The sequence below is a fragment of the Mauremys reevesii genome, linkage group 6 (assembly GCF_016161935.1).
Source record: "Mauremys reevesii isolate NIE-2019 linkage group 6, ASM1616193v1, whole genome shotgun sequence".
In the NCBI taxonomy this organism is placed as follows: domain Eukaryota; kingdom Metazoa; phylum Chordata; order Testudines; family Geoemydidae; genus Mauremys; species Mauremys reevesii.
The window spans coordinates 107073382-107650097 of NC_052628.1; the positions used below are offsets into that span (position 1 = coordinate 107073382).

Here is a 576716-nt window from a genome sequence, read left to right on the forward strand (position 1 = left end):
TCGGAAGAACAAAACTGAAGAGTCCCTTTTTAAATATCAATAAAACCCTACATTTCTTTCCTTAGGTTCCCCCCTTCCCCATTAGATAAAGAAAATGTAAAGGGTAAGAAGGGTGATGATTAACAGTTGTCATACATACAGGTTAGAGTAGGGACCTGTCTGTCTACTCCCAAGTACCTGTAGCTAGCACTGTTAGGTATGAATGTCTGTTACCTTAGTGCATTGAAGTGATAACAATGAATTTGGGAAGATGCGGGGAGGGGGCGAGTAATGCAGAGCTTCTTTTTGCCAGACCCTGCAGGTAAGAGCAGTGCAGTGATGTGTAAAGCTGCTGTTCCTTCACTTTGCCAGCAGATGGAAAACTTTCCCTATCTACAAAAAGAACAGGAGTCCTTGTGGCACCTTAGAGACTAACAAATTTAACTGGCATAAGCTTTCGTGCCCAAATAAATTTGTTAGTCTCTAAGGTGCCACAAGGACTCCTCATTCTTTTTGCTGATACAGACTAACACGGCTACAACTCTGAAACCTTTCCCTATCTGGTGTGACACTGAAAATCATAAAATCCTGCTATGCTCTAGCTGTCTCCTTCCTTCCTTCCAAGCTTTCCAAGGGACCTCTGAAAATTTGATCAGGCGTGGAAAGAATTCCTGTGGGAGACTGGGGCCAGACAACTATTAATCTCACGCAATTTCCTGGCCATTTGAAAGATGAGGGAGGAAAAACCTTGTGTGTAAGGATTACCAGGGGATGGACAGAGGGCACCGAGAAACTGGGAGCTCTACTTAGGAACCTGACACCAGCTGTGATAAAGCAGAGGAACAGGTTTGGTTGAATTGTATGAACATGTTATCTTGTTGGGCACTTCTGAGTACTGTAGTTCCCAGGGATGTAGTGTAGTGACATAGACGGGAGTTGTCCAAAAAGATGATGTGGTAGGTAATAAATATGCTAGAGAGCCTGACATAAATGAATGAGGTTTATAGTTTCAAATGTGATTTGACTTTTCACCATTTGTGCTTTTTTTCTTATTTCAATGTGTTGTTTTTTTTTCTGGTCTTAAACACTGAAACTGAAGTGGTCTCTTGAATGAGCAACACATTCTGTAGCAAGTTTCCCTTTCTGGTTTTCATGTCATAGCACTAGGCTGCCATGTTGGAGTTTCCATCAGTAAAGGGGGAATGGTTTTCAATCCATTGATATTAATTTTTAAAAAGGAAAGGGAGAAAACGTAAGAATATTTTGGTTTATTAGTTCTGTCACATCTCACTCCCCCCATCTCCTCACATGCTTTCTTTTATCATCATACAGAGTTTGTGCCCAAACTACTTGGAAATGTTTCTTTAAAGAATGAAGTTTATTGTATATAAATATACTGTATACAGGACCCAACACTTGTACATCTTAGTCTCCCATGGGAGTTCTGGGTGCGCATTTTGTGGCAAATTGAAGCTTAGGAGGGAATATTTAAAAGAGAGAAATTTAAAAAGCTGAACCATAACAAGAAAAGCTAAAGTAAGAAAGCAATGGAAGTAAAGACACCGTCTTTCAGTATATTTGCATCAGCAATTAGCCTGTTTTCTGGGAAAGATTAGATGCAGACTCAGCTGGGTGAAATATTTGCTAGAATTTGATGAAATAGTGTATATTTAAATTTCAATTAAAAAGAGCAGAAAACTTTTCTGGGATTTTTTTTCCCTTTATATGTCAACCATCTTTATTTGTATGCATAATTAGATTAATTTGGCTCCCTTATCTGCAAATCTGCAAATAAATTCAGATTTTGTTAATGTGTTTATTTAATATTTAATTTGCTTTGACTATTCCCTATTCATAATTTACTGCTTGTTCTGTATGATGATTCACTTAAGTCAATGTAATTATGTCTCTTCTCTGATTGAATTTGAAGGCAACCAGAACTGCTTTCAAGATGGCTTTTCTGGAGAGAATCCTCTTTAAAATGCATATTTACAGAAGTACTTGTTAAAATTTGTCTTTACCCAAATGTTCTTTTCTAACAAACTCACATGTACAAATATTTCTGAAAATGTTTACAAAGGGCCAAACATTTTTCATAAATGTTTAATAAGTCAGATGTTTAGGCTATGGCTGAAATTTGTTGTGTAGTGCTGTTATTGACTGATAGTGTTCTGGAGAGCTATCTTCGTACTCAAAATGTGGTAGAGAAGTGGATCCTCACTAGATCTGATCCAACAGGCAGTTTTATTACCATATTTTTAAATGTTGGAGGTAGGGTAATTTTTAGTCAATACCTGTGTTTTGTCAATATAAATGATGAACTGCAACAGAAGGATGCAGGATGGCCCCAAGTGACTGTGATCCAGGCCCATAAAATGGCTTGAACTGTGGAGGAAACTGAGGCAGGGAGTTTCATGTCGGGTTTACTATTTTTGTGTCCTTCAGAAAAGAGCAATAGAGTGTTAGAATCCTGTGCAAAGTGCCTGGGTGTTCTAGGCTCACCTACCATATGGTCCTTTGAAGAGGTAAACAAGAAGGCTCACACCTATAGATGTACTTCTGGTAGAAGACATGTTAAGCTGTGAAAATATTTTGGGGGTCATGCTGGTCCTGAAGGCTGAAGGCTGATGAGCTGCAGGGCTCTATTTCCAGGAAGAGGTAATAGAGTGAGAGTCAAGGCCTAGGAAATGTGCCAGGGAGGCCAAGGGAAGAAACAGGGCTGCCAGGGAAGCTGAAAGTTCAAGCGGGGTTCAGTGTCTGGTGAGCTACCAAGAGGGGGGCCCAGGGAGATTTGTGATATGGGGATAAATGGGCTCATGCCTACAAGCCTGGGGGATGAAATTTGTGAGCTGAGTGACAGAGATAGGGATAGGTGCATGCAAGCCTGATTGATGGAGGGGGGTAAAGCAGGCTCTCACAAGCTTCATTAGTGGGGGAGAGAGAAGGGGCACCCTGAAACCTGCTTGATGGTGGGGATTTGAAGGGCTGATGGCTGCGGCAACCTGTATGGAACTGAGAGGGAGGAGCACCGGTTGCAGGAGGGATGTTTAGAGGTGGCACTGGGAAGCCAGTCTGTGTGCACATTGCTGTAACTGCAGATAGCATTCCAGCCATCAGGGAGTCCCCACAGGTTCATACCCTGTATGTGGTATATGAAAGGGTTGCATGCCAAACTGATTGATGGTGAGGGGAGATGGCTGTGCTTATGCAAATTTCATTTGTTTGAGAGGGGGAGGGGCAAGCAAGCCAGGTTGGTGCAGGGGAGTGAACGCAAATCTAATCTGGGAGATGTGTGTGTGTGTGGGGGGGGGGGGGTATGAAAATGTGAGTGGTGGTGGTGGTGGTTGGTGGTAAACACAAGCCTGATTACTGCATGGATGCATGCAGTTGGGGGGAGATGGGAGTAGCCAGGCAAATGCAAACCTGACTGAGGGAAGTGAGGGAGGGCAGGGCCGCGCCGCCCGGGGCGGGGGAGGGGGCAAGTGGGGCAATTTGCCCCGGGCCCCACAGGGGCCTCCACGAGAGGTTTTTTGAGGCCCCCGGAGCGGGATCCTTCACTCGCTCCGGGGGCCCCGGAAAACTCTCACGGGGCCCAGGGCCCCGGATCTTCTTCCACTCCAGGTCTTCGGCGGCGGGAGGTCCTTCCGCTCCGGGGCAGAAGGACCCCCCGCCGCCGAAATACCGCCGAAGCGGGGGCCCCCCGCCGCTGAAGACCCCAGGCCCCCTGTATCCTCTGGGCGCCCTGGGGGAGGGTGCACTTGACCCAGCTATCGGGAGCTATGCTGTCTGGCACACAAGGATGAATTTAGCCTAGTCTGGGCACATACAAAGGAGTCAGCTGCGGGGAAGGAGAAGACATGCAAATCTGCTGGGAATGCGTGTGGGCACACACTTAGAGGGGGTCGATTGCTTGTAAATATATCGTGGAGACGTGCTGGATACATGGAATCGTAATTGATTTTAGGTTGGGGGTGTGAATGCAGGCTAACCTGATTTTGCGGGGACATAGATAGGCTGGTTACAAATGAGTTTAATTGGTGTGTTTTTTGGCAGGGCATGCAAACTTGACTGGTGGGGAGAGAACACCAAACTAGCCGCTCCTTACATAACCATCTTCTACACCAACCATCCACAACTACCGGTGTTGGGAAAAAATAATCTAGTAAAGGGTAGAAGAGGAAAAAGGGGTAGAAATCCGTGTGGTCTGTTACAGTGGAAAGACTAATTATTACACAGTTCATATTTTTTTCATATGGAAGACCAGTGAACTTGAGATTCATCAGTGTATTTAAGTGTGTTCCCAGCTTGAAGCACGAACTTCAGTGGGATGGGTCTCATGTGCTTAAGTACTTTCTGGAATTGGAGTTTTAAGGATGAACAATTATAGAGTTGGAGTTGGTTTGGGGTTTGTTTTTGTTTATATAGGTGTTTAATACAAATCACTACTGTTGGAGGCTCCCATTTTGCATGATATAATATTTTATTTATAAGCAATAAATACCTATGATGTCATAAATAAGAAGAATAAATAAATAGTAGACTGACATAAATATAGTGTTACAAATACAGTAAAATGATCTGAATATATTTCCACAATGCACAAATAGAATAAATAGTAGCAACAGCTTTTAAAATTCCACTGCATCTCATTTTACATCATGTATAAAATATTAATTTATTTCAGTTAGTATTTTTTAAAAGGTTGGTATTTTAATATCTAAACTTCTTTTTGAGTTTGTCCTATAGTTGAAAACTTTCTAATTCCACTTGGATTCTCTTGCCAGCACTGAGGCTGAACTGCTTCTCTGCTAGGAAATAATTGATATCGCTTCACTTTCATCCTGGTGAGCTCAAAGTCCTTTCTTCCTTCCTGGTTAGAGAGTCCCATCTTCCATCACTGCAACCAAACATGTCTCCAGATGCCCAGCTGGCCGATGAGTCTATGTTGGACTCTCTGAATGGAACTCCTGTCTCAGGTAGCTTGGGAGAGATTTTTTGCAAAAGCAGCAGGAAATATATTGGAAGATTTCTTGGATTGTCAGGGACACTCAGAACTTGAGAACCTCTTGATGCCACCTGAAATCTCTCTTTGTTCTGACATTATAGGAAAATTATCCACACCTCTTTGCTTGGAAGCTGTTCCAGTTCACATGTGTTATGCTATTTCACTGTGGTTATATTGCATGTTACAGTTCAGAGGTGAGATTTGATCAGAGAAGAGTTGAATCATAGAAATATACAGCAAACACATGTCAACAATGTTTCAGGTCCAACCCTTTCTTTTAAAATTCTTAATTGTCTTGTAACTATTTTGCATCAATATGCTTCAGTTTGCATTTTAAAGAATGAGTAAATGAACAGAATATTATCACATAAAATGTGCTTTGTGCAGTTGGAATTCCATAATAGAGTGAATGTATTGCATAATACGTCAAGTGTTATGAAGTGTTAGAAATGACTGTGGGAAGAATCAGCAGAGAGGAGGGATTCCACTGCATTCTTCTGTTTTAACCTCAGTAGTTGCAGCATCCAAAGCTGAAATGAAATAGGAAATGGTTGTAGCACAGCTTTAAAACAGTAAGCTGAGATGAATGTCATGAGATTCCCCGCTGCACTATACAGGTAATGAAGTAGTTAGAGTTTGAAGAGTTTGTATGGCTCCCAGGTGCTATGACTGCCATGTTTCACCAGAGGGTGGGGGGTACATTTTGGAGGTGGTGATTTTGACATTTTCATACAGTCTATTTTTGCTCTCATTATTTTCATATAATTGTGTTTTGTCAATGTAACCTGTAGGCTCCAACTATGTGAAGGAATGAATGAACGGAGAGAGATTTGGGCAGGAAAAGAACTTCGACAGCTGATGGCTGCAGCTATTGGAAAAAACTGCACCATAAGAAAGGATAGGCATTTGTTTTAATAGTTAAATCCTTGTAAGTGCCTCTAAACCAGCAGGTCCCAAATCGAGGTTCATGAATGAGTGGTAGTACATGGAGTACTGGGTCATGGTCTAAAGAGAAGTAGCAGTTCTCACGTTCCTTTAAAGACAGCTAACATTATTTAATGCATTTCTAGTACTACCTTTCTCTGTAAGCATTTGGTGTACCTGCCGCAAAAATGTTACCTGATCTTGAATGGGAGGGGAAATAATCATTAGAACAATTTTTGTAAGATTAGGCCCACATCATGAAATGTTTGAGACCCCCTCAGATAAAGAGGACAGAGGGCAAAAGCTTCTGCAATGCTGCCATCTGTTGACAGTGAAGAATTTATAGTCTCCTATTTAGAGACTCCATAGTTTGGATTGTGTTACAAAAGGGATTTAAAATGGGACATATATTCCTGGTTTTTCCCAAAGGCAGGCTGCCAATCAGTGTAAAAATTCACACACACTTTTTTTTTTGCTATTTGAACATTTTAATGTTTTTTTGACTTCTTTTAAAAACCTTTAAATAAGAAATCTCCAGATTTAGGGTCTGGTTTAAATTAATCCTAGACAGTGCTATGACTGACTAATAGCTCTTCAAAAATACTATCTACATACCCAAACTTGGCAAAGAGAGAGATCCTTACAAGATTTGGTCCAATGGTCGGTTTTTGTTTTTGTTTTTGTTTTGCTTTCAGGTAATTGTTAACTATTGGATTGATGGTAATTTTTAGTCACTATTCACAGCACAAGTGAAATTTTGATGCACTATGCTCATACAGCGGGTGGTTGTTGGTGCAACATGCAGTCCATAGGCACTCACACTTGTTTTGGGAGAGCAAAGGGAAGCAGCACCAGTTTACAAGCCTGAGTGACAGGAGGGCTTGGGTATGTACAAGCCTGATGCTGTTTGTGAGCCAAGTGTACCCAAACCTGACTGGTGGAGGGGGAAAATTAGGGCTACACAAACCTCCTTGGTGGGGGGGATATGGAGTCTGCACACATGGAAACGTGACTGATGGGGAGCCAGTTCACACACATCTCATTAGGGGAAGGCGAGAACAAGCAACTTTGTACCACAACAGCCTGAAGTCTTCCCCTTGCAATGCTAGTCTCTCTGTCACCCCTTTAATTTCATCACAATGAGCTACTGCTCGAAACACCCACAACTACAAATGTCTGGTAACAGGCAGACACACACAAGCTGCAGAGTTGAGGTTGTGGAGTGTGGTCTGTTGGAGTGGTGAAACTAATTACCATAGCTATTTTTCTTATGGAGTCACTGCTGAATCAGGGTTTATGTTCACAACATACTTTAGCATGTTCCCAAGTTTCACCACTTCTGTCAAAGGGAAGCTCGTGTACTTAAAGTTAGGCAAATGTTTACAAGTCCTTTGCTGAACTAGAGTTTAAGGTAAAACAAGAGAAGATTTTTATTGGGTCTCTGTTTTTTTTTAAAAAAAATCTAATTAATACAAATCACTACTGCTGTAGGTTGCTATTTTGTATAAATAAATATTTATTTATAAATATTATAAAACCTCTGAAAAAATAATTAAAAGCAATACATTAATATTGTGAATAAATATAAATGGACCAATATAAAAACACTCTTACAAATCCAGTAAAATGATCTGAAAATATTTTCACAGTGGAGGAAAAGAATATATATTTGCACTACTTTAAAATTCAAAAGTGCCTAAATATAAATGATCTAGAAACTGGGATATTCTTGTTTCTTTGTTATCCTTGCAGTGAATACACCTCCAGAAGTTTCCCTTGCTTATGAGTCCATGTCAGGCTCTTCCCATGCGACTGTCGTTCCAGGCAGCAACGGGTATTTAGCATGAGATGTAGGAAAGCCAAGGAAAATTCAGAGCAAACACATAATATCAGTGATTAAGAAATAGTAATGTTTGTCTCCTTCAGTTCAAATACTACATTGTCTTCTGCAATATTTTCAGCAAAATCTTCTGTTTTACATTTTCTCATGTGAATAAATCAGTCCAGTAATGGCAAGTAGTATATAAATAGTGCACTTGAAGTTTAACAATTTGCTTAATTCAAGATGGACTGAAAAGAGTCTTGAAAGGTGCTTCTTGTAGAATCAACTTAGAGACGAAGGACTCCAGTGGAGATGCGGTGTCACTCAGCGGTTTTCAGAACATCATTACTTGAAGCATCATGTGCTGGAATGAAAAAGGGGAACGGGTCAAACATGCAGAGTTTCAAATGCCCAGTATGGGCAATCTTTTTCTAACCAGATGTTAAATTGTAAATTCTGAGCCTTAATATATTTATTGTCTTGTCACAATTTGTTACTAAGGCTGTCAAATTTAGGGGTAAACAAAACAAAGAAAAGCAGAATAAGAACCCTCTGCCATCCCCACGTGCAGAATTAGATGATGGGATAGAAATGTGTGAACACAGACCCTCCAGTTTCTGGTGTCCTAACTGGAAAGTTGTCTAACAAGGCAGTTGTTGAAAGGGGGCTTCTCACTGTTCTTTTCCCCAGCTTAGACACTTACTGGACAAAGTTATATTTGGTATGGTTAGTTATCACTTAATGATATTTTTGTCATTCGTTAGCAGTTATGATATATTTGTATATTTTTCATATAGAATATTGTGTGTGGTAGAGAACTTGAAGCACTAAGTTATATGCTACTCTAAAAAGATTTGAACGTGTATGAAATAACTGTATGCATAATATTACTATGGGAGAAAGATTGGGCCCTAAATATTAGGCATTATAAACCTATCAACCATCTCTCCTCAGCTGTTTTATTCAAATAATATTTGAGTTTTTCTAGGAAAAAAGAAAATATGGTACCTTCATTTTCAAGTCTCTTTGTGAGTATGTTGAGAATGAGAAAACATCTGGATATTTCCACACGGATGATCTCCCAGGCACACCGGCTATATTGCTTTTCTTTCAGGAAATCGTCTATTGTCTGGAAGTATCTCTTCAGTTTCAGGCTGCTGAGCAGGAGGGTCTCGTTTCCTGAGTGGGTTATTTCCTTTTCCATCTCAGCACTCAAACACGTCTCCAGCTTCTCAATCTGCTGGTGAAGTCCATTTTGGAATTCCTTTATGGAAGTCCCATCCCAGGCAGCTTGGGTGAGATTGTTGTTAAAGATATGGAAGAGCTCTTGGAGGATCTGCTGGATGGCTACCTTGGCATTCACTTGCTGGGACAATGGGATCTTGAGGATCTCTCTGGGCTTGAAAGCTGTCCTTTCATTTAAACACTGGAAGGGAAAGTTTCCACCCATTTTCTCCAGATGCTCTAAGCTCTCACTGTTCATTCTGGTTTGTAGAACATGAAGCCTGTTACAGTCCAGACATGAGATTTCACTGGAGAAGAGCAGCAGGAGGCAAAATTGCAGCAAACTCCTGCTGATCATGATGATGTCTTAGATTCCCTCTGTTTGTGCAGAACGTGAGCAACTGGTGCCTGTTCAAGGTCTTTCGTAGAATTCTGTGTTTTAGACCCATGTCTCTTGAATTTAAGTGTTATGTAGGAGAGTTGTTTTTCTTTCATCACTTTCTAGTTTTCAAGGTATTTGGTGCCTGAGGTTTTTACTTTCAGTTTCCTACTTTTTATTTAAGGAAGTGAACAAACAATCGGAAGAACAAAACTGAAGAGTCCCTTTTTAAATATCAATAAAACCCTACATTTCTTTCCTTAGGTTCCCCCCTTCCCCATTAGATAAAGAAAATGTAAAGGGTAGGAAGAGTGATGATTAACAGTTGTCATACAGTTACAGGTTAGAGTAGGGACCTGTCTGTCTACTCCCAAGTACCTGTAGCTAGCACTGTTAGGTATGAATGTCTGTTACCTTAGTGCATTGAAGTGATAACAATGAATTTGGGAAGATGCCATGCGGGGAGGGGGCGACTAATGCAGAGCTTCTTTTTGCCAGACCCTGCAGGTAAGAGCAGTGCAGTCAGGGGCGGCAGCTTACATGGGCTCGAGGTGCTTAAGCACCAGGAATATTCAAGGCTGAGGGCTCTGCTCCACCAATATTTGGAGCTGGGTTTCTCCCCTGCCCCCGCCTCGGAGCTTCCCTGCCTGAAAGAAAACAGCCAGTGCCTCTCTCCTTTGTTTGTGCTGCTTGTGCCTAAGGCTATAAAGATCAGCGGCCGACAGCCTTTTGGAGCACCGGGGGAGGTGAAGAGGGAGAGAGGAGGAGGAAGGAGGCACACAGGTGCTTGGGAGCTCTCTCTCCTGCCCCCCCCGCCCGCACCCAGGGGCAGCAGCAGGGGTGGGGAGGCCACACATGATGGCAACCCCCCGCCCCGGTGTGACAAACTGGGAATGTTCTTAATGTTTTCTCTGAATACTGTGTTGGTGCCTCGGTGTCCCCTATGCAGTTCTTAAGTATCTAGGTGGTGGATCGCTGTGGGAAGCACACGGAGGGGCAGAGGATGCTGAATGCTCCAAGGAGAGACCCAGGAGGTGAAGCCGTGTGAGCTTCTTGCCCTGGAGACAGTCTGCTCCAAGGGAGAGGAGGCTCCCCAAAGTCCTGACTGGCTTTGTGAGGAGCAGTTCCAGAGCATCGCCCGGGGACTCCGTGACACCCGGTACCCACCATAGGGGAGGCGAGTGGGCTTTCTGGACCTGAGAGAGTCCCTAGGAGCATGTGCAGTGACTGTGGTGCAGAGTGAGTGTGCTGTGGCGGGGGAAGGGGAGGGGAGAGGAGGGTCCCTCCCCTGGAGCTTGCTGTTGCCGGTAACGGGGTGGCGGGGGAGTCCTCTCTGGCCCTAGCCCTGGGGCAGCCTGTCTGCATCCCAAGTTCCTCATCCCCAGCACTGCCTCACCCCAGATCCTGCGCCCTCAGCATCCCAACCCTGAGCACCCTCCTGCACTGTGAATCCCTCATCCCCAGCCCCACCCCAGAGCCCTCACCTGAGGGGAAAAACGTGCAACTTAAATGTGGTGGTCAGTTTGGAGTATCGTGTTTAGCACAATACTTGATTATTTTACACCCCTTTAAAGTATATAACTAGTCTTATACAGGTGTTACAAAGTGGGAATGTTCTTAATGTTTTCTCTGAATACTGTGTGGGTGCCTCAGTTTCCCCTATGCATTTCTCAAGGATCTAGATGGTGGGATAAGGGGGTGTGATTGTTGTAGAGCCCTAGAGGGCCAGTGTGATGCCATCTGCACAGAGAATGGCCAAAACCCTGTCTCCTGGTAACTGATGGCCTAGGCCGCTCTCCTGCAAGCTGCCAACTGAAGGTGTTGGAGAACAAAGAAATCAGGTGGCCTCCTAATGCCTGAAAAAGAGACAAAGGCCAGAGGAGGGAGTGTCAGTGCCTGTGCAGGCTTCCAGGAAGCGCATGGTGTGGAAGGGGATGCTGGGATGCTTTGGAACTACTCCATACAAAGTCAGTCAGGACTCTGGGGGAGCCTCCTCTCTCTGAGCATACTGTCTCCAGGGCAAGAAGCTTACACCTTCCTGGGTCTGACCTCGGAGCATTCAGCATGCCCTTCCACACTGTGCGCTTTCCGCAGCGAGTGCGCCCAGGCAGGTCCTGGGGCAACCAGAGGTCCCTGCACCCCAACTTTGCAATCAGACATGACTCTCACCCAGCCGGTAAAAACAGAAGGTTTATTAGATGACAGGATCACCGTCTAAAACAGAGCTTGTAGGTACAGAAAAGGTCAGTCAGGTCCATCTTGGAGGGTGGGGAGCCTAGACCCAAGTTCTGGGCCTCTCCCCATTTCCCCAGCCAGCTCCAAACTGACACTCCCTCCTCTAGCCTTTGTGTCTCTTCCGGACAAGGAGGCCACCTGATCTCTTTGTCCCCAACACCTTCAGTTGGCATCTTGCAGGGGAAACTGAGGCACCCACACAGTATTCAGAGAAAACATTAAGAACATTCCTACCTTGTCACAACAGGTGCAACAAAATTTAATACCATATATTGAAGCAGGCAAGTGCTGCTTCTGACTTTCCACTTTTAATTGACCCTTGTAATCTTGTGGTGCTGATGCGTTGTAGCTTCATTTTATATCGGCTTACAGGGCGAGAGCACGGGGGGGGGGCACCATCATTTTGGGCACCACCAAAAATTATACAAACCTGCCGCCTATGAGTGCAGTGATGTGTAAAGCTGCAACAACCACCTGTGGATCAGGATGATGTCTTAAAGTCCCTGTCTGAGTGTAGAACTTGAGCAACTGGTGTTTGTTCAAGCCTTTTGCATGCTGCTGTGTTTCTGACCCATGTTTCTGAATTTAAGCATTTTGTAGGATAAGGTGTTTTTTTCTTTCATCACTTTCTGCTTCAGAAAGTTTTTCCTTTTCACATTCCTTCTTTTTATTTAATTGAACTAGCAAACCATCAGAAGAACAAAACCACAGTCATTACATTTTTCAGTATTAAAAATAACCCCTCAAGTACTTGTAGTTTCCCCCATCAGATAAAGAAGATGTAAAGGGTAAAGAAGAGTATGATGACTAACATTATGCTCCAGTTACAGTGTTAGAGTAGCCAGTCTGTCTACTCTCAAGTGTCTGAATTCATCACTTTTAGGCAGGTATGAATGTCTGTTACCAAAATAAGACCCTACATGCAGTTAAATGCTATCAATAAATTTTGAGAGATGGGGGGGGGGGGGAATTAGAGTACTGCAGAGCTTCTTTTTGCTAGACCCTGGTCATAAAATGCCCATCAGCTAACAGCTGTTCCTCCACTTCACCAGTAGAAGGAAACCTTTACTTTATCTGTCTGGTATGGCACTGAAAATCATAAAACTCTGCTATTCTCTCTCATTCCTTCTTTCCAACTGTACGTCTTAAAATTTGGTAATTCATGCAAAGAATTTCTATTGGAGATGGGGGCTAGAAAATTATCTATTAGTCTCATACAATTTTCTGCAAATGTGAAAAACGAGTGATGGAAAAGATACATTTGTAGGGAATACCAAGTGATGGACAGAAACTGAGAGTTTTACTTATGAACCTGATGCCAGCTGTGAAAAACATACGGTATCTCAGGAATAGGTACATGTGAAGGGTATGAACGTGTTATTGTCTCCATCACTTCTGAGTACACATGATGTAATGCAGTGATATGGAGGAGTGCTCTCAAAACCGATTGTGCAGCTGATAATAAATATGCTAGAAGGATCCACATAAATGAATTAAGTTTACAGTTAAAAGAATGTGGTAAGATAGAAATTAAATTTTGTCTTGTGCAGCTAGGTATCCCAAGGTGATTTACATTAAGACAGTTTTTCAAATCTGATTTACTTTTCGCCATTCAAGCTTTTTGCTTTTTTCAATATTTGTTTCACTGGGCTTGGAAACGGAACCTCAATGATCTCTGCTTCTTGCAGGCAGTTTCACTTTGTGTTTTTCATAATATAGCAATAGGCTGTCATGTTGGAGTTTCCTTCAGTGCAGGGGAATGATTTTTAACCTAAAAATAGAAAATTATTTTCATTTTCATTTTAAATATGACGAGGAACAAAACAGAAATTTTTTTATTTATATTAGTTCTGTTAAATCTCCCTCCCCCATCATCTCAAGTTCTTTATTTAATCATATTCTCGAGTTTGTACCTAAAGTGTGTTGAAGTGTCTGTTTAAACAAAAGCAGTTTATTGTATGTCTAATACTGTATACGGTATAGGGTACTTAATGTTACTATGGATTATGCACCCTGATCTCCTATTATCTTCAGCAGGTTTTTTTTGTTTGTTTGGGTTTTTTTTGAGGGGGGGGGATGTTTCTTGCAAGTGGAAAGTTCAAGAGAATATATTTGAGAAACAAATTAAAAATCTGAATCTTAACAGGAAAGGTTAAAATGCAAAGTAATGGAAGTAAGTCTTTCAGCAAATATGCATTAGCAATTTGCACAGCAATAGCCAGTTTACTGGGAACAGTTTGATCTGGACAGGCTGAAATATTTGCTTCAAATGGATGAAATATGTTTAAATTTCAATTAAAAAAGACAGAAAATCTACTTGTGATGTTTTCCCCTCTACATATCAACCAGCTTTATTTGAGTGCTCAATTAGAGTAACTTAGCTCCTTTTCCTATTTGCAAATGGTCCACAAACAAATTCAGATTTTGCTAATGTGTTTTTTCAAAATGACTTGACAAATGGTTATCATGGAAATGTGGGCCTGAAAAGGACTTTGATAGGTCATTGTAGTGGAGTGGCTTTCCCACTCCATGAGAAAAAGGGCTGGAACTGGCCAGAGAGGATGCGCAGACCAGCAGCCAATCAGCAAAGGCCTGTGGAGAGCCAATCAGGCCCAGCCTGGGCCCTATATAAAGGCTGCCTAGCAAAGGAGAAGGTAGTCTCTCCCTGACTAGCAAGGGAGGAGGACTGGCTCCTGAGGTAAGGAGGTAGCACCTTGGACAGAGCAGTGCTGTTCAGGCTTGGGGGAGCAGAGGAGAGCTCTGGCCCAGTTACCTGCCAGGCTGTGGCCCCTGCTAAAAAGTGTTGAGAAGGTGCATGGGGCCAAAGGGGAAGTGGCCCAGGGAAGATAGGCGGACAAGAGAGGAGAGGAGGGCAGCAAGAGGCTGCCACTAGTGGGCGCCTGGGTCAGGACCCAGAGTAGCGGGTGGGCCTGGGTCCCCCATTTTCCTCCCCTTGCACTGCACCTGGCCATGGAGGAGTGTGGCAGAGAGAGACTGAAACTTGCCCCTGAAGTGAGGGACTAGATTTTAGGATTGTGGTTGGCCACTGAGGCAGGTGCAAGCCGAAGGACTGCCATTAACCCAGAAGGGGGTGAGAATGGAGTAGTGGGCGCTGCCAGAGAGCAGTGTCCTGAAGTGGACACCGCCAAGCGGGGAGCAAGGCAGTTCCCAAAATCAGCAGAGCAGACAATGGGTGAGACACCATGTGCAGAGGGCACTCCATAGCTGACAAGAGCTAATTCCCGGAGCAACCAGCAGAAGGCGCCAGCAGTGGTGAGTCCTGACCCCGTTACAGTCATTTAGTGGTCCAGCCTTCTGCACTGAGGCAGGACTAAGTTTTATCTAGACCATCTCTGGTAGGTGTATGTCTAACTTGTTCTTAAAAACCTGCACTGACAGAGATTTCACTACCTCCCTCAGTAACTTGTTCTAGTGCTTACAGTTAGGAAGTTTTTCCTAATATCTAAACTAAAACTCCCTTGCTGCAATTTTAGCCTATTGCTTTTTTTCATGTCTTCAGTGGTTAAGGAGAATAATTTATTTCTCTTGTCTGGCAGGTTGACTTCAAATTTAAAAAGTACTTTCAAGATGGTGGCATGAAGTTTTCTGGAGAGAACTCTCTTTATAATATGTATTTTCAAATGTTTGTCTGGATACTTTATCTTTATGTCAATATTCTTTTCTAACAAACTCATGTGTACAAATATTTGTGGACATGTATATCGGGGGCATGAATATTTAACTGAAGGAATATTTGGACACTTATTTAGTGAATGTTCTTGTGACTTTAAAAACAAGCAGGTAGACAGACAATTAACAAAGGGGTGGTAAATACCATTGACGTGAGTCTCTAGCAGACTTTTAAATCCAAATGGAAGTTCAGAAATCCTGTTTACATTATTATGTGAGCCTTAGCTACTGATACGGTTGATATTGTCGGTGAACTAAATAAGCTGTACTGCTCTGTATCGTGTTTAGAGGGTGAGGCCTAGGTCTAAAATCAGGAATCCCAAATTCTAATCCTGGTTTTGCCTGAGCATGATGATAGGTAACTCACTCACTTCCTTCCACCTTTGTGTAAGACGAGGCTGATAATATTTACTTGTCCCACAGGAGTGTTAAGAAGCTATATAAATTTTTGTAAAGTGTTTTGACTTTCCAGAACAGTTGGTCTTGTTTTCAGTTTTGAAAATGTGCCCAGTAGGACACACTTGTGTGTTGCGATATGATAACTACTACTCATTGTTGGGTTTTTTGTTTTTTTATAGTACATGGCACTATAAAAGCTGCTTTAGTTCGGATGAATAGGACTTAATTCTAAATTATGGTTCACGTCTGAAAGCAAACTTTGTTGTTGACATGTAGTGGAGGGTTGGCATAGAATGAAAGTGTACAGGGAATCATCTTGGTGTTATGGGCTAGGCTGAAAAAATTAAGGTGTTTCTCAATGTTGAACCAGGGGCATTAAATAAAGCTGATCATGTTTTTTGTACTTGCATTTGTGGAGTATAAAAACATTTCAGTTATCCTTAAACTCAGAGGGAGAATGTTGTTGCGGAGGTGCAACATATCAGAATTTGGCCCCATGCGCAACAGTCATAGTTAGCAATGCCTGTGGAAAGAGCTCAGATATTATAAATATGTGAGACTGTCATGATGAAGCATTTACTTTGTGGCTAAAAAAAGATGTGATGTGTATTGGAGCTGGTTTAATGGCAGAAGTGGCATTTTAGCAGCTTCAGCAAATATTTTCCTTCAACTTTCATGGAACTTCTCAGTCTCACGAAGCCTTATTTTCCCAATGTAGACAGCTTGTTTTAAAACAGGGTTACTAACTTGATTTTAAACAGAACTTCTGACCAAGTGTAGATGGTTGTGGTCCTTTGGTTTGTAGAGCTGCCCTATAGTTGTATTGAATCCAGGACTCAGTCTTACTCCACCACTTGTACTAAAACATAAGTATATGTAGACAGACTTCTAGAAAGACTTTATTACCTGTGCCTTCATTTTATATATAAATAAGAGAGACGCTCCCCGAGTTACATAAACCCAATGTACACAAATCCAAGCTTACAGAAAAATAGTGTTTGGTGTGTGTTTTTTCTTTTGGGTTTTGTTTGCGTAATGGTCGGAGATACATTTCTGACTTATGCAAAATTCGAGTTATGCAAGGTGTTCCGGAATGGAACACTTGCAGAAATTGGGGAGCATCTACAGTGATATTAAGTGCTTTGTTAGTTTTGCAATTAATATTAACACTTTTGTTATCAATTCTTTTATAATATCTTGACAGAGTATATAAATATTAATCTTTGGATATGTAGGATATGATGCAATACATAACATACATAACATCACAGCTTGCCAAAAAGAATTGTATTTGACTTTGAAGAGGTCCTGCTAAGAATTTGAATAGTTGACTTCCCCCTACCTGCCCTGGAATTGGGTTCATACCATAACTTGATTTAACCTGACCTTTTTTTTTTTTCCCTTTTAGTAGAATCTTCAACATATTCAAAATATATAATGCTCCACAGTTTTGAAATACTCTACCTTTACACTATGACTTCAGCAGTTAAAATAATTTATCCAGAACTGCCACATCTTCCCCCAAAAATCACTAGAATAACTATCCATTCATTCATCTTTGTTCTTTTTTCATAACCTGAAGTACCAGTTTGCATGAATGTGCTTTCATATTTATTACACATAACATAATATTTGGACATATCATTAGTTCTTGAACACTTCTGCTTGGCTTTCTCTTTTTAATACTTTTTATTTCTAGTGGAAGATAATAGTTAATTAAGAAATACAATAAATAAGCATAAAAGGCCTGATTCTATATCTGTTAATGGGAATGTTCTATTGACTTCAACATACAGGTATGCAACCAGCATTATTTCCTTCTAGTTTACTTCTGTTATCTGCATCTTTTTTAGTATGCTAACAGTTGACTTAAGGATTCAATCCTCATGTGTCAGTGCAAGATGTATCAAGTAGCAGATTTACAAGAAGTCTGGTAATGGAGAGTTTACAAACCTGGGAGCAGAACAGAGGAATAACTTTTTCTCTAGATTAACCCTGTTTAAGCCTGGATACTTCAGTGGGGTTGCCTGTTTTAACCCAGAGCAGATTTTGACCCCGAGTCCTCAGATGTGGTTTTAACCATTGTAATTTCACAATTTAAAACCGCTAGCGGCAATCATTTGAGTAGCAGTTACCTTAAGAGTGACCAAGACAAAGAGGGGTGTGTGTGTGAGAGAGAGAGAGATTCCCTAGTGGGTTTTTTTCCTCATCTTAAAAATGTTTTTTCAAGGAAGGTTCAGATGCTTGCTGTAGGAAGCGTGGGGAAGAGGTATCTTCCTTCATATCTGGTGCTAACAGCCAATGGGGCTGAATTCTGGTTCTGGACCTTGGGCCAGACCCGCCACTGAAGTAAAATGACAAATTTCCACACAAGTTATGCCACTTTACTGAGGATCTGTTCCCATGGACTTAATCTATGAGATCACTGGGACCACATTATTCCTTGACTTTTCAGTGGTATTTTTAAACCTCCAGTTGGAGGTTATCTATTGTGGCAACCCTTAAATTTTGTCCATTTTTATCTAATATAAAATAAATCAGTATCTTAAATCAGTACTGAGGTAGTATAAAATTACCTCAGTATCTGCAGTATTCCTTTGCACTTATCTATGCATACAATAGGTAATGCTGGCAAATATTGTGGTTACCTAACTGCAAATACATATTCAGATATCTAAGTCAACTTTTAAATTTTAAAGATCAGTGTTGCACCTCCTGAAAAACACAACAGACTGATTTTTCCACCTTTAGTGTCAAGGCACACCCTTAGCCAAATACTGTGAAAATAAAAATCCAACAGATAGCATTGCTTGATTCAAAAGGGTGTGGGATGCTAACCATGGAAAGCTCACTGATAAGAGAAAGGGACCTAATAACTTTTGAGTTTAACTTCCATTTTTTAGAATCTGAACAAAATAACACTACAGAAATGTCCCAATGACTAGATAGATGTAGCAGTATTTTTTAATTATAATTTTACCACCTTATGTGAATGTTTTTCTATTAGCATGGAACCAGTATGTCTTCCATCCTCCTCCCTTAGGTTTTCCTTCTTCATTTGTTTTTTGTCTCATTACTTCATGGAATCTCTAGACTGAGGATTCTGACTTTTTTCCACCTTTTTTTTTTTCTGGTTTGTTTTTTTCTGACAATAATTAAGACACTTAAAAAAAATCATGACATTAAGGTCTTTTATCAAACCCATTCACCCTTATTGCTAATCTAGGGGAAATTCTCAGGTTTAAGATATGACCACTCTTTTCTACATACATGTTAAGATTCCCCAAATTACATCTTATTAGCATTTAATAACTCTAATCATACATGTCGTCTTGCATAAGACCAAATAACACTTCAGAAGGGTGTCTCTTACCAAAATCTGAAACCTTAGCAAATGGAGTTTGCTACAGTAGAGTTAATATGAGGCTCAGATACCTAAACCAAGCAGAATACTGTATGTTAGAAGTATAGTGGGAATGTTGTTTTTATACTGATCTAGATCAGTGGAAAAGAGGCCATACAAGCTTCAGTTTTGCTATTACAGCTGCATCGCCAGTTTGCTATCTTTATATTGGTTATACTAAACAATATTGTAGTCCTTGTAAATTCCAATTAGGAGGCGGGGTGGGGTATTTTATTTTTGGAAGTCAACATAGACAAAGTAGTAATAGCAAATACTCTGACTGTGCTGTAAATGTATTGGTCACAATCATTCAGGTGTATCTTTATCCAAACCATTTCTTCTAAACTAAAGCCAAGGCAATGCAGTCTAAACTTCCATAAAGTGATTGATTTTTTGCATGTGCAAAATCAAAGGTGTGATTAAGGCTCTGACTGAAAAATTGGCCCTATTACCTGTATCAGTAGATGGTAGCTTAATAGCATTCACATGCTGGAAAACGATAGTAGCAATTTCTCCCTACACTTGTCAATAGCTTGACCATATATTTTTAAACTTTTACTTAGATTGCAGTATTCATGTTACACTTTAAATGGTGGTAATTTGTGTTATACTGTATTTCTTGTGCCTAATTGAGTTAAATTTTAAGGTGCAATAACTCACTAAAAATATATATCAGAGGGGTAGCCGTGTTAGTCTGGATCTGTAAAAGCAACAAAGAATCCTGTAGAGATAACGAGGTTAGTTCAATCAGGAGGATGAGGCATTCACAGTCTTTGTTTTAATCCTGAGCTGATGGTGTCAAATTTGCAGATGAACTGGCTCAGCAGTTTCTCATTTGTGTCCATTTATCCTTTTGGCATTGCTGGCATATGATGGCATATATTACATTGGTGGACGTGCAGGTGCCAACCTGCCCACATATCTACACCAGTAACACCATCACAGGACCTAACCAGATCAGCCACACCATCACCGGTTCATTCACCTGCACGTCCACCAATGTAATATATGCCATCATATGCCAGCAATGCCCCTCTGCTATGTACATCAGCCAAACTGGACAGTCTCTAAGGAAAAGGATAAATGGACACAAATCAGATATTAGGAATGGCAATATACAAAAACCTGTAGGAGAACACTTCAACCTCCCTGGCCACACAATAGCAGATCTTAAGGTGGCCATCCTGCAGCAAAAAAACTTCAGGACCAGACTTCAAAGAGAAACTGCTGAGCTCCAGTTCATCTGCAAATTTGACACCATCAGCTCAGGATTAAACAAAGACTGTGAATGGCTTGCCAATTACAGAACCAGTTTCTCCTCCCTTGGCTTTCACACCTCAACTGCTAGAACAGGGCCTCATCCTCCCTGATTGAACGAACCTCGTTATCTCGAGCTTGAGCTCATGCTGCAGAACGTCTGTTAGTCTAAAAATATATAACATATTTTCTATAAGGTACAGGAGAAAAGCATTGTATTTAATAGATGCTTTTTTTCCTCCGGTGGTGATCATGGGAAAACGTAAGGCTCGGATGTTCCAGCACAGTCTATTCCTTGGTGCTGAATGAAAAATTGTTGGCTACAATTATTCTCTAAATATTTGATTTTTCACAGCTGTTTTCACTAATGGGTCTTATTGTTGCTTCTCTCATTCTTTTCCATATATTTACAGTTGTGTCAAATCAGATTCACCCATCATGTAGTTCTTTAAAATCGCTGGTACCTTCTGAATTTAACTCTCTCACCAACTCACATCATTCTATTCACTTTTTTGCTTCATAAAGAGGGAAGGGAAGATTAGAAGAGTTGTGTGTGTATATATGAAAACATTAATACAAACTTGATGATAAAAATGTTATTGATCTATGCCCCAGGTACTTGGGCCAACCACTTCTCCCTTTATAGGAAAGGCCTATAGAATTTAATAGAAAATGTTAACTTTATTATAGGGTTTAACAATTGTATATAATTTAAACTAAATATAGTGGAAAAGAGTAGTTTTGCCATAGAATTCTGTAAGTTTTTTCTTTTTGCTTTTTTAAACAGGAAAAGTATTTTATTAAATTATGTAGCTTTTCAGATACATTTATATGGAAAACCCTATAGATTTAATTCTACAGAAATTTCTCAGTGGACCCCAAAAGGTAGCTTTATTCATCTGTCTTGTCTTTATTTTTCATACCAAGACCACTTCACAATCTGGCTGGTGATGATTTCCTTGTGTTCAGGGACCATGTCTAGGGACCTACAGACTCCCTGATTTTGATTTTGTCCTAATTAGAGAAATGCCACTCACCTGCATCAGTGGGTGGGGGAATTTGATGGGGCCAGCAGTGAAAGGGGAACAGTTCCAGTAGCAAGGAAGGGAGACACCTGCCAAGGGACAATAGGTGGCACCTCCTTCTAGGAGTCTCTGATTGGCCAGCATGGGGAGAGGGGTGCTGATTGGCCAGCATGCCCCAGCTCCAAGGATTTAGCCCAGCACAGGGGCCATGTGGAGCATTCCAGAAGCCCACTGTACCCACCCGAACTAAGAATTGGAACCTAGCCTGACATATGCTGAGGTCTAGCTGATCACCTGTTTAGGGGATCAGGAAGGAATTTTTTCTCCCACGGGCCAATTGGCAGAGGACCAGGATGGCTTTTTCCTTCCTCACAGACCTTCCAGCCACAGTGTGTCAAGCAGGAATGCACTTAGTACCTAACTGAGGTACTGGGGTGGAGACAGTTGTTTATTTGTTGTGACTTGCGGCTGGTTTCCAGCACAGTTGAGAGAATAAAATGAACGGCTCTCAGAGGTGAAAGACCTGGGATCTTGGTGTTGGGCCTTGGACTCATGTGATAAGGTGAGAGCTTGTGGCCTTCACAGGCTGAGGTCATACATACTAGTCCTTGCAAGCCAAGATCCTCATCCTGATGCACCTGCTATCTCCCTTGCAGGAAGGACAGTGCTAGGCTCCAGAGAGCTGAGGCCTGGAGGGTAGGCTGGGCAGAGCCTACCCCACATTATGGATTATGATATGGAGCCTGCTAACCCTGGCAATATATATGGGTTATATGGTAAGGAACCCTGGAACCAATTAAACATCTGGTATAGGAGAGTATGGGTGATGGGCAGGTAGTGCCCTTCCCCTGTTAAAGTTTTTAATAAAAGTTGCAGCCTGCTGCTTAATTCTATGCAACTGTCTGTCCTTATTTTGCTGCTGTGTCCACAGCAATTGATCTATTGGTAATTGAACCATTAGTGTAAGTAGCAATGGTGCATATTTGCCTTACTGTACATTAGTTTTACCCTGAGTCCACATTTGTACTGTACAATACCACTGAAGTTAGGTAACCAGAGGGTAATAGATCTGACAACTCCTGGCATGGCTACTTGAAATGGGCTTGGAGGAGATTTCAAGAGGGCTCTCTCATGATGTAGTTGAAAACTGTAGGCCATCACTTTAATTTGTAATTTCTGGCAGGCTAGGGGACTCTGTAGGAAAGCATGCAAAGGGTGCAATCAGCGAGAGCCAGACAAGCGTTAGGTGGCTCTATTTCAGGTAGCAGCTTGCGTTGTCTCTCTATGGTTTAGGTTACTTGCATGTTCTGAATTCTAAGAAATAAAATAGCATTTCTTGTAACTTTTCAGCCAGAATGTTGATGGTTTTTGTCTAACTTGTGTGTGCATACTATAAACAGCTGGAAGTTCAAAGAGATTGGGAATTTAACACTCATGCATAGTTCTCTGGAAAACTTCCCTGAGTCCCCCTGAGCTGGTGCTATTTTGCCAATTCTTTCTCAAAATAGGACCAGAGTGAGAACTCATCTCCTGCTCCTTGGAGCTTTTTCAAGAGTGGAAGAGGGTCTCATTCTCTAGCTTTTCAAAGAGACCACCAAAAACAGCAGCAGTTCATGGATTTACTACTACATTTCTCCCATAGCTCCCAACTCTGGGTTAGCCAGTTCTGAGCAATCAGTCGGAACTTTTGGGCCCTACTGCCACCACAGATTGGGTCTGAATTCATCTCAAGATCTGGGATGAGAAGTAGTGGCTCCATAATTCTAGAAGGAAGAGCTTTTTCTTTACTTCTATGGACTAGCGCTGATGATCCAGCAGTAGCACTCAAGGAGGATACTCAACAGTGACCGCTCTTGTAGACCAGAAGCCCCCCCACCCCCTGCTTTAAAACCCCGTTAATTTTTAAAATGCCTTTTCCTGGTTGTCCAGCTTGGTGAGTTTACCTCTATCTGCTTTCTGTTGTTGTGCGCAACTGCCCAGCTGACCATGCTGGCTACAGACTCCAGACATGCTCCTGCCTGGAGCAGACAAGATATTGGATCTCCTGGGACTTTGTAGAGAAGAGGCACAGCTCTGAACCAGCCATAGAAACGTCAACCTCTATAAGCAGATTGCTCAGGGCTGGCAAATGTGGCAGGACTAAGTAAAGCCAAGGAGCTGTGGCAGGCAGACCAAAAGGCCAAAACTCGATCTAGTGCTGAGCCACAGACGTGGGCTGCTTTTACAAATAGCTGCATGCTGTACTTGGCGGAGACCCAGCACTACCGTGGATACCTCCTGAGGAGCTCAAGTCACAGGCCCCTGCTGTAAACAGCAAGGAGGAACTGTGGGATCCAGATGTGCAACGAGCTAGGAGATGTTTGAACTCTGTAGTCCAGCCTCATGTAGAGGAAGGAACCTCAGGTAAGCATGGAAATTTTCCATTACAGGGGTGGCCCCCCACAAATTAGCAGGACACGGCTTTTGAGTTTTTCCATTAACTTACTCTTACTAGAAGAGGTAGCAGTACAACAGAGGCAGACTTGCTATCTGCTTTTCATTCACCTCTAGAATTAGGGCAGGGATATGCAGAGCAATTTGTTTATATACACAGGGACGTCCATTGAATCCTCCTGAAAGATCCTGATGAAACTTGTGTAGGTGCACTGCAATCTTCTCCCAAAGGTTTCTAGGCATGGCAGCCTTATTTTGTCCTCTGTCGTAGGATGCTTTCCCACTCCAGGCACCGATAACTTCAGCAGGCACTATTGCAGTAAACAAGCTAGCAAAATGCAGGCCTGGGCCACTTTGGGATGCCAGCAGCAGCCATGCTCTCTGCCTTTATGCTCAGGAGTGAGATCAGCTACCACCACCTGTAGAAAATGGTGCCTGTATTCAGTACCATTGCCCTATATTCAGTTTATGTAACCAAGCTTGCAAAGCTCCTCAATGCAATGCAGAGCTCTGCAGGCTCCACAATTCCCTCAGAGGTGGTGGATAGCAACAAGGCCTGTGGAGGGTTTGTAGGAAATTGAAAATAGGCATGAAAACTATAGCTTGAGATGATATTGTGGATAGAGAACATTGCATTCCGGGAAGCTGACCTTGCTCCCAATCACCCCAGCATGAGTAGTTTCTGCCCCACCATGCGTTGACAAAACTACCCAAAACACAGTATGCTGAATGATGGCAGGTTGCATGCTGGGATACCTACCCATAATGCACTGCACAGTGCATTGAGATGAGCACTCCTGGTGAGTACACACTGTAGATGCAAGGAGCCAAATATGCATACGGACAAGCGATATACTAACTGCGATGGCTGTATGCTGATGTAATAAGCAATCCACTGATTTAAGTTTATAAATTTTAAAGTAATGATACAGAACATCCAGCTGACTGCTGTTTCACCAAATTTTGAAAGTCTTATTTTGAAGCTTTTGCCTCTGAAGGATTTTGCCTCTTACTGCTGATGTACAGTACAGAGACTGTTAAAGTGGTTTTCAATCACTGAGCATGAAATGATGATCTACATAAAAAACATCCACTGTTTTAACTTATACCAATATAAAAGTTTACCTACTGCTATCTTTTCACATTCCATACTCAAAGTAAGTGTGATAGATGTTAAATGGTTAGCACCCATTGAGGGCATATTGCTAGGGCTAGAAGCTACCTTGCCAGAACCCTGTGCACCCCCTCCCCACTTGCTCTTCAAGGATACTAGAGGCTTCTGAAGAGAGGTGTTCATATCTACATCTTGCTAGAACTAAACTCCATACAAATAAACAGGTCCATTTATATCCCAAACTAACTTCAGACAAAATGAGGGATGAAAAATTCTGCATGCCTGCTAGAACCACCAAATGTGACTCCCCACATTTGGTAGTCAGGGGGTGCATGTCTAACATGTTTATCATGAATGCTTCTGACTGTTAAAATGAAATGCAACTGGTGAATCTGCATGACCAAGGCCCAGCATTCTTGTATTCAGTGTCCTAGAGGCCACTCCTATGTCTGTTTTGTTTTTTAATAATATGCAATACAGTGCAATTGAGGTTGATGGGAGTGGGGGCCTGACTTGTAGTCTATTATACTGAATGCAATGTAATTCCCAGATTAAAAACCTGGAGGCTAATTTGACAGTTTTCTTCATATTAATGGATTAAATACAGGATCCTATTTAGCAGGCAAATGGCACTGGCAACAATACAAGCCAGTCATAACAGTAACTACGTTTGGAAATATGTCAAACAATCACTTAAAGTGGAAGGATTATTATGGATTGAAGATTCAAGGAGTTGTAGGTACAAGAGGACTTTCATAGTGCTATTTAATCCTTCTGGAGAAATACACACTTACATTTCTAGTATATTGTTGAAAGACTCATTCTCCAAATAACTATAATTGTGCATTAAGATGTTTATGTCATTATTATTTCATGTTCTGTTATGATTGGAAACAGATTTAACATTCAACTGCAGCGTTTCTTTAATGAGTGTACAGTTTAATATATTGAGTTAACAGTGACAAGACTTATGCTTTCTGCCAATACTTCACCAGATAAATATTCAACATTAAAAGTATATCTAAGTTTCACACAAAATTAAAGCAAGTCTATGTAAAAGGAGTAAGTGCTTATGAAGGCTGTCAGATTGACAATTTACAACACAAATTCTCTCCACCAACAGGCACATCTCAGGCAGTGCAAGATTTCCACCGCCTTCCACCCCCCCAAGTTCTACTACCCCACTACTTATCTCACAGACTTCTGTAGACCACATTAAACAGTTGCTGGGAAATTAAGTGCTTATATAGAGTGCTGTATATTATCAAAGAACCATAGTTAATAGTAGGGGGTAGGTAGTATTTCAGGAGAAAAGGCTAAAACTTCTTCTGAATGTCCACATCAACGGAGAAAGTTGGCTCTTGCTGCAAATAGACAAGAAAGATGACAATATGTTGGCATAGCAGGTTATTAGGTCAACAGCTATGCCAACATCTTGCCTCCCCTCAGGTCTGAGTAATAACTTCTTGCAAAGACTTCAGCAGTATTGGTATCCTCCTGTAATTTGTTTGATCTGAAAGAGAAAGAAAATACATAAATTGAACCTTTTTTTGGTAAACCCTTGTGACAAACCTATAGTACATGTATATGGCAGTTCTAATCTGGCTGTGAAATGTAAATAGGCCCTGACAGTGGGCCAAATTCTGACTTCAGTGGTAGTCCTGTGTATGGAGCAGATGCAGATTAGGCTCAGTACTGGTTCACCAATTTTTACAAAGTGAAATCATGTAAATACACTGACAATTTTGTAAAAAGTCCAACATAAGCTGATGGTAAAGGAGTCCTGAGCTATATCATGTTTATATTATCTGTAAACATGTTCGCCTGTACCTTTTAAGTACTCTGACTTTTGGATTTGGTCTGCCTCATTGTTTTAAATCTAATCCTATTTTAGCACTACTCTTTGTTTAGGTGAAACAAAACCACACACCACTATAAAGATACACCACAGCAGCAAACGTTATAGTTAGATGTTGCATTGCAACCTTCTCAATCCATTATAGTTGCTGTTTGGTTTGGGTTGGTTTTTTGATGGGGGGTGGTGGCAGGAAGGGTGGTGAGACTGTCTCTTTTGAACAAAAACTTTCTATTTATCTCAACCAAAAGGCAGAGTATTGGGGAAATTGAGGGTGGCTGTAAAAACTCGAGCAATTGAGAGAATGTTCCTTGAGTTACCTGAGCAGGAACTGGGGCAACACTTTTCCCTGCTTTAAAAAAAAATAGATTATAACATCTATCATTCAAGTATCTGGTTGCTGTACAGTAGATAAGACAGCAATAATTAAAACAAAACAGGTTATCACATTATGGAGGAGCAGCCACTCAAGCAAAAGAAATTTAACCAAATGTTAGGTTAAATTATACAGGGTACGTTGACTTTTAGCAATAATCCAAAGCACTACGTACCAGCAATATTGAATAGCTGATAAGAGAACCTTTAACTTCCAAACTTGTTTTCAAATTTACATCCTTAATGTTGTGTTCAGTTTTGTTATTTATACTAGTTGTATACACTTTAATCAAAGGCCACACACAAACTATGAATATGTATCCTGAGACATGCACTTATGATAGAAGCAAGCTTTTGGGGGCTTTTGTAAAGCTGTGTACCTAGTAAAATGTGGCTACAATCTTGTTTGGGGCCTCTAGGCACCACTAGTACAAATTATAGATTCATTTAAAATGTTATCAGATACAAGACAAATGTTGTACAGAAATTCTGAAAGAGAATCTTATCTTCATAATGTAATTCTAACACGTCATAATTCTATTTAAGTTATTAAACCTTATCACAGTGGCATTTGGGCATCTCCAGACAACAGCCCAGTTTGCTGGATTTTAACAAGAATCAGGAAGGGATTTTGTCATTTTCCTGTTCAGAATAGTTCAAAAATAAATGTTACTCACATGGATGATGGACCAACTTCATTTTTCTCTCATAACTCAGGTTTTTCCAACTAGTATTCCTGTGGAAGAATATAAATTAAGAGGTGAAAGTTAAAAAACACTCCAAAAACTTCTCAATCCTTCAAGTTTTAATACAGAGTCTCTTTTCAATGACATTTAAACCAGGGTGGATTTGATTTAAAATCAATTTGTTTTAAATCATGATTTAAATTGCTAGTCAAGAAGACTATTTAAAGATGGTTTTCTACATAAAAGTGCATTCTTGTTGGTTATAACCTTAATACATATTCTTCACAACTCCTATGTAGGTTTAGCTTTTAGAAGGTAGGTACTATACATTTTTCAATAGTGAAATATTTTGAAAATTTTTCAGATTAGTTTTACAGCTATATCAGAAAATGGATTGTTTGGCTATTTCAGTTACCAAAGGTAACTGAAGCAGATATTTATGAAGTCACCGGGAGGCAAACTAGCTCCAATTCAACAGGTTAATTATTAATATTTGGAGGATTTTCTTGCCATGCTGTATTAGGAGACCACCACCAGACAGACATTTAAATTTGTTTTTTTTTTAACTAAAACATTAAGTATTTTGGATTTTTTTATTCAACATCAAACATGTAATATTTTAACAAAACAAGCATAAATAATCTACACAGAAACCTGTGGAACTCCATAAGATTGGATCCCTAATCCTTGAACTACTGGAACTCATTTACAAAACTTTTCTTAAACATTACATGAATATATTGTCTCATACTATAGAATCAGAATTTATAATCTCTATCCCATGATGAGTTTTAATTTAAGATAGGCTTTTTCCTAAAAGCTAGGGTGACCAGGTGTCCCAATCTTAGGGTCTCCTATATAGGCTCCTATTTACCCCACCACCAGTCCTGATTTTTCACATTTGCTGTCTGGTCACCCTACTCAAAACATTATCAAAAAATCTGATTTAAATGATTTTTTTTAAATCAGACTTTTATCCACCCTGATTTAAACTACCTACTGTGGCAGAGCTCTGACCTTACTCCTGTGGGTCCTGCGCTTCTAGGCGGTTTATGCTGCCTCAGTGGCTCACTGTGACCCTCCACGTAGCCCTTCTCTCTCTAGGGCCAGGGTTACAGTCTACTGAGCCCTTTCATCATAGGCTGCAAGGAGGTTGGTGAGAGAACTTCCAGTCTCTGTTCAGCCTCCTGTCCTGACAGGGACCTGACTTCCCCTTCCAGGAGATGTTCCTGTAGTGGTGGGTTGGGGGGAACCTGGGCCCGCCCTCTACTCCGGGTTCCAGCCCAGGGACCCTAATGGTAGTAGTTGTTAGCAGCCAACCTTTCACTGCCAGAGTTACTACATTTCCCTGGGCCACTTCCCCACAGCTCTCCTGCTTCTCCCTTCTTCACCCTTACCTTAGGGCTCCTTTAACGATGGTTTGAGGGTGTCTTCAGTAACCAGGCTTTCAGCCGCACTTCCTCTCCTCTGGCTCCCTGGCTCTCCTCTCCCTGACTGGAGTGAGCCCTTTTTATAGTATCAGCAGGGCCTTAGTCAGGTGGTCACATTAACTGAATGGCCTCACCTGACTCTTTACAGCTTAATTAGAGTCAGGTGTTCTCATTAGCCTGGAGCAGCCCCTGCTCTGGTCAGTCAGGGAACAGAAAACTGTTAATCCAATGGCCAGTATATCTGCCTTCTGCTATTCTGCTGTACCCAGCTGGCCTGGGTCTATCACACTACATAATTTAGAGAATTATATTCTGTACATTCTATTGAAATACTAGATAGAAGGAATACAATTGAATTCTATAGGACCTAGCCATAAGGGTTAGTATATTGTATTTTCCCCTCCCACATTGTGAGACACTACTTATAAATATTAAACTCAAGGTGTCATGTCATTGCATAATATGAAAATTCCAGTACACAGAATAACTTCACTCTTTCCTGGGTGGCAAGCCTGCTTTTTCTTTGTACAGTATTTAAGTTTACTGATAGTGAAACTAATGATGACATGATCATTGTGTAAATTTAAGTGACTTTAGGGTTCCTTTTAAAATATTTTAATCTTAAAATAGTTATGGCTATGTCAAGGCTTTTGTAATATACTTCTTTTCACACTCTAATCGGTGAAGAGTTCTCCTTGAGACTGAAATTCCCCATGCTGGGGTCTGGGCCGCCAACACATGGCAGAGTGGACAAGATTTAAAACCCAAAAAAGGGTGAGTTTAAACCCATTTTGTTTAGTAAGTGGGGGAAAAAATGGCCAAGGTTTTTTTAGTTAGGTTGTTAAATATATACAGCATGTTCAATGTGGACAAGGAAATGTTACCAAGAGAATCTTAGTAGTCTTTGCTTTAAGGCAATGCACAATATTGTGTTTACATCAATGCTGAAGAGAACTTAAAAAGTATGCCTGCAAACAGGCACTTGCCCAAATTCAAGCCATTTAGTCTCTATTCATACATGGGAACAACAACAAAAAGTTTCTAAGCAGGGCACAATTGTTTGCATACGAGTTCTTCCAAATATCACATACCTCAACCTACATTTTTGGTTTTGTTTTGGGTGGCTGAATCTGTAGCCATAATCAGAGGGCACTGACACTGATGCTCCCAGACCTGACCATCTTAATATCTCATACAATTACTCTTTTCCTAGCAGAACATGACTGTGCTGAGGGTCAGTGCACAGAACTGCAGCTAGATCTTCATGACCACATAGGATTTTCAGCATTAATATAAACTTATCTGTGCCCCTACTTTGAAGGCTAGCAGCACAGCATTGATAATCAGTTCAAACTATTGGCAAGTACTTCTGAGCAGCAAAGACTGCCTCTTGAAGTTAACAAGCCATTTGAGTCCATCATATAACTGAAAGCAGAGCATTGGGATTTCAAGAACTACAAGTGATCTATCCTGCAGTCTGAGAACAGTACTGATTTTTCTATAAAGTACCACAGCTGCCATAGCTCATTCCAGACTGATAATGATCCCTGTGTGTGTGTGTAAAGCAAACTGCTAGAAATGTGACAGTCACATTTTTACACTTGATCTTAGCCAAAAGGCTGAGAAATGTCACATTCTTAGTGGTTTTCCCTCTCCTCTGTTACTCTGAGAATAAACCAAGAGTGGACTCTTCCAAAGTGTTGTCAAATACACAGACCAAGCAAAGTGAAAAGACAGAATGGATTTCCTACTATTTTAATAAAATAGGGGGAAACTGCAGGTTGTATGACTTACAATCGACTCTGTTAGCTATTTCCCTAACATGATTAACAGTAACATCCAGCTACTTTGTATTGTAGAGAAATCAAACATGAAAAGGCAATAAATAAATGAAACTACACAGCGCATAATCTAACTTGACGACTACATTTAAACTTGACTGTCCTGGGGACTGGTATGCTGCCCTTGACTTAAAAGATGCTTACTTCCATGTGGCACTCAATCAAGCTCACAGAAAATACCTCCTATTACTGGTAAATCAAAATCATTACCAGTTCACTGTACTACCCTGAGGCATGTCAGCAGTGGCCAGGATCTTTACTAAGGTCATGGCAATAGTAGCTTCACTCCTCTGAAGACTGGGAGTTCAGGCTTACCCCCTACCTACATGACTGGCTTGTCAAAGGCCTGTCCATGCTGCAAGTGCAGAACATTGTTTCTCTGCTCCTGTCAATGTTCAGTGCTCTGGGACTGTTAAATACAGAAGAAGGGGGCAGGAATCTCCCTAGTCCAGAGTATAGAGTTTATAGGGGATGTACTGGACTCATATGAAGCCAGGGCCTTTCTTCCACATTCTAGTTTTCAGACAATTGGATCAACTGTTATATATTTGAAGGTTCACCAGGTCACAACATAACAAAACCATCTAAGTCACATGGCCTCTTGCACCTACATGGTTCAATATGTCAGACTGCAACTCAGCACTCTGCAGGGCTGGCTGGCATCAGTCTACCAGCCAAGCCACCATTAGTTAGTCTTGGTGGTAAAAGTGCCCTCCCACATCATTACCTGCCTCGATTGGTGGCCATAGCCAGCCAATGTACATGCAAACATTCAGTCTGCCGGCCCACAGCTGATTCTCATTAATGAGAGATGCTTTGGCTCTGGGGTGGGGAGCCCACCTGGATTCTCTACAAACACACGATCTATGCTCCTCAGAGGACTTATCTTTACCCATCACATCAGAGAACAAAAGGTGTCAGGCTGACGTGCCAAGTATTTCCATTGCAGATCAGGGGAAGCAGCCTGTTAGTCCTCATGGACAACACAGCAACAATGTTACCCCAACAAGCAGTGGGGATCTCACTCTTCTCCACTCTGTCAAGAAGCAACTAATCTGGGAACTCTGTATTGCCAGCTCAATAGATATAGAAGCATCTTACCTATTGGGCATACAAGAACAACCTAGAAGACTAGCTGAGCAGAACATTTGCGTCATCATAAGGGGTCTCTGTGCCCAGATACATCTTCCAGCAGTTGAGGTTTCCACAATCAACCTATTTGTAACTAAATCCAACAAAACACATCAGCAGTTCTGCTCCCTACAAAGTCACAGCCCAGATTCCATCAGAAGCCTTTTTACTTGCATGGTCTGGCAGGCTCCTCTACGCTTTTCCATCAATCCCACTCATTCACAAGATATTGCTGCAGATAAGACAGGAACAAGCCAGAGCCATGTTGTAGGTCCAGCATGGGCCCCATCAATACTGATTCTTCACTCTCCTGGTGCTGTCTGACATTTCCAGTTTCACTTCCACTACACTCAGACCTAATCTCCCAAGATCATGGTTCCCTACTCCACCTGAACCTACAAGCCCTTCAGTTAACTGCATGGATGCTCCATGGCTCAACACACAAGAGCAGACTTGCTTGAAAGACATTCAAGAGGTCCTGCTAAATAGTAAAATGGCTTCTACAAGAGGTACTGTTCTTGCTAAATGGAGGCATTTCTCCATCTGGTCTTGCCAGCATGGGGTATCCCCAACCAGTTCTTCAGTTCATCATATTCCAGACTACTAATTATACCTGAAACACCAAGTTTAGGCAGTTAATGCCATCAAGTACATCTGGCTGCTATTTCAGTACTCCATCCTAAAGTGGACAATGGCTCTTTTCTCCAATGACATTTCCATAAGGTTTTTAAAAGGGCTTAGTGAAATTATACCCTCACGTGCAAGACCCTGTTCCACTGTGGGATCTAAACTTAGTGCAATATTGTCAAGACTTATGGGTCCTCATTTTGAGCCACTGTCTACCTGCTTGTTGCAGCATCCATCAAAGAAGGTGGCATTTTTTGGTACCCACTACCTCAGCGGCCTTGTTGGCACGAGTTCCAATTGCAGACACTTGTACAGCAGCAACCTGATTCTCAGTCCACACATTAGTCTCCTGCTATGCTGTGGCTCAAGACACCAGAGAGACTGTTGAAGTGGGACAAGTTCTCCAATCTTTATTGAAATAGACTCCAATCCTGCCTCCTGTCCTACAGATTGAGAGTCACCAAGGGTGGAATGCTCTCATACAATCACTCAAAGAATGGTTACTAACCTGTTCAGGCTGAGATGTGGTACACGTGTCCATTCCATGACCCACCCGCCTACCCTTCTTCAGAATTATGGCAAGTAGTAACTGAGGGTGGCTTGGGCTGGCTCTATCCTTCATATCTGCATACAGTGGCGTGTGGCAACAGGGGGGGCTCTAGCTGCCCCATGAGTACGCCTGAGGGGAAAACATTTCCAATGGCCATGTGCTGGGTGCGCCGACCCCCAAGAATGGAATGGACATGTTCAAACACACCTCAAACAATGTTACAGAACAGGTTAGCAACCATTTTCCCCTTAGACTTCTCAGGAAGTGAAACCTGAATACAGTTGAGTCCTGAACTGAAGGCAATTTCAGGAGCACAGCTTTAGGTGGATTACCTCTGCAAGTGTCTTATTCACAGAACAAATCACTTAAGCGTTGGCTTTTTTGGGAAAAAAATTCCCCCTAGTTAATACCAATTCAGCTCAACTGGGAACCCTACTGTAGAGAAGGTGAGGCTGTGACTTTTTTCCAATACATTGCATAGACCTGCTTAGATGGCCCAATGCTTTAAGTGCTGGTGGCTGCCTGGAGCCTCATTCGTGCTAGGCTCCCACCATCGGTACCAGTAGTGGAACTGAACTAACATTAGCAATGCGGGGGTAGGGGAGGGGAAATCAGAAAAAATGTATGATGCAGACACAGCCTTAGGAGATGGTTAAAAACCTGTAATTAATTTATACAGGCCCACTAACTTTTAGGTCTGACTGCAAATTTGGCACGCTGTACTAAGTTTGGGACACTGTCAGGAGGACTCAGATTTTAAACAACTATTCTGGCAGCTTGTGACAGGCATTATCCATTTCAATAGGTTTCCCTCTAATTATAGAAAAAACTGTGCCTAATTTTCTAGGACTAACTGCCTAAAGTTTCTAAAGACAAGACCTCTGTCACGAATTAACTTACTAATTGTATCAGTTCATTACTTTTAGGTTTAATTTACCGCATTTGGTATTTTACTAAATGCAGTACATTTAAAACAAATTCTCCTTCCTTCTTTTGAAAAAGTAATATTATACAGTATAGTATGTGCATATGCATGCTGAGCTTATTCCTAGAGGGTAGGGGCATTATTGGGAAGCAGTAAGCAGGTTTTACTGCCACCCTGTTATGGAATATGTGCAGTAGAACCATGTTTGTTGGAGATATGTGAAGCCTTTGAATAGAGGAGCCTTTCATCCAAAGGGGAAACCAAGACAGCTTTTTTTTTTAATAAAGGGGGGGGGGCGCGGAGCTGCTTTCTAGGAGATCCTAAATATAACCAGACTTCATGCAAGGTTATGTTTTCCCAAATAGTAACCCATAAAAATATTAAAGTCTTGAGGCTCGAAATAGAAAAGTCTAAAACTGGTTGAAATATTCATTGCTAAAATTCAGAAAAGTTTAATCTCAATTTCTTTTGATAAGTTATTCAGAAATTCTCCCCCCCCACACACACATTATTTGATCTACAGAGATGGGCAGAGTGTTCCAGGAGTAGTTTTTCCCTAATCAAGCATAAAAAAATTCCTTAGAAATAATTTGATATCAGCCCTCGGAGGCCCATTAGCTCATCCACCCCATCTTCTTGCCAGTACCCCTTTTAAAAAAAAAGTCTCCAGTCCACTTTTTTTTTAAAAAGGCTCAACAGATGGGGCTTCTACTTTCCCTCACAGAACATTCTAGAGTCCAGTATGTATCACAGTCAGTGTTTTTTCTGATGTTATGCCAGCTCCAAAGCCCACTGATGTCAATGAAGAGACTCCTTGATTTCAACAGGCTTTGGTGCAGACTCATTCAGTCTAAACATTCACTTCTTCGTTTCATCCTATCACTCCTAGTTACATCCTCACGGATTAACAAAATAAAATTTTCCTCACTCCTTGGCATTTACATCCTGCAAATATTTGTGGGCTAAGTCGTCCCCCACTTACTCATTCCTTAGCCAAAACAGTCTGTATGGAACCAGTGCATAACATGCACAAGAGAGGCTGTGGAGAGATGGGGGTGGGGAGGTTGAATTGTCAAGCAAAAGGAACCTGACACAGTATTGGGGTTTTTTTCTTCCCCCTTGAGGACTAGGTCAGTCAATTCAGTTATGCATACACAGATGCAAGAACAAGACCATTTTTAAGATAACTAGGAATGTGAAATTCTACAGTCCTGTTTTTTTGTTGCAGTAACATCTATTTGGACCTGAATTAATTTTAATCTTCTGTGAAATCCAACAGAAAATACAATGTAAATTGCATAGCTATTGTTTCTGGAGAGTTTTGCCAATGCAAGAGACCAGGTGAATGGATTGTCTGCCTATTCAACATCTTTATTACTTGCTTGCAAAGGCTGGGGGGTTGGGGCAGGGGGAGGGAAGGAGAAGAGTGTTGCTCAGTCATGAACTAGGATAGACATTTTAAAGTGAGGGATAAGGATGCATTCTATTATGCAGTATGTATACTGTCCCACAACCCTTACACATTATTAGCCTAGAAACAGCCTTTGCTAGTGGAGAAGGGCTCTCACTAAATTTTGCTTAAGTGAAGTAATTGCCCAGAGACAGTGGGAAAAATTCATCCCTGGTGTAGCAACATTGACTTTGATGGAGTTAAGAGAAACCTGGAGAAAATCTGAACTGCCATTTCTGTTGTTTACTCTATGCTTGCTGGTGTAGGGAAATGAGGGGTGCATGTTCCAAATTGTCACATGACATTTCTGGCAACAGTTTCAACAAAACAGACTGTTTCTGATCACAAGATTTTTTTTAAAAATCTCTTCCTGCATGATTACAGCCCCAAAACAGATCTAGGTGTAGAACCTGTATCCCAGCAAGAGACTTAAAATCAAAGCAATGGTGAGGGGATCTTCTCCTTCCTTTATTCACTATTGCTGGTTGGAGCTTTGCTTGCCCATAATTGCTGATCATTTGTAGAAGCACCATACAAAAGATTCATGCATGAACAGGAATATTGGCTAATAATCACGTTTAAAATTTCAGCCATCTGATCTGGAAGGAATAGCAACCAGTTCACAAACACACCATAGCTGATAATTGTTCATACAAACTATTCTGTGAACATTTGATTCTGCAAACATTTGCAGAAATGAGGACTGATTCAAACAAGAAAAAAAGCCCTGAAGTTGTCAGAAAACATCCACAGTGAATAATTTAGCCAGCTCTACTCCTCAATATGTATCAAGATTTACATTTGTAGTATGAACAATAGTTCATACTGTATTTCTGAAACTAGTAACTGTTCCACCCAGTTTTACAGTGTAACTTGAGTTATTTGCTACACAAATGGTAGCTATGTATGGTAAGCTACTTGGCAACATTTTTTTACTTCATAATTGGTCACCTCTGGGATTCATGCACCATTACCAGAAAATGTGCACGTAGAGCATTGGCTGCACAGTGTTGTGCATTATGTAAGGTGAGAGGTTTGTGATCTTGAGTTCTCATGGTCAGGTGTCAGTGATGTCTGATTACCTGGTCCTATTAATGTTTATATGAAGTTTTCGAATTCTTAAATCTATGTTCCCTGCTGTTTTTAGTGCACCTGACCCTCTCCCATATCTGAAGTTCTCTATTATATATAAAAGAAAGGTGTTGATAAATTAATTCTATATAGCTTTTCACAGGGCTGGTGCCTTACAAATGAGTTCCTGCACATTTAAACCTTTGTGGCATTAGTTTCTGTGTAGAAAGTATAAGTTAAAAAGAAATCAAGTATACCCTGTTAGCTGGTCTGTCAGGAACATTTGGTTTGAAGAAATTAACTTGGATTAAATCTGGATTTTCAACAAGGACATGTGGCTTGATCTTGCTCTAGTCAAGTCCATGGGAGTTTCCATTGCTTCAGTCCTTGGCTCAGGTCTATCCCTTACTGCACTGAAGAGGGCTCAATCACTACTACAGCACCACTGCTACCCACCCTCCTCCCACTTCTTTTTCTCTGCCTCCTCTCTGTAAGGGTCAGGGGTCCATACTGAAGGAGGGGGTGAAGGTAAGACAGGTCAATGACTATTCTGATTGTAAATCAGTAATGTACTAGGGACATACACAGGGTGACTGGCATAGAAGCTGTTCTTTTCCTTTACAGTTTCTTGAATCTGGAATTACAAAAGGAACCAGGATTGGTATAGTGACTTGGAAATACCCAAGTAGCATAGTGGGCCGGCCAGGACTGAGGTTGGGGAATATGTTGATAGTTCCCCTTCTCTGTTCCTGGAGAAGATAATAGATATGGCCCCAGGCAGCACTGTCTTTTCTGCTGCCTCTTCTTCAGAGCGTTCCATGGCAGCACCAATGGAGCTGTGCTTCCAGGCAGGCAGTGGGATGTCAAAGCCAATGCAGTGGCCTGAAGAGAGTTACAGAAGAAAAGTTCTGCCTCTCTTGTGTGTGAAGATGTACTTAACTATTTGCCTTAGTGACCCTTTTCCAGATATTTGAGTAGTGCTAATCATGCCAAGCTCACTTCTGAAAGTGTTTTAGTTTACAATGTGTGAAGTTAGTAAATGGTGATTTATTTAGATGCATTATATGATCAAACCATAAATGCAGTAGCTGAAGAATATTCACAACAAAAAAAATACCGTTCTGGAGAAGTCCTATAGCAGAGTTAGTAAAGAATAGCTTTTACATCAAATTTTAAGGCCCACCTATAGAATTCTGTAGTAGAGAATTCCATTCCAGCTGAAGAGATTTTTTTTTTTAAGAGTAACTGCTATAGAAATGGTTCCAAAGGCTTTTCTTTAAGATATTCCTTTTGGATTTTTAAAATATGCATTGAAATGTAGGGGGTGAAGCCTATGAAACAAGGTAATTTCAGGCAGCTATTTCATTTTTTAAGAGCAACTAGACTTGAGGGTTACAATGCAACGAGCTGGGCAATTTATACATACATAGTGAAACCACCTATTTTTTAAATTGGAGTAGCTAAAATTATGTAGTAGCCACATCTTCAAGTTACCTTTAGCCTTTCCATGTGTGTTGCAATCATGCATTTACATCTTTCAAAAACAAAAAGATGCAAGTTAGGGTATTAAAATGAAGTGTCTAATTCCTGCATCCTTTTGAAGTCAGTATGATGTGTTGGAATCAGGCCTTAAAAACATTAATTCATTAAAAGCAGTGGCGACAGTAGCTTGCTTTGAATGGATGGAGGGATAGGAGGGGAGTGCGTAGAGTGCTTTGCATGGGAAGTTGGTGGGGTGAGGGGAGAACTGAGACTCTGGGGAGGAGGGGAAGAGAAGAGCCAGCTCAAGGATGGGAAGAGGGGTCCCAGCAGTTTGTCTCACAGGCTGCCAGGCCATTGGGAATAGCAGCTCCTGACCACAACCCAATCTGCTCCCTGACTCAAATCTTGATGCCATGGCAGCCTCTCACTTCTGCCACCTCCACACCCGCATGCAGTTTACAGAGATCACTGGTTCCCAGAATAGTGGGACGATTCGCAGGGTGGAAACAGATCCGCCCTCAAAATATTTCCACAAGGCCCGCTGCAGTCCTTCCCCCAATTAAAAGATCAAATGAGGCTACAATTTAGTAAAGATATTTAAAATATCACTTTCTATAATGAAACTATGAAATGAATGTGTCTTTCTAAAAAAATGCATTGTTTGACTTATGCCATTTAAAATATAGTTCTGATATTTAAATATTTTCCCCTAAAGTGTAGTTGCCTTTTGAAATTTACACCTACTATATTTAAAAGAGGAACTGCTGCTTGTATTTTAATATTATGATTGGCTCAATTCCACAGGCTGAGCGCCTTCATTTTATATTAATATCAATGGGAGTCACTGGTGCTCAGGCTCTTGCTAGATCAGATCCCAGTAAATTATTTATTCTCTACAAAATGTTGACCCCTATTTAAGAAGAAAGTTGTCTCACTTTCATCAGAACTTTTGAGTTTGCAGCAACAAATTCAAGTGCCACCATCTTTAATTACATCACATACTATGTTTTCCATAGGACCTGTGCCTCGTTCAGTGCACTGAATACACAGATGGTCTTCTCAGAATAAATCAGGGTTGTGCAGTAAAGTAGACTTGTCTGGAGGACCCCTGCTGCATCTGTTGCAAACATTCGAAGGTGTGCATGAACAAGGCAGGAAACTGTACAAAGAGAAAGGAAGGTCTTATGTTTTAGGCATATGCAAATCCTAGCCTGGGGAACTGGACTCCTAATCCTGCCTCTGCCACAGCATCACTATCAGATGCTGGGCATGTCACTTAACCCAAAGTTTTCAGAGGTAGCAATGAATTGTGCATGCCTGGTTTCCCGGATGCCCAGTGAGACATCTGGAACCAGATTTGCAGAAGTACTTAACTTCAATTGGTGTCAGTGGGAGCTGTGCTTTGAACTTAAGTGCCATATTAATGCTAAGTAATCTGAAATAACCAGGCCCAAGGTGTCTCAATTTAGGTACCTAAAGGTAGTGGACACTTAGAACAAATTTTGGCCTCTGTCTGTGCCTCAGTTTTCAGTCTGAGAATGGGGATAATACTGCTTAATCTCACAGGAGTATTGTGAAAGACTCATCTGTGAAGCACTCATACTATGGTGAAAGCAGCATAGAAATGCACAGGAAGAAATTAGTAATGTTACATTCAATGCCAGGTTTGGATGGTGTGCATTAAATAAGGCCTGATACACACCGAATGAAGAGGCTGAATAGTAGTATTCGCTAGCTACCCATTCATTGAATGAGGAAGAACATAGTACAGTATGTGATCATGTAATCAGAATTAGATTGCATCAGACTGCGTATGCATAAGGGGCCCAAGTTAAGGTTGCCTGAGCAACTTTAGTTTTGGTGTTTCTTAATTGGAATGTTTGATTTTTGCAATCTTAATGTTCTTTGAATGTAGTGTAGTGGGGGCAGTCACCCCTCTCTGGTTAGAAAGGGGTTAAAAGCAGCCAAGGGAGGCTGCGTGGGTAGTCAGCCACAGGTGTGGTTGCACCCAATTAGGGCACAGCTGGCCATGATAAAAGGGCAGGCTGAGAGAGAGGCTTGCTCCAGCTAGGGAGCAGAGTAGACCAGGCTGCCTGGGAGAGCAAGCAGGGTACCAGAGACTGAACATGGCTAGGGAAGAGCTGAGGCGCTCTAGCCTGGTGAGTCCCCAGACTGAGGCCCTGCTTTCTAGCTGCGGCTAGAAAGGCAGCAGGTCCAACCCTTGCCAGTGATGAGTGGCCATTTCAGACTGCAGTTTACACCTGAGAGAAGGGGCTAGATGACTGGTAGTAGCCACTGAGGCAAGGTGGATATAGGGGGTTGGGGTTCCCCTGGGAGGGGAGACCCAGACTGTGGTGGCACAGCTGTGAGGCAGCACCCCAAGGTAAGGGGCACTGCGGTCTGAGAGGGATGTGAGGCCAGAGGTGGAGGAGACTACAGGGGGTGAGACACTGGCCCATAGAGGGTGATCTAGGGCTGAGAGAGCTGATTCCCTGAGGCAACCAGTGGGAGGCACTGCACCTGTGAGGCAGCGCTCTGCTACAGTAGTTTTCTGGGTTTAAGATATTTACAATGGAGAATAAAACATTGATTTTTTTTTTAATTGTTTCATCTGCTAATATGGGGAATGGACAGCAGAACACATTTAGGCTGAAGTCCACAGTACCAAGTGATGAAGATTTATTGATTGTGCTGTGGAGCAATCCATCTCCTCCCATTGTGAAGCTCTTGTGAGTTTTATAAATGAACAAAACCACCACAATTAATTCATATGTGCCACTGACAAAAGTCAACAGCTTTCACCTGCAAACATCCTTCTCACTATGCCCCTTCTTAAATGTAGAAGTCTCATTCATCTGCCTGGTATGCAATGTCAATTAGAAGTGAAAGTGGAGAGTGTCAGAGCTATTTCAGATTGTGACTCCAACATCAAAATTCACTGAAAATTTGTAGGCAGCTTTTTGAAGAAAAACTTACTTGTGAAAACTTCTATTTGTGGGGGTGTAAGTTGCCAAGAATCAAGTGTTTGATTCCTTTAGTACTACCCTCCAGATGTATTGTTCGCATCCCCAAAATTATGCATGTGAAGTGTGGGCACTAGCTTGACTAGTCTGTCTTTTTCCTACTGTTTAAAATAGCAGGTAGTACTATTTACATGAGAGATTGAGAGAGCCAAATGGATTTCTAAAGTAAGACAGTACAATATAATGCAATGAGAGGAAGAATATCCAACTCAGTGATTAATAGGAAGAGGCATTGTACCATGGTAATCTTTAACTTGGTGTACTACAAAAGAAAAAAGTTTTGTTCTTAAATGTAGTTCTGCTCTTCTCATCCTCCACCCTTAAACAACTTTCCTTGCTAGCTAGGTTCTGTGATATTGGTGAATAAGCTACCTATGGAACAGCTAACATGAGTGACAGCTGGGCTCCCCCCCAAAACCAAGAATGGTAGATCATTCTCCACAAATGATTTCTAAGTTCCAAAATAAATCTAAGAGAACTTAGTTTACTACTTGGAATTACTTTAGGCCAGTGGTTCTCAACCAAGGGTACATCAACTCATCTAGATATTTGCCTAGTTTTACAATAGGCTAGATAAAAAGTACTAGCAAAGTCAGTAAAAACTAAAATTTCATTCAGACAATGACTTGTTTATACTGTTCTGTATATTATACACTGAAATGCAAGTACAATATTCCAATTGATTTTATAATTGCATGGTAAAATGAGTAAATTTTTCATTGTGTGCTGTGATGCTTTTTTGTATTTGTCTGATTTTGTAAACAAATAGTTTAAGTGGGTGAAACATGGGTGTATGTAAGACCGATTATACTCCTGAAAGGGGTACAGTAGTCTGAAAAGGTTGAGAACCACTGATTCTGACTGTTAGAAATCAGAGAGGCTTTCAAAGAAGGGAGTGACTAGGGTTGAAAACTAAACAGTGATGGTACTGCTGGGTTTAATGCAAGAGTGGGGTGGCTTTCGTTGTCCCTGCCAGCCAATGTTTTACCACAATTCATACCACCAGAGAGAGAGAGAGAGAGAGAGTGAGAGAGATTCTGAATCTGTTCTCAAACCAGCATCTTCTGTATAAAAATTGCAGAGTGCTGAGAATAGGTAAGCAAACTGCATGTAATTTCTCAGTTAAAAATAGTTACTCTGTATAAGGGTCCCAAATCGATTAAGTCTAATCTTTCAATGTACTACCCTTTAATCATGAGTTATGTGCATACTGAATAGATGCCATAAAGTTTTGTGAATTCTCATAGAGTATTACGCTATGTTCTAGGCGGCCAAGGTAGTGTTGTTCCTAAAACAGTAATCCAGTATCTAATGGATCAACCAACTATACAGTTGCCAAATTCTGTTCAATTGCCTGGGTACAACTGCAGAGCATAATTCTGTTTAACAGATTTTAAATAAGTAGTTAGCATAGTTTAACATTTGTGACCCCAATTTTTAAAGTCCTCACTGAAGAAAATTCAAACTACTTACTCAAAATTGAGTGTCCATGTTATTCACGTGACCACTATTAGCTACAACAAGAATTAGTCCAGGCCTAATGCTTAGCCCTGCCTCAGTGTAGGGGATTGGACTAGATGCCCTATTAAGGGCCCTGCCAGTCCTACATTTCTATGGTTTGGTGTCAGATTACTGAAGAGTTAGGCCTTTTCCTCATTTAGTACATGCTGTGGGGCAGACCCCGATATTGAAGATGCTTAAGGAAATCCCCTTACTCTACAAGCAGTGACAATGAAAGTCCATGGGACTATTTTATGGAGTAAGGAGTTAGTCCGTATTATGGGTTTCAGAATTGGGCTCGCTCTCTTCAGAAAACACGGTCAAGCTATTTCATAACTTTAGCATGCTTATGGCCTTTTTGAAGTTAAATCCTCTTACAAGTATGTTTCCTTAGTGTACACGCACATTAGATACATATTTGAGGGTAGCGCATAAATAAATAGGGTTGCTATTGTTTAATTGTAAGAAGTGTTGGGGGGGGAGTCCAGAAAGTACAAGACAAGTAGCCTTAGCAAATGTAGGGAGACAAGGTGGGTGAGGTAATATTTTGTATTAGATCAACTTCTGCGGGTGAGAGACAAGCAGTTGAGTTTGTGACCTGAAGAAGAGTTCTGTGTAAGCTTGATAGCGGGTCTCTAGCCAAGAGAAGTGGATCCAATAAGAGATATTACCTCTCCCACCTTGTCCCCCTAATATCTCAGGACCAACAGGGCTACATCACCACTGCATATTAGCAAACACATGCAGCCAGAGAGAAAGTAGGTCAAGTTAGGTTGGTACCAAACAGCCTGACAGGCCTCTAATATAAACTGAAGACCTCCTAATACAATCCACTGCAGACACCTGCTAGTCTCCAGCATTTTTAGTGTGAATTAGAAAGAGTCTGATGGAAGATATAGTGAACAATCAGCATTCTGAAGCTAGCATCTCAAACTCAGATGTGTTTGTACAAAGGAATAATTTAATTTGCAAATACACACTTTTGAAAAAATTATTCCTAAATTAGAAAGTGTATTGCACTGAAGCCCAAGACCTTTGGAACATTAACAAGTTTCAGATTTGTGCTTTTTAAGCACATCTCAGCAATGCTTCTTAGACTGGTTATAAACATGAGCTATAAAATTGAATGTGAGGATCGCACTGAAGTCAGTTGAATGGCAGTAACGAGTACTATGTTCAGTAGCAAGAGTTTACAGAATCAGGTCCATAATTTGAGCTAGTTATTTCTCTGAAATGTTTTATATTAAACACTATAGCTAATTGGTAAACATCTGTGTAATCCTGATAATGCAGATTATTAATTACATGCAGATCCTTTTACAATTAAAGAGAAACTGCAGGATCAAGCTGGGTGTGTTAACATTCTTTTTTTATTGGATCAAAATAAATTAAACATTAAGGATCATTAAACCTGTGCATGTTTCAATCAGATACTTTCAGTTTAGAATATTACCTTTATTAAAAATTAAAAATTAAAATACAATTTATGATTTGACTGTGCCAGCAAGAGCTCCCAAGGCCCCCCATCTTTAACTTCATCAGAGTAGTTGCTATGGAGCCTTAACTTCTCTAATAAGTTTACTTCAAGTAGGTGTTTAATTCAATTTTATAAAGTAAGTTTTTTAAAAAGCCTTAACTTTGACTCAAGTTAAACAGTTTGACACTTGAAGCTACAATTTGAAATTTTTGGAACTAGTACATTTCTATTAAAAAAGGTAAACAGGAACATTCAGCACTTGAATATGCTCCCCTTGAAGTTTAACTGTTCTCTCGCCAACTTCAATGGGAGCAGAACTGGGCACAAACATGGCTCAGAGAACTTCAGAAAAAGAAGCAATTTGCCCTGTCACCTGCAATCCAATTAAATAAGGATTAAGCATATAGATATTAAAATAGCAATAAGGGTCTGATTTAAATTCACAAGAGCCAGGAGGCTTAAAAATAAGCCCCTTTCAGCATCTAAAATTCTTACTCAAGAATAAGCCCAATCTTCAACGATTAGTTAAAAATTTGCATAATGTCCCAATTTTCTAAAAAATAAATTGGTTTGCCTTTGAGATGCAATGCTCCTTCAGTGGAATCATTACCAGTCTTCCATTCACAAACTGCCTCAGGTGTTTCCAGGTATCTGCACTAAATCTTGGTATAACTCAATTCTTTAAGAAAGCACTAAAAAACAAATTTACTCTGTGTCATAATCTCCCAGTTTTCCCCTACCTGTATTCATGGGCCACTGACACATAATCAAGGGTTTTGTAGAGGGCCTCATACATAGACTCCCAAGATTTTACATTGATGAGAGGTGATAGCTCAGAGTATAACCTGAGCTCCTTTGAACAACAACAAAGAGCAGTGTGCAAAGCTGAGTTCTTTGAATCCAAAACTGATTTGGAATTACCAATCACAGAGAACGCATCTAAACTTTTGATGATACAACATTTTAAAGGCCCCTAGCTTAATGAATTTAGTCTATGTTTACTTTAAACACAAGTTCTTAGCGAAGGAACTTTTTATCACATCTGTGTGGGAAGATTTTTTTTTATTAATTTCTGAAAGTTACAAAACCATAGAAGAGTTTGTGGGGAACACCTGAAGCACACAAGCAGCACCAGCTGGTGCAATTATCATGCTCTTGTAGACACCAGGCACTTATGGTAAAAGTAATGTAATGACCACAGAGGAGTACTAGCTTTAAAGAGTTAGAGGTTGCGTGCAACTCCGTGAATGCGCTCCTCATACACCAATAGCCAAAAGCTCTGTTTCTTCTAGTAAATCGGTATTGCTTTTTATCCCGCCTGCGAGATTAGATTCCCTGCCTTTATCTCACTAAAGCTATTCATGAAATCCAAACCGGGGACAGAACAGAGACTATCCCTTTGGGAATAAAAATAAGCTAGCAAACAAATAGCCCTTTTCCTTGTCTGTATTTAGTGACAAAGTAACACACACACACACACACACACACCAGGGTCCTTCCCCCCACATCGATGGGAAACTAACCACGAGAGAGGACAGCTGCACAGCCAACTCCTACTCGCGCGCACTACGCCGATCTCCTTAACCTGAGGCGGGTTCTTTGGGGCCACGAACTGATTCCACTCGAGAGCGAAACTCCTGCCCGCGTCAGCAGGATCGCCGAGAACAAGCCGCAGTACGCGAAGCGCCGCGCTCGCCCTGAGAGGCTCCAACCCTCGGCAAAGTCCACACTGCCGAGACCACGGACGTGCCATCCAGCTGCAGACTTGTCTGCGCCCTGCGCGGGGCTCCCGGGCGGCTGTACAAGGGGGTGTGGGGCGCTGAGATTTGGAAGCTTTGGGGGGGCACCGGTCCCTGGGGGGGGTTACAGGCTCTGCGCCCTGCCCTTACCTGCGGGAGCAGCTGCATCTCCTCGGCTCCTGCAAGAGTCCAGTGGTGGAAGGGAAAGTAACACGAGCGCAGCTCAGCCCGCTCTGCAGCTGCGGCGGGAGGAAAGAGGCGCTGCTCCCCTGCCTCCCGCACCACCTCTCCCGGGCCGAGGGCTCTGCGGCGGGTCGGCCGGGTTCCTCCTTGCCCGGCTCCGCTCCGCACTGGGTAGGTGCCTGTCACGGGCAGCGGCGGGAGGGCGCGAGAGGCTGCTGCAGGCGCCGCCGGGCAGCGCAATCTGGTGTCGCTGGTGCAGCGCACAAGGGAAAAACCTGGCTCAGGTAAACCTGCCGGGGGACGCACCGCAGCCATTCAGCCGGGAGGGGAAGGCGGGCGGGCTCCAGCTGCTCCCTCTATCCTCCCCACCTGCTGCTGCAGCAGCTCTGCTGCGCGGGGAGGGGGGCACGGAGCGAGACAAAGCGCTTCGCACCGATCCGACCGCCCCCCGGCCCCGACACGCCTCAATGTACGCGGGCGGCAGCCACGCACCCAATAATAGCCAGGGAAGCCCCGGGGAGAGGGGCGGGAGCTCGCAGCGCCGCAAGTCAGGGGACTTTGCCCGGGGAAGGTTCTGTTGGCAGCGAGCGGGGCGAGGAGGGAGGGGAGTCTCCCTGTGCTGGCTGCTTGGAGGGGTCTGTGTCTCCGGAGTGTCCTGTCCTGTGGTTCCTTCCAAGCAGGGCCGGGCCGGGCCGGGCCGGTACTGCGGCCTGGGGGCCCGCCGAGGAAAGTCTGGGTGCTGCAGGCTTGGCGACGCTTTCCCCCCCCGAGTCAGCAAAAATACCCCGCTGCCCCATTGCGGGCAGGCGCCTTGGCGCTGAAGCGGGAAATAGTCCAGAGCCCTTTTCTGTTTTACACTAGCGACAGCGAGGGCAGTTTTCCCATCTGTTTGAAGCACAAGGCATCTTTCCTCTAAACCATCCCTGGTGTTTGTTCCAGAAACCTCACACGTCTGGAACAAAAGTTTGCCCCTACAAGGTGGTGGTGGGCGGTTGGGTGGGTCACCATGTGTTTCAGATCGTTTTGCGCTTGGTTACAAATATTTTGCACACAGTCAGCTTCGGTTGCTTGGGATTAGTAAAGATCCACTGAGTCTGGCTACATTATGACCATTTTCCTAATATTTCCCACTGGTGCTACTCTGGCATAGCAAGGATGGTAGCAGCTAGCCATAGGGTGACCAGATGTCCCGATTTTATAGGGACAGTCCTGATTTTTGAGCCTTTTCTTATATAGGCTCCTATTACCCCCGTCCCAATTTTTCACATTTGCTGTCCGGTCAACCTAGCCGTATCTAAGTTCTTGGACGTCAGCTAATTATCAAGATCTTACTCTGCGCTTGGGGTTGTATAAGAGGGTGTTTGAAACACCAGAAGTCCCTCGCTGTTAATGTTAGGACTTGTCTACACAGGAGTTATTCCTCATGAGCTCCAGCCCCAGGTGTGGACACTGGAATAAGGGTGTCAGTAGTTGGAGCTAATCAGGAATAACTTCATCTGTAGACAAGTAGGTGTTACCACCGCCACTGAAGCTGCAATAGTGGAAAAGTTTAAGGGGGAGGAAATTGGTATGGAGGCTGCTTTTGAAAGAATTAAGGTTTCTGCAATATGTTGGCTAATGCCAACTTAGGTACACACACCTTGTTCCCTCAATTTCAATCAGATCCAATATTCTTCCCTTCATAGACTAGTGTGATGTTTCTATGCTCTGTTCAATAGGTGCTGTGTATTCCACATTTGGGAGAAGTGGTCCATACCCCTGGTTTGTAAAGCACTTTGGGATGACAGTGCTATATAAATGTACATTTTATTTTAATTGGAATTATAAATGAGATGATGTAGTAACAGCAGTTGGCATTTGGGGGACAGGGAGAAACAAAAAAAATGTGCATGTATGTATATTGTCGCCTGTCATATGTAATGACTAGCATGCAATATGCTAGTTTTCAATAGCTTGTGTTTTGAGATAGGCTTGTGGAATACTATAGGACAAGTATCATATCTACATCTGCATTCCTTTCCAGTAGTTTTGTAATAGTAATGGCAAGCACATATATTTTTTTTCAACTATCTACCTAAGAAATTATTTTTTAATTCAAATGATGTTTCTTTTTGTTTTCTGGTAACTATAAACGTGAAGCCATTATGATTTATTTTCAGCTGGCATTTTAATCATAGGCTGATCTTTTTGGAGTTCGGGTTTGAAATTGTAAAGTGTTCAGAAGCTTATTTTAAAAGTAAAGTCTGATCTTTCAAGAGCGTAGTGCTTTCATTTGAGATGGTCAGATCTGTAAGCATTAGTCAAATCAAATGAAAGAACACTAATTTCTGAAGAAAACGTTTTACCTATTACTACAACATATACTATTATTAAATGAGAAACTAAGAAAAATAGAGAAATCAGTTTGTTTACACTGTGCAATTATTAGCACTTCATGTAGGCATTTTCACTGTTTCCTTCGCTTCTTCTATTGTTTGCCTGTGTCTTTTGCACAGCAACAATGGAGAAATCTTTTATAAATTAAGAAAATGTGACTAAACCCACAAAACCAGTATATATTGCACTAATACAACTTTTAGCTTAATTTTGTAAATTCACTAGACATAAATCTGACAATGCCCCTTTCAAAATACAACATTTAGATGTGGTTTTGGTAATTTACTTTTCAAAATATTTTCATTCTCTCTAACCCAATTATTATAATAAAAAAAGGGTACAGTGTCAGCTTGAGAAATCTCTTTAACCAGTAACTCTCCACATCTCTCCCTCTCTGTGTGTCCCATTCACTTGCTTGACCTTGCGTGTGGCTTGCATATTAATAGAAGACTTTTTAGTTTGAGTCCTACATAGTTTTGCCTTTCATAAAATTCTTTGGCATTCTAATTTAAAAGACTGGTAGCATAATACAGAGAATCTTGTCTGTTACTTCCCAGAAAGATGGCATGTATTAAATCTGCCCTTTCAGAGGAGCAGTCAATAGCCATGACATATAGACTAATCACCAATCTAGCTGCATTAAGGCCAGGCACGATCTGTCCCTAAAGCACTACTAACAACTTTCCATAAATCCAAGCTCCGTTGGTTGTAATACAGGGGTTCTCAAAATGTTTCCATAGTGTGGGCCGTTTCTTAATACGTGTTTTGTGGGCTTCCTCCCCTCCTTTTCATGATCGCATTACACATCCCTGTGGTAACCGCAACAATTGCTGACGTGGAAAAGTAATACTAGGGGAGTATGTATTTTAGCATCTTTCAGGCTATCAGTCTGTTGTCATTGTTGAAAAATAGTTAATCACACTCTGCTTTTTTCCAGCTTCTTTATAATTAGGATCCTGGACATCTGGAGAAACATCTGGAAGCAAGGAGAGCTGGTAACTGACCTATCAGCTTTCCAGGGACTACTAATGAGTGCTCTGGGCCCACTTGTTCCGTTGATCACAGGTACTGCAGTCTTAACACCTTAGAGAGGGTGTTGAGTCTGCTCAGCTAATTGCAGGATCAAGCTGCAAACCTACCTTTTAACTATCAATAGGATTATTTAGATGACAAACAGTGACCACGACATATGATCAGAAACTGGAGTACATCAAAGTGATTTCATCATCTATCGCGTTTTCATTTTTGGTCAGTGATATTAGGATTTATTAGTAATATAAGCCTATGATTGCAGATTCTTCAGCCCTTTCAACACACCAAAATATTATTTGCATGTCTCATAGTTTGTGTAAAATTTGGATAATATTTGCCTACTCCTGCACGTGGTACTGTGATGATTATAAAATGCTTTGAAGATAAATGCTAAATTTTTTTCAAAGTATTTTAAAAAAATAGGTATTTTTTCTATTGAACATTGGTGCTTCTAAATAGTTTTATATTTCTGCCTTTGAGTTTATTGCTAACTGTACTGAATATGAGTATTTTAAAAATGGTGTAACTGAAAGAAACATTTTAGATACGTGAAATTTGAAAATAAGATAAGGTTGCATTCAATTTTCTTCCTGATGTAGCAACCAATGCACATTTAAAGACTTCTCAAAATTGTATGAAAAATTCCCAAGGGGAACATGAATATGTTTAAAAGATACTTGAATTTTCTTGCCTAAACTCGGCATTTGATTCATGCGATTGCAACAATCATGCCATACCTGTTACGTGGCATTCATTTTAGTATCTCATGATTAACCAAGTAATGTTTGTTCAGCACTTTGGTCATCTATAGCATTATATTAGTAACAATATCTTAAAAAATCTTGTGACTGGAACTTTATTTTGATACATAAAAGATTGTTTAGATGAGACATTAAACTGATGTCTCCTCTGCCTATTTCTGCTGAAAGTTAAAAATGTAGGGAGACTTTTTTAAAAGATCTAGGGAATAGCCCTACTGTTGTGATCAATATTTCCCATATAAAGATAAAAAATTCTAATCTCCAACTATGAGTACATATTAATAGTACTGCTTTGCACTTTCTGTAGCATTCTGCATCCAAAGATTTCAAAGTACTTTAAAGACACAAATTAATTAAATCTCCCTGCTCTTCTGTGGTCTAGATAACTATGACCCCCATTTTACAGATAGGGGGACAATGGGAGAATGGTTAAGGCCTGGTCTATGCTAGAAAATTAAATCAGCTTAACTATGTCACTCAGGGTTGTGAAAAGTCTACACCTCTGAATGACATAGTTAAGCTCATCTGTCTCCCAGCGTATACAGCACTAGGTTAATGAAAGAATTCTTTTGTTGGTCAAGCCACTGCCTCTGGAGGGAGTGGGGGTGGGTTATCTACACCAACAGGAGACTCCTTCCCATCTGCATAGGTAGTGTCTACACTTACATTTTATAGAAAAATCACCCGCCCTGAGCACAGCAAGGTAGCTGTCTGTGTCAGTGGCTGTGTTGGGGGAATACTCCTTTAGCCAGAACTGGGGATTTTAGAGTCCCTTTACAGCACTCTGGCCCTTCTGCCCAGCATAAAGTTGCTGGATTGGAGGTGAGGATCTCGCTCAGAATTCCTGGTTCCCAGTTTCATGGTTGTATTATTTTAAAATATCTATTTAATAGCCAACCCCCAACAGTTTCATACCACATGCGTATAATGACGTGCATAATGTGCCAGATCCGGAGCTCCATGACTCTGCGCATCAAGCTGTTGGTGTGATTCCCAACTCCAGGAGACATACCAGTGCTAGCTCTGATTGCAGACTTGCTACAGGGATTGTCTGGAGCTGCTGCTTCTCGACCCAGAAACCCCAAGTTCTGTAGAAATAATACAGTCGGATACTGCATTATCATCTTCAGAGATTCTCCCAGAGGGGAGAGAGACCTGGTACATCCCCGCAGCCAACCACCCCTCCTGTTCCCCTTGCCCACCCAGTCTCCCCTGCCTGTATCCAGTGGACCACAGACTCTGCATAGATGTCCATGTGTTCAAAAAGGGAGAGGGATAAAAATAGAAATACAGTTCCCGAGAGGTAGCTAAGCTCCCCTTTCTTTATCGAAAGAATCCTTTCCATATAGAGATCTGTGGGGGGAGTTGTGGGAGTCTGTTTTATCTTTTTTTACATGCATTAATCTTATTACATTGTCCAGCACAATGGGTCATTCTGGCAATGGACAAATGGACAATTTTTTGGTGAAATGTAGTGTATGCAAGCTAATTTAATAAATTGTCCATAAAATAAGGATATAAAGACCACACACCAACCATGTCTGAATGGCTGATACTCCCATTTGTTAACTACTATTAAGAACAATTTTAAAACACAAACATTTTGGTTTGGAATTAATCTGCTGTCAAGGTGCAGAGTGGCAGGTGATTTTAAAAAACTAATAAACAATGAAACTGAAGCAGCTGTGTGTCCAGTAGGTGTTTGAGGAACAGATAACTGAACAATGGTCACATTTCTTAGAAAGCATGCCTTTAATATACAAGCAGTTCATTATGTTGTGCATATCATTTCAATAGGCTGATAGAATAGTACTTTTATTGTTTGCTGTGAAGTCAGAATAAATGCTGCTTTGATGCAAAACACGGCTAAAGTTGAGCCAATTTTATTTAAACTTACAGAAGATCACTTCGTTTTTCCTCCAATGATTTCCCACCCCCTTTCTAAATGTGATTAAAACAGTTCTCTGTCAAGAGATCTTTGCTCTGTCAAGAATCTATTTCTGACTGCTAAATTCTGTATGGCAAAGGAAACTTACAAAAATGCAGTGAAGCCTTTTTTAGATGAATAGCCCTAATGGAATAAATTTCAGGTGGGCCAAAAGGTCTCAAGAAATAGAAAACTGAATGGATAAAAGAGTAGAGCTGTTAAAATGAAAACAGTTCCTCTGTAATAAATCTCAATATGGGCCATATATTCTTCACTGAGGCAAAATCCCAGGGACTTCCAAAAATCACTATAAAATTTAATTAGCAACCTGTGGAGTTTAGAATTTAATGTCCTTTTCAGAAATGATGAGGGATGTTATTCTTGCACTGAACAAGCGGTCTCTTAAAATATTATAGGACAGATTCAGCTCACTTTATGGCCCCTTTGATCCTGCAGACCTTACTTAGGTATGCCCATTGATTTCATTGGGTGTTTGCCTGGGTAAGAGCTGCAGGATTTGACGTTCACTGATTCTTGCCATGTTATAAATTAAAAAGGTCTAGGAATATAGTAACATCAAACTAGTTCCACTATTACTTGTATCATCTTGTCTTAGTACTGCCGTATGTGTGCATCTCTGACAGAGCTATCAGTTCTTTGTCAATACTTTTTTAAAATTTAATCTCTTACGTTTGTTCTTTTATGGTACTATTTTTAAAAGCTCCAGAAGATACCTAACCTGTGTAAGATGTAATGTAAACAGAACATTGTGTGTAAATTTGACTGCTTTAAAAAAGGAAACAGTCCCACAACGCAGGAATGGGAAATCCATTAGTTTCCTAACTGACTTCAGTGAGGAACTTGTGGGTTACCCATTCCCACAAGTTAACGTAATCACAGGAACCTCAGGGCCCTGCTCAGTCGTTTCCCAGAGCACAATTTGACCAAAACATTTTTCTTGACGTACTGTATATAAAACAAACTCTAACTCACTGAAGAACATGTAGTGAAAGATTTTGTTTGTATGTACATTTATATACATATAGGGTCTGAACCAATACCCATTGAAATAAATGGAAGGACTTGAAATTTAGATAATGAAAAATAATTTGCACATCATTTTATATAGGAACTTACAAAAATATCAATTTCCCACAAAAATACAAAGTTGTGAATTTTTTTAAAAAGAATCTGCTGCATCGACTGTGCCTTGAAGATAGGATTAGGAGGCAGGGGTTCCTGAGTTCCATTCCCCCCTCTACCACTAATTGACCTTAATGCTTTGTACTTGGGTAGCATTTCACAAATGTTCTATAGAAGGTAAGTATTTTACAGAGGAGGAAACTGTGATTTTGAGGATGTAACTGATCTGCACAAATCACACAGCAAATCAGTTTTGGAAACAAGTTTAGATCCCAGGTCTTCTGACTCCCAGTCCTATGCCAAATTTACAGTGCTTCCCAAAGAATTCAGTTTAGGACAAAAGTTTCAAACTTGGATGTCTAAAGTTAGGTATCTGAATGAATGGCCTGATTTTTACAGTTGATGAGTATTCACAACTCTAGTTGAAGTCAATGAAAACTAAGTCAGTCAAGCAGGATTTGGCCTGTAGGTAATTGAGTGTTATTAGTACTATACTGTACAGATGGGAAACTGAGATTCAGAGAAGATGTGGATTGCCTGGAGGGCAGTATGGTCAGGTGAATTAGGCATAGAATTGAGAGAGTCCTGGTAGCATGGTTTTCTTATCCAGGTGGGTAAACTGGTTAATATGGAATATATTTTTGAAATTCCACCAAAGTGGGCAAAACTCAGTGCTGAATTTTGCTAAAGTGATAAGTTCAACTAAGTAGATTTAATCAAAGCCAAAATATATCTGAAGTTTTGTTCTGCTTTAATCAAAACTAATCACAAAAAAGCAGCCCGTACAACTGTAGAAATTACCATTTGATTTGTTGTTTTAGTAAACTTTAATCTATCCAGCCCACAGCCACTGGCAAATACCATGTGCAATATAGATTGGTCTCTAAAATGTCAAAACTAATGAAAACAGAACATACATCCAGAAGAGGTAAATTTGTCCATGACCACTCCTGTTTGGTTCCGCTGTCACAGGCTTAGCAAGTTCTCCTGGTTCATCAACCAAAACTGAATCACAGAGCAAAATTACCACCTTCACTTGTGTTAATCTTTGTCAAGTCCAAAATATCTGAGTGTAGTATCGGTGCTCTCTCTACTCTATCAGAATATTTTAGGATCTGCTGTCTTTTTCCCTCCTGGTCCATCAAATGGATACTTGATAGACCAAAACCTATCTTCCTTTCCTCACATTCTATGGATGGCGTTCTACAGGGGCTTTATGCAGAAGGCACTGCATGCGGTTTTGGGGTGAGGAGAGGAAGGGGACTTTGAGGAAATACAGAAGGGAATTAATACAGCTATGTCTTAGTTACCTCTGTGTTTCCTCCCCGATCACTACTGAGCAGCTACAGAGGGGCCCAGCCGATGGCAGTATGATTCATATTGAAGCAATGCTGGTGCAGGAAGGATGGGCCAGAATGGCAGCTCAGAGTCATAAACTGGAGTCATAAAATGTCCACGTGGATGGCTCCTTACTCCACAGGTCTGGGGGTGCCCTTCTCTGTGGATCCCCAGGATTTGTAGAGTTGGGAGGTCTCACCTCTCCAATCTGTGAAACCACTGACTATTCTCCCTGAGGGAACATTGGACAGGAAACTCCATGAGATGTATCTTTGAGAGTTTTCCTGCCTCTTTACTGCCCATTCTATGGGCTTCACTGATTCAAGGAGACATCTGCCCAGGATTGCTGGATAACCAGAGATAGAAAGGTATTTTTGCTTTACCTCCTCCCATGACTCTGAACAGCTGGGTGTTTTGACACTTCTCATTTTCTAGTCTGCTATCGGACATATGGCCAGCTTAAATGAAGGGTATAAAAGCTAATGAGGAGTAGGTGGATTTTCCCTTTTAGTTATTTCTGGTGATGCAGAGTGCTGAGTTTTGTACACCTGGGCCTTCACCTTGACTGTCTTGTACTTTGCTACCAAATTGATTTTCTGCTTAATCTATTTCCTGGGGATGATTTTCCGCACACGAGGCTTTGAGTTAACTTTCACCTTTTGATGAGAATTTTCTTGCTGTGATCAGAAACAAGCCATTACTGGAGTCAAATGGAGGTGTTTCACAGTGCCAAGGATAGCTATGAAAAGGAGCATCCATTCAATTAAAATGGATTTAGAAATGTATTTTCTATAAGAAACTGAACCTAATTTATGTATAGAGCAACATTTAAAAAAGCTGTCTACTGAAACTGCATAAACAAATTCCCTATTTGTATGCCCATGGGAACTAAGATAACTAGTCCCTCTTACAAGGCCCTATACTTGCTTGTATGTACATACATATGGGATATAGACATGCAATGTATGTAGCTGCTTCTGAAAATTCAGTATGCAGGGGTAACTTTGTTTGATGCTGTTCTCAAATCTTAGAGCGAACTAACGTATACATTTTCTACCCAAAACTAACTGGGAAGAAAATTGACGTGCTACTATTGACTATTAAAACATAATATCTGCAGGCAGGTGGGCAATGGAGAAGAAAGAGGGTCCTTCTGCTCGGCACTGCTTTTTTCAGCTTGATCCAGTGTCAAGCGAAGTCAGTGGAAACCCTACTATTGGCTTTAGTGGGGTTTGGGTCAGTCCCTTCAAACGCAATCCCCAGCTGCTCACAATCTCTGAGACAATCTCAGCATTTCAATGTTATCTCTTCCTGTGGATTTTTTCAAAAGAAAGGAATGATTCAGAACCAACTTTCTGAGTGTAGCTTCTTCTTTAGGTTCCAGCTGAAAAAAAACCAGCACCTAGGCGAGGTTCCAAGCATTTCATAAACAGTAATTTAATTATTCAATCCCCGGATGTAAATTTTCAAGCAGACATTTCTTGGAAGTATTGTTATTTATATGGGATTCCCCTGGACACTTCTTTTCGAAAACTAGAGTAATTTCTGTTTAAAAAGTAAGCTGCTTGTTTTAAGACTTTTTGACTGATGAATAAATACACAACGGATGAAAAGCTCGTTTGGTTAAGAGCATACCATTAATTTCAAGCTGATCAAACATCTTTGGTGTAAAATATAGATGAGAGAGCAAGACACATTCATTAACACTTAAAGCACATGCTTTTTGAGTCATTAAGCCCAAAGGTCTTACAGTTCCTGGAATGAACTTGATTATTTTCCATGATATTCATTTTAGAATGGACATGCTTTTAAACTTAGCTAAATTACAACGGATCATAAAAGCAAAACTTGAAAAACAATGCAGTAACGTTCTCTCTAGGCAGGTAATGTTGATTGAGAACTCAGACTCATCTAATTTGAAATGTCTTTGGCTTATTGTGTTTTTGTTTTAGTTGCTCTGGGAGGCCAGTCAACTGATACTAAAAGGAAAATATAACATCATTAAGATAGCATGTTTTAGCTCAGTGGTTCCCAAACTTTTGTACTGGCGACCCCTTTCACATTGCAAGCTTCTGAGTGTGCCCCCCCTTATAAATTAAAGCACTTTAAAATATATTTAACACCATTATAAATGCTGGAGGCAATGCAGGGTTTGGGGTGGAGGCTGACTGCTCACGACCCGCCATGTAATAACCTCGTGACCCCCGAGGGGTCCCGACCCCCAGTTTGAGAACCCCTGTTTTCTCCCCCACCCTTTTTGTATGTTTCTCTTTCCCTGATTTTCTGTCTTAACGTTCTCATTCATTGTTTTTATCATTTATTGACCATAGCAACATTGGGTTAAAGTCGGTCGTTGGGTGAGCAGGTTTGAACGCCATTGGCTTAAATGAGGCTTGCACCCTTTTATACTAGACTTGAATTATGACCATTGTCTTCTGAGTAGAATTAAAATGGTTTTCTCTTTGATATAAAAGGAGAAGTTCATAGGCTAGAGCCATCCCATGAACTAAACCTGAACCATTCACACAGCTCACTTATTCCCCCACTTGCTGCAATGCTTAAGTTCATTTCAGCTGTTGCTTCCTCTCGCCACCTTAGGATGGGAATTCAAAATGGGTGAGGGTCTTTTCTTATTTGGGCCTAGAGATTGTTCTTTACTACTTCTTGGCTGACTCGAGCCCTAGACTGGAAGCTAAACATCATGTTAGGTATCTAGCTCATAGGTCTTCTGGCCAAGACAGAGTGATCCAGTCTCTGGAGCACAACTAACTGGAAAACCCCACAGGGCAGAGATTGGTGCAGTGAGCCTCGCTTGCTAGCCACATTAGACTCTGTAATTGGTGGGTATTTTTGTCCAGGATGCACTAGGATTCTGATGCTGCAATGTGTTGTATGGGCGCAGCAGAGACGCAATGAATTGCAGGATTGGGCCGCCTTCATCCCAATATAACTCCAGTCTTCCGTGGAGATGAACTTGGCCCTAATTCATTAGCTGCTTATAGTTATTTGTAACTGATCCATAACGTATTGAAAACTTTTATAAGAGCTGCTGTTGCTAGACCTGGATGCTGAGAACTGGCCTCAAGACAAGTAAACTTTAAACTCTGAGGCTTCTATAGTAAAGCTGGGGGGCCTCCCTCTCTCTCATTTTTTCCTTTTATTTTTTAATTTGACATTTAATGGGCCACATCCTGAAATCTTTTCTCACTATGTGACCTAGCAGACCTTTACTCGTGCAAGTAAACCATACACAAGCAGAGAGGATCTCTTGCATACGTAAGGGTTGTCTTTACTATTAGGATCTTACTAAGACTACAGGATTTTGTCCTCTGTATTGTTTAAATTTGAAATGTAGCGTTTTATATGTGAGATTTGTAGTACACAAAAGTCAGGCTGTTCAGAGTTAAGCTTTTCTCAATAACCTCACCTCCATCTCCTTGTGTGTGTTATGATAAGATCCTTAAATTATATGATCACAGAACAGAAGGCAATGTGGTGTAATATACAGCAATTAATAGAATACAGTGGAAAGGAGCTACATATTTTATATATCTCTAGGGTTAATTTTTAAACATGGATTTTTAAATTTCCTCCAGCTAGATGGTCAAGACAAATAAAAGAAGCATTTATGTGTCAGCTCAGAGGATCCAAGAACATCCTGTTAAGTAGCTTGTATTTAAAAACTTGGTTCTCTGAATTCACATATTGAATTAAATTTGGCTACTTATGTTTGTGAAGTTACACATGTGCATAAGTATTTATGAAAGAATCTTTATGAAAATACTTTTGAAAGGCAAGTAAAAGATAAAATGTTTTTTTTCTTTTTCATAGTGGGAGATCTTTCACTGTTGTATACAAATGAGGATATTCTGATTTCCACAGAATTGTAACTTTTGGAGGGTTTTTTGGCAGTTTATAAAGCAATATGTGTCATCGTTGTGTCACGTTTAGAGTATTCTGTACCATGCTGAAGTAAGCAGATGTTTGCAGAATTGTTAATAGCATTTTCCAGAATTTTGCTTTAATAAACTGTGATATTGTTCCTCTTAGCTGCCAATTAGTTTAATAAGTTAGGGTGGGATTTTCAAAGATGGCTAAATGACTTAGGAGCACAAGTGCCCCTTGCTTTTGATGGGACTTGTTCTCTGAAGTCTCTTAGGCACTTTTGAGACTTTCCTTTAATAAATATTTGTACGTTACTGTCCTTGTGCCTTACCAATAATATCTGTTATTTAAGTACAATAGTACAAAAGAAAAAATTCAGAGAAATTTTGCACAGTTTAAAGCGAAATTTGCCAAAATTCGTACAAGTTCCTATTGTTTCTGGACATGTCTCTAAGCAAGCCAGGAGGGGGAGAGAGGAGAAGCCGACACTAGTATTTCCCAGCCTCTTACACCAGGCATCTACCGATCTCGTGATGTCCACACCCATCATATGAACACGTCATTTTGTTTTCACTGTTAATGCAGTTTCCACTGGTAAAAGCCAAAATACTTGGAGAACTTATATCACTGTATTAAGTGATCATACCTTTAGGACTGTAGTCACTTCCAAGACTGGAGTAAGAGGCAGTTGTTAACTTCCCCTATATGCAGGATTTTTAGGCAATGTACATGGATAAATACAACACAATTAGTTAATGTCGGAGTGCATCATTGCTGCATGACGTAAAATGTATCCAAACTCTGTAGAAAGCTTGAAGGAAAAAAAAGGCCCTATCTTACATCTTACATTATGGCTGTAATTTGATTCCCAAATACATTTCTAACTGTTTATTTATTTAGACTTTGTTCTATGCACCATGTGTAACTTAGGCCTGGTCTACACTACACAGTTAGGTCGACATAAGGCAGCTTAAATCAACCTCATTATGTCAGTGTACACACTACAGCCTTGTCCCACTGATGTAAGTGCCCTACTACCCTGACAATAACTCCATCTCCACAAGAGGCATAGGGCTTAGGTCGGTGTACTTAGGGCAACGCCGTGTCTGTGTAGACCCTGCCTTACTTACAGTGGCTGTTGGCTGTCTTGTCAATTTCTTTTGACAGGAAAGCCAGGTAGCTAAAGCCTGGCTGCCCTTGGCTCCCCACTCCCAGCTGGACTGGTGCCCGGAGGCTCCCCACTCAAGGAGCTGAGAAGTCTGGGCAGCTGCCCCATACCCCCACTCCTGGCTGGGAGCGGGGAGCCGATAGCTTGGGACGCAGCTGGGCTCCCAGCAGCGAGCTGTGCAGAGCTGAGAGCTCTGGCTCTCAGCCCCCCACACTTCCCTTGTTCAGTCAGTGGAAGAGCTCCTGGTGAGGACGCGCACCACCAACAGAAAGAGGGCAGTGTGGACCTCAGCCAGCGCAGTAATTACATAGGTTGACTTAGGACTATAGTGTAGACATGCCCTTAGGACATGCCCAACTGTAGCATGGAAATGAGAGGGAAAAAGTCTCCATTGTGGAGTCTTCTAGGTCACATTCTCCTTCATAGGAGGTTAGGCTCCAGAGGGGCCCCTGGTGTAAGTACTTGCTGAAGTGAGTCAAGGTTGCACAATCTAGCCCACTCACTGGGGCACACTTCAAGAAGTGGGGCAAAGCTTAGGGTGACCAGATGTCCCGATTTTTGGGTCTTGCTTCTATTACCCCCACCCCCATCCCGATTTTTTTCACACTTGCTATCTGGTCACCCTAGCAAAGCTCCCATCAACTTCAATGGGGGCCAGGATTTTACCCAGTATGTTTTGGTTGCTTCTCAGCAGTTTTAACTTGCAAGGGCTTTAGCCAATAGTACAGATAAATCAGCTGACCGTAGTTCTCTTCAGTCCTAACACCTGTCTCAGATGTCTCCTGGCTAACAGAAACCATCACTAACAAGGCTTTTCTTCAGAGATTATTGTAATAGTTTAGGCTGCCATTCTCCACTTTTGTAGCTAGTCAAGGCACATGCTGATCCTCCATATGCATTGTTTAATCATAGCATATTTTTGAAGACAGATCAAAGTTTTAAGGTCCCTTCTATATTTCCTAGTAAAGAAATATAACCAGTCACATAGATAGGGTAAAAGAACAGATACATTTTATTTTATAACAAAAGCTTAAAGAACCTGGGGAAAGATTTTGAAGAAAAGAAGCTCAGCGCACAACAGAACAGGCAGTAACATATACACAATATAACATGAAAGCTAGTATTAAATATAAAAGATTCAGTTAACATGGTCTCACAGACTTTAAACGGGGGAACCATCATGATCATCTAGTCTGAACTTCTCCATGTTGCAGGCCACAGAACCTCACCCACCCACTCCTGTAACCTCTGGCCCTCAAATCATGATTTAAAGAGTTCAAGTTACAGAGAATCCGCCATTTATGGGTTTAAATATGCAAGTGACCTGTGACCCATGCTGCAGAGGAAATGAAAAATCCTCAGGGTTTTTGCCAATCTTACCTGGGGGCAAGGCTGGCTTTAGGCTGATTTGTCCAATGCCCCGCGCTGACGCCTTTTTAATTTTTACTCACCCGGCGGTACTCCCGGTCTTCGGCGGCATTTTGGTGGCGGGCCCTTCACTCGCTCTGGGTCTTTGGTGGCGGGTCCTTGAGTGCCGCCGAAGACCCAGAGCAAGTGAAGAACCTGCTGCCGAAGTGCCGCTGAAGACCCGGAGCGCCGCTGGATGAATACGAATTGGTCCCCACACTTGCTAAAGCCAGCCCTGCCTTGGGAGGGGGGTTACTTCCCGACCCCCAAAATGGTCCTAGTAATTCATTCTTCACTTCAGCTATACATGAACTATGTTAAGAGTGTCCCCAGGTAATCTGATTAATCTATCTTTTGTCCTTACATATCAGGAGAACATCTTCTGATACTAGACCTTCTTTCCTCTCTCCAGGAATTCACTTTCAGAGGCCAGTCTCCAAATACTTTCATGACCTCACTTGAGTTGTGAGCAAATAACTATTTCTAGCTATGTCTTCCTCTAACTGACCTCTCCTTGTTAATTTGACACCTAGCTCTACTTCCAAAGTAAATGCTGCTAGGGTACATTGATGTCCACAATTTAATCTTTTCGTCTATCCCTGGGGTATAGATCTTCATTCCATCACACCGCCATTTTAAGGCTCATGTTTACTTTAAAGTATTCTAGAATACCATCTGGCTTTTGGACAATGGTGATTTTTTAAAATGTTTGTTTATTTATTTAATTATGTAGAGCAGGTAAATCTAATATTTTGTGATCTGCAGCACTGTCCATTGTAATAGCCTTTGGAGTAGATATTATCGTTCTGGGTGAAAGTGTCCATATTATTCAGTAAAACTCTGTGTCTGTTGTAAAATCAACATTAAAAGTGTGCTATTTGATTGTGGGCAAAGAGTCAGCAATAAAATTTGCAGTCTGTTTTCAAAGTTGCTCAAGCAGAATTTCTTCTTGTGCCTACTAGAAAAAGAAAAGGAACATCCCCTGAAACTTCTAGAGCAGCAATCAAGGGAAATTAGAGAGATTCATTTCTTCCTTGTTTTTTTTTCCAGTTTGAGTTATTACTTTCTATTCTAGTTCTTCAAACAAGTGTTACTCTTATTAATAGAGAAGCACCACTCTGCCTCACCATGTGACACCGTGTTTTGTTTGCGTATGTAGGGCTTGCTTGAGCTTCTGTTGAACTCAATGACAAAATTCCCACGGATTTCAGTAGGAACAAGATTGGACCCTAGAGATGTTGCAGTATATCAAGTAAAGAGGTGAATAATAGGCCCTTAGCCCCAATCCTGCTCCCACTGAAGTCAAGCTCCAATGAAATTACACGTGAGTATGTGGCTGCAAGATCAGGGCCTATGTGACACAGAAGCAAAAGGAAGGAGTGTAACATGGGTACAGTGGTCAAGGTGATAATTGTCCCTGAGAAAAAAAATTGCTTGAATAAGACAGTGAGAGTTTGTCAGGGTTGGTGGGCTATGTGTAAAATATATGGAATATATGACTGTTAAATATTATTAACCCATGAAACAAATATGGTTATAGTACCAATAGCATAGACTGAGAGAGTTGGGTAGGAAATTAAAACAATGCACCTGTAAATTCCAATAACTGTTTGTAGGATTGGGTCCAGTATTAGGAGTAGAAGAAGAAAAAAGTAGCAGTTGTCAACTGACCCTTGATAATGCAATCAGAGATTATTATAATTAATCAGATTGAATTTTGCTGATTTGAAAAAATTGTATGAATTTCCTCTCTTGAAATGTCTTATAGGCAACAAAGTATTACAAGTCAAATGAGGTTATCTAGGTTTTAAGCTCTTTGAGGCAGAAACAGTCTCTTTGTTCTGTGGTTGCACAGTGTGTAGCACTATGGCGTGCTGGTCCATGACTAAGGCCTGGTCTATACTAGGGGGCGAGATCAATCTAAGTTACGCAACTTCAGCTACGTGAATACAGTAGTTGAAGTCTATGTACTTAGATCTTCTTACAGTGTCTTCACTGCAGTAAGTCGACTGCTGATGCTCCCCTGTCGACTCCGCCTGCGCCTCTCGCTCCAGTGGAGTACTGGAGTTGACGGGAGAGCGCTTGGCAGTTGATTTATCGCGTCTTCACTAGACGTGATAAATTGACCCCTTCTGGATTGATTGCTCTGTAGGTAAGTGTAGACATGCCCTAATAATCCCTAGGTACTACCACAATACACTTTTCTGTGCTTATTATTTATTATTTGTAACTAATATTTACACACCAGCCGTGTTCAATAAGTATGATCCTCAATGTCCACAACTTAAATGTCTTATTTCTCTCAGCCTGTTTTCTGCACTACACCTTCCACCTGCCCCCACACCTCTCGAGCAGACTGATGTGAGAAGAAAAGCCAGCTTCTGCAAGACAAAAGGAATTTCCTGCTATCTGCATATTAACAAATATACAAACACAAGGTTTGAACAAGTTCTAAAAAACTGAGCCAAGAAAGGAAGTACTTGAATAGACTAAGGGCTTGGCTACACTGGAGAGTTGCAGCGCTGGTGGTGGGTTTACAGTGCTGCAACTTAGGCCTGGTCTACACTAAGGGGCGGGGGTCGAACTAAGATACGCGACTTCAGCTACGCTATCACGTAGCTGAAGTCGAAGTACCTTAGTTCGGGCTACTCACCCGTCCAGATGCCGCGGGAATGAAGTCCGCGGTTCCAAGGTCGACTCCGCCACTGCCATTCGCGGTCGTGGAGTTCCGGAGTCGACCGGAGTGCGTGGGGAGTTCGAACTATCGCATCTTGATTAGACGCGATAGTTCGAACTCCGAGAAGTCGAATTCTCCGCGTCGACCCGCGCGGTAAGTATAGACATACCCTTAGTCACCGTCCACACTTGCAAGGCACATACAGCGCTGCATCTCCCTGGCTGCAGCGCTGGCTGTACTCCTGCTCTGCTTGGGGTATAAGGATTGCCGCGCTGGTGATGCAGCGCTGCTCTGCAAGTGTGGCCACCAAAAGCACTGTAATTGGCCTCCGAGGTATTCGGAGGTATCCCAGAATGCCTGTTCAGCCACTCTGCTGTTTTGTTGTGAACTCCGGGCTCCTGGAGCTGCTTATCTAAAAAACAAACACAGCTCCTGTTTGCTCCAGCGGAGGCAGGCAGGGGGATTCTTTCGGAATGTTCACAGCTAGTGTTTGCTTGAGGAGAGAAGCAACATGGTGGAGGGGTGGGGGGGAGTCCGTTTTGGAGCAGCTGCTTATCTGGTCTGAAGGCTATTTGCATTTAGTGAATAAGAGAGGGGTGGGGGAAGGGGTCCAAACTTTTAAAATGATTGAAGGTTGGTGCTGTGTATCTTCCAGTCCTTAGAACTTGCAAGGCAGGGAGCTCACACAGTGTCAGCGCCAAAAATCCACTCTCTTTGTCTCCCCCATGCTCCCTGTCACACTCCACCCCACCCCCCTCTTTTGAAAAGCACATAGCAGCCACTTGAACACTGGGATAGCTGCCCATAATGCACCACTCACAACAGCGCTGCAAATGCTGCAAATGTGGCCACACTGCAGCGCTGGTAGCTGTCAGTGTGGCCACACTCCAGCGCTTTCTCTACACAGCTGTACGAAGACAGCTGTAACTCCCAGCGCTGCACATCTGCAAGTGTAGCCAAGCCCTAAGAGTGTAGGAGTTAGCTGTTGGCATATTTGCATATTAGAGGGTGATTACCTGGATATTCATCATTGTTGTTCTTCCCTAAAAAGTTGCAAGCATTAGCAGCATTTCAAAACAGCATGCCTGGCCATACCCTCTAGGGTGGTGATGTACGTAATTCATGCTCTTAAAGTGCGGTGGTTCTCTGACACATATAAAAACAGCAACTTTTACCTTCAGAACTGCTTTTCTGTGCATAGTTAGTCATGATGGGTGAGGTAATATCTTTTATTGGACCAACTTCTGTTGATGAGAGAAACAAGCTTCCGAGCTCACACTGAGCTGTTTTTCAGGTCTTCAGAGTGTTGCAGCTAAATCCAAGGTGGAACAGAGTGTTTAGCATAAATAGTTAACACATATTTCAAGGGACCATTCCAGGTGAAGTGGCTGGTTAACACTTCTCCAGTTCTGGGGCGGGGTGGGAAACTGGGAGAGGGTGGTTAAGTGGGTTCTAGATTCTTGTAATAAACCATAAATGTATAACTTTACTAGATCCTAAAAATCATGGACTGAATAGAGTTACTGATTTATATCTTATTACAACAATCTATAACCCACTAACCGTCATTCCCCAAGCTTTTCCTTCCTCCCCCCCGACCCCAATGTCTCTTTCACCGAAGTTGATCCAATAACAGATATTACCTCACCCACATTCTCTCTCTAATATCCTTGGACCAACACATCTACAACAACATTGCCTACAATGTAGCCATGTCTAATTACTAACAAAAATGTTTTAATAGTTTTTGCTTCTATTAATACAGATGTGCCAAACACAGCTAACCATGCTAACCGACATCTTCAAAGTTTCTATATATTTTCAGGTGTATTAATAAAAAATTCCTAAAAAAATCACTCATTCAAGATTTCTCTTTCTATATTTGATTTTCCCACTCCCATAAAATCTGGTGGCAATTTCTAGAAAAATCTCACCCTCCGTTAAAATTTGGGCTCTCCTGTTTCCCTCCTGTATTGTATTAAGGTTGCTGTGATGGAGTACAGGATATTTTTCAACACTCTCATTTTTAAAAATTCATAAAGCTTAGTGTATTTCGTGTTCTTTCCTAGCAGTAACTTTTTAACCTTAATGGTGGATTTGGATAACTTTCAGAGTAGTGAATAGTTATTTTAATTTTGGCATGGGAAGTGCTACAGTGGGAGTCCATTTGTTAGCTTCCAAGAGTCTTTCATTGGCAAAAAGTGACACTAGCTGTGGAGGGCAGATTTGGCAGTGATAGAGGTGGCATCTGTTGTAATATACCATATTGAAGGAATGTCCCCTGCACTGCAATATTTATTCTAGTCAGAACCTCTGTTCTGTCCTGCAGCCACTTAGTAACCAAGATTAAGTTCAGCACCGAAACTAAAGTAACTCTCCAGCACTGTTACAAGAGGGGTGTATTGAGACAAGAGTTATTCTTTGTAGTAGGGTATTTTCATTTTATGTTGTCTGGGTTTGGAGGTGTTGTGTTCTTTTGTTCTCTGTTCAATGTCATTAACCTTTGTGCATTGCATCAGTTGAGGCTTGACAAAGTTCTCAAAGCCCTGGTCTTTAGTTGGTCAATCATCACATCCTGTGCTAAAAAGAGGAATCTTTTACCTGTTGTAGAAAGTAAAAATGTGAGCATAGCCCTAAACCCCAGCAACACTTTTATTAAAAAATTATTAGAATTATATTTTTAAAAATTAATTGTCATACTGACAACCCTGGAATAGGACATTCTCTAACTATCCCCAGAACTATTACGGAATGGGCACTGTCAGCATGAGCCTCCCCATGCTGCCTTAGTAATTTGCCGCAACTCTAACCTGGAGTGACTCCTTCCAAGGATGAATGAGTGATTTTGGCTCCATGTTGCTTAGACAACCCTCTCGGGCCCAGATCCTCAAAGGTGCCTAACTCCCCCTGATTTCACGTTTCTGATTACATAGTTAAAAGAAAATCTAAGCTTTAAAAAACAAACCATCTATTAATGAGGTCTCTAGCAGATCCAGTTCAGTTCCTTTAGAGGCTGACAAAAAGTGGGGCTGGAGTTACAGTATCTAAAGATATTCTTGTACAAAATGCAGTGCTTAGTTTATGGGTCTTGGAAAGACAGAGATCTTGTTTTGAAATGTAAACACTCAATGCTGTATGAATGCCAGCGTCTCCTGGTGAGGTTTTTTTGTACATTACTGGAATCAAAGGCTTGCCACACAGAGGCCACAAACCAAAGTCTTCTGTCTAGAAGACTTTTCAAACATAGTTTCACTGTCTGCTTTAAAACAAAATAATTGATTACTTCTCTTTATTGTAAATATGTTTCGATTTACTAGTAACTGTGCTTACCCAACCAATGTTTCCACTGTGGAAGCCCCTCTCTTTCACCAACAAAAGTTAATCCAGTAAAAGATGATCTCTCCCACTTTCTCTATTTCCACTGGCAGCCAAGAGTCTCTGAATATACAGTATTGTAACTACCTCCTGTTTCCTTACGGGGCACTATGTTCACCCTCAAGTACAACATGCAGCCAGTAAAAGGCTCCATCATCCCTGCAGCACAGGGGAGGGGGCAAGTGCTGTCCCAGGTTAGAGGTAGAGCTAGGTGGGAATTTCTGACATTTTTTAAAAATTGAAAAATGCTGATTCATCAAAATGGAACATCGCTGCAAAAAATTATCAGTTTCAACAAAAATTTCATCTGGTGATTTCCCAGATCCGGGATGGAACTGCTAGTCAAAATGAGAGGGAACAAGTGCCCAGCATAACCAATAGCCCAGTGGGTAGGGCACTCACCTGGGATCGGAGAAACCTAGGGAGGTTGTGTAAGGTAGGTTCCCCATAGATTGTGGCATTGCTTTGTAAGGTAGCACAGTATTTGCTTACATGCTGACAGACATTTGGCAGGACTTTTTCCTTGGCTATTAATTATACACTGTCAATGCTGTGCCTTTTTATATGTTTTTACCTGCAGCATACTTGGAATCAGAGGTTAATGTATAGTTGTACTGCTTTTACTTTGAAGTTTTGAAATATTCTCTTCATTTCCATTAGCAACATCCTGTGATATATCTTGTACCAACTCATTTGGCAATACTGGCAATATACTGGGCTTTCAAGTCTATATTAATTTTTATGTTAATATCTAGACTGTTTATAAAATATTCAGTTGAGATTTTGAAAGCAATCTAGAGAGGTTAGATACATCTTTCATTAGAATTAATTACATGTATTAATTAGGTTGAGATTTTCAAAGCAGTCTGAGTCTAGAAAATAATAGAGACTGGAAAATCCACCACTTTCCCAGTATTCCCAAGTGAGATGGTATAATCTATATAACAGTAAATCAAAAAAATTCATTCTTAATGGAAGATATGTTCTAATCCTCTACACTGCTTTGAAAATCTCAACCTGATAGCTTATCTTTTCGACGTTTGATTAATTGCTTTGAATAGAGCTCTATTTATTTAATTCAACTAGGACTTGATTCTTATTTACACTAACGCTGGTTTGCACCACTCTGAAAGTGTAAAGGGGCCTTAAAGTGAGTGTAAATGTAATTTACAGTTGCTTTAAAGTACCTTTGCAATGCCAGAATGATGCATAGTAACCTTAGTAGAAATGCGAATAAGGCCCGTAAAGTTGTTGATGGTTATAATTGAGAGTTCCTGTGACTAAAGATATTATTGAGGGCAGATCATTGTATTTTAATATCTTAGATAACCTTTTCCAAATATTTTGAGGATGTTTTGTGAACTGGTTGCCTAGGAAATGGTTGGTTAGATCTGACTATTTAGAAAGGGTCTGTATTTTAGTTGAAGCTGAAATGCCTGGACTTGTTTAATTTCTATCTAATGTTGCTGGGGATTCAAGTGATACCAATCTAAAATTACTTTGCTCAGTAAGGCAAATTTTATTTATTTGTATGCCAACTTCAATCTCATAGCAAGGGCTTCCAGCTGCAGAGCAAAAATCATGGGGAATAATGGACAACCCTCCTTGAAATCCTGAAAGAAATTATTTTTGAGATATGTCACTTCACATTTACCCATATGCAAAATGTACGTTAGCCATTTCATCAATGGCTTTCTAATCAGCCAAGATTTTCCAAAGTCACTAGTAATTATGAGTGTCTCGAGTTGTGTGTGGGAGACCTTTAAAAGGGACTGATTTTTCAGAGGGTGGGTATTCAGCACTTCCTGAAAATCACTCCCCTTTAATGTATCTTGAATAGAGAACCCAAAAATAACTATAGTTTTTAAGCACCTCCTTTACGTAGGCCCTTTCCACATTATGAAAGGGATTTTGCAGGAAGAGTGTCCAAACATCCTGGTTTATTGGGCCTATGTCTGCAAGCCCATCTAGAAATTGTCCTATATTAACTAAAACATTAGTCCAATATAAAGCTTGTCAGGGCTTTGTGGTTCACATTTAGAATTTTTTTTTAATAGCTATTGGCCATAACTTGTTACTCTTTTGAGGTCTAAATTTAATCCTAGAGCTGAATGAATACTAGGCAAAATATTTATTGTGATTATGTCACAACAATTTAACAAATAGCATTTTAGCAGCTGGTAACCCTGGTCAATCTCTGCTAAAATTAATCACTGAAAAATTTGTTAAACTTGAGTAATTTCCTCTTCGGCAAAGCACATCGGTGCATTCTGAATGTTAAGTACACGCTTAACTGCTTTTCTGAATCCAGGCCTGATTCCTTCTAACAGTTCCACCCTGGTCATTGGTTGACCCAGAGCCTGTTCCTGATTTGGCTGAATAAGGGGGAGATTTAATTACCATAATCAAGAAACTCAAGCATTCTGCTGTCGGAGCCTGCTGCTTCTGATGGATACAGGTGCTAATAAAATGTATTTTATAAAACCTGCTAGCTAGATCGACTGTATTATTTGAAACATCCCCAGTTTCCACTTCTTTAATAGCTGAGATTGGATTAGGGTCTTTCTTGCCTACAAGTAATCTAGCCAACATTTCCCCGCTTTATAGCTGAGCAATAAAGTTTTGTTTTAAAGTAGTGTAGCACGCCCTCTTTGCTTGTTTACCAAAAGCTCCATCTCAACTCAGTACCTTTTGATAAAAGTCCCATCTGTTTTAGCCATATTACAACAAGCCAGATGTTGCTTCTTTTGCTTTATTTTATTTTCTAGTTTATGAATTTATCTTTGATGCATTTTTTAATGCTAGATAGGCAACAGTCTTTGCTGCATTGCTGCTTCTCCAGTGTCCCCATTGCCACAGTAGCAAAGTAGGGGAAACTGTCCTCAAGGTAAAGTTTTCTTGTAAATAATATTTTCAAAATTCTACCCCTGACAGAAGGAAGCTCGGAAAAGCACCATATTCTGTGTGGTATTGAAAGAAAGGAGGGTCTTTTACTCCCAATTCCAACTGCAAAGTGGTTGACACACATGGTGCTGATGGTGCAGCAGTTCTCATAGTAAATACCCATGAGGATGAGCCCTGGCATTGCTAGGAAATGATGCGTCCTAGAATAGTTTTTGCTGCTACAAGCAAACCATGTGATTTTAAATAATAATACATATCTCTATCCTAAAGCTGCTATGTACCACACAGTTCCCTTTTCCAGCTATATTTTAACTAGCTGCTTGTAGTAGCTTTCAAGTACAAATACTTGTAGCAGTTTCTCCACCCATTGTTGGATTAATCATTGCACCAAGATCTCGATCTCCTGCAAACCAAAATATTTGGGTGGCATTTTCAAAGACACAACTAAGCACCCAACTCCCATTGACTTTAAATGTATTACATTGACTTTCAATGGAAATGAGGCACCTACCTGCCATTTGTGCCTTTGAAAAAATCTTCCCTTTACATTTTAGGTGCAATTAGGACATATGGATTTAGCAAAACTGACACCTTCTTATATCTTTATGGGTTTTCTGACTCTCTATTTCTATCCAGAGCAGCATGATAGTGACTCTGTCAATCTACCATTTCACCAGTAAAAGCTAAAAGAAGAGATCAGGTTTCTATCTTTTATGGGTCCACCACAAAAACTAGAGACAAGCTTGTATTGTACTGCAAAGTCTTTTATGCAGACACTGTATGAGCAATTGTATGAGCTCAGGCTTAAGAGAGAAATGTGATAGTATCCTGAAATTCAAGGAAAACACAGATCTACTGTAGCTCAACACACTATAATTAGGTTACTTACAACTAAAATGGTGAATGAGACTGCTTTTCAGCAGTCACATATAATATTTGATGGATGAAGTTGTAACTTAGCTCAAGTGAAATGTTTGTCTAGAACTACAACTGCAGAGAAAGAAAAATAGCAGAGCACTAGAGTTTACATAGCAAACTTTACCCTTTTATAGTAAAGCAAACATTTCCTCCAGATATATTTATAAGTGCCCACTTTTCTAGGAGAGTTATTATTTTTGATTAATAACTAGGATGTAATTAATCTTCCTGGAGGATGGTACAGTTTGTTGTTTGCTGCTCTTTACTGCTGACAAAACAGCTTAATATGTAATGGAAACTAATGATTGTAAAACAGTGCTGCTAAGTTTAAATATAAAAGCCAACACAAAGGAGCATGAACAGAGTAGAATAACATTTGTATGCATTTTACCCCTTAGCATTTTTTCCAGAATGAACAGAATTACCTGCCAGATTAAACATCTCAAAGTCTAATACACTGCCAGAAGAAGTCAGATGAACAGATGCATAAAGAAACTAGGGATGAGAAAACCTGGTGAAGTTCTGGGTTCACAATTTTTTTTCAAGTTTTGTTAAAAAAAAAAAAAAGTAGTATTAACCCTGGTATTTTTCAGGGGAAATTTAATTTTAAAACTACACCATTTTTTTTGATTAAATGGAAGTTTGTGCTATGCAAATCAAGACCCTGACCATGCTAAGACTTAGAAAATGCTTAACTTTATGCACATGAATAGCTCTGCCACTGAAGTCAGTGGGACTACTCACATGCCACTTGTTGTGGCATTATTAACATTCCGTTGGGCCCCAAAAGACTAAAATATTTTCTGCTATGATTTGTCTAAAATTATAGATGGATTCATGAATAAGATTCCTTGGACTGTATCACCAAATGTAGTATGTTGTTGCTATTTGTCCTCCTCACAAGGTATTTTTCTAATGTAGATTTTATAGCACAATCAGTAGGCAAATAATTAAGTGATTCAGGGTACAGTAAACTCTATTAATTTTGAATGAGTTTATAACTCAGGAGATGGTTGGTCTGTGAGTATTGGCAAATCTGGTTTAAGAAATATAGGAGAGCTGATCTGATGGCAGGGATTATCCTACAGCAGAGGGGTTTTGTTGATGATTTTTTAAACTATGCAGGAACAAGAATATTTGTTAACTACTCAAGTGGTATCTTTAATCTGTTTTTAGGAATCCCTCCATTTCACTTGATCTGTTTGAAGTCTATAAGGGCTTAATAGCCCAATACATTCACACCAGTGGGAAATCAGAAAGTGCTTGGATTCTGTGGCGTGTGAACTTGATTGCGTGGGTGGACAGATGGCTAGCTAGATGAAAGTTTTATTACCTACCAAATAATCCTGCACTTTGTGTTGTCTTCCTGTATGATGTTCTAACTATAAGAAAGTCTCAAGGAAATATCAGTTTTTAAAGAACATTTATCTTTTACACTGATGCATGTTATAAATTTGACACCAGTAAAAAGTACTTTGCCCTAACCTTGGCACAGTCTCTGACTGAACAATGGTACCTCCAAGGACCTTTCCACTAGCTTAAACATGCACAAAAACCACCAACATTTCAAAAATACATATAAGCATATTGACAACTGGTAGTAAGATATCAAAAGTGCGCTTCAGAGTATGCTCCACACCAATCTGAACATTTCAAAAATTAATTTAAACTGCCCTTACCTTTTTAATTGTCTGGATTCTGAGTATCTTTCCAGGTGACTAGCTTTTGGATGATAGTAATTACACACACACACAAACACACATCTACATACACACGCACGTTGTGCTCCTCTCTCACCCCGTGCTCCTCTCTCACCCCATGCTCCAGATATCTAAACAAACCTCAGATAATTCCATTCAAATACTGTGTTCAAATAGGTTGAAATTTAACAAACTGAGTTCTCCCAACCTTAAAGGAAAACCTTTAAGGCAGGTCCCTTTGAGACACGCAGTTTTTATTCCTATGACATTGTCATCTCCCTCCTTCCTGGTGATTAATTTACTATTATCTTTCTTACTAATCCCTTTCATGATTCTTCTAAATTAAATGATGAGGAAAACATTGTTGTTATGGACAGGTGGGAAAGCCTAACCCTAAGGGAATCTGTTTCCTCCCTTTTCTGTTGCCCCTTCTCTTTTTTCCTTTCCTGTTTCATTTAATTACTACGTAGGAAGGATATCATGCAAAATGTCGGCTGAAGTGACTCATATCCTGGGTTCGCTGGGCACACCTCGTCTTTGTATTTTTTACACCCACAGTTAAATGTAGTCTCATTAAGAATGACAAATTATATGACAGGTTCCCAAATAGTAGATGTCTGAGAAAACGGAGATGTTTCATGTTAATGCGTAAATGGGTCAAGTTTAAAAAAAATAAAACTTGGAAATTCTTGCAAGCTCCACTCTCAATTCAAATGGCTTAAATAAAACCATTGCTTCTGCCTTTTTCAAAGAGAGAACATACAGTTTTCGAGATCCACAGACTACTCTTCAGTCTATCTAGGTTCTTTCACTAAGACCATGTCCATAGGATCTGAGCACTCTACAGATTTATTTCAGTAAATACAATACAATAAACTCTTTTCCATTCTGCAGAGTTTTATGTCATTTCATATTTTTATAACCTCTTAAGGTTCTCACTTTGCAAGCTATAAAAGAGATTTTTTAAAAGAAGGTAAATTAGTGAAGTGATTTTTGGTAATGTAATATACTAACTTAGGAGAAAATATTTAGTTCCGATTAAGAAATATCTTTTTTATCAATTACATATATTATAATTAATGACCATGATGAAGTGTATGTATCTCATAGTTTTCTTGCCATTTCCTATTGTAGGATTCTGTTTTAAGTTGATTATAACTTTGGCAAATTTTAACCATTTAGCTAAAATTTTCCATGCTGAATGCCTAACATTTGGGGACAAATTTCAGCTAAAATGGATTATTAATTTCTGAGAATAAGCCTAAGGAAAAATATATTATTTTGCCTGTGTTAAAAAAAATTCTGGTGACAATTATTTGAGAAGCTTTAGCACCCCCATGCTTTGGAGCAGAGGCTTAAATTTGGCAGAGGAGTGACCTTTGAATCAGCAATGTGCCTTTTGCTGTCCCTGTGACAATCTTCCCAAATTTGATCAATTATAATCCTTCTAGAAATCACAGTTCTCACAAGCTCAGTAGACACAGGCTAGAACTGCACACCTAATTTCCCTGAAGATTCTTTCCTCACTAGGCATGCTCCAGCCTGGGCTGAGCACGACCTTCCCTACAATTGCAGTTCTAGGCTGCTGTGGCCAAGGTACCAGAACTGTGATCAAGGAGCCTGTCTCTCGTGTGTTCTCAATGACCTTGCAGCACGACCCAGGCAGTGTGGAGGAGGAAACTGCTGATTCATACGCAGAAGACACAAGAATTGGATCTGGGAGGGGGTAGAGGAATTAGACTGGGACTGGTTAGGCAAGGAGATTATCTTAGGGAATTGAGGAGGGGCAAGTGGGAGGAGACTGAGATTGGATGAGGAGCCATTGTGGGAGACCGGGACCGGCTGGTCAAGGAGACCAGAACTGGGAACTGGTGGGTGGAGGAAAGAGATTAAGGGGAGGGGAGACATATCAGATGAAGAGCCAGGGGGGAGCGGAGCGAATGCGAACTGGCTGGGTAAAGATACTGGGAAGAGGGAAGTGAGTGGGGGATGGAAGGACACAGATTTGGATGAGGAGCTCACTGAGTGAGACTGGGACAGGAAGCCAGTGGAGTTGGGAAAGTGAATGTGAGGGCAAGTAGAGGCAGAATGGGGAGGCGAGAAGGGAAGAGACAGGTGATTGTTGTCAGTAGGACCCCTGCTCCATTGATTGCAGAAGTTGGAAGGGGAATAGTGAATGGGGTGGAGGGTTGCAAGAAGAGAAAGGATGGTCTCATGTGGTTAAGGTAGTTTAATTGTGCCCTGGAGAATTGGATTCCAGCCCAGTTTATGCCACAGAGTTCCTATCTCGTGGTAGACAAGTCACTTAAACCAAACTTTCCACAGGCCATCACTGTTGCACAGGCAACCTTAATTCTGGCATTTCCTAACAGTTGAGAGGTTATTTTGCAACATGGGCAGTGGGCGAACCACCATTTGGGGGCGGCTAGCCCCTGGCCAGCCCCACCCCCCCAGCCGAGGACCCGCCTCTCTTCCCCGCCTGACCCGCCCCCCCAATGCGGCTGCCAGCCCCCCAGATCCCTGGGCAGATGGGTGAGGTGCGGCCGGCCCCGGAGTGCCGGGTGGGCAGGCGGTCATGCCCCCCATCCAGTGCCCCAGCACCCCAAGCACAGGGCGAGCAACCTCAATATCTCCAGCCCCCCACCCATCCCCAGCGCCAGGCGGCACAGCCCTAACGCCTGGGGACCCCCCAGTGCTGGGTGGTCCCAGCCACCTCAAGTCCCCCCCGCCCTAGCCCAAGTCCCAACAGGCTTCCCTGAAGAGAAGCAGCCTGCCTGGGCTGGGGTTCAGGGGGAAGGGCAATCAGGAGGGGGCTTCAGGGGGGAGTATGGGCGGGGCCATGCTGGGCTGTTTGCGGAGGCATGGCCTTCCCCAGCCTATGCGACATACTGTCTATGCTTTGTAATCTTAATAGTATTCTTTTAACATAGTTTTTGCGTGTGTTTACACAGAGAGAGAGAGATGTCATACATGCTCACGGATTAAAATTCAAGGCCCAGCTCTGTATTCAACAAAAGTTTTTACCCTCCAACGTCTGTTCAGTGGCCTAGGTGACATGAGTTGATGGTCTCAGTCCAGTTTGCACTTGATAGTTATCACCACCATGAAAAGTACCACCATAATTACACCTATTTGGTCCCCTTTTTGACAGTTCCAGGAGAGAGACCAAGTTCTGTCCTCTCTAATCAGAGTTAAGGCATCTTGTTGGAAAAGTGTGGGCACAGCCACCCACTTGGTCGGTGCTCCAGGGCTGGAGCACCCATGGGGGAAAAAAGTGTGGGCATAGCCACTGACTCGATCGGTGCTCCAGGGCTGGAGCACCCACCGGCAATCCCCCATCAGCACCCACACACACACCCCCAGCGCCTCCCACCTGCTGGTGGGCCCTGCGGATCAGTGCTTCCCCCGCCCTCCTCGTGCCTCCTGCCCACCGCAACCAGCTGTTTCGCGGCGTGCAGGAGGCTCAGGGTGGGGGAGTGAAGACATGGCGTGCTCAGGGGAGGGGGCAGAACTGGGTGGGAGGAGGAGGGATGGGAAGAGGTGGGGTGGGGACTTGGGTGGTGTGGGGGCGAGGCCTCGCGCAGAACCGGAGGTCGAACACCCCCTGACACTTTGGAAAGTCGGAGCCTATGAGTGTGGGAAAGCTTGCACTGCCACTGGACATATTGTATCTGTTCCTTGGATGTACATAGGACTTCAGCTTCCAAGGCTAGCGATCTGCCACCTTTCATTAGCACTAAATTCACATGAAAAATTTAAACCAACATTTAGATAAATGCATTCCAGCTATATTTGATGTTGTGTCAAGGTAGAGCCATCATGTACATTAGCACCTATTTGAAAATAAAATGATTTCTAATGGTAATTACCATCACATTATTTATGAGTAAGCTTTCATTTAGGCTTTTACCCACCCACTGTGTGTGTGCACAGATACTTAGACACATACTTTGCAGGTCTGGACACTTGTGTGCTAAGAGAATTTCTACCTGCCCAAGCACTTAAAATTGTCTGACCCCGACAGGTATACAGATGTTAGAATTTGAAACCATAGACCCTCGACTTTGCATGTACAAATGTTACAGCTTGTGCACCTTCAGGTTTTAGACTATTTAAAGTGCTTGTGCAGGTGTTAGATATTTTTATATTGCATGTGCCAGTGTAAAAAAGGAGTCCAGCTCTTGAAAATGTAGGCATTAAGCTATGAAATAGTGCACACACACATGTCAAAATGCTGATGGTCATTGACTATAAGTACAAATCATGATACTTTGGAAATGACTAGACAATGTGAACCTCATAAGTTTTGGGATTTCAATTCAAATCTTACCTGATCCACTGGAACTCACATTGGAAACCACATACATTCGGGGTGATTTGTTTTTGTTTGTTTTTGCATCGTTTCCAATATTAGTTGAATTGGTTTAATTATTGTTTCAGTACATTATCCAGGGAATTTTGCTGTCTTTCAATTAAAAAAAAATCAAAAATTCTCTTTGGCTGTATTCAACCATCTCAACTAATTTTACACCTGCATCATCCCCTCTTCAATCCCATAGAAATTAGTTTAGAAAGATAATAGTTTGGGACTTCATTACCTTTTGTTCTGAGTCTGTCCCACTTCCTTCAGGCAGCCATAGCAAGATGGAAGCCCTGACAATATGACTGTAATTGGGCAGAGGCATGTTGAGATTCAGCACCACTCTGGAGGAACAAGGCCTTTGTAAGGTTTACCGTGGTGTCCCACACACCAAAGATTTGCTGGCTTTGAAGCCTCTTCCATGGAGGGGGGAACCCCACTTCCAACCCCCTCAGTGGAATGATGTGGGAAGATCTCTCACTCTGAAATCTGTCTCACGGGTTTTACCACAGGATTAGTGTTTTTAGAATATAAGAATCTTCTGTAATACTGAGATGGGAGTACACTGATTTAACAGAGAAAAATCTTTGTCAGCCTGGATATGTACTGACCATGCAAGAAAAAGAAATCACTTGTAATCAGCAAAGTGCTAATCAAGGAGCATGTAAGTAATTAAGGAAAAGACTTGGATGGTGAAAGAAGTGGGAGGCCCTGAGCAACAGAACTTCCAGGAAGCCTTGAATAAATGAAGTGTTTCTTGATCATTGTTGGACTTAGTTCTGCATTCCTTGCACACCCAAAACTTCTAGTGAACTCAGTGGGAGTTTTTGGTAGCAGCAGAATCAAGTCCCTTTTTTAAAAATGGAAGATGGATAATGACAAGCATTTTCCATTCTGTTTTATTGGTGCAGGTTTGGCAGTGTTGCTGATCAGTATCAAAGTGCCAAGTTTAGGATTGTATTTCCAGTGGTTGTACTTAAAACATTTCTCAGGTTCAATTATTTTGGTTCCAGCATAATTTTCCATTGTACATAGAGGGAACCTCTCTGGAACTGCAGGTAGAAATGTTCAGAGCTGTAGAAATACTTAATGTGGTCAATGTACTACTATTTATTTACTTTGTGTCAAATCCTTCGGTCCAGTCTTCAGTAGCCACTTGAAAGTGAATGCAGGCAAGCAGGATTCGGCCCTCAGTCCTATTCAGATATTTAATGTCTTTGAAGGGTTTTAAATAATGTGGTTACCAATGTGAGGTCCTGCTCAGACTCACTCTTTGACATTGGGCAAGTGACTTCACCTGTCTTTGACTCTGTTACTTCCTCTTTGTAAAAATGGCGATGATAATACTTGCCCATCGTGAAATGTTTTGAGATCAACAGGTGTATAAAAAAGCTTTGTAAGTGAAAAGTATTGTAAAGTATTATTGGTAAAACTCTAGCTACGGTACATACATGGCCTTCCTTGCTGGAGTTACTGAGTGCCTTTCCGTCTTCAATGCGTTCATCTTCACAAAACCCCTGTGAAGTATGGAAATGCCATTCTCCCATTTTTTACAACTGGGGAACTGAGACAGTGAAAATAAATGTTTTGCCCAACATCTCACAGGCAGTCTGTGGCAGAGCAGGGAACTGAATGCAGGTCTCCTGAGTCCCTGGCTAATGTCCTAACTACTGTACCATCCTTGCTCTTGTTTGGGTTCAAGTCTTGTTCTGCATTCGGATTTCAGATACCTCCTTATTTTGAGGAATTCAGATCATGAATATTTTTGTTCATGCCAATCTCTAGTGAAATATTAATTATTTGTGTGATATTATTTTGAATAATATTTCTTCTTGTTTTATACTAAATATATAATATAAGCATGTTGGTGACATCAAAGAAGGCTTTACAAGCTACTGTTTAGACTGCCAAAACTGCAGTGGTTGAAGAAAATTGCATAAATATGGGATCCCATGAAATAGTCATTGTCTTTGCTCCCTTCCCTGTGATCTTTCATCAGCAGGGGAAAAAATGCAGCCTCAAGATGACAATTGTGTAAATTATACTCTTTGAAATGTGTAGTAATAACGCAAGGACTGGAGCAATGTAATGTTGTGTGGTGAGTGTTCAGTATGTGGTGCTCATCTCAGACTGAATAAATAAGCATGAGAAGTAAGTGACTCTCAGCTACTTTTAAGATTCCTTCAAGTGTATATATATTTTTCTTCTGACTTTTTCCCCAAAATATTTTCAACACTAATAGGGTAAAAAGAAAGAAAACTCAGCTCCATTAAACAAACTCTAGTATAAACTAGAGAGAAAACAAGTTACATTGCAAAACTATAAAAGACAAAATGATTGCTAGGATGGTAGTGTTGATTATAAATAGGTGTTTGGAGTGACTCTCATATAGGCACAAGCTAGGCTCATGGTAGCACAAGATTTTTAAGTAGTACCATAGAAATTTAGCCATGGTCACTAGAGTGAACCCCTTCTCTTACAAAAAGTACCATGGAATCTTTAGCATCTATCCAGAGCAGAAAGGATCTTTTTGTTTTTGAGGTCTCCCCTCAAGGACCCACACACCACAAAATGGATAAAGTGAGACACACACACACAACATAGATTATGCATCTCAATAGGAAGAAATGATAAACTATATCTGCAGGGATTAGAAGTTGTGTTTCTAAATAGTCAAGGGAATTTATAGGGCACCAGAGTGGCTGATAGGAATTTTGTCACTGACTGCATAGTTAGTTCCTCTGTTTTACACATGAGGCCAGGGCATTGTCTCTAGCTTCACTGAGTGGGGTTTTTTTTGTAAGTTGTAAACTCGGTGTATAAAGTTTATGAAGTTAGAAATGTCCGCATATTAGAGAGAGTGTGTGTGAGTGTGTACACATATATCATAATGAAAAAAGAGATTACTTTGCAACAATTTTGATTCCAAAAGACCTAATTCAGACAAAAGATTCAATGGAGTCAAACAGAATTTCATCTGAGTAGAGAGTGCAAGATGAAGTCCCAAATCTAATGTCAACATATCTTTTGATAATTGGAAAAAATGCAAGTTTTAACACTGATGGGTGTTGTCATTTATGAAGACAGCAAAGCTGTAGAATTTGCATTAATTGTAAAAAAAATGGAATGACTGTACTGTTTAACATTTGGCATGCAGGAGACCTCATCGAGAACAAATGAGTCATAGAAAAAACTACGTTTACATACAGTAATTAACTTTTCTTTGTCCTGGTCTCTGATCTGTTAAGTGCTGGCACTGGGCCATAACAAGGAAGTAGAAGATGAAGAAGACAGCAGGTAAGAAAAACTGCCTCCTCCTTTTTTTTTTTTTTTTTTTTTAAATTTCTCTCCTAACTGAAATATTGTCTCTGTATAATCGCTAGAGGTTACAGGTTTGGTGACCGATTTTGATATCGGATATAAAAGCATAATGAAGCAAAATATAATATAATCAGGATGAAGTTTATACTTTTTTATCTTGCAGTCTGATCCTGTACATCCTTATGTATAGACTAGATCCTGTAATCCATACTCACAATGAGTAGCTCTGCTGTGAGTAGTCCCAGGGATTTAATGGAACTGCTTGTGTGAGTAAACAGCATGTATGTGAACAAGGGCTGCAGAATCACTCCCAAAAGAAAGGGTTTGCAGGATCAGGCCCTAAAATATAAAAACTCTGGAATTCGTTACGCTTACATTATGTTTTGCTTCATTGTGTTTTATTATAGTTTTATATATAATACAAAATCTGTCACTAAACCTCTAATCTTTAAAGTTTACAGAGATGCTGCATTTCAGATTTGTAGAGAGAGAAAAAAATGAGGTAGGAGATTTTTTCTTATCTTCTGTCTTCCATATCTGGGACTTGCAATCTCTACTGATGCATGCAGTTTCATTGACTGCATTGGAGCCATTTGTCTAATCAAGAATTATTCACATAGATGAGGTAAGCAAAATTAAGATCCTTTGTTTGGAGAAAAGGAGGTTTTACGAAACACCATATTCAGTTAGATGTTTTTGTTTTTTTTTCAGATGAAGTAAATGAAAATAGGTTTTGGTTTGGATTTAAAAATTCCTGTTCAGTATTTGAAAGCCAAGCACTGAGGCATTGGTATAATGCATGAGATCCAGAAAGTTAAACTCATCATGAACCAAATTGAAACTGACTAGTATGTTGTCATTGTGTAAGGCAAATGAAGTGCAAAAAATAAACAAACATACTAAGTGAATAAAAGGTCAATTAGATTTCTAACATTAATTAAATTTTTCATAACTAAGATATTAATATTGGTAACACAGCTGAAGAAATTTTTTTATTTGCATGATTTTTATCCTGACAAAGTTCCATTTAAAATTTTAGTTGCAGCTATTTGTTGACGGTGAGAGATGAAAAATACTCCATTACTTAATGACATTTTAAAAAAAATGTAATCCCACATTTTACTTTCATTTGTACTTGTGACCTATCTAAATATTTTGGGAAGGAGGCAGGATCATGATGGCTTGGGGACTCTTAATGGGACATAGAACCTGTCAGATATAGGTCATTGGTTTGAATTTTACCCAGGTTGATAGTGACTGAAAGTAGTTAACAGCTGAATCCTGTTCTTTATGAAAAAGCTGATGGACCCTCCTGAGCTCCTAGTGGACAAGAGCAACATCATAATTGGCACTAATTGGTATTTTTGTTGGCAGGACTGAATGAGCATAAAGACTTAATTACAATCTCTCTGGGAGGTAGTCCCGTCAGAGCAGAGTCTTGCTCCTGCCTCCACTGGCTACAGTAGTGCAGGATCAGGGCCTCGTTGAAGACGACTCACGTAATTAAGGATTTTCAGGGTCAGGCCTTAGCTAAACCTTTGTTTTGGAGAAAGGAAAAAGCTCTTGCCCTAACGCCCTGTGAGGCATGATGAATTAGCTTTTTAGAAGAAATCTTTGCAGTCTGCAGGTCCTCTTTAAATCATAGTTTTTGTTAAACCTGAATAATCAGTCTCTGGCTCATATTTTAAAAGTGCCTATGCATATTAAATCAATTAAAAACATATAGTACATGCTGCATCTGTTTAGATACCCATTTTACAGTAAATAACTAAAATGAGTCTCCAGACACCAAAACAAATTTTGAAAATCAAGATAAATTAATGAAGACCTGTTTACACTAAAGCTTTAAAAAAATTCTTTAAAAGATTAGGGCAGAACACTTGTCGCCTAGAGAGACCAGGGTGATATGCTCAGGGTCCAATCTTGTTCCCATTGATGCTGTGACAGTGTACCCCATAAGGCTTTGGAAGGCTCCAATCCACATAAGAAGTCTTCCTGGAGACATATAAGATAGCTTGTGGACAATGGCTTCTGCCTGTAAAGACTGAGTCATGCATGGACATGTGACTTGCCCAGGTGACTCCAGAACTCCATCTTGGAGCTGGACTTTGCATAGGAGTGAGGAAGGGGGTCTCCACCCACAAGAAAAAGTCTATTTAAACCCGTGGGAGACCCCTCCATTGGGTCTTCAGCTGGCTAAAGCAGGAGCCTCTCCAAGCTCTTTTGTCTGTTAAGTGCTTCCTGATTGAGCACCTAATTTGCACATTCCTTTCCCAATAAGAGACCTAATGTTCTAACTAAGGCTACTTAGAAATCAAGCAATTATACAGCCAATGTTCATAACTTTGAAAACACAAATGGTGCCTGCATACAACTAGGATGAACATAACCAGTAGATCATAACCTTTACATAGATGTGTTACATGGCATATGTAGCAAAACCCTATTCCAGTTATATCGGACATACATTTATGAGCACCCGCACCCCATCAAGCCTTATTGGGTACACTGTCACAGATGGTATTGACAAAACTCTCACTGATTTCAATGTTGCAGGCTCTGGACCCTCAGTACACGGCTATTGGAAAGTCCTTATGGATATATATGGCATACTTCCTAATGAAGGACTCAGGAAGATGGACATTTTTAGAACTCATGGTCCCTTCCCCTGGCATGACAAAGATAACAACTGAAGGATTAAGCTATATCCTCCATTCTCTCTCGTATATGCTGATTTGCTGCTTTCATTCCTAAGCTTTGGTTTCTTTCTTCAAGGATATTTGCATTCCTTGTTGAGGACCTGATCTTAAACATGGAACGTCAGTGAGAGTTCTGAGTGCATGAAAATTGCAGATCATTCCCCAATTCAGCAGTTATGCTGGCTCAGGTAAATCCTCCATACAACCCCAACCCAGCAAACCATTTAAGCACTCTTGTAACTTTAGGCATGTGAGTAATCCCACTGAAGTCAATCAGAATGCTCACAGCTAGAAAGTTATGCACGTGTTTAAGTGCTTTACTGGATCAGGGCCTACTTCTGAACTAATTTTCAGTTCTTTACTTACCAGTGCTGATTAGGCTGTGTACAACAAATGGCTGTGCTTTGATTAGATTAAATAAGACACACTGTAGGCATGAATTTTGTACCTTAGATATTAGTATATAAGTTACAGCTCTTTTCTAGACGTTAGTTTGTGTATTTCCCTATTTCTGATCAATATTGTTATTTCATATTGGGGAAACATTCCCATTCAAGTTATCCACTATATTTTAGAATTTAAAATTAATACAGAAATCTGTTCTTAATCCCTAAGTACATATATGTGTTGTAACAGTGGAAACGTTTTAAGAGTCATTGCCCTTTTTTATGATGTTCGGGCGTGCATAACTTCACTACATATTAAATGAACATCGTCACCTTAAAAATCATATAACTTCTATATCTGTGTTTTAAAAATACCCCTTTAGATTACTAAAACAGAAAGAGGTGGGTTTTTTTTAAATGAGGTACTTTTAATCATTTAGGCTGTTTCTTTGCTTTTTGTATATCTCAGCTTGATCAGTGAAACTGGTTAGTTTCACTTTTATATATAGCTTTTAGTTAGTTTGATATTTTTTGCTTTTATGTTTTCACACATTTGACGAGCACAAGGCTGCAATGTTTGGACTGTAAACTCTGCAAGAGAATCCTTGCTTTACCATCTCCACTGGAATTCAGTTTTAAAACAGTCCTGTGAAGATTTCTATTAATCCAAGATTTTTACAAATTGTCAGTTTGGGGCAAATTTCACTCAGCTGTGTCGTTTCAAAAGATTACAGAAAACAAGCACATTAAATTGCCTTTGCAGCCCTCAAAAACAAAACAAAACAAAACCACCCAACCCACAAAGCAGCTGAAAAAACAAGAATGTAAGCATAAAGTAATGAAATGGGGAATAGAAAGGGAAAATCCCAATCTCTAAAATTAATCAAATGTATGTATTAAAAGGGTGAGTCAGTTGAACTTCATAAAGTGGTTGATATAATTTACAGGTATTTTCAACGTAGAGGCTTGGAGAATTGTATCCTAGAATTGAAATTTGTAGGGTGAAGTTGATGGCAAAACTCCCAATGACTTCAGCTGGGCCAGGATTTTGCCTATCATAAATAGATCTCCAAGCATTTGCCTCTGCTTTAACTGAAGTTAGTATGGCTGCTTGCATGGATAAGAATCACTCACTAGAGCCAGGGGTTGCTGGATAGGGGAGTAAGGAGTAATGCAAGCCCTTAACTTCAAGCACCTAGTTCCATTGTGACTGATGTTGTAGAGTTAAACGAGTGGAACTACTCACATGCTTTAAACGTGGTTGTAATTCTTTGCAGGAGTGGAGCCTAAATCTATAACTAACAGGCAGCTTTCCAAGTTCCTTTAGCTTTTTAATATTACCCAACCCAGACTAATACTGAGAATAGTTGAATGACAATAAAGCCATCTTGTGGTCCACTCTGTCCCCATAAAAAGAGTCATTTGTCAAGACAGGAACATAAATCATGAAAGTCATTTACTTTCAGTTCTGTTATGTTGAAGATACTATAAGGCTTAAAAAAATAAAGACCAGTCAGCTCAGTTAGATCTGGGACTTTGAATAATGTATTAGTTGACTTTGGTATCATTCTATTGATAGACTGCTTCAGTTTATTAATATAATAAAATTAGTCACAAATTTCAGTGCAAACATCTGTTCTGCTGCATGAATAGCTTGCAAGCCAGTCATTGTGACTGTGGTATCTGAGCTTCAAAACTGGCACGCTTGGTCAGCAGCACAGATCTCATGAAATTAATTCTGCTTAATGACTTAAGTGACTAACCACTATGCACGAATTGCAAATTTTGAATATCAAAATAGAATATATAATTGAAATTTTTCTGTCAGGGTAAAATTCATCCCTGTGCAGCACAGGTCTGTGTATCACTTTAGCCCTATTTTGAGGGCTTATATGGGGCATAAGTAATAGATGAGCCTTTTGCTGGAGCTCTGCACAGGATTGAATTTTGCCCATGGTACATATTCAAACACTGGAGCTTAATATACATTTTTCTTGAGTATTCGTGCCAGTAAAACATGACTGCTCCAATGTTCATAGAACGCAAATATGAAAAGGGTAGTGAAAACAATCAGATAGAAATTAATTTTTTGAACTCAAATGAATACTCAATGAAAAATCTTCACTTTTCACTCGGCTTTAGTCTCAGTTCCTTCCTTTCTTTAGCATATTTTTTTCCTTTGTATAAAACTGATCTCTTGTGAACTGATAAAAGGTTCTTCAGAGCTGTTATGGCATGTTCTTCTGCTCTGTTAATGCATATCAATAATATGCATAATTGTGGTACAGATCCATGTTCTCAAATGCCTGCGAATCTGCTCAAGAAAAATGTGTGTGATTTCAGCTTCCTCAACTCTATCTGAGTTATTTTATTACACTTTAAAGGGTGTAGTCTATTTTAATTTCATAAACCTAAACCAATTTTAAATCAGAATGTGAAAAACACCCAGAGTTGTTAAACTACAATTTCTTTGTCAGGTGTCTATTACTCACGGAGTCAAATGGATTGTACTATGCTTATTTTTTACAGTAATTCATGAAACAGGTGATTATCTCCAAGTCCAAAGTATTCTTATGAGCCTCTGATCATCAGGACCATTCCTTAATTGGCGTGTTTCTGAGTCCACTGGGATGTGCCAGTTAAGGAGATTTTACTTTTCCGATTGTCCTCTCGATACCTCAGATTATCATAAATTAATTCTAACTGACTTAGTAAAAATTGGGGGGCCAGTTTTGCAGTCCTTTCTCAGACCAAAGCAGGGACAATAATTGTCCTGTATTCTGTTGTGGGGAAAAGGGATGACAACACTGCAGGAAAAGAGATGAGGACATGTATAGAGCTCCCATGGAAGTCAAGAAGAGTTTTGGTTTTGGAGAAATTGCAAGATCAGACCCTGAATTACCTGAAATAAAATGAGTCAGAACCACTAAAAGTATTCTCCATCTCCTACCTTTGAAGACCAAATCTGTAATTCCCTGAATGTACATTGGTGGGGCACCCCTGATCTAAACCAAGACCAGGGATGGTCCCATTAGATGCATGTCTCAAGTTGTGGGAAGGGATTGGAAAAATAGTTCAACACAACAGAAGACTTTCTGAGTAGAGAGGACAAAACAAGACCCTGAGTCCAAAGCAGAAGGGATCAACCCTGAATAATTATTTGATGAAGATTGTCGTTAATCACCACCATTTATTTATCATATAATATTTTAATAAATTAATTAATAACTGTTATATTCATCAATATAGTAGATGAATAATATTCAACCAGTGGAGTTCAACCACAAAAAGTCATTGCTCGGGTTTTTAATTTTTGATTTTGGGTCATCTAAATCAGTGGTGCCCATCCTTATTACACAGGACGGCCACACAACCTTGTGTGGGCCAACAGATTTTGCATATTTTAATAAGATTTAAAATCACCTGTGTTGATTTATATTTTAAGTTCAGCTTGTTTTGTATGTATTTAGACAGGTTGTTTCTATGTACACTATTCTCTGTTTACACACTTGTGTAAACTAAAATGATGTAAGCATGATGACAAAATGCTGATGAATCGGCTTTTAGTATATTGTGTTGAAGCAGGCAGCGTGCCTTATGAAATTCTCTGGTGGGCCATAGGTGGGGCACTCCTGATCTAAACCAAGACCAGGGATGGTCCCATTAGATGCATGTCTCAAGTTGTGGGAAGGGATTGGAAAAATAGTTCTGGTTTTGGTCCATCTTCCTTTCTCAGTATCCATATGTGTTTAGAGCTCAGTTGTGACTTTAAGAGAGGCAGGAGGCAGTGCAAAGTAGGAGCTCCCATAGGCATTGTGCCTCATCAGGTCACCAGGAGTGGAGGTAGGGAGCATGGCAAACATGCCTCCCTATCACAAGCCAACTTCATTGGCTGATGTACTGAAGGGTCAGGACTTTGGCCATACCCCTTTCTGGTGCCAGTATTGATATTGTCAGTTCTTGTGCACAGTGGCAATTGCAGATCATCAGTACACGTTGAAGAAGTTCCTAATCTTGTGCACCTGTGTGTAGAGCTGAGCACAATAAAGCCCAGTGTTACTGTGTTGTCTTTCCAAATAATGGATAGATGTACACAGCCTATCATTTATTAGTTCTTGTGTTTTTACATTGTTCTCCATTGATTTTGAATTAATAATCTCTAGAATTAATAATTCTTCACCTCTTCCTCATCTATTCATTGGAAGCTGGGACAGAATAAGCCAGTCACCACGGATGAACACTATGAGCCTGTAAAATAAAAGCCTTTTCTTTTCTAAAGGGAACAATGTTATCACATTTGCTTTTTTATGCAGAAGTGGGCAGGCTTAGGCTACCTTTTAATGATTGAGTTCAGGAGAATTTTTCCATTATTCCCACATATATTTTACATGTTGATCCACTGCAAACTATCTGGTTTTGCTAATGATGTAGGGCATGGGTGATTTTCACCCCTTTGCCTTATGTTGGCACAGGAGTGAATTTCACTATAGACTTGCAGCCAGCAAAAGCTCCTCAGTTCACTTGAGAGGCAAAAATTTATGTACACTTGTGTTTTCAGGAAGCAAGCAGACTATCTTTTAGCTCAGCTTTTTTTGCCTCCATCTCCTACCCTGTCACACATACACAAACAAATCTCTGCCATGCAAAGAGCCTCCAGCAATCTTTGATTAAAGGGCTATAGTTGGATCAATTTGGGGACCGAATATAGGTTTGGTAAAAGCAATATTTCCATTATTTAAAAAAAAAATCCACTGCAAATAGATTTTACTTGGGTGTAAACATTCCCCTGCATTGTACTGTGGAATGAGAGCTGCTGTTAATGTTTGTAATTTGCTCTGAGATACTCATGTGAAAGTCTTATAGAAGTGCAAAGTATTTCTATTTCTAGGATGTTCCTTTAGTGTCTTCTGTCAAAGTGATAGTCAATATGTTCACTGTTCAGGATCTTTTTTCCTTTTACTGTATTTTAGATGATTCTGTCTATCCGTTTAGAGAGTATTTACTCAATAGCGCTTGCATTTATCTTACACCTTTTAATATTTTAAATCTCACCCACTTCTTTTCAAATAAACTGTGTTCCATTGCTTAAAGATAAATAGGATCCAGATAATCAAAACTTCAGCCCTCAGACCAATAACATTGCACCCCCAGATTTCCTTAATCTTCCTCTCCTGGCCACTGAAATGAACTCTGCTTTCCAATCTGCCTCCCCACATTGGAGTCCTTGATCTTCCCCTCCCAGCCCCCCAGCATAAAATCTTTTTTGTTCCTCACTGACTCACTGCTGTGTTCAGCCTCCTCACATGGCCAGGCCCTGATCCCACAGATTCAATGATCCTGCCTTAATCCACCCCTGCATCCATGACTGTATGCAATCTATTCTTTGTACCCAATCTATTTCTCTTCTGTATCTCTTTGAAGATTGCCTGTCATTAGGTTGTTAAAAATTACAATTAACAGAAAACGATGAAATGTGCTGGAGGAGGAGGCAAAGCACCTAGACTGAGTGTTACTTCATACTGACTATGCATCCCAGTTTTCAAATTTCTCTTGCAAGTCCAAACAAGCAACTCAAAACATTTAAGACAGTATTCAGCATTCTTTGCCTTGGTTTGCATTATTTGACAACCAGCTTTCACCTGCTCTATATGAATCTATCATTTGTGCCAGCTTTTCAAATCTAGTTTGCCTTCAGCATCGTATTTCAAGAACATATTTTTTTTTCCTATTTCTCTGTTTAAACTGCATTGATGTTGATGCTCATCCAGGGGCAGCTCTAGGCATTTTGCCGCCCCAAGCACGGCAGGCAGGCTGCCTTCGGCGGCTTGCCTGTGGAGGGTCCGCCGAAGCCGCGGGACCAGTGGACCCTCTGCAGGCAAGCCGCCGAAGGCAGCCTTCCTGCCGCCCTCGTGGCGACCAACAGAGCACCCCCAGTGGCTTGCCGCCCAAGCACACGCTTGGTGTGCTGATGCCTGGAGCCGCCCGTGTGCTCATCTCATCGTCAGAGCTGGTCAAATACCACAAAAACAATGTTGCATAAATAGGTCGATGACCATTGCCAATATGTATGTTAAATAATGTATCAGATAAATAATACTGCAAAACTAAAATTATTCATTGACTTAATTATTAAATGAAAAAAGACAAAATTCACTAAATAATGTAATATTGAGTAGTATTTGGTGTACCAGTATATTAACAGCAAAAGTTAAGGGGGTTAAGATTGGAATGCAGCTTTCATTGGAGTCTTCCTCTTTTTCCGTTACTCATAACTTTCTCAAACAACATTTTTGGATGCAATTTTTCATATCTCAGATGAAATTCAGTGCTGCACCTTTTAAGAGGCACAGTACAGAACTCACAGCCCAGGGAGAATGAAGCCACGCTGGCTTTGAGACACCTTGTGCCCTCCTGATTCTGACCTGCTCAGGGGACCAGGACAGCCCGGGAATAATTTAGTCCTCGGGGCCTTGTCCAAGTTGTGGCATCCTATCTAGGCTGCCCTATGGGCTGCAGTGCTGTCTGGAATCTCTGTAGTGTTGCATGCTTTGGTCCTGCCACTCACATGCCTTCCAGCCCCAGTTCTGTCCTCAACATGCCCCCTTACTTCAGAGCTTGCAATGGAGTTCTCAGAGGACAGACAACAGCTGTCTTCCTCTGTTCCTGTGCCGGGGAATCCCCCATTCTTAGACCTTATTTAACGCTGCTCTAACCTTTTTACAGGCACCAGATTCTCACCCCTGCTCTTTTTTTTATTTTTTTTAAGGTAATTTTTTAAAGAAAAGTTCAGTAAAATTGGCTCAGTCATTTTTGTGTTCTGGGTGTGTTTGAAAATAATATACGGTTGGCTCATATCGTCCACTCAGAATTTGGTGCAGATGTAACTCAGCAACAATTAAATACATTTAGTTCAAACACAGTTTCTTTTGTATGTTTTCTTGCACTCTAAGGAATAAATTAGTCTGTGGGTTAAGAGCACTGAACTTGATTTACCTACATGAGTAGCACAGTTGTCTTTACTTTCTTTGATCAGTCTAGGGCTTGAAATATTGGAGGTGCAGATGGTTATTCCCCTGATTGTTGGTTTGTCTGATTTCCAGACCTGCCTCCCTCATAAATTAAAGTAGCCTCTGGGCAAATCCACTTACATCAGTTACCTCAAATGACTGTCATGGAAGCCAGGGATTCCTGGACAATATGGATGTCCCAACCACATCCCTTTTCTCTGGCCATTCCCTCACACCAGGGCCTGGGAAGGGGTGCTACTGCAGTGCTATGGCAACTGGGGATTTCCCTAAATAGAAGGAATCCTCAGATGGTCAGTTAAAATGATTTGGGACTGCCTAGTACCACCAGAACAGGTGCAAAGCAGACAAAACAGACCAGAGGATTTGCCCGCAATCTTTAACTACATGATCACGTACTGTCACTTAGGTAATGCAATATAGTATCATACCGTTTTTTCTCCATCCTCTGGGGAAAAAAATCATGCTTTTAAAAATAAATCAGTTCATAACTGCCCAGAACTGGGACCAGTTTTACCTCAGCTTAACCCCTTTCGTTATTTAGTTCTGCTGTTTCTGATTCAGAAACATAGTGTTTGAAGAAACTGAGTTAGCTCATTAAAATGAATTGGGCAGATCTCTTACCTTTTGACAGGTCTTGTACTTGATGGTGTTACTGGTGATGCTCCACTAATCATGCTGGTATCACTGTTTACTTCCTACCACTTATCACAACTGCCAGGCATTTTGTCTATGCAGACGACATCTGTCTGGCAATACAGGACCAGGATTTCAGCCACCTCCAAGGAATCCTCAGTGCTAACTAGTGACAGACAGTTTGCTGGTGAGTGCGTTATGATCTGTGAAAAACTTAATCAAACTAAAGCAGAAAAAAAAAAGTAAGACTCTGCTGAGTGTTTTGCAGTATAATCTCTGGATCGTGGTTAAGAAAAGACACCTCTTTGATTAAATACATCTCTTTTGAACTGCAGGAAAAAGTGAATGGAACGACTCGTTCAGGTGCAGAGAATCAACATAATTTTATGAGTCCCAGGGAATCGGTGCTGGTATTCTGGATTTTGAGAGGTTAAATATATTGATGGAATATTTCATAGTAGCCAAAGTTTTTGCCTTTGTGCATTTCAGTGGATGTGACAATCCCTTATTAGTGCCTGGAAACTCTCCAGCTGTCAAGTGACCAAATTAGTGCGGTTGCTAGACTTTGGACTATTCACGTTGCTGATGGCTGAGTTTTGGGGAGTGGACTGCTTTAATTCTTTACTTGGCAATGTGCTGTGGCTTTTTAAAAATGATAAATTTTTGGACTCTAGCCTGGGGAAGGGAGTGGAAATGACTCAGTGGAAAATAAATCTATATACTGGCTGGTAGATGTTTTGAGCCCTCACTTAACATCTGATAACTTCCCACCTGACTTTAGCCATTAGATGTGGGGAAACATATTTCTTTCTGACTACTCTCCCATCTCTTATGAATTAATTCTACTTGATGGAAGAGTCTCACTGGAGAACCTCAGTGTTAAAATTTATATTATGAGTAGTGTTCATTTGTTTCTTGGTGAATGTGGGTCTCTGTTTGTTCAGAGTGGTGGTCTGCAACTGGAGACCCTTGTTCAAAAAGGTTTTTTGTCCACAGCTTAACCTTCAACTGCCTTGGGCTAGATCTCACCAACAGATTAGTAATCATCTTGTCATAGTCATTAATAGATAACTGAGCCTAAGTGACAAACTGAAATGTCTGAATTAGAGGAGGAGAAAAGACAGACTGTCTCTAAAGTAAAGAAATTCCCTCTTTAATTTTGAAAAATGCACTTTTCAAGGGCTAGATTGTGCCTTGTGCAAGGAGTGGCACTGCAGCCCCAGGAGGCACCTAAGAAAGGAAATGTGACTTCTCTTTATTTCCCCCCAGGAGCAATCTGCAGAAGCAGCCTACTCCCTGCCATGGGCCAGCTCAGTATCACTGGCTGATGCTTATGTAAGGTGGAGTCAAACCCCACCCACTTGTGCAGGGGAGGAAGGAGCAGCCCCACAAGGACTGAAAACCATTTTTAAATTGGCTGGGAATGCAGACATTTTCTCTTTATAGTCACTTTCTTGGGTGGAACTTGTAACTTTGAGCTAGAAAGTTTATTTTTGATGCAGAATGCTTTTCAATTCCTGTTAAAATCTCTTCTCCTTTCTCATCATTCAGTACCATGCTGCCCTCTCCTATATGATGAAGAGGGTGGCAAAACTCAGCAAATTGGCAAAATCCAGCCCAGTGGGGGGAGAGAGGCAGAATAGCAGCTTCTGTTCAAGCTATCCCTGTACCCCAGACACAATGGCAGCCCCGTCTCCTCCTGACAGGGGCTGTGGAGTGCCAGGGTCTAACCTGGTGAGCGAGCAAAGCTGAGGAGCAACTGCTCTGTATGACATACTTTCCTGGGCTCCAGGAAGATTTCTGACCAGGGATTTCCCTTCACACTCCCCTCCCCACCGCGAACTTCCCAAACCCCCCCCCCAGTGCTCAACTAGTTACATGAGTGTTGCCAATTTAGTCATTGGTTGGAAATTTGAATTTAAATTGGAACATTAATACACACTTTAAAAGCATATACAGCATATGATAAAATACTTGTACCTGAAAAAGTATAATAGGTTTGAAAAGTATGAACAAAGACTAGCTTTTTCACACACCTGTTGTTTTTTCTGACAATGTTGGTACACTCGTTTTGGCAATGTTGGCCATCCTTATAATTTAAAATGATGATTTGTTAGCAAGATCTGAATAAGCTGTCTCCTGACAGCGAGTGGTGAGCCAGGGGTGGAGGGTAGGCTTCTGGACCAGACTGTATTTACATGAACTCACCTACTCTGCCTAGATATCCAGCAGACAGAGCTGTGTTGCCCAAGTGATCAATTTTGGCTGGTGTTGGGAGTTTCTGTACTAAATATTTTTATTACATTATAATTAATTTTTACATAAGAACATAAAAACAGCCATGTTGGGTCAGACCAATGGTCCATCTAGCCCAGTACCCTGTCTTCCAACAGTGGCCAATGCCAGGTTCTTCAAAGGGAATTAACAGAACAGGGCAATTATTGAGTGATCCATCCCGTCGTCCACTCCCAGTTTCTGGTAAACAGAGATTCTCACAGCATAGTGTTGCATCTCTGCCCATCCTGGCTAATAGCCATAAGAACATAAGAATGGCCATACTGGGTCAGACTAAAGGTCTATCAAGCCCAGTATCCTGTCCTCTGACAGTGGCCAATAGCAGGTGCCCCAAAGGGAATGAACAGACAGGTTATCATCAAGTGATCCATGCCCTGTCACCCAACCCCAGATTCTGGCAAACAGAGGCTAGGGACACCATTCCTGCCCATCCTGACTAATAGCCATTGATGGGCCCATCTTCCATGAATCTATCTAGCTCCCTTTTGAACCCCATTATCATATTGGCCTTCGAAACACCCTCTGTCAAGGAGTTCCAGAGGTTGACAGTGTGTTGCATTTCTTGTTTGTTTTAAACCTGCTACCTATTAATTTCATTTGGTGGCCCCTGGTTCTTGTATGAGAAGGAGTAAATAACACTTCCTTATTTATTTTCTCTATACCACACATGATTTTATAGACATCTATCATATCCCCCCTTAGTCAACTCTTTTCCAAGCTGAAAAGTCCCAGTCTTATTTATCTCTCCTTATACGGAAGTCGTTCTATACCCCTTATAATTTTTGTTGCCCTTTTCTGAACCTTTTCCAATTCCAATATATCTTTTTTGAGATGAGACAACCACATCTGCAAGCAGTATTCAAGGTGTGGGCGCACCATGGATTTAAATAGAGGCAATATGATATTTTCTGTCTTTTTTGACTGCCAGTGAACACTGAGTGGATGCTTTCAGAGAACTATCCACAATGATTCCAAGATCGCTTTCTTGAGTGGTAACAGCTAATTTAGATCCCATCATTGTATATGTACAGTTAGGATTATGTTTTCCAATGTGCATTACTTTGCATTTATCAACATTAAATTTCATCTGCCATTTTGTTGCCCAGTCACCGAGTTTTGTGAGATCCTTTTGTAGCTCTTCATAGTCTGCCTGGGACTTAATTATCTTGAGCAGTTTTGTATCATCTGCAGATTTTGCCACCTCACTGTTTACCCCTTTTTCCTGATCGTTTATGAATATGTTAAATAGGATTGGGCCCAGTACAGATCCCTGGGAGACACCACTGTTTACCTCTCTCCATTCCGAAAACTGACCATTTAATTTATTCCTACCCTTTGTTTCCTATCTTTTAACCAGTTACCAATCCATGAGAGAACCTTCCCTCTTATCCCATGACTGCTTATTTTGCTTAAGATCCTTTGGTGAGGGACCTTGTCAAAGGCTTTCTGAAAATCTAAATATACTATATCCATTGGATCTCCTTTGTCCACATGCTTGTTGACCCCCTCAAAGAATTCTAGTAGATTGGTAAGGCCTGATTTCCCTTTACAAAAAACACGTTGACTATTTCCCAACAAATTATGTTCACCTATGTGTCTGGCAATTTTGTTCTTTATGATAGTTTCAACCAATTTGCCTGGTACTGACGTGAGGCTTACTGGCCTGCAGTTGACAGGGTCACCTCTGGAGCCCTTTTTAAAAATTGGTGTTACATTAGCTATCCTCCAGTCATTCGGTACAGAAGCTGATTTAAATGATAGGTTACAGATGACAGTTAGTAGTCCTGCAATTTCACATTTGAGCCAGTGATGGATATATTCTCTATGAACTTTATCTAGTTCTTTTTTGAATCCTCTTTCTAGTTTTGGCCTTCACAACATCCCCTGTCAAAAAGTTCCACAGGTTGACTGTGCGCTGTGTGAAGAAGTACTTTCTTTTGTTCATTTTAAAGGGTCTGCCTATTAATGTCATTGGTTGCACCCTAGTTCTTGTGTTATGTGAAGGAGCTTATTCACTTTCTCCACACCAGTCAAGATTTTATAGACTTCTATCATATCCCCCCTTTGTAGTCTCTTTTCCACACCAGAGAGTCCCAGTCTTCTAAATCTCTCCTCATGTGGAAGCTGTTCCGTACCCCTAATCATTTTAGTTTCCCTTCTCTGTACCTTTTCCAACTCCAATATATCTTTTTTGAGATGGGGTGACCAGAACTGCACATGGTATTCAAGATGTGACCATACCATGGATTTATATAATAAAAGTGGAGGAGCTTGGTTTGCCAGACCGATCAGCAAAGCCAATGTTGACAAACTATGTGAAAAGGCTGCAAAACACCAGTCCTCTGGACTGCCTCAACATGCAGAAAGCCTTATAAGCCAGTCATTGTCAAAGCCAATTTTAGAAGAACTTAATGAGGCTGTTAAGAATGCTGGAGACACAACACAGTTTATGCAAACAAACATGGCTGTCACATCATACTTTCTCTTTAAGTAACAGATACCACACACTAACAGCTTTGGCCCTGAGGCCTAACAAACGTGACATGTAGGTAAAACCTCTGTAGGTGTGCCCCATCCTCAGGTGTGGGACTGGTGACTGATACACAAGGCACCAGACGCAGTAGGGACTATATATATCGCTTCTTCCCCCATGGCCAGATAGTGCATCATGTAGCTGTTTTCAGATACAGAGTAGAGAGTAGGATTAGGGTTAACAATTGCAATTTTCCCTCTGTGCTCTACAGTTAGTCAAAGAGCTAAGTTGTGCACTTATTCAGGCTAAACTCCCATTGATATTGATGGGGTTTTCCCAGAGTAAAGCAGGGTTGAGCCCAACATGTGAGACTGGGTGCGTAGTTTTATGTTTGCCAGGGCTTGTGCAGTGTTTGAAGTGAGGATGAAGAAGGTCAGACAGGTTGCTTCTGGCCTTTGATTCTAAACCCTATGAAGTGCCTAAAGAGAGAGAACCATAGACTTCTCATCATAATAGGCAACTGATCTGTGTGTTTCCTGCCTGAACTTGTTCAAATGTGTGATTAATTTGAAATGCTTCTTTGCTTCTAGTCAAATGCGTGACTTATAATGTTGGAATTTTTAGCCAATAAAGACATTTTGCTGATTTAAAATGGTATTTTAAATACCAGAATATAATGAACTAGACTGGTGGGTAGAGAGAATGGTGGTAGTGGTGGTGACAATGGGAAGGAAGAGGTGATTTCTCTCGGACCTCCGAATGGCAAAGCTGCCATTGACTTTAATGGAGCAGGATCAGGACCGTACAGAGGGGAGATGCTGCTGCTTTGGCTTCTGTGCCCTTCTGAAAATATTTTCATCTTCTCTCATATATGCCCATTAGATCCTGATCCAGCAAAACACCTAAGCACATGTGTAACTTTAAGCACTTGAATTGTTCCATTTATTTCAGTGGACTGTGCATGTGCTTAAGTGCTGGGATGCACCGGGGCCTGAATCGTAACTGAGAAAATAGCTAATAACATTGTCAGTCGGAACATTTTAAAACCCACCTGGTAACGTGGAGTATAGCTGTTTGACATTTTCAGAACACTCTCAGGGATTTAGACATACTTCTTCTATTAAAATTAATGGAAAAGTTTAAAAATTAATGGAGACACATGTCTAAGTTCCCTAGACTGCTTTGAAAATCTCAGTGGGTATCTTTTAACTGCTCATTCAAGTCACTTTAAATATCCATTATTAATTAAAATTTGTAATATGTATTAAATATTTACTGTGTGTACATATTTATAGCACAGATAGAAAGATATCACACAAATGTCTTCCCTTGCTATTTTATCAAGTGCATGTGTTCCCTTCTTCCCATACATATTATGAAAAATCAAGCAATTTCAGCTCATCTTGTATCATTGTTTTGAATGATTTTTTCATTGCTGATAATTGCCGATTCCAGCAGTAAACCAATTCCACCTAAAATATCTTGCCAGAATGGATATGGTGAGGGCAAGAAAAGAATGTTATTTAGGGATGAACCATTAGATGAAATGTGTAAATCATGTGGAACCTACCTTGGCATTTTCTTTTTACCAGATAACTTAAACCACTATATACACACACATAGTTTTATATATATACAAAATATGAAAAATATACATTATTAATGATTGTTACTGTTTAAATTGATTATTATGCATGTCAATATATTGATACAAATTTTGCCTTTACAAATTCTGAATAAGAACTCTCACTGCAGCAAAACTGTCTGAGGTGTAAACCAGGTTAGAATTCATCACTCTGCCTTTACATTCTATTCCACGGTGTGTTTATTATTGGTTGGGGACCTGATCCTGCAAATCTTTACTTGGGGGAATCCTTACTCACACCAAGTCCCACTGAAATCAGTGACTCCTGGGGTGACAAAGAACAACTCACCAGTATAAGGGGCTGTGGGACTGGGCCACTAATTGCTTACACCCGTTCCATTGTAGTTCATTGTACTATTTAATTGAAAGAGTTATGTGAATGATTCCCTGTTAACAAAATGAAGGGTCTGATCTTGCAGTCCTTAATTGGGTAAAATGCTCATTGCTTCATTCAGAGGGTTACCTAAGGACTGGAAGATCAGGTTTATATTTATTATTAAGTTCTTATGCGTCTTTATTAAGAAATGATCATATGGTTCTGTTTGGATTGGATCCAGAACAACATTTATTTTTAATTTCTGTAATCTAGAGTAAAAGAAGAATGTATTGTTTTTCATCTCTTTTCCTTGGACTGAATCATTTTTTTTAATACTCCTGAAACTGAGCTGGAGGATATGAAAACTTTCTCTGAGTAAGAGACGAGACTATTGTAAGCTAATACATAGACATGCCATTTCAATGAATTTAGAGTCCGATCCAAAACTCATTGATTCCCATTGACTTCAGTGGGCTTAGGATCAGGCCATTGAAGACGAGGATGGACTTGCATTTGATGAAGTATAGTAAATTATGCATAGGAAGCCAAATTTGTGCCTGCTGTAGCCGCACTGGCTCTCTGTGCATGTATGGGTAATAGCTCTCAGTTGATCATCGTGCAAAGTCCAAGCAAGAGCTCTTTACATAGCAAATTCTATGAGACTCAGGGGAATGGAATTCATCACCCCAAGATGAGTGGCACCAGTGTGGTCGAGGCTTAATTGCTACTCAGTGCATGGGCTTTGGTAGCGATTGCTGTCGCGATTGCTGTCGCTGCCACTGCCGCTTTTGGCAACCATGAAGTTTTTGAAACCATGAAGTTGTAGGTCTATTGCGTATGTCTTCCCGCAACCCCAACCTCCCCTTGGCGCTCTTGTGAAGAAAATCACCACAAAACACCAGAGGTGCTGGAACTAGGGGTGCTGGGGGTGTGGCAGCACCCCCTGGCTTGAAGTGGTTTCCATTATATACAAGATTTACAGTTTGGTCCAATGGCTCTCAGCATCACCACTACACAAATTGTTCCAGCACCCCAGCAAAACACTGCATAAGGCACATTGATGGGGATAAATGGTCTTTCTACCCTGCATTTTCTCTCTCAAGGCAAGTTCAGCAAAACTGTGTGCTAACTGTTGCTTTGCAGACTTTGGACATATAAATAGGAACACGATTTGCTTCTTTACACTTACAGCACATACAGGAATAACATTTCACAAATTGTCTGCCCAGAACCAAAATTCACAGCAATCAAAAGCTGTATACCACCCCCTCAGCAGCAAGTTTTTTTTTTTAAATCATTGGGATGCCACAGTAGTTAACATTAAAAATCGCTATTTACCCCTCCACCCCAAAAAAGTACTTATTTTATAAAAAAATACTAACCAAACACTCCAGAAATGTGTAAAATTAAAAAATATTGATACCCTTGTTGGCAGTCCCAGTGGAATGGTCAGGACTGAATAGACAAAGAGACTGAATACCTTGCCACTCCTATGCGCCCTGTGTCCACATCAAGGTTTAGCTACATTGGTAGGGTAATACAGTATGGGAAGGTTTATGCTGTTGCCTGTGATTGACATGTTCTGTGGCTAGAGGATTTCAGTCTCGAGGGTTATCAGTCTCTCACCTTTTGAAGGAATGAAGTCCACTCAAATATTAATAAGAGAGAAAATGGTCAGGGCAGAGGGGGAGAAATGATTTATTGCAATAAAATATTAGTTTGTTTTAATTCTTTAAAGATCATTGGATCCTATTGTCCCATGTCTCTCCTTTTCCTTTACCTCTTCTAAGCTATTTCTGTCTGCATAACTCATAGAAAATAAAATATGATAAATAAACAAGAGTTGCTGACCTCTGTCTATATATTCTGCAAATATTAACCTGTGCAGTTGCTGTATGTGATAGCACAGTAAATGTTAGCATTTATAATATTTATGAACTGTGCAAGAATTAATGCTATATATGCAGTCACTCTTGATTCCAGCACTTAAATCGTGGCAACAATTTGTTTTGGAAGGGGTTTAAACTTCTCCATAAACATTGGCATGCAAGAAATCAGCTGAGGAGCAATAGATGTTTGTAATATAATTTGAAACAGTCCATTAGAATGTGTTTAAGTGATCAGGGTGGAACAAAATAGAAGCTGGAGACTTCAGATGGTTTTTAATGTCAGGTTTTGATGTAAACCACATTATATTTTGTAATCTGTGTACTCCATTTTATTTACATTAAGGTTATTGGCAAAACTCCCATTGACCTCAATGAGAGGAAGAGTAGATCAAAATGTCCACATTGAACATTAGTATCACTGGATATTTTGTGTGCATGTTGGAAAGGAAACAGGGGCATGTGATCTGGCCAAGGTATTTAACTCTGAAAAGTGCCTGTTGCACATGTGCAATAACAAAAATAATTCATAGGGATTTTTACTAGAGATGGGAAATGCTGTTTTGCCAGATTCAGACCAAATCAAAAATTGCGGTTTCTAGATTTGAAAAAAAAAAATTGGTTCTGGCAAAATATGTATTCTAGGCTGCTATTTATTTTTGTTATTCTTTTTTAGTCTGAGAAGGAGGTCCAGAATTACTTACAAAGGCTATTTATTGTTTACATATTACATATTTTCAGGAGGTAGGATTGTCCTGTGTTTAAGACATCAGTATATGAATAGAGTTGTTATTTGACAGATAATTTAGACCCCCCAGTCCACCAAACCATTTAAACAAATGCTTAATCTTAAACATGTCAGGAGTCCTGTGGAAGTCAAGCAATTGCGTGTTTTTCTGAGTCAGCAATTTACGGCTGCTTTCTCATAATAATTTGCAGTGCAACCCTATATTGATGGGATACTTGTCCATGTTGATTCAAATCCCTGGTGTATTCAAATCTGCACAGCCCATTTCCTAAGTGTGAACTAGAAGTGTGAACTAGTTAATCTTTAACTAGAGGCCAGGCAAATTAGTGGACATCTTCAGGTTCCAGCCTGCTCCCCATCCCAGCCTTGTGATGCCTATTCACAGAGGCAGACAGCCTGCCAGATCCCACAAATCTGTATGTGCAGCAGGAGCACCAGACCCACAAGGCAGCATACTGCCAGCCAGCAAGGTGACTGCCACCAGTGGCAGGCAAATGTCAATTATTCATGAGTAAAGGAGGGTGAAAATTTTCACATGAGTTTTTTATTCACCCAAAAAACTGCAGTTTCAAGTGAACTGAAATTATTTGCAAATTTGGTGAATAGTTTCATATGGGGGAAAAAAACTTCAGAAAAAATTCAAATGTTTCATTAAATTTTGAAAATGAAATATTTCAATTTTTTGTTTCAAGATTATAATTTGTTTTGAAATTTGCCTGAATTTAATAAAAAGTTTTTAAAAACCTGAAAATGAAATTAAATGTTTTGTTTTAGGTCAAACTAATTGTTTCAGTCAATCCAAACCATTTTTTTGTTTGTTTTTTATTTCACCAAGAGAACTGAACAAGTCTCATTTTGGGTTGACCCCTCTAAAATAAAAAAAAAAAAAATGTAGATGCTGGTTTTTTTTCATTGGCCCAATCAACTAAAAAATCAATTATACTTAGAACTGTAATGCAGGATTCACCCTTTAAGGCCTGATTCTCCACAATTGCCTTTTGCTTTGTATAGTCACTGATACCTGTACAAAGTAGGGTTGAATGCTGGCATTGGTGTGAAAGAATGGAGAATTCAAGTTCTGGTAGCATTTTACACTCACTTTGTACTCCTTGGGCTCACTTAGGCCAGTTTTACGCCAGTTGACATTGGAGTCAATGGAGTTACTTCCAGTTTACACAAGCATGAGAGGAGAATCGGGCCCATTGCATACTGGTGTAAAGACTATACAAGACAGTAGAAAATCAGGACTCTAGTGCTCACAAAATATGTTGCTTTGACATCTCTGGAAGCTGAAGTTCTTTGTTTATCCACAGAAAGATACAGAATGACCTGTATGCCTCATTCATGGTCTAATCCAAAACCCACTGAAGTCAGTGGGAGTATTCTATTGATATCAATGGACTTTGAATCAAGACCACTCTTTTAAAGGTGAAAGGAAGGAAGTTCAGATTCCAAGATCACTCATTCTTAAGCCTCTGTGCCAAACACGTTTTAAATATATTCTTTATTCCATTGCCAATCCTCTGAGTCATCATGTCCTCTCCCCTCACCCCCAGCTTGCATGATTATTTTTATTAAGATGAAGAAATCAATGTTTATTGTGTACAGACCTCTCGGGCTATCATATTCAGATTTGCCATTACTTGGAGGACACAGAAAATAATATAGAAGAGACAAGTTTGTACTGCTTTCTTTCTCCCATGTGCTCTTAATTTACCTGGCATGGAAAATTTCAGAATAATATGCAAGCAAAAAGGGTGGGGTTTTTTTTAAAGTTGACATGTAATAAATTATTTAACACCTCGTCCTATTGCATCCCACAGCATCTATCAGTTTCATCAGTTTATGTGGTGTTTGCATAAATTTCATTAGTACAAGAAAAGGAAAGTTTAAAAAAACACAAACACAATTTTCAGGTTTTCAGTTCATTACGAAAGCTTTCTCTCTGGGCAAATGACTAATACGCTGTCAAACCTTTATATCCCTGACAGGCATGCTAGCCAAAAAGAGAGGTGCAATCAATCAAAGCCTTGATTAAATGAGCTAAATACACCTACTCAGGGAAAATGCCATTGTATGACTTAGACTTGTCCTAGGGCAGCACTAACATGCTTCTAGGTCACTTATGTATTATGGAGCCATACTAATGACTCTACAGTTAAGGGTGTAAGACAGTTTCCATTATAAGCCTGAGCTGAAAATTTTGGAGTAATTATCAGTAAGTTTGAAACCTCTGTTTAATAGAAAGAGTTTCAGACTGTATGTTTGTCACCGAGTCCCTGGGCGATGCTCTGGAACTGCTCCCCACAAAACCAGTCAGGACTTTGGGGAGCCTTCTCTCCCTTGGAGCAGACTGTTTCAGGGCAAGAAGCTCACATGGCCCACTTTGCAGTCAGACGTGACTCTCAGACAGCCAGTAAAACAGAGGTTTATTAAGATGACAGGAACACAGTCCAAAACAGGTCTTGCCGGTACAGATAACAGGACTCCTTTTAGTTAGGTCCCTCTGGGGCTCCCAGGGAGACCACAGCCCCATTGGGAGGCCTGAGTACTCCCCTCCATTTTCCAGCCAGCTTCCAAAAAACTGCCAAAAAAAACCCCTCCAGCCCCTGCTCTCTGGACTTTGTCTCTTTCCGGGGCCAGGAGGTCACCTGATCTCTTTGTTCTCCCACACCTTTAGCATCCCCCTGAAAGGGGGAGAAGGGCCTGGCCATTAGTTGCCATGGAGACTTCGTCACAACGTTTGAACTGTAATATTTCACATTTGAAGTTTGGACTGTGTTTGGGGTTCAATGCACCAAACAAGTACACACATGACAAAAGTTAGTTGCCATTGTTTAGTTGCACAAAGAAAGGAAGGGTGATCTTGTGGTTAAGACAGTGTATTAGCACCCATGAGATCTGGGTTCAGTTCCTTACTGTGCCACAGGCTCACTGTGTGACCTTGGACAATTCACCGAGTTTCTGTGTGCCTTAGTTTACCAGCCGTAAAATAGGAACCAGTTTTGTCTATTTAGATTGTCAAGGCAGGGACTTTCTCTTTTTCTGCTATGTATTCATACACCACCTAGAACAATGAGGGCCTGATCTCTGTTGGAGCCTCTAGATGCTACTGTAATACAAATCATAATTACTAAGTCATCTAGACAGGGCACAAAACAATGGCACTGGAGTTAGGTAACTAACTAACACTAAATTTCAAAGCTTACCTATCAGATACTCACAATGAACTGTGGCAAACTATTGGGGGGGGGAAGTATTGTGAAGAAATTTACACAATTTCAAATAACACGTAAGAATAACACAATTTCAAATAACACGTATATTACAACCTGTTCATGGACAAGTCACAAAACAGAAAAAGAGACCAAACTCAATGAATAAATTATTCATTATGAAATCTTCATTTAACTCTGTTAGAACTGAATATAAATTAAAACCAATCTTTTACCTGAAATGTTCAGATAGACTTCTTTTAATTAGAAATTTTTCATGGAAACTCTGTACTTTGGACCACAACAGATAATGCTGAATGCAGCAAAAAAGTACTGTTTTCAGCATATATTTGGCCATGATCAGAAACCCCAGAAACTTTATTAAAAATCCTGTTTTTGTCAGAGTTCTGCCCCAATTTCAAGACTCAAGAGCAGGGGCGGCTCCATGCATCGGGGTGGCAAGCTGTGTGGGGCGGTGTGCTGGTTGGTGTGAGGGTGGCCGTCGGGCTGCCTTCAACGGCGTGCCTACGGGAGGTCCACTGGTCCTGCGGTTTCAGCGGCGGGTACGCCGAAGGTGCAGGACCGGTGGACCTCCCGCAGGCATGCCGCCGAAAGCCGCCTGACTGCCATGCTTGGGGCGGCAAAATACATAGAGCCACCCCTGCTCAAGAGGTTCAGATAAGTATCCAAATTTTTGGATGCTTTTCTGAACCAATCCCCCAAACTCTGAAACTATACATAGCTGTCAAAATTCTGCCTCTAAGCCATTACATGCTAAGACCTTTGAAAGTTCTAAGAGCAGAAGATTTAGTAACTACATGTCCCTTAAAGCAAATTAAACTAAGTGTAATCAATGGACATGTTCACATGGACTTCACATAGAAAATACGTACTGTATGTTAATTATAATTATTTTGGTATGCTAAAAATATCTGGTGAGATGCTCCCATACACTGCATAGTGTGGAGGAGAGCAAAACCATTTCACTGGGAGCAGCATGTGAGCAGGGAGCATGGATGTTAATATACCTGTAGTTCATAACATATTAGAAATTCTATTGTGAATGTGCTTAGTTGTATGTGCCTTTAAATATGTTGCATGAGAGTCATGGCATAATGATTCAAAGCCAAGTTAGAAAAAGAGTACAACCCTAATTATCCTTACAGGACCAAACTTGATTGAGAATTTGGGGTATTGTTCTGGTAGAAACTGACACTGACCATTTTTTCTCCATTATGAACAAACCTATTCAATTTATAGTGTTATGTACCACAACCAATTTTCATTAAAAATTATTTTAATATGCCCTCTTTATAAAGAGATTTTTTTAAGTGCAGGCATATTTTTTTTAAATTAAAGAAACAACATTAAAGTAAATTCTAGTTTACATAACATATTGCTTGCATATCGATCTTGGTATGAACTAAGGATCCGGTTTTTTGCACTCTGTAGCCTTGTAATTCTCAATAGGACATATTCATGTCATTTACACTGATATAACTGACTTCAGAATCTAACTGGGGTTTCTGAATAAACGTCTGTTGCATTCAGGAATAATAAGGAAGGAGCCTGCGTGCAATTAGATTAACAATCGTCCCAAGAAAGGTAAGTAATAATTATATATATTTCCAATAACTGTCACTACGGCCTTCTTCTTTTACCGTGACTCATATTGAGTAGATACTTTACTACACAAGTAGTCCCAATCAGAGAGCAACATCTTAGAGTTCTCTACAATTCACACCCCCGTAGACTGCACTGTGGCGCCATCCACGTAGACAAGTCCATTGAAAGCAGTGTGACTGGTCATGAAGTAAGGTATTATTCAGCATGAGTAAGGTGGAAATCAGGACTACAGTGAATTGAGTGCCAGTTTTATATTGCAAAAGTAATCAGATCCTTTAGGTGGTTTATCTTTATTGTGAATATGTCAGATCTTTGATTCTCTCTGTGATCACTGTGTTTTCAATGCTCTGAAACTGATCCTGCATTTTCTGCAGTCAAAATTCTCATTGACGTCAGTGGGAGTTTTCCAACTAAGGCCTTGTCTACACACACACAATTTCTTCCACTTTAACTATACCAATGTTGTTAAAGTAATATAAATCTCCTAGTGTGGACCTGTTTATATCTGTGTAAAGGTGCCTTATATTGGTATAACTATTCTCATATGGGAAGGGGAATAATCTATGTTGCCATAGGGTACCTTTATACTGGTATAATTGTGTACACACTAAGGATTGTTCCACTATAACTATTTTGGTTTAAGAAAAAAAATCACATCCCTCACCAAAACAGTTATACCAGTACAAAAACTGTGTGTAGAAGCAAATCTTGCAAACCCTTACTCCTGAGACAAATCCTTATTCATGAGGGTAGCCAGTGTGACTACTTGTGTGATAAGGGTTTACAGATTTGTGCACTATTTCTGAGCTAAAAGCCAAGTTAGAAAAAGACAGCAGTCCCGCCACATAATGATTAAAAATAAAAAAAGGTTAGAAGAGATTAACAATTTTAAATGGTCAAGTTACATGACATAAATTGGGCTAATTTTGGTCTTCCTAGCGGCTTGTCTGCATGAACAATTCGTTTGTGGCAAGCAGGGGTATGAATCTACTGCACATTAGCCTGTCATGGCCTACCTGTCCGTGTGGATCCTGTTAACACAGATTAACAGTGTTTAATGGGCTTTGATCTAGTCCTGTTTCAAAGATTCATAAACCTATATGAGTCTGATAAAATGACTCAGATCTCATAATTAAACTAAATCAAAGGGCACATTGAAATACAGATCTGATACAGTGTGGGGAACTCAGAATAAATAAGTAAAGTCCTGATTATTTTTTAATGATTCTGTGGAAAGGTGTTGTTCATCTGTTAATTAAATCAGGAGATCTGAATCAACATCTCCCTACTTATCTATTGCTCGACCTCACTCTCTTTTCCAAGAAACCATAAATATTTCCAGGAGAACTGGAGGTGTTCTGACTACTTTTTTTTTTTTTTTAGTTAGTACAATTACAGAGAGCACTTCCAACTTTGTTTTTTAATTTTTTTGAGTCTTAACAAAGACTAGAATAAACCAGAAGACGATGCATCAAAACTAGGAATGGTCTGAAACTGTGCTCTGGGAAGCTGGCTGGTTGTTTGGGCTCCAATTCAGCAAAGCACTTAAGCACATGCTTAAAGGTAAGTACATGCTTCTACCCTTTGCTAAATTTGGATCCTTAGTTTTGGTTCTACTTATTTCCAGCTGTTAAATTTCATTAAAAGACAGATAAAGCATAGCCCATACTTTCTTAATTTTACTTTTCAGTGTAAACAATTTCTACCATTGCCACAGCAATGAGATGTGACTGCAACTGGGGAGAGGTGACCAACTGATGGTGAATGGAAGGGAGGCCACCAAAAGACAATTTAAATTAAGTCGTGACCCACACTATGAAAAGAATTTAAGAACCCTTGCTCTCACTTATTGGCTGTAATTCAGATAATTTAGCAGTTCTTTTAAAAAAAAATGAAAATATTAAATATACCTTTCTAGTTGCAAAATTAGGAGTAATTTATGGAGAAATGTTAAACTATGTCTATTGTGTAGTAACGTTATTAAAGCCATTTGAGATCCTCAGATGAAAAGCCCTACATGGGCACAATCCTGCATTTCCCGATAACATCTTGATTTTTCATGGGCTGTAACTCCATGCAGGCACAAGGATCTGCTCATGTACAGCAGCTGGTAGGATGGTGGTCTATATCAAAACTCCAGCTGAAGTCTGTGAGGACTACAGGATCAGGTCTTCTGAGTGCAATGTATAATTATGAATAATATGATAAATGAGAGAAATATTCATTCTCATAAAATCATCTTTTTACATTGTACACGATCCTATTTTTAGAATAGTCTTTATAGCATTTCCTCAAATTGCCCAAATTAGTTAAAACAGAACCACATTCCTTTCTTAAAAGAATATTAATGTCCAGTTTTTAATTCACCATGAGCCTGCATCACTGTGTACAATGTAGCACATTTTCCAATGTTTTTTGTATTAGTAGCATTATATAAAATAATTAATTCTGACAAATCCTATTTGACGTTTGTCACAGGACCAGGAGCTGAATGACAGGGAGAGAGAAGTTCATTGGCAGATCAGGTTTGAATATTATAGGGGGGGTTGGTTAATCCAAATAGACATCAGTTTGGTGCTTGTCTGTAGCTGCCTTCCTACCAAGCAGTTTTCCAAAAAATAAATGCAAAAAAATAAAAACAAAAAACACAAAGTATCCGGTACAGTTCCTGTGTTTCCCCAGGGCTCCTTGCCTTGTTGTCTCATCAACACAGCCCCCTTGTCTGTCTCCCTGTGGTAGGCTTGGTCACATTAAGATTTTTTTTTTTAATTCCTCACCCTTGCTAACAGCATTTTAGCTGAAGTGTTCTTAGAAACAGTATAAATATTTTTCAAAAAGTTCAAAAAGCCCCTACTGTAGGGAAGGATCCCTTTCCTACAAGGCTTGAGTGTGACACACCTGGAAACTGTGTTTCAGCAGAGTCTAGAGTGACCAGATGAAAGGGAGAAAATATCGGGACACATGGGAGGGGGAGGGTCTGCCGGCGGAGGAAAAAAAAAAATCAGAGTGCTGCCGGTGGAGTAAAAAATATCAGGACAAATTGCGTCCTAACCAAAGATCGGTCGGGACCCGGGACAAACACCTAAATATTGGGATGGTCCTGATTTTATTGGGATGTCTGGTCACCCTAGCAGAGTCTCTTCCTTGAGACTCCAGTGGACTGGGGCATGGCATAGTTTCAGAGAATGGCAAGAGAACTTTACATCCCAAGAAAGCCGTAGGCAGCTAGATAATCCCACTGATTTAGATGTGACTACCTTATGAGGAAGGTGAGGCATATTTGTTGGAACTAATGGAACATAATAATGATACCTAGCTCTTTTATTTAGTGCTTTTCATCAGTAAATGTCAAAGCACTTTGCAAAGGAAGTCAGTATTTTTATTCCCGCTTTACAGAACTGAAGGTCAAGTGACTTGCTGAAGGTCCCCCAGCAAGCCAGTGGTTGAGCCACAAATAGAGCCCAGGTCTCTTGAGTCCCAGCCCACTGTTCCAACAGAATATGTAGTGGAGCCTTCATAGAATGAAGCCATTTTTTCTCCAGAAAACTTAGCTCTCAGCAAAAATGTATTGTAACTGGGATTGCAATTTGCACTGCATTGAAACAATTTTGGCACTCTCATTCTGTTTAACTAGAATATCGTTAACTATGTCTGAGCTCATTATGGCTACGTCTAGACTCGGAGGTGGCGATGTGGTTCCCAGCTCTTGCAGACGTACTCATGCAGGTTCTCATCAAGCTAACGTGCTAGACATAGTAGTGTAGCCACGGTAGCACAGGAAGCGGTGAGCAGCAGCACAGGCTAGCTGCCCCGAATGGGTATGTGGTGGCTGAGCTTCTGGCTATACTACTATTTTGAACCTGCTAGCTTGACTGAGACCTAACATGGATATGTCTACGTGAGCTGGGAATCACGCCCCCAGCTCCAAGTGTTGAGGTTAGCCTATAAGTAAATTCCAGGGCTGGCCTTACACTTTTGCCATGCTTGCAAATTAATTTGCCACCCAACCCCCCTGCTTCTCCTTCTCAACTAACTATTACTAATTTCAGTCCTGCCCTAGCCTCCTACTTGGGTATGGGGCTCCGGCTCAACAACTTATGCTGAGGCTTGTGCATGTTTATTAACATTTTGAAAAGTTTTGCGGGAGATGATATTTGAATAAGGTGAAGGTCTGAGAGTTGCTAGGTCTCCATCCCTGGAGGATTCTGTGTGGTTCTGGTGAGCTTTAGGCCTTGTAGCAGTTTGCAGATATTAACTATTTACTTGTCACAGTCTCTCTGTGGGGTAGGTCAATATTATTCACCTCATTTCATTAAAGTGGACAGAGTTTAAGGTCAAAATTTTTAAACTTGGATGTATAGAACAGCGTTGGGACTGCTCTAACATATACTTGGCTGTCGAAAACCCCAAGGAGATGTTTTGGCAACTGAGAATAGGTGTACAGTTGCACCTCAGCCACATCCCCTACCAACAGTCACACCCCGGAGAGACCTCCTATGCTAAAGTTGTGAAGGGGTGTGTGTGATGCAAAGCCATTACGCTGATTATGTGATCCCCAGGGAAACCGATGACATTGGGGATAGTCCCTTGTGGCCAGATCTACCAGCTTTTCAGCCCCTTTATGCTTTTGAAGTCACACAAGGGGACATTAAGACCAATATTTGGGTCCATAATCTCTGTGTCTTAAGTCCCCTTATCTCAGGGGTGATGTGAATATAAATTAATTGACTGTTGTGAGGTCCTTAGATAGTATGGTGATGGGGAACGCATAATAGCATAAGTAGAGAAGAGCGAATGATGAGTGAAGGATTAAATACTATATAAAGCATTTTGATTAGTATCAGTTCACTGAGATTTTATCCCATAATGCTTAATCATAGTAGTCACTGAAAAGCCTCTCTCAGCGATTTTCTGATTGCTGTATGAAGAACTACGGCAAACCATTTCACCTTCTATATGAACAATGATACACTTTTAAGTAGTATTGGAGAACCAGAATTATTAGATGTGACCTGACTTAACTTGTTCTTCTATTGTAGTTCAAGATTAAAGCATTTTTTCACCACCACACTTTAAAAAAAACAAAAACTAATCCTCTATCCGGCTGACTCATAACAGCTGTTAAATAACTGGATATTTAGCTAAAGATGAACTGACCTATATGTCTAAACATGTGATATAATAACCAGCCCCTTTCTGCATATCATGCTGTTTCTGTCATCATTTGAATTTTTTGTGCTGACTTCAGCTTCTGCATCCACTTGAATGGATTTAATGTCATTGTTAGTGATGATGGGAGCCATTGCATTGGCATTATGGAGGTGGACACTTACTGTATAGGAGCATGTGGAGGAGTGGAAGGGGAAAGGCTGACACAATTATTCAGAAGACTGGTTGCTGTTTGCTATGGAGTACTTCAGTTCTGAAGGAGCAGTTCAGAAATAGCTTATATATAACACATGCACACATCTAGCTGTTCAGCTGCCATGATTTCACTTGGTTTCTGTATACCCCTGGCCAGTTATCAAAAATATTTGTTTTAATAAGGATTTGCTTCCCCATAGCCCTTCTTTTCTTCCTGCGTTATCCTGCAGTGAAGTCATAATCCTATTTATGACGTCACTGTCGTCTCCATTGCAACACACTGTGATATATTAAACACAGGACAATGGGCCCTGGTCCTATGACTCAATGGGAGATTCATAATAATAGTAATTATTAGTGCTTGTGTCACACTTTTCATCCCTATAGCTCAGTGTTTTGCAAAGGTTGGGTAAGCATTAATATTATCATCATTTTGCAGAAGGCACAGAAATGAAATGCCTTGCCTAAGGTCACACATGGTGGAAGATAGCCCTCACCTCCTGAGTCCCAAACCTCACTTCACAACTGGTCCTTGTATCTTTCTTCTGATCAAGGTGAAGACAGGCTGTGAGCATTTAAAGCCCTTATTCAAACAAAAGTCTCTAAAAGCTCAGCCAGGAGAATAAAACATTTTACTGGCAAAACTAACTTACTTGTGCTATAAATGTTCTCTTGGTTCAAGTTTGCACTGGTTTGGATGCCCTTGAAATAAAGCTTTTGTCGTGTTAAAAAAAAAATCCTCTCTCTCTCGTAGGAATTAATTCCAGGAAACCTGAAATAATTCAGGTGAACAAATTCCCAGGTAGGTTTAACGACTTTAAACATAATGGCATTTTTAAAGATTAGGGCCCCAATCATCTAAACATGTAGCTATGTGTGTAATTTTAAGCTTGTGAATAGTTCCATTGATATGGGGCTATTCACAAGTTTAAAGTTAACCACATGAGTGGGTTTGCAGGACTGGGGTCTAAATCTTAATCAAAAGTTTAAGGGCCCAGTCCTGCTCCCAGTGAAGTTGGTGGAAGTGGACCAATATTTTGCACAAAACCTGTTTGTTTGTTTTTTCCAAGTCACTGTATTTAATCTCAGGAACACTGTTTTCTGCAAACCCTAAAGGACTCACACAGCTACCTCATGGCAGGGGGTGTTAATTTGGGTCTTTGCTAGGAAAAGGGTTGCAGTTTACACCAAGGACAGGTCTACACTTAAAATGCCGCAGCGGTGCAGCTGTGCTGCTGTAGCGCTTCAATAAAGCTGTTACTAGATCAAAGGGGGAGCTAATCCACCTCTGCCAGAGGCAGCAGCTGTGTCAACAGGAGAGGCCCTCCCGTCAATGTAGCGCTGTCTACACCAGCAGTTAGGTCGGTATAACTGTGTTGCTCAGGGGTGTGGATTTTTCACACCCCTGAGCGACGTATCTATACCGATGTAAGTTTATATGTAGACCTGGCCCAAGTTAACCTTGATGTATTTTCTTAGTGTAGATGCACCCTAAGGTTGTCTGGTCAAATTTCACAACAGGGCTCAGATGCTCAGATGCAGTACTGATGCTGCAGTGCAGTACTAGCAGTACTTCAGATATACTTAGAAATGCAATATTTTATGCAATACTGTAGCGGGGTGGTTACCTGTTCCTGCCCTGAAGGGCTTAAAACAGCCCAGGAGAGGGCTGTGGCTGGGGCAAGAAGCCTGGGCTGATTGGAGAAAGTAGGCTCAGCTGTAGCCAAGCTCCAATCAGGCCTAGCTGACCCCTATAAGAGGCAGTGAGCCAGGAGCACAGCAGTCTCTCTCTGTTTACAGAGGGAGAAGGGACTGGCTGCAGGGGGCTAGAGACCGGGTACATGAGGGGAGCAGGGCTGTAGAAAGGCAGAGGAGCTGGGGAGCTCCAGCCTAGAAAGCCCCAGGCTGAGGCCTAGCATAAGGCCAACAGGTACTGGAGGTTGCACAGGGCAGCCCAGAGGTAGGCAAAGGCAGCAGGTCCAAACCCCTTTGCCTGTGGTGAGTGGCTTATACTGCAGTCTGCCCCAGTGAATTGGGGCTAGATGGAGACTGGGCAGTAGCCAAGACTGAGGCGAAGTGGGGATAGTGGGTGGGGGGTCCCTGGGGAGGGGAGATCCTAACACTGGGGGGGGGGGTTACTGCCAGGGGGCAGCACCTCAGACAACAGAGCACTGGGTCCGGGAGGGACATGGGGACCAGAGGACAGGCAGATCACCGGTCTGCAGAGGGCGCTCCGGAACTGGAACGAGCTAATTCCTGGAAGTCACCAGCAGGAGGCTCCGCAGGGGTGAGTCCGCTCCTCTAATGCCTAGTGGCTGTTCAAACTGAAATGATAGGGATAGCCCCCCATGCGCTACCAAGTATTTCCTCTCTGAACAGATCAGCATGCACAGCATCGGCTCAGCTCCATTTGTCTGCTCTCATTGCACTCCTGGTATCATTCCTTTGCAACACACTCTGAGATCCCTAGTAAAATGTATAAACAAAGTTCTGTTCAAAATATGTTTTACAACCAACTACGCCTCCAGATGGCTTATAAACACTGATCTGTAAAAAGGAATTTTGCAACCCATTAGTGCCTCACGTTGCTATCGTATATAATAGCTGCACCCACATCACAGATACTTACATTTCTAAAAAATCCATTATGGTCTCTGATGTCAGTAATCTGTGTCTAAAGATTAAGACTATGCACTCAGGGGGCAAAACAAAGTTTCTTCCCGCTCCCTACCCTCCACCCATTTGCTCTTGGTGTGGGTATCAGATTCCCAGCCCCTACACTCAGAGCCACGGAAGGTTCCTATGCAGCCACACATGGGCTTGCTCTCCCTTTCTCCCCTTATTTAAGACCAGGGAAAGATAAAGCCCAAAATTTAGACCAAGCATCCCCAAAGTCTGGGGAGGGAGGAGCTGGCTCTAGTCTTTCAGATCAAAGCCATCTCTAATTGTAATTACCGGTATTTGTTTTCCAATAAAGATTTGCAGCAGATGCATGTAACCTGTATGCTTCGTGATAAACCAAAACAAAACACAGTAACAACAGCAGCAGCTAGGAAACCGCTTACATGTCTGTTTACCTGTGTAATCTGATCATGCATATATACTAATTGTAATGAAGATGTAAAGCATATAATTTGCACATCAAAGCAGAGTTGGTGTTCTCTGCTAAAATAGTGGTTTCTTTAAAAGAAGCAGTAAATGTGAATGAGTGATGTAAAGGGGGGAGGCAGGAGCCTGAGAAGTGGAGCTTGCAATGGAAGGTGCATTGGATTTCCAAACTCCACTTACATTTTTAGTAGAATGTGTAATTTCTGATGCATGCTACAGCCCTCTTCTCCTAGTATGCTGGTGTAATACAGATCTCTGACACAGGAGGGGGGCTGGTAAGGAACTAGACTTTGTTTTATAGCTCAAGTCATATGGCTGTTGTTACAGTTGGAGAGATCATTAATAAAAGAAGGGTTATTATTATTTTAAAAAATTACCATCCATGTGCCATGTACAATCAAAACTGGATTTTCACAGGGTTACAGTGGGGAGCTTATCACTGCCAATTTTCATCTTTCTTTCCCAGACATGGAGGCCCAGGAGTTATCCAAAAAGATTTGCAAGATTTTTTTGTTGTTCTCAGTAATTGCTGAACTACTTTTGATCAAACTTTCCTAAAACCTTCATCCTTTGCCAAAGATCCCATCTGGAAAGGTAAAAGTTTGAGAAAGTCATAATCAACCCCCCATTGAAAAATGTGGGTTTTAGAATGGAAATGCTTAGGTACCTTTGCTATAATTGTTACTGTGTGTTCCAGCTGTTACATGTGCTGGACTTTGAGAGATATGTATATATCTATCTCTATAGCAATAGACATGTAAATCTACTATAAACGTGGAACAGGATTTAGTTAGTTCCAGGTTATTAAATTTAATTTGACTGATAAATGCAATTACTGATGCTTTTATATTATATATAAAACTGCAGCTTCAATAAGTAAGACGCTTGCAAATATTGGCAAAGAGGCAATACATATATTTGAATTTAACTAAGGCCCGGGGCATGCTGTGACAATTCTAGTAAGACATGCAACAACTCACTTGCATGCTTTAGGTCCAAAGTGACATCCTTCATGCCGTGTGACCACACATATACAGTACATGTGAGGTCATGCTATGCAGAAAATGGTGTCTCCCAAGGGGCCTGGACAGAATTGCCCCATGGTAGGCCAGTTGAATAACACACAGCTAGTCAGGCATGCAGGACATACAATGCATGCCTTGCATATACAGACAACATGCCACTGCTAAAATGAGAGATTATAGCATGAACTTTTAATAATACTGTTAGCATTTTGGAGAGACTTAATTATTTCAATTTTGGAAACTTAGTCACAACTTATTTGCAAGACATCAGTTGTTTTATGCTAAATGTGTCTTTTATGCAAATCAATAAAGTCTTTGTTGTTTTCAGTACCTTGGACCAGATGCTCAGATGGGGTACTCTTCAGCCATGTTGTGCTGCTCTGGCAGTGCTAAACGTTCAGAAACCTGGTGAATCTGGCAAATTAGGGATTCCTTGGAGGAAACGGAGTATGGCCATGGTAGCGCTATGTTCTGACAATGCCTGGCTATTGGAACAGCCCCTTGGGAACCCTGGGCAGCCACCATAAAGTAAAGCAGTCCTGAGATTGCTCAGCTTTCCATTTGGCACTGGCTCCATTTCTGGAGAGCCCTCAAACTGGGGGTGTAAAAATGGCTTAATACCAACCTTTTATTCTCCGTTCCTGAGCTGTATCACGCACAGCTTGGACACAGTTCAGGACGAGGACTTTTCTCAGCAGCTGAGGGGTCTTTATAAAGGATGTTAGACTAATGAAAGTGTGAGTAAGGAGTTGTCCCATATCTCCAAAATGAAACAGTAATTATAACCAAATTGTATATTAAAAAATCTATCCTGCAAGGATAGACATAATTGCCAGCTCCAGATGGCTTAGAACTTGATTTTTCGCAGTCAGTATGCTGCTTTGTTTTATACTTCCCAGATTTCTTTGTACTCATTTTAATCTGCCCTTAACTCTGGGTAAAAATTCTTCATGCGAGAATATCTACCACATGGCATCTGGCATATACAATAATTGAAAATGTAGAATGAAATTTTCATCCTAATTTCTCTATTGTTTACAAGGGCTGTAAAAGCCTTTAACATGCAGTGAATCCCAAATGAAAAAGTAGTCAAATATGTTTTTTTATCTACATTTGTCAGGAAATTGCATCTTTTCCTATCGGATGCGGCCATCACCACTGTTTGCCAGGTTTTGTCACCTCCATACTGAATTAACTACTGCAGTGCTCTTCCCAAGAGCTACAGCTGAAGTGTGCCTCCGCACTGAGTGGTCTTTCTTGTATGGAGCACATTATGCCTGTGCTTTCTAGAATGTACTGGTTCCCAGTATGTTTCTGGTGAAATTCAAACATTGTCTGATCAAGCCATCTATGGTTCTGGTCTTGGCTACTTTGGCTTAGCCCTCCACTCGTGTTCGGTCTCAACGGTTGGAATCTGGGGTTTTGAGGTAGAAGCCCTTAAATTCTAAATATCTTGGGACTGGTGGCAGAACCTTCTCACTGAGGGGCCCTTGACTCTGGAATATGCTGCCCACATTGGTGTGAGTCTACTGCCCTGCAGGATATGCTGCAGGGCCTGTATAACCACAAGGGCTTTGCCCTGAGGTGGTCGTTTGACCGAGTCTCACTCAACCCCCAATGTCAGCTAGAAGATTTAACAGTTTCCTGTGTTAGCGCATTCTTTTAATTGGGTACATCTACCTAAAGGCTGTGACGGGCTCGCTTCGTGAATCAAACCAGTACATAACGCATCACTCCATAGTATATTACCGCTAAGGGCATTTCAGCAGAGCACATATCCCAGTATTTCTGACCCCCATAGTGCTCCCATGCTTTGGAGCAGGGACTTTAAATTTGGCAGGTGGCAGGGAGATATCTGTCACCATCCCTGTGAAAATCCAATTAAATTTGACCAAATTATAAGCCTTTCAAAAAAAGCAGTTCGTACATGCTTTGTAGAGACTTGCTAGAGCTTAGCAGCTAAATTCCCCAAAGAGTCTGTGAGAACTGAGCATGGTCCAGGCCAGGGCTGCAGGGAGCTGACCAGGACTTTCCCTACAACTGCAGCTGCAGGCTGGCTGGTGACCAGGCAAAGGAACTGCAAAGAGGGAGACTGTCCTCAGCTCCTATTGCTTTCCCTGCTAACACTCAGGCAGCTTGGAGGAGGCAGCTGCCTGAATCAAATGCAGAGGGGACAATAGTTGGACTGGGGGAAAGGGGAGAAGGAAGTAGATTGGGACAAGGAACCTGGGAGGTAAGAGGGAGACTGGGACTGGAGGTTGGTGTGGGGGAGGGGAACTGGGACTGAGAGATATGCGGGAGTGGCAGAGAGGCCTGGGAGCAAGATAGGAAGAGGCTAAAACTGGAAATGAGCAAGAGAAATGGATGGGGGTGGAGAACGAGATGGGGGAACCAATGAAGTTGGGAGAGGGGAGACTGAGCTGATGAGCCAGGATATGTGGGGAGAACTGGCTGGGCAAGGAGACTGGGACTAAGATGAGGAGCCAGGAGATAGACAGAATTGGGCAGGGACAGGTTGAAGGGGATTGAGAAAAAGGTAAAGTCTTGGGGGAACTGACAGATGGGTCCATGACCGTTAGAGAACATTCCCCTCCAGACCCTGGAATGGAAGCCATGATTCCTGAGTCAAACCATCCCTCAGATGTCAGCAAATATCTGGGAAATCCACTGGCAAAATGTGTCTCGTCCGCTTCTTGTCCTGGACCACATAGAGGATGACAACCTACTACTGCTGTCAGTTACTTTGTTAGTTCAGGTGGCAGAGGTCTTTGCAATGGATCTAAAGATTTCATTGATGAACCATGTGGTTGTCAGTATGATCCCACCTGGTGGAATTTGGGTGTTTAGTTTGCTTTTTTTAAAACCTATGAAATTACAACAGAACAAAACTATATTAAAAAGAACATGGTTAAGGTTCTAAAATCAGGCACTCAGAAGTTAGGAAGTGCCAGAATTAAGGTTGCCTGTGCAAGCTTAATTCAGCCCCTTTGTGTGTGTCCATTGATAGTCTTAAATCACATGCCACGGGGTGGGTAGTGCTCATGTAATGAGCCGCTATTCAGTATTTTCTTTTCTCCTCATTAGTCTATGTATTCCCCTAGGCCTTATTTACTGCACACTATTCAACTCTACTCTGAAGACGAAATTATTAATTTACTCATGAGCTTTTCTACAACACTCATCACTATAGTATCTGAATGTTTCACAAACATTAATTCATTTTCACAATACCCCTGGGAAATGAGGGGGTATTATTACCCCCCATTTTATAGAGGGGGAGCTCCTGCATAGAGAGACTAAGGTCAAAAGTATCCACTAATTTTGAGTGCTCAAGTTTAGACACCAGAGGTCTTCAGTCAGGCACCCTGATTTTTTTAGAGTATTTAGCATTAGATAGCAGAGTTAGAGCAGAGTTTCCCCAGGCTTCAGTTGCAGTTGTGAGTGCTCAGCAAATCAGACCCCAGGGTCTCCAGTCAGGCACCCAGAAAATGAGGAAGTGAAGCCTAGATCCGCATAGGTACTTAGGTGCCTAAACCCCAGCCATAGGCACTTCTTCTTAGCGTATGTGTAATGTGCCTCAGGTGGCACATGACCAGGATTCATCACCAAATTTGGTCCGCTGTTGATCATTAGTTTCCCTGGCCCGGGCTGATGCAGAGCGTAACATGAACACTGATCCATGTCCCCCTCCTTAAGCACTTACATCTCACTTAGGTGCTTAAATCCCAGTTTTGGTTTCACTGGGATCTGCAAAACTCTCACCAAGCCCAGTGGGCACATACGCTCACTTGGCAGGATAAAAGTTCCCTTGGCACCTAACTTTCAACCTCTAAGCATGCGCACTGCCGCCTCCCTCTAGACAGCTGACCACCTATCTCCTACCTAAGTCCCGCAGCAATTTATGAACTGGGAAATATAGGTTTGCAGCTGCCTAAATTGCATGTGGGGGGCTGATCCAGTAGGCATGCTCAGAAAAAGAGATGCCTCCCTTATAGCTTTTAGTCCTGTGGTTACAGCACTTGCCTGAGATGTGGGAGACCTGGATACAATTCCCCTCTCTTTGCCAGATTTGAGCACAGGTCTCCCCCCTCTCAGAGTGCTTGAACCACTGAGTTATGAGACATTCTGTGGTGGGAGCTCTCTCCACTTCTCCTGTTTAAGCTGTTCCACTTTGGATAAAATAAAGAGTGTCTGGAGCAGGGGATCTGGACACAGAGTCTTCCCAGGAACAACACTGCAATCCACAAAGCTGAATTAGGTGCCTTTATGGCTCACAGAGTTGCTTCTGTGATTTTCTGGAAACCTAATGTTAGGTACCATGATGCTCAGTGTTGCAACATCTAAGTCCCTTAGTGGATCTCACCCTTAGTAACCATCTGTGAAAAGTTTTGGGTTTAAGTGACTCACCCCACATTGCATAGGAACTCTCTGGCATAGGCAGGATTAGAATGCAGTTCCTCAGGGCAGCATTCAGACCATGAAGACCATCCTCACTATACCCCTTCCAACAGATGAGGCTACAGACAGTCTCCTTCATTGCAGAAATCTGATTTGTCCTCAGAGCACATCCATCCTATGCACCGAATAAGGTCCTGTGGAAAAAATAGTCTGTTGTATAGACCAGGCCTTAGACATCTCAGAAAGGAAGTGTTTACACAAGTTCATAACTTCCAGTTAAGGAATATGTGTCCCATATCCCAGAATGCACATACAAAGCCTTTGAAAATCACAACTTAAACTTGTAGTAGGTCAGTGAGTTATCTACTGTAACACACATGTATACATGCACAGGTTTATAATCCAATGTGGAAAAAATCTATTGTGTGACTATCACTATCCCTAGAAAATAAAGTCATTTTTTCACATTCATAAAAAAAATACGCATGACATAGGATGTAGAAAATTTAATGCAAATTAATTTTTTCACTTCCTAAAACTGCAGCTGCCATTAAAAAGTTGTTAGGCTCTCAGATCCTGCATTATAAATAGATACCTAGAATGATTAGGTTCATGCTAGTCTACAACCAGCTGTTTTGCCCACGCAAGCATCTTAAAACTTGAGTGGCAAAAAAAGTTTCATGTCTAAGATGATCCTTTTCATTGAACAATTGGTCTAAAATAGCAATAATAACCTGTTTGTCTTTACTGATCGTGTAATAATCAGCTAGAGAGTTGAACACTTTTGGTGCTTTGCTATATCTTCACACTCCTTAGCGGATGTGAGTATCTGACTAGAGAGAGTCTCCAAACAGGTTGCTGTTTCTTAAATATTGAACAAGGATCTATTTCCATTGGAATTATTTTTAAAAATATCAGGGAAGCATTTCTGTTGGTCTTGGCTTAAATAAGAGTTTGTTAATACAAAAAGTAAATTATGAGCCAACTTGATCCAACTGTTCTTTTAAGGAAATACTGGCATTTTTCTTTCCCATGCTCTTGGCTATTAGAAACAAGCAAAAATTATAATTTTCTTGTACTTTTATTAATAGATTATTTTATGCTAAATTTCCCACATGGTTAATTGTACAAACTTTTATCAGTGGATATTGATCAGCCACCCAGCAATCTAAATAGAGCCACTTGTTCCATTTGGTATAATGTTGCTTTTAAGTGACTACCAGGGCAGTATTTTTAAATGGGGTATCAGACTGATTTCTTAAGCCCAGTCAGAGAAAAGACAGCTCAGTGTGTGTATAACAAAAAGCAGCTCCCCAGGTGCGGAGGGGCCGGTCAAATCTTGTTAGGTAAGCTCCTTTGCTGAAACACTGCCAGAGAGAGACCTGCTTTTGTAAAAGACAGAGTACACCTGGATCATTCATCACATTGGTCTGCACGGTTTTATAGAGAAAAGTAACTTGCCAAAACTCCCAATTAAATAATGTGAAGCTTGTGACACAATGTGACAAAAGACAGGAAATATATAGTTCAACTTAATGCTCCAAGCCCAACTGGTGTAGGTCCCTGATGTCTTGTATTAGGCCGTATGTCCATAACTCACCATGTTGTGAGCATGAAAAGGCACAGTGACATAAATTACATACAAGATGAAAGTCAGCTTTGAATCTGAATTTCCTGGCTTTTCTATGTTCATTTCAGAAACCCAAATAAAAGCCTTATGAAAGGTGAGTCTGGTGGGTTAGGAAAAGAAACTCAGGCAGGGATTGAGGGGAGGGGAAGACACTCACAAGCTAGGGAACAATACAGAAACAATAGAAGAGAGGGTGAGAAGAGGAACATAGGAGAAAAAAGAGCAAAGGAGTGAGGAAGAAAGGGCATAATGAGAGAAGCTGCTCTTCTGAAGCCCAGAGATACATGTGCTTTTTCAAGTCACTCATATTTTTTTTTCCTGTACAAAAGCTTAGAGATGCATCTTTGGACAGTGGTTTAAAACAGCTAAAAGTAAGAAATGAGAATTAAGGTTGAAACTCTAGCTGTGATTGGTGCCTTGAACCTTGTTTAGCCATTTGCACCTACGCAAAACAGATGTCAAATGCTTCCACTGGGGGGAAATGAGTGGAGAATTCTGATTGGGAGTGTTTTACATTGACTTGATGCAAGAGGATCTGATCCAGCAAAACACTTAAGCACAGGTTTAACTTCAAGCACATGAATAGTTGCTTTGACTGCTGGGGAACTACTCACATAGTTAAAGTTAAACACATCCTTAAAGTGCTTTGCTGATCAGAGCCTAAGTAATTAAAGTGCAAGGTAGTAGAAAATAAGCAAGTCCATCTTTACAATCCTCTAATTACAAGACCCTGTAGAAGTATTAAGTATAAATGATGTTATTTATACACACACACATCCCACTTCTTCTTAGGTACTTTCTAGGGAATTTTTTTAAGGATAATAAAATACTGAGTGATCATACATACATGACCATACAGGTCACAAGGCATCTCGATTTTTGTTTTATCTCCTAATTTTCTTATTTATCCCAGGGCAGGAGAGCAGATATGCTATGGATTATTGGAAATACTACAGCAGAAAAGTATTTTGTGGTGGTGTTTGCATTTTTATTTTCCTGTTATTGAATTTCAGCAAGGAAATACAATTTCTCCAATAGAAGACTAGCAACTAAAGACACACAATAGGCATAAATCTGTATGTGGTAGCTGGACATTCTAGTATTTTTTCAGTACTTATCATCTTGCTATGTTCCATAGATATGTATAAAAACATTAAAATAACATTAAAGTTGCAAACACTTAAAGTGAGGAAATGACAACATTAAATTGTGGTCAGATTTGCAGAAATGCTTCGGGCTGGCCTTGCTCTGCTCCCATTGAAGTCAATAGGTGTTTGCTGAGTGCTTTTGAAATTTCTCTCTAGAATTTTTTTAGAGAGATCTGTGTGTCATCATCCCATCCACCCATCCCCTTTTGCCACCCACTTTGTAACAAAAGTAGACAAAGAGCCAGGTCATTAGCTTGTGCACCACAGGGCAGGATTTTGCCCTACAGATCTGCCCACACATCAACTTTTAATTCTTATGTTAGTTGGCCACCTTTTTTTTTTTTTCACCCACTCAAATTTCCTTCCAAAAATCCCAATGAGTCATTGGGCATGCAGTCTATCCCAGTGTGAGCACCTCACCTATGTAGAAAACCCACGAAAGGGAAGATTTGTAAGTACTTTCTAAATGAGGTGGCGAGAGCTCATGAAAATAAAAACCTAGTTTTTTTTCCTTTCAGCAAATAATAGATTTTTTCCTCTTAAGAATGTCAATCTCTTCGCCTAGTGATTTTGCCTTTCAGTTCTTGGCTAAATCCATGAATTATGGTGTATCCTGTTCTAGCCATGCTAAAAAATGCCATAATCTCACAGACTGTACTTCTTTCTGTGCCACAAAATCAAACCACAGACCTGGCGCAGAGACCCCGAGTGTACTCAGAACGTGCATGCACAATACAGTGTTTCCTTTAGTTCTGTGGTTTTCTTTATGACAGGGACTACAAAATAGATAAAGCTCCTTTCTGGCTGCGGGCTTTTTACACATATAATAGCTTTTGACAGAAAGCTACAGCTTGTTAAACCCAAATGATTTTGATTATGCATGTTAGTAACAAGACAAACCAGTTGTACGGAATTCCCTGCCCTGCAAAGTAGTCTATAGAGAAAAAAATTAAACAGATCCTACTGCAATCAAGAATGTTCCTGAACAAATTTAGTCTCATTAAACTAGAGAACAGAAAGTGATAATTTTTAAGAGAAATGGCTGTTGCTCAGTGTTAACCTGTAGAACCTGCTAAAAGACCTGCTAAACACTTCACTTTAAATGTGTTTTTACACATTAGCCCCATTCCAGTCACAGAGCCACTGATTAAACCTGAAGAAGGTCAGGGGTATGTGTTACTTTCTCTCTAGTTCCAGCTATTGTCTGAAAATTCTCTTAAATCTATAAGACTTAAGCATATTGTGACAGTTTGTACTTGTATATTCACCCATTTTACAAGACTATAATAAATTTTGTACAAAGTATGCCTTATGAGGTACCATTTGAGAGATCACAAGCTGTTGAATATTTTTGTCCTGGTAAAATATGTGTGGCAACATGGTATGTAACATTATACAATTCTACTGTATCAGACTTGTTCCAAGTCTAGGGAAACAGCTTCAAACCAGTTCCCCAGAGACAAAAGATTAGCCAGCACCTCAGCCAGATGTCAGCATAATCAAAATGGACTGTCACCTGATTAAGTGGTCACTCTTTGGCAGTAAAAAGGGTCTGAGCGAGAAATGTACATGTTGGCAAAGAAATAGCTGGAAGTTCCCATCTCCCAGACCTGCTGTTTCCTGAAGCCCAACTGGAAATGATTCTTAAAGAGGAGGAAAAGGTATAAAGATGAAGAACAGAGAACACAAATCACCTTTCTCCCTGCATCTCTACTCACGGCATCAACACTTGAAAGACAAAGGAAGCATCATTGAGCTCGCAGAGGTGTCTGGCTCAGAGGAATCCAACCAGACTGCTGTAATCATGTGGTGAGAGAAACTTTTTTGCTTTAAATTCACTTAGCTTGTTAAGGTAGGTATACGTTTGTGTTTTACCTTTTATTCTTTGTAACCAATTCTGACTTTTATGCCTCATTATTTTTAATCTCTTAAAATCTATCTTTCTGTGGTTAATAAACTTGTTTTATTGTTTTATCTTAACAAGTGTGTGTTTGGATTGAAGTGTTTGGGAAACTTCATTTGAGATAACAGGTTTTGTGAATATCATATTCTATTAATGAAATGAGGGACTTTCTATGCTTGTATTGTCCAGGAGGGTAGTGGGCAGTACAAGGTGCACATTTCTGACACTGGGAATTTGCTGGTGTCACTCTGTACTATAATTCAGGAGTGGCTGGCTGAGAGTGCTTTTATAACTCAGCTGGGAATGATTTACATGCTAGCGGCAGCGTATGAGCAGACCAGGAGTGGTTACTCTCACAGTGAAGCCGTGTAAAAGGCACCCCATTTTGCAGAATTGAGGGGACACTGCTGTTCAACAGTCCAGATTGTGAACTGGATAATGTCATGCATGAACTTAGTGCTTTCCTGGGTCAAAGTTAACAAACTTTATAACAAAGGTAATTAACAGAGCTCTTCACCGGGGGTTTCAGCTGTTAGTTTAGTTGCATCAGGATAAGTCCATGTAAAAGCATTGTGAATTGTAATTTGCGCCTGTACAATTTGTCTCTGCTTGAAACCGGAGTAAACTACATAGGTATAAATTGCAGTGTGGTCCAGTAGATTGGGCATTGGACTGGAAGTCAGGAGATGTGTGTTCTATTCCCATATCTCTCACTAAGCTGCTGAGTGACTTTAGGCAAATTGCTTTGCTCTGTGCCTCAGTGTCCCCTCCCATGCTTTGTTTATTTAAATTATAAACTCTTTGGGGCCTTAATTGTGTATACAACACCTAGGGCAAGGGGGCCCTGATCTAGTTTTGAGCCTGTAGCCACTATCATAATATAAATAAAAATAGCAGCTTTGCCTGTCTACGCTAGGGGTTTGTAATAACAACAGATGAAGGGACAAACCATCATTCTTTGTATAAATTGACCTCAAATATTTTCAGAGAGAAGTTTGATTATTAAATTGAAAGTGTCTCTCTAATTATTGTGTTTCCTTCTCCAATAGAAGTGATTACATTCATCTCCAGACTGGGGATTACGGAGGAATTTCCCCCGGGAATAATAGCGCTAGTGACTTTCATGAGGTTGAAGGTTGGTCTTTTGCTTGAGCATTGAATAAGGATTGTTTTCTAGGATTTGGTGATCATGATCAGTTTCTGGTGCCTGCATGGCAGAGAGCATTGGGACCCACCTCTCTCTTTTCCATCGCTGGATACAGTAAAGACTATGCCCAAAGAAACTCCTGGGAAAGGATATGTAAACTTTCCTTCCTTGTCTTTGCAGACATGACAGAATCTTTGACCAACTGCTACCAAAATCCACTTGTTTCTTTTTGTGGAAGGAGGCAATCTGTACCAAAGACAATGCGCAAGGTATTTTAACAGTGCTCCTGATTGTGACTGTCATGATTCCTCTGTGTTATTTAGCACATTTCTAATTTTGGCCCTAGCAACACACTTCTCCGCATTATTTAGAACAAAAAGTATGAGTTGCTGCTATTTTTATCTAGTCTAAAAAAACCCGTTGAGGATCAGGAAAATATGCTCACCTGTGCAACCTGTCTTTGCAGAAAAGTCAGAGACTTGAGACTGCTTTTTTATTTTTTATTTAGATTTTATTACTTTCAATACATGCTAAATAATATGCAGAATTGCCTGTCATAGACTAAATACAGACTAGTCAATAAAGTGGAAATAGCCAATAGTCTGACAACAGGCACCAAAGGCAAAATGAGCAAGGTAGCAAAATAACAGGAATCTTCTCTCACAACTATTACAAAGAGTTACATAGTAAAATAAATTCGTCTGTACATCCCTATCTAACATTCCCTCAGAAGCCACCTTTAAATCCTCTACATACCACTGGAGTCAGGCCCTCCTTATTTTATAAGCCTTTTTAGCTTTGCAGATATATTTTTTTACTCGTTTTTTGTATAGAGGAAGAATAGTCCAGTAGTTAGGACTAACCTGGGATTTCAGAGACCTGAATTAAGTACCCTGTTCTGCCACAGACTGCTTATGTCACTTTTGGCAAATCACTCAGTCTTTCTGTGCCTCAGTTACTCGGTTATTAAATGAGGATATAGCACTTCCCGACAGCACAAGGATGTTTTGAGGAAAAATACATTAAAAATACTGTGTGGCTCTCAGATACTATGGTAAGTCTCTTGGGTAGATAGATTTGTTATACTAGCAAGAACTTAAGTTATTTGTTACAAGCATTTTCCCCCAAATCTTCTCATAGGTCGTTACTAAGCTGGGGAGTTAGTGTTCATTTTTTGTTTCCATGAAGGTAGAAACAAATTTGCTCTCCACTAGTTAGTTAACCAGCGTGTGTCAATACTGTAAAGGAGCTAAGACATTAGCTAAAGTTCTAAATGCCTTTAAATGCCTCTTTAGCTCATTTAAAATATATTGGAATAACAACTGAATGGTCATTAAGCTGCTTATCTTGCTTTCACCTTCCTGTCCTAGACGTCTGGTTTCTCTATTGGAAGAGGCCAATGTAAAGGAGGCAACAACTTTCAGATAAAGTATATGGACCCCGTTGTGAAATCCTTATTAAGGGCTAAACTGTGACTTGCACTACATCCCCACAGAAGGGAGTTAGAGTCTCGAGAGGGTTCTAGGAGAAAGTAGGGCTGTGTGCCCGCTCTGGAGCAAGCAGGCCGGGAGGGAGCAGGCAGGGACAGGGAATAGGTGGAGTGTTGGCCCCAGTCTCGCTACTTGCTGGCCAGCAGAGCTGCGTCAGCATGCAACAGGGGGAGGAGGTAGGGTGGCATGGGGGTGTAGTCATTGTTGGCTGCTATAGGCCAGCAGTCAGTTACTACCCCCTGGAGCAAGAAGGAAGCAGGAGAGGCAAGGTGACTCAGAGGTGTCTCTGAGTCACTGTGCTGCTCAGGGCTACTCCTGGGGTGGGTCAGCTTATGTATCACCTCTTTCTCAGGGCTATGCTTGAAGCCCCAATCTAGCCCTAAGTCATATAACGCATATGAGAGTTCTGCCTGAGTAGGGACGGAGAAGACTAATGGATTCTGAATATAGTAACATTACTGCTACGTGTTACTAATCTACAGTAGAGTCTCCGAGTTACAAACACCTCGGGAATGGAGGTTGTTTGTAACTCTGAAATGTTCTAACTCTGAACAAAACCTTATAGTTAGTCTTTCAAAAGTTTACAGCTGAACATTGACTTAATACAGCTTTGAAACATTACAGAAGAAAAATGCTGCTTTTAACTATCTTAATTTAAATGAAACAAGCACAGAAAAAGTTTCCTTACTTGTCAAAAAATTTTTTTTAACTTTCCCTTTATTTGTTTTGGTAGTTTAGGTTTAACACAGTCTGTACTCTATTTGCCTTTTTTTTTTTAATCTCTGCTGTTGCCTGATTGTGTACCTCTGGTTCCAAATGAGGGGTGTGATTGATCGGTCAGTTTGTAATGCTGGTGTTCATAACTCTGAGGTTCTACCGTAGTCACTTCTGTCAGAGTCCAATTAACCCCATCACAAGAATAACTAAAACCAAATCAATGGCAAAGCAACGTGAACTGCTCTAGCTCTTCCGCTTTTCCTTTTTGCGTAATGCGTGTAAAACTAAATCTGACACACAAGTTACAACGAGCCATTGGAAGCACAGGCATGTTGCAGGTCAGGACTGAGTAAGCACCGGCAGAGCTGTGTAGGGAGGGTGCCCACACTATATCTGGCTCTAGTACATATTATAAGAACTTTCATGAACAGGTGGTGTGATGAATCCACGTGCTGCATGCACTCAGATTCATTGGTTGGTAGCTAACCCATACACATGCAGCATCAGGGATAGACCCCGGGAACTCTGGCTTTAGAAACACAGAACTCTACTACTTGAGCTGAGATCTCTCTCAGCTGATGCCACTAGAAGAAAGTCCCGTCTCTTGAAAAGCCACTGGAGAGAGAGGGAGACTTGATCACGCTGAGCCAGTACATTACACAGGGAAAGGAATGTTGAAGGTTGTACAATTAGCTGGTTACATTGCGGATTTTTTGTCTGAGGCATCATGTATTGGCATCTTTGAGGGACAGGATTCTGGACCTGCTGGTCTGATCCAGTATAGCAAACGCTATATTCTTATGTGTTGTGCCTAGTCTCAGATAATCATGATGCATTCCTTCTTCTAAATAGTGAGAAAAGCTTTAACAACTAGAGTAGAAAATTGGAACAACTGCAAAACTCATCTTTTCAGCAAACCTTCTCCTAAGAAGCTGGTGGACAGAATCACCCCTGGGTGTGGGCTCCAGGTTCTCAGTCCCACTGTGACTGCTTGGACTTGTGCTCAGATGGCACAAAGCAGCCATAACACCAGTTTGACTGGCTTTCTGAGGAGTCCCCCTGTATACCTTGGACGAAGGGGAAGGGGTGATTGGATTGTTTGTATACCTCAGCTACCCAAACAGCCCCTTAGAGGCAGTTGCGACTGAGAATAACCCTAAATTATGCCTCGGGACCAGCAACCCTAGGATCAAGGAGCCCTCCCTCCCTGAGCTAATCAAGCATAATAAGGCCAGTCCTGAGGATCTGACCCACAACTGAGATTTGATGCTTACTAAGTTGTTGCTTAAATCTGCCTGAGAAATAAGTAGTGCAGGAAATTATGATAATTAATATATAAGAAGTTCGTAATAGTAAGGATGATTTAGGAAAGTTTTGGGGAATGAGACTGTTTGGGTTCACTATAGGTCCTTTCCATCCCCAATGATCTATGTAGGGCAGAGGTGGACAAACTACGGCCTGAAGGCCACATCCGGCCCACAGGACCATCCTGCCCAGCCGTCGAGCTCCTGCCCCAGGAGGCTGCCCCCAGCCCCTCCTCTGCTGTCCTCTGTCCCCCTCAGCTCACTCGCTCCGCTGCTGGTGCAATGCTCTGGGTGGTGGGACTGTGAGCTCCTGGGGCAGCGCAGCTGCAGAGCCCGGCCTGACCCGGTGCTCTGTGCTGTGTGGCGGCTGCGGTGGCATGGCCCGGCTCCAGCTGGGTGGCACAGCTGTAGCGCCACCAGCCACTGGTGCCCCAGGCAGCGCAGTAAGGGGGCAGGGAGCAGGGGGGGATGGATAGAGGGAGGGGAGTTCAGGGTGGTGGTCGGGGTGGGAGTCTGGATAGGGGTCGGGGCAGTCAGGGGGGGAAACAGGGAGTTGAATGGGGTCAGGGATCCTGGGGGGCAATCAGGAAGGATGGAGGGTTGGATGGGGCGGCGGGGGGCAGTCAAGGGCAGGGGTTCTGGGGGAAATCAGGACAGGGAGGAAGGGGTGGTTGGATGGGGCAGGAGTCCTGGAGGGGCCGTCAGGAATGAGAGGAGGTGTTGGATGGGGCGGCAGGGGTTCAGGGGTGGTCAGGGAACAGGGAGCGGGGGCGTGTGGATGGGGCAGGGGTCCCAGAGGGGCCGTCAGGGGACAGGGGGGGTTGGATGGGGCAGAAGTCCCGGGGTGGGGGGCAGATAGGAGGTGGGGGCTGGTCCATGACCCCCTTCCCTAACTGGCCCTCCATACAATTTACGAAACCCAATGCGGCCCTCAGGCCAAAACATTTGCCCGCCCCGATGTAGGGGGACAGATACTTGAACAATTTAACGGTTACCAAAAATACATTTTTTTTCTGTGCACATTGATCCATGGGGGTTTGACTGACTTAGGCTTATATGCTGATCTGAAATACAATGTGAAATATATTCCTGCCTCTGCACATTGGTAGGCAATGAGATAAAAAGCACAGGCCACTAGAAAAGGTGTCCTGGTATAGTTCTACCTCTGTAGCTATACTGGCAAACCCTACCAGTGTAAATGTGCTCAGACCCGGGTATCACTTATAACTAAGGCTGCGAGTCTGTCACGGAGATCACGAAAGTCACGGATTCAGTGACTTTCCAGGACCTCTGTGACTTCTGCAGCCGGCAGGCGTGACTGACCCCAGGGCCACCCGAGCAGCTCAGGTGGCCCCGGGGCCAGCTGCACCACCCCCACCCAACAGAAGCAGTCCTGAGCCGGACCCTTCCAGCAGCAGCAGTCCCGTGCCGCCCCTCCCTGAGTACCAATGGGAGTCCTGGAGGCCCCCCCAGCATCAGTGGGTGCCCCAAAGTCCTCCCCCCCAAATGCCCTGTTTTACCTCTCACTCACCCACTAAAAACATTAATTGCATTATTTCCATAAACCAAAATCTATACCAATACAACACACACTAATACACTCATTAAAAGTTTACATTAAATAAGATGAATGGTATTTTGGAGGTAATACCTAAATTGGAGCCCCTTCAACTGCTTGGGGTCTTAAGCAATTGCTTGCTCTGTTTATGCCTAGTACCACCTCTGGACAGACCTTCCCCAGTTTTGCACTGGAATCTGCTCATGCAGCCCTCTGCATATGTGCAAAATTCCACTGAAGTCAATGGGTCTCCGCTTGGGCAAAGGGTCTGTCCCAGCACATTCTGATGCAAAATTGATGTTGTGGTGTTTAAAGTGCTTTGGGATTCTTGTGACAGTCTGTATCCCTATGCCCACCCCTTTTTCAAGACTATGATAAATTTTGTACAAACTATGCCTTGTAAGGTATCATTTGGAAGCTCATGATTTGCTGATCATTATTGTCCTGGTAAAATATGTGTGGCAATGTGGTATGAAAAGTTATAAGATTGTACTGCATGATGTTCTTAAGACATCTAAATCTGAGCAAGCAGCCATAAACCAGTTCCTCAGAGAGAAAAGGCAAACTGAGGCCTCAGCCAGGTGTCGGTGAAATCAAATGGACTGTCACCTAATTAAGTGGCCATTCTTCAGCAGGAAAAGGGTTTGAGTGAGAAATATACATCTTGGCAAAGAAACAGCTAGAGGTTCCCATACCCACAAACTTTCAATCTCCTGAACCCCAGCTAGAGATGATTCTCAAAGAAAAGGAAAAAGTATAAAAATGGGGAACAGACATCCCAAGTCATTCTGCCCCTTTTCTCTACCCACAGCAGCCACAACACTTGATGAACAAAGAAACAGCTTTGGACCGAGGGAGGGATCGTATCTGAAAGGAATTCAGCCAAGAAGATTGTGTCTACACTGCCACTTTCAGTGCTAAAACTTTTGTCATTCAGAGGTGTGAAAAAACACCTCCCCTCCCGCCCCCGAGCAACAAAAGTTTTAGTGCTGAAAAACGCCAGTATAGACAGTGCTTTATGGCCAGGAAAGCTACCATCCCTCATTTGTGGTGGTGGTGGTGGTGGGGTTTAGCGCCGGGATAGCTCCCCTCCCCGGCGATAAAGCATGTCTACATTGCCCATGTCACAGCGCTACCGCAGCTGCACTGTAACATGGGCAGCGTAGACACCCTCAGACTGCTGAAGCATGTGGTGAGAGAGACTTTTGCTTTGAATCCACTTAGCTTGTTAAATTAGTCATTAGTTGTGTTTTACTTTTGTTTTCTTGTAACCAGTTCTGACTTTTATGACTCATTATTTGTAATCACTTAAAATCTTTCTTTCTGTAGTTAATAAACTTGTTTTATCTAAATCAGTGTGCTTGGATTGCAGTGTTTGAGAAAATCCATTTGAGATAACATGGTTTATGCATATCATTTGCTATTAATAAAATGACAGACTTTATATGAGCTTGTGTTGTCCACGCGAGGGCTGGGCAGTACAAGATGCACATTTCTAAGGGAAAGTCTAGCACCAGGAGTTTTCTGGTATTACTCTGCAGTGTAATTCAACAGTGGCTGGCCATAGCACTCAGACAGCATAGCTAGGAGTAATTTACATGCTGGAGGCTGTGTGGGGGCAGACCAGGAGTAGTTGCTCTCACAGCGAAGCAGTGTAAAAGGCACCCCAGGCTCAATAACTGAGGGGACTCAGCTGTTTAACAGTCCAGATTGTACCTGGGGCAATGTCACAGTGCTTCAATATGAAAGATGCTATATTATTACTTGTTCTTAATCAAACATAGTTACTATTGTGGCCAACACAAGAAAACATAATTCTCTAGTTATGTTTAGGTTTGCCCTCTACCCACAGGGAATTGGTGGAGTACAGGATCATTTCCAGTATATTTCCTTTCTGGCTTCCAGGCTACAGTGCTATTAAACTATTCGTAACATTTAGTGATCTTCGACATTAGTAGCTCTGTCTTAAGTGGGAGGGTGAGTTTTCCTTAACTTTATATCTTGACATATGAAACTCTTGAGTGTGCTTTTTATCTCAGCCTCTTGAGAATTTGCCATGATATTAGCATATCTGAAAAGATATTTCAAATCTGAATTTAAGCCTGACCAAGGCTCTTGATTCTGTGCAATGCTGAGTGCCCTGACTTCCCATTTGAGTCAATCAAATAGTCCAAGAAAACATTGGGACTTCAGCTCCACATTCTGAGAGTTTGACGTCAGTGGAAGTTGAGAATGCTAACCATCTTTCAGGATTGAGCAATAGCCGTTGTTTCTAGCATACAGCTGAAGACAAGGAGTTAATAAGTACTTTACGCGCACAGGTTTGATCATAGTAGAATACACAATAAATCATGTGTATTTTCTTTTTTTTCCTACCCTGTTCTCAGTGCTACAAGAATATGGAGTCGGTTCTCCCTTTTGCACGTGTACCTAAGTCCCATCAGTCTCAACATAAATTCTGCATGAAGGGGAGAACAAACATCAAAAGTTTTTAAACAGTCCAAGGTAGGAGTCTGCTAATGTCAAGATCTACATGAGTCAATGCTAGTTGTCAGTTTGACTTGACTGTGTCTTTTTCTTAAATATTCTTGTAATATGAATCTTCTTGCTTTGAACTAGCTTTAGCATAAGCAATGCAAAGTCCTGATATGTGTAATCGGGACAATTACATGTTTGCAGCATCTTTTGGTAAAGATATAATAATAATACTTAGTGCTTTTCATCTTCAAAGCATTTTACAAAAGTTTGCTAACTAATCTGCCCACCCTCTGAAACAGGTAAATGTTATTATCCTCATCATTATTTGACACATGGATAAACTGAGGGAGAGAATTTGTGGCCCAAGGCCACAAAGGAAGTCAGTCAAAAATGAGATTAGAACTCAGGAGTTCCTGCCTCCTAGGGCTGCACACAGACCATGAGACCACACCTCTAAACGAGTTTTGCAGTGTAGTGGATTAGCCTCTTTGAGAACAGAGGTTAATCTTTGTTCCCACAGACATTTACATATAGAGTATAGCTGTACAGTGCTACACACACGCACAGAAGTGTATGGCCAAGATCAGTGATTTTGGAGAGCTCGGTTTTGGAGACCCCCAATTTCAGACCCCTTACAACAGGGGTGGGGAACCTACGGCCCATGGGCTGGGTCCAAGCCCTTCCTCATTTTCATCCAGCCCATGAGCCACACACGTTCAACTTCGCAGAGCGGGGCGCGCTGAGACTCGAGGCTTCCCCCCCAACAGCGGGGCAAGCCGGCACTCGCGGCTCCATGTCTAGGGGCTTCCCCCCATGGGGCTGGAGCCACAAGTGTTGGCTCACCCCACTGCGGGATGGAAGCCCCTGCTCCCCCCCGGGCAGGTGAGTTGAACGTGCGTGGCCCACCATTGATTTTTTCGGTGGTTCAGTGGCCCCTGATACAAGGAAGATTCCTCACCTTTACTTACAAGGTCTGATTTTCAGCGTTCCAAGCAACATATTTGGGTATATACTGTACACAAACTCAGTGTAAAACTATCTCAGCTCTTGAGTCTCATTTACACTAGGCCTCCTTACACTTTACATTTAACAGCATAAAGGGCTTTAAAATTGGTGTAAATATAGTTTGCTCCTACTCTAATGCCCTATTGCACTGCCAGAGAGGTGTAAAATAGCCTAGTGTAAGTGAAAATCAAGCTTTTATGCATCATAAAATTATAATTTAAATAATGAAAATGTTAGTCATTTGCCAACCATTCCTACCTACCCCCCAACCCTTACATATTGGGGAGAAATAGAGGAAAAAAAGCATTGTGTATTTCTTCCACTTTTGTAAAACTGACACAAGATTTCATTGAAAAACTCTTGCTTATTATTATTCAGATAAATTGATTTATATTCCATCGTTTACAATATGAAGAACAAAGAGCTCCCTCTGGGGAAAATGCAAGGCTATAATTTTGTTTCAAGGGGTTCTGTGATGTCATAAATAAAGATTGAACAGAAATTATAACCTCTTTAGTAATCTCATAAATGGTGCTTTTTTTTGATAATATATGGTCGTCCTGAAACATGTTGCTTTCATATTTTTTGAAGTGCCCGCCCCTAATTGAACGTGGCTGCTGCGGAGAGCTGACTACATCTTCAAAACACAGCTGTGTGACAGGTGAAGCAGCCCACAATGATAAATGTTAGGTTTAGAACTTCAAGATTACAACCTACTGATGAACTGTCATCGAATGAGATTCCATTTCCCACTCCTGACGACATTTTAATTTTTACCTATTTAAACCAGAGTTACTAAAAACATTTTCCTACCAGGAACAGATGCAGTAGAGGCACATTTTAAAATATTTAATTCACAAACCAATATTGTTACCCATGAATGAGTAAATAAAAGATCCCTCTGAAATCTCAGAAATTTGTATATTTTGAGCCAGATTCTTAGCTGGTGTAAATTGAGGTTAATATATGCTATCTGAGAATCTGAATATATGTATTAATAGAGTTAAATTAGTGGGGGGTGGGAAGATGAATGAAAGGTCCATACAAAACAACAAGATCTCAACTCCATCACTTTCTGAGAGATTTTTAATATATGAGCCAGATCCTGGTCTCAGTTATATTGGTATAAATCTGCAGTAATTCCACTGAAATCATTTGGTGTCAGTCCAGATTAGCTCCACTGTTGAATTTATACTGATATAACTGAAATCAACTCTGTGGAACAGATGAAGTACCTATTTTTCATTCATTTTGCAAAATATACTTGTCTCTCAGTCAAAGCAAATGAAATATATATATTTCCCCCAATGTGTTGCACGCATCATACATATATCATGTAAGTGTCAATGTATATGTTTTGTCCCATACATCAATCAAGCAAATCACACATTAAGGTTGATCCTACATCTGTGTGTAGAGTGCACTATTGAACACAGAATCTGACATAGGTCTAGGGAATGTACTTCCCATGTGAAAGAATCAGGCAGTTTCCCCACAAATTTTGGGTCATCCAAAAATGAGAAGAGGCATGCCCTGCCTCAATCAGCTGCTATGAAGGAAACACCACAAATTGAAATTCATGAAGTTTCCTGACACTCTCATGAGATTATTTTCATGATTTAATACCGCATCAGCAGCTGTGCAACTGAGCAAGAAACAAAAGCAGTAACTCAAACTCAGTCTTATAAAAGTACTGTAATTGTATTAGAGATTTGTTGATCTGAAATATGAACCAAAAAAGAAATGTAAATTTTGGTGGTATTACAGTTTATTTTACTTGTATTAAATAAAACTGCTAACAACATATCATCACCGTTTAAAATTTAAAGGTACTTTGGTATTAGTTTTCATGAAGATCAATATTTCAACTGGTTTTTGTAGTTCTGACTGTGAGTATCTATCCACTCTTTCGAATGTGACAAAACAGATGCTCAGCAATGATGGGATACTTTGTCATATGGATGCATTAATTAGATCAGGGGTTCTCAACCTTTTTCTTTTTGAGCCCCCTCCCCAAACATGCTATAAAATCTCCACCGCCCACCTGTGCCACAACAACTGGTTTTCTGCTTATGAAAGCCAGGGTCAGCATTAGGGGGTAGAAAGCAGGACAACTGCCTGGGACCCCATGCCACAGGGACCCCCACGAAGCTAAGATGCTCTGGCTTTGGCTTCAGCCCCCGGTGGTGAGGCTCGGGGCCCCGGGCTTCAGCAGTGGGGCTTCAGCTTTCTGCCTTGGGCCCCAGGGAGTCTAACACTGGCCCTGCTTGGTGGACCCCCTGAAACCTGTTTAAGCCCCCCCAGGGGGCCCTGGACCCCTAGTTGTGAACCACTGAATTCGATGTTTTAAGTGTGTCCAACTCAGCTTCTCCACCTTGTGTATTTTTTACCTACAATCCTTCTCAAGTGCTGACAATGTCACTTACTACAGAAACATCGTGAGTAGTTTTCCAGTCATCGTGACATGCTCAAATTTCCTCAAGAAACATGCAGAGTTGTACTCTGAAGGAAAGCTGATATCCCTTTGGACAATATTAATGTTACTATAGGAACTAATCCTGTTCAGATGAACTCAGTGGGAATTTTGCCACTGACTTGAAATGGGAGCAGGATGAGATCTTTAATTTGTATATTCAGTGCTTAGACATCACAGTGACAGGTGTGTTGGAAATACCTTTTACTGTAATCTATTTTAGATAAGTCTTCACATTTACAGAAAAAAGATTGTGTGTGTGTGCATATCCTAAAAAATGAATACTGCAATACAACTGTGGTATTTTTTTCTTTGAATAATTAAACACTAGTAATTCTACCCCAAGCATTTTTGCCAGATGATTCATAACTAGATTCCATTCAATGAAGGATAAAGGTAAATCTGAATACTATCCTTGATAACTCACACTTTGAATTCAGCTGTCACTAGAGAATGAGAAAAATCCCATTGCTTTCATTTACCTAATGCAGTATTATGACTTTTGCATTGAAATAAGAACTAGAGTTTAGCTTTACTAGACTCAGCTACTTTTCATTTTAACTCATTTCAGGTGACCTAAAATTCAGATGACATAAATACAATCCAGTTTTTACTAAAAGGAAAGGTTTAGCCGTATCTATTTTGCACTTACTAGCTCCATATACAGACCTCTAACACAGATTGAAGACACAAGGAAGTACAGTGCTGGAAGGTAGATGAAGATCAACTTCCAGCTGAGACGAATCTTCTGTCTTGGCCAGAAGGAAGTTCCTTTTTGCCTTTTTTTGGAAGGGTTCTTACATAATGGACTGTAAGGCCCTGGGTCCAATTCTCAGTGGCAGATCTAGCTTCTTCACACAGCTGCTGTTTTTTCTGACAATGTTGGCACATTATAATTCAAATGATGATTTGTAAGCAAGATCTAAATGAGCTCTCCCCTGACAGCTAGTGATGAGCCGGGGAATGGGGGTGTGTGAAGGCTTCAGGACCAGACTGTAATTTCATGAACTCACCTATTTTGCCTAGGTATCGACAGACCTGTGTTGCCCAAGTGATCAATTTTGGCTGGTGTTGGGTTACAAATCACTTTAGTATTGATTGTGGGGGTCATGAAATGTTGTTATCCTTATTGTATGAGTAAAGGGCAGCAGAATTGTACTTAGCCTGTCCTGACTGAAGGGGCCACCCTCAGTGCTTAATTTTTGCCTGGGCTGAGCCCCGGCACCTCTAGGCTTGGCAGTTCATAGCCCCAGGACCCCTGGGCTTCCTGCATCAGTTATTAAAGTAAAAAACTTGCTTGAGCCCTGGCGCCTCTTTCATTACAAATTAAGTGCTGGTCACCCTCAGCTGAACTGCTCTCGCTAAGCAAGGGGTTTGGACGGCAGATCCCAGTGATGGGAGGAGAGGGGGGGAATAACAGGGGTTTTGCTTGGTGGTGTTTGCTATGCCTAAGAGTCACAGGCTCTGTTTAACTTGCTCCTCTCTGCTATTTAAAGAGAGAGCTTATTAGGCTCCATAGAGAGTCTTTTGTTTTGTTAAGTGACCACTAGAGCTGAAATCACTAATAATCAGGTCTAAGTGCTTAGACCTGCTGCACCTTTTCTGTGGAAAACACAGCCCAGTCTGCACTCGCTGTGAGGTTCCCCCACTGAGAGCTGAAATCACTGAGCTGGATGGAACCTCAAGAGACCGACGAGCAGAGGTCACAGTGGCAGGTGATGGTGCAGGGCCATCGGTAATGGAGTGGTGGAGTGAACGGTGGCTCAACAAACAGGAGTGGCCAGAGTGAGTGCCCGGAGTGAGTAGCGAGCAACTGTAGGAATGAGCGAGGTGCCTTCTCCCCCGCACCACCCCAGGGTGGGAGATTAACTCACGCGAAAGCACCTCTGAACTCTGGGTCTTCACTGACCAAGGACAACAACTATGAGTGGGCTGTGGTAGAGGGAGAAGGGAGGGGCACGTTAAAGGAACATTTGTTTGTTGGACTATGTTTTAGTGACTTTGCTCCAGAATGCTAGATTTGTGACTGAGAAACTTATATAAATATATATTTCCCAGTAGCCAAGATTTTTAAAACGCATTATTGGCCAAGGTCATTATCTCACATTGTTGCTATCTTGCAAGGTTGTTATCTTGGGGAGTTTCTGTACTAAACATTTTTATTATATTATAATTATTTTTTACATAACATAATGGCCACATGGCATCAGACCAATGGTCCATCTAGCCCATACCTGTCTTCTGAGAGTGTCCAATGCCAGGTGCTTCAAAGGGAATTAACAGAACACGGCAATTATCAAGTGATCCATCCCCTGTCATCCACTCCCAGCTTCTGTCAAGCAGAAGCTCTCAGAGCATGGTGTTGCATCCCTGGCTAATAGCCATTGATGGACTTATCCTTCATGAACTTATCTAGTTCTTTTTTGAACCCTGATATAATTTTGGCCTGCACAACACCCCCTGGCAAAAAGTTCAGCAGGTTGACTGTACATTGTATGAAGAAGTATTTCCTTTTGTTTGTTTTAAACCCTGCTGCCTATTAATTTCATTGGGTGACCCCTAGTTCTTGTGTTATGTGAAGGAGCTTATTCACTTTCTCCACACCAGTCAAGATTGTATAGATCTCTATCATGTCCACTTTTAGTCCTCTCTTTTCAAAGCTAAAAATTCCCAGTCTTTTTAATCTCTCCTCATATGGAAACTATTCCATATCCCTAATCATTTTAGTTTCCCTTCTCTGTACCTTTTCCAACTCCAATATATCTTTTTAGAGATGAGGTGACCAGAACTGCACGTGGCATTCAAGATGTGACCATACCATGGATTTATATAATAAAAGTGGAGGAGCTTGGTTTGCCAGACTGATCAGCCAAGCCAGTGTTGACAAACTATGTGAAAAGGCTGCAAAACACAGTCCTCTGGACTGCCTCAACATGCAGAAAGCCTTATAAGCCAGTCATTGTCAAAGCCAATTTTAGAAGAACTTAATGAGGCTGTTAAGAATGCTGGAGACACAACACAGTTTATGCGAACAAACATGGCTGTCACATCATACTTTCTCTTTAAGCACCAGATACCACACACTACAAACTGGAGGCCAATGTTAAGTGAATTGTCATTTGTTAATCCTGAAATTGGACACTGGTTCCGACCAAGACCAGCAAATGCTCACTATCTTTCTGCAAGAAATTCAGCTGACTGGTTAGAAGCATGCAGTGCAAGAGTGAAAGACTCAGCAGTTGAAAAAGTGAAGAACTCTCTCACCACATTCAGAAAATGTGCATACATGGCTGATGAATGAACCGAGGCAAATAGGTGTCAAGTACTAAGTCACTACGTACATTATCTTGATGTCAGTGGTAGGCCAATAGATGAATTTCTAGACGTTCAAGTAATAGAAGACGCATCGGTTGCAACTCTGACAACCCACATCTTAGAAGAGTTAAATGCTTGTAAATTGAATCCCAAAGAGATGGCTGCTTGTGTATTTGATGGAGCTGCAAACTTCTCTGGAAGACATAGAGTAGTACAAGCTTTTCTCAGCGAAAAGTGTAACTCTAATCTCTCCTATACACACTGAAGAGGCCATTTACTCCAACTAGCACTAGTACAAGCTGCAGAATCTTCAAAAGGCATTTAAAAATCTGTAAACTCTTTTTTCAGCAAGAGTTCAAAAGGACTGAACCTCTTGTAAAATATAGAAGATATACTGGGACTGAAATTCAAATTAGTCCAACCTAGGAAAACCCACTGGCTTTCTCCTGAGCGATCCATGGCTGTTGTCTTAAAATTACTGCAACCATTATTATTGGCTTTGGAAAGTATCTACCAAGATGGGACAGATCTAAGTAGTAAGGCTGGTGAACTACTTTTGCTACTAAGTTTAGAGAAGACAATCACCATTATCTCTTGTAAGTCTACTGTTTAAACCACTTGGGTCATTAAACAATGCCATCCAGGAATCTGCTACAACAGCAGTAGAACTCTGTCCAGCAATGGAAGCTACACTTGGATCAATCAGAGAGAGATCCATTGAAAACATACTGGAAGAAGCAAAGATTTCAGTTCAGAAGTTGACTAATTAGGACACTTATATTGACTCCTTAAATGAAGAGGACAAGAAGTGTTTGTTAAGCCAGCTGAAAAAGTAAAGTACACTGACTTGATTCTTACATCTCTACAACAACTACTTTTGGATTCTATCAACCTCTATGTAGCTTTTACAGATGCCTGTTTTATAAAACACTGACAATTGAGTGAAGAGAGGCACCACCTGCAGTGGGGCTGCCATGTGATCAGGATGGAATAGAGAATATGAACACAGAGTGGAATATCCTACGATGAACAAATGTAGATCTAACTTCAACTTCTTTATCATCACTAGTGGTCTGACCCAATTTTTGTGCTATGTTTCCTGGGATGAAAGAAGTAGGAATTTCTCTCTTTCTAGTCCCAGTCACAAGAGCTACAGTTGAGCATTCTTTTTCCTCATTGAATAGAATTTTGTGTTCTGAAATAAATTACCTTCTGCATGATCATGAGCATATCATGAAGGACTGGAAGTACCGGACACATGAGAAGCCACCAAAAATTAATGCTGTGCATTTGAGAAGTTCCTTAAAAGAATTGTACAAAATGACAAGAAGAAACAAAGAAGGATATAGATCTAGTGCTTCATAGGAGGCTTGTGTAACCAACTTTAATTTGTGTGATGATTTAAAAACATGAGTTAAATCTAATAAAATGGTTGTGAAACACTTTTCAGTGTTTACTATGGAGCCATACACCCCACCTGTGCCCTAACAGTCTCACCCCTCATCAGTCAACACCCACCCTGATTTCAATTTCTGGAGAAAACATTGCAAGTATGTCATGTTAGATGTGGTCTGGGTGAGGCCCAAATGGTTAGGGCATGTTCTCTATCTGGTACTGTATTTTACAGATACAATTAAGACAAAAATTTGCACTCCTGGGACCAAATTTTGCATTTAGATACTCATGTTTACTTCCTATTGATTTCAGTAGGAGTTGCTCCACTGCATGGATGAAATCTATTCTACCTTTATAAATCCCAAAAGATTAAGATCTAGCCTGATGGTGCACAGAAGTGTTAGGGAGGTGAGGCTGGGCCTATTGTACATCTACTATTCCAATTTATTGACAAGAATAGCAAACAGCTCCTCGGTGGGTGCTGGGGCCACTGGGCCTACACATGGATTCTGTGGGTACCATTTGTTTGGGTCAAACTGCTTTATGGAATTCTATCCTGGCCTATGGAGGCCCAGCATGGAGAGCCTTTCTGCAGTACATAGGATTATATAGGTACTAGTACCCTTATCCACTGTGCTGCTCCTACCGGGGGCTTAAGTAGTGCAGAAGGATTTGCCCTGGCCACAGCACCAGGGGTGGATGTCATCCATGAGCATATCTGAGGACACAATTTGTCCCACGATGTCTGGGATCATTCTATTCAGAAAAGAAAATGGCACTCGGGAGTCAAAAATTGGATTTCTTTTTCTGCAGCCATTCATCTCCTGTAAACCACATTGTATCTGTGCACCCTCATTTTCTGTGCCCCATAGTAGTGCATGGTGCTGTACAACCACAGAGAAAGGTACAGTCACTGCGGCAAGGAACTGTCTACAGTTAATGTGAAGCTACTGACTTTTATACTGATTACTGAAGTATAATTTATGGTTAGCTCTTTCTGAAATAGGAAACTGTACTTTCTGTCTCTTTCTTTCAGTCACTCATACAGTGTTTTAATATCAATAGCATGCAAATATACTGCCACCTGCAGGATAGTGATTACTATCTATTTGCAATAGTTAACTTTGAAAATATTGTTCTCCCTATTTATCATAAACACGAGTTATCTTGAAATGGAGATGTTTCCGTGTGAAAATGTTTTTCTCCACTACATTCTAAAGGTGAAATGGGAGTTTTCCCACTGACTTCAATGAAGTCAGAATTTCATCTTTAGAGCTGAGGATGAAAGAAACATCATATATTTTATTTTTGCTTACAGGACAGTCCTGCTTTTGATGCGGTTTAATACCTGCACTTTTAGATGGTGCCCATTTACTTTTTTATATTTGATATGAACTTCTATGAACAGATCTTCCTACCTAATAAACATTGTGTTTAGTGTGCTGTTTCTGCTATTTGGATCCTGTAAATAATACTTAATCATTTATCAGTTTCCCTGTTCTTCCTTCTTAATTTTAGATGACACTGGATACATAGCTACAGAAAACTGTTTTGACTACAGAAATGTATATATGCATCTGATCACTTCTAAGTTCATTCAGATCACATTTTCTGAAGCTATGCATCCAGTGTCAACAACATTTCTTTTTAATAAATGAAAATCAGAATTTTAAAACATTATAATCTGCTTAAGTTTTAGGACCTACAGCTAATTTAAGGGGGAAGAGGGTTAAGAAGAAGGGAGGAGGGGAGAGATGATTGATGTATTTACATTTGATGTCCTGATCCCACTGTAAAAGAGGAGGGAAGAACCATTGTAGTATATGCCACCCACTGTAACCAGAGGAATGTCCCAGAGTTGGCATTGGTTGAATTACCTTGTATGTCATAATGGCTCCTTGGCAGATGGTGCAGGCTGCTTTTACTGACAACAGGAGACAAGCCTGGCACAAAATGGCCCCAGGATTGGGGGAATAAAACGGGAATGTTTGCATGCATTCTTCTCTGCTGTGGAGAAGGGTCCTCATCTGTAGTTGAGGCTCTAGCCTGATGCCATGAGCATACCACCTACTAATGACATGTTCTTGGGGAAGCAAATAGTGGGAGCGAGAGGGAAGAAGAGGAGATGGGCAGAGCATCACCAGTTACTTCCATTCTGGGTAGGCTGCCAGCTGATTTATTGATAATGTGTAGCACATGTTTTTCTCTTCTGGCTCACATCAGGTAAGCACTGCCACTAGATGGAAATTGAAGATCTTCAGTCCCCTTGTGGACAGTTCAGCTGAGTTCAGGTTTCACCTGGCTAACTTCTTTGATCTCCCGGGTGTCTCCCAAGGCTAGTTATCTTGGTTCCAACTCCTCAGATTTTTAAAATATAATCGTCTTGGGTAATGGTGACTGTGGTCTGATAGGTTAAGAAGAAAATCTCTTACTGTGCATGAGCAAAAAGGAGAGCTATGTGCAAATCAGACTGTTTTAGATAGAATCTGCAACAACGTAATTTCAAACCCACACATAAGAATATACAAACAGCCATACTGCATCAGACAGGAGTTCCACAGGTTGACTGTGTGTTGTGTGAACTCTTTACCAGAGAATGTTGTGAAGGCCAACACTATAACAGGGTTCAAAAAAGAACTAGATAAGTTCATGGAGGATAGGTCCATCAATGGCTATTAGCCAGGATGGGCAGAGATGGTGTCCCTAGTCTCTGTTTGCCAGAAGCTGGAATGGGCGATGGAATGGATCGCTTGATGATTACCTGTTCTGTTAATTCACACTGGGGCACCTGGCATTTGCCGCTGTCAGAAGACAGGATACTGGGCTAGGTGGATCTTTGGTCTGACCCAGTATAGCCATTCTTACGTGTGAGTTTGAAATGATATTGTTGTGCATTCTACCTAAAACAGTTTGATTTGCACATTTATGAAATGTAGCATTCCAGGCCTGGAAGCTTGGTAAGTACACAACACTGCTATTTTGTTTCACATCATGTACCAGGCCAATAATCCTCAAACATTTTGATCAAAATATTTATCTGCTCCACTTTCTCTTGTGAACACATTGTGCATCTGTAACGATGCTGGTTCTGGTGGGACCCAACTGAAAGTGCCAATTCAGGACAAATTGCTTAAACCAGGGCAGTTACAGCCCAAGGCTGGGGATTTTCCACCTCTAAGGCAAACCAAACCAGCCAGACAGAGAGGACTTTGGTTTTACCCCACTGGCTAACTACAAGTCACACAAGTAATTCCCTTACACACTCCAGTTTCTCAGTATCACCACCAGTGCCACTTGTTATGGGGACAAACGATTATGAAAACCAATACCTCCATAAAAGAAAAGTGGTTCTCTCGATCCCAAAGGACCAAGCCCCAGACCCAGGTCAATATACAAATCAGATCTTACCCACAAATCACGCTGTGGCCTAGCCTTTAGAATCTAAAGGTTTATTCATACAAGGAAAAAAGATATAGATGAGAGCTAGAATTGGTTACATGGAATCAATTGCATACAGTAATGGCAAAGTTCTTGGTTTAGGCTTGTAGCAATGATGGAATAAGCTGCAGGTTCAAATCAAGTCTCTGCAGTACATCCACAGAGGGGATGGGTCATCAGTCCTTTGTGTAGAGCTTCCATTGGTAGCAAAGTCCCTCCAGAGGTAAGAAGCAAGATTGAAGACCAGATGGAGATGAGGCATCTGCCTTTTATAATCCCTTTCCATGTGATCTCTGCTTTCTTTGTCCCAAGGACACCCTATCCAGCACATGGCCTAGAAAAACCTGAGTTCTGTCCACAGGCAGGTCCCTGCATGCCTTGCTGAGTCACAAGGTGTGTCTGCCTTCTCTCAATGGGTCAGTTGTATAGCTGATGATCCTTAATGGGCCATCAAGCAGGCTAAGCAGAGCTGACACCAACTTGTCTGGGGTGTCACCCAGAAGCATAGCATAAGTTTGGAATACAGACAGCATAGAGCCATCACTTATAACTTTTAAATACAAAAATGATACATGCACACAGATAGTACCTTATTTAACCCCCTTTATACAAGATTTGGTGCCACTACAGGACTTTGGTTGCAACAATGATCTATATGGTCCCAGTTCATGTCAGTGTGTTATACCAATAAAAACTAGCAGGACCTTATTAAGAGGGATAAGGCAAAGATGCCACATTTATTGTAAATATCATAACAAAACAAAAAACAATGTTTTTCTACTTGTTTCTATTACTACTTATTCACACACACAGATTTACACAATCATTCATTCAGGTTCTGTATAGATGTTATAGTTACCAGCCTAGATGTTGCTCATGCCAAGTTACTGGCCAGGTATCTTGGTCATGAGGATGGAGCCGAGTCTGTGTCAGATGCATCTGATGCTCCTGGAGGCTGGCAGCAGAACCATAGACTCAAAGTCCTTATTCTTTAGAGTCCAGTTTTATAGGGATTTTTCCCTATGTTAGTTCATAGGAGTTGCTTCGTTCTGCTGTTGCTAAATCAATCAGCAGATGGCTGGCTCCATGTTATTAGATGGTTGGCAACACTGTTTAGTGCTTTTGTGAAAGTACAGGAATTGGGTTGTTATGTGAGAATTTCAGCGTGTTGCTTTCTTTTTTAAAAATTTTTAACAGTAAGTTTGTAACCTTCATGCTTGTGAAGAAAAGCTTGAAAACAGGAACCCTCATCACCCCAACACCGGAAGGCGATTTTTAAAAAAAAACACCCTCACAATTCAATGTGTAACCTAACCTGACTGGGGAGAGGCCTGACTCATTTTTGTACGCAGGGCTTGGCGCCCTTGTCCCTGCCCGAGGTCAGCCCGCGCCTGCTCGCTCTGGGGAAGCAGCTAGATCGCCAGGGGCAGGTTTCCACAGCGCTCCCCTGGCCCCCGGGGGAAGCACGCGGGCAGGGGGGGAAGCCCTGAGGGCTGCGCGCTGGTAGCCTGGGTGGCGGCCTTGCGCCCACTCCTACCAGGCTACAGCCCCCCCCCTCGGGCTAGCCCCGCACCCTGCGCCGGACAGCGGCTCGCTCCGTGCCAGCGCAGACTGGGGGGCGGCGCTGCCCAGAGGCTGCGGCTGCCGCCTCGCTGCAGGGGGCGGGGCTAGTTCCGCCGACTGCAGCCCCCGGAGGGCAGGGCCGAGCCGAGCCGAGCCGGGACCGCCTCCTCGTCCTTCCTCCCGCAAACATGGCTGCAGCCGCGGCCGCTCCGGCCGTGAAGGTAAGAGGCGCTGCGGGCTCCCGCCCGGGCCCCGGCGGAGGGGAGATTCCGCCCCCCGCTCAGCCTCTGCCCGCCGGGAGCTCCTGGCGGCCGCCGCGGGGTGCGGACTCGTCAGGCGGGCGCACGTGGGCTCCGAGGGAGGCGCCTCTGCGGCTGGGTACATGTGGCAGGCTCCTGCCTGCGCCGGGGTGCGGGGCACCTGGGCTCGGGGGGGCAGCGCCCTTTCCTGCCCCCCTTTCTGTCCCCGCTTCAGCCCAGCGGCCCCGCCCGCCCGGCAGGGCCCTGCCGCCCGTGTTGCAGGGCACCCCCCAGTGGGCGCAGTGCGGACATGCTGAGGCCTCCAGCGTGTGTTCCTGTCTAATAAAAGTCTCTTCCTAGGGGGTTTCTTTTCGAGTGTGGAGGGGAGGCAGGGCGCTGCGTTCATTTACAGTTGCCATAAAGACTCACAGGGTGCTGCTGCTTCAGCCAAATAAGCAGCAGCAGCTGAGCATGACAGCGCAACAACTCTGGGTGTCAGAATCCAACCTTTAAAGGGAAGAGTTAGACACTGTCCTGGCACTAAGAATCCTGTGCTCTACCTACAGCTATTTCTGGGCTCTGGTCAAACAGTGGGTAAAAGCATAATTATTAACTGGATCAGTGTCTTGTTTGCTGTAGGTTTGCCAGGCATGCCAGGTATTGATTTGTTAACTGCCTGCTGCTTTGGGGATTTGCTTCCTCCCCAACTCCATGTATAGTACCAAATGCTATAGTTAAGGCTATGGGCCCTGCAGAATTCTGTTCTAATCCTGTCGTCACTTACCCCACTGTCCGAAATTGTAAATGATCCTGCATACGGATCTTGTGGAATAAGAGCTAGGAGAGGCCAGGTTCATCCACACTGAGGCTCTGTGCCCCCTCCCTGGGAGCTCCACTGCAAGGCTCCACTTTCCTCCAGCTCCTGTAATAACTGACTCTGTTAATTCTGATTTAGCGTTAATTTAGGTGTTAAGATTGTAAACTCTTTGGGGGCAGGGGCTCCCTTCTGTTTTATGTTTGTACTATAGCCTGTACGATGGGGTCACTCTAATACACACCAGTGACAGAGGCACCACAGTTAAAGCTGTCACACTTAGCCCTTTGCACCCCCCTGTAGGACAAGCTTTTTGGACCTGGGAATCAAGGACTGGAAGAAGCTCCCTCAGTTCTTGAGGTCAATGTGTAGACAAGAAATTTTCCCTGACTTGAGAGAAAAGGGAAGCTAATTTGGGATATCCCAGTTTGCCTTGCCCCATTTGTCTTTTCCGTGGACGGGGTAGGCCTAGTCTCCCTCACGGGGATATCTGTCCATTGAGGTACTATCTGAGCAGCTGTGTCCATGACAACCCACAGAAAGGTCTAGGAAAGCAGGACTGGCTGCAGCAGTAAACTCTATGGTTCCATGCTGCCACTAGGCCCAACTGCTGTTTTGCCTAACTCCAGCCTCATCTGACCAACCCCAGGGGCTGGGAAACAGGAAGAGGAAGAAGAGCAGCCAGACTGGCTTGTGGAAGGGAAGCATGAAGTCCAGTGCTGGAGCTGATGGGCTTTCTCTTCTTTGGGTGGTCACAGCTGTGTATTCCCCTTGGGAGCATGCACACCTGAGTGGAATATATATCTGCACTCACCTGTCAAAAAACAGTGGTTACAGGTAAACAACTGGCTTTTATCTGTCAGTTCCTCATCTCAGAGGTGCAGCTGCTTTAATAAGCCTTTGCTGGCTCTTTTAGAGAGAACTACCTGCCTGGGAGACTGAAACCTGTCACCAAGCGTGGTTAGCACAGCTGTGGCACAAGGAAAGAGGGATGGTGATTCCCCCAGCTTCTAGTTAGTGTATCTTCTCTTTGCAGAAAACTTACTCTGACTCAGCATTGTCCCTCCCCATTGTGAAGCACTCCTTCTTTCCTCCCCAGCTCTCTGCAGTGGCTTCCAGTTGTTGCCAAAGGGTAGATAAGGGTGATGGCCCATGCCTCTAAGATTCATTCCCTCCCATATTGCACTAGGTTATCCTCCTATTTGCCAATCTCCATTGTTCCATCTGCAACCATCCCCCAAATCCCTACCCACTCCTATTTCCCCAACACCACGGATAGGTTGGGGGGCATACCTTTCCCCCAGCAATGCACACCACTGTAATCCATTCCCCCACCTCCTTATCTCTGTAATGATGACAGCTTGCTCCTCATTCCTGCAGCCTGGCATAAGACCTTCCCTGGATTGGTGGCATTCCCAGAGATGAAAGCTGTCTGTGGACTGTGATGGTAGCTCCAGCTCCTCAAATAGCATCATAGCAAAGCCACTCCCTGACACCTACCTGTGAGTTTAAATTGTCAGCTTTATATTACAAAGGGGGTGTGTTCAAATCCCATTGCATCTGTGATTTTTTTTATTAGAAATTTAGAAACAGAATCTATTTTCTATTAGTGGAACTAAGTTTTGCTGTGATTTTTAAAGCAGAAAATAAAAAATGGTGTCACATCGATTGTGTTTTGGGAGGAGGGAAGGTGTAAGAGTAAGGTCAGTTAGGAAAAAGAACAGTTTGGCTGTATTGTGGATTCTCAACCAGGGAGTCTCAATCACCCTGCCCAGCCCATATTGCTAAATGAGAGGGGTTACAGAGAGAGATTCTGGCTAGACAAAAAAGTAGTAGTGAAAACTGAGGCCGTAGCCCAAGTTCTACAGACATCGGCCAGTTTCATCAGCCAACTGATAATATGGTGAAGAACCCCATATCTCCAGTTTGCATTGTTCTCTTTAATTACAAAGTTTATCGTTTTACTAGCTAGAACAATTCAGGTTGAAAAGCACACTCTGCGGAAATTATCCTCAATCTTATATTCTGGGCTGCATTTATGTTGGCAGATATGTGGTTCCCAACTAAAAACAACTTGATTATTAACCCTTTTTATTCATTTTTTTTTTTTAGAATTTCAATGAATAATAAAAACATTTCACAATTTCTATCCTGATTTGTATGAGTTACAAAATTCAGCAAACACTGAAGAGTATGTGAACAATTTCCAGCCTGTGGTAGGATCGTGGTTTGTGATTGGTCCCATAAGGATATGTCTATGCTTCAGTCAAAGGTCCAATAGCAGCTTGTGTAGACATACTACCACGAGACATACCTCCTAGGCAAATTCTGTGCCAAGAAAATTAAAAATTCTGCACACATTTTGAAATTCTGCCAAATTCTGCATATTTTATTTGTCAATAGCACAGTATAATCACTCCAATTTCAATTATTTTGGTAACTTATTTCAAAATACCTGTCAGCGAGTATGTCAACAATATAGACGACAATGAAAAAAGATTCCCCCAGGAGTAGAGAGTTAAAGAAATCCAATTGGGGGCATACTGGAGGGGGCTGTGTGGGCCCTCCCCCCCCAGAGCCCAGACACCTGAACTCCCTCCCACCAGAATCCAGCCATGGAGCACCTTCCAGCTCCAGAACCCTCTCCCCCCCCAGAGCCCAGCTTCAGGGCACCCCAGAGCCCAGATGGCCACACCTCCCTCCCCCCACAGCCCAGCTGCAGGGCACCGCAAAAGCTGAGGCACCTGCACCTCCCTCTCCCCAGAACCCAGCCACTGACAACTGCATTCCGCTCCCCCAGAGCCCAGCTACGAGGCACCCTTGGCCCAGACATGTGCGCACCATTCTTCCAGGTCCTGTACTCCTTGAGTTTCTTTACTATTCCCCGTGGGGACATGGTGCCCTTCCTCACCCTTTGCCAGAGCCAGGACTCCTAGGCCTCCTCCCGTCCCCGGGTGGATGAGGATCAAGCAAGGCTGCAGAGCCTCCATCCCCACCGGGCTGCAATGCCCCTAATGGCCACCAGCAGCTCTGCAGCCCCAATTCTGCAGGGGAAACATCAAATTCTGCATTTCGCAGTGGTGCAGAATTCCCCCAGGCATAACAGCTAGTACAGCTAAAAATAGCACTGAAGATGCAGCAGCGCTGGCTTCAGTGCATGCTCTATAAACCCATGCAGGGACATGAGTACGTTTTCACGTTGCTAGTCTGTGCAAAAGTCCATAGGTGCTGAAACTAGGGATGAAGAGGGCGGGGGGTGCTGCAGTACCTCCTGACTTGAAGTCAGGGTGGATTTGATTTAAATAAAATTGATTTAAATCCTGATTTAAATCACTAGTCAGGAAGACTCGATTTAATCATGGTTTTCTACATAAAAGTGCATTCTTGTTTGTTGTTTTAACCTTAATACATATTCTTCACAACTCAGAGGTAGATGTAGGTTTCATTTTTAGAAAGTGTACACTATACATTTTTAAACAGTGATTTATTCTGAAAACTTTTTAGATTAGTTTTACAGCTAAATCAGAAAATGAATGATTGTTTGGATATTTCATTTACCAAAGGATGAAGCAGATATTTATGACGTCATTGGGAGGTGAACTATCTCCAATTCAAGAGGTTAATCATTAATATTTGGAGGATTTTCTTGCCAGGCTGTATTAGGAGGAGAACATCACCAGACAGACATTTAAATTGTTTTATTTAACAAAAACAACAACGTTTAGTATTCTGGATTTTTTTTCTTCACCAGCAAACATATAATATTTTAACAAAAAAAGTATATGTCCCTCCCTTCTCACATTTATCTCCAGACTTCTTCTTCTTGTCCAGATCTATTCTGCCCCCAACAATCTTCTATTCATTGAACTTTTTGAAACTTTGCACTTTTAGAGAGAGGTAAGGGATTGACGCTGTGTTCACAAATTTGCAGAGGGACAATAGAGTTGAGGTCTGTTATTTCTCACCTCTCTATATATATTTATTTATTTTAAAACATTTTTGCTGTTAACAAGCCTGTTACCTCTGGAGACACAAATGCAGTTTGAGAACTGCAAAACAAAGCATCTCTGATGGTATCTTCTAAACTGAGCACTGAGTCTCATAGGGGAGATAGAAAGATTAACCTAAATAATCTATACAGAAGCCTGTGGAACCCCATAAGATTGGGTCCCCAATCCATGAACTATTGGAACTCATTTACAACACTTTTCTTAAACATTACATTAATATATTGTCTCATACTATAGAATTAGAATTTATAATCTCTATTCCATGATGAGATATCTTTGAGCTATAATGTATCTTTATCTTTAGATAGGTTTTTTCCTCAAAAAGCATTTTATCAAAAAAAATCCAATTTAAATTAAATAAATCATTGATTTTTATCCACCCTGCTTGAAGTGGTTTCCATTATATACAGGGTTTACAGTGGGGTTCAGTGTCTCTCAGCACCCCCACAATACAAATTGTTCCTGCACCCCTGCAGAAGTCCATGCCAGTATCATCTCTGCTATTATTAGTGTACTAGTTAGATTAATGCTAGTGTGGGTATGTCTATGTGACCTGCAAATCCCACCTTTGATTGCCTTGTTGATGATGTTTCTACTCCATATGAGGATGACTGAAACTTTGGAACAGGAGAATCTTGAGTAATAAATATCTCATAATACTTCAGGTACAGTTTTCAGGCAAATAATCATAGCATTCAGGACTCTTGAGTATTTTCACGAACAAACCAGCATTTGTCCAAATACTCATGATCTGTGAATAACACTAAAGCAAAAATCTCCATTCTTATTACAAAAATTATAAGCAAATATTATTGTCATTTGTTTTTCTTCCCTAGTCTGCCTATTTGGATTACGGTATATTAAGGATTTAGTTGTTTGCCTGCAATAACACACATACAGCACAAGGTGGCGCCAAAAGGAAAAAAATCTGTTTAAATACTACAGCACAGCAGATGACATGAACCAGGCTTTCACATGGAAAAGTACCGGTATTTGGCACATAACAAGGACCACAGTCTTTGCTTATTGAAAAGAGATGCCTGATGAGCTAATTGCAGTATAATGACAGGGCATCTGTAGGGTTTCTATAAACATAGGGCTGTAGAAATTGAGAGCAAGAGACAGATTTTTGGTTTAGATTTACACTGGGATTTCCACTTGGTGCTTTTTTATTATTATTATTTTAAGAGATACAAATCCTTAGCTGTACAGCTAGAAAACATTCTGAGAGTTTAGATAACATGCTTTTATTACTGACAAGGTATTGGGGGGGGGGGGGACAAAAATGGGGAGGTTGTGTATGTGGATTTTTTTTTTTTAAAAGCCCAACACGATTTGAATTCTTCCATTTAAAACTGAGACAAACATTGCAACAGTAACTGCCAATTGAAAAAAGCAATATTTTTGCTGTGTGTAACAGAGGATAAAATTATTTCTTTAAGTGCCAACAGGGTGCCTGGGGACCACTCAATTAAAAACATCCACTGCTCTGAAGAGCCTAATCTAATTCCCATTGAAGTCAGTGGAAAACCTTCCATTGACTGAAGTGGGAGTTGGATCAGACCCTAAAAGATACAAAGACGACTGGTTCCATGGGGAAGCCAAAGGAAGGTATAACTTGGAAGTGTATGTTTCTTTCTCATTGTATTATTAATTTTATTGTGAAGACTGCACAGCTTGGTTGGATTGAAGTACGCAGTAATCGATCAGTTTGTCTTCAGTATTCATTGTGAACATGTGGCACCGACAGTTTAACCGTTTTGCTTTTCTGACTGACCCAAGAGGATATGCACAAAATCTTTATTCCTATGGATGTCGCTTTATTGAAGAAGTCAGCGTTTGCTAAAACTAAATGGAGATTCTCTCTTTGTTGCTAGTACTGTGCTGGCACTTGTTGACTCTATGCAGACTGCACCAGAACACAAAGCTTTTTTAAAAACAAAAAACCCTGTATCGCCAGCAGAATATGAATTCACATTCTTTATACTTTCACTAACAGAAGATGCCGCTAAGCTGGCTGTGAATACTGTCCACCTATCAGACACTCTGTGTAGAGGCCTGGGGCTTCTGAGGCTGGTGGTAGAGCCAAGAACAGAAATGGTGTTTCTTTGTACGTGTGTTAAGTTGGCTTGGTAGCAGCCGGGGGAGCTGGTACTACTGTAAGGATAATTGCTGTTTGTTGTGGGCCTTGGTTGGAAAGCAAACTCCACATATAGGAATTAGCTTTTTATAACACAAATATAGAGTTATGCTAAACCACATTGTTACGTTTCAGGTATTATTAAACATCACTCTTTGAAGGTTACAAGGTTTAAAAAGAATACTCTGAACCCAAAAGTAGGTCTGGTGGCACAACTACGAAGTCCCAGAGGGGGTTCTGTGTGTAGTGGAAGTGTTCTCAGGTCCCTTTCCAGCATTCCTCTGGGTAAGCAAGGTTGAATAACTTGTAAAATGGGGTGTCTGTGTAGGTCCAATGGGTTAGTTGGACTATAGCTCCTTAAATCTAGAAGGATGCATAATTCATTCGGGCAGCTGAGCTGATCAAAACTATAATTTCTATTCTGTGGGAAATTCCAGCATTTAAAAAAAAATTCATTCTGAATTGGAATGAAAATTTTGTTTTGGGACATGTTTGTTTCAGTTACGGCTTTTATATATTTTAATATTTGATACTTTAATATTTTTATTAGGATTTAAAGAATGTAAAATGTATATGAAATAGTGATTGGTCATTTGAAATTGGTATTTGATTTGCTCATTTCTGGTATTCTGACAGGTCATTTGTAATATAATTATTTTGTTAAGCCATTTTACAAGAATAAAAAATTATAAATAAATTGGTTTCAGATTTTTCTAAATTACATTTATATCCAAATCAACACTCAGTGGAGCATTTTGACCAATTGACATTTTCCAATGGAATAACATTTCTTCAGACATTTTTTGACCAGCACTGGATTTAATGGTCTCTATCTGTCTTCTTTTTTATGTGTGAGTTGGTGAAATACTCCTTATGTCTGAGGATCACCTTTAAAGTAGCACAGATTAGTGCAGAGGCATAGATGTCATTAAGCACCTCTGCCATTTCCACATTTTCTGTTATTATTTTTCCCCCCTCATTGAGTAATGGGCCTGTCCTTGGTCTTCGTTTTGCTTCTAATGTATTTGTAGAATGTTTTCTTGTTACCCTTTATGTCTCTAGTTAGTTTGATCTCGTTTTGTGCCTTGGCTTTCTAATTTTGTCCCTACATACTTGTGTTATTTGTTTATATTCATCCTTTGTAATTTGACCTAGGTTTCACTTTTTGTGGGACTCTTTTTTGATTTTTTAGATCATTGAAGTTCTACTGGTTAAGCCAGGGTGGTCTCTTGCCATCCTGCCTATCTTTCCTACGCATATTGCAGGCAAGCAAGGAAGGCTTCTTTGGTTGACAGCCTCCATCTTGGATAAAAGTCTGTGTGCTCAGCGAGAATGTCTTACACAATTTAACCTCATATAAAATGGTGTGGGGCACTGTGCAGGTTTGGATAACTGAGTGCTTTGCTGAACTGGGGCTTTGGTCAGCTAAGTAATATGTTTTTTCAAGGACGCCACATGGCCTGAAAATTTGTAGCTTCTCAGCTAGTAGCTTCATGTCAGGCAAATCTAACTAGTTGCCAACACACTTTCCTTTTTGTCTCTTCCCCATGCATCTAGAAGCAACTGCTGTTGGGAGAGGAAGAAGCTTATGAGCCATACCTTAATGGCAGTCAGGGTTAATGATATCAATAAGACTGTTCAGGTGTTGCATTTCTGGGGATCATTATGTCCCCGGTGACCAGAGGTATTGAGTCTTTGTCCTTGTTCTTCCCATTGCAGAAAAGGTGTACCACAATTTCATCTGAATACTATCTGTGGTACAGCCTTGATTACAGCATAGGTTGTGCTGATCTCTTTGGCATCAGTTATCAAGTTTGCCAGTTAACACCAATATTTACTTTCACAGTGGGGATAAATGATTAATCAGCAACTCTTTCTTTGTGCTGTTTGATAACTTCTAAATTTGGTGTCTGTCTGAACTGGGGAGTGGTAGTCAAGCCTTCGTACTTGGGAAAATTAAATGAAATATGGTCTACAGTGACATGGTACAACTACGTTTGCAAGTCTTCATGAGAAACTTGAGCTGTAGCTATAATGATTGGTGCTTTTTGGATCCATGGTTCTGGGCCCATCTCAAGCAAAGATGAATCAGAAAATAAATTGTGTAGCTGGCTAGAAATCCAGGGTTAGTGTCACTGTCAGATTTAAAATGCAATGTAATCTCTAGAGCTCTAATACTTATTTTTGTTTGTTTGTAAGATTGGAATTATTGGTGGAACTGGCCTGGACGATCCTGACATCTTGGAAGGAAGAACAGAAAAATATGTGGATACTCCTTATGGCAAGGTCTGTATAATATTTTTCTTATGACTTGCTAAGATGCTTTTTTTTTTTTAAAGAGACTGTTACTTGTGTGCTTTATGGTAAGTTTTTCAGCCTTTGTGTAAATGGAGGAGACACTGCACACAATAGAGTGCCAAGTGTTGGTCAGTGTAATAGAGTCCTCTGAGGGTCTGATGGTAGTGCATCCAGCATCCAGCCTCGCCCCACCCCGGACAGCTTTTCAGTCCAGTTCCTCACCCATGTGTGGGCTTAGCATCATCTTGTGTTTTCAGTGCCCTTGCGCTCTCCTTATCATGAGGCTTATGCCCCATCTGCAGCAGAAGAAGTTGGTAGGGCAGCCTGGACCTTCCCACTCCATCAGGCTCCGACTCAGGGCCTATAAGAGTCAGTTAGGGTCTGGCATCTTGGAGTCTCTTAGGAGTTACCCATCTCTCCTTACAGCTCCAAGTACAACCTAAGATATCAGTAGAAAAGACAGCTAAACCTTCAGCCCCAACTGGGCACAGCATGCAGCCCTCTTCCCCATAGGGAGGCTTCGTCGGCACTCTTGTCCAGGAGCCCTCAAGGCAAGTTTGTCTCCCTCCTCACCACCCCCTTGTGAGCTCAGTTGCTCCCTTTTAAGCCTCCTCTGCAGTTGGAGGATGCTCTGCAGGTCGGGAGAGGTGGGGATACCTGGGCCCAGTATTGTCCTTTAACTCCATCGGGCCCAGTATGGGGTTTGTACACTGTATCAGAGTCAACTTATGATGACTGTCAGAGGCAAGGTGTTATAATGACAACCAAGTGTGGAAGAGAATACACCCCATCCTCCCCCACATCCACTGTTCTTTAAATATGATGAGATAAGCACAATGAAGAATCCACAGCCCCATGGTGGGAAATGGTTTAAGATACCTTTGCACCTTTCCAATTCTGGCTGCTCCACAGACTCTGGCATAATTTAGACAGCCCTGGCAGCCTTCCCTCGCAGCCTATCGGCCCCAGCACTACTTAGAATCTCTGCAGTATTACATGCTATCATTACCCCACCCGGGTAGTCCCCCTACACCAAGATTTATAAGGGGATCTTTGGGAGACAGCTTTATGGCTGTCTTTTGCTGGTCCTATGCAGGGATGAATTCACTACCAGCCAGCTTCTGGGCTTTCAGAGGTTTTATGTTACTCCAGCCCTTTTACCAAGCAAAAGTGCCTGGAGCCGGGGTGAGGATCTCGCCCTAGGTCTGTTTGTTTAGCCAACTGTGTATACCTATAGTGCCAGCACATAGTAAGAGACAATCCCTGCCCCAAAGAGCTTGCAATTTAAATAGACCAGGATGGAAGAAAAGGAATGTTGTTATTCCCATTTTACAGGTGGGGAACTGAGGCAGAGAGAATAAGTGACCTCATGTAAGTAGTGTATAACAAAACTGGAAATTAAACTTCAATCTTCCATAATGTCTGCAGAAGAGGAGACAGAGCACTGTTCAGAACAGCCATCCTTGTGATATTTTCCTGTATGTTTACCATCTTATACCAGTACAGTTCATGAGACATATGATAAGTGGCAATAACAGTTATTTTATGGAGAGGAACTTCTGTGGAAACCTAAATCCTGTATATCTTTTTCATGGGGTTCAACACTACCCTGTAGGGTCCAAGATATGGAAGGAGAACCCCACCTCCAACCAAAATGGTGTTGGGGAAGACTTTGTGAGTGTAGGGGACATGGGGAGAATGGAGTATATGTGGACAGTGGCGATTGGCCATGGTGGGGAGGTAATAAGGTAAGGGAAAAACTGAATTAGAGGTAGATATTTGAATTTCCAACCACCCTGTAAAATCTGCAAGAGTACTGGGGAGAGGATGAAGGGGACTTATTCATTTGCACCCCTCCATCTTCCCCACCCTGCTCCCAAAACAGGGCCGCCCGGGGGGGGGGAAAGGAGGCAATTTGCCCTGAGCTCCGCAGGGGCCCCCAAGAGAATAGCTGAGGCTCCCGCCTCCGCCCCTCTCCTGGAGCCCTAGCGCATCAAGCGGCGTGTCTCCGGCAGGGCCCCTGAGCCCCGCCCCCTCAGAGCCGCGTGTGAGGGGGCGGGGCTGGGAGCTCCGGGCTGAGCTCAGCTCCCTCCGCTCGGCGTGGAGCTCCCAGCCCCGCCCCCTCCCCACGCAGCTCGGAGCGGGACGGAGCTCAGGCCCCGCTGGAGACACGCTGCGGCTGTTCAGTGAGGCGCTGAGGCTCCAGGTGAGGAGGGAGCCGGGGGTAAGAGGCTGGGGCCGGGGGGGTTGGCTAAGGGGCAGGGAGTCCTGGGGACAGTCAGGGCACAGGGAGGGGCAGAGGTTGGGGAGGCGGTCAGGGAGCAGGGAATGGGGTTTGGATTGTGAGTGTTCTGGGGTGGATAGGGTAGGGCCGCCTGGGGGCAAGAGGGCAATTGCCCGGGCCCCACAGGGGCCCTCACAAGAGTTTTTCGGGGCCCCTGGAGCGGGGTCCTTCACTCGCTCCAGGGGGCCTGGAAAACTCTCGCGGGGCCGGGCGCAGGAGCTTCTTCGTTCCCGATCTTCGCCGGCTGGGGGTCCTTCTGCTCCGGGGCGGAAGGACCCCCCACTGGCACAGTACTGCCAAGCGGGACCTGCCGCGGCGTGCAGCCTGGTCTTGGCGGTAATTTGGCGAGGCCCTTCCGTTCAGAGACACGCCACGAAGTGCGAAGACCCGCCACGAAGTGCCCCCGGTCTTGGCGGCGGACCGCCCGCCGCGCCGAAGACAGGGCTGCACTGGCGGCGGTCCCGCTCGCGGTAATTGGCGGCGGGGCTCCCGCCGCGGGTCTTCGGGGCACTTCGGCGGCGGGTCCCAGACGGAAGGGCCCCCCGCCGCCGAAGACCCCGGGCCCCTGGAATCCTCTGGGCGGCCCTGTCCCAAAACTAAAACAAGAATCTCTCATAGAACAGAGATCCTTTCACCTCTATGACACTGTCTTGAACAGGCTAGAATAGCAAAAACAAAATAGTTGCCATCTGACATTTCCTCTATATGATTAGCTGCTGGTTTTAGTAACGTTCTCAGTGGAAATTGTGTGTATTGGAAAATTACCATTGCAATTGACACCTTTTTATTGGCAGTCTCAGCATATAATTCTGGGGCTTTATTCACATGGAAGATTTAACTGTCCTCTTGCCCTTGGAAAGGTCTCTTCAGATCACAGTTTGGGGTACATTGGCAGGACAATGTGGGGAAGCTTATACTGTTGCTGTATTTATATGGCTCAGATCCTGTAGGATCCCTAAAACCTGTGCTCAATCTCACTGAAATCATTGGGCTTCTGTGCAGGTGTCACTTGGCAGGCTCAGGCCTGTGTGAGTAAATGGGGTGGACTTTAAAACTCTTAGTCTTGGATCTTCTACAAGCAATGAATCAACTTTTTAATTTAAGCATTAGGAAATGATAAGGAAGAATTCAGCCATTTTTTTGTCTGAACTCTTTAGTCATATTAGCAATATGTACTGTATATGCATTGTAACACAGTAAAGTCATGTTTTAAAAGGAGAAAACAAAAGCTTTGACATTTCGTTTTTATTACATAGGGCTACATACATAGGAGAAAACACATTAGAACCAGAATTAAACTTGGGAGAAAAATCCTGAGTGTTGAAACTGATATACCTAAGAAACTTGTGGATTTTAAACTTAGAATTGGACCATTTATAAAAGCCCATTTTGCCCTTTGTTTTTTATATATATTTTTTTAATTTAACATGGGGTAGCATAAATCTAAAAGTGAGTTAGTGATAACTGTGGTCGTGTTAGCGTGGCATATTAATATAGGCCCTGATCCTGCAAGGTGTTCCATGCAGGTGGACCTTTGCACCTGCAGAGAGCCCCATTGACATCAGTTGGGGTCCATGCCAGTGCCATAACCACCAAAATGGAACAGTTGGCAGGATTGGCGCCTTAGCGTAAGATTTGAGACCTTAGTCCTGTCGCATGCAGCCACTTGTAGGATTGGGACCATAAAATGGAAGGGTGAAAAATGAAATCATTGGGTGAAGTCCATTAACTCAAACAAAGTAGGAGGAGCAGGCCCTAAATGACTTAGTTTTCATTAGTGGGTGAATAAATCTTTTTTCCCCCTTGTTTTAACTTGTTAGATTTGTTTGTTTGTTCATGAGGGTGTTTAAAGAAGGCCTGGAAGTTTTGAGTTTATTTTAGAATTTTGTGTAAAAGGTGAGGGGGGTTGGTTGGTTTGTTTTTTATACTTATTTTTTATATTGGCAAATCAGGGCCTGTCTACTCTGGAATGCTGTGAAGAAATACAGTAACTCCTCACTTAAAGTACTAGTTATGTTATTGGAAAATGCAACTTTAAGCAAAACGATGTTAAGCAAATCCAGTTTCCCCATAAGAATTAATGTAAATGGTGGGGGAGGAGTGGGGCGCTAGGTTCCAGGGAAATCTTTTTCGCCTGACAAAAGACATTATATACATATACAGTATAAGTTTTTAAAATAATTTTAAACAATTTAATACTGTACTCACTGATGATTGTGAAGCTTGGTTGAGGCAGGGGCGTAGCGGGGTGTGGGTGCTTGCCCTGCTTGGCCTGCCAGGTGTTCCAGCCAGAGAGGAGGATCAGGGTGCGGGGGCTTGCCTGCTCCCTGGAAGGAGCCCTGGGCCGGTGGAGCAGAGGGAGCAAAGCAACATTATAAGGGAGCATTGCAGAACTCTGTTCTGCTGTGCTCAGCTGTGGAGTTTATGTTGTTGGAGGGGAGAGTAGCTCAGTGGTTTGAGTATTGGCCTGCTAAACCCAGGGTTGTGAGTTCAATCCTTGAGGGGGCCATTTAGGGAACTGGGGTAAAAATCTGTCTGGGGATTGGTCCTGCTTTGAGCAGGGGGTTGGACTCAATGACCCCCTGAAGTCCCTTCCAACCTTTAAAAAAAAAAAGAGGGAGGGGGACTTTAAAGAAGTATGTTCTCTAATAGGTCAGCGACCTAATAACAAAACAGCATTAATGGCGGGGACGTTAAGTGTGGAGTTACTGTAGTGAAATAGTAGAATATCAGTCTGAGCAATTGAGAGGTAAAGGGATTTCTAACTGGACTGTTCAGAACTTTGTGGGTTTGTTAACACTTTTTTTTTAGTTCTATCTCCTAATAAGCACATGGGTGAAAGAATACATTTGTTAAAGACTTAACACCATTAACAATTCAGTTAATGTGTGAGAGTGCTCCCAGTATACCCCTGAGTCCTCCAACAGGCCTTCTAGCAAAACCCTGGGAGATCAGAGTCAGTAGTCCGGGTACCTTTAATGTAAAAAAACAAGCAAAGAAACAACTTAAAAAAAAAAAAAGTGTTCCAGCTTTTCAGATCGTAAAGAAGTAAAAAGAGTACAGTCCATGTTTTAAAGTTTCCTTGGCAACTCATCTTAACAACGTACTGCCAGAACAGAAGACCTCTCTGAAACTTTCGATGTTTCTTGCAAGCCCTGCCTTTGGCTGCAACAGAACAAGTATCTTTTTACTGCTGTTCATTTAGTGTAGGGAGCATGACAAGGAGCAGCTTGGTAGGGTGTGTGTTAAAAAGAGTTACCTGAGCTGTCTTCGTCCCCTTCCCTACCTCCCCACGCTGGCCTACTGGATAGATTGCTTTCTTCATTTAATAAACCCTTCTTCATACCTAAGGGTAATGTGAGCTTCAGAAGGAACTTGGAAAATGTCACTATACAAAACATCATGAGCGTTTTTCAGTTCTCCGATTGTACTGGCATGATCCCACAAATGACTTGAAATATCTACGAATTGTGCTTGGTTTTAAAGACAGGAATTTTCCATCAGTATCCCTGATCTGTTTCCCCTCTCCCACTTCCTCTCATTGAGACTAAAATTGGGGGTGGAAAATATTCTGTGAGCGATTGGCACTGCCTTATCCCCATTAGCACCTAGTCCTCAGAGGTGTTGGGCACACCCACTCAAGTCAGAAGGAGTTGGGAGCACTATGGATTCATAGCATTGACCCTTGGTTAGCTGCAGCCAATATTTCTCCTTATCACTGGACTCCAAAACTACTATTACATTAAAACCTCTGTTCAGAGGACATTTCCTGAAGAACATGACTCAATTCTAAAACTATTTTTGCAAAGGCAATTTAAAATCTTCAGCAGCAAGCAAATTTTAATGCTCTCCAATTATTCTTGTCAGTTGTGAGTGTGCTGGCATAGGTTCACAACCAAGGCATCTTTTGTTCTGTAGATCAGCTTTTTGTTTTTATTAAAGCAAAATTAGGTCATATGAGATAGATTTAACGTCCCCTTCCACCTCCACTCAAGCTGATGCATTGTTTGATTAATGAACTTGGGAAATATTTAAAGGAAGGTATCGTGGTCCAGTTCTTTCAAAGAGCTCTATTTTAGAGGATTGTGCTCTTATTTTTACATTTTCTACATACAGTGCTACATCTTACTTAGAGCGTGGAATTAGGATTTGGGGGCATTTGTTGAAAATATACATGCATTGTCCTTTTAATGTGTTTACCTGCTTGTTTTTTCACTCTGTGTGTGTGAACTTCCTGTTCTTGATCTTTCTCTTCTCCTTGCTGCAGTCTCTGTGGATTTACACTGGAGATGTTCCATTGTGAAAGCCTGATCCTGCAAACCTGTATAGAAGTAGTCCTTAATCATATGAGAATTTTCATTGAAGTCAAAGGGAGTACTCGCATATTTATGCAAGAAAAAAATGAAATCTTATGAGTACTCCCTGTGACTTCAGTGAGAATACTCATGGGATTAAGGAGCATCTCAACCATTAGCATACATAATATACTCTCAATTATCTGATTAGTATGTGGGAACATAGATTTTATTTGGATAACATAGAGTTTGGCTAATAAGAGAGCAGGAGCCATTCAGAAGCAGGGTGGCCTCCCCTGCATCTGGGGAGTCATTCTTATCCTCCTTGCAGTCCTGGCCGGGGGTCTGTGCTCTGCCCCCCCCCCCCCCCCCAGGGCGGCAGCCTTCTCTTCGCTTTGTGCCTGCCTGGATAGGTAGCCCTCTGCAGCTTCGCTGTCACGGCCCTGCTCACTCACTCTCATGACAGTGATGGTGTGGAGGGTTCCCTGTACTGTCACAGGAGCCGTTCCGCAGTAGGATGGCTTCCCCTGCAGCCAGGAGCTTGTCCTCTTCCTCGTAGTCCTGGCCGTGGTCTCTGCTCTATTATCCGATTCCCTTCCTTGTCCCCCACCATGAGATACACAAGATTGGATAATGCGGAGAGGTTCAGATAACGGTTTGGATGCACAGAAGTATACTGTACTGTATTTAAATATAATTTTAAAAATACACATAATAACAGAAAACCATTAGTAACAGATTCACATTACCTAATGTGCTGTTTTATTCCTTGTTTCCTTCTCTGCTTTAGAACATTAAGTAATGTGTATAGTAGGAAGAGAGCCTGAGACATAAGCCCTTGTATCAGAGGCCTGGTATGAGGCAAGACCTGCTCACAGAATCTGGCAAGAACGGGGCTAATATTGCAGAAAGACACATTCCTAAGAAGTGCTAAGCACAGAGTACTCATGCAAACACATCCCGATATCAAGGATGGTACAAAAACATTCCCCAAGGGTAACAGGAACACACTGACCCCTCCTAAAAGATAAGGTCAGGATGACAGTCCGTAATAGAGATGTTTTATTCGAACCAATGTGTACAAGGTGATAACTAGCCACGTCGGGGGCAGTGATTAACTATGTCAAAGGGGAAGTACTAACTTGTTTGTATCAAGGTATAAAGATGTATCTCAGAGGGAGTATCTTTGTCCAGCCGAGAGGGGAAGGAAAGTCCTGCCATTCACTGAGCTGTGTTAATTGTCACAGGCATACCTGTCTTAGGATCCTTGTAGAGTCTGCCAGGTGCTATTACTGTACTTTGTCAACAATAAACCTGGAGCCTTCGTACCTTATGGGTCTTGTGGTCATTGGGTGGTTTGCTTGAGGTCTGCTGTGCTGTCTGTCTGCGCAGAGCTGGGACAGCACATGGGGAGAACACAGACGTGCAGCCTAACATCTAACCATAATGTGAATCTGTAGGTAATGTTTTTCTGTCATTATATACGCTAATGCTTGAGAAGCTTTCATTAGGTCTTTCATTGAAAGAGTATTTTATTAGATCTTTACTACAGATTGTTTTTTAGAAAGTTTTGTTATTAACTCTTTTTAACTAAAACTATATCCTATTGCCATTGGGGTAATTGCACACTGAAATAGCAATATTACTGAGGCCTTGTCTACACTTCGGCTGAGTCTACACTACCAACTTACGTTGATATAACTACAACACTTGGGTGTGGACAGGCTTCTCCCATCAACATAGCTACTGCCTCTCAGGGACGTGGAGTACCTATGCCAATGGAAGCAGCTCTCTCATTGGCATATCTTCTCTAAGCGCTACAGCAGCTGCGCGGCTGCAGCGCTGTACGTGTAGACAAGTCCTTAGTGAGCAATATACTAGCAATGCTCCAATCTTTTGAAAGAGGTTGAAATTTTGTCTCCAGGGAGCTGGCCCCTTGTGCTTTACAAACACTCACATCACCCCTTTCTCACCCACAATAGTTCATCCTGCAACTTGTTAATATTAAGCTGTTGTATGATGGTGTAAGAATGCTTGTCATTAGCAACAAAATGTTCATAGTTCTAGTTTTCCTTTTCCTCATATTCCCCAGGACTACTGTTCCTATTATAGAATTGTAGGACTGGAAGGGACCCTGAGAGGTCATCTAGTCCAGTTCCCTGCACTCATGGCAGGACTAATTATCTAGACCATTCCTGACAGGTGTTTGTCTAAGCTGCTCTTAAAAATGCCCAATGATGGAGATTCGACAACCTCCCTAGGCAATTTATTCCAGTGCTTAACTACCCTGACAGGAAGTTTTTCCTAATGTCCAACCTAAACCTCCCTTGCTGCAATTTAAGCCCATAGCTTCTTGTCCTATCCTCAGAGGTTAATGAGAACAATTTTTCTGCCTCCCCTCCCCCCATAACAACCTTTTATTTACTTGAAAACTTATCATGTCCCCTCTCAGTCTTATGTTATGAGAAACAGGCGTTCTCCTGGCGAAACCTAAATGTGTTCTGTAGAATCCAGCACTGTGACAGCAGTCATTATTATTAAATGCACATTTTGATGTTTTCTCATAAGCATATAGAAGGAAATTGTGCCATAGTGAAGGAAATTGAGAATTGAACGGATTGGCCTTGCGACTTTGAAATTTGACCTGCTGCACTACTGCTATGCCATCATAGGGATCCCTGCATTTCCCCCATCAAGCCTCAGACTGCAAAGTATACCAAAATATGGTGGTGTGGAAAAATGTCTAATAGCATCTAGGTTGAGACCGCCAAAATCATTTTATTTATAATTCCAAATACACTTGAAACTGTACTTTGCAATGTGAAAGAGCTAATGCATCAATCTACTGTTCTGTTCTCTAATGTTTCTTCGGGTCTGAGGTATTCAATTTCAGTAGCTCTTATTAACTGTGACATTAAACACACACATTATTTTATTATCCTGCAGTGTTAGCTCTGAGCTATGTTATGGATGATTTTAGGTTACACAGCAAATTTGCTGTGATACTTCATAAATTGAAAAACATTAGCTGTGTAGTGAGTTGTCCTGTGGAATGTTGTAAGAACAAAATCCCTTGGTAACTAGACAATATGGGTTTTCTTTGTCCTAATCCCTAAGGAAACTTTGGTCTCCCAAAGCCACATTTGGCTCAGAACAGCAAGTAAGCATTTGATAAGGGAAATAGCAAGACTAATGAGATGTTTCAAATGTCAGTAGGTTAAAATTAAATAGGGACTTTTTAAAAAATCAGGATATGATACTATTCTAAAAATAAATCCTCTGGACAATTCCCTTGTTCTAAAAGCATTGTGATTCTGTATCTGGCAGAATTTCAAGAATAGTCCAATAAAATAGCACTTGAAGAGATCACGTAGTGAGAATAAAATGGCAGATATAAAATCAAATGACAACTGAGATATTGTACTTAGCATTAAACTATAAATAGTGTTTCTATGGCAAGTATTAGACATCATAGCATTCCTAAAATTGCATGGATGGACATTTTTAAACACTTGGAAGATAGTTAATTAATTAATAGTTATGATCAAGAAAGAAGTAAAGTTAAAAGATTTTGTAAATGTGTATTTTGGTTCTAAGACCCAGGGTAAGAATGGAATGACTGGCACTGAAGAAGGTGGCTTAAGTGGAAATGAAGCTGTGCACCAATTTAGGGCCTGGTTTTCAGAATCTCTGAGGAGTTGCCACTCTGATTTTTCAGTGTTTAACCTCATAACCACCATTGTGAAAAGCAATCCACTGTAGCATAAGGAAATATGAAAATTATGTTTTATAGTACAGTAGTGTAGGGTAATCAATTTCATGGTCAGAGTGGATGGAAGAGGAGAAGGAAGCTGCAGGTGACTTATCAACAGCAGAGGTTCCACAACCATGGTTGGTGAGTTTGTTGGCAGTGGTACACTGTAACAGGGTGGTCTGTCCTCTTTAAGGGATGGGGGACCTGGGGCCCGCCAACCCCTGTCCCAGTGCATGTGCTCCTTTAAGCAAACAGTTATTCAAGCGAGCAGCAGACTAGAAGAGTAATGGAGGCCAGGTGTTGATCAGGTAGCTACCTCCTTAACATAAAACCCAGCTCTCAGGTGACTTTTAAGAAGATTTAAGGAGACTGGAGACAGCTGAATTACAGGGGAGCACTGAGTTAGGAAAGACGCTTTCTGGTATGGGAACCAGAACCGGGAGAGAAACTGGTGGATTGAGGAAGGCTGCCTGAATCACACAACAGCGCCAAGAAGGGTAATTGTGGGGCCCCAGAATCAAGAGGACAGAATGTGAGAGTCCAAGGATTGTGGCAGGCTCTGTGGAATGGGGCTGGAACCCAGATACTGGTGAGGCTGGGGAAGCCTGCTTGAATCATGGCACAACCCCATGAAGGAGGGCTGTGGAATCCCTTAACCAAGAGAAAGGAGTTGTGAGTCCAGGGACCAGGGCAAGAGGAGAGCTGTGGGAAAGACTCTCCAGAGTGGCACTTGCAGAGCTCTCTGGCTCAGAGGCAACTGGAGGGAAACCAGGAATGTGAAGCCTTAGAACAGTGATGAAGTGGTACCGAAGCTGCCTGATGCCCAAGTGAAGTCCCATATTTCCAGCCAAGACTCCCCCACCTTTCTAGCCCTCCCCTCTAAGCTTCCCCTGCACTCTTTTTTTCCCCCCACCCAGTGCCCTGTTGTATTACTGCAGATGGAATAAATGAGCTAAAGGTGTTAACATAACGCAGTCACTATCTAACATTAAACAAGGTTCGGGGATTGGTATACAGACACTTCAGTCTGCTTAACACCATGGAAAGCACACTTTCATTTTATTTTAACTTTTTATTAAAGATATAGAAAAGAAGGAAAACAGTTAAAGCATTGGAAATTTAAAGTATTAAATAATGCTTTTATTTTAACATTTTTTGTTCTCTTTTCCTTTAGTGGGAGATAATTTTAGAAGGAAAATCAGCTTATTTGACAGATATTAGATGGTATCAAAGATGGTGGTAATTGTCCTTTTTGGGAAAGAAAATCATAGAACTGGAAGGGACCTCAAGAGGTCATCTAGTCCAGTCCCCTGCACTCATGGCAGGACTAAGTATCAGCTAGACCAGTGGTCCCCAACCATGGCGGCGGACGAGCATCCGCCAAAATGCCACCAAAATTCGGTGGCGACGCCTCTGGATGACGCTGCTGGTCGGTGGCAAGCAGCGTCATCCAGAGGTGTTGCTGCTAAAATGCAGCCGAATTTTGGCGGCATTTCAGCGGATGCTTGTCCGCCGGCCAGTACGCGGGTGCACTTAGACACCCCCGCGGGCATGCGGGCACCACGTTGGGGACCCCTGAGCTAGACCATCCCTGACAGCTGTTTGTCTAACCTGCTCTTAAAAATCTCCAATGATGGAGATTCCGCAACCTTCCTAGGCAATTTATTCCAGTGTTTAACCAACCTAACATTTAGGAAGTTTTTCCTAATGTCCAATCTAATCCTCCCTTGCTGCAATTTAAGACCATTGCTTTATCCTCAGAGGTTAAAAATAACAATTTTTCTCCGTCCTCCTCGTAACAACCTTTTATGTGCTTGAAAACTGTTATCGTGTCCCCTCTCAGTCTTCTCATTTTCAGACTAAATTAAATTAATTAAGATGGGCTGGTGCTGTTACTGCTGCTGTTAAAGTCTGATTCCATTTCACCCCAAGTGGTGGTTGGAATTCAGCTGGAGCCGGAGAGGTGGCACTGTTATCTGGGTCCCTCTCTCTTTAGCTTGGTCTTGTTAGGACACCTTTCAGGGTCTGGTTAACGAAGGCCCGGGGTCGCAGAGAATGGTGTGTGTGGCAGCCATGATGGTGAAGTTTGCTTCAGTAGCATCCGTCTGTACTTTCCATCTATTCTTCCCCACAATCTCTTTCTTTAAGGACCCAAAAAGGAAGTGATGGATGAAGTAGCCCCTCCTTTCATTATTTTGTTCTCCAATCAGGCCTAATATCTTATGTACTAATTTTGGTTCATTAATTTTTGGTTTTACATCTTCTGTTTGTATCAAGCATGATTTTAACATAGCCTTTGAATTATATTAATACGGCATTTTGTTTGCTTTGACTAAATTTAGTCCCTCTGGTTCTCTTGCACTTCTTTATAACATTTATTATTAAAAACAACTTTACCTGCTTTCATCACCATTTGTTGTTATAGGTCAGTGGTTTTCAACCTGTGGTCCATGGACACGTGGGGGGCCGCAGACTATGTCTAAGACTTCCAAAGGTCTCTGCACCTGCATTTGAAATTTTGCGGGGGGGATCTGCAAATGAAAAAGATTGAAAACCACTGTTATAGGTTATTGTAACATCTTATACACTTTCATATACTTTTCCCAGTTGATCTTACAATTAAGGTACATTTTGTAGGCCTAATTGTTACAACAGCCCTCCCTGCCCTTTATTTCATATTCCCACTCTCTCCAAAGTACTCCTTCATAAGAGTGGCCATACTGGGTCAGACCAAAGGTCCATCTATCCCAGTACCCTGTCTTCTGACGCTGACCAATGCCAGGTGACCAAGAGGGAATGAACAGAACAGGTAATCATCAAGTGATCCATTCTCTTTCGTTCATTCCTAGCTTCTGGCAAACAGAGGCTAGGGACACCATCCCTGCCCTTCCTGGCTAATAGTCATTGATGAACCTATTCTCCATGAATTTATCTAGTTCTTTTTTGAACCCTGTTATAGTCTTGGCCTTCACAACATCCTCTGGCAAAGAGTTCCACAGGTTGACTGTGCGTTATGTGAAAAAATACTTCTTTTTGTTTGTTTTAAACCTACTGCCTATGAATTTCATTTGGTGACCCCTAGTTCTTGTGTTATGAGAAGGAGTAAATCTCACTTCCTTATTTCCTTCTCCACACCAGTCATGATTTTATAGACCTCTATCATATCCCCCCCTTTAGTCGCCTCTTTTCCAAGCTGAAAAGTCCCAGTCTTATTAATCTCTCCTCAAATGGAATCTGTTCCATACCCTTAATCATTTTTGTTGCCCTTTTCTGAACCTTTTCCAATTCCAGTATATCTTTTTTGAGATGGGACGACCACCTGACCAGGATGGTGATAGTGACTGTGATATGCTTAGGGAGATTAGAGAGGCTATTAAAATAAAAAACTCAGTAATAATGGGAGATTTCAACTATCCCCATATTGACTGGGTACATGTCACCTTAGAATGGGATGTAGAGAGAAAGTTTCTTGGCACCTTAATTGACTGCTTCTTGGAGTAGCTAGTCCTGGAACCCACCAGAGGAGAGGCAATTCTTGATTTAGTCCTAAGTGGAGCATGGGATCTGGTGAATATAGCTGGACTGCTTGGTAATAGTGACCATAATATAATTAAATTTAACATCCCTGTGGTGAGGGAAACAGCACAGCAGCCCAACACTGTAGCATTTAATTTCAGGGAGACTACACAAAAAATGAGGAAGTTAGTTAAACAGAAATTAAAAGGTACAGCGCAAAAAAGTGAAATCCCTATAAGCTGCTTGGAAACTTTTTAAAGACACAATAAATACTACCACGGCTGGCCTTGAGCTCATGCTGGGGAGCTGGGTCGGGGGCCGCTCCACACAGCTACTGGAAGCAGCAGCATGTCCCCCCTTCGGCTCCTGTGCATAAGGGCAGCCAGGGGGCTCCGCTCTGCATGCTGCCTCTGCCCCAAGCGCCGCCCCTGCAGCTCCCATTGGCTGGGAACCCATTGGCTAATGGGAGCTTCAGGGGCGGTGCCTGCAGATGGGGCAATGCGCAGCAGCGCCACCTGGCCAGCCGGAGGGAAGACATGCCACTGCTTCCGGGAGCTGCTTGAGGTATGCGCCAGCTGGAGCCTGAAGCCCTGAGTCACCCTGCTGCACTCCAACCCTCCTTCCAGATGATATTGTGGTATCATTTCACAGTGAGGATACTTCTCCAGGGGAGGGAACTCCAGTTATTAGGAAGAGACAGGCATTAGTAATGGGCAATTTGATCATTAGAAACATAGATAGCTGAGTTTGCAATGACCGGGAAAACCGCATGGTGACTTGCCTGCCTGGTGCAAAGATTGCGGATCTCTCGAGACATCTAGACATACTTATGTGTAGTGCTGGGGAGGAGCTGGCGGCCGTGGTACATGTAGGTACCAGTGACATAGGGAAGGGCAGGAGAGAGATCCTGGAGGCCAGATTTAGGATGCTAGGTACGAGATTGAAGTCCAGGACCTCCATGGTAGCATTCTCTGGAATGCTTCCAGTTCCACACACAGGTCCAGTTAGGCAGAACTGCAGGCGCTCAATGCGTGGATGAGACGATGGTGTAGGCAGGAGGGGGTTTACATTTCCACCTCAACCCCAATATAACGCTGTCCTCGGGAGCCAAAAAATCTTACCACATTATAGGGGCAGGGCTACTAAGGAAGACCAGGGCTTTAAAAAGCCCACTCCTAAGCGACCAAAGGAACTAGGGAACAGGAGCGGCTAACAGGGGAGTTTTGTGAGGGAGTTTAGAGGTGGAGCGTGAGAGGGGACTAGCTCCTGTTCCCTAGTTCCTTTGGTCGCTTAGGAGTGGGCTTTTTAAAGCCCTGGTCTTCCTTAGTAGCCCTGCCCCCTGGTTAAGGGTTGATGGGTGCTAAAGGGCTCAGGGATCAAAGCCTCGTTAAGAAGCTCTCAGCCTCAGCTCACGGTCCCCCAGACAAACAGACCACACAGTCAAGCAGCAAGCGCACTACAAACACACATACTACAAACAACAAACTTACCCCAAGGGTCATGTAATCTCTCCTCCTTCACCTGGAGAACTCCCTCGCAAGTTAGTTGTTCCTGTTAACGTCCCTTTATTTACACACATGCCACATCCTGTCACACCCCTCTCTGCCTATTATTTTCTCTCTCCACCCCACCAGAGCCCCCCCGTCCACTCCGGCCAGAATCCATACCCTTAGTTTAACCTCCTTAGACCTGGGTAGGAAACTGTTTTCCTGTCTCATGATATTTTCGTGCTTTTAAAATTTTTTTCCTGTTCTGCATCAGGACAAAACTGAGATCTCTTTAGATCAGTTTTTAACAAAAAACAAAACCCCAAAAATAACACAACAGAGAGAGATTCCTGACCTCAGAGTACACCAGAGCCTGGTGGTCAGGGTACTTACCTAGATCAGGCAGGCCAGAGACTTGAACCTGGGTCACTCATATCCTAGATAAGTGCCTTGACCACTGTGCTATCATGAGGTGGGTCTATCTCTGCTTTTGACTAGAAGTGCCATTCTGGGCCTGAAAACGCCAACAGGTTCCCACAGAATTTTGGTTTCAATGAATCAGCATTTTCCAGCAAAGTATTTTAATGAAAAATTCCTGGCCAGCTCTAAACCTCATGTCCTGTAGCCCTTCCATGCAGGTCCCTTCTCTTCTTATTTTTCCCAGGCAGATCTCCACCAGCCAAATTCAAAACTTGTTTTACAATGAGTCTGTAAATACTTAAGACTATTAAGATCTAAATGTGATACTTCAAACATCTTTTCTTCTAAGAAGGTTGTATATGAACCAATAAAATTTGGGAGCCACCGATCTACAGTATTTCAACACTGCATGAATGGTCAGTTTTTGCAAAACTCTCCCTAATAGTGCAGTAAGAAAAGAAAGTATTATGTATAATGTTACCTGTATGTCTTCTGAAATTGAGGGCTGAAAGGGAACTTACGGATTCATCTAGTCCAACTGCCTGTTCTGTCGCAGGGTTGAGTATACCTAGACCATCCCTGATAGATGTTTGTCTAACCTGTTCTTATGTAACATGTTTGAACAGTGGTGTGAAATATGTGGTTGAACTTCAAATGTTAGTGATGGTATTAATACACTGAAACCATGTGATTGCCAAACATGCCTTCCAGTTCTAGTTTTTAGTAATCTGTTTTAGTAATCTGTCACATTAAATGGTAGTTGTTTGAGCTGAAGAAAATGAGAAGCTCCAGCAGTAGACTTTTATTTCTTTTCATAGTGATATTGATCATGCATAAATATCAATAAATGTTTCTGATCTCGCTGGCATGTTGTGACTGTTTCTTGTTTGTTTGTTTTTTGCAGCCATCAGATGCTTTGATACTGGGAAAGATAAAAAATGTTGACTGTGTGCTTCTAGCAAGGTAATGAGCTCTTCAAAGGATCTTTGTGTTACTCATGTCTTAAATAAAGTGGTTTGTCTTAGACTTTTCCTTTTCCTGTCTGTGTCAGGTGGACTAACTGCTTCTTATGACTAACAAATTTAGATCTGATCCTGCAAATGGCAAAACTTCCATTGACTTCAGTTGGGAGAAGAATCAGGAGCTTAAAGTTGGTCTCTATGTGATATAATTTTGTCCTTTATAGAGCAGTTCAGGAATCTGGAACTCTTGTAAAACACTATCCATTCACAAACCCTAGCTCAATTTCAGCCTCCACTGGTTCAACAGAACTTTGTCTTAGTACTATTATATACTAGAACTTTATGTAGGAGGTACAGCTGTTCTGATTCAACTAGTCCTTCCAGGCATAACTGATCCTACAATGAGCCAGCCCACCTTTCAGTGACAAATACGAACATTGTACTCCTTCAGAGTTAAAGTGAAAGCAGATGCAGTAGAAGAATCTGCTTTGTGGTGTTGTCCAATAGAGAGAAAATGCAATCTGTGATATTTTACAAAGGATGTCTGGGGTACTGTACATGTTCTGCCCTGCCTGACAAGAAAGAGTGTAGTTGTTAGATCAGGGGTGGGAAAACTTTTTGACCCAAGGGCCACATCGCGATTGCAAAACTGTATGGAGGGCCAGGTAGGGAAGTCTGTGCCTCCCCAAACAGCCTGGCCCCCGCCCCCTATCTGACCCCTCCCACTTTCCACCCCCTGACTGCCCCCCTCAGAATCTCGCGCCCATCCAACCGCCCCTGTTCCTTGTCCCCTGACTGCCCCCTTGCAGGAACCCCTGCTCCTAACCACCACCCCCTATTCAACCCCCCCGCTCCCTGTCCCCTGACTGCCCCGACCCCATCCATACCCCCGCCCCCTGAGACTCCCACACCTATCCAACTGTCCCCTGTTCCCTGACTGCTGCCCTGCCGGTTATCCAACCCCCCCCTTTCCCCCCCCGCACCTTTACCATGCCGCTCAGACTGGCAGGACTGGCAGCTTCGCGGCCCGGCCAGAGCCAGCCACACCACCACACTGCCCAGAGCGCTGGCAGTGCAGCAAGGTGAGGCTGCAGGGGGACAGCAGGGGAGGGACTGGGGGCTAGCCTCCCCAGCCAGGAGCTCAGGGGCCGGGCAGGACGGGTATGGCCCACGGGCCGTAGTTTGCCCATCTCTGTGCTAGAGACATTTGCTTGAAGGAAAATGTAAATGTATCACTGTGGTTTCATCCCACACCTCAGCAAAATCATCTCGCCCATATAAAAAAAGAAAAGAAAAGAAAATCCAGCCTTAAAGATGACTTGCAAAAGTGAGGGGTAGGAAGAAGGGCCTTGTTACCTTTTTTCCCCCAAAAAATTGTCAGACTTTTTTCTGTTTCCTTTTTAAGTTAGAAATCTAGATATTGTTAACTCTGAAAGACACTCTGGCGTCTGTAGAACTAGTGCAGTTATGCCATCACAAGGAACTGAAGGCCGAGCAGGTATGAGAGGAAAGGATTTTTAGCCAGACTGTTGGATTTTTTTTTGTCTGTTTTTTTTTTTCCTGTTGTTAATACCTCTTTAGCTCCAGTTGGTTGGTTGAAAAGATGACTTTGTTAAAGAGATAGGGAGGGCTGGGATGTGTATGCGTGTGCTGAAACTTTAGTGATAGAGAGCGAGCTCACAATATACATCTTTGAGACCTCCAAGAGATTCTCAAGCAAATCTAGAGAAAATCGGATTTTGCATTCTGGATACAGCCAAGGTTTAATTTTTTGTGGGGCTGTCAAGCGATTAAAGAAAATTAATCATAATTAATTGCACACTTAAAAAATTAATTGTGTTGTTAATAATAGACTACCATTTATTTAAATACTTTGGGTGTTTTTTACACTTTCAAATATATTGATTTCAAATCTAACACATAATACAATGTGTACAGTGCTCACTTTATATTTATTTTTATTACAAATATTTGCACTGTAAAAAACAAACAAAATATTATTTTTCAATTCACCTAATACAAGTACTGTAATGCAATCTTTTTATCATGAAAGTTGAACTTACAAATGTAGAATTGTGTACAGAAAATAACTGCATTCAAAAATAAAACAGTGTAAAACTTTAGCGCCTACAAGTCCAATCAGTCCTACTTCTTGTTCAGCCAATCGCTCAGACGAACATGTCTGTTTACATTTGTAGAACATAATGCTGCCTGCTGCTTGTTTACAATGTCACCAAAAAGTGAGAACAGGCATTGTTGTAGCCAGCGTCGCAAGATATTTATATGCCAGGCACTAAAGATTCACATGTCCCTTGATGCTTCAACCACCATTCCAGAGGACATGCATCCATGCTGATGACAGGTTCTGCTCGATAATGATCCAGAGCAGTGCGGACTGACACGTGTTCACTTTCATCACCTGAATTAGATGCCACCAACAGAAGGTTGATTTTCATTTTTGGTGGTTTGGGTTCTGTAGTTTCTGCATCAGAGTGTTGCCTTTTAAGACTTCTGAAGGCATGCTCCATACCTCATCCCTCTCAGATTTTGGAAGGCACTTCAGATTCTTAAACCTTGGGTCAAGTGCTGTAGCTATCTATTGAAGTTTCATATAGATATCTTCTTTGCATTTTGTCATATTTGCAGTGAAAGTGTTCTTAAAACGAACAACATGTGCTGGGTCATATCCGAGACAGCTATAACATGAAATGCAGGTAAAACAGAGCTGGAGACATATAATTCTCCCCCAAGGAGGTCAGTCACAAATTTAATTAATGCATTATATTTTTAACGGGCATCATCAGCATGGAAGCATGTCCTCTGGAACGATGGCCAAAGCATGAAGAGGCATATGAATCTTTAGCGCATCTGACATGCAAATATCTTGCAACGCCAGCTACAACAATGCCATGCAAATGCCTGTTCTCACTTTTTGGTGACATTGTAATTAAGAGGAGGACAGCAATATCTCCTGTAAATGTAAACAAACTTGTTTGTCTTAACAATTGGCTGAACAAAAAGTAGGACTGTGAGTAGACTTATAGGCGCTAAAGTTTTACATTATTTTGTTTTTGAGTGCAGTTATATAACAAAAAAACCTACATTTGTGAGTTTCACTTTCATGATAAAGAGATTGCACTACAGTACTTGTGTGAGTTGAATTTTGTATTCTGTGTTGTAATTGAAATTGATATATCTGAAAATGTAGAAAAACATCCAATTTTTAAAATAAATGTCAACTGGTATTCTATTGTTTAACAGTGCGATTAATCACGCTATTAATTTTTTTAATCGTGATTAATTTTTTTTAGTTAATTGCGAGTTAACTGCAATTAATCGACAGCCCTAATTTTTTTTATTTAAAAAAGGGGGGTGGGGGCAGAAATCTCCCATATTTTCTTGTGCTGCTATCTTCTTTTCTGTTGTGGTCTTTTCCTCTAGTTAAGTCACTGTCATGTGGGTAGTAATATGCCCCTTTTATGCACTCTATTGATATATTTTACAGTTTCTCTTAGAGGTAGATAGGGTTTGGGTCCTGCTCAGTTTACCCTGGTCTTGATGCCTCTCCTGAGGCTTACATAGTAAAATGTAGGATTTTGGAGTGGTTGCCATCTTCATAATACAGTATTTAGCTCTCTAAGTAAAATCTTTTTTTGTTTTTTCCCTTCCATTCTATATAGATAATTGAGTTTATAATGTTTGAGGGTGGATATAGCACATCTGCTAATATGTCACTATTTGAATATGGTGGCTAAATTCTGTGTTTGCTTTACTTTGTGATTTTATTTTCCTCTTTATTTTCTTCTCTCCAAGCTCTGTTTGGCTGGATGCAATTGCAGAGTGTGGATCTCACATCTCGTTGGATATCTCCAATATTTGTTTCTTTGGGTGCTTTTTGTCTTCTGCTATGTTTCCATTGGCCCTTTTCCCTTGGATTCTTTTCATGGCCTTAAATATCTAGTTTATTAAAGATGAGGTCATGGAATATTTTCCAGTAAAAAGAAAAAAGGTCCTATTACATAAACACAGAAAATTGAGAGACACTTGAATTAACAAAAAAACCCAAGACAGTTAATTGGGTGGGGCAGTCACTGTAGTTCTTTCAGAGCTGAAGACTTTGACGTTAGCCATATTACTCACCATGGCCCTTCATGTGAATACTGATATCCTCGGTTATTTTGGTTAAAATAAGTTATATGCTGTCCTGTGGTAAGTCTTGCATTATGTCCCAGGATTTTGCCATGCAAGTCCCATTAATATTAGTGGGCGTCATGTGGCTACCTTCCACATGTTATTTTGAAATATAATACTGTCAGGCTAATGGCCTGTTTGTATTACTAGTTTGGGGAGACTTGGGTCCTTTCCTTGCACTCACATTTATGTAACTATTCTTTTTTCCCTGCAAGCTATGCCTTACTGTGTTTACTCCTTTCCCCGTCCCCCACTCAACAAGAAAATTGTTGTCTGAGATACAGACATGCAAACTGGAACTTATAGTGTGTCTAATTATGCTTCTCTGTATGTCTTTAAAACTATACACTAGGATTCCCAAGGACCAAGCAATAACAACAAAATCTTAGTAGCCGTATCCTGATATTGGGTGTACGCCATATTATTTTTCTTCTGCCTCGTTAGACAATGAGTATCAAACACGACTGCTCCGTATACCTCAGTCAGTGTAGAACTTGATTGTCTGGACTGATGTGGACAGCAGCGTTCAATATCCTTTTTAACGTAGTGTATTTGACTGCCATGTGATGATCTAAAAATGGAGTTTACTACCATTCTGGAGAGGCTGGGAAAGCCATTTTAGACACTAGTTTATCAAACCCGGATGTAAGATTTTAGTGTAGACCTAGCCCCAGGGACAGTGTTGTATCCTCTTCCAAAGAAAAAAGGAAAGATTGAATGTCATACATCTTCCCCACCATGATTTGAAAAGATGGAGAGTGGAGGAAATACCATGTTTGTGCTGTTTTTCGAGAGGGGTGGGGTATTAAAACTTCCTCTCCCCCCTTTAACTTTTTTATCTTACTACTACAGACTCTGTGAGAGCTGTGGATGGAAGGGTGAGGTGGATACTCTTCTGCCCATTTTATCATCAAACGTTGCTGGTTTTATTCTGAGTGCAGAATCTTATCTTTACTACATACTTTTATTTATAATAGTGAAGATGTAAGAGGTGAAAGAACCCAGCTTGACTTTCAGATCCCAGATGGTGGTCATAATGCTGACAGAAAAATAACCTTTATATTTATAAAATTAAGCACATCCGGTGCTGGAGAGGAATGAGAGCGAGAATACCACAGTATCACAGAGCCCCTCTTCTGGTAACAGCACTGGCACATCATACTAAACGTAACAATGGGGGCCAAGTGAATGGAACCTACAGACAGAATTTTTGTGTGGGACCTTGTGCAAGTAAATCCTATAAATGGATTACAGTACATGGGAAGTTCAGTAGTGTCAACCCCAAGTATTCAGAAATCATAAGATTTTAAAAAAATAATAAAGTTTGGGTACTTTTTATTTACCTTCTGGGGTTTCTTACCATTAGGGTGCACTCAGGTCATATTTTCAAGCTTTTCTGTACAACCATGAAAGCTAGAGACTACTCTTTTTTAAAAAGTGAAAGCTGAACTTCTCACATTCACATGACTCCAAGACCTGGTACTTTAAGAAAAACACCAAATATCCCAAGACTCATGATAAAGTCCTCAGAGTTGACAACAGTGTAAGTTATGATACAGTTCCATTTGTAGCTTTGCTAGGCAAATTAATTTTCCTAAACTCCTGGTTGGCTGCTTGTTGTTTGTTTTGTTTGTTTGTTTAATTTTATTTTATTCTTCTCACATCCCACTTCTGCCCTTGCAGGCATGGGAGACATCATACTATTATGCCCACAAATGTCAACTTCCGTGCCAACATCTGGGCATTGAAAGAAGAGGGTTGTACTCATATCTTAGTAACTACCGCCTGTGGTTCATTAAGAGAAGAAATACAGCCTGGAGATGTTGTTATGATCGACCAGTTCATTGACAGGTAAAGAAGCAACACGATGTGTTTTGTAAAGCAGAGCCATCCAATCACATTTGCTTTTAACTTAGATTGTAAATTCATTAGGGCAGGAAATGTCTGTCTGTTCTGTGTTTGTACTGTACCTGGCACAGTGGGGTCCTGGTTCATGACTGGAGCTCCTGGATGCTATGATAACAGTCAATAGTCGCAGTCTTCGGTATCAGAGCCAAAAAGGGAAATTCTTATGAGATGGGGAAAGGCTTTTGACTTCATTTCCTGGAGGAAGTCATCTTGATTACTTTATTATTTGTATTATAGTAGCATCGAGAGGCCCCAACAAAACCACAGTGGTAGGTGCTGTATAAGCACCTAGTCAGAGGCAGCCCATGCCTCAAATATCTTACAGTCCAACAGACGAGAGAGAAAAGGTTGAAGAAAGGGAGAATTATTATGCCCATTTTACAGATGGGGAACTGAGGCACAAAAATACAAAGTGAATTGACTGAGTGGGGATTAGGCACTTCACCAGGATTATTGCATTCAAATAGCAGCCCTTGCAAAAGAAGAGTTTTATTAAAGGCATTAAACAACCTGTATTTTTGTTTCAAATGCTGTTGAAGTTTTGTCTTAGGTGGTATACTGTGTGCACTAGAAGAAATCCTGAAGCAATGCTTTCTTGGCTGTGTAAGTCTAGGTATGGACAAGGCCCCTTTGAGAATAAGAAAAAATAGGTTTGCTTAATCTGCACTGATCAACAGTGAAGATCTAAATAACTAGAATTCATTGCCAAGGCTCAGTTCCTGTATCAGATGTGTGGGTTGCAGCAACATGCATTTAAAAACACGAGCTACTGTGTTCATGCACACAGAAGCAGTAGCTGTATAGGAATGGGAAGCACACATATGACATGAGAATCTGGCCATGTTGCTACCAGATAAAACCACAACTCTATTCTTCTTCCTCTCCTGGACTTTTAGAAGCATGAACCCAAACGTAATGTAATAATGAGTAGATTGTGCTTGGCAGTAGACTTTTTTTTTCCTTTTCTGACTCTTCTTAGTTTTTAACTACTCTGCTTGTAGAAATGAACATATAAGCAGCCTGTGACTTAAACTTCATTAGTTTATTTTACCTGTTGCTCATGAATTATCAGATGAGAGGTGTCTGTTTGGATGAAAGGAGACTTTAAATGTTTACCCTTCAGCTCTCGGCCTCTCTGTGCCCAACTATGTGACACAGGCTTTCAAAGTATGTGCCCAAAAATCAGGGACAACACAAACCTATTTAAGGGGAGGAAATATGACATTTACAGTAATAAATAGTGAGGCTGCACTAGGACTGTGGGCTTCAAGGGTGATTTGTGCTCTGTTATGAGTTATGGCTTACTTAAAAGGCACTGTTATGAAACCTTTATTTTCATTTAAAGCCTCCAACTTTGTGGTCCATTGCACCATGTAAAACTAAAGTTTAGTGCCTGACTGGAGATCTGTCACAGGGTGTGATTGTGGCTTGTGTACGCATACCCAAGAAAGCTTTGATCTAGCTAGCTTGAGTACCACTATTGATGAAGCTGCAGCATCGCAGACTTCAGAGCGGGCTGTACAGGCCCGCCCAGAACCCTGGGTAATTCCTTGTGCTGCAGCCAGTGCTGCTGTGTCCTCACTCTATTTTTAGCCATAGTAGCTAGATGAAAGCTAGCTCAGGCATATCAACATGAGCTACAGTCACACCCTGTATGAATAATAGAGGATCTTCAAGACAGTGGTGAGGGTGTGGTTTTGATCATTGTGGGTGAATGTAGTCAAGTTATATGCCAAGTGTTTTTATAAATGTATGGGAGAATTACACAGTTGGCATTTCAAATGCCAGCCTACCCAATGCTGAATGTATCTACTACAAAGAGTACAAAGCATAAGCTATAGAATTAATCTGCAAGGAAATCAAATGTTTGGAATAGTATCTTTTTTTTAATCTAAAATAAAGAGTGGGTTTTCTCCCACTAGCCAACTTTGCTACAAGGTGCTGAATGTTGAAGCAAACATAATAATTTGAGAGCATTTCAATACAGCCGTTCTTTATAACTTCTTTTCTTTCCTGGGCCTCATTTGTAGGGTTTTTTCTCATGCTGGATGCTCCATCATATGTAAAAGGAGCAATGTTACAGGCTGTAACAGATGAAGTTAACCCATCTCTGGTTACCAATCCCTGTCTCTGTAACACCAGCCCTGATCTTGGAGAGCATTATCTGTATTAGAAATGGGCCCAAATCACAACGTTCTGAACCCAAAGTGTACAGGTAAATGGATCCAAGGTTTTACTTTGGATATCTACATCTGTCCTGAGTGCATGTTTGTTAAACATGCATACAGTGACAACCAAGTTAGCAGATCTTATTGAGGCAGAAAAGTAAGCAACCAAGGCCATTGTTCTCAAATTCAGGCACCCATGTCATATTTTGGCACCTAAATAAAAGAGGCCTGATTTTCAGAGGCACTAAGCATCCACAGCTCTTATTGACTTCTGTGGGTGTCGTTCACAAGCCTACACAGAAAAGTCCGTAATAATTGTGTGTATGAACGTGAACTTGCAGTGCTAGTAGCTCTAGGAGAGAGTTAGTACTAAGTTCTTTAAGAAAGTCTTTAGAATTATTTTTGGGAGTAGCAGACTTGGCTTATCTCTAAAATAATGAAAGCAAAAGCAATAATAATTTCATCTTTATAAACTGTTTTTAACTTGACAAAGGTCTGAGCTTTGTTAAATTATGAATTGGGACAGAAACTAGGCCTATTTGAATTGTCTATAAAATTCTAAACGCTTTAAAAGTGGAAAGAATTTTGGCAAGTTTTTTTTTTTTTTTAGCGCTAGGCATCGCTGGAGATAGACTGCCAGTTTTGTCCAGCTGCTTTGGTTGTGCTCAAGAATAAGGCCTCAAAATTCTGCTTTACTTGTGATTGAACAGGAGTCTGTTGAGACAAAGCCAGGGATTTTTTAACGTTATCTTCTTCAAGGACAATCTGGATCCGTAAATTTTGGTTGGCTGACTCAAAAGAAAATATGATTGTCTGAATTTAACACATTTCCCCCCCTCAATTCTCCCTTCCCACCCCCCCCCCCCCCATACGCACAAAACATTAGTTTTGTATGTTGTACAGCAAGCTCCTCCTTCAGGGGTATGCAGCTTTAGGATTCTGTGTGATGACTTTTGGGTTGTGTAATTCTTACAAGTGGTGAGGCCAGGAATGATTCATTTTGGTCATCTCAAACTGTCATGTATTCTGTATGTGACTTATGCTACAGGAAAGGTATTTTAAGACTGTTTTATAGAGTTAAAGAGTTTTGAATCTTGGAGGGATATTTTGTATCCCTCTATCTGTTAAGCCAGGTGCCTTATTTACTATGACCCACTTGTGCAAGGTTCACTGAGGTTTCTTTATTGGCTTTTTCTTCAAGCAAAGACTTGAGAGAGGGAGACGAGGCGAGAGAGAGAGAGAGACACACACACACACACACACACACACAAACTTTGACATTTCTATTTTTGACATTTGATTCCAATTGGGCATTATTATTATTATTATTATTTTATTATACTTAGTTTGTATATATATGCATATTATTTTCTGACAAGCAGCACATTTGCTTAAAGAAATGTTACTTGAGCTATTGTTTATAGTGATTCAGGGGTCAAAGGCAGTGTATTTTCACCATGTATCTATTTTTGTCTCTGACTACTTGGTCTCATTGGCTCTGTTCGGTTAACTAGACACCAATAGAGGTGTGCTGATGAATGGATGGATTTTTATTCTTGATGCTGACCGAAAACACTTCTGTGGTGTGTTTAGGAGCCACTAAAGTTCAGTTTGCTGCAAGATGCTGATTTTACTCTATCAGTGGATAATGGCTGTGAAATTATTGTGTATTTTTTTTCCAACAGCAAATGAGTAATTTATGACATTTTGGGGTACAATCCAGACCAGTGAGAGATTGTGTCACCCTGTCCCTGCAACATTGGGTGCCTTATCATGCTTTGCTACTGTAGCTCCCACCTGGGCCACTCACAAATAGTCTAACAGCATGCAGGTCTGAAAGTCTGTGTATAGCCATAATCCTGGTCCAGCAAGTCTGACTCCAGCAGCCTATCAGCAAACACATTTCAGTTATTATTTCGGCTTCTGTTCATAATTTTGAATATAATGTAGTTGCTTACATTTTACCATGATATTATTGACCATTGAATTATGACTTTTCAAATGATATCTTACAAGGCATATTTTGTACACACATTATTTACAATAGTGTGTAGGGTGTGAATACAGCAGTGTATTCCGCCACACACATGAAACTCAAGCATCTGCAAAAGAAAAAAAATCAGCAGAGATTTGGATTAAGATGGGGAGATGCAGGAAGACTGCTGTAGATAGGAGCTATGTAGGAAAAGACTCTCTTGCAGAAGCAGAACAGTGGTGAGACTGTGCAGCAGAGGGACCAAGTGGAGAGCAGTACAGTCAAGTGATAGGAGCACAGGCAGGGAAATGGAGACAAAGGTCAAAGAAAGAGAGTGGAACAAATCCAGGGAGTGTTTTAAAAAAAGAAGGGTTGCTAATAACATTTCTGGTTTCCCAGGAATCCTAATGAAGGTGTAATGTGTACAATGCTTTGCTTTCCAAAGAGTCCCCTTCATTGCAGACTGCTTTCTTGATTAGCCATTCCAGCTTTTAACAAAAACAAAAAACTGAGAATGTTTTGGCATATTGGGGGGGAGGGGAAGGGTTTTAAAAAAACAGTGTATTTAATGCCAACATTTTGTAAACGTACTGCATGTGTAACTTTTTGTTTGTGCTTTTCATCCTCTAGCAACTTAAGAGTTGTCTGTGGGAAAGGTGGTTGTTCTTTTAGCCTAGCTTCTGGCAGTTTTACACTGCCTGTTAAGGCTGAATGCTTGCATGTCTAGGCTTGTTTTCTGCAGTGCCATTCATTTTAAATTGGAACCTCTTACCAAATGCCTTTGTTTGTACAATGTGCTGTTTCTTGGAAAACTGAAACCAGTGTGATTTTAAATATAGCGCGTGTCTAAGTGACTGAACCCGATAGGAGCCCTTTTTGAACAATTGTTTCCTGTATTTGCAGGTCATGCTGTAGCTCATTTATGTACATTTTGCTTAGAATGCAGTGTTGCCAACTCTTACAAATTTATCACAAGTCATGTGATTTTTTTATCACCTGCTCCTTCCTTTAGGCGATTTGGGAGCAGGTTGCTGCAGTCACTCACTCTCACTTGCAGCAGCTCCCATTCCCCTGGCCTCTGCAAGTACCTGCTTCCCTGGCTGCACACTTCTCTCTCCTGCTGTCTCACCCCTCGCTGTTCCCTGGCCCCAGCAGGAAACTTCTACCCACTCCACTCCCCACCCTGCCCCAAGCCCTCCCTGTTCCCAGCTCCCTTGGAGACCTACTTCTTCAGTCTTCACCTCCACATTTTGTCTATCCCCTTTGTCATTTACCCTTTCTGCCACTCCCTTCCTGCTCTTGTATACTCACCTTTTCCTGTCCTCCCACCTTCTTTCTTTCTTGTCCGTTTTCTCCCACTCTTACACATCTTCATTTCACAGTCACCTCTCCATTTTCCTCCTGTTAGCTACCTGGGACATCGGTATTAGTCCTAACCCATCGGGCAACCCCACATCCCTAACTATCCCTCATTCTCTAGTCGTCTTAATTTTAGTCCCACCTCTTCCTCCCTCTTGAATGCCTGCTTAAAAAAAAAAGTGAATACCATCAAAACGTCCACCTAATGAGTCCAAGTAACCGTGTGATCTTACAGTTGTAACTCAGGTGCTGTTTCTCCTTTCCTCCCCCCTATTATTCATTGTTCTTACTTATTCTGTCGTGCCTAAAAGTGAGACAGTATAAACTCCTCAGGATAGGCACTGTGTCTGTCTTGCTTTGTAAAGTGCCTAGCAAACTTTAGGCACTGTATAAATAATAAATTAGCTTTCAATTGTTGGTACAAATAACAGCACAGGGATTTTCTCATTTCCTCCTAGGCTTCTTGCTTTGCTTCTCTTTACAGGGTCCCACTATGACTACATGGGTAAAGACCTTTTGCTCAGACACACGATTGCAGAGACTCATGTACAATCATGATCAGGGTCTCAAAAGAGCAGGAAGTGTGTCTAACTTGGCCCCAGCAGCAGCAGTCCCTACTACCTCCCTGCCCCATCTTGTGGGGGGCACCACATGATGCAGGAGCCCCCACCCTCCTAGAGTAGGAAAGAGAGAACACCAGACTGACATCCACCTAAGCATCCTCTGGACCTAGCACATGTTGCCAGCAGCCCACCTCCCCCCACCCCCGGATAACAGCCTTCTGCTGCTGCCAGTTAATATAGTTCATGCTGTAGCTCAAGGGGGTGGCTGTTAAATTGGACATATCAAATTTTGTTTTTATCTTTGTTCATTTCCAGAAAAAAAAAATTACATACAAATAGACTGTTTGTAAAGAAACTCAAACAACTGAAAGCTAGGAAATGCTAAATTTGCTGTTGTCTGCACAACCTTAATTCAGGCCCCTTATTTAACTACATGATCACATAATATATTTCCTACAGGACCCCTGTTTTATGCAGTGCCCAGGCTGCATGTGCAAGAGGGGGGCAGAGTTAAGGTTGCATGGGCAACTGTAAATTTAGTATTTTCTTAACTTTTGAGTGCTTGACTTTGCAACCTAAGTAACATTCTTTTAAAATGCCTTTTTGTATGTAATTTTATAAATAAAGTGCCAGTTCTTTTAAAAATGTTTGTATTGCCTTTGATTATTTCTGTGTGTGTGCAATTGTAGAAACTAAAGATTTTTGGTTTATAAATGTAATGAAATAACTCCCTGATATTCTCCCTGCTTCTGTCCAAAAACCCCACCTGAGCCATAAACCACCTTGTAGGCAGTGACCGCCACCCTCACCCTTTTAATAGACATTGGCTTTGGCAGAAGTAAGTCTGGCAGAGTTCTTTTGATGATACAAGCTGTCGTTTGTGACAGCCTCAGTCACTGCACTGTGCAGGTTTCTGTCCCACCTGTTGCGGAGAGCTGTTAGTAAAAATGCGATGAGAATGCAACTTGCAGTCTGTTTGCACTGGAAAGCTCAGTGGTGAAGGTATGCAAAGCAAGCTTTTGAGAGGGGGTGTTACCACATTAAAAGGCTGCTTCTACATTCGTCAGTTTTGTTCCTCGAACTCTCTGTATTACATGTACCACTGAAATTAGCTACTGAGACTGTTACAAGGCAGGAGCTTCTTGACTGGGGCTGGGGTGGGGTTTCCTTAATGCCCCCAAAGACAGAACCGAGATGCCACAAAAAAGAAAAAAACTGAGCACCAGGATTAGCTTTCATAATGAATTTTAGTTTTGCCACTTTGTTACTAGTAATGCTCTGTAGAGGAAGAAAGGAGAAAGTGAGGTGGACTTAATGGAACTGGGTGCACAGTGAAGTGGTTTTAGATTACTCAAATTTTGACCACTGGCATGGGCCTAGTGATATGATATAACACTACAAGAAAAATGTAAGTTTCCATACAAAATGGAAACATTTAGCAAAGGCTACTTCTCTCAGCCAGTCTGCAGATTTACAGTTTCACTTTGAAGAATGACTGTAAAAATAATATTGTCAGGCTCCATGTTTCTTGTGCCTCAGTGACTCCATATCAGATTCGCTCAGAGTACATTAACCCCGTGGTCAGCCTGCTGCTCTGCTTAAATCAAATGATAGGGCTGCGTAAGGGGAGACACAGGCAGAGTGGCCCAGCAGGGCAGGTTTGCACACCCTCTTAGTCCATAGACGGGCGGGGCCTCTGCACCAGCCCCACATAACACCCTGGAGGGCAAGCCAGGAAAGAAGGCCATGGATCCATGATTGCCTGAATTCTTCAGCCTTCCTACTCTGTGCAAGTGGCTGGAGTAGTGGTGGTGAGGGGTTTACACTGCTGTTCCCTTTCCTGGAGACAGTTTGAGAGAATGGATTTCGTCCCCATAAACCTCAGTTACTTGGGCCTTATATACACGTGAAGTGAATTTCACTCGTTTAATTTCAGCCTTTTAATGCAGACTTGACCTAGACCTGAAAGTCAAACCTTATTCTTTCTTGGGTCTTACATCGTCATAAGTTCAAAGATTCCACAACAGGAACGTAGTTATTGACTATTTGTCTTATGATGAGGTAGAAACCAGAATATAGTCCAACTCACTCTTACCATAGCTGCATTGGCTCTGCAGGAAAACCAGAACAAAAAATTAGAAATCTAATTGGTAGATACAATTCTGGAGAAAAGAGAAACAGGGTACAGTTCTCTTGGGTAATGTGGTGCCACTGTTGCATAGCGACTTTTTTTGCCGTAACTGTTTGTTATTTGGTTACAGGTAATTCCAGACTGTCTGGCAATATCTGCAGCCGTTACAACTAGTCATAACTTGAAATCCTGTTGTGCCTATAAATCTGTCCGTGCACCTTGTAGTAATCACTCGAGCTGGAGAAAGGAGCATGCCAAAAATCAAATTAGCGTAGTTATGAAACAATCACAAGTGCTTTGGTAGTAATGCTGACTAGCAATTATTCAGATAATTAATTTAATTCAACAAACGGCTTCTGCTAACTAACTGCATCCACATAACAAAGAAAATATCAATTATTCCTTTAGGATTCAGTCTTAAAAAAGAGCAGGTGAATAGTCAGCCAGATAAAAAGGAACACTAATATATATTTCACAAAGAGATAGACACCTAAAGAGAACACATTTAAATGCTGTAATTCAGATAAGAGACCACTGATCGAAGTGTATGTGAGCCATAATGCTAAAAAGACCAAATTGTGGCTTGGGTATCGGGACTGCAGAAGGGAGTAAGTAAGAGGCCATAAGGCATTCCCATTCAGCTACCCACATCATCATAGGTAGCAGGGTAGGTGGGGAAGGAGGCTCTGTAGAGATACTCTATTTCTTCCCCCTCCCTTCCCCCCCCTCTTGCCCTCTGTACAAGTAGGTGAGAGGAGGTGGGTAGCACCTTGGCTCTTCTTCCCCACCCCACCCTCCCTACACACACCCACGTGCCTGGCACATCAGACATTAAACCCAGCACAGTTTATTCCTTCCTTGAAACAATGGGGAAACGGGGAGGGAGATTGTGACACACTGAGTGCGAAACATGCTCAGAGTAGATACAGTCACGATCTATCCCCGGGGTAACAGCTCCCACATGTTTGAATCTATATTGAAACTCTGTGGTAAGGTTTCTCTGTAACCTTTGGCATATGAGCCACAACTAGGGGAGAAATAGAGTTCATATATGTTAAGCAAGAAACTGCAGTCTGGGATTTGCACATTTCAAGTGAAAGTGACTGGCTAATAATGTCTAAACTAGTATCAAGCAGGAAGAGGATTATGTAGTTTTCCATTTCCTCCCATTCTAAATAATTCATTAGCAGACACTTGACACAGGGAAATCACAGACGAGTATGTGATCTTAAATTAGCTGGTTGCCCCCCTCCTTTATCCCATAAAGAGAAAATTATGTTACTGTTTTGACACATTTCATGTAGTGTGTACAGTTTTGCTTATAAATTTAAATTGCCAACCTGTCTTGCTGTTGAGTAGCTTCATATTGAAGAGAATAGTACTTCTTTTTAAACTTGAAAATGTTTTCTTCAAGCCTACTTTAGTATAAACCATGCCACTGGAATTTAATATTTAAAATCTTTTTAGAAAAGTGTTTACTGGTAACTTGGAGGAGAGACTTTTATAAACAATGTTAATAATACAAAGTTTTCTGCACACATCATTGTTCATGCAAGTGTTTAAAGACAAGTAGAAAAACTAGAAACTGACTGTTCAAATATTGGTTTCCCCTCTTAACATAAACCAGAACTTAAGTGACATCACCACTTAGTAAAATCCTGGTGCTAAAATATAAATGAAAAACTGATAAGAATCAGTTGTATAACAGCTGAGCGAGCACTATGAGCCAAGTCTTGAAGCCCTTATTTAATTTTTTTAAAACCTCCCTTGTGCAAAAGAAGTTTTGCTCAAATAACGATTGAGGAAGGACTTCAAACTTCGGCCCTCTATCTGCTGCACAGGGGCAGTGTTTATGAGTGATTTCCCACAGTTACCAGCAATTCTTCTCTTTAAACCAAAAAGCCTAGCCATCAAACTATGCAAAACAGACAACATACACAATAGACACTTGCAACACTGGATGTGCCACTGAAAAAGAGGTGGCAAGGCACCGAGGGATTTATGAGGGAGGAGAAATCTTGTGTGAATCTATCATTCTCAATTAAATCTTTAGGCTTTGTGAGAGTTTGCAGAAAATCTTCCGTATTGTTCACAAATATGGCTTTTGTTGTGCTTTCGTTCAAAAATGTTAACTATCACACTCTCTCTCTCTCTCTCTCTCTCTCTCTCTCCGTGTGTGTGTGTGTGTATTATTATTATTATTTTATTTTTAAAATAGGATTGGTGAAACAGTGGGGAGTCAATACAATATGGTCAAAAATTATTCCTCTAACTCAGGAAAGCACTACAATATGTGGCTAAATATGTCCTCTATTTAGGAACATACACACTCAACTCTCCGGATATGCTTAAATCCCATCACTTCGGTGGGATTTAAGCACATGTTTAAAGTTGCAAGCACCCTTCCTGAATAGGGATTATTTCCTACATCTGATTTAAAAACCCAGTTAGGGAAACCCCCTTCTTTACAAACCTTAATTTTTTCAAATATAGCATTATCAAAAATATTGTCCTTTTTCTCTTGCTCTCTTCCCATTTTCTTTTTACTTCCAGAAAGTGGAGAAATGTCACAAAAACAAAGCAAAACAAAACATAGCCCCTCTTTCCCTCAACCCACAAAGACCCCAATCATGTAAATGTGCACACGCATAACTTTCAGTGTGGAATACTCCCATTGCCTTCAAAATAAGACATTTTATTAAATTTGAACTAGGTCCAGCAAGGAGAGATACCAACTCTCCATTCATCAGAAGTTCCAGGAATGTTTCTACTTGTGATCGCGTTGGCCTTGATCCTGCAAAGATGTCATCATGGGCTTAAGTGTTTGCAGGATCAGGGCCATGATTATTTAAAAAAGAGTAGGTTAGAGGATTTCATAACAGAAATCAAACTTGTTTGGCCAGCCCCGGTTGTTTATAATGCAATAATAGATTAAGTGCTTCCAGAATACAGATACAATCTCCACCTCTCTACTCCTGTGTCACTAGCATTTGACCAAATTAAAAAAGAAGCTTTGAATTTATTAGGCATGAAAAGTAAAAAAACATTGTGGTTTAATTATAAAAAGAGTTCTGTCTTCTGAGGGAAAATGTATAATATAAAAATATACTAGGCAAGCATAGAGTCAACAAATAGTAAAATGTTAGGTATGAGGGTCAAATTTAAATATTAAAAACTATCTTTTTGTATTATATCCCTTTCCCCTCCCCCCCCACACACATTTTCTCTGTAATTTGACTTCATTTGTAATTTGTCCTATCTGAGTTCTTTGGGCAGGGGCCTGCCTAGTTTGCATGTATGTTAAGCATCTATTGCACCTTTTGTGCACTATGAGTAAGGTTAAGATTTTCTCTCGGTTACTTTTCGTAAAAGTCAGGGACAGGTCATGGGCAATAAACAAAAATTCACGGGAGCCTGTGACCTGTCTCTGACTTTTACTAAAAATAACCGTGGAGGAGGGCTGACAGCTGGAGCCCCATGCAGAGGGACTGGCAGCCCTAGCCCCACTGCAACGGGGGGGCAGAGTCCCGGCCAAAGCCACGGGACGGGGACGGCAACAGCCGCAGCCACAGGGGGTGGGGGGAACATACAGCCCGGGCTCCAGCTGCTGCCATGGGTTAGGAGCGCACAGTCCCAGCTGAAGCCAAAGAAGTCACAGAAGTCCAGTAGAGTCTCAGAATCTGCGACTTCCATGACTAAATCTTACCCTTAACTGTGAGTCGGATTTTCAAAGCTTACTAGGAGATTTGGACACAAATCCTCTTACAAGTGCCCTTCTCTCTTGTCCCTTCCTTTTCTCTCTCTCTCCCTCCCCCATGTGTTTTGAAGGAGTACAGCTAAACCATGTCACTCAAAAGGCAGAGAGAATTAAAGAAGTTAAAGAAAAATGGTCTAGTGTTTATGACACGTGAGAGAGAGTTGAGGCACCTGTGTTCCATTCTTTGCTCTCCATTGATTCACTGTGTGAACATGGGGCAGTCACGTCAGCTCCCTGTGCCTCCATTTCTGTATCTGTTCAGCGGGGACTCAGCACAATGAGGGTGTAATGATGTCCGAGTCACAATTCTGACAGATGGCAAAATGGAAAGAATATGTATTGTTAGTGATGGACAATTCTGCATTGTGATGAGCTGCACGTTTGGTTACTTTCGTGCAGGGAAGCAGTTTCCCATCTGGAGAGTGGGGGGTGGGGATCACCTTTTCAAATGGGAAAAGTCTTCTTTCAGTTTCAAGCTGGGTAAGGAATGGTGTCCCTAGCCTCTGTTCGTCAGAGGATGGAGATGGATGGCAGGAGAGAGATCACTTGATCACTGCCTGTTAGGTCCACTCCCTCTGGGGCACCTGGCATTGGCCACTGTCGGTAGACAGGATACTGGGCTAGATGGACCTTTGATCTGACCCGGTACAGCTGTTCTTGCGTTCTAAGCTGTGGACATGGATATGATTCTTTTGAGAAGAGAGGATGACTTTTAATTTCATTATTGCTGTGGTTGAATTTGTGCGTGTTTTGTTCCCCAAAGTGCCCCATTCGTTCAGTGTAAGGTGACTGGTGCTTTTTTTTTTTTTTGGTACATTTATGAGTAATTCAAACTGAAATTTGTTAAGAACTGAAAATTGATTGTCATCTCTTTATAGAAGTAATTCATACTGTGATTCCATTTGACTGAACTTAATGTTCTATAATGAACTGATAATATACTGCTAGAAGTACTGCTTTATTCCCTTCCACCACAATTTCAAAAGATGTATATCAGGGCAAAACAGGTAAACAATAGTGTTGGAGATCTTTATTAACATGATTTTTCATGCCCTTTCCCCATCAATTGACAACTTAATCGTTCAGCATCCATGAATTTCCTGCTGCTTCTATCTCTAAATATGCTCTTCTCTTTTTCCAGGACTATCAAAAGACATAACACTTTTTACGATGGGTGCTATTCCAATCTTCCAGGAGTATGTCATATTCCAATGGCTGAGCCATTTTGCACCAAAACCAGAGAGGTTAGTGGATTTCGTAAGAAAAATCAAATATTTACAAGTTGTTTGGACATCCCTTGTGGTTTATAATGCTATAGACTAACTAAGTGGTTCCGTAATCCAGATGCAGTCTCTGCCTCCCTAGTCCTGTGTCTCAGGTATTTGATCAAATTAAAAATAAAGTTAGAATTTGCGAGGCATGAAAATGAAAGATTTTGTGGTTTAATGATGGAAAAAGTCAGGCTAGGTTCTGTCTTCCAGGAAAAAGAATGCCGATTGCTTAGTCATTAGTTTAAGAAAGTGTTTGGCAACCTGGATTTCCCCAGGGACTTTCACGGGGGTGAAAGGCTTGTAAGTTATTGAGTACCAATCCATTGAAATGACATTGTGGGCAATTGAGAAAATTGAGGCAGGCACCGTCTTTGTACTGTGTATGTTCTGCACTAGCCCAGTAGGGTCCTGGTCCATGACTTGGGCTGCTAGGTGCTACTGCAATACAAATAATTAAAAATAACAACATAACATTCACAGAAGGTACCAATGTGGCACTTGTTTCCTTACACAATGTCCAAGCAGCTTTACCCATGTATAGCATGTGGCATAGCAGGATGAAGGCTTGTTGTATTAATCTGATGGAATATATGGGCCCAAAGAATTAAAGGTGTTAACATAACCCAGTCATTAAACAGTTTTAAACAAGGTTCAGCATTTGGTATACAGAAACCTTAGCCTGCTTAGTATCATGGCAAACACACCATTAAACATCCTTTTTAACCTTTTATTCAAGATAAGAAGGAAAAACAGTTAAAGCATTTGAAATGTAAAGTAGTTCAAGAAGGCTTTCATTATAACATTTCTTGTTTCCTTTAACTGGAGAGTATGTATAAGGAAAAGCCACCGTGTTTGACAGTCTCTTAGATGGTATTAAAGATGGCAATAATTGTCCTTTTTGAAGAAAAGAGAAGCTAGTTGAGATGGGCTGGAGCTGTTGTTATTGGTCATGATGTTAAAGTCCAATCCAGGTTCCTAAGAAGACAAACCAAGACAAACACACAAAGGAAAGAGAGAGAAAACAGCCAAGATAGAAATGTAGCTTCTGTCTCTGGTGTTGACTTTCACGTGCAACCTCCCTGCTGGAAAAACACAGTCCCAGCACGTTGTCGTATTAGCCACTCTGAGACCTGGCAAACTCATACCAGCATCAGGCTCTTTAGAGCATTTCTTTTATCTGCCTCTTTCTGTCACAGGCTTATAGCAATATTGTAAAATATGCCGTCTTGGCTAGCTGAGCCAGACTTTTATTAGACAGAAGGAAAAAGGAAGGAGATAGGACAGACAGAAATAAGGCAGGGAAGGAAAAAGGATGCATTTTGGGGCGGGGGTGTCTCACATTCGAGATGATGTTCAGGATTCAGTTGGAACTGGTGGAGGTGGCGATGTCATCTGCCTCTCTCAGGCCCTGTTGGCTCAGGACATTTCTCAGGATTAGGATGAAGAAGGTCTGGGGTCCAGGAGACAGTGGGCGTGGCAGCCATGATGGTAAAAATTGATCCAAGAGTCAATTTTTCTCTCCCAAAGTTTGTTCCTTTAAGGATCCCAAAAGGGAGTGATAGGTGGAATTGCCCATCCCCTAGTATGTTGGATACTAGACCTAACTGATGGACAACATAACTTTTGGTCGTCAGCTCCTCCTCTTTACCAAGCATGATCTTAACACAGCCCTTGAGTTACATCAGAAGGCCTTTTTGTTTAGACTGATTCAGTCTTTCTCCCTTTTGTACCTTTTCCCATCAGCATTTGCCATTATAGGTTATTGTGACATCTTATGAACTTTTACTTACTTTTAAAGTTGAGCTCACAGACATGGTAAATTTGTAGACTCAATTATTACAACAGACTTATTTAATACTTTTAAGGATGGAGACTAGGCTATTCTTATACTTTTTTTAAATATTGCAGCTCTTATTGTATGCACCGTTGGGATTTCTGTTTGGAGGAGGGTGTGCTATTTTACAAGTAATAGAAAATGCTGCTTTTCTTTTCAGTGTTGTTGTTTTAGGGAAGAGCTTGTTTATGGTTAAAAGTGCCTTTTTTCAGTGGGGCCGGAACGTTCTTCCATCTGAGCAGAGGGAAAATGAAGAAAGAGATACATGTTAAGAGTCACTGAGGAATGAAATACACAGAGAGCACAGAATCACTTACAGAAGTTATGGTCAGATTAGTCTTCTAAAAATCTTTCAACCCACTTAGTCATCATGCTCTCCGTTACCATTCCAAGGCAGACGAAACAATAAAGTACTAAGTTGGTGACTCGGTGTGTGTCCAGAGCATTTAATATATTCAAGTATCAGTGCTGAGCTGTTAGCTCTTCTTACCGTTTTGCATCGTTGTAGATAGTTATTGTTTCTGTATAATTAACAAAAATAGTATTTCTAAGTGACTAAAGTTGCTTCTTAGAGCAGCAATAACAAAAGGGAGGTTCTACACACACACAGTCGTCACTGATGGAACCACATCACTGTTTCCAAAACAAAAAAAAATAGATGAATCTAGGCCTCTTTGCAGTTAAATCGCTAGATTATAACATTAAAGATTGATAATTTTATTGCAATCCAGATATTTTTCTTCAAGTTCTGATTTTATCATAATATGCTAGATCTATGTCCTGGAGCTTAGCATGTCATCAGAACCCCTCCAAAGGTTTATATTAGTATAATTCTCATAACCCAATTGTAATAATTAAAACCAGACAAAAATCCAGAACTGTAAATGTGTTGTGGCTGGATGGAACAACTGGGATATGTAATTCATAGATATTTTTTAACAACTAAATTTACCAAAAATATCAGAGAAAAAGAAACTTTCCAAAATTTTTATGAACTGTAAATCCAGAAATTAAATTAAGAGACGTTGCCCTGAAATACAGAATGAGAAAGGAATGATCATTTTCTCTGACTGTTGATACTAGTTCAGAGATTGGAATTCACTGGAAACAATTTACAAATAGTAAAAGTGAACTGATAAAGCATTCCTGGTCAGGATTGCACAGACTAATGACCAACATCTAATGTATGTCAAAACATACAGTTTAGCCACTGGCTTGGGAATTAAGACAGAGATATAACCCTCATATCTCCAAATCAATAGATTTCTCTCTAAATTTCCACCAGACTTCCCTCCCCCACATGCTTAAGCTTTGTCTTCACTAGACTTTTCTTAAAATTTCCCACCCTTGTTATCATCAGTTCAGCTCCACCTTTGGGAGCAATGGTGGTAATGGTAGTGTAAATTGGCCACCAGCATTTCCACTACCACCTTGTTTAGACTTGTTCTGACCAGAAGTCTCACTATAAGCAAGTGCATATCAAACACACTTGCTTCCTGGCCTTCTCACCCAATGCTAGAAACATTGGTGTAAACTGGATCATCTGAGTTCAACTCCCACTGCAGCAATGCAGAGCAGGCATCCAGATATTTAGCCCCCTTTCCAACAGTGGATGTTAAAACACAGTTGATCCTGTCCTCATCAGCAGAACTATTTGTTTTCATCCCTGCGAAAGGAAGCTGAAGGGGGGAGTGGATTTCCTCGTTTGACACTTGTTGTCAAATTAGGCTCACATTCATAGTAAACCATGGCTCACGAGCCACATGCGTCTCTTTTACAGCTAAGGTGCGGTTAGCGGAGTTTCCCCTCCTTTTCCCTCCCCCCACACCCTACCTATTCTCCCCCTACCAGACTGGGGGAGGGAGCTCAGGGCTTCTGCCCTGCGGCAGGGTGGTGGGGTTAGGGAAGGGGGTCTCAGGGCTTCAGCAGGCTGAAAGGATAAAGCCCCGAGCCCCGGCAGGTGCCACTTCGCGGGACAGGTTGTGAGTCTTGCGGCTCTTGAACTTCTGAAGATTATTGTATGCAGCTCCAAGGATCAGTAAGTTTGGCCACTGCTGGTCTAAAGACAGGCTTATTGCGTGAAAGTTATTCAGATGAGAGACAAGAGTGTCACGCTAGACAGAGATATTTGTTCTTTACTTACTTCTCTTGCATGAGGAAATAGCTGGCTTCACATGGGTGGTGGTTAATGTGCTATTTCTGTGATAATATTTTTGAAGGTTCTTATGGAGATTGCCAAGAAGCATGGGATCAAGTGCCACTCAAAGGGGACAATGATCACCATTGAAGGGCCACGTTTCAGTTCTCGGGCAGAAAGCTTAATGTTTCGCAACTGGGGGGCTGATGTTATCAACATGACCACAGTTCCCGAGGCGGTTCTTGCAAGAGAAGCTGGAATCTGCTATGCAAGTATTGCTATGGCAACAGATTATGACTGCTGGAAGGAGCATGAAGAAGCCGTGAGTGAAGCTTCTGTTTTGTTTGGTCTTGTTGTTTTAGATTATGGCAAACTATATGTAGTGCAAGTGCATAAAGTTATACAGTTCTTGATAGAAATCACAGTAGCCCCTTTTATACCAGACAAATTCTGCTTTTAATTACACCAGTTTATATCCTAATTCACTCCAAGTCACTGGAGTTATTCTGAAATAACTGAAGTGTTAGTGAGAGCAGGACTGAGCCCAATATCCCTGCTTTTTCCTTTCATAAAGTTCTCTTATCATGAATAAAACAGTTCACCTCTTATTGTGTGAATCAGAGTATGTGTATAATGCCAGTTGTGACATCATTTTCCTGTAACTGACCTTGTCCTTAGTCTCTTGAGCTCTCCACAAAAAAACACACATCCTTTTTAGTTCTTATACCTCTTTTCTCATGTCATAGATTCAAGAACAACCAGAAGAATGCTTGCCAGTTAAACCTTAGTCATCACCGAAAATGGCAGCAGCAACTGTAGGACTTGCAGACAGTTGTATATATTAGTTAATACATGGCCAAAGCAACTGTGTAAAATTGCTGGTTCTATATTTTTTATGTTTATATTAAATCTTTCCTAGCTTTTGGGGGGCATTTTGGTTTTGGCCAGAAAGCAAGTGTATCTAAAAAATAATTTATACAGAAAATTAGATAATTCCAAACTGGAAATGTGTCATTAAACATTGGTAGATTCTCCATCACTTGCCTTTAATCTGAGATTCAATATCTTTTAAAAGAGACCATCCTGTTCAACCAATAGTTATTGGACTTGATACAAAAATACTTCCGTGGCCTATGTTTTACAGGAAATCAGACTAGATGACCACAGTGGTCCCTTCTGGCCTTGAAACATCTGTCTTGGATGATTTAGAAACAACAAATCCTGCAACTTGGCAGGGGTTAGACTAGATGATCCTTGTAGTCCCTTCTACTCCGATGATTCTAAATCTATGAAAGAAAATCAACATTTAGGGCCAGATCTTCTATTGGATGTGTGTGTGCAGCTGCCACTTAAGTCACAGGGAGGGCATCAGTAGCAGAATTTTGTCCTTATTACATTTATGAAGGTGCTGGCCAAAGCTCAATAGTTAAGTTTTTGTTTTTGCGGGGGGCAGGGATGGTGTTTGTTTTATTACATTTGAAGTTGGGATTCAATATCTTTGCTATATATGAAGAATACAGTGTAGCATTAACAAAATTACAACATGGCTAACGTATCTTATTGCTGTCCTGTAGTGATGCCCTGAGATAACCATACAATTATGATAAATGCAAAATGGTGTATGTGGTCCCAGATTAAATGCAACTGATTTTTAAAGATGGATTTGGGTTCTTTTTTCCATGAGGATGCCATTATTAGACAGAAGTTTGTTTTGGTTCCTTAACTGTATATTTCCATACCTTTTAATATATTTGTATTTCTTTCAAGTTTAACCTTAACTCTGAATTTTCTGGGTTTGCAATGCTTGTGTTTGGGATATTTACAACACCCCTGTAGTGTATTTTATGCTAAATTACTTTTATGTGTTCTCAACCTTATCTCTATCTTAACATAGGTTTGATCTGGAAAGAACAAATCTGTTGCAAAATTGAAACAGTTTTCTGCAATATTGATCTCTCTGTGCACAGCTGTGTCACAAAGATGCAGGCAAACAGCAGCGAGGATATGGATCCCTAAGACCTTCACTTGCTTTCCGCATTGATAGTCACATAAAATGCATGTTGTGAGATAGACACGGTCAGGATATTGTAGATTCGTCCGTTGCATTTTTGAAGACAGAAAATATTTATGTGCCTACAGTGTCCATTATTATACAGTAAGATTTCAGCCAGTGATGGCCCACTAAAATCTAAGTTATACCCTCACAAAGAACACTGAAGCTTTTACTGATGCTGTGAAAATCACCACACTGCAGCCTTTTATTTAAAGCCGCTGATGCCACCCTGAGAATAGCATTGACATTTTCCCCACAGTTAAAACTTAATAGCCGCTCTCTCAGGTTGTCTTTGTCTAAAGAGTCATTTTTTATATTTTCAAACATTCTGTGGCAAGAGGTCTCACTCTGTTCAGATGCGTCAGCTCAGGTGTATTATAGTTATGAAGCATAAGATGGCTAGAGTCAACATATGTCACCATTTCCACACCAATGGCCAGGTCCTTCAATCCTTACTCTGGTGAACAGTTTCATTGAGGTATCTTGACTATGGACTTTGTAGAATCACTCCCCCATTGTACAATAATACAAAAAAATACACTATTGATTCTTTTAAAAGATCTCCTCTGTGGCATGTTGTCATCTCAATTTAAAATGTATAGAGGATTTTTTGTTTCTGTTCATGTGTTCAGTTCTGAGCTAAAACAGTTGTACAGGGGATGTAGGGTGTTGCTTAATTAGGAATTGAGTTTTGTGGAACATTATCTATTTTACACACTAGTTTGAGAAAATCAGTAATTTTTATTGTATTTTTAGGTTTCAGTGGATAAGGTTTTAAAGACTCTGAAAGAAAATGCGAACAAGGCAACAAGCATACTTCTTACTGCTATACCTCAAATAGGTTCCATGGACTGGACAGAAACACTGCATAACATGAAAGTAAGCACAATATTTGAACAGGTTTTTGGGGGGATGTGGGGGAGAGGGGAAGGAAAGAAGTATGTGCTTTGTAATTGAATGGCCCACGATACTGCTACTGAAAACACCGTTTAAAAAAATTGTTATTCAACAAAGTTGCAATATGCAATGAAGTCACCAGGGGAGAAAGGTTCATTACAGAGTTTGACAAGCTTTATTGCAAACAGCTTGCCTCAATTTTACAGCAAGTATTTCAAAAAGTAGAGGGACATCTGCAGTACATGTATTAAAGCTGTGGTACTCCTATAGCAGGGAAAAGTACAAATCTGCATGAGTCTCCACATTACAGACCTACATCTCTATTCAGTGGAGAGCTCAAAATAATTTTGAGCCAAATGGGAAGGATTAAACCTAATTGCACTTGTGAGTTTGCAAAAGGAAAGTTGTTCATTCGGTAACATGAGGATAACAGTGTAGCTGTTCAGAATTCTATTCACCCTGGCACTGTGACAGTAGATGCACAAAGCAGGATTGCTAGGGTGAAAAGGAAATATCTTTTTGAAGTGTTATGGAGAGAGAATTTCAGACAAACACTCTAAAAACATACAGGGTTGGCTTATGCAAATTCCGCATCTCAGTTTCATCCAGTCACTTTATTCCTTTGCCTAGAGGAGAGAATCTTTGTCTCGGATGTTAAAATGTTGATCTCTTTCCTACTCCTCCCCATGCCTTCCTTATGCACAAGCACTTCCCGACTCCTCTTGACTCCCTTACTTTCTGGTGTCAGAGGAGCTGAGGGGGACAGAGGGCTGAGTGGGGCTGGGAAGGGCAGGCAGCAGAGGGAAGCCAGGTATGTGTGGTGGTCTGAAGGAATGAAGGGCTGAGTATTGGGGAAGGAGGCTGTGTTAGGGAGAGTGGTGCTGTGTAAGGGAAGGAGGCCTGGGGACAGTAAACGAGACCAGTCGCTGAGTGCTGATGTCTCTGCACTTTAAGGGGTCCCACTGTGCTCTTCCCTTAGCATTTGAAATGTGAAGTTCCAATAAAAATGTTATTTTAAAAATCTGTGTTTTCATATGGTCCAGTTAGTGAAGACTCACATCTCCTCATGTTTTGGATCTATTCAAAGCCACACTGTCTCAGGCAAAACTCAAGCATGAATCCTTAAACAAGTTTAAGCTTTGAATTGACCGTAGGGTAGGTTCACATGGCTACAATCCAACACCATGGGATGGGTCCCTGGCTCACCTCTTCCCTGCTCCAGCCTTGATAAGCCCCAATATCGCTTTATCTTTTTCTGTCATCTGGGAGGGGAGTTTAGTTTCCTGTAATGCTGACCCCTCCTCCCAACACCTCTGTAGGAGGCCAGCTGGATCGCTTCACCCTCCTGCAGTCTTTGGGATGTTGTGATGCAGGTAGAGGAAGGGGTAGTCAGCAAAGTCAACCTTCTTCCTCCATCCCAATCCACAGAAATCATCCTCAGGGAAACTGACTCCATCTCTCTCTTTTTTTTTTTTTTTTTTTTTTTTAAATTGTAGGCTTTTTGGGTTGTTTTGTTTTAATTAAAAATGATCCAGTGACCTCTTTGACCCACAGACGTTTTCAAGTTCACAGTCACATGTCTTGCCACCTCACGTGGCCACCGTGGGTATGTCTGCATTGCACTTAAACATCCATGGCTGGCCTATGTCAGCTGGCTCGGGCTAAGGGACTGTTTAATTGCGGTGTAGATGTCCGGGGTCCCAGAGCCATGGAGTCTATTCCCCTAAAGATGATTCTTGTGGATTGGGATGGGGGCAGAAGGTTGATTGGTGGCTACCCCCTTATCCCGCGTCCTGTGAGCCCGAATCAGCGGACATGGGCCAGCCCCGGGTGTCTAATGGCAGTGTAGATGTACCCTTTGTGTACTTCGGTGTCCGATGTGGGGTTGTCCTGTCAGTTCGTACATCAGGGTGGGGCAGTGCTGCTGGCTGCAGAGAGCTGAGGTTCCCTGTGCCCTGAGCAATGAAGCTCCAGTCTTTCCCTTGTTGGTTGTGGTCAGGTCTGAGTGTTTAAGGAGTGGAGAAAAGGATACTGGGAGTAGCTTTTGGAATTTGGGGCTTGGAAGCTACTAATGGGGCTGGGCTCAGGAATAGGGAATTGCCTGATGTGAATAATTGAGGAGTTGCTGGGTTGGAGTCCTGGAAGGAAGTTAGGGTGACAGGGTGAAAGGAGGATTAGAAGTTGTGCCAGGCCAGGGGCACTTTGGGAAAGTGGTCGGAAAGTCTGCAGGTTGAGGAGGATGAGGATTTTTGAGGCACTGAATAGTGGTAAATAACATTTGAGATTGGGCCTTATTGTTTGTAGATAGGGAGAGAAGCAATTATGGGATGGAGCAGGGACAGAGATACGCTGGGTCTATGTTATAATTGAACCATACATTTAAAAAATCCCCTCCCCTACCTTGGAGCTAGGCAAAGCTTTCTTCCATGTAAATTCTTGTTTGCCCCCTTTAAATGTCAGCAGTTTATTTTGTGATTACATTTGTTTTTCCTGCCCCTGTCCTCTCTTCCTGCTTGAACTAAAAACAAAGTGGCAGCACGTGCCAGATCCCAGCTGGTATTCTGGGGCCTTGCTACACAGGTGAAAGAACAACCACCCCTTTCATGCTTCAGCAGCTGGGTGCTTATGGACTGCTGTAAAAAGTCTGCTTCCATGAACAGCAATTCTGAGAAGCATGAGATTGGGTTCAGACTCTTTGCCCTCAACCCCTACTGGTAACACCACCTCCCCTCACCCACTGTCCTTCCCTTAGCTCATTACTGTGGGTGGGGAAACTTACTCAGGGAGGCCTTTGCCTCTTTCTCCTTCCCCGGCCCCCACATCTTGCAGCTGAAGTTTGCATGGGCCAGCCTCCTCTAGTAGAAGTTTTTGCAGTGTTTAACAGAGGTGTTGAGTCAAATATTCTTACTCCTGTGACAAGATTTCAGCATAGCATCTTTCACCCTGTCAATCATCTCTTGGCTGTTCTCCTGTCTTTTGCTCTCAGATATATCTCTGAGCACCCTCCCTGTCTTCTCCTCAGTGAGAAAGAAAGCGAACCTTAGGTTGGAGGTCCTAAGGTATAAAAAATGAGCTTTTAACAGTTTCATGTGAGTGTTTTGTTTTTGTTTTTTAACTGTCAGCTCATCTACAGAGAGACAAGGTGGGTGCGGAAATATTAGACCAACTTGATGAGAGAGAGAAGCTTTTGAAGTGAACACAGAGCTCTTGTTCAGCCTGAAAGCTTCTCTCTCTCACCCACAGGAATTGGTCCAGTGAAAGATATTACCTCACCCACCTTGCTTCTCTAATATCCTGGGACCAACATTGCTACAATAACATTGCATACAGCTCATCTACAGGCCAATTTTATATATTATCAAAGTTGTATAGAGTCAAACTAGGAGTCACCCCTGCTTCAGACTCAGTGTATTTAATAGCCTTCATAAATTATTATTAATGATAATTTCCTCTCTGAAGGCCTATATAGCAGTTGTACTAATGCTTCTCCTTTAAGGAACAGATGGGATAGAATGCCTGTAGGCTTCCAGAACAGGACATGATGATGTCATTGTGTTTGTGCCAGGAAATACCAAAATGTTAACTAACTTGTAAGCCCAAACACAGAATCAGTTGCATAAATGATGGGAGACTCTTGATTTGAAAACAGATCTTGTGTTTGTGATACTTCAGTAACAAAGCTAAGTAAACTATGTAGAGCCCTACATAGCTATGTTTAGCGAACGAAAGCTCAGCTGATTCTCATGAATAGCCCTTTGACTGATGCATGTTTAGACTTGCTCCTTATTTAGCATATCCATGAGGTAGTTTGAGTTTGTTACTATGATCTTCTATCTTTTGTTAGTCATTTGTCTAGGGAAAACATTGGACAGAGAGTCTCTTTGCTGACCAGAGTTTCAACTCATGGGCTAGGTGACAATCAATGGTGGTGTCATTTGGGCTCAACACAAAAGCACAATGCTGGTTGTGTCACATTGTGTTAAACTGTAGTCTTGGCTTGAGAGAGGCTCAGTACTGGGATAGAAACGAAATTTCATGTTAAGACTGATCTGCCTTCTAGAGCACATGTAGGGAAGTCTGTTCACACAAACGCCTTGATTCTGCAGTGAGTGCCACACAAACAGACTCCAGTCACCATGCAGAGCCCCACTGAGTTTTGGGTACATTTAAAAAAAAAAACCCACACAAACTTGCCTAGATGTTTTAACTAATTCATTTCAAAGGCCTATTATATACAGGGCAAATTGTATTTTAACATGTTGGCAGATCATGGTGGATAGTAGGTGAGAGTTTAGGGATCTCCTTAACCAGTTAACACATGCTAAAATATAGCTTGCCCCTGTCTGCAGTAGGGCTTTAAAATGTGTTTCCTAGCTAACTTTTTTTTTTTTTCTGTGTTTAGTTGTACCCTAAGTGACATGCGTATTCACTACACATGTGAGGCTCCAATCCAACTAAAGTTTATGTACATGAGTAACTACATTCCTGGGAGCAGTCTCAATGAAGTCTGCGATTAAAAGTACTCGTGTGAAATGGGATTCCCGGCAGGGTTTACTACGGGATCAGGGAGTTGGGTCCAAAAGGGCCGAGCTTCTCCCATTTAACTCAGTGGATATTTTGAGTGCTCAACATCTCTCAGACTCTGATGCTCAGCTTGGCCCAGGACAGTCCCGTCCCTAAGTTTCATGAGCATTGTATTCACTGCATTCTATCTTAAGGAAAACACTCGTTTCTCATTACTTTCAATTTTCTGATGCTTGGGGTTTTTTACATACGTTAAAGGAACATGCAAAAACTCATTTTCTTTTTTAGCATTTTTGTTATTTTCAGAATTTTAGGATTAAGTTTACTTATAGATTTCTGTAAATCCAGTGGGTCTGACCAATATGCTACTTTTAAAACAGTTCAAGTACCCAAATATGGGACTTTTCTTAACTTTAATTTTTAAAGCTAAGTATTCATTTTAATCTAGTACTTTGTGGAGTTGATTTGTAACAACAATCACCAGTTAGTACATATGGAAAATTGCAATTATTGAGTACTAGGCTCACAATTGCTGGAGGTTAAAGGGTCTGTACTCCCTGTCTCACCCTCAGGTTTTTTTCAGGGCTACTGCACACATCAAGAGAATTCATACCCGTTTCTAATCTGCGTGCAATCAACATGGTTTGCTGTTGAGAATGCTTTAAAATTTAAAGTTATTTGTGTGTGTATATTGGGACAGGGTGTATTCAACTGTTTTGATTTTGTATTTCAGTGTACTGTGCAGTGCTCAGTCATGTTACCAAAACATTAAAAGCATGGATGGGCTCTGAAGTTTGGATGCTCAGAAGAAAGGAGAGGATCAGTCTTGAACATCTAAACAGTTACAATATTTTGGGAATTTGATGTTTAGCATGAAAGAATACAGTAAATGTTGCACTGGTCTATTTCTTGTCTGCTAGTAAAGTATCATGCTAAAGACTGTTGAAGAACTTACCAATAGCCTTGGCATGTATTGATTGTATGAACTGGTAGGGCAATGGGATAAGCATTCCATAACAAATTATCATAGTTAAGATCCTAGTACTTCTGTTCTTGTTTACAAACTTCGGATGAGAAAGAGTGCTTCGTTCATCCTTTGCTCAGTACTAGCTGATCATTCCTGGCCTGAAAGAAGGCCAGAGAAGAGGAGGGGTTAGATTGTGTACTCTTATTGATCAGTTTAAAAAAATAAAGACTTCAGAAAGTTAAAACGACAGAGCTATTAGTTGCTTTGCTATCTCCTTTTTCTGAGAGCAGACTATCTTTTATCACAAAAATATAACTGAAGGACTATAGGTTACTTAAGAAAATACACTGCAGTATTTTTATATATTTTTTTATATATATTTTACCTGTATTGATTTTCACTGTTCTCTTATGGAAAAAATTGGTTGCTGTGGGGTTTGTAATTTGGACATCTTAAGCCCAAATTTTAAAAGCATGCCCACTTTTGCTGCCACACTGTTTCACCATAAGAAATTGTGCCAATTGTTTTGCAGCAGCAATAATTTTGAGTACAGGTGTCACCATTTTAAATGTTTACTTGATTGCATGAGCAAGTCAGGAGACAAACATCTAGATCTGTGTCTGCAATTGATTGCAGGCACAGATATTTACAGGTACATAAATATTCCTGCAAAAATGAGTCTGGATTTCAACCTCTTTAAAAAATTAGACTCATGAAACTTGATGAAATGATGTTTCTCAATTTTAGCTTGAGCTGCTTGAGTTTGGGAAGGAATAATGTGCATTACGGAGCTGATCCAGAGCCCACTGCAGTCACTGGAAAGACTTCCATTGTCTTCATTGGAGTTGGCTCGGGCCCTAATTAACTAAAACTGAAGTGACAAATTTAGCACACCATTTTGGCCTGATGCCACTGTCTGTTCTGTACACCAGGGGTAGCATTGTCTGTTACATTTGTCTACAGAATTCTTTTTCTTTAGTTTTATTCTGATTTACAACTATGTTAGTGATGAATGTATCTACTGTTGATTGTATCCAATGTATGTATTCATGCACCTCTACATCTTCTACTGCATATGCAGAATGAATACAATTTGCCTTCAGGAAAGTAATCTGCTGCTGCTTGTCTAATAAATAAACCAAATGTAACCTCCTGCTTCTATAAATTGTGTGGAAATGGCTTTGTTTTATTTCTGGACATTATTCAGATAATTGAGTTTAGCTGTGTGGATGGCAAAAATACTGGATAAGCATGCAGTTAGTCTATACAGTAATTCACCAACACAGTGTTAATGGGAGTTGAAAATCTGAGAGCACTGTACTACTTTTGTGTACACCTAAGCAAAACCTTGCATGTTAAGCAGAAGAGTACATGAGCTTAGATCTTAAAGACATATTTCAGAAAATAGAAATCCTGCTGAAATAATACAGATGAAAACACAAACGATGCCAGGTGAGGAGAAGATTGGAAATGAAAAAGGCAAATTATCACCAGTTGTTAAGATAAAAATGAAGCCCTATGTGAAGAAAAACTAAAGATAAAATATTAAAAACATTTTAATTGTTATTATTGTATTGAAGTAGCACCTAGGAATCCCAAGCATAGCCAGGATCCCATTGTTTTAGACACTTTATAAACACAGAGTGAAAAGACACTGCTACCTAAAGAGGCTTATCTGGCTACATGTGTGTCCCACTGTAGGCCCTCGAGACCACTAAGATTAGGAGAGAAATTTAGATGTCGGAAGATAATTTAGTTCTACTTTTTTGCATCAGTCATCATTACTACAACCAGAGTTCTTTGAAAAAGTGAATAATTAGATCATCATTAAAAGGTCCTCCATAAAATATTAAGACAAACAATCCTGATTGTTGTGGGAAAGGTCTGGCGTGAATTTAAAATGGGTGAAGCAATACAAAATAATTGTAGTAAAGGGTAGATCTACACTTAAGAATTAGCTCGATCTAGCCATGTTGGTTTGGACTATGTCAAATTTTGCACCCTGAACACCATAGTTGGGCTAACATAATCCTTGGTGTAGATGCTGCTATGTCAATGGAAGAATTCTTCCATTAACCTAGCTACCACCTCTCTGAGAGGTGGATTAACTATGTCAGTGGAAAACCCCCTGCCACTGCTGCAGGAAACATCTACACTACAACGTTACAGCTGCAGCACCGCAGCTGTGCCACTGTAGTGATGGGAGTGTAGACGTGGCCTGCCATACTGTGGTGGAGGAAGCCTTTTGGGGTGTGAGAGTGAGATTGAATGTGGAATTCCTTTGCTTCCTGCTCCTGTCCCAACTTGTTTCACTGTCAATGTGCTTTGAGGCCTGGTCTACACTTAAAAATTAGATAGACCTAGCTACATTGCTCATGCCCGGGAAAAATTTTGGGCCCCGTGCAACATAGTTTGGTAAACCTAACCCCCAGTGTAGATGCAACTAGGTCGATGGAAGAATTCTTCCTTTGACCTAGCTACCACCGCTCAGAGAATTGGATTAACTACAGCAATGGAAAAACCCCTTCCATCAGTGTAGGAGGGGTCTACACTGCAGCACTACAGTGGCACAATTGCAACTCTGTAGCTGTTGCATAGATATATCCTGAGGAGTGAATTAAGGGAAATTAGCAATTACCTTTGGAGCACAGTATTAAAGAAAACAAACCAGGAAGAAGAAGAAGAAGAAGATCATAAAAACAGCCATACTGGGTCACACCAAAGGTCCAGCGAGCCCACTATCTTGTCTTCCAACAGTGGCCAATGCCAGGTACCCCAAAAGGAATGAACAGAACGGGTAATCAAGTGATCCATCCCCTGCCACCCTTTTTCAGCCTCTGGCAAACAGACTAGGACCACCATCCCTACCCATCCTGGCTAATAGCCATTGATGGACCTATCCTCCATGAATGTTCTTCTGTTCAGAAGAGTCACTGGAGAGAGAAATCAAAATGCAAATAGATAATAAAGTGAAAATGGTAGCAATACTCCCACTCTCAGAAGTTCCTGCAGGATCATCCCCTACAGCACAGTTTCTATTGTTTTGTTCAGCCTAGATTTAAATGTCTCAGGAGATGGGACTTATATCCAAAGAGAAGTGGCAGATTTCCAAAGCCTAATAGATCTCACTCATCAGAATTCAGCCTAGATCATCCCTTGTCTCAGTTGCATCCAAGTGCTCCTATGTGTACCCCTCTGCATCACTCAAAATGATTCCTCTCCTTCACACCCTTCAGATACTTATAAACTAGTAGTGTGTCCCACCCCTTCCCCCTCCGTCTCTCAGCCACTGCTTAGCCAAGCTACATTTAGCTCCTTTCATATTTCCCTATACATCAATTCCCTCCAGTGCCCTGATCATTTCTGTTGCTCTTCCCTGGGCACTCTCCCCTTTGTCAGGAGCTGACTGGTAATGAATGTGATGCCCAGAAGCAAATACAAGTGCACCACACTCACATTGCGATGGGATCATTACCCTGTCCCCTTGTGAAGTCCAAAATTTGCCTTGCTTGCAGCTATATCGTATTACTAACTCACATCCAATTTTCTGTCTGCCATAACACCCAGGTCCCTGTTAGCATCTGCAAGATGGCCCAGACTTGACATAAATATCATATGCATACTGAAAACATTACAGCTCATGCATTGATATAAATACTAAAGAGAATTTAGCAGCTTTGATAACACTGTGGTGTTCTGGTGGTCCTAGTTGGGGAAAGTTTTTTTTCCCTACCCAAAGCAGATAGGTGCTTATTAGCATTAGGAGCAATCTGCATCATTCAGGAGGCACTCAGCACCTCGCAGGATCAGGCCCTTAAGACAGAAACTGTGGGCTAACTGTTCTAACGGTTGCTTCCTCTCACCCACCATCATTATGGTAATGACTGAAGCAGGACAATATGAGTGAATGGAACCTAACATTTCGCAATACCCAGGGGTGTGTGACAGCCTGTTCTGATTCTTATAAAAGTAATTATTTACTCAGAACGGGATTGGCCCTATGTTGTAAACTGTCTTTGTATTTAGGCAAGTTTGAAAATGTGGTTTTAATTTCTGCATACTTTTTGGCCAGCACTTTCTCTGTAGCTGCAGCCTTGAAGAAGCCTGACTCATTCAAACATGAAATTCACCATCTGCTCTCAAAGACAAACTGCAAACTAAGGAGGGCTGTTCTCAGAGGAATTTTAAGAATTTGTACTCACCAGCAATGCTGCATTAACAGTCATGACAGGGCAGAAAAGCTGACAGTGGCTTTATCGCATAATAGCCCTCAACTCCCCTCTTTAGCGTCTCCAGACCCTTTCCATCCTGAAGCTACCAGCAAGGAGGTTCAATTATAATACAGTAGAACCTCAGAGTTACGAACTGACCAGTCAACCACACACCTCATTTGGAACTGGAAGTAGGCAATCAGGCAGCAGCAGAGACACACACACATACCGGCCCCCACACCCACACAAAAGCAAATACAATATGTTAAATGTAAACTACTGAAAAAATTAAGGGAAAGCAGCATTTTTCTTCTTCATAGTAAAGTTTCAAACCTGTATTAAGTCAATGTTCAGCTGTAAACTTTTGAAAGAACTAGAATGTTTTGTTCAGAGTTACAACCAACCTCCATTCCAGAGGTGTTCTTAACTCTCAGGTTCTACTGTACACACTTGTTCATTAGAATCTGAACTAAGACTCCCTAATGTATTCCCATAACCCAGGATCTCTTAGTAATAACCCCAAAAGTAGTTCATCACAGAGGCTGGCCCTTTCAGGGGAATCAGGGGCCAATCTACCTGCTGTAGGTTCTGCTAAGAAGAATGAGCCAACTCAGATCAGCCTGTGCATAATTAATTACCTAGATGGCTGGGTGACAGTTAATTACTTAGGGAACACCTGGGCCTCATAAAGGATTCTAAGGGCTTGGGTAGATTGCTCTTAACATCTGAAAAGAGGAACTTCTCAGGGAAACTGGTTTGAGGGCTTACCAGAAAGGGGACTAAGCTCTGTGAGGGCTTTGAGTGGTGACAGCCTGGTCCCCATGAATGGTACTTACTAGACAGCTACAAGAAGTCAAGGTTGTTGAGGTACTACGTGCTCTTCTAAAGAAGAGCTGCAGCAGTTTGATCTCTGCAGGAGCCCTGAGATGGACCCCTTATCCAGGTGATGGGAGAAGAGGGTCCTGGTCTGAGAAGGTCTTAGTGGGGATAGGCCTGGATGGAGATGGATGGACTCAGGTAGGACAGACTAATATTGACTTGACCCCTCCTAACTAGGACTTGTGGAGTGAAGAGTTGCTTACATGTTTGTTTTGTCTTTGCTAAATAAATTAGACCCCTGAAGGGGCACTGTTCATTACATAACAGCATCACTGAATTAACTGAAAGCCCACTAGGGGAAACTGAGGCAGGGATGCTTTTGTTGTTCTCCTCTGGGCCAACAGGATGTGTATGAGGTGACACCAGGGGGCATGGGGGTGGGGCTATCACATATGGGAATTGAAACATACTTATGCTTGGTGGAGTCCTTTTTCTGGCTTGCAATGTATCTCAAACAAAATCAGTAAATGTCTTAGATCATGTAATCTCTGCTAAACCTTGTTTGCTAATGTACAGTATGGTCAGTGGATAATGGCTTAATTCTTAACTTACAATTAGTTAGTCTAAAATATCTAGACACTTGATACCAGATCCTCAAAGGTATTTAGGCTCCTAACTTTTATTGAGTTCAGTGGCAATTAGGAGTCTCACTACCTTTTGAGGAGCTTGGCCTTTTTGGACTCCCTAAGGCTGGGTCAGTGTGGAAGAGAAAACCAGCTTGGGAAGAAAGAGGCTGAGACCCTGCAAGGGTAAAAAATAACCGACAAGTCTGAATCTTTGGTCCTTCATCTCCATTGCCTTGCAGTTCATGTGCAAAATTAATGTAAATCACTAAAAAAAATCTTTAATTTAGTAGCATTGTCATTCACTTTGCACAGATGTAAATGACAGAAGCACAAGAGATGAGGCAGTGCAAAATAAACCCCTTAAAATCTAAAGCTGTCAAACGACATTATAAAAATATCTTAACCCACAAAACTTTTAAATGATTCTTTAGGTAGACTTTTTCTAGTGAAGGTCCTCAGATTTAGCCTCGCTTAGAACTTTTTCATTTCTTGCTTAGTAGAGCAAAACTGGGTGATGTGAAGGAAAAAAAATCAAAACTTTTTTTCACCTTTCTCTGATTGCAAATTGTTTGGGAATAGATTGCAATCTTCTTGAAAGTATTCTTTATTTGCATCCAATCGGCAAATAATTCCTATATCTTCTGACAGTTTATTAGGAATATTTTAAATCAAGCTGTTCTGACTGGATGCACAGACCAGATGACACGTCATCAGTTTCTGTTGACATTTGTTGCATCAGTATCTGTTCCTGCCAGCACATGTGACTGCTAGACTATTTATAGGAAATGAATACAAAAGCGGGAGGAATACAGGTTAAGTACTTAATTTACAAATATGACTGGTAAGTTTTTATGAATGTTCCAGCTCTAAAGAGAAACTTATTATAAAACTCTAATAGGGAAAATCTTGGAATTTGTAATGTAAAGAGCACTGGACATGGGGCAACAATGAATTAACAAAGCCTTTAAGGTACTGGCTTTAACTTTCTATAGAAAAGAGACTGCAAGCTTTGACCCACCTACACAGGCAAGTATAATTGAGAATGGCACCTGGGCTGGATGGTACAGCTGCTTTGGGACATAAAGATCCCCATGATTTTGGTCTCCCCCTGCTACAGTTTCCCTAGCAAAATGAAGTCTGCTGGGATTTTGGGAAGTTTGAACCCTGAGGAACCCTCACAAGGTAAAAAGTTGCACTCTGTTAGCAGAGCCTTATAGAAAGCAGCCAGAAAAGGTGTGATGGAGAGGGGGAGAGAGAGAATGTCAGGTTCTGTGAAATCGGCTGTCCATGCAGTGAGAGAGTTCTTACAATAATGTATGTACCTTTTGGTTTGTTTCTTTCTGAACTGTGACTAATACTTAAAATTTTTGTGAAAGTACTTATTTTGTTGCCTGCCTGAGAATAAAATTATCTGGTCTCGTTAAGAAAAACAAGAGGTTTGGGGATGGTTTCCTTTGTCAAGAATTGGCTCTATTCCATCACCCCCAATAGAACTAGTTTTTTAAATGTAAATTTCTTATCTCATGGGATTATTGACTTTCCTCACCATCCTGTATATGGTCCTTTTTCCTCTTCTCCCCCATGCTGCCTGCAGTTCTGGTCCATGCTCTCTTTTCTTTGTTCCTCCGCTCTTCTTTGTTTGCATGGGGTGTGTTTTTTCTCTTCACCCCTACCACATTGGCGCTTCCTGTCTTAGGTTCTGGCTACTCCCTTGTTTCTGCATCAGAATAGTTCAGTAACTATTATATCAAGAATCTAACCTACTGTTGCCCATTCCCAAGAGCCTCTGTGCAAAGAAATCCAAAAAGTCCTGCCCTGAAGGATGCTACCAGTCATGAGCTACTTATTCCACAAAACAAGTGTATCTACAGCCACAAACAGGCTTCCACATCACTCAAGTTCCAGCTTCATCTTGCTCTGTTTTCAGGGACCACACTGTCTACAACTCTGTACCTCACTCAGACAGATCTACTAGCAGAATGATGTATGTGCAGTACATCGCTATGCCTCTGACACAGCCAATTGCATGGTTGAGTGCTTTGATGAAGCCGTATCCATGCCTCTAGGATCTAATCCAGCTCCCATTGCAATCAATAGAAAGAATCCCATGGACTTCAGTGAGAGCAGGAGCAGATGCAAGGTGAGAGGGAGAGAGTTCCACATTTGTGTGTGCTTAGATGTATTCTCCAGATTGTCATGAGATAGGGAGGCTATTTCTAACCCTGTTGATCTTCATCGCTATTGGGGAGGGCGGGGAAGGGGGGAAAACTGATTTTCTCAAGTAGACTTGTCTCTGATTTGCTGAACTTTTGAAGGCCTTACACTTAACTGGATGGCACTTCTGTATGCAATGCAATATCTTAGGCAGTACATCCAATCCAATTCCAAATTTCAGGAAATGTTCCAGGCATCAATGGCCCAACTGATCTGAAGGAAAACAAATGCGGGGGGGAAGAGCGCCTACCATTTGTTTAGCATAGCCAAAGCCTCAAGTACCTCTGCAATTGTCTATGATCAAGTAACTGGCTGATGACATCCATTAATGCTTTCCATCATAACAAGACCCCTGCTCATCCTCCAGTATAATTTAACATGTTGATGCTCTAATGATTTATTTCCCAGGCAAATAATAGGAGAACGGGGGTGTGCATACCTCTGCTGGTATGGGGAATGAGGGAAGCTTGTATGGAGGAAGGTGGGAATGAGAAGCAGACAGAACCCCTGGTTGGGAGATTGGGGACCCTAGAATGGGAAAAGGGGGCACACTGAGCTGCTTTGGGTGGGGGGAATGGAGGGCATGGGGGAGGTGAGAATGAGCAAAAAAAATGCTGCAATTCAGGGGAAATGGTGGGACACACAGAACGCGCGGTTGGGGGGAGATTACCGGGAGATGAAAAGTCTCTGACTTCCTTAGGGTGACCAGATGTCCTGATTTTTATGGGGCCAGTCCTGATTTTTGGGTCTTTTTCTTATATAGGCTCCTATTGCCCCCACCCCCACCCTCTGTCCCGATTTTTCACACTTGCTGTCTGGTCACCCTAGCTGACTTCTGCACACTGAAATAATTGCAGGTGGGTGCTGTGGAATCCATGTCAGGTTAGCAGCAACTACTGGCATCTGGGGCTTGATTTTTTTTCACTGCACAGTGCAGAGTAACTCAACGTGAGCCTCCTACTGCTGGCCCCAGGCCCACTCTGGTGGGTAAGGCTTATCCAGGCAGTTTGAGGGAGAGCGGAGACAGCTGGCTCGGGGGCAGAGCACAGAAAACACGGACCTGTGCAGCAACTCTACTAGGATACACTAGAAAGCAGCTGGGGAACTTATTTGGATGAAACACAAGTCAGAAAATGTCTAGTGGTGGACACCAGCCCATTTGCATAAGCGATCTGTTCTGACAGATGTTAGGAAAGATCGAGGATGGCATTTCTGGTCAAAACCAGGGAGTGAACAACCACAGCCCCTTCCAATAGCCAAGCGGGACTAGGGCAATTGAACCTGGGTCTCCCAGGGGAGGTCTCACAGGGTCTGCCCAGTGCAGAAGGAAAACCAGCACTGAAAGCTTTGGATTCTTGTTTGCCCGCCAGCCCATCTGTATTAACCCTAAACTGCTGCTCCAAACGCTGCAACCGGGCTTCAAAGACCCCAGCGCACTGCAGCGGGTGTGTGGCCGGTGCTCTGCAAACTGGAATGGTGCATCCCTGAGCTTCACTTTCCCTTATCTGGTTCTTTCCAACAACTAAGCCACCTCTAAAGAGACATTCCTGGTGAAAGCACACGCACTATAACCTAGTATATGGCAAACAGCAGCCGTGGCGTGCGGGAACTCCTTTCCTTCAGCTCCCCATGTATGAACTCTAGCTACTCACTACCTGGACTCTGCATGGACTTGTGCACTCAGTGTACAGACCTGGGAGCCAGGAACCTCCCTGAATTCCTCTCCAGCCTTTGACACCGACAGTCTGTCAACTTGGACCGAGTCATGTTACCCCGCCGGCCTCAGTTTTCCCATATATAATTTCAGGTGTGGCGGGGATGGATCAGACAGCAGACAGCACTAGACAAATGGTAAATTGAGTGCTTTGTGTTATCTTCACGACGGCGGGCGGCTGCTCACGCAAACCTTTTGATAAACTCTACAGCTAGATGGACCCGTTAAAAGATGCGTCTGTCAGTGCGTCACAGCAAACTGAATTTATCCCGGGCATTTCTAAATACTGAAATTTCTTTCCCTGTACGAATTTATCCCTAATGCTTGTAAATGACATTTAGCAATGGAAAGAATGTGGCTCAATCAACATTGCGGCTTAGTGTTGAGACTTCTATCGGCTCCTAAATTACCTTAGCATCTCTTCCCTTTCCCTTCCCCGCCCTATTCCCCCACCAAAAAAAACCACTAAAGGCAAAACACAGAAACCCTCTTCAGCCTTCAGTTCATGGATGAACTTCCTGGGAATAGTTCAGATATCCGCCGTTGCAAAACCTACAGCAGTGGATCTCTAAAACCACAGCCTATCGGTTATTAGAAAGGGACCTGTTCGAGAGAGAGTGAACGCACACGCCCCCTTTCCACTGACACCCTTCAGTGGAGGGTAGGTGGAACTGGGAATAATCTACAGGGATGAAAATATTAACAGAGCGAGTCATATTCATTCTACTTGTTAACACCCATCCTGCCGTATGGCACACTGGTTAGAATTTATTTCCGTCATACCCTATAGTATGTTGGCAGAGAAACTGGACACGGGTAGGGCTTCCGGCCACAGAGTTAGGGTTCCTAAGGGTAGAGCACTTGGAGCTAGGGTTAGGGTTCCTATGCACAGGGCCTCCCGAGCTAGGATTGGGGTTCCTAAGAGTAGAGCACTTGGAGCTAGGTTTAGGGTTCCTTTCAGTAAGGCACCCCGCCCCAGGGGTAGGGTTCCTAAGGGTAGGGCACTGGGATCTAGGGTTAGGGTTCCTATAGATAGGGCACCCCACCCTATGGTTAGGATTCCTAAAGGTAGGGCACATAGAGACATAGTTAAGGTTCCTATGGGTAGGTCTTCCCGCCCTAGGGTTAGGGATCGTATGCGCTGGTGACTTGGAGCTAGGGTTAGGGTTCCTATGGGGAGAGGACTTGAAGCTAGGGTTACGGTTTCTATGGGTAGGGAAGGTGGAGCTAGGGTTAGGGTTCCTATGGGTAGGGGACGTGGAGCTACGGTTAGGGTTCCTATGCATAGGTGACTTGGAGCTAGGGTTAGGGTTCCTATGGGTAGGTAACGTGGAGCGAGGATTGGAGTACCTATGGGTACGTAACATGGAGCTAGGGTTAGGGTTACTATGGGTACGTAAGGTGGAGCTAGGGTGAGGGTTCCTATGGGTACGTAACATGGAGCTAGGGTTAGGGTTACTATGGGTACGTAAGGTGGAGCTAGGGTTTGGGTTCCTATGGGTAGGGGACTTGGAGCTAGGTCAGCGTTCCTATGGGTAGGGGACTGGGAGCTAGGGTTAGGGTTCCTATGGGTAGGGGACTTGGAGCTAGGGTTAGGGTTCCTATGGGTAGGGGACTTGGAGCTAGGGTTAGGGTTCCTATGGGTAGGGGTCTTGGAGCTAGGGTTAGGGTTCCTATGGGTAGGGGACTAGGAGCTAGGGTTAGGGTTCCTATGGGTAGGGGACTAGGAGCTAGGGTTAGGGTTCCAATGGGTAGGTCTTCCCGCCATAGGGTTAGGGTTCCTATGGGTAGGGGACTTGGAGGTAGGGTTAGGTCTCCTATGGGTAGGGGAGTGGGAGCTAGGGTTAGGGTTCCTCTGGGTAGGGGACTGGGAGCTAGGGTTAGGGTTCCTCTGGGTAGGGGACTGGGAGCTAGGGTTAGGGTTCCTCTGGGTAGGGGACTGGGAGCTAGGGTTAGGGTTCCTATGGGTTGGGTCCTCAGATCTAGGGTTAGGGTTCCTATGGTTAGGGGACTGGGAGCTAGGGTTAGGGTTTCTATGGGTAGGGGATTGGGAGCTAGGGTTAGGGTTCCTATGGGTAGGGGACTTGGAGGTAGGGTTAGGGTTCCTATGGCTAGGCGATGTGGAGCTAGGGTTAGGGTTCCTATGGGTAGACGACGTAGACCTAGGGTGAAGGTTCCTATGGGTAGGGGACTTGGAGCTAGGGTGAAGGTTCCTATGGGTAGGGATCGTGGAGCTAGTGTTAGGGTTACTATGGGTAGGGGCCTTAGAGCTAGGGTTAGGGTTCCTATGGGTAGGTTTTCCCGCAGAAGGGTTAGGTTTCCTATGGGTAGGGGACTTGGAGCTAGGGTTAGGGTTCCTATGGGTAGGTCTTCCCACCCTAGTGTTAGGGTTCCTATGGGTAGGGGACTTGCAGCTAGGGTTAGGGTTCCTATGGGTAGGGGACTCGCAGCAAGGGTTAGGGTTCCTATGGCTAGGCGATGTGGAGCTAGGGTTAGGGTTCCTATGGGTAGGGGACGTGGAGCTAGGGTAGGGTTCCTATGGGTAGGGCACTTGGAGTCAGGGTTAGGGTTCCTACGGGAAGGGAACGTGGATCTAGGGTTAGGGTATCTATGGGTAGGGGACTAAAAGCTAGGGTTAGGTTTCCTATGGGTTGGGTCCTTAGATCTAGGGTTAGGGTTCCTATGGTTAGGGGACTTGGAGCTAGGATTAGGGTTCCTATGGGTAGGGGACTGGGAGCTAGGGTTAGGGTTCCTATGGGTAGGGGACTGGGAGCTAGGGTTAGGGTTTCTATGGGTAGGGGATTGGGAGCTAGGGTTAGGGGTCCTATGGGTAGGGGACGTGGAGCTAGGGTTAGGGTTCGTATCGGTAGGGGACTTGGAGCAAAGGTTAGGGTTCCTATGGGTAGGTCTTTACGCCATAGGATTAGGGTTCGTATCGGTAGGGAACTTGGAACTAGGGTACGGGTTCCTGTGGGTAGGTCTTCACGCTGTAGGGTTAGGGTTAGGGTTCCTATGTGTAGGGGACTTGGAGCGGAGGTTAAGGCTCCTATGGGTAGGGGATTTAGAGCTAGAGTTAGGGTTCCTGTGGGTAGGGGACTTGGAGCTGGAGGGTTAGGGTTCTTGTGGGTACGGGACTTGGAGCTGTAAGGTTAGGGTTCCTGTGGGTAGGGGACATGGAGCGAGGGTTAGGGTTCCTATGGCTTGGGGACGTGGAGCTAGGGTTAGGGTTCATATGGCTTGGGGACGTGGAGCTAGGGTTTGGGTTCCTATGGGTGGAGGACGTGGAGCTACGGTTCGAGTTCCTATGGGTAGGGATCCTGGAGCTAACGTTAGTGTTCTTATGGGTTGGTTTTCCCGCCGTAGGGTTAGGGTTCCTATGGGTTGTGGCCTTAGAGGTAGGGTTAGTGTTCTTATGGATAGGGGACTTGGAGCTAGGGTTAGGGTACGTATGGGTTGGGGCCTTAGAGCTAGGGTTAGGGTTCCTATGGGTAGGTCTTCCCACCATAGGGTTAGGGTTCCTATGGGTAGGGAACGTGGAGCTAGGGTTAGGGTTCCTATGAGTAGGGATCGTGGAGCTAGGGTTACATTTCCTATCGGTAGGGAACGTGGAGCTAGGGTTATGGTTCCTATGGGTAGGGAACATGGAGCTAGGGTTATGGTTCCTATGGGTAGGGGACTGGGAGCTAGGGTTAGGGTTCGAATGGGTAGGCATTCCTGCCATAGGGTTAGGGTTTCTATGGGTAGGGAATGTGCAGCTAGGGTTAGGGTTCCTATGGGTAGGGAACGTGAAGCTAGGGTTAGGATTCCTATGGGTAGGCGACTTGGATCTAGGGTTAGGGTTCCAATAGGTAGGACTTCCCGCCGTATGGTTAGGGTTCCTATGGTTAGGGTACTTTGAGCTAGGGTTAGGGTTCCTATGGGTAGGGAACGTGGAGCTAGGGTTAGGGTTCCTATGGGTAGGGATCGTGGAGCCTGGGTTAGGGTTACTATGGGTAGGGGCCTTAGAGCTAGGGTTATGGTTCCTATGGGTAGGTTTTCCCACCGAAGGTTTAGAGTTCCTATGGGTAGGGGACTTTGAGCTAGGGTTAGGGTTCCTATGGGTAGGTTTTCCCGCCGTAGGGTTAGGGTTCCTATGGGTAGGTAACGTGGAGCTAGGGTTAGGGTTCCTATGGGTAGGGAATGTGTAGCTAGGGTTAGGGTTCCTATGGGTAGGTCTTCCCGCTCTAGTGTTAGGGTTCCCATGGGCAGGGGACTTGGAGCTAGCGTTAGGGTTCCTATGGGTAGGGGACTTGGAGCGAGCGTTAGGGTACCTAAGGGCAGGGAACGTGGAGCTAGGGTTAGGGTACCTATGGGTAGGGATTGTTGAGCTAGGGTTAGGGTTCCTATTGGTAAAGAACCTGAAGCCAGGCTTAGGGTTCGTATGGGTAGGGGAATTGGAGCAAGGGTTATAGGGTTCGTATGGGTAGGGGACGTGGAGCTAGGGTTGGGGTCCCTATGGCTTGGGGACGTGGAGCTATGGTTAGGGTTCCTATCGGTAGGTCTTCCCACCATATTTTAGGGTTCCTATGGGTAGGGCACTGGGAGCTAGGGTTAGGGTACCTATGGGTAGGGGACTTGGAGCTAGGGTTAGGGTACCTATGGGTAGGGGACTGGGAGCTAGGGTTAGGGTTCCTATGGGTAGGTTTTCCCGCCCTAGGGTTAGGGTTCCTATGGGTAGGGGACTTCGCGCTAGGGTTAGGGTTCTTATGGGTAGGTCTTCCCGCCCTAGGGTTAGGGTGCCTATGGGTAGGGAACGTGGAGCTAGGGTTAGGGTGCCTATGGGTAGGGAACTCTGAGCTAGGTTTATGGTTCCTATGGGTAGGGAACATCAAGCTAGGGTTATGGTTCCTATGGGTAGGGGACTGGGAGCTAGGGTTATGGTTCCTATGGGTAGGGGACTGGGAGCTAGGGTTATGGTTCCTATGGGTAGGGGACTGGGAGCTAGGGTTAGGGTTCCAATGGGTAGGTCTTCCCACCATAGGGTTAGGGTTCCTATGGGTAGGGAACGTGGAGCTAGGGTTAGGGTTCCTATGAGTTGGGGCCTTAGGGCTAGGGTTAGGGTTCTTATGGATAGGGGACTTGGAGCTAGGGTTAGGGTACCTATGGGTAGGGGACTGGGAGCTAGGGTTAGGGTTCCAATGGGTAGGTATTCCCACCATAGGGTTAGGGTTTCTATGGGTAGGTAATGTGCAGCTAGGGTTAGGGTTCCTATGGGTAGGGAACGTGAAGCTAGGGTTAGGATTCCTATGGGTAGGCGACTTGGATCTAGGGTTAGGGTTCCTATGGGTAGGGGACTTGGAGGTAGGGTTAGGGTTCCTATGGGTAGGGGACTCGCAGCAAGGGTTAGGGTTCCTATGGGTAGGTTTTCCAGCTGTATGGTTAGGGTTCCTATGGTTAGGGTACTTTGAGCTAGGGTTAGGGTTCCTATGGGTAGAGAGTGGAGCTAGGTTAGGATACCTGTGGGTATCCTACTAAAATCTAGGGTTAGGGTTTCTATGAGTTGGGGCCTTAGAGCTAGGGTTAGGGTTCCTATGGGTAGGTCTTCGCACCATAGTATTAGGGTTCCTATGGGTAGGGAACGTGGAGCTAGGGTTAGGGTTGCTATGGGTAGGGATCGTGGAGCTAGGTTAGGGTTACTATGGGTAGGGGACTTGGAGCTAGGGTTAGGTACCTGTGGGTAGTTCTTCCCGCCGTGGGGTTAGGTTTCCTGTCAGTAGGGAACGTGGAGCTAGGGTTATGGTTCCTATGGGTAGGGGACTGGGAGCTAGGTTTAGGGTTCCAATGGGTAGGTAGTCCCGCCATAGGGTTAGGGTTTCTATGGGTAGGGAATGTGCAGCTAGGGTTAGGGTTCCTATGGGTAGGGAACGTGAAGCTAGGGTTAGGATTCCTATGGGTAGGCGACTTGGATCTAGGGTTAGGGTTCCTATGGGTAGGGGACTTGGAGGTAGGGTTAGGGTTCCTATGGGTATGGGACTGCAGCAAGGGTTAGGGTTCCTATGGGTAGGTTTTTCCGGCCACAGGGTTAGGGTTCCTATGGGTAGTGGACTTGGAACTAAGGTTAGGATTCCTATGGGTAGGGAACGTGGAGCTAGGGTTAGGGTTTCTATGGGTAGGGATCGTGGAGCCTGGGTTAGGTTACTATTGGTAGGGCCTTAGAGCTAGGGTTATGGTTCCTATGGGTAGGTTTTCCCACCGAAGGGTTAGAGTTCCTATGGGTAGGGACTTGGAGCTAGGGTTAGGGTTCCTATGGGTAGGGACTTTGAGCTAGGGTTAGGGTTCCTATGGGTAGGTTTTCCCGCCGTAGGGTTAGGGTTCCTATGGGTAGGTAACGTGGAGCTAGGGTTAGGGTTCCTATGGTTAGGGAATGTGTAGCTAGGGTTAGGGTTCCTATGGGTAGGTCTTCCCGCTCTAGTGTTAGGGTTCCCATGGGCAGGGGACTTGGAGCTAGCGTTAGGGTTCCTATGGGTAGGGGACTTGGAGCGAGCGTTAGGGTACCTAAGGGCAGGGAACGTGGAGCTAGGGTTAGGGTACCTATGGGTAGGGATTGTTGAGCTAGGGTTAGGGTTCCTATGGGTAAAGAAACTGAAGCCAGGCTTAGGGTTCGTATGGGTAGGGGAATTGGAGCTAGGGTTGGGGTCCCAATGGCTTGGGGACGTGGAGCTATGGTTAGGGTTCCTATGGCTTCGGGATGTGGAGCTAGGGTTACGGTTCCTATGGGTAGGTTTTCCCGCCGTAGGGTTAGGGTTCCTATGGGTAGGGGACTTCGCGCTAGGGTTAGGGTTCCTATGGGTAGGTATTCCCGCCCTAGGGTTAGGGTGCCTATGGGTAGGGAACGTGGAGCTAGGGTTAGGGTGCCTATGGGTAGGGAACTTTGAGCTAGGGTTATGTTTCCTATGGGTAGGGAACATCAAGCTAGGGTTATGGTTCCTATGGGTAGGGGACTGGGAGCTAGGGTTATGGTTCCTATGGGTAGGGAACATGGAGCTAGGGTTATGGATCCTATGGGTAGGGGACTGGGAGCTAGGGTTAGGGTTCCAATGGGTAGGTCTTCCCACCATAGGGTTAGGGTTCCTATGGGTAGGGAACGTGGAGCTAAGGTTAGGGTTCCTATGAGTTGGGGCCTTAGAGCTAGGGTTAGGGTTCTTATGGATAGGTCTTCCCACCATAGGGTTAGGGTTCCTATGGGTAGGAAACGTGGAGCTAGGGTTAGGGTTACTATGGGTAGGGAACATGGAGCTAGGGTTATGGTTCCTATGGGTAGGGGACTGGGAGCTAGGGGTAGGGTGCCTATGGGTAGGGAACTCTGAGCTAGGTTTATGGTTCCTATGGGTAGGGAACATCAAGCTAGGGTTATGGTTCCTATGGGTAGGGGACTGGGAGCTAGGGTTATGGTTCCTATGGGTAGGGGACTGGGAGCTAGGGTTATGGTTCCTATGGGTAGGGGACTGGGAGCTAGGGTTAGGGTTCCAATGGGTAGGTCTTCCCACCATAGGGTTAGGGTTCCTATGGGTAGGGAACGTGGAGCTAGGGTTAGGGTTCCTATGAGTTGGGGCCTTAGGGCTAGGGTTAGGGTTCTTATGGATAGGGACTTGGAGCCAGCGTCAGGGGACCTATGGGTAGGGGACTGGGAGCTAGGGTTAGGGTTCCAATGGGTAGGTATTCCCACCATAGGGTTAGGGTTTCTATGGGTAGGTAATGTGCAGCTAGGGTTAGGGTTCCTATGGGTAGGGAACGTGAAGCTAGGGTTAGGATTCCTATGGGTAGGCGACTTGGATCTAGGGTTAGGGTTCCTATGGGTAGGGGACTTGGAGGTAGGGTTAGGGTTCCTATGGGTAGGGGACTCGCAGCAAGGGTTAGGGTTCCTATGGGTAGGTTTTCCAGCTGTATGGTTAGGGTTCCTATGGTTAGGGTACTTTGAGCTAGGGTTAGGGTTCCTATGGGTAGGGAGAGTGGAGCTAGGGTTAGGATACCTGTGGGTATCCTACTAAAATCTAGGGTTAGGGTTTCTATGAGTTGGGGCCTTAGAGCTAGGGTTAGGGTTCCTATGGGTAGGTCTTCGCACCATAGTATTAGGGTTCCTATGGGTAGGGAACGTGGAGCTAGGGTTAGGGTTGCTATGGGTAGGGATCGTGGAGCTAGGGTTAGGGTTACTATGGGTAGGGGACTTGGAGCTAGGGTTAGGGTACCTGTGGGTAGTTCTTCCCGCCGTGGGGTTACGTTTCCTGTCAGTAGGGAACGTGGAGCTAGGGTTATGGTTCCTATGGGTAGGGGACTGGGAGCTAGGTTTAGGGTTCCAATGGGTAGGTATTCCCGCCATAGGGTTAGGGTTTCTATGGGTAGGGAATGTGCAGCTAGGGTTAGGGTTCCTATGGGTAGGGAACGTGAAGCTAGGGTTAGGATTCCTATGGGTAGGCGACTTGGATCTAGGGTTAGGGTTCCTATGGGTAGGGGACTTGGAGGTAGGGTTAGGGTTCCTATGGGTATGGGACTCGCAGCAAGGGTTAGGGTTCCTATGGGTAGGTTTTCCGGCCACAGGGTTAGGGTTCCTATGGGTAGTGGACTTGGAACTAAGGTTAGGATTCCTATGGGTAGGGAACGTGGAGCTAGGGTTAGGGTTTCTATGGGTAGGGATCGTGGAGCCTGGGTTAGGGTTACTATTGGTAGGGGCCTTAGAGCTAGGGTTATGGTTCCTATGGGTAGGTTTTCCCACCGAAGGGTTAGAGTTCCTATGGGTAGGGGACTTGGAGCTAGGGTTAGGGTTCCTATGGGTAGGGGACTTTGAGCTAGGGTTAGGGTTCCTATGGGTAGGTTTTCCCGCCGTAGGGTTAGGGTTCCTATGGGTAGGTAACGTGGAGCTAGGGTTAGGGTTCCTATGGTTAGGGAATGTGTAGCTAGGGTTAGGGTTCCTATGGGTAGGTCTTCCCGCTCTAGTGTTAGGGTTCCCATGGGCAGGGGACTTGGAGCTAGCGTTAGGGTTCCTATGGGTAGGGGACTTGGAGCGAGCGTTAGGGTACCTAAGGGCAGGGAACGTGGAGCTAGGGTTAGGGTACCTATGGGTAGGGATTGTTGAGCTAGGGTTAGGGTTCCTATGGGTAAAGAAACTGAAGCCAGGCTTAGGGTTCGTATGGGTAGGGGAATTGGAGCTAGGGTTGGGGTCCCAATGGCTTGGGGACGTGGAGGTAAGGTTAGGGTTCCTATGGCTACGCGATGTGGAGCTAGGGTTAGGGTTCCTATGGGTAGGTTTTCCCGTCGTAGGGTTAGGGTTTCTATGGGTAGGAGATTTCGAGCTAGGGTTTCGGTTCCTATGGGTAGGTTTCGTGGCGCGAGGGTTAGGGTGCCTATGGGTAGGGAACGTGGAGCTAGGGTTAGGGTGCCTATGGGTAGGGAACTTTGAGCTAGGGTTATGTTTCCTATGGGTAGGGAACATCAAGCTAGGGTTATGGTTCCTATGGGTAGGGGACTGGGAGCTAGGGTTATGGTTCCTATGGGTAGGGAACATGGAGCTAGGGTTATGGATCCTATGGGTAGGGGACTGGGAGCTAGGGTTAGGGTTCCAATGGGTAGGTCTTCCCACCATAGGGTTAGGGTTCCTATGGGTAGGGAACGTGGAGCTAAGGTTAGGGTTCCTATGAATTGGGGCCTTAGAGCTAGGGTTAGGGTTCTTATGGATAGGTCTTCCCACCATAGGGTTAGGGTTCCTATGGGTAGGAAACGTGGAGCTAGGGTTAGGGTTACTATGGGTAGGGAACATGGAGCTAGGGTTATGGTTCCTATGGGTAGGGGACTGGGAGCTAGGGGTAGGGTGCCTATGGGTAGGGAACTCTGAGCTAGGTTTATGGTTCCTATGGGTAGGGAACATCAAGCTAGGGTTATGGTTCCTATGGGTAGGGGACTGGGAGCTAGGGTTATGGTTCCTATGGGTAGGGGACTGGGAGCTAGGGTTATGGTTCCTATGGGTAGGGGACTGGGAGCTAGGGTTAGGGTTCCAATGGGTAGGTCTTCCCACCATAGGGTTAGGGTTCCTATGGGTAGGGAACGTGGAGCTAGGGTTAGGGTTCCTATGAGTTGGGGCCTTAGGGCTAGGGTTAGGGTTCTTATGGATAGGGGACTTGGAGCTAGGGTTAGGGTACCTATGGGTAGGGGACTGGGAGCTAGGGTTAGGGTTCCAATGGGTAGGTATTCCCACCATAGGGTTAGGGTTTCTATGGGTAGGTAATGTGCAGCTAGGGTTAGGGTTCCTATGGGTAGGGAACGTGAAGCTAGGTTAGGATTCCTATGGGTAGGCGACTTGGATCTAGGGTTAGGGTTCCTATGGGTAGGGGACTTGGAGGTAGGGTTAGGGTTCCTATGGGTAGGGGACTCGCAGCAAGGGTTAGGGTTCCTATGGGTAGGTTTTCCAGCTGTATGGTTAGGGTTCCTATGGTTAGGGTACTTTGAGCTAGGGTTAGGGTTCCTATGGGTAGGGAGAGTGGAGCTAGGGTTAGGATACCTGTGGGTATCCTACTAAAATCTAGGGTTAGGGTTTCTATGAGTTGGGGCCTTAGAGCTAGGGTTAGGGTTCCTATGGGTAGGTCTTCGCACCATAGTATTAGGGTTCCTATGGGTAGGGAACGTGGAGCTAGGGTTAGGGTTGCTATGGGTAGGGATCGTGGAGCTAGGGTTAGGGTTACTATGGGTAGGGGACTTGGAGCTAGGGTTAGGGTACCTGTGGGTAGTTCTTCCCGCCGTGGGGTTACGTTTCCTGTCAGTAGGGAACGTGGAGCTAGGGTTATGGTTCCTATGGGTAGGGGACTGGGAGCTAGGTTTAGGGTTCCAATGGGTAGGTATTCCCACCATAGGGTTAGGGTTTCTATGGGTAGGGAATGTGCAGCTAGGGTTAGGGTTCCTATGGGTAGGGAACGTGAAGCTAGGGTTAGGATTCCTATGGGTAGGCGACTTGGATCTAGGGTTAGGGTTCCTATGGGTAGGGGACTTGGAGGTAGGGTTAGGGTTCCTATGGGTATGGGACTCGCAGCAAGGGTTAGGGTTCCTATGGGTAGGTTTTCCGGCCACAGGGTTAGGGTTCCTATGGGTAGTGGACTTGGAACTAAGGTTAGGATTCCTATGGGTAGGGAACGTGGAGCTAGGGTTAGGGTTTCTATGGGTAGGGATCGTGGAGCCTGGGTTAGGGTTACTATTGGTAGGGGCCTTAGAGCTAGGGTTATGGTTCCTATGGGTAGGTTTTCCCACCGAAGGGTTAGAGTTCCTATGGGTAGGGGACTTGGAGCTAGGGTTAGGGTTCCTATGGGTAGGGGACTTTGAGCTAGGGTTAGGGTTCCTATGGGTAGGTTTTCCCGCCGTAGGGTTAGGGTTCCTATGGGTAGGTAACGTGGAGCTAGGGTTAGGGTTCCTATGGTTAGGGAATGTGTAGCTAGGGTTAGGGTTCCTATGGGTAGGTCTTCCCGCTCTAGTGTTAGGGTTCCCATGGGCAGGGGACTTGGAGCTAGCGTTAGGGTTCCTATGGGTAGGGGACTTGGAGCGAGCGTTAGGGTACCTAAGGGCAGGGAACGTGGAGCTAGGGTTAGGGTACCTATGGGTAGGGATTGTTGAGCTAGGGTTAGGGTTCCTATGGGTAAAGAAACTGAAGCCAGGCTTAGGGTTCGTATGGGTAGGGGAATTGGAGCTAGGGTTGGGGTCCCAATGGCTTGGGGACGTGGAGCTATGGTTAGGGTTCCTATGGCTTCGGGATGTGGAGCTAGGGTTACGGTTCCTATGGGTAGGTTTTCCCGCCGTAGGGTTAGGGTTCCTATGGGTAGGGGACTTCGCGCTAGGGTTAGGGTTCCTATGGGTAGGTATTCCCGCCCTAGGGTTAGGGTGCCTATGGGTAGGGAACGTGGAGCTAGGGTTAGGGTGCCTATGGGTAGGGAACTTTGAGCTAGGGTTATGTTTCCTATGGGTAGGGAACATCAAGCTAGGGTTATGGTTCCTATGGGTAGGGGACTGGGAGCTAGGGTTATGGTTCCTATGGGTAGGGAACATGGAGCTAGGGTTATGGATCCTATGGGTAGGGGACTGGGAGCTAGGGTTAGGGTTCCAATGGGTAGGTCTTCCCACCATAGGGTTAGGGTTCCTATGGGTAGGGAACGTGGAGCTAAGGTTAGGGTTCCTATGAGTTGGGGCCTTAGAGCTAGGGTTAGGGTTCTTATGGATAGGTCTTCCCACCATAGGGTTAGGGTTCCTATGGGTAGGAAACGTGGAGCTAGGGTTAGGGTTACTATGGGTAGGGAACATGGAGCTAGGGTTATGGTTCCTATGGGTAGGGGACTGGGAGCTAGGGTTAGGGTTCCAATGGATAGGTATTCCCGCCATAGGGTTAGGGTTTCTATGGGTAGGGAATGTGCAGCTAGGGTTAGGTTTCCTATGGGTAGGGAACGTGAAGCTAGGGTTAGGATTCCTATGGGTAGGCGACTTGGATCTAGGGTTAGGGTTCCTATGGGTAGGGGACTTGGAGGTAGGGTTAGGGTTCCTATGGGTATGGGACTCGCAGCAAGGGTTAGGGTTCCTATGGGTAGGTTTTCCCGCCACAGGGTTAGGGTTCCTATGGGTAGTGGACTTGGAACTAGGGTTAGGATTCCTATGGGTAGGGAACGTAGAGCTAGGGTTAGGGTTCCTATGGGTAGGGATCGTGGAGCCTGGGTTAGGGTTACTATTGGTAGGGGCCTTAGAGCTAGGGTTATGGTTCCTATGGGTAGGTTTTCCCACCGAAGGGTTAGAGTTCCTATGGGTAGGGGACTTTGAGCTAGGGTTAGGGTTCCTATGGGTAGGTTTTTCCGCCGTAGGGTTAGGGTTCGTATGGGTAGGGGACGTGGAGCTAGGGTTGGGGTCCCTATGGCTTGGGGACATGGAGCTAGGGTTAGGGTTCCTATGGGTAGGGGACTTGGAGCTAGGGTTAGGGTTCCTATGGGTTCGGGATGTGGAGCTAGGGTTACGGTTCTTATGGGTAGGTCTTCCCACCGTAGGGTTAGAGTTCCTATGGTTAGGGGACTTGGAGCTAGGGTTAGGGTTCCTATGTCTTGGGGATGTGGAGCTAGGGTTAGGGTTCCTACGGGTAGGGAGCGTGGAGCTAGGGTTTGGGTACCTATGGGTAGGGGACTAAAAGCTAGGGTTAGGGTTCCTATGGGTAGGTCTTCCCGCCATAGGGTTAGGGTCTCTATGGGTAGGGAATATGCAGCTAGAGTTAGGGTACCTATGGGTAGGGGACTTGGAGCTAGGGTTATGCTTCCTATGGGTAGGGGACTGGGAGATAGGGTTAGGGTTCCTATGGGTAGGGAAAGTGGAGCTAGGGTTAGGGTTCCTATGGGTAGGGAAAGTGGAGCTAGGGTTAGCGTTCCTATGGGTAGGTTTTCCAGCCGTAGGGTTACGTTTCCTATCGGTAGGGAACGTGGAGCTAGGGTTAGGGTTCCTATGGGTAGGTCTTCCCGCTGTAGTATTAGGGTTCCCATGGGCAGGGGACTTGGAGCTAGCGTTAGGGTTCCTATGGGGAGGGGACTTGGAGCTAGCGTTACGGTTCCTATGGGTAGGGGAATTGGAGCTAGCGTTAGGGTACCTAAGGGCAGGGAACGTGGTTCTAGGGTTAGGGTACCTATGGGTAGGGATCGTTGAGCTAGGGTTAGGGTTCCTATGGGTAGGGAACCTGAAGCCAGGGTTAGAGTTCGTATGGGCAGGGGACTTGGAGCTAGGGTTACGGTTCGTATGGGTAGGGGACTTGGAGCTAGGGTGAGGGTTCCTATGGCTTGGGGACGTGGAGCTAGGGTAGGGTTTCTATGGCTTGGGGACGTGGAGCTAGGGTTAGGGTTCCTATGGGTAGGGGACGTGTAGCTAGGGTTAGGGTTCCTATGGGTAGGGGACTTGGAGCTGGGTTAGGGTTCGTATGGGTAGGGAACATTGAGCTAGGGTTAGGGTTCCTGTGGGTAGGGGACTTGGAGCTGGGTTAGGGTTCGTATGGGTAGCAACATTGAGCTAGGGTTAGGGTTCCTGTGGGTAGGGGACTTGGAGCTAGGTTTAGGGTTCCTATGGGCAGGTCTTCCCGCCGTAGCGTTAGGGATCCTATGGGTAGGGAACATGGCGCTAGGGTTGGGGTACGTATGGGTAGGTCTTCGAGCCCTAGGGTTAGGGTTCCTATGGGTAGGGAATGTGGAGCTAGGGTTAGGTTTCCTATGGGTAGAGAACGTGGAGCTAGGGTTAGGGAACCTATGGGTAGGGGACTGGGAGAAAGGGTTAGGGTTCCTATGGGTAGGGAGCGTGGAGCTAGGGTAAGGGTACCTATGGGTAGGGGACTAAAAGCTAGGGTTAGGGTTCGTATGGGTTGGGGCCTTAGAGCTAGGGTTAGGGTTCTTATGGATAGGGGATTTGGAGCTAGGGTTAGGGTTCCTACGGGTAGGGAGCGTGGAGCTAGGGTTAGGGTACCTATGGGTAGGGGACTTGGAGCTAGGGTTATGCTTCCTATGGGTAGGGGACTGGGAGATAGGGTTAGGGTTCCTATGGGTAGGGAAAGTGGAGCTAGGGTTAGGGTTCCTATGGGTAGGGAACATGGAGCTAGGGTTAGGGTACCTATGGATAGGTTTTCCCGCCGTAGGGTTACGTTTCCTATCGGTAGGGAACGTGGAGCTAGGGCTAGGGTTCCTATGGGTAGAGGACTTGGAGCTTGGGTTAGGGTTCCTATGGATAGGTATTCCCGCCCTGGGTTAGGGTTCCTATCGGTAGGGGACTTGGAGCTAGGGTTAAGGTTCCTATGGGTAGGTCTTCCCGCCATATTTTAGGTTTCCAATGGGTAGGGGACTTGGAAGAAGGGTTAGGGTTCCTATGGGTAGGGGACTAGGAGCTACGGTTAGGGTTCCTATGGGTAGGGAACGTGGAGCTAGGGTTAGGGTTCCTATGGGCAGGGAACGTGGTTCTAGGGTTAGGGTACCTATGGGTAGGGATCGTTGAGCTAGGGTTAGGGTTCCTATGGGTAGGGAACGTGGAGCTAAGGTTAGGGTTCCTATGAGTTGGGGCCTTAGAGCTAGGGTTAGGGTTCTTATGGATAGGTCTTCCCACCATAGGGTTAGGGTTCCTATGGGTAGGAAACGTGGAGCTAGGGTTAGGGTTACTATGGGTAGGGGACTGGGAGCTAGGGTTAGGGTTCCAATGGGTAGGTATTCCCGCCATAGGGTTAGGGTTTCTATGGGTAGGGAACGTGCAGCTAGGGTTAGGGTTCCTATGGGTAGGGAACGTGAAGCTAGGGTTAGGATTCCTATGGGTAGGCGACTTGGATCTAGGGTTAGGGTTCCTATGGGTAGGGGACTTGGAGGTAGGGTTAAGGTTCCTATGGGCATGGGACTCGCAGCAAGGGTTAGGTTTCCTATGGGTAGGTTTTCCCGCCACAGGGTTAGGTTTCCTATGGGTAGTGGACTTGGAACTAAGGTTAGGATTCCTATGGGTAGGGAACGTGGAGCTAGGGTTAGGGTTCCTATGGGTAGGGATCGTGGAGCCTGGGTTAGGGTTACTATTGGTAGGGGCCTTAGAGCTAGGGTTATGGTTCCTATGGGTAGGTTTTCCCACCGAAGGGTTAGAGTTCCTATGGGTAGGGGACTTGGAGCTAGGGTTAGGGTTCCTATGGGTAGGGGACTTTGAGCTAGGGTTAGGGTTCCTATGGGTAGGTTTTCCCGCCGTAGGGTTAGGGTTCCTATGGGTAGGTAACGTGGAGCTAGGGTTAGGGTTCCTATGGGTAGGGAATGTGTAGCTAGGGTTAGGGTTCCTATGGGTAGGTCTTCCCGCTCTAGCGTTAGGGTTCCTATGGGTAGGGGACTTGGAGCGAGCGTTAGGGTACCTAAGGGCAGGGAACGTGGAGCTAGGGTTAGGGTACCTATGGGTAGGGATTGTTGAGCTAGGGTTAGGGTTCCTATGGGTAAAGAAACTGAAGCCAGGCTTAGGGTTCGTATGGGTAGGGGAATTGGAGCAAGGGTTATAGGGTTCGTATGGGTAGGGGACGTGGAGCTAGGGTTGGGGTCCCTATGTCTTGGGGACGTGGAGCTATGGTTAGGGTTCCTATCGGTAGGTCTTCCCGCCATATTTTGTGGTCCTATGGGTAGGGCACTTGCAGCTAGGGTTAGGGTTCCTATGGGTAGGGGACTTGGAGCTAGGGTTAGGGTTCCTATGGATTCGGGATGTCGAGCTAGGGTTATGGTTCTGATGGGTAGGTCTTCCCGCCGTAGGGTTAGGGTTCCTATGGTTAGGGGACTTGGAGCTAGGGCTAGGGTTCCTATGGGTAGGGGACTTTGAGCTAGGGTTAGGGTTCCTATGAGTAGGTTTTCCCGCCGTAGGGTTAGGGTTCCTATGGGTAGGGAATGTGTACCTAGGGTTAGGGTTCCTATGGGAGGGTCTTCCTGCTCTAGCGTTAGGGTTCCCATGGGTAGGGGACTTGGAGCGAGCGTTAGGGTACCTAAGGGCAGGGAACGTGGAGCTAGGGTTAGGGTACCTATGGGTAGGGATTGTTGAGCTAGGGTTAGGGTTCCTATGGGTAAAGAAACTGAAGCCAGGCTTAGGGTTCGTATGGGTAGGGGAATTGGAGCAAGGGTTATAGGGTTCGTATGGGTAGGGGACGTGGAGCTAGGGTTGGGGTCCCTATGGCTTGGGGACGTAGAGCTATGGTTAGGGTTCCTATCGGTAGGTCTTCCCGCCATATTTTAGGGTTCCTATGGGTAGGGCACTTGGAGCTAGGGTTAGGGTTCCTATGGGTAGGGGACTTCGAGCTAGGGTTAGGGTTCCTATGGCTTCGGGATGTGGAGCTAGGGTTACGGTTCTTATGGGTAGGTCTTCCCGCCGTAGGGTTAGGGTTCCTATGGTTAGGGGACTTGGAGCTAGGGTTAGGGTTCCTATGTCTTGGGGATGTGGAGCTAGGGTTAGGGTTCCTATGGGTAGGTTTTCCCGCCCTAGGGTTAGGGTTCCTATGGGTAGGGGACTTCGCGCTAGGGTTAGGGTTCTTATGGGTAGGTCTTCCCGCCCTAGGGTTAGGGTTCCTATGGGTAGGGAACGTGGAGCTAGGGTTAGGGTGCCTATGGGTAGGGAACATGGAGCTAGGGTTATGGTTCCTATGGGTAGTAACTGGGAGCTAGGGTTAGGGTTCCAATGGGTAGGTCTTCCCACCATAGGGTTAGGGTTCCTATGGGTAGGGAACGTGGAGCTAAGGTTAGGGTTCCTATGAGTTGGGGCCTTAGAGCTAGGGTTAGGGTTCTTATGGATAGGGGACTTGGAGCTAGGGTTAGGGTACCTATGGGATGGGATCTTAGAGCTAGGGTTAGGGTTCCTATGGGTAGGTCTTCCCACCATAGGGTTAGGGTTCCTCTGGGTAGGAAATGTGGAGCTAGGGTTAGGGTTCCTATGAGTAGGGATCGTGGAGCTAGGGTTAGGGTTACTATGGCTAGGGATCGTGGAGCTAGGGTGAGGGTTCCTATGGGTAGGGGACTGGGAGCTAGGGTTAGGGTTCCAATGGGTAGGTATTCCTGCCATAAGGTTAGGGTTTCTATGGGTACGGAATGTGCAGCTAGGGTCAGGGTTCCTATGGGTAGGGAACGTGAAGCTAGGGTTAGGATTCCTATGGGTAGGCGACTTGTATCTAGGGTTATGGTTCCTATGGCTAGGCGATGTGGAGCTTGGGTTAGGGTTCCTATGGGTAGGGGACTTGGAGCTACGGTTAGGGTTCCTACGGGTAGGGAACGTGGAGCTAGTGGTATGGTTCCTATGGTTTGGGGGCTTAGAGCTAGGGTTAGGGTTCCTATGGGTAGGGGACTTGGAGCTAGCATTAGGGTTCCTATGGGCAGGGGACTTGGAGCTAGCATTAAGGTTCCTATGGGTAGGCTTTCCTGCCATAGGGTTAGGGTGCCTATGGGTAGGGGACTTGGAGCTGGGTTAGGGTACCTATGGGTAGGTCTTCCCGCCCTAGGGTTAGAGTTCCTATGGGTAGAGAACGTGGAGCTAGGGTTAGGGAACCTATGGGTAGGTCTTTCCACCCTAGGGTTAGGTTCCTATGGGTAGGGGACGTGGAGCTAGGGTTAGGGTTCCTACGGGTAGGGAACGTGGAGCTAGGGTTAGGGTTCCTATGGGTTGGGGACTTGGACCTAGGGTTAGGGTTCCTATGGGAAGGGGACTTGGAGCTAGCGTTAGGGTACCTAAGGGCAGGGAACGTGGAGCTAGGGTTAGGGTTCCTCTGGCTTGGGGATGTGGAGCAAGGGTTAGGGTTCCTATGGGTAGGTTTTTCCGCCAGAGGGTTAGGGTTCCTATGGATAGGGCACTTCCAGCTAGGGTTAGGGTTCTTATGGGTAGGTCTTCCCGCCGCAGGATTAGGGTTCCTATGGTTAGGGGACTTGGAGCTAGGGTTAGGGTTCCTATGGCTTGGGGTTGTGGAGCAAGGGTTGGGGTTCCTATGGGTAGGTTTTCCTGCCGTAGGGTTAGGGTTCCTATGGGTAGGGGACTTCGAGCTAGTGTTAGGGTTCTTATGGGTAGGTCTTCCCGCCCTAGGTTTAGGGTGCCTATGGGTAGGGAACGTGGAGCTAGGGTTAGGGTGCCTATGGGTAGGGAACGTGGAGCTAGGGTTATGCTTTCTATGGGTAGGGAACATCGAGCTAGGGTTATGGTTCCTATAGGTAGGGGACTGGGAGCTAGGGTTAGGGTTCCAATGGGTAGGTCTTCCTGCTGTAGGGTTAGGGTTCCTATGGTTAGGGGACTTGGAGGTCGGGTTAGGGTTCCTATGGGTAAGGGACTTGGAGCTAGGGTTAGGGTTCCTATGGGTAGGTATTCCCGCCATAGGGTTAGGGTCTCTATGGGTAGGGAATATGCAGCTAGAGCTAGGGTTCCTATGGGTAGGTTTTCCCGCCGTAGGGTTACGTTGCCTATCGGTAGGGAACGTGGAGCTAGGGTTAGGGTTCCTATGGGTAGAGGACTTGGAGCTTGGGTTAGGTTTCCTATGGGTAGGTCTTCCCGCCATATTTTAGGTTTCCAATGGGTAGGGGACTTGGAGGAAGGGTTAGGGTTCCTATGGGTAGGGGACTTGGAGCTAGCATTAGGGTTCCTATGGGCAGGGGACTTGGAGCTAGCGTTACGGTTCCTATGGGTAGGGGAATTGGAGCTAGGGTTACGGTTCGTATGGGTAGTGGACTTGGAGCTAGGGTGAGGGTTTCTATGGCTTGGGGACGTGGAGCTAGGGTTAGGGTTCCTATGGGTAGGGGACGTGTAGCTAGGGTTACGGTTCGTATGGGCAGGGGACTTGGAGCTAGGGTTACGGTTCGTATGGGTAGTGGACTTGGAGCTAGGGTGAGGGTTTCTATGGCTTGGGGACGTGGAGCTAGGGTTAGGGTTCCTATGGGTAGGGGACGTGTAGCTAGGGTTAGGGTTCCTATGGGTCGGGGACTTGGAGCTGGGTTAGGGTTCGTATGGGTAGGGAACATTGTGCTAGGGTTAGGGTTCCTGTGGGTAGGGGACTTGGAGCTGGGTTAGGGTTCGTATGGGTAGGGAACATTGAGCTAGGGTTAGGGTTCCTGGGGGTAGGGGACTTGGAGCTAAGTTTAGGGTTCCTATGGGCAGGTCTTCCCGCCGTAGCGTTAGGGTTCCTATGGGTAGGGGACGTGGAGCTAGGGTTAGGGTTCCTATGGGTAGGGGACGTGGAGCTAGGGTTACGGTTCCTATGGGTAGGGGACGTGGAGCTAGGGTTAGGGTTCCTATGGGTAGGGGACGTGGAGCTAGGGTTAGGGTTCCTATGGGCAGGGGACTTGGAGCTAGCATTAGGGTACCTAAGGGCAGGGAACGTGGAGCTAGGGTTAGGGTTCCTATGGCTTGGGGATGTGGAGCAAGGGTTAGGGTTCCTATGGGTAGGTTTTCCCGCCAGAGGGTTAGGGTTCCTATGGATAGGGCACTTCCAGTTAGGGTTAGGGTTCTTATGGGTAGGTCTTCCCGCCGCAGGGTTAGGGTTCCTATGGTTAGGGGACTTGGAGCTAGGGTTAGGGTTCCTATGGGTTGGGGATGTGGAGCAAGGGTTAGGGTTCCTATGGGTAGGTTTTCCTGCCGTAGGGTTAGGGTTCCTATGGGTAGGGGACTTCGAGCTAGGTTTAGGGTTCTTATGGGTAGGTCTTCCCGCCCTAGGGTTAGGGTGCCTATGGGTAGGGAACGTGGAGCTAGGGTTATGCTTTCTATGGGTAGGGAACATCGAGCTAGGGTTATGGTTCCTATAGGTAGGGGACTGGGAGCTAGGGTTAGGGTTTCAATGGGTAGGTCTTCCCGCTGTAGGGTTAGGGTTCCTATGGTTAGGGGACTTGGAGGTCGGTTAGGGTTCCTATGGGTAAGGGACTTGGAGCTAGGGTTAGGGTTACTATGGGTAGGTATTCCCGCCATAGGGTTAGGGTTTCTATGGGTAGGGAATATGCAGCTAGAGTTAGGGTACGTATGGGTAGGGAACGAAGAGCTAGGGTTAGGGTTCCTATGGGTAGGGAACATGGAGCTACGGTTAGTGTTCCTATGGGTAGGGGACTAAAAGCTAGGGTTAGGGTTCCTATGGGTTGGGGCCTTAGAGCTAGGGTTAGGGTTCTTATGGATAGGGGATTTGGAGCTAGGGTTAGGGTTCCTACGGGTAGGGAGCGTGGAGCTAGGGTTCGGGTACCTATGGGTAGGGGACTAAAAGCTAGGGTTAGGGTTCCTATGGGTAGGTCTTCCCGCCATAGTGTTAGGGTCTCTATGGGTAGGGAATATGCAGCTAGAGTTAGGGTACCTATGGGTAGGGGACTTGGAGCTAGGGTTATGCTTCCTATGGGTAGAGGACTGGGAGATAGGGTTAGGGTTCCTATGGGTAGGGAAAGTGGAGCTAGGGTTAGGGTTGCTATGGGTAGGGAAAGTGGAGCTAGGGTTAGGGTTCCTATGGGTAGGGAACATGGAGCTAGGGTTAGGGTTCCTATGAGTAGGTTTTCCCGCCGTAGGGTTACGTTTCCTATCGGTAGGGAACGTGGAGCTAGGGTTAGGGTTCCTATGGGTAGAGGACTTGGAGCTTGGGTTAGGGTTCCTATGGATAGGTATTCCCGACCTGGGTTAGGGTTCCTATGGGTAGGGGACTTGGAGCTAGGGTTAAGGTTCCTATGTGTAGGTCTTCCCGCCATATTTTAGGTTTCCAATGGGTAGGGGACTTGGAGGAAGGGTTAGGGTTCCTATGGGTAGGGGACTAGGAGCTACGGTTAGGGTTCCTATGGGTAGGGAACGTGGAGCTAGGTTTAGGGTTCCTATGGGTAGGACTTCCCGCCATAGGGTTACGGTTCCTATGGTTAGGGAACGTGGAGCTAGGGTTAGGGTTCCTATGGGTAGGGAATGTGGGTCTAAGGTTAGGGTTCCTATGGGTAGGGGACTGGGAGCTAGGGTTAGGTTTCATATGGGTAGCGGACTTGGAGCTAGGGTTAGGGTTCCTATGGGTAGCGACTGGGAGCTAGGGTTAGGGTTCCTATGGGTAGGGGACCTGGAGCTAGGGTTAGGGTTCTTATGGGTAGGGGACTTCGAGCTAGGGTTAGGGTTCCTATGGGTAGGTCTTCCCGCCGTAGGGTTAGGGTTCCTATGGGTAGGGGACTTGGAGCTTGGGTTAGGGTTCCTATGGGTAGGTCTTCCCGCCGTAGGGTTAGGGTTCCTATGGGTAGGGGACTGGGAGCTAGGGTTAGGGTAACTATGGGCAGGGGACTTGGAGCTAGGGTTAGGGTTCCTATGGGTAGGTCTATACGCCATAGGGTTAGGGTTCCTATGGGTAGGGAATGTGCAGCTAGAGTTAGGTTTCCTATGGGTAGGGGACTTTGAGCTAGGGTTAGGGTTCCTATGGGAAGGGGACTTGTAGCCAGGGTTAGGGTTCTTATGGTTAGGGAACGTGGAGCTAGGCTTAGGGTACCTATGGGTAGGTCTTCCCGCCTTATGGTTAGTGTTTCTATGGAAAGGGAAGGTGGAGCTAGGGTGAGGGTTCGTATGGGTAGGGGACTTAGAGCTAGGGTTAGGGTTCCTATGGGTAGGTGTTCCTGCCCTAGGGTTAGGGTTCCTATGGCTATGCGATGTGGAGCTAGGGTTAGGGTTCCTATGGCTAGGCAATGTGGAGCTTGGGTTAGGGTTCCTATGGGTAGGTCTTCCCGCCATAGGGTTAGGGTCTCTATGGGTAGGGAAGATGCAGCTAGAGTTAGGGTACCTATGGGTAGGGGACTTGGAGCTAGGGTTATGCTTCCTATGGGTAGGGGACTGGGAGATAGGGTTAGGGTTCCTATGGGTAGGGAAAGTGGAGCTAGGTTTAGGGTTCCTATGGGTAGGGAACATGGAGCTAGGTTTAGGGTTCCTATGGGTAGGGAACATGAAGCTAGGGTTAGGGTTCCTATGGGTAGGTTTTCCCGCCGTAGGGTTACGTTTCCTATCGGTAGGGAACGTGGAGCTAGGGTTAGGGTTCCTATGGGTAGAGGACTGGGAGTTTGGGTTAGGGTTCCTATGGGTAGGGAACGTGGAGCTAGGTTTAGGGTTCCTATGGCTAGGCGATGTGGAGCTACGGTTAGTGTTCCTATGGGTAGGGGACGTGGAGCTAGGGTTAGGGTTTCTATGGGTAGGGGACGTGGAGCTAGGGTTAGGGTTCCTATGGGTAGGGGATTTGGAGCTAGGGTTAGGGTTCCTACGGGTAGGGAGCGTGGAGCTAGGGTTAGGGTTCGTATGGGTTGCGGCCTTCGAGCTAGGGTTAGGGTTCTTATGGATACGGGATTTGGAGCTAGGGTTAGGGTTCCTACGGGTAGGGAGCGTGGAGCTAGGGTTTGGGTACCTATGGGTAGGGGACTAAAAGCTAGGGTTAGGGTTCCTATGGGTAGGTCTTCCCGCCATAGGGTTAGGGTCTCTATGGGTAGGGAATATGCAGCTAGAGTTAGGGTACCTATGGGTAGGGGACTTGGAGCTAGGGTTATGCTTCCTATGGGTAGGGGACTGGGAGATAGGGTTAGGGTTCCTATGGGTAGGGAAAGTGGAGCTAGGGTTAGGGTTCCTATGGGTAGGGAACATGGAGCTAGGGTTAGGGTTCCTATGGGTAGGTTTTCCCGCCGTAGGGTTACGTTTCCTATCGGTAGGGAACGTGGAGCTAGGGTTAGGGTTCCTATGGGTGGGTCATCGCACTCCAGGGTTAGGGTTCCTATCGGTAGGGGACTTGGAGCTAGGGTTAAGGTTCCTATGTGTAGGTCTTCCCGCCATATTTTAGGTTTCCAATGGGTAGGGGACTTGGAGGAAGGGTTAGGGTTCCTATGGGTAGGGGACTAGGAGCTACGGTTAGGGTTCCTATGGGTAGGGAACGTGGAGCTAGGGTTAGGGTTCCTATGGGTAGGTCTTCCCGCTATAGTGTTAGGGTTCCCATGGGCAGGGGACTTGGAGCTAGCGTTAGGGTTCTTATGGGCAGGGGACTTGGAGCTAGCGTTACGGTTCCTATGGGTAGGGGAATTGGAGCTAGCGTTAGGGTACCTAAGGGCAGGGAACGTGGTTCTAGGTTTAGGGTTCCTATGGGCAGGTCTTCCCGCCGTAGCGTTAGGGATCCTATGGGTAGGGAAGATGGCACTAGGGTTGGGGTACGTATGGGTAGGTCTTTCCACCCTAGGGTTAGGTTCCTATGGGTAGGGGACGTGGAGCTAGGGTTAGGGTTCCTATGGGTAGGGGACGTGGAGCTAGGGTTAGGGTTCCTATGGGTAGGGAAAGTGGAGCTAGGGTTAGGGTTCCTATGGGTAGTGGACTTCCCTCCATAGGGTTACGGTTCCTATGGTTAGGGAACGTGGAGCTAGGGTTAGGGTTCCTATGGGTAGGGAACGTGGAGCTAGGGTTAGGGTTCCTATGGGTAGCGGACTTGGAGCTAGGGTTAGGGTTCCTATGGGTAGCGACTGGGAGCTAGGGTTAGGGTTCCTATGGGTAGGGGACCTGGAGCTAGGGTTAGGGTTCCTATGGGTAGGTGTTCCTGCCCTAGGGTTAGGCTTCCTATGGCTATGCGATGTGGAGCTAGGGTTAGGGTTCCTATGGGTAGGTCTTCCCGCCATAGGGTTAGGGTCTCTATGGGTAGGGAATATGCAGCTAGAGTTAGGGTACCTATGGGTAGGGGACTTGGAACTAGGGTTATGCTTCCTATGGGTAGGGGACTGGGAGATAGGGTTAGGGTTCCTATGGGTAGGGAAAGTGGAGCTTGGGTTAGGGTTCCTATGGGTAGGGAACGTGGAGCTAGGTTTAGGGTTCCTATGGCTAGGCGATGTGTAGCTAGGGTTAGGGTTCCTATGGGTAGGGGACTTGGAGCTAGGGTTAGGGTTCCTATGGGTAGGGGACTTGGAGCTAGGGTTAGGGTTCCTATGGATAGGGAACGTGGAGCTAGGGTTAGGGTTCCTTTGGGTAGGGGACTTGGAGCAAGGGTTAGGGTTCCCGCCATAGGGTTAGGGTTCCTATGGGTATGGAAGCTGGAGCTAGGTTTAGGGTTCCTATAGGTAGGGGACTTGGAGCTAGGGTTAGGTTTCCTATTGGTAGGCCATCCCTAGCCACGGTTAGGGTTCCTATGGGTAGGGGACTTGGAGCTAGGGTTAGGGTTCCTATGGGTAGGTCTTCCCGCCCTAGGGTTAGGGTTCCTATGGGTAGGGGACTTGGAGCTAGGGTTAGGGTTCCTATGGGTAGGGGACTTGGAGCTAGGGTTAGGGTTCCTATGGGTAGGGGACTTGGAGCTAGGGTTAGGGTTCCTATGGGTAGGTTTTCCCGTCGTAGGGTTAGGGTTCCTATGGGTAGGGGACTTGGAGCTAGGGTTAGGGTTCCTATGGATAGGTCTTCCCGCCATAGGGTTAGGATTCCTTTGGGTAGGGAACGTGGAGCGAGGGTGAGGGTTCCTATGGGTAGGTCTTCCCTCTGTAGGGTGAGGGTTCCTATGGGTAGGGAACCTGGAGCTAGGATTAGGGTTCCTGTGGGTAGGTTAGGTTAGGGTTCCTATGGGTAGGGGACTGGGAGCTGAGGTTAGGTTTCATATGGGTAGCGGACTTGGAGCTAGGGTTAAGGTTTCTATTGGCAGGGGACTTGGAGCTAGGTTTAGGGTTCCTGTGAGTAGGTATTTCCACCGTAGGGTTAGGGTTCCTATGGGTAGGGGATCTGGAGCTAGGGTTAAGGTTCCTATGGGTAGGGCACTTGGAGTTAGGGTTAGGGTTTCTATGGGTAGGTATTTCCACCGTAGGGTTAGGGTTCCTATGGGTAGGGGACCTGGAGCTAGGGTTAGGGTTCCTATGGGTAGGGGACTTGGAGTTAGGGTTAGGGTTTCTATGGGTAGGTCTTCCTGCCCTAGGATTAGGGTTCCTATGGGTAGGGGACTTGGAGGTAGGGTTAGGGTTCCTATGGGCAGGGAACTTGGAGCTAGGGTTAGGGTTCCTATGGGTAGGGAATGTGCAGCTAGAGTTAGGGTACCTATGGGTAGGTCTTCGAGCCCTAGGGTTAGGGTTCCTATGGGTAGGCGATGTGGAGTTAGGGTTAGGGTTCATATGGGTAGGGGACTTGGAGCTAGGGTTAGGGTTCCTATGGGTAGGTTTTCCCGCCATAGGGTTAGGGTTCCTATGGGTAGGGGACTTGGAGCTAGGGTTAGGGTTCCTATGGGTAGGGGACTTGGAGCTAGGGTTAGGGTTCCTATGGGTAGGGAACGTGGAGCTAGGGTTAGGGTTCCTATGGGTAGGGAACGTGGAGCTAGGGTTAGGGTTCCTATGGGTAGGGAACGTGGAGCTAGGGTTAGGGTTCCTATGGGTAGGGGACTTTGAGCTAGGGTTAGGGTTCCTATGGGTAGGGAACGTGGAGCTAGGGTTAGGGTTCCTATGGGTAGGTCTTCCCTCTGTAGGGTTAGGGTTTCTATGGGTAGGGAACGCGGAGCGAGTGTTACGGTTCCTATGGGTGGGGGACTTGGAGCTAGGGTTAGGGTTCCTATGGGTAGGTTTTCCCGCCATAGGGTTAGGGTTCCTATGGGTAGGGGACTTGGAGCTACGGTTAGGGTTCCTATGGGTAGGGGACTTGGAGCCAGGGTTAGGGTTCCTCTAGTTAGGGAACGTGGAGCTAGGGTTAGGGTACCTATGGGTAGGTCTTGCAGCCTTAGGGTTAGGGTTTCTATGGGTAGGGAAAGTGGAGCTAGGGTTAGGGTACCTGTGGGTAGGTCTTCCTGCCCTACGGTTAGGGTTCCTATGGGTAGGGAACCTGGAGCTAGGGTTAGGGTTCCTATGGGTAGGGGACTTGGAGCTAGGGTTAGGGTTCCTATAGGTAGGGGACTTGGAGCTAGGGTTAGGTTTCCTATTGGTAGGCCTTCCCATCCCAGGATTTGGGTTCGGGTTCATATGGGTAAAGAACTTGGAGCTAGGGTTAGGGTTCCTATGGGTAGGTCTTCCCGCCCTAGGGTTAGGTTTCCGATGGGTAGGGAACGTGGAGGTAAGGTTAGGGTTCCTATGGCTACGCGATGTGGAGCTAGGGTTAGGGTTCCTATGGGTAGGGGACTTGGAGCTAGGGTTAGGGTTCCTATGGGTAGGTCTTCCCGCCCTAGGGTTAGGGTTCCTATGGGTAGGGAACGTGGAGCTAGGGTTAGGGTTCCTATGGGTACGGGATGTGGAGCTAGGGTTAGGGTTCCTATGGGTAGGGGACTTGGAGCTAGTGTTAGGGTTCCTATGGGTAGGTTTTCCCGTCGTAGGGTTTCGGTTCCTATGGGTAGGAGACTTGGAGCTAGGGTTTCGGTTCCTATGGGTAGGGGACTTGGAGCTACGGTTAGGGTTCCTATGGGTAGGGGACTTGGAGCCAGGGTTAGGGTTCCTATGGGTAGGGAACGTGGAGCTAGGGTTAGGGTACCTATGGGTAGGTCTTCCAGCCCTAGGGTTAGGGCTCCTATGGGTAGGGAACGTGGAGCGAGGGTGAGGGTTCCTATGGGTAGGTCTTCCCTCTGTAGGGTGAGGGTTCCTATGGGTAGGGAACCTGGAGCTAGGGTTAGGGTTCCTGTGGGTAGGTAAGGTTAGGGTTCCTATGGGTAGGGGACTGGGAGCAAAGGTTAGGTTTCAAATGGGCAGCGGACTTGGAGCTAGGGTTAGGGTTTCTATGGGTAGGGGACTTGGAGTTAGGGTTAGGGTTCCTGTGAGTAGGTATTTCCGCCGTAGGGCTAGGGTTCCTATGGGTAGGGGACCTGGAGCTAGGGTTAGGGTTCTTTGGGTAGGGGACCTGGAGCTAGGGTTAAGGTTCCTATGGGTAGGGGACTTGGAGCTAGGGTTAGGGTTCCTATGGGTAGGTCTACATGCCATAGGGTTAGGGTTGCTATGGGTAGGGGACTTGGAGCCAGGTTTAGGGTTCCTGTGGTTAGGGAACGTGGAGCTAGAGTTAGGGTACCTATGGGTAGGTCTTCCCGCCCTAGGATTAGGGCTCCTATGGGTAGGGAACGTGGAGCTAGGGTTAGGGTTCCTATGGCTAGGCGATGTGGAGCTAGGGTTAGGGTTCCTATGGGATGGGGACTTGGAGCTAGGGTTAGGGTTCCTATTGGTGGGGGACCTGGAGGTAGGGTTAGGGAACCTATGCGTAGGTCTTCATGCCTTAGGGTTAGCGTTCCTATGGGTAGGGAAGGTGGTGCAAGGATTAGGGTACCTATGGGTAGGTCTTCCCGCCCTTGGGTTAGGGTTCCTATGGGTAGGGAATGTAGAGCTAGGGTTATGTTTCCTATGGGTAGGGAACGTGGAGCTAGGGTTAGGGTTCCTATGGGTAGGGGACTTGGAGCTAGGGTTAGGGTACCCATGGGTAGGTGTTCCCGCCATACGGTTGGGGTTTCTATGGGTAGGGGACTTAGAGCTAGGGTTAGGGTTCCCTTAAGTAGGTCTTCCTGCCCTAGGGTTAGGGTTCCTATGGGTAGGGAACCAGGAGCTAGGGTTAGGGTTCTTATCGGTAGGGGACTTGGAGCTAGGTTAAGGGTTCCTATAGGTAGGGGACTTGGAGCTAGGGTTAGGGTTCCTATTGTTAGGCCTTCCCATCCCAGGGTTTGGGTTCATATCGGTATAGAACTTGGAGCGAGTGTTAGGGTTCCTATGGGTAGGGGACTTTGAGCTGGGTTAGGGTTCCTATGGGTAGGGAACCTGGAGCGAGGGTTAGGGTTCCTATGGGTAGGGGACTTTGAGCTAGGGTTAGGGTTCCTATGGGTAGGTCTTCCCGCCCTAGGGTTAGGGTTCCTATGGGTAGGGAACGTGGAGCTAGGGTTAGGGTTCCTATGGGTAGGTCTTCCCGCCCTAGGGTTAGGGTTCCTATGGTTAGGGAACGTGGAGCTAGGGTTAGGGTTCCTATGGGTAGGGAACGCGGAGCTAGGATTAGGATTGCTATGGGTAGGGAACCTTGAGCTAGGGTTAGGGTTCCTATGGGTAGGGAACGTGGAGCTAGGTTAGGGATGCTATGGCTAGGCGATGTGGAGCTAGGGTTAGGGTTCCTATGGGTAGGTTTTCCCGCCATAGGGTTAGGGTTCCTATGGGTAGGGGACTTGGAGCCAGGGTTAGGGTTCCTATGGGTAGGGGACTTGGAGCCAGGGTTAGGGTTCCTATGGGTAGGGGACGTGGAGCTAGGGTTAGGGTACCTATGGGTAGGGAACGTGCAGCGAGTGTTAGGGTTCCTATGGGTAGGGGACTTGGAGCTAGGGTTAGGATACCTATGGGTGGGTCTTCCTGCCCTACGGTTAGGATTCCTATGGGTAGTGAACGTTGAGCTAGGGTTAGGGTTCCTATGGGTAGGGGACTTTGAGCTAGGGTTAGGGTTCCTATGGGTAGGGGACTTTGAGCTAGGGTTAGGGTTCCTATGGGTAGGTCTTCCCGCCATAGGGTTAGGGTTCCTATAGGTAGGGGACTTGGAGCTAGGGTTAGGTTTCCTATTGGTAGGCCTTCCCATCCCAGGGTTTGGGTTCATATGGGTAAAGCATTTGGAGCTAGGGTTAGGGTTCCTATGGGTAGGTCTTCCCGCCCTAGGGTTAGGGTTCCTATGGGTAGGGAACGTGGAGGTAGGGTTAGGGTTCCTATGGCTAGGCGATGTGGAGCTAGGGTTAGGGTTCCTATGGGTAGGGGACTTGGAGCTAGGGTTAGGGTTCCTATGGGTAGGTTTTCCCGTCGTAGGGTTAGGGTTTCTATGGGTAGGGGACTTAGAGCTAGGGTTTCGGTTCCTATGGGTAGGGGACTTGGAGCTACGGTTAGGGTTCCCATGGGTAGGGAACGTGGAGCTGGGGTTAGGGTACCTATGGGTATGTCTTCCCTCCCTTGTGTTAGGGTTTCTATGGGTAGGGAACTTGGAGCTAGGATTAGGGTTCCTGTGGGTAGGTAAGGTTAGGGTTCCTATGGGTAGGGGACTGGGAGCTAAGGTTAGATTTCATATGGGTAGCGGACTTGGAGCTAGGGTTAAGGTTTCTATTGGCAGGGGACTTGGAGCTAGGTTTAGGGTTCCTGTGGTTAGGGAACGTGGAGCTAGAGTTAGGGTACCTATGGGTAGGGAACATGGAGCTAGGGTTAGGGTTCCTATGGCTAGGCGATGTGGAGCTAGGGTTAGGGTTTCTATGGGATGGGGACTTGGAGCTAGGGTTAGGGTTCCTATTGGTAGGGACTTGGAGGTAGGGTTAGGGTTCCTATGGGTAGGTCTTCCAGCTAGGGTTAGGGTTCCTATGGGTAGGGAACTTGGAGCTAGGATTAGGGTACCTATGGGTAGGACTTGGAGCTAGGGTTAGGGTTCCTATGGGTAGGTGTTTCCGCCATAGTGTTAGCGGTCCTATGGGTAGGGAACATGGAGCGAGGGTTAGGGTTCTATGGTTAGGGGACTTGGAGCTAGGGTTAGGGTTCCTATGGGTAGGTCTTCGAGCCCTAGGGTTAGGGTTCCTATGGGTAGGGAATGTGGAGCTAGGGTTAGGGTTCCTATGGGTACTGGACTTGGAGCTAGGTTTAGGGTTCCTATGGGTAGGACTTCCCGCTATAGGGTTACGGTTCCTATGGTTAGGGAACGTGGAGCTAGGGTTAGGGTTCCTATGGGTAGGGAACGTGGAGCTAGGGTTAGGGTTCCTATGGGTAGGGAACGTGGAGCTAGGGTTGGGGTACCTATGGGTAGGTCTTCCCGCCCTAGGGTTAGGGTTCCTATGGGTAGGGAACGTGGAGCTAGTGTTAGGGTTCCTATGGGTAGGGGACTTGGAGCTAGGGTTAGGATTGCTATGGGTAGGGAACCTTGAGCTAGGGTTAGGGTTCCTATGGGTAGGGGACTTGGAGCTAGGGTCAGGGTTCCTATGGGTAGGTCTTCCCGCCGTAGGGTTAGGGTTCCTATGGGTAGAGAACGTGGAGCTAGGGTTAGGGTACCTATGGTTAGGTATTCCCGCCGTAGGGTTAGGGTTGCTATGGGTAGAGAACGTGGAGCTAGGGTTAGGGTTCCTATGGCTAGGGGACCTGCAGCTAGGTTTAGGGTTCCTATGGGTAGGTATTCCCGCCCTAGGGTTAGGGTTCCTATGGCGAGGTGATGTGGAGCTAGGGTTAGGGTTCCTATGGGTAGGGGACTTGGAGCTACGGTTAGGGTTCCTATGGGTAGGGGACTTGGAGCCAGGGTTAGGGTTCCTGTGGTTAGGGAACGTGGAGCTAGGGTTAGGGTACCTATGGGTAGGTCTTGCAGCCCTAGTGTTAGGGTTTCTATGGGTAGGGAACGTGGAGCTAGGGTTACGGTTCCTATGGGTAGGGGACTTGGAGCTAGGGTTAGGATTCCTTTGGGTAGGGAACGTGGAGCTACGGTTAGGGTACCTATGGGTATGTCTTCCCTCCCTTGTGTTAGGGTTCCTATGGGTAGGTCTTCCCTCTGTAGGGTGAGGGTTCCTATGGGTAGGGAACCTGGAGCTAGGATTAGGGTTCCTGTGGGTAGGGGACTTGGAGCTAGGGTTAAGGTTCCTATGGGTAGGGGACTGGGAGCTAAGGTTAGGTTTTCTATGGGTAGGTATTTCCACCGTAGGGTTAGGATTCCTGTGGGTAGGGGACCTGGAGCTAGGGTTAGGGTTCCTATGGGTAGGGGACTTGGAGCTGGGTTAGGGTTCCTATGGGTAAGGAATGTGGAGCTAGGGTTAGGGTTCCTATGGGTAGGGGACTTGGAGCTAGGGTTAGGATTGCTATTGGTAGGGAACCTTGAGCTAGGGTTAGGGTTCCTGTGGGTAGGGGACTTGTAGCCAGGATTAGGGTTCCTATGGGTAGGGGACTTGGAGCTAGGGTTAGGGTTCCTATGGGTAGGTCTTCCTGCCCTAGGGTTAGGGCTCCTATGGGTAGGGAACGTGGAGCTAGGTTTAGGGTTCCTATGGGTACTGGACTGGGAGCTAGGTTTAGGGTTCCTATGGGTAGGACTTCGCGCCATAGGGTTACTGTTCCTATGGTTAGGGAATGTGGAGCTAGGGTTAGGGTTCCTATGGGTAGGGAACATGGAGCTAGGGTTAGGGTTCCTATGGGTAGGGAACATGGAGCTAGGGTTGGGGTACCTATGGGTAGGTCTTCCCGCCCTAGGGTTAGGGTTCCTATGGGTAGGGAACGTGGAGCTAGGGTTAGGGTTCCTATGGGTAGGGAACGTGGAGCTAGGGTTGGGGTACCTATGGGTAGGTCTTCCCGCCGTAGGATTAGGGTTCCTATGGGTAGAGAATGTGGAGCTAGGGTTAGGGTACCTATGGGTAGGTCTTCCCGCCGTAGGGTTAGGGTTGCTATGGGTAGGGAACGTGGAGCTAGGGTTAGGGTTCCTATGGCTAGGGGACCTGCAGCTAGGTTTAGGGTTCCTATGGGTAAGGGACTTGGAGCTAGGTTTAGGGTTCCTATGGGTAGGTCTTCCTGCCCTAGGGTTAGGGTTCCTATGGTTGGCGATGTGGAGCTAGGGCTAGGGTTCCTATGGGTAGGGGACTTGGAGCTAGGGTTAGGGTTCCTATGGGTACGTTTTCCCGTCGTAGGGTTAGGGTTTCTATGGGTAGGGGACTTGGAGCCAGGGTTAGGGTTCCTGTGGTTAGGGAACGTGGAGCTAGGGTTAGGGTAGCTATGGGTAGGTCTTGCAGCCCTAGGGTTAGGGTTTCTATGGGTAGGGAACATGGAGCTAGGGTTACGGTTCCCATGGGTAGGTCTTCCCGCCATAGGGTTAGGGTTCCTATGGGTAGGGAACCTGGAGCTAGGGTTAGGGTTCTTATCGGTAGGGGACTTGGAGCTAGCGTTAGGGTTCCTATTGGTAGGGGACTTGGAGCTAGCGTTAGGGTTCCTATGGGTAGGTTTTCCCGTCGTAGGGTTAGGGTTTCTATGGGTAGGGGACTTGGAGCTACGGTTAGGGTTCCTATGGGTAGGGGACTTTGAGCTGGGTTAGGGTTCCTGTGGTTAGGGAACGTGGATCTATGGTTAGGGTACCGATGGGTAGGTCTTCCCGCCCTAGGGTTAGGGTTTCTATGGGTAGGGAACGCGGAGCGAGGGTTAGGGTTCCTATGGGTGGGGGACTTGGAGCTAGGGTTAGGGTTCCTATGGGTAGGTCTTCCAGCCCTAGGGTTAGGGCTCCTATGGGTAGGGAACGTGGAGCTAGGGTTAGGGTTCCTATGGGTAGGGGACTTGGAGCTACGGTTATGGTTCCCATGGGTAGGGGACTTGGAGCCAGGGTTAGGGTTCCTGTGGTTAGGGAATGTGGAGCTAAGGTTAGGGTACCTATGGGTAGGTGTTCCCGCCGTAGTGTTAGCGGCCCTATGGGTAGGGAACGTGGAGCGAGGGTTAGGGTTCCTATGGATAGGGGACTTGGAGCTGGGTTAGGGTTCGTATGGGTAGGGAACATTGAGCTAGGGTTAGGGTACCCATGGGTAGGTGTTCCCGCCATACGGTTGGGGTTTCTATGGGTAGGGGACTTAGAGCTAGGGTTAGGGTTCCTATGGGTAGGTCTTCCTGCCCTAGGGTTAGGGTTCCTATGGGTAGGGAACGTGGAGCTAGGGTTAGGGTTCCTTTGGGTAGGGGACTTGGAGCTAGGTTTAGGGTTCCTATAGGTAGGGGACTTGGAGCTAGGGTTAGGGTTCCTATTGGTAGGCCTTCCCATCCCAGGGTTTGGGTTCATATGGGTAAAGAACTTGGAGCGAGTGTTAGGGTTCCTATGGGTAGGGGACTTGGAGCTGGGTTAGGGTTCCTATGGGTAGGGAACTTGGAGCGAGGGTTAGGGTTGGTATGGGTAGGGAACATTGAGCTAGGTTTAGGGTTCCTATGGGCAGGTCTTCCCACTGTAGCGTTAGGGATCCTATGGGTAGGCAGCATGGCGCTAGGGTTGGGGTACCTATGGGTAGGTCTTCCCGCCCTAGGGTTAGGGTTCCTATAGGTACGGAACGTAGAGCTAGTGTTAGGGTTCCTATGGGTAGGGGACTTGGAGTTATGGTTAGGATTGCTATGGGTAGGAAACCTTGAGCTAGGGTTAGGGTTCCTATGGCTAGGGGACCTGAAGCTAGGTTTAGGGTTCCTTTGGGTAATGGACTTGGAGCTAGGGTTAGGGTTCCTATGGGTAGGTTTTCCCACCATAGGGTTAGGGTTCCTATGGGTAGGGGACTTGGAGCCAGGGTTAGGGTTCCTATGGGTAGGGGACTTGGAGCTAGGGTTAGGGTTCCTATGGGTAGGGAACGTGGAGCTAGGGTTAGGGTTCCTATGGGTAGGGAATGTGCAGCTAGAGTTAGGGTACCTATGGGTAGGGGACTTGGAGCTAGGGTTAGGGTACCTATGGGTAGGTCTTCCCGCCCTAGGGTTAGGGTTCCTATGGGTAGGGAACGTGGAGCTAGGGTTAGGGTTCCTATGGGTAGGGGACTTGGAGCTAGGGTTAGGGTTCCTATGGGTAGGGGACTTGGAGCTAGGGTTAGGGTTCCTATGGGTTGGTCTTTCCCCCATGGGGTTAGGTTTGCTATGGGTAGGGCACTGGGAGCTAGGATTAGGGTTCCTATGGGTAGGTCTTCCCGTCATAGGGTTAGGGTTCCTATGGGTAGGGGACTTGGAGCTAGGGTTAGGGTTCCTATGGGTAGGTCTTCCCGCCCTAGGGTTAGGGCTCCTATGGGTAGGGAACGTGGAGCTAGGGTTAGGGTTCCTATGGCTAGGCGATGTGGAGCTAGGGTTAGGGTTCCTATGGGTAGGGGACTTGGAGCTAGGGTTAGGGTTCCTATGGGTAGGTTTTCCCGTCGTAGGGTTAGGGTTTCTATGGGTAGGAGACTTGGAGCTAGGGTTTCGGTTCCTATGGGTAGGGGACTTGGAGCTAGGGTTAGGGTTCCTATGGGTAGGGGACTTGGAGCTAGGGTTAGGGTTCCTATGGATAGGTCTTCCCGCCATAGGGTTAGGATTCCTTTGGGTAGGGAACCTGGAGCTAGGATTAGGGTTCCTGTGGGTAGGTTAGGTTAGGGTTCCTATGGGGAGGGGACTGGGAGCTAGGGTTAAGGTTCCTATGGGGGTTTCTATTGGCAGGGGACTTGGAGCTAGGTTTAGGGTTCCTGTGGTTAGGGAACATGGAGCTAAGGTTAGGGTACCTATGGGTAGGGAACGTGGAGCTAGGGTTAGGGTTCCTATGGCTAGGCGATGTGGAGCTAGGGTTAGGGTTTCTATGGGATGGGGACTTGGAGCTAGGGTTAGGGTTCCTATTGGTGGGGGACCTGGAGGTAGGGTTAGGGAACCAATGCGTAGGTCTTCCCGCCGCAGGGTTAGGGTTCCTATGGGTAGGGAAGGTGGTGCAAGGATTATGGTACCTATGGGTAGGTCTTCCCGCCCTAGGGTTAGGGTTCCTATGGGTAGGTGTTTCCGCCATAGTGTTAGCGGTCCTATGGGTAGGGAACATGGAGCGAGGGTTAGGGTTCCTATGGGTAGGGAACGTGGAGCTACGGTTGGGGTACCTATGGGTAGGTCTTCGAGCCCTAGGGTTAGGGTTCCTTTGGGTAGGGAAAGTGGAGCTAGGGTTAGGGTTCCTATGGGTACTGGACTTGGAGCTACGTTTAGGGTTCCTATGGGTAGGACTTCCCTCCATAGGGTTACGGTTCCTATGGTTAGGGAACGTGGAGCTAGGGTTAGGGTTCCTATGGTTAGGGAATGTAGAGCTAGGGTTATGTTTCCTATGGGTAGAGACGTGGAGCTAGGGTTAGGGAACCTATGGATAGGTCTTTCCACCCTAGGGTTAGGGTTCCTATGGGTAGGGGACGTGGAGCTAGGGTTAGGGTTCCTATGGGTAGCGGACTTGGAGCTAGGGTTAGGGTTCCTATGGGTAGGGGACGTGGAGCTAGGGTTAGGGTTCCTATGGGTAGCGGACTTGGAGCTAGGGTTAGGGTTCCTATGGGTAGGTCTTCGAGCCCTAGGGTTAGGGTTCCTATGGGTAAGGGACGTGGATCTAGGGTTAGGGTTCCTATGGGTAGGTCTTCCCGCCGTAGGGTTAGGATTGCTATGGGTAGGGAACGTGGAGCTAGGGTTAGGGTTCCTATGGGTAAGAGACTTGGAGCTAGGTTTAGGGTTCCTATGGGTAGGTCTTCTCGCCCTAGGGTTAGGGTTCCTATGGCTAGGCGATGTGGAGCTAGGGTTAGGGTTCCTATGGGTAGGGGACTTGGAGCTAGTGTTAGGGTTCCTATGGGTAGGTTTTTCCGCCATAGGGTTAGGGTTCCTATGGGTAGGGGACTTGGAGCTACGGTTAGGGTTCCTATGGGTAGGGGACTTGGAGCCAGGGTTAGGGTTCCTGTGGTTAGGGAATGTGGAGCTAGGGTTAGGGTACCTATGGGTAGGTCTTGCAGCCCTAGGGTTAGGGTTTCTATGGGTAGGGAACGTTGAGCGAGTGTTAGGGTTCCTATGGGTAGGGGACTTGGAGCTAGGGTTAGGGTTCCTATGGGTAGGTCTTCCTGCCCTAGGTTTAGGGTTCCTATGGATAGGGAACGTGGAGCTAGGGTTAGGGTTCCTATGGGTAGGGAACGTGGAGCTAGGGTTAGGGTTCCTATGGGTAGGGGACTTGGAGCTAGGGTTAGGGTTCCCATGGGTAGGTCTTCCCGCCATAGGGTTAGGGTTCCTATGGGTAGGGAACCTGGAGCTAGGGTTAGGGTTCTTATCGGTAGGGGACTTGGAGCTAGGGTTAGGGAACCTATGGGTAGGGAACGTGGATCTAGTGTTAGGGTTCCTATGGGTAGGGGACTTGGAGCTAGGGTTAGGATTGCTATGTGTAGGGAACCTTGAGCTAGGGTTAGGGTTCCTATGGGTAGGGGATGTGGAGCTAGGGTTAGGGTTCCTATGGGTAGGGGACATGGAGCTAGGGTTAGGGTTCCTATGGGTAGGTCTTCGAGCCCTAGGGTTAGGGTTCCTATGGATAGGGAATGTGGAGCTAGGGTTAGGGTTCCTATGGGTACTGGACTGGGAGCTAGGTTTAGGGTTCCTATGGGTAGGACTTCGCGCCATAGGGTTACTGTTCCTATGGGTAGGAGACTTGGAGCTAGGGTTTCGGTTCCTATGGGTAGGAGACTTGGAGCTAGGGTTTCGGTTCCTATGGGTAGGAGACTTGGAGCTAGGGTTTGGGTTCCTATGGGTAGGTTTTCCCGCCCTAGGGTTAGGGTTCCTATGGGTAGGGAACGTGGAGCTAGGGTTAGGGTTCCTATGGGTAGGGGACTTGGAGCTAGGGTCAGGGTTCCTATGGGTAGGTCGTGGAGCTAGGGTTAGGGTTCCTATGGGTAGGGGACTTGGAGCTAGGGTTAGGGTTCACATGGGTAGGTCTTCCCGCCATAGGGTTAGGGTTTCTGTGGGTAGGGGACTTAGAGCTAGGGTTAGGGTTACTATGGGTAGGTTTTCCCGTCGTAGGGTTAGGGTTTCTATGGGTAGGAGACTTGGAGCTAGGGTTTCGGTTCCTATGGGTAGGGGACTTGGAGCTAGTGTTAGGGTTCCTACGGGTAGGGAACGTGGAGGTAGGGTTAGGGTTCCTATGGGTAGGGAACGTGGATCTAGTGTTAGGGTTCCTATGGGTAGGGGACTTGGAGCTAGGGTTAGGATTGCTATGTGTAGGGAACCTTGAGCTAGGGTTAGGGTTCCTATGGGTAGGGGACTTGGAGCTAGGGTCAGGGTACCTATGGGTAGGTCTTGCAGCCCTAGGGTTAGGGTTTCTATGGGTAGGGAACGTGGAGCTAGGGTTAGGGTTCCTATGGGTACTTTTTCCCGCCATAGGGTTAGGGTTCCTATGGGTAGGGGACTTGGAGCTACGGTTAGGGTTCCTATGGGTAGGGGACTTGGAGCCAGGGTTAGGGTTCCTGTGGTTAAGGAACGTGGAGCTAGGGTTAGGGTACCTATGGGGAGGTCTTGCAGCCCTAGGGTTAGGGTTCCTATGGGTAGGGAACCTGGAACTAGGGTTAGGGTTCTTATCAGTAGGGGACTTGGAGCTAGGTTTAGGGTTCCTATAGGTAGGGGACTTGGAGCTAGGTTAGGTTTCCTATTGGTAGGCCTTCCTATCCCAGGGTTTGGGTTCATATGGGTAAAGAATTTCGAGCTAGGGTTAGGGTTCCTATGGGTAGGTCTTCCCGCCCTAGGGTTAGGGTTCCTATGGGTAGGGAACGTGGAGCTAGGGTTAGGGTTCCTATGGCTAGGTGATGTGGAGCTAGCATTAGGGTTACTATGGGTAGGGGACTTGGAGCTAGCGTTAGGGTTCCTATGGGTAGGGGACTTGGAGCTACGGTTAGGGTTCCTATGGGTAGGGGACTTGGAGCTACGGTTAGGGTTCCCATGGGTAGGGGACTTGGAGCCAGGGTTAGGGTTCCTGTGGTTAGGGAACGTGGAGCTAAGGTTAGGGTACCTATGGGTAGGTCTTCCCGCCCTAGGGTTAGGTTTCCTATGGGTAGGGAACGTGGAGCTAGGGTTAGGGTTCCTATGGCTAGGCGATGTGGAGCTAGGGTTAGGGTTCCTATGGGTAGGGGACTTGGAGCTAGGGTTACAGTTCCTATGGGTAGGGGACTTGGAGCTAGGGTTAGGATTCCTTTGGGTAGGAACGTGGAGCTACGGTTAGGGTACCTATGGGTATGTCTTCCCTCGCTTGTGTTAGGGTTTCTATGGGTAGGGAACGTGGAGCGAGGGTGAGGGTTCCTATGGGTAGGTCTTCCCGCCTTAGGGTTAGGGTTGCTATGGGTAGGGGACTGGGAGCTAAGGTTAGGTTTCATATGGGTAGCGGACTTGGAGCTAGGGTTAAGGTTCCTATGGGTAGGGGACTTGGAGTTAGGGTTAGGGTTTCTATGGGTAGGTATTTCCGCCGTAGGGTTAGGGTTCCTATGGGTAGGGGACCTGGAGCTAGGGTTAAGGTTTATGGTTAGGGTTTCTATGGGTAGGTATTTCCACCGTAGGGTTAGGGTTCCTATGGGTAGGGAATGTGCAGCTAGAGTTAGGGTTCCTATGGGTAGGGGACTTGGAGCTAGGGTTAGGGTACCTATAGGTAGGTGTTCCCGCCGTAGTGTTAGCGGTACTATGGGTAGGGGACTTGGAGCCAGGGTTAGGGTTTCTATGGCTAGGCGATGTGGAGCTAGGGTTAGGGTTCCTATGGGTAGGGAACGTGGAGCTAGGGTTGGGGTACCTATGGGTAGGTCTTCGAGCCCTAGGGTTAGGGTTCCTATGGGTAGGGAACGCGGAGCTAGGGTTAGGGTTTCTATGGGATGGGGACTTGGAGCTAGGGTTAGGGTTCCTATTGGTGGGGGACCTGGAGGTAGGGTTAGGGAACCTATTAGTAGGTCTTCCCGCCGTAGGGTTAGGGTTCCTATGGGTAGGGAAGGTGGAGCTGGGTTAGGATTGCTATGGGTAGGGAACCTTGAGCTAGGGTTAGGGTTCCTATGGGTAGGGGACTTGGAGCTAGGGTCAGGGTTCCTATGGGTAGGGGACTTGGAGCTAGGGTTAGGATTGCTATGGGTAGGGAACCTTGAGCTAGGGTTAGGGTTCCTATGGGTAGGGGACTTGGAGCTAGGGTCAGGGTTCCTATGGGTAGGTCTTTCCGCCGTAGGGTTAGGGTTCCTATGGGTAGAGAACGTGGAGCTAGGGTTAGGGTACCTATGGGTAGGTCTTCCCGCCGTAGGGTTAGGGTTGCTATGGGTAGGGAACATGGAGCTAGGGTTAGGGTTCCTATGGCTAGGGGACCTGCAGCTAGGTTTAGAGTGAGCTGGAGCCAGTTCACACGGGTTCGCGCGAACCCGTTGTTAAATTTAGAAGCGGTTTTAGAACCGCTTGTTAACTAGCTTCCTAGCGAGGGACGCTCTGATGGGCTCTGCCTGGGAAGCGTGTGATTCCTCCTCCTGGCCGCCGGGTGGCGCTGCGCTGCGAGATCCATGTGAGCTGTCTCCTGGCCCTGTTGCTGCTCCTGCTCTTTGGACCTCTGGCCCTGGGACGCCTGCTGCTGCCTGGTGAGTCCCTGGCTGCGTCCTGCTGCTCCCAGCCCCCCCCCTTGTGAGTATCTGCTCCCCTCCCCCGCCTTCCCTGCCACAGCCACCCCCTGCCCACAGCTACCCCCAGCCACCCCCAGCCAGCCCCTGCCCGCAGCCGCCCCTGCCCCACCCCTGCCCGCAGCCACCCCTGCCAGCCACCCCCCCAGCCACCCCTGCCCGCAGCCGCCCCTGCCCGCAGCCACCTGCAGCCACCCCTGCCCACAGCCAGCCCCTGCCCACGGCCGCCCCTGCCCCACCCCTGCCCACAGCCACCCGCAGCCAGCCCCTGCCCACAGCCGCCCCTGCCCCACCCCTGCCCACAGCCACCCCAGCCAGCCCCTGCCCCAGCCAGCCCCTGCAGCCGCCTCTGCCCACAGCTGCCCTCTGCCCCAGCCAGCCCCTGCCCCCAGCCACCCGCAGCCAGCCCCTGCCCACAGCTGCCCTCTGCCTCACCCCTGCCCACAGCCGCCTCTGCCCCTCACCCCTGCCCACAGCCACCCGCAGCCACCCGCAGCCAGCCCCTTCCCCAGCCGCCCCTGCCCGTAGCCAGCCCCTGCCCCCAGCCGCCTCTGCCCGCAGCCAGCCCCTGCCCCGAGCCACCCCAGCCGCCTCTGCCCGCAGCCAGCCCCTGCCCGCAGCCACCCCCAGCCAGCCCCTGCCCCCACCCGCCCGCTTCCCCACCCCCCGCCCACAGCCACCCCCAGCCAGCCCCTGCCTGCAGCCAGCCCTCTGCCCCACCCCTGCCCCCAGCCACCCCAGCCAGCCCCTGCCCGCAGCCAGCCCCTGCCCACAGCGCCCACCCCACCCCTGCCCACAGCCACCCGCAGCCGCCCCCTGCCCACAGCCGCCCTCTGCCCCCAGCCACCCCCTGCCCACAGCCACCCACAGCCAGCCTCTGCCCACAGCCAGCCTCTGCCTGCACCCCCTGCCCGCAGCCACCCCCTGCCCGCAGCCCGCCCGTCTGCATCACCTGCCCACAGCCAGCCCGTGTCACTCCCTGCCTCCAGCTAGCCCTGCCCCACGCCCCTATCTGCAGCCAGCCCCACATGCACTGGTGCCCTGCAGTTCCCAGGGCAGTAACCCTGCACACCTGCTTCAGGGGAATTGGTTGAATTGGCCTAAAGCCAGCCCTGCTGGACAGCTCATAATTCTGCGAGCCCTATGGCCTGGGCCTGAGCCAGCCTGTGACACACACTGGACCTACCTTCTGTCATCACTGCCTGTGGGACGCTGGAGACTTCACGTCCGCAGGGACCCCCTACTCAGCCGCATTGAACGCACCGGCGCGTGGATTTGCCCTTCCAGTGGAGCATGTCCTTCAAGGCTGCCCCGGGGTCAGGTTGCTGCGGGAGCCAGCTGCCGCCCTCGCCGCGGAACGCGGGCTGGTGCCAGCGAGTGCGCACGCTTGGCCGCTTCTGGGGGCGGTGGGAAGTGACTGCCCGGGGAGGAGAAGATCTCAAACCTCCCGAGCGCCGCCTCGAGGAACTCCCCTGCCCAGGCGAACTCCCGGTGTTTACAGATGAGTTCAGCCGGGTCAAGCCCTGGTCAGCCCTGCAACCTGTGCGGGGCAGCGGCTGGACTCGATGAGGTGTTAAATGTTTTCATCTCGGTCACTGGGTAGAAAAACCCACCTGTACCCCAAGGGACCCGGGCTAGCGACCCAGGGGGAACCAGGGCGCAAGGGCCCTCCCCCTTGGCCGGCTCTTAGAGACCCCCCCCCGCTCCCCGGCACAGGAACTATGGGGCTGGGGCTCCCGCATGTCCGCCCAAAGGGGCAGCCCCTGCGCTGGGAGGGGGCGCTCCCCGAGCCCCCCCAGGCCAGGCAGCAGAGCCAAGCCGAGCCCTGCCCCCGGAGCACCCCGCCTCCCACGTCTCCTCTGCCCCGGGACAGGCGCCCTACTGGGGAGGGGGCCCGTCCCTCGGCCCCGACCTTAGGAGGGAAATTCCGGTCGCGCCCCGTGGCGAGGGTGTGGGGGCGGACAATGGCACTTGCTGTACCCAGGCAATGCCAAAAAGCACCAAGGGGAAACTGGGGCAACGGGGGGGGACGACAAGTTACGCGGATCGCTTTTATGACGTAGAAACGTCAGCCGGAATTTCAGCCACAGACGCGATGCCGGGGGTCTCGCTAAATGGATGTAGACAGACCCTCGCGGGGGGGCGTGTTATTTTAATGGCATTAGAGTAACGGCATCGTTACCACGTGTTCGGGGCTTTTCCTGTAGCCAGGAGGGCAGGGCTGCTGTTGAACTACGATTCAGTTGGAATAAGGGGGGGCGGGGTCTTTAATTTAATATTACACCCCCGCCCCGCCCCCTGCACCAGCCGTCCGGTCTTCCCCGAGCCCCGCGGATGTTTCTGGGCGGATGTTTCACCCGCGCAGCGCTGCGGCGCGGCTCGGGGGATGTCTCCTTGGGCAGGCGCAGAGCTGAGGACCCGGGGCTGGATTCTGCGGTCCCAAGTCGGATTCTGCTCTGCCCGACGGAGGGCTGAAGGCTCGGCCCATCCCGCTCTTCCTGGCTGGGATGCTCCCTCTTCTCCGGGACCCGACAGTGCCTCGACTCTGCTTTTATTCCCCTACAGCCCATTGCACGCTCGCTTTACTGCGTCTTCCCCCACCCCACCCCACCCCTTCTGCTGCACAGCGGCTCCTTCCTCCGCTGCCCCCCGCCCCTCCGATGGTCCTGGATTTCTGACAGTCCCGTGATGGGGGGCAGCCAACCAGGCTCCCTTCTCCGCCCCTTTTCGGGGCGGCCCTGGCTGTCTTTCTCCGCCTCCCCCCTAAGGGACCGTAGCTGATTTCTACATCCAAAGCTAAAACTGAACGTCAAGCTAACCACATGTGAGGGCTTTGAAAAAAGCAGCTTAAATGCCATTGATTCACTCTGACAACTAGATGGGAGCCTGAGACCGTGAGACCAGTAAAGATCCCAAGAAGAGCCTTTGGGGGGCTTGAATCGGTATTAGAGTGCACACTGCTGTTAATGTAAAGGGGTTAGCAGGGCCTCGCTGTGCCTGGAAAATGGAGACGAATTTGCTTTAGAATAGCTGTGATCAGTGTTTTTTTGTTTTTAAATGAGGAATATGTTTAAATACGTGTTGACTCTGTTCTGGGACTTTTCAGACTGAAGTAACACACACCCTTCTTGAAGGTGATGACAAATGGCCATGCAGATCCTGCTTTTCCAGTTTCTGTGTGGAGGCAACAAGAGCATAGGGGTGAAATCCTGGCCCTTTTGAAACCAGTGGCAAAACTCCCAGTGACTTCAATAAAGCCAGGATTTCACCCAGACATGCCAGATGTATACAAAGATATTTGCAAGATATCCTAAAACATCATGCAGACAGGCTGCTTATCATTCATGCTTTCACTGGGAACATGAGCAGGGAGTTATACTGCAATGTTTGAGTCCATTCTCCAGGGAGAGAATTGCTATGACAAGCAAACGTGTCCTTATTGCTCATCAACAGGTTTATGAAAATAGGGACTGGAGTCAGATTTGCCAGGTGTGACTTTGCCTAGAGTGTGATCTAGACACACAGGGCAAAATCACATATATGCATATCTCCCCTCCCAACTCCTCCAGGATAATCTGGAACCAGTTGACCTATATGGATATACACACTAAATCTAACTGATTCAGTAGTATCTTTGACCATCTTCACTGTCAGTGTCTACAAATACACAGTCTAGGCAAAGTCCTATCAAATGGAATCCTAGTTCCCCTTAGACACACTCCTGTGTACTCCCCCCAGAGTAAATTTGACTACTTTCATGTTACTTTCAAAGGGATAGTCCTTCCTGCCCCCCTGAAGTCAATTGGAAAAATTCCATTCATTTCAGTGGGGGCAAGATCCAGCCCCAAGATTACCCCAGTTATTTAATTTGGAAATCGTGTCTCTCCCCCCCCCATGTCCTGTGTAAGTATATCTACATAGAGTTAACTTTCATTATAGATTGTTATGAAACCTGTAGTGTGGCATATGTGCTTCCAGAAGAACCCATGTATAATTTCCATGGAGCTCCTGGAGGAAGTCCTGGCCCCATTGAAGTCAATAGGAGATATCCCTAGCTCATAGAACTGGAAGGGACCTTGAAAGCTCATCGAGTCCAGCCCCCTCCCTTCACTAGCAGGAACAAGTACTGATTTTGCCTCAGATCCCTAAGTGGCCTCCTCAAGGATTGAATTTACAACCCTAGGTTTAGCGAACCACTGCTCAAACCACTGAGCTATCCCTCCCCTCTGATTCCAGTGAGGCCAGGATTACACCTATAACCGCTTGTAGAAGCGCATTTGGTCTACATTCTGCGCCATTCATAGAATCTAGTGCGTTCAATCTGGAAAAGTATTGAGGTCTCCCCACTCTCCCCCAATAAAGGCACCTATCATACTCACGCATAATACACGCATGCGACCTCTCCTTTTGCCAAAACTGTGTAATCATCCCTAGGCACCACAACCCACAGCTCTGTGAGATCCATATGAATACCCCCTCCCTAGAGGGTTTTTACATCCTTCGGTGACTCGTGCACCGACGGGGAGTTCACACTGCAGCACGTTCATAGCAAGACAAACGCTTGTGCTGACTTTGGTATCCTCCGAGGGAGGGTTGGGACAACGTTACTTCAGGGCAGTGGCGTTTCAGGATTGCACCCGATGCTTCCTTACACCTGTACACTTAACAGCTCGTTTTGCAGCATGCGAGGAAACGAGAGCAGAGTCCGGTCCTACAAGGTGCTGAGCGCCTCCAACTCCGTTAACTTTAATAGGAGTTGCGGGCGCGCATCACCTTGCAAGACTGGGCCCTGGGTAGATTGATTCTGAATAGTGCTCTCATCTCCCATACCGAGGAACTGGAATGGTAGCGGGCGAGCGCTGCGCGAGATCAGCCCCTTCCAACTGAGCCTCTTTTTTTTTTTTTTTTTTTTTTTTTTAAGTAACAAACCCAGGACTGGAGGTTTTCTCCGTAAGGTTCCGCGGTTTAACCTGCCGCTGGACAGCGGCAAAGGAAGGACCTTAATGAGTTAAGTAGCGCTCGAGTATCCAAAATGCTTCCAGGATTTTCTTGGTGTGAGAACTTGGAGCAAAGGATGACCATGAAAGTCATGCCGGAGTTAGAATTGAGGAAGCTGCACGCGCGTTGCCCTGTCTGGTGGAGTTCCGTAGCATGTCGACTGCAGAATAAGATCTGTAGTTGCTAATGGGGATTTTTCTAATTTTGTTGTGTGGGTTTTTTTTCTTTCTTTCTTTTCTTTTTTTTTTTTTTTTTGAGTTGTCGGAAAACTGAAATAAAGTTTCCTAGAAACTGATCCAAGACAGTGTAATGCCACCTATTCCTAACCTAGAATTCAAATACAGTCTCAATTACCGTTATAGGGAACTATTTTCATTTTGGTTATTTGCATGGGTAGTATAATGAACTGCATTTTTTAAAAAACAGAAGCAAGAAAACTCTTAGAGTAATTAAGTGATGCCAAACTGAGAATTTAATAGATATAGGTATAAAGTATTACAGGTGTATGTTATAGATCGTCCTTATCTTTAATATTTAAGAATTATACATAATGGTATCAGTGCTACTCTGTGGATTTAAAACAAGTCTGGTAGAATTTTCTTGCTGCTGTTCAGTGTTTATCCACGCAAATTGGCAGCCGAACTCAATTATTCATCTTAGTGATTTTTTAAAAAATTCTACTAATGAAATACACCTTTTGTTCAATTTGACATTTTATTAGCTTTCCGACAACCTATCTGTAATAGAATCTCAACTAATATATATAGAATTGTGTATTAGAATGTTTAACAACACTGAGAGACAAGGTGGGTGAGGGAATATCTTGTATTGGACCAACTTCTATGTAAACTCCAAAGCTTGTCTCTTGGCCATCAGAAGAGCCAGTACAGGGTATTCCCTCGTCTCTCTAACATCTTGCGCCCAACCTAGGACACTAATGCAAACATAAAATAATCGTCACTTTAGATAATTTGATAACCCACTTTAATATTTTGCACGTAAACAATAACAGCTACTTAATCAGCTTAAGCAGTACTGGATAGGAAGCAGAAGCAATACACCATCGCATTTATAAACTGTTCTTTCATTAATTTCCTTTTGGGGGGAAGCTGGTGTGCAGATATCAGTAACAACAAACATTCACACGCTCTTCTGCTGTTGCATTGGATGGACCTGTTGCTTGTGTCCATTGCTTATTTGTGAATTTTAAAAACAAAACTCTGTAATAATTTCAATGCAACCAGGATTGGGACCATTAATGGCAAAGCACTATTGATTTCATAACAGGAATATTTTCTAGCGATACACGTTCACATTGCTAGTATAAAATTTTTAAAGGCTTCTGAATCTGTGTTTTCACAGTTTCCCTACTGGTGGGAATTAGAATGGGATAATTAATTTGGGTGTATACGAAAGTAAAATTAGACGGGAAAAGTTACTCACATTCCTCATAGTGTGAGGGATCTAATCTAAATCTAATCTAATCTAAAATCTAAATAAAATATCAGACTGCAAAGCTGCCTATTCTAGTACTGTTATGAATAAAAGCATTCCTCTGTGATTTAGCATTGCTCGATCACTTCAGTACAGAAACCAATCAATCAACTTGCGTATTTTGAATTATGTTATGAGAGGGGTCTAGTACTATTCACAGAAACAACACTAGTTTATCTAAGAATTTAATATGCTGAATACAACATTTTCCCTCCCCCCCCCCATGATGATGATGATATACAACATAGGCGCCTGCTGCTTCATCTCTCCAGGGAGATTCTCTTGGTGGATAATAAGGAATGTAAAGGTTCTTTAGGTAATAGTGTGGTTTTTTTATAATTTGGGTTTTTTAATCTAAACACCAGAATCCTCCCAGTTCAGTCCCTTACTTAAAATAACTGTACACAAACACCTGTCTAATGTTCACGTACATATGTCTCCCTTCGAGCTAATGGGAAACAGTCGCTCTCCAGAGGTAAGCTGTTAGCTCCATAAGAAGCTAATATTCTTCAAATCATTTGGTTCGCCTAGAGGGCCTGATCCAATGTATCCAGGGAAAGATTCCCATTAATGGCAGTAGGTGTGGGATTAAGGGCCCATAATCCTGTTACCAATGCTGAGCAAATGGACCAGCCAGGGGTTTCTGACTGTAACAGAGTAGAGCTAAGGAAAGGTTGCCATCCAATAAACAACATCAGAGTAAAATTTAAGTTCCACTCCTTTAAGGTGCTGAATGGCCTTTTAAGTAAACATTGAAAGCATTCAGCAGCTTGCAGGACAGGCTACTTAAACAGTACATACTGCATACACATTTCCGATGAAGCTATTTATTATGATTGTGCTATGCATGTATTTATTTCTTATATCATGCACTATATAACCAGGGGAAAATATTGATGGCTCATCGACGTGTCCTGCTCTAGATTCTAGAGTCAAGGGCTTCTAGCTGTAATGCAGGTTATTTAACATCTTCCGAGGAATCGCATAGATGCCACAGTTAATGAAGGGCTTAATTAAAAACCAATTGACGTGGCGGGAGGAGACGCTCATTTATTTCCACAACTTTGAGTCACGCCCTAATGGCTACACTTGCAACTGATGCTTTTTTGTGTGACAATGTATTTCTTAAAAATGTATCTGTGCTGGGAAATTATGTTGCCTTCTTGAAGGGTTTAATAGAAATGGAATCAGGCTATCAGGCTGCCTACAAGACTATGGGATTCTTTCCATTGATGTTAACAGGGAATTAGATCAGGCTCATGGTCCTGCCTGCTTTCTGAAAAGGTACCCCATACCGTTCGGTTATAAGGTGGATAAATCTTAGACAACACACTCACTGGAGTGCTACCAGCTGGGGGTTGCAGGCAGGCAGGACGCCTCCTACATACAGTGCTACCTTACCAACTCCTAGTCTGTTTTCTTTATGAACTTTGTTTTAATTTGTTTGAACAAGAGTTCTTCCTTCTTAAAGTTTTTGAAGCGATGTTTGTCTGAAGTGATTTTCAATATATATTTTTTTAAATTGTAACACAAGTGAACACCTGCTCCTTGCCCGCCAATGCAGCTATTTAGCAGCTCTCTATAAACGGAATATGACCGTATCCAAGCTGAGTATAAATCTGTTCGTTCAGAAGTGGGTTATCTTTGCACACTGTGTGCTTTGAAGGCTGCAGCTCCCTGGCGGATGGGTCACCGGTTGCCGTAGAAAGACTTGGGGTGGAATCCTGGCTCCATTGAAGTTAACGGCAAAATGTCCATTGACTGCAGTGGGGCCAGCATTTCATGCGGTGCCCGTGGCTGAGCCGGGCAGCGCTGTTAGTCCCGCAGGGAGCTGCCACCCGCCCGGGCCCTATGCCTGGGGCGGAGCGGCATTCCCTGCAGGCTGGGCCCGGAGGTAGCTGACCACTTGCCGATGCCCGCTCTCTACAGCGAGGTCAATGGGGAGGCGGCCCGATCTGTCCCCTAGATCCAAGCGAGCCCCGCCTCGGTGCAGCGCCACAAGGGTGTTCAGGAAACCTTCTCGCGCCGCATCGTGCACTGGGAGGGAGCCGGTGCGCGGGTCCGGGCGGTTGGGATCCGCTCCTCTCTGCAGCAGCAGCTCCGCCACCCGGGTGTTTCCCATCATCATGACCTGTGGGGGAGAAGCCGTCAGTGAGCCTAGATCGATTTAGGGTTCAGTCTTTGCAAGCATCTCGTTTGGTCTAATGGGGGATTTTATCTGAGTTAAGGGCAGTCTGAGCCGCATTACGCTCTCTATGCGTTGCTCTGGTTTTACACCGGCGTAATGGAGCCCAGAATCCGGTCGCTTGACTTTGGAATTACACCTGTGTTCCAAGGAGGTAAACTTTCAGGGTGATACCCGGGCCCCGTCGCTGTCCGTGACAGAACTGCCATTAGCTTCAGCAGGGCAGGCTTCCTAGGGTTTTGTGTATTTCGCTACTTGTAAACGGTGCATAGCTCTTGAACTGCACAAATACATATTTCAAATCCGCATGTATGATAGTATTTTCTGTAAACACTTCATATTAAACATTTGAAAAGGTAAACATTAAAAAGCGTTTACCTAGTGCAACTCAAGAGCAAAATACACATCCGTAAGACCTCTCGCTAGTGATGTTTTTTTTGACTGCACCCATTTTTATATTTGATAAAAAATTAAACTCGCCATCGCATTTATCAAGGTAATTTATGCGGACATGACCTTCATTTATATGTGATTGAGAGAAATGAACTGTTCTTTGAAAAACTTTCTCTGCGGAGTGAACTAGGAGACTGTACTAGAAAACTAATTCATGATAAAATTAACTGCGTAGAAGAAAAGTCTTTCATTTGAGAGATTTCCATTACAAATTAATGCGCAAGGAATGGGCGACAGAACTGGAGGGCTGTTTTTTTGTCTTGTTTTGGATTTCCTTTTATGATTTAAAACAAACTCTTGGCCTGGGTTTAATACAGCTTGATTAATACTGCAGCAAACTTAAATATTAAGTGTTTAAAATATGTTCATGTGTATTCCGCTTCACATGCACAATCAAACAAAATATAGTTACTTTAATAGACTTTAAATGCGTAGTAAAATGCATTTGAAGTTTCACTATATTAAATGTGTCCAAATTTCAATTTATTTTAGCCAATAATCTCTGTGGGCAAGATAAACAGAAAGTGGGTTAAAGGATGTCCTTTTAAAAGAAAGAAAAAAGGAATAAAAACTCATCATAGAAATCTCTGTGCAACATTACTATCAAATGTAATTGAGCACAGACAGAACCTATGCAAATTAGTTTGAGAGTCAGCCATTTTAAGGGTAGCAAAAAAAAGGGAAGGTGTTTTAGTGTTTTTTTTCTAGATATCCACATATATGGAGGAGTTTCCTTTCCACATATGTGCATATAAATTACACACACACAGCAATAACAACTCATCCACCGATGTGGATAACTTTGTGGTTTTTTTTAAATGAACTTCAGCCTTCCTTTTCCCCCCTGCCATGTTTACTCATTGGAAATATAATTCTTTCCCCCTATAAACAGTCAAACAAAATGGCAGTCATTCAGAGTCCAGTTATGCTTGATTAAATGTAATGTGATCTGGCATTTTATATGACCAAAGTATTGTTTGAAATAGTAATTGAAACAAAGTACCATTTCCTAAATATAACTTTTACGTGGTTTAATGTTCAGAAATGAATGAAGTCGATGATAAAACACCTGAAATAGAGCTATTTTTAATGTAAACCTTTTTATCAAAACACTCCTGCAGGTTTTTCTCCCTCTAGAACTTGTTAAGGGGTGAAGAATCGAAACGGGGTGCGTATAATTGTGGGGTATGAACGATAAAGCAAAGTGGACCGTGTTATAGAAATCGTCTTAGAAATAGTCATTTATCAGTATTCATCCATACTGAGCTATCCCTTTGCTTGATTGTTCATGTCCCCTAGAATTACACGCGCCCCATTTCGATTCGTGTTGTGGAAAATATACACGTTTCAATCCCTAAGAGCTACATAAAACCGATGCATAATAATTTTAAACGACTGGCAATGATTTTTTAAACATCACATCTCTATGTAGCAATCCAGAAGCAGAATTCGTTTTTCTTTAAGTGACTCCCACGCGCTCCCCTCAACAGCCGCCTCACGAGGTGCACAGACACTAGAGATTGTTACAATCCTTATTTTTACTTATTTGAAGCAGGCTCTACCCCCATAATGCGATCTCCCTTCGAGCCAGCAGCGCTGGAAAGCGGATTTAAAAATGCAAAGTCCCTATGGCTCGCGCTCCCCGGTGCCTGTGTTCCCTTCCCGCTGGGCTCCGTGGCCCTGTACCTGGATGGGGGTCCTGCCGAAGGAATTAACAGTATTGGGGTTCATCCCGGCATCCAGCAGCAGCCGCAGCCTCTGCACGTCCCCCTGAGCCGCGGCGTTAGCTAGCAGGTCCCTCTCGCCGCCTGCAGCTACCGCCCCCGGCTGCATACCTCAGGGCTCCAGAAAGCCACCTCGCCCCCGAGCTCCCCCCCTCCGCCGCCTTAAATAGCGGCACGGCGGGCGCAACCGAGACTGATATCTTTGCCCCGCCTCCCTTTTCCCTACAGTCCCGTCCCTCCCCATCCTTCCTGGGCAAGTGCGTGCAGGGTACCTCCCCCTACCTCCCCGCCAGCCATGGGTGACGCTGCAGCCCCCAGCCCTGGGAACGATCCCAGGAATAACATGGCCTTCGTCTTCCCGCCCCCCTGCTGCAGGCGCGCTCCCGGCGCAGGGAGACGGCAGGAAAGCCCTGCCCCTGCCCCTGCCCCTGCCCTTGCGCGGGGAGGCGGTGGCTGCAGCGGCCGGGATTGGAAAGCCATCCCTGCCCATCACAGGCCCCTCCCCCGCTGGCGCTATCCTCCCCCCTTTTTGCTTCGCCTCCTTGCACACGCGCTCTCCTCTCCTCCCAGCCGCGGTGTGTCCCCCGGCCTCGCTCAGCCCCCCGCGCCCCGCGCCGGCCTCCACCCGGAGCCTCCAGTGCTCACCCTCTTCCGGCTCAGGGTGAGCTACAACGAGGGGCGCCCTGGGGCTCGGCTGACCGCCAGCTACGCGCCGTCTCCTCTACCTTGCCCGTTACTTTTCCGCTTGACAGCGAATCCGCCCCCCAAGGCGGTGCCAGCCGGTCAAAATCTCTCCCCTGATCTCGCCAGAGCGACCCACGCGAGCTTCCAGGAGAAAACTTCTTACCATCACGGAGGTGGACCAAAAAGAGGGCGGGATGGTAGGTGAGGGACGGCGCCCGGCTCTCTGGAGACTCCCTCCTCCCCCACCGCTCTGATGGATAAGGCAGGTTTTATGGAGGGCCAGGAGGGCGCAAGATAAAATAACTTGGCTGCTATCCTCCTTCCATCCCACTCAGTCAACCACCCAGTCTCCCTCGCTCATGCGGTTCCATTACCCCTCATCCGCCTCTCCCACCTCCCAGGCCCATGTCCAGCTCCTTCAATCCCCCGCATCCCCTTTGCCTGCAACCCCTGTTCTTGATCTCCTTCACCCGCTGTCTGCAACTAAAACTGCCAGCTGGACCACCCCCTGGGTCTTTAACCATTTCATCCCTCGGGAGGCTCCCATGTGCACACTCGGTCTCACCGGTTAAAGTAGATTAACGAGGAGATGAGGTTCCCAAATTTTGCTGGCAGTCGTGGTTCCATGATACTGTCATGTGACTGTTGTGTTGTCTGCTAACCAGTGATGCTGTATGCATGGCATTATGGAAGTACGTATTTCTAGTAAAGGTGCTCACGTTCCCAGGAAAATCCTGGATTCTGCACCAGCCGCGATCGGTACCATAGATAGCGCAAAATAGACACAGCACCTGCGCCGGAAAGTGCTATCAAAGCACTTCTCGTTACAGTACCATATTTTCGGTTCATGTCCAATGTTTGGAGAAATACTTACAAAGTGGAGGCAGGAAATGTGAACAGCGTTGATTTTATTCACTTTACAGCCGAAGTTTCCAGAGACATCCGTAGAAGTCTACGCGCTTTTATTTTAGATAACCCAGCATGGTTGCGCAATCCGAGCCCGGTAACGGGCAAATATAGAGGCAGATAATAAACTGCTAGACTTACCTGAATATATATTTCCATTTCACTCCAGTGACATTAACCCAGCAGCGTATCTGTGCATGTCACTTAGCGGACAAAGAACAATGGCAGCAAGTAATCGCCATGAATAACATCCCAGCAAATAATCGCCATGAAAGCAAAGATGCATAGTAGCTTCTGAAGCTAGTAAGATTTGTCCTGTTTTCACTAGAGGTGAAATCCACCTCCACCGTACGTGCCGAATTCTGCCCTGCAGAGCTCTGTACACTCACTACATTTACTTACAACTATATAACTGCCCAGACGAGCATACAACACAACAGTAAAGTTAATATCATCACTCCCCGGCCTTTAGTTGTATATTCATATGGTTCTCTTTGGTAGAAAGGTCGTGCAATAAAACCAGTACATAGTCAATCTGAGATCACTTGAATTGGGTGATCAGACAAACGTGATGTGTTACCAGTGGAAATGCCCCAGGAAATACAGGCAGATTTCACTGCAGAGCACAAGGCGTGTTGGAATGTTGATACTCTATCCTGGGATCCATTTGAACAAACGTCATGGAGGTGGAAGGCATTACAGCTCAGCGCTAATACCGAGAGCCATCCAGAGACGTCATATCAAGATGCTTTTGTGTTGTATCCGCAGACCAAAGCCCTGGCTACAGAGCTGTATGGGCACCACCCCCACCTACTTACTCCGTTGCTTCTTACACCACCGATCCCATTTTGCTCAATGGCAACACTGAGCACGAGAACGCGGGCGGAAGAACCACTGAATGGGCAAGAAGATCAGAATCTCTCTTTCCCAGCATTTTATAATGTAAGGTTGTCCTCGAGGGGAACCCAATTGGCTCTGCCCGTGGACAGGTTAGGGGCTTGTGCTCTCTTCCACTTCTGCACGAGCAAGTAGCCATCCTAGATCTGGGCCTAGCCTAGAAGAAATAGCCTCTCCCTCAACCCCGCAGAAGCCTCTCCCTGGTGGGCTGCAGGGAGAGCCAGCATGTTGCGTTCATCTCTGTGTTCTTCCTTCACATACCCATGGAGGAAACCAGCAGAAGTTTCGACGCCAGAGTGCGTGTTAACTTATGTTAGCCTCCCCGCGGGGTAGAGTGCCCCTTTAGGAGGTTTGTAGGGGTAATGGCAGGGCACGAGGCAGGCTGCTTTACAACAGAGGTGGGGGCAGAGGGCTCAAGGAAATCCCCTGAGATGGCGGGTTCTGCAAAGTCCACGAGAGGCGACCCATGCCTCCACTCGGAAAAGAAGGAATTCTTAAGAAAGGGCTGTTTTCAATTTGCTGAGGGCCCATCTTGCAACGTTAGCGTATCTGGACTGATCACTGCGCCTACATGGAGCTTCAGACTCCAGTCCGTGAAATCCTGGATCCGCACACCCCCAGACAATGAGAGTTTTTTGCTACGGACTTCAACTGAGGCCGGGATTTCATTCATTGACTCCAGCGGGGATCCCCATGAGAGCAGGGGGCGGCCTGGGCTTTGTGGGTGAGTGGGAAATTGTCAGGGAAGAAGCACTTAGTCACTATCGCGTTTTTGCTCATACTGACAAACCTGAAACCTCTGAAAGCTCATGATGTGTGTTTCCTGTGTCCCTTTTCACATTCTGAATGGCCTCCCTACTGGTCAGTCTCCAGTTCCTTGTACCAGCACGTTGTAAGCCTACATCTGAAACCGCCTTGTAAAAGCTGTAAGATACGGAACAGAACCATTTCGTTTTCATCTGACAATCTTGCGGGCCACACTGTAGCTTTTTAAACATTACAGAACAAATTCTGTTGTTCCCCCCTCCCCACTCCCGCCGCGCAACCCCAGCAAACCTCCTTTCTGAGGGTTTTAATTCCATCCGTGGCAAATTCCAGTGTCACATTTAAGATCACTTGAGGGGAGAGATGGGAGTTGGTGGCTCAGTCAAATAAAAGAAATGCATCCTTATTAACTATTAGTTATTCTCATTCCGCCTCCCGTCACCTCCAGGCTGTAACCAAGTCTTGTGATTTCTTTCTCCATGGGGGGGGGGGGGGAGAGAGAGAGTGAGTGAGTGAGTGTGTGTGTGTGTGTGTGTGTGAAGAAAACTTCTTGTTTGTCCTCACACCTGAAATACTTGTCCACATCTTAATAATTTAGGACCGGAGCTAAAGTTCACTGAAGTCAATAGAAGTTTTTCCACTGCCTTCAATGGACTTTGGATCAAGCCCACACCCCATCACTAGAACTAGTTCCCTTTAGCCTCCCCGGTAACCTCATCGTACCCCCTCCAATCTATCCTATACACAACGTGCTGCCTTGTGACACTTGCTGTGAACTGTCCTGAAGGAGGGTGTATTTTGTGAGTTCACAAGAAATGTATCGCTGCAAATGGCATGTAGTAAGACAATTTTGTGCGGCAAGAAGTTTGTGTTCCATCTAGTGCAGTGGTTCCCAAACCCCTGGGGGTTTGTGAAATGTTACAGAGGGTTCTCGGGGGAAAAATCCCTAATGGTGGACAGAGGTATCCACTGCGCAGCCTGGAGCCCGGGGACTCCGATTTCCAAGAGCTAAGCAGATCAAAGCAAGCATCTCTATCACACTGAGGCCATTTTAACTTTAAGACTCCTTATAAGAAATGGAAAGGGAGGTGGATATTTTTTGCTGTTTTTTAAATTAAATAGGCAGCTAGTATTGTTTTAAAAATTATTATGAAGAACAAGTTTAAGCTTTGTTGTAATGTGCGTTGTTTGCCTGGACTGCTCAAGACCTGAATGCTTGTGTAGGAGGAACTCTTCCAGTTGGCTTCTTAAATGTCCTCATTCTGTTTCACATCTGATACTCCTTGATGAAACATAGGAGCTTTGTCTTATAACAGGCTTATTCAAAGTGATACAAGCTATGAAAGTGAGATCTTGGAAGAGTGTTACCCTTTTCATAATGTAATAACAATACTGTAATGATAAATAATAATAGTGTATAATAAGCATGTCATAAAAACAAATTTTGTATTTCCAAGATCACTGCGTTTATAATTTATACGCAGGTAAAGGAGAAAATCCTTGGAAATATTCATTTTTAGGAGGGGGTTCGTGAGACTAGGCATTTTTAGTGAAAGGGGTTCACAGGTTATTAAAGTTTGGGAACCACTGGTCTAGTGGCCATGCATCAAGGAGAGAAGAAATAGTGATTGAGTCAAGCCATCAGGGACATGCTGAGGACAGTACTGATGATGATAAAACGTAGCTCTTATATCGGTTGTAGTAGAGAGAAAAAACAGCAGGATGTAGAGGTCAAACGTTTGGAAATCAAGAGGTATTTCAGGTTATTGACAAGGAAGGGGACCAGAGGATGTAGTAATGCTGCTATCTGTTTTTGAGAGGCCTATGTGCTTTCACTGTACCTGGAAACTGTCAAGTATCTTTTTGTTTTCTTTTCCCCCTGGGTGAAATCCACTCCTATGAAGAAGGCCATCAGGCAGCCTAGGCACAACAGAAGCCTTGCTTAGGCCTTGTTTCTTGTGGTTCATAAACTATGTGCAGTTGCTCTACTTTTCACCTTCTGATAGAACTACTGCACAGAATGACATAATCGTGATGTTCTCTCACAGAAACAGCGCTTCAAAGTTACAAGATTGCACTTCCTCTCCCCCCCCCATTTTTACCAAAGTCTAAATTAATAATACTAAATACCCAAACCACACAGCTCTGAAATACTTTAAAATTATTTTGCCATAACAAGAGTATTTAGGAACAAGTTACAAGATGGTGACTGGTAGCAGAGATTTAGATTTTAACATTTTAAACTACCCACCTACCATGTTGTTATGCTCATAAACGTGACTATAAAAACAAAACTATCTTAATCAAAGCATCTGCTGCCTGAGTCAGATACTTAGTCAAATAACTGCTTGATTTACTGGGGGAGAAAAGAAGGCTTGGAGCCTGCAAAAATGCTAGTAGCCCCATTGAACGAAAGGTACAATACACGAGCATAAAGTTATTCAGGTGACAAAGTAATTTGCAGGGTTTTGGCCTTTGTTTGTACTCCTGCTAACTCTGCAGGGACAATAGGCAGAAAGCCTATTCCTACCCTGAATTTTCGCTAGTAACTCCCGTGGCGCTACGGTGAATTTTTTTTACCGGTGTGAAAAACTCCGCTAAAGGCAACAAAGTTATCCTGCATTTTCTCTAGTTGGAATGAAATCAGTCAAGCCCTAATGCCAGTGGATGTGCACAGTCTGATGCTCATCTCTGATTTTATAGCTTCCTGGGTATAGTGGGGAACTATACAATTGATTTGTATAAAGGGAAAAAATGAGACTAATAAAAATGAAACTATAGCTGCTCGGAATCAGTGCCCAGATCCTACGGTGATAAACTCGGTTTAGATACAGAAATTAGATTAAGGAAGTACAATTCTGAAGTTTAGTTCCTTAATCTTTTCTGTTTATAGTAGAAAATGGTGCGATGGCTACAGAAATACTAAGAAAAAGCAGCTGAGCAGATAAAAACAAAACAAAACAAACTTTTGCTTGCTGCGGTAGCAAATCCAGGAGGCCCTAGAAACTTGAGAGCTACCCGGTTATCCGAATTAGCAGTACACAAATTTACAAGGGGGTGGCTTTAGAAGATGCTCTTGTGTATATAGAGCACGGTGCTATTTCATATCTGACAAAGGGAATTGGCGTAGGGGTTATGATCGCAGCCCTGATATGTACGCGCACGGCAAAGAGAGGATCCCAGTCACTGTCAGGCAAAAAGTGTATCTTGAAAATGGATGTCCACAAACGTGTCATGCTTCCTTATCTGAGCCCAGCTTCTCACTCGGGGAGGGAAGAGCTCCAGGTCTGGCACGTTTACAATACCAGGCAAGTTCCACTGGATCCTTCTGGCATCTTTGTGGCAGGTCCGAATTTTTCATCCCTATTGGGGTGGGAATGGGCTGCACAAATGGTGGCTTATTTTAAAGTTCTGCAAAATGCATCGACCTATCACGCTAATATAAAGTAAATACTCGTAAAAGCCTTTATAAACCAAGAAATTGATACGGCACTCGGGTGCCCTGCATATATTTGGCCCAATCCGAAGAGAAAAGGGTTATTTTATGGGAACTGACACAAGCCACAAAACTGCAGATCAGCACCAAACAAGACAGCAGAAGAAAGGTTCTAAGAACCCTGTTCATAAGATTTTTTTTTCCTACATCGTCAGTTTTCAACCTTTCCTACCCATGGCCTCAAAACTATCCCCTTTTTCCTTCTGCACTCCTTTAAATCCATCCACGCTTCCCTCAGAAATCCAGATCCTAGCATACCTTGTGCTGTTTCAGTCAAGCAGCTCGCATATACCAGCAAGTACCACAAAATAATATCTGAGATGACCACAATATTGCCGAACAAGTGCTGACCACAGAATTATATTTGATTAACCTAGTTACTGCAGCTGTTTACTGCTGGAAAAAATATTTTGTTGAAGGGAAAGGGATAAAAAGAGAATTATACTTTTGTATGAAGGCTTACTTTCTGTAGAAAACTTCCCATTTTCCATTAAACAATTTAGCAACCCCAATTAACTGGTCTAAGGGTTATATTTTTCTGCTTCTCTCTAAAGTGCACTGAAAAAAAATCATTTTGAATAAGGATGGAAACAGACCTAATTGGAAGCTGCAATTATACAAAGTTAAACTATTTTGGTTAGACCCCAAACAGAAAACAAACTATTTTAATATTTACGGTAAAGTGTCTTCACTTACCAGCAAAGTGATGATTTTTTTTTTTTTGGCTGTGATAGGTGAACATGCAAATAAGGAAAAAATGTGGGCCCTCCACTAGCAATGGAGAATTGAAATATTTTCTCTCTGCTGTTTTCCAATATAGCAATATATTAGGTCAGTGTTTAACTGGATGGATGGGTCATGGTTTTCTGATAACGTAGTACGTAAGGGCTTCCTCAGTCTCTGAATAAGTAATTGAAAGGATGGATTTAGCCTGTATGGAAATAGCTTGACTAATTTTAATAAATCTAAAAAGAACCACGGTAGAGGAGAACTTTGGTAGCGCTCTAATAAGAATACAATACAAGCAGGTGAATGGCAATTGTTGGACGAGGGATACTATGTAACTATCTCAGAGCGCTTTACAAACATATCATGAATTAAGCCTCACCACATTCGGCAAACCCCGAATGTAAATGTAGAAGCAGAGAAACTGAGGCAAAAGGAGATTGTGCCTTGTCCAGGGTCGCATAAAAGGTAGGCGACATAACCAGGAAAAAAAACCTCCTGGTCTCCTGATTCTATGATTTAACCAATGCCAGAAAATGCTCTCTGTATTTTACTAATAGTTTCATTTACTGTACTGTATGCATTTTCTAGGTTTACTGTAAAGATGGGTTCTGGCCCATTACGATATTCAAGACTCTGCTGCGGATTAATCAGAATGCAGGGTGTCCTAATAGCATTTTATAATATTTGTTTACTGCTTTTAAATCAACAAACTACTTATGTGCCAAATTAAAACAAATGTCCCAAGTTTTAGCACAAATCCTACACGAGTGCATACAAAATAGGTCACTTTCTGCCTACTTTCCATTTACATTAATGTACGCAGGATTTGCTATAAAATATAATCAGCCATTTTGTAAACTTCGGGGTCTGTCTGGTTCGGTAGCTGCTCTTCGGAGCAGTTCTATGGCACTGCTCCAGGGAGTTAGAGCTGAAGGGTTGGGCCCTGTGTTATTTCTTTTCAGTCGGTTCATCGCTTTTTATTTCCTCCCGGATCTTTCACTTTCTGATAAAACAACCAAATTAGATACGCATAAAGATTGTCACTTTTTAGATTCATTCTAATCCAGATGGGGAAAGGGCAAAGATCAGTGCAGCTGCTGTATTTTCCAATGCATGTGCCCAGTTCTGCCCTCAGACACACACACCCAATACCTCAGCAAGGGCTATGCATGCATCTGCCTACAATCTGGGCCCTTAATTGTTTGTCTTTTTTCCAAGATTCACTTTACTCTTTTCCCAGGCTTATTATTCTTTATTTTAATATCATTATATTGTATAGAACAGCCATGATAGGGCCGGAGGGGGAATTCCAAGTTTTATAGCCTCAGTCACAACATAACTCGGCCTTCCAAGAGCAAAACAATCATATTTTGAATACCTTAGTGAACTTTTTAGTGCTAATTTGCTGTTTAATTTTTGTTTTTAATTAAATTATATAAAAATAGTTCGTTGGGGGCTCAGAAATATAGAGCAAAACATTGCTGGCCAGAGCAGGGTTTCTGACCCTGAATTCAGTGGCTTAAAGGCAGTAAATCTTTTCAGAATCAGTCCCATATTTTGGTATTTATGCTTTTCAGGTTAATCACAGACGTGATGTTGATGAGGATTTTTTTTTTACTACTTATTATCACTGCGGTTGAAGTAAGGAGGCCCATCATCTAGTTTTAAATATGAATATTTAAAGATAATGATGTACACTGCATAATTGCTCTTGATCAAAACCTTCCCTGTACATTGGCCTAACCAGCGCTCAGTATTCCAGCAGCAGTATAGAATTATTTACTGCTCCAAACACTGTGATTATATATATTTTAAATCTCAGAACCGGGGCCCCTCTTGTTTCGATTTTTTTTTTAAAGTGTGGGTTTTATGCCCGGTGATTCCAGTCTTGGCACTTCCTATTAGACTACAGAAATCGTGTTCTTTCTCAGTTTAACATTGCTGCACATGTTATAATCCACAGACAATCCACAGAAATACTTTATGCTTATTGTGTATTCAATAAATCATAATAAACAAGGCCTAAACTGCACTGCACAGGGCCAAACAGACCAGTTTTGAAGTCCCAGTTCAGGCAAAACTCCCACTGAAGTGCTTGAATTTTGCCTGAGCGAGCCCCTCAGGATCCTTTAGATATGACTTTTCACTCTATGAACGGATAATCAAAGTTACCTTAGTTTTGGATGTTTATACAATAACAATAAAAATATATAAAAGCAGGCCAATAGATTTCACTGTTAAAAATAACACACTGAAAAGGCAAACATGCTGACTTTCCTATCTGGCTATTTGCAGAATAGTGAGGTGTGTGTCATCGGCCATTTTCTCCCTCCAAAATAATATTTTCTATTCATGAGAACGTCTGTCTCCAGTTGTAATACTTGATGGTGATTATAGATGCACCTTCATTACTCTAGAAAAATCTCCTGCTGTATCTAATTGGAACAACCAGAGTGCCATAATGATGAAGCAATAGTTTGTGGACGTTTATTGATTGTAATTTATTATAATGTTTACAAAGTCTGCTGCTGTACACTAAGGAAAATTTATAGGGGGCGAAAATAGTGCACCCTTAAATATGGGACCATCTCGGGCCATCAGTCTGTAAGCAGTAGTTCCTGAAATCAATCGGAATAATAAGAACTGACCCAAGCAAGAGTATCAGCATGACTGGCTGTCTCTACACACAGTACCCAGCAGGTTACTAGGGTGAAGCCAGTGTCTGGTTTTGCCTGGCTCCGCTGAAGTGGATGACAATTTTGCCACTGACCTCCCTGGGGCCAGAATTTCACCTCCAGTCTCAAGAGTGGCACCTTCCATCCCCACCCCTCTCGGAGGTTGGTTCCTACCTGTCCTCAGCGGGGGTGCCCAGGCTCGGCCCGCCTGCTGCAGCGCTTCCTGACAATCACCACGAGGGAAAGGCGAAGGGGCCTGGATCTTGGATAAGCCTTGAACAAGCCTTGGATGATCTTGAGCAAAACAGCCCTGACGCGTGGGAGGTTTCTCGGGCGCTTACATCGGACGGTGCATTTTATTCTCATGCCCATGCTTGGCTAGGGCGCTCCTGCCAGCGCGCAGCGGTTTGGGGAGAGCACCCTGCGGGGCTCAGGTTAGTAAAAGTGCACGCAGGGCACAAGGAGCGGGAAATCCATTCCCCCCCCCTCACCCCCGCCCCCAGTGCTGTAGCTGCAGATAGATACCCCTATAGGCAGGTCCAGGCCATTGCACGAGCTGCCGCGCGCTCCATTCATTTGCAGACCGTTCTGCTCTTCATCCTCTCCCCCTCCCCCGGGCTGGATCCCAGCAGGGGGGCAGTTCCGCTGGGGGGCAGCGAGGGTGTCCGCCCCCTGGCTGGCAGGCGGCAGGGAGCCTTGTGCATCGCTCCAGCGAGCATCGCCGGCTCCTCCACCAAGTGCACCAACGCCGCCGGAAAGCCAGCCAATCACAGCCCCTTTTTTAAATAAAGCCTCTTACGACATTATTCGTTCTCCTCTCTAGTTTGCCTTTTTTTTTTTTAAGCGGACCCTTTGGGGGAGGCGCTCCCTCACCTCCCCCCCCCCAGCCTCTGGCCAAGCGGGGAGCGTCCCCCGGGGCCGGCGGGGAGGTTCCGCACGCCCCGCAGAACCGGCTCCCTGGAGAAGGTAGGAAGCGGCGCAGAGGAAAGAGCCCATCGCGGAGCAAAGCCCGAATAGCGGCCCGCGTCGCTCGCAGACGACAGATATTGTCCGCGGCTGTCACATGGCCCCTTGAATGAGACGCGGAGCCGCTGCTGTCTGGGCCGCTCCGCAGATCGGGCCCCACTTTCCTCCCTCCTTGCAGCCAGGGGTAACTACCCGCGCGGCATAGCCCCTCGCCCCCTCCTCCCGAGAGGTGACTTGTTTAGAAGCGGTGGTTTAAAAAAAGCAAACGCCGTTTCGGTGGCTCGGGGAGTTGAAGGATGAGCTCTCAGCCCCGGATGCCCCGACTCGTTTTATTTTCGGTTTGATCCCAATGTGTCACGCTGGAGAAAAGCACGATATTTGTGAAGTGTCAAACGAACAAACAAACAAAAGCCTCGCAAGTGAGAGGAAGCTAGCGGTGAGGGGCGGGGGCGGGGGTATTATTCAAAAGAAATTGCATGCTCCGTTTCTCAGGGAAGTTAGGTTTGAGTCAATGTATTAATCCCCGTGCTGGGTAAGCAAATTAAGAAGATGCCTTAGAAAACAACGTGCGATCTGGGCTTGTTTACATCTCCTTCCCAGGGGGTATTAGGAGCATGTCGAAGGGAGTTCCTGGACTTTTTGTTTTGTTAGCTCACAAACGACTCATCAGTTTACTGCGTTCTGATCTGGGGGCAGCACCCACGAAATAAATTCTGGCGAGATCGGTGATGTTTGGGGAAGATACTTTCTTCCCGTCCTTCCCAGGCCGCTGAGCAGATAGAAACGAGAACTCCTTCTCCTCTCAGCGCCATTTCAGCAGAGACACAAAATGGGCTCAAGGGCCTGGCTCAGGTGCGCGAATTGGGCACTACGGAGCAGCCGCAGCCTTAGGGGTCTGGCTTAGGCCGGCCGCTGTAAGGCGATGGAGCTATGCCAGGATAGCCCCCTAGTGTAGACGGTTCAGTTTTCAGAAGACCCTGGGTGGTGGTCAGCCGCTGCACATTCCAGACACCAAAAGAAATGCAGGGAACACTTCAAGGGCAGGAAGTCTCGAAAGATGATTTTTGAACATTTCTGAATTGTTTTTATTAGGGAGGAGGACGACTCCAGGGCACTTGGGTGAGTTTTTGTGTTTGTTTTGATTACTGTAAACGTGGGATGGAGGAGCTGGGATGGCTCATGTGTACAGAGAGTGAATATTTTCAGAGACCACCTCTTCTGGGCTGTAAAAAAAAAATCAATATCAATAGCCTGAAAACAAGCATTTAAAAATTCATCCAAAACCTCTGGGAAAAGAATGAGTGAAAACAGGAATTTAATAACAAAGGTGGTTTTTCTTTTTGCTAACAAATTCTTACAGCAATAAAATGTAGATTAAGGAATTAAATAATATGGGCCAGATCCTGCTGCCTTGCCTTAGCAAAGCTGGTGGTCCCACTGATTTCACTAGGACTATTGATGTGAGTAAAGCAAGGAGAAACTGACCCATTGTGGTACATGTGGAAGGGGGAGTGGGTGGGTAAAAAAAGCCTTTTTCAATCATTATCAATAGTTAATTCGAATACCCGTTCAAAAATGCTGGTAGGAGTGTCCCTTATCCCGGGGAAGTATATAATGCCATTGTGTTACAAATCAATGACAGTGGTGTTATTTAATACAAACTACACACATTTTGTTAATGCAGAAGCAGCAGTGTCCAAACCCTGTAATTCTATTCAAGGCAAAGAGGATGTCTGGAAAGCCCAGTGCTGCAGACAGTCAGCCAATGATGCTGCCCTTGGGAGAATATGGGCTCTACATTCAGAGGGTTCAAAAGTTTGTTACAGGGTCATGTATTGGCAACCTCCCTCACTTGCGATAAAATTCACCCCTGCGCTGAGAGCCAGCACAAGCCCTAGGCAATTACTTAAGTGCCATTCCAGCCCTCAAAATAGGGGAACTCAGTTGCTGCAATAGGCTTTGTGTTTCCCCTCTGCACAGTGGTGAACGTCACCGCTGAACAGGCCGCTTAGAACCGCTTGCATAAGTAAGAATGACTCACACGAGTTAGAGTAGCAGGATCAGCTCCCAAGTTTCTGAGGTTCTTCCGGTATGTTTATGATTGTGGGAGAACCAGTTGCAGGCTTGGGCAGCAGCTCTAATTTAGCTAGAGAGGAAAATCAGCTGTCTGGTCATTTTGCTCACATGAATAAAGTGAGCAGAGTCTGGATCAAAGTTAGGGAAACTGCACGAATGCTGGGGTGGGGGGGCAGGGGAAATGGAGAAAGGTCAGGTTACAATACGTTAGTGGCCCCATAACAGCCCCATAGTTTTCCCAAAAGATTAATAGCAAAGCTTCCCCTTGCACCAGAGAGCATAATTAGGCCCCCAAAGGATAACTAGTGTGAAAATAATATTTATGGGCAACGCCTGCGTGTGTATCAATAGGGTTTAATCCATTGCCAAATAAATGTTGGGATTCTGTGGGTCAAACCCTCGACTGACTCCAGTGGAATTATGGTGCCATACACCAGCGGAGAATGGGGCCCCTCTATGATACCCCTCTGCTTACATTTTTGCCGGTCAGTTTTTTTTCTCCAGGGGCCTTGTGGGGCCAGAACCGCTCACCTTTGCTCTTCTCTTTCTCCCGGTCTGTGGGAGCGATTTTCCTACCGATGCTTATGCATAACCTCCGTTACCACTAATAAAAAACACTCCTGTTCATCGAATGTCTCTGCTACTTCTATAAACACGCCGCGGTGCTAAACATGAACACGGCGAATTGGCAATGCAGTTACCATAGCCATGAAGATTTTTAGATACTGGGCATCTCAGATGATTTTACTTTATAGAAATGTGTAGCCAAAGCGTAGTTCCTATTACCCCCCCCCCCCCCAAGCTATAGAGTTGACACCGCAGGCTCTCAATGAACCCTTCCACTCGCCGAGACGCGGTTCAGACCTGGAGACGTGGTGTCTGCTTTTTAGCGTGAACATCCTGCTTTTCCCACAGTCCCTAGCACGCTTCTCAATGCTCCTGGGTGATTTGGGGAGTGATCGGAGGGGGTGCGGTGCACTATCGGAGTAGCCGAGGTATAGGTCGCCAGAACTCAATTACAAGTACATTCTCCCGTCACCTGCTTCCTCTGAAAAGTGAGGAGAGCTTGAATTTGGTCTATTGATGTTTAACTTTCATGTCAATTCAGGGAAGTTAAATTGGTGGACACGATTAGCACCGCACACATTTCTTGCTGCTGCTCCCATGGAAGTCAATGGCACATTTTCCAGAATGGAGTCCAGAGAGCAAATACCGGTTTTACAGAGGTTGCTTAGGTAGGTCGGGAGAGGGATCCTCTCTTCCCCCAGAGTTCAAATGAAAGTAAATAATGCCTTTTAAAAATCTCCATTCATCTTTCCCCAGAAGGAGGAGAATAATCTGTTTTAGGCCTTTGGTTGGGGAAGAGCCGGTTAGTGTTTACAAGAGATTTCTTTTTTAAATGGCAGGGATGTGAACAGCAACAATCCAAATAAGGCATCAAATCCTGCCTTCTGATTTGCCCAGCTAATTCCACAGAGATCAGTCGGGTTACTCATGTGCGTAAACTGAACAAGATTTGCTCCAGATTTGTTAGAAACATAAATAAAAGGAGGAGAGCAAATTTGTATGGAAAATAGTTTAACATTCACTCCTTGCAGAGGAGCTGCATAAGGCCTTCAATTACACTGATTCGGCATGGGTTACCGTTAGACATAGGATTCTTGTTAGCCCTCTTCACGAGGTGAATTTCATTCTGTAATGAGCAGTTGACACAGGATTTCTGATATGATCAAGGTCATTCAAAGTCAGAGAACAGAAAGAAATTACTTTTATCGTGAGTTTTTGCCTCTTAGTGTATTACCAGCTCTGTGCTATTTCCACCAAAAATTCAACTCTATAAAGATAAGAGTATCTCTCTCTCTCTCATAATAGTAAGAACGTTTTGACCACGCAGATCCAAAATAAAAAAAAATAAAAAAAATGAAGTGTGTATTGACTTACTGGCTTCTGTTTTCTATTTTTTTGAATTCTGGGTTACAGCTTTTTGTTTTCCTGCTGAGAAATTATGCCTTTGGATACATTATCAACGGCTTGAAATTGCTTAGATGAATAGTTCTTTAATGTATTCGTTCTCTCTCTCTCTTTTTTTTTATTGTTGGAAGCTCAACTTTTTCAGTGTAATTTCTCCCTAATATGTATTTGAGTCTTCTTTCCATTTTGGGGTGAGACTTTCCTAAATTGATTGTGAATATATATACACAGATACACAGTTGGTCCTGAATATTTTGTTTTGGGATATTGTGTGATAGTTGTTTTTTAGGGAATTAAAAGACAAATGAAGACACAGGATATTGAAATGTATAGAACTATTTTGTATTTTCAGTGTCAGGCAGCATAGGATTTCTAAAAACCTGTATCATTCACAGTTTCTTTCTTGTGGCACTGCACTTTGTAAAGCAATCTGGAAAAAGGATGGGGCGAGATGGCAAAGTTTGCAAAGGATACAAAAAGCATAGTTAAGTCCAAAGCTGATGGTGAAGAGTTACAAAGAGATCTCACAAAACTGTGCGACTGGGCAACAAAATGGCAGATGAAATTCAGTATTGATAAGTGCAAAGTAATGTTCATTGGAAAATGTAATCCCAGTTATACATACAAAATGATGGGGTCTAAATTAGATGTTGTCACTCAGAGAGATCTTGGAGTCACTGTGCATAGTTCTCTGAAAACAGCTGCTCAACCTGCAGCAGCTGTCAAAAAAGATAACAGAATGTTAGGAACCATTAGGAAAGGGATAAGACAGTAAATATCATATAATCCATGGTACCCCACACCTTAATTACTGTATGCCGTTGTGGCTGTCTCATATTTTAAAAAAGATCTATTAGAATTGGAAAAAGTACAGAGCAAGGCATCAAAAATTATTAAGGCTATGGAATAGCTTTCATATGAGCAGTGATTTAAAAGACTGGGACTGTTCAGTTTAGAGAGAGAAGTAAGGGAGGATCTTATAGAAGTCTATAAAATCATGAATTATTGGAGACAATGAATAGGAAAATATTATTTGTCCTTTCATATAATGGGTAACTATTAGTTCTTGCAATGAAATTAATTGGCAGCAGTGTTAAAACAAAAATAATGAAGTACTTCTGCACGCAAGACACAGTCAAGTGTGGAACTCATTGCCTGGGGATGTTAAGGTCAAAAGTATAACTGGGTTAAAAAAAGACTTAGTTAAGTTCATGGAGAGAGGTGCATCAATGGCTATTAGCCAACATGTTCAAGGATGCACTCCCAGTTTTTGGGTGTCCCTAAACCTCTGATTGCTTGAAGCGTGGACTGGAAGGGATGGATCACTTGATAGTTGCCCTGTTCTATTCATTTCCTCTGAAGCATCTGGCACCTGCCACTGTCAGAAGACAGGATACTGGGCTAGATGGACCATTGGTCTGACCCAGTGTGGCCATTCTTATGTTCTTAATGTTTGTGGGACACATTGCAAATATTTTATTACTATAGAGACTTTTAACATCTTACATGATTTCACCTGACAGTATAGTCTAAACCTTCAGTTGTTAAGTGAAAATATGAGTCTAAAACGCAAATAGAAGTACCCCTAAATATCTAAAACCCTGTTAAATAAAATAAAACGATAATTTTAGCACTATGAGCCTCAGATTAAAATCAAAGTCAACCATTAACATCAATGGGAGTTGGATCTGGCCCTAGGAATCTAAAATTCTTAGACCCTCTCAGGTTTCTATGTTTGAAAAGCTGTCTAGCTTCTTTCCTATCCGCATCTTTTGGAAAATCCAGGCACTAGGAAGCATCTGTTCGTATTCCAGTTCTGGGAAGGAAAACTGCAACCCAAGAAAGACACACAGATTTGGTTTCTGTCAGACTCGTAATAGTTTATTAATTTAAGTGGTATATTTACCTTCATGGTTTCCTTTACAGTGGAAGTGTTTGAACGTTTAGGTTTTTTTTTCAAGTAAAAGTTAATATACATATTTGTGCAAAGTAAAAATCTAAAACAAAAACAAAGACCGTGTTTGCTGTTAGAGCATTTAAGAGAACATTTCCAAGTGGCATATTTATAATATATTATTCCTCTTTATTATACTTCACACATTTAAGAAAAAAACGGACAATAAGTTATGTTCTAGGAGGAAATATTATAACATCAATTTAATGTGGGCTCTTCTGTAAATGTGGGGAGGGTACAGCACCGGATTAAAGATGAACAAAAGTGGGTGAAACCTGGTGAGTGGCGGCCACTGCCTCCCCTGCTGCCAACCTCTGATTTCCAGCCTGCTGTATCAAGGTTACGAGGCGGCTCCTAGCTGTCCTGAGGGATGGTACCCGGCTGCCATAGACGAACCTGGTGCCTGCAGTTCAGTGCTTTGTGTGGCTGAGCGGGGCAGAGCCCTGCAGGGAGCTGCCACCCGCCCGGGCCCTATGCCTGGGGCGGAGCGGCATTCCCTGCAGGCTGGGCTCGGAGGTAGCTGACCACTTGCCGATGCCCGCTCTCTACAGCGAGGTCAATGGGGAGGCGGCCCGATCTGTCCCCTAGATCCAAGCGAGCCCCGCCTCGGTGCAGCGCCACAAGGGTGTCCAGGAAACCTTCTCGCGCCGCATCGTGCACTGGGAGGGAGCCGGTGCGCGGGTCCGGGCGGTTGGGATCCGCTCCTCTCTGCAGCAGCAGCTCCGCCACCCGGGTGTTTCCCATCATCATGACCTAGAGGAGAGGGGCAGAAGCCATCAGTCACTGACTCCGTGTTTGGCCAACTCTTTAGACGGGCAAGACTCCCATTGGTGGCCAACCCTGGGTAGGGAAGAGGATTGGATTCCAGGGGGTTAACTATTGTGAGTTCAGTCTGAGCCTGATCCAACTACCATTACAGTCAATGGGAATTGGATCAGACCCGCACCTACAACAGGGCATCTGGATGATAGGTTAAGAAAATGATGATCAGAGTCAATCGCCTCCTAGGCTCCAAAGGGGTCGAATACCACAAAGGCTGCAAGACCAAGAGAAACGGTAAACTGTTTGAAATGGTCAGAAAATCTAGTCTCAGACCCCCCCTCCCCGTATGTAAATGTGTATATTATTTCATGTATGTATTAAACATCAGTGTGCATCCAGGCGCGCACATAAGTGATAACCTGTAAATAATCCCCTCTTAATGGGCTGCACGCACAATGTAGTTGGGGAAAACGCTTTCCGCTTGTGAGCACATAACATTTTACTAAAACGGAGGGTTCTTAGGTGGACCCAAAGGGCGGGAACCCGCAGTCCTTACTCTGGCAGAATTCCCGGTAAGGCAAACAGAAATGTTACCTGAGTAAGAAGCTGCTCATTATGAAAATATAAAATTCAAACTGGAAATTCATTTATAATCAGGCACAAGAACAACAATAATAAAAGCAATAACTACCTCCAAGCTGCTTTTTGAATGGTAGGTATAATATAGATGTAAATCTTTCAATATTTTTATACAGAGGGAATTTCAGTTTAAATATAATTAACTTTGCTTTAGTTTATGGCACTTCCAACTCTCCCCTTCCCACCCCCGCGCTAAAAGAGCAGATCTTTCACTAGCACTAATACAGCTGTTATGCTTTCTGCCGGTACGATTTTACGAGAACAATGATTCGCCTGTGTTGTGTGTTTCTTTTTAAGGGATTTAAAATACAGTTTTAACTTAGTCCAATGGCCATAAAGACGCTACAATTTCTATTTACCTTATAGCCATACTAGAAAGGGCGCTGCTTTTAAAGTTAGTTTTTTTATGTTGAAATCTAAATACTGAAAGATACTTCACAATTTCTACTGAAGGAATATTATCAAAAGCATAAATTACTCCTTTTCAGTAAAATGTTGATGTTGTAATAAAAATTGTCATTGCATCTCTTACCAAATAACTTTTCAGGTAATTCCAGTTTTGTTTTATGCGAGAATATACACAAACGTTTGCTAAATATATAAATAACCGAACCTAAGTAGAAATCAAGATTTAGAATGTATTTTAGTTTCTAGTACTCCTGTAGGAGCTTAAAGTTGTTAATGTCTGTACTTCACTATATATGACATAAATAACTCACTCTAATGCATACCTTTTCTCCTCCTCCATGATCTAGTGTTTCTACTCGTATATAGTTTAGTTAATGTATTCGCTCGCGAACGAAAATATTATATCACTACTTCCTGGAGTAGATTTAAAATGAAAGCGCAGCCTTTCCGAAAATGATATTTAGGCACAGATATAGCAATTATTGAAATTCGAGAATTTAAAGCATTTGGTGAGTTTGAGTCATCATGTCACAATTACAGTTACAGATAAAAACAATAGCGTATTCAAACTAAAACTGCTTTCAAAGGAGACCGTCGTGTTTTTAATAGACCTTTTCGGTTTTCTCATGCAGTGAGATGAACTAGTTTTCTTCGATCATTTCATAACGGTGGCTTTGGTGCCTAGGCCTTCGGACTGTCCTCCCTCATGTAGATCACCCCTATACAACTCACTGGGGGCTTTGTCTGAGTCGGGGTGCAGGATCGGGCCCTGAAAACGACCAGGAAATACTAGAGGATAAATATAAAACCGGGCATATATGTATATCTTTATAACTAGGCAGCTGAAGCATGTCCTTTTAGAATATTAATAATATCTGATGTTTATCTGAGGAGTCAAATTTAGTGTTTTATGACTTTAAATACGTTGTTCCTGATTCATATTTCTGCGGACACCGAGATGGTGTACCGCCATTTCAGCATTTTGTTAATCTTGTGAAAAAATGTCCAGCGTTTGTATGCATGGGATAGACTTTCCCATTCCGCTTCGCCTTTGGATTTTATCGGCTATTATTGATGTTTCTAGTGTCAGCTTTTGATTTTTGGCACATGTATGAGAAACAACACTCCCTGCGTAAAAGCAGTCACAGAATGAGACACATGCTAACAAAAACAGGTTTATTTTTTTTAATCGCCTGCAAGGATGATTGAGTGCATGGCGAATAAACAGCGAACAGAACTGTCATGGAAGGGGATCGGCGGACTTTCTGAAGGACTACACGGGTGTGTCTCTTTGCCACCCCCACGCTCTGAGTAGTCAGCCCGGGGTGAAAGTAACAACTGACGCTCGACGCACTTTGGAGCTGCTGTGTGTGATGATAGCTGGAGGAGTCTCCGAGGCTTTTCAAGGGCCCGAGTCTCCGAGTTCACTAAAACCAGAGCGTGCTTAGTGCTCAGCACCTGCACTCCCGGAGTCATTTTGCCCCCCCCTCCCCTCTTTGTACCACCACCTCCTACCGGGGCTTGAGGTTCCTGCCTGGCTCCCCGTGAACCCTCTCGCTGGTCCCTGTACCTGGATCGGCGTCCTGTCGTAGGAATTGACTGCATTGGGGTCCGCCCTCTGGTCCAGCAGCTCCATCACCTTCTCCAAATTCCCCAAGGCAGCGGCGCTGGCCAGGTCGTTGGCCCCGCGCTGGCCCATGCCTCCTCCTCGCTGCTGGCTCTCACATCAATTAGCACCAGTGTCCGGGGCGCCCGTCTTGCGCTTCCCCCTTGCGGCAAGGTCCCGGGGCAGGTCTCCGGGGCAGCTCCAGCTCGCACAGGTCTCCTAAGCCATCAGAGCACGGCAGCTCCGCTCGTCGCCTCTCCTCCGAGAACCCCGAGGGGGCAGCGGCGCTTGCTGGGGAGCCCAGCGCCGGGCAGGCGGCGCTGAACAGCTCCCCGGGCTCTCCCCCGCCGCGTCGCTCTCCGCTTTCTTCCCCGGCCCAGGTTCAGCACCGCCGCGGCGCCGAGCGAGAGGTGAGCGCCGGCTGCAGGGACACGGTCTCTGCGGCTCGGCTGGAGGAGCCCAGGGCTTGTTTTCTCCGCACAGCTGGTGCACCTCCCCGCCCCCCGCCTGTCCCCTCCCCTGCCCAGCCGCCCGGTACGTGTTCTGACTTGCCCAGGAGCTGATGTCACGTCACGCACCCGGGCAAACAGCGGCCAGGCAGGGAACAGCTGGGGAGCGCGGTGTGTGAGAGCCCGTCCCGGGGGCGCATGCGCTCCTGGCTTCCGACTGGCGTTCTATAGAACGTTGGCAGCCAAAGGTTCTGGGGAAGGAACCTTGAAGTCTCCCCACCCTCCGCTCACACGCTCCCCGCTTGTGCGGAGTCAGCGGAGGACTTGCGGCTTGGGCCGTCGCTGGACGGTGCTTCCAGTGCCATGGAGCGAGGGATGGGGGGTAGGGCGGCCTTGCTCGGCTGTAATCTTGTCTGCCTTCAGCACAGGCAGCTCCTTTCCTGGGCTGCGGCCTAATCTCGCCCGACAGCCCCACGCGCAGGAGGGAGGGGTGGAAAACAATCCAACAAAACCCAGCTCCTCCAGAGTCTTCCTTCAGCCTTGGGAATGGCCAGCGGAGAGCGAGGCTGTTGCTGACGGGCAGAGTGACCTTGAGCAAGTCACCTCCTCTGTTTGTGCCTCAGTTGCCTCATCTATAAACAGGGGCGGCTCTACCTATTTGGCCGCCCAAAGCAGTCATGCGCGGGAGGTGCCCCAGAGCCCCGGGAGCAGCGGACCTCGCGGGCATGACTGCGGAGGGTCCGCTGGTCGCGCGGCTCAGCTGGACCTCCCGCAGCTGCGGACGGTTCGCAGGTCCGGCGCCGCAGGATGAGCGCCCCCTCCGCAGTTATGCCCGCAGCAGGTCCGGTTGTCCCGGGGCTCCGGTGGACCTCCCGCAGGCATGACTGCGGCAGGTCCGCCGGCCCAGCCTGCCGCCCCCCCGGGAAAGGGCCGCGCTGGGGTCTGGAGCCGGCCCTGTCTATAAAGTAGGGTCAGTAATTCCACAGACTCACAGGGGACGTGAAACTCAGTCCACTGATGGCTGTAAAGTGCTTTGAAAGCCTCAGCTGAAAGGCACTACAGATATGCAAAAAAAAAAATGTAATCCTGCTTGGTGCTAGGCTAATCTGGGTGGACCCGTGGCTAGGGCGTTAGATTGGGACTGTGGAGATCTAGGTTCTCTTCCCAATCTACCACCGACCTATTGTGTTACCTTGGGAAAGCCATTTCATCGAACCGTGCCTCAGTTTCCCTTCCCAACCTAAGCTTATTCTACTCAAGTTTTTATACTAGCCCTTGTCACCTGAGCACCTTTCAGAAATTGTCACTTCACTGCTCGTGCCTCAGTTTCCCCATCTGTAAAATGTGGTTAATAAGGCTGATCTCTGAGCTTTACTGGTTAAAATTGCTATATAAGAGCAAGGTATTATGATTGCTTAATAGTCATATGTGTTTCTTCCTTTTCTTTACTCACCTCTCACTTGTCTAGTTTGCAAGCTTTTTGAGGCAGTTTGTCTCTTAGTATGTGTTTTGTATAATGTGCCTAAGGCAAAGGAGCTCCAGTATTGGTTGGGACCTCTAGGTACAACTAATAGAAATAATATGGCTCCCCTTCCAAATCATCCATTTTTAAAAACCAGACTTAAAGACTTTGTACCTTTCAGGTGGGTGTTGGAGGTTTTACTTTCATGTGTCAAGATGTTTGTACAAATCTTGTTTTCCTTGCCTCTGCCAATAAAACATATAGTACCTTGGCAAAGCCAGCATGCTTATCAATTAAGGGTGATAAAGATAAAGTGAATTCAGATAAATAGAATGAAATATGATGAGGTAGGTGGGTGTTGTCATGAAAAAGTTGAACAAGGCTTGTGATCCCTTTTCTGGAATCCCACAGTACTTGTCGCAGGAAGAAATTTTCTTTTCTTCAAGAGTTTTATTTTTAAAAGTTCAGTGAGATGCAAACAAATTATGGGTTGGCATGTGGCAGCTGGGAACGTTGTTGTATATATTTAAAAATATAAATGTTAGTAGATTAAAGAAAAATATATAGTGTGGTATTTGGAAAGCTCGACCATGAAAGCAAATATTTTTGCATGTTGATTTCTGCAGAAAAATACTGAAAGAGGAGAGAGAGGAGGCGGTGGAAGCGACAGTGATAGTGTTGGGGGAGAAAGAGATTAGAATTTAGCTCTGGCTACCAGAACATTCATCACATGGATTAGCAACCAGGCACACAGTCCTCGGTGGGAACTGCGGCAGGGATCTTTGGGGGAGCCACTAGCACCAAGGACAGCTCTCTTGCTGGCAGCTGTTCAATGTGGTTTTGCAACCCAATCCCTCTACCGGGTGGGACACTAAAAGGTAACTGGGGGCCTTAGCCCCCAAACCATGTGGCTGGATCCCTCACACTTAAAGCTGGTCTTGTCTGTCCTCTCCCTTTCATGGTCATTGGAGAAAATTCACTGAGTCCATTACTCTCTGTGAACCTCACTTTCCACTCTAAGGAGTAAATGAGACTTTTATGTGACAGTGGAAAAGCTACATTTAATCATGTCATCATACTAACCATGTTGTGGGGTTGCAGGGATGCTGACAGATGGGAAGGTTAAGAGATCAGATGGGTGGTAAAATGTTAAAAAATAAAAAAATATCAATTTGGGCCTAGGCCCTATAATTTCCATGGCCCTGGGCATTCACCCCAGTTCCTTTTCACTTTTAGAATTAAAGGTTTTGAGGAGAGAAAAAAAAAAACAAAAGTCCTTGTTGAACCTACAAAAACAACATATTGCTCTACCCTAGAGCTTCATCATTCTTCCAGTTTTCACTAACACTTTAAGCCTTTACCTTAAGTAGTAAAAAGAAAAAAAAATATTTATTTGTATTATAGATTTACTGCTATATCCTTAGGGCCCCATTGTGCTAGGTGCTGTACAAACATATAGTGGAAATAAACTTTAAAAGCCAGATTGTGCCCTCAGCTGTGTACCCATATAGGAACATATTGAGCATAAAAACTCCCTGATACCTGTGCACGGGCCAGTTGGACATGCACACCTTTCTAAGATCATTCTTTCATGGAATTTGAATGCTACCATTATCTTGTTCAGTGCTTTGACTGTTATGTTGTCCGGTTATGGTTGTCTAAAACAGCATGAAATCACCTATTGACACACCTCTTAACTTGAAATAACTAAAACAGTGGAATAATAACTTAATTATTTTTTCTCCCTGTCCCTTTATAAAGAAACATCCATATTATCAGGAAACATTTTAAGTTCTACATTATTGCTAATAGATGGTCCCAGCAATTTCTGCCAGTTACCATGTTATAGGGCTAATTCTGCTAATTCTCAGTAAAATACAGAGTAGTATTTTACTTTGCAAGTAGTCTCATTGACTTGAGTGGGAGAACTTGCAGGATAAAATACTACTCAGTGTGAATAAAGGGGCAAACTGGGTCCTTTAGGGAATTATTTTTCAGTTGGTTCTTTATATAACAGAACCTCTATATAAATTCCATTGCTTCATTGCGTGTTGTTCTTTTTCATGCTCTCGGTATCCCATTCAATGTTTGTTTTTTTTATGGTGTCAGCTATTTAAGTGATGGGCACCTTAAAAATAACTATGATACATATATGTCAGAACTGTCTATTGAAGAAAGAACACCTTCTTTTTAGGGAATTAAGTCACACAGTAACTTGTCACATAGACCTTAGTTCAGTGGAAAAAAATATTAAGGAAAGACATTGTCTTTTAATACTTATAGATGGTACAAAGTAATTTTAACAGTAGCAGGGGTGAATATTAAAATAATCGAATAAATGTGCTAAATATAGAGAACAACTAACAAAACTATTATTGTAAATCATGGGCCTGATTCTCATTTACATTCAGGCCCCTTTTCACCGCTCTGGCAGTGTAAACAGGCCTTCACATGGTTGTGACTGTTGGATCACTGTAAAGGAAGGTCTTAATGCAGATGAGCATCAGGCCCCATATCTGTTGGGCCCATCTTCTCCTTTTAAACTAGATGCTTCAACCAGAAGTTATAATCAATAAGAAGACATTTTGCAGACTGTGTGGTAAAAAGATGAGCTCTTTTACTTGTTTAATTCAAGGACTGTTGCTCCTAAGCTCTGTGGTTCATACAGACACTCAAAAATAGCGTTCTGCCGCTTCCAAAGAGGGTTATTATGTGACATACACCTTAAGAAGCAACAGTTTACAGACATACAGCAAAATGCAAAAGTAAAAGGTGTTCTCTAATTTTTCAAAAAGTTAAAAAACCAAACTAGAAAAAGAATAACAGCATAAAATACTTAAAGATGCAGCCTAAATAAAATCACACATGTTTATTCTTAGAAAGGAACAAAAACCACAAAAACCATGGCCTAAAATTTGAAGTTTCAGCTGAAACCTACTGTGCCACAGAGTTTATGTCTCAGTGTTTTTCTTCTGGTTGCATATGCTGTTGGTTTGAATGACAGAGGGTATATCCAATCATTGGTGTTTAATGTTCTCACCCAGTTCACAGCAATTACTTCCGGTTTCAAAGTTAATCGTGTGAGAGTGAATTAGCACCATCACCACCACCACCTAAGAACAGTAATTTCTGATTATGCTATTCCTTTCACACATATTGCCACAAGTGTATAGTGCAGACACATCAATCAGTGTACACATCATAGAGAGAAACAGTAATACAAACCAATCCCACAGCAACCAGACAAATACTGTAAGGTCTGAAATAATTTAACTTCGACAGTCAAATGTAAAAAAGACAAGTTTCAAGAAGATAATTTAGCACCTGCAATGTGTATTCAACAGAATATTACTCAAAAGCAGTTTTTTATTCGTAGCAGAATCATACTAATAGCAAGATATCATTTATCATGAGTGTGACAGAAATCCATGCTCATTATCATGATTTCTATTTCACAGTAAGTAGAAAACAACACGATGCTGTAGTAACATTCAATTAATATGTATTAAAGAGATGAGATAGCTCAGTGGTTTGAGCATTGGCCTGCTAAACCCAGTGTTGTGAGTTTAATCCTTGAGGGGGCCACTTAGGGATCTGGGGCAAAATCAGTACTTGGTCCTGCTAGTGAAGGCAGGGGGCTGGACTTGATGACCTTTTGGGGTCCCTTCCAGTTCTAGGAGATTGGCGTATCTCCATTATTATTTATAAACCCTTTCAATAAATGATAATGATGTTTATACAGAGCAGGCTTAAAACATCAGCTCCTACTATGTTTGAGGAGGAGCATGAAAATTAATTTATTTCTTTTTTATTTTGAGAGAGTAGACATCAGCTCCTACTGGAGGGGAGAAGATATCTCCCTTAAAAAGGTTAGATCTGCATAGGCATAAAACAGATGCTAATTAATGTGAGCTAAGAAAATGGAAGCTGAGATCCTTGTGTGAGATAATCAGGAACTGGGATTTTAAGAAAAATGCCAAATATCACAATAACACAATGCTGCTACTGGCTGTTTCCAACATGTGTTAAATGTCATTCTTCCTACCTTATGTCAGTCTGAGGGGCTTGCATTCTCTGCCTCTGTTTGTAAGGGAGCCACCTGGTGCACCTCTCATATTCATCTGCCAGTGGCAGCTGGATCTGACATCTATAGGAGGTTCTGAATTTGGAAGAGCAGTTCTCTAAGCTCCGTTACAAGTCAGTCCTCCTCCTGGAGTTTCTGCTGTTTGCATTGACAGTCAAGGCTGTTGCCAGGTAGAAAAGAGCTGTACATCAGGGGATGATTAATCACAGTAATCCTGTTTGTCACAGCTTGCTCTCCTTCCAACCTAAATCCCATAGTGGGTTTTGCTTGGAGTATGTCTGTTCTTTTTACTTATTCTACTCTCTTTCTCTGGAAAAAGGAAAGAGGGCAGATGACGGTCTAAATGCTGCTGTTGATTGGCAAATTTTGATTCCTGTTTCCTGATTGGTACCATAACACTGATATTCAAGGCTGTTGGAGTGTTGGGGAGAAGGGAAGAACATGACACACTGGATTACTGGTGAGTAAACTTTCTTTTTCATGGTCCAAAATAGATATATGAACAGACAGTGGAGGAGCTTAATGATAAGGCCATAAAGTGTCTGTTTTTGCCTGAAAGTATAAGCAGAAACTGAAACTTACATTAGCCATGGCCATTGTGAAATGGTGTTTATGTAACTATGGAAATTAAAGGCTAAATTTTCAGCTGACATTGTTAACTGTGTGCACATGTGAAACCTTGCATATGCACAGGCAGCTCTACTAACTTTATGGGCATTTGCCTTAGCTGCATGTGTAAATGGGCTATGTGTGGGCACAATTACTTATTTTGCACATGCCAGTGTAATTAAGGAGGCTTGCTGAAAACTTGGCCCCAACTAGGGTTCCCGTGTCAGAGGCTGAATTAATATTCTTTAAATTGTTAAGCTAAACTTTCTCCCAGTAGAGTTTAACAGGCTACTGCAGGAAATATAGGGAACATTCAGAAAGGGGCGTTCATACAAGTAACCAGTGCCTTTCATGTGTCAGATAGCCTGTTTTACAGGCTATCATATTAGGATAGTGATTCTCAAACTGTGGACAACAGATTGCCTCCCTCTAACCCACCCTAACCTGCTACTCCTAGGGTCTCAAAATATTTAATTATGGTGAGCACCAGGAAGGTCTTAATGGACCATAGGAGGTCCAGTGAGATGATCTTTCTCTTCCATGTGGTTTTTGGGATGGACAGTTTGGTGAACCACTGTATTAGGAATGAAATGACCTTTATAATTTGTTGTATAATCACTTTCCAGTGACAGAAAGCCTTCAAATCCCAAGGTTTAGTTAACTCCAGAAGAGGAGATGGATTCAGAACTTGGAACAAGAATAAGTTTTCCAGTTTGAAAAGTCTCGTTGCTGTCTTTTCTGAATTAATGCTCTGTTTGTTTTCATGACATCTGTGGGCAGAGTGGGCTGGAAGAATAAGTGCAAGATTGGGAGTCAGGAGCTTTTTGAATCCTGGCCCTGCTAATGATTTGCTGCGTGGCCTTGGGAAAATCACTTTGTCTTTCTGCCTCACTTTCCCCATGTGAAAAGTGTTGTTAATACTTCCCAGAGCTATTGGGGAGGACTTATTAGCTAATCTATGAAGAGTTTTGTGCATGTTTGGTCCTACCTAAGCGTGGATTTTTGTGCTTGTGATTTCCAAGTTTGCATTTCTAGACCATTGGAATGTTCTAAAGCAGTTGGATGAACCAGATCACACTCAATCTGGGTAGCCAAATGATACTCCTTATTTGTCAACTGCGGAGTCATTTCTATAGCCACCAGACATGTCACTGTCTTCAAATTTTCTCACCAGAAAAGACTTACTCCTAAGAACAGGTCTCGTAGTTAGTGTAGAATCCATTGTACCCACATATATACTGGTAATGTCATTGTAATACTCTTCCATTTAGATTATAATGAATGGGTCAAAGTGTACTGGGTGTTCAACCATATGGTGACTGATTACTTCTGATAAACAAGTTGTTATAGTGTAATTGCACAGCTGTGTTTTATTCAACCAAAAAGCTATTGACTTTCTAACTATAGGTTACATATGTGTACAGAACTACTGTGAATCTTTAGACCCATTTTATATTCCAATTTTACTGTCATAATTCATAAAATTATGTAGGAGGAAAAAGACATTTTCTAATGGTACTGGATCCAATTGTGTTTACATGAGTAAGGATTACTCCTATGGCTAAAATGAACAAAGTTTTAAACTTTATCCCTACACTTAAAAAAAAAAAATTGGGAGTGGAATCTTGGCACCATTGAACTTAATGGGAGTTTAGCCTGCCAATCCACCAGTATCATGGGCTATTCACATTGTGCCTAGTTCTTCAGTCCTTGTTTAGGCAAATTTTTAATTGACTACAAAAAGAGCATTACACAAAGAAGTGAGTGATCCTAAATTTTGCCCTAGCACATTGGGCTACTCAGAGCCATCCTTAGGATTTATGGGGCCTTATGCAGTATTATTAAACTGGTGCCCCTATGCTCCACTGAAGGCGGTCCCCAGCCGGCGCTGCTGACCCCAGTGTGTTGAGGGGGCACAGCCACCACGCCTGCTCCCGGATCCCCAGAACCCCCCCCCCATTGCTGACACACACCAAGCTTCATATGCAGCAGCAGCAGATGCTGCGGCTCAAAGCAGGTTTCCTGCTGTCACATGGGGGCTGCATCTTGCCAGAGCCAATGGCCCTCCTGCAGCCCCTGGCCACTCCTGGCTCACCATGAGCATTTTGACAGGAAGTACTGAGTAGTAATAACAACAACAATGATACGTGTGTGTGTGTGTGTGTGTGTGTGAGAGAGAGAGAGCCAGAGAGAGAGCAAGTGTTTGTGTGTGTGATTGTGTGTTGGGAGACTGTGTGATAGAGTGTGTGTTGGGAAGTGTGAGACTGTGTGTGACAATCTGTATTGGGGGACTGTGATTCGTGAGAGGCAGAGTGTATATGGGTGTAAGAAGCAGTCTGTGTGTGAGAGAGACTCTGTGTGTGTGTGTGTGTGTGTTAGGGAAGTGTGAGAGACTGTCACTTTAAGCCACCCCCCCTCGGCTTTGCTCCCCCCCCCCCGCGCTGACTCACGTGGAAGTTTCACACTTCCTGTTCTGGCCCCGGCCTGGCCCTGAGCAGTGCAGGCAGGCAGAGTCCAGGGGAGGACTCCACTCCAGGCGGTGGTGGCCCAGGCTGCCATGCCACCAGTGACCGGCTGCACCACTCTGGACTCCCCGGGGCTGGGGCGGCAGAGCCAGAGGCTGGAGCCCTCAGCTGGCCGGCGGGAGGGAGGGGGCGGGGGCGAGGAGAAGCCTGCTGGCCCAGCAAGGGGGGAGGGGCTGGAGAAGAGAGGATTCCAGCTGCGGCCAGCAACGGGAATGGTGCCCCAAATTTTCAGGTGCCCTACGCAGCCGTGTATGATGCATAAGCCTAAAGATGGCCCTGGGGCTACTGGTTGAGGAGAGGCGTCAGGAGCCCGCTACACTTTTGAGTACCCCTGGTGTCCATCAGGAATTCAAGACTTTTTGAAAAGTTCTCCTGAAAAGGGTACGATTAGATTAGGTTTGTGCCCTTTATTGCTTCCTGATGATGATTTGTGGGAAGGAGGAAAGCACCAGAATTCCCCACGCCCCACCACCCTTCTTATTAATGGCTTTGGAAATCAATCATCAGGAATGTCAAATCTTGTGTTCCATGGCTTGCTGGAGGAGTCCTTTATGATTTTAGGCAATGTAGCTTGTGAGTGCAGGTATTGTCAAAGCCACATGTTGAAAAATCATGAATTAGGCTTCAAAATCATGGGATTGGCTTAACTCACCACATTTAAAACCACCAATAACTTTTGGGGGGGCCTTCATTTGTCTTCTGATAGTTGTAGCCATTAGGGGTCATGTTTTCAAGCTTTTCTCTATAACCAGGAGGGCTAGAAACATATTTTAAACATAAAAGCTGAGATTCTGATATAATCAGATGGATCCAGGAGCTGGAGATTTAAGGAAAGCACACTGTTAATTGAGATGGTGGCGTGTGTGGGGGGCAATGTTTAAACTTTAACAAAGACATCCTTTCTCCTATGTATTCACTGGCCATTGGAGTTCAATAAATGTTAGTAAAAGACCAAAGTTTTGAACCGTCTGACTAGAACTCCCTACCCCTTCCAATTGCTGAACTTAGTTCTTTGCTCCTTGACAAGACATAATTTTACTAGTTTTCCAAATGCCATAGAGCCTTCCTAGGTAGACGAGACATGAATTTGTAACTTTTGTTAAGCACTTTTTTGTGGGGTAGGAGAGAGATGCAACACCCTTCAGGCTGCTTTTTAGGTATTGTAAAGAAGCAAAAATGGCATGAACTCAATCTTTTTCTATTTGTTCTTCACTTGTAAAGCTGCTTTGGTGTAGCTGAAAGGCAGAAATAGGGAGGAGTATGGCTGAAGGAACTTGGCAGAGGCCTGAGTTGTCAGCCAAAAGTCAGAGAATAGGAAGGCCTGGGTGTAGGGTTCTCTGCTATAGAAGAGAAGGTGTTGCTGTGTGTGGAGTTTTAGTTTCATTTCTGCACGCAGCCCAGTCAGTGAGTATCTGAGTTTGACCTTTGAACCATTCACTAGTTTTGATCCTGCTTATTCAAGGACTGCTTGTTTAAAATGTATGTGCTGCTGTGCACCTTTAACTGGAGGCAGGACGATTGTCTCTGGTTTGTTTCTTCTTTGCTGTGCACCAAAAATGCACAATACCCACAAGCCTTCCAAGAGCACTAAATTCCATTACAAGTGCAACTCTGGCAACATAGGTGAAAAAATGTTGCCCATTTTTACGGTTTGTGAATTGTCCGTGAACAGATCACATTTTGTTTGTTCAAAATCCTTCAAGTGTTTTATGCAAACATAAAGCCTATGGATTGCTCCTACTGTTCACAGGGAGAGTTGCTTAGTATAGTCAATAGTCTATGCTATGAGTATTCAATATTTGCAATTCAAAATGGCATTTTGAACTGCAAACGTGTTGTTTGCAGTTCAGAATGACATGTTTCTGTTCCCTGATTGGATGAGTGCAACTCTAAGGCCTTGTCTGCAAACAAACTTGCACTAGTTAAATAAGCATCTGCTTTTAAATCTAGTCAGTTAGACTGGTTCAGAATTGTGTGTGGACAAGGCCTTTGAATCAGGTTTCTAGTGAGATCAGTCAAGAGTTTGAGCCTGAAATTAGTTTTCTACGAATATTCTGCGGTATTCACTTAAAATGCACTGTTTTGACAAAACCTACTTGCTAGTAAACATGTTCCCTAGAATAGTTACATTGCCAGCACAGGTGAAGTAAATTAATTTAAAAATATTGAATTAATATTATATGTGCAGGATTTACTCAGTTCTGTACTCAGCCAAGTATTGCATTATTGTGGTATCTTCATTATAGGAATAGCTGTGTTGGGTGACCCAGCCCCACTACAGCAGAACTCACGTGTTCAAAACATAATTTAATCCTACAGTGGATGGGGATGAACGTTAACTGTGTCCCTGACTCCTGCTTGGTGACCAAGACCAAAGCCTCAGCACAGTTCTGGGACACAGTTAACACATAGTGCACAGTCTCCAATGCAAGACCGTTGGGTGCTTTAATGGTGTCAAGGGACCATTGTGTTGTAGGCAGGTCCCCCGAACATGATTGTTTCTAGAGGCCAGAGCAGCCTGAAATAAATCAAACCTAACCATGCAATAAAATGTGGTTTAGTATACAGACATTTTAACTCTCTGAGTTTGTACCACTGTGAAACTTAATAAATGTCAGAATAAATACAAATAAATGAGGTGCACAATATAAATAATATAACCAAATTACAATAACCGTATAATTAGTCAACCACACAATAGAACAAGGTGAGACACCAGACTTACTCTGGTAATTGTTTCATGTTGCCAGTTATGACTGTGACAGGTTGAATCACAAAACCCCCCCTTGGGAATTGCCAACTGATGTGCCAAAGACTACTTCTGCCCCTGCCTTCCCTGCCAGATTCAGACTCCAGCACCCTGTTTTGTTGAGCCAGACACGCCAGTCTGCTCCAACACAGACCCAGGGTCTGAACACGTGCCCCAGAGCTGCAGACTTAGCTGAAAGCAACTTGAGAGAAGTGTTCCTGTCTTTAACACTCAGATACCCAACTCCCAGTGGGGTCTAAACCCCAAATAAATTCATTTTACCCTGCTTACACAGGGTAAACTCATAAATTGTTCGTCCTCTATAACACTGATAGAGAGAGATGCACAGCTGTTTGCCCCCCTCCCCTGGCATTAATACATACTCTGGGTTAATTAACAAGTAAAAAGTGATTTTATTAAATACAGAAAGTAGGATTTAAGTGGTTCCAAGTAGTAACAGACAGAACAAAGTGAATTACCAAGTAAAATAAAATAGAACATGCAAGTCTATGTCTAAGAAAACTGAATACAGATAAAACCTCACCAGTAAGCTTCCTTTTACATGCAAGTCTCCTTTTAGTTACATTGTTCAATGTAAACAAGAAAGCAAGCACTGATGAATAGATTAATCACTCACACCCCCTATAGTTATTGTCCTTTTTTCCAGTCTCGTTCAGGTATCCTTGGGGGTGGAGATGCTCTCTCTTTAGCCAGCTGAAGACAAAATGGAGGGGTCTCCCACGGGTTTAAGTAGACTTTCTCTTGTGGGTGGAGACCCCCTCCTCTCTCCTATGCAAAGTCTATCTCCAAGATGGAGTTTTGGAGTCACATTGGCAAGTCACGTGACTGAATTTCTTACCAGCCAAGCCACATTCCTGGGAAAGCTCCGATGTGGACTGGCGTCTTCGAGTTCATTGTTGGCTTAAGTGGTTCTTGATTGGGCACTTAATTTGCATATCCCTTTCTCAAGAATCTGACCAAATGCTTTATTAAGGCTACTTAGAAATCATGCAAGTATACAGCCAATATTCCTAACTTCAAGTACAAAAAGGATACATGCATACAAATAGGAGGAATGTATTCAGTAGGTCATAACCTTTACATCGATATGTTACATGGCATCTGTAGCATAAAACATATTCCAGTTATATCATATATACATTCATAAGCATATTCCCGTGAAGTCTTATGGGGTACAGCCTTATGGGGTAATGGTCTTTGCTATAGCAGCATGTGTTGTAATGCCATCGTAGATAACCAAGATTAGGGTGGGCCAGTACTTGAATGGGAGATCTCCAAGGACCACTGAAGTACTGCAGGAAAAGATGTTGGTGAGTCAAGGGATGACACTCTTCCTCTCTGTGTCAGAATTGAACCAGTTTCCCAAGACACTATTAAAAGTACGGTGATGCAGGAGGAGCTACCTACTGGATGATATGTGAAACAAGCTGCTTGAGGTTATTGGAAATGTCATGTCACTTTTTATGTGAGCAGTGTTGTGCTGGCCACATTCTAACTCAGCTAACTATATTAGGTTTCATTAAATTTCCCTGCCGTTTCAATTGAATACAATATTTTTAATCATTTCCTGTCATAAATTGTTCTGGAGTGTTGCTATGTACTGTTAAACTCACTGTGTTCCACACAGCTGGCGGCATTCTACATTAAATTAGTGAGTGACGAGATCCCTTTTTATCCCTTACCACAAGACTTACTATATTAATGATTACAAAGTGCTTTGAAATCTCTGGAGCTATAGAATGTGAAGTATTATCATGATTATTCCAAATGCATTAAAAAGTTAGTCCCTTAAATCAAGCTTTGATTTTAATAAAAATTGATAATTGCTGCATTGCTCAGTACAGCTACTAAACTGTGTGTAGCCATACACTGATTTAGTGCATCTGTCTGATCATGACTCCCTCTAGTGACTGGTCCCAACAACTATAAAACTATTTCACAGCCAAGGAGCTCTCCTATGGATTGGTGTTGTAAGTAGTGAAGGTCCTAGGTTTGTTTCCATTAATAATGGTGTGTGTTTCTGTAGCCACAATTTGGTACATGTGCTCAGGAAAGGTTTTTATCCACAGTGATGTGCCAGCAATACTGAAGACTAAGATCTTATTTTCTCCTGCATCAGACTGTTCAGTGTGTTTTCATTTTGTAACAACCATTGACTCCCAGACAGGCAGGAAGAAGGCAGAATCATAACATCTTTCCTACATAGACCTAGCTATCTACTCCACAGGCAGGGAATTGTGGGGGTTGCTGCCTCCAGGATGCTGCTGCTGGCTGGTGTTGTGATCTTCAAGCAACTGGATATAGTTGGCCAAGGGAGGTTTCAGATTTCTAAGGCACAATTGAGAGGTGTATGATTTCCTCCATTTGTTATGTCAATCATAACATTTTCTGTGCCCTTGGAAAAATGGACAATGTTTCTAACCATCCTACTTAGTTTTCAAAAACAAACTTAGAAAGGCCAGGAAATGGCGAGTGACAGCCAGAAATTTTAAAACAAGAAGTCTTGGAATACATGGATAACCACAGAGAGTTATCCCATATAACCTTAACTTTGCCCCTGTATCCCTGCTGCTCACTGCAGCTCCCATGTAAGACATACATCTTGGACAGGTGTTACTGTATCACAGCTACTGGACATCATGAAGCTGGGTATTATTATTTAATATTAACAGGTTGGGCCCCCTTGTGCTAGGCACTATACAGACCCATAACATAGAGAGATAGGGACCTCTTACACTAAATGTACTTTGGCAATTTGCCTGTACTCCCCTCCAGCCTATCCCGATATCTTTAACATCTTCCATGCTAATGACAAGTTATGAACTAAGTCCAGAAATACACAGCAATGAACAGTGTGACTAAGAAAAGGTTAAAATGTTTAACATGGCTGCTGTGAGGCAGGTGTCTTGGAAAGTTGGGGTGTGTAATGGATAGAGCTGGGCAAATAACTGACTTTTTGGTTTGGTGGCAATTCTGCAAAATTGAAAAACGTTTAGGTTCTGGTCAACTTGAATCTTTTAAAATTTGTGGTGAATTAAAAAAAAAATCCATTTTGGATCCGTTACAGAGGCAGAACTCAAAGCTGGATCTCCTACATCCTAGGTGAGTGCTCTAACCACTGGGTTAAGGTTATGAGAGAAGAAGGGAATGGTACAGCTGAACCACCATCATTCCCTCCACCTCCACTGCCTCTGGCCGTTTTATGAATGGCCAAAACTATGTGTGTCAAATAGTTTTGGGTTGACCAACACTGTATTTTCCTCATACAAACTATTATCTGAAAAGTTTTTGCCCAGCTCTCATGATGAATCAATCTTTTCTGTGGATCATAAATGCAAGTGATGAGATGCCGGTGTCTTTTGCACAGAGGCTGAATTGAAGGAGTTGAATTAACCTGTGACTGTGCAGGTTGCAGAGACGTAGTATAGTAGGTAATTTTTGCATGAATTACCATGTTCAGTATGCTCTGCTTAGCAGAATATGTGACTCCTAGTGTCAATGTTGATGTTTGGTGTGGATAAATAAGATTTCTAATCCTGCTAGAGTGGGCAGAGTTAAGGGTTTCTGGGGTACCACAACTGTTGTTCTTATGTTTTAAGGTTTCTTTTAAAAAAGTCAGATCATACCCTAATCACTTCCTGACTTTGTAAAGTAAGTTTCTGAAGATTTCATGTGTTTTTAAAAGTTTGCTCTGGGGATTGATGACCTTCACTCTTTTAACAGGGCCTTATCTGGGACTAAAACTGCAATGTCCTGCTGTGTTCCTCACATTATTCTGGGAAAACAGAGCCAACAAATACAACTACACGTTGGTTGAAATAAGTTCTTGGCACATTTTATTTCTATTGCAAATTCTTTGTACAGGATCTGCAAATTGTAAGCTCAACAACATAAGTCTTGCAGTGGCTTTCAGATGGCGTCTACATTTTAAGAGGGGTGAGTGCACCACCTAGAGGAGATAATGGTACTTTTTTTTGCTGACTGTTACAATACTTTCCATTTGGTGCAGTAGGTTTAGTGAAAGTTAACACATGGCACAATGGACCATTGAGAAGTTGTTGATTTACTTTGTGCCTGCTGGCCTTTCTGGTGAATACAAAGTATGTAAGAATCCTTTCCGGGGCACAAAAAAAATTGAATAAATTTGAAGACTGGTGATTACAGCAAAAAAGAATCCAGACATCCTGACCTTCAGTCTGTTCACCAGCTGTGGGACCTTGGAAGACTTGGTAAAACTGTCAGTGCTGAGAGGCTGAGTTCACTAAGGTTTTTACTGTGCTTGGATATCCTTGGACAGGGGCTCTAAGTGCAAAGTGTTTTGTTTTATTATTCATCTGATAACATAGATAGCTTCTCTGTTTGCATACAGCATAGTTCCTTCTCTGTGTTGATGGTTCTGACATTTAACAGGATTGTCTAGTTTATGTTGCTTGAAAAGAAAGATCATCTTTGCAAACATGGATTTCCTCGTTCCCTTTAACTATTACTGCCTAGGGTTTTATTTTATTTTTTTACAATTATTCTTTCAATTTTTGTATGAGATAAGCAATGTGGCAGGGCTTGCTGACACCCGAATGTAGACCTATTTATAGCAGGTCCACAAGATCACACAATTCAAGATGAAACTGGGGCCACCATGTTCTTCCAGGACTTGTCATGATGAATGGGGGCAACATAGAACAGAGAGCAAAGGGTAAAGGATTTTTTTTTAATGATAAAGCTGGTTTCTTTGAATGACATTTCCCCCTGGATCTATCATGAGAGAAGTTCTCCATGCTGCCATTACAGTGGTCCTTGAATACACGATGAAGCACCTGTGAGAATGGACATGCAGGCAGAACTACTGTCACAATAGATCCGTAAAACACATCTTTCTGAAACTGTAAATAGCGGGTGGGAAGAATTATGTTCTCATGCAGTCGTGGGGTTGTGGAATTAAAGCACTTTCAGATAGCTTTGAGCGATGCTGCTCAGCCAACTGATCCCCCTCTCTCTTTGGTTTGGTAAGACTTTGTAATAAATTCTTGACTTAAACAATCATTATGATAGCCCCTAAGAGACTTATCTGTTTCTTTCATTTCGCTGGTGGTTATAGCTTACAGATGATGTCCCACAAATGAAACAGAATAGGTGGCTAAAGTCAGTGGGGGGAGTCTTGGGCTGAATTTGACTAAATGCAACATAAAGAGTTTTTTGAGTTTATACCATGTAGTGTAGAAGACAGAAAGGTTTCTTCACTTCCATTATAGTATTTGCAGAGTCTTGCACAGTAGTAATATTGCATATGGTGCATGGCCTGGTTAATCAGGGCTGTTAGAATCAAGCTTTGCTTGCTGTGAAGAATTTTCATGGTACTATTGGTTGCTCAGAGTCACAATGAGCTGCCTGTCCAATTGGAGAGAGAACAGAGTCTCATGGAAACCAATGCCAGTTTTTTTCTGATTGAGTGCCAGCCAAAATTGCTCACTGAGGTTCTGAAGATGCTGGGGGAATTTAAGATAATATGATAGTAGAAGAGGGACAGAGACAGGTGGTAAAGTACATGGATAAGAGTATAGGCAAAGAAATGCCAATTAAAAGAGCTAAAGGGAAGAGATTGAAAAAGGGAGTGAAAGAAAATAAATTAACTTGAGAAAATACCATTGCTCCTTCTGACACCATTGTCCCATTCTGAAACCAGTGTCAACCCTCTGCTGAGTGGCAGATGTCCAAGGCCTTGCAGGTCAACTTCCTAGCAGAGGAGAAGTCAGTGACATGGCATCTAGGAATATTCTTAGTATATCTTATTTTGTTTACACACATAACCAGTCCTGGACCAGGAATGGTCACAAACATCCAGACATTCCTCGCCTTCAGAAATCTCAGCCCACACATTAATGCCAGGTTCTCACAGAGCAACTCAACCTCAAGAATTGACTCTAATCAGAGACCAACAAAGCGAGCCAATTCTACTGCTTGCACAGCTCCCTCTCTGAGACTGAACATTTGCTCTCTCATGTTAAGAAAAAGAAAATGGAAGAATGTGTAACAGCGCCACCTGATGATACCTGTTGTAATATAATAAAGGTGGGAAGGATGGAGGTAGAAAAGGAAACAAAGTAAAATGGTTTTAAGAAAAAAATATTGAGGCAAATATATAGAAGGAAAGATAAAATAGAAGAATAGATTAGAAACTAATGTACATCTATTTATTTGAACACAAAGTAGTTATCATTTGCATCAATAATGCTTCATTTCATCAGCTGTACATTCTGCAATAAGAAAAAATAGTGTCCTAAATTTTGGACACTTTCCACCTTTTGTCACATGCTCCCTGTCTCTGACACTGCGAGAGATGGGAGCTGGTGAGAATAACCTAGGAGACAGGTTCACTTTAAAGTCAATGGGTAGAGAAGTGAAGTAGACCTGGGTGGCTTAAATCTGGTGGGTCCAAATATATAGTCACTAGGCACAGTGTTACCCACAAATAGACCAAACACTGTATGTGCATTCAGAGCCTGATTCTCTGATGAGCCGACTGCCCTCCATTCCCACTGAAATTGGGTGCACCCATTACCTTGCAGGAAAGAAGCACTGAAAAATTTTCAGAATTGGACGTTCAGTCTTTTGCTTCACCGCCAAATAGGTTTCACCATAGGGCTGTTTGTGTGATATGGACTCCTATTTGTTAACCATGAATTCACTTCAGAGGTTCCCAATAGCCCTCAGTAGGGAGGAACATTTGGTCACTGCCAGCCTGGTATGGATTCAAACTAGTAGTTTAGAGGTGAAGGTGGCTCTTGAGCCATCTGGCCCCTGGAGAAATGTTACATCCAAACAGCTAAAGCACAGTTGAAATATACCCCATGACTGTTGCTTCAAAATAAATATTACAAACCTTGCAATGCAGCCAAGATGCCACATTTGCTAACTTTCCCCTGATTTCATTGCACTAAAAGAATGTTTCATGAGTCTGATCTAAAGTTTGCTAAATAAAAGCCATGATTGTTAACTATATGAAACATCACACGTTCTCCCCAAAGCTCACCCTCCTGTTGCCTATGAAGCAGTTTTGGAATAACAAATGATGAGAAGTGCTCTCCTTTAAACATGAGCTACTAATCTCAGAACCTTTGATGATTCTTCTACTTATTAACTAAATTTAGAGGATGATTAAACCATGATCAAAGCATAGATGGCCTGGCTTTATTCACTGACTTCACTTTTTAAAATGGTCAGTGACATCAGCCACACTTTAGAATAGATTTTGTTAAGCTCTGACTGTTAACTGCTTTATCCCAAAGGATCTCAAAGTGCTTTAAGAACCTAATGAGCTGATGGACAAGCAAGGATTAAAGCAAATTAGTGGCAAGTAGGAAACACTGTGGCCGATATCTGAGTGCTAACAGAGTGCAGTTTGTGAGACTGATCAGTTCCGCTGCTGCTTTTGCCAGTCACCTTCTAAGTAGCTGTGAAAATGATCAAAATCGGATCTATTCCTCTGAGCAAGCTACTGTGGCTCCTAATCGCCTAGCAGCAGCCCAGACATTCTTACCCTTTCTCTAGTGCTAGAGATGTGAGTCTGCTAGTGTTCTGGAGCAGAGAAACTCCTAAGCCTCAGGTAGTGCAAGTGAGGAGTAAAAGAGAATAAGGCTCTCCATTGGCAAGGACAAGAGAAATGGGGCATCCCAAGTAAAAGGGGAAGGAAAGAGACAGCTTTGTCCTGTAGCAGGAGAGTGATGAAACCATGAATAGATGAGTTAGGGAAAGGGAGGAAGGAGACTGCAAAGCTCCCCCTCCTTCACAGCAACTGGGGGTGGAGGGGTGGGGGGCAAATTTGTCAGGCACCCATGAGTCAGTTCTGATATGAGAGATGAGGGGAAAGGGCTAAGTAGTGATCAGGGACACTGTCATAGTAAGACAGCAGCCAGGAGGGGAGAGAATGGGTTTCTACCCAGATTTCCCCCCTGGATCCCTCTGACTGGGAGGGGTAAAAAGGTGCCTGTCTTCTCTTGGATCAGCCTTTGGCTAATAGGTTCAGTCCTTTAGTGAGTAGGTGCATGTTTAAGTTTTTCAAGCTCTGTAGGGATCCCTTCATGCAGCCCTAAAATGGAATAATAGCTGGGCTGGAAGCTGGCAGCTACTGAGCAGTGCAAAGCAGCACCACAGAGTCATTTAGGGCAGGAAGTGAAGATGAATAATGAATAACCCTTTCATGGAGCTTTTCCTTGCATAGACTCAAAGGGCTTTCCAAAGGTGGTGGGTAGCTTCTCCAGCTGTAACATGGGGAGGATGAGGCTTTGGGAAGTTCAGTGTCTTTCTCAGCATTTTACAGCAATTAAATGACAGAGTTAAAAATCAAATACAGGAATCCTTGCTGCCATGCCTATTCCTGTGCCTTCTGCACTGGACTGGACTGAAGGCAGAGAGGGGTGGGGGAATACTGTGTCTAATTCAACCTGCAGGGGAAATTTAGCAAGGCTGAATACTCAGTGTAAAATAAAAACCCTGGCAAATTCCAATAACCTTTTTATGGATTTCCATAACTGTTCAAGTTTTTCACATAGCACATTCAGTATATCCACCAGCTAATGCATTGCAAGACTGTGCCTGGGGAGGCAGGACCCTTCTGTTATCTTGATGTCAGGTGCTTGAGCTCTGTTTAGAGAGAGAAAGGCATTTTGGATGAGTCGTACTAGCAGGTGGGATCTTGTCAACTCTGATCAGGCTATGAGGGAGTTGGAATAACCCCCTGGAGCAGAGCAAACTCTGGGGTGGAATAGAGGAAGTTATGCAGGGAAGCTCTTAGGGACAGGCAAACATGGGGAGGAAGTTTTTGTTATGTAAGATAATGCTAGAGGTAAAGCCCAGCAAAGGGGGGAATTGGGACTACATTAATTCTCTTTGGGGCAGGGATTGAGTGCTGCATGCTTCTGCAGAGAGTTTGTAAACTCCAAGTCTTCAAACAGATGTACTTGACTGAACTCTCTGATGCCTGTGCAGGGTCAATGGGAGTGGGGCGATGTAAGACTCTGTGTTGGCCTATCTGTTTTCAGGATCAGGGCCTTAAGTAGGTTGTACTGTAGGTCTGCAGTGTCTTCTGCCATTGCATGAGTGTCTGATAAATGAACTCCCCAGGGCAGATCCTCAGCTGGTGTACATCGTCCTAGCTCCACTGACATCACAATTTACACAACTGAAGGTCTGTCCCCTTATTTTTTAATATCTCAGAGTCTGTGTAGAGAAGCACTCATGTAATGAAGCTGTGCCTATGGTGTAATGTTTTTTCACATGATTTTCCTTTCTGAGAGGGAATCTTTTACATACTAAAACAACCCCAAATATGAAAATATCTGCTATGGCTAATGATGTTTACATAGCCTTCATTGCCTGAAGGGGCTAAGGAGAACAGTTTTAAAATGGTTAAATATCAAAAATGAATGTTTTGTGCATCAGCTACCAAACGTAATACTGTACATAGTGACTCTGCAAACTGTGACTAATGGGGAAACATTTTTAAAATGCCTCTGATAATGAAAAGATTTATTGTAAAATATGTCTTAAATGGTTTAACAAAATACCCTTTGTACGCTCACAAAATAGCTTCATTCAATAGTGGTTCTAGGATTTAGCACTTGGTGGGGTTTAGATGCAGGAGGAGCAAAGGATTTGACTGTGGGGAGGCTGGAATCCGTAACAAACACCTTTTTAATTTAGGGCACTCATAGTGATGTGATTTGGTGAGTTCAAGCTGAACTTGATTATTTTCTTGCTGCCTGAATCTGTCACTGCATGTGTTGAAATATGCATAAAAATGTACTCAAGATGTTGAGACTGGCTAAACACAATTCAAAAATGGGTGGTGTGTTCCACCCCTGGACTAAAGAACTACCATCTGTTAAATAATCTCTCAGCATGGGGGAAGAGCCAGTTTCCCCCTTTCTATCAGTAGATACACCATCTCTTCATTTCCTGATTACAGTCTGCGTTGGGATTGCTTAGCATTTCTGAAGATCAGGCTTTAGGAGTCTCAAGTTGGGCACCTAAAAAATGGAAGCACCCAAGATCAGTGGATACTTCTTAAAAGTTGGGTCTAAAAAGACTTACAGTCACGCAGGGTGAGAATCTGCCACTTTTCCTCACCCTGAGTGGTCCCTTACTCTGTTGGAAGCCCCATAGGATCTGGCCCATAGGGAGCAAGGGAAGAAGTCTGAAAAGAATGGTGGCATCCCAGCCTCTCATTGCATGTTCTAAGTCCCGTCCCTAGTGCTGTAGCAAGTTCACTTTCCTTTCTAGTTCCTCTCTTGCCCAGTCAATCTCTCTGAAAACCTATATTTCTCTCTTGCCTTATACCCCTTGATTTCTCTCTCCCTCTGCTATTGTCACTTAATTCTGCAAAGCATTTTGAGATATAATTTGTATGGAAGACACTTTACAAAACACAAATTGGATTATAGGTCAAATTAGCCCTATGCCCTCTGGGGACATAATCAAATCATAGATTGTGGGCAAGAGGTCTTGGCTGAATGCCCTGAAAGAAGTCTTGCCTCATTGTCATGAGAATTTTCTAGCCCAGGCACAAAATATGTTCGCTCACCTTTTCCATGATCATTCATGATAATGAAGGGCTAGATTATAACTTTACAAGATGCTTCAAATAAGGGGCAGCATATGGCTGCCCCATCCCAGGAGCATGCTAGAGAATGAATGGTGACACATCACAATTTCTCCCCTGCTTCCTCTATTCCTCTGTCCTTTAGGAGAAGGGGATTAAATTAATTCATCCCCTTATTTTGCAGCTCCTTACTCTTCCAGTGTGCCAGGCTGCTACTTTGGCTGACAAGAAAGAGGGGTGGAGTTGGCATTCCTCCCATTCTTCTCTGCCCTATTCCTGTTCGCTCGCTCACAGAAGAGAGCATAAGGCAAGTAGGCCCAGACCCACAAAGGTATTCAGATACTTAAACCACAGACCCAGGGGTCTAAGTCCCAATTTTGGCTTCCCTGCAATCCACAAAACTCCCACTGAATCCGGTAGGTGCCTAAACTCATTCAGCACCTAGGGTTTTCAGGGACCTTGGGCACCTATGTTGCTGCTACTGGGCATGCACCCTCCTTCTCTCCCTAGGCATCCAGACACACACCTCCTGCCTAAGCCATCCACGAACTGGGGGACGATAGGTATTTGGCCCCCTAACTGATGCATGGAGCCTGATCTGGGAGACATACTCAGAGGCTGCCTACTGGATGGGGGTCGCATTCAAAATCCAGCTGGAGGAGATGGTGGTGGTTGTGGTCATTCTGTCTCCCTCTGGCCCAGTGACTGTTCCATGGGGAATAAACACTTAAACTGACACACTCTTCTGGCCCAGTGACTTTCTGTAGCCCAGTGGTTAGGGCATGTACCTGGGAGGTGGGAGACCCTGGCTCTGTCCCTCCCATCTTGCTTTCATTATTTATTCAGAGTGGAATGGCTTCAACAGGAGATACTGAGCGAAACCCACATCATAATATCCCAAAGCTCAGTTGTTAGAGTGCAACCTGGGTGGTGGGAGACCCAGGTTCAAGTCCATCTTCTTGGGGAGAAGGGATTTGAACAGGGTTCTCCCTTCTCCCCCTCTGGCAAAGAAGAGGGAACTGAACCTGGGTCTCTCACATCCCTGGTGAGTGCTCTAACCACTGGGCTAAAAGCTATCAGAGGGGCACCACCACCTCTGGCTGTTTTGTGTGGAGTGCAGCAGGTGCCTAACTAATTCCCGCAGGAAATGCTTTTGGTATGTAAGCCCCTGGACTCCAGATGATGGGTTCCCATTCATGGATTGCTAAGAAGTTATAGGTACCTATGTCCAGGCTACAGGGAGGTGCCTATCTTGGAGAGAGGGACAGAGCATAGCACAGCACATATGCCGCTCATTAGCATCTCCCATTGATTAGGTTAGGCAGCTCCCCGCCTAGCGTGCTAGCTTTGTGCAACACATTTGAAGGGGCCTATCTCGCCCCATTCAGTGCATAGCTAGCCTAGGCCTCTAACTTGGCTTTGTGGATCATGGTGTTTTTCCTACAACTTTCTAGGCACCTAAAAGTTAGGCTCCGTGACACTCAACCTAAGTCCCTTTATGGATCCCATCTATAGCTCCTGCTATCTACTCAAGCTGGAATTGAATCTCAGCAGAGAGTGATTTACTCCCTCCTATGGCTGAGTAAATGATAATGACAGTTTAGTCCCAAATGACTGACTATACTGTTGAGAGAAATTACTTACCCTGAGTGGGTGAATAAAATTTTTCAAGGCTCCACTAAATCCTCTGTAATTTGCATCTCAAAATAAATTTGAAGCAGCTGTGGCATTGGAAGTGATTGAAAGGTATTGTTTTTTGGCAACTTATTATTTTAGCTCTTTATAATGAGCCTTTTGAGAAAAGGGGTTTTCCATTTAAATAGTTTTAAAGACAATCATTTTTTGACTCAGTAACTGTATTTTGGCTAAAACCAGTACATTTGGCCTTACACACTGGTTAAGTCTGAGAGTTTAAGAAGTCTGGCAGCTTACTAGTACTCCTATTTCGGGCAGAGAATATCTCTTTTTCTGCCTGTCTTGACATTATTACCCTTATTTTGAAAATAAATTGTAATTGGAGATGGAAGAGACCTGCTAGATTTTAGTCCATATCCACACAAGTGCAGGAGACAGTGGGGTAGATCCGCAGCTGGCATAAACCAGCATAACTCCAACGAAGTCAATGGAGCTGTGCTGATTTGCACCACCTGAGGACTTGGCCTTTGCTCCCCCAAATAAAGGCTGTATCAGATATTGGAAGGAAAAACCCCAGTGGCACCGCTTCTTAATCAAAATGCTCATTTTCAGAGGGTAGTCGGCTCATTTTGATAGCTACAGCAGAGAAAAAGTGACTTGTGAATACAAACACTGAGCTTGGTTCACCGTTACTCATGGGTCACGTTGTTTATTTTGCAGCATCAGCAACAGTAAAAAGGCCAGTGGCCAGGTATTCATGGAAACCTCCATCAGTCTCAAACATTTCACACTGCTAGCTGAAAATGGATATTTATTATGGATTTTGTTATTGTTTATCATTATTCTCTTGTTGGTCAGGGTCAAGGGTGCTTACTATGGTACATAGGTTTATAGCCTGTACTGGTTTGGTAAGGATAAATAAGGGAAGGGAGACAAAGGCAGGAGTTACCTTTGTTTTTTGTTTCTAAGTTTCATATCAATTAGATGCCACTTGAAAATATCAAAAGTGAAAGAGGTTGCAATTCTCTGAACAGCTGCTTACCTAGGCTGTGTCAGATAAGCTGGGGCATGAGAGAAGGTAGATTCACTTTTTTGAACATGTTACTGTGGACATTAGAGCAAGTCCTATTATATTATATTATATTATATTATACATTAAGGGCTCTTATCCACCTAGAGCTGTGATTAGGTGCCTTTTATAAAATGAAACCATGAGAGATGGCCAGCACAAAAACATCCCGATGTCAAATGTGAGGACATAAAATTCCTTAGACTCAGCACGGAGGCTACTTAAGTAACCTTAGCAGAGTCACAGAAGGTGTGTATACCCCTACGTGGAAAAGGAAGAAGTAAAGCACTATTGCTAAGTGGCAAGTCTCAAGACGGTTGTTTCAGCCAAAGAGAGATGTTCGTAAAATGGAAATCCAGCCCCAACGAAGCCAATAGAAAGGAACAGAAACTAAGGGTGTGTGTGTGTAAAATTTTAAAATGGAAATTAGCTGGGCTACAGGGAATTTTGAAAAGTAGGTGGGTAATGTCATAAGAACAGATAACAGGAAATACACATTTCCTGCTTCTGATATACTTAAAGTATGAAAGAGAGAGAGAGAGTTAGTTGGTGGGTCTGCTGGATTAGCAAGGAGTATGGGGAGCAATTAAGGAGGATAAAGAGCCTGCAGGGAAATTAGATTATTTGCATCAGCCTGCATCCTGGAGGAGGTTGAGGAGGTACATACTCCAGGTTTACTCTTTTCTGGTAAGAAAGGTGATAACACTGTCACTGGCTGTTCCTATGAAATAAACATCCCACCCACTTCCTCTGAACTCCAAATGTGAATATCTGTTCAGAAGACATAGGAAACTGGTACTGCGTGTGTATAAGTTCAAAAGCTAGGAACTCTTGTGTTCTAGTTCTAGTTTGGGAAGTTACTTGTTCTGTGGATTTGGGCAAGTCGTGAATTGGGAATAAGGATCATTGTCTACTTTACAGGAGATATTGTGAGGACTAATTAGTGACTGTAAAGAATGTTGATCCATGCTATGAAATGTCACATAGAAATAACTCTATTCTGCTAGGGGTAAGATGAACCCTGTCTGACAAAGAATTGGTCAACAAGAAAACCACAACCTGCCACAGTTATGCTGGCTCCTGGAAAGTCCCCAAATTGTGCTGAAAGATATTGTATAAACAACTTCCCAGTGTCTGAGCAGTTTCCTGCATAGTATTGATTTAATAGGTAGCGCCCTCTGTTTTGTACCATAATTAGATTACAAGGTTATCTAGGGGATGTCCTATCAATGCCATATTACAAAGTAGAGGAAGGAAGTGGGAGACTAAGCTAAGGGAGTGACTGCTCAGGACAACCAGGTGTTTTGCACATGTAGGTTAGAATCATAGAATATCAGGGTTGGAAGGGACCTCAGGAGGTCATCTAGTCCAACCCCCTGCTCAAAGCAGGACCATGCCCCAGACAGATTTTTGCTCCAGTTCCCTAAATGGCCCCCTCAAGGATTGAACTCACAACCCTGGGTTTAGCAGGCCAATGCTCAAACCACTGAGTTACCCCTCCCCCTTCTCTGAGTGCCCCCTTCTCTTCTCTGGGGGCCAAATGCTAGTGTCCTAAGGCTCCTTGTGTGCGTGCACCTCCTCCATGAATAACAGCACTCCCTGCTATACTCAGAGAGCTCTTCCTGCCCCTCCGTTAGCTCAGCTGGAGAGACAGGATTAACTGCATTCGTGCTGGTGTAGAGCATCGGTATTGTCTGAAGTGAGAGGTTTTTTGCTCAGCAAACTTGATCCATTGAGGAATACAGGTCAGTTTAAAGAACAAATTGAGCCCCTCTCTCTGTCTTAATACCTGGCATCACTATTTGTATTGATTTTAATCAATACAAATATACTTTCCCCTCACTCGGTATCCCTCCTTCTCGCTGATCTGTTGTTCGGTTTGTTTTAGAAAACAGAGAAACTTTTTCGGTTTGCTGTCCCCCCCCCCACTTCCCCCACACTGTTGTTCATGAAGAAGTGCATATTCAGGGCTGAGTGACTCAGAGCACTCCCTAATAGAGCTGGGCAAATAATTGCTTTTTTTTTTTTTGGTTCACTGTCAGTTCTGAAAATGCTACTAATAAAATCTGTTCAGCTCAAACCAAAACCAAATTTTTTGATGAATCCAAAAAGTCAACACATTTAGTTTTGGGTGGAACAAAACGTTTTGTTTCTGTGCATTTTTTTCTCTTTTAAAAAATGTCCCCCCCCCAAAAAAAAACGAAAAGCAAAGGAAATGAAGGAATAGATCTGCAAAACTGGAAGCAGAGGTGCTGGCAGCCCCTTCATACCCAATAGCCCAGGACACTCACTGAGGGTACTGGACACCTGGGTTCAAGTCCTGCTCCAGATGGGGGATTTGAAGCTGGGTCTCCCACATCCTAGGTGAGTGCCACCACTACCAACAACTCCTCCTCCTCTTGGCTGTTTCCTGAATGGAGTTTGTCACCTTGTAAATATAGCTCAATTTTTGTCCCTCCCCCACAACTATTTGGTGAATTTGTGTCAAATTGATGACTAGTTTTGATTAACTCAAAACTGCATTTTTTGGGGTGACTAAATTATTTGTCCAAAATTTCACCCAGTTCTACTCCCTAACCTTGGACTCCTCTCCTAGCTGCACTTCTAACAGGTCTGAGACCTGGGTACACGCAGCTCAGAATTCTCTATTATATCCCTGAGGGTCTGCACACTTTGGGCAAGATCTTCAGCTGGAATAAATGAGTGCAGCTCCATTGACACTTGCTGAGGATCGGGCCCTTTAAGTTTGCCCTTTATGTGCACACTTCTGTACCTGAAACAACCAGCACCTCAATAGTTCCTTCCACTAATGTTAGCTCTAGAGATGGGTGTGAACCAAAACCTAGCAACCAAACTTCTGGGAATATAAACCTGAAAGGGGACCAGAATTTCGTGGCTGGACCTCTGTATCTGTAATGGTCTGAACCAAAATGGCAGATCTGAACACTCTTCCCCAAGATATGGAAGGTGGGGGTTGAAGTCTAGTCATTAACTGAAATGTTTGCAGCTCGAGACCATCTTTTTGTAATTCATACACTGATTCTTTCACCAGTCATTTATTGTATTATATGAGGTTTCACTTTGCGTTTCCAACAAATGCTGAAACGCAGCTGGATCAGTTACAATTTGCTGTTTTCCATGGCTATTACTCAGGATGGACAGGGATGGTGTCCCTAGCCTCTGTTTGCCAGAAGCTGGGAATGGGCGACGGGAGATGGATCACTTGGTGATTACTTGTTCCTTCCCTCTGGGGCACCTGGCATTGGCCACTATTGGAAGACAGGATGCTGGGCTAGTCTGGCTGTTCTTAGGTTGGGTTTGAAAGAGTATGAAATGACCATAAACATCACAAGTTGACCTGTTTGCTGAAATGTGGCAAAACTTTCAATGTTTTGCTCTGAGTGTCTGGTTTATAATGAAAATTTGGGTGATTTTTATTTCATTTCAGGTTCTCTGTTAACTAGTCATGGTTTCATATTAATAGCTGTGACGGACAGAAGGGATAGCTGATATGATCATCTAGTCTGGCTTCCTCCTAGCAAAGGAATTCTTCTTCTCTTTTGTGCCATTCCTGCACTCCATCAAGGACTCTTGTATTATTTTTGCTGCTGGGTATCTTACTTGTCTGTGTTTATAAAAGAAAAAGCAAGCACATGTTGTTTAGAATATTTCTGTTCCTAGCTGCCTTGTAGAGTCTGGAGCATGACAGAAAATTGTTGTTTGTGTGTTGTGTGAACTGTTCTTAAATAAGCCTTATAATGTTCTAGACTTGGAAAATAGAGTCTAGTCTCTGTAGCATTTGCCTCATAAAAGAAAATACCCCCAAATGGACACTAATGACAAAACCTGCTCTCCAAAAGAGTTGTCATTCATGGTATTGGTGATTTTTTTTCCCCCAAGGAAAGAGTAAGGCTGTGAAATTCTGGTTAGTTTCTATTCTTTGCTCTTCCTTGGTCATTGACTTAAACACAAAATGTTGAATAATAAAGGCTGCTATTTAATTTAAGCTGTGGTCTTATTATCTGGCACAAACAGCTGCAGTTTGTCTGCTTCCTGTAGCATTGCTTTTGGTGTAAAGATAAAACGTTTGTGCCATTTTCTCTAGAGGTAATATGGGAGATTTTTCGCCACAGAACAAGACAACTCTCTCCATACTAATTCTTACGGCTTATCCAATATTTTACATCTTCAAAAGAACTTTTAAACATTAACTAGTTAACTCTTAAAGCATCCTGCCAGGTAGGTGGTTATAATTAACCCAGTTTTGGTGTGTCCTATTTGAGACACCTAAAGCCTGATGTTTTCAGACCTGCTGAGCACCTGCCACTCCAGCTGAAGTCATTAGGATGTGTAGGTGCTCAGAACCTGAAAATCAAGCCATGATGTCTCAAATAGGGTGCATAAAAACTGAAGCACCCCAAAATCAGTGGCCATGCTTGAAATTTTTGCCTGAAAACACTTGCCCAGGACTAGAGGAGATATCATCTGGTTTCTGATGCTAACAGGAACTTCCAAGTTTTGTATTGTATGCCCGGAGCACTGGATTGTGCTGCCCTGAAAGACAGGCAAGCTCTGAAAACAATATGTAGCATAGAACTCCTGTTTACCTTCCTTTCTTTGCGAGTGCACCACCAGAGAAGTTATTCAGTTTGTTTGCTTTCTGGGCACGTCTCCCTCTACACTGTGTTCTTTTCCAGAACCTGAGAATGATTTATCATCTCTGGGTTTTTGCACAGATGGTCAGCTAGGCTGGCAAACACAGGTATTTAGCTACTTAATGATTTCATATGTATCTGCACCTAAATAATGTTTCCATCTTTTTCTTACATAGTGGTGCACATAAAAGGAGCCTGTCTGTTTGCATGGTTTGCACAGATTTCCGTACAGGTTTGCACGGCTGTGGAACTCCAATGCAGAGGTACAGAGAGGGAATGAATACTAGTAGTTTATTTTGGAAGTCTTATTGGGCAAGATCCTCAGCTGATATAAACTGCCATAGCTCTATTTACTGAACAAATTGTGCCCAAATAACAGTTAATCTCTTTCTGCACTGCCCTCTAAAAATACAATGTCCTTCCTGAGCCAGTCTACAGAAACACTACCCTCTCCTCATTTAAATCCTTCCCGTAGTCCCACATGTTGTGTGATCTGACAAGATGCTGGCAGACTAAATCATCTCCTTATTTATTTCATTTATGTAGTTGTATGAGTGACGTGTACTTGTGCAGGTGAAAAAGGCTAGCGTTGGGAAGGAAGGGTGTAAGGAATTGAAACTGGGGATTGCAGGAGGGAGAGAGTGAGAGGATGTATGGCGGAATGTAGCAGAATTCAGACTATATTACTCAAAATGTAACTGACAAACCACGTGCCCATTAGCAAAGCGATCACAGTGCCGGCTTGTCGTGGCACTTCCACCTTCCACCAATTGTCTGTTTGTGTCTATTTAGGCTGCATACTCTTTGTGCTGCTTTCTTCTCTGCCTGGAAACACATTTTGTGGTAGCACTCAGACTGATTTTAATAATAATCCTTCATGACATTACCACTTACCTTCTTATCAGATTTCTGTGATCTTCAGAGGAACCATGCTGGGCTAATTTGTTTTCTGGGAGCAGAATTATGCTGTAACATAAATTGTGATTTGATTCCACCGAGCTAGTTCATATATCATTCTATGCTTATGATGATATTATGTATGTAAGTAAAGATATTAAATCACATTGTAATATCTTCCTTACTGTACAGTCACACGTACATTATTACTTTTCCCAGGATACCATGCTGAATCCCTAGAAATCTGGATTACAAATGATAATTTAAATGCTTTCTGTTGTTACTTACTTTCTGGAATAGGCTCAGAGGAAACAAGCATGACGTGAAACCTATCATAAGGAGATGTGCAAATATTAGTAAGCAATAACTGCTGAAAAGTACAAGTACATCTGGGCACAGCACAGGTATCTTCTATGCTGCCAAACATACTTGTGTAAGTTCTATTGCTCTCCATGGAACATCTGCAAAAGATGGCAGCACAGGACTACACAGCTGGCTTCAGCAGTATGAATTGCACCTCTCTGGAGCAGCAAGAGTGAGTTTGGTTCATGGTAACATTTGCAGGGGAAGGCTCATGGTTTTCCAGTAAAAAACATGTGAATATTATTCATATATTTTCCCTTGGGTTGGGAATCCTGCATTGGCTCTGAGACTGACAGCGCTTGTGGCTTTTGAGGAGTAGAGACCTTGTCTTGACCTCTGTGCTGACCGTAACCTCTAAGTTTTGGCCACATGGGGATTCTGTCATATACTTTAAAAATGATTTAGCCCTGGTCTACACTAAAAACGTCGCTCAGGGGTGTAGCAAATCCACATCCCAGAGCGACATGGTTATACCGACTGACCTCCCGGTGTGGGCAGTGCTATGTCAGTGGGCGGGCGTCTCTTGAGGAGCCTCAGCACCCATGCCAAGGGGAGTAGCTCTCCCGTGGGCATAGGTGTTGTCTTTACTGAAGTGCTGCAGCTGCACTGATGCCGCATTGTAAGTGTAGACAAACCTTTAATCTCCACTGTGATAAGAATTTTGTCTCCCCATCAGGTTGGCGCTTACTCATTTGGCATTGCTAATGGAGCCTTAAGTTCCCATGGCTCTGATTCACACTTCCTTCCTGGTTTGTGTAGCAGTCAGCAGAGTCAGCAGCAGCCAGCCGGGGATGGACACAGGACTTCATCCTAGAAACAGCATTTATTTGTTAACTCGTAGAACGCTGAGAGTTTCGGTTGTTTAAAACCTTGAAGAACAGCCAGGTTCCTGGCATTAGGGCCAGCCTATTAAGAGGCCCTGTATCAAAGAATCTTGTTGGAGGTAGGGCAGATTGAAAATCCCACCAGATGAGTAGTGCTGTATGGTGCAATTTGACACAGGTCACTTGTAAAATTCAGTTCTGGGTTTGGATTTCACTCCCTTTCCCCCATAATGTACAAGAATGTTCAGATGTAAAGTTTCGGTTCAAGTCCATCTCTAATTCGCAGACCCTTTCTTAAAAAACCCCAGAGCTTTGGAGCCTAAAATGACTCGAGTAGCCCTTGAAGTGGAGCTGGTCAGAAAACAGAATTTCCTTTCCACGGGAAGTTCTGACGCTTCAGAATCTGGTTTAGTTTAGAATCAAAACAAAAAAACTGAAATTTCCTGCCAAATGAAAATCTTTGAAAAATGTAGATTCAGGACCGTTGAAATGTTTTGTTTTGATGATGTTGCCACATTAATAGAATATATAACATTTATACTTAATATTTCACATAAATTAATATATGTAAAAACAAAATAAATGGAGACAAAGTTGAAATGCCTTGTTTACTCTTTCCTGTTCACAAATTTTGTCTCAATCCACATGTTCCTGCAAAATGTTTTGATTTTGACAAAACTGCATTTTCTGTTGGAAAATCATAGTGTTGAAATTTTTTCAACCAGCTCTATCTTTAATTAGATGCTACTCTAGTGGCAGCATATGGAACACAGATCTCTCCATAATATTCCTGCGCAGGTTTTTACAAAAATATTGGCTGATCTCTATGCAATACTTGTAAACCAGGAATCCTCATAATGCAGATGTGTTTCTAGTAGAGCCCTTAGAGATTGGTTCTTGGCCCTACCCCATATAACACTTTTATCAATGACCTAGAAGAAAACATAAAATCATCACTGATAAAGTTTGCAGATGAGACAAATTGGGAGAGCGGTAAGTAATGAAGAGGACAAATCATTGATACAGAGCCATCTGGATCACTTGGTAAACTGGGTGCATGTATACATCTGGATCACTTGGTAAACTGGGTAAATGTATACAGCTAAATGTATACATCTAGGAAGGAACAAAGAATGGAGGCCATACATACAGGATGGAGGATTCTATGCTGGGAAGCCGTGGCTCTGAAAAAGATTTGGGGGCCATGGTAGATAATAAGCTGGCCAGGAGCTCTCAGTGCTATGCTGTGGCCAAAAGAGCTAGTGAGATTTTTTTGGATGCTGTGGCCAAAATGCTAATGAGGTTCTTGGATGCATAGACAGGGGAATCCCAAGTAGGAGTTGTGGTTTTTCTCTCTGTATTTGGCACCGGTGCGATCACTGCTGGAATATTGCATCCAATTCTGAGGTTCACAATTCAAGAAGAATGTTAATAAATTGCAGAAGGTTCAGAAAAGATTCATGAGAATGATTAAAGAATTAGAAAACCTCCCTTATAGTGATAGACTCAAAGAGCTCAATCTATTTATTTTAACAAAGAGAAGATTAAGGAGTGACTGGATTACGGTCTATCAAATATTTGTTCCCCTGTAGGTACTTATAATGGGTGTTTTTTAATCAGAGAAAGGTATAACATGATCCACTGGCTGGAACTAGACAGATTCAGACAGGAAATTAGGTGTACATTTTTAACAGTAAGGTTAATTAACCTTGGTAATTTGTTCCAGTGGGTTGTGAGTTATCCACCACTGGCAATTTTTAAAACCAAGATTGGATGTTTTTTTGTAAATCTTGGAATTATTTTGGGGGCAATTCTCTGGCCTGTGTTATACAGGAGGTCACACTAGATGATCACAATGATCTCTTCTGTCCTTGGAATCTATGAGTATGTGAATAACAGAGATGTGGATTTTTGGTTTGAAAATGTATCCAGAATATCATAAATAGTTTCTGACAGATTAGGAATATAGGCTAATTTTTTAACATAAATTACTTGCCAACACTTTTTTCACTGGGAGTGGAGTGGGACACTATCTTACCAAACCCTTTGATAGGGGCCATGCACTTACTTCTGTGAAATATCTGTCTAATTGATCAGTGCCTCCATTATTGTCTCCTCCTTGAGCCTGACTGCAATACCATTAAATTGTTGACACTTAGCCACACAATTATTGCAGCATGCTTCCTGATACCCACTGTAATTATCTCCGGTATCACTGTATGTTAACTGATGAACACTTAATGACTATGGGTCAAATTCCAAAAGTGCCGAAGTCCTATTTTCAAAAGTCACTGAGGAGTTTGAAACTCCTCTCCACTCCCAGTGGGGGAAAAAAATGTTTGAAAGTCAGTGGGACTCTGGCTCCTAAGTCATTTAGGCACTCTTGAAAATATTACCCTGCCTCTGTGGTAGTCAGGAAGGGTGGAGCAGGATTCTTTCACTGTGAAGGAGATATGCTTACATGATTGCGGAAAGGTAAATATGGGCTTTGCGTGGATCCTTACAAGGTAGGGGAATAAGAAGGAGCCTCCGTGGTTAGGGAGTCTGGGATGCTCAGGGAGCCTACGTGGGGTAACCGCTCTAGAGGCCATTTGGGGTTGAAATGAACAAAAGAACGAAGCAATATACAATTCTGATTTTAGGTGTAACTCCATGATCCATTTGAAATCACAGGAGAATGAAGCATAGTAGAGTCTAACTCTCCGTATGCTTCTTTGTTCATGCTGTCAGAGGTAGCTCTCCATTGATAACTGTGACCTGGTCCCAGCAACTTTGTAAAAATTAGAATAATGCAAACGTTTTCTGAGCAGCATCATTTTCAGATCCCCCTTCAAACATGCTTAATAGTCATCTCTTGCTGTGAACTGAGCCTGTGTAAATTCACATCAATAAAACATGCAAAAAACCTGTTTTAGTTTTTTAAGCTCTGGCACTTAGCCAAATATATTTACCGGAAACCTCAATAAATACTGAAAAGTCACTTGCTATCTATTGCTTAGTAATACAGTAACACTGTGAGTGAGTTCCAGGAATTGTACTTCTCAGTAATATCTTATTAAGCTGTTTCAATTCTGCAGCTGGTTAAATTCCCTGTACTAGTTAGACTTTTGAAAAAAAACTTGTTTATTACAAGTACATTTGAATGAAAGCAAAGGAAATAGAATTGAAAAGCTGCATCTGTAACTTATTTCTCCTTCCTGGAGGTTTTCAGTTTAGCTTTGAAAATGTTCTTAGATGACTGGAGATTTCGCACCCTTTTCATATCTTTCCAAATACATTTACAAACCAGTGCATTCTTTTCCAGAGCTGCTAACCCAGGTATAAATGGAGGGCATGCTCATGGGCTGCACTTTCTCCTTCCATGTTGTCCTATAGGAGGTCAGCCTGGCACTGAGCAACTAATAATACTTTGCTTTTCTGTAGTGTCAACTAAAATCTAAAAGCACTTTCCAGAGTGAATGAACTAAGCCTCAGCTCATTCCTGGATAATGGGTATTCTCTCTTTACAGGCTGGGGAAAGAGTGTCACACAGCAAAGCCTGTGGCACAGCCAGGAAGCGAACTGTTGACTCAGTCCCAAACGGTAACCATAGATAGTGCTTCCTCTCAAGTTACAGCAAAGATACATTTCATATCAAAAGCTGGAAAGAGAAGCACTGAATCCTCCTAAAAGAGCCAGAGCCCAGAACTATAAAGTGGGGGAGTCTGAGAGGTTGTGAATGAGACAGAGGAGAGCCTAGTGGCAGAACTTGCTCATCAGTTAAAAAAGCTTCTGCACTTCTTTCACCACTCCTTCCTTGTTATGAACTCATCTGAGCTGAGCTTCTGCTATGTCTCCTTGTGCTTTATGAGGCACTGATCCATTGCTTATATCAGGGGACTAAAAGTCAGAACTTCTAAGTGTTCTTCAGAGACTATGTAGTCTTAGGCCAATCATTTAACTTTTGTGTTCCTGTTTACCCACCTGTAAAATGGGTGTAATAATATATACTTGCCTCAACTGCCTTCTTTCTCATTATTAATCATATTGAGCTGTTAGGTGTGCATGATATTCTACAATCAATCAAATATACTGGGTGAGCAATGGTACAGACATGCAGTGGGATCTCAGGATTTGGCCTAGAACCTGTTAGCCCCATTGAGTTCAGTGGGAGATGCAGGTGCTTGGAACCTCAGGATTTGACTCAAGGGAAAGAAGTATGACACACATGAACTTGGATTGGAATACATTTTAAGTCAATGATGTTTGTAAAGCAAAAGGTGCCATAGAAATACAAAGGGCACAGGTTCAAGTACCATTACTGAAAGTCGATTTTAGATACTGATAACTCTGCACAGGTAGTTGCTACCTAAGCAAGTAGCTGAAATGTTTCCATTTATAATAGGCTAATATAACTGGAGATTAGCCCTCAGTTTTCCTTCGGAGTTGTCTTTTGGCTTAAGCAGAACATTGCTTCTTCGTGGCTACTTAGAGTTACAGGGCCAAATTTTGTGGTAACCTGTACCCTGTGTAACCCTGCTGAGGACAAAGAGATGGTGTGGATGTTAATCAGTACAGAATTTGATCAATGAACCCACCCATTAAGGAGGAGGGCTCCATAACAGCATTTCTATTCTCACTGACAAGCACAGCTATCACTGTGTAATGTGGTGCCTAAGTGAAATCTGTGGTGCTCTTCGGATCTATAAACAGTACTATTACCAAATGCTCTCTAGAACTTAACATTTTTTTAAAGTGTGTACTGCAGATAAAACTTAGTTTTGGACATTCATATTCCTTCTTTCCTTTAATCTGAACCAGTCTGCCATGGCCTCTTATAATTGGTAGTAAACCCAAACTCCATCATGTAGGCTCAATTGACTGACTCTTGTAAGGTACCCCTCCTCTTTAATTGGTGGGATTCCTTTAGGTGGTGCAGAGTTTTGCTTGAGTCGCTCCCTCTATGATGGCAGGGCAGTGTGAGGCCAGGCAGGGTGGTGGTTGGATCTGAGAGACCGAGGATGGATGAGAGACACCTGCTTGTTTTGTATAGCAAAGGATAATGCAAAACACAGAGAACAACAACGAAAAAATGTGTAGTTGGGAGGATATTAAATGTTTAGAGCCAGAGAAGAGTTAGTTTAGAAAAAGGAATTTCCTTGGTGCTCACCCCTGGGAGAATGCCATGGTACACTTCTCCATCTCAGTATGCATTTGGCCTCCATCACCATAGCACCTGAATTCCTCACAAACATTAATGAAGTTCACTGCGCATCCCCTAGGAGGTAAAGCAGTGCTGTCATCCCCATTTTAATAGCTGAGGCACAGAGAGACTAAATGACTTGACCAAGGCCACACAGGGAAGCCTGTGGTATAGCTGGGAAATGAAGCTGGATTTTCCAAGCATCAGTCCAGTACTCTAACCACATGATAATAGACCAGGAAACTGTCTGGTTCTCTCCGGAACCAACAACCTCATGAAATGCTTGGAACACTGCTACTGCTGCAAGTGTCCTCTTTTGAAGGAGATGTCAAACTGAGGACTTAACCACACATGCTCATTAAAGACCTCATGTAACTCAAGTTTGAGAGTGTTAATCCTGGTGTCCAGGCACAGATACTAATTGGAATAATTAATCTAAATCCACCCCGGACCTTTAAAGAGTAACTTATTCTTCAATTCCTTCCAAAAAAATCTATTGTCATGTTGCTTGTGTCAAATGGCTACATTTCAATGGTGGTATAATGATGGCATTATAATGATCTTATTACTAATAATAAGGTACTTTTTATTTTCTTTATGTGAAGTGGTATTTACCTAAGAAGATATATTTGTGGAAAAAATAACACTTTAGTCCTTATGGGCTGTATAACCATTTTGTGCTGTTTTGATTTTGTTCCCCCCCCCCAAATATTGGAGTATTAGTGTGTTACTTTAACTTAAAAACGTGTTCTCTTTCTTGCCCCTCGCCCCCCAGGCTTATAAATTTGTCTCCAAACTTGGCTCCAGTCTGAAACTTGGCATTGATGCATTCAGCTCTTGGGCAACGTTTTTAAATAAACACAATTTCAGCCGTTTTATATTACATAAGAGGAGTGCAAAAAGCTAGCTAGACATTTTCCGAGATACTTTGTAATACCCTGAAGTGAAACTGTTCAGAATGAGGGTTTTAGATGTGAGTTGAATCACTTTGATCTTATGAAAGTTTTGTGACATTGCTGCTACATGATGCTCCTTTGCATTACAGGCCAGCTATTCTGAACAGAGGACTAATGAGTAAAAACATATGTGCACCTCTCCCATCTAACCTCACCACTCCGCTATTTTTACACATGCAAACTAGGTAACTGTCTCTTAACTATCTGTAAATTAAATAACTATATATGCAGTATCAAATGCAAGATTTTTGCAGTATACCTATTGTATCCAGACTTGTGCACAGGATAGAAGTTTCAAAATCTTTTGCAAAATGTGATTGTGAAATTTGGCTTCATTCCCAATTGGAGGTTGAAAATTTTAAAATTTTTCAATGAAGGAAAATTCTGAGTACACTTTTTTCTTTTTCAGGACATTTGAAATGTTTAATTTTGGTCAGCTTTGACATTTTTATTTTGTGTTTATATTATGTAATGAAATAGTGTATATTATAATAAAAATAAAAATAATTTTGAAACACTCATTTCAAAATGAAAATCTAAAGAATTTCATTCCAAAGTGTCCAATCATCCCATTTTGATGTTGTCAAATGTCTTGTTTTATTCCAAAATGAAATTCTGGAGAAATCAACCTGATTTCGTAAAAGTTTAAATTTTGATGGAACCACATATTCTGAAGAAATATGATTTTTTGGGAGGGTTAAATTTCTTCAACTAGCACTAGCTGCAACCTCTTTTGCTTTGAATGTTTGTCCATATAGTATTTATCTGTGGCTGTGAGTAGTGTCACTTTGTAAAATGAGGTGTGTGTGTGTGGGGGCAAATATTCCCATCTGAAGGAGTAAGAGAAACAGCTGGGAGATAAAACAACTTCGGAAAATCAAGAGGAAAGCCCCTTATTCCTTGTATCAGTTCTCACAGAGGTCCCTTGCACATCTTTAAAGCAGCAGAGTCTTATGGTCTGAGGATAGGGCAGCACCACTGCAATTCTAATCCTAACTCTGAACTGCCTTGCCATGGGAATTCAGGCAACTAATTTAACCTCCTTGTGCTTCACATTCTCAGGATGTAACATGGGGATACTACTTATTTCTTTTTCAGAAAAAATATTAGGACTCTGGGGACTCTAAATGCTAATAATCAGATTGTGTCCCATTGTGCTAGTCACTGGAAAAAAAAAGTAGATGGTCTCTATCTCAGTAGGGTGTTGTGAGGATAAATATTTGTACAGTGTTTAAAAGATGCAGATGCAGGCTCAGAGCAGGGAGAAGTACAGCAAACTGAATGCTCAGAAATGGAGAGGAGCTGAGTAGACAGGTGTGGAGTAGGTTAGCTAGGAGTGTGGAGAAACAGAACAAGCTGCTGCTTTCTAATGGGAACACTCGGAAACAGAGCTGGAGAAAGGCAATCCAATGGAGAGGCTGCTGGGTGGCGGGGAATGGGGTGGGAGGAGCATTGCAGAATGAGGCTGACAGAAATCCGACTACGTTTTAGACAAGGGACAGTCCAGTGGCCCTATTGTTAGTGCTTTGTACAGCTGGTTGGAAAACTCTGATATTTCATCCTAGGGAAAACTCTAATATTTCAGTATATGCTTTTGTCCAGAAATGAGAAGTCAAAATAGTGAACACTTTTGGGGAAGGAAGGTTTAAAATTTCAGTTTGGAAATGAAAACTTTTAACATTTTTGGTCAAAACAAAAGATTTCAGATTTGATCAGAAAAAATGTTTCAATATATTTGAAACGTCTATTTGAAATTAAAAGTTTTATTTAGAAATTTCCTGTCCAAAAATTGGACTGTATTGTCAGTGTTTACCTGCCTCCTACCCCCCAACACACTTCAATTCTGGTGAAACCCCATGTTTCAGTGGGAAAAGTTTTTGGGGTCAAAAAGTTTTGACCTGCTCTGTGCTATTGTATCAGAGACCAGTGTTTAGTTCCTGGGTCTGGTCCCTTGTTCCCCTGGACTGGCAGAGACAAGGGCTGGAAACACTGGAGCTGCCACTACTCACATAGTCACAAAAGTCATGGCTGATATAGGAGCAGGGCTGATGGGCTCTGAAGGGTGTTCCGTCCAATCTTCCCTTCAGATACTGTGGTGATGGAAATAAAACCTAAAACTGGGCAAGACTCCTCCAGCAATAGTTATTTATTATAATTAGCTAATAAACGAATGCAGTGTCCTGTCCCTTTGAAGAGCTAGTCCAAACAAACATAGCCCTCCAAATACAAGATATTAAAATATGGTCTTTACGCGCAGGAGGGAAAAAGGAACGAGGCTTACTTCTGTCTGTCTGTGTCACTGTGCTGGAGCTCCCTCCATTTCAGAGCTCCCAGCTAGTAGCATCTTACTCTGGTAAACTGGTACAGACCAGGGATAGAGAGCACACCCAGTCCATCAGAAACAACACACAGTGGGAACTCAAAACTCGTGGAAACCTTTGTCTAGCCAAAGAGAAATATAGGCAGAAGGGGACTGATGAAGAAAGATCATTTCAGCTTTAACTGGAGTTCTCAGTAGTCTTTGATAGTCAAAGTTCATTATTCAGGACACAAATTCAGATTTCATTCCTGCCAAGTATGGTCTGCATTAATCTGCAAACATTCCAAATATCCTGTTCTAAGGCCAAAAAGGTGAAGGGCCTTTGGATAGAGAGGAACAGCTTTGTACTCTCAGAATGCTCCAAATTCAGGCATTCACAAGACATCGCCTGAAAGACCAAATCTCTGCAAAAAGGGATCTAGCTTCTGCTAATGCCGGGGACCAAATGACTCTTTGAGAAAACTGAAGTCCTCAATCTACACACTTTTAAAATAAAACAGGGATGAAATTATTGGTACTGACTATTTTGCTGTAATGTGCATTCCTGCACTTGAGAACTGTGTAGTTGAGTAAGTCCTTCTCCACTGCTAGTAAAGTACCTGGTGGCTGTTTCAGAGAAGAGGGGTCTCATATTTAACATAGAAGGGAGACATTCATCCCTGTACAGAAGCCCAGCAAATCCCATGTGAGCCCTATTCAGAGGATTTAAGTGGTGCATAGGCCTTGTGCTGGGCCTCTGAACAGGGGGGAACTTCAGCCCCAACTATTTATCTGGTATATATTGCCAATTCTTTAAACTCCAGAAATCCTGCTGAAGGATCGAGCTAGTACAAGGGATGTGACAGATGATAGGCCTGATTCTGATTTCACCTCCAGTGGTGCAAACACAGTATAATTCCATTGGATTTTTTTTTCCAGTGGAGTTACTCTAGGTATGTATTGGTATGAGATCAGAGTCAGGCCTGAGAGATACTATGTAGGAAGTATTATTACTACTATCACTGAGCATTTTGAAAGAAATGTTGAAAACTGAGTCATACACACTACTCTCTCTCTCGCTAATATAAAAAAAATCCCTGTCCACCTGGCCCTTTTCAGGCTTTCATAAAGCTTTGTGAGTAATACTGATGTCACTTCATGATACCTTCTGTAGTATCACAGCAAGATAGATTTGCCATGAGTTGTGTCTTTTGCTCTTTTCCTATTGTTCTCATGTAGAAGCCATGTAGGTTCCAAATACCAGTGTTTTACTAACTCTATGTGAACACACAAAGCCTAGTTATATACATACTGCTGCCCTTGCTGGTTTCTGACAACTTTTAAAATATAGAACAGGGTTAATGCCACTAGTCGGTTACATTTATTAAAAGAATACTACTCATATCCTATTTGCTACTTCAGGATTTTGGTGAAAAAAGAGCCTAGTTTTTGTTCTCAGTTACACTGGTAAAAATCTACACAAACGCCACTGACTGACTTGAGTTATTTCAGACTGACAACATGTGACCTGAGGTCAGGATTCAGTCTAATCTGCCTTACATTTTGTTTATGCTTGTGAGACTTTCTCTTATTCAGTGCACACTGGTGAGGTGAATATTTGATTTTTCATTAGAGCTGATTTAAAAAAAAAAATCAAAGGTCCATCTCATGGGGAAATTCCAATGTTTTGCTATTTTCATCCTGAATCTGGATGAAAAGTCCAAATCTCAAAACTTTCTTTTGTAGAATTAAAAGTTTGAGAAATGTCCAAACAAATTCTCATACTGAAATATTTTATTATTTGTGAAATTGAATAGAAATATTTAGTTTTGAGTCAGTTTGCTGCTAAACTGCATCCAATGAGCTGCCATGGTGACTCATGGGAGTTGTATTTTGGGTGTCTTATGCCCCCTGGCCAGGCTACATCTCATGATGCCGTATGGTGCTGTGACTCCCATGAAGCTCCATGGCAGCTCAGAAGGATATAGATTAATGCTGAACTGACAAGAACTGAAACATTTTGATTTGGTTTGACATTTCAGTTCAGATTGAACTGATCCAAAATGTGTTTTTGTTTTGGGTTGAATCCAACTGAAACAAAATATTTAATTTCTATTTTCTCAGTTAAAAAAATAGACAAAATCAACATTTTTCACATAGAATTTTACAGAAATGAATTTTTTAATTGAAAAAAACATTTTGATGGAAAATTCCTGACCAGTTCTAATTTTCCTCTGCAGGACCCCTTTAAAATGGCTTAAACGAAAGAGAGAAAAAAATCTTAAAGCTGACTTTCCAGAGATTTTTAGATCTCAGCGCTTAGAGGTTCATTTAACACACTATTAAATTAATACCTTTTTTTTTTTTAGGTCTGTGATGTCCATTCGTCCTATGCTTCACTGCTTCTGGATCAGTTAATGCTAGTACATTACAGTGGAATGTTTGATGTAGCCATGGAATGTCGCTATAGTATGGACCCAAGTTATTGTTACAATATTAAATGGTTTTCTAAAGATTTAAAAAAAAAAAAATAATTACTTTAAATGAGTGCTTATAAATTACAATTCAAATAGTTAAAGGTACATATCTCAGTATACCTGAAGGGATGATATAGATATAAGATACCCCATTATCTCTGCCCATGATACCTCAGGAATAAAAGTCTATCTCTGTGTAAAGGAAAACTGCAGGTTATGCAGAGGCCTCGCTTTCAAAAGGAAAGCAAATATCTTCCAGGAAAAAAGGCTGTGCAGCCACTGAAATACTACGAAATACACCCACTCCCTGCAGGCCAACTGGCTGCATGGCCAGGGTGGAGCTAAAATTGGTTTGCCTGATAAGATAAACAAAAGATCTGGAAACACTTTGGTTCACCACACAGTCTAAAAGGCTGTGTAATCAGGACCAGTTCTGAAGTAGAAAATACCGGCCTGCTCAACCCCCCTAATTTCTTGAATTGCCAATATTAAGGCATCTCATAGCTTTTGTTTAAATCCTGTGGGGAGGGGAGTGTCTTTTTTTGGTAGTGCTGGAGTTACACTGGTGAAAACCTCCAGAGTAGATGGGCTGTCCAAGTGTAAGACCAGTGTGATTGTTTTTCTTTGGTAAGTTACTGGGGGTAAATCACAAAGCTACATCGATTATAGTTAGACTGGTACAAAATTTCCTAGTTTACACAAATCCTTAGAATCAGGGCCAGCTCTAGGCACCAGCAAACCAAGCACGTGGTTGGGGCGGCACATTTTCAGGGGCGGCATTCCGGCCATCTTATTTTATTTTATTTTTTTTTATATTTTTTGCTTTGGGCGGCAAAAGCCTAAAGCCGGCCCTGGCAGCAGCAGCATGTTGTGCATGGGGGGGTGCCCTGGGGCTGCTGCGGTTCATGCCCGCCCCTTGTGGCTGGGCCGGGCAGGCTCCGAGCAGGGGACACTCGGGCTGGGGGCTGCCCCACGGGGCACACAAAGCCGCCCCCCAGTGCGAAGCAGCCCGAGCCACCCAGGGACTGCGGCAGGGCAGCCAGAAGCAGCAGCGAGGCCATAGAGGGCGGGGCGCTGCCAGGGCTGGGGCGGCAGTGGGTGCAGGGGGTGGGGGAGAGAGAACCCAGGGCTGGGGCGGCAGTGGGTGCAGGGGCTGGGGGAGAGAGAACCCAGGGCTGGGGCGGCAGGGGGTGCGGGTGGAGGAGGGCATTGGTGGTGGGGCGAGAGCCCAGGGCTGGGATGGGGGGCAGCCAAAAATGTTTTTGCTTGGGGCAGAAAAAAACCTAGAGCCAGCCCTGCTTAGAATGCACTGATGCAGCTGCGCTGTTGTAGTGCATCCGGTGAAGACACGCTAAGTCGACAGGGGAGGGCTCTCCTGTCAGCATAATTACTCCACCTCAGCTTAAGGGAGAAGCTATGTTGGTGGGAGAGTGTCTCCCGCTGACATAGCGTGGTGTGGACATGGGTTGAAGTCGATGCAACTTTTTCACACCCCTGAGTGACGTACCTTACATTGACCTAAGCTGTAATGTAGCTAAGCCCACAGACTAAATAGGGAGGCTAGTGGGTTGTAATAAGCCATAAATCCAGTGTCTTTATTAAGACGATGATTTTTAGTGTCCAGCAAAGTTATGAATTTAAGCTCCCAGGCTCATCTTTTGAAGGTGTTTCTGCAAGTTTCCTATGAGGACAAGGACTGAGAAGTCCGACAGAGTAAACGCTTTGTGAAAAGTGCTTCACCTACAGTTGACATGGTGGTTTTGTCTTTTAACATTTTTCTGTGTGAGTTCATTTGAGAGTGTAGTGATTGTCTGGTTTCACTCACGTAATAATGAGAGCACAAGTCAGATGAGGAAACTGAACTGCCAGTGCAGAATGACTTTTACATTACCTTAAAATACAAATCTGAAGGCATCAAACAATGAGGAAGAATACTTTAAACGTATAAGAGCAATTTAGATAACTTCTGACAACAAGAATGTTTCTGATCCAAATAACTCAGCAGACTGGAATCCAGTCAGCATTCCGCTTCAATAAAACCCTGTCTGGGTACTATATTGATCTACATGTATAAGCAGCAGCAATGCAAGTTTTCTGTCTTAAACAACATAATAGTACAATAGCTAGAACCATGTAACTGAAATCCATAAAAACAACGAGGAGTCTGATGGCACCTTAAAGACTAACAGATTTATTTGGGCATAAGCTTTCGTGGATAAAACCCCACTTCAGATGCATGGAGTGAAAATTACAGATACAGGCATTATTATACTGACACATAAAGAAGAGAAGGGAGTTATGTGTCAGTATAATAATGCCTGCATCTGTAATTTTCACTCCATGCATCTGAAGTGGGGTTTTTTTAACCCATGAAAGCTTATGCCCAAATAAATTTGTTAGTCTTTAAGGTGCCACCGGACTCCCCATTGTTTTTGTGGGTACAGACTAACCTGGCTACCCCTCTGATACCTGAGATTCATGAGAGGCAAGCTTGGAAGTGACTAGTAAGTTTCCACACTGCAGGTTCATACCACACTGTAGTATAGCCGTATCTTCATAAATAGTCCCAGTAACGTAAGTGGAACCACTTGAGTGAAGTCTATTCATGGTTTGCAGGACTAGGCCAGAATTCACAGCTTGCTAGAGGACAAAGAAATGTTGTTAGAAAACAAATTGTCAAAGATACCATAATCTATCAAGAAAGATAAGTTTTCCTGCAATGCTTAATGAAACAGACAGAAAGGAACCCTTTGTTGCTATAATCATTTGGTTCATTTACCAGGGGCTGTTTCTTTTTTTAGTTGTTGGCATGTTTTATAAAACTTCGCTACAAAGTTATCACCAAAGGAGTGTCCATTTCACGTTAACTCGGTTTCCATGGGATTTTTGGATTGATGTAATGGGGAATGTTTTTAATAGGAGTATTTGATAAACAGCTTTCCTGAGGGCTCGGCTACACTTGCAGATGTAGAGCGCTGGGAGTTAAACCAGCCTTCGGAGATCGCAGCAGGGAAAACGCTGCCATGTATTTACACTGTCAGCTGCAAGTGCAGTGGCATGGCCACATTAGCAGCTCTTGCAACACCACAGAGCGCAGTGCATTGTGGTAGCTATGCCATTGTGCAAGTGGCTGCAGCGTGCTTTTCAAATGGGTGCATGTGTGGAGTGTGACAGGGAGCGTGTTGTATGTCGGGGGAGAGAAAGTGTGTTTTGGGGTGCAGAGTGTCAGCATGCTGTCTTCTAAGTTCAGACAGTGGCAGGTGGGAAACCTTGACATCATCCCCCACCCCCTGCCTCTCTCACGCGCACACGCCTGCCTCTGCAGCAGCAGCATTCCACAGTAATGGTTTGGTTTGTGTCCTGGAGCAGATAAGCATGCCGGCTGTCAGAAACGGAGCTTTGAAAGGGGATATCCCCATACCTGCAGCCAAGTTCAAAACAATGACCAGAGTGGCCACTTGACTTCAAGGGATTATGGGATGTTTCTGGAGGTCAATCACAGTGCAGTAATGCAACACGTCATCCACACTGACACCCAGGTGTTTCAGCCAGGGCGCAGCAAGCTCTATGCTTCTCATGGAGGCGGATTACCAGGGGCGCTCCAGCTGCAGAGTCAAGGCACTGTAAGCGCCTTGCCAGTGTGGACACCTCAGGCATTAGGGTGCCTGTGGCTAATTTAATGTGCTCTAACTTGCAAGTGTAGCCAAGCCCTTAGATGCAACACCTAGAAAGTTATAGACCCAAATAAAGTATTGGTACACTGTATTTGGATTTTAATATTCATGGCTAAAAATCTTATCAGGCTTAAAGACAGCTGAAAATCAGTTGAATAAGTAGCTCGATATCTTCAAACTTTAAAACTGGCAGCTTCTGTCCTTTTTACAATGAATGTAATTAGCTATAACCTATGGGAATTCAAGTAAATGTCTTGGATGAAATCCTGACTCTGCTGAAGTCAGTGGGAGTTTTGCCATGGTCTTCAGTGGAGCCATGATATCATCCCTCTCCTTTAGCTCTCTGAGCTAGGAATTCAGATGACTGTTTGCATCTTTATTGTGTCTCATAGGAATTTCAGTGTGGGGGGTATAGTGAGCCAGCAGTTGTGTAAATAAACATTGTTTTTTTCTATTCAATATTTGGGAGCGCGAGACCTTTTTATTATTTTCAGTTAAAGAGAATGTATAAAGAATGTCTGCAGCTATTCCTCAGGCCAATGTATTATCACACTAATTTAAAAAAAACAAACACCTCTTTGAGACTTTTCATTGTAAGCACCATGGATCTCAAGTTTTTTCCAAAGGCTTTGCAGCCTTCACTGAGGAAAACATAAGGAGACAATTTAGTGGTGAAAACAGGGAATTGGAACTAGGACTCCTGTGTTCCCTGTCACTGATTTACTTTGTCACTGGGCAAATCTTCAGCTGGTGTAAATTGTCATTAACGTCAATGGAGCTATGATAATTTACATCAGCTGAGGATCCGCCCCTCTTTGTCTTGGTTTAGCCTCTTGGCAAAATAAGTAGAATTATGCCTTCCTCACAAGGGTGTTTATGATGCTTAAATAGTGAATGGATGTAAATTGTCTATGGATCCTTGCATGGAAGAAATGGAAAAAAGTGCTTAGTGGGGTTCTTAAAAATCAGAAATGTTTACAGGATTAGAACTACTAGGAAAATGAGCTGTAGTAACTCTGGGGACTCTCATATTCATGAAGAAGCTTTGCTAACCAGATCATAGGGCAGGTTCCATATAAAATTAAGTCCTGTTGATGACTGGTTCTTTTTAAACAGGGTGGGTATATTTGGACATGGTTTATACAATGTTTAATTGTCAGTATTCTGTTTGCTCAATATATCAGTAGTAATCTGGGATAAAATGCATGACGAGAAAGAGAAGGTTTCAACTAGACACAATCCCATTGTTTATGTATCAAAAGGTAAATATTTGATGCCATATATAGCTCACCACTGGCTGTGAACTAATCTCAGAGTGCGTGCCATGCTGGTCATAAATTGGATTTTTACCGTAAGTCATTGTGGCTTTGAAAATCAATACTTAAAAATGAAATGTGATTTGCATTTGAAATGCTTTCCTTCTACATAAGACTTGTAGAGTAAACTCTTGTGTCAGAATGACTGCAAATAACACAAGCTAAGCTGCTAGGGACACTGCTGTATGTGCTTTTTAGGGCATTTTGTTAGCAATGATGCCAAAGAGCTATCAAGGTAGAACTCTTTGTATCCAGCGTAGTACTTTGAATGTGTTTTATCTTACCCATTACAGCAAATTGAAGGCAGCACTGTGACTGGCCCAAGATAAGGAAGGCTGGGGAGGTAAAGCAGCAGCAGATGGAGAACATATGACATAACCAACTAGAGTGAATGAAGGCTGGATGGTGGTGTATTAGGAGTGGTGAGGAAGGAGAAGACCAAGCAGAAAACTGAGGTGAAACAGATCTTGAAGTTCCTCATTCTCACTAACTAAGCTTGTGGTACTGTAGATAGCACGGGTACCAAATTCGTATAGGACAGAACTAAATCACCAGGTACCACCTGGCAATGTTTAAAATTTAGCAAAATGTTCAAAGCTAGCATAGCTTGAGAGAGCTACAATGAAGTTGCACAGGGTGGTTTTGTTGCATGAACTATCGCAATCTGGATCTGCTGAGGCCTGATTAACAAGGATTCTGCTTGCTTTTCAGAAAGCTTAACTTGTTCAGCGGGTTCTTGATGTTCAGTACACAGTGCCAGCCACTGGAAATAATTAGATGATATCAACACCAGAGAATAACCTCTATCATTATAGGGATAAAGGGATTGCACCTCACAGTTTCCAGTTTCTAAAACAAAGCTACTAGAACAAAACCATTAAACCCAAACTTAATTTGATGGATGTTAAAATTATTGCAAAAAGAGGCACTAGCGTTAGCTCTTTTTTGAGATAGGAGTTCCCGATCTGAACACAGTATGCCAATGAGGAAGGCATTCTAATATCTTCAGTATTATTGTCTCTCCTTTTCTTTATACAGGCTAGCATTTTGTTTGCCTTCTTGGCTGCTGCCGCCTATTGAACAGAAGTTTTCACTGAGCGGTCCACAATGATGTCCAATTATGTCACTTGTGGAACAATCTCTTTCCTTAGTGGCTATAGTTAAGCTAGAACCCAGCAATGTGTACGGGTAGATTAAATTATTCCTTCCCGAGTGCATTACCTTGCACTTGTTAACCATGAATTTCATCTGCGGTTGTGTTACCTGTTGGCCCCCACCTCACAGAGAGTAGTATGTGTAGTAAGGTACTATTCAAAGTGAACAAGGGTACCACAACTGAGGCCTTTGGTTAGGTCTCTGTGAAGTTCTCCACAGTTTGTTAGTCATGATAAACCTCAATAATTTTGTGTTGAATGCAAATTTTGTGACCTCACTGTTCACTGCCTCTGCCAGATCATTAAAAAACTTACAGTTTTAGGCCAGAATTAAAACAATATTTCTTTAAAATCTGAAGTGAATTAGACAAGGGGTTGTCTTCTAACATACCAAAATGAAAGATGTTCACTGCTGTCCAAAGAATCCAACTCCCCCCTATCACCACCACCATTTTATAGTTGAAAATGGAGAGAGAGAGAGAACCTAATTTAATGGGCCCATTTGGTTGCGATCTAGTGCATGGGACAAAAGTGGATGAACCTTCAATTAAAAAATTTACATTTTGGATGATCACTTCAGAATGGCATGTCATCCCTGATGGTTTTAAAACAGGGTACCAGGTGACTACTAGAGACCTAAGCATTCATTTAAAAAACCCCACATTTCTAGTTCTTTTCTTGTGGGACTCGATTTTACATGTGAGCCGAATCATGGGGCTTGTCAGTGGAGAGAGGAGGTTCCTCCCTGGAGCTCACAGAAGTCAGGTTAATCAGCCAAGCCGTTTGTAAAGTGAGACACCCTTCTTACAAAAAGAGGTGTGTTCTCCAGTTAGAAAATTTCAAGCTCCTCACATCCACTAAAATGTCCAGAAGGCCTTAAACACCTTGCGGGATTGAGGGGCTTGGGATGGCAGTTACACAGTCTCTTCTGTAGTGAATTGTTGCTGAAGTCACTTGGGATCATGGATTGGGCATGGCGCGCTAGCTGGCCAGTTGGGTTTATGCATATGATGCGTGGCTCCTGAAAGTGAGGCCCCAAGTAGCTGTAAAGGCTGCATTGGGTCATTGACATTGGTCTTGGGTATAAATATACTTGAAGCTTTAATGTACTTTGTAGCCTTGAACTTTTTCTCAGACATGCTATGCTTATCTGTCCATGCCATGGAAGCTGCATCTTTCGCCAGCTGGCGTTTCTTGCTCAATAATGCCATTTTGTGGGATGATCTTTTTCCACAAATGATGAAGTTGACAACAACAAAATAGCTACACTTTTAGGGGTAAGGAAGATAAAAAGGGTAGCAAAGATCCTTATGCCCAAGGCAGCATGAACAAGTGGATTAGGCACTGGCCTGGGATTTAAAAGACCTGGGTTCTATTTGCAGCTCTGCCACTGATCTGCTGCATGACCTTAGGTAAGTCACTTCATCTTTTGGTGTCCGCTCTCCTTCCTATCCTTTGTCTGCCTAGTCTGTTTAGATTGTAAGATCATTGACAACATGGGCTGTCTTGTTTGTATAATGCCCAGCACAATAGGGCCATGATTTCAGTTGGGGCCTCTAGCTGTTACTGTACTATGAAAAAAATTAATAAACCCAAATCTACCACTGAAACATGCTCAAAAAGGTCTTTGTGTACCCAGCCATATCTAAACCCAAATCACATTTTTCTTTTGAAGTGTGGCAATGAAAACCAAGTAGTTACATTGTTCAAGAAGAATGTGACCTTTAATCTTGAGTGTAAGGAAGGCTGCTGGTGTGTGCAAGCCCTCTCGCACTCTGAAAACATTGATATGAAGCTGTACTACTGAGGCCTGTGGTCTTGCATGCATGCATGCCACACTTCTTCAGTGCTTACAAAATTCTTCTAGTCTCTTGATGATGGTTTCTGATAAGGCCTTGCATTCCCATCATAGTCTTTGATTTCTCTTGTCCTCCCATGAACTATTACTTAAGCAAAATTTTTAACAAAATCCCGAGGGGTGTGTGTTTGTTTATCTTAGCTATAACTATACCTATACCTGTATCTATACCCATATATATGAATAAGGAAAGAGTCAAAGGCATAGATGTATTGACAAGGTTCACAGAAGGAATGGCTTTATCTCTCAGATGAGGTTCCTTTGTGCCTGTCTTCATTTGCTGTTTAGAATGGAAGTTGAAGATAAATTCTAGATGCAACATTTTCATGGACTTAAATCTGCATCCAGATGATCTCGGATGGCTTTCTCTCTGCTTTTCTCCTTACGTGGTTGGGAGGATGGGAAGTGCTGTTGGCTAGGCTGGACAGAGCTTTGATCAGCACTGCTGGCTTAGGGCTGCTGCTGCTAGCAACAGTCAGGATGTGTGAAGTGAGTATTTGGTTGACTTCAGAAAGCTGAATACAATGGTAGCCAGTGAGGTGTATATTCAGTTGGTCCATCTTTCAAACCATACTTCCTGTTTTCCTATATGGAGAGTTAGCTCGACTTATTTTTGTATTAGCAGAAGGGAACATTCCCCTCCCAAACTCAGAGGTTTAGATTTGCCCTCCAGTGTTTCTAAGTGGGGAAAGTTGATGGGTAGAAAATGGCATCCATTTAAACCCAGTAATCCTGCTGTCAGATGGTCTAACTGCAAAAGAGAACTTCTATCTTAAAATCTTTTCAGCTTAACTCCTCCCTCAAGTGGGACATGGAAAATAGGCTGTGTGTGAGGGAGCTGGTGATACTGTACTGTACTATACTGATACTGAAACATTTAGCTGTAAGAGGATTTTTTTTCTATATTAGACACAGTTTCCCTTGGCTCACTGGCTTCCTAAAATGTTACAGTGGTCAGATTGCCAACAGAACATAGAAAACAGTACTGCTGACATCAGTATACAACATGCAAGGAGATTGTTTGTTTGAGGACCTGTTTCAAAGAATAACAAGCATGTCTTACATTCCTGTATGCTGACATAATATCTGGAAGGCTGCTGCCCTCTGGTGAGTCAGCAGACAAAAGGCAATCATACGAGTCCTATTATCCAATCAGTTGGTCACAGGAACACACGTTGCCTCTGTTAACAAAAACAAATCCAGCCCCTTTTGTAGTTTATTTTCTTCATATACATGAAGATCACAAGGGCTAGAAAACCACAAATGTGAAACAAAGGACTTTCCCCTCCTCCACTCCAAATATTTTTTTGATTGCTTTCCCCAGTTTGATTGCTTTCCCCAGTTTGAGTCTGCCAGCCAAATGAAGGCTTGAGAGGAGTGTTCACACACACTCACTATGCTGTGTGTGTGAATATAGTGTATGATGTGATTTTAATATGTATACTTAGGCTGGAGCTCTTTGTGGAAGGGGCCATTTTTGTTCACTCTTCGTACAGCACCTAGCACAACGGGGTCCTGGCCAATTACTGAGGCTCCAAGGCGCCATTGCAATACAAACAGTAAAAAAATGATACATATGCACCCGCTTTTTCTCTGCAGTTTCGACAAGGTTCATGAATGTTTTGCAGGTAGGTACAATGCAGAACTTTACAGAGGAAGAGAACAGCATAGGAATATTATACTCTGCAACAGACAGTTTTTACATCATCCACACTTTTTGCCGAATAAATGAATTCACAGATCCCCTGCTCCTTGTCACAGAATAATGCTTACTCACTTTCCTGCTGATTGTTGCTGTAACTCTTGTGAGGTGCTGTTGCTCTTTCCATGGCTACTTCTGGTGTTCCTTAGGATTGTGGACAATAACTAAGATATCTCAGATCTCACACAATGTTAACTGCTGGCAGCTGTTCACTTATTAATGGTACCCTGGGATATTCTGCCCCAGGCAAGTGCTTAATAATCAGTAAGCTCCAAATAGTTAACAAGTCTTTGTAACTTTGCCCACCAGTAGTCAGGGGCAGGATTGTTGGCAGGAATGTTCATTTCAGAAGCATCTCCCCTCACATGCTCGCGTGTGCCCACCAAAAGGAGAGAAAAAGCATAAAGCCAAATAAAAATGGACATACACATAACTCTTGTCTGATTTTAACATTACCCACAGGGTCCATTAACAAAGCCAAATATCTTACTTTAAAAAGGAGACATATGACTTCAGCTGTGGAAAATTCAGAAAGATGGCTGGGAAATAATAACTGTGTCCTTACTAGATACAACCTGGGAATAAAAATGCGATGTCTTCTCTGAACTTCTTTGAACAAAGTATTAACAAAAGACCTTGGATGTCTTTGTTTTGAAATTTGGCCCATGGTATCTCTCAGGTTGGTGGTAAACTATATTGAAGTTTCTGGTTGCCGGTTGCCTCTGCATCAATGATCTATTTACATGAGTTAAATTTTCCTTCCCTTCATCTGTATGGCAAGACTCTGGTCAGTGGGGGGAAAAAAGTCTTAAACCCTTTGAGTAAAATTGTGGCCTCACTGAATTCAAAGGCAAAACTCCCTATGACTTCAGTGAGGTTAGGTTTTCCCTCCTTGCGCTTTTACTTTCTTGGCCCAAATTGCCATAGAACTTCCCCCCAGGCCCTGAAGTCAGATAATGTAGGGGATAATCAGAGTAAACCAGTGTAGCTCTATTGATTTCAATGGCACTTAGCTAATTTGCAGGAGCTGAGGATTTGACCCACTTGCTTCTCATTCGTTAACCTCGGTCAGCGCATTAAATAGGTTTTGTGCATCCCAGTCAATCAGGCAAAGCGGGAATTTGGGCTGGGTAACCAATTGGGTGGTAAAAGAACCTTCCTGAACTGGCCACGTGAGAGTCTGCCCAGGCGAACTCCACCTGCCAAACCAAAACCTGCAATGCTATTTGTGTTGTTATGTTTATATCACTGTAACGGGTTGGGACTCACCCCCGCAGCGCCTCCTGCTGGTGACTCTGGGAATTAGCTCATTCCAGTGGAGCGCCTCCTCCTGGTGGTGTCCCGTCCATTGTTCTGTCCTCTGTTATCTCTGGACCCGCGTTGCTCCGTGCTCGGCAGCGTCCTCTTCGAGGCCACTGCCCTCCGGCAGTGCCCCTTAGTCCTTCTGCGCCCCCTTCCGGGGGGGGGGGGTCAGTGCTCAGCGGTCTCACACCCCAGTCACAATGTGCAATCGCCCTCTGAGTCTAATCCCTCCTGTCAGGGATCTGGCATAGCAAGATGGCCGCTCCCTACAGCCAATGGCTGGGTGCACTGCAAAGGCTGAAGGGGGGGACCCAGGCCCGCCCTCTACTCTGGGTCCCGGCCCATGGACCCTCTGGCATCAGCCTCGCTGTCCTTCTCTCCCCTTCCGCTGTTTGTTTCCCTGGGCCACTTCCCCTACGGCCCCTTGCACCCGCTAGGCCCTTCCCTTCAGGGCCTGCAGCCTGGCAGGCTACGGGTTCAAGCTCCCTAGCCTCCCCGAGCATGGCCAGCACTGCGCTGTCCGCGGTGCTAGTCTCCTCCCTTGGAGACTGACCTTCCCCTGTGGAAGGCCTGGGACAGACTGACTGCTCCTGCTCTGGGCAGCCTTTATATACCCCTGAGCCTGGCCCTGATTGGCTGTCTCTAATCTGGGCCCTGATTGGCTCTCAATAAGCCCCTCTCTGATTGGCTCACTGTCTGCACAGGTGCCCTGGCCTGCCGCAGCCCACTCTCACAGGGAGTGGGGCAATTCGCCCCACTACAATCACAATGCAAATGGTATCACACATCCTAGGGAGCAGAAACAGGACATACAGCACCCACATATTGCTCCCCAGTATCCAGTCACTTTTCCAGACTCTGGAGCTGAGAGAAAATCCCATCACTTTTTCCTTCCACCATGGTGAAAATTTCCTTGGTTTTTCTATTGTTTACAATAATATAATCCCAGTCAGTGTAGGTTTCTGGCAATAAGGAGCTATAGAAACTATGGAAGATGAGTACGCATATGAATCAAGATAGACAAAGCAGATAGATTCTCAGATTTTAAGGTCAGATAAAATAGGCAGAGAAATGTCTAGGTTGTGAATCACACTGGGGCTTAGGTGAGAAGTAGGCTGCCAAGCAGGTTGGTGAGTCAGGACTTGAGTGGCTTTGTGCCTTGGCAGCTGAATAGGGATTTTTGAGGATCCCAGTGGTGCCTGAAGCCTGCTCTACACCTCAGAGTTAAGTTGACGTAAGGTAGCTAAGCATCTATGCTAAAATGTAGCTTCCACTAATGTAACTCGCCCACTACACCAACTTAATAACTCCACCTCTGCGAGAGGCGTAGCGCTTAGGTTGATGTAGTTAGGTCAACACAATGTTATTGCTTACATCGACTGTTGCTGCCTTTCAGAAGCCATCCCACAATGCCCCACACTGATAGTTAAATTGGTGCAAGCGCTCCTGGTGAGGCCACACACCGCCAGCACAAGGAGCATAGAGTGGACTTGCAAAAGTGATTTAATCACTCTGGTGTTGTACATCAACATAACTTAGGTCAACTTAATTTTGTAGTCTAGGCTTGCCCTAAATGTTGGCCATACGTGTCTAAGAGGCAGGTGCCAAAGTCCATTTGTGGATCTAGCCCGTAGACATGTAATGTGACACATGGCCAGAGTTTAAGGTATTTAGGTGCTTAAAGATATAGATAGGTATTTAGTGGGATTTTCAAAATTCCACTGGGAAATGGGTGCTTTTGAAAAATCCCATTATGTGCTTATGTGCACATTTGAGCACCCAAATACCTTAAAAAATCTGGCTCTTTGAATCCTAAACCACTTAGGCACTTTTGAAAATTTTACCCATAGAACCATAACTCCCTGCTTCAGTTATAATGAGCGGCCCAGAGCTTTCACAGCTCAACTGAAAATAATATTCCATCTGAAACACAAATAACACGACTGGGCCGGTCAGTATCCGAGCCTGGGAGGTGGGGCTCACCCCAGAGCTTTTTGTAAGTCTATTGAAAGACAGTCTGTTTGTGGGGAAATTTCAGGGAATTTCTTCTTGGTTAATCTTTTAATCTAATAGGGGAAGGGACACTTCAGAGAGCGTCTATAGCAGGCACCGGTTGCTAATTGGTAAGTTTGGGAACAGAATGTGGAAGGGTTATGGGATGTCAGTTGACAAACAGTGGGCTACTATTTTTTGTAAGTAATTCATTGTTTCACGTGGAGGATACAGTTGGTGAGCTCGGTAGATAGGGGAAGTATAGCTATTGCAGAAGATATGAATGTCAGTATTTCTTTGTCACTAATGATGGCAGGATAAATTGAAAAAGTCTCTGGTAGGATTGCTTGCTGCCCCAGATGCTCAGTGGTGAGGTACAGTGTTAGCAGGAGGAAGCAGCAAGCATATTGAGGGTTGCCAAATCATTCAGGCCCCACACAGGGAGTCCTGCGACACCACAGACATCTAAGAAACTCTTCTGGTTTTGCTTGAGGTAGCAAGGCTGGAGTACCAGTGGGTGGGTTGATTGGTTGCTTATGCCCACAACAGGAAGTTAAGGGGATAGATGGTGATAGCTGCATTAACAAAAAGTGCTTCCTCTCCCCTTTCTCCCGCCCCAGTAATTTCCCTTTCTCTTGCTGAAAAAGTGATTTTTGGAGACAAATGGTAGGTCTTAGTGGCGAGTAAACTTAAACAGCACTATTGTGGAACTTTAGGATGTGTGTATGTATACTCCTGGAGACGATTACCCAGCATTTTGCGTATCGTATAAAGAGGAACTATGGGAATCAGGCAGAAACCCAAGAGTGTTTATATAAAAGATCTGATTTTTTTTTCTTAAGTATAATACTAATAACAGTAATAATTTGAAGAATGACTATTATGTCATCGCAAGGATTTATGTTCCATATTCTAGTGCATCAAAAATGTTCCAGAGCAGAGTTCTTTGCAGTGTCTGAAACTAGACAAGCTGTGGTAATTAGATCTCCAACATACATTTGCCTTGCCAAATTCTTCTGGGCTTTTGGCAAAGATGCTGGGAAAATTATACAGTGGTTTGATTCCCTAGAATTACAGGAATCATGCCCCATAAAGGTAATGAGGGGTGAGATATTAAAATATATGGAGATGCTGCAGGATCAATAGAGATCTGTGGGAGCTGGGATGCATTAAAGACATTCCTGAGAATGTTGGGGACGAAAGTCCTTTGTTAAGAAACAGTTTTAATAATTTAGTAGATCTGGAAATTTTGGGGCTATGACATTAAAATCACACAGCAGGTACTTTGCAGGAGTCACTGGAGACTAGAGTGGAAGTCTGAAGGAAACAAAAAGTAGAAAGTAGGAATGAGCAAGGTCCACCCTTGCCCAACCCCTGTAATTACATGTGGCAACCACCCATGTGATTTGAAACAGGTCACTCCTGTTCATTGTTCCAGAGAAAAAACCTTGTAAGCCATTTCTCATAATGCCTGGGAGGGAAAAATCCTTACTGAGTTCAAATATGACACTTCATCATCAATGTGTATATGAGCAAGAATCACCCTAGTTAAATATGTAATCCTATTTACAGCAAGAGATAACATGGGCATCCAGCTGACCACGGTCTGAAAGCTCAGGGAAATGCTATGTTAATATTATATACCAATTACATTGCAGTTAACAAACGTTAATTAATCCTTACAACAGAAACAACATCGTCTAGTGGTTAAAGCCTGGGACTGGGAGCCACGAACTCCTGAGTATTAATGCTGGTTCATGTGTGGCCTTGAGCATGTCACTTATCTTCTCATCATGTCTGGATTTGAATGATACTAATGATGAGGGAAAATTGTCTAATGGTTATGGCACTAGGCTGGGAATTACCCCAAGCTGGGTTCCCCGCTTTGCCCAGAGGGGGAGGGAGGGCAAGTGGGGCAATTTGCCCCAGGCCATGGGCCCTGCCGGGCCCCCCCGAGCCACTCTAGGTTTTCAGCAGCACTTTGGTGGAGGGCCCTTCACTCGCTCCGGGTCTTCGGTGGTGGGTCCTTCAGTACAGCGGAAGACTCGGAGCGGGTGAAGGACCCGCTGCTGAAGTGCTGCTGAAGCCTCCGAGAGCCGCTCGGTGAGTACAAGCGCCGCAAGCGTTGGCGAAGGAGAAAAAAAAATACTGCGATTGGTGGCAGTTAGGCTGCTCTACAGCCGCCGCTTCATTCTGTGGTGGGTGGCTGGTCCTTCCCTCCGAGAGGGACCCACCGCTGAATTGCTGCCGAAGACCCAGCCCTTCCCCAGGCCCCCTGAATCCTCTGGGCAGCCCTGGCTCTGCCACAAACTTACTGTCTGACTTTGGGCAAGTCATTTAATTTATCTGTTTCGTTCCTCATGCATAAGTGGGGATAATAGCACTTCCCTACCTCCCAGGGGTGTTGTGAGGATAAATACATTTAATAGATAGTACTGTAATCAGGCTCATACAACCACTTAAGTTAGATAGAGACCAGATAGATAGAGATACCTCAGAGGGAAGTGATGAAGACTAATGTGTCGGAAATGCTATGCATGCGTATTTGGTTTATTATTACAATGCCTGTGAGGATGGGAAGGCCAAGACAGATAAGTTAATGTCATGTCTAAAGCTACAGCGGGAACTGGTACCAGAATCTGTATCCAAGAGTTCACAGCTCCTGGGCCTGCATTCAGGTAATTAGACCAAGCCCAATTCTCTAAAATGGGGAAAAGGTGGCATAGCAACTGGCACAGTAGGTGAAACAGCCATATTGAAAATGATTCAGTCACTCTATGAAATGGGGAAGAGTGCACTAACTTAAGTCACCACGGAAATGAATATGAAATTTAGACTGCTGTAGCGATGAAAATTACCTTTCCCCATACAAAGGCCGAAGATGTGGTCTTTATGTGGGAATGGAACTAAACAGGGTTTGGGAATGTCATGCGCGCCACCCAAATCTGTAGCCAGGCTTCAGGGATCCAGCACACCCCTTCCAGGATTGTCATTCCAGTTGAGGGGCTAGCATAGGAGCTGGGGATTTCCAGCTGTTTGATCTCTTTGAATGTAAATCCAGTCCATCTTGCCTTGATGATATAACTTATTCAGAGCTGGCAGTGAGCTCATCTCAATGGTGTGCAGCAGCTGGAAAGACCTTTTCCCTGTGTTGCTGTAGAGGTTTGGCTCTGTGGTTTGGAACTGTGTAGGCTCTTTTCAAAGAGATGAACGTGGCCCCTTGAAACTATCCACCTTGGAGTCCAAAGTTACCTGACAGAGGGAGGATGACAGATCTATCATATTTTGCTGCTTACACTTGAAGGAACAGATGTTTTAATCACAGCTGAAGAAGTAGGCCATGAATTAGAGAATTACAAAATGGTACGTTGTCAGAAGTCGGAGGTATGGCTTGAAGTCTGTGACTATGCTAATGGAAACACAGAGGTAACTTCTAACCAAATTTGTACCCACATTGAATAAGGCACAAACCTGGGACAGGACCTGGTAAATGCGCCAGCTTTTCCTGACATCCCAGAATAATGGTAAACTCTGGGCCAAGATTTTGGCCAACAGATTTCAGTAGCTCCTCCCATCTTTGAAAACCCTAGTTAATCTGAGCCGACCAAAAAAAGCTTTTGCTAGAGGACAATAGTGAACAAATCCTCAACATACAGGTAATTCAGATAGCAAAAGTCATTTTATATGATAGAGCAGGACTACATCTATGTAGGGATCTCTTGAGATAAAGGACAGCTTTAATTGGAATTAAAATATTATACCATTCTCCCACTGCCTCCAACTTGATTTAAGGACTCCTGTTTCATTTTATTATTTTAGTACTAGAACTGCTGTCTCGGCTGCTCAGATAAAATAAAGAGATTTAGGTTTTGGTAGGATACAGAGCACAAATAAAACAGGCACGCCAACCACCTTTTTTAAAGGTCTAATCTTTGATCCCTTTCTTCCCCAGGTGTTGCGAATTGGGAATGGCCAGGGTTTTGGATTAATCTTGAAAACTCAGATGCTCTGTTACTGGACTGTCTTTGCATAAAGGACTTAACATTATTTGGCTTGAAATGAGCAGAGAACTTTTATTATCTATTTAAAAATCCATCTGTCACTGCTTTTTGAGAAGATAGTGCTCTCACTAAGGCCCTTGTCCAAAGCCTATTGAATCTGAGGACTTAAATGTAGTGCTGTTAATAGGGATCTGTAACTCTACAAGAGACACTCTCTCTTCCCTCACCCTGTTTTGTTCATACTCTCTTGTTCATTGTAGTCAGACTCCTGGAGACACGACTAAAATGTTGCTGTTTGTAGGGATGGATAGAGGTAGCAATAAAAAAATGTTAAAAATGTGTTTGGGGCTGTGGCTCTGAAAGGAAATTAAGCCTTAATTTTTATTTTTCAAAATGTAGTAGTCAGTCGTCTGCGAGCGGTCTGCTTTTTGTGGTATGCATCAAATTTTACTTGACAAGATGAGTCATTCTGTCTGTTACTCTGAGAATAGATTCAGAGTTGAAAAATGCAGTGGTAAGTCAAGGGAGATTTTTTAAAAATTTTTATTGTATTGCTCTGTGAAACTTGAATTAGTCTGCTACTACCGCAGGTCTGTTTGAAAACAAAAGTGACTGAGAACAGAGCGAGAGAGAGTGGGAAATAAGGTCTGACCTTTTGCAATACTTGCAAGATTTTCTTACCTTCCTCCAACCTCTTAATGATAACTTAGGTTTTTTTTCCTTATGCAAGGTAGCCCACAACAAAATAAATAATGTAATTGTCCTTGCTTAGTCTCTGACTTCCACAACCACTCTGCCCACTCTCTGATAGGCCTCTTCCAAATACAGAAGACAGTCCAGTCCCTTCCTTGAAGAAAGTACAAATGTTCCTACTCCTATTTCCACTTCATACCAATGCACTCCTTCAGTGTTCTGTGTGTGTGTCCAGTCCATTAAACTATAGAAGGACAAAAGACCAATGCCCACAAAACGGAGGATCCTCTTTCACCACCTAAAGTTGAGAGCTTTCCCAATCACTCCCTGGGATCCACCCAGCTCTTTCCTAAACACTATTATGCTGGAAGGTGTTAATGGCTGCCATCAAGTGAGTTTTGCTCTATGGACACCACAGACCTTGGTAAAGCTTATGTGTGCGCTAACCACTCTTTCAGGCTAAATGGAAGGAGAAATTAAGCCCTTTTATTTATATTGAGAGAGAGAGAGAGAGAGAGAGAGAGAGAGAGATGACTTGGCTGCATGGCAAAACCTGAGCAGAATTAAGCTGTGTGCTCTGAGGGATTACCTTGGGAGTAGATGTAAATGCAAGGGCTGTCTGTTATTAGTGAGAGAAAATCAGCAGACAAGGAGAGAAGCAGTCATGAGTGTGGTCCTGAGAGGGAGTAGAGAGACCGAGCTCCTTGGACACAAAACTGAGTGAGGAGGGCAGACTTAGAAATAGTGAGGAAGGAAACTGACTCCTGTTTGTGTTTCTACTGTGTTCAGGGAAACAGGATTCTGTACTTTCTTTATAAATCAACAGGATTATGCCAAAGAATATAACCGACTGACATCATCAATTTATCCTCCTAACAGAAAGGCCCTGAATATAGGCTAACTGCTTGGGCAAAAAGGGACTGCAATACAGACAAGTATATAAATATTATCACTACACATTCAAGATATTTACTGTAACTTGGGTAGAAATTACTGGGCCCTCAGGAGGGAGTGTGCGGGAGGAAAATGGGTATAGAAAAAGCTGTGGATCCGGCTGGCTGGAGATGAGGGAGAGAGATCCAGGAGTCAGGGTGTGGGCAAGCAGAAAATACTGCAATATTTTTTCATAGTGTTTTCTCTCCTGAATCTAGCAGTGGAAATAAATCCCGTGCAGTTCTGGTTCTGTGAACAAAAGTACTAGTTATGATGATTGTCCTATTATGTGGCTAGTCTGTCCACTAGGAATAGGAGATGAAGCATTACATCATTTTTTGCAAGCAGCCACCCGATGATAATGACTCTTGGATTGGAGTCAGAAGACCTCTGGAAGTGAAAGGCTCTGCATCATCCCACTTCCAACGCCTCGAGTCATCCAAATCTAGTTGTCAGAGTTCTTCACTAAGCTGTCAATGTGTGAAGCCCATGTTTAATGACACTACACTGCATAATCAGTCAAGTTTCATTGTGCCACTGTCTTTAAATAAAATCAGTCGGTATCAGTAGGTATTCATCCTATAGATTTTTTTTAACCACATTGTAATTGAGTCCACCAAAATAAAGTTGAGAGAGGAAGTATGGTGTTGTGGTTAAGGCAGTGGATAAACCGTCAAGAGATCAGGCTTTGCTACAAACTTCCTATCTGATCTTGGGCATGTCACTTAAGTGCTCTGTGCCTCAGTTCTCATTTGCTAAATAAGGGTAATACTCCTTCAGTGGCTATGAGCCAAGATGGGCAGGGATGGTGTCCCTAGCCAATGTTTGCCAGAAGCTGGGAATGGGCGATAGGGGATGGATCACTTGATGATTACCTGTTCTGTTCATTCCCTCTGGAGCACTTGTCATTGGTCACTGTCGGAAGACAGGATATTGGGCTAGATGGACCTTTGGTCTGACCCAGTATGGCCGTTCTTATGTTCTCTTCTTCCTCTCCTTCGTCTGTCTTGTCTGTAAATTCTTCAGGGCAAGCACTGTCTTTTAATGTGTGCTTGTACAGCACCAAGCACCAAGCAGAAGTTGGGGCTTCTGTGTGTTACCATAATGCAAATAAAATACTGCATCCCAAATAATGATGATAACACACCTACACAAAAAAAGGAGAAAATTAAGTCACACAGTTAGTAAAAGCTCAAAGGCAACATTTAGTTTCAAGTGCAAGTAATCTGCTGATTTAAAAAACACCCCCATCAACATGGATGATTCAAAAGTTCATAGTCTATAAGAGTACAGTGTAAAACAAAACCTTCCTTGCAATAAACAACTGCAAGACCTTTTCTCAGATAAACCATTCAAAATTTATAGTAGGCAATCAGCTGTCTGTCATAAAGATAAGCACTGGAATTAAAATACCTCTATACGTTATGTCAGCTGATAAAAGTCCTTTCCCAATATTTTTCATGGGTCAATAAAATGATCACGAGATTTATTTTCTCTTTATTTATCAGCTGGTTTCAGGCTGATAATGGAATGAATCCAGGGAGGAGTTCATATCTGTGAACTTTAATTTTATTGCATTGAATAAACGGGTGCATTTTTTGAAACTCCCATTAAGGGCTAGATTGGGACAAGTGATTGCACGCAGAAGTAAGAACGCCCCTTGTACTTGTATGGGGAATATCTGGTCCTTGGATCCAGGCTTGCAGGAATAAGTGGGGCTATGCACTTGTTTACTTGTTCCCTTGTGAGGATGTCCTATCTGATGTTAGGCACAGCCCTTTGCTCCACCCTCCCTCCCACTTGCCAGCCAATGCAGCTGAGCTAGTTTGTGATGGATATTAATTTACTACTGGTATATGGCAACAATAAGTCACTACTCTCCTGTAGAGCAGAGAATTGTTAGGGCTGGCACTGTGCCTCACAGGGGTGTCAAAAATGCCTTCTGCCATTACTCCTGGGGTGGAGCTACTTACACATCACACCTTGCTGAAGGCAAGTTCCAGTTCACTTTCTAAACTCCCTTTTCCAGATCAAAAACGTCTCTACGTTCCCAAAGGCTATTTGCAGGGTTTTTAAAAAGCAAAATCTGTTGGATCATATTTGGCGGTGCGTGAGGGTGAATGATAGGTATACGTATTCTAGTAACAAATTTTACGCCCATGACTTCTAAAACAGCGAAAATATTAAACTTTGCTCTATTATATTTGTCAAACACCAAACAAATGGAGTTTGAAGAAAATAAGCTAGTTAATTTTTAGTGAGGTTTCCACTTGTACAGATTTGAGTATTCCTATTAGAATATTTCAATTTGTTTTTTACATGAATTTTTAAAAAAATCTAAAATCGCACTTTTACAGAGCTCCTAAATTATGCAGGTGCTCAAAGGCACTTGGAAGGGTATGTTGTTGAGTAATGACTGCAGGTTTTGGTCCACTCTGACTATATTGTTGTTCATTACACTGTAGTAGCTAGCATTTAACCCACATATTGAGTACAACAAATTTCCATATGAAATTAGAGGCAGTTTTATAATATTTTACAAGAGGTAATTGCAAACAAATTTTCTTTGTGCCCAGAATGTTAACAGATAGGTCAAATGAAAGAGAAATATTGTGCAAATATCATCATAGAAAAGGCATTGTAAAGCAAGGAGTGTGAGAAAATTCATTGCTAGTGCAAAGGTATTTCTGAGCAACTTCGTGAAACGTTATAAATAATTACTGTTCAGAGGTGGATCTATAGCCAAGGCCAAATAAGACATTTAGGTGAATAGATACCCACATAATGGAATAGTAACTTAATACATGGTACTTCATAGAAAATAAAATGACTAAGGTCCATATTCCACACTCAGCTGCCCCAAGAAATCTAGCATAACTCTGTACACAAATCACAGCAAAGCGTCAGGACACCCCCTGGATAAAGGAGAACAAAGATGAAGGCTTTATTATTATTATTTTATTTTTATCATCTTATTAAATCGTGGGGGGGTATTATATCATAAGACACAGTGACTAACAGACCAGTTCTCCAAAGTGCAAAGTGATAGAAATTCTAAGAATATTCACAATACAGCAGTAATTAAAGATGAGATATTATCCCACTAGGTGACCCCAGTGCTTCTATTTACACTCCCCACAAATTCTGCCTCCCAGGTTTATCCTCAGCAAGACCCCACCTCCTTCTTCATAGCAGTGCTTCCTATACGTCCCTGAAAAAGGGGGTTGGTATTTTAAAGGCCCCAGACTCCCCCTTCCCCCAATCATGATTCAGGGTTTGCTATAAAAAGAATGGCAGCCATGCCTTTCCCTTGTCATCCCCTCTCCCCCCAGATTCACCCCTTCCCCCCCAAGTCACCCAGCACTGTGGTAGTGAGGAGCTCTGACTCACACTTTTAACGCTCCAGTCTCAGGGCTCTAACAAAAAACAGATGGGGGCGGGTGGGAGGTCTAGCTTTTTGTTAAACTTATCCTAACCTGGGATCCTTCCCTGATTTCCTAGTGACAGCTTGTCTGGTCACAAGCTCCACTGTTTGTAGTGGAGCAATGCCAGCCTGAGAACTGATTCAGACGGTAAGTGGCTGAATAAAAAACCATAACAAAATGATACAGTATATAAAGTGGGCCAGATATTGAAATTTCATATTCAGAGATCACAAAATGAGGGCTCTGCTTTGATTCAGCTGTAGATTAGGCTTTTATTATTCAACAGTTACATTATGGTAGCTCTCAGTGTTTCCTGGTGGGGCCATTGACTGGATTCTGTACGGAGACATGTGGAGGTGCAGACCATTATTATTCACAGATCTGCAACGCTTGGCTAGAGGATTGTGCTATTTGAGACCAATATGGGTTTGTTCCAAATTTGGTGGCTTCATAACAAAGTATTAATATATTTTAAAATGTTTAAGAACATAAGAATGGCCATACTGGTTTGTCCATCTAGCCCAGTATCCTGTCTTCTGACAGTGGCCAATGCCAGGTGCCCTAGAGGGAATGAACAGATCAGGTAATCATCGAGTGATCCATCCCCTGTCGCCCATTCCCAGCTTCTGGCAAACAGAGGCTAGGGACACCATCCCTGGCCTAAAGTATTCTCATTTTCAGAAGTAGTGATTTCTTAAAACTAGAGGCTAATTATGGTGCTCAAGCACCTAAAATAAGGAAGGTGGATTTCCTTCCTCCCCCTGCCTGAGGGTGGGTGCTCAAAACTTTCTGGCAAAAAAAAAATAATTTTTTTGTGGGGGAGGTGAACAATATGGAAAGAAGATGGTAAGTTTAACATATACAGGGACTAGAAGACCTTTCCAAATGTCAGTACACACTGTTCTCACGAAACCTCTGAAAATGTACTCATGTCTAGCTCAGCACTTATTTTCCAATTCAAGGAAGAGGGAGAAAAAGCCGCCTGGGTGTTTCCTTTTCAATGAAAGAGCCCCAAGTTTGCAGCTGTTCTTTGTGTTTGTTTTTGTGGGTATATGTGTTGCCATGGCAAGTAATTCCCAGAATTTTTAAAACTGTTTCCCATAGTTAGTATAGAGGGACAAAGCCATCAAAGGTTAATGTAACTGGATCTAGCAATAAGGAAATGCACATGAAGAAATATATTGCCTTCTTCATTTATCTTTGGTGGGGCTGTGGGCATATGTAAGGCAACGTTTTTCTAAGGAGAAGGAAAAAGTCTGTGCAACTCCCGGGTCCCAAATCTGCACACCCATGCATGCCAATTAGTGCAGTGAAGAACAATGTTCTTTCAATGGAATTCACTCTGCAGCTCAGATATGAGAGGAGGAACTTTGTCACAACTATGTCTTGGTGGGTCCTGCGCTTAGAGGCGGATTTGCTCACCTCAGAGATTCATGGCAGCCCTCAGTTTGGCCACTTTTGCTAGTGGCTCAAACCTGCTGTCCACTCAGCTAACCTCATCGCTGGCCAGCATGGGGGAAATGGAGAACAATCCCCACAGTCTCTGTGTCCCACCTACTGGGTCAGGGACAGGCCAGATCCCTTTCCAAATTAGACATTCCCTTCTGGTGTTTCTCACAGACCAGGTCAACTCCTCCTGTGTCCTATCAGGAGTTGGGGGGATAGGGGGAACCTAGGCCCACCCTCCACACCAGGTTCCAGCCCAGGGCCCTGAGGATAGCAGGTGTCTACAATGTTCCCTGTATCAGCTGCATGACAGCTACAACTCCCTGGGCTACTTCCCCATGGTCTCCCTCCAGCACCTCCTATATCCTCAGTGCAGGATTTTCCTCTTGAAGCCTGATCACACTTGAACTCTTCACTCCTCCTGCAGCATACCTTCTCACTCCTTACACACACACACACCCCTACTAACTGATGGGAGGTCCTTTTTAAACCAGGTGTCCTGATTAGCCTGCCTGCCATAATTGATTCTAGAAAGTTTTTAATTGGCTCCAGGTGTCTTGATTAGCTTGCCTGTCTTAATTGGTTCTAGCACGTTCCTGATTGCTTTAGGGCAGCCCCTGCTCTGGTCACTCAGGGAATAGAAAATTTTTCATCCAGTGGCCAGTATATTTGCCTTCTACCAGACTCCTGTACTCCACTGGTCTGGGTCTGTCACATAGTATAAGGCTCCAGAAATGGAGCTGGGTATCTCATTGCATGGGTTCTAGATGCAGTGAATGCTTGTGCATTTTTGCTGGTGCAGTAGATGTGCGTGCATTTTTGCAGGCACACATGTTTCACCGATTTGGCCCTTAATCTTCTTTTCGCATGCTTGTCTTATTTCCTATTAGTTTTTCCTCCTATTTTAATCTTAATTTTTAATATCTGAAATCTCTAACTTTTTCAAATGTATTTGTTCACAAGTTTCAGAACTAAAGAAGTTCATCTTCATCTATGCTAAATAAGCCTGTTAACTGAGAGCCTGAGCTTGCTCCAGCTGAAGCCAAAGGGAGTTCTGCCATGTGATTCAACGGGAGAAGGATCTGTGGTTCTGCTTCCAGGAGATAATGTAGAGGAAAAATATTTTGATAGTGCCAGTTAATCCCTTCCCCCCACAGTGCATGCATGTGACTCCTAGTGAAGTCAATGGAAGAAGTGTGCATGCATTCAAGGGTGTAATTTGGCCATTAATTATTTGTTGACAAAGATGAATTTTGGCAGGTTTCCTATTACCATGAATGATGGCAGATTTTCAGTCATCTGGACTAATGAACTAATTACTGCCTCATTCTCCAAGCTGGAGAGGCTGTTGTCCATTTTAACCGGACATGAACTCTCTGTCCCTGTTAAAAATAGAGGTGGGCTCCAGCCATAAAATTCAAGTGTGCACCTCACAATGCAGCCCTGAACCTCCTCTCACTTACATCAGTCGGAGAACATGGGACCCTTCCAGCTTGGAGGGTGATCATAACTGGGGTGGGGGCGGGTGGTGTTTGTTCAGGCCATTAAACAAACCCCCACAACTCCGTGTTTGAGGGTGTTTGGATGGATCCCAGATTGGTCCAGGCTGATCAGTACTTAAATATGTTACCAAAAGAACATTTTCTCTATAATTAGGCAAAACAACCTGTTTTCAGCTACAGGAAACATGAAGCAGAAATTAATACTTGTTGAGTCCCACTCATACCGGATACTATTGTAATTTTGTGTGATTAGACAGTGTGAGTCAGACAATTACCTTTAGGGCTGAATTGCCAGGATGGAAAACATTCCATTAAAAAAACCAAATACTAAAAATTGTGCAACGCTCTGTGTCCTTTTCTCCCTAAGAATATCAAATCTTTTCCTGAATGAGTGACCCTTATATGGTAAAAGTGCAGCCTGTACATTTGGCCCAGGGATACTTGGAAGCATCACTGTTAGGCTTATTTGGTACGGAGTGGTATCTGGAAGATCAAATTATTTTGTCTTTAATCTGTAATAAATAATGGGTCTGAACATAGTGCATATTTACTTTTTACACATTCTGCAATGAGGCATGAAGAGGAGAAGGATACGCCAAAAGACCTGCTGTTCCTGTCTGCAATACTTCCTTTCTTTTTTGCAGTTGTTCACTAGCTTTTCTAGAGGTCTTTTACTTGGCCCACAGAATGTAGTGACTATATCTCTGCTATAAAATTATATAGGATGCTTGCAAACATCTGTTGCTAGGATATCATTGTTTACTCAGGTCTATGGGCTTTAAGAGTAATTTCTAGAGAATGCTTTCGGTTTCATCTCTGTTAAATTCTGTAGGACTTTCTCCACAAGGGACCTAACCTCAGAGCCCCTCTCTACCCACACAAATGAGTCATGAATCTAAATATGGAAGATGGAGAGTGGTTTAAAACAATAGTTCTCAACCTTTTTGGGCTCAGGGCCATATGTAAATGTTTATGGCCTGTCGCAAATGTTTATGGCCAGTAAATAGTTGGGGGGCTGAAGGCCCTGGGGTGGTTTTGGTTGTATCCTGCCCCCCGGGGAGGATTGGCTCCTGCCCGGCGCTCCCCCCACAGTGGCAGCTTTTGTTACAATTTTAGCTTTGATATTACACGGGGATCATGCTCTGTAATTGTGAGTTGTATCATTGATTCCAACAACATCTAAGGTCTGGTCCTGCAACTCTTCCTCGTGCATCTACTTGCATTTACTCTGTGAAGTCAGAATTCCTTATGTAAGTTGCAGCGTTCAAAGTAATCTTTTAAAGGGCTAAGGGACAGATCCTGCTTTCATTTAGGTCCCTGGCAAAACTCCCATTGGCTCAATGGGAGCAGAACTGGGTCCCATATCAGTATAATGAGACATCAGTCACAACTTCTGTGAAGCTGAATTTATTTAAATTTACCAAGAGTTTTAAGAGAACAAGTTGTATGTTACAATTTATCAAACATGTTGAGAAGTCTGAATAGCTTTTGACTTTAGCTAAAGAACATTGCGCAGCTCGTAAATAGCATGACTTGTTGAGTCTTAATATGTTGTAAGAGAATCTGTCCTGGTCACAGTTAAGGCCTGGTCAAAAGCCTACGGACATTAATCGGTGTTAGATCAGGCCTTTAGAATGTACAATTATTTTTATACCCAGAAGTGCACTGTGCAAGCGACTGAATTTTTCTTAAATTTGTGTGTTTGTTGAAGTAGGGAGAATATTTGACATTTTGCTCCATTCCAAAGGGAGCGTCCTCCTTTCTGCTTTGTACCATGTGAGAGAAAAGCCCTGTGAAAAAATTTGTTTGAACTGGAGACACTGGGTAGAATCAAGAGGTGGGACTCCACATGAACCAAACTAAAGAAAAGATTAAACCAAACTGCGGCAAACCAAATTTGTTCCAATATGTAGTGTCTAATCACAGGCATTTTCCATCCCTTCATGAAGTGCTATTAGATAATTTGTCTTCTTTCGTGGTAAGAGAGACTGGATATCCCATAACTTAGATAGTGATTGTGCTGGAAGGAAGATATAATCCGATACTTGAAATATCCTGACTAAGTGTTGTAAATGCTTTCACCAAGTGCAATAAGCTCATAGAACATAAGAACAGCCGTACTCGGTCAGATCCATCCAGCCCAGTATCCTGTCTACTGACAGTGGCCAATGCCAGGTGCCCCAGAGGGAGTGAACCTAACAGGTAATGATCAAGTGATCTCTCTCCTGCCATCCATCTCTACCCTCTGACAAACAGAGGCTAGGGACACTATTCCTTACCCCATCCTGGCTAATAGCCATTAATAGACTTAACCTCCATGAATTTATCCAGTTCTCTTTTAAACGCTGTTAGAGTTGACATGACAAAGGATTAAGGGGTGTGTGTGTGTGTGTGTGTGTGTTAAAGCATTCTGCAATGGCCTAATTCTGCTTCCACTGAAGTCAATGGAAAAAATTCCTATTGACTTCAGTGGGAGAAAAGTTAGACCAGTGCTGCATGCATTTCAAAATCCCACCATCAGTTAACACAGCTAAAATTTTGGACCCAATTTTTTCTTGTCAAATCCAGGCCAGAGTTCCATGAATGTCACAGTTGATACTAGTGTGGGACCAGTTGTTTTAAAATTCTACCTATGTTTAAAGTTCTAAGTCTGTAGTAGCATAGGTATTACTGCTAACTCGTCTTCCTGGGAATAACCAGACCCATTTCCTAGAGCACTCTGGGCCAAATTTTCCAAAAAGGGGCCTGACAAAAATGCCTGTCCAATTACAGGCTTACACTTCTGTGCACAAATTGGGTAATATGTGTGCAGTAGTGGTAACTGCATATACAAAAAAAAGTGGAAAATCACATATGAATTTCTGTGTGTGGATCTTGAGTTTCTGTTTCTGTAAATTTGGCCTTCTCAGTCCAGGGCAGAGCTGTGCACGAGTCAGTATGTGTGAAGAAGGTCTAGAAAGCTGCAGAGATTGTGAGCTTTAGTTGGTAAGCTATTCACTCTTTGGCCTGAAATAGGCCTTCCGTGGTCGGTGGCCCCCTCACCTCTTGAGCCCTTATGCTGCACTCAGAATTCAGGACTGTTAGTTGTTTTATTCTTCAGACAGCTCTGTGATACAATTGTAAATTACTTAATCTTGGGGGCAAGGCAATGTCTAGGTCATTGCTATACGATCTGAGAAGATTAGGGAAATGAGAGTGACCTGGACCTGTTTGGTAAAACATTTTAGAATGTCCTGTAAAGTGCTACATATCCACTACCATAGAAATACTTAATTATAACAAAACTTAGCAAAAAACCCCTGCATGGCATCTTTTAAAGGGATGTTATTAAGACTGCAAATGCCAAAATGGCCCCTCCCTGTTTGACTCTTTGTGTTCCTCTCCCTTCCATGTTTGTACAACCCTATTGTCTTCAAATGATGTCCTCAGTTCTGCCCAGGCCTCTCCCTCTCCCACTGAAGTGAACAGAGTTGCACAGTTGTAACAGAGGGCACAATCTAAGGACAACGTGGTTGGACAGTGCACAACTAGAGGCAGCATTTGGTTTGCAGAGTCTTCATTTACCGGTGCTGATGTACAAGCTGGAAAGAACATGCTTTGATTTTCAGATCCTGGGCTGAGATTGTAGGGTTGGCAGAGAAGCAGGGCCTTTTTACTTGTAAACTATGTGGAATCAGTGAGCCACAATAAATATGAAACCCTCAGAATCCACAGTCCAGTACTTTTCAGAGTACTCTCACTGCGGAGGAAATTCAGCCCTGTGCAGAGGTCTAGCAGTGTTTAGCTTTCAGACTGCTGGAGCAGGGCAGACACTGGTACAAACTAGAGCATCAGCTTGGCCCTGCCCGCTCTCTTCTCTTTGTGTACCACTGCTCCCAGAGAGGGTAGCAGGCTGCACGGAGCCACTACACCCATCTCATGCACCAGTAGGCAGGAGGGGACAGAGCCATGGCAAAGTGCCTGTCAGTGCCGCCATGACAGCATACCAGGGAGCATGGGCTGCGGCAGGTTGCAGGACCCGTTTCAGCGTACACACACTGCAGCCAGGGGAGGAGGAGTGTGGCCTCAATATCGGAGCATTGGATATCGGAGTATTGAATATTGGAGGAGTGAGTCACAATATTGTTGGCAGGCTGCTTCGCTGCCCCATGCTTGGGGCTAGATCATAATGTCATGATCTAGCCTTATTTTGGGAATTGCATCTTAGTTTTAATTTAATTGGTGGTGAATTGTCGTGGCCAGTGGAAGCGCGAGGATACTGCACAGTTGCTGATCGATAGCTGTGCATTTGTTTCTCAGTTAGTGCACTTCCCTAAACTCTGCCTGAGGAGATTTACAGGACTGCAGGTAATTCTTAATAAACTGTACAGAATACAAATCTCTGGACTCTGACTGGCCCAGGGTCACTAGACATTCAGAATACAGGGAGTTGCATAATCACTGTTTGGTTTGTCTCAATAACTGCATGTTGATTATTCAGACCTTGCCCTCTGACTACTGCATCCAGAAGACTATATGCTTGCGAGAAACAGTCACCTCAATTTCTGATCAGCTTCCCACCCTGTCACTCCACCTAATTCCTGATATCAAATACAGCTGAAATAAATAAGAAAACTCTCTTAATAGGAGGGGCAGAGGAGAATAACCTTCCTCCAAGGGAACAAACATTTGTGAGGTTGCTATTGGAAGGACTAGAATTAAGTGGGGTGACAGTACAGAGAGGATCAGAAACTGAACTGGTCATGTTTATGGTGGACGTATGGATGGAAGTTCTGAGGACATTAGCTATTCAGAGTAGAGGAATTTATAATAGATCGTCTGACTATAGCAGTAAAGACAAATACCCATTGAACCATAGTTCTCTTTTTAAACTCTAATAATTGCATCCGGGATTAAACTTCATTGGCTTTTAGTCTTGGAGTTTAACTATTCTACGATATTATGTTATAAAAAGGAATTGCTCTTAAGTAATCAATTACATTATTTCTGATAATGTTCATAATGTTCAAGTATATAATATACACAAATATATAGTATACTGTTAAAAATAATGACGTATCAGCTGTAGCAAGGTCTCCTGCTAGTAAAACTTTTGTGAAGAGACAACTTTTTTTTTTTTTTGGCTATGAATTTGGTGTGCAGATTAGTTAACGTGAATTAGCACGGTTCTGGTGTATTGTCAATCATTCCTCATGCAGTTCAGACTAGAGTTTTCATGCGGACCTGGTAAAGTAATAAACATGGTCACTGAGCTGAAAACTGCAGAACTATCTCATAAGTTTATCAACTTTGGCAATGGTAAATACTGTACATAAATTTCCTCTTTTTTTATAAATTTCTTGTATCAGATAACCAAAAACTTGTGCAGTTTTCTGGTTAAACTGCAAATCAGTTTTCCTGCAATAACAGTGAATCCAATCTTGCAAATCAAAGTTTGGACAGGTCTAAGTTAGCATGGACATTTGGACTGTACCATTTTATCAGTCTATTGTAGAATCAAATCAGGATTTAGGATAGCAATATTTTTCATTTTCCAAAGGAAATAAAAGCATAAAATGAAGTAGCACGTTCACAGGTTTGTTTATGGCTGTCGGTAGAACTGTGCTGAACTTCGTAGTTTCAGTTTGATGGGGTTTTCTGATTTGTGTTTCATATGCATGAGTTTTGGTTTGTTCAAAGCCAAAAAAAACCTTAAAACGAAACTTGGTTGAAATTGTTCAGTTGTGCCCGGCTTCAAGATGAAGTCATCAAGTTTTGCAAAACCAGAAATGACCTAGGTTAAGTCTCAGGTTTCCTGAAGTTTGGCACCGCTTTACTTGTGTGCCTCTTTTTTCATTGTTAAGATGGAAAAATCGCCGCCATGAGTCTCACTCTGAAAAGATGAGGAGACACTGGAAGAAATACCAATAATACTTAGCACTTAACATTTTCAAAGCGCTGTACAGACATCAGTTAATTCTCACACTATCCCTGTGAGGCAGGTAAGAACACATTATCATCACCATTCTACTGAAAGGTGAAATTACCATTTTTTATTCTGACTTTTTAGATGGGGCCTTATATTTATGGTTTGGATCATTTCCTTATTGAATGGGCTCAGTTTACAAGACATTTTTTTTTCTCTAACTGCCAGCCCTGCAAACCCTGCTGAGGAGTCTGAAAGCTGGATTTTTTCTTCCTTGTGTATCTTTATGTGTCATAAATGTACTACAAGCCAAATTCTGTCCTCACTCACAGCTTTGTAGCCTGATTACAGAGCATATCATTTGTAGATAGTGTTTGTGCCTGCAGTACTCACTGGGTTAGCACAGGTGTAACTGATTGGAACTTAGTAAAAACTGATGCACAAGGAGGAATGAAATCCAGCTCTCTTTTAGCTGCCTTTACTCTGCAGAATAAAGATTATATATGTTACTGAAGTAACGTGATATAACTCTGAGTAAGCACTAATCCTCCAATCCTGCAAAGACTTATTTGTGTGCTTAACTACGCACCATGAATTTTATGGGACTACTAAGAGTCAGATTTTACCCCACTGATGTCAATCAAAGTTTTGTCATTAATGTCAATGGAAACAGGATCAGGCCAACTGTGAATAAAGTTAAGCACATGAATAAATGTGTGCAGGACTGGGGCATAAGGGCCATGTTCCAAAGCACATTGAAGTCAATGGAAAGTTACTTCAGTGGGTTTTGGATCAGAACCTGTGATCATTTGTGTAAAAAGATACCATTTTTGTACCGCTACTTTTCTAACTATAACTGAACTTTTAGTGACTTGTTGAAGGCTATGCAGTGAGTCAGTGACAGAGCTGAATTAGAACTAAGGACTTCTTAGCTACCAGGTCTGAGTTCTGTCCACCATGTCATAATGCCTCTGAGAAGTATGAAAAGAGTTTATAAACGTACAGGCTTACCCACTTACCAATGGACTTAAAGGACCAGGTACATGAAGATTTTTCCTTAGGCACGCAATATACAATTTATTTGAAAAGTCCACTTGCTTGCTGGAGTGGTTTTTCTTTCCAACTTGTATCGGAAAGGAACAATTATCTTGTGATGAAAGCTCTGGACTGGGGTATAGGTGATCTGGTTCAAGTTCTTGGCTCTTCAACACAAGTTCTTGTCCTTTGTAACCTTGGACAAGTCACTTAATCTTCTTGTTCCTCAGTTTCACCATCTGTAAAATAGGGAAGTGTTATTATCTCCATCTTAAAAGGGTGTTATAAAGATACATTAATGATGTTTGTGAGGCACTCTGATGCTAAAGTGATAGGGGCTGCAGCAGTACCTACATAGACAGAGAGAACTCTGCTGGATAGCCACATCTCAGAAAAGTTTTTATTACAAAAGACAAACTTCTTTCCAAATAAATACACAAGTGAACAACCAAAATTAAGCTAGTGTCGGTTAATTAAAACTTTGCACTATAATCATGGTAGTACTTAATCGGTTTTGCTCACCTTATGAACCTCTTGGAAATCATTTTAATGGGAGTCACTTGCATTTAAAATCTAAATCGTCTTCTAAATATCTTTAATCAGATTCATTAACTTCCCGACTGATAAATAGTCACGTCCTAAGCATCTTTTTCATACTTCAGTATTGCCAAGTAAAACATTGTGGTTACTAGGAAAAAAATTCTACGAATGTTATAAGGCATTCTAACCCCTCCGCCCCCAAAAAACACAGCCACCAAACAAAACCCACCCCACCAACCTTTTGTTTCCTGTTCTGTTGAATGGAACAGCAAACCATCGATCATGTGTAAAGAACATTGTATTCCAAAAAAGAAAATAAAGCATCTAAAATTTCTAAGTGAGATAACACAAAAGAAATAAGAAAACCACAGGAATGTTCAACTATGCTAACTTCCAGACAACCTGTAGGTGGTTTAAAGCACAGCTGATTGTTTTGGGGTGATGTGTGTGCTGGTTTTACTGATCTATCCTACTATTAAAGGTATATATGCACTTGTACTCCTGGGAATGTTTTGGTTTTCATCATATATTTAATAGAACATGTGCCAAGTCATAGGCTGTTGCCTAACATTTTAAATTGATGTCTTGTCATGTATTTTAGAGCATCCTATCATCAGATAAATACAATAAGCAAAGATCTTTATCATTTCTAGACTAAATATGAGACCTTTCCAAAGTCTTTAAAAAATGACTTCACAAGACAGATCTATAACTTCTCCCACAGGAACCTGTTGAATGAATAAGAATGATAAAATTGACCTCAGTTGGTCAGATGTCCAACACCATGTTAATGCAGAACAATTCCAAGATGTCTAGCATCGGCCACATTCAATGGGCCAAACAGGGCATCTGTAGCCAGAAGAGAAAGTGATGTACAGCAACTCTTCATCTCTAACCAAATTTCAACAACATCATCTAGTCTATAGCCAGAGATGATATAGAGCTGGTAGTACTGACTATAGTTAATATTTTCTGACATTTCCTATTATAAGACCTTATTTTCAATTGCTTATAACTGCCAAATTTTAACTACTTGGGCTGAATTTTCCAAGCCAAGTGTTTGTCTAAGGCCTGGGCTACACTATCGGGGGGGATTCGAACTAAGATATGCAACTTCAACTACACTATTCGCGTAGCTGAAGTCGAAGTATCTTAGTTCGACTCACCTGGCCATCTTCACGGAGGTGAGTCGACTGCTGCGGCTCTCCCATCGACTCCGCTTCCTCCTCCTGCCAAGGTGGAGTACAGGCATCGATTCGGGGATTGATTTTTTTTGACATCTAGATGAGACGCGATAAATCGATCCCTGATACATCAAACACTACCCGCCGATCCAGCGGGTAGTATAGATGTACCCTAAGGGTTAACTTTTTGGGGGAAGTTTCAACTAAAATAGTTCAGTCTTTTCAGAAAACAAGAGTAGGGAAAAATAAGGTGGGTTTTTTTTGCCCGTGTTAAAAAGAGTTCTTAGAATCATTTATTTGAGAAGCTCTAGGGCCTCCGTGATTTGAAGCAAGGGCTTGAAATTTGGCTGGGAGTTTGCCTTTATGTCAGGGATGTGCATTTTGCCTTCCCTAAGAATATCCAGGAGGAGATTTCATTGTGGGATGACAATGGTAATAAACTGTGGTGAAAGAAAAACGGATACGTATTTCATGACAGTGTTAATAGTATTAAGAGTTCAATTTCCAAAGGACACGTGAATGTTAATGGGTGGAAACATCTCATTGTCATTACTGTTCTGCAACATATTTTATCCTCTCTTCTCCGTGTAGGATAACATCATGTAACCTGTACAATGTGATTAATGAAAAACAGGTTCAACTGCCTCTCTTACTCTTTTACAATTAAATAACAGAGTAGACTTAAAAAAAAAAGACGCAGTCATGCTAAATTCCATCAATGCTTCTCAGATACTGAAAGTATTTCAAGTGAATGGCTCTGATATGCAGTGAAGTAACCACCAGCAGCTGCCTCAGATACTTAACAATCTGTAAGGCTGTTCTGTCACCTTTGCTACTTAAAATGAGTGCATTATTCCAAGCTAACAGAACACCTCAGGGACCCTGGAGATGAGGGGAGGGGTGAGCTCTATGTGGAAAATGAAATATTACTTGTGTCTTTATGACTTTTTCTGGGTTAGGTCCTTGGAGCTGGGTGAGGGATGATACTCATCACCATGCCCAGGGCCTGGGGTGGCTGAATGAAGATGCCTCAGCTGACTGTGTGGAGGTGGCTGTGGAATAATGCTGAGAAGGTGGCTGAGTCCACTTTCTGTTAGAGAAGGGAGGTCCACATGTGGATCCAGGGGGCACCACTGCTTAAAGTAGCTTGGGTGGTACACTGAGAGCTCCCTACCTCCCATTTCAAAGAGGATGGGGAGCTCTCCTGTGCTCAATTAACCAAGCTTGCGGTGGTGGCATAGGGGAGGGGGAGCTGTGCTCCTCTTCACTTCCTTTCATTTGATCTGACTTAAAGACCAGAATACTAGAGCAATCTTTCTCTGCAATGAGCCCAGGCTGTGAACCGAAGGCACCACACTTTCCAGTTGGTTTTCATTTAAATATTTTTCTGTATTGAATGTTAGTTTTTTGTGAACAGGGCGTGATTGACATCACTGTGGAATGAATTCTTCTGCCACACACCACTTCTGCCTGTGCTAATGTTCACCGTACTACTCCACCAATATACCTTCATCATCCATTAGCATCTGGGAGTGAGTTCTTATTAAAAACCACTAGGTGAGATAATGAATAAGCAGATATAGATCTGAGAAACAGTTTCTATTTCAATACACTGTCTTGAATTGATCTTTGAGGTCACTTTCAATAAGTTTCCTGCATCTCTTGTTGAGTTGTTCAGACTGATTTCCCAGCAAAGCTACAACTTTTCTTTCCTTTTAAAAAAGTATTTATTAATTACCTACTTGTGCCCAACAGAAAACTGTCTCCAGGTGAAGGAATCAGAAATAACACACATAGCAAAGAAAACTACCAGGTCTGAAATGGAAACCCAGCTATTTAAAATAAAAGAGAGGCAGCTGCCAGATGTACAAAAAAGGCCCTATTTCTGTAAATAGATGCACCAGTACAGACCCATATCCCATGCAGAGTTTGTTCCTTTTGAAGTCAAAGTGGCTCCACACAGACTTAAGATCTTTGTGAGCACACCTATATAACTCCACCAGAGAGGTCCTTTGGGGCCATCTGCCTGTCCCAAGTCAGGGTAAAGGAGGAGGGTTGGGCGTGGGGCTAGCAACTCCACCCTGTAAAAATCAGCTTGCTACAGAAACGCCAACAATAGAGTTAACAGAGACTTTTAGCCTGGAAAAAGAAGGGTCTTCAACTCGAAGATGCATGACGCTGGGTGGTGAAAGCCGCGAGGAAGCCACTAAGCCGATCACCCTTCTTGCAGCCAGGAGGATTACCATCGGCACATGGAACGTGAGGACCATGTACGAGTCAGGAAAGACGGCGCAGGTTGCAGCAGAGATGAGGAGCAACAACCTGACCCTACTAGGCATTAGCGAGACAAGATGGACGCAAGCTGGACAGAGACGACTGTTGACAGGAGAGCTGTTGCTATATTCAGGACATGAAGAGAGTGACGCACACCACACACAGGGAGTAGGCTTCATGTTGTCCAAGCAGGCACAGAGAGCACTGATTGGTTGGGAGGCACATGGTCCCAGGATCATCACAGCATCCTTCAGAACTAAAATGAAGAGGATTAAGATTAATGTTGTTCAGTGCTACGCTCCAACTAATGACAGTGAAGAGGAGGACAAAGACTACTTTTACAACAGACTCCAGAAAATATTAGAGACTCTCCCAGACAAAGACATTACCATCCTTATGGGAGACTTTAATGCCAAAATTGGACCTGATAACACAGGATACGAACAAGTCATGGGGACCCATGCTCTGGGAGAGATGAGTGAGAATGGAGAGAGATTTGTGGATCTGTGTGCACTTAACAATCTGGTCATAGGAGGCAGCATCTTTCCTCAAGCGGATCCACAAGAGTACCTGGGTATCGCCAGCAGGCATGACAGAAAACCAGATCGACCATGTCTGCATTAGCAAGAAGTTCAGAAGATCCTAGCAGGACGTTAGAGTTAGAAGAGGAGCAGACGTGGCGTCCGACCATCACTTAGTGGTGGCCAGATTGAAGCTGAAGCTGAAGAAGAACTGGATAGACACGTCAGACAGAAGAGCGAAGTACAACGTCAACCTTCTGAAGGACCATAAGACCAAGGAAGATTTTGGATTGACGCTGAAGAATAAGTTTTCAGTACTACAGGATCAGTCTGAGGAAGAGGAAGACAGTGTACTCAACAGATGGCAGAAAGTGAGAGACACACTTAGGTCAGCATGCCAGGAAGTGCTCGGAATTAAGAAACACCAGCAGAAAGAGTGGATCACAGCAGAGTCCTTGACAAAGATAGAAGACAGAAAGAAGAAGAAGGCAGCAGTCAACAACAGCAGGACTAGAGCAGCAAAGGCCAAAGCTCAAAAGAGTATGCTGAAGCCCACAGAGCAGTGAAGAGGAATATTAGGAAGGACAAGAGAGATTATGTGGATGGACTGGCAGCAGAAGCAGAGCAGGCAGCATACAGCGGTAACATGAAACAGCTGTACGATACTACCAAGCGACTGTCTGGAAAGTTCAGCAAGCCAGAACGTCCCGTTAAAGACAAGCAGGGAAAGTCTATAACAGGAATAGAACTACAGATGAACAGATGGGCGGAGCACTTTGAGGAACTCCTGAACAGACCAGCACCACCAAATCCACCAGACATCGACCCAGCCAACGAGGACCTCCCAATCAATTGCGATAAACCAACCAGAGACGAGATCAGAAAAGCCATCACCATGATGAAGAACAGGAAGGCGGCTGGACCTGACGATATCCCAGCAGAGGCCCTGAAAGCAGACCTGGATGCCTCAGTGGAAATGCTGTACCCTCTTTGAGAAAATATGGGAAGAAGAAGTGATTCCGGCTGACTGGAAAGAGGGATATCTCATCAAAATCCCCAAGAAAGGAGACCTCAGCAACTGTGCCAACTATAGAGGAATCACACTCCTGTCGGTGCCAGGGAAGGTCTTCAACCGAGTCCTCTTAGAGAGAATGAAGGATGCCGTTGATCCACAGCTACGAGATGAACAGGCAGGTTTCCGGCAGAACAGATCATGCACGGACCAGATAGCAACGCTCCGCATCATAGTCGAGCAGTCTATGGAGTGGAACTCCTCGTTGTACATCAACTTTGTTGACTATGAGAAAGCATTCGATAGCGTGGATCGAGAGACCCTCTGGAAGCTCCTTCGGCACTATGGCATCCCAGCAAAGGTGGTCAACCTGATCAAGAATTCATACGACGGCATACACTGTAGAGTGATCCACGGAGGGCAGCTCACAAACAGCTTCCAGGTGCGAACGAGTCAGACAAGGATGCTTGTTGTCACCACTTCTCTTTCTTCGTCATCGATTGGATTATGAAGACATCCACTTACAAGCGTAGGAATGGAATCCAATGGTCATTGTGGACCCAGCTTGATGACCTGGACTTTGCCGACGACCTTGCACTCCTTTCGCACAGTAAACAGCAGATGCAAGAGAAGACCAACGTAGTGGCAGCCACGTCATCACAGGTTGGCCTCAACATCCACAAGGACAAGACCAAGATCCTTAGGATCAATTCCATCAGCAACGACCCAGTCACACTGAATGGAAGCTCCTGGAAGAAGTGCAGTCCTTCACCTACCTAGGTAGCATCATCGACCAGCAGGGTGGCACAGACGCAGACATCAAAGTAAGGATTGGTAAGGCAAGAGCAGCCTTCTTACAGCTCAAGAACATCTGGAGCTCCAGAGAGCTGTCTTTGGCAATAAAGATTCGACTGTTCAACTCCAACGTGAAATCAGTCTTACTGTATGGAGCTGAAACCTGGAGGACAACCAAAACAACCACCAGGAAGATCCAGACCTTCATTAATAGCTGCCTCAGAAGGATTCTCCAGATCCGCTGGCCAGACACCATCAGTAACATCCACCTCTTGGAGAGGACCCATCAACTCCCAGCAGAGGAAGAAATTAGAAGGAGAAGGTGGGGCTGGATAGGACATACACTACGCAAGCAGCCAACCAACATCACCAGACAGGCACTGCAGTGGAACCCCCAAGGCAAGCGGAAAAGAGGCCGCCCAAGAAATACCTGGCGATGCGACCTTCAGGTTGATAGCAAAAAAATGGGCTATACCTGGAACCAGCTAGAGCGAATGGCCCAGGATAGAAGACTATGGAGATCTGTTGTTGGCGGCCTATACCCCGGTTGGGGTGACGGGCATGAATGAATGAAATGACACCTATATGAAGGATTGCAGTCTATGCCTGTGTGTGTTGGTGAGTAATACGAACATCAGTTCCACACTTCTTCCACATTCTGAGAATCTGTGCCCCATTTTCAGAACAGAATCTTTTTGGAGGTCTTAAATGTTTCAACATTGAAAAGTCTTTTGAGGTTTGTACTTGCAGGTTCGAGACAGGGCCACACCTGCTGAAATGCCACTAGAAAGATTGTCCTTGTGGCATTTCTAGCTCTGATCGGGAGCAGAGGGTCTGTAAATCTCAAGGGAGAGCTTGTTGGGAGATGTGCAGACCCTGGCTGAGTAACTTGCTGGATGGTTAAAGTTGATTTTCAATGACTCTTGGAACACTGGGGAAATTCTAGAAGATTGGAGGAAAGCTCATGTTGTGTCAATATTTAAAAAGGATAAAAGGGATGACCTGGGTAGTTATAAGCATGTCAGCCTGACATCAATCCTAGGCAAAACAAGAGAATGGCTGAAGTGGGTCTTGATTAATAAGGATTTACAGGAGGAAATGTAATTAATACCAACCAACATGGGTTTATGGAAAATAGATCTTGTCAGACAAACGTGATATTTTTGTTTAATGAGATTACAATTTTGGTAGATGAAGGTCATGGCACTCATGTTCTGTACGTAGATTCATGTAAAGGCATATGACTTGGTACAGCATGACATTTTGACTAAGAAACTATGACACCAAAACAATGACACACATTAAATACATTAAAAACTGGCTACCTGACTCTCAAAATGTTAAATGGGAAATCACCATTGAGTAGGTATGTTTCTACTGGGGTCAGGGGCGGCTCTAGACATTTCACCGCCCCAAACACGGCGTCATGTCACGGGGGGCTCTGCCGCTCGCCGGTCCCGCGGCTCCGGTGGACCTCCTGCAGGCATGGCTGTGGAGGGTCCGCTGGTCCAGCGGACCCTCCGCAGGCATGCCGCCGAAGGCACCCTGCCTGCCGCCCTCCCGGCGACTAGCAGAGCGCCCCCCGCGGCATGCCGCCCCAAGCACGCGCTTGGCGTGCTGGGGCCTGGAGCCGCCCCTGACTGGGGTGCTTCAGGGATTGGTTCTTTGCCTTATGCTATTTGACATTTTTATCAGTGACCTGGAAGAAACCATATAATCATTACTGATAAACTCTGCAGCTTACACAAAGATAGGGGCAGTGGGAAATAATGAAGAGGACAGGTCACTGATACAGAGGCAAATGGACCACTTGGCAAGTTAAGTGCAAGCAAATAATAGGCATTTTAATATAGCCAAATGTAAATGTATACATCTAGAAACAAAGAGCGTGTGCCAGATGTACAGGATGGGGAACTCTATGTTGGGAAGCGGTGATTCTGGAAAAAAATATATTTGGGGGGGCCTTGGTGAATAATCAGCAGAACATGAGTTCCAGGGTGATGCTGTGGCCAAAAGGACTAATGCTATCCCTGGATGCATAAACAGGGGCTCTGAGTAGAAAGGTTTTATTACCTCAGTATTTAGTATCGGTGTGGCTGCTATTGGAATACTGCGTCCAGTTCTAGTGTCCACACTTCAAGAAAGGTGTTAAAAAATTTGAGAGGGTTCAGAGAAAATCTATGAGAATGATTAAAGGATTAGAAAACATGGTTTATAGTGATTGAATTCCTGGAGTCAGTCTATTGAATTTAACAAAGAGAAGATGGAGTGACTTTATTATAATTAAGGCTGTGAGTTTATTATGGAGGTCACAGAAGTCACAGATTCCATGACTGTCCATGACCTTAGTGACTTCTGCAGTAGCTGGTGCTGGCTCAGGAGGTGTCTGGCCTGCAGCAGCAGTTTGGGTGTGTGGGCGGGGGCTGGGGGTTGGGGGAGCATAGGGGGTTGCTTACTTCAGGGTGGGGAGCTCCCCAGCTCCCACTGGTATGGCCCTGCAGCTCCTCCTAGGTGGAGGGGCCAGGGGGCTCCGTGTGCTGCCTGCACCCACAGGCCCCCGCCCCCACTGCTCCCATTGGCTGCAGTTCCCAGCCAATGGGGGCTGCACAGCTGGTGCTTGTGGCAGAAGCAGTGCGTGGAGCCCCCTGGCCTCTCCTCCACCTAGGAGCTGCAGGAACATGCTGAGCCAGGTAGGGAGTCCCTACCGGCCCCACCAACCTCTCCCCCCAGCCCCAGCAGGGGTCCCGGGCCACATCCCCCAGCACCTGTGGCACTTCCCAGAGCATGTGCTGCCCCCTACCGAAGTTTTAGTTAGAGATATATAGCAAAAGTCATAGACAGGTCATGGGCCCTGAATTTTTGTTTACTGACCGTGACCTGTCCATTTACTAAAAATACCAGTGACTAAAACATAGCCTTAATTATAATTTATAAGTACCTACACTGGGAACAGAAATTTCATAATGGGCTCTTCTCTCTAATAGACATGAGTATAACAAAATCCAATGGCTCTAAGTTGAAGCTAGACAAATTCAAACTGGAAACAGGCTCATTTTATTTTTTTTAAACAGTGAGGGTAATTAACAATTGAAACAATTTACCATTGTGATGGATTCTCCATTACAGGCTATTTTTAAAACAAAGATTGTGTGATGTTGTACCCCATAATGCTTTATAGAAATATGCTTATGAAGGTAAATTATGACATAACTGGAATATGTTTTATGCTACATATACCATGTAACATATCTCTGCAAAGGTTATGATCTATTGAATATATTTGTAGGCATGTATCATTTTTTTATTCAAAGTTATAAATATTGGCTGTGTACTTGTTTGATTTTAAGTAGCCTCAGTGAAGCATTTGATCAGCTTCTTGAGAAAAGACAATTCTCCGTAAGTGCCCAGTCAAGAAACACATAATCTGACAGTAGACTTTTAAATGTGGATTGGCATCTATCAGCTTTCCTGGGAGCATTCCTGTAGAGAACTAGGGGGAGGGATAGCTCAGTGGTTTGAGCATTGGCCTGTGAGTTCAATTCTTGAGGGGGCCATTTAGGGATCTGGGGCAAAAATCTGTCTGGGGAATTGGTCCTGCTTTGAGCAGGGAGTTGGACTAGATGACCTCCTGAGGTTCCTTCCAACCCTGATATTCTATGATTCTATGCATGGACATGTGACTTGCCCAGGTGACTCCAAAACTCCATCTTGTAGAGGGGATTCTACACAGGGGGAGGGAGCGGTTTCCACCCACAAGAGAGAAACTATATAAAGCCCTGGGAGACCCCTCCATTTTGTCTTCAACTGGCTCAGGAGATAGCCTCTCCACCTCTAAAGGATACCTGAAAGAAACTGAAACAAAAGGCAGTAACCACAGGGGGGTGAGTGATTGCTGGACCCAGACTAGAAGGAGGCTAGTCTGTAAAAGAAGCTTACTGGAACATCTCTGAGGGTGAGATTTCATCTGTAATCACTTTCTTACTGTATTAGGCTTAGACTTGTGTGTTTTATTTTATTTTGCTTGGTAATTCACTTTGTTCTGTCTGTTATTACTTGGAACCACTTAAATCCTACTTTTTGTATTTAATAAAATCACTTTTTACTTATTAATTAACCCAGAGTATGTATTAATACCTGGGGAAGGGGGACAAACAGCTGTGCATCTCTCTCTATCAGTGTTATAGAGGGCAAACAATTTGAGTTTATCCTGTATAAGGTTTATACAGGGTAAAACGGATTTATTTGGGGTTTGGACCCCATTGTGAGTTGGGTACCTGAGTGTTGGAGACAGGAATACTTCTTAAGCTAAAAGAATGAGGAGTACTTGTGGCACCTTAGAGACTAACACATTTATTTGGGCATAAGCTTTTGTGGGCTAAAACCCACTTCATCAGATGCATGCACTGGAAAATACAGTTGGAAGATATATATACACAGAGAACATGAATTTTCCACTCCATGCATCCAATGAAGTGGGTTTTAGCTCATGAAAGCTTATGCCCAAATAAATTTGTTAGTCTCTAAGGTGCCACAAGTACTCCTCATTCTTTGTGCTGCTATAGACTAACACGGCTACCACTCTGAAACTCCTTAAGCTATTTTCAGTTAATCCTGCAGCTTTTGGGGGACGTGGTTCAGACCTGGGTCTGTGTTTGTAGCTGGCAAGCGTGTCTGGCTCAAACCAGGCAAGGCACTGAAGTCCCAAGCTAGCCAGGGAAAATAGGCTTAGAGGTAGTCTCAGCACATCAGGTGTCAGTTCACAAGAGGGTCTCTGTGATCCAATCTGTGACGGGTTGGATGTTTTTCTAAAATGTATGCTTGGGGAAGTCCTATGGCCTATGTTGTACAAGAGATCAGACTAGAGTATCACAGTTGTCCCTTCAAGCTTTATAACCTGTGAATTTGTGAATTTAAGGGTTTCATATAGTTCAGACAGCCTTTGGAGAATCATGCAGACTTGGGGGTCACACCAGTCCAAACTGAACTGGAATGCCAAAATCTCTTAGGCTTGGCCACTGTCCCTGAATGTTCTTATATTTATAACACTAACCTCCATTCATCAGCAGTTCAGGGATTGGGTTTAGGATGCCATTTCAGGAATGCCCAATCTCCAGTAGCGTTAGTGTCTGTCCAATGACTCAGAAAATCCATGACCAAGGCTACGTAGAATAAGCAGGTTGTGTCCACAAGTTTGTGCCCCGACATATACTCTTTATATAAATAGTCCCTAACATATTCTGTAGAGCAGTGGCTCTCAACCTCCCCAGACTACTGTACCCCTTTCAGGAGTTTGATTTGTCTTGTGTACCCCAAGTTTCACCTCACTTCAAAACTACTTGCTTACAAAAACAGAAATAAAAATACAAAAGTGTCACAGCCACACTATTACTGACAAATTGCCAACTTTCTCATTTTTACCATATAATTATAAAATAAATCAATTGGAATATAAATCTGGCACTTACATTTCAATGTACAGTATAGAGAGCCGTGTAAACAAGTCATTGTCTGTGTGATGATATTTTAGTTTGTACTGACGTTGCTAGTGCTTTTTATGTAGCTTGTTGTGAAACTAGGCCAATATCTAGACGAGTTGATGTACCCACTGGAACACTACTGTGTATGCCCAGGGGTATGTGTACCCCTGGTTTAGAATCACTTCTGTAGAAGCTGGGTCCCAGGGTAATAGTTGGGTTCTGTTCTTTGCTTAATCACAGGTTTCCTCTCTGACTTTGGGCAAGTCACTAAACCTATTTGTTCCCTGACTTGTAGGAGTCTTGGGAAGCAGAATTAATTAATGTTTAGAAAGTTATTTGAGATTCTCTGATGAAATGCAAAATCTTATACCTCTCCTAGCACTTCATAATAGGAGTCAGCTATTTCCTACAACAAAAAATATCTAATAATCCTTTAATTTGAAAAATTGCATCCAGAAACTCAGTTTTTGCATAAACACATAACCCACCTCCTTGGCTGAAAGATCATTCTCCCCATTCAATAATACCTCCTGGATTATTACACTTCTTCTTAATTTAAACCTATGCCCCATTTTTCTGTTCTGTCCAATAACCTCAAATACATTTTAAGATTAATTTTATGATAATCCTCAATTTAAATAAGCAGGTTGCCTGTAAGGGTCTTCTCTGAAGGTTAATAATATGAATGAATACATTTTTCAAAAGACTTAGAAACCTAGGCCCAGATTTTCAAAAGTATTTAGACAGGTGTCTAGTGAGACTTTCAAAAGCACTTAGGCAATTTAGTCATCTAACTTCCACTGAAATCAATGGGAGTTAGATGTCTAGTTGCTGCTTAAAGCCCAATAGATGCCTATCTAAATACCTTTTGAAAATCTGCCTCTAACTCCTATTTTTCAAAAATCACTTATGAATTTAGGAGCCTAAATTTAATTGAAAGTCAATGGGATTTAGGCTCCTAAATCACTTACGTGCTTTTGAAAATTATACTCAATTTCCTTCATCTCTCATATGAGTCCCTTTATTCCAACACAATTAGGCTGAGAGCGAGCAGGGAAATGGGAATGCATAGGGAGGGCATTAAAACATGCTAAGGTCTCCCAATGCCCCAGCTAATCTGTGAACAGTGGAATGTGAACATTTGCGCATTTTGTGTTTTTCTTCAGTATGGTACTGTGAAAAATCATACAGGGATACTGTGAGTAGTTGAAGGTGGTGGGCACATTCCTTCAAGTGAGAAAGGCTTTGAAATGTACTAGGCTTTAAAAGTGTTGCAGTTATCCTGTAAGAACTGCAGTTCAAACCAGAATCGGCTAATGGGTTAATGAGCCCAGTCCTGCACCGCAAGTTCACCACCAACTCCCAAGGATCTAACTGCTGCATTTAAATTATTTTAGCTTTCTGCTCTTTCTTTGGAAGTTCACTAATTGGGCTGCCTCTCCCCCTGTTGGCCATCCATTAAATTACACTTTTAATGTTCTGGTCCTCCCTCCAAGTTAGTGTTGTTCTAACTGGCCCTTCTTACAGCGTGATGCCCCGGATGGCTCAGCATCACTGCAAAATGATTAGACACCCTTTTGCTTTAAACAGGTTAGAATATGAAGAAAATGGATGCCAGGCTGTTTTTAAAAACACTTTCCAAACACCCTGCCTGACAGAACAGAGCAGAGTGAAGAACGCTTGTTCCCATGAGTGTAGACAGTAGAATTTTCCTGTTTGTGAAGCACAGCTGTGCATGCGAAGCACCTTTTATTAACAGAAGGAAAGGTGCTCTTGTGGTCAGGTCACATGGCTTGGACTCAGGAGACCTGCGTTTTTATTCCCAGCTGTGTCACAGATTTCCAGTGTGACCTTGAAATTCTCCCGGTACCTCAGTTTTCCATCTGTGAAATGAGATAGTAATTCTTATTTACCTCCTTTGGTGTAGTGAGGTTTGTTTAACGTTTGCAAAGCACTTTGAGCTTCTTGCGTGGAAGATGTTATGGAAAGTATTATTTTATGAGTTTCTCATTATTTGTATAGTTCCGGAATCAAGTGGGAAAAAAACAACAAATTCCACTTTGCTGTGCCAGAAGGGAAGCATGTTGTTGGCTCATGTTGCATTCTTTGCAGTATATGAGCTTTTTGATTCTCTGTGCCATTCAGAAAACCGCAGGAAAATAGCCAATAGAAGGACAAAGACACACATCAAAATGGCAAAGTAAAGTTTTCTAAGCAGACTCGTCTTCCTAGGGGACAGACATGCACCTCCTGCTTCCCTTCCCTTCTCTTCCTGTACACCTCAATCTCCCCACTCTGCTTTTGAATCTGATTTTTCACTGCCTACACACCCCTGTGCAAAGTGGGTGTAAAATCCTCCCAAATGCTTTTATACCCACTTTGCCCAGGTGCACATGACCACACAGATGTGAAAGGCAATTGAGAATCAGGCCCTTGTTTTTCTCCTTCCACTGTCTCCTTCCAGCATACTTAGATTACTGGGCCTGGATCCAATGGTCCTGTCTCTCCTCCCCAGCCATATTTTAAGAATATATTGAGATCATGCACTGAGAGCTGTTTCCAAATAAAGATGCATAATAATCTTCACCAGGAGGGTTTTTCCAGACTCAGGGTTTTTCCAGGCACACTCGTCCCTACAACACTGGTGTAGTTTAACTCAATAAGGATACCTTATGGCAGAGGTTCTCAACCTTTGCACTTCTGAGGCCCCCTCAGCATGCTCTAAAAATTCCACAGCCCACCCACGCTACAACGACTGTTTTTCAGTAGATTAAAAGCCAGGGCCAGTGTTAGGGGGTAGCAAGCCGAGCAACTGCCCAGCTAAAGCTAAATAGCTTGAGCTTCAAGAGAAGGGACTTCAGCCCCGAGCAGCTGGGTTTGGGATTCGGCTTTCTGCCCTGGGTCTCAGTGAGTCTAACACTGGCCTTCCTCTCTGGTTTATTTTGGTGGAGCCCCTGAAACCTGCTCGCAGCCCCCCAGGGTGCCCTGACCCCTGGTTGAGAACTGCTGCGTTATAGGATAGTTACCTCTCTGGGAAGGGAACTTCACATCAAGTCATGCTGAAGAGAATACAGAATAATGGGATCATGTAGAAATTAGTAGAAAACAATGATAACCAATCATCCGCACATGCTCTGGATACAAACTCTGTCAAGGCTTGGGGGTAGTCAGACTTCTGGTTTGAGCCCATGCTACTACTGAGACTTACCGGGGTGAGGAGGAGGCTAACAGTTCACGAGAGACCAGTCAGCTCAGCTGAATGCACTTTTGCACTGGCCAACCTGACATAGAAGTATTTTTTGTAATAGAAACCTAAGTTGGTCTGCAGTAGATTGAGCACTTTATCACGGAAATGCAAGCCAATTGGTTTATGGTGTGTTTCATATTAAGAAAGGATGAATTTTAAAAACACCATGAATGCAAGGTTCTATTTAGTCCATTTCAGAATTTATTCATGCTGACAGGTACTTATCTCTTCTAAGTTCAAAAAGCCTGAGTATCGTTCCCCTTTGAACTGCAGTAGGTCTGTGGGAACTGAACTATGTCTGCTCCAAGCTGCCAAGACAATGTTTTCACTTGCAACCTAAATCTCCCTGGGAGTGTCCCAAAGCCACACGATGAAGCTGAGAGTAAAGTTTGTATTGAGACCGATTCTCCTTCAGGAGCCTGATCCTGCGAAGGGCTCAGCATGGGTTACGGTGGAAGCTGAGCGAACTCTACGCTACTCGAGGCACTCAGTACATTGCAGGTGCAGACTCCAGGGTGGGTCTCTGCTCTTAGTTCCGCATATTTTACCTATTATAAAGTGCTGTGTAAACCCACAATGTTAAATAAATAATAAATGACATTAAAAACAAATATGGTATGTGTATAAAAATACAATTAATCAGCCACATCCCAAATGGCTACTCATGGGCGGAGAACTGGCTCTGTTTAAACGACAGGCAGTTATTCTAGTGTCAGTTCCTGAAACTGACTTCAGCAAAGTGACTTTTACACATTTTAGACTAGGAGTAAATAGTGCTCCAACATCAAACAGGCAAAGCTCAGGAGCCTGTGGAGGCAAACTGTGCGAATCTCTCAGAGCCTGTGTCAAGCTTTTCAGTCCACTATTATTTGCATTTGGGCCATTTTTTAGAGATAAACAGGTAGAGATCCCTTGTCAGTGAAGCCATATAATAGCAATTCTGTTTCCCCTCACGCCAGTCTTTCCCATAATCTTTACAATGATTTATGGTTAGATTAGTCAGCCCTTGGATAGACACATTTACTTGTTTTCATAGGGCTCCTAAAGTAACTGATGATTTCTGTATTTCATCTTGTGTAAAGGGGAAATTTTACCTGCCAAAAGCTAGAGCATAAGACCCAAAGAAAATCAGCTCTTTGCTTATCAGGAGTTTCAGTGCTTTTATGATCATCGCATGAAGGATTCTTAACTCGTTTTATTGTGGTTATTTATATTGTTTTGTTTGAATTTTGGGAAAAGCTATGCTGGGTCTTAGTCTTTTTTCTGTAATTTAACAAGGAAACAACAACAATATAATCATATTTAAATATCAAGGCCCTGATTTTTAAAGTTATTTCAGCCTTTGATCTTGGAATTTTGGAGTTATTGGTGGGGTGCAAATGAGGACACGCAGGGGTCTTGCTACTGTCTTTGTGGGCACAGTCAGTTAGGGAGAACTCTACATGTCCTTACTTGGGCAGGTAATAATTATTTTTAAGTGCAAAAAAGGAGATCATGCTTTAAAAACCAAGGGCTTTAGGGAAGAATTCTCACTAGATGCCCGCAGACATAGATGCCAAGAAGAGGGGAGGAAGTGAACACGTTAAAACAGCATATTTCCAAAGCTGCAGGTATTCCAATTTACACCGTCAGAGTAAACAGCAAATGGCCAAAGACACTTGCTCGCCACCGGTTGGTGTGGAGGACAGAGAAGAGGCTCCCTGGCTTCTAGAAAAGTAAATGTATTATGTTCACTAGAGAGCTGGCTTTGTAAACCACTTGAGCCCCTGCATGCTGCATGATAGCAATATATTCTTCTGACAAGCCAGAAGCATGCAAACAGGTCACTCCCAGCCAGTAAGCAGTTGAAGAGCTGTTTCTCCAGTGCCAGCAAAGGTTTTGGAGGAGGCCAGGAATGGATGGCTCCTTGTAGTGCCAGCCACAATGGTTGGCAGAGCTTTCCTTCTATCACCAAACCTTCTCACCTCTGGCACCAAGCCCTCTGTCCCTAAAGCCCTGGATCATCTTCTGCACCTGATAGTGAGGAATAGAGAACCCAGGAATCTTCCTGCTTCCTCTCCATAGGTTTGTGTTGGCCATAGGTCTATCACTACGGGATCAGAATGGAGGCATATTGTCTCAGTATTTTAATGAAGATTTCCCTGTCCTGTATTTCACTGATACGTGCTTATGAAAAGCTGTTCTCTTGTGCAAAGTTAAAATTCCTACATACACTCACCTCAAACGTCTCTTTAAATATTAACTTGAAGAAAGTATTGATTGGGAATTTAAAAGTTATCCTTGCTTGAGCGGTCCAAAGGGCAAAGGTTAAAGAGTACATTTTATTTATTTAATCTGTGAGAAAGTTTTGTGTATTCAAGGTTATTGCAATAGTAGAAACATTCACCTGACCTTTCTCCAGCTGACTCATTATGAATCATATGATGTGTTTTATACTACACAATAAAATGTCACTATAATTGAAGACTAAGTAGATAACACTGTTTCATTTTGAGCTGAAGTATTGTAAATTGGTAGTTATATACAAGACAGGGTGTAAAAGGCAGACATGCCCAGGGATGCAGCTCTTTAGGCAGGTCCCAGGTTGCACAGGTTCTGTAGACAGGGCATATTTCAGAGGAAGTCTCACATAGATCCTGAAAATCACAGAAACTTTTCAAATTGTTCTATCCAAAGCTTTTACAACCATTCACTTTTACCACTCTTAAATCTCTCTCTCTCATCCCATCTACCTTTTATAGCTAAGGTTTTTCTATAATGCCTGTCTCACTGCTGCACAAAACTAGAGAGCACCAAAGCCCGTAATAAAAAAGTTGTTTTCTCTCTCTGTTCCACATGGGCATAGGGGTTGTGGCTTTTGGGAGGCATTGGTTAAGAGCATGAATTGCGGGGGAAAAGGGCAAAGGTGTGTCTGAGTAGGTATCTTTCCCATCTTTTCTATGCAGATACATAGTATAAAAAGTTCAAACTTGCCCCCTTCCTGAGGTTTGGCTTTATTAATAAACACAACAATGGTAAGAAAATACAAAGGTACATACAAACCTTTTTGCCAGGCTTGGCTGCTGCTCAGCCCACATCCCCTCTTCAAGAGAACCACTTTTATTTAGGTGAGGTAACAACTCACCTTCCTCAGTGGTTCAGCAGAACCAACTTAAACCTTTCACAGCAGCATCAATGCTTGTTAAGAGGGCAGGTTGTTTTACACTAACTGTACCAGGGTGTTTTATACTAAGGCCTGGTCCACACTGGGGGGCAGTGTAGAGGTAAGATACGCAACTTCAGCTACGGGAATACCGTAGCTGAAGTCGAAGTATCTTATCCCGACTTACCTCCCGTCCTCACCGCTCGGGATCGACGTCCGCGGCTCCCCCGTCGACTCCGCTACCGCCACTCACTCCGGTGGAGTTCCGGAGTCGACGGGAGCGCGTTTGGGGATCGACATATCGCATCTAGATGAGACGTGATATATCAATCCCTGCAAAATCGATCGCTACCCGCCGATTCGGCGGGTAGTCTGGACATACCCTAATTCTACCAGTGTTTTTTCACCTGAGGATCAGCTAGATCTCTTCTGGAAAGGATTACCAGAGTGGGTGTCCCATCCTTGAGAAATGTTTACGTTGTGGGATTGTTGGAATCTTTCTGGAATCTGTTGGAAGCTGCATCATCCATATGGAGCATGGTGGTCTTGGGGGACTGTGTAGAGTAAAGTGGTCAACTAAATACCATCATTCCATCCTGGAAGTGGTGAAAATGTGAATAATTGTGGTTAGGGCCTCATCGGAGAGAGTGGGTGAAGCCTCCTGGCAGGACAAAGGCTGTAGAAAAGTTTCTCACCAAGGTTTCCAATCTCCATTTCTAGGATTAATGAGGAGTCTAGCAAGACCCGGAGTCTTTGCACCATCTCAATCTATTGTGGGACTGATACCCTTGATCACTCCCTTCCTACCAGCATCACTTCTGTATTTCCTGGGTTGAGCATAAGCCAGCTGTGCTTTGTATATCTGCTGCTTTCTTCTACACACCGAAAAGTTCTCTCTTGGGAAGAACATATAATAATATCCTAGAGTTTGTAGCAGGAAACGCTTTAGTGAATGTTGAGAGGTGGTTTTTCTTTCACCCATTTTTCAGTTGTGTATAACTTTTTATTTATATTTATTTAAGGCAAAATTCTCTCTTTGGATTGAAATGTTCTGTGTTTGGTCACAGCTCAAAGGATCAGTTTTTGGGAAGTCTGAGTCCAATCAGGGTAATCCATTTTTGATTCTGTGCTTTGATGGAAAAAGGAATACACCTTTCCCGTCTGTTGGAGTTGTACTTCTGTGACTTAAAAGTGGCTGAAGATAAAAACTTCAAATTGTCCAAGGCAAATTCTGCTCCTAGCTATATACAACCCAGCTAAAGACATTGATATTTGCATACTCGTACCCGAGCACAGGCTATAAGGCAATTGCTCAACAGAGCCCTCAGGGAGGAAGGGAAAACAAGCCAAGTTGGAAGAATATTGGTTCAGTATGTCTGAAGTTACAAAAGTGTGATGTATAAAAATAAATGTTGGTTCCTGAGCAGCAGAACACTCTGGGTTTTGTCTAAAAAGTCTTAGATTGTTGGGTTCACTGGCCATGCTTTACCTCTGAGAACCAATGTAAGGTACCATAAAACTTGGTTGTAATGTACCATTAACCTTATATTAAGATTTAAGAGTTAATTAAGCTCTTAAAGGTGACTTTCTGCCTTTGGTTTGTTTTAAGGAAATTGAATGAAAATAAAGAAAATAAAACCAAACAAAAATACCCAAATCAGCCAGACAAGAACTCTGAATGCTAATGCAGTGCAAAATATGAGATATCAAGCAAATAGAACTTAGGAAATGTTAAAGTTTAAGTTTTTGCCAAAACATGAACTCAGCCACATTGCAGATATGTGTTATTTTCAGTTCTTGTTTTCCTTATGTGTGACTTTATATTACGCTAGAGGTGGTTTACTGTACACCATAAAAGATACAGCATGATCACATGTCCAAATTGATGTTGCATAAGAAACCACATATGATTTATTATTTTACAGCACCCAAAGGGTGCTTGGCATGTCACAGTACAGACTAATTACACATAATATCTAGGCTATGATCGTGTGAATACGATTTTGCAGAAGCATCTACAACTCTTTTACCTCTCATATTCTTGCAGACAAAAGTCCACAATTCTGACTGTTTTCAGAAAGTGAAATAAAGGGGTTGTGTGAATTCTGTCAAAGTGAATTTATAAATTTTATTTGAATGGACATTCACAAATGACTTTTTGTTATTGACCATCTGCCAACAACTAGGACCAGATCCTCATCTCGTGTAGCTCAGCCTAGGTCAATGTACACCAGCTGAGGATCAGGCCCCTATTGTTAAGAAGAATTAGATGATTTTCCAAACTTTCATTGTAATGGATCAGAAGCAGATAACTGATGATTTTGTAACTAGGAAGGATTGAATCCTGGTGTGACGTTCCCCGGGTACACTCTGGTCTGCTGAACAGTGGTGTCCCCTCAAGTCTGCAGCCTGGGGTGCCTTTCACACTGCTTTGCTGTGAACTGCCACCGCTCCTGGTCCTGCTCATACACAGCCACCAGCATGTAAAATCACTGCCAACTGAATACATGAATGCTCTCCCAGCCACTCGTGAATAACATATAAGTTAATACCTGTAAATTCTCAGTCCCAGCCTTGTTCCCCAGAAATGTGCGTCTTGTACAGGTTCATATCCACCTGGACAGTATAAGGTCATAGAAGGTCCGTCATTTCATCAAAGGAAAATGATTATGGACCAGCCTTGTTGTCGCAAGTGGAGTTTCCCAAACACTTCAATCTGAACACACACTGGATTAGATAAAACAATAAAATAAGTTTATTAACTACAGAAAGATAGATTTTAGGTGATTACAAATGATAATGCATAAAGGTCAAAATTGGTTGCAAAGAAAATAAAAGCTAAATAAAAGCTAATACCTAACTTGACAAGCAAAGTAAAAGCAAAATGTTTGTCTCACCATAAACTGCAGTAAATTTCACAGCCAGGCATCTCTCCCCTAGTTCAATGTCCTTCAGGTATTCCTGGATGTCATGAGCAGAGAGATGGGAGGAGGAGTGGTGAGGTAGAAGCTAATGTCTGTCATTCTTTTACCTCTCTTCCCTCTTTGAGGATTACCCCCCGTTGGGGTGCAAGCGACAAGCAGTCTCTTGTGTACGTGAGGTTTGAACTGTCTCTGTAAGGAAATGTAAATTTCTTGTTTATACCTTCTCACCTGCTGGATAATAGCCTCTTAAGTAATTGATAATTTCTTAATACCTGGCTGAGTTTTGGTCAGTCTTTTGTTGTCTCCGAGGAACTAGTTTGTAGGGGTTCCCCAGAATCATACCATACTTCAGTAATATCATACATTAAATCTCATAGCTTTACCCACTATGTTGTTACATGCATTTTAACAGGACAATTATGCTCAGAATATTGAGTTTTCATATGATACCTATAAGGTATACTTTGTACAAAATGTATCATAATTTTATAAAAGTGGTCAACATGGGGTACAGGGTGTCACACCCCACCCTAGGTTAAACCATGGAGCACCCTGGTTCATGGTGAATATTAGGCAATGGAAAATATCTGAGAAATTATCTCTTTATCTTGTGGCCCTAATTCTGCACCACTGGCAATTTTGTCATTGGAGCGAGATTGGACCCTGTGTTTTAAATTGTTAAAACTTCTCTCTGCTGATTTGCGTAGTCTTACTTTCCCTCCAATCTTGCCTACATAATTTTTCTATTATAATTGGTACAGAGTTCAAAAGTGTGCTAGCCATTTTACATAATACAGAGAAAGACAGATCCCTGATCTGGAGATGTGACAATCTAGATTAAATTAGAACATACAAGTGAGGAAATGGGTAGGGCAGGGTTACATAATTAAAATCAAGTGATCAGTTAGTTTAGTCATCTGCACTTCCTAACAATTCATTTTCTTGTTATTGTTTTCATTATGTGCTGCATTTCTGCTGTCAGGTTTTGCCAGATATGGTGATACTGCAGTAGTGAGAGTTTTGGGGAAGGAAACTGAAAAAGTATCCCATGAAGAAGGAGAATAAAGGCTGGTGTAGAGGGTGTCATTTCAGAGTGGAGGCAGCAGGGTAGAAACAAAAGAAGATGAATTCTGTGATATAACCTGGGGCTGTGACTGGTGAAGTAGTTTGAATTTTGTTGTTCATTGATAAAATCGTAGAGGAAACAGAACTGATGGAAGTCTAAGAATATAAGTAAAGTGGGAAACACAATGACCACATCTATTATTTTTATTATTTGTATTTCAGAAGCATGTAGAGGTTTCAGCCCATTGTGTTAGGCACTGTACATACACACAATAAGAGGCAGTTCCTGCCCCAAAGAGCTTATTGTCTAAACAGACAGAAGGTGGGAGCGGAAACTGAGGCACCGAGAGGTGAAGTGACTTGTCCAAAGTCGCAACAAGTCATGTGGCTGAGTCAGGAGTAAAACCCAGTAATCTTAACTCCTACTCAAGTGCCCCATCCGTTGAGTCATGCTGCTTCTCTCTGAGTCCCCACCAATTAGGGGGGGGAGGGAAGGGGCTCCACATGCAGTATAATTAGGCTGTGCCAAAGTTCTTTTTGACTGGCACTGAAAGACAAATTTCATTCATAGGCTAAGTCCGCACTTGGAGCTGGGTGATTCCCAGTTTAATGAGAAATACTCACACTGGCAGGCTAAAAATAGAATGCAGACCAGGCAATGTGAGCTGTGGGATGGGCTAGCTGCCCTGAGTACATACCTGTTCAAGACCCTAGACATGCACTTGGGGCACCTAGCCCCTGCCCAGGGGCGGCTCCAGGCCCCAGCATGCCACGCGCGTGCTTGGGGCGGCGTGCCGCGGGGGGCGCTCTGCTGGTCGCCGGGAGGGCGGCAGGCAGGGTGCCTTCGGCAGCATGCCTGTGGGAGGTCCACCGGAGCTGCAGGACCGGCGACCGGCAGAGCGCCCCCAGCGGCGTGCCGCCGTGCTAGGGGCGGTGAAATGTCTAGAGCCGCCCCTGCCCCTGCCACCCTTCTCGCTGCCATGGGTGCATGTTACTTTTAGTGCACTAGCTCAATCAGCTCCAGCGCGAGTATTTCTCCACGAGCTGGGAATCGCACCCTCAGCTGGAAGTGTAGACACACCCCTGAAGGGTTCGACAGTTCAAACTGCACAGAGCCCCTAATATGGGACAATGCTCAGGTTGGCCGAATGTCTTCCTGGGTGCGTGGGCATGCTGTTACATCCTGTCGAAAGGTGCGGCATATTCTCTTCCCCTGGCCGGCTCTGCTTTGCACTCCTGTTGTACGGGTCTAAGGGGCAGATTTCCAAAAAAAGCCCCTCAGCACTCAGTAGCTCCCATTAACTTGAAAGTCAGGCGCTAATAGCGAGTGCTCAGTACTTTTGAAAGTCTAGCCCTAGGTGACCAAACGAGGTGCAGAGCAGTGGAGAATCAGGCCTCTTATCCCAGAAACGCTCCATTTAATAGGGACTCTAGAGTACAACGTTGACTATGGGCTGAAGGAGAGAATCTCTGATTTGATGCAATTAACCTTGTGCTCATCCAAAGCTTTCCTCAAACATGTAATAGCAGACAATCTCCCCACTGAATGTTCTGGCTTAATTTACAAACAGAAGCAGTTAATAGCCATAAAGGACTGATTGAATTTGTACATTCTCTTTTTCATACCCAGAAATGTCAGGCACAAATGAGAATGACCACACTTTCTCAGTCCTCGGAGATGATAGAAAGGGGTTGTCAGATGAATATTAGCAAGAATTCTAGCTGATAGAAAGTAGGCACTGGTATTAGGGATGGGAATCCACACCAGCAAAGCATGTAAAACAAACACTCCCATTCTACTGAATAAGCTATATTTGCAGAGGCAGAAGCAGCATTTAAATAGGGCCAATATCACACCCAGTTCAGCCATTATCTGTTTAGAATCTATCTTTTAAAAAAAATTACTTGGAGAAGTGCAGTGTTATCTGGAATGATCGTTTCTATCCACTTTGCCAAAATGTTTCCAATTATTCCAACTAATTCAAGCAATGGGACAGCACTTAGTGTGTAATTAGTGGCCACAGTTCAGTTTTATCCATTTTGAAGGCTTGATCCAAGGTCCATTAGTCTCAGTGGCTGAGCAACTTTGATGGACTGATTTTTCAAAGCTGCTGAGAACTTGCACCTTCTATATGCTTTGTGAAATTTGTGGAAGCTCCGCACATCTCTAAATTAGGTCACCAAGATCCAGGGCCTATTTCTAAGAGTTGCATGAAATTCTCTCTTGCAAGATCATGTAGCATGGTTCAGTATATAAGAAATCAGAAGGTAACTGAGAGGTATGTAAGGCCAGACAGACTGACTCTGTTCAGTGTTCAAGATGAAGAAAAATGTTCTAATCTCCATCCCCAGATCTTTTAAGTTTTTAATAATTTCTTGTTACCCCTTTTATTATCTACCAAAGTCTTTTTCCATTTTTTGCACATTTCATAACTTGTGTTTGACAAAATATTTGGAGTGCCACTGTAATCAAACACTCCAATTAATCAGGAGACTGGGATACAGGCAGTGCTTAATTTGAAGTGAATGAGGTGCCGGCGCTCAAGCAATTAGGTGTCGGCACTCAAGCAATGTTTTTACTTTCATAATTGATGTGGCAAGCCCAGATGTGCTGGGGCTATGAACTGCCAAGCCTAGAGGTGCCGGGGCTCAGCTCTGGCAAGCCCCGGCACAAATTAAGCCCCGTATACTGGGAATTTAGGATATAAGCACTTGTAGTAAATGACAAGAATGAATCTGTAGGACTGACCACAAGGCTGTGAATGTGGGTGGACATATCCGCTTACTTAATTGTTAACAGTCTTTGACTTCTAACAAATATCCGGAAGGCTTTGGTAGAAAAAAAAATAGACAGGAAGAAAGAGGAAGTTTAGCATATTTAAAGAATTTAATAAGCCATGGCATGAAATGTCATTGGCCAAACTTTATGTACAAATACAAATTGAAAAGGGAAGAATTCTTTAAGTGGGTAATAGCAAGGATTAATGGCATTAGCTCTCAGTAGACTTATAAGGAGAAGGCTTTTCAAGGTGGCTTGCAATGGATTTTTTTAGAAGGGGTTTGTTTCCTTGTGACTTATGAAGAAGAGCTGATATTTTTTTCCTGATATTTTTAATCTTAGAGATATCAGGGATCACAGGTTTGATGTTTCCAGGTTCTTCTGCTGTTCTTTTTTTTGATGGGGGGGGGGAAAGATTTCAGAGAAGTATAGGTTCTGAGCAAAGGTGCGGGAGAGTTGAACCTTGAACGAAGAAACCATTTCTCCCAAGTGTTTATGAGGCACTGGAGTTACATAGGCTTTCTTTGCACATATAAAGAAGCAAACAATGTTATGAGCCCAATATTATTTTTCCTTTCAAGGTCATTGATATGTTTTACTTTGCTGCAGCTTAGGACCCAATCCTGCAATGAGACAAGCATTTTTTGGGAAACTATTACATGTCTTCAACACCATTGAATAAGAGTAAATGTGGGAGGGGGATGGTGGGTTTCCTATTAATTTCTTTGGTTGCTATCAGAAAAATAGTAGTCTATAATATAGTATTTTACAGGGCAATGATGCAATTTGCCATGCAAGTGTACTGTAGCTTGTCTCTGAAAGAAAAGGGTTGTTGAATATTAGGAGAGAAGAAAAAACTGTGTTACAGCTACTCTTTTTATTACCCTATTCCAGTCTGCATAGATATAGTGATGATTATGCTGCAAAGTCAGAGAGCCTTGGTAAAAATGACATGAAGACATTCATCTGAGATGTGATATAAATCAAATCCTACCAATCAAACAGCAAATAAAATGCCATTTAATACCAGAAATAGGTTGTGTTAAATAGTTTCTATTGCTTGAGCCTGTGCCCTGCATTGTTAGGTTTTAGCAAGTATAAAGGTACAAACAGAGCTCTGAAAACTAAAGCTGTCAGCACCTTATCTATTATTTATTTATTAGGATTACTATAGCACCCAACCAAGATTGAGACCCCATTGTGGCAGTCACTGTACGAAGACATAAGAGACAATCCATGCCCCAAAGATTTTTAATCTCTAACTAGGCAAGACGGAAAAAAGGTCGGAGAGGGAATAGAAGCATAGAGAAGTGAAGTGGCCTGTCAACCTGGTTTCTGGAGTGCCCTGTCTGCTGAGCTACTTGCCTCTCTTTCAGTGCCTGCTGGAACCAGGGAGAGCACTCCATGCACAAGGTGCAATGTGTAAGAAGGTGCAAAGGCCCTTTTGGGAGAAGTGGAAGAATGAGCGATCAAGGCTGGTGTCATTTGTGGAGTAGAGGGAGAACATAGTCACTCAAAAAATACAAGAGCAGATAAGTAAGGAAGAGAGGTGCTTTGAAGGCCCTTAAAAGTGAAGATAAGAACATAAGAACATAAGAAAGGCCGTACCGGGTCAGACCAAAGGTCCATCTAGCCCAGTATCTGTCTACCGACAGTGGCCAATGCCAGGTGCCCCTGAGGGAGTGAACCTAACAGGCAATGATCAAGTGATCTCTCTCCTGCCATCCATCTCCATCCTCTGACGAACAGAGGCTAGGGACACCATTCTTACCCATCCTGGCTAATAGCCATTTATGGACTTAGCCACCATGAATTTATCCAGTCCCCTTTTAAACATTGTTATAGTCCTAGCCTTCACAACCTCCTCAGGTAAGGAGTTCCACAAGTTGACTGTGCGCTGCATGAAGAAGAACTTCCTTTTATTTGTTTTAAACCTGCTGCCTATTAATTTCATTTGGTGACCCCTAGTTCTTGTATTATGGGAATAAGTAAATAGATAGGAAAATCAAATTTGATGCAGTGGTGGGAGGGGAGCCAGTGGAGGAGATGTGGACAGAACAAAAGGTCTGTAAGATTATCACAACCTCATCATTTTGAATGGAGCTAGAGGTTTTGGGAAGGCCAGGGAGGAGGGGGTTGGAATAGTTAAGTCCAGAGGTAAGGTTCTGGGCAAGAGGGTGGACAGAGAGAAATGCTTGGCTCTGTGAAACATGAGGGAGGAAGAAATGGCAAGATTTGAAATCTACTAGTATGTGTGGGATAGAGAGAGAGGGACAGAGTCAAAGATGACACCACATTATGGGAGGAAGCTGGTAATATAAATAAAGACACTGAAAGGTATGGGAGGCAAGAAGGGAGAGTGGAGGAAAGAGAAGGAGAGCGAATGTATGATTATGGCAAGACAAGCTGAGTTGGAGGAGTGGGTGGATGGAGATAATTCATGAGTGGTAGGGTAGATTTGTGAGTAATTTGCATAACAATGGTAGGTGAAGCTGCATAATCTGATCATGTCCCTTAGGGAGATAGTGTAGAAGAGGGGGGTCAAGGTTAGAGTTGTGGTAGACAACCACCAAAATGTGCAGACAGGAAAAGGAGAACCCACCAAATGAGATGTAAGTGATCAGCTATACAGGAAGAGGATTGAGTCACAAAAGCCAAGGAAGGACAAGTTTTCAAGAAGTTCATGATTAACCTTCTAGGGGAAAAATAACAAAAGGTGTCACATTTTACAGTACACGAACATCTACGGGATTTCATAATGTAAGTAACAGGAAGAAAAAAAATCCCCAAACTCCAGTACAATCCAAAATAGACTGTAATTTCAGCACGTGAGAAGAGGAAGAAGGCATATATGAGATTGTTTCCTAAAATAGTAAAAACCTAAGCTCAGGAGATTCAATGAGAGCAAAACTGCATCTGTTGAATGAATTAAAAGTAGACAGTGAATATATACCTTCTATTCAATCTCAGCTCTAGCTATTTCGTCCTTAGTTGCAGTGTGTACTTACCTATCCTCTGACTTCAATATAGAGCACTGGATAACAAAAGGGTATATTTCTATTAATGACAGTACTTGAGCAGGAGATTGGGGACAGCCTTTTGTTATGTTCCTTGGGCCATATTCACCTCTTAGTTTCACCTGTTGGCCCCATTGCCGACAGTAGGGCTGCATGGCAGTAATGGAGAGCAGAATTTACCCTTTCATGTCTCTTGCTTAGTACAAAAGGCATATGCTGCCCCAAGTGTGGAAATGCCACGTGACATGCGCCTTGCTTACTGGTAATAACAGCCACTGTTCTGAGAATTTTCAATACCAAAGAACAGCAACTGAGTTCAGTGCATTAAAGCAGATACAAAAAGGCTGAATTTGATAGATTGACTTGTAAGTGTGTGGTTACACTCAGGAGTGTGGTTATAATCAGAAAAGTTACTATATAAAACTGTCACCTATTTAGGCTTCTTAATCAATTTATTTGATCTCTGTGGGCTAGATTCTCCACTGCACACAGGCTGTGTTAGACTTAGCAAAGTTCAGGTGCAGTGTGCACAGCAGTCAACAGGGAGCAGATTGTGGATCCCTGATTATCAACCATTTTCTGCCACTGTAACTTACGCTGCTAGCATAAGATCCCTCTAGTATAAGGCCTCTCAGGGACCAGGGAATTGGGTGTAGTGGAGCATCTGTCTGCCACATCTCCTGCCTCTCCGGATGACAGGATGGAGGGTCGTGGTGCAGAAGGTGGTGGAGTTAGGTGGCTGAGCTGGTGCAGGATATGATGGAGCAGCCCCTGCCAGATTTGAGCCAGTGGCGTTTTATCCTGCACAAATTGTGATGTATTGAAAACTCTGTTAAAATTGTAGGTTGTCACTTTAAATGTCAGGGTTTTTTTTCCTGATCCTGCTTGCAGGGTAGGGGGTTTCTATACGGAAGAGTGTAACCTGGGCCTAGCAATGGTCTGTGTGCAGCCAGCCTACAGTAAGATGGGGAGAGTTGTGACTCTGTTTTTGGTTTCTCATTATGAATTCTAAGAAATAAAGAAGTGTTATGTTGCAACATTTCAGCAACAGTATTTTGTTTTTACCTAACTTCTCAGTGTATTGCCATGAATCTAACCCAAATCTCCAGTCACTTTTACTTGTCTTTATTGCAAATCTTGTGATATTTGGTGTTTTTTCTTAAGGCCACTGTTCCTGGAATTGTGTGATTGTGAGAATCTCTGCTTTGTTTATTGTAAATGAAAGCTAAGTAAGATTCTAGGGCTCATGGTTGCAGAGAAATGCTTGAAAATCTGAACCCTAAAGGATCAACAATAGAAAGGCAAATTCTTTTTAAAAACTCGGAATTTTTAAGCTAGACTCCTGGTATTTGTTCTTCCGACACATGAGTTTTGAATGTTTGATGCTGGCAGTGGTGCACAAGATTGGGTGGGGTACAAATCAGGGGGAGAAGGTTTTGCTTTGCCTTTTTACCTTACCAAAGCAACTAATAAATTCAAACACCAATGAAATTCAGGAAGCTCAGAACTTGTCGATATAAAAGCTTGTCCCCATAATGTCTTCCTGTTGATACAATCTTGGTACTTCACAGGGAAAATATTGCTAGCTGTTTGTGTAAGCCTCTCCTTTTCAGGGAGACAATATCAAGGGAGAAAAGGAAATAGGGCCCTATCCACAGTTTGTTCAAGCCAATGGAATGATTTTCTTTACTGCAATGGACTTTGGTTCAGGCCTTTAATTATCAGGATATAAGTGGATAAAACTAGAAGCAAGAAGATAATATCAAGAGGAGGAAAATGTAGGTGGAATGGCAGGAATAGTTCTTCACAATGAAATCTATATGACTGTGAATGAGTCTCACAAGAGAGGTGATGGAAGCCCCAAATCTAGACCTTTTAAAAACTGACTGGACAAAGCACTAGAAACAAATACAGGTTGAACCTCTCTAATCTGACACTCTCTGGTCCAGCAACATCCATGGTCCAGCATAGGTGCTGACTCCATGGGTGCTCTGGGCTGGTGCACCCGCAGGGAAAATTAGTGGGAGCGGAGCATCCACCAACGCCAAGCTCCCCCCTCTGCCCCTCCCCCCGTGCCTCATGTGCTGGCGGCCCTGTGCTTACCAACCCCTCCTCCTCCCTCCCAGTGCTTCCGGAGCACCGCGAACAGCTGATTTGCAGTGGTCAAGCCCCAGGAAGGAGGAGGAGGATCTGGGGATGGTGTCTGGGACCCTGGGTGGCAGTGGGGTTCCTGGGCAGGGGGCCATGCTGGGTGCAAAGACTAAGGGTGCTGCAGCACTCCCCGCACCCGTACTTCCTGCATCTATGAAGACCTGTTGGCACCCTGCACTGACGTCCTGTGGTTTGGCAAATTCTCTGGTTCAGCACTGGTCAGGTCCCGAGGGTGCCAGACTAGAAAGGTTCAACCTGTACTGTACAGAAGACTCTTGCACTAGCAGGAAGATGGGTTAGAGGACTGAGTAGGCCTTTTCCATTTGTAATGTCTTTGAATGTATAGAGATCTAAAACACAAGTAAAAAGATCCTTTCTTAGTGACCCAAAGGAATGAAGGCTTAGCCAAACCCATGACTTTGATGCTGCAACAAAACACAGGCACAGACTGGTTGAGTTACAGGCCAGTCATGCCACCTCTTGTGTACAGGCAGGTTAGCTCCCTTTTCTCAGTTCTGTCCCTGGTAGCACTCATCTTATGTGCTGATCCTGGATGTGGATGAGGTAGTGTAAATTATTGTAGTCAAAGGAGTTATCATGGTTGACATCAACTGAGTCTCTGGTCCCATATGAGTGGTTTAACGCCAGTCTAAACAGGTTTCAAGATTTGTTTTTTACACCTGAACTTCCTGGAGGCCACACACTGGCTTGTACTGCTTACTAGATTGGGGTTACCAGAGCATTTGGAAAGATTCTCTATCCCTTAAAACAATAAAATATGCCTAGACCATGGGAAGAGCTCCCTTCATGACTTGTCCAAAAGGCAAGCCTTTGTTTTTCCCATCTACCACAGACAGTGTGTTTTCCCCACCACAACTTGTCAAAAGCATCCGACATATTTCTAGATATCTTGCTTTGATGAATGCTTATTTGCCACATGAAAAACTAGTCCATGTGAAAGCAGAATAATCTGTCATGATGGGACAAATGTACGATCTGCTTTTCTTGGCATCATCTTCTGTCTGTTCTGAGGTTGCATTATGGAAGTGCACATTTTCTGCATTTCACAGAGAGACAAAAAAGATGGTACCTCAGTAATTCATTTGTGATGCTTGAAACCACCCAAGCTCTGTAGCTATTGAGCAATTTCCTGAGGTCATGAGAAGCTTCTCTTATTATTGTACAGGGCCTATTTACTAGTTGGAAGCATGGATAAACCTCCAAATGTATTTTTAAAAGACAGGATACCAGTTAGGGGTGGGTGAAGTGATTCAGATAAAACAAATATCAACTCAGATCCTCAGCCAAAATCTAAGCCAACCCTGAACCAAACATTGGAAAAAATTCAGTTAACTTTTCTTTTTTCACTTTGATGCATTTTATTGTATCACTTCCTGTTTTCAGCTGGAAGCAGAAGAACCAAAATACTGTTAGAAAACACCATGTGAGTGCAGTTCCAAATCTCTACTAGCAAGATTCCCAGGCTGCTTTCTGGGCCAAGGAAATACAGATAGGTGATTATTATCCTGATGGACCCTCCAAACTTACTGAGAGGTTCACCCATCATTAATATCAAGATATTTGACTAAATACAAATTATGTGGTGTTCAGAACCTGAATATTATGGAGGAAAAATGATTAAACTTCTCACAAATGTACAAGTAGTTACATGAGAGAGAATGCATGTTTGAATTGTGTTACTAATTATTTAGTTACATATCTACAGGAGTGGTATGTTTGATCATGATGAGCCTAACCTATCACTTTTGTCCATGGCCTACTCAACACTTCTCCCTAACCCTCCATTTTAAGTAAAATAGTCTGATGTTTTGCTATTTCGAAAACCATCATTATAAAAACCATGCAATCTGTTATAAACAGAGGTCTGGCATCCAAACTGCATGTTGTATTGTCTCCTTTGCACTTACACAGGTTCACTGCAGTGGATTCCTTTTGCTCTTCTGACTGGCGCTGTGCAATCACAGCTGAAATCAGCATATTGATCACCATTCAGTCTCCAGCACGGCAACAGCTGGTGCTGAGCTTTTAATAATATGAATAAATAATTAGTTACACATTTTCAAGTTCCCCCCATTCCCAGTCACTCTCCACGTGGGAGGAGTGTGTGTTTGAAATGGGACAGGGATTGCACACTGTAAAGTGTTTTAACCAGTGGAATCTCACTTTTTATTTATTTAAGTGTTTGGTAGGGCTGTAAGGGAGAGCTGAGCCCCACTGTGTAATTTGACATATGATTGTATTGACTGGACTCTTACTCCACGATCTCCTCTGTATCTTTGATTACAGGGGAACATTGAAAGAGGACGGAGGAAGATTTAAAAAAAGAAAACGGTCAATAAATTTAAAAAAAAAAATAGGTGGAAAGTGAGTTCGCTTGGCTAATTGCATATAGCATAAAACTAATGTTGTATATTAATTAGGTGGAAGACATTGCATAGAATTGAACTTCTAGGAAAAAAATCAAAGTTCATAGGGATTATGACAAGCAGGGCTTGAATAGTAAATATTTAATGGAAATACTTCTGTCCTTGCCTATGAGATTAAGATGATTGATTTATTTTGAGAAGAGGAACTTTGTTTTCCCTTTGCCACCCCTAGAACTTCCTGTTTAATTTGAGCCTTGATAAACACTCTGGGTGAGAGAGAACCTATCACATGTGCTGATAGTTTATAACAATGTCCTTATGACCAAAACATGCTCTCTTGTGCCCGTGTCTAGTCCCAGAAACATGGTAACAAGGTGTTTTCTATTTTTAGTTGTCTCATTGCATCTTATTCATAGATTATGAGGCCATTAGAGACCACTGTGAACTTCTAGTCTGACCTTCTGTATAACACAGACCATAAGATTTCCCTGAATTAATTGTCTTTCTACATCTTATCAATACTATTTCTTGCTGTGGTGACTTCTAGGTTGTCCACACACAAGAAAATGCCATTGCATAAATGAGTACTAATAGAAACAGTGATTTCAGAAGTAGTCCCTCCCCTTGTAGTGAAAAAGGGCCCTTTGTGCATTAAAAGATATTGGAAGGGATGATGCGTCTTCAGGAGGAGTCAGCGTGCTGTGTGGTGAAATCTGCTGGGATGGGCAAATAAGGGGAAATCACATGAGTGTGGCCTGCAGATCACAGTGCCTGAAAATCCATAAAAGTAACAGGCCCATAATGGAGACAAGGTGGGTGAGGTAATATCTTCTATTGGATAAACTTCTGCAGGTGAGACACAAGCTTTTGAGCTTACACAGAGCTCTTCTTCAGTAAGAGCTATTACCTTTTCCACTTTGTCTCTCCAAGAGCGTGGGATCAACACGGCTACAAAACACTGCATAGGGCCATTATCGACAGATGGCGCTCAGGGCATCAGCATTAAATTCATCCAAGGAGTTTTCTTGCTCCTAGTTGCTGATCATCTTTAATAACATCTAATAATTAACATTTAAATTGTGCTTCACATTTGCAAAGGTTTTTTATAAACATTATGGGCCATGTCCTGACACCCTTACTCAATGGAGTGGGACCTTATTGTGAGGGAAGTCCTCATGAAGAAAATGGGACTCCATGTGGGTAAGAGTGACAGAGTCTGGCCCTTAGGACCTGCTGTTCAGAAAGGTAGGTTCATAATCATACGCACAAAAATGCACATATAATCTACATCAACAAATGTCTTGGCTCTCACAAGACCTCTTTTAAGTCTCCCACAGCCCTGTCTGAGGGTACATCTAAACTACCTGCCGGATCAGCGGGTAATAATCACTCTATCGAGGATCGATTTATCGTGTCTCATCTAGACATGATAAATCGATCCACAAATCGACGCCTGTACTCCACCTCGGCAGGAGGAGAAAGCAGAGTTGATGGGGGAGCCACGGCAGTCGACTCACTGCCATGAGGATGGCCAGGTAAGTCGAACTAAGATACTTCGACTTCAGCTATGCTATTTGTGTAGCTGAAGTTGCGTATCTTAGATCGATCCCCCCACAGTGTATACTAGCCCTCGGTCTTGCCTGATGTATGTACTTCCTCTCCCTTCAGTGGTCTGTGCCACAGAGAAGGATTTCAGGGTAGCAGTGACCTTTGCAGCAAATTGCCATGTACACCATGTGATGGGGCACTGACCCCACAGGGGCCCTGCGGGGTTAATAGAGCCCTAGGAAAGCGGCGCAGGAGGCAGCCAATCAGAGATGGGCTGAAGGGAGCAGCCAATCAGGGCCAAGCAGGCCCATATAAAAAGGGAGCTGCAGGGCAGAGGAGGGCAGTTCTCTGCTGGGAGCCCAGGGAGGAAGGACCAAGAGAACTGCCAGCACTTTGGACAGAGCAGTGCTGCTAGCAGGGACTGGGAGAGCAAGAGACAACTCCTGGCTGGCTGCTGGGGTTTGCAGGTGGAGGCCCTGAGGAAAGGGCAAAGAGGATGCTGGAGCCACGAGGAAGTGGCCAGACAATTTGCTGCAGTAGCCACTAAGGAAAGTGGCTGAACAGCAGACTGCAGGTCCCCTGGAAGGTGGCGGGAGGGGAAGCACAGTGTGTGGCATGGCCAGAGGGCTGTGTCGCTGAAGAGGACATTGCGGTCCTTGGAGAGACATGGGTCCTAGAGCAGGAGTGATGGTGGTGAGGCACCACCTGAAGAGGGTGCACTAACATGCAGAGCTTATCCACAAGACAGCCAGAAGGAGGTGCCAGAGTGGTGAGTGAGCCCCATTACAACCCCACATAATTGCCCCCATAGACTTGATTACAGTAGGCCTAAAATCTGAATCTCTCTGCTAGATCTCACTACTGTAGGACACAGGTCTTCAACCTGGTGGTTGCAAACAAGTGTTAGTGTGTGTGTGTGTGTGTCTATATGGGAAGGGGGGTCCGAGCACTCTATTGGTCCACTATTGTTTAAGGAGAAGGAGTCCTGTCTAGAAGGCAGGGACACTGGAAGATGATCCTGGTATGAAAAAGTGGGTTGTGTTATGTAAAAGGTGGAGCACTCCTGCTGTAGGACTTTGCTAGTGCTAACAAAGCAAGGATTTGACAGAAGCTTTGACTTTCCCTCAACCTACTGATTCATCCATGCATAATGTGGGTCACAGAAATATGAAGAAAAGACTGAGCACTGGTGTGTGACTGCAGATCTTGAAAGAATATGTGGGATGAAGAAGTGCAGGGTTTTTTTGTTGTTGTTGTTGTTTTTTTAAGCTAACTATAGACTTTCCTGGTTCCTTAAGGGGAAGGAGGGAGGGTAGTGGAGCACTTGTGGGTCTTTATATTGTGGTGATGGTAACTTTATTAGGCATTCATGATGCAGTGATGAGCGCAATCTGAATGGTTTAGACACTTAGTGTTCCATGTTCTATGGAAGACCTGATTGTTCTGTCACATGGGGGTGTTAGCTATAATTATAGTACTGTTAGATGAAATGTACAGGGACTTTGTACAGTATGTTCAGTGGCGGTTTTCTTCTGTATGCTTAATTTACAATTGACTTTTTAGCGGATATCCTATTTGGTGCTTGCAGGGAGCAGCTAGTTTAGTGAGTTTTTGTCCTGGGGAACTAGATGGGCTTGGCAGCTAAACTTTATAAATGTGTGTGAATCATGCTGCCCCAAGTCCTTGACTTTCACATGAGTCACAATTTTTCTGTCATCACATCCAGCAGTTACAATTCCTTCCTGTTGTAGCCTCTACAGGCTCATTCTCCTTGGAACCTGCAAAGAGCTGTTTGAACAGAGACTGATGCACGCGTGGGTGGTAATGCGCAGTGAGGGTTCAGAAACATAACCATGCTGTAAACCTATGTAAACCGAAATCGACGAGACATCTACATTGTATAACAAAACTGTCAGCTGTATTGTGTAGGTGTTTAATTGGCTTTTTAATTAAGATAATCAAATGGATCACATTAGACCTAAATTATGCAAGAAGGGCCATTTCGGTGGCCCCTGTTTTAGCAGCTTGACCATGTGCATTTTTCAATGAAGAGGTTCCAAAATAAGGCTTACTTTAATCTCCTCAATTAGCCCAATCTGCTCTTCCCAGCTTCCAGCAGACCACAGTCTGCTTCCCCACTGCAACATTCCTTCTAGAATTCTGCAAGCTCCTGAGCACCATAGGAACAAAGCCCCATGGGCTTTTCTGCAAGCTGCATCTCACATTTGGGGTAAGGGCCCTGGTTTCTGTGATGCCCCCATGCAGCAAGCCTGACATTCTGGAACAGATTCAGGTATATTTGGATTTTTTTTGTTTTTTAATGTGAATTAAGTACAAAAATGAAACATATGTTCTTCATATAGTTTATTTTGAAATAAACTAGATTTAGGTTTTCCTACAGTGTTTGGTGGGCCACAGATATCTGTGCTGATAATGCATAGCTGCATTGCCCGGTTTATTTTGGGAGAATTTTCAGACTAACAGGGAGACATTAGTTTAGCTGAAAGATAAATGCAAATCAGGATTAAACATTCCAAGTGTAGTAATTTACATTTGTAAAGAGCCTTTCTTCCTAAACAAACTATGCATATTAAAACACCACTGAAATGTAGTCACTTGTAACACTTGGAGAGGGTAAATTTAAAACCTGCATGGCATGAATGAAGCCAGTGCAGTCTTGGAGGTATGGTGTCATTTGCTCCCTGAAGCTTACACCTCTTGAGTAAACAAGTTGCTGTATTCTGCACCACTTCTATATGGTCTTCAAGTGTCTGTGCAGTTCTCACTGGAGTATTTCACTCTGGGAGTGACAAAGGCCTGGATTTCTGTCACTCAGAGAAATAGTTGTAATCCTCACTCCATTCATGAATGATACTTCTGGCTACTGCAGCAAATTGCAATTCCTGGGGCCTTTAGGGATTCATAAGAATTCCCCATAATAAGAACTCCATTGGCAAAGGGTGTACAGATGCCATTCCTATTATACACTAAGGGTGGAATCCACCTCTGTACAAAGTCCGAGAAAAGGCCAATGCACTAATTCACTTTATTTTGAGGTCTTAAGTAGTACATAGGCCTCCTGCTGCCTCTCTGCCCATGGGTGAATTTCATCTTTATTGCTTCCCCAATCCATCTAGAATCCTCCCTGTCCTATCTGAATTGAGCTTCACACAACTCATTCTCATCTAAGTCTGAAACTTGACCAGGTACCCGGATAGTGAAGATGTTGCTTTGTCTGAGTGCAATAAAAAGATGGAAGGCTGCCTGACCTCTGCATATTGATGACACTGAGGCCCAACAGGCTTCACTGTTTCCCTGAGCAGCCCTATATATGTGCTGGGCAGCAGGTGAGACAGAACGGACCCCTGAAAAAGCCTGCCCAAAAGAGCCCCAAGGTGAAATCATGACCCCATTGAAGTTAATGGGAGTCTTGCCATTGACTTTGATGGGACTATGATTTCACTCCTGATGTGCACTATAGCAAAGAGGACCTCTGTTTTTAAGGTCCCCTTTGGTAGTCATGCACATAGTAAAGTGTGGGGCGTTCACTGTGTTTACTTTGGAAGGATCAGGGGCTGAGTTGGCTCTATTGGGATTCACACTTGTCGTTCCATGGATGACTATTTGATGTTTATATTGCGGTAACATCAAGATGCCAACCAGACTGGGCCCCCTTGTGCTAGACACTCTAGAAATCTAGTGTGACATTGTACTCTATATGGTTTTATGAAAGTATGCTGATGAGTGTGAATATAATGTAATTGGAATATGCTTCATGCAAAGGATCTCTTGTAAGGTATCATTACAAAGCTTATAATCTGAGTGTGATCATCCTATTTGTATAAATGTACCACTCTTGTATCTGAAACTAAAAAGATGAAATATAACTCGGAGGGCCTATTGTAATTATGCAGTGTGTGGGCCATTAATGGTGGTTTGGAATCTTGATGGCTCCCATCAACCCGGACAATTGACTTTAGATGGCTCTGTTTTACTTGTAAGTCTTCCTGTATACCTGTGTACTGGCAAGTGGGTAATGAAGTCTTACAGTGACATGTGATCATGTCAACTGAACTGGAATCCATCTTTAACCTGGTGTTTTTCCATTAAGAAGGAGGGGTGGGAACCCAGAGGGACAAAGGATTCCCGCCTTATGCAAAAGATATCTAAGTGGGTGGAACAGAACAAATGGGGCGGCCATCATGAAAAATCCCCTAGCTACCACCTGAGCTGGAACAAGGGCTGTACCAGGGGAAATGATTGTGTCCAGACTAGGAAGGTGTCCAGTCTGTGAAAGAAACTTACTGAAACATCTCTGAGGGTGAGATTTTATCTGTATTCAGTTTTATTACTGTATTAGACTTAGACTTGTGTGTTTAATTTTGCTCGGTAATTCACTTTGTTCTGTCGGCTATTACTTGGAACCACTTAAATCCTACTTTCTGTATTTAATAAAATGACTTTTTACTTATTAATTAACCCAGAGTATGTATTAATGCTGGGGGGGGGGGGAACAGCTGTGCATATCTCTCTATCAGTGTTATAGAGGGAGAACAATTTATGAGTTCACCCTGTATAAGCTTTATACAGGGTAAAATTGATTTATTTGGGGTTTGGACCCCATTGGGAGTTGGGCATCTGAGTGTTAAAGACAGGAACACTTCTTAAGTTGCTTTCAGTTAAGTCTGTAGCGTTGGGGCACGTGGTTCAGATCCTGGATCTGTGCTGGAGCAGACTGATGTGTCTGGCTCAACAAGGCAGGGTGCTGGAGTCCCAAGCTGTCAGGGAAAGCAGGGGCAGAAGTAGTCTCAACACATCAGTTGGCAGCCCCAAGGGGGTTTCTGTGATCCAACCCGTCACACCTAGTAAATGGCAGTCCCTGACCCAAAGAGCATACGGTCCAAATGAGTTAGATTAGTAAGTCATCTCCCACTGACAGAAAGTCAACTCATGCACAACTTGTAATTATTAAAGATAATGAGTTACATCCTCACAAGAAGACACTATGGCCCTTGGTGTTCAGACAGTAGTTTCCTAGATTAAAATATTGCGCTTCGGACAGTAATAAAAAAGGATATGTGCAGCAAACAGGATACAATCTGACAGTTCACAAGATAGGCAAGGCTCTCTCACCGGAAGGGTTACAGAGAGGTGAATTTCTCATTATTGCTAAAACTTTGTCCAAAAAATATTTACACACACTCAGTTTCTGAGTTTGACAGGAAGTTTTAAGGCAAAAACAGCATGCCCTTCCGTCCCTGGTATATTTAAAAGCTCTTTCAGGGTGAGTCATCGGAGTTCTGTGGTTTGTGTATCCTGAAAGGAGAAAAGACTCTGTGTGATTATCAGGCATTACAAGCAGCTAGCTATTCTTTTCTTTTTTTAAAAAAAAAAAAAAAAGAAAATTTCTGATAAGGAAGTTCATTATTAGGTAGGAAGTGTTTGCTGGTAGAGTTATACTTTTTCTATGTTGCTGTTACTGCCTGGTTAGATGCATTGTGAACATACACAGACCTATATTGCTTTTTCTGATCTGTTCCATTATTGCAACAAGAGCAAACCCCCTTCTGGATGAGCTGAGTCAAAGACAACATGATGCAAAGCATCTGCAACGATTCTACACTGACCAACCTACTGCACTGTCATACAGTGATACTGTTTGAGCTACTAATGTGGCTCAGACTGCCTTCTACTACTTGAAATTCAATGACAGAAAGGGATGTCATTCTTCACCAAATGCCCTTGACTGCAACAATGACTTGTCAACAGCTGTGCCTTAAAAATTCTTCAAAGAGCATTGAATTCACAGTGGCACTTTCTCATAATGGTTCTGGCACAGTGTGTTCTGCACCAGTGTCTGACATAGTCTCTTTGAGTCAGGCCTATAGCTTGATGAAGACCATAAGAGGCAAAGGTCCTGTTACTGAGTTTTAGCTTAGTGGGCCAATGCAATGTGAATGGCATAATTAAAACTGAGTTTTATTCACTCACTTGCATTGATGTCCAGTGTCTGGTTAGCTCCAGATGGAAATCCTCATATTATTCAGAGAAGAATTAATTAAAAACCATTAGCAGAAATGTCTCTCTAAGGAAGTAGCTTTCTCATCTAGCAAGAATTACCTGGGGTTTTATGACTGACATGGCCTATCTCAGAACAGACTGAAGAGAGAAGCCCTATTAGGCCCTATTAGGAAGACCTTTTTTATGTTAAGATAGAGGCAGAAGACAACTCCACGAGACTAACAGCTGATTAATTGAAGCAGGAACAAGATTATAAAAATGAATATTACCCTGGAAAGTTGTGGTGCCTGAGCCTGGCTTTCAGAGGTTAAATAGTGGGGTTCAATGCCTAAAAGCTTTTCTTCCCAAAAGAACCTCAAACTGCTTTATAATCTGGCTTGCTTGCTGCACAGTAGGACCCCAACTTTAGAAGGCTCTTAGAAGACCAAAAACCTTTGCAAAATCAGACATTTGGGTTGTACTGTGTGTAGGCTGTGTTTCAAATTCTGCACTCTTAAAAGTAAAACATGTTAGATGGTTTTTTCTGTTTTTCTTTTTGTCTTTAAAAGGACTATTGCAGGTAAATATGTCTGTAAAATATACTGGTGGGTATATTTAGGTGTAAGGCTTTAAGTATGGGGTGTGTGTGTGTGTGTGTGTGTACACAACCAGTAAGAACACAGGTTCACAGAAAACTGGAAGAGTATTGTTCTAGATTACACTATAAACACCTAAGGCAACATTGTTATATATAAAGTCGTGTGTACACAGGTATTTGGTGTAATATTAATATTCATAGATACATTTACAACTAGTTGTGGGTGGTTTGGTTGGTTTTTTTTTTTTGCACACTTTTAGGAATATGAGCATTGTTTAAAATTATTTACACAGGTGTTATTTATTCATCATGAATAAGTGATAGTTTTGTCAATATGCTACAGTGTACTTTTAGCTTGAAGTAATTGATATCTTTGATTGGACCTTACAAGTAGTTCTCAGGTGAGGGCCCAACCATGATTTGTATCTTGACAATGGACTTTTAATAATTAATGATGATATTTAGCACATATTTAGAACAGCTTTTATTCTCTAAGGGTGGTTGAGCTCTGAGCTAATTTCATTTTTATGGAAGATGATCAACTCTTTTGCCCATGCCTCCAGAACATTTAGGAAGTCATTATTAAATACAGTACAACACTATGCCAAGGTCTGAGAGATATCCAATCCTTTGGTTAAAAGGATTAAAGATGAAGGGGAAAGCCAATCAATAAGATATAGAAAAGCTGAGTTCTGGCTTGAAATCTTGGCTCCACTGATGTCAATGGCAAAGCTTCCTTTGACTTTAATGGGGTTAGGATTTCACCTGTGTTCCTAACCCAGGAGCAAAATGAAGAGAAGCTTTAAAGATGACCAGTCTAGAAAGCAGGCAAATATTCATATTCAGTACTATCCTGAAGGGTCTAATCAAACTCTGGTTAACCTAGTTTCTTTTATAGCTGGATTTCAATTACCCAGGTTTGTATAGTATTGAAAAGGATGTTGATCCATCTCAAAACTAGATAGAGGTAATTCATAGCCTCCTGAAGCATACTCAGAAAACTGTCCATGGATATGGATGTGGTAATATAACTAAAACATGCCACTTAAGTACCCAGGCAGAATCTGATGTGGATGCAATTTGTAGCAACTTTTATTAATGCTTAATTGGCTGTTTATTTTTTTAAAATGTAGGACCTATCTACATGAGCTGCCCCAGGATCTCAGGGGGTTCTACTCACATATGTAATGATTGCTCAACATGTATAAGAGTAGCACATTTGGCCTATAGTTAATTGCCATCAGTTATGAATGAGACATTTTAAGTTTATAAATAAATAATTGATGACAGCAGCAGAAAAACTACTTGATGTGGATGTAAAATATTAAATAGAAAATGTTTACTGGTCGATGTTATGATCTTTTTATTGTTTTCTATCACATGGGCCAACGTTTCTCTTTTCTTTTGCACATAGTACTCTGTTATACCCTCTTTGCAGCCTGGAGTGAAACCAGCGGAAGAAAATGAATGCTCCTTTATTTCAGTGTATGAAATTAAATGTCTCCGGAGAAACAGAAAATATGAGTGGGGTCAACTTGTTGGTTCAAGTGCTGTGACTCTGAGCCTTTCATGTTTGATTCAGAGCAAAGGAAGTGGGCTGGAGTCCAAATCATGCCACTCCATCCCCACTGTCAATAACTGGCACCTTTTTTGTCATTCTCAGTAGATAAGGATTAGCTAGAACTGCCCTCTCATCTATGCAGGTGAGATCCAGAAGAGAATTGAGCCACACTACTGGGCTTCTGTAGAGAGGAGAGGAGGTTTTGATTCCCATGTCTATCAGCCTAATACTTTTATGATGGCTTAATTTAGAAATCAATAGGATTTTTTGGAGCCTTTCTTGAGGTGTAAAAAATGCACAGAAACATAACAAATAAGAAAAGTTAAGTGACTGGTTGAAGGTCAGAGACCAAATTGGCAGCAGAACTGGGAACAGAACCCCAGAGTCCTAGCCCTCTCCTCTGCTCACTACATAGAATACTTCCCAGGGAAGAGTGCATGAAGCAGAGATGGCTGACAGAACCATTGCAGAGACCCAGTTAAATACAGACTTCCTGTTTTCATACAGATTTCAGCTGGCACTGTGCTGTTAGCAAAATTAGCATTTTCCCAAGATATTCTCTCTACCTCGCCTGTTCATTCAAGCACTCCCGTTGAGAAATGACTCTTCACAATAAAGATGAATAGTGCAATATTAATGAGACGAACATCCTGGCTTTAGTCAGTTATTAGAAGCTCTTTAAAGCCAGATACTTATACTCTTATCTGAGCTTAGTAAAATAAGCATTACTGTTTGCAAGCTAGCTGTTAATAGAGGGGTTACATTTGTTTTCTTTTGTTTGAATTAATTTAGTGATACACATCACATCCTTATGCCTCATCTACAGTACAACACATCCCTACTACTGCAGTCCTGGAGACTTCATGCAGATCTGCCTGCAATGGGTTTAAAATGTACACAGCTAGAGATAAGTTTGAGATGATCAGTGCCATTAGATTTGTGATTTCAGCCAGGGCATGAACTCTTGTCTTCCAAAATGAAAAAGTTAGTACATTAATCCACCATACCACCTATTCCTCCTTACTTATGTTTTTTTTTAAATTTGGGTTTTTTCTATTGATTGCCATTGTTCATATGATGCTACATTTGTTTATTTTTACTTATATTATCAGTATATAAGACTATAGATGTGTAGACATCAAGAATAACACTTAACATGTATATAGCATCTTCCATCTGAAAACTGCAAAAGGCAGCCCAAGCCTTCCTCAGTGCCCCATGGCACCCCTGTGGAGTAGGAATGAATGTATTTTAGCCTCATTTTGCATATGGGGAAAAGAGGCACAGAGAAGGGAAGTGACTTGCCCAAGGTTGGATAGCAAGTTAGTATGAGAGTTCAAATTAGAACCAAGGTGTCCTAACTTAGTCTTGTGTTCTAGCCCCTCCAGCTGGATGCCTCCCTACTACTCCACACTTCCTTTATAATATTACAAACTAGATGACAAAGGTTGGATTCCGATCCACGTGTACAGATTAGCAGGCCATCCTTGTAAAGACCTCATTTTGCTTTCAGCATTTTATTTTGAGTAGATGAAATGGAGTGGTCAATGGATTTGAATATGATGCCTAATGCACAATACGTTTGTGCACACTATAGGTGCATTTGAGTGTGTGTGATTCTGACCTTTTGAAAAATCAGGCTCTCAAAGGCCAGACTCTTCCTCTCTTACACATCCTGAGACCCATTTCCTTCATTAGGGCTGCTCCCAGAATAAGGTCCCACCCTTCTGAATAAGTGTGGCAGAAGGCACCCCTTAATGTTCATAAAAACCTTTGCAAATGTAAAGCACTATTTAAATGCTAATTCTAATGTGTTATTAAAGGTGATCAGCAAATAGGAATACAAAAACTTCTTTAACTTCAAAAGAAGAAATTTTCCCCAAGTAAAGTAGGAGGAATTTTCACAATATAACTTTAAATTAATTTTTTTGGGGTATAAAGGCATATTTCACCATTTTGCACACTCTTTGATGACCCATCATACCCTACTGATGGCATTATATCTTCTGTGGAACACATTTGGAACAAGACAGGTAGCAGAAACTGTTCTATAAGGGGTAGCCCCGTTTTAGGATATTTTGTAGGTTTAGTATGTATAACACACTGGCTATATGCTCACACTGAAAAAGATATCAAAGAAGAAACAATCCCTACAGCCAAGCCTGAGCTCCTTTACCTGTAGTAATTATGATAGACAGAAATGGATGAACTCTTAAGCAGAGAGCTAGCCACACAAATGGCAATGAATGAGCCTGACAAACCAAACTTTGTCAAGCTAGGGACTCAGCACATTTGAATATTGCTTGAAGATTTCTTCTATATAATCAATTTGGGGGCTGGAGGGAAGGCAAGTGGGGCAATTTGCCCCAGGACCTGGGCCCCACAGGGGGCCCCACGAGAATATATTATTCTATAGTATTGCAACTTTTTTTTTATGGAAGGGGGCCCTGAAATTGCTTTGCCCCAGCCCCCTGAATCTTCTGGGTGGCCCTGTCTAATCCTCTGCTAAAGAGCCTTCTTCAGTGCAGGGCCGGCTCCAGGCCCCAGCACGCCAAGCACGTGCTTGGGGCGGCATGCCGCGAGGGACGCTCCGCCAGTCGCCAGGAGGGCGATAGGTGGCTCCGGTGGACCTCCCGCGGCTCCGGTGGACCTCCCGCAGGCGTGCCTGCGGATGCTCCACCGGAGCCGCGGGACCAGCGGACCCTCCGCAGGCACGTCTGCGGGAAGTCCGCCGGAGCTGCAGGACCAGCGACCGCCAGAGCGCTTCCCGCGGCGTGCCGCCCTGCTTGGGGCAGCGATATTGCTAGAGCCGCCCCTGCTTCAGTGGCCCACAAACACCCACCCATATCAGTGAAATGTCATCTTCACCACAGCATTTTAAAAAGGGGGATTGTAGGTAAAATGAAACCCATATATTTACAGTCAAGATAGATATTAGCCTGAATTCAGTTCTCTTCTCTGCTATAGACATTTTGTGACTTCAGGCATATCACTTAATCTCACAAAAGACAAATTGTACCTTAGTTCCCCATCTGTAAATTAGGGATAATAATAGACATGACAAAGGAAGTATTTAGATTGTAAGGTCTCCAGGGCAGTGACTCTCACTTGCTATGCTGCTGATCAGAGTCTAGGATAAGGGTGCCCCAGTCCCAAGGCACAATTGTAATAGGAATAATATTTATTCTTAACTTCTTCCTCTAGAGCTCTTTTCTTCTCTATGTCTGTTGTAGACTCCCGGGGAAGAACTGTCTTTATTTGTATCTTGCACGGCATCAAGAATATTGCTGGTAGCTAATAAATAATTATTTCAGCAGGCCTGTAATACTCAAAGAGGTTATTTGAGAGCACATTGCGTTCAAAAAAGAGCAGCAACATAATGTTTATGCTGCTGATGACTTACAAGACACCCAGCAAGGTGTTCCTTTGAATATGAGATCAGAAACAGATCTCACAAGTGAAGGAAAGCAAACAAATCGAGAAAACTGCCCACACAATGCTGAAGTGTTGGCGTGGGAATAAGTTTGCTTTATGATTGCGATTGCATTCCTCCATAAAACACCTGAAAGGATCAAAGTTAGACAGTAGAAAGATGAATCAGAGTCTGCTGCGGTTAGTTTACTAATTCCCCCTGCACTGCACAACAATTCCTTAAGACTTCAAAGTGGAAGAAGTTAAGGTGTCTGGCCCTGATAAGCCCAACTTCTTTTGGCATATAGGGACTTAGATGATGCAAAATGACAGCTCATCTTGCTTGTCATAGCTGTGTAATGAGGGAGTGGAAGGGATAGGTGAGATGGCAAAAGGGGAAATCATCTAGAAGCTCTAAACTGAATTATTATAGATATCTCTGGGAAATGAAATTGTAAACCAAGTCATTGGAAATAAAAACTGACTGAACCTTTTTTAAAGGTTTGGAAAAATATGTGGGAGTAGGCTCAGGCACATAAAGATAATTAAAATAGAATATAAGTAGAAGTAAACATTTTTAGATGAATACTAAGGAAATTATTACTAGGATGCTATAATGCTTAAGTGACCTATTGAAATGTGTGTAACATGTCAATAATAATTCTGGTATTCTCTTAAATAGCATAAATAACCTCAAGCACAATTAATTTGTAAACCACATGTTGCAATTTTAGTCACTTCTCTGATGTGTAGTCTAACCTCAGTTTTTGCAACACTATGTCAGTTAGTGGTTTGATTTTTGTTTTAACTGAAATAGTCCTACTAGTACAACCCCTAATATAGACACAGTTATACCAGTATAAAACTGCCAGTGTAACTGAATCCTCTTCCAGTATGGAAATACTCTATACCACTAAAAGCACTCTTCTGCCAGCAATAACTGTATTCACAGTAAGGGGTGGTACTGGTATAATTCCAGTGGTACTTCTGTGCACAGACAAGGCCAGTGTAGAACAGCACTTTATGTCTCCACATTCAGCTGGGTTTCCTCTAATATATATGTCCTTCATCTCACAGGTGTGGTGTTGTCCTTATATCTCTCATGCATAGCTATCAACCTTAAGGCCTTTCCTAACAGCATCTTTGAGATCAGATTTTGTGAACATAATGATTGGATGGTTCCTTCCTGGTAGAGTCTCCCAATAAAGTAAATGCTGTAGCTTACTTCCCCTGATACTAGCACTACAAAGTTATTTAGTAGAGCTGGTCAAAAAATTTCCTTTTAAAAACTGAAACAACAACTTGAGAAACAATTCAACTAGATAATTTTTGAGCAGCAAAAATTCCAATACCAAAATATTTTGGCCAAAAAATTAAAACTTTTGATTTGGGAATATTGGTACAGTGCCTCATAGGGGTTGTAGTTCTGGTGCTTCATGCTCCCATTATTCTCTCTAGGCCAAGCTTCCTGGTCAGACTACATCTCCCATGATGCATCATAGTCTCTCCTCTGTGTTGAATAATCAGAGATCCCACCCATGGTGCAAAATGAAGGAAGAAATGTGGGTGGAGAGCCTAGCCCATAGAGGAAAATGGGGACATGAGACAGGCAAACTATAACTCATGAGGCATTCATGTAACATATAAATAAAAAAAATCAGGAATTTTCTTTGACAAAAACAAAATTCGGAGGAAAGCAGACTTTGTGTGGTAGCTTTTATATGAGGACACTTATTTTAGGGGGGACCAAATAAATGGTGTATTGCAATATTCACTTCACAGTCAAGTTGTCTCCTGTCACATGCCTGTGAACTGCAGTGTGGTATTCATGGGATTGGACAAAACAAAGACTGCTTTCCCATCAGTTTTAATATTGATGACACAGCCATAAAAGACATCCTCTTCTGTATGTTGCCATTTCCCCCTCTCATTTAATCTTGTTTTTATGGCAGCCTGTGTGTGACTTAAAGGCGTTTGTATTGCTCTTATCAGTTGTTGTCTGCCTGCTGGCCTGACACCAGCTACGTTTTCTCTGCCCTCCTTACTAATATTTTCTCTTTTTGTGTAAAGAGAAGTAGGATTTTTATTTCAAAAGCAGCTTTGTGCCTGTGGCTGCACATGAAGTCCCCACAGAATTCAATGGGAACCGCATGTGTATATCCATCCACTAGCAGAACTTGACCTCAACACACCAGTCACCAATAAAATCTTTACATTTGCCACTTGGAGATAAGCTACCACAGTAACAGAAAATACTGTGAAATACCCTGATTCTATCACTTACTTATAAATGCAAATGTAAAGATTGTAGTGGGGAGCATCACATATTGATCCTTAACTCCTCTCTGCTTCCTTGCTTCGCTTGCTGTTGCTGGTCTGTGGTCATATGGGCATGCAGGAGCCATGTTTCCCATCCTCCCCCTGCATCAACTGCTACCATAGCTATATACAGGACAATGGTGGAAGTCAATATCCGTTCATGATGGTTTGTGGGAAAGAATCCAGAGGTGCAGAATCCAAGGTAGGCTCACCTTCTTTGTCCCATTAGAAAAAACTAGTCCAGACAGATTGAACATTTGCCCCAAGCATGTCATCAGCAGAACCCACAAAACCAGCTGAACAAAATCATGGTAACTCTTAGTCCTGCTTCCTTGTTCCCCCACTTGCCTTGGGGTACGTTAGAAGACAAAGACACCATCCGACAGACAAATAAGTAAAGTGTCCATTGCTATTAAGTCCCTGTAAAGTTTGTTTTGCCCAAACAAGCCTACTGAGTCACTCCTAACGATACACAGCATTCCCAAGTTGAGTGTCACTGGTCGTATTTCAAAACACTTCTCTGCTGCTCAGGGAAAATCCCTAGATTTCCTTCTCTTATTCATGGGGATTTCCCACTCTGTTTGAAGAAAAACAAAGTGTCTTTAATGCTAACAGATGTCTCTAGATCCAGCTTCTCCGCTGTATTTAAAAACTAAAATAACTGGCCATAAATAATTTGCAACAGAAAAGGAGGTGGAAAACCAGCTCAAAGTAATAAACCAATTTTTTGTACAGCATCTTTAATACAAAAACATCCACAGCACCTTATGGTATCAATGCGTACTGTGCAATGGAGAATATATAATATAAATGGAAAAGAAATGCTTTCAGCTTTTTAAGTCATACATTCAGTTGTAATCCTACTAAGGAGTTGGGGGAGGGGAGGAGAAGAATTATAAACGACATTTTAAAGTGAGATTTAAATAGAGATAATTAGAGAGAGGCTTGAACCACAGAGTTTGGATTTGGATTGAGTAATCAGACTTTAGGAGTGAAATACACAACAGCTGAGGGAGTGAAATGACTCCCCTAATCCAGACTCAGGGCATGGGGCTGCAGTGGAGACCTCAGTCTACTGTTCTAGCATATGAGCTGAAACAGAAACACAATTTATCCATTCTGTTTGCCATGGATGTTAGGAACTCCAGAGCTATATTACTTTAGATCCCCCCTGGTTCTTCCAGGGAGGACCACCTCCACCTCAAACACCACCCTTTGTGAGGAGCTATGCATGCCCTGCTCAATGCCATTTAGACATGATCAGTGCATTTACACTTGCATTTCCTTATAAATGTGGCAGAAGACAGGCCCACAGCTAAAGAAGACGGATACTTTTACATAGTAGGAGATTATTGCAAAACACAGTGGCAAAGAGACAATGGTAGTAATGCTGATGCCCAGACAAAACCAAGAGACAGCACATGTAACATGCATGGGACACATTCAGGTTGGTAGGAATTAATAAAAATGCCTGTGCACATACAGTAACTCCTTACTTAAGGTTGTAGTTATGTTCCTGAAAAATGCAACATTAAGCAAAATGATGTTAAGCTAATCCAATTTACCCCTAAGAATTAATGTAAATGAGGGGGTTAGGTTCTAGGGAAATTTTTTTCACTAGACAAAAGACATTGTGTATATATATATATATATATATATATATATATATATATATATATATATACACATACACACACAAACACACACAGAGTATAAGTTTTAAACAAACAATTTAATACTGGTACACAGTGATGATTGTGAAGCTTGGCTGAGGTGAAGGAGTCAGAGGGTGGGATATTTCCCTTACTGCTAGATGATGAACTAGCAATTGGCTGAGCCCTAAAGGGTTAACTTTCTCACTCTGCAGGCAGCAGGAATGGAGGGAGCTATCCATGTTTCCCTTAAGTACACTGCCTTGTTAATTAGATCAGCTTGCTGAGACCACAGCTGCTGCAAGCTCCCTCCATCCTGAGCCCTGCTCTATGGAAGATGGGGTAAACAGGGTGCAGGAGCAAGGGGGAGGGGGACACCCTAATATTAGCCCCCCTCCTCCTCCTTCTTTTCCCCCACCCCCTGCACAGTAACCAGGAGTCTCAGGGAGCAGCTCCAAGACAGAGGACAGGAGCAGCACATGGCAGTGGAGGGAGGGACACAGCTGAACTGCAGGCAGCTGCTGCACAGGGAACTTAGGGGAGCTAATAGTCCACCCTGGTTCCAAGCACCCACCAGCTAGCTGCAACAGGCTGCTCTTCCTGCAAGCAGCAGACAAAGCAGGCAGCAGCTAAATGACATTAGAAGGGAGCATTACACAACTTTAAATGAGCATGTTTCCTAACTGATCAACAACAAAACAACATTAACTGGGACAACTTTTAGGTGAGGAGTTACTGTACATCTGCTCCAGGATGGTTGGGTAGCTCCTGCTGGACATACAGACTGCATATTTATTTATACCGTGGCAAAGTTGCCACCCTACCCTGTCCTCTCCAGGCTGGGTACAGTGCTGCAGCAACATGGGCCTCAGTTTCCCTCATTGTCTTTTGGCTTACTCCATCTATAGGAGTGTCTTGGCCCTTCAGCCAGACTGCTTTGCAGAGTCCAGCCCATTCCTGGGCCACAGAGTCTGTTATCAACCTCCCAACAAACACCCCCTTGCCCCAAACCTTCAGCCCAGCAGAGCTCAGTTAGCACAGGTATGCCACTGCTGCTGCTCCCCCTGGATAAATCAATTCCCCGGTCCAGGGGTTGGCACACTTCTATCCTGCATCAGGGATTCCAGCAGACTCTAGCTTATCAGGGACCCCATCTTAGTCCTCCAGCTTACTCATGGAGATACCTGCTTCCCCACCCCGTTCCCTTCCATTTGCTTCCCAGAAAGACAGTACTTTCCACATTCCTCCAAGACAGAGGACAGGAGCAGCACATGGCAGTGGAGGGAGGGACACAGCTGAACTGCAGGCAGCTGCTGCACAGGGAACTTAGGGGAGCTAATAGTCCACCCTGGTTCCAAGCCCCCACCAGCTAGCTGCAACAGGCTGCTCTTCCTGCAAGCAGTAGACAAAGCAGGCAGCAGCCAAACGACATTAGAAGGGAGCATTACACAACTTTAAATGAGCATGTTTCCTAACTGATCAACAACAAAACAACATTAACTGGGACAACTTTTAGGTGAGGAGTTACTGTACATCTGCTCCAGGATGGTTGGGTAGCTCCTGCTGGACATACAGACTGCATATTTATTTATACCGTGGCAAAGTTGCCACCCTACCCTGTCCTCTCCAGGCTGGGTACAGTGCTGCAGCAACATGGGCCTCAGTTTCCCTCATTGTCTTTTGGCTTACTCCATCTATAGGAGTGTCTTGGCCCTTCAGCCAGACTGCTTTGCAGAGTCCAACCCATTCCTGGGCCACAGAGTCTGTTATCAACCTCCCAACAAACACCCACTTGCCCCAAACCTTCAGCCCAGCAGCGCTCAGTTAGCACAGGTATGCCACTGCTGCTGCTCCCCCTGGATAAATCAATTCCCCAGTCCAGGGGTTGGCACACTTCTACCCTGAATCAGGGATTCCAGCAGACTCTAGCTTATCAGGGACCCCATCTTAGTCCTCCAGCATACTCATGGAGATACCTGCTTTTTCCCCCTCCAGCCTTCCCTTCCCTTCCCATTGCTTCCTAGAAAGACAATACTTTCCACATTCCTCTCCTCAACTGGGCTCACTCAGCTCTTTGTGGAGACAATACCTTGCTCTGAAACACCTGGGCTTTATTTCTCATTAGACCTGGCTTTTCCCCCCAGGTGCACACAGGCTGGTTAATTGGCCTCTGAGCCCCATATTAATCTTTAGTATCTTGGGTGGGGTAAACACCCTATCACAAGACCATGATGAAAGGAGAAATTGGTTTGCCTGAAAGTTTGCCTTGAATGGCATGTGTAAAGTTAAGTTAAACATACATGCAAATGCTTTGCTGCCTCATGGCATTAGTTACCTACTACTGCTCAGCTGATTAGACCATTCTGCCTTTCCATGGGTGTTATAGTATTTTGGTATCCTGTATAAACCAAAAAGCACCCATGGGTGTGCCTATCATCTCTCTCACAAACATGCCCTTACCTAATGATTATCTGAACATATTTAAACCTTCAAAAAGTTGAGGGTTTGAGTTACGGTACAACCGCTCACAGGCATTCTTATTTTATCTGAAACAATTTATCCATCCCTAACATACACCCACGCATCCCTCACAATTTGTTGAGGAGCAAGCAATTTTAAAATGAACTAAAACTGGCTACTTTTTCTTTGTTTGCTGAAACCTGTGATCATAAAGTCTGGAAGTCACTCCTATAATACACTTATTTTCCAGTTGGGTTGAAGCAGATTTAACTTAAGACTGAAATAGAAAATGCCACCTTTTTATTTAGGAATAAAACTAGTAAACATGAAGCGATCAGCGGTCACTCTTAGGATTTGGGGCCAAATTAATCTCTGAAATAGCTGTATTGGCTTACTGAGTTATTCCTAGGACGAGTTTTTCATTAGATGTCTGAGTGCTTTAAGTCATAAAAGATTAAGCTATCCAAGCTATCATTGCAGTCTGCATGAACTAATTTGTTATAAAAATAGAATGCGTTTTTTTAATTATTCAGTTATTTTATTTCAGTGCAAATAAGTCTTGTCCACCAATTTGTCAGTTTCTTGCACGTTGACCTCAGTGCCTTGCATGTGGTCTCTTGTGTATAATACAAGCACCATGCGCTCATTACATGGTCCCCACACTCTACACATTTAAACCCCTATTAAAGACCTACTTCTGACATGCAGCCTTCAGTGAACTGAGTTGATGTGGAAATATTGTTGCCTATTGTTGTTCCCCTAACCCTAACCTTTGTTTCTTTGTCTAGCTGTCCTTAGCCTGTGAGCTCCTTGGAGTAGAGACCATCCTTCTTGAATGCTCAGAAAGCACGGAGTGCAGAGGTGTGATATAAATTATCATCACCATGGCAGATCCCAAAGAGGCATCACCTCCTTGTGGACTGAGTGCCATCCAGCTCAATATGCAGGATCCCAGAATGGCCCTTTCACAAGACTTCATTGGTCATTTTCACCTCAGTGGCCATTTGGGCCACAAGGACACAGGTGGTCAATTTCAGAATAAACTCCCTCATGATGTGAAGGTACAGACCCTGGAGGGTGCTATTATAAATAATACTCATCATCACTTTTTTTTCCCCCCAGATGCTGAAAATTTGGTATGTTGTCTTTTTAGATTTCATCTTTCTTGTAAAGTAACATCATGGCTATTGGTGAGATTCTGTGCCGCGGCTCTGAGGCCCAGCACAGAGCTCTCAGCTCGGGAAGAGGGGCTGGGGGAGGGGTTCCTCCTTTGTGCCCAGGCTGCTCTGGGTCCTCCAGCTTAATTTAGAAAGCTCTGGGGGGCTGTCTAAACTACATCAGCCTCCTGGGCTACAGTACTGCCCAGAATATCTGTAGCATCGTACACTGCAACCTTGCCCTGACACGCCCTTCGCTATCCTGCCAGGCCTCCTACACTAGAGTTGGTGGTGGGGGTAATTAGAGGGCAGCCTTACAGCTGTCAACCACAGTGCCTGCAGCAGGGAAATCCTCCCCTGACTGGATATGAGGATTTTAGGGCCCCTTTCTGCCATGCCAGTCTCTTTATCTGATGTAAAGGAGCTGGAGTGGGAACGAGATGGGGGGTGAGCTCACCTATGTATACTGATATACTCCATGTGGACAGCTGGACATTGCAATAGATATTAAATGTGTGTCATTTTAAATGGTGTTTAAATGCCATTAAAAATGTGGGGAAAGTAAACCTAATTTCCCCATTTCTTGTTTGCTTTTAACTTATAATTATTGTATTGTTTATTTCCAAAAAAAAGAAGAGAAAATAACATGCATTCTAACCAAGCAAAAAGACAGTTCTTACCCTTGAAACCAAACGCTTCATCAAGACCAGGCGAGATGGCCCTTACCTGGCCTTCAGTCTGACAATGAGAAGGTGCCAGTGTCTGGCAGGAACCTGATTTGCTAAAGAGTCAGTGCTAGTGCTGTGATCAGATCTTGACAGAATGTTTCCATAATGTTTGATTTACTGTGATCCGGGTTATTAATTTGACATTCAGCCTTTATGGATGATGCCAAAATGAAGTCTGTGACTCTGCATCTTATATTTCTAGCAATGGCAAGGAAGACAATGGGTATATTACTAATGCAATGGCTTAGTGAGGATGAGTAAAATGGTGTCCCTTTCTAAATACTAGCACTAGGTGGTGCTAATAAACCTTGCACAGAATGGTTAAATCTGAGTTACACAAAATGTTATGAAACAAAAATCTAAACTAACAATGATTTTAAAAGTTGGATTTTAATCTGCATGATTTATTTGATTACACTCTGATAAGCAATTTGCTTCACAGGTCAATTTACTATGTATTTATTAATTTGATTTTAAGTGCGCTTATACCTTTTTCTCTCCTGGTACACCCCGGCATGCTTAAAGATGGCTTAGTGAATCTCTTCAGAAGATAGGTAAAGATCTGAACATAGGTTCATGACTTTTGTAGAAGACTAACTGCAGGTTTTTCAAATAATGGCCCTGATCCTGAAGACACTTATGTCAGTAAAGTTATGCTTGTACACAAGCAGTCTCATTGAGTTTGAGGGAACTACTCGCATATGTAAATGTATAAGTGTTGCAGTATTGGGCCTAGTGCAATGACATCTATTCGGATTGCCAACTTTCTAATGGCACTAAACCAAACACCCTTGCCCTGCCCATGCCCTACCCCTTCTCTGAGGCCCCACCCCCACTAACTCCATCCCCCCTCCCTCTGTCCGTTGCTCATTTTCACCGGGCTGGGGCAGGGGGTGCGAGCTTCTGGGTGGGGCCAGAAATGAGGGGTTCAGGGTATGGGAGCAGGCTCTGGGCTGCAGGCTCTGGGGTGGGCCAAGGATGAGGGGTTTTGAGTGCAGGAGGGGGCTACAGGCTGGGGAGTGAAGCTGAGGAGTTTGGAGTGTGGGAGGCAGTTTGGGGCTGAGGCAGGGGATTGGGTGTAGGAGGGGGTACGGGCTCTGGGCTGAGGGTACAGGCTCTGGGGTGGGACCAAAATGAGTGGTTGAGGGGCTCTGGGCTGGGGCAGGGAGTTGAGGTGCAGGGAGATGCAGGGTATGGGCTCTGGGAGGGAGTTTGGATGCTGGAGGGGGCTCAGGGCTGGGGCAGGAGGTGTGGGGTGCAGGGTGCAGGCTCTGGGAGGGAGTTTGGGTGTGGGATGGAGCTCAGGAGGGGGTGCAGGGGACAGGCTCTGGGAGTTTGGGTGCAGGAAGGGGATAAGGGCTGGAGTAGGGGGTTGGGGTGCAGACTCTAAGTGTCGCTTAGCTTGGGGGGGCTCCCTGGGAGATGCGACATATCCCTCGGCAGAGATGTGGCTAGGAGGCTCTGCATGATGCCTCCACCCACACAGGTGCTGCCCCCACAGCTCCCATTGTCTGCGGTTCCCAGCTAATGGGAGCGGTGGAGCTGGCACTCGGGGTGGGGACAGCACACGGAGTCCCCCTAGCTGCGCCTTTGCCTAGGAGCTGTGGGACGTCACCGCTTCTGGGGAGCTGCAGGGAGCCAGGCAGGGAGCCTGCCGGCCCCACCAACTGGACTTCTATGGCCCAGTCAGCGGTGTTGACTGGAGGTGCCAGGGTCCCTTTTCAACTGGGAGTTCCGATCATAAACCGTACACCTGGCAACTCTAATATCTACACTGTGCCACACCTATCATACTTTATGTTAAATCTAGTTGTGGTAAAGATTTAGGCCCCAATTCTGGAAAAACTTAAAAACATTCAAGTTTTACTCACAAGTGAAATTATGTATGTGTCAATGTTTGTAGGATCAGGAAATGTGCTTTCATCTACAGTTTGTATAATGTCAAGTAAACTGTCAGTGTTTAACAATAATTAAAAACACAGAAGTATCTGCAAATTGTCAATACAGTTGTTCTACATTATTTGTTGCAGGCAGAATTTAATGTAAAATAAACTTCCTGAATGGTTTTTGTTCCTTCCACTCTGAATAGCATTTTTCCCCTTGGGGCTCAGTGTTAGTTAATATATTTATTCCATTTAGAGGAATACATTTATGGGGTGCATATCCACGTGTCATTGGAGTGTAACTCTAGGTTTTCTGCTTAGTAATTTGAGAGCTGGATGGTGCTTCAAATCCTCCTTGATGAGAATGTAGAGACTACCTGAGTGGCAACAGAAACTATGGAGTTTTGTGAGAACAGCATGTTTCCTGTTGTTCTTTGTTTAATTTGTGGTTTTTAAACCCCACAATCCTAAAAGCACTTGCATGAGCATATATTGTGAGATTCCTTTGCCTGACTAGAGTTTAGAAATAGATTTAAGAAATGTTCTTATAGGGGGTTGACCTCCTCTACTTCTAAAGCAATAATTTAACCACATCAGTGAAAACTGTCCCTTGATTCATGAAAGTTTTTGGAGTCATATTTTGTTAGTGCCATGTGATCTCCATAATGACTAGAGTTGGTCAAAACTCAGAATTTCCATTTTTTGTAGGACTTTTTGACTTTCAATTTTTTTTTCTGAATCAGGACGAAAACAACTATTTTAGACATTTCCTGCAAAACAAAAATTATTAAACAGTTTGAGACCTTGGCCAAGAAAAGAGAAGAAGCACTCAGAGCTGAATGTTCAAAGGGATTTAGGTGTTGTGACTCTGAGCATCACAACACCCAAGTTTTAGACACCTAGAAACTTCATGATTCACAAAGCCTGAGTTAGGCACTGGGGCTCCCTATACAATGAATTGGGAAAGACAGGCACCTTAGAATGCAATTTACAAAAGCCAGCACATTAGCTAAGCTAGCCAATGGGGAGGCCGTGGTCGGAGCATGTGTGCGCTAAGCCACACCCCTCTTGCTGGGATAGATGCCTCTGTGCACTAGGTGCCTATCTCTGCTTGTGATTCTCAGTCAGGAGCTCTCTTTCGAGTTAGGGTTGCTATGCCATCTTAACAAGAAGCTGGGGAAGCACCCTCATAACTTTTAGCCCAGTGGTTAAGGTACTCCCCTGAAAGACAGGAGCCCCCTCGTTCAAGTCCTCCTCGCACCTAAGGGGGGCAAGGATTTTGAACAGGGATTTGTCATTTCTCATGACAGTGCAGTAATCATTGGCCAGGGGATAGTCTTCTTTAGGGAGCTCCTCAAATGTTCCTGTTGAAGTTGTTGCATTCTGGATTAAATAATGAAAGTATCATTGGAGCAGGAAGACTGGACCTTGGGTTTCCCACATCATGGGTGATTGCTTTAACTGCCAGACTATAGAGTCATTCTCATAGTTGTGCGCGCTCTCTCTCAATCTCTCTCTCTTTCTGGCCCAAATTGCTTTTTAAGAGATTATGATTATTTTTACATTATTTCATGTCATGTCTGTGGTGGTAGTGCATAATCTGGCATGCCACATCATAACACTTGATATGATGTGATATGCTGTCATTGTGCACTATTACTACTGAAATGTCATGAAATAATATGTAATAAATAATATAATATGAAATACAATAAAATAAATTTTGAAACAAAGATTGTGTTTTGAAATGTTTCTAAAATAAAATTTTCCTGTAACATAAAACTTTTCATTTTGGAAACTTTTTTATGGGAAATGTCATCAATTTTGATGACAACTTCATGACAAATTTGGGTTTAATCAAAATGGCACTTTCCTACAAAAAACTGTTTTGACTACCATTTTCTGACCAACTCTAATACATAGTATAAAACAAACCTGTACTCCAATTGAGTACCAGAGAGAAGATTTGCATTGGTTTGGGGTTTATAGGACATTACAAAGAAAAATTAATTGCAATGCCTTTCTTCTCCTTCTTTGTGAGGCTCATGAAAACCCAAACTGACTGTGTACCATTTAATACAAGATAAGACACATTTGAACAATATGTGATTCTTTCTCTTTCAAAAATTTCAGTTATGCTGTCAGAGCTGACTAGTGCTTGCCTCAGCTGCATTCTTTAGCCCTCTGGAGACTTGCAGGCATATACTGTCCTAGGAACTTTGTTTTGTATGAACTTTTTGCATAGGAAGCTGCTGTGGAGATTTTGTGGCAAATTTGCATGTCACCATTTCAAGCTGGGATTGTTAGGTTTGACTAGTTACATAAGTCACATGATGATGGCTTTGGTTCCCAATTGGCTGAACCTAACTTATTTGGTAAGGTGAATTGGCAGAATCCATTTTGATTTATTTCCTCAAAGGAGTCACTGCATATCCCATCCTCTCTCTCTGAGGCAAGAGGGAAAAATCTCTCTGCAGCACTATCAGGAAGACTCACTTCTGTATGGGTGTCTGTCATGCACCTTGTTCCCTCAAAGAATATCCAGGATTTTACCTTGCTTAATTGCCCCCTGAAGACATGAGCAATTATCAGATTGTCTCTTCTGATGAGAAGACAGCACCAGGTAAGTCAACTGGATTTGTCAGAGGATGGTCTGATGGATGGAGGTGGGGGAATGTATGGGGGACTGCATGGGCTAGATGGCTCCTTGTAAGCTCTGATGGTTTGGATAAATGTGCATGCTGGGAATCTTTTGAGGTTCCTCCATGACTAGCTGTATAGCTTTACTGCGGTGAGACGGGGTGTAATTGGGCTAGGCTAATGCTGCAGTGTTGCCAACTCTCATGATTTTATCGCAAGTCGTGCAATGTCTGGTGTTTTTCTCCAAGCCCTTGCTGCCGGAAATAAGGGAGTGCATGAGAATCTTAGCTTTCATTAAAAAAAACCCACTACATTTCTAGTTTTTATGGTTGTGAATAAAAGCTTGCAATCATAAACCGAGTGTACACTAAAGTATCTGAAAGCAAATTAAAATAACCCCAAATGTAGTACTTTAAAATAGTATCATGATTTTGTTTAAAGACTCTCTCCTGATTTTTGGAACCTGGCTCAAGATTTTGAATGTTTGGTATTGGCAGCAGAAATGCTGAGATTTGCCTGGCTTTAAATTTTCTTCCTTCCTGCTGTCACAGTGAAAAACCCAACAATTGCTATTATGCCCTTAGCTTCAAACTCATTCCCCTTCCTGGGAAGCCTGGAACTCCAGTTTGAGTCATTACCTTGTTTTGATTGGCTTATTCTGGAGCCTACCATATACTCTAGGGGAAGGTAAAGAAGAGGAGCTTGCACTAGGCCACTGCTAGGGCTGAGGTGCAGTCCACTACTGTTAATGCAGTGGTGGAGGTGTCTCTGTCATTTGTCAGCACCTTCATAGGCACTCCAGTCCTACAGCTTGTAATGCAGGTGACACCAGCTTCTGTCTGCATGGTGGCAGGACTGGGCAGTGCATCTGGCTAAGAAACCAGAGGTCCCCCACACATGCAAGGCCTGCTCCCATTCCTTCAGTGTCCAGTAAACAGAGTACGAGCAGTCTCAGTGTGACAGGAAACCACTGTCCCCATGTCTATTGGCTGTATAGCACCGTACAGGTGATAACATACACCAAGGGTTAAAGCAAGAAGGAGAGGCATTGGTGATGGTGAAACACAGCTCCTTGGCTTGGTTAAGCTACGCTTCTTCTCTTCCTTAGCTAACGTGGTGAGAGCTCCCCCTCCTGTTTCAATGTAGTTTAACCACTGATGCACACTTAAAATTTTCCTTTAGTGTAAAGAATGCCAATGTGCTCATTTTTGGAGCACGGAGTTTCTTTTATTCTGAACTGGGTGGAACACCAGAGCTCTGTTCCCTACCCTCTCTCTTCTTAAATCTGGGACTCAGGTCAAAGATCAGCAGGAGAGTTCTGGTGCATAGGGGTGTGGTCACTACCAGGGTTTGAGTTCCCGATAACACCTGGACTGTAGGCTGGGTTGCCTTGATTCTGACAGATGTATTATGCAAGAAGTCAGGATACATTAGCATAATGGTCCCTTCTGTCATTAAAGTTTATGTATAAAATATTCCTGAATAACCCATGGCCTGGTTTCTGAGTATAGCAATGCTCTCACTCAGCAGAAATATTTAGTTGCAGCTGCTGATGCTTTGGTACCCCATTCCCCATCCCTCTGATTCTGCTGCGGCCCCAGGGGAGGGGCTGGTTTTGGCCCATAGTTAACCTTTTCTGAAGTGAGGGCGGGGAACCCATCTTGCTATTAGTGGGCTTCATTGTAATGAATTTAAGGAAGCTGAAGAACTGCACAGTTTTTCTGACCTGAGAAACTATCCTTGCTGCATTTTTCATGGCCGTTTAAGAGGTTATGGAAACTTCTATGTTACTTGAAATTTAGCATTCTAATTTTAAGGTCATTTTTTTTATCCAATCAACTGATATTTTTTTGTTAGCGGGCCAAATTCTGGTCTCATTTAACCCAGAGAGATTCCACTGGGAAATTTCATGCTGGAGAGACTACAGAGCATTTACAGGCCCTATGTATATCATGCTTTTGAATTCAGTTGGAGAATTTGGTCCACAGGGATTGGAATAATCCACAGCTATGTGAATATCTCCATCTTTCTGCTTGGCTATATACTATGCATTAATACACTGCTTAGCTAGAGCTGCTTGTTGAAAAAACGATTTAAAAAGTGGCTGTGGGTTTTTTTTTTTTTACTGTTTGTTTTTAAAGATTTTTTTTTATCAATGAAAAATTCCAGCCAGCTCTATAGCTGGTCAGAAAATCAGAAAATCTTAAAATTTGGGGGAGGGGGGTAGGTAGAGATGATAGTTAAAATTTTCAATGGAAAAAAATTGTTAAAAATTTGGAAAATCTTGATTAGCTCCAACTATAACATTCATTTCATGCCGTACCTGTTTTGCTGTGTGTTGTGTGCTCTAGCTATATTTTAAGCAATGTAAAATTAAGGTTATGTTTTGACTAGGATACAGGATGCAGAAGAATTTGGGTCTTGTGTGTGCAGTTTGGGTGGCATCATTCATTCAGGGACTGTTGTTTGTGTGCCCATTGGCAATGCCTTATTTAGCTAACATAGATGGGGCTAAAATCAGAACTGTAAGATGTTGATTGCAGCATCAGGCTCTGGGGCTACACAGTAGCTTTTCTTGTAATATTGTTTTCTGAGACATGTGTGTGTATATATCTTCACTGAGGAGGAGGAAGGCTGATCCAGTGACTAGGGCACTAGCCTAAAACTTTAAAAAACAGGGTTCAAATCCCTTCTTCACCACAGATGTCCATCTGTAAAATGGGTTTAATAGCACTGCTTTACCTCCCAGGGTGTTGGGAGAATAAATACATTAAAAGTGGTGAGGTACTCAGACACTTTGCTGATGGGGCCATATAAGTACCTAAGACAGATTGTAGAAGTGGGTCTGAACTGGACACTGAATATACCCCTTCCCTCCTCAAGAAACCTCTGGAGAAGTATAGATCTGGGTCCAGAGTTCTTGTGTCCATCTTTGCTTCCATCCCATTGTACTGCAATTTGCTCTGCAGCGTGGGTCCTCACTGCAGAGGGGGTGTTTGGGCCCTGTGTGGTTATTGTAGGATTTGGTTCAGAGCCAATTATGCATTCATGGGGTGTGATTCCCCTCTCACTTACAACCATTTTACACTAGTGTAAATGAGTTGACCTGGAGTTGCTTCTGATTGGCATTGGTGTAAGGGAAAGGAGACTCCGGCCTTTTGGATTGTCAGTTGTTCTAGTCTCTTACATCAATTTGACAATGATGTAGTTCCGTTGATTTAAGTGGATTCAGTCCTGATTTACACCAGCTTGAGAGGCCCTTAATGAGCTGGAATGCCTTTTTCTGTTTTCCTTTCCTTGTGTAAACGCAAAACCTTAAACCATATTGTTCCATCAGCTGTTAATGAAAAATCTCAGGGGATAACCCTGCTTGAAAGTTAAAGGCCTAATTTGGGTGTCAATTAACTCAGAGCTATAAGTGCTTGCTCCCGCCCCCCCCCTTTTTTTTAAAAGGTGGAAGCATCAAGAATGTGCACAGTAGCTAGGCTTGCAATTAATGATACATTTAAATTAACATCAATAAAAAGATGTAGCATGTGCCAAAAATTCAGATCTGATAATGTGCCCTAAGTATCAGCGGGCATCCTGTATGAAAAGCTGCCTGCTGAACTGCTCCTACTGCCTTACCTTCATTACAATGTAGCCTGCTAATAGTGAAAGCCGGTTTTCTTCCTTCAGTTTTCTTTTGCAATGGGTTAAATTCACCCCATTGCAGAGGGCCTGCACAAGTGCTATGCACCTTGATTTGCATGGCTTAACTGGGACTGAGGAGGTGCATACACTTTGACTCTTCACAGGGGTGAATTTCACCCAGAATGTCAAATCTAACTCCCTTCTCAGGGGACCTCAATGTGCCCTAGGCAGTGGCCACCACATGGTTCAAGTTTTCCAAAGCAGTCGGCAGCTCAGCAGTTAAGTGCAGAAGCCATTTGCACACACAGAGGAGAGCTTTTCCAGAAACAGAGATGGGGGTGGGGGGGAAATGCCCGCACTATTTTTGAGTCTTTGCTGAAGCCACCTTTGAAAGTTTGGTCTTTGTTTTCCATTACTGCTAGCAAGGCAGGGTATGACTAGAGATGAAACTGAACTGGAACACTGAATCTGAAACCCATCAGATGTTGGATCTGGATACTGAGCTAGATTTCATGCTTCAACTTCATCTCTATATGACACAACATGATATTAAGTGACATGAGAAAATGCAATACCATGAGCAGAACTGAAAATAAAGCTTTACACTCTGTGTCTTTTTGTTCTCAACTGGAGTGAAAATCCATTTCATTGCTTAATTTTTGATTGTATTTATTTATTTAGAATATTTTTAGTGTAACTTAAACACTGATGCATATAAAATAGGGACAAATTCAGAGGCAAGTCTAAGGGCTTGTCTGCCTGGGGAAAGTTATACCGATATAAATTAAGGAGTGAATTTAAATAGATATAGTTATATTGGTACAACCCCGTGGATGGACCCCCATCTTCTGGCATAAGATTGCCTGTTTAGTTTGTTGCTGTGGAAGGGGTTTAAGATAAACTGAAAAAAAAAAGCCACTCTATTTCCAGAATGAGTGTCCATGTGGGGAGTTTTTTACCAGTATAACTATATTGGTTTCACTGGTAAAATCAGTATAAATGGTAAAACTTCCTCATGGAGACTAAGATGGCGTAATTTATGTGATGAGTGATTCAGAAGAGAGTGCAAATTATACAAGATTACAATCCCTTCAATCTGCATAATGTGCAAATTTGGCTCATTAGCATGTATATTAATATCACAAATATATTAACAAGGATCAAAAGTTGATTAAAGATAAGCTCTGGGAGTGCATGTGTACATGTGCATTTTGTATGAGAGCACAAAGGGGAGAAGCCTAATTCTATAAGGTGCTGAGTTGAGGATGCTTAACATTTTGTGGTCTCCAACCCAGAAAAAGGAAAGGAAGGAATCCTGTGTGTCAATACACTGTAGCTCTCTGAGATCGCTGTGTATGGACTTCTGTCCTCGGCAAAGAAAAGACACCCTGGAAAGAGAACCAATGTTTTCCCCTCCACAGTGATGGAAGAAACCAGCAGCATGTTACATGTTTTTTAAGTTTTAGGAATTTTTTGAATTTCACAATATTTCCCCCATAACTTAAACTGCTGTTTTTCAAGGGAAGTGTAGTTAAACCATGTACAAGTGTTTTAATCAAATGAAAATGAGTGTTATACAAATAGTAAAGATTTTCATTTAAAAATTCTTGCTCTGACTCTAAGACAACTCCGGGAATGAAAAAAACAAACACAAAACAGTTAATAGCCTAAGGGTAAAATTTTCTAAAGAGCTGAAGTAACTTGGGAATCTAAGACCCATTTTCAGAAGTGTTTTACCAGACTTATATAGAACTTGAACCAGAATGCTGAGTTCTCTTCTAAATCTAGCACTCAACTTTTAAGTGTGTTCTAAGGGCTTGATGCACTGTCCATTGAAGTTTATCCATTGACTTCAGCAGCCATTGGCTCAAGCCCTAAATCTGGCAAAAACAAATTTTCCCAACTGTACTACTTAACTCAACGTTATGACATCTGAAGTGATTAACTGGAGCATTTTTGACTTCATAACTTGATTAGAAAAGTTCTTGTGTCCATAAGCTCAGCAAACAGGCAGATTTTTTTAAATTACTTTTTCCTTTATAGATGTATGTTCTCAGACTGGTAACAAGCTGGTGCGTTAATTTATTTTCCATTAAACAGTCAATAGCTATCACTCATCACGTTAATGGTTCTAGTGAGCTTGGAATTTTAGAAACATGGTAAGAGAACACATTCACATGTACACTTCTGTCTTTGTGCAGTTGAATAAGAGCTGTGATGATGTCATGGATGCAAAGTCCAAATTATTTACACTGGCTGGAAAAAAAACAACCTCCAACATCTTTTTTTATCGTGTTTGAAACTATTACTTAAAAAAAAAGAGCCTTGAATGGCGCTGGATACCTACCTCTAAGCTGTCTTTCATTATGAGTGATGTCTTACTTCAGACACAAACTTAGCTTCATCCCACTAAGTCGGCTAAGAGGTTATAAATAATAGTTGCATATGAAATGTGCAATCACAAAACTGTGATCAAGCGCTGTGGTCTAAATAATGTTTTCTATGTCCAGTAAAGATGTGCTGTGGAATTTATAAGGCAAGAGTCTGCTCCCAATGACATCTGTATAAACCATTTGAAATCCAGATTTATGTTGGTGTCGCGGTGAGCAGAATTTCCCCTATGTTGTGTACGTCTTTCTATAATTCAGTCTAGAGGAAATAGTAGACCTGTTTGTTGAAAGGCATGAATCCTATTTTACAGCAAGAAGAGGGAGGCATAATATGAATACAAATCTATTGGTACCAGTAGTACATATTAGTCGTGAGATTATATTGTGACGGCTACTGAAAATTCAGTAAATATCCTGTTTTCAGATCCGCTGGAGATCCATTATCAATTCAGTTGCTATGTAACTGAGACAAAACAAATAAAGACACAAATCCTGCCTTCCATCTCTGCATGGGTAGAGGGTCCTGGCAAGTGAAAAACCAGTGTATTTACGCTGTCTGAGGGGACGGGGAATAGGAGCTGGCGAGCCTACACAGGAGGTCCAGACATAACCCCCTATGTACTGTGTAGCACAACTCCGTAGAGGCTCCCTGCATCTGAGGACACAGCTGTGTTTTGGGGGTGCATACATTAAGACTATGTGGGTCCCCCAGGTGTTCTCCCTAGCAGAGGGCAAGCACAAGAGCTGCAGCCTGCACTCTCAGCCCCTCAGCTTCAGACCTACATTCTGGGCTGTTTGCTGGATATAGGACTTGGCCCAAAAGATGCAATGAAATGGAATTAAAGGTCGGTCGTGTGCAAGCTGCAGGCGCTGCTGACGGTACCATGGGAACCATTTTGGGGTATTTTGATATGTTGTTTTCTGACAAACAGACCACTATGGGGATGCTCTCAAAGGAGAATTATTTTCAAATAACACCAACAAAATACAATGGATCACATTTAAAAAAAACTGACAATGGCTGCCACGACAAAAATCCAAGTGTTTAAACAGCCAAACTTTATATTTAATAAACAAATATTCAGTGTCACGACACTCCCTAAGACCATCTTCTTAATGTTCAGGTGATTGGCATTCTGGAAGCCACGGGAGATATTCGGTGTACTCAGATCATGAGACTAATATATTGTGCTTTATATAAAAGATTTAATCAGAGGACCTGAAAATTACTTTATGGAAGTGGTACACGTTAGCTCCCTTTTATGCTGTAGGCTTGACTGGTACTGACTTTCCCCTCACGTACACAGGTGTAAATCAGGAATACATCCAATGACTTGTCTACATGGTGTGTTAGTTCGTGTATTGTGCACTAACTGACCTGTGTGGAACCTGCTGGTGAGCACTAAAAATTCCCTAGTGTGCATTTAATGTAGTCCCATTTTCAAAGAAAACTGTTTTAACATGCACTTTTACTGCACACCAGCAGGGTCCACACGGCCCAGTTAGTGAGCAGCACTCTAGAATGCCCACCTTTGTAATGTGGCCTAACACATCATGTCGATGACCCCCACTCAGTGGAGTTACGCCAGTTTAAAAATGGTATAAGTGAGTGAAGAATCAGACGTGAAGTGATCTGTCTAAAGCCCTAGAGCTAGTTATGGTCAGAGTCAGGAACAGAACCCAAGATGCCCCATGCTTAGTCTCGAGCTCATTCATACTTTCTTGCTTGCATGCCAATACCCAGAGGGCGCCTCCAGCTCACTCCTGTTTCATAGACGTGCTTGGATCTGAATTATGTGAATAAATCAGAAGGTTTTAGGGCTATCTCTGGGTACACTGAATTATTTCCCCGTAAACTATTTCTATGCTCTGGAATTTTTGTTGAAGAAAAATATTCAATACCCAGTAGTAATGGGTGAGTGAACAACTAACCACACTTGATTTGCTTTTGCACGAACACAGTTATTTTCAAATTCAGATCAGTTGCCACTGATCAGATAACTAATTAAGTTTCTGCTTAACTGCATTAAATGTGTATAGTTATTACTTAAAGATACCAGCAAGAAAACTAATTTTGATTTTCCATAAGATGGCCTATGATTTCTGACAGGCAGTTTTCCCAGGGCAGCTCCTCTCCATATCTCTGTGCTGTGGTTTGGAGAGCCAGGTGGGTGGAATGAATGGCATTGCATAGGCTTGTCTTGATTTGTTTTTCGAGATACAATATAAATCTGTCCACTGCCATAATGTTTACAGAGATAAGTCAGAACTTACGCAATTTTAACCCCGCAGACGAAGACTTTAAAAAGTCCTTTGGTAACCTGGTGATCAGAAATAAGGATATGATATAAATCCTGGCAGCATAGTCTGGGTTTTTATTTACATTCTCTGTATCCATTGTTTGTTCTGTGGTTGGTGTGTCATTATCCCATAGACGGCTATTGCAGCTAATGCACTGAATTGCTTCTCCTGAATTCAGTGTATGTTGATGTTTACTGTATCTAATTTTTTTTTGATGTTTTGCCAGTCGCTTGGAAAATTCCTTGGGTGGAAGAGAATAAATAGCCAGTCTCCCTAACTAAAACCAATTTATTCTTCGCTGTCAGAGGAGCACTTTTTGTTCCCCTCCAGTTGATGTTGCTGATAACTACTTCATAGCTTTTCAAGACAATGCTTCTTAAATGGAATGCAAATTTAATTAATGGAAGCCCTGGAAGGAGCTTTACCTGAAAAATTGATTTAAAAAAAAAGTTATTTTGCAAAGGAACTATTTCTGAAAAACCACACTTGTCTTTTCAGTAGCAAATTGAACCTGTCAGTTTCTGTGAGGAGTGAATCTGATACGTTCACACTCTGAGAAATGAAAGAGGGAAGAGGGGAAAGGAGAAGGTGTAGCATGGAGGTATGTACAGAGCAAATAGTAAATGAAACCTAATGGAAGTGATCACTTTCTAGTGCACAAATCCTAACAGACCCAATCCAATGAAATTAAATTGAAAGACTCCTTTTGACTTTATCGGGCATTGGATTGAGCCCATTACAGCCGGATCTTGCAAAGAAATGAGCTGCCTGACTCCAGTGAGAACTGAAGGAGTTCAGCACTTGGCAAGATCAGACGTTTTTACTCCAGAAATGGGAACTGAGGACTTCATACTCCTCTTGCTTACACTGGTACTATTTAGGTGTATCTGCACAGAAGTCAGTGCTGTGACACCAGTGTAAAGCTGCTGTAAGTGATAGGAGAATCAGACCATGAGACTTTAGAGAAGAAACAATAACACTGGAGAGCAATTTAAATAATTTCCAAATGCACCTGTTCTTAATTTTGTGTTCTCGGGGCTATAACTAGGTCCTTCCCCGCTTCACATATGCTCACCCGCCTTTCAACTTTAAATATTTCATAGTGAATCGAGGAGGTTTGAGCTCAGATTAATGTATAGTTTATGGCCTCTATACTAAAAGGAAAAACACTTTTTGCCTTTTGCAGAATGAAAGAAACCTACAATGCTGATGACAACTGCAACTTTCTGCTTCCAGGGTCTCTCCACATAAGTGATACATTTTGTGTCCCTCCTGTAAGCCGTTACTTACTAACTACCCAATTACTTTATTATGAGTCACTGGTAAAAATGCCTTAGAGTTTTCAGCAAACTCTAGTTTAAAGTCAATGGTTTCTTGATTCAAAATTATTTATTAAATAAAATATTTCACGGTCATGTCTTGGGTGTAATGCAAATTTTTAGTAGAGTTATATAATAAGGCAATTATGTAGTTAGTAATACATTTGCCAATGCTGGAAGTATTTTTTAACTTGGTAGTAATAAAATGTATCCAAGCTTTTATGGAGTGCTTATTGATTGCAGCTCAAGTGGATGTCGTGTATGTGAAAGCATCTTCCCTGACTTACCGCAACACACTTTAAGGAATGGATCAACAAGAAAAGGCTTGATTTTGTTATCTTTACATTCATTGTCCCATTTGGTGGGATAAGGATTCCACCCACGGTCAATGACAAAACTCCTGCTGACGTCAACGCAGCCAGGATTACACCCATAATTAATTTTTTTTCTCATGGTATATTAGAAAGTTTACAATTTTTTTAGCTTGGGGTGTAACAAATATTTTGTTTGACCTGACCTGACATGAAACATTTTCTTTAGGTTCTGAGCTGCATTAAATGTTTTTACAATTTTTTTTAATTTAAATTGAAGTAAATTTAGAAACAAGTTGTTTTGAATCTAAAAATCAAAACATTTTGTTTAGAAAATGTCAAAACACTAATTTCTTTCAGATTTTTATTTCGGGGTGGGGGAGGTTCAACTGCAATAATGAACTAGTTCAATCAGTCTAAATCTGCATTTTTCAGTGAAAAAGCTTTCAGCTGGAAAAGTCCAGCTCTGCTCAGCACTTTGCAGGAACACACCACTTGTGAAGAGCAAGAAAGGCCTCCCAATACTTAGTGTGAATGTATCTTGGCTGAGTGTGAAGGTTTGTGGTGGCTTTTTCAGAATATACCTCACGTTTTTGCAGGGCCGTAACTAGGGCAAGGTGAGTGGGGCAGCTGCCCAGAGTGCAAAGCTGCAGGGGTGGAAAAATGGGGTTGCCTGGGGAGAGCATGTGGAGTCATGTGACACCTCTCCCACCGCAGACTTCTGCTTTCCATTTAGCACAAAGTTGGAGATGCCCCCTGCCCGTGGAGTCCAGCTGCTATGAGATGCTCCTCAAGGCACTCACTTGCCCCTGTTCTGGTGCTCCTGGCTTTGCTGCCACTCCTCAACCCAGCGGCTTCACGTAACTTCTATTGGGGGTCAGGGCACAATTTAAAGGTTCTGGGGGAAGCACGTGATTGTCCCATGTGTCACCTCCAGGCTGAGGAGCAGCAGCAGAGCCGGGAGCAAAAGGGTAGCAGTGAGTGAGCGCCTTGGGTAGCATCTCTTGGCAGCTGGGCTCTGCGGGTTGGGGCCTGCTCCAGAGAGTGTCACCAGCCAGCACTAGGCTCCTTCTGGGGAGAGGCAAGAGCACATCGGGGTGCAGATTGGAGCTGTGCTGCCTGCCCTGCTTGAGTAGTGCCTGGCTGTACAGAGGCAGCCTGGCTCAGGGAACAGGGTAGTGAGGTTCTGCCGGGAAGTCAGCCAACACACTGGCTCCCACAATGCAGAGAGCTAGGGGCCTGAGCAGGCCAGGCAGCTCCCACCAGCTTCTGATCCACCAGCTCCTGGCAGGAGGTGACAGTTTGAAACCCTCTGTGCTAAATGGAAGACAGAAATTGGTGGGGGGAGATGTGACCCCCATGTGCCCCCCACATCATCTCTAGGGGGTGCAAGTATGCTTGCTCACCCTGGGCACTAAAATGCCTTATTACAGTTCTGCATTTTTGCAATACCATAAGTTATTGAAAAAGCTTTTTACACAGGATGGAAAACATAGCTCCCAAAAATGTGCATTACCTATGCAGCTATATGATGATGATTTATTATCTGTATTGCAGTTGAACCCAAAGAGGCCCATATAGGATCTAGACTAGTGGTCAGCAACCTGTGGCCCATCAGGGTAATCCGCTGGTGGGCTGCAAGACAGTTTGTTTACATTGATCGTCTGCAGGCATGGCTGCTTCCCGCAGCTCCCAGTGGCTGTGGTTTGCCATTCCCAGCCACTGGGAGCTGCGGGCGGCTGTGCCAGTGGACAGTCCATGTAAACAAAGTGTCTCACGGCCCGCCAGCGGATTACCCTCACAGGCCACGTGCGGCCTGTGGGCTGTAGGCTGCCCACCACTGATCTAGAACCCATTTTATTAAACCCCATAGAAACATAAGAAACCTGTGTATTTGGACACATTTCTGAGAACTGCCTGGAGGAGAGAGTGTCCTCCACCTAGAACCTGTTTCAGGGCAGCACCTAAGCACATGCGGAAGTCTCACTGACTTCTAAGGGGGTTAAACACTTAAGAATTCTGAAGTTTAAGAATTTTATTGAGCTTTCAGGGAGTGGGGGGGAAATTAAACATTTTCTTTATTTGCCAAGGGCCTGATCCTGAGAAATGTTGAACATTTCCGTCTCCCTTTTACTTTGGTAGTAGCTGCAGGTGCTCAGTCCTTAGAGACTTTGCATAGATTCTTCATTAGCAAAAGCATTGGAACTGAACTGGGTACCAATTGCAGCACTGGGTACCAATTGCCCATAAGGGATGCCCTAAATATAGACAATTTTCCCCTACCGGTAAATGTGATAGTCCATCTTGCTTTAAAACTGCTTGACTCACTCATTGGGGGAGCTACTGAACAAAAACAAACCCTTCAAAAAACACTCTGGGTTATCTGGGGGCTTAGTTTAGTTGCTCCACTGGAGGTTGGGCATTATTAATTTATACATTTCTTTTGTTCAGGCCACAAGTGGTCTGTATTGGGTTGCTATTTTAAGAACCTTATATTCAACACTCACATAGCAGGGACCTCTTTGGACCATCAAGCCTGTAAACTCATTAATGCACATTAATTAGTAGAATATAATTGCATGTTGCTGCCGATGGGACTAGTGCGCACTGTATAATGCAGGGAATGTATACAATTATCTCTGAGATTTGCTCTCCAGCACCAGGCTATCCAATGAGAAAATGAACATTGAAGTAATTGAGATAATGAACACCTTGGATCCTCCTGCTGCTGCAGTCAGTGGTAAATAGCTGTTATTCTATTGCACCACTTTGGTTTTATTAAAATTCCTTAAATATAGTGATGGATAAATAGCGATTTGGCACAACGGAGGTTGGGGGGAAGAATACCGTAGTGGTTACTGTACTGAATGTTGCAAAGTAGGGTTTACATTTCACATACAGCAACCAGGGAGCTTTACAGGACCTGTGAAAATCCAGGAGAAAATGGCATGAGCTGATTATTTTGTAAATAACTTGTTTTGCTTTCCTAGCTCCCATGGTCTTAGGCTCTGTGCACAGATAACCCAGTTATAACACTGCTGATGGAGCCTGGCAATGCACTGTTACTCTGCTCAATAGAGACCAGTCCATATTCTTTCCCCCAGAGTTTTCTCCACATTAAGAAGCCACTGCTTTAAAATGTAACTTCTCTTCCAATGCACCAGGACCCAGGAGGTCCCAGTTGACGTTTATCCGGCTGAGAAGTGGTGGTACTGCACATGGTGTGATGGCGAGGTTAGATGGAATGCAAGCATGGCTGAGCTGAGAGCAGCTGGGATGGTAATTGTGCTTCCTTGTTTCAGGTGAAATAGATCCGAAGGCAAAAAAGGAAAGCGAGACCCACACATCTGCTTTGGTGCTGCTGGCATCTGAGATTATAATTTCTAACCTATTGTTTCAACAGTGAGTTTAATTCTGAGCTGAACTAAGCTCCTTATGGGGACATGCAAAGGTAATTTAAGATTGTTTTTTCCTCCTCTGATCCTTAGCCCTACCAGGGGCCAGAATGGGTCCTGGCATAACTCATAGCGGCACTTAGTGCTCTTATCACTTACATGACATGTTCTTTCCATTTATCCATTATGATGCATAATAATCTTTAAAAGGTGAAAACACTTCTTGTAAATGTAATCAACAAATAACACTTTGATCACAGAGAAATCTAAGGATTGGAATTATTTTAAAGTCACCTTGAGATGATGTCAGATGATGTGATGGATTAGCTGAATTCTTGTCGCTGTTTGCAAATTTCCATTGTAAGACATAACGGGCTTGAATCAGCCTTGCAATTTGCACCCCCTGGCTCCACTGGGGGCAGCTGCACCAAGGCGGGAAATCACCTCAGAAGGAGGTTATGGAGTGTTTGCAGGACTCCCTATCTCAGGTGGAGCATTAATTCATGGGCTGTATCTTCTGGGCACCCTGGCCATGCCACCACCTCAACCAGTGCTGGCTATTCTGACAGGCCAGCTACAGCGCTGCAAACCCCCTTCTGGCAAACTCCCCTCTGCCAAGGACCCTACACCTGGTTTTCTACCTGACTGAATCAAGCCCAGTAGATGATATTGCACTAATCCACTGTATTTTATCAAGTGTGTTAATGATATTAATTTACAACTGAATACAAATTAATGTCAACATAGCAGAAAGTAACTTGGAAATATAAATAAATGAAGATGGTGTAAAAATAACACTCTCCTAATTCCTTAAAATCAAACAATGCTTTGAAAGCAGCGTCCGCATAACTTTAGACTAGATACAGCAGTTGACCAGCAGGTGGAGTTATAACGTGATGTATTATAACTAAAAGTCTGTAATAATAAATTATAGGGAAAAGTGCACATCCCAGTCCTGGAGGACCAGGAGATCAGGTCTTTCCATATCCATTTTAATGGTTAATGTTAAATACAGTGTACATTAGGTTCCGGAGCTCCACGTGTTTAGCAAGAGTTAACGCTTTAGTAAAGTAATAACAATCTAAGGCCATAGCGTACCCTCCTATTTAAGGAGCCACAAAGGGCCCAAGAAGTTCCATCAAGTTCACCTGGATTTTCTTTCTAATTACCTCTTCCATGCCTACACCAGTAGGGGAGGGCAAGGGTTTAGAAATTCTGCTCCCAACCCTACAGCTCTCAGAGCCTCTGCAGGAAAGACCCATCTCTCTGCAGTGATTTGCTGGCCCTCTCTTTCCCTGCCAGCACAATTACCTCAGGGTTGTGACTCCACAGGCTGCCTTACCCCATGGCTGTGCAGTAAAACTACAGAGGGGAATCTGAGGGGTTAATGGGTGGATATCTACTAGGATAGCAATAGGATCTGGAACAGAGCATAGCATGTGGAGTGGAAGCTTTTCTGGGATCTCTCTTTCTACAACTATTCTGTTCTCTTCTAGCTCTTGTATTTTATGCCCATCACTGTGGTACCTGACCTCCTAACTCACCCCAACAGCTGCAATCAATGGGGCTGTTGTGATTGACATAATCCAAAGTCAGAGTCTCAGGAGGAGGGGTGCCTAGCATTATTGGTGAGAGACCCCTGGCTGACAAACTCCCTATGTGCGTGGGATTTGACTCCCTTTCATTTGTATTACCAGAAGGGAGAATTCAGCCCTTTTTAGTACCTGCTGTTTCTATCTCTGACTTTGTCCTATCTCCAAATGCCAGTTAAGGTTTCAGTGTTTGATGGCACAGGCCTGCAGTCATAATAAAAACCTCTGGCTCTTTCACTGCAACTTTAGACATCCTTATGGAATTCCAGAGCAGGCATTACAATCAGAGTGCAATATCATAGCAAATTGCAGAAATCTGACCAATCTCCAGTGAAGGCACAGAGACAAGAGGCTGCATACTGTAGCTTCTGCAGTACAAAGCACTAAGTCTGTGGAGGAAGGATTCCTCAATATTCATTTTAATCTCATCCTTAATTACTACGGGATTGCACACTTCATAGCTTGTATACACCGAGCTCATTGCACATGCCACGAGTGGGCTCCTTGTGCTCATCCATTTTCCCCATCCACAAGCTCCATGAGTGCCACCCTCCCATCCCCGCAATTTTGTAGGTAGCTTACATGTTACTCTTTATGCATAAATAGCCTGTAAGACATGTTGTATGCAATGTTGTTTGTAGCTGTGTTTGTCCCAGGATATCAGAGAGACAAGGTAGGTGAGGTAATATCTTGAACTGGACCAATTTCTAGTGGTGAGAGAGACAAGCTTTCAAGCTTACACAGAGCTCTTCTTCAGGTCTGGTAAATGTACTCAGAGTGTCACAGCTAAAGACAAGGTGGAACTGATTGTTTAGCATAAGTAGTTAACACATGCTTCAAGGGACCATTCCAGGTGAAGTGGCCTGTTAACACCTGTCCAATCATGGTGGGGCAGGGAAGCTGGGAAGAGGCATGTAGGGAGTTGCAGATTATTGTAATAAGCCATAAATCCTATTCGGTCTATGATGTTTAGTGTCTAGCAAAATTATGAGTTTAAACTCTACACGTTTGGTGTAGTGAGTTTCTCAGGTGTGAGGTGAGAGCTGTCTGCTTAGATGCCTCTATGTCACAACCATAACCATGCCTCCTTGTGGAAGACCAGGCCTTCTTTACACACAGGCTGAAATTCACCTTTTGTGCAGAGGGACAGCAGAAGGTGTATTCAAAACTTCAGTCCCACTTAAGCCTTCAAAATAGGATGTCAGTGTTGTGCAGACCTTGTGCATACGGGCTAATTGCACTTCTTGGGAATAAGAATTTCTTGCTTGAATAACACTTTGAATATTGGCTTAGTTGTACCTCACATTTGCTGATTCTTCTTCCTCACCTTGATGGGTGCCTTCTGTAGAATATGTGCACTTCAAAATATATCTTTACATGGAAATATTGAGTGCTTTTATGCAGTGTTCAAGTTGTCTACTCATGGCTCGTACCAAAAACGAGTCATTCATATAATATTAATTAGACATAGTTTGCTGACAAGTAGTATCTCATTTTCAGGAGAATCTGGCAGACTTTTAAAATATTAAAACCACATCAAAACGTTTTGAGGAGTCCAGCCAAAATCTTTGTGACTTACTAAAATATATTCTCTTTGTATATATTCAAGATAATTAGTTATCATAACAATTTTCATGCTTCATACACAGTTTTCCATGACTCACTTAAGAAATGGGCATTAAAACATGTCTATCTTTATAACTATGTTATATTATATTCATACAGGCAGGTGCATACAGACAGATGACCAAATTCTCATTTCACTTTCTCACTAAAGATCTGATCCAAACTCCAATGAAGACCATTTAAAGACTCCTATTGACTTCAATGGGCTTTGGATCACATCCTAAGGGCTTGATTTTGCATTGTTGAAGTCAGTTGGGAGTTTTGAGGTTTTTTTGTTTCAGTGGGAGCTGGATCTGGCTCTTACAGTGGTTTTATATCGATGTAACTCCACTGGTTTTCAGCAGAGTAAAGCCTGATTTACATGCAGGAAAGAAGAATTAGATCAACCAAGTACTGTATATGGGGCCAAATCTCCCAATGTTCATGAGTGTAAATACAGGCACATAAGTAGTTCTGTAGATAAATCTATACAAGCAAAGTTACTCAACATGCATAAATGTTGGCCGAATCAGGCACTATTACTTCAAAAAGAAACAAAACATCACATAGCCCTTACATTTGGACTATTAAGGCATAAAGGATAATTCATCAAGTTTTTTGCTTCTTTTTCTGTTGTTGTTGCAAATTGAAATTGCCTACAAACTACACCTCTACCCTGATACAACGCGGTCCTCAGACGCCAAAAAATTTCACCGTGTTATAGGTGAGACTGTTATATCGGGGTAGGGAGAGGAACTGCTCCCTGCCACAGCTCACCTCCGCTCTGCCTCCGCCTCCGCCTCCTCCCCTGAGCGCGCCATCGCCACTCCGCCCTCCCTCCTTACCTTCCAGGCTTACCACGCCAATCAGCTGTTTGGCGCAGCAAGCCTGGGAGAGAGGAGAAGCGGAGCTGCGACGTGCTCGTGGGAGGAGGCGGAGCGGAGGTGAGCTGGGGCAGGCGGGGCCCCGGGAAAGGCCACAGCAAGTAACGGGCGGGCACTGAGGAACCACTTGCAGTAACACGAATTCAGATATGAGGTAGAGCAGCCCCATCCCCCAGAGCGCTGCTTTACCACGTTATATCTGAATTCGCGTTATATTGGACCGCCTTATATCGGGGTAGAGGTGTAATTGCAATTTTCTTAAATGTATTTAATTATTCAGAATTATTTGCTAATTGCTGTGAATAATTTTTGGTCTACAGTATGCTCATGAGCTGTTTGTTGAGAGTATTTGACACTGAGCTGTTCTTGATTAGACACTTAGGTCTCACAGCATGTGCCTGGTTTTGGGAGTGTAAATCTTGGAATAGGGTTTCTGGTGTGAATATTTGGGATTATACAGTCAAAATTCAAAAATGGCCGTTTTCTCACTGTAAACTCATTTGCTAGAATACTTGTGGAAAGCAAAACCAAAAGAAATACAAAGCAGTAGAAATGCATTTTTAATAAAAACCAAGCTACCGTAATTCACGGACTGTTTTCTAGTATTCATCCAACTCGAATATACACGTGTGTATATAACTGTGTGTGCTATGGGCAGAGCTGGCATTGCCCCCTCCAGTTACAGTTGTCTCTGTATATATGTTTGTGGGTATATATGTATATAAAAATAGGGAGGTGTTGGCATTTTTCAATTCAGTGGGAGTTGTGAATCTAACTCCCTGAAGCTCCTTTGAAAGTCCTCCCTGTGTACAACAAACACTCACACTGTACATTACTTCAGAATAAAATTTGGTTATTGCACTTAATTTATTATCCAGTAATTTTGTTTTTGGAGAGAAGGAAAAAAACCCACCATGGACAGAGATACGTAATTCATAAAGTCTGCCAAGTCAACTTTGTCACAAGTCTGCGCTGAACCAAACTTTAAACTGTTATGTCAATAACAGTTAAATGTAAGCATTCACTGTAGCAGACAGTTCTCCTGTTGAAAACACAGGTCTGTGACAGAAGATAACAAATAGATGGCGTTCTTCAGTGAACGAATGAATGACAGTGGTCCTGTCCAGAGGAAACATGATAATTGGGGAAAAAATGAGGGAAGAGTGACTTTGGAAGAGTGGCTAGAAAGCATATAATGTAGTTGCTGTTCAGGTATGTATTCATCACTGCAGTTTACATAGTTGTGATATTAGCTAATATTTAAAATGTTATTGTAAGGAAATGGTGAATCTGTAAAGTACAAGTTACAAGAGGGGAGACATTAAAGGCTCATTGCTAATTGGGATTGCCAGTTATTACAAGAGTCTGAGCAATGCTGCACCAAGTGACGTACTAAGCAACTCTGGCTAAATTAATGTGGTTTCTTCAAGAAACACAGTCTCATTCAGAGTCAGAGAGGCCGTAAAAGTATACAATAAAAAAGAGATATTCCCCCTTAAACAGGATTACAGAACAAATGTCTTGGGGTGATTGTTTTGTTTTTTATAATGTGAAAGAGATTTTAAAAAGTAGGTGAAAATTTTAAGACTATTTTTGACATGATGTATTAAAGTATACGTTGCCTATGGAGTTAAGGGGGAAAATATAATTTGAGAAAGTTGGTACACTGGGTTTATGAGATTTGTTTATGCCAGGAAAGGAAGATTAATATTTCTGCCTAGAAGTTAATTAACTACGTAGCCATCAGTGAGCCAAGTTGTAGTCTAACACTTTGATTCATTAACTACTAACTACGGTTTGTTTGTTTTTCTTACACAGTTGCTCAAAATGGACGGGTTTGTATTTTGTAGCGGTTCAAGATGCTGTCTTCTATTTAAAACTGCAAGCAACTGAACATGCTATAGCAGTATTAGGCTGTGTTTTAAGTGGCACTAAATAAACAGTTGCTACTGTGTAACATCGCAACTTGTAACTGGTATCATGGTTAATTATGGAGTTTTATAGTCCCATATTTGGTGGTCCTTAATTGAGCAAAACACCCACTGAAGGCAATGAAATATTTACTCAGTTGAGGATCACAGAAATTGGCCACTTGTTGACAGTGTCTCTTGCATCTGAAAACTAATAAAATGTGTATATTTTAAAGCAAATTTAGTGCTAGAGTGACAGCCATGAAAGGTGAAGTCCTGTGTTTATGCATAGTTAGGTGGAGACAGAGCGGGGGCACAGTGGAAGTTTCCCCGCATTGTGTCACCATTGTAGCTCAACCCTGTCCTGGAGGGACCAGCTGTAGAGGCAAGGGTTAGGGTGACCAGACAGCAAGTGTGAAAAATAGGGACAGAGGTGGGGGGTAATAGGAGCCTATATAAGAAAAAGACCCAAAAATTGGGACTTTCCCTATAAAATCGGGACATCTGGTCACCCTAGCAAGGGTAGTTCAGTCTCTGTGGCTATTCAGTCCCTTGTCCTCTGTTTTCTTGCCCCCTGTATACAATATATTCATTTAAACCTGTGCAATGTATGTGTAAAGTGCTGCCATTCTGAATTCAGTGCATTGTACACCAACTCTGCACTGATGTAGGTGAATACACGAGGTATGAGGCAGTAGAGTATAAGGCCTATGGCTCTGGGGTGAAATTATATTATTTTTCTTGCCTTATTGACATGTATAATTTATTCTTGAGCAAAATTGCATTTTTCTTTTCGCAGTTGCTATGTCCGTATTGTCATACCACATAAACTCTTACCTTGGTCTGAGAGTGGCATATCCATTTAATCTGTCTGTTTTTAAAATACATTTGCCAAAACCACAAGAGGGAGCTCATGGTCCCAAGCGATAAAAGACTAAAAACACTCCTCATCATTTAAAGTTGTCTGTAGGAAAAGCTAGGAAATCCTATGAGAAACAATGGGTAAAAGTCTGTTCTGATGTATGTGTAAACAGTGACTCTCATCCCAGCGGACGCTGCCTGTGGGATGTGTTTGAGGGAAGAATTTGGTCCAATACCCAAAATAAGAGCATTGTTTTGATGTGTAGGGTATGTGTCCGCAGAAAATTAGCTCTGAGAAGCCCTCAGAATTGAGAAATAATTCACAGATTTAAAAAGGAGTCAGACATTTATATGGATAATAAGAATATGCAGAGTTAGAATCACTATGGCTAATAAAAATTTTGGAAGGGCTAGTAAGCATCATGCTTCATGAGATCAGGGTAAAACCTAATGTGAAGGGCAGATTGTCCCACATCGGCCTACTGCAGGGTTCTTGCACCTTTCTCTGAAGCATGTGGTGCTGGCTACTGTCAGAGACAGGCTATTGGACCAGGTGGACCTTGGATCAGATAGTCTAGCAATTCCTATGTTTCTAGATATTCCTTTGTCATTTTTTTGGGAGGGCAGAGAGTCTTGTAGTTCAGACTCAGACTCATTGTTTTTGGGCTTGGTACTCCCTGCTTCAGTTCCTGATATTCTGCTTGGATGATGTGTTCCATTTGCCCACCCTTTGTCATCTTGTATATTTAGAATGTACGTTCTTCAGAGTAGGGACTATCTGTTTGTACAGGGCCTAGCACAATGAGTGTTGGTCCTAGTGTAATACAAATAATATTAGTAAACTTAATTCTGCGTTGGAATAGGTCATCTGACCAATGTTCCATGTAGTCTGACCACTTCTCCTCAACATTTGTCCATCCTTCATGCTTTCAGCAATGATAAAACATAATGCAACTAGCCCAGGGGTTCTCAACCTTTTTTGAATCATGGACCACCTTAGCATTTTTTTTTACTTTAAGGTTCCCCTGCCGTTACAATAGTGAGAAGGATTCACAGAATATCAGGGTTGGAAGGGACCGCAGGAGGTCATCTAGTCCAACCCCCTGCTCAAAGCAGGACCAATCCCCAACTAAATCATCCCACCCAGGGCTTTGTCAAGCCTGACCTTAAAAACCTCTAAGGAAGGAGATTCCACCACCTCCCTAGGTAACACTGCAACTTGAGACCATTACTCCTTGTTCTGTCATCTGGTATCACTGAGAACAGTCTAGATCCATCCTCTTTGGAACCCCCTTTCAGGTAGTCGAAACCAGCTATCAAATCCCCCCTGATTCTTCTCTTCTGCAGACTAAACAGTCCCAGTTCCCTCAGCCTCTCCTCATGAGTCATGTGCTCCAGCCCCCTAATAATTTTTGTTGCCCTCCGCTGGACTCTTCCCAGTTTTTCCACATCCTTCTTGCAGTGTGGGGCTCAAAACTGGGCACAGTACTCCAGATGAGGCCTCACCAATGTCTAATAGAGGGGAATGATCATGTCCCTTGATCTGCTGGCAATGCCCCTACTTATACAACCCAAAATGTCACTAGTCTTATTGGAAACAAGGGCACACTGTTGACTCATATCCAGCTTCTCATCCACTGTAATCTCTAGGTCTTTTTCTGCAGAACTGCTGCCTAGCCATTCAGTCCCTAGTCTGCAGCAGTGCATGGGATTCTTCCGTCCTAAGTGCAGAGTCCAACCCCCTTCACTCGCTCCGGGGGGCCCAGTAAACTCTTGCGGGGCCGGGCGCAGGAGCTTCTTCCGCTCCCGGTCTTCGCTGGCGAGCGGAAGGACCCCCCACTAGCGAATTACCGCCGAAGCGGGACCCGCCGCCGAAGTTCAGCTCGGTCTTCAGCGGTAATTCGGCGGTGGGGGGCCCTTCCATTCCGGGACCCGCCGCCGAAGTGCCCCAAAGACCCGCGGTGGGGGCCCCCCGCCGCCGAATTACCGCCGAAGACCGGGCTGTGGTTCGGCGGCGGGTCCCGCTTCGGCAGTAATTCGGCGGCGGGGGGGCCCCCGCCACGGGTCTTCGGGGCACTTCGGCGGCGGGTCCTAGAACGGAAGGGCCCCCCGCTGCCGAAGACCCCAGGCTCCCAGAATCCTCTGGGCGGCCCTGATATCCACTGCTTTTCCCTCATCCGCAGACCCAGTTATCTCTTCATAAAAGGCAATTAGGTTAGTCAGGCATGACTTGCCCTTGGTGAATCCATGCTGACTGTTCCTGATTACTTTCCGCTCCTTGAAGTGCTTCAGAATTGATTCCTTGAGGACCTGCTCCATGATTTTTCCAGGGACTGAGGTGAGGCTGACTGGGCTGTAGTTCCCCAGGTCCTCCTCCTTCCCTTTTTTAAAATGGGCACCATATTAGCCTTTTCCCAGTCATCCGGGACCTCCCTTGATCACCATGAGTTTTCAAAGATAATGGCCAATGGCTCTGTAATCACATCCGCTAACTCCTTTAGCACCCTCGGATGCAGTGCATCGGCCCCATGGACTTGTGCTCGTCCAGCTTTTCTAAATAGCTCTGAACCACTTCTTTCTCCACAGAGGGCTGGTCACCTTCTCCCCATGCTGTACTGCCCAGTGCAGTAGTCTGGGAGCTGACCTTGCTTGTGAAGACAGAGGCAAAAAAAAACACTGAGTTCATTAGCTTTTTCCACATCCTGTCACTAGGTTGCCTCCCTCATTCAGTAAGGGGCCGATACTTTCCTTGACTTTCTTCTTGTTGCTAACATACCTTCTTGTTACTCTTAACATCTCTTGCTAGCTGCAACTCCAAGTGTAATTTGGCCTTCCTGATTTCACTCCTGCATGCCTGAGCAATATTTTATACTCCTCCCTGGTCATTTGTCCAATCTTCCACTTCTTGTAAGCTTCTTTTTACTGTTTAAGATCAGCAAGGATTTCACTGTTAAGCCAAGCTGGTTGTCTGCCACATTTACTATTTTTTCTACACATCGGGATGGTTTGTTCCTGCAACCTCAATAAGGATTCTTTAAAATACAGCCAGGTCTCCTGGACTCCTTTCCCCGTCATGTTATTCTCCCAGGAGATCCTGCCCATCATTTCTCTGAGGGAGTCAAAGTCTGCTTTTCTGAAGTCCAGGGTCTGTATTCTGCTGCTCTCCTTTCTTCCTTGTGTCAGGATCCTGAACTCAACCATCTCATGGTCACTGCCTCCCAGGTTCCCATCCACTTTTGCTTCCTGTACTAATTCTTCCCTGTTTCTGAGCAGCAGGTCAAGAAGAGCTCTGCCCCTAGTTGGTTCCTTCAGCACTGGCACCAGGAAATTGTCCCCTACACTTTCCAAAAACTTCCTGGATCTGTGCACCGCTGTATTGTTCTCCCAGCAGAATCGGAGTGATTGAGGTCTGCCATGAAAACCAGGGCCTGTGATCTAGCAACTTCTGTTAGTTGCTGGAAGAAAGCCTCGTCCACCTCATCCCCCTGGTCTGGTGGTCTATAGGAGACTCCCACCATGACTTCACCCTTGTTGCTCACACTTCTAAACTTAATCCAGAGACTCTCAGGTTTTTCTGCAGTTTCATACCGGAGCTCCGAGCAGTCATACTGCTCTCTTACATACAATGCAACTGCCCCACCTTTTCTGCCCAGTCTGTCCTTCCTGAACAGTTTATATCCATCCATGACAGTACTCCAGTCATGTGAGTTATCCCACCAAGTCTCTGTTGTTCCAATCACATCATAATTCATTGACTGTGCCCAGGGCCGTCCTTAGGATTTATGGTGCCCTAGGCAGGATTATTAAACTGGTGCCCCTGTGCCTGTCTTGCTCTTAGCAACACAAACATAAGCTTACACTATTGGAAAAACATGCATGTGCATAAATTAAAATTAACTTAATTAATTACACTACTATAGTGCTGATGGACTAGGACTAAAAAGTAAGAAGTAAAAAAAAAAAAAATTTGACAGAATGATGCAAATAATGACAAAATTAAAAAAAAAATCACATTTTTTTTTAAAATTTATATGAGAAGTATTGAAAAAGTTAGTTTTTTTTTAATAAAAAGCAATCTTTCTGGCTTTTTTTTTGCAAAAATCAGTAATAGTGTCATTGTATGACAAAGAGATTTCTTTGATTGCAAGAATAGCAAGACCAGTCAAGTGTTCCTGACCTCAGAGCGGAGAGCTTTTTTTTTTTTTTTTTTTTTAGTTTGGAAACTCTCCTCCCTCTCCTGTTACAGGAATTATCAGAATTGTCAATACAAGTACGGCACATTAGGATATATGTCAATAAGTTTACAAGTATGTAGTAAACTGTAATGTGTATTATGTGTTTTTTGTTTGTGGCAACATTGATGACAGTGTCCTCAATTCTTCATACAGTCAAGTCCATTTTAAATCAAAGCGATCAAATCAAAAGCGGGGTCTCTCTCAGGGGGGGGGGTCAGCAGCGGTGGGGGCGGTTGGTGTGGTGCCGGGCTGCTCTGCACCTGGGCCTGCTGTACTGGCTGCAATGACCATGGTGAAGTTAGCACAGCATCTGATCTCAGGACGGGCACCCATGGAGCCACAGCAGCGCATCCTGCCCTGTGCAGCTCCCCTGGATGAGATGGCTGCCAGCCCAGGGGGAGAGAGACGTGCTCCCCCAGCTAGGGTGACAGATCCAGATGTCCTGATTTTATAGGGACAGTCCCAATTTGGGGGGCTTTTTCTATAATAGGGTACCACTATCCCCACCTAGGTGACCAGACAGCAAATGTGTGAAATGGTGGTGGGGTGTGGGGGAATAAAATAGAAAAAAAAAAAAAAAAAAAAAAATCCTGCTGTCCTATAAAATCGGGGTCCAGGTGGTCCTAGGTGAGTCTTTCCCCAAGACCCCACCCCAACAATCTCCTCTCCTTCAGCTGCATTCAGCTCAGCTCTCTTTAGGACCCAGCAGCCCCCTGCTGCACTGCTCCACTGCTTCCCGTCTGTCTCAGCAGCGGTGCCCCCCAAGCCCTAAGGTCCCCCGGCGGCTGCCTGCGTGACTGTGCCAGGACTTCCAGTTCTCCCTGCTTGTTTCTCAGACCTCTTGCATTTGTGTATAGGCACATAAGATAACTCGCTGATTATCCTGCTTTGTCAGTATGAGGCAGCAGTCCTCTGCTCTTGTGCTCTCCTGCTTGTGCTTCCTCCCAGTATCCCACTTCCCCACTTACCTCAGAGCTTTGGTCTCCTTCCCCTGGTGAACCTAGTTTAAAGCCCTCCTCACTAGGTTAGCCAGCTTGCTTGCGAAGATACTCTTCCCTCTCTTCATTAGGTAGAGCCCGTCTCTGCCTAGCACTCCTTCTTCTTGGAACACCATCCCATGGTCAAAGAATCCAGAGGCTTATCTCCGACACCACCTGCCACTTGGTATTGCTAATGCATTTGTTCAGGAGATACCAGACAAATTACTCCAAATGCTAAAAATAGCAGTGTAGATGTTTCCATTCAGGCTGGAGCCTGGGCACTGAGATCCTCCCTGCTTGCCCATGCTGCAGTCCGAGTGAGAATGTCTATCCTGGTATTTTTAACCCCATAGCATGAACCCTGAGAGCCTGAATCAGTTGAAGGAGAACTGTCTCTAGGCTGGCCCCAATCCTTTTTTTAAAAAAAAAATTTGGGGGGGCTCCGGGGACCCGGCTGACCTTGTAGCACTCCCTGGAGTCTATTTCCCAAGGGTACAGTGAGGATAAAACCCATTAACAACTGTGAGGTGCTCAGACACTACAGTGATGAGGGCGATTACGCAGTTCTCACACCCATGATGCTTCATTATAGCCGCAGAACAGACATAGCTGTATACAGACAACATGATTAGGACAAACAGCAACACCACACTGTGACTGAGAATGACTGAACTCAGTCATCTCCTGGCGCTGTTCCTCTGAATAAGATTATTTATGTTGTGGAGCATGATGCTGTTTGCATAATTTATCATCAGTGCGTCTTGCTCTGGTGATGTGTTTTCATACTCATAAATCACTGGAGCAACTGAGCACAGGTTTATACTTCTAGTCCACACAGAACAAGCATTTGTTTAAATCTTAACACTGAGGATCAGCAAAGCAAGTCTGAAAAATAGATAGTGGTTACTACTAAGCACGAAGTTGTTTGCTTAGCCATAGGTAGGCAAGAATTTGCCTGAAATAAAACTTCTGTTTCAATGAAAGGACAGTATCTGGCTCTGTAGACATAAGTAGCAGAGTAGCCATTTCTTTTTTTTTAAAAAAACGATTTCTGCATCCTTCAGCATGCAAAAAGACACATGTATACAACAGCTTACGGGGTAGAATTTGTAGTTCATTGTTGTTTTTGCCTGTGTTTTTACTTGATTAAAAATTAAAAATGGTGGCAATTCATTCTGCTAGGCTTCTGGCCAAATTTACAAAGGTGTTTAGATACCTAAAGATTCATGTGGGTGCCTAAAAATCTTTGTAAATCTGGCCTCATATTGATGCTATGGGGAATGAATCTTTCAGCTACATGGGGGAGGGATAGCTCAGTGGTTTGAGCATTGGCCTGCTAAACCCAGGGTTGTGAGTTCAATCCTGGAGGGGGCCATTTAGGGATCCAGGGCAAAAATCTGTCTGGGGATTGGCCCTGCTGCAAGCAGGGGCTTGGACTAGATGACCTCCTGAGGTCCCTTCCAACCCTCATATTCTATGATTGCTTCTATGCTACATTGTTCTTCAGTCCAGAGTGCCTTGCACTGATGATCTACTGCACTGCAATAGATGCTTTCCAGATATTGGGTAATGTTATACACTGAATCTATTTGCCCATTGATGCTGGTGGTTCTCCTAGTGCTAGATTTATAACACTGGCAAATTAGGAAGGCAAGATGAAACAAACAACTAGAGGTGGCTGAGGGATTCATAGCACATAATTTATTAATCAGATTTTACCTTTTATCTGTTTGCAAATTATCAACAGAGTTGGTTTATTTTATTATTAGTGTGTGAGAGCCAGGTCACCTAAGAAACAGGGTATAGTTTCTGTTCCCTGACTGGGTGCAAATTTTTTTATAAGCAGGGGGAAGGGAACGGAAGAGACCTGCACAGGGTGAGGGCAGGGGACTGGACTAAGAGAACTCTCAAGATCCCTTCCAGTCTAGGGAAATGTGAGGGCCTAATACACCTCCACACAGGGGCCCAGAGAGGCGGGGAAAGGGAGGGAAATTTCTGTGGCGCTTCTGTCATGATGTTTTCACTCCAATTGTTCTGTCAGTGTGGTGGGGTTTGCCCATGTGGAACAAGCAGTGGTACCAGTTCCCAAACCCTGTTGATGCTCCAGGCTCTGCAGGTGTCTGTGCCTTTCCCTCCCCCACCCCAGCTCAGCTCCAATGGAGTCATGCTGCTGGGGTGTCCACAGCAGCTGTTGTGACGGGATCTCGGGGGCACAGCCTGGGATCATGGGACTGCTGTGTCCCCTTAACTCTCCAGACTGGGCTGTCTCTCATAATGCTTCGCTAGTGACAAGCAGCAAACCCCCACAGGCACTGTGATCACTCAGCACAACAGCATGTGGAGCCCTACACCCAGCTACATTGCATGAATGCTCCCAGAGCCACTCATGAATCACACAGAGAAAGGCACCAGCCAAATCCCTCCAGCTCCCAGCCTTGTACCTCAGGAATACACTATCATGCACTGCTCATTGTAAGCAGTGCAAGTTTATTAATTGGTTCACCACTTCATCAATGGAAAGTGGATATACACTTTTCCTTTGTAAACCTGCATATGTGGGAGAAGGAGAAAAGGCCAAGCCTGGGGCCCCTGTGTTCTGTTTTATACCCTTAGTCCCATGTGCTTGGAGAATACAAGTCCAGGCATGTCTGGTGGCCATTGCTGAGTCACCAGGCAAGGTTGAGTAATTCCTCTGGTGTTGCCTTGTGCAAATGAGTCACTGCATTATAGCTCCCTTGTAGGACAATGGCTGTTGATGGTTGTTTTACACCCTCCCGGGCATTGGGTAGCTCCTTTGTCCTTGTCTCTGGATCTAATATCTGGACAATTCCCCAACTCACAGCATGTTTTAGTGACAACCATACAACATAATCTCATAGCTTCATATGCACTAACGATGTACATATTTAGATAGAACCATGGCTTTCAGCAGATCATAACCTTTCCCCAATACCTCATATGGCCTGCTTTAGATGAAATATCACAATTATATATACATGATGAATATGCGGGTTACAGGGCACTCCCCCTTAGGTATAGAGTGTCTCAGCCATTTCCTGTGGGACATGACTTCAATGGGGATTTGCATTGTGGAGGTGAGGCTGCAAAACAGTTATACAATCTGAGTTCTGTGGAACCAGGGAAGGATGGACCAGTGAACCTTACCAGCTTACCCAATGCTCCTCGCCTCTCCCCTTACCTTGTGCAGATCCACAGAGACACCTCAGCAATGTCTGGGACCCAGGAGGGGGAAATACTGCTGTATAGGCGGCTGAGCCCATTTTTCATGTGGGATGGCAAAATATACACATGGACCTCAGGGCCAGAATTGAGCCTTGAGATTGGAATCTGGCAAGGGAACATAGATAGGATGCAAAGGAATTGTTACACTCTGTGTCAATAATCCATAAATAAGCCATGATACCTGAGACAATGACCGCCCGGAAGGTTGAAACCTGATGGGCCAGATTCTCAGTTGAGGTTGTGTTTGATAGAGCTCCATTGCTTTCAGTGTCATTCCTTATCCCACTGACTTCAGTGGAGCTATGCTGGGTTACACTAGTTATGGATCTGGCACAATTTAGTTAAAATAGAACTAAAAAAACCCACCATCACCAAAGAACCTTTTCCTACTGTATGGAATTCACAGAATCTCCTGCAGCTTGCAGTGATGTCAGACTAATGTAAGCCAAGAAAAACAAGGAACTACAGAGTTCTGACTCGCATTTAATTCTTAATGCCCTCGCTTACGCAAGGATTGCAACACCCAGTACTCAGCAGAGGACTTGCAACTGTGTGTGTGTGTGTGTGTGAGAGAGAGAGCTTCTTTAATGTGTTGTGCAAAGACATGATTTGAGGAGATTTTCCTGGCATTTGACATCTTTTAAGTCAGATTCTAAACATAACTATAACTTTGTGTTAATAGCAATATTATAGCATAATAAAACTCATAGACAAGCTATAATTATTGTAGTAAAACTAGAGTCACTAAATAGGTGTTAATATCAAATTACAGATCAGCATAGCTTTGCCAACAATAATAAAGTGCTTGCCATAATCTGACTACAGAGCTACCATGTTTCTGATGGTTTTACCATAGCTATAATGTAATCAGCCACCATGTAACTGTATACTGTTCACATTTATAGTCAGGAATGACCACACTGTAATTTCACTACAAAGAAACCCTATTTTTTACTATTGTATTTTCTCTTGGGTATGGAAAAACCACATTTTATGAATTTGTAATAGATGTTTATAGGAATGATGTGGATGTAAGTATGCTATACCTTGCTTTGGGATGAGCTTCTAGTTCCTAGAATGTGTCTTGTAAGATAGTGTAGCGGTGCCTGCTCCCGGCCCCTCCACAAACTCAGTGCATCATTTAGCACTGAATTTAGGGCTTGGGGCCGAAGGGCAGGCGGGCCTCCCCGGCCAGTCCTAACTAATCCCCCTTTTAAGCGGAGCTGGGCTAACGGGCCTGGCTTGGATCTCTCAGCCAGCACCGTGTTACAGATAGCAATAATAAAATGTAGGTCGAACTGACAACACCCCATGGGTTAGGAAGGAGTTATCACTGGAGAACTGAGGGACTCAGACAGAAAGGGCTCAGTCATGAGCTGACCTATGCCCCGGTGATGTAAATCACCCTGGCACTCCCCTGTGCAGGCTATCCTCATTGTAACTCATAATGCATGTGGACGAGCAACCACTGTAAAGCTGCTACCCTGCCTCCTATAGAAGCAGATGGGGAATGGACATGGGAGTGGCCAGACACAGCTGAGCTGGTGCAGAGGGAAAATGAGCTGCACCAGGAAAGGGGCTGGTGCATCTTTATTTCTCCAGGGAGCAAAGAGGAAGCAGGGACAGAATTGTCTGAGTCTCTGGGGCAGTGTGGCTACATGCTGCCGCCTCTTCAAAGCAAATTACAAGGTATGAGCCTAGCCTTGAGTGATTTATCCAAGGCCCATTGGAAGTGTGTTGCAGCCCCAGTAGCTGAACCCATATCTCCTGAATCCCAGTCCAGTGCTGAAAACACTTGATCATTCTGTTTCTGTGGCTGGAAACCCCTGAGCTAATCTGATACAGCAACTGGAGATGGGAGCAAAGCAATGCTCTGCTTCCAAACAGCCCTCCACTTTGGGGAAGCCCAGATCCCAATCTAAACTTTGCAGCTTGAGCCCACTTCTAAAAAAAACAGCAGACTGCAGAAGTGCTGTATGATTAGGATGCCACAACACCATAAAACTCCAATTGAAAACCGGTTGAAAATTCCAACAATTTTTCTTGGAAATTTAGAAATTTTCAACCAGTTCGACACAACACAGAGCACTAGAAAATGTAAACCTACAAGGCCAGATTATGTTTTCAGTTACACGGGTATCAGTCAAAAGTAAATGGACTGAAGTCAGGGGAGTTCCGGTGGATTTGTAAGACTGCAACTGAGATCAGAGTTCTGCTCATGGGGCCAAATTCAGACCTGGCATCAGCAAATGCAACCAACTGATAGATCTCAATTCATGAGTGGTTCACAATATAATTTTAAAAGGGGAACATGAGTTAAATTATTTGGCGTTTCTTAACCAATTCTGTATTCAAACTATGATAAACTAGCAGATGGATAATTTTGCAGCTGGCAGTGCAAGACCATGAACTGGCACTACTGGCTTTACCAACTGTGGGCATCAAAATGCTATTGAAGTAAGTGGAGCTGTGCCCATTATATCAGCAGAGAATCTGACTTTAAATCTTAGGTGGTAACAGACTTATGCGGTTGTGTTTTAGGTCATGCTTACTCATTTAATAGTGAACAACAGGCGTACAAAGGGACTAGGGAGCACAAATGGAGTACATGCTATTGCTGAGGCTGGGGAAGAAATCTGATGAGCTTTCAAATCGCATAAATTAGTATTGCCAAATGTTTTGGTTCTAATTCAAGTAGGATTTGGTCCTTGATTTAAACTTCTGTTGAGATTGAGAAGAGGTATTTATAGGATCAATCCTTTTATATTTTACACCATGTCATGGTATTGTACACACAGAGGGACATGAATTTATCCATGGATACCAAATAACAAATACAGAAATGTTTTCATTCTCAGAAAAAGATCCCATGTGGAATGGAAGGATCCTTTTTATTTTATTTTTCTAGCCTCTCTCTTTCCCTGTCTGTCTTCAGGTTGTCGTCTTGGTCTTGCCTGGAGAGTTACCTCTAGTTCACATGACAAAGTAGCATATTCAGTAGATAGTGTTAAATTTCCTCTCATCCATCATAAGCAGCAGCTCAACTATCCAAGGAGGGAAAGAAAGCAATAGGCACAAACTCACATACTCTTCTAAGCTGCCACACAACGTCTGCTAAATTCAGACTCTAGAGGAGCATTCTGGAGACACAGTGAAAACACACATGCACAGAAGGGAGTGGTATGAACTGAACAAGAAAATCTGTCTTAAAGAGACTTAATTTCTGTGAAGACTGATAGTGCCTGTTATTCTCATTATACTAACAGTTTCCTGTGGAGTGAATAAACAGTAGACAGTGACCATTATGGGCCAAATTCTGCCCTTACTCATACCCCTCACAGCCCTATTTACACCAGTGAGGTTGCCTGGAGTGTGTACCATTACAGGATTTTGCCCAAAGGCCTTGTTCAGTTAATACTCGTAGTCAGTCTGCTCTGCTACACCAGTATAAAACCAGAGTACCTCTATTCACTTCAGTGAAGTCTCTCTCTGGGTTTATGCAAGTATTCTTGAGAGCAGAATCTATTTCTAGGTAATGTGCCATCCAGGTTCCCAGAAGAGTTCCTCTAATTAATTAATAACTCAGGGCTGAATCTAAGCTACATTTTATAAAATGTCCCTTCCAGTTTTTGATCTGACTGAAATGAAAATCAGAGGGTGGGTTTGCTTCTGGGTTCCAATCCTAAGCCCCTCTGAAATATGGTAACTGGAAGAGAGAGGGTCTAGCTGGGGTTTACCTTGTTATGAAACAGATTCAAACATTCTCCTGCTAGAAGTAGTTGAACACAACAATGGTAGCCATGGATAGAATAAAATCTGGGAGTAGCATGGGGACTCATATTTCTTCAGACACAGTGAGTGACATCCTGGCCCTATTAGAGTCAATGGCAAAATGCACATAGACTTCAGGGACCAGGATTTTCCCCACTGTACTTGGATTACCAGATTTGGATACTAAATTATAGATCAACTCTTATCTAAAACTCTCTGTTCTCCAAATACAGGTTTTATTCTCTATTGTTCGTCACATAAAACGCCTCCTCTTTTTCCAGAAAAAATCCCCTATTCCATGAAGATAAGCAAAAGTCTGTTGCATTTAGAATTTCGAAAGCTAAGGATCTAAATCAGATTACAGGTTTTCCTGCAATGCCTTTTAATATCTGTGTGTAGCATATGATAATTCAAGCAATGTTCATATTCGTGTCCGTTGTTCTATTTAGACTCTTCAGACTAAGAACAAGCTTTATGAAAGATCTTCTTTCTTTTGGTCCCAGTAATTAAACACATTCCGGATCTCCCAAAGCAAGCAATACTTCATTATTTAAGTCTGTTTACTGATGCCCTGGGTATTATTTAGTTCTTAGTTCAAGTATATGATAAAGGTAAGAGTTTCCACATTTATTTCTCAGGAGTATTTTCTGAAGTCCAAAACACACGTTCTGATGGGCAGATGAAGTTAATGGTGGGGGAAAAATACTAGATACATGTGATATCTAGTCAGGAAGCAGCTATTCAGATTGGCTGCTGTGTGAGTTCCAGGCGAACTATTCTTGACTTCTGAGCCAACCAGTACACAGGCATATGTGTCAAATTGGTTGATGTTAACAAAATTCTGCTCCCATTTGCCACAGATGCAGCAGAACCACTGTGGTCTTGTTGTCCAGGATAATGTAAGGGATCCACATAATCTGTGCAACATGAAACTTAGCTTGACTAGAGGTACCCTCTCTGTGCTCCATGCATCGGGAACTGGGGCTCAAGTGCAGGGCAGACACAAATGAGGAACAAGGGTGTGGGACATGTAGATGTTCACTATGCGGGTCCAACAGCAATTGCCCTCTTTGTAGTGGGAGTCAAGATTGACTCTGCCTACCGCAATAGCCTGGTCTAACAACCAGAGAGCAACCACTATTCTTATTCACCCTGCAGCCAATCTCTCTCCACCAGTCCCTGCAAAACTCCTGTGCCAGCTTTTTCTTTTATTCAGATGAGGATAATCTTAGGGTTAAAAAAACAAGATCTTTTGCTGCTCTTCATTTTATCAAGTCTTTCCAAGAGAACAAGCATGTTCACTGTGGCATTTGGGTGATGTTTGTTTATACTGATTAGGAAACGGTAAGATTTGCTACAACTTCTACCAGTGTAATGTGATGTTCCGGTGTGGAAACCGGAGATACCTGATATCTTGTTCTTACTTCGTTGTTTTCCTTACTGTAAAAACAAAGGTATTTACAACAAAGGTACATAACACGTACAAACTTATTCCAGCACACCTTGATCCAACACAAAGCAATACGATGCAGGCCGCTGGTTGTAAAATTTACTTGCATACTATGTTGGAACACTGATTTTTTTCCTAGTTAGGCTAATAAAATCATATAGTAAATGAAGTATTGCAAGTAAACTCAAATCACAGGTCTAATTGTGACAGCCTTACTCTTATTAGATAGTCCCTTACTATATACATTGTCCCATTGAGTCAATATGATTATTAGTGTGTAGAGCTGGTAAAAAACGTTTCTATTGATTTTTTTTTTGGTGGAAAATGCATTTTTCACCAAAACGAAAACATTTACATGACGCTTTCATTTTGACTGACATTTCTCTCTCTTTTTTTTTTTGACAAATTTTTCAAAAAGTTTCAATTCACTTTCTGTCACTTGTTTACTTTTAGATGGAAAAAAGAATGAAGCAAAAAGATTGTTTCACAACTAACACGCTTCACAGGAAATAAAAATTTTGTCATTTCTTTTGAAAATTTCCACAACACATTCTTGCCTTACCCTTTTTTCATCAAGCTCTAACTTCTGTAGGAAAGTGCTACACATTATGAGTAAGGGTGACATAAGCAGACCCAAAATGAATTCTGGCCTACATGGCTATCTTCATATGACCCTTCCAATCAGGTGTCTCCACTAAATCAAACTTGCTTTTTCTTATACAGAGAGGAGGACATTATTTGCTACCGATTAAATTCTTGATCACTGAACTACACGGAGCTGTTGGTGCACAATTATCATTCTTGTACAATCTCAAATGAGAATAATGGTTTAAGGAACACCACCATCTGTCTGTAGTTAAGTGACTGAAGAGCTAATTGCTAAGGGAAAAGTATTCCCTCCTCCCTATAGATGAGGAAGTGTGTTTCCATTGTGTGGAGACCACTGATGGCAGATTGATTTAAGGTTTTTTGGAAGCACATTTTTAACATCTGATGTAAACTTCATTGGCCTAAACGGCAGAAAATAAACAGAGTGATGCTGAGAGGAAAGTTGTAACACCTCTACTCACCGAGAATCCTGGTAAAATAACCCATTTATTAGCCTGATGGCCAGCTCTAACCATCAGAAGTACATGAAGGAATATTGTGAGAACTGTTTACTTTTGAATACAATGCCACTTAAAAACAAACTAACTAGAGCTCTCTTTATGATATCACAACATTCTGCAGTGTGGGCATCTCAAATTCTGCAGTCTTCATCTAAAATCTGCTTGAGCTGGGACTGAGTTATATGGGCCAGCTTTTCAATCCCCATAAAACTAGCTAGGTCATTTTTTAAAATCCATGGATACTTTGGCAGGGACTTCTCAATCAGCCCCCATCCCTCGAACTCAATAGCCAGTTTACACTTCTCATCGGTGTACTATGGGTATGTTACTACTAGGGAGGAGGCACAATGCCACAATCCTTAGACTTCAGTGATTACTAAGGCTGTGCATTGAACCTGTAAAATTTTGTGTAAGCCTGAAGAACCCCAAACATTTTAGTATCTGTACTTGTCTCTCTCTCTCTCTCTTTTTTTTTTAAATGCTTCCTTTTGTTTCGCCTTAGGGAGACCTGTAGGGGGCCCAGATAAGAAATCTGGTCCTTTCACTGCATTTCACTTCATATATGAAGGGAGCAGCACGAGAAGACCAGCTCTTACCTAATTTCTGGCCTCCTAATGGCTCCCCACGGCCACCAAACACATGCAAAGATTGAGCTGCACTCAGTTTTACTCAAATGCTGGGATGTTAGATCCGCTTCAACAGGACACTGAATTCAGTCTTAGGTTTCTGTTTGTCAAGAGGACAACATATTTGGCAGTATTCTCCCTCTCTGTGGCTGGCCCCAGCTTGTGTCTCCAAGTGCTCCTGGTGCCCCCAGACTTTGGTTGGCCCAGAATAGCGAGCGATCTGGTCATGCCATATTTCAGCCAGTGCTTAATGGGTGCTAGAGCTTGCCAGGGCTGAGCCCTGGCATCTCTAAGCTTGGCAGTTCATAGCCCCGGCATCTCTGGGCTCACCGCCTCAGCTATGAAAGTAAAAAAAAATTGCTTGAGCCCTGACACCAAATTGCTTGAGCCCTGGCACCTCTTTCATTACAAATTAAGCACTGATTTCAGCCAATGGATGGTGGAAATAGAGAAAATAAAAGCTGGTGATAAATCCACCATTTAGGGACTCAATTATCACTGAAGTGTCCTTCAGTTTCACTTCTGACCCAGATCCAAAATGGACGTTTGGATCCAGGTGCTCTGCATATGAACTGATGCACCCACCCACCTTCCTTCCCTTTCCTCAAGCCCATGTGCGCCACAAGGACTTTCCTTGGGAAACACTGAGCTCCCTTAAAAAAGGCACTACTCTTCTGCAGAATTAAAAGGCACCAGTGTAAAAGATTGAGAGGTCTGGATCTGGAGGTTTGAATTTGTCCCTAAACCTGCCATATGCTCTCAACAAAAATCCAGATAACACAAAGGTTCAGATTCACAAAGGTACTTAAGCTCCTAACTTTCACTGATTTCTAAGGAAGTTAGGAACCTAAATACTTTTGTGGATCTGGGCCTTTGTGCATTCGTAGGGACACAAACGTACATTCGCATATTTTAAGTTAGCATATGGTTAGCATACCATGCAATTTACAGAGTAATTGAGATGTTCAGCGGCCAACACCTGGAACTCAAGGGTATGATTTGACTGCAGTAAATACTTGTAACATTATAAAATGACAGTGTACACTTAATTTTTCTTGATTAGTGGGAGGGCTGGTTACCTACTATCCAGTGGAGCTGTATGAAATTTGGCAGTTTTAACTCTCAGGGGTTCTTGGGAATCTTCTTCCACTTTGGCATCCTGTGGGATTTTCACCTCCTGAGCTTCCTCTGAGATTCAGGCTCTAGCAAACACAAACCCCCATCTCCAAGCCCCAAATTCAGTGTGAAACTCTAGGTCATAAATTGTTCCAAGGTCACTCACAGGGTTTCCCTCGGCTTCGTTATAAATATTTCCCCTCAGTTTTACTTCCCATCTTACCTGGACTGCAAGTGCTTTGGCACAACTCTTCATAAAGGTGTACTAAGGCTCTGATCCTGCAAACTGGTGTGAATTGGCAGACACCTACATGGAGCCCCGCTCTAGGGGGCCTGCCTACATGAAGCAACTTGCAGGATCATGGTATAAATTTGCATCATTTGCTGTCCTTAAATGAGAAACCTTGTTTTTAATTGGCCATATAGATGCCTTATATAGTTAAAATGTGGACTGGAATGTATCTGAATGTAAGAACCACCTTCCGTTCCTTGTGTTTTCCTTTAGTGCTGGGCTCAAACGTTCACAGATCAAAGATCCAAAACTACTTAAAATAATCATGAAACAAGTCTGCTGTCCTGGAGACTTAATAAAATGACAGCAGGTTTCTGTGTATCTTTACAAGTATCTTGTACTTCCAGAGCTTGCCACCTGTGCAACAAAAAAATCTGTTTAGAAATGTGTTTTTTCATTCTCTAACCCTGAAAGTCTTTATTCGCAGCATGAGATTATTGCAACAACTTAGCAAGCGGCTTTCCCCCTCTGTTTTCTTTCTTTTTTGCACCTATTTTGTCCTTTTAAGTCAGTTCAAACCTTAGGGAAACATTTAGTACTTAAGCTTTAGGTTTTCAGGTTCAGTCAGGTAGAAAATCTAACACTGAATGTGTGCACAAATGATATCGTCACACAATGGGGACCAGCAAGCAGCACAAAGAGAAGGGAGAATATAAGTGTTCAGAGAGCAAGGGCTATATTTGAATTTGGTTTCCCAACACCAGCTCTGAAGTTTTCTCCCAAGATTCCCAGGTTTCAAAGTAGTCACAATGGTTATATTGTAGGAGAATTATCTGGACAATGTGGGAAATGGCAGTCCCTAATTATGATCTTGATTTCTGCACTGCTTAAAGGTGTAATATTCCTAAAATTGTCTGAAGAATTGTGTTCAGCTTAATCATCATTTCACGGTTTCAGAAAGCATCCATATTCAGTGCTAATTTAGGGTCTGATCACTCTTGATGCACAATGGGGGGTGAAAGCATTCAGCATCTCACAGCTCTTTGCAAGATCGGGCCCTTTGCAAAGTTCACGGTAGCAATGCATTTGGTGACGGCAATTGGTTTGTATAACTCATTTCATTACAATATATTCCCACCACAAATTATAGCAACATCGTCAAGGACACTAGAATTCTAGTTATAATTTTGCACTATGTTTAGGGGAAATACAAAAACACCCTCCCCCTTAGCAACAACAAAACAAACCTCCAAAACCTCACTGCTGTATTCCACATTGTCTTAGGATGGGGGGCAGGGATAGCTCAGTGGTTTGAGCATTGGCCTACTAAACCCAGCATTGTGAGTTCAATCCTTAAGGGGGCCATCTGGGGCAAAAATCAGTACTTGGTCCTGCTAGTGAAGGTAGAGGGCTGGACTCAATGACCCTCCAGGGTCCCTTCTGGTTCTAGGAGATAGGTATATCACCAATTATTACTATTTATTCTCAAACTGGGGGTTGGGACCCCCTCAGGGGGTCATGAGGTTATGTGGGGGGTCACAAGCTGTCAGCCTCCATCCCAAACCCCACTTTGCCTCCAGTATTTATAATGGTGTTAAATATATAAAAAAGTGGTTTCAATTTATAAGGGATGGGGCATCGCACTCAGAGACTTGCTGTGTGAAAGGGGTCACCAGTACAAAAGTTTGAGAATCGTTGTCTTAGAACATAGTAAGTTGCATGAGGCAAGGTACCCAATTGGTCAAGTCCATGCATGAAAACCAGATATACATGCACACAGTGGCTATTAGCACACAGAATAGTTGCACACAAATGTTAGTGAGGAATTTCACGTCCATCTTTGAAAATCTTGTCTGTGATTTTTAATTTGCCACCATCCCTTTCAGTAAAATAGCATGAAAGTATAAAAAAATAAGTCTGAGTGTTATGTGCTTAGTAGAAAAGAAAATAACAATGAAAATTTGCATCTTCGGTTAAAGCCATTGGTGGTTGCAGAAGAGGGCTCGGCATGTCTCAGGATCAGACCCTAAGAGGCATGAATTCTCAGGATGACAATAAATTAGCTTGTGTCACCACTATTAGAATCTGTTTCGACTAAATAAGAATCACTGGAATTGCCCTATTCAATTAGACCATGGTCCATCTAGCTCAGCATTTCATCTCCTCTGGCAGGGACCAATACATGATGCTTCAGTGAAAGGTACAAGAAACACCACAGTGACTATTTATAGAATTACCAGTCCACAGGGTATGTTTTCCTAGCTATTGTCCTTAATTCTTTCCATAATAAAGAAATATGAAGACGCTACATGGGCACCGCTGGGTCTTAAATATACACAAATCTGCACTGTCTTGCCACATACACACTGCAGCTCTGGCTGGCTTCTGGTAGCTTCTAAAACTTAAAACACAGTAAGCATCGCTAGAGAGCTCTCCAAAATAGCTGAAGAGTTACTGCTCCCTTTCCTATACACTGCACTAGCTCCCCTCAGTTAGTGGTTGTATTATGACCTAAAACACGAGCGAGTGTTTATTTCCCTTCTAAAAAAAAAAAATACTGAAGACCATGCAAGTGTCAGTGTGCTCAGCAGGCCCTCCAAACGGACATGTTTGCCCTAAATGGTCAGTGCTGCGAGCCATTGTTTGTACAACACCAGTAGTAACACCTGACACTTCCCAGGATACTGTCAGATTTCATGGGAAACAGGTGAGATTTCATGGCAGGTATGACTCAGTGAGAATAGTTAATTATAGTATCCCAGTAGGAACTGAGATGTGTGAGTTATTTGTTGGCCATGTATTTATAGGGCTGGGTTTTTGATGCCATTTCATATCTTGCATTTTAAAAGCAAGATAAAGCTCAAGACCTTCCTCCCCCACTGGCTCCTTTAACTAATGAATCAGCAAGACTCAGCCCCCTGGTGCACCAACTCCCTTATAAGCCCAAAGAGTTAAAAAAAAAAAAAAAGGCGGGTGTGGAGGCAGCTCATGCGTGCTTGAGGAGATATCCTCAACATGGTTCAAATTCAGCACATTCTTAACTTGACGTCAATGGCACTACTCATACGTTAGGCACATGCTTAAGTATTGCGTTGAATTGGGGACCATGCTATTGAAGTTCTTATTTACATGGTCCCCTCTTAATCCTGTTGGTTAGAATTTCAGTAGCAGAAGGAGGGCTGGGTTAGCCCCTGGGTAGGATTTTCAAAGCTGGCTGAGGAATTTGGTGGCCTGATTCCCAGTCATTTTGCTCTGAAAATCTCAGGCTGTATTTCTTCAGCACGCTCTCCATCCATACTATCCATTCATAAGGGAGTGGGTGTGCCAAGGGCTGGAGACTTATTGGCTCTCAGTACGGAGGGCTACACCTTGCACTTACATAGGAAGAGTTGCTACTTGCACTTGAGATGAAGTGCAGCAATCTGGTACACCCTGCTGTGCACCATGTAAGGCCTGACAGGATTGAGGCCTGGATTTTTCATTCCTGTTAGTTGTAATGCTTTCTATCCTGTTTGAATTTGCATGTGTGCTCAGAGCCAGCAGTGATGGCTGCGTTCTTAAAAATGGAAAAACAAATGACAAAATAATACATACATGTATGGTTTTTCATGTTTAGCTCAGAACAGGGGAGGGTATTTCCTGGGGATTAATAATGACTGGCAGGGGATTAGTGGTCATTAATCCCCAGGAAATGCCCTACATTGAGGTTATTATTACTTAAGTTTTTAATTTTAAAACCAGCTTTTAACAGAGAAGGAAAGTAGCCAAACCTTTTGTGACCTTTAGCCATCTACAGTATACTGCATACATTGATCAATGTTTCCTAGGGGCTGTTCCATTGATGCATGTGATAGGTGTTTTGTTTTACATTCAATTGCAAAACCAGATTGCATTGTTTCTGGAATGACAGTCTGACATTCCTTTCAAGTTTTGCTATGGCCCATGGATTAGCCCAATTTAATGTACTCACAGTATGAAATTGAAATGTCATCTCTAAGAATGACTATACAATACAGTCCAGCAGAAAAACCATTTATACAACATCCTTTCCAAGATTGTCCATCTACTGCTTTTCAATAGAAAGAGCCATTAAAATGGTGCCAAATAAATTATTTCAATCTTGATTTTGAAAGCTTTATTAATATAGGGCCTGATGCAGCTCCATTCAAGTCATGGGAGTCTTTCAATGATTTCAATGTAATCTGAATCAGACCCAAAGTGTGTGTGAATAAATGCTGGGCGGGCTGAGGGGCTAATGTGGGTGTACAGCATGACAGAGGAATTCCTTTGTCATATAACCATATAAAGCTACAATCATGATGTCTTAATGTAGTAATAACATGTAAGGCAAGATTCTGTCAACCTCAGAGTGGAGATGTATAAACTAACTTGCTGCTAAACATAGTTTTGTAGTCAGTGTAGAGAAGGACATGTGATCTTAGTGCTGCTACCAGAGAAGCACTAAATTCAGAGTTTTCAAAAGTGGCCTTTAATTTTGCATCCCCACATACCTATTTTTGTCCTGACTTTCAGAATTGGCGAGCACATATACCTCCAACTGAAATTAAATAGGCTGCTAGTTTTTAATATATCTGAAAATCAGGTCCTAGTTGTCTAAAGCAGTGCATCAAAAAATAGAGGCCACTTTTGAAAATTTGACTCAGAAATGTCTTCATCTTCATGATACAAGAAGCCTTGAAAAATTCTGCTGATGTAATAGGAGCTTTAAGTGACCTGGAACAGAAGATTTGAGTGTTTGAACCTTTTTAAGAAGCGAGTGCTAAAACTCTAGTTTTTTGAAACATTTGCTGACACAAATTCAAATAATCTGAACAACTAGAAAGACGTTTTCACAGCTTTGTTTTTCTTAACAACTGACCAAGTATTCCATCCGTCTCTGCTGATGGGATTCCATTCATATGCATTCAAGAGTACTTTCCAAACTTTGAAATAATTTGTTTGAGAAGCACAAGTTGTGCTTACTAAATTGACTTGGTGACATTACTGGACTTGTTTTCACTGTGTGTGTGTGTTAGACTTTTATTCGCCCATGAACTAAGTCTATGAGTTGACCATCTGGAAAAATAAGCTACTCAACAGCCATGTAATCTGTCTTTTGTCTGGCTTCTGGCAGTAGATTTTTTTGGATTAACACTGAGCAAACATTGGAAGGGAGCTTTCCTTGAAGCACTCTCCCTTCTCTAAGTGGCATCTTGCTAAGTTACAAATTAACAAATGGTGTAATGTTGTTAAAAGCTTTTGTCAACTATATTGCTACAGAACTTTGATTTTTTTTTTAAAAACATGTCCTTCACTTTTCTATTTTTGCAAAACAGAAAGTCATTCACAGATTTAACAGCTCTGGGAGAAAGAATTTCTTTACTGAATCAAGATGCAGCAGTTTGCAGTCATTTACCATTATGTAGCCTAATGGAAATGAGTGGGGAAAAAACTGATGAGTCCACGTTTCTCTTGTCATGTCAATGTAAATTGTCTGTTATATGCAAGAAATCATGGACAAGAATCTGAGTATCATTTTTTCCCTAAATATAAATAGTGCTCGGTCAGTCAAAACAGTTGCCAAACTTGTACAAATGACAGGCACGGGACTCCAAAAGGTGCTGTCTTGCAGATAAGACATAAAAGTTAGTTCCTGATGACTTGTAGTCATTAAGAAATCCCATGGTAGGGATATTTAACCTTATTGTACTGGCCAAATTCCAGTTTGGGTAACTCCATGCTACCTAGCTAAATTCCTCCGTGCTGAACATGAAATCTGAACTTTTCCAGGTTGACCTTTTCAACGCATGTGGAGTATTCACTGTCACATGGAGCCTCTAGATCAGGATTGGATGTCTTTCTAAAAGACATACTCTAGTTCCATCACAGATCATTGGGTGTAGAAGCAGGAATCACTGGGTGAAATTCTGTGGCCTATGTTACACAGGAGTGCAGACTAGATGATCCATAAGATCTCTTCTGACCTTAGAAATCTATTATACTAATCTGATAAAGAAAAGAAAATGGACGTGACAAAGAAAATTCAGATCAAGAACTATGAGGTCATCAGGCAGGATGTTCCTGATGTTCCTGTTGCACCTTATTCCAAAGAGCACGAATGATGAACAGGATGCTGATTTGCTAACCTTTGAATGCATCATGGCCTAATCTTTTTCAGAGGTGCGGCACACCACAACTCCCGCTGAGTTCCATAGGAAGAAAGGATAGTCCTCTGGTTACATTGCTGGATTAACACTAAGAGATCTTCTTTCAGTTACCATCGCTGCCACAGACATCCTGTGTTGTCTCGAGCAAGCCACTGACTTTGAACATCTTACTCAGATTGTTGACAGTAACTCACTCGTTACTCATGTGAAGTCAGTGTTACTACATGTTTGAGTAAGTGGTTCAAAATCTAGTCTTTAATCTCTCTCTGCCCATTTGCAAAATTGAGGCAAAGTGGGAGCATTGTGAGGTTAAATTCATGAATGTTGGTGAGGTATATAGGTATTTTGATAAGGGCTATAGAAGTAAATAGGACAAAATACAGGAATAGTGTGTGCTTCGTACCTGTGAATATCAGGTCATTGTGTATCTATATCATTCACCTGATTTTTCGAACTTGCTGAGTACCTGCAACTCCAGTTGAAGTCAGTGGGAAATGTGGGCATGTAGCCCCTTTAAAAAAAAAAAAAATAAAAAAGCAGACCCAATAATGTAAGTAATAATGTCCTTGGATTTGAAAAAAGGCTTTCCAGAATTGGAGGGATTTGTTTGAACCTGCATGATCAGGGACTTTCCAGATGGCATGGAGAAAGTCTCCTTTTTGCAACATGCTGGAAGTCTGTCATGTAAAGACCTGAACTTCATTATTTCCATTTCATAGATGGACAATGTATTTGCAGTAAGTATTAGGTAGATTTGCCAAGACACACATTCAGTTATTTGCTCTGTGTTTCTATCACTGGCACACCACAAACCCATAACTTGGAGCAAAACCAGCTATAATTCACGGCCAATAAATACTTCTCTTTATATACATAAGGCTTATTCACATTGTTCAGATAATGTACACAAAATCTGATACCTTCCCAGAATCTGAAAACCCATAAGAAGAAAAGGAAACTTTAGCATTTTAATACTGCTAAAATTTATTATGGGACTGGAGTAGTGTTACATTTTCCTCACTGCTGGTTATAAAGACAATAATTAAGTGGGCATTCTCCACAGTTTACTTACTAACTCAGGAGTATTTTTGTTGCTCATGTTTCTTCTCTTAACAGCTTGGCAGTGGGGCCTATGCAGTGAAAATAAAGAATTTTTAGTCGCACAATGCCTGGTCTGTTTTAGCTTATTGTGTTGTAATACAGCTGACGTTACAGCTAAGGAGATGGATAATTCATGTCAGATACAACTCTGTGTTTTATTTTACAAGAGGCATACAAGCATAGTGTATTCTTGTATAACTGTTTCACTCACAGTTCACCCATGGTTGAGCCTAAGAAGGTTCTTGGTGGCACAAAAGGTGTAAAAAGACGCTTCACCAACCGGATGTTTTGACTTAATAGGATGATCCTTTGGTTAGTTTACTCCGGGAGGTTGTGAAACAATGGAAATACGGTTCAGAAAACAGCAGTGTTTGTTTAAGGCACAACCCTGCATGGATGTAATTTATGGAAACATGGTGAAGACTGTAGTTCAGGATGTACCTTGTTTTTTAATATGTCTAATTTTGATCCCACCACTTCTTAAAAAGTCTCCTTACCATGTGAAATGTTATTGGTTGTTTCTAGCTAAAGAATATACAATTTAAGTTATAGGTTAATTGTACCAGAAGTTTTAGAAATAGGAGTTTGAAAGATGAGAGGTATTTCAAGAGCAACACTTTTAGAGAAATAAGTAGTGACAGGAATCTCTACATTTTGTTTTTGCTTTGCTGTATCCAATGAGGACTAGTACCTTTAATTATGCTGTGGAAGGTCGATGGGTGGAGTGGAGTGGGAGTTAGTTTTGGCATTTCTTCATTCTAGGTGAAATTTACCTCATCTGGAGGGCTAGAACAAGGCCTATGTATTGCTAAGCCCCAATTAACCTGTGATCTCAGTGGGAGCCACTGGGTGACAGGATATTCCTCACCTGTTGATAGTAAAGGTGAATTATTATGACTGAGGGGGGAAGTTCTTTCTGTTTCACACAGTCAGCAGGAGATACTGTAGTCTTTTATTAGATCAGGGAACAGGCATCAGGAATCCTATTCCCGACCTAGCTGCTGATTTGCTTTGTGGATGTAAGGAAGTCACTCTACTTCGGTTTACTTCTACATGCTTCACTGCACTCATCTGTAAAAGGAATAAAACCATATATCTCTATCTTACCAGGGTTTTACCACTGAGATTCTTTGCCCTCATTCATCATTGATTTGAACTGAATCCTGAGAAGTGCTGAGTCCATCTTGAGCATCTACATCTCCCTTAAGTCTCTGAAGTCAATAGGAGTTTCAAGTACGCAGAACCTCTCATGATTAGGCCCATTATTGTTATAAAACAATGTTTTGTTGCTCAGGATAGAGCCGCTCAGTGAATCCCCCATTGACAATACAATTATGCTCTTGCCCCACCCTATATTCTTGATGCTTTCAAATCCAACCCCCATGCTTTGAACTATTGAAGAATTTTCCTAGATGGTTATAGAAGTAGGACTCTTTTATCCTCTGTGTAGGTCAGCCTTTAGAGGCCAACACCATTAAAATGCGCGCACACACTCAAAACCAGTACATTGGTTCGGAGGACTTGAGTTAGGGTTGTCATTCATAAATGGCAATATTGAGCCGTAGAGAGGTGTGTCTAGGAAGAAAATGGTCTTAGGTCCTCATCTTAGGGTACGTTTACACTTACCGGGACGGTCGACGCGGCGAATTCGACTGCTCGGAGTTCGAACTATCGCGTCTGATCTAGACGCGATAGTTCGAACCCCGGAAGCGCTAGTTCGAACTCCGGTACTCCACCGCGGCAGGAGGAGTTGCCGGAGTCGACCTTGGAGCCGCGGAGTTCGCTTCCACGGCGTCTGGACGGTAAGTAAGTCGAACTAGGGTAGTTCGAATTCAGCTACGTTATTCACGTAGCTGAATTCGCGTACCCTAGTTCGACCCCCGAGCTTAGTGTAGACCAGGGCTTAGTTAAAATCTTTATTAACTGTCTGGAAATGTGTATGGAGGGGTTAACATCATGTTACATTTGTTACCATAGTTACATTGTTATAGCCATTCCTATCCACAGTGGATGCATTTGCAGATGACATTGAAAAGACAGGTTTTGCATTCTCAGTTAGAGTGACCAGACAGCAAGTGTGAAAAATTGGGACAGGGTGAGGGCTAATAGGAGCCTATATAAGAAAAAGACCCAAATATCAGGACTGTCCCTATAAAATCCCGACATCTGGTCACCCTATTCTCCATGGCATGACCGGGAGGAATTTATTTTTGTGATGCCCCTGGGAGAGCTGCTGTCTAGGGCCTAGAAAGGTGCCAGTTTGGATTTTGGCTGTTGTACTGTATAGGACACACACTCACCAGCCATTATAGAAAGACTTCGCTAACTGGTTACGTCTCCAGTGGGATCTGGTTACTAGCGGGCAACACTTGACACTCCAGGCCTGCCATAATTTCCTTCCACACTGCAGAGCCAAACATGATGCATAAGCGCAATGTGGTTGCACTGAAGATAGTTTTTGTTATTATGTGGGCCAAACATGGAAAGGCGAGTGATCCTACTCTGTGCTGCACACTGGTTTTTATTAGCAGCGTAGTCCCTAAACTACGGCTGCTCCTAATTCTGAACTAAGCAAAACCCAGTCACCTGTTACAGATTATTAGAATTTTTCTCCCCCTTATGCTTTGGGTCACTGGTATGACAAGGGGTTGTTTGTATGTGGACAGACAGTTGGCTACAGCCTGAGACCCCTGCTAAATCAATTATTAACAGTTATATTTTAAAAAATGTAAATTGCTTTACAAGATTTAACAACTTTGCTAGGCTAATCTCAACACTCTTTATCCCCATCAGATTACCTAACATGAGAATTACTTTGGATCAATATTTCTGTCTTGCATTTGTGTGTAATATGTCTGCATGTCTAGTTGGCAGCCAGTATCAAGCAGAGTGCCCCAAGGGTCGGTCCTGGGGCTGGTTTTGTTCAATATCTTCATTAATGATCTGGAGGATGGTGTGGACTGCACCCTCAGCAAGTTTGCAGATGACACTAAACTGGGAGGAGTAGTAGATACGCTGGAGGGTAGGAATAGGATACAGAGGGACCTAGACAAATAAGAGGATTGTGCCAAAAGAAATCTGAGGAGGTTCAACAAGGACAAGTGCAGAGTCCTGCACTTAGGACAGAAGAATCCCATTCACTGTTACAGACTAAAGACCGAATGGCTAGGAAGCAGTTCTGCAGAAAAGGACCTGGGGGTAACAGTGGACGAGAAGCTGGATATGCGTCAACAGTGTGCCCTTGTTGCCAAGAAGGCTAATGGTATTTTGGGCTGTATAAGTAGGAGCATTGCCAGCAGATCGAGGGATGAGATCATTCCCCTCTATTCAACACTGGTGAGGCCTCATTTGGAGTACTGTGTCCAGTTTTGGGCCCCACACTACAAGAAGGAGGTGGAAAAATTGGAAAGAGTCCAGCGGAGGGCAACACAAATGATTTGGGGGGCTGGAGCTCATGACTTATGAGGAGAGGCTGAGGGAACTGGGATTGTTTAGTCTGCAGAAGAGAAGAATGAGGCGGGATTTGATAGTTGCTTTCAGCTACCTGAAAAGGGGTTCCAAAGATCTAAACTGTTCTCAGTGGTACCAGATGACAGAACAAGGAGTAATGGTCTCAAGTTGCAGTGGGGGAGGTTTAGGTTGGATATTAGGAAAAGCTCTTTCACTAGGAGGGTGGTGAAGCACTGGAATGGGTTACCTAGGGAGGTGGTGGAATCTCCTTCCTTAAAGGTTTTTAAGGCCAGGCTTGACAAAGCCCTGGGTGGGATGATTTAGTTGGGGATTAGGTCCTGCTTTGAGCAGGGGGTTGGACTAGATGACCTCCTGGGGTCCCTTCCAACCCTGATATTCTATGATTCTATGAATATTATGAAGTCCAAACTCCAGAAACGTTTTATGCAATGTGATATGGTCCTGGGAATAGAATGATTTTTACTTGCCAGTCACTTAAGGCTAAATCCTGAAGTTTTATTTCACAGGGAAAATTTCCATTGTTTTCAGTGGGAATTTTGATTAGAAAAAGCAGCAGGATTTGGTCCTTTAGAGAGAGATTCACTGACAATATTTTATTACTTTGACTGATAACATGTATATTTGTAGCAAATCTTGAGGAAATTAAATCTGTGTATTTCAATTTGATTTTAAATAAGTTTGACCTGACATCTATTAACAAACACAGCTCACTATTTAAAAAGTCTACTTGTGCTCACAGTTGCCACACAGTAATATTTGAGACCCCACATTTAGTGTTAGATTTTCAAAAGCATTGAGCATTGGCTTAACTTTGCTCTCACTGAAATCAGTGTTTAAACCTGCATGAACTTCAAGCAGAGCAGAGTTACACCGATGCTGAGCACTTCTGAAATTCACAACCTTATTTCCTAGTCTAAGCAGAGAGGAAATTTGTGGTATCTCAGATCCCATGTCATGGCTACTTTGAGCAAACGTTGATTTGCATGTGTGTGCTTAAAGGCAAACACTATATACATATTTTATTAACATGGACCTTTGGCTCTTGTATCCTAAATCCTTTGCTTTGAAGGCACACAACATTGTCTCTCCCTTTTTATTTAATCACATAATTTTTATTTAGTGGACCAAATTCGGTCTACGTATCTGCATACAATTCCCACTGGAAAAAAATGGAAACGGCAGCTGGGATTTTCAAGGAAGTCAAATCGAGTTCAGCACCCAACTCCTACTGACTTTCTATGGGATTTGGGCACATAATTCCCATAGGCTCTTTTGACAATCCCAACCTGCAGGCATATCAGAATATGTCCTGGTTGTGTACAGTAAAGTTAGTGTACTATATAGTCATAGCTACTGATGTGGCTTCATGGCCTAGGTGTAATAGTTGAATGCTCCTCCTTTTTTAATGTAATTTTTACATTATGAGTGAGCTCTTGAGTCCACTGCAAATAATTAAAGTTTTAGAGAGGAATAGAAGGCATGACAACAAGAAAGGTTTAGAATAATTAAAACAATACATTTGGGGGAAAAAAACTGTAAGAGTTTAAGTTTTCATTAGTGGCTGCATAGACACATATGCACAGGATGAAACTTCAGCCAATTACAAAGCCCAGGAAAAAAGAATTCTGCCCTTCCTTATTTATCTAGCCCCAAGGAGAACAGATCATAACACAAAGTTTACCAAGTGAAATAATCCCAGCATTCTTATAGCTCATTGGACCAAATGGATTTTGTGGATACGGATTCTAACACTGAATACACACATGTGCTAAACTGCTGAAAGCATTTGCACAGGTGCACGCACAAGTGGCTGTCCAACAGAGGCTTTCTTGAAAATTTCCCACTAAATCTCAGTTTCCAACATAATTTTATTTGTGTGCTAGCCTCAACCTGAACGCGGGTAACCAGAGGCTAAATCTTAGTATTCTAACACGCTGCTTTTCATTAAGGGCACTTTCATCCATCTATGTAACTTCAGAATTAGGATAAACAAATGGCATTTAACAAACCCCTAAACAACCACAACAACAAAAGAGCATTTTCTGCACCTTACAAAGAGTGAACTATGACTCCTGGCCCAGGATTTCACCCCGGGATTCCTTAGTCTTTTTTTTCCAGCACTGCAGATACATTCTTCCTCTCTGTTCCTCACTTTCTCCAATGGCCCCTTGATCGTCCCTTCCCAAATTCTTGGTCTCTCAGACTGCTGGGCAGAAATTCTAAGGGCCAAATTCTGTCACCCTTGATTCAATTAAACTGTCATGGACTTCAGTGAGATAAAGGATGAAAAAATTTGTCCCTTAGTATCCAAGGATCCTGCTTTAATCTTCCCCTGCAATTTACTAATTAAATGACCAATTCTTTTCTTACTCCATTCCAACTTTCCTAAACCCCATGTGGTTGCATGCATGTAGTTAAGAGGAAAATTTGGTTCAAATAATTAAAAGCATCTCTATGGCATTGAACTATGAATTTCAAAACTCTTAGTCCACCTGCATAATACAACCATTAGAAAACAAAGGAAAACTGGTTTGGTTATTTAGATATGGCTTCATTGTTATAGACAGATGAAAATCATGTCCTGATCTCTTTATAGATTTTGATTTACTTTTCAAAAGTAATGGGGAATGGGGGTGGGAAGAAAAGAGATGGCCTTAGACTGGGACTTTCAAAAGTTAGGTGCCCAAATCCCATCAAAATTCAATGGGAGTTGGGTGCCTATCTGCCTTAGGCACCTTTGAAAGTCCCAGATTTTCTGCTGTTACCCTTATGAAGCCATGTGTGAGTCTTTTTGGAATTTGTGCAGTAGTAGACATCAGTAATCAGGAAACCCACACCTGTGCCCCTCTAGCATTCTCAGTCTGCATTTGGCTGGATTAGAAAGAATGAGATTGTTACGCCTCAAGAAGAAAAGCTGGGAGTTACATGCAGTGTAATCTTCATTACTGGGGAAAGGGCAATTTTAGGGAAGCTGAACACTATAGAAAGTCAAGCAACTGTGAGAAGAATATCCTGCTTACCTCTGTAAAACCCAACAATTACCCAGAAAAGACTGGGGTTAGTCAAAGCACTCAGTTGTAATAGAGTTAATAGCTGTAAGAAGGGGTAAGTTTTCAGTCATTCAAAGGCAAGCCCTTAGCATGATCCCTTTTGCCTCATCATCTATTTCTTCTTCCCCCCTCCCCATCTTTGCATACATTCAATGGCAGGACTAGGAAGCAATGACTTTGGTGCTCCTTAACTCAGGCTTTTGTACACATTGTCTCAGGATCAGGACTTTCTCATCAGCAGGCTTTCCTGCCCTGTCATTAGCCGTTGTCTGAAAATTAGCAGCATTCTCACCGGCTGACCCATACTGCAAGCAGGTCATGTAACAGCAAGTGCTATGTTATGTTTTCCCTAGAGTTTCTGGGCTTCATCAGAAGCTGAGGGCAGGTGTGAAATGTATTGGCTTATATACAACTTTAGCTTGAGGCTTCATGGGGAAATTCTGTCCAAGTTGGGTGGGGCTGGGGCAGGAGGGAAGAGAAAAGAGAGGGATTAAGGGAAAATCGGAGTGATTTTTAAACACGAGAAAAAGTTGTACTTGGCAAAACAAGTGTGTTTCTAAAAGCAACAGTTAATTTTCTCTCAGATGTTATCATGCTGCAGGAAAGATAAATTGGCCTTTTTTGTTTTACATTCCCGCTTCAGTTATGCTTGACAACATGTTGTTGGAGCAGAAGCTCTGAATGTAATCCTGCCCAAGGGCTAAGCTTTACATCTATTGCCATACATTTGTTCTTCCTTACTGAGTCATTCTTGAACTCATTATCCCTAAATTAGCTCCTTTTTCTCGTTTCCTTATTTTTTTCCTTTTCCCATATGTATTCTTGCAAATGAACCATGAAAGAATGTTCTCTCACTCCCCACCTTTGTGTGTGCAAGGTTCTGGGCAGCTTGTTTTCTACTTTGGGCTACACTTAAGTATTGATTTAAATAAGGTCTGTGAGAAATTGGAAAAAATAATCTTTAGCGTTAATTGTTGCGCAACTATAGCTCAGCAAGTCATGAGCAAAATGTTGGCAGGATGCTGAAATTCATCTAAAAGCTATAGCTCAAAGAAAGCAGAATGTTCATTTACCTTTCATAGTCAAGGTCAGCCTCTACAAGCGGTTTGCAAAGTAGAGCGGTGCAGTATTGTGCAGGCAAACACAGCAGTTCATGCCCTGCTTTAGATGTACCTGTTTTTATTGATAAACGGGACATTGGCTAAGGTCACTTGGGATATCTTCTAATAATTTCAATAGGATTGTTGGATCTTTAATATCCACGTAGACTGACAGAGGGGCCTAGGTTTGACATCTAGGATGGATGGATGCCAATACCCCTAAGAGGCATCTCTCTTCTCATTTTGTTTTGATTGATTAGCATTCATAAGGGCAGTGATATAAAGAGAGTGGCTCGTGAGCTGCAAGTGGCTCTTTAATGTGTCTCCTCAGCTCTTTCCTATCAAAACACTGTGTGATTGAATTATTAACCAATCCAAGTTATTAACTAATCAGAATGCTTTTACTATGTTATTAATCAATTAAGTTATCAACTTGCACTAAGTTATTAACTTGTTATGAGAATAAATATATAATATAAAATATTCCCCTCTCATACTGTTTAAATATGAATAGCACTATAATAAATTAAACAATGAATTCACACTACTGTGGCTCTTTTGGGTAATGTTGGCTCCTGAATCACTGATGTCTGAGTTTCACTAGGTGAGGGGCTCACGAGTCTTCAATCAGTGACTAAAACCCACAGATTCTTGTCTCTGCCTTTCCAACAGTCTCCACCCAGCGCCACACATGGCATCCCGTTCTCTCTGTATGACTCAGGAGTGTTGGTTTATGTGATAGGATCTTCAAGAACAGTGAGCTGTGAGGAGGTGGCTGAACTGGAGATCACAGCTCAAGAGGCAGGCAAAAGTAACTAACTAGGATTTTGAGAAGGATGGGGAGCTGGGGACATCAAAGAACCCAGGCAAAGGAGAAAGAGGACCCTCAGAAAGTTGGAACCAGGCTTTTCTCTGCTCATCTCAACTATTAATTTTTTTAGGCCCATCCCACTGCTCAATGTGATGAGATTAAAGAAATTCCCAAACCTGCATTGCAGCACCTTGGAGACAGGTTTGTCAAATTCTCAGGTTTAAAGTAAATGACCTAGTATTAGACTTCACCCCATTGCTACTCAATTGTAATATTACCTGAAGTCAGACTAAACAGGAAGAGAGACAAGGTGAGTGAGGTAATATCTTTTACTGGAGCAAGTTCTGTTGGTGAGAGAGACAAGCTCTCAAGTCACACAGAACTCTTCTTCAGGTCGACCTGAAGAACAGCTCCATGTGGCTTGAAAGCTTGTCTCTGTAACCATGGGCGGTGCATAATGGAGGCTGGGGGAGGCTAAGCCTCCCCAAACCTCATGCCACTGGGGTGTATGGGGGGGTTTGAGGGCTGTGGTGGATTTGGGGCCCCTGGAAAAATCTCCTCCCACCACAGCCCACAGCTAGAAGACCTCTGAGACCCTGGTGGGGGCACAGAGCTTTTCTGGTCTTGGGGCCACAGCGGGGGAGGAAGGAGTGAGTAGGGGGTGAGGCTGCAGAGAAAGGGGCAGAGTGAGGTGAGCCGTGGACAGAAGAGGCGGAATGAGGGAGGGGCTCTGGGATCAGTGCTACAGCCAGGGCCTAGAGTTCTTCCACAGTCCTGGCTGAGGCTGAGTGCCTCACCCCGGCTGGGCCGAGTTCTCAGCCCCCCCCATCCCCCGCCCCGCCCTGACTGAGCTCTCAGCCCCTGCCACCCATGCAATCTTGTATTTTAGTGACAGGATTGATTTAACAAGCGTCCAAACCATAACACAAGGGTTTGTCAGCCTTTACTTTTTGTTCTAATAAATGGGACTGCCCTTGAAATATAGTAAGATTGTGTATTCCCACAAATAATACTAAAACAGCAGTGGAGAAGGACTAGCCATTACATTTACTGTGGCTAAATAATCCCCAAGAGCAATTCCATAAATGTCAGGTGTAGGGCTGGCCAGAAAACAAGAATTTCACTGTGAAAAACTTTGAGGTGTCCCCACTTTTTTTCTGCAGCAAAGCAAAGTCTAGATTCCTCCCCCCCCAATTTTTTGTGAGAGATAGGACAGGGTTAGGGCACTCATTTGGGATGTGGGAGATCTTGAGAGGTCCCACTGAATGTAAGACTTTGAAAGTTGAAGGAATGCCATTACCTAATCCACTGCATGTTCAAGATAATGACTCAGGGATAGTTCAGTGATATATTTCGGAAGTTCCCTTCAACACTTACCTGTGCCTGAACTGCTTCATACTCATTTTTAAAATGGAACTTGAAACAGTGGAGTCATGTTTGAGTCTTACCTATAGCATTCATTGGTGAAAACACCAAATATTCTGACTTTTCACTCTGCTGTAGCTCACTGTGATATTGTGTGGCCACTGTTCCCAACTGAAAACCAGTGCTGAAGTTTCCATAGAAAGGAGCTGGAAGATTCTACCAAGCCTTTAAAAGATATAAAAGCAGGAATGGGAGTCCTGTACAGTCCTGTGATTTTATAGCCCCTTCAGAAGGAAATTTGTCAAACTAGTGATTACAGCAAGGAACCAGCAACCAGAATGTTTGGATATATTCTCAGTTCTATCACCAGCTTGCTGTATGATTTTGGGCTGCTTACACTGAGACTCAGTTGCCCCATCTGCAAAATAGGAATGATAAGCTTCATGACCTTCCTGTGAGGCAATTCATGTTTGCAAGGCTTTCTGAGATGGGGTTACACCAAATGTAGTGGAGGAGAGGATTTGAATCTGCATTTTGTATGTTGCTTTGTCAGTGGTGAGCTGGAACAGGTTCCCACAGGTTCTCAAGAACCGGTTGCTAAAATTAGACCTCCGTGGAGAACCAGTTGTTAAAGGACCAGAGGGTGGGCAAAGAACTCTGGTCTGTGGGCTGGACCATCCTGTTGCTCCTAGGATTCCCAGCTGAGGAGGCTGAGGCTCCCCCGGCCCTTCCCCCGTTTCCCCCCAGCTGCAGCGTGGCCAGCCGCCGGCACCAGCTGGGCAACTCAGCTGAGCTCGGGAGTCATCCTGCTGCCACTTTTTGAATGGCCGAGCAAGGTGTGTGTGGGGGGGCTGCTGCAAGCTCCGGGGCTGGCCAGAGGGGAGGGGAAGGGGCAAGTGGGGCAATTGGCCCAGGCCCTGCAGGGGCCTCCGGCCCCACGACGATCTCTCCCTGGCCCCTCCCCCGCTCCTCCCCTTAAATCAGAACTTTTTATAGGGAACCGGTTGTTAAGATTTTGGCAGCTCATCACTGGCTTTGTGGAAGGGGCTTGCAAGGTTTACAGATAGCTAGAATCTACAGACAGGATTAAAAACAATTAGTGTTTTCATTGGAGTTTGGTAATGAAATAATCTTCCATTTAATAAGCTAATAATTAGTTGCTAAGACAAAGGTACCTTTCTTTTCTTTCTTCTTTCAGGAAGGTAAGTTGCGATAAAAGCTGGATCAGTTTTATACCAAAACAAGCTCACTCTTATGTAGCAAACAAACAAAACCATGACCAATTATACACAGATATTTGCAGGTAGTTGAGAAGCAGGAACATGATTCTCAAGATGTTGCTGGTGCCAAATGGAAGGAGACCAACTCTCTTTGACTGAGCAGTGGGAAATAATTTGCTGCATCAGAGAACTGTGGCTTTGTCTTCATTCTAATTCAGTCTTTATCTGTAAAAGAAGCACAGATGTAAGTGCTTTGGTGAACAGAGATGGGATTTCTCATGTGCTTAAATGCTTTGCTGATTGGAGCCTATGGTATATTTTTTCCCCCTTCAAACACTTCTTAGTTATTGTTTGTTTCTGCGTTTATTTTAAAAAGCTCTAGTACAGACGGAAGAGCTCACAATCATATGGACTAGCTGACTCGGGGGATTGGTAATTGGATATGGAATCTTTCACATCTAGGTCACAGCTCTGAAACTAAGGGGCTGGTAGTGAGTGCAAATTACTACCATGCTAACATCTATTGGCTACTGAGTAATTTCTGTGAACAGAGCTGGAGGTCTTTGTGATGTCTGACGCTTGCTGGAAGCATCACCTAGTGGTTAAGGGGGCAGTTCCTCCTTAGTGCAGAGGGGGCTCTGGCCCAGGGCCCTGTGGGGATTACCAAAGGCAAGGCACCCATGAGCACCTTAAGGCAGTGGTGGGCAGCCTGTGGCCTGCGGGCCGCATGCAGCCCATTGGGGTAATCTGATTGCGGGCCGCGAGACATTTTGCTGACGTTGACTGTCACATGCACGGCCCCCTGAGGCTCCCAGTGGCCGCGGTTTTCTGTTGCCAGCCAATGGCAGCTGCAGGAAATGCAATCAGATTACCCTGATGGGCTGCATGAGGCCTGTGGGCCACAGGTTGCCCACCACTGCCTTACGGCTACCCTTTCTGTGCCACTTCCCACCCCTCCACTCTATGGTCCTGGTCCAAGCTTTGCAGTCTGTAGCAAAAGGTACTGAAAGAAAACTATCAACTGCACCTTCAGTGCCTGGGCCTAGCAGATAAGCTCTTCTTTTTCCAGAGGAGCTGCTGCAGTGTCCCTTCTAAGGAGCTGCCCTGCCAGCCCCCCTTCAGAGAGGTCTGGCCTCCTTTTAAGCTCCACCTCCATCTGAAGCATGCTCTTCAGGTGCAGCTGGGCTGTCCCATTTGAGCCCAGAGTTGCTCTTTAACCCCTTCAGTCCTACTACGGGATTTATCCACCCCATCTCTATCTTTATCCAGTTCCTAGTGACTAGGGCTCGGATCCAGCAATTCATTGTATGCAGGTGGTCTATTGTGCCGAGCAAAGCAGTGAAGTCAAATCGGGCTCGGAGGTAGGTGCAACTCCTCTTCTGTGGCTGTCCCCCGATGCGAGGATGATGTCTGCCAAGGGGGTTCATTGCTGGGCTTTTAAGTGGCTGAGGAGCTCAATTTGTGCCCTGCAGATTTTCCCACAGAAGTGACAGGTGTAATCTTGGAGGATACATAATTGTTGGCTGGAGGGTTGTGCCCTTTCCTTCCTCCTTTGTCACATCTCTGTCTCATGAGCACGTCTGTTCTCCTCAAAGTGAGCTGTGGCTTGGTGTATGGTGTGGTGCCACTGTGTTCTGTTCCACGGGGAGTCCTCCCAGTTTGTTGGGTTGATACCTCCCTTTTTAAGATGAACTTTCAGTATGTTTTTGAAGCGCTCCCACTGCCCTCTGTGAGCCCTTCTTCCCTGACTTAACTGAGAGAAGAGCACTTGCTTCGGCAGGTGAGTGTCAGGCATATGTATACAGTGGCCAGCCCGGCGGATTTGGTATTTCATGACTTGTGTGTCTATACTGCTGATGTTGGCTGCAGAGAGAACTCTGATGTTAGTGTGTCGGTCTTCCCAGCAGATTCTGAGAATTCTCCTGAGGCACCACTGCTGGAACCATTCCAGCTGCTTGAGATGTCATCTGTAGGTTACCCATGTCTCACACCCATAGAGAAGGGTGGGGATGACAACTGCCTTATAAACCAAGATCTTGGTGCCCGCTTGCCGATCCCTATCATTGAAGACTCTGAGTAGTCTTCCAAAGGATGTGCTGGCACAGCAGATCTTGTATTCAATTTCTGTGTCAATGCTGACTGGTGGGTGAGGTGGCTACCAAGGTATGGAAAATGACCCACATTTTCAAGGGGTTCTCCACTGATGGTGATTTGTGGAGTACGAAAAGTAGTTTATGCAGTTGAGGGCTGGTAGAGTACCTTGGTTTTCCCGACGTTGAGAGAGAGACCCAGACTGTAATAGGCATCTGCAAAAAGATTTAGAGTACTTTGCATGTTGGCCTCTGTGTGCGCGAGAATGACACAGTCATCTGCATACTGAAGGTCAGTGATGCCAATTCTCATGATCTTAGATTTTGTTTGGAGATGTCAATTCCAATTCCATCAGGAAAGCGGTCATGTATGAGAATCAGGATCACAGCAAGGTAAATGGAGAAGAGTGTTGGAGCAATGACAGACCTGCTTGAGACCGAACCATTCATCATTCACACCGGTGTCGAGCAGGGCTGTGGTAGGTGCAACAATCCTTCCATATAAAACAAATTGCAGGATTGGGGCCTAAGTGTCCACATAACAAAATGACAGACACGACTGGCACTAATTGTCATCTTAGTCACAGCAGAAAGGTCAAAGGCTGAATGGACTATGACAATGAGCTACCCTATCACGAATAGGTGTGTTGTCTGCAGATCAGAATGGAGGTGCACTGGTGAGGAAGTGGGGAGGGGAGAAGGTCACTGTTTTGCCTATGGATAAAACGGAGGACTTGACTTCTGTTCTGTGGATAAACAGAGAATGTTGGCCTCCAAAGATGTCCCTCTAACACATTTAATCAGCTCTGAGTTAGCTTTTAGAAATGAGGAGAAAGAGGTATAGACTTCAGATACCACTGTAAAGGGAACATAAGAAATATGTATAATTTAAAATATTACTTGTAATGCTTTGTTTCATGTGTTGTAACTTTTACATGAAATACTCTATTGATCCTTGAAAAAAAAATATACAGAAACACTCCCTTTAAAATCTCTGTGCTAATTAGCTCTGTGTCCGTTATCACAGTACAGGTTAGTGGCAAGTCGCCCTTTCTGACAAACAAGGATGCTTTCCTACATCCATCCCAGTCTGATGAAGACTGAAATGCAAAGAAACCCATATATTTAGCAAAGCCTGAATAAAAATCAACACATTCTGTTGAAAATCAGGAGGAAGTCTCACCACGTTAACGGTTGTGCACAAATAACTACTGTAATGTTTTTGTCTCAATTAACTGCCTCCAGCTCTGCAGACTTTCCATGTGTTGCCTTGCATTGGTTCATACAGGTACTTGTTGGCAGACGAGTCATTAATCATCTTTGCTCACACATCTTTTCTTTACTTTCTTGTTTGCAGGATGTGCTTAAAGTACAGTATCCTGGTTTTGCTTTATTTGCCTGAGATTGATTCATTTTGTTTGTTCGGGGGATGAATGAACAGAAATTGTACTAAAGAAATTGGTTATTAATCTCCAATACACTAATCTGTATTGGGAAAGCTACAGTGTGTTCTCATTTTATTGGAAGCCCTGCAACCCAATGTCATGTCCTTTGGAGGTATAGATATTTATTGCTTTGCCTCCAAGCTCTGGAATAACTTTCCTACTGATCTTTGTTGGATAGGAATAAATTCCTTATTTACAGCAGTTGCTCTCAAAATCTTTCCGGTTTTACCATAGGTAGCAAATTAAAGTCACCTTAGAATTTGCATTACTCCCTTTACTTCCCTATGCTACAGATAGTGAGGCAAAATTATTTATTATTCATATTTTATTTTTGTATTACAATAGCTCAGAGACCACAATCAGGATTGTGCTAGGTGCTGTACAGACACATACACATACACAGCCCCTGCCCTGAGGAACTAAGAAGAAAACTGACATATGAAATATTGATATGTTACTTTAATGTATGTCATTGCTTACAAGAGCAAAATATTATTCCTTCTTATAATTCTTTAAATAATATTCTTGTTTAAATTGCTGCCTTTATTTTAAAAAGTTCTAATGTAGTTGGAAGAGCTCATACTCAGTTGTTAGACCAGCCATTTTCGGAGACATCTTTGTCTGGATTCGAGTTTATAATTGTTCTGGTGCCAGAGTTTTCACTATCTTTAACCCACACAAGACATTGTCTAGTCTAGTGTGACTTCACATCTAATGACTTTAAACCTAAAACATAGTCTATCCCTGAGCATCTCTAGGGATGGTGCAATTCCCAACTACTCCATACTCAGGACTGTGCCTAGATTGGGGTGGACAAACTATGGCCCACGGGGCAGATCCGGCCCGCGAGCCATTTTAAGCTGGCCCGTGACCTCCTGCTGGGGAGCTGGGTTGGGGGCCACTCCACGCCTAGGGTCCAGGGCCATTCCACGCCGAGGAGCCAGAGAAGGGACATGCCACTGCTTCTGGGAGCCGCTTGAGGTAAGCGCCTCTTGGAGCCCTGCCCCAGCTCTGATCCCCCCACTCCGCTCTCCAAACCGCTCGATCCCACCATGGAGCATTCTCCTGCACCCCAAACATCTCATCCCGAGCCCCACCTCAGAGCCTGCACCCCCAGCCAGAACCAGCACTCATTCCCGCACCTCTGCCCCAGCCCTGACCCCCCTCCGAACTCCTGAGTCCCACCCCCAACCAGAGCCCACACCCTCAACGAGAGCCCTCACCCCCTCCCGCACCCCAACCCAAGTTTTGTGAGCATTCATGGCCCGCCATACAATTTCTATTCCCCGACGTGGCCCTCAGGCCAAAAAGTATGCCCACTCCTGGTCTAGATCCTATATCAGAGGTCGGCAACCTTTCAGAAGTGGTGTGCCAAGTCTTCATTTATTTACTCTAATTATGGGTACCAGTAATACATTTTAACATATTTAGAAGGTCTCTTTCTATAACTCTATAATATATAACTAAACTATTGTTTTATGTAAAGTAAATAAGGTTTTTAAAATGTTTAAGAAGCTTCATCTAAAATTAAATTAAAATGCAGAGCCCCCCAAACCAGTGGCCAGGATCCGAGCAGTGTGAGTGCCACTGAAAATCAGCTTGCGTGCCATAGGTTGCCTACCTCTGTCCTGTACGTTTCTAAGCACTTTCTTAGCTGTGCATTGATAACTGTTTCCCCTTTCACAGCCCAAAGCACATACAAGTATTGTTTCTCACAGGTAGACCCAAGAGGATGTTAAGCTGACTGAATCTAACTAGTGCTTGGTCTTTGAAGTATCCTATAGGATCTTCCATCTGTCTTTCTGTGTAGTTGGTTCAGACATGTGCCATAACTACTTGTTCTACCACCTTTCTTGCCATTAAGATGCTTCCATTTGTTAAGTTTCTTACCCAGGTTTCTGGGAGATCATGCATTATTTGAGCTTCTGGGTCAAGACTGCACATGTGCTGTACATAATCTTAATTACATGCCTCTCATCTCCAACAATTAACTTTTCTCTCTTTCATCTCATTTTAATTTAGAGTAGGCTGAAATACATGAGTTTCACATGAGGTACCCCAACCCTCACATTCTGTGCATTACTATGTTTGTTTGTAACCATCCCACAGAAAGGATATAGGCTCAGATTTGCAAACACTATCTTTGTTCTCATCAAGTTCTTGGACAATGGCAAACTAGTTAATCTTCTCTAGCATGCTGAGTGCCCTTCTGTTAGGTTGTTTATCCTTTTGCCCTCTGTCACCCATCCCTGTCTGTGCTTCTGTCTGAGCTCCATATCGTTGTCTCCTTGTGCTTGACCTTTTCATTCAAGCAAGTCTCCATCTTACCTGCTTTAGCTACTCCATAATGAAACTAATTGACCCTGGAGGATTCTCCATTAAGTTCTGAAGATATTCAGGTACACAAAGCTATGCTACAGAAAGAAATACATCATCCACTGCACCCACTCCACTGGTCATTAAACATACCAATTTACTCAATGTCTAATTACCATTTTAAATATAGCTGCAAACAAGTTAAAAAATGAAACATAAAAAATGAAGTCAGAAAACTTGAATTTCAGCCACAATGGCTGAGATTTTTTCACCCACCCCTCTGAAAATCACCTTATTTTAAGATGTCAAAGTTGGAAAACTAAAAACGGAGGCATCCAAAATCACGCATGACTTTTGAAAATGTTGGCCAATGACTGCAGCTCCTCCACACAGGATCAGCTCCTGCAAACAGCAACTATTGCAATGGACTGAATGAACTGGGAGTCTGAAGCTTGCATTAAAAATCAGCTAATAGTCCCATTCTATCACATCCAGAGAAACAGATGTTGATTGTGGAGTAAATGTGGGCACTACAGATATTGCAACTGACCATCATTTTGTATCTAACATTCTACTAGTGTGAACTAGTTCCTTTTGTGCTTACACAGCATAATACCCTGATCTAATTGTTTCTGGAAAATAGAAGTCTTGTAGTGAAAGCTGAGACAACAGCAGTGGCACCTCTAATTCTCATGCATCTGTGCCTGATATTTCAAACCCAGGTGATTCAAAGGAAGCGTTTAACAATCTTTGTTAAAGACAGAATCATCTATATCTTTTAAACAGCTTAAGACTGGAAAATTCTAGGCCAGATTTACAGCCCAGCATTAACTAAGTCTCTGCTTTTGCACTCACAAAACTGAGGGGGACACACTTCGTCTATGTGGAAAAAGGCCTTTAGAATTTTAATAGAAAATGAGTGGTTCTATGTTTGTTTGTAACCATCCCATAGAAAGGATATAGGTTGGAATTTACAAACACTGACTGTATGTTTGCTCTCCTAGTTTGACTAACAGACGTATTGGAGCATGAGCTTTCGTGGGTGAATACCCACTTCATCGGACGCATGTAGTGGAAATTTCCAGGGGCAGGTATATATATGCAAGCAAGAAGCAGGCTAGAGATAACGAGGTTAGTTCAATCAGGGAGGATGGCTACCTTTTAGATCTGCTATTGTGTGTCCAGGGATATTGAAGTGTGCTCCTACAGGTTTTTGTATATTGTAATTGTATATATTCTAAAGGTAGCCATCCTGCAGCAAAAAAACTTCAGGACCAGACTTCAAAGAGAAACTGCTGAGCTTCAGTTCTTCTGCAAATTTGACACCATCAGCTCAGGATTAAACAAAGATGGTGAATGGCTAGCCAACTAAAAAAGCAGTTTCTCCTCCCTTGGTTTTTACACCTCAACTGCTAGAAGAGGGCCTCATCTTCCCTGATTGAACTAACCTCGTTATCTCTAGCCTGCTTCTTGCTTGCATATATATATATATATATATATATATATATATATATATATATATATATATATATATATCTGCCCCGGAAATTTCCACTACATGCATCCGACGAAGTGGGTATTCACCCACGAAAGCTCATGCTCCAATACGTCTGTTAGTCCATAAGGTGCCACAGGACTCTTTGCTGCTTTTACAGATCCAGACTAACATGGCTACCCCTCTGATACTCTCCTAGTTTGTGGTTCATATATTTGTGAGTGCTATTTAGTTAATTTAGGGAGAGTGAATGAGAGTCAAACACTTGAAAATATCCCCACTAAATATGAGGATTTTGCCTCATAATGCAGGAAGTATGAAATGAGGCCATAGTCTGCCCTCAGTTATACCTGTACAAACCCATCCATGCAACCCCAGAATCAGTGGTATTGAAGGGTGTAACAAAAAGCAGGATGTGGGCCTTGATAGTCTACATACCCCTATTGCTTATGGCTTAATTATGCCATTGGGTGTTCTTTCCACAAAGCTACGTTTGGTGTGTGTAAATGTGTGAGTGCATTTTTGATAAGCTGGCCTTCAATGAATACTAGTTGTAATTCCAAATATCTCAGCACTATCCTAGAGAAGTGGCCCAAAATTCTACCCTCAATTACGTAGGTCTTTAGACAATCCCCAATTTGCCCAGGTGTATCAAAGAGCAAAATTTGACCCCTAGTGTCCTCTTCGCTCTGTACTGCAGTGGTTATTCATTTTGCTTCCAAGCACAGACTTTACTGTGCACATTGGATCATATTCTGCTATCAGTTATTTTTAAGAAAAACTCCCACAGATTTCTATGGGAGTCTTAATGATGGAACAATGACAACTTATAACCCTTTATGTACCCGTACCTGGAAGCCTCTGCGTTATGCAATTGTATCAAATGAACCCAAATGTTTTACTATGTATTTTAGCAAGACACATTTATTTGTCCATTTTCTGTGTGATTCTTATCCAAACTGCCTGTTTAATTTTGCTGGAGTCTAAACAGAAAGGGGTTCCATGACTGAAAGTTGTGGAGGAGGTATGCACAAACAATCATGGTGGTCTTTTAGGAAAGTAAGAGGCATCTGTCAGGTTCCCTTTCTGGTCCTCCTACTTTTTCCATCAGACATCTCAATGCCTGAGTGAGAGATAACAAAAGGACCTGAGAATCGATGGAATGTTCAGTCAACGGCAATAAAGCAGACGTTTACACAAGGTATGCTTCATGTTGCCTGACAGTCTGTCACTTGGGAAGAGGTGCAGTGGGGTGGACGGAAGGGAGAAAAGGAATCCTGCTAGACCTGAAAGGTTATGGACAGTTAGTGAGTAGGAACAGCGACAGTGGTTTAAAATAACGTTTGCAGCCTAATGACCATAGCAACTGGGCAGCAATTGATCCATTTCTTCTAAGCACGGTCAATCATCACATTAGACATCCACAAAGTAGGAGGATGTTGTAGTGACACAGTGCCTAGATGACAAGTGTTCATTATGAGACGAGCTCTCCTGTTACTTTATAATCAAAATCATTTGCTGCTATCAAACTGAACCACAGCTCATGGAGAAAATATTAATCAGTCAGGGTCATGTGTTAAGGGCTAGATTCACACAGGAATTTAGGATCTTCCTCCTCCTCTCCCCCCTCCCTTCTCACCATTCTAGGTGAACTTGCCTGCAAGAGCCCAATCTGGTAGGCAGGCTCTGAGCACGCTCACTGGATTGGACCCCATAGGTGCGTTAGGTAGAGGAATGCATATCTTCCTCTGGTCCAAGCATCACACTGGGTTTAGGCAACTGAATACCGAAAGTGACGCAGTGTGCTTGTGCAGAGACGCAAACATCAGCACCTAGGGCACTATTACTGCAAAAATGTGCTGAGTGATTTAAAGCACTTACGGGGTTTGGTGGCAGGTGAGTGGGGGTTTTGTAAATACCAGTGGTGCCTGGTCCTGGGATTTAGACACCTAACTGCCATCTTAGGCCTCTAAGTCCTTTTGTGAGTCTACCCCAGATTCTTACATTAAGATCTTCTTTTTCATCTCAAGTCAGACATTCAATGAGATCAGGTTGAATAGTACAAATATTCACTTTCAGTAGGGACTTGTTGCACAAGTAGTCACACTGAAACCATTGACCTCAAAGAGATTTACAAACTAAAGGTGGAGGTTTTTGTTCCACTATTGCTGATAGGATCCTATTATTGTTCATGAATATTTGGACATTGTTCCTGAGTGTGGGTGCCACAAAAGTTACCACCAATGATTATTTGTCAGAATGTTCACACTAGGTGTGTATCATTTGGCATTGTTCATCCTTTCATTATTCTAACATTTAAAAAGTTTCAGCCATCCACTGAGGAAGCAGAAACAATGCCATGAAACTTAGGTGATAAATCATAGAATCATAGAATATCAGGGTTGGAAGGGACCTCAGGAGGTCATCTAGTCCAACCCCCTGCTCAAAGCAGGACCAATCCCCACCTAAATCATCCCAGCCAGCGCTTTGTCAAGCCTGACCTTAAAAACCTCTAAGGAAGGAGATTCCACCACCTCCCTAGGTAACCCATTCTGGTGCTTCATCATCCTCCTAGTGAAAAAGTTTTTCCTAATATCCAACCTAAACCTCCCCCACTGCAACTTGAGACCATTACTCCTTGTTCTGTCATCTGGTACCACTGAGAACAGTCTAGTTCCATACTCTTTGGAACCCCCTTTCAGGTAGTTGAAAGCAGCTATCAAATCCCCCCTCATTCTTCTCTTCTGCAGACTAAACAATCCCAGTTCCCTCAGCCTCTCCCCATAAGTCATGTGCTCCAGCCCCCTAATAATTTTTGTTGCCCTCCTCTGGACTCTTTCCAATTGAGGCCCAAAACTGGACACAGTACTCCAGATGAGGCCTCACCAATGTTGAATAGAGGGGAATGATCACGTATCTTGATCTGCTGGCAGTGTCCCTACTTATACACCCCATAAATCTCTGACAATGAACAGCAAACAGGTGAAGTGAACAGTTGGTGAGCAACCCACAGGCTGAGATCTGTTTGCAAGCCATGTGGCAAGTATTTAGGATGACTGAATATACTCAGAAAAAATCAGGATTGGTGCATGCACTATTCAGACAGAAAATGCGCTGTGTAGTGGGATAATTTATCAAATTTGGGCTCAGAGGGAGATAGTGGGTCTTTTTGCCTACTCCATATCCATTATGAATTAAAGTTACAACATGTTCACAATTGACAGGTGGAGCTTGCACTGGGTGGGTGATAGTTATAGGAAGGTCAGCAATTTATTAAGCTTACTACTTGGTATGGTCTGCATGTACTTGTGAGCATTACAGGATTCTACCTGTAACATGGAGTAAGAGGTCTTGTTCTCTGACATGTTTTTCTTTAATCAGCTCAACAAAATACCTTCAGTGGAGGTGATCATGTTTTCCCGTACTCCATCTTTTCAGAAGGTAGCATGGGACTGTGTAGAGATTGGATAAGATTCACCATGCATATGTGTTTTCTTCAGAACATTTGTCTCCAGAATTTCATTTTCTGTGTTAAACAATTTAGAAATGCTGGGCAGAGCATGTATTGTACCAATTTCATACAATAAGGATGGGATTTTCAAAAGGGTTCAGACTTGGCTTAACTCTGCTGCCATTGAAATAAAACTCCCATTAACCTCACTGGGAGCACTTTGGCCACTGCTGAATGCTTTTCCCACCATAAAACTTTTTGGGTCTCCTAACTAAAAAGAAAAGTGTTAGGGTGTGGGAGCAATACAGTAGCTCTCCTCAATGTCATTAAAACTGGCTCCAAATCCTACTGCTGTCTTCAAAATCCATTTTTTACATTCTTTCTAATTCATGCCACATGGCTCATATTAATTTTAAATAAGGGATAATTGTTCTATTTTATAAGCAGGATTCAAAATGTTTCCATGCATGTACATTTGAACAATTAAATTAGATTGCTCCTATAAATGTTGCAGGTCATTCTGACCTACCATTTCAGTCTGGGGAGAACATCACTTTGAAATCTGTGGGAAACACTACCCCAGCATAGGATAATAGCATATAATGAAACATGGAGCTAATCATTTGTAGCAATGAGTTATTACAGAAGTGTGAAAGAATATCGGTTCAGATTCACAACCATGCTGAGGCCACTTTGTGCTGGTCTGAGTAGAGGTGTAGGTAGCACAGGGTGTAGGCTCATGGAATTCAGGTCCCATAGACCCTCCCCAGCCTGTTGCCACCCTTCACAGCTGTACATGTAGCTTCAGTGCAAAAGCCCCCTGTATATCCCAGGTTGCTCTGACTACGATCTCCGCCCCCACTCCACACACAGCCCCACCATGGGACTTATGGGATGAATTCTCTTTACTGAGACTGAGTAATACCTTACTCCACGAGTCAATCATCAGTGAGACTATCTAGGCAGTAAGTTACAATTAAATGTGACCTGGAGGGTCTTGCATTCAGCTTCTACATCAGGGTAAATTTCCCGCAATGTGAATGGAATTTTTTGAGTTTTGCACTAAGAACAGCTACTGACTTAATTATTTAAACAAAAACCTGGAGCCTGATTCTCCATTGCCTTGCACCTTGTGTTTTCACTTACATCTATACACAGTGGTATCAAATTAGAACAGCAGCGTTTTACACTTGCTGTGCATAGACATAGATGATTTATATGAGACGCAAGACTGAAGAGCTGTGAGTTGCTGGTTGAAAACTAACAAGGCATTTATTTTTGAGGTAGGCTTTACGTTTCAGCCGTGGGAGACTTTCTCTTTTATGTCACTATCTTCCAGACTCTGGTGGGGAATGGAAGGGACAAATGATCTTGCAAGCCAACTGGCTTCTAAAACCTTCAATAATTCGTTAGTGATCAAGGTTTCGGTGGAGCAGAATATGGGAATGGCGTGCATGAGGACTCTCAGATACATACCATGGATCTTTGAATTTGCATCAATTTATGTGTGTTTGGCTGACACCAGCCTCCAGGCCCATTGAGAGAAATGTGGTGCCCCAGCACATCATGTTCTCTGGGATCCTGCTCCCCCACATTTCATCCCAGGTACAGACATATTGCAGGAGGGCGGGGGAGATCTGAGCTTGGGGCCCCAATACAATTGTCCCCCCTTCCTCTGTCTCTTGTCAGCCCTGACCGGCTCTGTCCCTTGTTTCTCACTCCTTATTGCTTCTTTCTGTATCCCCAGAGCAGCGTCCAAAGGGACTTGAATGGTGGAAGGTATTTTGCCCCTCTGCCAAGTCGTAAACAGGTATCTGATGCCTTGCAGGGCAGCCTCGCAGTGCAGAAGAAACTAGCGATGTGGATTCTGGATATATTCTAGTAATAACTTGCTTTATTCACACACATGCAACAATCCTGGAAGTGGTGCACGGAGCCAATGCCTTCTAGATAATCTGATGGTCCCTTCTAGCTTTAAAATCTATTAATACTCATCCCAGCACTAATACCTGCTTGCTTCCCAGAACCCACATCACAACTTGGTGCCTCTCTCCTTAACCCTGCCCAGAGTTTCAAGTTGTGGGTTCATGAACCATCAGAAGGGGACGGAGGACCCTGTCATTCACAGCAGTGAGCACCTCCTGTGAGATGCTAAGTACCCTTACATCCCTATTCATTTCAACGGGAGTTGAGCATTCACAGCCCTGTGCAGGCTCAGGACCCTACTTAGTCCTTACTGTATCTTGTTTAACATAACCATTTAAATGGCTAACCCTCTCCCAACATCTGTCTGCTTGGGACTCAACTGTTCATTTTTGAATAGGCCAGCTGTCAACTGGCACAGCCTCATTGAAGTCAATGGAGTTACACTGACACCATAAACTGAGGATCTAGCCCATAATATTTTTGGAGCCGATATGGTTCCTTATCCTGTTCCCTCTGGAATTAATGGGAGTTTTGCCATAGAGTTCAATGGAAAATGAAGGATCAAGCCCATGGAATATAGGAATTTCAGAGAGGAAGCACTGCTGGAAGTCATTGATACGAATCAACCATAGCATAGATTAATGCTTAGTAAGGATGGGAATAAGAAATAATATTGAAACAAATAAAATATTTGGGATTTATGGTGTTTGAGACATGTCCTAATGTGATACAAATGTACCTGTACACCTTCCAGGGGAATTTACTGTCAAAAAAATTCAATTCAATACTGAAAGAAGCTTAGGATAAGGAACCAGCCTTGGAGAATCTTGTACATGTAGTGTTCAAAACAGGAAGAAAATCCAATATTTTTGCTTTAATGTCCAAAGCAATGTCAGCTTCAATGATGTCAGAAGTGACCATCTTAAAAATTAGCATATGCATCAGACCTAATGTCCTCTCTGAATGTATCGTCTCTGAAGCCTGAAAGCTTGTTTGAACTGTTACAGTGGCATGCATCTTAAATAAATGAAAACTTCTTTCCAATATTCAGGAAGCTGAAAGGAATACAAAGAGGTTTTACTTCAAAGTATTTCAGTTCCAATTTAAGTCATTCTACTTCTTTACATGTTCATAAGTAACAAACACAGATGTAGACATGCAAAATGTCTGAAAAGTTTAATTACATCTACATTATTATTTCCCAGTGAAATGAAGATCTTTCATGTAGGACATACATTTTTCTTTTCCTATTAACAATGTGCTTTATAATTCTGGATCAGAGCGCTGAGTAGGACAAAGTGAGTTGGAAACAGTTATGCGCTTTTTATGTATGTCCGAGTTATACTGTTATTTGTAATCGATAAGGAATATTATGTGAGGAAATGCATAGGGTGATCTCCATACTGTGACCATATGTTCCCCTTTTCTGCTGTATATGGAATTCTTGCTTTGGAGCTTGCAATTATTTTATGGTTTTATATAGTTTGAGTTATTACTAACTTTTATCTTTTGGATAACTAGCTTATTGGCCTTATAGTACGTGGTGTCAATGGAATCAGTGGAGCTCTGTAACTCCCCATGGAACTTCTCCTGATTTACAAATGTTAGAACAGAATCTAGCCCAAAAATCCTGTGGCAGAGTTCTTTAGTGTCCTGCAGGATTTCACAAAGTGCCTGAGCTCCTCCCTACAGGGCATCCCCTTTTCAGCTGTATCCAGTATAGACTGTATATCTATCTTATCTAGAAGGCAGACTTAGTCAATGGTTGAGGTAGCACTGAATAATAGCCAGGAGAATTTTTAGGTGTTGATTAGCCATCTGGAGGCTCCCATATTTTTCCCTGAATATAAAAGAAACATGCAAGTGAGAACAAGAAAAAAAGTAGTACATGTTTGAATATAAGGTTGAAAGTTCAAACAAGAATGTATTTCTCAATTCATACCAAGATTTAGAGATGTATGACATATCTGAAATGCTTTGTGCTTCTGTAGTACTATTGGTCTCAAAGCATTTTATAACATTAATGAATTTGGCCCCATCACACCTCTGTGGTCATTATTATTAGCTCTAATAAGTGATTTTTTGAGATATCCAACTTGAGAAAACTCGAAGGGTCTTGATTTTGAGAGGGTGGATTCTCAGCATTTTCTAAAAAATTAGAGCCCTGTAATGTCTCAAGTTGGAAACCCCAGAATTGGGATACTAGCATGGGCGGCAGGTTTGTATAATTTTTGGTTGTGCCCAAGTGGATCCGTCCCATCCATAAGACAGACCGGGGCAACCGCCAGGGGCCCCGCGCTTCAGGAGTCCAGGGTGGCCTGGGGGGTTAGTGGGGTGCCTGTAACCGACAGCAGTGAGCAACCCTGCTCCCACTTTGCCTCTTCCCATCCCGCCCCCACTCCACCTCTTTCCCGAAGCCCCCACCCCTGAGCAATGCCTGGAGCCGGCGAGGTACAGTGGAGTGGGCTGTGGCCAGGTCACTCGCTGCTGCCAGCGCCAGGCCCCTGTTAACTCCCTAGGCCGCCCTGGACCCCGTGAAGCACAAGGCAGGGGTAGGCACCACCATGTTGTGCAATGAACACTTGACAAAATTACCGGACTTAGTGATGGACATTGGGGATGGGGGGAGGAGGTATTATGTCATTCAATCATTCAACCCATAAAATAGCACACATTTTGCCACACTGAAAAAAAAACCCAGTAACCTAGCTAATAAATAATAATAATACTCATAAATTCAACCTATATAATTAATGAAAAATGTGTGTATACTATATATGAGATTATATGAGAAATGAAGATGAGCTTGCTTTGGGATTTTACAAGGCACTTATATCATTTAAACACATTTGGTACCTTGACTAATGATAACATTTCTTGAAAATCACATAAACAGGGAACCCATGGTCCCATTTCCTCACCCCACTGCAAAGGCCCAGGGGTTATTGCTGGCTGCCCTGGGGCTGCAGAAAACCCTATGGGCAAAACATGTAGGGCTTGGCTACACTCAAAACTTCAAAGTGCTGCCGCGGGAGTGCTTTGAAGTGTGAGTGTGGTTGCAGCGCCAGCGCTGGGAGAGAGCTCTCCCAGCGCTGCAGGTACTCCACCTCCCTGTGGGGAATAACATACAGCGCTGGGAGCTGTGCTCCCAGTGCTGGGGCACTGTTTATACTGGCCCTTTACAGCGCTGTAACTTGCTGCGCTCAGGGGGGTGTTTTTTCACACCCCCGAGCGAGAAAGTTGCAGCGCTGTAAAGCGCCAGTGTAGCCAAGCCCATAGAAAGAAGAGGATCAATGTATACAGAGGGCTGAAGGGGACTCCCATAGTGCATTAATTAACACTTAATAAATTAATCAAAATTAAATACATTACAGAGATAAGAACCTGTAATGACAGACTTTACTTCATGAGAAGCTCCAGAGAAAGAAGACGCAGAGGGAGTAATGGTAGGGGGGATCCTAGGGAGCCCAACGGGGCTGGTAGAGGGAGCAGACAGAGAACAAGGATAGAGGCAGAGTCACTGCAGGGTTCCCCCTGTGCCTGTGCCTGGGAACACTGATCACTATCACTATAGGAGGGAATAATAGAATGGAATGCCCAGAAGAATGAATGACTTGAGGGACCCTTACCCTTGCAGAGCTCTTCTAGCGCTAACATTTACCTTTCTACGCAGGGTGGTTTGGCCCACAGAAATAAAAATCTGCCCATCTTCCATGTGTTTTTGAACCAATGGAAAAAGTGACTTTTAAAATTGCCTATGAAGCAGAGTTAACAAAATAAATGAGTTTATGAACAACCAGAAAATATACTTCTCAAGTGAAAAACCTATAAATGGACTTCTTTGCAGAGACACTAAGTTTTCTTACAGGAAAAGCCACAAATTGTGTGGAAAGGAAGAGTAGATTGAATTACTTGCCTCAGTGAAATTAAATACCCAGAGAATTGCTGTGCCTGTGGTGATGATGACTGGGGCTTGCTCACCTGTGGCTCCCGCTCCCCGTGCTATGGAGGCACAGCCAGGCAGGTCTGCATCTGCAAGCAGGCACCCGGCCTCAGGTGAGGCTCCCATTGGCCACGCTCGCCAATAGACTGAGAGGCTCCTGGCCAGTGGGCGGGGAGGGAAAGGGGGAGATTGTAGGGAGCTCTGGAGCAGGGGAGGCAGTGGGGTAGGGGAGTTGTCTGGCACAAAGGGGGGGCTCTCTGGAGAGGGGCTACAGGGGCACAGAGGCCGTTGGGGAGTCTCTCGGGGGGGGGCAGAGGATTGTGTGGGTCTCTGTGGGACATGGGGGAGTAATGGATGGAGCCAGCCGCAGCCCAGGTCTGCTCTGCGGGGAAACGGGGGTGTTGCTATAGTCCCCTCAGGAAGCCCCCTCTGTACTGTGTATTTTATGCCAGCCCCAGGGTGCCCATCACTGCTCCTTTCCCCGCCCCCAGCTCCGTCTGTTCCCACAACCCCCCGGCTGTATCTGTGTGTCTCTGAGACTCCTGGGGCTCTCTCTTCCATCCCCCTTCCCTGCTGTGGAGGCATGGCCAGACAGCTCTGGTGCCGCCCCTGCAGCTCCCATTGGCCGGGGTTCCTGGCCAATGGGCTGGAAGCTGGGTCAGTGCTGGGGCCTCTACGGTGACTCTGAGGCCAGAGGGAGCTGCTTGTGGGGAGGCGGGGGAGCTGCCCCCGAGTTGAGAGCGCCCCACATTGCTGACCCATGGCGCAGGGCCCCCCAAAGCACAGGGCTTGGGCCCCAAACATTGGTGGAGCTGGGCCTACCTTCATGAATATTGCTGGAACATGGGCACCATGGGCCCAGGAGTGGTGCCAGGGTTTCTGGCGCTCTAGGCAGAATTCAGGAGGCGGCATTTTGTGCGCTCCCCACGGGACGTGTGGGAGCTTCCGGTTCCGCTCCCGTCGTGCTGCCGAAGAAGGACCCTCCGCCGAAATGCCGCAGGCGACAGCAGCAGTCATTGAGCTGCTCAATTGCCTGCCGCTGTTTTCCATGGCACGTCGGCAGAAGGTCCTTCTTCGGCAGCGTGACGAGAGCGGAACCAGAAGCTCCCGTGCGCCCTGTGGGGAGCACACAAAATGCTGCCCCCCGAATCCTGGCGCCCTAGGCGACCGCCTAGGGTCACCTAATGGAAGCGCCGGCCCTGCACATACCCATATAACTCACTGCCTATGGATAACAATTACTTTTGAAAATCTTGGCGCAGATTCTCAGTCCTGTTCCTTGACTGCAGAACAATCATCCCCCCACACTAGGTTGTTCCTCCATGGTATGCAAATGTCACAACAAACCCCTAAACCACACTGATGGTTTATCACTGCAACATGGAAATGACACTTTATGTAGTTGCAAAGTTTAAAGGAACTTAGGTCATTTTTAGTGAAAGTCAGAACTTCAGAAACTCACAAAGAACATTAATTGACCTTAGGATTGCCAACTTTCTAATAGCACAAAAACGAACACCCTTGCCCCACCCCTTCTCTGAGGCCCCACCCCTGCTCACTCCATCTCTCCTCCTTCTGTTGCTTGCTCTCCCTCACCCTTACTCCCTCGCTCATTTTCAATGGGTTGGGGCAAGGGGTTGGGGTGAAGGAGGGGGTGAAGACTCTGGCTTGGGTGTGGGCTCTGGGTGGGGCCAAAAATGAGGGGTTCAGGGTGCAGGAGGGGGATCTGGGATGTGGCAGGGGGTTGGAGTGTGGGCTCTGGGGTGGGGCTGGGGATGAGGAGTGAGGGGTGCAGGAGGGGGCTCCAAACTGGGGGCTGGAGCCGAGGAGTTAGGAGTGTGGGAGGGAGCTCTGGGTGGGAGTTCGGGTGCAGGAGGGTGCTCAGGGCTGTGGCAGGGGTGTGAGAGGGGGTGCAGGCCTCAGGAGGGAGTTTGGGTACAGGAAGAGGCTCAGGGCTGGGGCAGGGGGTTGCGGTGTGGGAGGGAGTGCAGGGTGCAGGCTCCGGAGGGAGTTTGGGTGCAGGAGGGGGCTCCAGGCTGGGGCAGGGGGTTGATGTGCAGGAGAGGGTGCAGGCTCCAGGCAGCGCTTACCTCTGGAGGCTCCCCGGAAGTGGCAACATGTCCCTCAGCTCCTAAGCATAGGGGTGGCCAGGCGGCTCTGCACTCTGTCTCTGCTCTCGCAGCTCCCATTGGCTGTGGTTCCTAGCCAATTGGAGCTGTGGAGCCAGTGCATGGGGTGGGAGCAGCGCATGGAGCCCCCCCTGGCTGCCCTGTGCCTTAGCGCTAGAGGGACATGTCACCGCTTTGGGGAGCACGTGGAGTCAGGTAGGGAGCCTGCCAGCCCCGCTAACTGGACTTTTAACGGCCTGGTCAGTGGTGCTGACCGGAGCCGCCAGGATCCCATTTTGACCAGATGGTCTGGTTGAAAACCAGACACCTGGCAACCCGAACTGACGTGTCCATAGACACTGAGTTGGCTTGAATGTGAAACTTAAGGTCAGGGCTCTACGGAGTATTTTGGGGTTGTGGGGCAAAATCTGAAACTGCGGCCCCTGACCCTTCCAAAAAAATTACAGCTGAGGAGAAGCTATGGGGCAGGGGAGGTTTGGAGAGTGAGCCTGCACTACACTCACTCTGCAGCAGTGGCTCCTGTCCCGCAGTGCTTGCCCTGCCTCCCTGCTCCAAGCATCGCAATCTGGTACACAGAAGTTGGAGCACCACTCAGGTTTGGCCGGGTGGCCTCTCTGTTATGAAAGAGGGGCCAGCAGGCTCAATTCCTGCGAGTGGCCTGGTGACCCAGCACATGGGGTCGCAAAGCCACTTAGTTTGGGGGCCTTCTCAGAAATGTGGCCTGGACAAACTGCCCCTTTCCCCCCCATCCCCAACTACAGTGTGGTTAAGCCATTTGAACAAAAAATGAAGAAAACGTTGATGTGAACTAAACTAAAATTGCGGAGCTTCATACAGCTCTAAGCAAAATCTATATGCATGCAAACATACCAGATTTTATTTAACCATGTATTTTTCTTCTTTAAATCAAATTGGCATGAACTATGGCCAAAACACCCTCCATCAATCACTTGAGAAAAAGATTGCAAAAAGACTAGGGTGACCAGATAGCAACTGTGAAAAAACAGGACAGGGGGTGAGGGGTAATAGGTGCCTATATAAGAAAAAGTCCCCAAAAACGGGACTGTCCCTTTAAAAACGGGACGTCTGGTCATCCTAAAAAAAGATGATTCTAACAAATATACATATAAAATGCCTTGAGAAACTTTACAAGTGCCATGCATTGGCCAGAAGCTAATGAGAAACCTACACTTTAGAAAGGATCTGAAACATGATCTATAAAAACACATTTTAAAACTGACACATCACTAATGGAAGAATAAACTTTGTTTGCTTTATTTATAATACCTTAAGTAAACTTAAGCTTTTAAAAAATGCTACTATTCAAAGGCTAAATTCATCAGAGCGAAATTTGCGCGATGGGGACTGGAATAGTAATATTACAGGTTTTTGCAACTCCGCACTTGCTTGCAGATCCTTATAATCTGTTAATCACACACTGCCAGTGCAATATTGTAACTTGGACTCCAGCCTTCTGCATCAACTCGGCACCTGCTTGACAAGCCATGACTTCCCTCATAGACAAAGTTCCTATTGATTTCAACTCTGATCATGTCAGTAGACTATACAAAGTATGTTCTGAGTCCAGTGTTCACAGTTGAGAGGGAAAAGTCTTTCTTTGGTTACCCGGCAGTGACTTACTCTTATCGTGAGCTCATGATAGAACCCTTACCATGAACCCTTTGCTAGAGTGTAATTAAAGGAATCAAGCCACAAGTATGTGAGTGACTATGTAAATAAACTGCTTAAGCACCTGAAGATGCTCATTGTGAATTAGTTGTTTCCAGAAGCCTGAGTTGACTCAGACTGAGCAGAGTGCCAGTACTTTAATAAAATATTAAGACAGATTGTGCCTTCTCCTGACTCTAGCATGCCTAGGCAGTGTTACACAGATCTCTAACCTTAACTGCCTTGCCTAAAGTCTTGAAATTAGTATTATGGGACTCTGGAAGGAAAAGAAAAGCAAGAAAATGAACAAACATAGGCAAGTGTTTGCAGTCTCCCATTTATGTCAATGGGAGACTGAGGGCTGGTCTACACTACGGGGGAAAATTGATATAAGATGCATTGAATAACGTAGCTGAAGTCGAAGTATCTTATATCGAATTACCTACCATCCTCACAGCCAGAATGTGCCACAGTATGTATTTTTGTGATGGCGATTTAAGAACCAAAAAGCTGGACATGTCTGGGAAAATGACCAGATGTCCAGATTTTATTTTTCACACTTGCTGTCTGGTCACGGCCCTGCTCACAGCGCGGGATCGATGTCTGCGGCTCCCCATGTCGACTCCACTACCGCTGTTCGGGTTGGTGGAGTTCCGGAGTTGACAGGAGAGCGTTCGGGGATCGATATATCGCGTCTAGATGAGACACGATATATCGATCCCTGAGAAATCGATTGCTACCCGCCGATACGGTGGGTAGTGAAGACGTAATCTGAAATACAATTTCTACCACCATGTGAGACTACGAATCAGCTGCACAGTAAGGCAGGCCCATATGGTGTGTCAGCCTGGGGACACTGTTTCTCCTGGACTCCTAAGCACCTAACTGACTTTGGAAAATGGCAATTTGGATCCAAAATCTCTTAGGCACTTTAAAAAATAGCTTTTTAAAAAATAAAACCTAATTTCTGGGTTAATACTGGCAGCGTCACTTAACATGTATCATGTCTGAGTCAAGGAGGTCATTCACCGCTTACTTTTCACACTAGAAAGTAGAAAACATGCTCTTTAGACTTCTGCTGCACTGTATGATTTTGAGCAATATCCTCTGTCTTGCTCCCCAACTAATATTACCAATTACCATAGTTTGACTCATTGGTGTAATTCATTTCCTAGGTTGATGTATCCATATGAATATTTATTCATAGTTTTTAAGTCTGGAAGGGACCAATATGATAATCTAATCTGACCTTCTGCAAAACACACTATGGAGCCTCAGCCAATAATTTCTAAAACAAACCTATAATTTCTGTGTGAGGTAGACATCCAATCTTGATTTCAAGACCTTAAGTGGTGGGGAATCCTCCACTTCCCAAGTACAGTTATTCCAAGTGTTAAAGTCTCACTTTAAAGTCTGAATTTGTCTAGCTTCATCTTCCAGCCACTGGATCTTGTCATACCTTTTCCTGCTATCAGAAATCTTTATTTTCCAGTCCTTGAATAATTTTTGTTGCTCTTTTCTGAACCTCTTCCTATTTTTCAACTTCCATTTTGAACTCTGGACCCTGTAACTGGACCCAGTTGTGCCAGGAATGAGTCATAGATTCCAAGGCCAGAAGGGACCATTGTGATCATCTAGTCTGATTTTTTTGTAGAACACAGGCCAGAGAACTTCCCCAAAATAATTCCTAAAGTACATCTTTTAGAAAAACATTCAACCTTGATTTAAAAAATGTCAGTGATGGAGAATCCACCATAACTCCTGGTAAATTGTTCCAATGGTTAATTATTCTCACCGTTAAAAAAATTACACCTTATTTCCAGTCTAAATTTGTCTAGTTTCAACGTCCAGGCATTGAATCATGCTAGACCTTTCTCTGCTAGACTGCCCATTATTAAATATTTGTTCCCCATGTAGGTACTTACAGACTGTAATAAAGTCACCCCTTAACCTTCTCTTTGTTAAGCTAAATAGATTGAGCTCTTAGGATGTATCATTTTAAGGCATGTTTTCTAATAATTTAATCATTCTAAATTAAATACCTTCCAGAAATCTAAGTACATTATGTCAACCTTTGTCAACTAAACTTGTAATCTCATAAAAAATTGTTTTGACAGGGCCTATTTGCTATAAAACCCATGTTGATTGGCATTAATTATGCTACCATTCTTTAATACTTCCTTCGTTATTTTTAATCTGACATAAAATATGTACCACAGGCCTGAGTTTTCATTGCCTTTCATCTTATTTAGTCATTCACACCAGTGCAAAGTAGGTACAAAAAGCTAAAATTCTGATTTTTGCTTTGGTTTCATGAGAATCAGGCCCTAAATCTTTAGCAGTAAATTGAAATAACATAATCTTCAGACATTCTGATAACAAACATCAAACTTTTGTTTATTTGCATTCTTACATGTGTGCTATTCACTGTTTATGGCACAAATCTGGATTTTATCTAGTGACAGATTAAGAGAAATGTACACACTAATACAGCCTTTGAATCCAAAATCAAAACAAAAGCTGTGCTACGTACCGATTCCAACAGGAATTTTATCATCTTAATCTGAAAGAAAAATCAAAAGACTCCCTTGGCAGACATTATTCCCAGATACTAATTGCTAAGAATCTCTAAGGAACTTGATATTTCTTTGTTTTTGACTGAAGATATTATAAATGGTAAGGAGGCTATTGTTTAACCCTGTGATGTAATTATGGCCATATGTCAACAGACAGACATGCACTGTTGTTGTGCTGCTAATTGGAAAGTAGACAAGTATGAACAAGCTCAACCCTGCCCCTGGGCTGTGCACATCAGTCATTAACAGAAGGCAAAGGCAGAGGGGAAATAGGCTTTATACACATTTTCTGCATCGGGCATGATATCTTACTTTTCTACTAGTCATTTTCTTGTCCTCAAATTGAAAAATATTGAGTATTACTAACCTGTGTCATACAAATGTCTGCATCATCAGTTAGTGGTGTGTTTTGGGATGCTGGCAGAACCCAGAGAATTTCTGAAACTGCTTTTTTACTAAAAACAAAAATAAAATAACAAAAACCATTCCTCCGCTATTGCTGTGAATGCATTCAAACCCTGATTTGGCTAATTCAAGACTCCTATATCTTGCCATTTACACATAGGAATCTTAGACTTTGGCTTCTGCTGGGTGCAAGTGAGAATGGAAAGAAGAAACTGCCTGAATTTTAAGCAGTTGGGGCTACAGTCACAAAGGGAACATAGGTGTAACAACATGTTAACCCCTTCCATCCGGTGGAATTCACAGCCCTGAGTTAGGCACCCAAGGTCCCCTGTGCATTCTATGGGGAGAGTTAGACACCTAAGGAAGGGAGTCACAGAAACCAGCAAGCTGAATGTGAAGTTGCCTAAAGTAGCCAGGGGTGAAATGCAGGGCAAAGGGGCAGGGTTTAGGTCCCAGATCCACAAAGGGACACAGGCACCTAATTCCCAGTGATTTGGGCTTTAGGTGCCTGAGTGACAGGCTGGAGGAAGACATGTATTTCAGCTCAGGATTCTCAGCCATGAACCCATTCCTGGAGTTGGGCACCTAAACTGGGTCAGGCCTTTCTTGTGAAAAGAGAGACAAGGCTCCCCTTGCCCTATTATAGACTATAGCTCAGTGGTTAGGGCATTCACCTGGGAGGTGGGTGATCTGTTCTCAAATCCTGTTCTGTTTGTTTTGGAGCAGGGACTTGAATCGTGGTCTCCCACCTCCCAGCAGAATGCTGTAAGTGCCAAGTTGGTTTTTTTGAGACTGCAGAGGGTTGGGGTGCGGGGGAGGAGGGGGGCAGGGATGAGGCCTCCGGCTGGGGGTGCGACTGGGGATGAGAGGTTTGGGGTGCAGGCTGCCCCGGGGCTGTAGTGGGGAGAGAGGACTCCCCCCAGCCCTCTCTCGCTGCAGCAGCCCAGGGCCAGGGGAGAGCACCTCTCCCTGGCGGTGGCAGCTCCAGGGCTTGGCTGGGGCTGGGGGAGAGGAGCCTTTTCCCAGCCGCAGAAGCTCTGGGGCTCAGCTGGGCCGGGGAAGAGGCACCTTTCCCCACCTGCGTGGCCCTTTGTAGCCTTAAGGGAACTTACCGCCTTACCGTTCTAAAACTGTGTGCAACACGAAGGTCAGCTATAGGCAGAGGGGGTGCTGAAAATGCTGTGCCTAGGGGCGCAGAAGGTGTAAATCTGGCCCTGCCCACAGGCGAGATAGGTGAGGGAATGCCTCGTTTGAGAATCCTGCTGGGGCTTAGACGAGCAGGAGCTCCAAGCAGCTTGTTAGTTAGTTGTGTGGTGGCATCAGGACTTAGGGGGATTTGTGCATGCCCACCAGGGGAAACACAGGTGCCTACAGGATTAGGTGGCAGATGAATGGTGGTTTTGTAAATGTCAGTGGTGCCTAAATGTTGCACTTAGGTGCCTAAAGAGGCAGTTGGGTGCCCAAATCCCTTTGTGACTTTAGATCATGGTGATACACTTTGGCCTTTAGTTTTTCTTTTTTACAATACACCTTTTCTTCCTTTCTGGGGAAGCTCTCAGTTTCCTACTTGCATGAAAAAACTTAGCCCACCTGATTTGGGGCCCCCACTTTTGAAAATATTGTGAGTAAGCACAAAAAAGTAATGATTTTTTTTTTAAAGACATAATTCCTCAGGCAAATCTGTAATTTATTACTGAGCGCTAATCTACAGTAACATGGCACGTTTAATGACAATTACATGAAAAAATAACAAATTATTACAAAAAGCTGTATAATTCCAGAATTACATCTCATTGCACAGAGATGTAACACAAACCAAAACCACTGAACTCAAAGGAACTATTTATGTGCTTAAAGGTATGCAAGAGCAGAAGCCTTTGCAGGACCTGGGCCTAATCTTATAATTTTTTTCAACTGTAATCATGGCACAAAATAGTTTACAAAAAGTGGAGGGAGGGTGAAATACAAGTTTTGAAATCTTAAAGCACCCTACATACTGATTTCAATTGACTTTTCAAATGACAATTGCATTCCAGTGGATTTTGCCTTTAAAATTTAGAACTAGTGCTGTTGATTTAACTATATAAATTTGGAAACCAGTTGCCCTGTGGATCCAAAACAGGAAAAAGCAAATCAAGTGAAAACCTGGCCCTCCTGAAATTGGATTTTTACCACTGACTTCTCAAGGGCCAGGATTTCACCCACTGAGTCTGATCTTATCCTTACTAAGGCAAAACTCCTGATGACTTCAGTAGGAGACTTGTCTTGAGTAAAGACTGCAGGAGTCATCACACCCCAGCCCCTGGAATGCAGCTATATTATAAATCATTGCACATGTATTTTCCTAACCCAACTGCCTATGTTCAATAGCCAGAAGCTGTTACTGTGATAGGACCACCATACCTTGCTCAACTATAGCCTAACATAATGATGCATCATGGTACTGACCCTGCAGTCCTTCTATTCAATGTGTGTTTTGTCATTGTGTTAAAGGAGAGCAGGCCTTTGCTTAAGTAATGGCATTTGTGGTTGGGTTGGCATGCACACACAAAGTGCATAAAAGAAATCAAACATTGAGGATCTCTCTTTTGCTCAGACAGTTTTTCACTGTCAGTAACTCTTTTGGGCAGAACAATGTGAAATGTTAGATACTCCCTGGATCTGTATGTAGCACAGGCTTAGCCAAAGAGCAATAAGAGATTTGGGATAATGGATGAGGATGATGATGATTTATACAATGTATAAATAAATGCATTTTGCATTACTACCAACAGGGTCACTGACTGCATTCATGCCTGCAAATTGGGCAGGACATTATTTGGTCTCTACTAGGAGCGTCCTTTTTATTCCTGCTCCCCCACAGCAAAAACCAGCATGCAGTGTGGAGAACAGACCCATCAGGGAGCAGCCCAGCTGCTCTTTGCGGCCACCTTAATGAGTTTCTTAATATTGTGTCAGTGTTGACGGACATATGGCACATTTAACCCAGTGATGTGAATTTCTTCTGTTTTTCTTGCACGCGCTTTGTTCTTTTAATTCAACTCTATGAAATATGGCTATAGTGTTGCTCATATAAATATCTAATGCAGGTCATTCAGCATCCACTTTACAGTATCTGTCTGGCTGTCTATCTGCCACCTATCACCGTAGTATCTGAAGGCCTTCCATGTAAAATCAGTAGCAAACGAAAAGTGTCTAATGGAATTTATGGAGTCTCTGGAACGTCTCCCCTTTTAGGGTCAAAACTCTGCTTGGAATAGGGGTTTCGTTTCTGATTTTTTTAAAAAAATTCTGTTATTTTGTAGGGGTTCAGGAATAGATGGGGGTGTCAGTGATGTGAGTGTCATTCTTTTGATGGAAGGCTTTTTCAAAGGTATCATCCTAGGAACTTGGAATAAGCTCTTTCATTAAGTGTTCATGAATAATGTATGCGTGTTGTGAATCTTGACTGGAAAAGTGACATGGGTAAAACAAAGCAATTCACAGACTCATCTTTATTTCCAGGATCAAAGTGACTGGGGCAGCAGCTTCACAACCCTACCAGTTTAAGATGTGTATTTTTTTTTTAAAAAAGCGAAGGCTGCTTTAAAAATTGTATGAATAAGAGACACCTAAATTAAATTATCATCACGTGCCAAATGCTCCTTATTACTGATTTCAGTTTGTGGCAGAGAGAGGAGACCAAGGACCATATTGGTTTCAGTGAAGAGTTCTACTTAAAAACTGATGGCACAATAGGGCCAACTAATATTTAGTAATTTACTGAACACTACCCAGGATCTAAATCTTATCTTGAAAATTATAGCTGAGCATTTATTTTAATTACTTCAAGAAAATTGTCGACATAACTGTTAATTTTCTAATGATGATAAAGCTGAATAAAAAATATCTACCAGGCGTATGAGCCTTGAGACAAGGCCCAACATTAAGCATTTTATGGTGTTTGATTCTGATCTGCGGCTTTTATTTTCCAAGCCTTGACTTTGAAGACTTTGTTGAAAAACTACCACCTCCTAACACACACAATAACCCTGCCAGAGGCCTGACAACACCTCATAAAAACAACCTTATGCTCACAAAAGAAATGAATTTCAAAGAGGATCCAGAACCAAAATATGTGAGTGTCAAGCAACCAATGAGGAACTGGCTTCGTCTCCTATTCAGAGCTCTGGTAGTGAATGGCTAACGTTTTCTAATCGCTCAGCTCGTTTAATTAGAACACTGATAATGAAGGCCCCAGGAGAATCTCTGGCAGAAGGAATTCCAGACAGCCTGAAGACAAAGTTTAAAATATACACTATTTCTTATAACAGAAAATCATGCTGGAACCAAACTACTATCTCTTACCAAAATAGTGGGTCAAAGCCTACAGTTCTTAAAAATGCAAAACTCCTGCTGAAGTCATTAGGCGTTTTAGATGAATAAGGACTGCAGGATTGAATCCACAGGGGAAAATAGGATCAAAACCCCCATAGTGAATCTATTGTGTGGGTGAGTTGGGATTTTTTATAAAAATCAAAATACCAAATTTTGATGATAGTGTTTCTACTCCTTCCATTGTCAATATTCTACAGTTTAGTAAAAAACAAACAAACAAAAAAACCCAACGATTTATAGCCCATCTGGCAAGGATCTAAAAATTAATTTAGAAATGATGGATTTCCTTAATTTAAGTGCTTTTGCTGCTTGGAAAGAGTAGAGTAAATCTACCACTGTAAGAAGAGCATAGCCTTTTTTCCCCCTGAAGAATGCAGAACAGTGTACCCAGAGGTGAAAGTAAGCCGGTACGGTCCGGTACTGGCAAGAGCCAGTACGCCGTGCCTGACTGCATCGACTTCCACGGCGGGGATTGAAAGGGCTCAGAGCTCCCCGCGGCTGCGGGCAGCCCAGAGCCCTTTGAATCCCTGCAGCGGCTGGATTTAAAGGGCTCAGAGCTCCCTGTGGCTGCGGGCAGCCCAGAGCCCTTTAAATCCCGGCCGGGGCTCCGGCCGCGGGCTGGGGCCAGGATTTAAAGGGCTCCAGGCTTCCCTCAGCGGCAGGAGCTCTGGGCCCTTTAAATCCCTGCCCCAGCCCCGCAAAGCTCGGGGTTCCCCCTGGCAGCCAGAGCCCCGAGCCCTTTAATTTGCCCCTGAGCCCTGGGGGGGCTCCCAGCCACCTCTGCAGCTGGGAGCCCCCGGTTGATTTAAAGGCTCTGGGTCTCCCAGCCACAGCTGGTTCCCCAGGGCCTTTAAATCTTGAGAGGCCTCGCCTCTTCCGGATGAGGCCACGCCCCCCTCAGGACTCCAGCAGTACCGGTAAGTCCTGTAAGTTACTTTCACCCCTGAGTGTACCTAAGGTGCTGCTTCCATTTTGACAGTAGCAGGCCCAGCCTTATTTCCCATTTTGAACTTGACTCTGCAAGGTGCTGCGGAGCACTTTGGCTTAAAGTGCCTCTGAAGAGTTCTTGTGATAATGGCGGTAGGTCTTTCGCCTCCCTAGTGCCGGGGCAGGCATGTACCTTCAGTGTCAATGTCAGGGGAAGGACAGGATAAGCACACACCAGCAGCCCTTGCTATGCTTTTAGACAACATACAGCTTTCACTTCCACTCAGAAGAGGCCTCTTGACATTGTCAGCGACTCGAACGCACAGTCAAGGCCACTGACCAATCCAGACAGCACCTCTCCCTCTTGTGCTCAACACCTGCTGGCCTAAAGCATTGTGGCTCTCTTGTGCAAGAGCAATAAGAAGAAACTTCTATGCAGAAAGGAGGGAAGGACAAGCCTCTCTCTCTCACCTACTCTACCAGTGTACCAGTACTGGAGCACTCCTAAATGAGTCTTAAATCAGTTTAAAAAAAAAAAAAGAGTGGAGCGGGAAGATCCTGTAATACAATGGTCTGTTGCACAATATGAACATGAACCTTGAAGAAAAGGAAAATATGGCTATTATGAAGGTGACTTAAGGTTATTCTTTCTGGAACAGGACACACCGACCATTCCCATCATTCTACTAGTTAGTATGACACTAAAAATCTCATTAACTGCAGAAAAAATACCTGATGGGCTTGTAGGAATCCACTTCTTTCCCTAGCTATGTGCTGTATATGTACTCATTAACAGGTGCAGAAAGGGTATGCACACATGTGCATCAAGGATGGAATGTTACAGTCCTCTTGCTTAAAATCATTAGTAACTTGGCAGAAATGGGCTGGAGTCTGAGTGGATTATTCCACAGCATAAGTTTTGCATCTCCCTCCTTCTGTGCACCAAGAGAGAAACAGAAAAACTCCTGTTCACATAAAAGGAGCAGAATAGTCACCTTAGTGGAACCCCAATTCCTGCTGTTCAGGGAGATTTTTCAACATATAATGCTCTGACAATGCTTTAGTAAATTATCTATATTTATAACACAAAGGGCTTGCTCCCACTCAAGGCAATGGCAAAACTCCCCATGGCTTCAGTACATGTGGGATTGGGTCCATACTTTTTTTTTTTGACTCATAAACTTTGAATAGGAATATAAAATGGCAGAATAATGGGGGCGATACAACTTTCAAAAGTATCTTTATTGTTTTATGCCTCATCTGTTGTTGCTGTTGCAACACTCACTTTTTAAAAATATGTATTTGAATACATATCCTGCTCCCAGTGAAGTCCATGGGAGTTTTGCTCTTGACTTCAATAAGATCAGGAGTGATCCCCCAAGTCAAAAACTCCCTCTGACGTTAGAAGGTACAGGAGCCAGCACTAGTTCTGATTTTTTTTTTAAACATAACTTTGTCAGTCATTTCCCATCTAGAAAACATAACTAACTTTTGGGTGTACATTTCCCTAAGCAACTTCGGGAAATATGTTTTAATGTCTGTGATATTGGCTAATCAGGTTGTATGAATTCTGTTCTTATACTGTGCTCATCCCTATGGTTTCTGAGCACCTTTGAGTAGTGCATTAAACAGCATGAAGAAAATCTATCCAATGTTGGTTGTTCTCTCTCCACAGTGGGAGAAGTGGCTGTGATGGAGTGTCTAGCTTTGGGAAGTGTTTTGTTTTTGTATATATGTTAGAGCAGGCAAGGTCAAAGAAACATGTTTAGCACTTGGAACAGGTGATGGTGAAATGTTTGTGATGGTCCTTAGTTCCTGGGGGAGTTCCTTCTTCAGTCTGGATCCAGCCCCCAAGAATGCTCTGCCTCCTGCACAAGCTTTACCTTTATTGTGGAGAGCTCCATTGTGCCAGAGGAGCAGAGCTGTCAACCACGGTCTTCATCACGAGCCAATTCTCTCATTTATCCTACTTTTCTTTGAAAAATGCTGTTAAACGATGTGTCAAACTTTCACATCGTTTATCTATAATGTAAATTTTAGTTATGGGACCATGTTGAAATTTTTCACATTTTGAAAGAAAGAAGAAAACTTTCATGAATTGCCCCCATTTTCCAACAATTATAGAGCAAGTTGGAATTTTTAGAATTTCAAAAATTATTTCCCTCTAATTAATACAAAAGTTGTGAATCCTCACCACCTTTTCTTTTTCCTAACAAACTCCAGGAATTACCTTTTATAAGCAAAGATCAGAAGAGAAATACAAATGTGCACCCATGGATCTATCAAAAGACAACAATATAATGTTCTGTGTCAATTTTTTAATTAATTGATTCATTCATTTTTGGTTGTTGGGAAGAATATTCTGTATGGTTGGGTGAACTGTTTATGGTTTGCTTTTTCTGAAACACCAAGGCCTGGGTCCACAAAGAGACACAGATGCAGTGCTTAATTTGTCAAGGAAGAAGTGCCAGAGCACAAGCAATTTTTTTTACTTGCATAACGGACGCAGCAAGCCCAGAGATGCCGGGACTCAGCCCTGGCACAAATTAAGCACTGTTTAGATGCCTAAATCCTAGTTTTAGGCTCCACTCCGAACTACAAAACTCTGGCCGAACTCTGCAGGCACCTAAACTCATTCCAATCTCCTGATCTGAAGAGGGGTCTCCCACCTCTCTCCGGAGAGTGTTCTAACCACCTAGTTGTAGGATATTTGGATTTGGGGCTCCCTCAGTTTCTCTTGTGGCTAAACGGAGTTATTAGAGCAGAGAGCCTGGACCCTGAGATTCCCTCCTCCCAGGTGGGTGCCCTAACAAGCAGGCTCCAGGAGCCTCAGTACCTGGGGCTGGCAGCCAGAGCTCTTTAAAAGAAAAAAACGTCCCTTGGCTGGGCCACCCCATAGTTTGAGAACCTCTGGATTAGATAATCTGGTGGGCCCCTCTAGCATTAAACTCTATGGCTCACCTGAAATCCTTTCATCTCCTCCGGCAGAAGTGGAACTGAACCTGAGTCTCCCTCCCAGCCCCCCCCGATGGGTGGTGGGCCCATATTTGTAGGCTTCATGCTGCCAAGGTTTAAGTAAGGTCCTAGGGGTTTGCAGAACCGAGCCCTGCGTCAGGCTGGAAGGGAACAGGGAAGTGCTGTGGAGGAGGAGGGGAAATCTATGCAGCTCTCGCCCCATTTACCTGAACACTCTCACAAATAAGTCCCATCCTCGCGTCAGTGTGGAGCAACCTCCTTGGCTCCCACCACGCGGCGGTGCGGCGGGGACCAAGCGCCACCAGCCCGCCTCTCTCTGGGGGGCTGTCCCCTTGCAAGGGGCGTGGCGCTGCGCCCCGCTCCCCCCGGGAGAGACGCTTAACTCCCCGCACCAGGAGGGGAGAAGGGGCAGACGGCGGCGGGTCTCCCCCCAGGGCGCGCGGAGCGGTGCGGTGACCGGGCTCCTCTCTGCGGCCATGGAGCCGGGCAGCTCCCCGCTGCTGCCCCCGGGGCTGGCCACCCTTCCGCCCCCAGCTCCGGCGCTGCCCGTGCCCCCCGCCTTCCTCCGCCCGCCCAGCCTCTTCTTGCGGGCAGCGGCCGCCGCGGCTGCAGCCGCCGCCGCCACTGGCGGCTCCAGCCCCTGCTGCCCGGAGCGCGGCGCCTGCTCGCCGCGGACCCCGAAGTGCGCCCGCTGCCGCAACCACGGCGTGGTGTCCGCGCTCAAGGGCCACAAGCGCTTCTGCCGCTGGCGGGACTGTGCCTGCGCCAAGTGCGCGCTGATCGCCGAGCGCCAGCGGGTCATGGCCGCGCAGGTGGCGCTGCGCCGGCAGCAGGCGCAGGAGGAGAGCGAGGCCCGGGGCTCCAGCACCTCCTCCAGCAGCGCCCGCCCGCCGCCCGCGGGAGGCGGCGCTGAGCCTGGCGGCCACGGGCCGCGGAGCTGCCGGGCGGGCGCCGGCGTGCGGGGCCGCGAGCGCGGAGCTCCAGCCGGGGAGAAGAGGTGGGCGAGGCTGCGGGGCGGGCGGCGCAGCGCGTGGGGCCGGGAGCGGACCCGCAGCCGCGCCGGAATCCTGGCCCCTCTGCGGCAGATCCTGGCTTCAGCGTGGCCACGATTTCCCCTCCCCGGTGCGAGCTGCGTGCGCCCCGGAGAGGCAGCCTGGCGATTCGGGGAGCCACCCTGGGGCCAGATACCCAACAGAGCTCTGCTCCCCTGTAGGCTCCCAAACCAGAACCTTCTTATCCGTGCTCAGCACCCAGCGGGTCCTAGCCCGACGCTTACTGCCAGGTTTTCAAAAGAGCCTCATGCACTGAGCTCTTCTAAAAATCTAGCCAAGGTTGCATGTTGTACCAGTACTGTATATGTACATATGTATTGCATATTTATGGGCATATAGGCAGTGTATTGCATATTGTGCATGAATGATATGCACAGCGTATAAACACACTTTGTATTAAATATGCACTTTCCTGTTATCTATTCTATATGTAATATATTGCATTTTGGCGTGTGTGTATGTATATACATATGCACACACACGATATAGCAAAATGCAATATGTTATGCAGTAAAATAGGAAATTTCATGTTTAATGTAATAGACTGTGTATTGATAAGTTTAAGATTATATCAGTGATATATGGCCTCAGCTTTGTCAACATTTATGCTTGTGTTTAAGCACGAGTAGTCCCACTGACTTCAGTGGGATAATTCAAATAAGTAAAGTGCTTAAGCGTTTGCGAGATCAGGGTCTTTATTTTTGCATGTGTATATATAAATGCTAAATGTGCAATGTTATGTTATTATGCAGGCTACTGTGTACATATGCAACTGTTGCATAGTAAGTATAGTAAGCAATATGTTATCTGTATAATATACATAATGCAGCTTTTACAAATAAAATAAGAGATCAGTTTAAAAAAACATTTTAGATGCAAGAAACCATTTTGTAAGTTTAGGAGTATTGTGTCTATGAAGTTGGTATCATGATGCCACAAAGAAGTAGATTGTTTTTGTTTTTTAAAAAAAAGCTATGACTCCTGCTGATTTTTCTTGCATTTTTGTTAAAATTTATCTTGCAAATCAATACCTAAGGGTGAAGTCCATTTAAACTACACTGGACTATAGAGACTAAGGGTGGCAGCATCAGGTCCTTAATCCTTGCTTTTGGCAATAGTTTTGATATACAACAAAGTTAACTGAAAGACTCGCATACACATTTGGGTATTTGATATGTCAAAGAAAGTAACATGACCTAAGGAATCTTCTTAAATCTAGAAATGCTAACATTACTTGAGCTGTACTTTATATTTTGACAAATCTTGACTATAGCTGTTCCAAATGTGCTTCAGTGTGTTAAGGATCATGAATGTATGGGAGATTATTCAGTGGTCTCTGATCCTGCAAAGCCTTAAGCATCACTGAAATCAGTGGCAAAACTCTTGTTTACTTTAGTGGGTGCAAAATCAGCCCTTATGGGACTACATATGCTTATAAGCCTTTGCAGGATTTAAGCACTGAAAGTCTGTGTGGGGTGGTTGCTAAGAGAATTGTGCAAATATGAGAAAGTTTTCAATATTTACATGTTTGTGGGGCTTCTGATTTTAGGTTTTAACGGATAATAAAACAGTTTTTATCCAATAAACACTGGAAATGGTTACTTGTATTTAACAACTTGTCTACATAGAACAGTAATGCGGACTACAGTGGGTGTGATTTGTAAAATGTGCTAACCTGTTTAGCCTTAATTGGTCCATGTAGATCTTGCTGTAGTACACTAGAGGTTCCCTAGTACACTTTAATGTCACGCTGTTTGAAACAGTAAGATGTTAAAGGAACATGACAAAGAGATTACTCATTACAGTATATACAAAGAGAGAGCCAGGGCGGGGGGGACCTTGATTTTTGAATATCTATATAAAGTGCAAAAATTGCTAAAAATAACCCTTGGAAAATTTAAATTAATAAAAGACCAAAAACAGAAGCCCCACATTTATGCTACAGTGAAATTATGTGGATTTTCCTCTAATTAACCATTAAAGCCTTAATTCTGTATCTTGTGTGCACAGGTAGAACCTTGTGCCCATGGAGAGCCCCAGTGAAATCAGTGTGACTATGCAGGCACAAATGTTTACCTGCATGGGAGCAATGGAAGGATAGGGGCCTAAATTTTTGTTCTAGGCATGTCCGATATTTATTTATGGCCTCCCCAAAAAGTATTGACATGATGTAAGTACTATGCTGAACAATCTAGAAAGTCTTGCATCATTATTCATTTTAATTTCAGCTGCCTCCTCTGTCTGTATCTCAGCTAAAAATAATAATATCCGGATCTTTCCCTTTAGATGAAAGAATGTTACTCAGTGAGCATCACCCATTGTTCAGGGTTTTTTTTTTTAAATGAATAACTTTTCTTCTTCATGAGCATAAAAAGTAACTAAAAAGGAGGGAGGAGTAAGCTGATTTTCCGCTTCCCCTCCTCAGTCTCCCCCAAGTCAAAAGCAACTGGAGGGAATTTCCTCAATTTTCCACACAAAATGGCACTGAGCATTCTAACGAAAGTCTGAAATTAGGAAGTAATTCTGTTGATGAAGAACAAGGAGGAAGAGAATCCTGCCTGTTCTCTTAGCCCTGCAGAGCCAACATGGCTGTTTCATCACTTAAATGAGCTGATACAACTAAATAAACAGGGGGAGTCTGATGTTTTCTTATTGTATACCAGCATAGCTCCATTGAAATGAATGAGAATCTGGGCAAGGATCCATTGTGTACAAAGGTGCAATTTTTTATTTAGTCATTTTTCAGATTTCAGTCGTCATTACACTGTTCATTGCTTCGAACACCAAGGGATAAAATCATGGCTCAGTTGGAGTCCTTGCCAGTTTTACTGTTTACTTCAATGGGACTCGGATTTCACCCTATATCTTTTCTTGGGAAGTGTAATGTGTACTGTGTGGAAATTTTGGTAGCTATTTATAAGGCTTTTGAAGGCTAGTGGGGGAGTTTTAGACTAAATTAATCTTTTTTTTTTTTTTTTTTTCCAGAAGAGCAGGTGCAGAAGTATGAATCGTACTTCAGGGTGTTGGAAGGTCCTGTAGTCCTATCACATCCTCCTCCCCTGATAACTTCGCCTGAGTCAGCAGAAGCTAGTGGAAGCTATAGAGTGAAGTCGTCTGGCCTGGAAATCTCAGAAAAGGGAGAGACTGTTCAGTGTCCTAATCTGGAGCAGCAGTTGGAAGGTGTTGAAAGTTCAGGATCCCCTTCTTCTTCAGACATGGAATCAGGAAATGAAAGTGAATGGTCCAAGGATTTTGCTGCCTCCAGTTCCAGTCCGCCTGCTGCTGCTTCAAGCCAAAAAGACCCACTTGGCATTCTCACCAAAGTCTTTCCTAGTCATAAACGAAGCAAGCTGGAGAGTATCCTGCAGTTCTGCAAAGGAGATGTGGTCCAAGCCATAGAACAGATCTTGAATAGGAAAGAGAATAAACAAAATGTCAAAGACTTTGCAAACCCATCTAGGTCTGAACTTAGTGCCTTACAGAGAGCCTCTAATTTTAGCCTCACAGGATTAGGTGTTGGAGCATTTGGCAATACATCAGCTTTCTCCCCTCTTCAAACTAGTTCTACATCATTTGGAAATGCAACAAATCTTTATGGCCTAAACCCTAGACTGGGGATTAGCCCTCTAAAACTGGCTTATTCCACCCCTGGAAGAGGGCTGCCTGGATTTATGTCACCCTACTTAACACCTGGACTGGTTCCAGCTTTGTCTTTTCACCCAGCAATGGACTACTCCTTTTCAGGAGTGATCAAGGATGCTTCTTACTTTCCGAGTAAAGAGTCAGTCACTAGCAGTGGAATTTACTCAAGGCTAAATCAAGAAAACCAGTAGTGCCTTTAGCATATTCCCTTTCGCAATGCACTCCCAAAATATGCAGCTGTGATGACATCTGGACTAGTATGTCAAACCTCAAAGGATGCTTTAATCCCACAGTCCATAGAATATTATATTAGAGGTGGCAGAACAGTTCCTTTTTAAAAGAACACAACGAGACTTTGTACACCTTTTGAATGTTTTTTAATTTTAATGTAGAATGGCTTGCAAAACTAAAATTTTTAAGCAAAAAAGAAAATACTTTAAATTATGTATTTTTCCATCCAGAATATCTGCTGTGAAGAGCTGGTTTAAAAATTAGCACTGATTTTAAAACTGAGTTTTTTATTATACATATATTTTGTTTGTATACGGTCTTCAAATTGTTTTGAAAATGAAACAATAGCTAGGATACATTTGTTTGTGAACAGAAATAGATAGATTCTAAAGAACATCCATTATAACTTTCCTCTCCCTTTTAAAAAATATTTAATCAACTTTGTGTATTTAGTCTCCAAAGCCAATGATGCAAACAAAAATAAGACCAAGACTTTAAAAAATGAGTCCTTAATGTTAAGTTGATAAATCCTGAAATAAGCAGCCTGATTTTCAAAAGATCTTACTGAAGTAAACAGGGGTTGCTGAGTGCTCAGTACTTTTGAAAATCAGGCTCTTCATATAGGTGTCAAAGGCCCTGATCCTGCAAAAATGTATGCACATACTTAATTTTGCATACTGAGAATAGCCCCATTTAGATTATAGTGCTTGATTGTCAATTGATAAATCAGCATAGCTCAGTTGAAGTCAATAGAACTCTGCTAAGTCAGCTGAGGATCTGGCCCATAAAGTTAAGGATGTGTGAAAATTTTTGCAGGATCGGGGCCTAAATGTGGATGTAGGAGCCTGATTTTAGGCATCCATTTTTAATAGTGTTGGTCCAAATGTAAAAACTACTTCAGCGTGGGGATTTGAATTTCTGAAGATCAGTCCTTTGAACTACACTTAATAGAACCCATACTTTGGGTTGTATTTTGGATTTATTTTATTTTATTTTTTGTATTGTGGATTTTTTCATTCATAAAATTCTTCTCAAATGATGACAGCAAGTACAATTTCTTTATACCTTTATTTTTATTGTGAGTTTTGTAGACCTTGTGTTGTGAATCTCGGAGCTAAACAATGAACAAAGTCAAAGCAAATGAGCACCATCTTCTGGCTATTCTAGTTCATTGCAATTTGATGTTTTGAAAAGAAAATTAGCATTTTGGTTCATAAAGAATTATTTTTTTAAATCTGCAAAGGTGAGAGATGTGTTTCTCTTACATACGCTGGTATTTTAAATTTTCCTTTACTGGTTACAGTATGAATTTGGGGGAGATGCTGTTTAAATAATAGGAAGTGTTTGTATATTACAAAGATCCTGGTTACAAGTAGACACAGAATCAAAACCTGCTCTCTCTACTTGTATGTAAAGTCGTATTGATTTCAGTGGGATTCTTCTTTTGTATAAGGCCACCAGGATTGGGTCTCCCCAAAATGTTTGAAACATTTTATTAAATTACTTCTCAGGCACAATGCAGATTTTTGCATATAAGCGTGCTTAATTTTGCATATTTGAGCAGTCCTGCAACATGAATGTGTATGTGGCTAAAGTCAAAGTTATCGCAGGATAAGAGCTCTAGGATTGCAGAACTAGAAAGGGAAGTTCTCTTAGTTGCATGTAGCAACTAAAACAGAGACATGCCTTTGAGAAAGTATTTGATGCTGATTTTGTTGCTTGCTATCTAGAAAACATAACAAAAGGTTGACTTTGGGCCTGATCATGCTGCCACTGAAGTCAGTCTTTTTTGCTGTTTATCTGGTAGAACTAAAGTTTATTTCAATCAAACATTGGGGATTTTTCTAGGTGCTTATAGGACATGGGCAGGGTTAGGCATAAGCAAAGAGTAAACAATTATGAAGACTAATTATTTGGAGAACTGGCTTGTTAAATTATATCTTCTGAATGGTTATATTTTATCAAAGTATGCAACAGTTTTATCACTTATAATTGATGGTATTAGCATCAATGGAAATTAGCAAGCTTTCAATATTAACTTACTTTGACATTTCAGTAGATGTCCCTGTTTCATTTGATTTCATTGAGGCCCTAAGTCAGGAAAGCATGGCTGTTCAGACATTTAAGCGTGTGCTTTAGCAGGGATGGATTTAAGTATGTGCAGTTGAGGCCAAAATGCTAAAATCCGTGCATGTCTACACAGTGGGGCAATGCACACTACTGGGTTGTGATTTCTAAAGCACATCAGTGTGAGATACATTAATTGGTTCATGTAGACCCTGCTGATGCACACGAAGAGTTCCATAGTGTACTTACAACATTTTTCTATTTTAAACAGCTCTCCATTAAAGTACACGAGATAACTTTTAGTGTGCACCAGCAGGGTCTACACAGACCAGCTAATGTGTAATGTGCTAGTGTGCTGTAGAAATCACACCTCTGTAGTCTGCATTGCTGCACCATATAGACAAGCCATCAGCTTGCCAAATGATATTGTTCTTACTGGTTATTGTTTTTATGTTGCTGTTATTTCAATAGACGTAATTAAGAAAATGCCATACTTGCGAACTAAGGATCCTGACCATTTGCACCATAATATTAAAGTTTATAGGCTTATTTCAAAAGCCCTGCTCTTTGTCAGAATTTGTACTTTTATAGCCATCTTAATGCACTTCCTCTTTGTAAGAGTTGGAGTGAATAGCTCTGGCCCTTCGTGAAGCTGTTTCTTTCAACTGCATTATGGTTTTTACTCTCATTTTCTCCAGCACACTAGGTTACACTCCAAGCACATATCATCACTTGTTAAATCTATCCCAGTGGTACCTCTCAAGCAAGATGGAGATTCCTGTGAGAGAACAAGTTCTGAAATGCCAACCTAAGATCCCTGCTTCATAGCACACAATGGACTTGCTCTTGAAGTCCCGAGTGAGGATTTAGCTATAATGTACTCTTGTTCACTTTTTTGTCCTGGATTTAACCAATGACTTAAGCATGTGCTTAAGTCTCATAGATTTCAATTAAACTAAAGCATACTCATAAAGTTAAGCATCAGTGCATTGCTAAATAGCCACGGAGTTATGCACTGGTTGAAATTTAAATATAAACTTTGCTGGACTGGGTCATTAGCCTTGGTTTCCTCATTTGGAAAACAGAGATCAGTGTTTTCCCCTTTTAAGCACTCTGAGATCTCCCAATGAAAGGTGCTATGGTAAGTGTTAAATATTATTCCAAAGCTCTTCATTTTCTTTGAAAGTTGCACATCTTTGAATGTTCTAACTGCTATCTTTCTCACAGAGATGATTTAAGGGCAAATGCTTTAAAACAGTGATTCTCAACGAGGGCTATGTGTACCCTAGGAAGTACTTAGAGGTCTTCCAGGGGGTATATCAGCTCATCTTGATATTTGCCTAGTTTTACAGCAGGCTATATAAAAAGCACCAGTGAAGTCAGTACAAACTAAAATTTCATACAGATGACTTGTTTATACTGCTCTTTATACTGTACACTGAAATGTAAGTACACTATATTTGAGTTGTTTTTTATAATTATATGGTGAAAATGAGGAAGAAAGCAATTTTTCAGTAATGGTGTGCTGTCACACTTTTGTATTTTTGTGTCTGCTTTTGTAGGCAAGTAGTTTTGAAGTGAGGTGAAACTTGGGGGTATGCAAGACAAATCAATTCCTGAAAGGGGTACAGTAGTCTGGAAAGGTTGAGAGCCACTGCTTTACAAGTCACCATAGATGGGGTAGGTGAGAGTTAGAAAAGAACTTAGGAGGACAAGAATAACTAAGGTGAGAATTGCCCTCTTGCTACACGTTTTAATGTTTTGTTTTTACAATACAAATATAAAATTAAGAACTGCTATTTAGAAAAATGGAGTGGTGATTTACTAGAACAATCTTATTACTACACACTTTCACTGCAGGGTTCATAGACGTTTGTTTAAAAAAAGAGATTGTTCTGTAGATTTAATCTACAGAGTTACTAGAATTTGAATCTACGGCCAGGTATTCTCTAGATCTGTTGTTAGTTGATATGAGTGCATTGCTGCAATTGGTATCAACAGATGGCTGAAAAATGGGGGAAGAAGATGCTCCTTATCAAAGGCAAGACAATAGATCTGTTTACTTGGTAACTTTCATCTAATTTTGACCACTTCTCTCTGTTTCCCAACCCTTCTTTCTTTACTCTTGTCAAGGTGGGATTCACAAAGGCACTTAGGCGTTGCAGCTCTCAGCATCGTAGCACCTAATTTGTAAGCTAGAAAATTACAGGAACAACACTGCCATTTACAAAGCGGAGTCAGATGCCCAGAGTCCTCATGCAATCAATGAGAAAAGAAAGGGGGGCATCTAACACTGTGACCCACAAAAGCCAGCACGCTAAGCGAGGAGCCCCCTAAGCTAGTCTATGGAAGATGCTAACCAGAAGGGTGTGTGCTAAGCCCCGCCCCTCTCTTGGAGCTGGGCACCTAGCTCTGCTTAGTGAGCCACTAAAAGGAATGTGCCACCTGAAGCCAGGCAGTTTAAGCACCTAGGGCTAAGGGAGGAGACATGTCCACCTTATAATTTTTAGCCCGGGGTAAAAAAAACTTGCCTGGGATGTGGGAGACCCAGGTTATATTCTCCTCCCTCCGCAAGAGGGGAAGAAATGATTTGAACAGAGGTCTACCTCTAAGATGGGCGCTTTAACCACTGAGCTATGGGATAGTCTGATCTAGGGTTCCCCCAGTCTCTCTAGTTGAAGCTATTCCCATGTGAATAAATAATAGAGTGATTGGAGCAGGGGGACTGGACTGGCATCTTTTAACTCTGCAAGTGGGTGCCCTAACCACTGGACTACACAGTCACTGTCTTATTTCTAGCCCAATGGCTTGATTTAGCCACAGAAGACCAGCTCTAACATGAGAGATTGAGGGTGCCCCACCTCAGAATATCCATAGCTCAATGGTTAAAGTACTTTCCTGAGAGGTAGGATTTGAAGAGGGGTCTCCCTTCTCCCCCTCGAGCAGTGAGGGGGGGATTGAATCCCACATCCCAGGTGAGTGCTCTAACCTTTGGGCTAAAGATATAAGGTGGACACCACCTTCACAGCTTCTCTAGTGGTGGTGGGATTTCGACTGGGGCCCAGTCTTGTTGGTATGCTCAGAAGCTGCCTACCAGATTGGGCCCTGCGTGTGAGATAAGTATTAGGTCACCTGACTTGTCTGGTTTGTGATTCAATCTAGTGCATGGCCAGCCAGGAGATAGACATCTGGATGCCTAGAGGGAGGGAGCAGTGTGCATGCTAAGAGGCAGAAATTTAGGCGCCCAGGGAAAGTTTACCCTGAAAATTTAGGTGCCAAGTGCGTTTAGGAGCTTACGGGGCTCGGTGGGAATTTCATGGATCGTAGTGGAGCCAAAACTGCATCTGAGGCACAGAAACCAGAGACTTAGTAGCCTAAGTTTGGGATTTAGGCACCTAAGTACATTTGCAGGTCCCACTCTAAGTGTTTTGCCATTGACTGCAAATGGATCAAGATGAAGCCCATAGTGTTCATGTTTTCTTCTGTCTTCAACTACTATTGCTCACTGGAGAAGATTAAGAACTAATTTGGATGTTAAATGGCTACATTTTTTAGGGCTGCTGTACTAGAATAATGCAGTACAGTAGGACCTCAGAGTTATGAACAGCAGAGTTACAAACTGACCAGTCTATCACACACCTCATTTGGAATGGGAAGTAAACAATCGGGCAGCAGCAGAGACCTCCCACACCCTCAAAAGGCAAATACAGTCCCATGGTAAATGTAAACTACTTAAAAAAAAAAAAAAAAAAGGAAAGTTTAAAAAAAAATTTGACAAGGCAAAGCAACTATTTCTGTGCTTGTTTCATTTAAATTAAGAGGCATAAAAATAGCATTTTTCTTCTGCATAGTAAAGTTTCGGAGCTGTATGAAGTCAATGTTCTGTTGTAAACTTTTGAAAGGACAACTCTAACATTTTGTTCAGAGTTACGAACATTTCAGAGATACAAACAACTTCCCTTGCCAAGGTGTTTGTAACACTGAGGTTCTACTGTAGTATTTCCAAATGACTATCTTGGACTCAGTTTTAAATTTAAAAACATTTTTTGTTTTTGTTTTTTTTATTTTAAAACAAAATGATCTGCTTGCAGTGGCAATTCCATAGAGTTAATATTCTCCATAGAACCCTGGTCTTCGGATCTGTTTTGAAATACTCATCACCTTTGTCATGTGAGTCTGTTTTGCATATTCATAAAAAGTGGTGTTTATAGATGTGGAGTGAGAACATCTAACTACCGGCTTGTCCTGGAAAGACACAGAGCAATGTTAAATGAGTCATAATCAAATTCTTTGGTATCAATCAGTCGTGGATCTAGGGAAGATGTTCCATTCTGAAAGTCTGTTGCAGCTGAACATGTTCCTATTCTCCTAAGGAAGGGTAAACAAAATAACACTTTTATAGGGAAGAGCCTTCATTGAGGCGTCTGAGTTCCAACAGGCTCAGAAGTGTCCAGGTATCAACAGTGTGTGGCAATACAGTAACTGGTTGACGAGAAACCTTGTCAGCATAAGAAGCACTTCTAACTCACTGGGGATACAGGAACTGAGAGGGGAGCAACGGTTCCTTGCATATTCTTGTGGATGTGGGTGGGTGTGATTTTTACATGTACTAGAATACATGCTTCTGGAAAGACGTAGTATGTGTACTCCTTTTGCACAAAAACTTTTCTTCTGTAAGAGTTTTGCAAAAAAATATCAGATATTACACCAACCTGGAGCAAAGCTAAATCGTATGATTTCACAACAGTCCAACCAATGCTATCTGTGCATTGGTCTGGTTATGTCCTCAGTTACTGGGGATATAACAAAACATTGAAATTCAGCTGTGGCCAATAGCTATGAGCATTGTTCATCACCTATGCACTGTTTGAGTTTTTACATAGCACTCTCTATCCCAGTATGAAGTAGGCTCAGTATAAAACCCTTGGAAAGATTCTCTGTGTAAAGTCTCTTTAGTTGTTCCAAAATCCTAGTCATCAATGGGGAGGGAATGCTCCTGGGTCGTTATGCTAGTAAAGAAATGAACAGCCTAAAATACAGCGCTGCAACTTTCTCGCTCGGGGGTGTGAAAAAACACCCCCCTAAAGTGCAGCAAGTTACAGCACTGCAAAGCGCCAGTGTAAACACTGCCCCAGCGCTGGGAGTGCGGCTCCCAGTGCTGTAAGCTAATCCCTATGGGGAGATGGAGTACGTGCAGCGCTGGGAGAGCTCTCTCCCAGTGCTGGCGCTGCGACCACACTCGCACTTCAAAGCGCTGCCACGGGAGCGCTCCCACGGCAGCGCTGTGTAGCTCTAAGTGTAGCCATACCCATAGCTTCCATGCCTCTCCTGGAGGTGGAGTATTCACGTCAACAGGAGAGCGCAGCTGCATTGATGTAGCACAGTAGTGAAGACAAGCTGGCTGTAGCGTTGTTTGAAATTTTAGTTGAACAAGTTTTCATTTGGCCATCAGGTGGCGATAGTGACAGTGAATAACAGAAGTGCTAGAGAAGGGTTGGGTAAGCAGACCCTGTACTGTTTCTAGAGAGGTATCTAATACGTATTTAGTTACCTAACGATACCTAGGGGTGTCTAGTGTGGTCAGGTATGTGTAGGGGTGTTTTCAAAAGATCCTAGGCACCTAACTCCCATTTAAACTAATGAGATTTAGGTGCCCAGATGGTCATACCCTGCTGAGATCTCAAGAGGGATCAGCAACACTACGATCCCTGTTACTGAAACTAACTACTCCAAATATCTTCAATGCAACAATTAACAGCATAGGACATCTGGGTCCTTTTAGGAGCCCTAACTTAGGAGAACAGTACACTGAAAGCCTCATGACTGACAGCCCTGTGCTCACTACCAGAAGAGCAATTAGAAGCAAAATGGGACTTAAACCTCCCAAAAGAGCAAAACTGGGGAAGTGAAACCAGTGCAGCAAGCCTTCCCTCCACATGGGGATGTGGAAGCAGCTCATAGCTCTGCTTGGACTTCAAGAGGATTGCTAGAGTGGGATCAGGAAGCAACTGGCTTCATGAAGCATTCTTCCCTGGCAACGTGTCAGCCTGAACATCCAGCATTCTTCTCTGGTCTGCATTGCCCTACCACTGCAAAGGAAACAGCACCACCCAGACATAAATTTGTGTATTGGAGAGGGTGGCCATTGGCAGAATGATTCCTGAGGGTGTTTGTCAGCCTGTCATGGGAGGGAGGAATATCGAAGGACTGACCTGCAAAGCCTCAAAGACTTTAAGAGGCAAAAGGCTCAGTAGGACTTGGGAGCTATGCCGCCTACACTCGTTGTGATCCATTCCATCTCTCTTTTCCTAGAGGGAGCATGTGGCAGAAGTATCAAGAGACAAACCTTGCAGAGTTTCTTGTGTCCTGTGAAGATATGGGACGAAAGAGAACAAAAGAGAATCTAGGCCAAACAGCAGGAAAAAACTCTTTCCAAACAGTGAGATCTCTCAGACTGTGGAATAGTCTCTTGAGGGCAGTGACAGGATCCCCTTTGCTGGTTGAAACATTTAAGACTAGATTGGAAAATACGCTTCACAGAACAGTAGGGGTGGACTAGATAGAATAACATTCTTTTTCCATCTCTGATGTCTCACGTTCTCTGATTATTTATCCGTTTTTGTGGTGTAGTGCTTATGAAACCAACTGTAGGTTACTACTTCCAGACTTGCTGCTGCATACGTTATGAGAGGCCACAATTTCTGTGGATGTGAAGCTTGACTTCTTTGTGTCCACCCTATGCTATTTGTTTTTATGTAGGAAAAATTAAAGAAATACAAGTGCGAAAAATGAATGGTCAATTTCAGTCTCAATTCATTTCCTGTTTTCAGAGGTCAGCATATCTTGAAAAATCATTTACAAAAATACTTTTGTTTCTTACTGGTTCTTAGAGAAGCATGTTGTACTGATGAGCCCCAGCCTTTGCCCATTTGATTTCTTAATCTTTGTCTCCTCTCCAAGACACACTATCTATCTGGCGATTTCCCCCAGATGTGAAATTTATTATTAGAACTGATTTAATGTGAAAATGCCTGAAGCCTTGAAATGGAAGAAATTTTCAACAGTATGGAAAGCATTACCATTATAAAGATGCGCTAATCAAGACACTTTATCACCATCATCAACCCAGATAAGTCAGAAGAACTCTGAAATATCACAGGAAGCAGGCAGCTACTCCATGTGGCAGTTAATTGAAGCCAACGGTACCACAATATTAGTTAAGACTGGGAGATATCTCTTGAAGATTGAAAAGATCTGACACAGTCTTTTTCCATGGTCTGACTGGGTGAAATTAAGAAAAGTATTCAAGATCCTGAAGATAACATGACTGCCATGAATGGGACAGCTAATGTTTTGAACACAAAGGGTGAAATTCAGTGGCAGAACTCCCATTGACTTTGATGGGACAAACTGCAGAACCCAGAGGACCAGTGTTAATACTTTTGGGGAAAGATCATCATTGACTTTACTAGACCGACATCTATACTCCAGCTGAGGATGTGGACTTTAGACTTAATAAAAAGATGGAAGACACCATTAGAAAGGTGTTGGATATATCTTCACAATGGACTGGCTGTGGAAAAAACTTCAGGTAGGTGATGAGCCCCTTACTCACATAAGTAAGTAGTTAATCTCATGAATAGTCCTCATTACGTCAATGTGAAAGAGTCACAGTTAGGCCCTGAAGATTGGACTATGCTATGGATGCTGGCTTCATGACAGTGAGAACAGTACAAGGCAACTTTTCCTGAATGCTTGGCCCATGCAGACTTTGCATACACATTTTTATAACTGTAACATTCTTTTTAAGAAACTCACACAATCCTATTCGCTTCTGCTTCTACGTCCCTTAATCAATTAACAGAAATTGCTCACTGTCATTACTTGAGTACACCAGGAAGAAAACCTGCAATTGGTCAGCTTTTATCCACCCCCAACAGTTACCAGGAAAGCAAGGCAAAAGCAATACTGAGTGGGTGCACCCAGTGCACTGGAGCTGAAGACTTTGCCTAGCAGTACTAATAGGGGAGACACTCATGTCCTGCGGCCCTAGCCATATAAGGACAGTAGCACCTCACCCCCTCAGTTCCTTCTCACTGCCTGTGGATCAAGTCAGAGTTCCCCTGTGCTGCCCTAAGAGCTGCGAGATCCTGTATGATCAACTCCCATTTTGACCATGGGGCATATACTGAGTCCAGTACCGATGACATCCACCAGCATTGACTGTCTCCATGCTGGTCGCATACTGGAAATGGGGTGTGTGTGTGTGGTGAAGAGCAACCTAGGAAGGTAGCGAGATGAAAGTACAGGCAGCAGCAGTGAGAAAGAAAGATATGTTTTTAGATATGAGTGTGGTTCTGTGGGTTAAAGCAGTTTGGAACCTGCACAGTTGGGAACTGCGCCCCTGGTTTTTATCCTGTCTTTGAGAGGAGAGTCGCATACTGGGCATCATCGGAGCTGTTTTGCTTCTACTGGTTCAAGAGTTTGCTAGTGCCATGGCTTCTACCACCTTATCCTCTGTTGTACTTGTGACTTACACTCCATATTCTTTATGGAATTATGCTTGTGATATGGATATGACATAACTAAGATATGTGTTATGCAAGTGCGGAGATAAAGGAGGAGGGAGGCACACGTCAGGACCCTAATTGGGCCCTGGGTGATCACTTCCCAACACAGATGTAATGAGATTGAGTAGTGCCCATATAAGAAAAATTAAAACTACTGATTATTCCTCAAAAAAGATTTTAATGACTTTCGACTATAAAGGCAACACAGACAAAATAAGAAAAGCAAGATTAAACACCAGCACTGAATAAGGATTAATATAAATGGCAAGTTATACTGAAGACAAGCAGAAGTACATGTACAATTATTATTCATTAGCTATTTACTACTATCTTAACACTATAGTATCGATACAACTTGAGATCAATTCTGCCCGAGCAATCAGACTTCTTTATTTCATAACCTTACCCTACATTCGCCTGAAAATACATTACCCTTCAGTTGGCCGTTTTCCGCACTGGCCAGGTACAGATGGTCGCAAAGTGCTCGTCCCTTCGATTCAGGGGGTGTAGGTCAGGTTTCCCTTATGACCGAAACACACACATAGTCCCATGCCTTCGTACTTTTTATCTGATCTGCAGGGCCGTCTCTAGGTTTTTTGCTGCCCCAAGAAAAAAAATTTGTAGCGGCCCCCTCTTCCCTCCCACCCGTGCTCCCCATGCACACCTCCTGCCAGCCCTGGGCTCTTCCTCCCCGCACACACCTGTACCCTTCTTCCGCCGCAGCCCTGGGTCACTGGGCGGGTCATTCAGCAGGAATTTTGGATGTGCACAAAACACAGACAGGATTGGTTCCCATATGGTTACAGAGCTGCAGTAAAGTGGAACAATTTTCAGCTTGTGTGATTGGAGGATATCCGGATGCATATTATAAGACTGTTCTCCATAAATGAGGAAAAGTTGAGGTGCCTTTATTATTCTTTTGTTCCACTCTTTCTTTCTATGGGGAATTTGCCAATGCAATATCACTGTCTTCCTTTTAAACAAACAAACAAAAGGCAATGGCTGTTGAAAATAGCAATTCCAGTCCTAATAACCACTGGGAAGCATTTCTTGCTCAAATTTTATCCTACTTTTTCTACAGCAAGTTACAGTGGATCAGTATATTTGATTTGGGAGAAATGAAGTAACAGTTGCCCAAACTGAGCTTGAACACTCCTGAATTTTGAGGTGTTCAAATCTGGAAGGCAGGTGCTGGGTGTTTATGTGGGGCGGGGAGGAGACTGTGGGCTCTGCAGGGGAGCACGTCAGCATGTATGCAGCAGCGTGTCTGGCGCTGTGCGGAGCCAGACACGCTGGTCTGAGTGGCATGGTAAGGAGGCTGGGGGGATGGAGAAGGGATAGGGGGTTCCAGGGGGCAGTCAAGGGACGGAGCAGGGGGCATTGGATGGGGCGGAGGTTTGGGGGGGAAGTCAGGGGCAGGGAGAAGGGGGGGGTAGATGGGTCAGAGGTTGGGGGGGGCAGTCAGGGGACAGGCAGCAGTAGGATAGGCATGGGAGTCCCAGGGGTTTGTCAGGGGACAGGGTAGGGGTGGGGTCCTGGGGAAGTTGGGGGTCTCAGGAGGGGGCAGTTGGGGACAAGGAGAAAGGAGGCTTAGATAGGGGTGGTATCCTGGGGGGCAGTTAGGGGCAAGGGTCCCGGGGGGGTGATCAGGGGACAGGGAGCGGGGGGGTTGGATGGGTTGGGATTTCTGTGGGGGGCAGTCGGAGGGGTGGAAAAGCAACCTAGGAAGGTAGCGAGATGAAAGTACAGGCAGCAGCAGTGAGAAAGATATATTTTTAGATATGAATGTGGAGTGTGGTTCTGTGGGTTAAAGCAGTTTGGAACCTGCACAGTTGGGAACTGCGCCCCTGGTTTTTATTCTGTCTTTGAGAGGAGAGTGGGAGTAGTTACCTGCTCTTGTAAAACCTGCATTTGTTCCCCCAGTGTCTGTTGCTTATGTGTGCATGCCAAATGGATGGCGGGAATGCTCTTTTTTCCAGAGGTTAACTGTTTTTGGGCAACTCCATGTCTTAATGCATCAATTTTAGGTGTTAACCCACTTAATTTTGGTTTTTTACTTTGAAATTCTTTTTTATTCACTCTCCTGCGATTGAGTCACAGCTCCTGTCTCCTAATGTGCTCTGTGAACTGTTCCATTTTACTTCATTTGATTTACCAATTCAGTGAAAGTATTGTGTACTACTTTTTCCATTTGCGCACTTACTTGTCCCGATCTGACAGGCACCAGTCTAGGTCTCAGTTTAAGTTTAACCTGACCCTGGCTTTTATTTTAAGGTGGTGATTGCAATGCAGTGGACCCAGTTTCATCTGTTAATTTTACTAGGGCCACCTTTTTCCATTTCTGTCCCCATTCTTCAGGCACAGGGTAGCTACCTGAAGCCTGCTGTTTACCAAAAATATTTATAACAGGGGACAGCACATATATTTTTTGTATGTTCCTTGCAGCTGTTTCCAATGTTTTATTTTGTTCCCGTGCTGGCTGTCTCTGGGCTGCTTGCCACTCTGCAACGGGGGTGGGAGCATTCCAGGGCTGTATCGCTTCTTTTGATTATTTTTTTTAACTCCTTCCTTACTACTGTTACTCGCCTAACTAAATTCAACATTTAGTGTCAGAATTACATTTTGTAACCTGTTTCTTTAGTGAATCAAACTTAATTTGCGTGTTTTGTTTTATTTGCTTAATAATCTTTGTTCTGTTTGCTATCTCTTTAACACCTAAAATTTGCCTTTTATAGTTAATAACATTTGTTTTGTTTATTATTAACCCCATTTTATGTAATTTCTAACTGGGGGAGCAAGAAATCGTGCATATCTCTTTTCACATTGAGGGAGAGGGTGAAATTTTGAGAGTCTGCGCTGTGCAGATTCTTCTATACAGTGCAAGACAATATACCTTTGGGTCTGCTCTCCAAGAGATGTGGGTTCAGTGGTATCTCAGTACATCAGGTGGCATCCCGGACAGGGAGAGGAATCCAACCTGTCACAGTACTCTTGGAATCTTCTGGCTGCATCACAGAGCTACTGGGTTCATCAGCACCACAGCTTGCACCACTCAGGCCTCAGAAATTGGAGTTGAGGCTGATGCTGGGCCTGGCACCAATGGCCCCATCAACATTGATACATCCTTTATCACCATCATTGTCTTGGCAGCAAATGTCTTCATCGAGTTTGGTACCATTGTAATGACACCTCTCTAGGTACCAGGTGGGAATGTCTCTCATTTGGTACCACTGCTGCTAGTCCTCCATTCCTCTTTGGCACCAATGCTGCCCCCATATTGAGCTTCAGATGAGTCTGATTGCTTGTTTGCCCCTTTAGGGTTGGCTCCTATGTTGTGACAGAGAACATCTGCGACACCACAAGATCCAGGTTGGGGTCATCCTCTCCCTTATCGTTGGATAGGTAGTCAGGACAGAAGCTCTTGGCTTGGTGACTACTGGCCACCAGTGCCTTATCCATATGCCAGTGGCCTCCTTCGAATCCTTGGGGTGTTCCTTGGTCCCTGAGGTCCCACTCCTTGACTCGCTCCAGATTGAGATTAGTGGTCCTAGTGTTGGCTCCAAGTCATCTCTACTGCAAGTGACTGCTGAGCTGTCCCATCTGGACCTCTGGGACTATTCCGACCAGATCCTGTGCTGCAAGAGACAGGACCCATCATCAGCACAGCAAACTGCCTCCACATCTTTCCTGGATGATTCTACCATGCCGGAATCCTCCTCTCCCTCGGTACCTGAGGCCTTTAAGATGTATCATGACCTCCTCAGGTATATGCTTGCTACCTTGGGTATTGAGGTGGAATTCCTGCAGGAGAATACATATAAGCTGCTGGATACTCTCCAATCATGAGTGCTGGTGAGAATAGCCCTTCTGATAAATGAGTCTCTCTTGGCACTTGCAAAGGCCCTCTGGGATACTCCAGCTTCGTTGCCTCCCACAGTGAAGCATTTGGACAAGCGACACTTCATCCTTATGCAGAGTTTTGAGGGTTTTTACCCCCACTTGGCCCCTAACTCACCGATGATAACTGCAGCAAATGATAGGGCAAGGCAGGGGAGGTATAAGTCTATTCCGAAGGACAAAGAGTCCAAGAGGATGAACCTTATGCAGAGGAAGATTTATACATCCTGTTCCCTGCAAATGTACGTCACGAACTAGCAGGCGGTGTTCTCTAAATATGACTTGTCAATTGGGCAGCCATGTCTAAGTTTGCAGACCAGTTGCCAGAACCCTACAGGGAAGAGTTGATGGAATTCATTGCAGAAAGTTGTATTGTGGCCATCACCTCATTGCGCTCATCTCTGGGCATGGCAGATGCTACAGCCAGAATTATTATGTTGGTCATGACCATGAGGAGGACCTCATGGCAGCAGAATTTTGGCATTGCTCCCGATGTGCAGCAGACCATTGTTGACCAACCATTTTATGGCCTTATTTTGCTTTCAGGAAAAAAAAAACCAATGAAACCCTACTCTCTTTTAAAGACTCCCTAGCTACTTTACGTTCTTTGGGAGTCAATACTCTGGCCTTGAAGAGATGCCACTACAGAGGTCAGCAGCAGCAGCAATACTATTCACAGTGTTTGTTTCGGACAGTGCTCCCTTCCTGTAAGGCAGCAAGACTATTCCTGGAAGTGCCGCGGATCCCAGAGGAGAAGGTCCTCTGCTTCTGGGTTTAACCAGCCAGCTCATCCCACCACCCAGCATCCAGCAAGCACCCATTTTGTCTCATGTGTCCAGGACAGTGATCCAGTAGCAATCTCTCCTTCTCTGTGCACCCCCCATCCCCGTCCGGGAATGAGCTAACACATTTTTACAGTGTTTGGGACTTGATTACCATTGACAACTGGGTCCTAAGCACCATCAGATTGGGTTATACATACACTTCCTCTCTGCCCATCCATGGGAAGTCAGTGTTTTCAAACCTGTGGCAGGGAGGTTCAGGAAAAGAGTCACTCGTCTCCACCCTCCAGTTAAAGAACCGTTTCCTTTGTAAGACCTTATTGCTGTGCTAGCGGCTCTTATGGGGCTGCCTCTGGCAACATCTTCTTTCTCCCTTCTGTGTCAGAAAACTGCCTTCCTTGTGGTGATAGTGTCTGCAAAGAGAGTAGGTGAGTTTCAGGCTTTGATGGTGGAGCCTCCTTACACGCAATTTTCTAAACACAAAGTCATCCTGTGGCTGCACCCTAAGTTTTTATCCAAAGTGGTTTCCCAGCTTCACTTGAATCATGCTATATATTTACCAGTGTTCTCCCCTAAGCCGCATTCAACCCCAGAGGAACAATGTCTTCACAAGCTGGATGTCAAGTGAAGTTTAGCTTTTCATCCGGATGGGACCAAACCTTTACCCTCCTCATCTTGTTTGTTTGTCTCATGTGCAGACCGAATGAAGGGTCAAGTGGACTCTTCCTGGACAATTTCCAGGTGGATATCTTCCAGTATCATGGCAGCATTCAAAGTAGCCCAGGCTATGGCCCCCTCAAAGGGTGTGAACTCATTCCACAAGAACCCAGGCAACATCAACAACATTCCTAAGTGACATTCCTATATTGGACAGTTGCATGACTGCCACTTGGTCCTCTGTGCATATTTTTACAAACCACTACTGCTGTGGCCAGATCAGATGCCAACTTTGGGAAGGCAGTCCTGCAGTCTCAGTTAAATAGACTCTGAGCCCTATCTCCTATGAGTAGTGTTTGTGAGACTCCCAAGTAGAATACAGGGCTGCATCTACTTGAAGAAAAATCTGGTTACCTACCTGTAACTCTTGTTCTTCGAGATGTGATGCAGACGTATTCCAGAGCTCGTCCTCTGTCCCCTTTGCATTGGAATCTGTACTCCTGATGTTTGGTGGCCAGGCACTAAGAAGGTTGTCTGGTGCTGACCTGGGGAGGGGCTAAGGCTGCAGGGTGTGAACGCCACTCCTATGGGTACTCCTGGCAAAGTTCTCTGGCTCATGAGCACTGGGTGTGCATACACCTCAGTAGAATGCACGCGGCTACATCATGTTTTGAAGAACAACAGTAACAAGTATGTAACCATTTTTCCTGGGAGGGGCAATCAGGATCCCCTTGATAAAATCCCCCTACTAATTTGAAGGAAATAGATATTTCAAGCCAGGACATGAGCAGAAACTTCTATTATTTAAATAACATCATGGTTTGTTAATATCCACAAGGAGCAGACAGATTCTTGGATAGTAAGGTCTCATCCTAAAGATGAATCACATAAGATAATATACAACATAGGTTTTAATTATGAAATGAATTGACCAGCATAGATCTTTCTAGTCCCACTAATTAACTGTTAAACTAAATCTTCAGTGGGGTTGTGTGTGTTCAGTTGAAAGCAGAATTTGTGCCACTCCATTCAATAGATGTCGTTGTGTTAACGCAACAGAGGTCCACAAGTATTCACCATTTTGGAGCTTTAAAATTCCACCTGTCCATCTGTTCTCCTCCTTCCCCACCTCCAAGGACTTGGGGCCAGATTTTTTAAGGTATTAGATGCCTTGAGATGGAGATAGTGATTAATAGTATTCTCAAAAGCAGCTGACTTACCACGGGAGTACTAACCCAATGGGAGTTAGCCACTTTTGAAAAATCCCACTAGGCATCTGTATGCATCTCTAACTACATGAACACTTTTAAAAATCTGGCCCTTGGTGCTCCTCAATGGACTTCACCCTGCAGAACAGAAAATTGATTAGAGAATGAGTAGAGGTCTGCGGTTCCAGGATGTGTAGCAGTTAACCCCATCATTATCACCATGTGATATCACCGGCCATCTCTCAAGACATAGACTCTTACTTTGCTCTGGGTTATACTGCTTTTCAAATCATTGACGCCATCAGAGAAATGGGGATGTCCCACACCACTGACAGCAGCAAGAGGCAACCTACCAGTAGCTAGAAGTAGGCAGAATGCTTTGGAACCAGGAGAAGCACACACAGAGCTACAACCACTATATCCCTTAAAACAATCACAACATGAGCTTTCCCGTGAGTGTTGGCTACTGACTACCGGTTAGTGGAGGAGGGAGGTGGAGTGAGGGACAGATCCATCAGTGTCCCATTTGAGATGTCAGGTGCTGCTATCAGTGGTGACACTTCCCCCTGACCTCACAGCTTGTACTCACAAAGCAGAAGCATCAATTTTGGCTGCTTCCTGAATAGATGCCCAGTGGTAATGGGGCTCTTTATGCCTTGCAAATGGGTGGCTCCACTAAGCGCGTGCCTGGGGCGGCAAGCCGCGGAGGGCGGCCTGCTGGTCGACATGAGGGCAGCAGTCAGGCTGCCTTCAGAGGCATGCCTGCGGGAGGTCCGCTGGTCCCGTGGTTTTGGTGGCAATTCAGTGGCGGGTATTCTGAAGGCGAGGGGCCAGCGGACTTCCCACAGGCATGCCGCCGAATCCGCGTTACCAGCGGACCTCCCGCAGGCATGCCGTCGAAAGCCACCTGCCTGCCGTGCTTGGGGCAGCAAAATACATAGAGCCGCCCCTGCTTGCAAACCAACGCAGAAGAAGCTAGAACCTGGTTCTGTATGTGGCTGCCATACATAGGTATAGTGGGGTGATAACCAAACAGTTTCAATCCTAATTTTTGTAAGTTTTTTCTTTCTTTTGCTTTTGGTGGGTGGTGTCATGGATTTAATGTTTATTTTCACAATTCTTTTAATAGCTGAATTCTCTTGCAAATGTTTAAACTCTTAAGTGTCTGGTCACATGGGAGTAACTGTCTCAGATTGAGATATGAGAGGTAAAGCTACTCATTAAACTGAGTTAATCAGTCTCCCTGATTCTCAGACGTACACGTCATTCTTGATTATGTTGTTTTGGAAATACTCATGACAATACTCACTAGGTGTCTCAATAACTTTACTTAGGGCTTGACCCCATGCAAACTTGCAGTGCTAGAACTAACGGAGCTGTGTTACACCTGTGCAAGTTTTTATTGGGTACACAAAACTGCAACAAGCCGCTCTTAAAAACCAAAATAAGAGTGTCTGTGCTGACACAGGTGTTGTGAGGATTAACACCCTAAAGTCTGTGAAGTGCTTTGATATCTACTGATGAAAAGAGCCAGGAGCGAGGTATTATTAGACAATCTTCCACCTGTTTAACTAAGTTGGTTTGAAAACACAACTTTATTTACATCAGTGCAAGTTTGTGTGTGGACATGGCCTGTGGACTCTTAGATTTGAGAACCTAAGGGCGAGAGGCAGCAAGAGTGAACGCAAAGGAGCTCTCTCTCTGAGTTGAGGCTCCTGGGATCTATTTCTGGTTTGCCACTTACTCTGTGGGCTTGAGTAAATCCTATAGGCCAATGTTTGCAAAAATATCCATTGATTCCGGGTGCCTCTGTTTCTGGATGTGCTCTCTGGGACAGCCGGGGACTAATTTTTAAGAGGTGTTCACTTGAAAAACATACATTGTTAACAGCAAGAGTAATTGGAAAAACTTACCTAGAGTTGAGGTGGATTCTCCATGACTTGGAGTCTTTAAATCAAGCTGGATGTCTTTCTAAAAGAAATGCTCTAGTTAAGGGCTTCCACTTGGTGAAATTCTATGGCCTGCATTATGCAGGAGGTCAGACTATGTGAGTTAATTGTCTCTTCTGACCCAAAATCTATAAATCTATGATTCTTCCAACCCCAAATGAAGCTAATGGTAGCTGTGGGTGATCAGCATGTCTGAAAAGTGTGGCCCTAGGTGTCTCAGATTGGGCTCCCCAAAATTAGCTGTGTAGTCTTGACAGTAAACCTTATTAATCTTCTCCCCCAATAGTTATTTTCTGTCCGCGGTTTTGTTGATGAGTCACTGTATCTGCACATTGCCATTTGTTACACTGGTGAAAATCTGCTTAGTGTCCAACTGTCAAACAGCACAAACTGGATTCACAGATAGTATTGTGACCCTTTCATCTGTAGTGTTATGACCCTTTCATCTGTGATTCTCTATCCCCTGTGAATGCCAGCTATCCTTTTCCAGTATCTGTTGAGGGCAGAATCAAATGCTGGTAAATTAGATGTTGGTTTAGTTCCATATGGGGGTGTAATGCTTTTATCACTAAAGGGAAAATGTTAGAGAACAAAAGGCGGGTCAGTTGGTATTCCCAGAACAAGAAGGAGACAGCCAGGATATATCAAGTAGGTATAAATTATGATACTCCTTGATGTTTGTAGCTTGCCCGATTGTATATAAAGATTGTTGACTATTTCAGTGTTAGGCTTGCGGTACACTAGGATTTTACATCAGTATTGGTAGGTCTCTGAAGGGTGTGAAAAATCCACACTACCCAAGAGCTATAGCTATACTGACTTAACCCCTGGTGTAGACAGTGCTAGGTCAATAGAAGAATTCTTCCGAGAACCTCTCCTATCGGCATAGGTAGTGTCTACACAGAAGTGCTACAGCTGTGCCACTGTAGTGTTTTAAGTGAAGACAGGCCCCTAGTGAAACCATTTTTTCCTGAAACAATTGATTTTAACACAATAATGGAATATGGTTGTTAAAGTATATCAGAAACTTCATGTGTCACTTTTAATTAGCTACATTGTCCTGACACATGTTGAGTATTTAAAAGAAGGTCATACAAGTAACTCCATGAACTTTGGCAGCTATGGAGCACTTGCTGGATGACATCGTGTGTGTGTGTCTGTCGTGTTGTGTTGTGTTTTATGTTTACAAGTTTAAGGAGAGGCCTAATGGCAGAGAAGAGTGCTTATAACTCCAGCTGCATGTTTTGCACCCACCAATAAATATTTTGTTACTCAATTACTCATGTAGACCTTCTGCCAAAAGGAGGAAGTTTCATTTCCTTTTAAAGGAGAAGAGGAATTGCCGTCTGCAGTCACCAGGGCGGCCCCATGTTTCCATGGCAGGATTAGAGACGTCCTCCCAACCGCAGAAAGAGAAGAGGGATCATTTTGAAAGCAGGTGCCTTCCACCAAAATTGCCACAGAGCAAAGCTGCTGTTAGCCTCATTTATGTTTCATCCTGGGCTGTCTGCCAGCACAATTGAATACTGCCGGAACCTGTGAGACCTGAGAAGCTGTAAAGGGCAGCTGCCAGCTAGCTAATTCACCAACTGGTACTGCCAGCATTCCCCTGGCTTGTGAGGCGCAAAGAACGAGATGCATGATATTGCTCTGGAAGTGCTGGGGACTTTATTGCCAAAGACCCATGCCGGATCTTATGTGGAGATGTGAGTATTTTTTGTATTGCTGCACCTCTCATCCTCTTAGATTAGAGCCAGACGATCTCAGTCCTCATTTCCCTCATATGAGCTCTAGCAACATTGGGGTGACTTCTCAACATCACCACAGTGTATTCTTACGCTGGGAATTTACATTAGTAATACCATTTCCATTAGATTGTAAACTGGTTGGGGTCGGGCTACCATGTACAGAGCTGAACGCATTGTTGATGGTTAATAATAAGGAAAAACATGTGCTTGGCATGCACACTGCTTGCCATTAAAAAGGAAACATTTTTCTTATCTTAGCATTAACTTTATTATTTTAAATTCCAATATTTAGTCCTAATCTTGTGGCAAAATAAATGATCTCAGTAAGTTGTGTTACCTTTTTAATGACAACCATGACTATGTGGTTTGTTCTTTCTTGTAAGGTTTACATGTTGACTAATTGGAATTAAGAAAATTAATAGTGTGTTTTCTTTTCAGTGTCTTTTTTTTTTCTATGAGCCGCCTCCTCATCCTCCCTAGAGTTACACATAGGACTCATGGATTGAATGGACTGCCTTGGTTCTAGTCAATAGCTCAAAGGCTTTTTCTCATCAGTGAACTCTACTTTATCTGGCTACAGGCGAGGAAACTGTTTTGAATAAGAACCATCTATAACCTTCTCCCCAAACTTAAACTAAATCCAAACTAGGGCTGTCAAGCAATTAAAAAAATTAATTGTGTGACTAATCGCACTGTTAAACAATAATAGAATAGCATTTATTTAAATATTTTTGGATGTTTTCTACATGTTCACATATATTGATTTCAGTTATAACATAGAATACAATGTGTACAGTGCTCACTTTATATTTATTTTTATTACAAACATTTGCACCGTAAAAAACAATTCACCTAATACAACTACTGTAGTGCAATCTCTTTATCATGAAAGTGGAACTTACAAATCTAGAATTATGTACAAAATATAGCTGCATTCAAAAATAAAACAATGTAAAACTTTAGAGCCTACAAGTACACTGAGCTAGCCAGTTGCTGAGACAAACAAGCTTGTTTACATTTGCAGGAGATAATGCTGCCCACTTCTTGTTTACAATGTCACCTGAAAGCGAGAACAGGCATTCGCATGACACTGTTGTAGCCGGCATCACAAGATATTTACGTGCCAGATGTGCTAAAGATTCGTATGTTCTCTTCATGCTTCAACCACCATTCCAGAAGACATGTGTCCATGCTGATGATGGGTTCTGCTCGATAACAATACAAAGCAGTGCGGACTGACGCATATTTATTTTCATTATCTGAGTCAGATGCCACCAGTAGAAGATTGATTTTCTTTTTTGGTGGTTTGGGTTCTGTAGTTTCCGCATCGGAGTATTGCTCTTTTAAAACTTCTGAAAGCATGCTCCACACCTTGTCCCTCTCAGATTTTGGAGGGTACTTCAGAATCTTAAACCTTGGGTTGAGTGCTGTAGCTATCTTTAGAAATCTCACATTGGTACCGTCTTTGCATTTTGTCAAATCTGCAGTGATATTGTAAATAAGAAGCAGGCAGCATTATCTCTCATATATGTACACAAACAGGTTTGTCTTAGTGATTGGCTGAATAAGAAGTAGGACTGAGTTTTAAATTGTTTTGTTTTAGAGTGCAGTTATGTAACAAAAAAAATCTACACTTGTAAATTGCACTTTCACAATGAAGAAATTGCACTACAGTACTTGTATGAGGTAAACTGAAAAATACTATTTCTTTTCTTAATCATTTTTGCAGTGCAAATATGTGTAATAAAAATAATATTATAAAGTGAACCTTGTACCCTTTATATTCCATGTTGTAATTGAAATAAATATATTTGAAAATGTGGACAAACATCCAAAATACTTATAATAAATTTCAATTGGTATTCTATTATTGTTAAACAGTGTGATTAAAAACTTCAATTAATCATGATTAATTTTTAAAATCACGATACATTTTTTTGGAGTTAATCATGTGAGTTAACTGTGATTAATCGACAGCCCTAATCCAAGCCAAATTTTTTTAATGTTCAAAAGAGCTGATAACTTTAAATTTTCAAGACAGTGGTTAAAGCACTAGATTGGTACTATGGAGATTTGGGTTTAATTCCCAACTCTCTCATAGACGTCCTGTATGATTCCATGTAATCACTTAATCTTGGTGCCTCAATTCCCCATTTGTGACATGGGTTATAAATACTTTCTCCGCTTTTCCTGTTTATTTCAATTGTAAACTCTTTGGAACAGAGACTGTCTCTTATTATGTGGGTGTACAATGCCTGGCACGAGGCCCTATTTGCAGATGGGTGCTATCATAACACAAATAATAAATAATTACAAGTTATTTTATTCTATGTTCATGTTTTTCTGAGTTTCCTTGTTCTATCAGGCCAGAGGTAGACATTGATAGGACACATAGTCTGCTCTCACAAACTTTGCAGACTCAAAAAATTCTGAGAGTTTAGGTGAAGTTGGGATAAGCACCCAAACTGCATGGAATGTCTAAACCTTTGGAGGTTCTCCTACCACTATGAGAACTTTGAGCAATGTATCCCTTTGCAATAGCCTTCTAAACTAAACCCTTTGGGGAATGATCATTCTGATCTTCCATCAGTCCTGGGGAAGGGGATGTTTATCAAGTAAAGGATCAAAAATATGATATTTTTCAAATTCTACTCTGACTCCCGGTCTCATGCTTGGATGCTCATTATTTGAGCGCATTTTACGTTTCAAAGTTGTCCAACTCTATGTAGGAAAAGATTATATTATATGCTTATTCAAGAGAATTCAAAATCCAGCTTACAAAAAAGTTAAAACTTTAATTATAAATGTGTGGGTGATAAGGTTTCTAAAGGGTTTAGCATTTCCACAATTAAATCTTTAGCTCTATCTTTGGTTTTCCCTGTTGTTAAGAACCAGGGGGAATACTCTCAAGTTCTTAGAGAAGCCTCTTTGATAAAACCACAGTAACCTAAAAGTGATTTCCAATGGGGCATTGACTTGGTTCTAAATTATCTCCCGAAAGTTGATTATTTTAATTGCTCATTGTGAGATTTATCTGCTAAACTAACTAAATGACTGTCTTTAGCCTGGGTATCCAGGGTCGCACAATTAAAACTAATCAGAACGGAGGAGCCCTGGTGCTGCAGGAACCAAACAGAGTTAGAATTTAACATCTATTCAGAAGTAAACACAATTAGATAATAATCCTAGCATGCTTTTTGGTTTTGGTTAGAATCCCACATAAGGAATGTTAACGCTGTGTCTGCCTTTACTGAAGACAGGCCTTTACTAAGGAACCTATATCACTAAGAGGACATGCAGTGGTATATTTTCAACTGAGCTCAAGGCCAGCCTCCCCTTTGGGTGCAGTTTTAGGTTCAGTTCTTTGGGTAAAGCATAAACTTTTGTTGAATGTTCAGACTAGCATGTATAAACTGGTTAGCTAGCTCGAGTTAAAGCCAAACCATAAGGAGGCAAGGGACAGGTAATTCAATTTTCATATCCTGAGAGTGCTAATTGTGGTGCACCTGTCCATTTAAAAACTCCTCTGAGATTTTCAAGTCCTTTCATAAATGTTAAATTACTTTTGACTCAAACAGTTTTGATCACTAACAACTGGAATTGATTTAGAAACAGTAAACTAAAGATAAAACCCCATGTCCCATTGCTAGTCCTTTAAAATCAACCATCCGTTTGCTTTCCAACATACTTTAAAGTGTAGACCATCTTTGAGTCCCCCATCTGCCTAATACAAATCAATATATCACTTATACTAATGTATTCCCAGTACAATATTTTCATGGGGATGTGCACTTTACTATTCAATTGTTATTAATTTTTTTATTTTTATTAAGTGAAAAAAATATTGATGGTAAAATGAATATGTATGCGATGATCCTTTTAAAAATAAAAAAGAAATATGGGTGCATGGACTGGCGGACCTAGGTGCGAATGAAAGGATCACATGCAATAGATGCAGGGCCAGCTCCAGACCTCAGCGCTCCAAGCGTGCGCTTGGGGCGGCATGCCACGGAGGGCGCTCTGCCTGTCGCCGGGAGGGCGGCAGGCGGCTCCGGTGGACCTCCTGCAGGCATGCCTGCTGAGGGTCTGCTGGTCCAGCGGCTTGGGTGGACCTCCCGCAGGCATGCCTGCGGATGCTCCACTGGAGCCACGGGACCAGCGGACCCTCCACAGGCACGTCTGCAGGAGGTCTACCGGAGCCACGGGAACGGTGACTGCCAGAGTGCCCCCCGCGGCGTGCCGCTGTGCTTGGGGCGGCGAAATTGCTAGAGCCGCCCCTGAATAGATGGCAAATCTGAGAAAAAATTGAGTCCATTTGAGATAGAGCTAGAACTGATCAACTAAAGATCCCTTCAGGAGACCAAGATGAAAGATGTGCCATAAATCCATATACCCCTTTCCTGCCCTTTTTCCTTTTTGTCTCTCTCCCATCTCAAAAGTACACCCCCCCTTTCCTCTTGACTTTGATTTCCTTTTTGTTCTCAGTGTTGTTGTAGCTGCTTTTGTCCCAGGATAGAGAGAGAATATCTTTTATTTGGCCAACTTCTTTTGGTGGAAGTCACAAGCTTTCAAGCTTCACAGATCTCTTCCTAAGGTCTGGAGAAAGAAACCAATGTCCACGCTAGACACAATATGGGAAAGTTTGTTAAGCATAAGTGGTTCACCTATGTTGTTAATTTTTTAAACATTTGTTTTTGTTTTGATATGAGCCATAAAAATCCATTTCCTTTTTCTGATGTAAAGTACTTTTGTAGTTGTTTTATATGTTGGCACATAGAATTTGGTTTGTTATAAGCAAAGAAATTGAAAAAGTTTAATAATAAATAATTTAAAAGCATATGACTATGAGGAGAAATGAAACAGTCTTGAGATGAGCATTAGCTTCTTGGTCAACATTTTGTTATCTATTTTGTGTGTTGTGACAGCATCAACCAAGATTGAGGCCCAATTGTGCAAGGTGCTATATATATAATCAGAATAAAGAGACAGTTCCTACCCTGAGGAGCTTAATGGAGAAATCAGACAAAAAGGAAGACAACGGGAGTATTATTATTATTCTCATTTAAGTGGGATGGGGAACTGAAGCTGAGAAAGCAATTTACTCAAGATCTCAGAAGGCGTCTCTGGCAGAGCCAGGAATTGAACCCACATATCTTGAGACTCAGCCTAGGACTTTCACTTATTGAGCTTACTGAATCCCCTCTGTTTGTTTTTCTGTGGAATATTTAGAAATTAAACAAATAATTATTTCATTTCAAAATGCCAATTCAAAACAACAGTTTTTCATTTTGTTTTCACTTAAAATGTATTTTCACTTCAGTTTCTGTAAACCTGAAACATTTAGTTTTTCTATTTTGGTTTGATGATTTGAGCTTTTCCCCTCCTCTTTCTTTTTTTTAACTTTTCCTCACTTTTCCCTACCCCAGGGGGAAAAGTAGGAGAGAGGCAGTTTACAAAGTAGGGTGGGAAATACTTTCACACATTTTTTTTCACTTGAAAAGTATTAAAGCTACATATTTTAAAAATGAGAGAACGTCCCTCACTTTTTTCAGTACAAAAATTAAAGTGTGAAAAAATGATTTCCCCCCACACTTTGTCACTTTGTAAACTTTGTCCAATATTTTCCAATTTGAAAAAGTAAGATGACAAAGTAGATTTCTCTGCACTTTCTCCTCATCATCATTTTACAGTGGAAAAGGCAGGAAGGGAATAAAAAATGGAGGAAAAGGGAAACCCCAAATCAAAATGAAAAACAAAACTTTTTGATTTCCAAAAACTGAGACTAAATAACATTTTAAAATTAAAAGGAAAAGAAAACGAAGATTTTAATTTGAAATGTCTTTAGGAAATGAAATGGTTCATGTAGAAATGATGATTTGAGATGAATGTTTGTTTTCATTTTAATTTTCCAGTCAAAATTGACATTTTCCCTGCAGTTTTGATGAAACCATATTTATCAATGGTAACATTTTTTATTGCAAAATTGTAACCAGTTCTACCTATTTGCCTCTCTCATGCAGACAATAGGTTTTTATGGGCCAGTTAACTGAGGGCATCTCTACATGGTGCTTTAATTTTCGCCAGAGGGGTGTAAATTCTAATGTGCACTAGTGTGATTAACATAGTCCCATTTCAAACAGGACTACCTTAAGGTGCTTTTCATAGGCCGGCTAATGCATGACAATCTCCTTCTAGTGCAGACTAAAGCACAGTGAAGACAAGTCCTCAGTCATAGTAGTTCCTCCTCTGGGGCAAAAATAATCCCATAGTGTCACTCTGTTTTTACTCATGCAAAACTCTGTGAAATCAATAGGCGTTTTGCATGCGTAAGGCCTGTAGAATTTGCCCCTTCTTCAACACATGCAGTTTTGTTTAGATCAAGATCCAGTAATACTCCTATATCAGGCCTGTAAATTGACCTTTTAAGAACAAAACCCTTAAGAAATTAGATCTTCCCTTTAGAGCAAGAAACATAGAGTTGAAGACTCACCTGGGCCTGGGTTTGACGGAACCTCAGTGATAACCAAGAAATAGAAAGGTGCTGGGATCAGGAGACATATGAGTTTACTAGAAAACACCAAGCAACTAATTCCATTTAACATTATTCTTATTATTGATTAACTACTCTACCTTGTGTATGTATTTGTTCCTGGATTTTGAGAGTTATCAGCAAGTCCGAGAGACATTGTAAAAAGTAGTACCAACGCAGCAGAAACTAGTTTCAAAAGTATATAATATGTTTTTGACAGATAAAATCTTCATATGAACTTTTATGTTCTGGAAACCTGGTATTTGTTGGTTCAGATTTATATTTATATAAGGTATTCCGTGCCTATATGTTGACTGTGTGTGTTATTGATGGTTATTGGTTATCTCAAATGGTTAGTGTTCAGGATTTAATTAGATAGTATTAGATTTTATTCAGTGATCATAAATAATAGATTGTCTGTCTGTAAAAGCTTTTCAAAATGTCTGCTTTAGATGACGTACTGAGCAATTTAGATCAGACTATCAAACTGATTTTATTAAGAAATTTCAATATGCAGTAATCTCATTATGTAGTGGGTATGATTGATTCATCTCTTTACTGTGTGACAGTAAGGTCTGAATCAGCCAATCGCAAAACTCACCATCTGCCTTAATAAATCTAGTTATCATTTTTTGATTGCCCAGAATGCTTGTCCAGAACATATTTAATTAATAATAGTGGGCCTACACCAAACACATTAATTTGCATTTTTTTGGTGTGATACCTATTTTTGGTAAAGACTATGCTGAAACTTCTTGTACTGAGTAGCTAAGTGGGCATCTCTCCTCTTTGTGCACAGTATACAAAAATTAGATGTATGTTTATACCTAGTATGTATTTTAAGCAAGTTGATGTAATTGTGTTACAGATTTGCAGACCCTTAACACCTTATCACATTGACGTATGCAGTATCGTAGCTCTGTTGGTCCCAGGATATTAGAGAGACAAGGTGAGTGAGAGACAAGCTTGTGTCTCTTACCAGCAGAACTTGGTCTAATAAAATATATTCCCATACCCACTTTGTATCATACAGATAGATTTGGTTCTTGACATTGATTTAGTTGTGCATTATTTCCAATCTGAGTCTTTAACAACAATGAAAAATAAATAGGCTCTTTTAACTGAGAGAAAAGGATAGAGGTAATACTGTAGTTGTCTGACCCCTAATTTATTGCTGGAGTTCAAGGAATGGCAGATGATTTTGTTTGGAGAAAAGCTAGGGAAACCATTGCACATGCCAACTGCAATTATTTATGTATCTAACAAATGAAAGCTAAGTCAGATTGATTTAAATAAATCAAGTTCAAAATTTGGCAAAACTGTGACATTTCTGTTGCAATCTAAATAATTTATAAGGCAATGCGAATAAAGAACCAATTACCAAAGTAATATCAACTGGCTTTGAACTACATAGCAAAGGGAGGGGAGAAAAGTCTGATGCTTTTAATGTTCTTTTTAAATTATCTTAATTCCACTTTTGGTACAGTTACATTGAATTGAATTGGCATTGATTATCACTTAGACTCTTTTATTGATCTTGTGGTTACTGACTCAGAAGTTGTTTTTCAGTTGTTGTCTAGTTTTAGTCCAGATTCCAGAAGCTTCAGAATGTTTTTTTTTTAATGTACATGTGGATTGGCTGGAAAGAAAACATCATAAAATGCCTGCACATTCAATGCACAGTGTGGCCGTACTCCGAAAAACCACTCTGTAAAATTAATATAGTGCTCTCTCAGTGGCTTCCATATCAATACTAGACGATTCTAACCATGATGTTTAAAATGGCAAGACCTATGACTTTCCTATAGCTATAGTGGCTCTGCAGTGCTAATGGTAAAATCTTGTCTGGGATGGGCACACTATCCCACAAGGGAAAAAAGACATGGGAGTGGATAAAGGCCACTAGGACTTTGGGCTTGTCTACACTAGACAATTAGATCCTGTAAGACATGACCTATAGGAGTTGTGTTAGCTAGCATGACATTAAACACAACTCTGCAGTCAGGGACAAGAGAGGTTACACATTATCTGGTTGTTGTGGAACCTTTGGTTCCAGAAGAGTTTTCTCCCAGCTGCTGACATGGTGTTAAACATACCAGTCCCTGTCACACTGACTGCAAAGTCAGGTTGAACATCATATTGCTTAACACAATGCCACAAGGGCCTCTTGTCACATAAGCTAAGTGTCAAGTGAAGGCCGGTGCTCTGGGAAGATCTTCCTGTGGAGTTTCCCTCAGGCAGGGGTGGTGTCTAAGGTAGGTGCTATCTGGAAATGTAGCAAAGCCTTAGGCTCTGCAGGGAAACAAGTCTCCAGTTCCTGCATATCCAAGACTATCTGCACAGGCAGCCATTCTGCAGTGCCTCTCCTGACCTCACACCTCTACCTCCTCTGGCTGGCTCCTCTGGGAGGGTCACACAAGAATATTGACTGGGCCTTGACGGTTCCCCAGGAGTGTGAGAATTTGTTTAAACAGCTATTTGCAATGTCACACAAGCAGCATCAGGGAGCAGAGAAGTAAATCTTTGCTCTGCAGCTTCTGTGATCACACTGTGGGTCTGATCCTCAGATGGTGTAAACAGGTATTCAGTGGAGCTGCACCAAATTATACCAGGTGCTGTAAGAGTTTGTCCCTCTTGTTGGCTCCAACTATTTTGTCCCCTGCCAGACAGCCAAAGAAAAGCCTGGGATTTTCCTCTGGGCTGCCTCCTGGACCTTCCCTACAACACCCTCACACCTGTTTTCTCTCACATATTTATTTAAAGGGAAAAAAATCTAATAATTTGTATTGCTTTAAATCAGGATAAAGTGAATTTGGACAATAATGGGGCTCAGGGATTCCAGGGTGGTTGTCTTTGCAGCCTGTTTTAGCAAGATCCATCTCTCTGTTCTCTAATCCATTGGTTCTCAAACTTGTGTGATTGGGCTCACCCTTCTTTGTGGGGGGGGAGGTTTACCCCCCCCCCCACAAGTAGACATACTGCCACCCAGCTCTGAAGGCACAGCGGTGAGCAGAGGCTGCTGGCTGGGTGCCCTGCTCTAAAGGGCAGTGTCATGTCAGCAGTAGCACAGAAGTAAGATTGGCAATATGAAAAATGATATTTGTCACTTTGCACAGCAGACTTAGCACCTCATTGCCAGCCTAACTTCTGTGCTGTTGCTGCTACCCTGGGGCTGACAGCTGGAGCCCGGTGAGAGATGGGCGGGGAGGGGAGGAGAGCCTGAGTCTGGGTGGCAGGGCTCCGGCTGTTCCCTTTATCCTCATCTCCCGGTTGTGTCTGACCCTTGTGTGTGAGCACCAGCCACCCAGGGCTGACAGCCAGAGCGCGCTCTCTCTCTCTCAAAAAAAAGGAAAGCACACAGCTCGCACCTCCCTTGACACATTCCGTGCCTCCCTTGAGAGGCCCGCCCCATAGTTTGAGAACCACTCCTCTATTCTCTTCAGTGACACTGTCATGATTGTGGTTACTGCACATGATACCTGTGGCGCTTGAAAGACGTTATTGCCCACAAAGTTCTGAAAGCTTGAGAAATCACAGAAGCCTGAGACTTAGGCCAAAAAGCCAGGAATTATAATCTTCCAAACCTGCAGCCAATCCTCTGCTTCCCCGGACCTGGGACAGGAGAACTCCAAACCCCACAGAGGATATCGGGGAGGGAATCCCTGCTGCTACTGATTAAGCCTTCCCCTAGGGAGAGGAATCTAGCATGGAGACGATGGGGAGGAAGTGGTAAGAGAGAGGCTGGTGCAGGAGACGGTGTGTGGAAGCAGGGAAACCCATGAAAGGAACACATCCCAACAGCCCCTCTACCATTCATTCAGAAGCTGGAGCTCTGTCAAATTCCAAGTAGTGCTGGAGTGACTCTGCAAGTCCCTTTAAAAAAATCTTTCAACAGGCTCAACCTCCAGTGAGAATGCTTTGTCCTCACCCCCTACAAACTGTGCACTGGCCTCCATAAACAGAAGGACCCTTGATGACAGTAGCTGCTATGCTAGGGTGTGGACAACATTCTCTTCAAGGCAGACCCCACCAATAACTGGTAATGAGTCTGCCAGTTTCTTGTGTGATTTAGTGGGGCTCTACTGCATTACTGTAGTTATTATTATAGTATTATTTATTAATTGGATCAGCTGAAAAGGGTGGCTTGTTGCCCTTTGAGAAGCATGAAAGGACAGGTTGACAAATAGGCCCCTTTACTAGTTATGGAACATAGCAATTTCTTTTATAGTAACACTAATTTGTTGGAATTCAATAGGTTTTCTAGCACAGCATTTAATAGTATCTGTAGATGTGTTCCATAAATTAATGGTCCCACACTGTAATCTTTTTGATGGTGTTGCTTGGCTCTTTCATTTTGTTAAAGACCCAATCCTGCAAGTCAGTATTTTTTGAGTTGTATGTAAAGCTCAGTAATTTCACTGTGATCTGAGGATTTCCACTGGAAAAACCCTAGATAAACTGTGTCCTCTTGAGCGACTCCTGTATTTTGGAATGTTGTGCCTACTGATATTAGTTCTTTGAAATTAAAAGATTAAATAATAATGAATTCTATTAAACAGTCTAATTTTATGGTTTTATATATTTGTAATGTTTCATGTTTATTATATTTTTTTTTTCTTTTGGCTTAGTTCTCTCATTACTGTAGATTGATTGATTGTATTGTTGATTGTACTGTTTTGACCAATTCATGCTGGAGTCCTGCAATCCTTACACAGACAAATCTCGGATTAAAATCAATGTGAGTTTTTCCTGAGTAGGGACTTCAGAATTAGGTCTGTTATTTACAAGAACTTTCTTTTGTTTTGAAATATTATCATACATTTTGAACAATGAGGCAGGGCATTTTAATCAGAAAAAGTCAAGTCTTCATTTTATATAGGAAGCTAATGTCTTAGAAAAAGTGTAATTACTTAATTGGGTATAATTCTCTTAAAATAAAAAAATCATATTTATAAATCAGTTACTCAGTTTAACTAATAATTAAGTATAATCCTGTTACTTTGTCATTGAAAGCTACCCATCAATATTCTGACAGCTGCCATAAGAATGCAATTCCATCAGAACAGACATGCTATTTAGACACTGTACTTTTTTTCTTGCATTTAGTTTTACACAAATGTATAATTTAATTGCCTTCATACTGTTGATTTTATTTCCTTTTCTGCAGTTTTCATGATACATTTTCATAGACTGGATTACTCGATGCAGAGAGACCTTGGATTGGAAGTTAGTTCCTAGATTTGAGGTTTCTGCTATGACATGGTTTTTCCACTGAGAGGCATTCCTGGATCTTGGTTTTATAGAATCAGCCATCTGTGCAAAAAGGGAGAAATGCCCTTTAGAAATTCATTTCTCATCTGAAAATATGAAAGTCAGTGGCCACTAATGAGTTATACTTGAATCTAAAGCTAACAAAATGTTTGTGTAAAGTGCATTTCAGACAGTGCAACCTTTGTGTCCTTTCAAGCCATAAACATTTCTCTTCTAGTGATATCATTATGTAGGAATCACCTATTCATTCAGGGAGACTTGTACAGCCCCTTTCGTATTATACTACAAGCTTACAGCATGGCAGAAAGTGAACAAATGTAGAACAAAACACATCTTTATGAGCAGAGTAAATGTGTCAATTTTTTGACTTGCTGTGATGGAGTGAAGGTACCACACCCCCAGCCAGGGGAGGAGCGGCGTAAGGGCCTGTATTTAGGTAACTATTTTCAGTGCACAAGGAGTTTTACAGATTCTACAAAACCTAGGAACTGTGCTTTGTGTTCTTCAGCACCATCTACTGGCACCGTATCAATTTACATATACAGTATAATCCCAATTATCCAAATAACAGGGGACATGGATTTTATTCAGATAATAGGCAGCAGGGTTAAAAAAAATTAAAGGAAGTATTTCTTCACACAACACACAGTCAACTTGTGGAACTCCTTGTCAGGGGATGTTGTGAATACCAAGACCATAACAGGGTTCAAAAAAGTACTAGATAAATTCATGGAGAATAGGTCCATCAATGGCTATTAGCCAGGATGGGCAGGGATGGTGTCCCTAGCTTCTGTTTGCCAGCATAGTTTGCAGCATTTGTGCTTTTGAAGAGGCACTTGATTCTATGAAGGGCCCCTTTGCCTAAATGGAGCTCTGCCCACAGGGCCTAGGTCTAAGTGGCCTGCATCTTTAGAGACTGTAAACTTAGTCTGCCTTGGATTCACAGTGTCCCTGGGAGAATCCGAGCTATGTGTGGTGACCAGATAGGTCAAATCTGTGAAAAAAATGCAAACATTGGGCTTGGTTTTGGCTTAATTGGCTTGTGAGTTGCTTGTTGGCTAGTTTTTGGCTTGTAGCTTGTTGCTGCCTTTTTTTAATCAGATCCTGGCAAGTGGGGGGAGAAGAGTCAGGGGTGCACAGCGGGCCCATCACAATCCCAAATTGCACACCAGGGGGAATCTAGTCACACAGAGTGTTGGGTATCAGAGGGGTAGCTGTGTTAGTCTGGATCTGTAAAAGCAGCAAAGAATCCTGTGGCACCTTATAGACTAACAGACGTTTTGGAGCATGAGCTTTCGTGGGTGAATACCCACTTGGTCGGATGCATCCGACATCCATCCGTGTTGGGGTTCTTAGGGATTGGCTTGTTTTGGCCTTGTTTTGAAATGGGATTGGCTTGATTTTTGGCTTATTGTGAAAGACGGGGTACTTATTTACTGTGTGAAAGTTGGCAACGGTGGTGGTGACCCTTCCTAATAGCCAGGAACAAACTCTGCTTACGGTTCCATCCAGCATGGCATTAAGCACGCTGGCCTGTTTTAGCTAAGCACTTAAGCATGTGTTTACTGTCAAGTATATGCTGAAGTGCTTTTCTGTACTGAAGCAGAGTGTTCAGCACCTTGCATCACTAAGCCTATAATGCACACAGCTATATGTTATGTGTGACCCACCACTGGGGTGGCCACGTCTACCCTAACATGTCTATCCCATTTATCTTTTTCATGCCCTTAAATTGGCCAGAAGGTCCCCTCTTTTCAGTGTATGGTGTCAGTGTAATTATCCACTATATAATGTTTTTAAGACCATGATCCACCCTCATTCCCACTCTGCATGTTGGCCTCCTATTGCCATCAATGCAATGTTTACATAAAAATCCAAGGTTAGAACCAAAATCTCCTTTTTCTCTCCATCTGTTACTCCCATGTTTATATCCCTGGTATCTCGTTCTTCCATATACTATACTATATGGTGTTTCTGACACAGAGCCAACGGATCTTGCCAGGTCCGCATCCTAGAAAATTCATGAATGCTCTTTTATATTATGGCTAGTGCCTACTCATGTCTCCTGGAATAAATGTGGTTGTGTCAGAAAAGGAAATTCTTGTGTGGTTTCCAGAAATGGTGTATCAGCAGAGCTTCGTATGTAATGACGTTACATAAATGGCTTCATAGTTTACCTTTTTGACAAGATGCTCCATAAATCTGTTTGGGCCACATAAATGCCCATTTCCCTTTCATCATCCACCTCCTCAGTTTGTCTGCCTGATGGTTTGCTTTCCTTCCCCATGTTTGTATATCTCCTCTGTGTTTTCCACAGAAGGATGGATTCTCTGTGGGCTCCCATGTACTGTCCTTAAAAGGATGGATGAGAAGGGATTGAAGAAGATCCTTTAAAGCAGTGTTTCCCAAACTTGCAACGCCGCTTGTGTAGGGAAAGCCCCTGGTGGGCTGGGCCGGTTTGTTTACCTGCCACGTCTGCAGGTACAGCCGATCGCGGCTCCCACTGGCTGCGGTTCGCTGCTCCAGGCCAATGGGAGCTGCTGGAAGCGACGAGGGCCAAGGGACGTACTGGCTGGGCAACCGGGGGGTGGGGGAGCACTGTGGGCCTGATTCTGTTTAGCCCACTCCATCACCCTTCAGGCCTCGTACCTGCCGGGTGTCCAGAATGTGCTGGCGGACAGTTTGAGCAGGCATTTCCTCACACACGAATGGTCGATCCGCTCGGACATCATCCAGTCTGTTTTCTGCATTTGGGGGTTTCCCTGAGTTGATTTGTTCGCTCCACGGACCAATAGGAAGTGCCCAGCCTTCTGTTCCTTCTGGGGTCACAGCCCAGGCTTGATAGCGGACGCCTTCCTGATCACGTGGTTGGACCAACTACTTTACGCCTTCCCACCATTCCCGCTGGTCCACAAGGTGCTCATCAAGGTCCGCTGGGACAAGGCGGACGTCATACCGGTGGCCCCTGCCTGACCGCACCACTGTTGGTACTCAGTCCTGCTGGACCTGTCAATTCAGGCTCCCCTACGCCTACCTCTCAGTCCCGACCTCATCTCACAGAACCATGGTCATCTCCTACACCCGGCTCTTCAGTCACTCCACCTCACGGCCTGGAGGATCTTGGCTGAAGTAGGCTGAACACACCTGTTCGGACTCAGTAAGGCGGGTGCTCCTGGAAAGTCGCAAGCTGTCGACTAGGCTTACCTATGAGGCTAAGTGGAAGAGGTTTTCCTGCTGGTGCACTCAGCGGCAGATGCCCCCGCTCCAGGCTTCGATCCCATGCATCTTGGACTACCTGATGTTCTTGAAGGACCAGCACCTAGCCTTTGGATCCCTTAAGGTTCACCTCGTGGCCATCTCAGCATTCTACCCAGGCGCGACTGGGCGCTCGGTGTTTGCGCACCTGGTCATGTGGCATTTCCTCAAAGGCTTGGAAAAAATCCACTCTCCAACAAAGCCGCCCGTGCCTGCATGGGACCTTAACTTGGTCCTCTCCTGCCGTGTGGGCCCCCTTTTCGAGCCACTGGCCTCTTGCTCGCTCCTGTATCTCTCCTGGAAAGTCGCCTTCCAAGTGGCCATCACTTCCGCACATCGGGTGTCTGAACTAGGGGCTCTCATGTGTGAACTGCCCTATACCATTTTTCATAAAGATAAAGTTTAACTAAGACTTCACCCAGCTTTTCTGCCAAAAGTGGTGTCTCATTTCCATGTGAATCAGGATATCTTCCTGCCAGTTTTCTGCCCAAAACTGCATGCTGACCTTTGGGAACAGTGCCTTCATTCTCTGGACGTTAGAAGGGAGCTCGCCTTCTATATAGACCAAACAAAGCCCTTCTGTAAAACAACCCAGTTATTTGTCGCCATCGCGGAGTGGATGAAAGGCACTCTGGTTTTCTCTCAGCGAATATCTCCGTGGATTACCAGGTGTATTCGTACTTGCTACAACTTGGCAAACGTCCCTCCGCCTGCTGTCACGGCTCACTCCACGAGAGCTCAGGCATCGTCAGCAGCCTTTCTAGCACATGTTCCCCTCCAGGAAATCTGCAGGGCTGCCACGTAAGCCTCGGTGCACACCTTCACGTCCCACTATGCCATCGTCCAGCACTCTCGGGATGATGCAGCCTTTGGCAGAGCGATTCTTCAGTCTGCGGTTCTTTGACTCCGACTCCACCTCTGAGGTAAGGCTTAGGAGTCACCTAACTGGAATTGATATGAGCAATCACTCAAAGAAGAAAAAATGGTTACTTACCTTTCTGTAACTGTTGTTCTTCGAGATGTGTTGCTCATAGCTATTCCATTCCCCCCTCTCCGCCCACTTCTCTTCTGTTGGAGTAGCTGGCAAGAAGGAACTGAAGTGGGATCGGGCTGGCAGGGTCTTATATAGAACGCCATATTGGTGCCACTCCAGGGGGCTCCCCAGCCGGCCCGATGGGTAGCTGCTAGGGAAAAAGTTTCTGACTTCCATGCACGCGGTGCACACACACACACCTAACTGGAATAGATATGAGCAACACATCTTGAAGAACAACAGTTACAAAAAGGTAAGTAGCTGTTTTTATCTCAGAGTTCTGATAATCCAATATGGTGATTAATGTAGTATTAAAAACTTGGCTAGATGGAGATGTTTCAGTAAACATACTGCTTAAGATTGCCATCATAGTGTGCATGCTCCATCTCCGTTTTCCCAGAAGAGACAGAGGGCAAAGGGTCATTTTAATTGTTCTGAGTGTGGCACAGGCTTATGAGAAGAAGCAGCAGTTTTTGCCTGAAAACTTCCTTTTCACCATAACAGCAACAACAAAAATTTTACAAAACCAGCAGATTCTTTGTTTCTTGTGTAACTGGTAAAAACATTTTCCCCCCAGCAGCGAGATTCTATTTATGCAGCAGTTTGGAGTATGTACAGGAGTTCATTTAATCTGAATTGCAGACTTGATTAATTGCATTTTACCACAGTGAATGAGAACAGGAGCAACTCAAACCCCCAGCAGAGTGCATATTTTATAATGGTAGACAATTCAGACTGATATCCATTAAGGAATGAACCCTGATTCCATTGTAGTAAATGCAGGAAAAATCTTGGTCCCATTGACGTTAATGTGGTAAATGCCATTGACTTCAGTGGGTCCAGGATTTCACACTGAGTTTTGCCATTGACTTTAATGAACCAGAATCTGCCCATAAGAGTTGCTCCACTTTTAATTTCTTTCATGTAAATTTAGTATTCATGAAATGTGCCTGATTGACAGCCCTAGAGAGTAATATTTTCTGTCCAGTACAGGAATGGTTGCCAGGGGCAACAGCCGTGTAAAATCTTCTATGTTGCCTTGCCAAGTTACCTCTGTGGAGTAGTTCCACCAGGCCTATTCAGGGCTGGACTTCCCCACTAACGCTGGTAATGAGGATGCCAATAGATCTGGATGACTAATTAGTGAATTAAATTAATTTAATTCAACTAAAATTCAATGAATTTTGCTTCTCCCATCCCTTTTGGGATTTTTTTAAAACAGATCTCAGTATTCTCACGTGTCTTCATTATTCCAAACTACTCAACACACAATTCATCATCTGCACATCATTCATGAATGAGTGCAGGGTTATTAAGTCACATGGTATTATTTCTGTTTCCTAACTGGGTGAAATTACTGTAATTAGAAATTTACAATGAAATATACAGTTTTGAACTTGGTGATCAGTGAATATTCCGTCTAAAAATTCAATCCTATCCAATACAGCTAAAGTGCTTGAATAATCATGGAAAAATGAACAAAGAAGCTGACTAGAAAGTTACCTTTTAATTGGATTTTATATTGGTGCAGGCGTAGGAACCAAGGGATTGGTGTGATGGGCACGCTTGTCCAAGGACAATGTGATTGAGACCACTTTGTTTCAGTTTTTACAAAACATGTGGCCAAAACTCTATAGTTGATCCATCCTATAGTGTCTCTGTCTCATATAGTTCTCTTTTAGTGTAGGGAGTTGCCACTGACATCAGTGGATATTCCCTGGACATATTGTGCAGTTGAGGACCATACTGCAGCTAAAAGACTTCACTAGGAGTTTTGCCTGAGTGAGGAATCAGAAAGGAGAGGAGAATGAAGCACTTTAGAAAGGAGCCCCCCGATCGGTCATTTGGCTGCTCTAAACATCTGAGCTGCATTTAATTAAATGAGACACTTGTAATTAAGTGATATCTCCATGTGTATAAATTATCTCTGTTCAAAGTCTGAATGACAAAATCTTCTGATTGAAGATGAGCAAAAGCAGAGATGGTTTTACATGCAAGAATCAATATCCAGGGAGCTATTTTCCCCCTAATTGATAAAAAAACCTGAGTAAGTAAAAATGAAGGTAGTTGTGGCAGATGTTGAATTAAACTATATTCTTAGGGGAAAACATTGAAAAAGATCGAAGAAAAGATGCCTGCTTCATGCTGGGAGCATCCCTCTGACAAAAGCTTGGCACGTTGACTGTGGAACGTTGGATCTTGAATGACTGAAGTTCCTGTAGGCCTAGTCTGAGTTGTATATGAGGGACCAAATTCTGCTGTTTCATGGTGTGAATCCAGAGGAACTCAACTGAAGTAATGGATTTATACAGGTGAAAATGGGAGAAGAGTTTGGCCCAGGTCACTACAAGGAAAGTTTTGTAGTTTTGTTATGAAAAACCATTATTCACTGGTTTGTGGTAGTCCTCCTTTCTTCTTCATTGCTGGCCTTGCTTATCCCCTCTTGAATGTTAGACAACTCTCCTGCTGTGCACAGAAAGACTCACTTTAAAAGATCATAATACAATGTTTGTTAGTTACATAGAGTGGTGGAAGGGTGCGTGATTTTTCCATTAGGCTTTATGGAATGCTTCTATCCTGAACTCAACAGGGCAGCAAAAGGTGTGTCCCTCTCCTATTGTGTTATGGGAGGGGAACACCCTTAGGGTTGGGTGACATCAACAACCATGTCAGACAGCCCCTCAAAGAAACTCTTGAGGGGAAGAGAATTTGGTATCCACTGATGATCTGGGGGAAGAACAAAATGGGCTAGCTAGCTCCAGAAGGAAGCAGGGATAAGCCACCTCCCTTCTTGAAGGCAGCAAAGGTAAGATTTGGAATAGGGTTGTTCCTCCTGTATCTTGGGGATTGCCTGTGGGGACCAAAGATAGGGCGAGAAGAGCTTTGGCCTCAGTCCCTGAATGTCCCGTCTATAAAGGACACGCTGGATTTTATTTGTTCTTTTTTCCTGAATCCTAAGGAAAATGCAGACTCTGTAATACTGATCCTGCTAGCATGTTCCTCAGTATTATTAGTAATATAGATAGACATAATGAATGTATTTTCCTAGTAGATACAGAGAATGCGTAGCTCTGAGGGAGATGGTGGTGCATTCAGAGAATAAGAAAGAACTTAAATAAGAGTCATATCTGCTAACTCCTTAAAATGAATGAAGTCCTCTTATTCCTAGTATCTAATCAGATCCTATCTCCAACTCCTTTCTTACCGAAAAGTCATATTTCTGCAAGTCAAGATCAGATTTTAAGATGTCATAGGCAAAATAATGTAGCATGAATAGTGAAGTCTATTCTAGTTTTAGACATTTGCACTGGGATTAGCAGAGAACTTTTGTTGCCAGTTACAGTGTTGGTCAATCATGTTTACAGAGAGACAGTTGGTGGGAACTTCCTTTGTTGCTATATATTGTATATTTGTAGCTACCTGTGTAAGTTTCCTTGCACTGTGAGGCCTGTTTTACAGAAGATTCCAAAATTTAAATGTTTTTTAGTGTATCCACTGTAACTGTATTAAAAGGAGAGTAAGAGTGTATGTGTGCATGAGAGAGAGAGTTGGGTGTGCATGTGGCTTTCACACCAACAAACTAAATAATTTTCAGGAATGTGGAATCACTTTTTCTGAACACCTTTAAGATCTTCAACTGCTATTCCTAGAATTAATTATCACTTTAAAAATAATAGATCATTTAATCATTCTCACTTTGTGCAATGACCTAGAAAGAAAAGGAGCTGGTCCGCCAAAGGCAAAAGACTTGACGTCCTCAGCCTAACATGAATTAGCAACAGGACTAAACAGCTTTTCCCCCTGGGTTTTCCCCCCCATTATATGGAGGCAGAATGTGCTCCACAAGGGGTCTCACTTCACTGCACTACTCCTGGTAGAAGGTGCGATTCAATGGGAGCAATGGTATCACAATCTGCCCTATCAAGTATACTTTTCTACTTCTGCTTTGCACTTCTGTAGCACCTTCATTCCAATATCACAAAGGATTTCACAAATATCTATTAGTTAAGCCTCACAACTGCCCTGTCAATGATGCGTAATGTTACTTACCAATCCTACGGCATTTTGCACTTTAAAAGAACTTAACAAATATTAGTTATTTTTAAATAATACAGGGGATGGACAAATGGGGTCAGATACCTGAGATTGGCAGAGAACTTTTGTTGCAAGTTACAGTGTTGGTCAGTCATATTTATAGAGAGAGAGTTGGTGGGAACTAGGGCCCTGTTCCTGATTGGAGCTATTAGGTGCTGCTGCATCACAAATAAATAATAATAATTTATTTGGGAAGCCATCTGTGTAACATTAAATGTTTCCAGTGACTCGGCATTTATGATGGGATTGTCGGTGTGTTTAAAAGCAGGCAGTGTTCCAGTTTCCTCTTAATCTCACTGCCCCCTCAACACTTGCAGATAGTCTTTGGGAGGTCAGAGTGAAAAATCTTGACAAGCTTCCCCCAGGATGTGATGCCATTCCTGTCCTAAAAATAAAGCTGCTAAACTCTCTAGCTGAACAGTGTGAAAAAGTCAGACCGGTGGCAAAACTGATGAATATTGCATGTTCCTTAGCTTTGTAAAGAACTATTTGGCATTGTGGGTCCAAAGATGATGCGATGGAGAAAAGGCAGTTTTTGCTTGTAAAAAGAATGAAGGGCCACTTCTTTCAAACAAAAGTGCCTTCCGCAAAATTTGAGTGTACACGTGTAAACCCACTGGTCAGTGGGTGGTATGTATTGCCATCTGTGCCTAGGCTGCATAGAATAGTCTTATTATAGCTGTGGGTTTCAGAGCCTGGCTTTTTAGCTCAGGTTTCTCTTTTTAGCTCTGGATTACCCACTTCATTTCCTGGTATTGGCTAAATGCATAATTGTGCAGGTAAATGTACATTTACTCATATAGAATGGCTAGCTGCACAAACAAATCCCAGTTTATAGTGTAACTTAGTCTGTTACATGTGCAGAAATTTCACAAATCTCATATGATCAGTGGCTTTCTTTTAAAATTTGGTCCTAAATGCCCTTTAGATGGAATATAATCAGAGAATATCCGTTTCCTGTAAGGGTGTGCATACAGATTCCCAATACATTTGAATACAACCACCTGCCTTAATATTTGTGTTTTACCTGTGTTTGTCATGGACTATCCCAGGGTTCCTTTATCTGGCTACTACAATACAACCCATAGTTTTCTCATGGTATGTCTACCAGCCATTCTCTCAGCCCCATGAATAGCAATCTGTGGCAACAAAAGGGTTTTTGAAAAATATATCCAACAAAATACTGACAATAAAAAATAGAAGGCCAAATAATGCAGTCCTTATTTAATTCATAGACTCATAGACTCATAGACTTTAAGGTCAGAAGGGACCATTATGATCATCGAGTCTGACCTCCTGCACAATGCAGGCCACAGAATCCCACCCATCCACTTCTATAACAAACCCCTAGCCTATGTCTGAGTTATCGAAGTTCCCAAATTGCGGTTTGAAGACCTCAAACTGCAGAGAATCCTAGCACTTATACATTCAAAATGCTTGTTCACCTCAGGCCAGGTGTACAGATGATGGCTGTGAAAGAATAGTGTTGGTAGGGCTTGTCTAGCATGGTGCCAAGTAAGAAAAGGCGAGCAAGCACTGCCGGCTAGTAGGCTGTGCCCAGCGGGTCACGAGCTATTGAGCAGATGGCTCCAAGGGATCCAAAGAGCCTTTGGAAGCATTTCATGTCAAAGCATGTCAGTGGCTGGCCTTCTTGAACGCCCCTGCTCTCATTGTCTTCCATAAGCGCAGTATGTGATGGGATGAGGGGAAAGAAGAACATGCCCCAGCTTTTTACTGTACGTCTCAGTGTCCCCTGAGTTTGGCAGCAGGTCCCCTGTCTTCTAAGTGCGGCTCTTATGCACATTCAAGCGAACCACTTCTCCTCATTGGTAGCAGGAGTCAATGAAAATCCTAGATTTGCTTCCTATTTACATCAAATACATCCAACCCACATGGAAATTCATATTTGCTTCAATAGATAATGCTTTCTTTAGGCTTCTTTTGAGCCATCCTATAGAATTCAATAGATGAACTTCTTCTGCTGAAGAATTGTAGAGGATGGGTCAGAAAACCTAAAGTGAGGTTAGCATTCCATGTTACATTCTACAGGTATTTATTATTTGTATTAATGGCACCCAGGATCAGGGCCCCATTATGCCAGACGTTGTACAGGCACATAGTAAAAAATAGTCTGTGTCCTGAAGGGTTGCAATAATTTAAGACAAGATGCAACAAGTGGGTGTAATAAACAATGGATTGTTGGGGGCGGGGGGTGGCATGGCAATGGAAGCAGTGTTTTAGGTTGATTTCTATAGACCTCCCCTTCATCCCAAATAAATCACATAGGACTTTTTGCCCATGGACTGCATTTAGGCATCTATGCTCTGTCTCCATCCATGCAAATTCTCTCTTGCTTGCTGGTACTCACTTCAGTGTGGATGTAGAGGTTGGCTCATGTTGCTGATTACAATGATATTTCCATGCACTGTACAGAAGCCTCCCTTTACAGAAAAGTCCTACAGAATCTAAACCAAGAGGGTTCCATGGAAACTACTCTAAAAAAATCTATAACACTGAATTGACATTAACTTCCTGGCTATAACATTTCTGAACCAGCTGATATAGTCTAATAGTTACATAGGTTGGGTTAAAATTCTATAGAATGACTATTGTTCTCTATGAAATTGCACAGGGCTTTTCCTAAAGGCTTTCTGCACAGGTGCTGCACAGATGCTGAGTGCTAGTGCTTCTTTCAGCAGTGCTCAGCAGCGTACATGAATAAAACCGATAAGAATAACTGAACTGGGCCCAGACACACCAATGGATTCCAGGCAGTGCAAGGTGAAAGCTAGAGGCATTTTATACTGTCTCAGGCTTCAGGCCCATTTGGGCCTTTTAGGAAAACCATCATTTCTTTTCACATGTGAGGGTTTAGAGCTGAGAAAAACACCATTCTCTATTGTTTCAAAGGACAACTGTTGCTCTGTAGTTGGAAGGACGCGTCCTTCTTCGTCTAAATGCTTCGGACTGCTGGTTCTCCGCTTCAGTCTCAGGATTGCAGTGCTGTTCCATCGATGCCTCAGAATGTGATTGAAATGACATTGAAATGTTATTGTTAGAACTAGTTGAAATGTACACCGTGAACAATTTATTTTGAAAATTTAACCCTATTTCACTGTTCCTGAATTATCCACAAAAGGATCCCTCTTTCCAGATTTCTCTGTTGTTTGTAACTGCTAGATGGATTACATGAATAATTTTCTGCCTATGGACGGCTTATGGCCTACTTGTAGCATGCATCCATTCACAGCTAGATTCTGCCTAGCCCTTATGTGCGTGCATACTGCGGGTGGGTGGCAAGGTAGCAAGGAGCACTTTTCTGCACTGCCCATGTAAGTACCAGCCAGAGTTTCAGTCCCTGAATTTGGAACCTCAAGGATTGCTCCCTAATTTTCCCCACGGGGTCATGGCATATCCCCCCAGAGGCAGGAAGGGGCACAGAAACGTGGACCTAGGAATCCACACACACACAGGGGCATACACTGAACCTCTTCAGGGGATGTCACAGTTCTCTCCCTTTGTCACCAGTGAGCACCAGGAGGCCTTGCTGTCTGTCTGAGGCAAAAAACCTCCAGTACAGGCAAGTCTCATCTTACGCGGGGGTTCCGTTCCGCGATTAGCGTGTATAGTCAAAATTACATTGAATTGAATGGCCAACCGTGTAAAGCTGAAATTGTGCATGTTAAATACGCGTAAGATGCAACAGACCTGTATTCCCTCTTTGATGGTGATATGCCATATAGCCCCCAGTACAGGGCTACACCTTTCATGGCACAATCAAGCCCTCTTTTAGCTTGTATTCATAATTTACTAGGTCACATGGTATTCTTTCTGTTCCGTGATTGCATACTCACCTTAACAAATTACTTCTGCTTCTACCTTAAGCAAAATATATGTATTGAAGAACTAAATTTCACTCCTTGATCAAACAAATCATGCTACTGGCCTGTGACTTGCTTTTTGCAAATACATAAGAATGAAATTCATAGAATCATAGAATCTCAGGGTTGGAAGGGACCTCAGAAGGTCAAAATTGCTGTTGCAAAAATGATTGTGAAAAGGAGGAAAAAAAAAGAGCAGGTCTTGATATGACTAAATCCAAATGAAATTCAGAATTAGCAAAGATGTTCACAGGTACTTTCCCATTAATCACTCAGCTCTATTTGCAATCCATCTGGTAACTTATGCCCTGATCTGCTTGTAGAGTCCCATTGAGTTTTTGCTATCCTGTTGATATTCCTTCACTGAGGTTATGTCTACATTACGCACCTTTTAGCGATGCAGCTGTGCAACTTCAGATGCTAAAAGCTGCACCGTGTAGCTGCTCTTTATCGGCCAGAGAGAGCTCTTCCACCGACAAAATATTCCACCCCTAATGAGAGGCGGTAGCTTTGTTGGCAGGAGAGTTCTCCCACTGACAAAGTACTGTTCCTACAGGCTCTTTTTGTCAGTTAAACTTTTGTCGTTCGTGGGGGTGTTTTTTTCACAGTGTTGAATGACAAAAGTTTTACCAATAAAAGTCTGAGATTCTACATGGGTGCAGGGGTCTATGCTACCAGATCACATGGTGGGAATGAGAGCCAAAAGCAGTACTGGAGACATTTGCCTGTCATGGAGAGCGGCAGCAAAACAGTTAATATTTGTGACTGTGAAATATTTTATTTCACATTTAGGGATAATTTTTTAACCATGGCGTAGAGACTTACCTCTAACAGTTGAGACAACTTGATGAGTATTGCATGGCTAATCCCCTCTGCACCTGCCCAGGCTTTGAAAACAGATCCCTTCGTCGCCATAGATTGTCAGCGCTATCTATCAGTGGCCAGTTGCCAGTGAGAGTAGTTTGAGTCAATTGTTCAGTAGCTAGAGTACATTTGCTGAGTGTGCACTATTGCAGGCAAGTCTCAAAGAGAGCTGGGAGCCATGTAAAATTCACTAGTTTTATTACATTTTTAGAGAGAGAAATTTTGTAAAAGCAGATCTGGTGACATTTTGTCTACAGTAGGGTTATGCTGGAAGCAAGACTCTGGCCAGGTCTGCATGGTGCCTTTGTCCGTATTACAATGGTGGAAAATTCTAGTGCACGCTAGTATGTCACGTTTTCAAGCTTTTCCTCCCAATCCAGGAGAGCTAGGAACTTACTTTAAAAAAATGAAAAGTAATATCTTGCATAATTCCACGACTCCAGAAAAACAGTGAGCATTGCGAGTCTCAGGATAAAATTGTGAGAATTAGCAATGCTGAGGATGGGCCCCCGTTGCACTAGGCATTGTACAAATACACAGTCCCTGGTTCAGATAAGTATTCCTTTTCGGCACAGCACAAGTTTAAAATCTACTGATGTCAGTGGGACGACTTAAGCCTATGCCATTGTAAATGACAGTCCCTTACCTAAAAGCTTATCCTTGTTGTTTTTAATCATAAATGCACTGCATATTGACTGCTTTTCTCAGAGATGGGTCACCAATAGGTGATTCTTCCACATCCTCCGTATAGTCTGGACACTGATCCTAGTTCCTACCTTACTCTTTTGGAACCTCATGTCTCTTTAGACGGTTGATGGGGCATTCCACAGGTCCCTCAATGGATCTGTAATTCTCTGAGAGCCATCTAACTATGGTAGGGTGAAACAAAGATTTCAACGTCAAATTTGATTGACAAAATGGAGGATGGCAAGGAAATGACTATATATTTAATCATCCAAAATAGAATTAAATAGAATATAACACATGGACAGTTTTTCAGCTGATGTGAACTGGTGTAGCACCATTGAAGACAAAGCTTCAAAGTGATGCTGTGACTTCAATGAAGCTGCACTGATTTTTCCTCTGTTGAAGATTTGGCCTAAAGATTTAGGGCCTGACCCAAATCCTAGTGAAGTCAGTGTAAGGACTCCCAATAATGGGCTTTGGATAAGGGCCTTAATTTGCACCAAAATACTTTATATGTTACAATATTTCTCTGAAGTTTTTCAATCTGTCTCTAATTAGCTGGGTGACCAAACATTTTAGACTGACGTGCCCTTTGTCAGTTACATTTGGAATGAGGTTGAAAACCACCACTTATCATGATTCCAATGATCTTTGTAGCTCACTGTCTTGAGGATCTTTTGTTGGTACAATGCTCTATTTGGGCTATTCTCTAGCCAAGGACAGCTCAAATCACCATGGAAAAGCAGAGTGTGCATGTATAGATACACTACATAACTGTACATTGAATTTGCCTTCCGAATATTATGTTTGCTTAGTAAATACCTATATACAGTAATCTGTATTTTTAATGAAGTACAAAATGCACTCAACTAATTTTGTGTTAAAGGCAACGTTGAGCTGTGGCAATGCTGTAAATATCAATCACCCAGAAGTCTGATTTCAAATGAGCCCTTACAATTATAAAACAAGCAGTGAAACGTTCATTTGGACTGGCTCTTATGCATGAATCTTACTTTTTAAAAACTTTATATTAGAGACATAAATTCACAGTTTATTTGAATGATGTGGTGTATATTTGGAGATAAAGCCTTTGACTACAAAGGAGCCAGTTTATGAACATAGGTGTTGGACTGGGGCTTTACTATATATTTGTCTTTGCTGCTGTTCTCCGCTTTACTTCTGTGTAGCAGTAGAACTTTTAAGTACCAATATTTACACTGGTAGAAACTATGAATTGGGATAAAGAGAGAGACTTGATGGGAGAGGACAGAACGTTTGTGCCTGAGACAGTGTGACAGCTATTCCAGAGGGAGCCTTTTGTCCACTGAAAATAATTACTCTGTAATGTTGTTGCCATTGGTGGCGTCTCTACTTGGGGTGATTTGCCAGCTATGTGTCACTTTAAAAGTGCATGCATAAGCATATACGTGACTTATTCAGAAATGGTTTTTATTCACGATTCAAGGCTTCTTAAAACTTCTTTGGTTAAAAACCATCTCAAATGGAACAAGGTACTCTTTTCCACTGGCAAATCAGTATTAAATAGCCCACAGCTGAGACACAGATGCAAAGCTGTCCTACCTCAGAAGCAGCAACTGTGCCGCAAGAGACAAAAATCTCTCCCAGGGCTGATTGCTGAGCACTTGGAGCAATGTATTAGGATGGAAGAGGCTTTTCTTTTTAGCTTCTTGTCTTCTCTGCCTTTCCATGCACAAGTGATTTGTTCCAACTTCTCACCTAGAGCTGTTTGGGAAAACAGAATTTCTGTCCCCACAAAAATGGGACAAAAAGTCAAAATAGCTGTTATTTTAGCAGAAGGAAACATTCTGAAAAGTTTCAATTAGGAGATGTCAAAATGAAACTTAACATTTTCAATGAAAATGTAATATTCTGTTTAGAACTTTCCTGTTGAAAAAAATTTCATTGTAATGGATGTTTGCCCATGAAAAAATATCTTTATTTCAATAAAATACTATATTTTGTCAGGAAAATTGTTGTTTGAAAAGTTTCAACCCACCTGTCTCAACCTGCCAACATACAAATGTGGAACACAGCATGTAACAAAGCCTATATAATAAGGGACACAATAAGTATTCACTACCAAGTATAGTCTATCCATTGGCCTGGTAAGCTAAATGTTTGGGTTTTGGAATCCCCTAGGCCTAATGTATATTTTGTGTTCTGTCACAATACAGATAAGAAAGAGAAAAATGGTTATTGTTGAACAGATTACTAAATTGGAAAATAAGGACCTCCTGGATAGAATCCATATATAGTTTATCTCCTGATATGCTGGAGCTGAAAACACTGCATGTGTAAGTCCTTCCTTGAGCTAACCATAGAACAGTTACAGAGCAGGCAACCTCTAAGAAAGGTTCAGAACAGCAGATTCAGACAAGTTAGTGTCTTTAACGATAGCTCTCAGAAGACTAGCAGTAGCTTCAGACTAAAGAGCTGATGGTATTCGCATACGGGCTGTTTCTATTACAACTGTGTTGATGCTTTCAATGTCAACAATCTGGATGGATTGAAAAGGAAGTTCAGGAGGACTCCATCCAGACATAATGAAGGTGCTGTTGTGTGGATGCCAAATTACTCTTGTCTAGTGACACAAGTAAGGCTAGAGCAGGGAACATGTAGTTAAGTGTTCCACTTCCAAATATATGACATCATGTAAGCCCATGCCCTCTCAGGCACCTTAACTCTTCATCCATTTCCTGCCCCTTTTCTGTTTTTGAGAATGAGTGGTACGTGAATAACAGACTTCCACTTATTGTGGAAGACTTACCCTTACTTGTGCCATTCCTTTGCCTCAGCTCATATTTTCATATTGACATGCAACAACTTTGTGTATTATGCAAAGACCTGAGGGATCAAGTCCTCAGTTGTGTCCTGCTCCACAGTGGCAGAACGCCATTTTAACCAACAGCCTCTGGCCACTCCAGAAGGATCAAGATGATGAAAGGACAAGATAAGAGTCACTCACGTCTACACTACCCGCCAGATCAGCAGGTAGCGATCGATCTATCGGGGATTGATTTATCATGTGTAGTGTAGACGCGACAAATCGATCCCTGATTGCTCTCCCGTTGACTGCTGAACTCCAGCTCAGCAAGAGGTGGAAGCAAAGTCAACGGGGGAGTGGCGGCCATCGATCCCGCGCTGCGAGGATGCGAAGTAAGTGATTCTAAGTTGATCTAAGATACATCGACTTCAGCTACGCTATTCTCGTAGCTGAAGTTGCATATCTTAGATCGATCCCCCCTCCAGTGTATACCAGGCCTCAACTATGCTGAGGGGATAGGATAGGAATCTACACAGAAGACAAGTTATTATTTACTGTAGTGAGTCACTTTGACCATTATACAAGCTTATTTTTTCTCTTTTAACTGTTAAATATAATAGCTATTAGATAAGACATCTTTCTCTATTTGGTTTGCTTGTGTATATGTAGTGAAAATAACACTGTTCATGGGCTATGTGAAGGAAAGAAGAAAGCTGGTCTCATTAACAATCAGGAGGAACTGGTGGGGGAGTTGTGCTCCAAGTGGAAAATGAGGATTTTTATCAAGAGAGGGTCAAACAGTGTTTTCAAACACACACTTGTTTCTGTATCTTCAGCTAAGTAGAGGTGGTGGTGGCATGTATTTATCTCTGTTTAGTAGCAGTGTATAAACTATTGCAGCATCTTCCAGTGGTCCACAAGAATGATAGTTTCTGAAAGACTGAAAGAAATACCTGAATGGCCCAGCCTGCCAGTTGATTGCAGGGCCGCCCAGAGGATTCCGGGGGCCTGGGGTCTTCGGTGGCAGGGGGCCCCCGCTTTGGTGGTAATTCGGCGGCGGGGGGCCCCTTCCATTCCGGGACCTGCTGCCAAAGTGCCCCGAAGACCTGCGGCAGGGGCCACCTGCGGCAGGGGCCTCCTGCCGCCGAAGCGGGACCCGCCGGCGAAGCGCAGCTGGGTGTTCGGCGGTAATTCAGCGGCAGGGGGCCCCGCCGTGGGTCTTCGGGGCATTTCGGCGGCAGGTCCCGAAACGGAAGGGCCCCCCGCCACCGAATTACCGCCGAAGACCGGGCTGCATTTCGGCGGCAGGTCCCACTTCGGCGGTAATTCGCCGGCGGGGGGTCCTTCCACCCCGGAGCGGAAGGACCCCCCGCCGACGAAGACCGGGAGCGGAAGAAGCTCCGGGGGCCCGGGCCCCGCAAGAGTTTTCCGGGCCCCCCAGAGCGAGTGAAGGACCCCGCTCCAGGGCCCCCGAAAAACTCTCGTGGGGGCCCCGGCGGGACCCGGGGCCTGGGGCAAATTGCCCCTCTTGCCCCCCCCCCCTCTGGGCGGCCCTGGTTGATTGTATGTAATCAATTGGCATGAGAGAGAGAATTAGATGGTCCAGAAACAAATCCTCAGTATTTCAAGAATGTATCAGACTTTCAGAGGATTCCTCCGCAGGAAAAACACTGGAAATCAGAACAACTGCTTGTTTGTGGCTGTAAATTAGTTACATATCTCTAAACAACACTGTCATCCTTCTGCATGCTTGAAGTCTTAACTAGCTGAGGGGCTGAAGATTATTCTGAAAGATTACACAAAGGCCTTACAAAATAAACTTAATATAGAGCTGAAGTGACAGTTTCTACTGGAAACTAGAGGGCCTGACAGCTTTAAGAAGAATCTTTTCTTACACAGAGAGAGAAGAGGAAGCACTGAGGCACAGATGGGCACATTGAAGATACAAACTGCTGGGATCAGCTGTGCCTAAGGCTACTAATTGTTATAATAATTTAAAAGGCACACGTCAAGAGTCTAATCCAAATAGTTACCCAAGAACACTTAGGAATGATATGCGCTCTGTATGGTTTCTTCTAGGGGGAAACAAATCAAATGATCACCTAAAGACATAGAATAATATACTGTTTATGACCACAGAGGTGGTTTATGTTTAAGCCTGAATTATTTGAGGGCAAAGAGTACTTTAAAAATATTGCTTATTTTATACAAAATTGAGCAAGTGAAGTTAGAGCTTTATAGGCCCAAACCAACTCCTTAAACTCTACCCCGAAATGAATAGATAACCAGCGGAGTTCATGGATGCCCTCTGTTTATAGACATAAATAATGAATAACAATAAGAATTGCTGTTGGAACAACTTTGTTCACTTAGTATTAGTGATGGGCAACTCCTTTTTGCTAAAGAACTGACCTAAACCTTCATCCAGAATGATCTCACTATTTTTTTTAGCTTTCAGAAGAATATATTTTTTGAGGATCTATCCTGCAACCCCCTACTTGCCTGAACTGCCCCATTGTTTATGACGCCTCTCAGGTAAGAAAGGGTTGCAGAAGTTGGCCCTTAGTTTTTTTCATTTTGGTGAACAGTCACTTCTGCTTCTGGCTGAAATAATCACGGGAGAGACCTTTTTTCAGTAGAGGCTCCTCAGGGTAGGGGGTTCCTGTTCCTAGTCAGATACATTAAAGATCTTTACCCACATCTATAAACTGGCACTAACAACAGTGCAGCTTTGTGCCAGTTTTGCCTACCACTTCAGATTTCATCTACACTGCTATCTTACCAATATTTCCTGCCCAGACAAAACCAGGAAGTACTGGACAACTGATGGTGACTATTCACAAGAGATTTTTTTTCAGTCCAGTATCTAGACCAAACAGCTTCAGATACCCCTTCAGACTTTGGGTGCTTATCCAAATGGAAATGAACTTCTGAGTCTTTAGAGATTCATCCATCAATGCTCTACAGTGTTGTGTCAGTATATCAATGACCTGTGCTAGGAAATTGGCAATTGTATGATTAAAAGTTGCCATTAATATTATTAAATGTCCCTCTTGTTGGTGTATTTTTACCTCTCCTGTAATTTAAGCAGAGATGAGTGACTTGATGCGGCAACAACACAAATATTAATCTCTCTGATTTGTAGCATCCATCTGGACAAACAGGAAACTTTGTTTCTTTGATGGATTCAGCTTTGCTCTACATAACCCATGTTCAGCATGTAAGAAACAATTGGATGAGCTTCCTTATTATATCACGCTTGGAGCATCTGCAGAGAGTTGGTGCTGGAGGCTTGTATGAGAGAAACCGCAGATGTGAATCTTTGGTTCTGCTCCTAGCACAGACATCAAAGCAGATGGAAGGGCAGGGATCAGCAGCAGAATGGCTCCAACACTCAGACTCTGGTGGAGCGCAGAATGGCATGTGGGACATCAGTGAAATGGTTACAGTGATAGGCTCTGTGCTCACGACAGCAGCAAAAGTGACATGACGATCTATATTAAGACTAGGACAGGTAACATGATGGATGGTTTTGCTTCCTCCTTAAATTACTTTGTATCTTCCCAATTTTTTTTCTTTTCCTGGGCACTTGTGTAGTAGGGAATTGTTTGCAAATTGTTTTGCATCTGTTGTGTTTCAAGAGCGTCTATAGTCATTTCAATCAGTGGGAAAAAAATCAGGAATGAGGCCAACTAACATGGAAAATGCACCAAGGATAACATTATTATAAAGCCATTTAGGGCTTTATAGGTCAAAACCAACAGCTTAAGCTGCACATGATATCCCACAGGCAGCCAGTGCATGTCATGGAGCACTGGTCTAATAAGTTTCTAGATGGATACTCCAGTTCATTATCATCATACTGAAGCTCGATGACTGAAGTTGGCGATGTTTTGATTTTGGTTCGGAAGTGCCCAAGGTTGAACTGCTTTCCATCCATTTGGTAGATTAGCCACACTCCTACCAGTATCTTACCAGTGATGAAATCAAGTATCGCAGCAAGGAAGATGGTGAAGAATTCCGGGTAATGACACAGCCTTTTTTGACACCCATCTTAACTGTAAAAGGAGCCATAGTAGATACATTACAGATGATCATCACTTGCATGTCATATAAAGGAGATGAAGAATGGTGACAAATATCGGTGGACATCTATACTTCAGAAGGATTTTCCACAACACTTCCCTGTTAATGTCAGGTCATTGAACACCAGGTAGAGTGGTCTGTGGTGTTCTCTACATTTTTCCTGCAGCTGGTTAACAGTGAAGATCATGTCAATAGTGCCTCTAGAATGGTCTAAACCCACTCTGAGATTCAAGAAGAATGTCTTCGACATGAAGAAGATGACTGAGGAGATGTCTTGTGAGTTCTTAATGAGAGGCTGCTGAATGATGGTTCCCAGGTTCCAGGCCCCACACAGACGTCATTTTGAAGTGATCTAATCTTCAGATGACAAAGTTGCATTTTCAGAAGCAGTTGTGGAGGGTGGCGAGGGGAAGCCATTCTGTCCATTGCTGCTACCTGGCAGCAGCTGGGAATCTAAGCAGAGATCTCAACTCCAAATATGAGTAACGTACACTCAATCAGATGGGCAGATGTTATTCCTTCCATATCTTCCAGCTGCTTCCCCAGTCCCACCACCACCACCTCAGGCTTATCTGGATTGAGCCTCAGAGAGCTAGCACTCCTCCCTGCTCCGAAGTCTTGGTCATACAGCCAATACTGCCACTGCTTAACTGCCCCAGTATACATATAGGATACTTATTATGTGTAAGTGTGCTCATTTCTGTTTATCACAGAACTTTACATAGTAAAAAATAATAGCACCTGACAATAAACAACTGATATTTAAACATCAACGTTCCAGTGGGAAGAAATAGTGATCATGCTTATAAACTGTTCACCAATGACCACTGATGAAGCATTTGGCTATTTACTGAGAAACATCCTCAGTTAACTGCTGGCCTAATTTTCAGCAGTACTCAGCACTTGTAGCTTCTGTTGACTTCAGTGGGTGCTGAACTCTTTTGAAAATCGGGCCCAAAAAGTTTATCTTAAAGTGGACTAATAACTATGTCCTTGTAGCTGGACATCTCTCTCGCATGCACCTCTCCCCAGCCTTAAAATGAGGGGATGCTTCCTTGCTAAAGGTGTTCAAATTGAAGATTATCTTGTTAATATTGCTTTCGTCTGAGTTTATGTATAATCCCCCTTAAAAGAGCACAGTGCCTAAGGATGTTTGCATGATAAGGTGTTGTATTAAGGAAATTGTGCTGTATCTAGTAGACACCTTCAGGTGGCAACATGGGAGAGTGTGTGTGTGTGTGGGGGGGATTTACTTTCTGTTTCCAGAAGAAATGAATAATTATTTTTAAAAATTGTAGTTTAAGTGTGCTGATAACATGCTAAAATTAGAAGTAAACAGAAATATTTGGGTCAACAAAATGTGAGAGAATATAGCTCTTAGCCTGACTAAGCACTTCATTTTGCAGAGATGATAAATGCCACTGGAGGCTGGGAGTATGGTTCTGGATAGAAGGACCATGTGAGGATGAGACAACAATTCCCAGCACTGGAGTTGGCCTCAGAAAAATATCTAGCCTCACACTGAGCCAGAAAAAAATGACCTAGAGGGTGTTTCTAGATCGGGCTTGTTACAGCCCTGTTGCCTTGTCTCAGGGCTACTGGCATCAGTGAAGACCATTGCAGTGCCCTCTTTCTTCCACTTTTGATCCAACAATCTATGTCCTAGTTCAGCAATCACCAGTACCTTGTTTTATATTAACAGAAAAATTGCATAATGTTGAATTGTGAAGATTTTACACCTTCCTCTAAAGCATCGGGCACTAGCCACTATCTAAGTCTCTTACGGGACTAGAGGGACTGTTGACTTGATCTTGTGTGGTAGTTCCAAATTCCTGACCAGCATAGGCTTTCGGTGCTGCAGGTTCATGCTGGTCATGCATGTCAGAGCCCACACAGTATGCTCACAAGGATTGGCAGTGAACGAATCCCCCCTTGTTCACTTGCATGTTTACCTCTCTAGGGTACCCCTATTCCTCATTTGCTCGTCTCCCCACAGACAATAGGACTCCCTACTTGCCTCTTCTGCTAGCAGTAGGTACCAGATGGTCATTCCCTTGATCCTATCTCTTGGGGTTGGGCAATAAGCAGGACCACTGCATCACAAATCAGAGCTTTGGTTCAGGGCATGACAGGAAACCGCCCGTCCTCATCCCTCCACTCCAATACAACAGAACAAAGAAGGGAAACTCGCATTCTCCTGTTTCAATAATACAGATAACAGCCCATGCAAAGTGCCCCATAAGCTTTAGAATGGCCACTAGGAGAACTGCGGTGGTGCTTTTAATAGAGACAACGGCTGTAGCAGGAGCGGGCATGTTTCCTTACCACTGCCCACCTGTGGCAGGATCAGGCTGCTTTGCATCCCCCTTCCAACCTAAACATCAGCTGCACTAGTGCTTTCACTCCACTTTTCCCCCACAGTCAGATCTGATCCCCTCCATTTATGCCAACTTAAAGGATTGTCTTTCTCTAGGATTCTGTGATTCCACATCCATTACTGCAAGTGCTATACTGGGGGCTTGGAAATAGCACCTACACAATAGCTATTCTTGCTATAGCTGCCGCTGCTCTTCGCAACAATCCACCAAATAATATCACTACCAAATTCTCGGCTATGAAAAATGCATCATGGACCGTGAAATCTAGTCTTTTGTGTGCTTTTACCCTACATCACCTTAAAAACTGCACAAAATGATGGTTCGAGAACAATATCAAAGGGCCCTGAATACCAATTGTCAGACGCTTCTCTCAAACTCTTTACCACTGTATCAGTTCCTCACTCATGTATGCATATGGCATAGCCTGAAGCCCTATGGACTCTCCATTGGTGAGTACAGGTTTTACAGCTTCTCTTGAAATGAAGCAATGCTGAGTGTTTATGCTCTGTCCGTTTAGCCTGGTGTCACACTATTGACAGTGGATAGCGTGACTCATGGAGACATTCTGAGAGAATCAATAGCATCATTAATTGAATCCGATAATTATAAGATGTGGTCACAGGATTTACAAGGCCCCAAATCTTAGCACATAGAAACATGACATTAAAAGAGAATAATCAGAAAATGTTGAATATTACTGAATTACTAAAATATCAGGGCCAGATTTTCAGAAGTGTTCTCCACCCACTTTGGCACCTAAATGAAGTGCTGAGGATTTCTGAGAATCTAGCCCGGCATGATTTAGTAGAGCTGCATCAGTCATTGTTCAAGCCATTGGAAAGTTTTGTTACAAAGCTTGAGGTCACTCTCTGACTTGTGGTTCAGGAGCTGACAAGTTTGTTCACCAATTGTAGCAGAGACCTGCAAGAAACTTCACAGCCTCCAGGGAAAAAGATTATCTGCTCCCTTTCCAGCTAGCCCTTGCCAAGATTAGGCTCCATTGTGCCAGGCACTGTAAATGACAGTCACTGGCCTTAGAGTATGCAATAGACAAAGACAAGACAGACAAAAGGTGGAAGGGAAAGAAATGAAGTGACTTGGTCAAAATCACAAAGCAGGTCAGTATTTAGTGGAAGAACCAGGAGTAGAACCCAAGTTGCCTCACCTCAGTCCAATGCCCTATCCACTGGACAATGCCACCTCTTGACCTGTATGCCTCTAACCAGAGTTTTTCTGTTATAGGCCCTGACATGTTGTCACACCAATCTACCCACCTGGAGAACCCAACTGAGGCCATATTCTGCAGTCATTGTTTAACTCATGATAATTTTGATGTTTTATTCATAGCCATTTGCAGAGAATGCTTCAACAGTAAAAAATAACGATTGTGCCATGTCACAGGGCGCAACCAAAAGACTCCATTATCCTTTCTTTCTTCTCTGCTGAACAGAAAGGGGAAAGAGTGGGCGCCTTTTGTGAAGACAAGAGGTGACAAGCGTTAGGTTGTGTTATCAGGAGAAAACACAACCACATTCTACAAAGGACAGCACAAAGGGGCAGCACTTTTCTTAAATTAATGGTTCAGTAAGAAGATGATGTGCAGAGTAAGGCCTCATAAAAGCCTGGAAGATAATGTATGTCAGCTCTGTAACAGGACATAAAGCCCATACGGGGCCTGATTCTGTATTCCTTAGGCATACGAAACTCATATTGACTCAGGGAGAGATTTGCTGCAGTGGAAAGAACATGGAATATAGAACAGCAACAAAAGGGTCTACTGAAGCATCAGGATATAGCAGTGTTTTTCAACCTTTTTTCATTTACGGACCGCTACAAAATTTTGAATGGAGGTGTTGGACCCCTCTGGAAATCTTAGACATAGTTTGTGGACCCCCACGGGTCCGCGGCTCACAGATTGAAAGCCACTAGGATATAGCATGGCAAGGAAATGACGTGAAATAATGACTGTGAAAAGAAAATCCCAAATTATTACAATCTACTGTATATATCTCAGGGCTTTCCAGAGATTCTGTCTGTGCTAACTGAGCAGCAAACACACTCATTTAGATTGGTTTGGGATTGTTCAAGAAGGCATCATAATAGATTGTACTCTTCACCTCTTCTAGTTTCTAGGAGGCTATATTTGTCTATTTGCGTATTAGCTTTTTTGAGAGTATTTGCAGTTCTCTGTACATTTGCCTTCATGTATTTTGAATAATTACATCACAAAGCTGATGTATGGAGTCAGTCCAGTTCACTTTCCATCATCTTTGAAGCTAAAACCTTGTGTCTGGGTGGTATATCATTCTTCAGTAAGTTATCCCACGCTCTCATGAAGCTGTGTGGAAAAGAGTAATGTGATTTCATAAAATCTAAGGTGACCAAAGGAACATTATGTTCATGCCACAGACAAGCAGTGGAATAGTTAATTACATGTTTGTTACAATATGTCAGTTAATCTTCCCATCTGCTGGCTTAGTTCTGCAGAGCTCCAAAAGACGTAGTCTTAACAAACACACCTTAGTGTACAGTAGAGAGAACATGTACAAATTGCAGTGTCCAGTCAGAATGTATGGCATTTTATAACTACAGAACTAATGATGCCAGTGTGTAATGGGGAGAGTAAATGTACAGTTGTCACAGAAGTTACTAGGGTTTTAATTTACCTCAGGGGACGAAAAAGAGCTTTATCAGATGTCTGCATGCGGTTTCACTTAAAATCTCCTGATCTCTCACCGGGTATCTGAACGGTAGTGTATGTCACAGCTGTAGTATGAGTAGTCAAGGATAATGATGATATAGACATTGGGCTGAATTCTGTAGTACTTCCCTAGGCAAAATGTCTACTGAAGTGAATGGGAGTGCTGACTGAGAAAGAACTATAGAATTTGTCCTCCTGTGTTTTGCATGATACTTTAAAGTGGCTGTGAATGAATAATTTTCTAAACAACAGTTAGAGTATTAAAAATTAGTTAATGGATGTTACCACAAAATGTATGGTCATTATTAAAACTAGTTTGCATTCATATAATGCCATTCACCTGAGAATCTCAACCCACTTTAAAAAACATTAACTAATCCTCAAAACTTGAGTAACTTGCCAAAAAATATACAATGGCTGGGAACACCCGAGTTCCAGTGTAAGGTTCTAACCTTTAGGCCACATTTTTGCCTGAAAAATGATAATTTATCTGCGAGAAGCAAATAACTTACATTAGCAATTTTTGGTTGGGCTCTGAATGGTTTCTCCGGCAATGGGTTGGCAATGTACGCATTGGTCTTTGGAGAAGCTTTTTAGATATCAGGTCAAAGTGGTATTTTAAAAATAATCTGAGAATGGAAAAATAGACTTTTCCTATTCCTATAATTAAACATACCCTGTTACCAGCCATGCTTTGTGTTTGTTAAAAAGTGGGTTTGATGGAAGCACACATTGTCACAGCTTCATGCAAAAATGCATTTGAAAATTTAGGTTGTGATTTTGAAAAGTGCTCAGCATTTGAAACGTGCCCAGCACTCTGCCTCACTGAAGTCAATCAGAGTTTCAAAGTCATGGCCTTTTATCTGGGTGCAGATATCTAAAGGTCTCAGGCTCAGTGGAACTCTCTGCCACGAGGATAATGTTCATCTTTGCAGGAGACAGAGCTTTCTTATGGGCTGGTCTGAGTTTGTAGAATTAACTATCACAGGAAATAAGGACCCTCACAAACCTCATCACCTTATGTTCCAAGTGCAAGGCACATTTTTTTGACCTACCTTCTCTAAGGGCTTGTCTAGCCAATGAATTAATGTGCGGCAAGCCAAACAGGGTGAAGCTACAGCGCACCAGCTTGCCATGCAGTAACATCCTGCCTAGACACTGCTACAGCACAGGGAAAGCCCCAGAGTGTGGATTGATGTGCTATGCTTTCAAACAGCAGTACATCAAGCCATACTCAGGGTTTTTCAGTGCTCTGTAGCAGTGTCCACTCTGCGGCAAGCAGGTGCACTGTCAGATCACACCTGGCTTGCTGTGCAGTAATTTGCTGTATAGACAAACCCTAAATCAGCTCAGCATTGCAAGACCTAAGTGAACAATGCCTAAATATCTTTCACAATCTGGACCTTAGTGCCTTTCAGAATGAGACCAAGATCACATGAGTATCTAGTTAACAAATGGCATACTATACCTACAATGCTCAGAAATTACTTTTATCTTGATATCAGAAATAAGACAAAAGCATTTTTTTCTTGGGTGCATTTTGCAGTACACCATTTTGGGGTCCCTGGGATGCAAATACCTGGCTTCATGCCAGCAGCTTAAATTGTCCTCCACCCTACACTACCTCCCAACAAATTATAAAATCCCAAATTGTTAGACTCACTGCTAAGTATGCCTGCCGCATGGGCTTCAGGTTAATTACAGATTAATTAAATGAATTAAAGTAATTATGGAAATCCAGTCCTTTGACCCATGCAGATCAGAGCCTGAATCCCCTCAAGAATGTCATTCATTATGCTAGCACTTACTGCATTCTATTCTGGGTTTGTTTCTGTGCGACCAAACTGTACAATGACCTCATTATTTTAAATGCAAATCTTTTCATTCCTCTTGTCCCACACTTGGTTTGTATGCTCACTGGGACAGGGACTGTCTCGCTATTATATGTTGGTATAGTGACTAGCACAAGCAGCCCTTGCCTCTAACGGCTACCATAGTACTACTACTAAATGAAATAATCAGGATCTGACATTATGAGCTATAAGGCTTCATCGCTTTGGCTAATAGTAGCTTCCACTTTAAGCCTTTCGTCGGACAGTTTACCAGTTCTCATCCCTTTTTACAACAATATGGCAGGAGACTGTACGGTATCTTCCACTATCCTGTATTCTGATTACTGAATACATGATGGGAAAAATAATCAAAGATGGAGAGTTCAATGGCCCTGTCCAGACAACCCAGGAAATCACATGTGCTCATAAATCTTCCCCCGCCCACCCCAGTTTTCTATTTGATGGTGCTACCCCCTTGTGCTCAGTTGTATGATAGGCTCAGTATTTATCAATTGCTTTTTAAATGAAAACACCCACGGGACCCAATAAACTTTTGATTTTTATTTTGTCCTGATTTCATTTCGAAACGCAAAGGACTATAGGACAGAGTTGAATGATCTTGAATATTATCTGTAACACCTGCTGTCATTCAATGAAACTCAGTGAGCTCCAGGGACATCTCACACGTAGTGCATCATGTTTCTCAGGAATAGTTCATGTTACCTGCCAATATTTTTTAAATCTTAAGGAAAGCCATTAAAAAGCAATGAAAGGGCTTGATCATGCAAGGTATTCAGCACTGACTGTGGAGCACTGAGTGCTTTTTAACTCCTGCTGGACTCCAGAGGTGTTCAACCCTTCATGGGATGTGGCTCAAAATTTGTAAAGATGGACATTTCCTTTCTGATCTTTACTGGACTTTACTGGACTGATCTTTACGGTACTGGTATGAAACTCATCTTGTATCTAGAGAAAATGTGGCACTTTTATTTGTGCTTATAAGTCATACACGTGGGCCAAAATACTTTACTTTAGCATTGATACCATTGATTGCTGGATGACTGAAATAATTGTACAGAATTATTTGTTCACCCTTCCCAAGCAGCAAGCCAGCTGTTGTGGGCAACAGATTCATATGTACTAAGCAAGTCACTAGTGATTTTCTGATAATACTGTGTTTGGCTGCTGACCATCGCTCAATGGTGAGCTGCAGACTCCTCAGGGCTAGCGCAGTAGCTCGGATGTTGGGAGGCAGAATAGCATCGGGATGGTTGGCTGGCAAATGACCAGGATTCGGCCCTAGAAAGGACTTTGAATGCAGTCTGCTGTTTGGATTATTGAGTTCCCCAGTATGAACCAGGTACTCCCAGGGTGTGCAACAAGAGTGCTGATCTATTGTCTACAGGCAATGCGAGGCTACCACGAGTCACAGAACTCTTTGACCACCCAAGAGCACCCTTGCCATAGAGGGTGGGCCCACTTGCCCTGCTGAGATTTCTCTACAATGTCAGTGTGGTGTGAAGAATGGTCTACAGATGACATTAAAAAAAACCAGTTGTGTAACCGAACCGACCATTCGGGTACCCAGCTTGGATTTGCCACTCTGCTCATGGTCCCTTTTGAACCAATTTCGAATGGGCCAGGGTCCATGTGCAGGCAGCCTCCACACACCTGGGGCCAGCGAAAGGATTCCATTTGTGGCTGTGGCCAAAGACAATGTCACACATCCGTGATGCCTGCCCTCTGACCAGACTTCATGGTGGTCTGAAGGGCTGCACTTCACTGCAGAGGCTACCACCAATTGGCTTGGCAAGCGCTGCAGGAATCTGCTGGGCAGCGCCACTTCAAAAGGTAAGAGAAACTCGTCAACTATACAAGGTAGTGTAGGTGACTTCATTCCGTCCATCCAACATGCATCTTAATAGCTTTGTAGTCATTTGGTTTGCTTCAGATGCATGCTTCTGTGCACCTAATGAACTTGTAGGTATCAGGAAAAATTAGCTTGAAGGCTGCTTAGGCCCTGATTCAGGGAAGCTCTTAAGCAGCTGTGTAAATCCCATCTTCATTTCTAAACTAAATGTAGTAGTTCTGATTTTCTGGTTAGACTGAATCTCCAGACTACAGTCCATTACAGATTCCATTCACAGAAGGCCTATGTAAGGAAAAGCAGGGACCCAACATGTCTGAGCTGGCTAGCCAGAAGGAAATGCAGATCTTTCATATTGGTTGATATTACAGATTACAATTCTATTTTAGGACTAATATTTACTGTTCTTTGATTGTGGGACCCAGATGATGCAATATGCAGTCTTGTCCACTTTAAAAAAACACATATTGAACAAATTAATGTACTATGTACTAATCACCATAGATTTGTAGGAAAAGCAATATTAAATTAAACAGCTATTCAATCTTAATTAATTTTATGAAATAATACATTTATATGCACCAATCAATACAAGTGAAATTTCTAACTATAAAGTGACTTTTTTTTTCCTGAGCCCATTAGGATTTCTCTTAATTTTAAAGTGAATTTAGCAAATCTAGAGGTCATGAAAAATACTGGATTAACAAGACTAGGGCCCTTAGAGATTAGTGGAGAGGACAGGTACAAAATGGAAAGCAATAACACAAACTTCTTTACTAGCTTCTGTCCAATCTGGACCTGAATGGAATTTTCCGAGATGATGCTATGTATGTAATGATGGTAAAGAATCGCAGAAAGAGTTACCTTTTTCTGTGAAAGAAGAAAGTATCTTTATTAAAATCCCATACAAAAAAAAAGTTAAAATGGAGTTAAGATTGTAAGTATACATCAGTAACTTAAGTTTAAAAACATTACAGGTATGGTGTAATTTTTTTAAAACCAGGCATTACAAAATCAGTAAATGTTAGAGTTAAGGTTATACTTAAAAGAAATCCAAATATGATAAGGTAAGAAATTTACAATTAAAGCACCCAAACAACCTTAACTCTGCCCTGTATTGATGCCATGCAATTCAATTATGATTAAGGCACTTTCATGGTGCTCTGGGTTGGGACTGAGGGGTTCAGAGGGAGTGAGGGAGATCAGGGCCAGGGCAGGGTATTGGGGTGCAGGAGGGGGTCAGGGGTGCAGGCTCCAAGTGGCACTTACCTCAAGCAGCTCCCAGAAGCAGTGGCATGTCCCCACTCCAGCTTCTATTGACAGGCACAGCCAGGCAGCTCTGTGCGCTGCGCTGTCTGCATGTGCCACCCCTGCAGCTCCCATTGGCCACACTTTCTGGCCAATGAGAGCTGCAGGGGCAGTGTGTGGAGCCCCTTGGCTGCCCCTACGCATAGGAGCCAGAGAGGGGACATGCCACTGCTTCTGCAAGCTGTGTGGAGTGGGGCAAACCCTCAACCCCACTCTCCATCTGAAGTGCCGGATCAGGGCAAGCGCTGCACCCCGCTCCTGGCAGGAGCTCAAGGGCTGGATTAAAACCTTTGGAGGGCCAGATGCAGCCCCTGGGCCATAGTTTGTCCACCCCTGTTCTAGAAGGTTGCTATTCATATGTATTTCTAGCAGAATTTTGCTCCCCAATGCCCAAAAAGCATATAAATAATAGTCATTACCTGCACAACCCCTCTTTTGAAGGTCCTGTTGTGAAAGACGTGTGTGTGTGTGTGAGCGCACACCTGTGAACTGAATCTAATTCGCCAAAGCAAAAAATGAATATCCTGCTCTTCAGAAACTTTTACTATTACTAGCTTTCAGGCATTTACAAAGCTTTTTTGTTGTAGTTAATATATAACTAATGAAAACAGGCAAAGCTAACAATATTTTTTTTTCTCTCTCTTAACTGGTCAAGAATTCCCCCTGCCCGCCTATTTTGGCCAAATAATCAAGGTTATGAATCTATTGGAAAGACCTAGAATTTTAATTAAATCTGAAACAGCTAAATAAAAGTTCAGACTCTATTTCAAACTACTGGAACAATAATTGCCTTTCGAGGGCTGACCTGCGCAGCTCTAACTTTTTATAATGGAATATTAAAAAAAATCAGATAGACTTCAGCTATTTGAAAAAGCTTTACAATGATGTAGAAAAATCTAATTTTCAGACTTACTTTACTGTTATTTTTCACCAGGAAATGTAAGGAAATTAAATTGAACTTATGCAATGACACTATTTTTCACTGGAACAAGAAGTCTCTACTGACGTCTGTGGAGGGCGGGGGGAAGGAAGTTGCAATCTCTTATTATTAAAACTTTTAAATCACATCAGCAAAAAATATCTGATGCATCCTCATCTTGGTGTAGCATTGATGGATGAGTGTATGTAAAAAATGGTTCCCCGGGTTTCTACTGGGAATTATTTCTAGTGGGTGTATATTTTAATATTCAACGTTATCCGACAAATAGAAACTATTGCTTTCAAGGAGACAAATTAATTTGGTTTCTTCAAAAGAAAGTTGTATTCATGAAAAAATGTACAAAACTTCAGTTTAAAAAAATGCATTACTGGAAAATGGTGGAATAATCTATTGTGTAGACGTACATGTGTTGTTTCTTTTAACCCTTTCGTTGAGCACATTGTACAAGCCACTGTATAAACACAGGGCAAAAACATGGTCCCTGCCTCAATAAACTTGCAATTTAAGTACAAGACAAGAAACAACAGGTGAACAAAAATATAAAGACAGAGGAATCCAAGGAAACAATGAGACAATATTGGTCAGCATGACAGCAGTGGTCTCAGCACACCAGCTGCCTACCCATTGTCAAGTTTTTTTGTAAGCATCGTGGAAAAGGAGAGTTTGAAGGAGGGATTTGAAGGATGATAATGAAGTAACTCTGAGTATGTTTACAGGGAACTCCTCCCAAGCATAAGGGGCAATGTGGTGGCATGAAAGTGCCATTTGAAAATTTAACAAGCGGACTAAGAGGTCGGCAGCACGGGCCAATTGGAGGTGAGAGGTGACATTTCGTTAGTGAATTAAAGACGATAGGTGTGGCAGAAAAGGTCTTTGAAAGAGAAACCTAGCTATATTTGATATTATAGAGAAGGGGAAGCCAATGGAGTCATAGGCACCAACTCCGTGGGTGCTCCAGGGCTGGAACACCCAAAAGAAAAAAATGACACCAGCCCCCCTATCAGAACCTCCCCCTTCCCCCAGTGCCTCCTGCCCACCAGTGGGCCCACTGATCAGCATCTTTCCCTCCCTCCCTGCACTTACCGCCTGCCATGGGTCAGCTGTTTCACAGCGTCAGGAGGAGTTGGGAGAGAGAGGAGGAGCGAGGGTGCAGCATGCTCAGGGGCAGGGGTGGGAAGAGGCAGGGTGTGGGCAGAGTGGGAGTGGGAAGAAGCAGGGTCGGGTGGGGCCTTTGGGGAAGGGGTGGAGTAGGGCCGGGGCCTTGGCGGAGCTGGGAGGGAGCACTCCCAGCAGATTAGAAACTCGGCACCTTTGAGTGCAGTGATTCAAAGGGAGAGTTGATATGGTCAAAGCATTGGGCTAGGAAAATAATCTTTGTAATAGCATTCTGAATGCTATATTGCATTTGTCAAGGCCAGAGAAAATGACGTTACAGTAATTAAGATGTGAGATGATGAGAATTCTAGCTGTGTAGATGGATAGGAAAAGCTGTATATTAGAGCTGTTATGCAGAAAGAATCCACAAGATTTAGATGTCAGGACCCAAAGGGAGGGCTGTGTCAAAGACGATACCCAGCTTACAGACCTGCTGACAAGCAGGTGGTGGTGTTGTCCACAGTGACTGAGGAAGTAGATTGGGGCCTGTGTGTAAGATTGAAAGCTCTGATTTAGCCATGTTGAGACTGAGCTAGCACCTAGACATCCAATAAACGATGTCAGAGAGACAGGCTGGTGTTTTTCGTTTGAACAGAAGGAGCTGATCTGGAGAAGAGAGGTGGATCTGTGAGTTATCAGCACAGAGATGGTAGCTGAATTTGTGTTTGTGGATGAGGTTACTCAGAGGTGAGGTGTAGAACAGATGGGAGCCAAGGACAGAGACCCGTGGAACTGCCACAGAAACTTGAAGGGCAAATGAGGTGGATCCTCCAAAGGACACATTGAAGAAGTTATTAGAGGGATAGGAGAAGAACAAGCAGATGACAGAGTCATGAAAGCCAAGGGAGGACAAACATTTAAGAAGAGGCGCATGGATGACACTGTCCAAGATGTCTGACAAGTTAAAGGGGATGAAGATGGAAGATGTTCCAAGATTTGGCTAGGAAGATATCATCAGAGACTTGGGTGAGAGTGGTGGCAGTGGAGTGCAAGGGGCAGATGTAACTGGAGAGGATCTAGGATGGCACTGGAGGAGAGGAACACCAGACAAACACATTTAGCTATGGATCAAACATAATGTCTCTGAAAGCATGGCAGGGAGTGTTCCAGGAAATAGCTCTTTGCTACATTTTTGGAAAGGGGTACCTGGTGCTCCTCCAGTACAGCTCTCCAATGGCTCTGACTTGGCACCCACTCGGGGGCCATTAGCATTGGTGTTAGCACTTGTCTTATAGCAATGGTCAGCATTCTTTTTTATTTGTTTACTGCAAGCTCTAAGCCTACGAAGTGCTGAGAGTCTCCTCTGAGTTGCTGAGTGTCCTCTGCTCCCACTGATTTCATTGTAGGATTGGACTCTATGTCTGCTGCCAAGCTCTAACTCCTGCAGGTATGATTGTCAGTCAGTGGATTCCACTACAAATAATAATAACTAAATTTCTTTGTGCAGAGACAAGGAATACAATTAAACCTGTAAATCTTGTTTTCATGCTGAGAGAATTTTTTAAAAAACTGAATCTCTCCATGCTGCAATGAAACTTTCGGGAGCTTATGAAGGATGAATGCTCCATACCGAATATTTTGTCTTGTGATATCATTCTCTGCTCTTCTGATGCCTTTTCCTTTTAAACAACATTTCTGGGGAGAACACAAGACTTGCTGTTTAAAACTTTACTCTTGGTGT

The 576716-nt window shown here is 43.2% G+C and overlaps 5 protein-coding genes and 4 long non-coding RNA genes across 14 annotated transcripts; 5 read left to right on the top strand and 4 right to left on the bottom strand.

The window, feature by feature from the left end:
- Window positions 1–8050: 8050 nt before the first annotated feature.
- LOC120407302 (interferon beta-like) lies at window positions 8051–9312 on the bottom strand. Its single transcript, XM_039542811.1, has 2 exons — window positions 8739–9312; window positions 8051–8094 (listed from the first exon to the last, which is right to left on the bottom strand). The coding sequence occupies exons 1-2, from the start codon at window positions 9310–9312 to the stop codon at window positions 8051–8053; spliced, it is 618 nt and encodes a 205-aa protein (XP_039398745.1).
- Window positions 9313–125100: 115788 nt separating this feature from the next.
- Window positions 125101–134977, top strand: LOC120408516. The gene is made up of 4 exons (XR_005600749.1): window positions 125101–125187; window positions 125380–125468; window positions 132656–132773; window positions 134343–134977. It is a non-coding gene; the product is annotated as an uncharacterized LOC120408516 (long non-coding RNA).
- A 7873-nt stretch (window positions 134978–142850) lies between these two features.
- Window positions 142851–205054, top strand: LOC120407584 (methylthioadenosine phosphorylase). Of its 3 annotated transcripts, none has more exons than XM_039543282.1 (8): window positions 142851–143093; window positions 155338–155424; window positions 172097–172155; window positions 178029–178196; window positions 191348–191450; window positions 195531–195770; window positions 198258–198380; window positions 203656–205054. In XM_039543282.1, the coding sequence occupies exons 1-8, from the start codon at window positions 142989–142991 to the stop codon at window positions 203692–203694; spliced, it is 924 nt and encodes a 307-aa protein (XP_039399216.1). In that variant the 5' UTR covers window positions 142851–142988; the 3' UTR covers window positions 203695–205054. The 3 variants fall into 3 exon arrangements, with proteins under 3 accessions (XP_039399216.1, XP_039399219.1, XP_039399218.1); XM_039543284.1 differs by lacking the exon at window positions 142851–143093 and adding an exon at window positions 146001–146156; XM_039543285.1 differs by lacking the exon at window positions 195531–195770.
- On the bottom strand, window positions 192191–254916 carry LOC120407587. Its single transcript, XR_005600121.1, has 4 exons — window positions 254132–254916; window positions 213453–213599; window positions 211092–211262; window positions 192191–193545 (listed from the first exon to the last, which is right to left on the bottom strand). It is a non-coding gene; the product is annotated as an uncharacterized LOC120407587 (long non-coding RNA).
- On the top strand, window positions 208811–413440 carry LOC120407588. 4 transcript variants are annotated; one of them, XR_005600125.1, is made up of 4 exons: window positions 208811–209117; window positions 290648–290788; window positions 407153–407275; window positions 411984–413440. It is a non-coding gene; the product is annotated as an uncharacterized LOC120407588 (long non-coding RNA). The 4 variants fall into 4 exon arrangements; XR_005600124.1 differs by lacking the exons at window positions 407153–407275; window positions 411984–413440 and adding exons at window positions 322497–322592; window positions 327076–327484; XR_005600123.1 differs by lacking the exons at window positions 407153–407275; window positions 411984–413440 and adding an exon at window positions 327076–327484 and having other exon boundaries at window positions 208813–209117.
- Window positions 258910–285140, bottom strand: LOC120407586 (cyclin-dependent kinase 4 inhibitor B-like). Its single transcript, XM_039543287.1, has 3 exons — window positions 284298–285140; window positions 281379–281671; window positions 258910–261275 (listed from the first exon to the last, which is right to left on the bottom strand). The coding sequence occupies exons 1-2, from the start codon at window positions 284424–284426 to the stop codon at window positions 281390–281392; spliced, it is 411 nt and encodes a 136-aa protein (XP_039399221.1). The 5' UTR covers window positions 284427–285140; the 3' UTR covers window positions 258910–261275; window positions 281379–281389.
- On the bottom strand, window positions 258911–263925 carry CDKN2B (cyclin dependent kinase inhibitor 2B). The gene is made up of 2 exons (XM_039543286.1): window positions 263762–263925; window positions 258911–261568 (listed from the first exon to the last, which is right to left on the bottom strand). Exons 1-2 carry the CDS (start codon window positions 263906–263908, stop codon window positions 261287–261289), a joined length of 429 nt encoding a protein of 142 aa, XP_039399220.1. The 5' UTR covers window positions 263909–263925; the 3' UTR covers window positions 258911–261286.
- A 3933-nt stretch (window positions 413441–417373) lies between the features above and the next one.
- LOC120407348 lies at window positions 417374–427408 on the top strand. The gene is made up of 3 exons (XR_005599889.1): window positions 417374–417576; window positions 426416–426518; window positions 427104–427408. It is a non-coding gene; the product is annotated as an uncharacterized LOC120407348 (long non-coding RNA).
- A 77603-nt stretch (window positions 427409–505011) lies between these two features.
- DMRTA1 (DMRT like family A1) lies at window positions 505012–510538 on the top strand. Its single transcript, XM_039542812.1, has 3 exons — window positions 505012–505687; window positions 506370–506399; window positions 508603–510538. The coding sequence occupies exons 1-3, from the start codon at window positions 505042–505044 to the stop codon at window positions 509448–509450; spliced, it is 1524 nt and encodes a 507-aa protein (XP_039398746.1). The 5' UTR covers window positions 505012–505041; the 3' UTR covers window positions 509451–510538.
- Window positions 510539–576716: the final 66178 nt, after the last annotated feature.

What these genes read in the sequence shown, in the direction of transcription:
- LOC120407586 (XM_039543287.1), bottom strand. Translation starts at nt 284,426, where the DNA reads ATGGGCCAGCGCGGGGCCAACGACCTGGCCAGCGCCGCTGCCTTGGGG. An exon ending in ACGACAGGACGCCGATCCAG is followed by an intron (nt 281,672 to 284,297) that starts GTACAGGGACCA and finishes CCTCTCCTCTAG; the next exon opens with GTCATGATGATGGGAAACAC.
- DMRTA1 (XM_039542812.1), top strand. Translation starts at nt 505,042, where the DNA reads ATGGAGCCGGGCAGCTCCCCGCTGCTGCCCCCGGGGCTGGCCACCCTT. An exon ending in GCCACGATTTCCCCTCCCCG is followed by an intron (nt 505,688 to 506,369) that starts GTGCGAGCTGCG and finishes GTTATTATGCAG; the next exon opens with GCTACTGTGTACATATGCAA. An exon ending in ACATATGCAACTGTTGCATA is followed by an intron (nt 506,400 to 508,602) that starts GTAAGTATAGTA and finishes TTTTTTTTCCAG; the next exon opens with AAGAGCAGGTGCAGAAGTAT.
- LOC120407584 (XM_039543282.1), top strand. Translation starts at nt 142,989, where the DNA reads ATGAGCATACCACCTACTAATGACATGTTCTTGGGGAAGCAAATAGTG. An exon ending in GACTGTGTGCTTCTAGCAAG is followed by an intron (nt 172,156 to 178,028) that starts GTAATGAGCTCT and finishes CTGCCCTTGCAG; the next exon opens with GCATGGGAGACATCATACTA. An exon ending in ATCGACCAGTTCATTGACAG is followed by an intron (nt 178,197 to 191,347) that starts GTAAAGAAGCAA and finishes CTCTTTTTCCAG; the next exon opens with GACTATCAAAAGACATAACA.
- LOC120407302 (XM_039542811.1), bottom strand. Translation starts at nt 9,312, where the DNA reads ATGATCAGCAGGAGTTTGCTGCAATTTTGCCTCCTGCTGCTCTTCTCC. An exon ending in AAAGAGACTTGAAAATGAAG is followed by an intron (nt 8,095 to 8,738) that starts GTACCATATTTT and finishes TTTTCATTCCAG; the next exon opens with CACATGATGCTTCAAGTAAT.
- CDKN2B (XM_039543286.1), bottom strand. Translation starts at nt 263,908, where the DNA reads ATGCAGCCGGGGGCGGTAGCTGCAGGCGGCGAGAGGGACCTGCTAGCT. An exon ending in TCGGCAGGACCCCCATCCAG is followed by an intron (nt 261,569 to 263,761) that starts GTACAGGGCCAC and finishes TCTCCCCCACAG; the next exon opens with GTCATGATGATGGGAAACAC.